This window comes from Zalophus californianus, chromosome 9, assembly GCF_009762305.2.
Source record: "Zalophus californianus isolate mZalCal1 chromosome 9, mZalCal1.pri.v2, whole genome shotgun sequence".
Taxonomy (NCBI): domain Eukaryota; kingdom Metazoa; phylum Chordata; class Mammalia; order Carnivora; family Otariidae; genus Zalophus; species Zalophus californianus.
In genome coordinates, this window is record NC_045603.1 from 46,387,747 (window position 1) to 46,924,657 (window position 536,911).

The window sequence follows — 536,911 nt, forward strand, 5'->3', positions numbered from 1 at the left end:
AAGACTGCATTTTGTTTGAAATAGTAAAGAATGATTATTAAAAATATTTTTAACATATAATGTATTGTTTCAAGGGTACAAGTCTGTGATTCATCAGTTTTACACAATTCACAGTGCTCACCATAGCACATAAAAATATTTTTTTAAGTTCAGATTTGTTTGCATATAGCCTCTATGTTTGCAGTTGAGAAAGGGAAGCAAAAAGCACAATCACTTCATATTAGTAATTTCATAATATGATAGTGGAAGTATGGCTAGAGTTCCTAAATTCTTACCACCTGTTATCGTTCATGTTAATGGAAGTGATCTTCTATGGGAGATAATATATACACATAAGTAGTAAAAGGGAAATCAGCTTTGGAATTAGAAAGCAAGAAGCTAAAAGGTTTTAGTCTCAACATTTAATACTAAATAATTTGACATAATTGATGTTCTTACACTGTTTCCTCCTCCTCATATGAAAGGGTTGGACTAGATTTTTTAAAAGATTTATTTATTTTAGAGAGAGCCAGAGCATGGAGGTGCAGAGGAGAGAGGGGCCTGATACAGGGCTTGATCTCATGACCCTGAGCTGAAACCAAAAGTTGGATGTTTAACCGACTGCGCCACCCAGGCGTCCCTGGACTAGAAGATTCTTGATTCTATGATTTTTATTCCAAGTTGACTTGGTTCTTGCCCTGTTCTTCAGAAACTTAGCTACTACTATGTACCAGTACATAGTCAAGTCAAAAGGTTTTTTTAGTAATTCCAAAATATGGAGAGTACCTCCTAGCCCAGTGGCTGAGACAGTACATATGTCTTTAGAAAAACACGCTTACATCTATTGAGCACCTAATATAAACAAATGCCCTAATTTAATCTTCCCATGAGATGAAGAGGGAACAATAGATTAAGTAAAGCTACACACATCTTGACAGTCAAATTTCAAGGCCCATTTTCTGCTATATTATACCATCTCTAAGAAATTTCTGTAGTTAGTAAAAAAGAAGTATAGGTAATACAAATGGATTTAAGATGTGCATACTTAAATTCAAGTAGAGTTAGGCTTGATCAAAATCCCTACTGTTAAATCTATGAAGGGGGACGTGGGTAGAGGATGAGGATCTAATGATTTAACCAGTTCCTCCAGTTTAATTTTACTCTGAATCACTTGTGTTGAAAATAGCTCTTTTCTAGATGCATAGCAAATGTAAGTAGTACGGTTTTATGTGGAAGAGAAAGACTAAGTGTAATATTTAGGTTTCAGATAAGCTTGTTAGAAATTCAAGCTAGAGTCAAAGTAGAAGTAAACACGGGGAACAACTGGAATGTTAAAACAAGTCATAGTTCGAGGGTAGAAGAGCCTAGCCTCCTCTTAATGCAGGAAATTGTGCAATATTTCTAGTAGTTTTCTTGCCTTTGCTTGGACATTTCCAGTGATGAAAACTTCATTGACTCCTAAGACTGGACATTTGATCTTTGGATCTTTAAAAAAATTATGTAGTAGTACTTTCTTGTGAACTGAAATCTACCTTGCCATAATGTCCATGTAAAGGTTTTTAATTTGCACTCTGGTGTTTATGTAGGATAATCTGATTTACAAAAAATGCCACTTCAGGGGCACCTGGCTGGCTCAGTCGACAGAGCCTATGACTCCTTATTTCAGGGTCCTGAATTCAGGCCCCACGTTGGATGTAGAGCGTACTTAAAAAAAAAAAAAACAAAAACCCAAGTGATTCTACTTCAGATGTGGGAAGACTACTCTCCTATTCCTTTAATCTTCAGTTTCTTCAGTATTCCCTTTTGATAATGGTTTAGAAAACTAATATCATATTCTTACCCCAAAATGCTAAAAAAAAATAATTCAAAGTTGCTAAGGATACCCAGTTTTAATATTCTCTGAAACAAGAGCCTACACCTTTCTTTTCCATGCTAGCCAATGTACAAACACTTCTAGGATGATGGATTTTGTTGTTCATTAATTAACAATGTCATTGCCAATGCAGAGAGAAGCTGGGAAAATGATTTTTGCTCAAGTAGACAGAATTTGGACTCCAAACAGTGATGTGCAAGTCAACTAATTTAATATTCAACTATTAAATCATTTAGAATGAAATGAAAAAAAAATACATGGAACTTTATTAAAAAAGGAAATCTGGAAATGACTTTTTGAGCAGAGTAATAACATATGACTTGCATTTTAAAAACAGGTATATTTTCATTCAACTTGTTTTATATTTGAAGGATATTAAGAGGGAAAATATTTAACAGCTCACATTTTAAGACAGACCAGTTTTGGGGTGCCTGGCTGGCTTAGTCAGTACAGCATGTTAACTCTTGATCTTGGGGTTCTGAGTTTGAGCACCACATTGGTGTAGAGATTACTTAAAAATAAAATTTTTTAAAAAGACAGCCCAATTTTCATGCAACTGCTACATATGATAATTAAAACTACATCCTAAAATAAATGTTCAGTATGTAACAGATTTAAAGGTAGCTTTCAAACATTCTGGCTGCCCCAAATCTTTATTTTTATACAAAAGATGAAACTATTTATGGCATTCCCACATGTAATTTCTTCTCATTGAGCTGTATATTTTTGAAGGATAATCAGCATTTACTCTTTAAAATATTTTTTTCATTATAAATGAGTATCAGTAGGGCTGATCCTAAGAAGCAGCAAGCAGAATCAGCTATTTGTTGACATCATACCACCCTTGAAATTTGTACATTTCTTCCCAAAATGTTTAAAGGAACCTCATGTGTTATAACTAAAATTACTTTCAGTATATACTGGAGAATTGGTTGGCTTGGAAGGAAAACATCACTTCTTCAAGGTTTTAAAAATTATGTAGCCAAAATATTACTTAGGCAAATACAAATGCAAATACTGGAATATTACTTTTCATCAGGACATGCTTATGAAAATTAAGAGTGAAAAATTATGTTTTCTTTACCTGGTATTCTCTACTGTTGTTTGAAGGAACTACCACTTTTGGCATAAATAGGGCCAGTTTTATTTCACTTTCCGTAACAAAATGTCAAAACATATTTGTAGTGTGGTAGATGCCTATCAGGCCTTGAAAATGAAAACAAAGATAAATCACATGATGAATGAAAAACTAGTTTTGCTACATAGAAGTAGTCTTAGGGATGCCTGGCTGGCTCAGTCCATATAGCATGTGACTCCTTATCTTGGGTTCGTGAGTTCAAACCCTTCGTTAAACATAAAGATCACTTAAAAATAAAATGTTTTTTTTTTTAAAGTAATCTTATTAGTTAAACTATTTTGGCATGTTTCAGTTGGTGAGCATAAGCTATGAGATGTGCAATTTGGGTTTTCAACAGAGATAGGAAATTATTACAACGAAGAAGACACTGAGTTTTATGACATTTTCAAGAAGTCATTTAAGTGATTGAGGGAAAATTGTATGGCAAACATCTGGAAATGATCAGCTTTTAAACTGAATACTGAATTCTTACGATAAAGAAATAGATCATTAAATTTTTGTTAAGTCATAGTATTTATACAACAGGATGACTGGACTAAAGAAAAACTTTCAAGTTGATGGACATAGAACTGATAATGCATATAGTTGCCCTTAGCAGTTTTTATGCATACAAACTGAAGCAGAAACCTAGTGTCTGGCAAAATGTCCCCTGGAAATAGCAAAGGTTTAAAAGGAAAAAAAAAAAAAGAATCCTTGCTTTTTTATACTCAGGAATGGATTTAGCTTTCCTTGTATTCTGCTCTAATAAGTACTACTGTAATAATGTGGTTTCTGCACTACAACATTGGATGATACAGGAAAAAGTAAATGAATGCCCCCGATACACAGGAATACATTATCCTAGTATTAGCTTAGTTGGACTTCACCCGAACTTTTAAGATTTTATTCTAGTTAGTACTTGCACAGTAGGCATAGTTTAAGTGTAAATTGTAGTTCACTAACTTCAGAAATGACCTGTATTTACTAGAGTACAATGTATTCCTGGTCTCATTTGAGTCATAAAATCTAAATATGAGGCCTAAAATGGACATTTTAACATGCTCCTCAGGTGATTCTTATGCACATTAAGTTTGAGAATTACCTAACTAGAGGGTTAACTTTGCCTCTGGTGAGCTCTCCACAGCTATCTCAACCCAAACTGAGATTTTTATACATCAAATTAAATTATCAGTTTTCTCTCTACATAAATCAGATTACTGCTTAAGTTTTGTGATCACTACTGTAGCAGAAAACGAGACTGAACACTAATGCAATGTGTAATTTCAGGCTAAACATTTACCTTGAAACTTATCAGAAACGGTCTCTTCCCTCCTTTTAATGTAGCACTAGAATACATAAATAAATCTGGTGAATATACACACATGATTTACTATTTGTTGTGCTTTCCTAGTAAGTTTCATATTCTTACTCCTAAAGTTAAAAAAAAAGGTTGAATAAAGTTGCCTTTTGTAATTCTTTTTTGATTATTTAAATCTCTCCAAAGATATAGCAGTAATTATAAGTAAACACCTTATCCATGACTCACAGAAGAGTACATTTTAGAAGGGTCAATGTTTTAAGTATTTAGCATTTAAGTACTGAGCATTTACTTTCAGCCCTGAGGACATCATATTCCTCAACTTCAGACCAAAAAAGGGTATCAACATCTTAAAGAGCTGAAAAGAGGCCTAGAAGTTATCAAATCCAACTTTTTACTCAAAAAGGTAGTCCTCTCAATAGCCCCTTGATAAGTCATCCAGTTTCTGCTTGAACATTTTTTTGATGGAATCCTTACTTCATTTAACAGTACAGTTGGGACTGCAACTTGATATACAGAACCACAATGTGTCTCATCCAACTTGCACCCGCTGGTTTGAGACTTGCCCGCTTCATTTAAGTCCTTCCTATATTTGAAGACAGCTGTCATGTCTCCCCTTAGTTGTCCACTGTCTCTTCTCCAAAGTCTACAATATCAACTCTAAGATGCACGTTCTTTCCATGCATGACATCTTTGACATTGGTATGCATTTTTGTAATTCATGGTTCATCATAGTTTAATCAAGCTCTTTTCTTCCTTAGTGGTACAATTAGGTTGTACCTAATGGTTCACAACTAGGTTTGCGAAAATACAGTAATTACCCCACTTTTAACACTTTTTCCATGAACAGAAACATTCACGGTCATCCAGTTCAACTCCTTACCTTATACACAAGAACACTGCCCAGTCAGTTTCTCCTTAGTTATGTTCTGAGGTTGAATCTAAAGGCTTACAAACCAACCAAAATCTTAATTACTTCAGTTTTAATACTGCACTGAAATCTTTTTCTCTTTTTGGTCCTAGTTCTATTCTTCAGACCCGCAAATGAATGACAACTCTTGAATTTGATACCTGAAGACAGATACCGTGTTTCTAGAGTTTATTCTCTAATGCTAAACTTTCCTACTTCCTGGTTTGTTTTTTTGTATATTTAAAATGTAATATAAAATGGGGATACTAAAACCTACCTTATGACGCTATGCTAAAGACAGCATACAATAATACATGTAAAACACTTAGTATATTGCTTGGCAGCTAGAAGGCATGCCACATTCTTTTCTCCTTCTGCCTTCCCCAGTCACAGCAGTTCTTAAAATACAGTGACTTCCCACCTTGTTCTGAGCACTATACTTTCAATATAGCTGAAAATCACATCAGTATTTTTGGCAACAGTTACAATTTACATTGATCTACATATGAACCACTCTCTTAAAACGTTACATTCCACCATCCTTTATTCTTTTAGCAACCAAAGTGGGAAAGTAATTATCTTGATTCAGTGTATCCTATTTGATACTCAACACACAAAATTACTGGGTTAGATTTAGATCCCGATTTTGACGTGCACTGTGTTTATTTGCTTCATCTCCTAGATCTGTCATGTATTTATGATATGATCTAATTCACTGGCAATGCTAGTGGCAAGGAAAGAGCTTTCTGACATGCTGTTAGGACCTAGGCTTTTAAAAACGCACAGAGATAAGTCTGGTTTATTACCCACAGACTGTCTTAATGGAACCAATTAGTAGGTATTCCTAGGTTTTTGTTTTTTTTAACTACACAAACTATGGTTAAGAGAACATTAAAGATGGACATCCCTTTAATGCATGTGCACATTTAGGTTTTTAGTAACTTTCTGCAAAACTGATGCTAGTAAGCAAATCAAAGATAAATGTGCCCTTCTTTGCAGGGATGCTCAGATGCCCCATATTTAAAAGCACTGGGTGTAAAAGAATGGAAGATCTGTTTTTGAATGAAGGATTAGAAAGGGTAGAGTGGGAAAAATTTGAACATTCAAAAGTTCATTGAAAATGCTTTAAAAAAGAATTTTGAAAATGAAATTACAGCAAAAAATTGTAAATTATTTCAAAGCCCAATGCTTTAATTTGTACATTTTATTTTCAAATTGAAATATCAATTTATACCATTCAATCAACATGTATTTATCAAGCACCTACGGTGTACCAAGTTCAGTGGCAAAAAGGAAAAGACCAGTTAAGTGGTTGGCTTTATATTATACTGTAAGAATTCAAATAAACTTTTCAGTTCTTAAAAATTTTTTATATCTAAGGAAAACTTTGTGCAGTGAAAAAAAATCCCTGAAAATGGAGTTTTATCATATAAATTATAGTATCACCACAAGAAGCATAGAATATATATTTGAAACTAAAAAGGTGAAAGGACTTTCTTTTGCAACTAAATAGCTTTTTACCCCTAGAGCCAATTATAGTATAATCACAAAGTTATTTAACAACATACACATCTATGTCACTAGTTATATAGGGAAAATTTAACAGAATTAAACCTAAGAAAGAAAATGTGAAATATTAGTTCAGGTCAACTTCTGTACATGTATAACCACAAGTTATAAAACCAAAGAATATAACAGTGTATTATATTAAAGAGTTTAATATAGTACTTTAAAGATTTCAAATAGACTTTTTAAACTTGGATCTGAAGTCAAGAGCATGGTAATTTCGGATAACAAGTTATAAAAAATTGGTTTACATGCAAGAGTTTTCTCATTTTGATGATTCAGGGTAAAAAGAACTTAGAAACTGGAAAAGTGTGCACTTAAAATTTCTAAATGGCCGTTAAAACAAACAAGAGTCAAGACAACAAACCACTTGATATGAGCTATCTTGCTTTTCTGAGTCATTCACAAAACTACCAATCATGATCATGGTGACACACTTTATACTGTTACGTTTGTACTCATAAAAATAAAGATCACCTTCCCTTTTCTTTCTTTTTAACTGTTTCTCATGGTTATGTAGGAAAAGTTATGCTTTACAAAGTCAATTATTGTGAAAAAATGTAATGCTTTAAGAAATCTAGGATTTGATTCTGGTTTATGTCAAATATGTGAAGTTTTGTGCACAACAGTTAAAACTACAATTATATAAGTGCCATCTTTCCTGCAGAGGAGATGCTTTGGTTTAAATCTGAAAGGTTAAAAAATCCTGATATTTTTATGTCAGTTTCTCCATATCTCAAAATACATAGAAAAAGGTATATCTTAAGTCATTTCATATTCCTGATACACAAACACAGCAATGTCATAAATGTTTCATTTTCAAACATGATTTGGTAAATGTCAACAAACTTTCACTCTTCATAGAAAAATAGGTTAAAAATGAAAATTTAGAAAATCGAAACTCACTGCCTTTTTTACTCTCTATCTCTAGTGTTTGTAGCTTCAGTCTTCAACATTTTTAAATACAGTATTTGCGCCTTTAGATGGAAAAGAATCCATCAACTTGTAAATGTGAAATATCCAGGCCAGCAAACTGAAGGTAAAGTCTACCTCACCCTTGCTTTTGGTTTACCTTAATTTGCGTATTACTTCTTAAAGATAAATCTCAAAGGTCTATCAGGAAATGTCTCATGAATTTCTCACAAAAGTATCTTGATTGGGTCCCATGAGTGTTCAGGAAGTTTTATTTCTAATGCAGCCATAATTACTTTAAAAAATAGTTTCTGTTTTGACCTGGTTAATAACTAAAAATGCACCTGCATTTTTAACCTACAAGTAAAATGATATATGGTTCCGTCAAATTACTTGTCAAAAGCTGAAAAAAAAGACTACACTTTAAATTGACTAGTCACACCATTTGTAAACCTTGAGGGTTTCGGGGGGGTCTACTTTCATGTTGAAGAAATAATTTCACAATTTCAAATCAAAGTCAACACTGCAGTGAGGAGAGCTTTTCTACTTTATTACAAAGAGAAGAAGCCTTTATGTGGTCAGAAAATACAAGATTGATCTTTTTTTCTCTTCCTATGAAACGCTGCTGTTCAAACAGCCAGAGTGAATTGTCTCAGTTCACTTCTTTAAGTCCCATCACATTCACTTGGGTATGGATGTCCTTGGCTGCTGAAAATCTGGCCCTTTAGTGCACAGGGCGACAAAGTCCCCTGACCAGCAGTTCCAGAATGTCCCATTTTCATATATTGCATCCATGCACACCTCCTAAAAATGAGGTACAGCAGGGCAAACATTTTCCAAAATAGATGTCATATATATAATATATACACATTCGTACATACATACCTTTATTCATGTGATGTCCAAAAATTTAAAAAAAATGTACACATTTATTACAAAATCGTAACAAAGACTGGACAGTGTTTTGCTCATTCTGGAAAGATGAAGCTCAGTAATAACACAACCCTGGAAACCATCCAGAGATTGTGGCAATATCTTTCTTCTAAACAGTCAGATATTCTTGCATTAAGCTTGGCGAAACTGCCTTTCAAAAACAGAAGGGGAAGTAAAATGAAGGAAGCAGACCTTGCTCATCTTTCCAAATGAAATACGAGAAGGATCTTCACATAAAAATGCACAAACATTTGTTATTTTATTACCAATAGTGCTACAATGAACAATGCAAATTTTGTGGTCTAATTCTGTTGAGTCTTTTGTGGGTTTTTTTACATTTTAGAAACTAAATGGTAAACTTCTGTCAGTGTACTTGCTTGTCTTTACAGACTCAAGTCTGTCTGCTGGCAAAAAAAGAAAATAAATGAAAAAAATTCAGACCCTGCTCGAACTAGAGAAAAACAAATTACAAATTTAGTTGTTGGGCAGCACATAATTAGTAAGGCAGGACCTCAAATGGTGACCCTTTGCATAAGCCAATTGCCAGATCCTCAAGGAATTAAAACCAGGGTGCCTGAGCCACATCAGTTCTGCAGTTATGTTGAGTATTGTGCTGAGACAGCCATACCCCAAGAAAAGGGAAGTCTTTTTTTAGAAGGCTTGCTGAGCAGGGTTGTAGTTGAAGGTGGATGGCAGGTGAGGCCGTTCTTCTAATTTGTCATATTCCAGATGAAATTCCTATAAAACCAAATTTAAGAATTTAGATGATTTCCTCTCCCTCTGATCTCAGATTTTTGTCAAAATATATTTTACTAGGTGAACAAAATACCTACATGTATGAGAATGAACACAGACACAGATGTACCAACTTTTTTCCCTCTAAAATACAGCCTGAAGAAAAGTAATGTGCTGCAATTTCTGATAAGTGCAAAAATACAGACTTTGTGTAAAAGTCAGAGACTACTCATGAACATCTATTTTATAACACTGAAACAATGCATTTTTTGCTCAAAAGTGGAAGTCTGAGCAGCTATTACTCTATCAATAAAAAGCACTGAAAATTGCAGGGTATTTAAAATAAAGCCAACCTTCAATGACGTAAAAAAATTTACTTTTTCCTCGAAAAAATAATTTTCCAATTTGTAATTATTACACCTATTTTTTTTAAAAGCAAACATATCAAGTTATTCTAACCTTACAACTCAGACATCTCCCGACTTCTCACTTCAAACCCAAATACTGAAAAGATGTAAATGCCACTCAAAACTAGACAGTGGTTTTGCTGTAAGCACATCTGAACACAAACTATTTAGCTCATTTTAATTAAACTTTCAAAATACATTAACTTGATGAGATTTTTAAAATTTGAGAATGGTGAAGTGAATTTCTTCATGATACTTCCTAAAATCAAGAGAGATGCAGAAGATAATTTTGTATATTAAAAAACAAAAAACAGAACTTTGCAAATCCAAACAGCAAGAGGTTCTAAAATTACTAATTCTACAATTTGAATTCAATAATAGCACAAACTAAATCAATTCCATTTAAAACATTATGAACCTTAATTTATACTATGTATTAAAGCCAACAAGTAATTATTAGCACTATGGGTTAACATACCTTACCATACCTATCTTGTTTCAAATTGATTCTAAAAATGGATATTCCCATTATTAAAATGAAAACCTAAGTCATAATGATTCAATTGAGATATAAAACCAAGTATTTAAAATTTAAGACTATTACATTAACAACTGAAAATCTAGTATGTGCCAAAACTAGAGATACAGCTAATTTTAATCTTTCTGATTATATCCTTCTGTATATATCATTATCTTCATCTTGCACCTGAAGAAATGAGGTTTACAAGTAACCTGTCCAAATCATACCTTAAGCGGAAAATCTGGGATTAGGATTCAGACCTATGTAGCACCAAAGCCCATGACCTTCTAGTGTTAACACATTATTTTTAACAGTTTTAGTGCAAGATCCAAATAAATTTACTTCATTACACCCCTTATGCAGAAATGTTGAAAAAATTCAGTTCGGTGACAAATGTTCTTAAAGAAGAGACACTGTAATGACTTTAATTTAAAAAGGTTCACTTTATAGGACAGAGTAACTAAGGCACATAGGTCATTTGCTTTTCATTAAAACTAGCAAACTCCAGAATCACCATCGTCCCCCTTATGCGTTGTGTAGGCACCGCTCTCTCTCTCCCTACCCCTAAAGTTTAAAAGCAATTTATTGCCTGGCTTAAGAAGAATATCAAAATGAGTGAAGAAAATATCTTCTTGTTATATCACTCTTTAGAAATTAAAATTGGCAATTTAGTTCCAAAATACGTGTAGTTGCAGGGTAAAAAGTCTATTTGTAACTGTAACAAATCACAGCCCCACTAAGTTACATAAATTAAATTCTGTTCAGCGATCCTGTCCTTGTCATTGTACACTGGTGAACTACACAGTATTATTAGAACTTAAACTGGAGTGACTTCATCAGAGCACATATTTTCCCCCCTAGATATTAAAAGAAAAAGATCAGTTTAAACCTAGGGAGTACAAGTATTTTAATATAATTTAAAAACTCATATATCAGAGATTCAGAAATTAAATAAGTCAAATTTTGTCTTCCTTTTTCTTACATCATTGTTTTGTTCTTCTGTGTATTTTTATTCTTCTTAAAATACGTAAATCTTACAATATATTCTGGTATCTCTTTGTTCCCTTCGTTGGTAACATCTCTTTTACACATTTGTTATATGTACACACACATCACACACGCACACCTCTTTATAACCGGTAGGGACAAAAATAGTAGGTCTGTTTTGTAAACCACTACATACTGCCTGGAATATAGTGCCATGCCCCTAGTAGGTATGTAATTAATGGCTGATGAATTAATAAACACAAGTTTTTTTTCATTTGTTTTAGGAACATTACAATTTAATGATTTAAAAGGCTATAAAATGTTTTAGATACTTTTTAAAAACAACTTTTAAAGTTATTTTTCTATTAATCAAATTAGGCTACATATTCTCAAGAGGTCACTGTACGCAGAACTGAAATACATGTACTGGATTCAGATAATCAAATGAAATTATTACAAAAGCATTAATGTAATCACTGATAGAATTACACCGAGAAACATACACTGCAGGAATATTTTCTCAAATTCTCAAAAATGTCAGCTTTCTCTTACCTAAGATAAATCCTCCAATTTTAGGAAGTTGCCAACTATCTTAAATATACTTATTAGAAATATTTTTTTTACTACTTTGAAGAAAAGTACATATTACTGATTAAAATATAAAGATATACTAATGTGTACCAGTGAAATTAATGGAAAAAAAATCACATTTATATCAGGCTATGATATTATAAAAAATTCTAAGCATTAGAAATACTATTCAGTGTTGGATCCACAAGGTGAAGTCAGGCTGAAAGAATTCTTCAATTTTTAAGGCTTTAGTTTGAGAAAGCTATTGATCATAGAGCAGCCTACATCACCTGAAAATTCTGTTGATGAAATTATTTAAAAAATTCTACTCATTAAGAATATATATAATCTGAATGACCACTATTTTTAAATTAGTGAGATCCTGAGTAATTCTAGCTAAATTACAAAGGATAGACCACATAGCCTGTCTGACAAGTCAAGATTATTTAAAAGGGGAGAATAAACACAGTGTCAAAATTTTTATGTATACATTATTGACATACAAAAAATACTTTATTTAATGGGCTGGATCCTAGAGCTCAGAGTTACGGAATTTTCACGGGTAAAAAATACTTCCAATTTAAACCATCGAATTTCTTATTAACAATTCTTCAAATCTCTGAAAATATTAAATAATCTGCAAAACAGAAAGAAAGAACCTCATACAAGACATCGTGAGATGGAGACCTGACAACAGTCTAGATCAGGTCAATACTTTTCAAAGACAACATGATAACATCAAGCTATTACTTATAATACTAATTCAGACTGTAGGCTTCTTACAATGAGTTGAAGTTATTTAATAATGCATGTTCTTTACCTGTGAGTAGTAAACCACATCCACTTTACAGGTGGGGATTTTGAGGTTTACTTGGGACATGGCATTTTAAGGGCTTTTCTGTAGTCTGATAAACTGTTAATACATTATAAATGGAACTAAATGTCTTAATTCCTAAACAATTTGAGAAAACACTGAAAACATCTTTTAAAACAAACAAAAAACCAGGAGCCATTGTGAAAAGTTTATTCTGTGAATACAACTTAAAAGTTTTAAGTTCATGAATCTATTTTAATATAACAAGTGTGAGCTATGTATAATACTTAATAGAAACAAATAATTCTGCTTGCTTTCATCATTGTGAAAATAATTTTGATGAAAAGTGTCAGTGCCAGTGGCCAGCAATTACCTCAAAAGAGATTTCTTAAACAGTTTAATGATATTTCTCAAATTTTATTTTCCAACTTCAGAGCTAAAAATTATAAAGGTAAAGGTTAAGACAAAGCTCAACTGTACAGGAGATCAGATAAAGTTGGGTAAAATTACTTTATATATGCACACTACATATTTACACACACACACACACACACACACACACTTTTCTTTAAAATGACATGTATCTGACTGGGGAATTGATTTTTATAGGAAAGTAGAAGGGCCTATTAATGTTTAAGTTGCTTCTGAATATTCTGTGGAGAGAAAGTAGTACTGGAAACCTTTTTCACATAAGAAAATCTGTCCTATATATTGAACTAAAACTTAACTAAAATGATACATCAATCTACTACAAACATCCATCCTTTCTGCATATAGAAGTTTGGAATAACTTACAATGATATTGAGCAAAAAGCTTCAAATCGAATGGAGAAAACTTCAGTTATTACTAAGACTCTTTTCCCCCTCCAAAGACACATTCTTCTCTCCTGTACAATCAACTGACTGAGAAGCTCCAGACAAAGATCAGCAAAATCATTGGCATCACTTAGGAAATTGTTACAAATGCAAATCCTCAGGCCCCATCCATAGACGTTATTAAATCAGAAACAATGGAGGTATGGCTCAGCAACTTGTGTTTTTAATAAGTCTGCCAGGTAATTCTGATGCAAGCTCAAGTTTGAGAACCAGTGACCTGACCTAACAATAGTTATAATTTTTCCATCTTTGAAGAAGAGTAATAAGCTGTAAGAACACAGATGATAAAAACAGCAACAAACTACAACTACTCCCATGTATCAAATACCCAATATATGCGAAGCACTGTACTGAGCGTGTGCGTGTATGTGTAAAATCTCATTTAATCCTCATGACAATCTAGAAGCAAATATGATTCGATTTAAAAGATAAGGAAGCAGGCATGGAAAAGAAACTTGCAAATGGTCAAAGCATAAAAGAGCTGAAAGAGGAGTTAAATTCAAATCTACAATACAAAGGCTTTCTACCACACTAACTTCTTAACAGGTAACATACACAATGTCTCCTGTACTACTTGTAATGAATGTAATTATTTCTACTTAAAAGGTCAGATCATGGATCTACCTTTTAAAATCAAAATATGCATATTAATTATAATTGTTAAAATAACTCAAATACAGTATGGTGGTCCATGGACTTGGTCTGAGAAGTAATGACATTTACCACTGACAAACACCCAAAAGTAATAATAAAAAAGATTTAACCTCTTGTATGTGTCTTGTCTGGTGTTTTTACTTGGGCACATCTTTTCCTATTTCTCTTTTCAAGTTTTACATGAAATCTTGTGATGTAAAACATTTCTGTGATAAAGATCTGGTAAGCATTTTACATTGTCATGTTAAAATGTTTTACCTTATTGATTTAATAAAGTTGACTCAAAAGATAAAAAAGCCCAAACCAACAACTAGAGAATCATCCAATGGACTAGTTGCCAAGAAATACTTTTCTTCTGTTTAAATTTATTGAGAATAAACAAAACTAATTCTTTAGTTTTTAATCCTAAGAATCTTCAATGGAAAAGGCATTCAGAGCAATCTTGGAGTTATGAAATCAGATGTTGGTTATACTCTCTACTAGGGAGACTAAATGCATACATTCAAGATACTACACAGACCGTGAAATACGCTATATGAGACTAATGAAAATTTTGCACATGGGACAGTTAAATAGGTGTTTTTGTGAGGAGAAGTTGCAAAACAAAACACAACAACCAACTTTTTCCACAGTCCTCTTCCCTCCAATATTCAGCATACTAGTCATAGGAACAATCAAGGTTAATGCTTACAATTTTCTTTCTTTATATCACTTGCAAATAAAAATCAAGCATCTTTCCTGCAATGAGTGCAAGTGTTTTAAAAAGCCTATTATCTGTTTATATACCAGTTTTAGGAAAATCTCCTACTTGCTTAAAGTAATAAGAATACATGACTGGGATTGCAAGAAGGTGATCTTTATTTTACAACTGAGTAGACACAAAAATGTTTCAAATGTTACCAAGGCTTGTGAAAAATTACAAAATTTCTTACCAAGTTCATTTTCCTAACTATGGGTGAATGAGTTGTTTCCAGATACTCTCCTAAAGTTTAAATCAAGCCAAGGAGGTGAGGACAAAAAAACTTAATTAGCAAGTATCTGGCACATTATTGGAATGGATGTATTGGTACATATAAACAGATAAAAGAGGATACTTCTTTTTAAAATCTAGATTTATACATTTACACATTTGCACATGGAAAAAAATATACCTTAGCTACTTTCCTCCAGTTAAGACAGTCAAAGAAGTAATATGTTCCCCTCTCATATGTATTGGTTTTCATTGTTGGCTCCATGCCTGGTGCCCTGGTAATCCATACTCGTTCTTCTTTGTGGTATCTCCAATCACGGTTAAAACTTCAATTTTTAAGAGAAAAAGACAATTAATTTTTCCTGTGGCTCACATCAAACATTTTCTACATTTTGTAAAATTTTCCTCAGAAAATTATACAGAAAATACATAAATATGGATGCTTCTTTACCTTTTGTTATTAAACAACCTTAGTGAAATAAATATAGGAAAAGAATCCCTTAATTTGTCCAGAAACCACACTTGTTAATATACACATCTTTATTTAACTGAAGAGACTTTTTATGCAAACACAGTAAGATCTTAAAAGCTCTATGAGCAATGTGATAAAAACTTAGGCAGACCAAATAAAGATACATTGTGTTCCAGAAACTTCACTCCTTTTTTGTTCTTAACATTCAATAGAAATTGAGATATCTATTAAAACAAACAAAAACCCCAACTATTTGTATTATTTTATAAGGAACAAAATAGTCTTTTTATCTATTTAAATTCACATAATTTTATAACTATGTTGAAAATAGAATATCCATATTAAAAATTCTTAATGAACGTATTACTTTTTTTATTCAAATCTCATTGATCCTAAATTTTGAAAAGCCAAAAGGATATCCATTAGAATTCATGCAAGAATCAATGAGGATTTACTATATCACTTGTAAACTCGGGAAGTAACATCCAAAGGAGGTAAAAGTACCAGAAAAAACATCTCTGGTAGAACAAACCTCCATGTAAACAAATACCTTCCTACTAATACAGTGAGATAATTTTTAGACATAAATAAGATGTGAGACAGAACTGCCAGTAATGGATAGATGAATAACTAAATGAATTTATTTACTTATGAATAAATTAAAAGGAACAGGTAACAATTGCTATGTTACAAAGAATGAGGGGATATGGGAGAAAACAAATTTTCAATAGAGAAATAAAAAAACAATTTATTATCAACAATGAATTTTACATTTTTATGTATCTGATCCAAGGCCATTTATAGAAATGTTATAAAGAATATTATAAAATACTTAAATCTATAAAAACTAAGTCTCTCAATCATAATGTCCTAATTTTCTTTTTGTAAGCTCTACGCCCAATGTGGGGCTTGAACTCACAACCCCAAGATCAAGAGTCACATGCTCTACCAACTGAGCCAGCCAGGCGCCCCACAACATCATAAATTTTTAATAACAATTTACTCTAGTAAACATGATTACTAGAATAGTCTATTGGTAACAAAATATATTACCAATTGGATATATGAGAAATGACACAAAATTTTTATTCTTAGAGCATCAGGTAAAAACAGAAATGCTCAGGAAAAAATATCCAAAGGACCAACTTCTTAACACTAATTTATTTAAGTTGGCCAACAGGCTTCTGATAACGAATGTGGACTTCATCAACACTCCAAAACACACAAGTTGTATGCAGTGCCTTGCCCATATAATACTCAACAGATGTTCATTAATGATGAAATTCACTAACATTAACATACGTGGTTCTACAAGAAGATGTGCCACAGTTATGAACCATATCTTATACTTCACATATTTATAAAAATTAGATTCACCAAATTCATGAGTCAATTCTGTCTTCTTACAAATTTAGGATTATTTAAATCTGAAATAATTATTTTTATGTATACAATGACCACTAACCATGGTAACATAAACTTTCAATCTAAATTAACTTTATTTTACTAAATGTAAAAAACAAATGACTTATTTCTTGATGGAAATATTTCTGCTTTAAGAACAAAAGAGAAACCATAGCAATCATGTAAAAGAAAAGCTTTCAGAATAAACAAGATCCACTATAATACAAAAATGTTTAAAAATACTTTGAACATACAGCTCTACTGCAGCTAAAAGTTGTAATACGTCTCCTCCATTCATGTAATAGAGATAGAAAAGCAGGTCTTCTCCATATCGGCCAAGTTTTATTGCAGCGAGCTGGAAAAGAGAAATCAATTATTCTGAAGTGTAAAATAAGTTTGAAAACCCTAACATAATGCTACCACTGAAGTAAAAATAAAAAGATAAACAGAAACTCTTTTCTTTGTAGTAGATAACCATTATTACATGATTTCGCAGGTAGTTATGATTTTAAGGGAGAGTTTTACCATTTAAATAACTGAAGTCATTTAACAATTATTTCTGGTACATCTATTTTATGTACTAATAGGATAAAAAGCTATATAAAAACTTCTAACCAAAACCAAATGCTGTTTTACTTGAGGGCTTATTAATACCCAACATGGTAATAATAGTCGAACCAGTGTTCAGAGATGCAGGACGTATATACAAGAACTGGTTCCATTATTTACAAATATGACTATGTCCAAGTTATTTAATGCCTATGAACTTCCATATAAAATGCAGAAATGAGACCTACAAGGTTACTAAGAATGTAAATGAAATTGATAAAGCGTCTGTATATGAATGTACCTTAAAGAATGCCTGATACATAGAAAACTTGTAAGAAATGTTAGCTGAATCTACATCAGACAGTGATTCACAAATCAGTTGGTTATGTATTTTTAGCAAATCACAGACGGTAAATACAAAAATCATAAAGGGACAGCTCTTTATTTTGTTTAAATGGATGACTAAAAGATGACTGCCTTATGTGCTTCCATAAAGCAGAAACATTAACTGCCAACCAAACTATAAAACATTGAGTTTAACAGTCTTGAAATCTTTTATTAGGGTAAACCTTTATTTAAAAGCTCATCAAAATGAAAACACTTTTATCTCTTCACCCAATTCTGTATTGAAATGTCTATTTAACTGTTACACAATCTCAGAATATAATTTTTCTCTCCATTCATATTATCCCCATTCAAGTAGCAGTTTTGAAGGTGACAAATTCTCCTAAATCAGTATTTCTTAAATTGCCCTAAGAAACGGTTCTGGAACCCTTAGGTAATTGGAGCAAAAAAGCTCTATCTATGGTGGAGGTGGCAGAAAAAAATCACACAGTCTACAAACAGAAAAAATTAGTTCTATCTCATACATCTTGTCTTCCATTTACTCAAGTATTAAAAGACATATTGAGAATCTCTTTGCTTGCCTGTCCACAAAATCAACATTCACTTGACCATGCAACTGCACGGTACAGACACAGAACATCACCATTTTAATATATATTTTATATATTTATGAAATTATTTTAGATTTATATATAAATATATAAGACATTAGATACATATGTATAACATAATTTTTAATAAATGATATCCTTCCTCAAGGCCAAAATCTAGGGACACAATTTCTAACAGAAATGAACACTTAGTTCTTTCTCCTAAACAAAGTAGTTACCATTTTCTTTTTTAGAGTAAAACAAAAGATTAAAACTGTAGTCTGTTAATAGTTACTTTACAACTAGAATTTTGGGTAATTTAAACATTTTAAAAAGCCAAATGTCACAGTTTTTAAATACATATTTATATACTGTTCCATTGAAAACACTACCTACAGCACTTGTAAAAAAAATATTTTATTGATAAGGGCATAAAATGAGAATATCAGAAGGAAATTTATCAAATTTTCCCAAAACAGTTTAATTCTCATCAACCATGGTTATGCCGTTATTAATAACTCCTAGAAAAATTCTGACCAGCCCTACCATTGTTTTGTTTTTAAAACATATTCTTTAAATATAACCCAGGATCTCATCAAAACATTAAGATAAACAAAAATAGAAATAAAATTGTTTTATGTAATTGAATGGACACATGAAAGCAAACCCCTGAAACCACTGCTAATTATTTCAAAAAATTTTACGCCGTCTGAACTGAAAAACAGTGCCTGAAAAATAGATACATTCATGCTGACTGAGGAGAATAATAAACTACACTCACCTTATCCCTAATGTGAATGTTCGTTAAGTACTCAGATGGAACATGGAAGTCTGGATAATAAAATGAAAAAAGCCTTATTAACTGATTCTCAGTTAAAAAATATTTTTAAAAGGTCTGAACACAAATAAATTCTCCTACCTATGTCTTGAGGTCGACAAGGTGAAGATGCCCAGGGTGATGCAAATTTGGGGTAGAGATTTCTGAATATGAGGGGAAAAAAAAACAAACACTCTCAAGTCCGAAGTACAAAAAAAAATTTCAATTTTTATTTCAGGAAATCAGGAAAAACAATGACTTCAAAAGTAAAATGAGCATCTTCTAATTTCTTTTCATGTGCTTACTATAACTTACACAGCAGAAAAATGAAACAAGGTTAACTAGGTGTGTATATATGTGTGTGTGTATGTACCAAGTATATATATTAAGTTATAAATATATATTCACATATAATGTAACTTCAACTCAGAATGCTTTAAATTCATTAATAGCATGCCCCCAAGTAAAATTACTTTACCATTTATATGGCCAGAAAAAAATCAGTAATTATTAAAAGCAAAAGTTCAAATCACCAAATATTTACTGAGTGCCTATTATATGCCTGGCACTGTTCTAGGTACTTTGGCTACATTAGTGAACAAAACAAAGGTAACGGACAACATGAAACTTCTTTTTCTTTTTTAAAGATTTTATTTATTTATTTGACAGAGACACAGCAAAAGAGGGAACACAAGCAGAGGGAGTGGGAGAGGGAGAAGCAGGCTTCCCGTGGAACAGGGAGCCCGATACGGGGCTCGATCCCAGGACCCTGGGATCATGACCCGAGCCAAAGAGAGATGCTTAATGACTGAGCCACTCAGGCGCCCCTGAAACTTATTTTCTGATTGAGGATGACAGATTTGAGGGAGGCAGACAAAAATAATTTCCATAATAAATAATATTCCATGTTCATGGAGGAGTAGAGATGGTAGATTAGTTGCATTAAATAAAGTAGTCAGGTTAGGTCTCATTTAGAAGATCAGATTTGAACAAAGATTTGAAAGACATGAGGGAGTGAGCCATATTAACTATCTGGCAAAAGACTATTCTAGTCAGAGGGAACTGCTAGAGTAACTAAGGTTGGGATATGACTGGTATGTCTGCGGTACAGCAAGAAGGCCAGTGAAGCTGGAACAGAGTGAACAAAGGGAAAAGCCATGGAGGTGGGGGAAGGAGAACATGCCTGTAGAGATAAACAGGCCTATAAAGATTTTAGGGTTTTTTTAAATTAATTTATTTATTTGTCAGAGAGAGAGAGAGAGAGAGCACGCACGAGCACGAACAGGGGGAGCAGCGCTGAGCAGGGAGCCTGATGAGGGACTCGATTCCAGCACCCTGGGATCACGACCTGAGCCAAAGGCAGATGCTTAACTGACTGAGCCACCGAGGCATCCCAAGATTTTAGGTTTTTAATCATAATGAAACCACAAACCCTCATTGGGCACTGCGCAAAAGATTAACCTATTCAGAAAGGATGGTCCTGGCTCCTATATAAAGAAGACACTGTGAGGGACACAGAGAGAATCAGGGACACCCGGTGATTGGCTAATGGAATAATCTAGGCAAGAGAGGATGGTGATTCAAACCAGAGTGGCAGCAGTTAAAAGCAGTAAGAAGCATGCAGCAATGAATCTACTATGTCAAACATTGCTGACAGGTCAAGGAGGATAAGTTCCTACAAGTGACCCCTGAATTTAGTAACATAGAGATCATTTGATGACCTTGATGAGAGTAGTTTTAGTGAAGTGGTGAGGCAAAATTGTAACTGAAATGGATTTAACGGAGAATGGGAGAAGACAAATGGGAGATGTAAAGATGGCTTTTTTGAAGAGTTTTGCTCTCCAAGAAATAAGAATAAAGAAATAAGGGCAGTTAACTCACAGAAGAAGTTAGATAAGAAGAAGGCATTTTATTAACTTTATAAAGGAAGTAATAGAATATTTGTATGCTGATGGAAATGACCCAACAAAAGTGCAAAACTTGTTAGAGCCATGTCCTTGAGTTTTCAAGAGACATTTTAAGTAGAAAGCATGGATCAACTATAGCAACAGGGTGGAAGACAAGAATAAGGTGGGTACAGATAGTAGTAGATAGATAGATTTGGTGGTAGGACTATGCTGACACTCTCTTCTGATTATTTCCATCTTTCTTAGTAAACTAGAAATAAAAACGCAAGGTCTTAATTCTACACCTGAAACTAGTATTACACTGTTAACTAACTGGAATTTAAATAAAAACTTGGGGGGAAAAAAAAGGCAGCAAGGTCTCCATCTGAGAGTGAGGACAAGGAAAAAGGTAATTAGATGTTTGAAAAGACAGTGTGAAATAGTTGCATAGGAGAACAAAAGAATGAATGGACAAGGCATGCCAGTTATGAGTGGCAGAATTAAGGGCCCTCTTTTGAGGTTCCTGGCCATGAATGTGAAATGAGACCGGGCAGTGAAGCTGTGTGGTTTTCTCTAGCCGGGTTCAGAAGCAGAGGTCAAGAATGGAAGTCAGAGTATAACCAGGGTTGTAGTTTCTGCCATGCAATCATGACAAAGAACAAGAGAGGGGCAAAGTAGCCAAGAGTGTATATAAACAAACAATTATGAATGACCACAGAACTTAACTGGATAAGAAGGGAGTGAGTTCTTCTCAGGGGAAGAGAAGGATGCTGCAGAACAGTGAAAAGATAGAAGAATCAATGGATTGAAGATCCTAAGGAGTCAAATGATTATAGGAGCCAGAACTAGAGGGAGAAAGATGGGAAACAGGAAGTGGCATGGGAGCACAGATAAAATTATAGAGAAACTGAAGTTACTGATAATGGCAAAGTCAAAAGGATGATTAAATATGTAAAAGTAGCTGAGATGTGGTGGAGAGTAAGATTTTTGGAGGTGAAAAACTCAACAACCCAAGATTTCAGGAATATGGAAGGATCATATATGTGTATTCTGAAACTGCCAAAGAGGAATGATATTGTCAAGTGACAGTGATCCAGGAGCTAACAAGAGAGGGTATGACCCAAAGAGTCAAGACATAACAGCAACAATGAGTGGCTGTAGGTGATACAATCTGATTACATGAAATTAAAAACTAGAAATCTGCAAGTAGGTATTATACACAAATGTGGAAGAAAAGAAAAAAAACTTACTCAGGAGAGTTCAGATTGAGGCCTAATGTTGTTAAGTCACTTCCTAATGCAAGATGTACCATTCCTGGGTCCGTCTCTGCTGCCCTGATAAATGTTAACAGGCCAATCATTCCAAATTGGTCCGTCACCATCCCTTGAGGAATGTTAGTAACCCGACCTGGGTAAGAAGAACACAGTAATTTTATCTTTAAGGAAAAAGCAAAGAAACGAATTCTATAATATCTCTGACTTATTTTATAGAGTCCCACCATCAGGTAACACCTGGATCCCTTTTTTCTGCTGGTTATTATTTTGTGTTGTTGAACTTTTATCTCCAGGGAATTTGGGTCCATCTGTACTTGAAGTTGTCTTGCCAGATGTATTCAAATTCTAACATGAAAAAAATTAAACGTGACATTAATATTTGTTAAGTGTAAAAATTTCAAGTTCACATATTAGTTACCATTCTATTCATTCTTTATTATATTTAAACTGGTAGTAAATTATTACCTGTTTTTCAAGTTCTACATGAAATTTTTTGTTTCCACACTGTCCCATGGTTTATGAATAAATCCTGTATTTTATACATTTGAGTATTTAAAGCACAAGAAATATATGGAAAATATTCTTATTTATCTCAGATCTTTGGTCACAGAAAAAAAATATCTCAGAACTTTAAGCTTCAAGTTTCACTCTTCAGTACTTTAATTTAGAAGAGAAAATAATACAGTATGTTGCCTATAATATCAGCATAAAAGCCTCGAGGATAAATTAGAATACATAAACTTTTAAAATTCGTATTTAATTCTTACCCAATAATCTTCTTTATCAATTATTTTAACAATATATACAAACTCCCATCACACAAAAAAAGCTATTTTCAGTGAAATGTGGAAGAAATAAACACATTCGTTAAGTCAGAAAGAGGAAGCTGAGTTGGCTGAATCAACACAGGAATAAAAATGTGTATAAAGATTCTTCAAGGAGAAAACTTACTCAAGAAAAACACAGCTCCTTAGAAGGCTATAATATCAAACTTCATGGGATCCAGCTGACAGGGACTACAATAAAAGTCTAAATTAACTCTGAGAAGTTCAACAGAAATTTGCAAACCTATATGAAATAGGAAAAAAATAGGCTATCTTCTAAGTTATAAAGGTTTTCCACATTCTTCAGAAGTTAGATTATTACAGATATTCAAGATAAACAATTTTGTAATAGTTTAGTAAGTCCTTAATATAGTCTATAAAACTGTTAATACAAGAGAAATCTGAAGGGAAAAAACTACATCACTCACATAATTCTCAATTACTTACAGATTTACTGTCATCATTACTTGATGTTGGATCTTTATAGCCGGAACCAGGTAATGCTGGAAAATCTTCGTTGTGTATTGAGAAGTCCTGGGATTGCTCATTTGCTGGTTTTGTTACCATTCCAACTATGTAATAAAAATAATCCAGAGAATTGCAATTCATATTTATGATATTTTTCTACAAATTATAAAAAATTAACTTTTCTCATGATAATGTACCAAAAGGATTTTTTTAAATTACACTATGAAAGCACACTTCAAAAAATTAGTATTCAGGATAACAATGAAGAACTAAACTTTTATATACTAATTAATAACTCAATATACAAAATAATACAAGGGAAGTTAAGTGGTAATCCTATAATTCTAAATCTAATGTCATTTATAGATGCTTAAAAACATAATTTGATATTGGTAATAGTTATCAGAATTTTTGGTTTAAAGCTTGATTTAAATATTTGACTAGCTATTATAAACACCAGTTAATTGTCAAATACAAATGAACAAAATAAATTTTAAAAGAACATGTCAGTATTCTACTTGAAAGTGACTTACAGAGTGAGCAAATTGCAATCAATTATAAAACAACTCCATATTATTTCAGATTTTCTTGGACTCCATGTAATAGATGTAAAACATGCAAGAACTGGGAAGTAATCCTCCCACTATACTTGGCATTAGTCAGGCCCTTATTGGAGAACAATATCCAGTTTGGGGCTCCACAATTCAAGAACGATATGGAGAAACTAGAGTTGGTCCAAGGAGAGCAACGGGAATGATTAAAGGGATGAAAAAATGGACCTATGAGGAAAGGTTAAAAACATTAGAGTCTGAACTGAGAATCAAGTAGCTAGGTACTCAACTTCCAGGGCAGATCATTCTTTTGTTATTTTTGGAAGACTAATTTGGAAGCTTTAGAATATTAACAATATATTTTTCCCTTCTTCACATATTGTTTTCTGTATTAATATTCTGAAAGGCAAAGAAATCCTTCTTGGATGAAAACAGGAAAAAACAGTTATCTTAGAAAAGTTATGAACTGATCCCTCTACATTGTTTTTACTAATGTTATCTACCAGATTCTCCCAAAAGGAAACAACTATGTGCAATGGATAAAAAGAATATGGCTGCACTGCTGTTATATATTATATAATTTTCGTGTCTAAATTGTTATTGCACACATTTCATGCCCCCCCCTTTTCACTTAGCCAAATCTCTTATTAGAGACAGTGACAAAGGGTTTTAATTGTGACCAAGAGTTTACATAAACTATCCATGACCCATTAGCCAGTGGTTTTCGACAGAAGGCAATTTTTTCTCCCATGGGACATCTGTCACTGTCTGGAGACACCTATGATTGTCACAATGACGGGGAGGGGGGAACTATTGGTACCAAGTAGGTAGATGCCAGGGATATTGCTAAACATTCTATAATGCACAAAACAGCCCCCTATTTACAAGGAATTATCTGACCCAAATGTCAGCAGTGTGGAGGTTAAGAAACTTGATTAGAAAAAATCTTCACTGTGTGGTCAGTCATTATTAATCACTAAGAATGTAGAACTGTGTGATTTAAAAAATGTATGATGAATTAAGAAGAGAAAAGGCAGACCACAAATAATCATTAAGGTGTACTAAGACAAATGCCATAAGAAAATAACCTCTGAATACCAATGAGGATTTCCTTTTGGGGTTTCGGTACAAACTGTTTTCCCCTTTAACTTTGCTACCATGGTATTCTGGGAGGAAAACGCACTTTGCATATATCAGCTCTGACAAAACTATACTGCTCTGATTAGAAAACATATATGTGTATGTACACACACACGCACATGCATATAAATGTGTATATGTGTGTGTGCACACGTGTGCAATGGAAAGTTTCCATTAGCCATCATTAAAAAGCTTAATTACCATAAGGAGCTCTTCCAGCCAAGGGGTTTATTAATGGAGTTGGGTTACCACTTCCTTCCCTTCTGTTTCGGTCTGCTAATGCTGGAAAATCTGAAAGGTCCAATCCTGTCACATTTTCGCTTCCATCTAAATAATGAGAAAGAACATTAGTTATTGATTCTACAAACATTTTATTTTAAATAAGCTCTATGCCCACTATGGGCCTTGAACTCACGACCCAGAGACCAAGAGTCATATGCTCTACTGACTGAGCCAGCCAGGCACCCAGATTCTACAAACATTTTAAGGAGATTACTAAAGACCGACCATAATATAATTTGAAATGACAGTACCTTCTTCCTAAATAATGCCCAGCACTGTACTAGGTATGTGTAGTTGTACGATAAAACACATGAACTGATTTCACACAAAAGAATTTCATGAGTAATTCAGCAAAGCAGTATGTAGCTAGCATAATAAAAATCTCAAATCCTAGAGACCTATGACAGACAATAAGGAGTAAGGTGGTACATTATTTCCCCTGTGAAGGGTGGCACTCTAAAGTTATAGCTTGTTAGCTAACAAGAGAGAGATTGTTGTGATATTACGGCTCTTTTCATTATATCCAGAAGCAGAGGTAGTTATCCGGATGCTTGGAGTTTTAGTTATACACAGGTATGGTAATGACAGTGCCTCTTGCAAATGACCAGAATCACAGGCAGTGGAAGCAGAAACTCTAAGGACTTCTGTCCTGTGACCTACTTGTCCCATTACACAAATGTGTGTGTGCGTGTGTGTGTTTTGCAGTTGGGGAGTATAAGCAGGGTGGTAGAGACAGGGTATAAGCAGGGTTCCCACGTCTGGCAAGTTTGGGACGCATGGGAATGTGACGCAAAGTCCAGAAGTTTATATTACTTATTACATAGTAGGCGCTCAATAAATATGTATTAAATGAATAAAATTAATTATTGTTCATTTTAAATGAAAAAAATAGGCTCACCTCCATTTAAAAATTAAAATTTAACCCAACATTTCTACTTTACCTATTTTATTTTTTAAAGATTTAATTTTTTAGTAATCTCTACACCCAACATGGGGCTCAAACTCAACTCGAAGATCAAGAGTCACATGCTCTACCAACTGAGCCAGCCAGGCGCCCCTCTACTTTGCCTATTTTAATTATCCCCTTCATTTCTTCTCAACTTTTATTATTCTATTATTCTTACAATCTGATATTCTTAATTTTTGAAGAATTTAATTTTCTACCTTAGTTTTAGCCTGCATTATAGCTTTTCTTTAATCTTTGTTTTGTCTAATGTTTTAATGTTTTATACCATTTTCAATTTATTTGGCCTTTCTGTTAATTTTTAATTTTTCTCCAAGTTCCATAATTAGAAGAATCCCGAAACTAATTATCTCAAGATTACTTTTTTGATAGAAAAACAATACACTCTATTAACATTTCAAGTCAGGTTACAATTTAAAATTATGAAAAGTAAAAGATAAAATCATGCCCATTATTTCTAAACCAACTGTAGTTTATGAACTTTTAATTTTAAAAAGATACTACTACATAAAAAGACAACAGAAATTTATACAGTGTTTCAAGTTGTAAAAGTAATCTTTCTTGAATTATTTAATTATGGTTATATAGTTATAAATTAACTATAAGCTCTGAATATATATTAACTTTTAACACACATCTTCAGGTCCTGTAAGATGGAATTTAAAATGGCCATGTTATCTGAGAATAATTGTAACCTAAAAATTAGTTAATAAACCCCCAAAGTTATATTTTTAGGTAAAGACTTGGAAACAATTTCCCTAAAAAGAGTTAAAATTTAGTTAAAACTGAATTTTAAAAATAATTTAAAAATTTATGGAAGTGTATGAAACCATAATTCAGAATATAAGATGGCATTGTCAGACACATTGTTACCTTATGGTCCATTTAGGAAAAAAAATAACTTGCCAATTAAACTATGATACATAGCCTGAATTCAGAGATAATATGAAAAAAGTGTGCATTTCAGAAATAATGGGAATATGGTACTTCACAGCATTTTAACACCCTGAACATAAAAATATAATTTTTAAATGCTAAAATTTGGAATTTTAAAGTCTAATTTGATCAATTGATGCTGCTAAACATATAATAACACTTAAAAATTAAAAGCTCATGGTCACAAATGACATTTCATTACTAAATCCTGTCTCCTGCTTCCACATATGCTCCATTTCACTGATCATTCTTTCCATTTCCTTTATATATAGTTCTCTCTGAACGATCATATTCATTTTTGCTCCTATGGCCATACAACATCTTTTATTTCTTTTCTCAGGAAAGGGTCTGGAGGCAAGGGTGGAAGAAGGTGAAACCTGAAGCAGAATAGAAACAAAGCCTCTTGTTCTCTTCTCTCTGAAGCAGTTGATAAAAGAAATAAACCAACAGACTACAGGAATTCAAAATCAGAACTCTATGTAATTAAAATTTACACATAAAACTGGATAAAAAAGATCCAAGGGTTAAATGCCAAATTAGTATTATTAAAATTATTAAGAAAAAATTGTTAAGTCCTCCAATATAATTTTAAAGGTTTCTTCAATCTGGGTCTCTATAGCCAGAATACCATACCACTCAACCTTATTTAGACTGTAGTGACGGGACTGAGGCTAGGAAAAGCTCTTGAAGCAAAAGAGATTCTGAGGCATAAGTATAGACTAAGTTAATGTTTAGGCTTTCTCTAGGTGTTAAGGAAACAGTCCTAAAGTTATAACACTATGCTATTACCATGTCAAGTGAAAAAATATATTTAAATATCTCTCAACTGTTCACTGAATTAAACCCTAATTCCTGTCAAATTCTCACTAAATTAAATTCTACCAGTTTAACACAAAAATCCTGTAATATTTTAAGACCTGTATATTGAATTGCTTTATATTTCAAGATCTATCATATTTTTTATAGGGTACTACCTCCAGAATAAGCTTACCTGTTCCATTAAAAATGTTACTTGATAAGGAGTTATTCATTCCAAATGCCTGATTCCTGTTCATTCCAAATCCAGACATACTGGGTACATAGAAAATAATTTTAGATATACAGTAAGAACACTAACTTTCAGATGAAGAAAAACAAAAGTGTATACTTTTGATCTCCTCATATAAAACAACAGTATGTTTAAAAACAAATACCAATTTTATTTTTCTGAGTTTAACATTTATTTAAAAACTCCCCTGAAGTCCTTCCATGAATAACTGAGAACCAAAATATCTTAAACAGATGATTTAAAAAACAAAAAGCAAAGAATTTACACATAAGCCTTGAGAAAAACAGAGATTAATGGTGTACTATTTTAGGTACTTGGAGAACGAACTTACTGGATACACTGGCAGAAGTAACTAATCTTAAAAACATGCAGTTTAGGGCATAACTAGTGTTCCTGAATACTTGTTTTCCTTCCACTAGTAAAGTGTGCCATTATCACTTTCCATAAAAGATCTTCTTTCATACAGAGTCTTCCCCATCTACAATCAACTCCTCATGGACAGGGCCTATGTCATGGTCATCTCAGCATCCTCTGCCTTTAGAGGATAAAACAGGCACTCAATAAATGTTTCATTTACCTGAATCAAATGGTGATTTTCTTTAACTGAATTTAGTGTTCTAAAAAAACATGTCATTCTAATCTAAATATAGTTTATCTTTCAGCTACTTAAAAGAAAAAGCAAATTTCTCCATAGTACCCTCCATTCTAAATTAATGCACAACTGGTACTTGGTAAACAGTTACAAATGCCTCCCTTTTCTGCACAAGGCTAAACATGAGAGAACAGAAACAAGTCTGAACTTAAAGCAAAGCCAGAAGTAATTAAGAATGTCAAAAAGAGCTGTTAATGCAAATTTTACAATGAAAGTATGCATCTTTAACATCAAATAATCTGATAAAAGACAGTGTATCAGTGTTTATGAGTAGGGTTAAACTGTTTGAAGATGACAGGGTTTTTTTGTTTTTTTGCCTAACTTTGTAAAACTAACTATGGCCAAACAATATTTTCACAAAATATTGTGAGCTGGTGAAACAACAATACTCTTTAAGAGTAAGAAAGCCATTAGAAATACTTATTTAATAGCATGTTAGAATTGTTGATATAGGTACCTTCAAACACTGAATAAGTACTAAGGGATAAAAACATTCTATAACAAATACAACTTATCAGTAGTAATAAGCAGGGCTATAGAGACCCATGTTTCATTGACAATTTATAAGCAATGTATTTGTGAAAAAATATGGAAAGGCAAAATTTAAATATACATTCAATGAACAACACTATAAGAAAAGATGTGATAAAGTCCAAGTATATGGTTAGGAAGCTATCAAGTAGATAAGAATTTTGATGACTCTTTATAAATAATATTTATTTTTAAAATTAAGAGCAGTAAAATTAATAACAGAAATACTCATAAATCTAAATATAAGAACTAGACCTTATGGGATGAAGATCAAACAGGAAATGTGCTAATAACCTATTTTTAATCCAGATTTTTGCAAGTAGTAGAAAAAGAAAGTGAATTAAATGGGTAAGATGACAGCAAATAGATCAAGATCCTTTTCCCTCATACAGTTCCTCATTTAAAAAAAATTGGCGAAATTAAACACGAGTTTTTCAAGATACAAAGCCTTATACTGTAGTCATCACTCTCATATAAATTATCTGAACAGCTTCAAAATCCTAATAAAATGGACAACTGGTCTTCATATTGTCATTATCACTTGCACAGTAAACATATGCAAATGGACAGTGCAAAAAGGAGTGAAAAAGCACAACAGCTCAACTTCTTGTTTTAAATCCCAGAACGTGACACTTTTTTTGAATATTATAGATGTAGTCTTAAAAAAGTCTTTGATCAATAAGTCTCCAAAGCACAAAACTGAATTTCAGTTGAAATGGTACTAAACCAAAGCATAAGTGAAGCAAGGCAGTAATAGTCAAACATATCCCTGGTACTGTTCATAAGTCTGGAACTCTTACACATAAGTGGCCAGCCTCATTTAACAGACGAAGCACATATCCACAAAAATCTGCCTGGTGGCAACTTAACAATTCTTTTCTAACAACCACAAAAACCTTTAACGTGCTTTCCAAAATCAAACTGATTTTCAAAAGAACGTGTCTTTAGTTTGGGGAGATTAAAGTTGTAACACGTAACAGAAACAGAATCTTTGGTCATAAAAATATGATGAAACAAACTTATGAGACAGAAGCCAAGACTCAAGAACAGAACGCTGAATATGAAAAGGCAAATGTGAAAATACCCAGAAAGACAATTATACACAGTATCAATAAACATCTTACCTGTTCACAGTAAAAGGCTGTCGAGAAGGCTGCTGCTTTGGCATACATATTATGCTTGGCGAGCTTCTGTTGGGGCTACCTAACCCTGAACTGCTCATGCTATTTGTCCTGCTAGGAATTCCAATGCCCTGACCAACCTGGGAGTGGTTCATCATATTCCTAGGATTCATAGGCAAAATACCCCTGAAAAAGAAGTCCATTATACTAAATAAGCTCTCTACAATCACTCATTAAAATTCTCTGTAAATAATCAATTGGCCTAACCCCAGAACCTCAAATATACTTTCAAATTACACTAATTTTCATTAATTTAATTCTTTTGTCTGGTCATTCTAGCTCTTTGAAAAGTCAAAACCAACAAGAAATTGGGTAAATTATAGCAGAACTAATATAAGGTGGTATTTAAGATGAGAAAACTACTGGTGTGACTAGGATATAAAATAATACAAATGTATTTCACACATATATTTAAAGTAAGTTCATTCCAAATGTATGTCATTCTATCTTCATTCTAATATGCATCATCTATGTCATCAATCTTGTTTTATTTTACTCACTAGAGCAATGAATGTATGTTGAGGGAGCAATAATCATAATTATCTGAGGAATGATTTTAAATTGCACATCCTCTTTTGAGCAAGAGCTGGCTTCTGAAAAACCTCCCCAGGTGGTGATTAACCCTTGATACCCACCCAGCTGACAACCAGTATGTCAGATGCATGATAAAAACGTCTTACACTATACTTATCAATTAGCAATGAAATAAAATGAGCATAGGGTATTAACTTTCTTTTCCTCAGTGAAAGGCACTGAACCAGAAAAATGAAATAATTAGTTATTAAAAAAACTAAAAACGCTTGCTTACTCTACAAAGATACATCTTGAGAAATATTCTGGTCCATCAATAAATACCTGCTTGGAGATGGAGGCGTGTGAAGTGACATTGTTGGTACCCCTGTTGTTGGCGTGACGTGGCTCGGTAACTGAGTGCCTTGTGATAAGCTGCGATTTAACTGAGGGGTATTGTTGCTCATCCCCCTCATTGGAAGGCCTAGTGCACCTATTAAAAAAATTCAGAAGAAGGAAATTCATTGCCATCAGGAATGAAATTGTTATCCATCTTCTGGAGTTGGCAATTTAAAACATTTTTAAATGACCTAACATGTAATATAATATGCAAATTTTAAATGGATATATTCAATTCACTCCAAATGGACTCTGATTTTAACAAAAATGTTCTAATCTGAAATTTAATATTATGAATGGACATTGCTTTCATATTTCTATCTTCTGTTCATATTTCTATTTTATAATAAACTGTCTGCCAATGGTTTTAACAAATTAGATGATTTATGTTTCAATGAAAACATTTTTACAAATATGGCTTTAAGAAATTTGCAATCTTGTGTTTTTATGTTTTAAATCATAACTGAGGTAAACAGACATTTAACCCCACTTTGCTGAAGCAGCTTTAATTTTTATATGATGCTTTTAAAATGCATTTAAGAAATCTCTACTACTATTTATACATACATATTTCTCAACATTACAATTTTTACAAACCCAACATAAAATGTCAGCAACTGTTAAAAAACTCAAGCTGATATAACTGTAAGAGACAAGAACTTAAAACATTTAAGTTTTCAAAGTACAGTGACCTTCTATTTATCTAGTACTCCTGGGGACAGATGCAAAGGGGTGGATGTGTTCCAACAGGTATATTTTACAGACTACTTAAGTTTCACCACTCAGATACAAAACATAAAAAAAAAATTGGGATAAACATTTCAAAAATGTATGACATATTTCCTAAGTTTTATTAATATGAAATATAAATTAATTTCTTAATGATTCAGAAATATCATGGATATCAAATATTCTAGATGTTTAGATATCCCCCCTAGCCCTTTCATCCCTCAGAGTAAGGATGTCCAGCTGTCACCAGTTATCATGTCTGCCTATGGATGCCTCCATTTCCTGACCCACACTTTTTGGTGCTGTTTCTAGTCAGCTGTGAAACAGCCTATCAGTCAACTAAACTTATTCTGAACTGGAAATTAAACAAAAGTGATAAGATATAGAGATAATGAATACATAGATTACTTAAGTGCTAGGGATTTAAAGTGACTTTTTTCTTCCGTTTTTGGTCTAATTCCAGAAGCAAGAATTTCAAGGACATGAATATTTTGAAACGATGACCTCCAAAAAATTGGAGTATATATATATGTTCTGAATGTTTTACTTCAAGTACCTTTGCAACATTTACCTTTGGCATAACAATGTCATACCTAAGGACAGCAGTGGACCACAAAGATTCCACTGGAATCTGCCAGCCACAGTACTCAGCTTATAGCCTAACTTTGCTTCTCAACTGAATGAAGCCAAGAAATCCAACTCAATGTAGCTACTATATTCTGTGTACTATGTGTACTGTGTTTTAGTCAGGTTCCATGAGTACCAGAGGTTAGTTCTACATTTCTTTCAATGACATGAAGGGAACTAACTGGTCTAGATTCATATGCTGGTTTAGTTCACCATATGTATGTCTGGTCCCTACAAATTTTGTCACTGTGAATATACCACTGGCTGCAGATACTTTCTCTGAATTGGGACAAAATAAGGAAAAATAAGATTAAAAATTAGCCATATAAGATTTCTTCAGAAGAAATCAGTCTTTTCTTTCTCTTAAGCCACTCTAGTTTTCTTGAAGGCCCTCTAGATGCTCCCACAGTGAACCACCAAAGGGATACTTTTCATATCAAGCATTCAATAAACATTTAGTGAGTGCCTACTATGTGCCAAGCACTGTGCTAGCTGCTGGGGATACAGCAGTGAACAACATAGAAAAGGCTCCTACCCTCAGGGAGTTTACATCCTTCTCCCCAAAGAATGCTGTCCTAAAGTCAGCTATAGCTGCGAATTAACCACAGGAATGTGTTTCACACAATTACTGACCACCAAAAAATATACAATTTTAGAGCGAGAAGGGACCTTAAAGATCACCTAGTCCAGTGTTCACATTTTACAGATGAGGAATCTGAGTCTCAGATGAATTAACTGACTTCTCCAAGGTGACACAAAGAACCAAGACTAGAATTTAGATCTCTTAACTCCTAGTGTTCTTCATGGCAGCCCTATGGGAGCCCAATATAATGCTAAGTGAACACCCCTTGTGAGTGTCTACCAATTCGTAACACCTCTTTACCTATCTTTTGCTTTCTTTCCTTTTTATTTTTTTTAAATATTTACTTCTCTTCAAATTTTACTAGACCTCCATCTCTTGGTCTCTTCTCTCCATTTTCTTTCTCCCTCTCTTGTCTATACCTGTTCAAGTTTTCTTTCTTCTAATTTCACTTTCCCCTTCCTTTTCACGCTCTCTTATACCTTTATCATTATAAATAAACATACACTTCACAAAAATCTAGTACCCTGTTTTCTAATAATCAATATGCCTTACAAAACTCACTAAGATCTGTTTACTTTAATCCTTCATATATTTTTTTCTATGCTGTATTATGAAAATCTATAACTTCAGAAATATCTTAGAAACTGGAGATTATCTGAACATTAGCAAAAAACCTTTGGAGATGGAAATAAGAATGGGTATGGTTATTTAGTCAATTAGGGATTGGCACATGAGTTAATTTATAGTGCTGAGAATGGAAGACGTATGAAATAAACTCAAAGATTAGTGTTTACTTTTATTTTTCCTTCAACACTCTTGATTTCATAAAACAGCTAATCTATTCAGTCTGAGTTGCATTTTGTTGAACTGGGTAGGTATGAAAAAAAAAGGAGAGAGTAGTACATCAATTTCAAATGGGATCATCAAGCTTTGAATACCTTAATAATCAAGCTATTTCACATTCAATTAAAAACTGAACTGCTTTAAAACATAAAGAGTATCACTGATAGGAACACACAAAGATTTATTTTTAGGAAACAAAATACACTAAATCATTAAATTTGAGTTACTTGAGTCAAACAATTATAACTGGGTAAGGTCAAAGAGAGAACTTTACTCTTTCAGTAATATATTTAGAAACAATCACAGAAAATCTCCAAAATATTATACCAAGAAGAAGACATGCAAGCCAAAAGAAAAAAAAAACGGAAAAAAAACCTCATAAAAAATTTTGGCATAAAATAACTACAACAGGTAAAAAATATTATAAATGAGGAATAAATGAACAAAAAAGCTAAAAAGTAGCTAAAAAGGTTATAGTTCTGAATAAAATTTTTCCTTCAATTTGACAAATGGCTAACAAAGAATAATATAATATTAGGAGAAATATATGAACATACTCCAAGTAGATTCCTATCTCTAATTTGGCAGGGTGCTAAACAGAGAATGAACTGAATTAATTGATCATTTTTCAGAAATCCAAAGGAACATGATCTAAGAAATGTTTCCATGAATTACTTCTACTGCACAAACTAATTAACAGCACATCCCTTAAATATCTTATACCTCTTTTATTCAATCTTTTGCTAAAAACAGTATTAATAATACAAGTTATAAGAAAAAAATCCAATCATAGCAACCAAATCCTTGAATACTCACACTTAAATGAAGACTCCTGAAATCTTTATTAAGGAAAGGGTAGAATATCCCTAATTGCCGCAAAAGGGCTTAAAGCATCCCCCCCTTTCCATTTATTTCCAAAGCAACTAGCTCTTCCTAGGAACTCACTGTCCTACCCACACTGACGAAGAATAACCACCTTCTAACCTCCAACCTGTCCTCACATCTTCTTAACTCCAATCTGCCCCGCACTTAGCTGCTTAATCTTCTATATATCATTATGTTAAGTATTTTCCTTCATTAAAATCAAAGGATTTTAGAGATAGAAGAGTCTCCAGAGATCTTCCAGCTGAGTTACAGATAAAGAACATCAGGAATGAAGTTACTTGCCAAAAATCACAATGAAGAATAAAAATAACAATCCAATTTCTCAACCTTTTTTTCAACCAATCACTTTCTACTTCTTATAGTAGTTGCTAACTTTTACATCACCTGTGGAACTCTAATGTCTGGGTCCCATGCCCAGAAATTGTCACTCAGTCTGAATGCTGGCAATTCATGGCTAGTGAGATTTAAAAAACTCTCCAGGTGTTTTCAGAGGTACAGCCAGAGTTGAGAACCACTGCCCACTAGTATTATATCCAATCACAGTTTAGTCTTTTAAAATTCTCTGTCTGGACTGAAAAGATTCTTCTGTTTTTTTAGCCCCCAGCTTTACTGAGATATAACTGACACACAACTCTTCCTAATTAATATTTTACTCGCCCCAATATAAACTCTTTTTACAAACCACATATTTTACTTACAATCTTCCTTCTTTCCCTGGTCCTCTCTCCAAATCTGTCCCTGCACTTTTATTCATATCTCTCTCCCCACCCAGAATACATTCCCTTCTCTCATCCTACAGAAGTACAGAAGAATATCTTTTTTTAAAAAGGTCATGATGCGGGTGTTTACACCCAGCATATGTACAGTGTGCTTTGATGTATATGGGAGAGACCACTAACTCAGATGTGAAAGTAAAATGGATTTGGAATCAGAAAATGTTTCCTGGAGGAGACAGTAAATGAATTAAATAACGAAAGAGACCTAGTCAGGTATTTGGTGGTGGTGATGAGGAGTCAGGAAGGTGAAAATGTTGAAACAGTTTAGTCTGAAAACAGAGAGATGTATGAAAATGAGGACAAGTGATATGCCTGGAGGAGGAGTAGGTTTACTTTGGGGTATTAAGGACATATGAGACAAGAAAGAAACATGGATGGAGTTAACTGCAGTCAAATGCTCTATCCCTGAGCTTTACCCCCCTGGATGGAGTTAACTGGCTTCAACACCCTCAACTAGGAAAAGCTGATGTTATATTAGAACTAGCAGAGAGCAACTGCCAACGTTTTGCTGGATCTTTACAGCAGCGGGCACTCTACCTATGAAACATCCATATGAAGCTCCTAAGTATACTTTGTACTCCTCTGCAACCTAAGTTTCCATTACAGATTCATGCCATCCATTCATAACGTAATGCAGGTCTCAAACCTTAGAAATTCTGGGTCTCTCTCTTTTACATCCTGTATCACCAAATCATATTAGCTCTATCTCCAAAATATCCCAAATCTGACCACTTCTTAACACCTCCACCCCCAGTCCAAGTCATCTTATTTTCTTGCCTGGACTACTGCAGCAGTAGCCTGGTCTCTCTTTCTTATCATTTGTCCCTCCCCGCCCAGTCCATTTGCTACAAAGCAAAGTGATCTTTTAAAAATGAAACTGTATCTTAAAATCCCTCCCATTAAACTTAGAATAAATCCAAATTCTTTACCAAATCGTTACAAGACTCCAGGATCTGACATCTGGTACTCCATTAACCTGCTACTTTCTTTGTTCACTACACTAGCTCTCTCACTCTTCCTTTAACACATTAAGTTCTTTCTTACATTCTCATAAGTAAGTACTTTTGCATGTGCTCTAAAAAGCTCTCCCTCAGATCTTTCCAAAGATTTCCATTCCTCAACATTCAAGTTTCCACTCAAGTATCACCTCCTCAGAGAGCCTCTTTGCTCCATGTAAAATAGTAATCCCATCTCTCATCCCTTAATCTGACTTAATTTTTATAATGCTTACTAGAATTATATTATTTACTTAGTTGTCTGCATGATTATTCTTTCTTCAATAAAATGTAAGCTCCATGAAAACAAGATCTTTGCTATTTGCCATTCTCTTAGCTCTTGGAATAATATTTCACTCATGGTAGAGGTAGCTAACTAAATATCACCATAATGCCCTGGTTAGTATGTGGATTTAAACATTTGTTGTTTCTACTATATGCTAATGGCCCTTTAGGGTAATGATATTCAGTAATATATAGCTTCCAGGTTTCAAAGAAACTTCTGTTCTCATGTTAACATAGTTACACTTACTAGGTAACGTAATCCTGGCTAGACTACTTACTGCCTGTGAAACCTTGGGCAAATCCCTTAACCTCTCTTGGGGTAAATGTGAAGATTAAATGAGTTGATTCATATAAAATATTTAAAATAGCATCTGACACACATAATAATTATTAGCTTTTGGGGAGTGGGTGGGGATATGCCTATGCAAAAAAAAAAAAAAGTCAACAGGTGGTCCTAATGGTGAAAGTGAAGATTACAGTCTAATGAAGTAATGGTTTTCACCAGAAAAATCATTGTTTTCTGTGGGAAAACTGTATGCTATAGTTCTGTTCTTGACCTTGGAAAGTGGTAAAGATCTTGAGATAGATCCCACAGAATTGTAAAGACCTGTACTTCTTGAATGAAACCAATGTAACAGCCTAATAAGTTTCCCTTGCCTTGATAAACTAGACCACTCCAAAATCTACCCCATGCTGTGGGTGTTGCTCCCACTACTAGAACAACCTTATCCATAGTATCTTCAAGGCCAATGACAAACATGACTTCATCTGTAAATCCTTTCCTGATCATTCTCCAAGATAGGTGATTATTCCCATCTCTGAAATATCCAGAAAACTCTGTACTTCTTCCTCTGCTCTGTAGGAAAATAACTTGTGTATTTATCTACTACATTCTATGTAGGAACCATATCTTGCTCACCATGCATTCAATAAACATTTCTGAGTGCCTGTCATGTACAGAATACTAAAGATACAAAGGCAAATGAAGACATGCAATAAATAAATGTGGTAACATCATAGTATATGTACACTGTACAGGGATGGCAGAAAAGAGCCTCTACCACACATCTGCACTAAGCAGCATCATGCCATTATATGGTGGGCACTCAGTATCTATTAAACTCAATTCCTATCTCCTTTCTGAAGCTCTTCTTTACCACTATAGCTTACTGTGCTTTTCTCTCCTAAACCCTAAGTCTGTCCATACCATTCAAATGATAGCTTTTTACCTCTGTATCAATACTGCAGGCTGTTATTTAACATTTTATATATAAATGTCTTGACCTCCCCAACTATACCATGTGCTTCTTGAGAGCAAGAACTCCCAAAATATTAATTCAAGTACCTGTTAAATGTTCCTATAATTTCTTGAAGCTACTAAAATGTTATTGGCCTAACCATACTATCAGTAGCATCACTTCTGAATCACCCCACCTGTGCTCTGGTTCTCCACAAAACAAGTAGCCTTCACCTCAGTGTTCTTAAAACAGGAGGCCAAAGGAATGTTGCTGAAAGCATAAGAATATGCCACTGCTCTCAAACCAGGAGACCAGATCCCAGAAAGACAAGTTTCTTTCTTTTCCCAGCTAGATGCCTGGGTCCTCTGAGAATTCAGATACAATTATGTATCATGGATTCATCCTGACAGCTAGTTAACCTATATGCCTATAAGATAGCAGACATACAGGAAGCACTCAGTAAATAGTAGTTTCCCTTTTCTCCAATTCTCTAAGGCTCTAAATCCTATTGGTAAGAAAGTAAAAGTCACTCCAACTTTATTATCACTTAATTGTCAATGCACTGAATATCCAGGAGAGATTAATTCCTGGTTCCCTGTTAATAACAATCTAGTAGACAGCCTTTTGGAGCCAAGGGGGTCTTTAAACCTATAAGGTATACCTAAAATCTTATGCACACTTGCAAAGAAGACAAGTAGAAAACATCATGCAACTTGAATACAAGATTTCATTCAATGGCTTCTATAGTTATCATCTGGTGCACTGTATTCACATGAACGTCTAGATGAAAAGTTACATATTTGGATACAATCAGACTATACTGGGACCTGTAATCATACAAACCCCTAGTCCAGCATTTTCTAGGTACCCTTATATGCTACACAATTACTTCCACCCAAATCTGGAAAAATGTAAGTTTCAGCAGCCCTGTACCCATTCCAAGAGGAATGTCCTCCCTTGTTTAATCTCAGTGAGATTACCCTCAGTTTTGGAGGGTACTCTTCCTTCTCCACCTCTAACCTCTGTAATCATCAAGAACACAAAACAGATGGTAGACCTCCATTTTAATGGTACTAATTCCTGCTGAACTTTGCCAATCTGAATACAGACTTAGTAGTATTCAATACACTCGTGAAGCAAAAGAACATTTAGTTATATCAAGCCTAATGCACAATTACAATCTGTTGCCATAAGAATAACATCATTAACCTATTCCACCTATTACTTCTAGCTCTCTATCCTTTATGACGGTTAGCTCCTCAAGTTTTATCATTCTGACGAATTTATACTTCTGAAACCTGAACCCTCAAGTCCCACAGGGTAGCTGGTGTTCTCTCTGATGGCTATATGGCCCTAGGGTCTGTCCTAACAGATAGAGACCGGGAATCCAGCCTCTGTCTTTTTTTCACTAGTTGTAGTTTTCTAGATCTGTACCCTGGAAAGGAATAACTATACCCTGACTTGAGACATTTCAGTTTCCAGTGGACCTAAGGTTCAAGTTTTCTGTAGACTAATACTTACACTGTCAGTTGAAAGACTGAGCCATGCATTGAAAATGCTGATTCACTACTGCTACAGGAATACAGCCATTTAATAGACTAAATTCCAACAGAAATATCTGTCATATGTGATTTCTTTTTAAGCTGAGTACTTTAAAATACTTTTTCTAATGAAAATAACTTTTCTCATTCGTTAATCTTTGTATATCCCTAATAATCAGCACAATCATTTTACACAAATTAAGAAGGTAATAAATATCCGATATCAATAAAATAACTATTTCAAACTTAACCCATTCCATATCTTAGCCCAATTACAATTTCACATTTGCAGGTTAAAAAATTACATCAGATTTTAGAAGTCAGTGTAGCCAATTATATTGTAAAATGGTTGCCATTCTCCTTCATAAAATAACCTTAGCTTCTCAAATATAATTTTTCTCCATTCCATATCTATTTTCTGCAGTGATAAATTGTGGGTTTTAAAAAGAAAACAAAGTTCTTTGCAGTTACTCTATAGAAATAAAGGGTAGCTTTAAAATAACTAGATATTTTCATGATAAGTGTTGCCAGAAAGGTGAAAGTAGTAGGTTTCATACTAAAACACAGGCTAAATGAAGCAAATAACTAGCTAATAATATCCCCTCAACAATTAGAATGAACATTTGTGAATAAATAAGCAACACCTCTTTAATGCAATAAAAATGTTTTTAAAAAATGTTTTCCACTAAACTAGAGGAAAACTGCTAGTATCTGTAAGCAATTAATAATTTTATTTACTAATTCTATATTAACAAAATTGCATGCCACAGCAAAAGAGGAAGGAAGAAAAAAGTAGATGGAAACTATATTTGTCTACCAAAGTAAGTTCCTTCCCCCTACTAAACTTCAAAATAAATTTGAAGAATAAAGTGGCCTGACAAACTATTCTGACACCTATCAAAACTTTGCTTTTTTATTATACTAGAAAAGGGTTCCAAATCAAATAACTGATTTTATTTGAAGCTGGTTAAGATACTCAGTTGTCAGATTGTTTTCACCAGTTACTCTATGTCCTGTAATCTTTGATGGGAATTTATATCCCTCTTAACACTCCCTTTCTGTTAACAGAGATAGATCAGCAGTCTCTGACATTAACAGAGATAATAAAATCTTATTAATATTTAACAGTTTGGAAAATTAATGGAAAAAATAGGAAGATTTTATAACTTAGTTTATAAAAATTTTATGTGATAATAATAGCAAACATTTATTGAGCGCTTACTATGCGCCAGGCACTGTGCTAAGCGCTATAAAAGCATTACAGTACTTAAAAAGAAATAATATCTTATATGTGGAAAAAGTCTTGAACTGTGAGTCAAAAATATATATTCTATATCCAGATGAGCTAAAGTAAAAGAAGAAATATTTGCTAAACAAAGAGCATTTCACAGACTGTTAAGTAATGGTTCCTCATTAATAAAAAGGCCAAAACCCACAAACAAAACCACCCATTCAACTGACCAAACAAAAAAAGTTTAACTTCCTCTATTTGAAAACATAGAGGATATCTAATTTTTTTGTTTGGCAAATTCTTCTTCAAAAATACTGTACTGCAAAGGAACATACAGATACAAAAGATGTAAAATTAACTTTCAATCTACCCTATATCCAAATAATAATAAATTTTGAATTAGAAAAGCTCTGAAATAATGAGGTTTTCCTATGTACACAAAATAAGGAAAACTGAAAATTAAAAATCTTTCCTTTTAAATCCTAGAATTGACCCACAAGGGCAGCACTGGTTGTTCTTTATTTCGTAGCTATTTTTTTTCTTATATAAAGCATCCCAGAATAAATACAAAATTCTTACTTTGTTGCCCGTATAAACTTGCCCCAAACTGAGACAGCTGACCTGATGTAGATGGTGATGCCAGCATCTAGAAACAAATTAATTATATTAGAGCATAAAGAAAGTACACAAAGCAATGCATTTACACTTTATGAATCTGTACAACATATAATATGTGAGAGCCAAACCACATTTCCCATTCTTCAAAAAAACATAAAGCAAACATTACATAATAAATGCCATTATTTAAGAAAATATCACAACTGGATAAAATCAAAATGTACAAATAAAACTAATTTCTGATTACAAGGTTTTGTTTTCAAGTTACTCTAAATGAAACCACAGCAGCATCATTACTTCACTTAAAAAACAAAAAAGTAGGCTAACAAATACATGAAGACAGTATCTCAAAAAGTCAGCCTCTATAAATTTATAAGTCAAATTATTTGATCTTTAGATAGTATATTAAGCTAAATTCTAAATTCAGTTTATTAAAAGTTGAAAATAAAATTATCTAGACAAGTTCTGTATTTTGTAAGAATATTTCCTAACACTTATATATGCAAATAGTTTATTTATAAAAAGGGTAGAAAAATCTAACATACAATCATATAATAAATGGAGAGATGACACAAAACCAAAGGACAAGTCAAAATTACTTACAAAAATATACAGACATGGTATACAATGTATACTATTAGTGAGTGATGTGACTTTCATGGCACTAGTTAACAGTGCCTTTCAATTTATTGCATCAGCATCTTTTTTTCCTAGTAGAATAGACATTTTTTGAGGGCATGTTATATTCATGGAACATGTTATTTATATTCATTTTTTATTTCCTCATAGAGACTGGCACTGCACGTGGCAGTGCTATACACAAAGTAGATACTTAAACTGAGTAAATAAAAACGTATACACATAAGTGCATGTTCGAGTATTCTCTATCGTATATTAAGCAACCACCAAAATAATTTAACTAAATAAGACTTGAGCCATGTCATCAAAAGGGTTATAATCTAGTTGAAAAAGAGAACGAATTATGCACCTAATTATACTCTAAGGCACAATGTGGTAAATCGTCTGAAGTATCAGAAGAGGAAAATAATTTTAAACAAGGGTGAGGTAACAGAAATATTTTATAGAGCAGTAACATCTGATGAGGGATCTTCCAGGCTGAGAATATGCAGTGAGTATAAGTATGATAGAAGTTAGTGCATAATTAGAATACAAACAAAATAAAAAACATTAGTGATTTCATTACAGGTAATTAGTGAAAGGAGATGAGGCATACCCCTATGCACATCCGGGCATATACAGAAGAATGGGAAATAAAAGAGTATGCTGGGGCCAGATGTAAAGGGCAGATGACTACCAACTATGGCAATAAAGAGAAAAAAATAATATTAAGGGAAGAAGCGACCTGAGCAGGCTGTGCTTTTGGGGGATAATTCCAACTGAATGGAAATGGTAAGATACTGAACCAAAACAGCAGAGGTGGGACTATAAAACAGAGGCCTTCTGGGGATAGAAGCAACAGTATTTCATGACCTGCTGAAATGGCTGAAGTTTAGGGAGAAGGAGGAGGGTAAAGAATCACCAGACAGGGAACTATCAGAGGCCACTTTGGTTTCAGTGAAGAACTGGGCTGACATTGACCAGGAGGAAAACCAGAAGGAGAAATATTTAAACAAGAGAGTTTTTACAATACACATTTCATGCTATTTTCATGTCAAACTTCTGAGTTGTTCTAATTACTTAAAAATTCACAAAAACTTTTATATAACAGTATAACCTAATGATATACATCACTCCCAGTATTTGTTTGTTTATTACGATTTTATTTATTTATTTGACAGAGAGAGAAACAGTGAGAGAGGGAACACAAGCAGAGGGAGTGGGAGAGGGAGAAGCAGGCTTCCTGCGGAGCAGGGAGCCCAACGCAGGGCTCGATCCCAGGACCCTGAGAACATGACCTGAGCCGAAGACAGACGCTTAACAACTGAGCCACCCAGGCGCCCCAACCAGCAGTATTTGAATAAAGTAACAAACTTTCTAAAAAAGCATCAAATCTTATAAATAGTCCTTCTCAAATCCAGAGGGTACACAATCTATACAATTAAACTGAAAGAATATACATTTTATGACTGATCAAGTTCTTTTGTTAGGTACAATCATCATTACTGTTAACCACATAACTGGAAATATTTCAAGCACTTTAAAGGCTCATTTCCAAATTGCAAAGACAAGATCAAAGAAAATGTGTAATATATAATAAAGCTTTAGTTGGTGACAGAAGGTAAAAGGTTTATATATAATACTCAAAATCATGATATTCTGTTATCATTGTTAAGTCACAAATTAAAGTAAAAGAGTAGTTCCCAAAAGCTTCAAATATAAGAGATTGGCAAATATGACTGCATGTCTTAGAATGATCCTCAATGTGAACACTTTAGAATGGACCACTTAAAATTTTACTTTTCCCAGAAATTTATGTTTACTGAATATATAACTCCAAAGAACAGACATTTTTAGTCCACTTTCTCTCAAAAGTTATATATATCCACAAGGAGTTACAGGTGTGCCAAAGTATCAACCCTCTCAGCACTAGGAAGCTAAGAGAGGGAGGCACAACATGAAAGTACAGAGGGCATGGCTCCCTGGGCGAAGTATTGGAGATCAAGAGCAGAAGGGTGACTCATTTACCAGTGTGACATAATAACTATTATCATTTTCTCTATGTGTGAGGGTACATGAAAATTAGTAAACAATACTTCACAGGAATATGAAAGTAGTTTGGTAAACCTAAAAGTTTATAGCCTTCAAAGCATCCGTCTAAAATAAGCATTAATCAGTCACGCAAACAGATGTTAAAATGACTGCCTCAAAACATGTCAAAAATGCAAATATATCATTTCTTATAAAACCAGTCCCCAGTGGTATGTATTTTTAAACACTGAAAGCATGCTTCATGAAATATGTCAGTGCTAAAGATGTATTTAACACACAACGAAGGAACGTGAATGGGATATAAATGCTATTTCTGAGGGCAAAGAAAATGCACAAGAAATGTACCATGGCACAACAGTAACTACAATTAACAGACAACAGAAAACTTATATACATAAATGCTGAAAGTTAATAATACAAAGATAAATTTCTTAGAGAAATATAAAAGCTTTAGATCAAGAAACACATTACAGTAGGGAGTATAACGTAAGCCCAGCTTTGGAGTCAGAAAAAAAAAAAATCTAGGTTTGAATCCTGGTTCTGACACTTACCTATGGGATAGCCGGGCCTCTGTTTCTTTCCTGTAAGATGGAAATAACACTACCTACCTCACAGAGTTGAAGTGAAGATTAAATGAGATAAGATATGGCACATAGTATGTGCTCACTAAATGGTAGCAGCTGTTGCTAAAAATCTAATTTTCCTCCCAATGCAGGACTCCCTTTAACAGCAGTCAGAGGGTCATTCAACCTTTGGGGAATTTACTGCATAGTAAATACTGCATAGTACCCTACATTTATATTAATTTTTGTCTAAGAAGCTAAAGAAATAAGTTCATCACAAATTTCAGGTAAACTAAGTAGAGCTTGTGTTAGTAGATGGGGGAAATGGCAGGAAAGTATTAAATGTTACACAACTGGTAGAATGCTGAAACCAACAAAAAGGTTACTATGTTCCCAGTCCAAAACCATCATTTCAATTATACTCTTTCTCATTTCTCAGTCTATGATATAAACTGCAGTCAAACAACAAAAACTAGGAAGCAACTAGAAGAAATAGTAATGTGATTCAAGTTATTTCCGTGACCCAACAAAAAGCCCATTTATCCTTGGTTTATTGTATAGAATGGTAAGAAAATCAGTAAGCTAGAAACTGTATTTAAAAAATTATTTCCACTGTTACTAGATACAACTCTGAAATCTACGACCAAAAAAAGTTCAAAAATTTTTTGTTTTAAAAATATATTTGAAAACTTAATAAGCAAATCTGGGTCCTGCCCTCAATCATTCTGTGCTTTCCAATAGTGACCAATTCTCAATTATTCCCTCCAATAAATGTACCTTCAATCACAAAACAATTTTGGAAACATTAAAATCAGTGTAGTCAAGAAAGTATTTTCTCAGTAACAAATGACTTCAAAATGCAAGAAAGTCTGGTTAAATAAAAATTCCCTGACCACAAAAGCAATTAAAAAATGAAATGTTTTAAATATCCTTTAAAAACTTCATTGTACGATATTAATTAAAGGTGTGGTAATAACATAATTCCCAACATTCTGTTATTAATCCAGGACAAAAAATAACAAAGTGTAACTTTGACTATATATCTACAAACAGAAAAAAAAAAACCCCCACAAAGGAGAAGTTCTAAACCTAAGACAGAATCTGAAGAACATTTTAAAATTACAAACAGGATGGTTTAAAAAATGAAACCACTTGTCACAATGAAATCTAACAGACACAAAAAGAAAGACTATAAGAAGACAATACATTGAAAAGAACAAAAGAGGAAAGGAGAAAAGAAGGGAGGGAACAGTCAGAAAAACAAAAGAGTAAGTCATAGGACCTTGTACCTTATGAATCAGATAAAAATAAATTATGGGTTTACTGGGTATTACCCAATAATTCTGATTAACACATTAAGTTTTAGGGCGCCTGGGTGGCTCAGTTGGTTAAGCGACTGCCTTCGGCTCAGGTCATGATCCTGGAGTCCCAGGATCGAGTCCCAGGATCGAGTCCCGCATCGCTTCTCCCTCTGAACCTCCCCCCCTCATGTGCTCTCTCTCATTCTTTCTCTCAAATAAATAAATAAAATCTTTAAAAATAAATAAATAAATAAAACATTAAGTTTTAAAAAGAACATTTTTAAAAAGTGTAATACATGCTGAAATAGTCAATGTAATTAATTCCTATTGGGCATTTAACATTCAAATACAAAGTATGGCAATGAACATCTTTATATTATATTGTCTAAATTTTAGGTTAGAGCCAAATATATAGGAAGGCATATGACTGACTGAAGAAATGTTCACATTTTTAAAAGGCTTTCAATATCCATTTCTAAACTGTTTTCAAAGTCTGCATTAATTATAGTTCCGCAGCAAATACTTCAATGTTCCCTCAGACAGTGGCTATTCTTCCATGAAAAAAAGTGCCACCTTACTAGTATAACAGAAATAAAGTATCATTTTCAAACTATGAATTCTTATTATTGAGATGAAACATTTTGTGAATCTCTGTACATATATCATAATTTGACAGATCTTGTAAGTATATCATTTTAACGCCCCTGTATAAAATAGGCTTTTTGTCTTTACAATACTGAGCTTGAAGATTATGTGAATGTCAATGAATTTCAGAGGTTTGAGTTGACATTTAATTCCAGTTTCTTTATAGTCTGATTTATTTACATTTAACTCTATCAGGTCATAAAAATTTCCACATTTACATACATTCATATTTTTTTTAAGATTTTATTTATTTATTTGACAGAGAGAGCACAAACAGGGGGAGCAGCAGGCAGAGGGAGAAGCAGGGAGCCTGATGAGGGACTCAATCCCAGGACCCTGGGATCATGACCTGAGCTGAAGGCACATGCTTAACGACTGAGCCACTCAGGTGCCCCCATATTTTCTATTTTTAAAGGTGATTTTTGAGTTTTTTAGGTAAATAATATCATCTGCAAATAACCTTAACTGTTATATTTCGGTATCAACTCCTTTCCCTCCCTTTCTTTAACAGACTCCCTGACAGCTTACTATCTCCTGCGTATTATTATATATAGGTTCTAAGAACATATCAGTAAACTAGACAGGCAAAGTCCTTGCCCTTGCCCTTGTTAAACTTAAATTCTAGTGGAGTAGAGAGGATAATAAACAATTGATGAATATGTACTTTTAGGTAAAGAAGTGTTATGACTGTGAAAATGCAAGAAAGAATTTAGAAGGATACAGTGGAAGTAGTACTGATAGTATATACAAGGCTACTTAGGAAAAGAGAGAAGGTTTCTCAGGGAAGGTATTTTAGCAAATAACGTAGATATAGTGAGAGAGAGAACCATGTGAAGATCTGAAAAACAAAACAGAAAAACAGTACCAAGGTCTTCAGGTAGAAAGGAATGTGACTGCAATGAGCTGGAGAGTCAGCCAAGTATGACTCCAAAATGTTGTTAAATACTAATCATGACAATGACAACAATAATGGTGAAAGAAGGTATCCTTATTTTATAACAGATTTTCATGAAATACTGGTTATTAATTGGCCTGAAAGAAATCCTAGTAGTCATAATTGTTGTAGGCTAACAAGTACAAAAGCTAGGTATGAGTTCAGAATGGTTGCTGTTTGTCAAAACAAGGAAATGGGTCTACTCTTATCAGTTTTAAGAGTTTTTTTTAAATGTAAGGAAAAGGTATCACATTTCATGTCTTCACAGGATATATTAAAACAAGGGAAAACGGTTTCCCACAAGTTTGTGCCTTTAAAATGATTTTGCTTAAGAATCATCGAGTGCAAAGACTCCTAGGTCTAGAAAATGTTAGCAATTAAAATACAAATATATTTAAATAACAAATCTAAGCTGCTTAAATTATACAGCCCCCAAAGAGCTGTCGATTAACATCTTTGATTTTCTATAATGTCCCCCAAAAGAAAATAATTATGATAAAAAGAAAATCAAGTCCGTATCTGCCTATGATTTATTTAATCTCTGAAAACATTTAAATAACATATCTGTAGTATTTATTAAAACTAACTGTATACTTCAAATAGCAAATTCAGCATTCTACAGAAAGATACATACATATACAGGCATCTCTTGATAGAAAAGGCCTTGGAAAGTAAGACGTAGTCCTAAAGAACTACTTAACAATTTAATTAGTACAGTCATATAAAGAACAGCTTCCCAAATACTTCTACAACCAGGCATATGGTAAAGAGTTACATTTTATACTTTATGGATAGGGTAAATCAGGATTTGGTTTATAAGTGGCTTAAAGACTGACTCAATCACTGGCCAGTTTTTCTTTATTGTAAATTATAATTTGAAATTATTTTCTCACTGTTCCAGAGAGAAAAAAATTACAAAATTATCACAGTCATTTATGTTTAAAAACTTTCTCTTCAATCGTTTTTATAATAAAATAATTGTTATTTGCAGATGATATACATAACTACGTAAAAAAACTCAACAGAATCAAATGGAATAATTTATTATTGTTCACATTAGTAGCAAAATTTACTTAGTATTTACTATCTGGTCTTCTAAAAGTTTTGCATAGTGATTTATTCAATCCTTACAACGTCCCATGAGTCATGTACTATTATTCCTATTTTAATAGATGAAAAAAACTGAAACACACTGAGTAACTTGCCCAAGGACAACTAGCTAGTAAATCATGTGAATGAGATATAAAATCAAATAGCAGGACCTGCAGAGCCCATGTTCCTGTTCCCATTCAACAAAAACTAGTTAAGAGTTTTGTTAGTTAGTTTTGTTAGGTAGTTGGTTATAAAATAAACACACACACAAACCAGTCTATATATCAATAAAAACCAATCAGAAAAATGTAACAAATATGGCAACCATAAAATTACTTATTAAAAAAGCATAAAGAACAACAGAAATAAGAGACATAGACTTCTGAAAAAAGGTAATCATCAGTATAAATGTGCAATAGTTGAAAATATTTTTATAAAGGATGTGAAAGACCTTACCTGACTAAGATGTGAAAACTGTCTATAAAGTTACAGCAATTCAACTATGTTGTAGTTCTGCCATAGAATCAGTATGAGAAATAGAACAAAAGAGTTTAGAAACAGGCCCAAGAATACATCAGACATTAAAATATATTAAGGTAGGACTTCAATTAGCCTTAAATGAATGCTCTAACTCAGGGGTGAGCAAATTACTGCCCATAGGCCAAATCTAGCACACTGCTTGTATTTGTAGAGTACATGAACTAAGAATGTTTTTTTTACTTTTTAAATGGTTATATAAATACCCACATAATATACTTTACTTAGCCTCTTGGCCCATAAAGCCTAAAATATTATTATCTGGTCCTTTATGGAAAAGTTTTCTAATCTGTGATCTAAATTATAACTGGTGTTGGGACAACTAGATATTGGACAACCTCACTGAGAGGGTGGGGGAATAGTACAAGGGTGGAGATCCAGGCACCGTAATATTCACACCTTAAACCAAAATACTTTTTTTTTTTTTTTGAGAGAGAGAGCCTGAGTGGGGGAGGCGGTGCAGAGGGAGAGAAAAAATCTTAAGCAAGCTCCACACCCAATACACAGCCCCACGCAGGGCTCAATTTCACGACCCTGAGATCATGACCTAAGCCAAAATCAAGAGTCAGATGTTTAACCAACTGAATAAGCCACTCAGGCACCCCAACCAAAATACATTTCTAAGGCAGCTAAGTTTTATGTGAAGAATGAAGCACAAAAATGCTAGAAAAAAGTAGATGGCAAAAGTCTAAGTATGATCTCAAAAACAGAAACCACAAAAATAAGACTGATGAGTCAAATTCAGTAAGAATGATAAATATTTTTATATTAAAGAACCACTCACTAAACTGTAAGCAAAAAAAAAAACTGGGAAAATATTTGTAACAAAAGCACAAGAGACCATTAATTTATGGAAAACACTAACAAATAAACAAGACTTACCATCTCTATAGAGAAATAGAAAATGGCACAAAAATAGGTAATCCACAAAGGAAATACAAATGGCCAGTAACTACATGGAAAAGATATGTTACTGAGTGTGTATAAATTTAACAATGTCTTAATGTATTTTTTTAAAGGGGGGGGCAGAGGGAAAGGGAGAGTGAGAATTTCAAGCAGGTTCCACACCCAGCATGGAACCCCACGCAGGGCTCGATCTCATGACCCCGAGATCATGATCTGAGCCAAAATCAAGAGTCAGATGCTTAACCCACTGACCATCCAGGGACCCTTGTATTAACATATTTTAAAACAGTAAGCTTCTTTTGTTAAGAAAAGACTTGAAGACTTAAAGGTAAGAGCTGATGAGAGTAAAAAGTGGTACAAATTTTCTAGCGGAAAATATGTGGACATTTCCCAGAGATTTACATAATAACATTTTTAAAATAAAAATATTTAAAGTATTAAATCAAAATTTTAGCAGTAAATTATTTCTGACCAGCAAAATTATGGGTAATTTTTCTTCTCCCTTCTCATGCATGTTTTCTAAAATCTGCAGTAATGCCCCTCTACTATTTTGTTATAAAAAAGGTATCAGCAATGACAGAAATTTATAAGTAGCTATTATATTATTATTCCCAGTTTAAAGAAGAGAAGGCTAAGGCGTGGAGAAGTTCTTGCTAACAGGCAGAGCCAAGATCCAAACACACAAGGGTAAGGCTTTAGAGCCTAAATTCTTAATCTCTATGTCTTACTACCTTCTTATTTTAAAAAGTTTTATAAAGCAAATCATTCTGTGTTATTTTTGTGACAAACAACTAAACAGAAATGGTAACCAACATATGTAAGTGTATTTAATCATTCTGACTAAAAACCTCTGATATATAGTATTTCTGCTTTCTAGAAGACAGACCTCTTATCTTTATCATTTCTCTGTACACACTTTATTCCAGATTTCAGTTTGAAAGCTTCATATCTTCCTAATCAGAATGAGTGCTTTTCATCAATAAGTAATATTCCACTACCATTTTTTCCACCAAATTTGCACTATACAATCACAGTAATACACACATGGATTAGTTTTTGCAAGCAACACTACCAGAGGATATCCCAAATTCTTTAACTACAAGATCAACACATAAACATAGAAACTTACATAAAAACAAATTCAATTATAATTTACATCCAAGAGCAAATAGCTAAATGGTCAGTAACAGAAAATTAATTAGATGACATTATTCAATGAGCTATTAAACTGCACACTAATTATAAAGAAAGTCACCACATATTTTGAAGAGTCCTAATAACACAGTGGATACATTGTTGCCAAAATGACACAATTTTCAAATAAAAATAAAGGGTAGTAACACCTCAATAGGAGGGAAAAAAAGTTCACCCAAATCCTAAATCTAAATTAAGCCAATTTGTGAAATTCTAAGACACAGGAAGTGAATTACTAATGGTCAATTTTAAAGAAAAATGAGAGCATTTGTTACATATTTTAGAATTTTATAAATGCTTTAAACATCAGTAAGAAAATCGTTAGGTTAATAACTAGAATAGATTGTTATATAGGTAGGGAAATTAGGAATAGCAAGTTTATAAAAAGGGTTGAAAGGAGAAAAATGGTGGGTGGGTACAAAGTACAAAAATGCAACTGGTTTGACTACTACAGTAGTGTATAATTTAAAGAGGCTTACCAGAATTTGAAAGTAACAATTAATTTATTTAAAAATATTTTATCAATTTGCTAATTATGACTTGGCTGTGTTAAATCTTTTCATTCCAAATGGGATTACTGAACCACTAGCCTTCCAAAGCACTTAATCCACACCTTTACATCATCTTCCATGTTTTGAATACAGGTCTTCAAAAATGTTTCTATACTAGCATTCCTACAGCTGAACAGAGAAGATGCTCTTACTAACTAAAGCTTAGGATTACAGCCTGAAGATTCCATAGCAAAGGTAAAGTTTCATTTAATTTTGCCATTATATCTTTAAATCTTTCAAGTCTGCTTTCTACTCTACATGCATATTTTAATATAAAAATAACAAGTTAAAAAAAACAACTGATGATTTAGATGTAAGACTATGTTTATCTCTTGTCTTTGAGTACTTCCACAGTATTACCATATCCCAACTTCAGAATCACAGGACATTTTATCTCCCATTAAAATGTAAGCTCATCATTTTTGTATCCCCAGGGCCTAGCATTGTGCCTAAAACATAGTCACTCGACCAAACATGGTATTCTGCAATTCATATACTGCTTTCCAGGAACCAAAAAGAAACAGACATACACTGCTGTGTAAACACAATATAACTGATTAACTTACATCTTTTTCTGACCGATGCGGAAACATAGAAGACTGGCTGTAGTACATGTTTTCGTCATGGTAGTCACTGTCGACCCCCTCTACAAACTTCTTTCTTGAAGCACCAAACATGCTGTTTGTCACCTAAACAAAAATATTGCTTTTATCAAGAGTAATATTTTGGAAAATGTCAAGCTTTACCAAACTCCTATGTGGAAAACAGAAAATTAAGAAAACAATGCTAAGATAAACAGATCAACTAAGGGCTAATGGGGCATGTGAAAAAGTCATAAATCTAACTGTAAGAATATAGCATTAAATTTTTGCTTCCAGGCTCCAAAAGCAAGAGGAGAAACTTAATAAAGCCTATCATGCAATAATTCTACTTACTTTAAAGAAATAAATATCACTTATTCTTGAGAATTTGCAACCTCAAATACAATTTTCCCATAGAAAGGTTTTTTAAAAATTAACTTTGGGTTTAATTATTCAAAATCTTCATACGTATCTTCAATATTAGTTTCTTTGTCATCACGGTCTACCTTGTAAATGATCTATTTTTCAGAGCATATCATCTTCACTTACAATCTATGTTTATTGAGATACACCACTTTTTGAGTCAGCTTATAATGGCAAACTAGAACCCTTATCTCAAGCCACAAGTACCCACTCATAACAGTGATGTTTCATTTATCATCCTGGCGTAAATTTATGATTTCTGTTATGTAACCTGCTTATTACTCTTGTTTTTTAAGTCTTTCCCACATCCAACACCAGTAATTTTGAGCCCACACCAACACAAATAATTACTAACTCTATGTTCTTTTTTTTTTTTTTTTTGAGGCAATGCTAGAAAATGGTCTTCACGCTTCTTTTAGGTAATCTCTCCACCCAACGTGAGGCTCGAACTCATGACCCCAAGATCAAGAGTCGCATGCTCTACTAACTGAGCCAGGCAGGCACCCCCATGCTAATTTTTTTCCCTAAGGATGACCTCTTTATAAAAGTTTCCAAAACTATCAACTGACTAGGTTATTTATGGTCAATGTGTCTCCCAACAATGGTACTTTGTAGTCAAAAGTAAAGTGAAATGTCATGATGGAAGACACTTGTAAAAGACTTGAATACATGGTGACTACATCTTATCACAAAAATTTTGGTGAAAAACATCAAATTTGACATCTGTCTTGTACACTCATTATGAATAAGGTTATTTTCTTCAATTATAAATAATAAATGAACTTTTATTTCTCATTCCAAAATAAGACAGTGTAGTTACTACTGTTTATCGGCAGACATGGTGAACTGATAAGGTGCAGTCTTTTTTTTTTTTAAGATTTTATTTATTTATTTGACACAGAGAGAGAGAGAGAGAGAGACAGCTAGAGAGGGAACACAAGCAGGGGGAGAGGCACAGGGGGAAGCAGGAAAGCCTGGTGCAGGGCTCGATCCCAGGACCCTGGGATCATGACCCGAGCCGAAGGCACACACCCAATGACTGAGCCACCCAGGCTCCCCTAAGCTGCAGTCTTTAATGACCAAATCTGACATGCAAGTTTGTTGAAAGCATCAGACTATTTAATAATTGCTTTATATCTTAAGGTTCCTATTAAGTTTTTAAGAAACTCAAATATTTAACCATTCTTCCTTTTGGGGTCTGAGAAAGTTTTTTAGTTAAATATGAGCGACGGTCTGATGACAGCTTAGCCACTGTTTTGCTGTACGCTTTGGGGCTATTAATCTCCTTAGGTGTGAAATACAGAAAGTTATTTTTAAAGGTTTTATTATTTTGTTAGAATATACTGAATCTTTTTTAGTAGGAGACTCCCTGATAAATCTCATAAAAGCTCTTCAGAATCAGGGAGTAGAATCCCACATGCCTATCCACCAACCCCCTAAGTAGACAGGAAAAAGAAGTGTTTTTTAGGGAGTTTTATTACAGAAAAGTAATAGTGGAAAAAACTTTAGTCTGCAAATTAAGACTCTTTACAGATGACATTTTAAGTTTTTTTGAAAAAGTTAAGAATACATTTAATTCTCTTTCAAGGACCATTACTACTGAATTCTAAGTAAGGATAAGCATGGAGAAATGGCATGATACCTAGAGAATTCAGTAAAATTTCAGAATATCAGGGTTACCTCTCATCAAATCATACACACATAAATCAACTCAATGGATACAGAGCAAAATCTTCGTTTGACAATTTTTGTATAACATTTATCATCAAAACCAATTATAGACTCCTAAAATTCCAAAATTGAACTTAACTGTATAGAATCAAAAAGTTCATTTACTGTTTGAAAGCAAAACTAAACATATGAAATGTCTCAGACAAAGGAAACAGAAATGTTTTTCATTTATTAATACAACATTTTCCCACACTCACTGCTGTGTGTGAGAGAGTGAGCATGAGAGCGAGAGAGAAAGAGAGAGAGGGAGGGAGGGAGGGAGAGAAGGAGAAAACACAAATATACAGAATTTCATTTTTGTTTTGTGTGCTTCAACACAGAAATTACATTATCAGTGAAAATACTAAGTATTTTTACATGACTTCAGTAAAAAAAGAAAGGTAAGAATGTTAACACTCTGCTCTCCAAATGCAACACCAGTCCAGGAATGGGTACTAAGATGAAACAAAGAATTATCTGATCCAGGGCAAAAAAAGGAAAGGAAAGGGAAAAGGAAAGAAAAAGACAGAACAACATAGTAAGTTTCTTATAAAAGCTAGTTTACTTCATTTTTAAGGGCCTGTGCTTTATTCCACATAGAATGACGCAATGGGGTAAGAAAAGTATTTTAAATAGCCATGAACGATGAAACTAACAAGATAACAATCAGGCAGAGAAGTAAGGGAACTAACTAGGCAAAGACCTGTAGGAAGAGCATTCAACAGAGAGGGAACATCAAGATCCTCAGTGGTGTGACTCAAGCAGTAGGAACTTACGGCAGAATGGGAGAAACTGAAGTCAGAGATACTGTTGGTCCCAAATCATGCTGTGCCTTGCAGGCCCTAAGGAACTTTGGATTTTATTCTATGTGAGATAGAAGTCAAAAGGGCTTGGGGATAGCTTCAGTAACATAATTTGGCACATATATATATTTAACGATTGCAGTTGTTCTGTAAGGAATGGGCAAAAGAGGAAGCAAGAGTGAAGAAGGGAAGCAGGCAGTGAGAAAAGATGGTAGCTTAGACTACAGTGGTAGTGGTAGAAGTGGTGAGACAGGGTTAGAAAAAGGATCTATTTTGAGAGCGACCTGACACTAACAGATGGATGAATGGATGATACCAAAGGGTAAGGTGTTCACGTTATCTCCTGGAAGAGAATAAGTAAGAATCAAAGGAATCTAGAAATCAATTTTTATCAATTTCAAAGAGGATATGTCAACACTATATTGAAATTACTGGTAATGCCAAATATAGTAAAGTCGATTTGGTAAATGAAAATTAAAAAAAAATAATTTAAAATAAAAATCATACTACGTTTTACATTATATATACCATAGAATCTTTGGTATATACAATTTGTCAGCTTTTTTCAAGCAAATATATCAAAGGCTTACACCTACTTTGTTAACTGACCACCTTCTCTCTTGACTTTCAAACCAGATGTTATAAAAAGTAAGTAAAAAGTGAGATGTTACCAAGAAAGAATATGATATGACATATGTAAACACCAAAAGCAGTTTCTTAAGCCTTTTTGGACACAGATCTAAAACATTTAATAAAGACATTTTATCCTTTGATTCCACAAACTCTAATCAGAAAGTATATACATGGGTTAGCTTACACTACTCCTTTCTATCAGCCTAAGCCCCCCAAACCCCACCCCCCAACCCCGCAAAAGAGCTGGTCTCAAAATGAAGTAGTAGAGAAAGGAGGATTAAAGTGACAGGCAGAATAGAAGCACCGAGTTGGCTGGATTTTCCCAGTATATGTCATAATTTAATTTGGACTAGTTATGAATTCCTAACTCTCTCTCAACATTTAAATACAGTATTTCAAACTCAAATGCAGTAAATCAGAATAATCACAAAAAAAGAGTTTGCAAAACCCCAAACTTAAGATGATCTAAACCAGTAACTTCAAAGACTAGTAAAGTGGCCCCAGGTTGGATAGATGACAATTAAAGAACAGGAGCAAGCAGCAAGGCCTGGAGCTTTATAAAAAGTCAGGGAAACAAAACTAGGACACTTTATAAATGAAAACTTGAAAATATATACGTGTAAATATGGGTATATACATATACAGAAAAAAACACATAGGAAAGGGTGAAAAATAGAATCAGATCATATCCAAGGCAGGATGATATTTAATCTTACACATTATTTCCTTCACCAAGGCCTCTGGAGAGGAACTTACTCTGAAATCATTTATTGTCTATAATGCTGGCAAATGCTGGCCCAGGCATGGAATCCTATTCCCAGGGACAGAAACACATCCATGGCAGGGAGGTCCTTTTCCTGATAGCAAACAAATGCAGGTTGATTTCAAAATCTATCTCCAGGCTTAACTTAAGGTTCTAGCACCAAATTTTAAAGTACTCCTAAACATTTCTACCCGAGAAGTACAATTAATAAACTAAATCAGTTAATATTTAAAACTGATTTTCCAAGTCACTTTCTCTTGCTTTGCTCTGAACATCCAAGTTCTATCCTTTCTTCAAAGTGGCTTTCACATCTGTTTTTGCCATTCTTCCTACCATCATTTTAGTTTAAGCTCTGAACTAGTTTGTTTTAGCCTCCTGACTGATCTGCTTTCACATTTCAACGAACATGCTGAGGGAATATTATATGAATTATGCCAAAAACTGTGATAACGTGGGGCGCCTGGGTGGCTCAGTCAGTTAAGCATCTGCCTTTGTCTGGCTCAGGTCGTGGTCGCTGGGTCCTGGGATAGAGCCCCACATTGGGGTGTGTGTGTGTGGGGGGGGGGGTCCCTGCTCAGCAGGGAGCCTGCTTCTCCTTCTCCCTTCCGCCCCCGATGCTCTCTTTCTCTCAATAAATAAAATCTTTTTTAAAAAAATTATGGTGTGAATACAAAAGCTGAATAAGTAACAGCTCCAAGTCTTGAACAAGCTCATAGTCTAGCTGGGAGACGTATCTGCAAATAAACAATTACAATATGAAAACCTGCACAGGTACTTTGGGAACACAAATGAGGGAATATCTGTGTCTGAGGGAAACAGACTGTAAGATTTTATTGTAAAAGAACTAATGTTTGAACAAAGACTTGATTAAAAAAGATTAAAAATTTTTAAAGTTGAAGTGTGTGGGGTGGGAGGTGGAAGCAAACGTGTGGCATAAGAGACAGCATGTACAAGTGCTCAGAAGTGAGAGAAAGCCCAAGAAACAAGACTTTCAATATAACTAAAAAAGAGGAAGTCTGGAAGAATGGTGATAAGTGGTAAGGAAAAGTAGGCCTGGACTTCAGCACCAGGTTAAGAGGGAAACAGCATAGGCAAGAAAACCAGGCACAAAAATCTAGGTGATGAACTAAGTCAGACTTCCCTTAACTAACAGTTTATTATGGTGCCATACTAATAACCACTACACTGACTCACTCTCTTGTTCCCATCTCTTGTTAATTTCTCCTACCTAGAGCATACAGACCAAGATTCCTGAGATCATGACCTTAACGTAACTGTGTAGCAGTAATTATCTCAAAACCCCAAACAAAACTTATGCCTCAGCTTAATTTGTTATTCACAGTTCTGCCTATTCATGTTAATCTCTGCAAAATGCCATCTGTAACTTCTACGTTCTTCAACAATTAAAACTCAAGCCGACCTAGGCTAACTTTAAATATTGACATTATCCGTATCTTTCCTAGCACAAGCATCTCCAATATCCTCCAAACAGATCTTTATTAACCCATTCTTATTCCCCTCAAATCTACTCTCCCACATTAGCCAAAGTGAACTTTTAAAATAAAAATGTAATTGTTGTAGCCCTACTGCCTGAAATGCCTCAACAGCTTCCTAAAACAATTTTAAGGCTTACAAGGTCCTATGTAAACTCTCTGACCTTAACTCTCTCCACAGGTCCCCTGCCACCACTAAACTGCTGCCACACCAACACAAGATTTTTCCCACCTCAGGGCCTTTGTATATGCTGATATCTCTATTTAGAATGTTCTTTCTCCCATTGGAAACTTTCACACTAAGTTAGGGTTCCCGATTTACAGTCACTGAAAATACTTTACTGAAACTACTATCATACAATAATAAAAAATAACTTTCATTGACCACTTACTATGTGCCAGGCAATATACTCTAAATGCTTTAAAATGTATTGATTTATGTAATCGATTTGCAAGTATTTACTTGTGTAGTCCTCATTTTTAGATGAGAAATGGAGAAAGTTGGATAACATGCCCAAGGTCATATAACTGATGTGCCCAAGGTTCCATTATCTGGTAAGTGATAGAGATGGGATATGAATCCAGGTAATCTGCTAGAGTTCTCCCCTTTGTAACCACTATAGTACACTGACTCTCACACATACAACTAATAGTTTAATGTGTGTATTCTCCCCAAACTGTAAGCTTCATGATGGGAAAAGGAGTAAGGGGCAAAAAGGGAAGGGCACTTATTTTGCAGTGAACAACGTAAATAGAGGATGTTACAATCAAGTATTTGTGCATGTCAAAAAGATCTCTTTGGCAGAAAAATGAGAATGAACTGACTAGAGGTACATGAAACAAAAGCCGCTCACTACCAAACTGATTGTACCTATTTTAGACAAAGTTCCATTAATTTTAGGATAAAATTATGCTTAAAAGAACACTATTACACCAATTAAAGTAATTAGTTTCCATATTCCAAATCAACTAATATTTTAAGTACTTTCTAAATACAGTGAACATAATTTAATCCTTCAAGGAATTAATGAAATCTCTAAATTTCATTATAAACCACTAAAACAGACATTGTAGCGTTGAATGTGTAGAATACATCTATTAAATGGGTTCAAATAAGAACAAATCCCTAATGGCAACTTCTTGTGGATTCTCTCTCTAATGTGGCCAGGAGTTTTACTGTTAACACGCTGATACATGTGCCCCACCATAAAGTCAACTATTTCATAACTTTAAAGTATGAAGACTTTCCGATAGTCGTGAATTTTTTTTCATCTCTGGCAACAGAATTTGCTCCTACCTTGTACTAAATAAAGGATAAAATGCGCCAAATATAAGTCATATGGTGCCTTGGAGGGGAGGTGAACAGACTGTTCCTTTCTTTACAGTTTCCCTAATGAAGATTTTACTAATTCACTCTGACTGCTGAATAAAGAATTTGACTTCTTCCTTTTGTGTCCCTCCCAATTCCACATTCACTATCAACAAACACTTCACATATATATGCATACAAGTTCTCTGTTGTCTACAAAGTAAACAGAAACTAATAAAAATCACAATTACCATTAATATTTACCAGCTTTATCAAGATGTAGTCAATCAACATTTGAAACCAATCACAAGAAGCCATAATGTCTGGAGATAATCTGGTATTTTTATTATTACCCATTACAGAGAAAAGTGACAGGTCAAATCTGAGATACTGCCCAAACTCTGTTGAAACCAGAACATTCCTATATCAAATATTATATATGACAACCTAGAAATATTTATAACCAAAGGAATTTTTGTTTTAGGAGTATTTTTCAGTAACAGGATTCTGAGCTACCAATCCCATTTCACAACTATTATAAATAATTTTATTTCATTCCTAAAAAAACAATAAAAAAAAGAAATGGGCTTAAGTAAAGGAGAAAAGGATACATACACTGGAAAAAAAATAAAAATCTAGCTTCTGAAAAAAACAAAGAATTCAATATCTGAGTATCTTTAGAGAAAGAACAAATGCTCTTTCTCTTCTCATATAAGAATTTCTTATGAAGTCCTACCAGTTCCAGAATACTGTGGCTTGATATTTACAATATGACAAATACATAATGAATAGTTTAAGAATCTGCTTACAATGGATCTAAGAAAAGTGAAGGTTTAAATAAATTTTAGAGGCAGAATTTCTAAACTCATCAACTTGAACAGCATAGAAATAAATAAAAGCAATTCACTTCACTTTTAGCAAATGCAGAATGTCCAACAAATGAACAATAAAAACTTCAATGAATACTGAAAAGGCAGTTAAAAGGTAGATGCACAGGGAACATACGACTCTGGCTGGAAAAGTGATTCAGCAAAAAACTGGGGGCCTATATGAACGTATCCATAATCATTATTTTGGAGAGCAGGTAAATATTCTGGCACAGAGTCCTTTCCAGGGGTTACAGAGCTATTTTGTAAGAGGTCTTATCCAACAATAACAACAACAAAAACAAAACCAGGGTAGCACATATCCAAGAAAAAAATGGAGAGTTCAAGTAAAGAGACAGAAAATAACACATCACTCTTCCTAATCCAAAACCATCTACTGAAATCTATTGTCTGAAGCTGCTTTACTCAGATATTCCCCAAAACCATGTACACCATCTCTAAAAGTGCACCCCAAAAATCTACAAATTCTCTAAAAAGTGTTACTAAGTCTATAAATGCCCCTATCGGTTTGACTTTGATCTAGGGAGAATATGTTGTGTATGCTTCAACTTGAAGAAACAGATTTTGTGATTTTCCAGAATCTTAAAATCACCTGTATCAATATGCCTTATACAGATTCAAAACTGAACCACCAATATGTAAGCTTTAAAAAGCACATCATCCTAAAACAAAACTCTAATAATGCAAGACATGCTAATCCACAAAAGAAAGCACACGATCGTATACCAACTAAAGAACCAACTATAATTGGTATGTCTTATGAGCAATAAAAGTTATTAGAGTTGAGAAATCACATTAATAGGTCCTAAAATTAAACAGTACTTCATCCTTAAATATTAGGATATAAATCTATCATGTACAAGTGAAACGATACACAACAATAGAAAATCTTTATGTTTAGGATATAAACAAATCCTGTAAGCGTAAGGGAAACTTTTCAATGAGAATGAATATAATATCTTAAACCAATTTTAAATTTTAAGAGGAAGGATCAGTCTAATAAAGAGGAAGGGAGGAAGGGAAATCCAGAAGAAACTGGATGTATGGTCCACTTTGTCAAGGGACTATGTATTTCTACAAGGCTCCTAGTAAATTTAAAACAAAAACAACAAAACAAAACAAGAAACTCCAGAATTTAAGGGAAGAAAAGGGGGGAAAAATTGCTGAGGATTCTATACTTTGAGGACCTAAAGTGCCAAACAGTCAGTGAGTGTGACACACTTTCTCTGAAGAAATGTTAGCAATCATAGGCCATATTAAGTCTCCTTTCCCTGGATATAATTTTGACATTCAAAATTAATGTCTTGTTATGTGCAAAAGAATGTAGAAATCACTTGAATAAGAATTATACAGGATCAATCTGGGAGAATGAAAGAAACAATTTTTTAAGACTTTCTGAGAAGCAAGAGCCCAAAAGGGCAGTATTTAGTAAGCAAAGTAGTGCGGACCTAGGGCTACATTGCTAGCAAACTATTTCTAATAACCATACTTAAGGGGAAAAAATCTATAATGTTAGATCATGATTTCCAGTACAATGCAGACAAAGAGAAAATGCCTGGAGTGTTAGAATTTCACACACACACAATCTGGTGACCTTATTCATTCAACAAATCTTTGCTGAACTTTTGTAGCAGACATTATGCCTTCACTGCTCCTACACTCATTTTTGTTAATCTCAAACCCCAAGATGGTAGAAATGTTCCAGTCTTCCTGTCTAGACCTCAGAGAAAAAGATATTTCAAGTTTCTATTCCTGCAGGTATTAAAAATACAGTCACTTGCCTAAAATCTCGAGAAATAGAAGAACAGCATGTCTACAGCTAATGGAAGGAAACTAAAACTTGCCCCATTCTGAGACCAAGTTACACATAGCAAAATTCTAAGTCTATGAATTTACACCTTCCCCAACTTTGTTTCTTAGCTTCTTTTCTGAAAACAAATTTTCTGGTCCTGCCATACTGTGGAAAAATATGAAGTTGCTAAAAAAATCTAATAACCTTTGTATTATACTAATGGTTTATTCAGTTTAAGGTTTTCTGTTTCATATCTTAACAAAAAAGTAAAATTATTTCTTAGGACACCAGACTCTTCTATTTAATAATTTATGATCGTTTTATGAGAAAACTGATTTACAAAACATATTTTTAAGCTAACAAAATGACTCAAATGGCCCAACATCCACCCTCAAAATACTAACGACAGTACCATTTTTCCCCCAGACTTTCCCACCACATACTTACCTGTGCAACTTCTTTCAACATTTGCTACTCTGGGGATTGGAAAGCTCAGAGCTGGAGGCTGAAGTGAAGAAGGAAAGGTTGGAGGGTGAGCCATGACACCAGCCCCACACTAGGAGCTCCCCTGAGATACTACAGCAGGGTTGACACCATAGCTCTGAAGTTCAAACTCCAGCAAACGATAAGAAAGGAGTCCAACCAGAACATGATAAACGATGGGATTCTTCTGCTCTTTGAAAAATAAGGAAATCATGCTATAAAGATCTGAACGTCCAGTTTCAACATTATGACTCCCTGTTCACATCTTCATTATTCCCAACCCCAGAATCATCTCTCAGACTGATTGAAAGTATGAATCAAAAAAAGGACAGGGGGCAAAGCTTTCTATAAACGTGCACACTTTTTCAGAAAATGAAAGGATAGGGCTTACCTGGCGACCACGAAACCATCTAAGACAGTATGTTAAAATACTTTGCCTATCCACTCCTTGTATACTTTTTCTTGTTCTCCTAAGCACTCAACATTAAATCTTAGACTCTCATATATATTAACACCATCAACCAGCAGAATGACAGCTAGACTACATGGATGCATTAAATTTCTAAAAGTGGACCAGTGAACTTTTTGAAAACCAGGGATACTTTTTGGTATAAGTATATTCCTTGGGAGGAAATGATTGAGAACATTCCATCCTATAACAGCAGAATACACATTCTTTTCAAGTGCACATGGAACATTCTCCAGAATAGATCATATACATTAGGCCACAAAACAAGTCTCAATAAATTCAAAAAAACAATTTGTTAAACGTGTTCCACTCTGATAAAAACAAGTAAGGACCCCTCAATTAAAATAACTTGAAACAAAGTAAATGATAAAGGGGAAAATGTAAAGACTTTTAAAGAAATCAATCTAAATATAGGACTTAAAAGAAATGTGATTTATTCACTTTTATAAAAATGTGAATCTTTGTTTTATAATGTAAGTGATTTACTGATTCAGAGAAAACTAGATTCTATTATGAATACTAGGGCTAACAAAAATAGATGCTTATGTTATTTAAAGATAACATCTATCCAATAACAAATATTACTGAAGGTGGCAAATACTCTGAAATTGTAAACTAAATATAGAGGAGTATCAGAAAAATTATGTTATATGAAGCAGTTAAAAATGAAAAGTATTCCTTCAGCAAGGGAACACAGGATCTTTAAAATAACTTTAAACACCTTGCCATATAAATTAATTCAATAAACATTCAGTAGGCATCTACTATGTGCTAGATATCACTTTTCTACTCAGACATACTTCATCCACTTGATGCTCAGAAATAAAGGAACATTAACAAATAAAAGGTAACAGAGATTAAAACACATTTACAATGGCTTCCAAAGCATTAGTTAAGTTACCCTTACCTCTAAGTCTCCTACCATTTCCCTTTCTCTTATTGTCTTCCTGCCACAGTACTTTCCCACTCCTATCTCCAGGCCTTTGTACTTCTATTCTTCAGGAATGCTCTTCCCCCAGATATGTATCTATATGGCTTCTTACCCCACCCAACTTCAGGTACTGATTCATCTTAGTGAGGACTCCTCTGTTTATTGAAAATTACACTACCCTTTTCCCCAACCCCTTGCGCACTCTCTATCTCCTTTCTTATTCTAATTTTCTCCACAACATTATCAACATATAATTTATAGTGTATTTTATTTATTTTGTTTAATGTCTTCCTATGCTCTAAAATGTCAGCTCCATAAGAACAGAAATTTTTGTCTTTTATTTGTCTCCTTAGGATCTGGAACACTCACTGCCTTACAGAGTAGGCCCATAACATGAATGAGTCCTCATCTTACTGCCATTACCTGAGTGTTATCTGACACTAATTGACCAATGAATTGCTTACAGCACAGTTTAAAAAATTTTCTGACACAATTATTTTTAAAACTAATGGAATTATGTTGAAAATTAATGTTAAACTTTATATTTCTGAAACATATGAATAAAATTGTTTTATGCCTTTTCCCACTGAAATTAGACAACCACTTCCAAAATACCTAATAGACTGCCAGAAACCTCCAGTGGTTCGAGTGCTATGAGAAGCACCAGATAAGAACTGGGATATTAAAAAAAACTTTTTTTCCATTTTCTTAATTTTTTTTCTCAAGTTAGACTGCCTTTTTAAAAAAAGCTGTTTTGAGAACATTTCAGACTTATGGTTTAATATTAAGAGACAAGACATGTCTCCTTTGTATCACAAAATCCCACTAGAAGAATTATACTACTTAGAGCCACTGGGTTGCACTGTAGTCCATGGGAATACGCACTCCTTGGAGTTAGCCAAAAAGTGCACTGCCTGGACAGTCTAAAACAGTGCACCTACTACAAATTAAGCACTAATAAGTACTGAATGTTTACCGAATGATAAATACTGCTCAAAGCACTGTGTGTGTATGTATGTGTATATATGTACGTATACCTGTTACACAGGTACATATATACATATGCACATAAATATAAAGCCTCACTTACCACAACAAAGCCTCTATAAGATTACTTTTACCTCAAATTCAGGCATGGAAGGGTAGAGTCTATAGGCTCTAGATAGATCAAAGATGTTCCCCTATCACAGTTATCATGGAGAATACCCAGGCTTTATGTCTCCAGTAAGATACCAAGGTTTGTTCTCCAGAAAAAAACCCAAGTGGATAGGCTCTACATCTTGTTACTTAGCCAAAGTGCAGGTGAAGAGTGAGGCATGGACCTGAAAACTGAAGGATGAAGACTTATATTTGTAACTGTAAGTTCAATCCTCCTTTCTTTCCTTAACCTGCTTACAGTATGCTACCAATGAAAATGTAAGAACCATCTCTCTCTCTCCTCCCCTTTAAACTATGTATTTTCTGTGGAAAATTGAAATTGCTCAAGAGAAATGTACACTAACAAAATGAGGTACTTACCCAACAAAAAGACTAATTTAACTACATGGTAATAACCTCTGTCCACAAACACTGCCACCATGTCTTAAAAACTTGTTATTTGGAAATAATTTTAGACTTGCAAAAATAGTACCAAGTTCCCATATGCCCCACTTTCCCCTAGTGGCAACATGTTATATGACCATAGTACAAGTACCAAAACTAAGAAATTAGCCATTAACTAAACAACTTTATATAGATTTCACCAGTTTTTCCACCAATGTCTTTTTTTTTTTTTTTTTAATTCCAGGATCCACATTACATTCAATGGTTTTATGTTTCCTCAGTTTTCTCCAACCTTGGACTTTACCTGTTTTTCCTTGAATTTCACAACACTGATGTCATTAGTTATACTGATGTAACTACACCATAGAATGTCCTGCAATGTGAGTAGGTCTTATGTTTTCTCATGACTAGATAGAGGTTATGTACTTTTAAAGCCACCTCACTGCAGAGGTAATATGTCCTTCTCAAGTGCATCCTACATGAAGGACATATACAGGAGTGCATATGATGATAATACGTCTTATTACAGGTGGTATTAACCTTGATCTTGATTAAGCTAGCACCAGTTTCCTCAACCATAAATTCCTATTTTCCCATTAAAACAATGAATGTTTGGAAATAAGTTCTTTGAGAATATGCAAATACCTGACCTTAAATTTCTGCCTACTAATTACAGCAGTCATCCATGGATATTGCTTGCAGCATCTATGATGCTCTAATGGTGATTTGCTCTTTTCATCCTTCTATACTGTATTTGTTAACTGAAATGCTTCTACAAGGAAACCAATCATCTTTTAAAGATCTCACTCTTAAATGTGAAGAGTGTCAAAGACTTTACCTAACTGGTCCAAAGTAATACAGGTAGAAAGTGAAGTATATCTCAAAATTGTTACTCTAACAATCAGATTCTTTCAGCTTCATTACATTGCCTTTACCCCACTAAAGAATAGGTTTAAAATTTCATATGCCTCAAGCAGTCTCTCTTGACATTTCTGGCCCTAAAAAAGAAAGATCTTCATTTTCTTTTTATTCTTGAAAAATCATCTTCCTACTTTTTTATTAGCATATGTACTATGGTGTCTTTAATTTACTGAGCCAGGTTAAACATTAAAGAGATGATTTACTATGCTATGCTGCAGAACACATATTTTACTAAGAATACTAGTACAATTATTACCTCAGCTGAGAAGATAAATGGCTACTTTATTTATAGGTCTATCAGATTCTAGGAAATCTTGAGCAAGGGAAATCATGTAATTGTTTGCTTTAGGTTAAAGAGAATCACAGCTAAGAAGACTCCATATATGAACTGTAATATATTTGCTGACCTGTACTCTTTTATGTGTCTTTCCAAATGACCTTAAGGGCTGAGAAGGGGTCTAATATATCTGTGTATTACACACCACATAGTGTCTTACACAACAGAAAGTATTCACACCTTAACTGAATATTGACACAAAAGCTTGTTCTCTTTATCAGAAATGATTTCTCATCTATCTTCTCAGCCAAAATATAATTTAAAAAAAATGCAATCTTATGATTTGTACTTCTAACCAAGATGGAGTAGTAGGAACAACCTCCCCTCCTGCCTCACCCGAAACAACTTTAAAAAAGGACAAAATACATGAAGCAATGGTTTTCAAACATAGGACATAGGGCAGTTCAAGACAGTAACCCCTGAGAGAGAAAGAAGTGACAAGAGCCCTACAAGTGCCCTTGCTTACACACTAGAGGAGTTTCTCGGCCGTGGTGCAGGGAGAGGGAGCCCTGGCGGAAATCAGAAATCTCTGCGAATTGAGGAAGTGTAGCTCAGATCTAGGTAGGCCAAAGCAGCTACAGCAAAAAGTCTAGAGTACCATACAGAAGAGAGCTACAAAGAAAAAGAGTTATAGAGATCCGAACAAGGTTCCTCTTGAGTCTTCAGCTAATAATGATCCACATATGCACAAAGCAAACTACCAGAGGCTGGCAAAACAGACAGTGAAAACAATCTCCAGGACTCACACAGGGCAGTTCCCACAAGTCAGAGTATTAAAATATAGTTCACTATGTAGAGTACTAAGAAGAGTACAGACTCAGTAGTTGGGAAAAACTAGCCCTAAGCTAAAGGCTACTGGGGTTCTGTGTAAAAAACACCTGAAAGAAAAAAAAAGAAGTCTCAAAGGGCTCAAACAGCTTTTATGTAACTAAATTTTGTCCCCAGGGAAACTCAAGGATATTAACCAAAAAACAAATACATAGCACCGGAAAGGTAAAACTTCCAAGGACTGGCATCCAAACAAAAATTACTAGGCATATAAAGAAGCAGTAAAACAAAACATATAATGGGGAAGAAAAAAACACAACCATCAACATAAACAAACCAGAAAGGACACAGATGACAGAACAGGCAATAACACTAAAACAGTTACTATAACTACATTTCATCTGTAAAAGTTAGAATAACTGCCAAGATAAAGAAAAAATAAGTGAACTTGAAAACAGCAATAAAAACTATCCAAAATAAAACACAGAGGAAAGAAAAGAATTTAAAACATCAGTAAGCTGTGGGACAACTTCAAGTGAATCCCCAAAGAAGAACAGGGATAGAATAAATATTTAGAAAATAATGGATAAAAAAATTCCCAAATTTGATAAAAACTCTAAACACAAATTCAAGAGGCTCAATAAATCTCAAACACAAGAGTCATGAAGAAAACTATACCAAGATACATCATTATCAAGATGTGTAAAACCAGGGGTGCTTGGGTGGCTCAGCAGGTTAAGTGTCTGCCTTCAGCTCAGGTCAAGATCTCAGGGTCTTGGGATCAAGCCCTGCATAGGGCTCCCTGCTCAGCAGGGAGTCTGCTTCTCTGTCCCCTTTTTGCCCCTCTCTGCCACTCCTGCTCTTGCTCTCAAATAAATAAAATCTTAAAAAAAAAAAAAGATGTGTAAAACCAATGATAAAAAAAATCTTAATAGTAGCCAGAGAGAAAAAGTTACGTTATGTAAAGATAAGAATGACAGATTTTTCTCAGCAATTATCTAAGCTGGAAGACAGTAAAGCAAAACCTTTAAAACACTAAAAACAAAAAACCCTGTCAATCTTGAATTCCACACCAAGCAAAAAAATATCTTTCAAAAATGAAGATGAAATAAAGACTTTTTCAGACATATACAAAAGAATTCATCACCATCAGAAATGCAACACAAAAATTTTTTTTAGTCAAGGTCTATCCTGATGGGTCTTTATCCTGTAGACCCACATTCTTGGAAATGCTTCATGGAGTAAATATGTGGTTTGCTTTAAGCATATAACTACTTTGTTAGACCTGTAGGAAAGAACTACTTGACAGAGATACTATACAAGATCGAATATTCATTTTTTTTAATCTTAGGAATCGGTCTATCCCAAAGATTTGTACTATTATTCTAGGGTGTGAAATAGTTTAGGAGTGAATACACTTTGAACTGACACATATATACAAGGTGTCTGAAATTAACAACCAAGCAGATCCAGCTACTCTGACCCTAAAAGTGGCCCTAAAATAAACTGCTTGGATGAAACTGGGTCCCAAAGGTTACAGGTTGGAGATTTTTGAAGTATGTCATCAGTATGTCCATATTCAAGTAGAGATCAAAGAAGCCCAACTAAAAGAACCGTGGACAAATGGACACGATAATTGTGAGTTATGCATAAGTTCTTTTTAAAAGGCCTATATTGAAGATTATGACCCAAACTTCGGAGGAACCAAGGTGATAGGCTGTCCTGTGGAAGGAACCACAAAATGTGAAATTCCTTAAATAAAAATTTAATGACTTTAAATAATTCTGCCTAGATTACACATAATAAAAAACTTAAAAAGCTCTTAAAGTAGAAAAAAATGACACTATAAAGGGAAGAAAGGGAAAGGAAAGGGAAGTGAAGGAAGCAGGAAAGAAAGGGAGGGGAATAAAAACAGAGGTGTAAGAAGAGAAGGAAGGGAAGAGAAGAGATGGAAAAAACTATCAAATTTTTTCAATTATGGAGATGATAAAAAGCAGAAATAACACTAGTCATTCCCCACCCCCCAGCCCCAGAAATTACAATGAACAATAAGAATATATAACAGAAGCAGGAAATGCTTCCCTAAGAAGTGAAATTTCAGCTGAGACCTACAAAACGATCAAGATATATGTTTCTGGTACAAAGGTATACTATAAACAAAAAACAAAATGTTCCACTCAAAACCAACTAAAAAATGCTCCATGAAATACTGATTCAGCCAGTCAACAAATATTTACTGAGCAGATGCCAGGCATTATTCTCAAATTCAGATACAGTGTGAACAAAATATCACTGAAAACTAACACATTTTTATTTTTATTTTTAAATGAACTGTTGAGCCTGGGAGGTTGGAAAGGAGGGAGAGAAGGAAATTCAGCACAAACAAAGTAAAAGCTGGAGTACAGAGAAGCCACAGGTTTATATCCCCAAAGGGGAATTTGTCCAAGGTAGAAAAGCTATTAAAAGACCTTCTCATAAACCAGCACCTTTTAAAAGGGTACATCATAATTGTTAATAACCCCTTAATAAAGAAGGCACTTGAATGTCATGGTTTTGATGTTAGGCAGAAGGAGGTACAGGAAAGCTCTTTTGAGGATCTATAGCCATAAACCAGTCTGAATTCATAATACCTATGTGGCCCGCAACCTAAGCTAACATTTTATTTTTAATTGGTCCTGGATTGGTAGTCCCTTAGGCGTAAGCAAAAGCAAATGCAAATCAACTACCTTGGGAAAAATATCCTTCCACCTAGTCTTCAACAAATTCCCACAGAGTTCTGAGAAACATGAAATGATAACTTAACACACACACATGGAAACAAGGTACCATAAGAGACAATCAGCAGAAACAAAAGACATGAGAATGATTTGTAGCAACTTCCAACTGTTTGATTTATAACACATTAAACATAAGAATGTATAAAATAATTAAAGAAATAGAAGAGGATATGATGGAATACAGATCTAAAGAAAGAAAGGAATAATGATAATATGTGAATAATAACAGGTAAATATGTGGGTAAAGAAGGTAACAGACACCAAGATTAACAAATATGATCTAATGAAGAGAAATACAGCCAATACACCCGCCAATTGGTCAATATGCATTCTGTTCAAGCTAGTAAACAAGCGGTGTCCTACTAATCACATTCTCTAGCTACAGTGGAATTATATGAGAAATCAGCAACAGAAAGGTAACTAGAAAAATCTCATAGGTTTGAAAAATTATAAACACTTAGGATTAAAGAACATCACAATAAACCCTAAGAAGTAAAATAAAGACTGATGAACAAATATAAAATGATGAATATGAAACAAAAAATAAAATGAAAATAACTAAAGCTAAAAATTCCTAGTAAAACTGACAAATCTCTAGCAAGACTGACATAAGGAGAAAAGGGACATAGACAACAACCTTAAAAACAGAAAGAGTGCTACAGAGGAAAAAAATATTTCTTTACTCTGACAAAGTATATGTATAAAAATGATACTGCATCAAATATCATATTTATCGGTGACAACTTAAAGCTTTTAGAAGTAACAAAAGATTTCTATTAACACTTCTATTCGACAATGTATGAGAAGTATTAGTGAGTTCAGAAAAGAAATTGAAGTTGTAAAAATTATAAAAGAAGTATCAAAACTAATTTCCAGATGTTTTTTATATGAAAACCCCCAAAGAACCTACAGATAAATTAAAAGATTTAAAAAATTTAGCAACATTGATAAAATAATCAATTTAAAAAGTTGCCTGTATGTCAATATAATAGTAACACCTATAAAATATAATTTTTAAAATACCATTTACCAAAAAAAACAATAAAACTGTATGCATAAATCTGGGTCTATTATTAAAAATATAACAAAACTTTACTGAGAGAAAATACAGAAGACCTGAATATATGAATTCAGGAAAGGAAGACTATCATAAACATATCAATTCTTCCCCCAAATAAAAATGAAGTCAATGAAATTCCACTTATAAATTCAATACTTTTTATGTATGTTATAAATCTGTCATTGAACAAAAGGCGAAGAAAGTCAAGACACTCAGGAAGACTAAGGTAAAAAGAAAGACGGACATGAGGATTTAACACAGGGTATAGTAATTAACATTCAGTACTGGAGCAAATGTAGGCAAACACATCAAAGTAATAGAATAGAGACTTTAAAAACAGACCCATGAATATAAAGTAACATGATTTATATTAGAGCAGTCCTATTAATTAGTTGAGGAAGGCAGAAAAAATCATTACATGATACTAATATATAATCATCTATATGCCGAGGAATGGAAATTGGACTCCTAACACTGTACACAAAAAATCAATTTCAGATAGATTAAATTTGAAAGATAAAATAAAAAATCTTTTAAAAGATATAGAATATTTTCACTTACTTGATTTCAATAGGGAAATGTTTCACACAACCTCCAAAAATTCTTTAAAAAATTAAAACTTTGACATCAAATGTCAGATCAATATGAACACTGATGAGGGGACTCAAATTAGTAAAAACACTCCCAAAAATATTCCTGAAAGACCTTTTGTGAATTTAATTTTCCTGAATTTTGAGAATATGGCTTGGTTCAAAAAACTCTTCTAACTTCATAAAGTTCACTCTTCTGTTGTTTTCATGTAATGTTTAAAAATACAATGACTTGTTTTCTGAAATTATCTGGCTCTGTTCTCCTCTATCATTTTCATCTGGAAGTTCTCTTTCCTCCATCTCCGTTGCCTCTATCCTGCTCAATTGTGATTCCATTCCCAGAAACTTCTCAGCAGGGTCCTGGGAGGGAGGACTGGTAGGCCCGTCCTTGAGAGTTCACTGAGCAAGGCTGCTCAAGCTACTTGAGGCCACTGGTTCTCTATGAAGATCTAATATAGTGGGAAAAATTTCTCCCAGTTTCAACTTGGATAATCACATTTAATCACTTTCAAATTGGTTGTTCACCACCTTTGAAGTACTTCTATTCTCAGGCCAGACACCCCAATGCTTCTTTCTACTTTCACTGAAAGTGATATATGTAGGTTTTTTGGTGGTTCTCATCTGTTTGTATTTGGGGATTCGTGGAGATACCTCATGACCAAGTTTTGTAACAAATGTTTTCATGGGTTTGGGTTTTGCTACCTGGTTGTTGTATTTTTATGTGGAAATTCAGAAAGATTTAAAAAACTAAGCTGCCACCACTGATGCAACCATCCCAGAATCTAAACAGGGCCTAAGAGTACATTTTAAAAAATAACTTTGCTTACATCTATATTTTTTCTGATTCACAGAAATATCTGCACTAATGTTTTAACTTTCTGTTTAATGATGAACACATTCCATATTTATGATTGAGGCAAACTACTTAAATGAAAATATTTTTCTGAAAGAGAACACAGTATTTCATGTGTAAAACCTATGGCCTAAGTTCCCAAAAGGAGTACCACAATGAATACAGGAATGCTGCCAGATATTTTAAATCTTGAAGAAACACAGCAGTATCTGTCAGATACCATGCTAACTACTACTATAAGTGGCTTAGAACTAATTAATGAACTGAGCTGTCAGTTACTTCTTTTGGCCTAGGGGCACTGTGAAAAAGTTACCAAGACACTAAGGGCACCATATACCATGTATCTTGGTGAAACTTGCTTTCTGGAAAAAAATCATCTCATTCGATGATTTCAGAAGATGAGGAAAAGAAGTATCAGAAAATATAATGCAATCAAAGAAAGCCTATCCTGTAGTAATGAGCCAACCGATGAGTACCTTGGGAATTCATTTAACTTTATGTTCTTGGTTGGCCAAAGGAAGAAAAAAAGAGGTGCCAAAAATAACAAATGCCAATTTATTAAGAAAATATTGAGGTCATGGAGTCAAAAGGACTTCTGTTGTTGATAATGAGATTGTGACATAAGCAGAAGCATCACATTCAAAAGTGTAATTGTAAGAGCAACCTCATTGTGTAACTGCAAGTGAACAGTCAACCATTTTGAGTTTTTTCTATCCCCTTGCTTCATCTCTGGCTACAGACAATAGGTTACAGCCATTTGTTTGTAAGAGTTTCAAGAGAAAAGAAGAGTAAGCTGTGAGCCAGTTCATTGGTTTCAGACATATTTTTGAACTAATTCCTTCCTCAGCTAACCTCTTCATCTTAACCCAATGCCAAACAGCAACAATGATGAAAGCCTCCATCTTTCTGCTCTGGGTACCAGATCTACTCTGACAACTCTTGAATTGCTAAGTACCCATTTTTAAAAAATCCTTGTTCATTTTATTAAGTATTCTTTATATTATGTATCTTTAACATACTTTAACCTATTACAGATTCTAAGATGCTTTGATGTTGGTGCTGTTTTCAGTCATACCAGAAGGTAACCATTCATTAATGGTTACAAGCTATTATATTACAACTATGACTCTAAAATACCATGGTGTAAGATGTATCCTGACAGCAGAAAGACATAAATTTTCAATAAATTGTAACTTAGAATAAAAGAAACTGGCATTTCATTCCTTATTTACATTTTTACTACAGTACAAAAGATAAAAATGTAATTTGTATATAGTACTGTATAACTGTCTTGCAAACCAAATGGAAACACATCTACTGATGCATTTGTGTTAAAATAATTAGGCAACTTGTTTTTTAAATGCTTTATATTATACAAAAATACTTGGGTGAATAGTCAGATAGGTATTGAGTTTTTTAGCAGTATCTGGGAAATTGTTCTGGGTGGGCTGGAAATTCATTATTTTTTTTTTCCTCTATGAAATAACGAAATATACAGTACCACTTTCCCCAAAATCACCACACAACACATAAAGGAAAGATGCACCTGTATATACTGAAACACACACATATAACAAAACTATAAAAATAAAAAGAATGAAACACAAAATTCAAGCTAGTGATTACTTCTGGGAAGGAGGCAAGGGAAGAACGGTGGCACATGGAAACTTCCCCATTAAGTACAATATGCAAGCTGCAGAAAGACGCATATTTGTTAAAAACAAAGACAACAAATTACATTTGCACCAATACAGTCACTTAAAAAGATCTGAAAAGATAGACACACTAAACAGTTACGGTAAACTTTCACATTCTATTTTATATTTCTTTTATTCTTCAAAGCTTTTGCAATGCACCTCTATAACTTCTGTGATTTAAAAAATTAATAAAAAGGAAATAGGAAGGAGGAGGAAACGGCAATACAATCACTGCCATAGTAATGTGACACGGTTATATTCCGCAAAGTTAATGCAGCATTTTAGACTGTGAGGTATTTCTTCAGGAACATATGGACTGGGATGCATCAGATCCACACAGATAACCCTGAACTAACCAACATGACATGATCGATGACCTCATATTATAAAAAGTTCCATTTGGAATAACATCTAAAAATCCTGGAAGTATCAGTAGTATGTTACCCAGCACACTCTATATTTCTTCCTTTCACTAATTTCCTTATTTTAATTTTATTGAAACAACATGCATTAAACACCTATTATACACCCAAAATCATGGTAGGTATTGGCAGTACCAAAATAAAAAAGACATGGCTCCAGTTTTCTAGAAGCTTATAACCTACAGTAACACTGCAATGACAGGAAGTTCTACATCTGCATTGTCTGATATGGTAGCCATTAACAGCAGGCAGCTAGCTGTTAGGCATGTGAAATATGGCTAACGCAACTGAGAAACTAAGTTTTTAAATTTTAAGTTACATGAATTTAAATTTAAATAGCCACTATGGCTGGTGCATACAGTATTCGACAGCACAGGTCTACAGAAAGACAAGGACAAATAAACAGATAACTATAATGTATTATAGTCAGCACTGAACTAGAAATAGTACAAAGGCTATGAGAGCAAGGAAAAGGAGCACTGAGCTCATCAAAGAAGGATTTCTGGGAGTACTGATACCTAATTCTTGAATCACGTAAACAAAGGTGAGGCATTACATGAAAAGGAACTAAAACAAATAAAGGCTTAAAAGTATAAAAGTGTATGGGAGGGAGATTAAAATCAGCTTTATATTCCTAATTGAAAAAAATTCATACTAGGGAGTCAGAGGAGAGACACTGGAACTTGTGGAAATACTGTATAGTGTGTAGGAGCTTGATTTTATTATATAAAAGAGGTAAAGCCACTGATGAGTTAATTTAGTAATTAACGTACTTAACATGGTTAGATGTGTACATACTTATAGCTGAAGTAAATGAGTATAAATTAAAGGAAGATAAGAAAATACTAGCAAAAAACATTCCCTGGAAAAAGTTTGACAATCCTTCCAAAAAAAGAATGAGCTATGAATCACTTAAATAATTAAATTCTCAGCTGACCTAATACAGCAGTCTAAGCAAATAAAACTCAACTACTCTATTCAAACTCCAAAAACTTAACCGGGCCTAAATTTATAGAAAAAAATGAAACAAAGTAAATACCAGTATAAAAATCAATACTTCAACACCCATTTGAAAGTCACAAAGGTGAGGGAATGTATATTCTTAAACTAAGTTCCTAAGGCTTCAATTGAAGCCTTAGGAACTTTCCTATAAGGAAATGAGAATTAGAGAAATATTATCCTTCTTGTTAAACTCTGGAATATTAGCCTATTATTACTAGGACGTTTAAATATCACTGTAAGACATCAAGTACCCTTCAAAAACATAAGCCCTCAAAGATAAATTGAGTGCAAACATCGGTACAAAGAAATCCTACTTTACCCATGAAAAACAACAAAATTCCTCAAAATGGAATTTTTAAAAATCCAAATCCTTTCATCTCAGCATAGACAAACTTTTAGTGCTACCCATGAAAATAGAAGTGCTTTATTTAATATTCCTTTGAATTTCCCATATGCTTTTAATATATGCATCAACATCAGATGGGAAATTATATTTCTATACATGTACTTTTCAGGAGATGTTTCAAAAATAAAATAATTTTACAATGGAAATTTAAAAGTTGTTTCTAAGGATATTTCAACATGCATTAAGTGTCACTAAGTAACAACAAAAGAAAAAGGGGAAAATATTTTCAGCCAGAAAAACACTAACCAAGAATTTTTCAGGTAAGTTAAAGAACCTGGATTAGTTATAAATAATGTAACTGGAACAATAGAGTATTTTTAGAGTAGAATGAGCAGGAATTAGGAAATCTCTTCATGTGTAAAATATACTTTCATTTTATTTTCTTAAATGTAAATTTTGGAATTCTCTATTAAGATGATTCCATGAAGTAAATTAACCTTACTGTGTAATCATACAAAAAGTTCTATACTTACACTTTACAAACTTGATTATGAGTACTGAAAAGCCACATAGCCTAGAATCACAATATTCTTAAAATAAATTAAATATTATTTAATTAAATAATTTTTAAAACCTATCAAAGGATGCAACAGCCCAAGCAGTGTGACTCATTAAAATCTTATGAGTCAAGGTAGTTGGAAGTGGTTGTGAGGAAGGAAGAGCTATAGCAAGTATGAAAATTAGCAAAGGCCATGTTGGTCAAGTCTATGAGAACTCTGAATAGAAAAGATTACAGGGAGAACTGATTCTGCATAGCCACAGCTGTGGCTTATTAAAATCATAACACTCTGGCAAGAAACTTCAGACATGAAGTTAAGTGAAAGGAAGGATAACTTGACATTTTTTTATTAGGCACAGTGCCCAAACCAGAACCTAAACCTTATAATCAAAGGCTCTTTGCTATTAACACCATGAAAACCCATTCACAATTTTTTCTACTATTTACCTTTCCAATTTGAGGGAAGGAAAGATTAACCGGGCTACAACAAGTAATTAGCAGATAAACGGTTAGGAATCAAAGCTGTTATCACACTAGTTGCCTTCAATAGTCTAGAGGGAATGAACTAGTAGGTGAAAGGGTCTGAGGGAAGTTGAGTATGTATCCGTGCAGAAAGCCTAAAGCTTATTCTTACTTGAGCTTCGAACTATTCTGTACTCTGAATCGCTGTGTAATTTGGTAATAAAGTATTATCAAATAAAGGAGATTCTCTTTGAAAAAATTAAATTTAAAAAATGTTTTTTAAATCACTGCTTCATACCACTATCTTTCACCTTCTTTTAAAACCTAAGAAAGAAAGAGGAGTATTACACTTCAACCATCCTTTCAGCATCCTTACATGCTACATAGGGAATGGATATTATTAACCAACTTAATAAATGACAAAACAAGAATCTAGCATTGTAAGGATAGCAAGCTAATGAGAAATTCAATAGAATTGGGGTCTCTCAGCACCCTGGGATTGGCACTTCTATTTCTTTTATATTCTAACCAATTGTATCTACATTTCTGTGATGCTCTATTACCCTGAATATAGCCTAAGAGTTCAGGTTTAGTCTTCCAGGAATAATTCATATAAAAGTAATCAGCACTCTGTTTTACCGTATACTAGCTCGGAACCCAGCATGGAGTCATAAATTGTGTATCAGATAATCTAAGTTTTGACATATACATGAAGCACCAGAAAAATGTCTGACATTAAAAGAATATACATTTATCATAGCATGATTTATTTTGAAAAATGTTCCCAACTATTTCAACTGTCAAAGCGAACCCATGTATTTTAAATTATAAGCCAAATTTTTCAAATTGAAGTGTATCTAATCTGCTGGTGTCAGTTAAATATAACACATTAAACAGTTCAATGCAGCTATATGAACAACAGAGAAAAAGGAAAAAAAAAACTGATCTTACCTGGTAGTTTCTTTTCTCAGATAATGTATGTCCATCAGTCCTCACCATAGAGTCGTGTCCTTTCCTCACAGTACTGGAGGCAATCAAATAGAACTGTCACTCAAGGGTCGTGTCACAGGAAGGACCGCCCACCAGTTCTCCCTCTAGAGTGGAATTATCCAAAAGCCGTCAAAATTACTAACATGTAAATATATGAACAGTAGCAAAAATATCCAATATGATACATAGAAAACAAAAAGTACTTTTTTTATATCATAACTGATCTTCCTCTTAACCACCTAGGGAGGGCTAGAGTGGCAGATACTTTGAGAAATTATTAAATATAAAAAACTCTTCCCTCCCACTTCTACTCTCCCCCATTAAAACTGTTCACCAGACCTCACACACTGGGAAGACACTTTACAGTGAATAAAAAAATGGACAGAAAAATTCAGCCCTCAACGGACATATTTTTTCTTTTAAATATTCTCCTCTTAATCTCAGAAATATCCAATTAATTTAGATTCAGTCATGTAATTTCAAATCATTCTCCTCCAAGTGCTTGTTTATACAGCTGTTATTCATTGAGTTTATGAGGTTTATTCCTATGCCATAAGACTGGAATACATCATATATTCTCAGATGATAAGTATATGTGAACTTAATTCAATTTTCTATTAAAATTTACTCCAAGGAAGAGGAGCAACACATGCCAACTTTCTGGATGCCTTTGTCCTTCAACCTGCCAATTTTGTACATGCTCTAATAGAATTTATTTTTTCACATTAAAGCAGAAAAATAATGGAGCTCATTTCTTAACCTAGACAGATAAATAAATCCAAAATGATGAGGCACTGTGCACTTCAGGTACCAAAAAAAAAAAAAAAAAAAAAATCATTGAAGCAGAGGTGATAGTCCCTAGAGATGCTAATTCATAAATATAAATTGAAAATGAAAGATCAAAAATTCAAAAATGGTATCTACAAAGAATTTGTAAACATTCTTTTCAAGACCAATGCCCCTCATCTAAATTTTAGTAAAATGTCTACCCTAGTGAAGTAGTAAGTATACCTATTAAACTAATAATAGTTGCTAATCACTAGAAATTATATTCAAATTTAGAGCAATTATTTAACATCATGCGAAATTTACTCTGGGAGAGGATAATAAAAACATCTAATTTAAATTCATAGTAAGTATGAATCAATTTTATTAAAACCAACCACACACACACATACACATGGATTACCTCTAAATGTTTTCAAGGAAAATAAATCATTGAAAATTAATATTATTACATTTAAATTTTAAAAAGAATCCACATAATGAAAACCTACACTGAAATCCTATATTCCATCTCTGGTTTTATATTTGATCACAAACACAAATTTAGTGGGCGCTATATTTTTACTTAATTTTGACCATCTTACATTGTATGTTTGGCTGAAATACTTTAAGATGCCAGGCTCTAAGCCAAAAATGTTAATTATTCATTACCAATTTATATGTACCACTGATTTTAAGTATGTCTCTCTCAAAAATAACAGAGAAAGACTTTTTAAATCGTAAGTATATTTACTGCCATAAAAGTAAGCTTTATCATCTCTCAAGGAATTAGGTTATTCATAAAATAAAATTATCAAGTGAATTGATGTCCAAGAATAGTTAAGTGACACACATTCAGCTCCAACTTAAATTTTAATGACTGTTACAAAATGAGAGCAAAACTATTTTATTATGCATCCCATAAAAAACCTTAGCCCCATTTTAATATTAGTGTTTTATAAAATTAATAATTTAAAACACGATTTGCCTTAACTATTAATCTACTCATGGAAACTCTGAATTCAGTGGATAATAAAGTTTCAGTTCTTTCTTACAGGGTAAAAATGTTTCCCTTATTAAATTAGTTATGTTTAAATTAAAGTGCACGCTTTACCTTCACATTATGATATTCTCATCAAAAGATGTTAGAAATCTAAAATCAGGCAAGGCAATTTTCAATGTAATTTAATGTATGTTAGCAGAACCTAACTATATAGGTTATAAAAAGACAATTAGGACTTTATATGCTAAATAATACTTTAATTAAAAATAAGTTATTATTTAATCTGTAAGCTTACCAGCTAAACGAAAAATATTAACTTTGGAACACTATGAATTTTAGTACAAAGGAAAAACTTGTTTTTGTTCATTTGTTTCTCCCTCTTGGAGTAACTTCAAATATTTCATGGCTTAGGGTTTCAGTCAGCAGCCACTATATGCTCTAAGGATTATATGAATCAATATTCTATATTGATCAATAAGACTCATCATCTCCTTTTGATAAACAAAGGGAAAAATGAACGAAGGTACTGTTTTCTTCTAGGTAACATAAAGAGCTAACATTTGTCACCATTATCTTGTATTAAACAAAAATGCTCAGTAATAGATTGCATTGATACTCACTAGGAATAAAAGGATGCACAAGAGATGAAAGAGAATGTTAAGTATATATGTAAGAGTATGTGAAAAGTAGCAAGTATGAGAAAACATGCCCTCTAGCTGCCTACATTCACTGAACTTTATACACTGGTTTTCCTACAAAGTCCTAAACATTCAAAAGTCAGAAAAGACAAGTATTTATAAAACTACAGTGAAATTTTCTATAAAGCAGGACGCCATCCAAGATGGAAAAACAGAGACTGTATGTATCTTCCTGCGTTAAGTAACTAGAAAATTAAATAAAATATATAAAACAATGATTTTCAGACAACGGACATCATCTCAGGATCTGTGTCCTGAGACAGAACAGAAAAAAGAACAAATGAAGTAATAACCCCTACTGCTTGTGGAAGTATGAGGCTAAAACATAGGAGGGGGAAGGCAGAACCCAATCAAAGCCTAATGGTTTCACTGAGTTAAAGGAAAAGAATCCAGAGCTAGGGGAGACACCAAGACAGCCAGAATTTGCAGGGCAAATGAAGAGAAGCAAGCTGCACAGAAAGAGCTTCAAAGATCCGAAGACAATCAGATTGCCCTCAAGGTTTTAGTTGAGTAATTACCTGCATACACATGTGAAAAAACTTGAATCTGGAGGAAAAGCCTCTGGAAAGTAGTCAGACCAATCCTCAAACTCATGTTCCCATCAACTGGAGAAAGACAGTTTTAAGACACGAAGCACTGAATAGAGTTCAGAAGCTGATAAATCCATGAACAATGAACCCAAACAAGCTTTAGACTAAGGATGCTCTGGACCAGCAGTAACAAAGTTAAAACAAGCCTCAAGAGGATGAAACTACTTCTCTCTCTTTTTTTAAGATTTTATTTATTTATCTGAGATAGAGTGAGAGAGTGAGCACAAGTGGGGGGAGGGCAGAAAAAGAGGGAGAAGCAGACTCCCTACTGAGCAGAGAGCCTGATGCAGGACTCCATCCCAGGACCCTGGGATCATGACCTGAGCTGAAGGCAGACGCTTAACTGAGCCACCCAGGTGCCCTGGATGAAGCAACTTCTAAGTGCCATAACTGTAACCCAAAACAAACGCCAACAATATTTAAAAATAATGCAACACCCTCCCAGCATTAAAAAATATAAAATTAAATGTCTGGCATCCAATCAAAAATTACTAGTCATGATAGAAGCAGGAAATACACCCCCAAACAAGGTGAATTATAGTAAGTGGAAAGACCAGCAATGATACAGGCGATAGAATTAGTAGACAAGGAGATTAAAACAAATACTGTAAATATATCCCATACATTCAAGAAGATAAAGAAAACTATGAATATGGTAACAGAAATGCAAGGACATGGAAAAGACCTAAGTTAGCAACACAGAGGAATTTATGGTGACAGAAAAGTTCTGTGTCTTGCTTGTGGTGGTGGTTATAGGACTCTACATGTTTGCTAAAATACCACCAGAATGATAGGGACATACCAAAAAACGTAAGAGCTTGCAAAAACTGGTGAAATCTAAGTTTGACTTGTAATCTAGTTATACTGTGTCAATTTCTGGTTTCGATAATGCACTACATAGTTATGTAAGATGACATCATTGGAGGAAGATAGGTGATGGGCATATGGAATTTCTCTGTGCTATTTTTGCATCTTCTTATGAGTTTATAATTACTTGAAAGTTAAAAAGATTTTTTTAAAAGGCTCAAACTGACCTTCTAGAAATAAAAATTCAATTATCTGTAATTAAACATGCACTGGATAAGATTAACAGCAGTCTTTTCTAAACTTTAAAGAAAAGTTTAATGAACTGAATGAAGACACAGCTAGCAATCAAAAAAAAAATCCAAAATTAAACACAGTGAGACTAAAAGGAACTGTGGGACAATGAAATGTGGGACAACAGCAAGTGAGACAGTGAACTATTGGGCAATATTAAGTAGCCTAATATTAATGTAACTAGTGCCCCAGAAAGAGTGAAAGAGCAGGAAGGATAGAAAACAATGGCCACATTTTTCCTAAATCTGATGAAAACTATACTCATAAAGAACTTCAACAACCTCCAGAGAGAACACCAAAAACCCTCATAATTTTAAAGTCAAGTTGCTGAAAAACAGCTAAAGAGAAGTCTTAAAGCAGAGAGAAGACAGAAAGAAAGTATATACATAGAGAAAAACAACACAGGCATGACAGCAGACTTCTCATCAGAAACAATGCAAAGCAGGGGAGAGTGGATCAACATTTTTAAACTACAGAAAGAAAAATATCAACTAAGAATTCTAAATCCAGGGGTGTCTGGGTGGCTCAGCTGGTTAAGCATCTGCCTTTAGCCTTCATCTGCCTTAACCATCCTGGGATCCCAGGGTCCTGGGATCAAGCCGCGAGTCGGGATCCCTGCTCAGCAGGAAATCTGCTTCTCCCCCTGGCTTGTGCTCTCTCGCTCTCTCTCAAATAAACTCTTAAAAAAAAAAAAAAAAAGGAATTCTAAATCCAGCTAAAATACTTTTAAAAATGAAGACAAATACAGCCACCTTGGAAGAGTCTGGCAGTTTCTTATAAAGTTAAACATAAGACTGACCACACAACCCAGCAACTGTGCCCCTGGATATTTACCAAACTGAACTAAAAACTTAACGTTCATATGAAAACCTGTTCATGAATGTTTGTACCAACGAAGATGTCCTTTCAACAGATGAATGAACAAAATGGTATATCTATACAATAAAATTCCACTCAACAATAAAAAAGAACAAGCTATTAATTCATGCAACACAGATTTTAAATGTATTTTGCTAAATAAAAAGGCTGTATATTCCTTTTTCAATTCATGACACTCTGGAAAGGCAAAACTACAGGGACAGAAAATTTATCAGTGGTTGGCAGCAGATTGGAAAGGGGTGGGAGAAAGTGACTGACTACAAAGAGGGACACACAGGGACACTTTTAAAGAGAAGGAACTATTCCATATAGCACTGACGTGGTAGATAGTTAATGCTATCCAAGTGTTAAAATCTACAGAACTTCACAACATAAAGAATGAACCTGAATATGTGCAAATTTTAAAAATCAACCAGGAGGTTAGAAATGCAGACCTCAAAAAAGATTAATGGTATCATAAATATATGATACAGTCACACTGAAGGGGATATGGGAAATGTGTTAACCTAAGTAACTTGAGAGAATATGTTTTGACCACTAACTGTAAGAGTGAAAAAGAAAACTCTACATAGTGTATTCTAGTTGGTAAAGTGATTCATCACAGAGTTAATAATTTTGAAACTGCTATGCATGTATACTGGAGATAAACATGAAGTAAAATAGACAGTGGATGGTGGGAACCAGATTTCTCACTATCAGAATAAACTATGTAGCACTGGATTAGAGTCAGAAACATCTCTATTGGTATCAGTCTGTTCTCAATTATAAAACACTTTAAATAAAGTAATTGTTCAGAACATTACAGAATAGATCATTTCACTGGTATATGTCACCTGAAAATAGATTAAAAATTGATAAAATGCTAGGTGATTAACAAGTATGTCAAAATAATACTTTAAAAGATAAGCTTGATAAAAGGGTTTTTAAAAGATTTTTTAACAATGTAAACAAACCTTGTTTTTTGAAAAGGCTCCAAATTTTTTTGAATATTTGCAACTAAGTTATTTATCTCTAATCTTTTTAACAGACTGGTCATAGACTTAAATGTCAAGAATGCACAGTACTCTGTGTAACACATGTATCACTAATGTCTACTCATGTGCAAAAATTTCTCTTAAACTCAAGATACCTTTAGAATAAATTATTGAATACACCAGTATAAATGGAAAATGATAAACATTTTACACCTCCCTTCTCTGTGCTGTAAACCCTTAAAACAGATTTAGTCATGCCAACAGCTTAAAATCTGACAAGAAAATATAAACCAAATCTTAATATGAGAAAAAAAACAAACAACAAGTAGGCTATTCATCCTAGGTGTTTCCCTAAATCAGAGCCTAATAAAAATAAAGCATGTAATATCTAGAATAAATGATAACCGAACCCCAATTTTTCTTTCAGAAAAAAATTTCTCAAAACAAGAAATAAGTGATCATGAGTAAAATCCCTAGAATATACTTGATTGAAGACTGAAAATAGTTATTAGCTTTATTCTCTGCGTTCCATTAAATTTTAGATGTGACATCACATAAAAATGTATACCTTGAATGGAGCAAGAAACAGAAAATCTGAATTCTAGGATTAGCTTATCAATTTTCTCCTCTCTGGCTGCAGTTTCCTAAGGAGTTCGGGAATTGTATCTAAAACATCTGTAACTTGGCAGTCTTAACCAACTCAACTTTTAAACTACAATGTGAATTTGGTCAGGTTAAGACGGTTGAACCAGTTGGACAGGCTTTATTGTTTTTTTTTTAAAGGGGACATTATATTCCAAGTTGACTATTAATTAAAACAGACTACCAGATGGGACCAATTTCACTGGAGTTCAATAAAAGCTGAAGTGCACTTAGCCATTATCTTGAAAACATTAGGGTTTCTCAAATTCCAGAACTATGTCAAGAAACCTTTTGTAAATAGGAATACTGTAGTTATGTTATGAATTTATTTTCTGAATTAATTTTTGGTTCAATCGCATGGATAAATGTTTTTAATATTCTGAGTTGATGATCTGTGGTACATACAAGAAACGTGGACAGATGAAACAGAAATAAGTAAAACTCAAGAATTTCAGTTTCATATCAAACTAAGTCTGGGAAAATTGCCACATTAACTAAAAATACTTTATCTGAATGTTTTAATAATACAGGTTTCATGGGTTTATAATTATCATGTAAAATGAAAAGTTGCCTATATTTACAAAGAAAAATAAAAGTAAACTGACAGTATTCTCTTGAAATCAATTTACTCTCTGGTTGTCATAATTTCATATTTTGTAACTTAATTTGGTGTGTCTTCTATTTTCTGTAGTGGTAGCCTTCCCGATGCACTACTTCTAAAATTCTGTGTAGGTCTCTTACATATATGCCAAGGAGGATTCTGGCCACCAGATACACAGAATTTACTATGAGTAGAAAAATCAGTAAATCATCTAAAACACCCAGTATCTCAAGACAGAAATTTTCTACTACCAAGTCCTAAAAGTCCCAAATAAAATGAAATACAATAAAGACAGTCCCATTGAATTTAAACGACAAAAGTTCATAATTTTTGAACCACAAGCTTGGGAATCAAAAGCTCCTAATTTATTTTAGGCTTAAATGAAATTAAAGTTCAAACTTAAGACAATCAAGGGCCTTCTAATCTTTCTGCTACCTGAAAACTTACATATGTTTACACAAGTTGTTTAACCTCTGAGTGATTTCATTTCTTCACAGGAAGATAAGATCTACACAATCTAGCTCATGACTATGATCAAATTTGTAAACCAGATTTATGATACATAAAATCTCATTTAAGTAACTGCTGTTTGAATTAATTGACCAATCAAATGTGTAAATGGCCAAATTATTAGTACTTACTAATTTTCTGCCAGTTTAGAGCTAAAGAAAGTATTAAAATTAATGTTTTAAATCTTTCATTACAATTAGCTAAAAATCCACAAAGGTTTCCAAGAATTGAAGTAGCTATTGCCAAAGCAGTGCCTCTAAAATAAGACCAAGTCATATTAGCTTCACAATCTACTGTGGAATGGACACTCTAGTTCTGTTAATTCAACAAAGGAATTTGCTAAAGTTACAATCTATAATTAAAACTCCTTAAAATATATAACAAGTCCCTTGTTACTCTGCCTCGTAGAATGGTTGTAAGGTCATTAAGTATTGTTATTTCATATCAGCAATTAAAAATACCACATGTGAACTAGAAATCTGAAAACTGCAACTCTACTATATGAAAAATTTGTATAGGTAATACATACTTTTTCTCATAATAATTTATACAAGCTGTTGATTCTAGTGATAATATGATTATCAAAACTGACTAGTTCATATCCACTGCTTAGACCTCCCAAACTCATAGCAACTGATTAGGCTTACCAAATTATCTCTGAAAAAAATGATAATGAAGTGATAAAGGAAAACCATGTGGCTTCTTATAAAAAGTAATTAAAAAGTTGCTCTTCAGGGGCACTTGGGTGGTGCACTCGGTTGAGCAGCCAGCTCTTGATTTCAGCTCAGGTCATATCTCAGGGTCCTAGGATACAGCCCCACATTGGGCTTCTCACTCAGCTCGGAGTCTGTTTGAGATTCTCTCTCCCTCTGCCCCTCCGCCCCTGAGCACGCACACGTGCAGTCTCTCTCTCTCTCAAATATTATTTTTTAAAAAGTTGTTCTTGAATAGATCTAATAAATCAATTATATATTTTTAACTCTCAAAACTATTTTTCCAGTTTTCACAACAGAGAAGTAAAGCTTAAGTAAAAGAGCAGAAAATAATTATAGCTGCCCATTTACAGAATAGTCGGTGAACACTAACTACATGAACACTTTCCAAACCCCTCAAAGTTTAGTTTTTATACAAAAGAGGCAAACTGTACAGTTTTTTGTTTGACAGGCAAGGGAATGGCCACGGTACTCTGCAGAGACCTAGTACATGACTGTCTAGGGCACTAACAGAGAGGAAGAGAAATGGGCATATTTATAGAGGACAAAAATAGGCTAAAGGATTTATACTGTTTTTTTAATCACAGGATGCAAATAAAATCACCTGGGGATTTTTTAAAAAAATACTGGTATCTCCCCCTTGCCCCTACTTTCATTAATTGGACAAGGATGGAACCTGGTCATTAGGTGCTTTTTAAAGTACTCCAGATGATTCTAATGTACAGCCAAGGTTAAGGCTATTAGGCCTAAGACTGTACAGGAAAGTGAAATTCAAAAGTTTTCATCTCAGTATAAGTATTGACCAAAAACAAACACTATAAATTAAAGGTAGTTTAAGAGCATTGTTCATTTCCTTTGCATACCAATGTGCCCTTTCCTTGCCTCTTATTCCTACGTTCTGAGAAATAATGGTAAGCCTTAAACATTAATTTTTAAAATGTTTTTAAAAGATTTATTTGGCTGAAATACACTCATTAAGTTCAGAAGTGGCTAATACAGGAAAGTATGTGCAAACATTACAATAAAACTTGTTAGAAGAAATTTCTAACACAGTACAGGTTTCCCTCACTATCTGAAAGTTTGCATTATGCGACTTCGCTTTTACAAAAGACCTATATATCAGTATCTGCTTTTGCTAACTGAAAGAAATCCAAAGAGATTTTCATTTCTAGGAAAAGGTAATTGTTTCTTTGCTTTATGTTGTTTCACTTAGGTAAGGTTTCGTAGGAATGCTCTACACTTTCAGATAGCAGGGGAAACCGGTAATGAGGCTTTATTTTTATTTTTTTAGATTTTATCTATTTATTTGAGAGACAGAGAGAGCACAAGCGGGGGGAGGGGCAAAGGAACAAGAGGAACTGCTGAGCAGGAGGCTGGACTCGGGGCTCCATCCCAAGACCCTGAGATCATGACCTGAGCAGAAGTCAGACGCTTGACCAACTGAGCCACCCAGGCGCCCCTGTACTTAGGTTTTAAAAATATGTCCACAATCTTAACATTCCTTCCTAGAAATGTAATATTACCTATCATTTGCCAAGTATTAGGCACTGTGCACTAAATACCTTATCTGTGTAATTTCCTTCAAGCCTCAGAATAATTCAGTAAGGTAAACATTACCAATCCTTCTGTACAGATGAGAAAACAAACAGAATAAAGTCAAGAACTAGTAGTAAGTTAACTAGAAGTAACAAGGCCAGAATTTGAGTTCATATCCACTTGACTTGAATCCAAGTCTTAACCACTATGCTTTACTACTTCTCATATATATTTTTTCATGAAAAATTATTCTGCATGAAACCATTTCAAGAAATTCTAGCTGTCAAATAATACTTCTCAGAAATCTCATTCTTCTACTACAATGAAGAAATTAGCAATGGGGAGGAAAAGTAACAGACATTACTCAGCTGGAAATCCAAAGTTCAGAAAGACCATGATCAGGAAGTACCCATAATACCATTTCAGACACAACTTCAGAAGCTAAGCAGAGAAAAAACAGGCACTAACAGCTAAACGCTCTTAATTTTAAGGCTGGCAGATTATTCTGGTCAACCGAGGTCCTGCTGTCTGTCTCAGCCACAGAAATGAACAAATTCAATATATCTCTATCTTTACATAATTTTCATGAAAAATTCAAAAATTCCTTTAGAAATCCACTTTCTACATCTCTATCACTACCACCATAGTTCAAGCCACAATTATTTCTTGCCTAATTGGTCTCCCTCTATTGTTTCCTCTAAGAACCATCTACCAACCAATCTGGTCTAGGTATCAGTGCATTTTGCTATCTAGGAGTCAGATGAGACAAAACAAGCAAAGGAAATGGAGGAGCAGCAGTGAGGGAGATGAAAACCAAGGAGGGTATGTAAATATGTTCAAAGTCTACTGGGAAAAGTGGTCCAAGGAAGAGCATAACGAATTGTTTCAAACAATGCTGATTAAATGTGTGTGTGTGTGTGTGTGTGTGTATAAAAAGATAGAAATTAATCTTTGGATTTAACAGCATGAAAGTCAATGGGTAATCCTGACAAGAATAATTTTGTTGGAATGGTGGAAATAAAAGCACTGAATGGATCGGATTCATTAAAGAATAGAAAGAAAAAAGCTGGGAACAAAATATAGACATCCTTTTCAAGGAGTTTTGCCATAAAAGTGAGGAAGAAATGGAAAATGTGGAGGCGAGAGAATCCTTTTATATGATAGGAAAACTTACAGTATAAAGGAGAAAGCTGATGACACAAGACAGAGGGAGCAGTAGAATGAAGAGCAGGTATGGAGGAATCTGTAAGAGATACTGGCCTTAGATAGGCAAAAGCACATATCATGAGCATCATCGGAGTGAAGATAGTAAATGGGTACAGATTCAGGTATGTGGACAGAGCTTTCACTAAGTACAGCATTTCTCATCTGGTTGCTTCTGTTTTCTGTTTTCTTAATAAAATGAGAAATTAAGTCATCAACTCAGAATAAGGATATAAAAAGTATTAGATATTTAAGGAGGGAGAAAAAGTGTGAAGAGTTCTAAGTGTTCTAAGAAAGTAGGAGAGTGAAGAGATCAGAGGAAATACTGCCACACAGAATTGCCAAGGAGCCCACTTACAGTTGGTATTCATCATTTTGCTCTTCTCCAGCCACATGGAGCTGCAGGGAGCACAGAATTGGTAGTTGGCAGAAGTTGACTTAACCAAAGCTAGTGAGTACAATGAAGCAAGAGAAAGAAAGGAGATTAAGGGGATAGGCAAAACAGTAATCATAATGATCGGTAAGAAAAGAAGTGAGGGTGTATGTATCTTACCATTTGCCTACATTCTAGCCATACTGGCTTTCTTTGTGACTCTCAAACACACCAATTCAGTTCTCATCTTAGAGCGTTTACTTTTGTTGCTCCTTTTCAATGATCTTCCCACAAATTTTCACATACCAGTTTCTTGACACTCACATCTCTACTTAACTGTATCTTTCATAAGAGAGGCCTTCCCTGAACATTCACTATCTGAATTTTGTTCTCATGTGTTTACTATGTCCACCCCTTAGAATATAAGCTCCTTATATTAAACAGAAAAGCCCTATTTTGCTTACCATTTAAATACCTAAAATGGTGTCACATAATAGATACACTTTACTGAATAAATGAGCCACAAAAATATGCCAAATCCTTTACTAAGTTTAGTATCTAATGGTATTAAAAACACCATTTTTCTTAAAAGGACTGCAGTAAAAGCATCTTGTCTGATAAGAACAAGATCAGTAATCACAGGTTAATTTTAAAGTTGGCTGCTGCAAATATCACCCCAAAAAATACATACATTGCAAATATAATGCACATTTATTCCCCTTGATATTTTAATGCAGGACTAGGCCTTTTAAGTTTAGGATTACTAATTAAGTTATCACAAGATCTTTTTGTATAAACCACATCTATAATGCATGTCTTAAGATTTCCAGTTTTGGGGCTCCTGGGTGGCTCAGTCATTAAGCATCTGCCTTCAACTCAGGTCATGATCCCAGGGTCCTGAGATCGAGCCCTGCATTGGGCTCCCTGCTCAGCGGTGCCTGCTTCTCCCTCTCCCACTCCCCTCTGCTTGTGTTCCCTCTCTCACTGTCTCTCTCTTCAAATAATAAAATCTTAAAAAAAAGATTTCCAATTTTAATCTAGTTTGAAGTTGAACAAGATCTTAGAGATACTTAAGTAACAGGATCTTTCGGAATTTTTATAAATATTTTCTATTTTTTTTTTTTTGGTAATTGTCTCACTATATAGCACTACTAGTTGACTGCATTAACAGTCCTTCTCCCTTGTGAATGCTACGGTTGTTCACATGTTCAACCTTTTCCATGTGTGTTGAGTAAAAATACTGATTAGTCTAAGCCAATATGATAATGCTACCCACTTCTCAGTAAATGATTTATGGAAGGGTATTTGAACCAATTCTGGCTATTGAAACATTTGAAGGGAAATCTAATGGTAGGATGTTAAGAAAGGGGGAGAAAATAGTCTTTCTTTTTCCCCCGAATGTTGCATATCAGAATACCCCATCTAGAACTACATACTGAAGCCATCTCGTAACCATGATGAGAGCTAGCTCAAGGAGAGTAAGATATTTTAACAACTGGAAACAGAAAGAAAGAAATTGGCCCTAGTGTTAATCACGTAACATTCCTCCAAATATCTGAAAAAATTAATTTTCTTTACTGTTTAGTTGAACCAAAAGCTTCCTAAATCTTTAGGCTTATCTAAACCTAATCCATTAGTAATTTTTAAAGCACTTTTTGTAAAGTCTTTCCAAAGCATCCACCTTGTTTTTTATTAAAACAATTCTTTCTACACTTCTATTTCAGTAGCTTAGGTCATATTTAGACTACAAATTATATTAACACAGCCATAAAAACTGATTCTTAGGCATATAACTAACCTGACAGGAGATAGATACAAGAGTAAACTAGAGTAGTTCACTAGCTTGTTAAGTGCTCAGAATACTATGGACTATAAGAATGTGAAGCAATGGTTTAAAAGAGTATGCCAGTTAAGTGGAAGTTTGTTAAGGACATCAGTCACAAACACATTTCTGTATATAACAGATTCGATATATAACAAATATTGTCTTTGAGGGGACAATAGCTTAAAAACCCTATAAAAACTTAGGACATATGTTTCCAGGAGAGAAACTAAAATTAGAGAAAACCTAGAGCCAAAGAAATAAGAATATGAGCCTATTTAGTCTCAACTCCAGCCAAGCAGCACAGAAATAAAAGAACACAGAATCTATAAAGAACCTTTACCCCAATATGTATTGTTTAACTGCTAATGAATTGAGAATACTGACAAAATTCTGCAATTCAAAATTTTCAGGCAATAAAGACAAAATATATTATTTGTTTTATTTGCTTAAGAGCCAAGTTCATTTTATCATGTGTCATATTAAGGGTAACTATAGCAGTTTGCCATATATAAGGGATATTTGTATCCCCATTTAAGAAATAACTAGATACATTATTTCAAATAGAAGTTTATCACTTTGAAACAATTATTCAGTATTAAAACAAAGATCCTTGATACTAATAATAATCATATTCTAACTTCCTTCCAAAAATAATTACCTAGCTCTACCATATGCTAGGTAGTAAACAAATAGTAATAGTATAAGAGAACTCAATGAAAAATAGCAATAAGAGACACAAAACTAAAGGATTTATTTCTGTAATAAAAACTCCACTTGTAAATATCCTGGGGTCAGAAACCATGTTTCCAAATTATTCTCCACTGAGTTATAATGCAATGAGTAACACAAAGTTACAAATGTCAGTAATATTCACATCTTAATGATAACATTCTCCTTCACTAAGAAATGCACTTAATATATATTAAACATAATTTAAGGTTTACCTAACATAATAAACAATAACTTAAATGTCTTGGTGGCCTGATAGGAGCAGAAGTTCTTAAGCTGGGTTCTACAAATCCTCAGTCTGTTGATGAAATGCAGAGGGTGCGTAAACTTGAATAAGAAAGAAATTACATCTTTATTGTACTAACCTCTGATTGAAATTTAGTATTTCCTTAATTAGAAATGTAAGCAACAAACTATAGCAGTATTAGTTATACCTGTGACTTTGTTACCATTAGAAACCACAGATATTTTCCTATCACTTTAAGTTGCTTCAAATCTCAAATTTTCATTTATGCATTACTAGATTAAAAACTGTACACCACTAGACTTTGACATGTGCATTACTGAATTTATTTGATATTAAAAACATTCTAATACATAATTAGATTCCTCATAGGCATATACATTTAATTTTGCATGACTAAGATACTACTTCAGAAAGGGGTCCACATGCATCACCAGAGAGCAAACTGGTTCAAGGCCCAAAAAGGGATAAGAATGCCTAGATGAGAATATCAGAACACGGATTAGATTGTTTGCATAGGGTAATGACAAAGAATTTAAGGACTGAAAAAAGCCTCAGGACCATATTTAATTAAAATTCAGAGACAGAGAAATTGTGGGACTTAAGTGCCTTCTTCAAGGTCACACACCGAGCTATTTAGTGACAGGGCCAGACAAACCAGAATCTAGGTTTTCTGATTCACAAACTAAGACTAAACGAACTTTGATGTGATTGGGATATAAGAAAGCAAGACAGGGCAAAGATAACTGCAAATACATGCCAAAAAGTTATTAGAAAGGAAATGAATTACACAGGAAGAAAAGCTAGTTTGAAAAAGAAAATGACTGGTTGAGGTGTTTAAGTGTTCTAAAATATATCCTAGGGGCTTTTGGCCAGCTCAGTCAGAACAGCATGCAACTCTTGATCTTGGGGTTCTAAGTTTGAGCCCCACACTGGGTGTAGAAATTACTTAAAAATAAAATCTTAAATAAAAATAAAAAATTCCACAGCATGACATGCCAACACAAATGTTGAAAAAAACAAAACAAATAGGTGAGACCCCTTTCACCTACTGAAGGCAAAGAAATGTTCTGAATATCTGAATATTCTAAACATTATTAACATGTACTGTCTCTCCCACTTTTCCTGAAACAGGAAATTCTCTGTCTGTTTTCCCACTTTATAGAAAGAAATGGGTAGAGGGAAAATTTTACTCCCTTCCTGATCTATAAGAATTACAACAGCATACCCACAATAGTAAATATCAAATAACAGCTGGAATCAGTGTCAGAAAAAAGAAAGCAGAAACTGGCAAACGAGGGAGTCTCTGAGCCGCCTAAAGAAGGTAGTTGCTACTGCTCATCTATAGCTAAATGCTACAAGAAATGTCAACCCAAAATTCTAGATGAAACAAAAGTAGCCTTCAAAAATGAAAATGAAATACATACATTTTCAGCTGAAAGAAAACTAAGATAATTCATCATAAGCAGACCTGCTCTGAAAAAAGGAATTTTATTTAGAAAGAAACAATGCCAGAATTTCATACAAAAATGGCAAATATGTGGATATGTTTAATAGACGAGGAGTTGGCAAACTCTTTCTGTAAAGGGCCAGCCAGAGAATAAATATTTTAGGCATTGCAGGCCAAACGGTCTCTGTTTTAACTAATCAATTCCGAATTGCAGAGCAAGAAAAATCATAGACGATACATAAACTAATAGGTGTGGCTGTATTCCAGTAAAATTTACACAAGCAGGTGGCAAGCTGGATTTGGCCTGCAGTAACATTTGCCAATCCCTGCGACAGACTATGCTTTTCTTCTTAAATTCTTTAAAGTATGCGAAATAATCGAAAGCAAAATTTACATCACTGTCTAAAGAGGTATTTGAACCATGTGGATGTAAGGCAACAACTACAACACAGAGGAGGGTGAAGAAAAGAAACTACACGGGTGACAAGATTTCTAAATTTTATTTCAAATAGTAAGATATAAATTTTAAGTGCAGGTTAACTATATACCTGATTAAGATATATTCAACACCTAACCCCTGGTACCTCTGAATATAACCTTATTTGATGTTAAAGCCTTTGTAGATGCAATCAAATTAAAAAGAGGTCACACTAGATTTGGGTGTGACCAAATCTGTTGACTGGTATTTCTGCAAAAGGGAGGGAGACATAGAGACATACACACAGCAAAAACGCCTCAGTGAAGATGAGGCAGAAATTGGGATGATACAATTATAAGCTAAAGAATACCAATGATTGGTGACAATCACCAGAAGCTAGAAGAGGCAATGAAGGATTCTTTTCTAAAGCCTTCAAAAGGAACATGACCCTGCTCATGCCTCCATTTCAAACCTCTAGCCTCCAAAACGAAGACACAATATGAATTCCATCTCCTGGAAAAAAACTGAATTCACAGTTAAAATTCTCCAGGCCCAAATAGTTTCACCAGTGACTTCTACCAAACATTTAAAGAATACCAATTCAAGACAACATTTTCCAGAAAAGAGAACATCATGGATTACTTCCAAAGTCATTTTTATGACACCAGCATTATATATTGATACCAAAACCAAAGATAATTCAGGAAAAGAAAAACCTTAAAAACCAATATTCCTCCTGAACATGGATGCAAAAATTCCCTACAAAATATTAGCAAATTAAATTCAACAAAATACCCAAATATTAACAAACAATGAACAAATAAAGCTTATTCTGGGAATATACTTGCTCTCCTTTCTTCTCTCAGTTTCTTTAAATAACATGAGATCATACGAAGAAATAATATATTGTTGGGTTTATAAAATATATGCCTGTAATATGTGTAACACAAAAAAAAGGAGAAAAGAAAATAAAACTACACAGAAATAAGATTTCTACATTTCACTGGAATTAAATTAGTGTTAAGTCTGAAATAGACCCTAATACGGTAAGATGCATATGGTAAACTCTAGTGCAACAACTAAGAAAATACAAAAGAACGTAGCGAAAATATCATTAAAGGAATTAAAAGGTACAATGGGGTGGCGGGGGACACAATGCAAAAGAACGCAGTAAGGAGAAATTAAAAAAACATGAAAACATACAAAAAAACAAAGCAAAATGGCAGACACAGGTTACGCTACATCAATAATAATATTAAATGTAAGTAAACAATCCAACAAAAAGGCAGTGTCAGACTATAACATCAGAACAAAAAAATTACATGCTGTCTACAGAAGACACACCTTACATTTAAAAATGCAAATAAACTGAGGGTCACCTGGGTGACTCAGTTGGTTAAGCACCTGACTCTTGGTTTCAGCTCAAGTCATGATATCCCCATTGAGAGATCAAGCCCCAGGTTCGAACTCCCCACTCAGCAGGAAGTCAGCTTCCCCTCTGCTCCTCCCCCTGCTCACCTGTGTGTGTGTGCACTCTCTCTCTAATAAATAATTCTTTAAAAAAAATAAAAAATAAAAATGCAAATAAATTGAAAGTAAAAGGGTGAGAAAGAAATATCATGAAATGCTTCCGCAGCCAATATCAAAGAAAAGGCTGCCTATGTTCTTCTAGGACTTTTGTGGTTTCAGATCTCATATTAAGGCCTTTAATACTTTGAGTTTATTTTTGTATATGGTGTAAGAAAGTGTTCAGTTTCTTTCTTTTGCAGACAGCTGTCCAGTTTCCCTAACACATGTGCTGAAGAAACTTGTCTTTCCCCCATTGCATATTCTTGCCTCCTCTGTTGTAGATCAATTGACAATACATGTCTGGGTTTATTTCTGGGCTTTCTATTCTGTTCCATTGATCTATGTGTCTATTTTGTGCCAGTACCATACTGTTTTGATTACTACACGTCTGTAGTATGTCTTGAAATCTGGGATTATGATACCTTCAGCTTTGTTCTTCTTTCTCAAGACTGCTTTAGCTATGTGCATCTTTTGTGGTTCCATACAAATTTTAGAATTATTTGTTCTAGTTCTGTGAAAAATGTTAGCATTTTTAGAGACTGCATTAAATCTATAGATTGCTTTGAGTTGTACAAACATTTTAACCATATCAATTCATCCAATCCATGAGCATAAAATATCTTTCCATTTGTTTGTGTCATCTTCAATTTCTTTCACCAATGTTTTTATAGTTTTCAGAATACAAGTCATTCACTTTTGTTTATTCATAGATATTTCATTATTTTTAATGCAACTGTAAATAGGATTGTTTTCATAATTTTTCTTTTTGCTACTTCATTCTCAGTATATAAAATTTCAATAGGTTTCTGTATATTAATTTTCTGTCCTGCAACTTTACTGAAATCATTTACCAGTTCTAGCAGTTTTCTGGTGTTTTTAAGGTTTTCCATTTATAATATGTCATCTGCAGATAATTATGGTTTTACTTCTTTCTTACCAATTTAGATGCCTTTTTGTCTGACTGCTGTGGCTAGGACTTTCAGTACTATGTTGAATAAAAGTGGTGAGAGTGAACATCCTCATCTCTAATTCACTTATTTTTGCTCTGATCTTTACAATTTCCTTCCTTCTATTGGCTTTGGGCTTTGTTCTTTTTACAGCTCCCTTAAGTGTAAGATTAAGTTTGAGATTTTTCTAGTTTCTTCAGGTAGGCCTCTATTACTATAATCTTCCCTTAGTACAGCTTTTGCTGCATCCCAAAGATTTTGGGCCACTTTGTTTTCATTTGCATTTGTCTCCATTTATTTTTTTACCTCCTTTTTGATTTTTTGGTTGACCCTTTCATTCCTGAGTAACATGTTACTTAGCTTCCATATATTTGCATTCTTTCCAGGTTTTTTTGTATGACTGATTCCTAGTTCCATACCACTGTGGCTGGAAAAGATGCATGTTATGATTTCAATCTTATTTAACTCATTGAGACGTGTTTTGTGGCCTAACGTGATCTATTCTGGAGAATGTTTCCTGTGTACTTGAAAAGAATGTATATGCCACTGTTTTAGATGGAATGCACTGAATATATCTGTTAGGTCCATCTGGTCTAAGGTGTCACTCAAAGCCACCTTTTTCTTGTTGACTTTCTCTCTGGAATATCTATTAACTGATGTAACTAAGGTGTTAAAAGTTCCCTACTATTATTGTATTACTATCAATTTCTTCCTTTATGTCTCTTAATACTTGCTTTATGTATTTAGGTGCTCCCATGTTGGGTGCACAGATATTTACAACTGTTATATCCTCCTGTTCAACCATCCTTTTATCATTATGTAGTGTCCTTTTTTGTCTCTCGTTACAACCTTTGCTTTACAGTCTATTTTGTCTGATTTAAGTATTGACACCCCAGCTTTCCTTTTACTTCCATTTGCACAGTAAATGATTTTCCATTACTTTACTTTCAATCTGCATATGCCTTTAGGTCTGAACTGAGACTCCTGTAGGCAGCATATGGATGGGTCTTGCTTTTTTAACCATTCAGTCATCCAATGTCTTGACTGGAACACTTAGTCCTTTTACATTTAAAGTAATTATTGATAGATATGTACTTACTGCCATGTTGTTACTTGTTTTACAATTGTTTTGTAGCTCTTCTCTGTTCCTTTCTTCTTCTCTTCTCTTTCCTTGTGATTAAAAACATTTTTCTAGATATCTCTCCTCAGGCAAGGAAAATAAAAGCTGAATTATACTATTGGGACTATACCAAAAAAAAAAGCTTTCACACAGCAAAGGAAATCATCAACAAAACAAAAAGGCAACCCACCAAATGGGAGAAGATATTTGCAAATAATATATCTGATAAAGGGGTTAATATCCAAAATATGTAAGAAACTTACACAACACCAAAAAACCACAAATAATCTGATTAAAAAATGGGCAGAGAACCTGAATAATGTTTTTCCAAAGACATACAGATGGCTAACAGATACATGAAAAGAAGCTCAACATCACTAGTCAGAGAATGCAAATCAAAGTAACAATGAGATATCACCTCGCACTTCTCATAATGGTTAAAAGCAAAAACAAAGTAACAACTGTTGGAGAAGCCGTGAAAAAGAAACTCTCGAGCTCTGTTGGTGGAAATGCAAGTGCAGCCACTGTGGAACACAATATGAACATTCCTCCGAGTATTAAAAAATTGAATTACCATATGATCCAGTAATTTCACTACTGAGTATTTACCCAAAGAAAACAAAAACACTAATTCAAAAGGATATATGCACCCCTATGTTTATTGCAGCATTATTTATAATAGTCAAGATAGGGAAGCAACCCAAGTGTCCACTGACAGACGAGTACATAAAGACGTAGTGTATATACACAAAAGAATATTACTCAGCTATAAAAAAGAACATCTTGTGATATGCAACAACATGGATGGATCTAGAGGGTGTAATGCTAAGTGAAAGAAGTCAGTCAGAGAAAGACAAACACCATATGATTTCACTCGTGGAATTTAAGAAACAAAACAAATGAACAAAGAAAAAAGAGGCAAACAAAAAACAGACTCTTAAATAGAGAGAACAAACCAGTGAAGGAACGGGTGAAATAGATAAAGGGAAGTTAAGAGTACATTTAACTTGATGAGCACTGAATAATGTATAAAAAAAATTAAGGTTATGTATTTGTGTCTTCAAAAATTTTTAAATTCCTTTTCTATCATTATAGCCAAGAAAATTTTCAGGGTTTTAAGGGATTTTAAAAAGACTTCTAGCTCATTCTCTTACCACATCTGAGTCTGCAAGAAATGATTCCACAAAAATGACTTCATTAAGCTTTCATGAAAAAAATTTTCGAGTTCCCCGATTAACCAATCTAGGACAACATAGTTACCATCAACAAATTCTTACTCTTATGTATCTTTCTTAGTTCAGTGAAAGGAAATACTAATACATTTTTACATCTCTAAAGTTACTTTAACTGTATTCATCAGCTATTGCTCAAAACTCAGAGACATAACAAAAGTATTAGTTCCTTGCTTTGGCCATTTGTGGGTTGTTAGACTAACCTCAGCTAGGCTGGCATCAAGGCTGGCTCCATTTTCTCTCATTTTGGTCTGGTGGGGGAAAGCAAGAGCACAAAGAACAAGCCCACCTCCACTAATGCATTGAAAGTCTATGCTCACTCTGTGGGTGAACTGTTTTGGTTTTTGTTTTTAGTTTAAATAAAAGACGTTTTTTGAGAGTGAGAGAGAGAGAGAGAGAACGCATACACGCACAGGGTTGGGGCAAGGGCAGAGGGAGAGAAAGAAACTCAAGCAGACTCCCCGCTGTGTATGGAGCCTGATACAGGGCTCGATCTCACAAACCTGAGATCATGACCTGAACCAAAATCAAGAGTTGGATGCTTAACAAGCTGAGCCACCAAGGCATCCTGAGACTTATTTTAAATGAAAAAATAAAGCCTACGCTTGCTTGCAATCCACTAACATTCCTTTGGCCAAAGCAAATCACATGTCCAAACCCAACATCAGTGGAGCCAAAAAATAAACTCCACCTCCTAATGGTAGGAACCACAGTCACCACAGTCACAAGGCAAAAGGTGTGGAATGGAAGATAAGTGGAAAAATAATGTTATCTATCAACCTATTCTTTTCTTTTTTTTAAACTAAAGCAGCAGTCCATAACCCTCTCAGGAAACTTAGAAGACCCTACAGAATCTGATAAACCTTCTGGACTTGAATGTTGGCTTTTCCACTGACTAGCTGCAAAAATTCTGGGAGATTATTCATCTTTTTCAGTCCCCAGTTCCTGAATCTGTAGAAGGGGAGAGTAAATAACTTTTTATGACTGTTGGGATAACTAAATGAAAGAGTACACATATAAAGCTTAGCATAATGTGCTACCCATAGTAAAATGTGCTCAGTAAATACTAGCTTTCAATATTGGGTCATTCAATAGACATTAAAAAAAATCTATTATGAAACAGCAATCACATGAATTCTGGAGTAGCTCGACTAATATATAAAATAGACTTAAAAATATTTTTAGAGATAAAGAGAAAATTTTCCTATCATAAATGGGTCAAGTCATCAAGAAAACATAATTATAAACATAAGAGCCTAACGGAAACCCAGAATAGATGCAGCAAAAACTGAAAGAACAGAAATAATCAATTCAACAACAGTTAGGTGACTTTAATATCCCACTTTCAATAATAGATGAAGCAAGATCAACAAGCCAATAAGAGACTCGAATACTAATATAAAAACTAGATCTAACAAATACATCTAAAACACCTAACAACAGCAAAATACGTGTTCCTCTCAAGTACTAATGGAACATTCTCCAGGATAACCATATGCCAAATAGAAAACAAACCTCAATAGATTTAAAAAGACTGAAATTATGCATATAAAATATGTTCTCCAAGCAAAATGTAATGACATTAGAAGTAACAAAATGAAACTGGGGCAATTTACAAACATGTGGAAATTAAGCAATACTTCTAAATAAACAGTGGGTATAGAATCACAAGGGAAAACTAGAAAAATTTTGGGAAGAATGAAAACAAAAATAAGAGATACCAAAATTTATGGAGTGCAGTGAAAGCAATAAAGGAAAATTTATAGTTGTGATGTAAAACATCTACAATTAAAAAGATGTTAAATCAATAACTTAACCTACTTTAACCAACTTTTTTTAAAGATTTTATTTATTTGAGATAGAGAGAAATAGAGAGAGAGAGCATAAGCAGGGAGGCAAAGGAGAAGCAGGCTCCCCACTGAGCAGGGATTCCCAATGCGGGGCTCAATCCTAGGACTCTGGGATCATGACCTAAGCCGAAGCTTAACCAACTGAGCCACCCAGGCACCCCAACTTTAACAAATTTTTAGAAAATAAACTAAACCAAAAGCAAACAAAAGAAAGAAAATAATACAGATGGGTTCAGAAATAAATGAAACACAGAAAAGACAAAAGAGAAAAATTGAAAAGAACCAGTTGATTTTCTAAAAAGATAAACAAAACTGACAAACTTTGAGCTAAACTGACCAAGAAAATGACTCAGAATACTAAAATCAGGAATGAAAAAGGCACAATACAAACCTTACAGATAGAGAAAGGATAGTAAAAGAATAATATGAACTGTGTGCTAACAAATAACTAGATGAAATGGCCATATTCCTAGAAAGTCACAAACAACCAAAATTGTCTCAAAAAATAATCCAAACTGACCTATAACAAGGGAAGAGACTGAATTAGCAATTTTAAAACTTCCCACAGAAAAAAATAATAAAAATAAAATAAAATAAATAAAACTTCCCACAGAGAAAACACCAGGTACAAGTGGCTTCATTGGTAAATTCTATACCAAACATTTAAAGAAAAACTAATAATGCTTCACAAAATCTTCCAAAGTATAAAATAAAAACACCTGGAAGACTTCCCAATTCATCCTATAAGGCTATTATTTATCCTGGTAACACCAAAGACATCACAAGAAATGAAAACCACACATTAACATGTCTTACGAAAAAGACACACAAAAAAACACACTAACAGAATACTAGGAAATCAAAACCAGGGATACATAAAAAGAATTATACACCATGACCAAGTAGGATTTATCCTAGGAATTCAAGAATTGTCAACATCCAAACATCAAACGATGCAATACACTGTATTATTAGAAGACAAAAATCACATGATCTCAATAGATGCAGAAAAATTATCTGAAAAAAATCCAACAGCCTTTCATGACAGTAACATCAACAAACTAAAAATAGAAAGGAACTTCCACAAACTGATAAAGGGTATCTAGGAAAAAACTATAATAAGGCTGTCTCCTCTTGCTACTTCTATTCAACATTGTACTTACTTAAAGTTCTAGCCAGAATAACTGGGCAAGACAGTGAAATAAAAAGCACCCAGGTCAAAAAGGAAGAAGTAGAACTATCATTATTTGCAGATGTTATGATCTTGTACATAAAAAATGCTTTAAAAAGTTACTTAAAAAAACTATTATAAAAAACAGATTTTATAATGTTTAATAAAAGAGTTCGGCAAAGTTGCAGGGTACAAATGTGCAAAAAACAATTGCATTTCTATATACTAACAATAGACAAAAAAATGAAATTAAGAAAACAACTTGGGGCATCTGGCTAGTTCAGTTAGTGGAGCATGCTACTCGATCTTGGGGTCGTGAGTTCAAGCCCCATGCTGGGCCTGGAGCTTACTTAAAAAAAAAAAAAAAAAAAAAGGAAAGGGAAAAGGAAAGAAGAGAGAAAGGAAACAATTCCACTTATGAAGTATCAAAGAGAATAAAATACTTAGCTACAACTTTAACCAAAAAACTACGAAATTAATATTCTGAAAACTATACAACACCGCTAAAATTAAAAGATGGACTGTATAAATGGGAAGACACTCGGTGTTCACAGATCTAAAGGCAGGCAGTACTTCCCAAACTGATCTACTGATTCAACAAAATCCCTATCAAAGTTCCATCTTCCTACTCTGAATAGATAAACTAATCCTAAAATTCACATAGAAATATAAGGGACTCAGATTAATAAAAATAATCTTGATAAAGAAAAGCAAAGTTGGAGGATTCACACTTACTGGTTTGAAAATTTCACACTGTAATCAAGACATATCGGCATAACAATAAATATACAGATCAACAAAATAGAATCGAGGGTCTAGGGAAAAAAAAAAAAACCTTAAAAAACAAAGGAGTGTATCTTCACGACCTTAGGTTAGGCAGTGCCTTCTTCCACATGACAGAAAAAGCATAAGCAACGACAAAATAATAAACTGAATTTCATCAAAATTAAAAATATTTGAAAACTGCATATCCAGGGGCCTCTGGGTGGCTCAGTCAGTTAAGCGTCTACCTTCAGCTCAAGTCATGACCCCAGGGGTCCTGGGATAGAGCCCCACACTGGGCTCCCTGCTCAGCGGGGAGTCTGCTACTTTTCCCACTGCCCTTCCCCCATCCTAGCTCGTGCTCTCTTGCTCTCTCTTAAATAAATAAATAAAATTAAAGAAAAAAATCGCATATCCAATTAGGAATTTGTACCTAGAATATACAAAGATATCCTACAACTCAATAATAACAAGACAAACTAAAAGTAGACATAGGATCTGACTACATATTTCTCCAAAGAAGGTATGCAAGTGACTAAATATGTACACTCAAAAAAGTTAAGGTCATTAATCATCAGGATAATATAAATGAAAACCACAAAGAGAACATAAACAGTAGGATGGCTATAATAAAGAAAATAAAACAGTAACAAGAGTTAGCCAGGATCTGGAGAAATTACAATTCTCATATTCTTTGCTTGTGGAGATGTAAAATGGTAGGGCTGCTCTGTACAACAGTGGGCAATTCAAGAGGTTAAATATTATTACTATATAACCAAACAATTCCATTATGTATGTAAACATATGGCCACAGAAACACTTGTACAGAAATGTCCTCAGCAACATATTCAAAACAGCCAAAGAATAGAAACAACCCAAATATCCATCAATAAATGCATAAATAAAATGTGGTATATCCACACAAATATTCTTCAGCAATAAAAGGAATAAAATACAGATAAATGCTTCCACTTGTACAATCTTTGAAAACATTTGTGAAAGATGCCAGTCATGAAAGAGCAAGTACTCCATTTACATAAAATGTTCAGGACAGGCAAATGTATATGTAGAGAGAAAGTATATTTATGGTTGCTTAAGGGTGGGTGAGGATGGGGGTTGGAAGGAAATGGAGAGGGCCTGCTAAAGGGTGTAAGATTTCTTTCTGGGGTGATAAAAATGTTCTAAAATAGACTGTGGTAATGGTTGTGAGACTTTGTGAATATACTAAGAACCACTGAATTTCACATCTTAAGCAGGTGAGTTAATGCACGGTTTGTGAATGATAACTCAATAAAACTGCTCTAATAAGGAGTGTCATTCAATACAATCTACCATATTAATAGGCGAAAAAAACGAAGTGATATCAACTGACAAAAATTATTTGGCAAAATTCAACATTCATTCATCATGAAAACTTTCTGTGAACCAGGAATAGAACAGAATTTCCTTAATTTGACAAACTTACATCTATCATTATACTTAATGGTAAAAGACTGAATTCTTTCATATTTTAAGACTGCAAATCAGAGAAGGATGACCCAGGCAGGGCAATAATGGAAGAAAACAGAAACAAAAGGCATAGATTGTAAAGACAAATAAATCTTCCCTATTTGAAGATGATATGGATTGTCTAAGATATGCAAAACAATCTACAAAAAAAGTTCCTACTATGTGAGCTTTGCAAGGTCACAAACAAGTTCAACATATGAAAAAACATCCTATTTCTATATGCTAGTAACAGCTAGTATAGCTCCAAATAATTTCTCCAAAATGTGACATTTAAGTATAAATGTGAGATACATATTTATAAATCTAACAAAATATGTGCAGAATCTGTATACTAAAAACAAAATCACTGACAAGTAAAATCAAAGAACTAAATAAATGGGGAGATATATATACCAGGTCTAAGGATTGGAAAACCCAATATAATGAAGATGTCAACTTTCCCCAAACTTATTAATACAATGCCAATCAAAATCCCAATGGGATTTTTTTTTTTATAATGAGAAACATTCCCACTAGTCATTAGGGAAATCCAAATTAAAATTACAATGAGATCAAACTCATTATAATGGCTATATTTACAAAAACACAGTAACAAGTGTTGGAGAGAAGTGGAAAAACCAGATCCCTCATACCTTGCAGGTGGGAATGTAACTGTTCTAGGTGGATACAGAGACAAGATACTAAGTAAAAAAATAAGGCAGGCAAAGTACCTGCTCTCATGGAATTTTCATCTAGCTAACAAGTAATTAACACAAATAATTTCTGATAGTGATAAATGCTAAGCCAGACAGAGAGTAATATAAGTACAGTGAGGAATGGCAAAGATATAGTACCAGATAAAAGTAATCAGGCATGACCTTTCTGAGATTACAACTGATTTGTCAGTGGAAGGATGAGATGATAATTTCAATTACATATCTATATATATAAAGGGCTCACATGTTCAACAAGGACATAAAAATATTTTTCTATTTATGATTTTATTAGATAAAATGGTTTTTCTATCTTTATTAAACACATGTAACTACCCAAGAAGAGATTCTAATCTACAGAAGATGACTGCAGTTACCATAAATTGATATTTTAATGAAAAGCCAGGAACAGTAATATTAATTGGCATATTCAGTCTCAAAGTAAAATAAAATTTTTGAGTTTTCATTTTTGAAATACTGAAATAACAAATGCACCCCTATCTTCGATGACCCTTTGGGTTCTAAGGCACTCAGGATTAAGAACCATAAACCTTAATGAGAATGTTTCCAGTCTATCTGAATGCCTAAAAACTGAATGCTAGTTTTTAAGGATCTTATTTTAACAATTTTTTATATCCTCAAAAGCACAACTTATTATCTATCCCACGTTATCACTTACAATGTCATTTAACCCCCACTGTACTTTTGCTAAGTTCTATCTTGCTTATCTTCTACATTATACATTTTCAGATGAGCCATCCTTTCTTCTGTTTTCATCTAACAACATTTCCTAATGAATGTGTGCTTACAACAACATGTTTGGTTTACCCAGTTATCAATAAGACAATAAATGAATTAAACTTAACCCATAAAATTTTTAAAAAATGTAATATATTGGAAAACAATAATTTTTTGTAGTGAAAGAAACTACCAAAAGATACCCTTCAAAATTTAATATTTTTATTCTAAATTTTTTTTTAAGTTTTTATTTAAGTAATCTCTACACCTGTGGTATCAGGGACTCAAACTCACAACCCCAAGATCAAAAGTCACAAGCTCTTCCAACTGAGCTAGCCAGGCACCCGTCCTTATTCTAAATTTGCTATATATACCAAACACAAACACAAAGCCTACCACTGTTCCAACATTTTAATTTTTTCTTTCCAAAGGTCAAATCTAATTTGATACAAGCATAATCAGAAGTCACTTAAACCACAGCAATGTTCACAGTCAAAATACAAACTTTAATAACCTTTTATAGTTACTTAGGTGAGTTAAAAACTATCTTCTGGTCACAAGCACACATTACTGATTTAATCTGCTATAAAACACATTAATTTGATTCTGCTCCAAAGCCAAATAAAAATATTAATGCATTCAACAAATATATAAACATTCATATAATACTTAAATACCAGGCAATAGCCTGAATGGGGGATTAAAAAGAAAAAAAACATTAATTTCAAAAGCCCACAAACAGTGAGGCATGTCCTAGATACCTACTAGGCATTAAATTACAATTTGCTGAATGAATAAATGGCATGTAGAAAACAACTACTACAAAACCTGACTCAAATAAATACTAGTTTCCTGGTTGCTTTCTCCCCATTAGCATTTTACTCTTTGAAATAATTATATGCCAATAATGAAGAGTTAGAATTACCGCTATTTTTTCATCTTTGTATTTCACTAAGCCCTTCAACCTGTGAAAAAAGTTTATGAATTACCTTTAATTATAATTTTAATTAGCAAAAGCCTACAATTTTGTGACCTAAAAGTAAACTAATCAAGACCTAAAAGTAATCGATTTCATTAGATGAAACTTTTAATAAACATAAATATGTTTCTTCAAACCATTAATGAATACTAATAAAAAACATAAAACCACAACTTTATGGGTAGGCACAATTTTGTTTGTAGATAAAAAGCAGACACTAAAACACCTCTATCCAAAAATCATCATTAAATTACCTATTTTTACAAAGTGTATTTTACAAATACACTTACTTTACATACAACATTTAGACGCAATTTAACACTTCAACAACTATAGTTACCTTCATCTTAGAAAAGAGGAAACTAAGCTTCAGAAAAGTTAAGTAACTTGCCTGTAACATACAGAGTGGCAAAACAAGGATTCATGCCAAGGTCATTTAGCTCTAAACCTTGAATATCTTTCACTATTAAATCATCCCATTACATAATGTAACACAAATTTAAGTCTAGTGACACACGTACACAATCTAGAAGAGGTTTTAGCATCCTTATGATAGAAAAAGAAATGCAGCCGAATTGTGGAGGGAGGGATATTACTGTGCTAAATATGCATTCATTCAACAAACATGTTTTAGGCACCTGTTAGAATAGCGCAACAAAATACTAACCAAAAGAAATGAATGACTGATACATAAAACAACACTGATGAATTAAAAATGTTATGCTGAGCAAAAGATGTCAGACACAAAAGAATGCATATTGTACAGTTCCACTTGTTCAAACCTCTAAAAAAAAAAACCTCTAATCTATAGTGACAGAAAGCGGATTGGTGGTTGCCTGTGGCCACAAATGAGGACTGCCTGAACGGTAAACTTTGGATGTGATGAGAACGTTTTTATTTGGGTTGTGGTGATGGTTACGGGTGTATAAATTTGCCAAAACTCATTATAAGGGACACTTAAATGGGTGCCTTGTATTATATGTACGTTTCCTTTACAACGCTGACTTAAAAATAAGACCGGTAATAAAGCACTTTAAAAAAAAGGTACTCATTCCTATAGATACCTAACTGAACATGGGTCTTGCCCTGAGAAAGACTAAGAGGAGATATATGTATTTTTTTAAAACGTCCTAGAATACTTAAGTAACATATTAAATTACTTTTAAAGGGCGCCTGGGTGGCTCAGTCGTTAAGCGTCTGCCTTCGGCTCAGGTCATGATCCCAGGATCCTGCAATTGAGCCCCCCACATCAGGCTCCCTGCTCAGCGGGAAGCCTGCTTCTCCCTTTCCCACTCCCCCTGCTTGTGTTCCCTCTCTCGCTTGTCTCTCTCTGTCAAATAAATAAAATCTTTAAAAAAAAATAAAAAAATACTTAAAAAAAAGTATAATAAATGTCTGACAGAAAGTAGTAGCAGTAATAGCAGCATTAGCTTGTTTTCTTAATTGCCCTGTCCTCTCAACACAAGACTTAATTCAGCCATCTAAAGTTTCCTAACGAAGTTGTAGTCTTTCTGAAAGGAAAATTAAAATCATACATGAACTTTCAAATGTTATACATATATTTTTATAATCTGATTGTGTAACATCTTGCTTCCCAACCTAAGAGCTAGTTCTATAGACGTAAAGATTTTTCTTAAGTAAACAAAATAGCCTCTCTTATAATTCAGAGCCATGGATAAATTTGGAACTTCTGGCATTGTAAAGAAAATAGTGCAGTGATTTTCAAACTGGGCTCCAACAGTGGGCCATGAAATCAATACAATGTATTAAAACTCGCATGTTTAAAAACATGTTTTATAAGATAATAGAAGGTATCTGAATATACTTTGCACTAAGGGAACTGTTTTCTGAGCCTTTGTGTCCCCCAGTCACACACACATGCATGGACACTCACCCTGGATCCACAGTGTAAATCCTGGTTTGGGGGGGGTGGGGAGTGAAAGCCTCTAGAAGTATGCTAGGGCAAGAATGACAGTGTAATGAAACAGCCATAAACTTTGAAGTCAAAGACCTAAGTTCGTATCTTGGTTCTGCCACTCATTAGCTATTATGACTTTGAGAACTACAAGCTACCCTACAGAACATTTATTTATTAACTGTAAAGTGGAAACAATTCAACCAAATGCATAACAATTGTGCAGAGTACATATGAGATCGAGTAGTCCTTTTGATGGCTTACAAAATCTTTCCTGACATGCCTCTGGTACTCTTCCTTCTCTGCACCTACCTACCATTCTCCCCCTTTCCCACCACGCTCCAGTCACATAGACTTCCTTGCAATTTTTCAATCATAAGACATCAAATCATAAGACATCCTTTCTCAGGCATTTGCACTTGGTTGTTGTCCCTTCCTGGAACCTCTTTCTCCTGGCTATGCAGAGGACTGCTCCCTCACCACAGGCTCACTCAATCACCTTCTAGGAGAGGACTTCCATGACCAGCCAGTTAAAATCTGCATCCCATACATATTTCATACTCCCCTAGTCTCTTTTTTTCCATACCCCTACCACCCTCTGCCATACCATGTCTTATTTTTTTATTTTGTACACTATATTCTCTCAGAACAGTGCCTGTGGCACACAATAGGAGTTAAATATTTGCCAAATGAGTAAATAAATAACATACAGAAAGTAATACACTGTCTAACCCCCCCCATCAAACCACTTGCTCTTTTCAAATTCACATATGGATAACAAATTGAAGCCCTCCAGACAACATAAGCTTAAGAAAATAGTAAAATTACCACCTTATTTTGGCATTTAACATAACAGCTAAATTTTTACTGTTAATATAACAAATTAGGCAAAAATCTCTTAAACTTTTACATTATTAGTTTATTCAGTTTAAACTTTTGTAGTGAATTTTGATATCGAACTTCTGTATGTTAACATCACTTCATATTTGTGTATTAAATATGATTTGCTTTTCCCCCAGGATATATAAAATGACGCTTGGGAGAGGACCAGAGATGGGATTATAACACTTTATTATTTTAGACTTATTTTTATTCTTAGTATTATTGAAAATGAAAAAAATGAACAGAAAACATGTTAAACACAAATTATACAATAAAAAAGATCCACTCTTTGAAAAACAAAAAAATACAAATTTTTTAAATTCCAAGTTTATACCTTCAAATTTTAGGACAAATTTTTTTTTTTTTTTTTTTTTTTTACACAACCATACTCAATGTCATTAACAATAAAGTGAAAAAGACAATTCACACATAGCTGGTGGGAACGTAAATTGGCAAAGGCTTGCTGTAAGAAAAAAAGTAAGCACTAAAAGCTTTGGAAAATAACCTTTCATACATTCAACAATTATTTGTCAGGCCCTACATAAGGTTTCAAATACACATTAGTGAACAAAGCTGACTCAATCCTTACAAGAGAAAAAATTGTTAAAATAATGATTATATGATAAATGTTATAGGAAAAAGAGCCTATTTATGAAAGGGCAGTTGAGGAATGCTAAGGCTGTGCTGACTGTTATACATAGACTGTCACTCACTCCCAACAATCCAATGAGGTTAAGTATCAATATTGAGCCCCTTTCACCGGAGAAAACACTGGAGCTTGAAAAGTAATTTGACTAAAAACACAGCAATTACTTAATGAGCATTGCAGCTATCTCCAATACTTTAAAATAATAATTATACTTATAGAAGCATTTTTTTAAGTAGGCACCACACTGGGCATGGAGCCCAACAAGGGGCTTGAACTCATGACCCTGAGATCAAGACCTGAGCTGAGATCAAGAGTCAGATGCTTAACCGACTGACCCACCCAGGTGCCCCTAGAAACATTTTCTAAAGAAATATTCAAATGCGCAAATAAGAATTCAGGTTCAAAAATGTTCACCACAGTGCCATTTATAAAAATGAAAAATCAAAATAAAATTAAATGTTCAATAATAAAGAATTAGGTCAGTTATGCTCTGGCCGTTAGGAATCATGGTTTGGATAAATACTGAATGACGCCAGAAAAAACTTATGATCTAAGGGTGTTTGTTTTTAAAGATACAGGTTGCAAATCAGTAAGTATAGCCCAATTTCTCTATTACAAAAATGGGAACAGTGATTGTCTCTGGATGTTCTCCCTTTCTTTTTATACTTTCCAGCATTTTTTGAATATTCCACATTACCCTGTGTTACTTTAGTAATCAAGGAGAAATACAAGAGACCACAGTGTTTTACACACACACACACACACACACACACACACCTGCCCAGATTAACAGTTCCCTACTGTGCAAGATTGCCAAGTAATTTTTATTTTCTTCTTTTTCTCATCTTTATTTTCCACTTTTCTATAAGTATTTGATATTATTACTTTTTACCACAGACTCCTTTAGCATGACATCACATTTTATTTGCTTCATATAAAAATTTTAAACTAGCAAATACTAGTATTATTTCCTCAGTATACCATAATAATGTTCAAGATTCAAGAATCCAAAGTTGTAAAATAGGTAAGTTATAAGGAAGCCATTTCTATTACGTCTTCTCTTTTAAAAAAGTTCAACTTCTCAATACATTAATTTGAATAATTTTAGAAATCAAAAAAATTTAACTGTTCTTTGAGCCAATTAATAAGCCAGAAACAAAGATAAACAGTTTCTGAAATAGTGTTAAAACTGAGTCTAATTTTGTAAAACCGAAACTCGGGGTGCCTGGGTGGCTCAGTGGGTTAAGCAGCTGCCTTCGGTTCAGGTCATGATCTCAGAGTCCTGGGATCAAGCCCCACGTCGGCTCCCTACTCAGGGGGAGTCTGCTTCTCCCTCTCCCTCTGCCTCTCCCCCAGCCTGTGTGTTCTCTCTCTCTCAAATAAATAAATAAAATCTTGGGCACCTGGGTGGCTCAGTTGGTTGGGCGACTGCCTTCGGCTCGGGTCATGATCCTGGAGTCCTGGGATCGAGTCCCGCATCGGGCTCCCTGCTCAGCAGGGAGTCTGCTTCTCCCTCTGGCCCTCCCCCCTCTCATGCTCTCTATCTCATTCTCTCAAATAAATAAAATCTAAAATAAATAAAATCTTAAAAAAAAAACCCTACATTATCTTTGCCATGTCTTAAAATTTCAGCACTCTATTTGCCCAAGGCTGGCATATACAATTAAAAATAAAAGCCCTTTAACCATACAATTTAGAATGCAAACTATTCTGAAAAATGAATTCTCTAGCTACTCCTAGTCAATTCCAATTTTACAAGAGTGACAGTAAAAACAATGCCTTTCCCTTCAATGAACAACAATCATTTTCCAAATTTCATTACTCTGTGATTTACTTTCCTTACTCTACTACTGCAACTACTTAGTACTGCTTTCCTTATATGGTATTTAATGCTTCAAAGGACTCACTACCCAAGAGATCTTACAGATTTGAGGGAAGAAAAAAAAAGCAGTAAAAGTTATTCATACACATTGCATAAACAAAGAATATACAACAGTTTCAAACTACTGCACTGATACTCTCAAAGCTCTAATTGTAAATTACAAATGAATTTCACTTGTAGGGAAAACAGGCATGATGTTCACAAAAATGTTTGACTAACAATAATAAAGAGAAAGCACACAAATATAGTTACAAACAATGGGAATAACCCAAAGAACATTTACCATCTTTCATCCTTAATGAAGAGGAAATGAAGATGAGGTAGACTTCCTGTCGTATTTACTTACAGGAAGAATCAGGACTTCAACATGCAAAAGCATCCAAGTATTAACTGGCCTACTATGATGAACACTCTCCACACTCCCTCCTCCCAGAAGTCCAATAAGCCAGATACTTAATTACGTAAAAATAAAGGGAAAAACCACATGGACACAGCAGTACCACAAGGTAAAATAAAGTGAATGAATGAATCACACAACTTAAAACTACTAGTTGTATTACAACCATTAATAATCAGGAATCATTACCGTAACACTTCCAACATTGCTTTACAATTAACCAAATGCTCTTGCTTTCATTATCTCAATTCTCATCAGCAATATTAAAAGATATAAATGAGTAAAAAGCTGAAGCTCTTCAATACTAATTGATTTGCCCAAACACATAGCTAATAAATTCATGGAACCCAGACTAGAACCCATTTTCTGAATCCAAGTGTGGTAGTCTTTCCAAAACAATATATTATCTTTCTGTTAAAGATGAGCATATACTCAAAGGTAAATAAATGACTTGAGTTTCTCAACTTTCAAAAAATAAAAGATAACTTCTATGCTAATTATTCTAACTTCCTCCAGTATTCTGGAATATTTACTCTTCATAAAGAAAAAGAGATATAAACCAACACTGCTATAAACCTATTGTCAAATGTTCTACATGATCCTAAGAAGATATTTTATTCATTTTTAAGGATATAGAAACTGAGGCAAAGAAACTTGCTATAGATAGCTCAACATAATTCAGGTTTTAAGTGGTAGACATCCAAACTAAGGCTCTCTCCATTAGATTTACCCATTTATCAAAGGAATTACTAAATGCCTATTATATGCCATACACCATGCCAAGAGCTTCAGATAAAGCAATGTTAAGATGTATTTATGTTACTCAAAATACCACACTAAATAGTTAACACAATGTCATCTCAACAAAATTTCTGGTAGGAAAAACATGTGTAAACTCTCAAAACTGTGGCTAATTCTCTTTTGCTTCAGAATCTCATCTTTAAGTAGCAATCCCACTACAAAAACAAAAAACAAAAACCCCACAAGAGCCTTTATTCCTCACATTAAATCTATTTATCCACATTTTTCAAATGAAAAAAACTGAAATCTAAGGAGGATAACTCAGAGAGCTAATTAAAAGTGGTACAATGGTCATTCCCGTTCAGACTGGCTAGTACCAGAAAATTTAATGACATCATGTAAAATTGCAATACAATTTAACTCTCTTTAATAGGAATCATAATCAGTTCCATCTTACTCAGCCAAAAATGAACTAAATAGACCATTAGGTGACTTGGGCAGCTCCAAGTCATAATGGTAAATTCATAGAGTTTTGCTATGAAAATTGGTATATAATGCATGCTATCATAGTAATAATTTGCTCAAACTGCATTCTTAGGGAATCAATTCTTTCTGTTTAAAAACATACATTTGGGTTTTTTTTTTGCATTTTGGAATTAATAATGCTAACAACCTAAAATGAGTACGTAACTGTTATACAGTATTTTGAATAACATACACACATACCTAAGCATTGTAAAATAAGCACTTGTAGTAACATAACACAGGTTTCTCCACCATCCAAAAGTAAAGTATTCCTATGAAACCTTGCAGTAAAGAGGAGCAATTACCATTAATTTGTATGGAAAATTTTTTGAGCATTCCCAGAGCCCCCCAAAACTTTGCTCAGGCTTTGCTGCTATCTTAGGACGCGTCTTGCTAACAAATGCACAAAATAAATAAAGATAAAGCACAGCTGCCCCCAGACACAGTTCAAAGCCATGGCAGCTTGATGCTGAGTGTGGTTCCAGGGAAAGGGCCCCTCTTGCTGCTCAGAATGCGCGCTGACAGACTCACTGTAAAAGAAACACTAAACGCTATTTTCATTTTCCATCTTTTCTCATAAAGCAAAAATCTTCTTCTTTTGGTTAGGGAAAACAGATACTAATGTAGGTATTTCATAAAAGGGAAATGTCATAATGGAAACTTCTGAAGGGGAGGGGATACCTGTATAGGTATCATTTCCTATGAATGAATCTATCACTAACTCATGTTTTTGGGGTTATTCTAATTTATCCAAGTAATGTTAAATCTTATGCCCGCAAATAATGTCAAATAACAACATTTAAATTTTGCCTGCCCTAAGACATATGTGACAAGTCTCATCCATCAATGTAAAACTTCTAACTACCGGATTGGCTTATATGCATAAGTTCTCTGGAAGACAGAAACTTAAAAGTTTCAGTCATATACTTCTTAATAAATAAAAAATCCTGCCAGTATGAAAATACTCAATTTTTTAATGAAGAAAATACATTCCTTCAAGAATTTCACACCATCATGCTCGTGATTTTAATTACAATTTGTGGAATCCAAAAATCCCCCCCAGCACAAATCTGATTATCACTAGCATTGCTAAAAAAAATTGATTAATTATCCCTCATCATGTAAAAAAGTGTCCCACACAATGGCACGTTCATTCCTTCAGCCAACTTCTCATTAAGGTCCCAGAACTCCATTAAGAACTATAGCAGATTACTTTGCAATTCTCCAAATCCTACATATTCTCCCAGGCTCAGGCTCAGTGATCTGCAATGCTGATCGTGTGCCCTCCCCCACCTAGTGAACTCCAAATCACCCTTCAGAACCCAATTCAAACATCCCCTCCTTGAAAACAACTCATTAACTCCCTCAAACAAGGTTGCTCTACTCTATCTACATGAGTAGATAACTCATGTTATCTACAGCATGCACCACAAAAAGCGAACTTCAAGAATTATTCAGTCGCACCTATAACAGTGCATGGCAGTGTACTGAATCGTACAAGGAAATCTTATTAGAGCATGAAAATCATTACTAATTTCTAAAGAAAATCTACTATGAACAACTTTGCAAAACTAAAAACTCCTTAAAGCATTTGATTATTCTCTACTAATACAAAAAGTTTAAAAGTTACTCTCCTTTATAATTTTCCAATAATACAAGCAGACTCCCAATTCCACCTCATCATGGCCTCTTAGTAAAAAATAATCCCTCCTCCTTACAGCTTTCTATAGAAGTTATGATAAATTACTGGATCCACCCCAGTATTTTCAACAGTTGAATGACAAGAACTGTCTAAATCATCTCTTTTTCCCTTTAGAGTTTACCCCTATTTATGCTGCACTAAGTAACTGTCGATGAAATTTCTTGTTATCACGTGCAAAACTTGACCCCATCTCAGAGCCCTCAGTTCTCTCTGTCTGGGAAACAAACCATTCACCCAGATTTTTGCATGACTTTCTCTTTTTTTCAGTTTCTGCTCAAATGCTACCTCCAAAGAAAGGCCTTCCCTCACACCCTACTTAAAATGGTTTCCTTTTTTCATCCCTAATCAATTGCTATACCCTTATCCCTCTTTATTCTCTTCATCACAATTACCATCTGGAATTATTTATTTTCTGTCTCCCTCTCCAAGACGTAAGCTACATGAAGGCAGACTTGTCTTGTTCACCATTATATATACTCAGCCCTACAGCAATGTCTAGAAAAGAATAAACACTCAAATTATTAAAAAATTTATGTGAAAGTACTTATAATGTGAACATTCAATCACTTGAGCCTGAAATTTAAACAAACAATTTCTACCCAAATGTTACTCAAAAACAAGTAAATTCTATGAATTCTGCATCTGCAAAGAGACGAAAAAGTCTTGACTTTCTAAAACCACAGAATTTTAGGGTGGAAGTGACCTCAGAGATCAAGTCCAGTGGTTTTCAAACTATGCTCTGAAACACCTAAAGAGCAGGCAGAGGTCAGATTCCCTGAAGCACTGGACTGCAACTGCTTTATACATATACATCTATTTTAGGATGTGTGATACACACACACACACATACAGAATACAAAAGTACATTTTACATCAAATTTAAACACCTCAGATACCGCTCTCTGCTGCCAGGTTAAATAGTTCTGCCATGGATCTCCAAGTCTGGCTTGACAGGTACACAAATACATCTGTAATTTCTGGTAAGTGGGCAGAGATTAGAAAGGTTATAGCTTTATTCTTTTTCTAATCTAAGGCCAGACATGCTCACTCAAATTATAAAAACTACACCCCTAAAGCACTATTTTGTGCACTAGTAAATCAAGGCAAAGCTCAAGGCATATTTGCTCAGCACATGCTGTCCTTCCAAAATAACTGTGCAATAAGTTTACAGAATGTAAAATCAATGTGCTATAATATTACTACCTATTCTTATTATAACACAATAGTATTTAAAGTTCTGGCATTTCTTGATAAATATGTTTACAATATTTAAAAATGTGAACTGTCATATTTTGCCAAAGTCAAGCTTGAAAGAAAAAATTTCCTGCTACCTCTCTTTCAAAAGTCTATGTTTATTATCCTGAATCTGCAAGATGACCAATTAAAAACAAAAACCTTCCACTTATACCTACTTAATCTGATAAATCAGGATAGAGTAGCATTAGCGTAGCATTAAACTGAGAAATATATTAGATGCTGAGTCCAGTCTAAGAATAAAATGGTCTTTATAATTCCCAATCACTAATTTTATTTATTTTTCTTTTTTAAAGATTTATTTATATGCCAGAGAGAGGGTGAACGTGCATACATGCACGCACAGACGAGCACAAGCAAGGGGGAGCGGCAGGGAGAGGGAGAAGCATGCTCCCGATGCAGGACTTGATCCCAGGACCTGAGCTGAAGGCAGACGCTTAACCAACTGAGCCACCCAGGTGTCCCACCAATTACTAACTTTAATAATAATCAAAGCAGCTTGTTTTATGTTAAAGTTAAAATATAAACTTATTTAAAAAGTAACCATTAAAATGACAACCATGTAAAGATGAGATAATGGGGGCACCTGGCTGGCTCAACTGAAAGAGCACAAAACTCTTGATCTCAGGGTTTTGAGTTTGAGCCCCATGTTGGGTGTCAAGATTATTTTAAATAAATAAATAAACACACTTAAAATTGAAATAATGCATATGAAAATGCTTTGCAACCTGTAAACCGTTTTTTTAAATATTAAGTAGTAAAATTAAGCCAAAAGGAATCAGGTCTCTTGAATGACATTAATTATTGAATACTGTTATGATACCACTCTCTAAAAACTCTTACAACAACAGAAAACTAAATACAAAATTTGTATGAAGGATAAGCATAATTTACAATGTAAAAAAGAACACACAAACACATTCCTGCCAAATATGACACAAAACCAAATGTTCCTCTCCCAAACACATTGCATTACATAACCAATCATTACATTTTGTCAAGATGCTGATACAAAATGGAATTATGTTTCAACATCCAAACATATAAATGGTAAAATGGCATATCAATATGTTTAAAAATTCGATATGTTTAAACATATCGTTATGTTTAAAAAAAAGGCAAGTCTACATTGTTACCTAAATTGCCAGGACACATAATTTTCACTTCTTATTTTATCATTCCTTGGCTAAGTAAAAAATTACCAAGTGTGGCTCTCATCTACTTTCACAGACAGAAAGACATTTCAATTCAGTAAAAGCAGAGAAAGGATTCGTGTCCTGAGTTTTGGATCAAACTATCTTTTTAAAAAAAATACCCTCTTTCTATATCTCCAGTTTTCAATCATTAAAAAGTCTCTGGCAAATACATAAGCAAATGAAATATAAGAAAAGATTTCTAAAAACTTAAGTGAAATGTTAGCATCTTCACTAAATGCAATTCAGGGAGTGTCATTTACTCTGATTTCTACCTCTCAAAAAATGGACACAAAACTGGTGTACAATCTCTAATTCAAACCCTTAAAGGCCAGATGTTTCTCAGAACTGGAATTTTTCAGGTTTTAAAAAGATAAAATAGTGTAGGGCGCCTGGGTGGCTCAGTTGTTAAGCGTCTGCCTTCAGCTCAGGTCATGATTCTGGGTCCTGGGATGGAGCCCCATATCGGGCTCCCTGCTCAGCAGGGAGTCGGCTTCTCCCTCTCCCACTCCCCCTGCTTGTGTTCCTGCTTTCTCTCTCTGTCAAATAAAATCTTAAAAAAAAAAAAATAGTGTATATATCATTTATAACCTAGTGACTCCCAGAGTGGCCTAGGCAGCACCAATAATCAAATACATTAATATTTCTGCAGCAGAATGTTGGAAAATTAGATAGACCAATAAAGACTATGGTTAGGTTTACCAATTTCAGTTGGAATTAGCAACTATACTTGCAAAAAAAAAAGTTTCAGGGCTTTTTAGGTTTTAAACTACCAATAAAGATATATTAGGTCATCTTACCTAATTTTCATAAGAAGGATGGTATTTGAACTGGAGAACTCCTAGGCACTCAACCATTAGCAAAAAGGTGAAGAAGAAAAAAAAAATCTAACTTCAAAAGCCCAAATCTAATAGGAGCTCGTGATTAAGCAACGGCAAATATATATTACTGTGTAAATAAAAATACAAATCTTCCTCTACTTATGATGGGTTATATCCTGATAAATCCGCTGTAAATTGAAAGTATCATTATCTTGAAAATGCATTTAATATTCCTAACCTACTGAACATCGCAGCTTAGTCTAGCCTAAGTTATACGTGCTCAGAACACTTACATTAGGCTACAGTTGGACAAAATGGCACAAAGCCAATAACAAAGTATTGAAAATCTCATGTAATTTATTGAATATTATACTGAAAGTGAAAAACAGAATGGTTATATAGGGACAGAACAGTTTTAGAGGTGTATTGGTTGTTTACCCTTGTGACAGCATGGCTGACTGGGAGCTGTGAGTGGCTGCTTCTGCCCAGTATCATGAGAGTATTGTACAGCATATTGCTAGCCCAGGGAGGGAAAAAAATCAAAATTTCAAGTACAGTTTCTACTGAAGGAGTATCACTTTTGAACCATCATAATGTCAAAAAATCATAAAATTAACCATAAGTCTGGGACTGCCTGCACCAAGTATCTCCTTCAATGACAACCAGTGACCTTAGCCAAACAAAATACAGCAAGAAATACAGACTTAAACACTCTGCCAGAGGCACTTTATTACTAATATCCTTCCCTTTCCTATACTTACTCTACATATTTCTCTAAGAAGCTGGTTATCTAGCTTTCCTTAGGTAATTAATTAGATGCAAAACCGTAGAAAAAATTCAAGGGAACAAAAGAATACAAGGGGGACCTTCTTCCCATCCCCTTTTCCAGTCTGTTGTTGCAGGTCTAGGGACTGGGAAACAGCACTCTGAAAGCATGGAGTCAAAAAGACAAATCTGGCACCAGTCCAGTTTACCGCATATTTATTGATAACCTACTGAGTACTATGCACTATAGAAGGTACTAGAAATGTAAACATAAAAAAACAAAGTCCTACCTTTTAGGTAGGAAGATATTTACAGTTCACTGGAGGTTATGGTAGATAGGGATGGACAGTAAATTACAATGCAGTGTGTTAGAAGTTTGAAAACTAAAAGCAGTACAACAGAAGGATTTGGGGACTCAGGAAAGGTTTCATTTAAAAAGTGACACCAGAGCAGAGTTCTGAAGAATAAGAAGTTTGTCAAACAACAGAGAAGTGGTAGTAAAAGTACTCCTACAAAAACACATGCATGAAAGCAAAAAAAAAAAAAAAAAGGAAAACTTTCAGGGTAGCAAATATGTCCAAAATATCTAGCTATATCTAAACAGACTTAGACCCCAAATAAGCATATAGAAAATATTATAGTGTATCCAAAAAAGGGAAATTTTTTTCTCCTATATAACTTATTTTATATTTCCATATTATATAAGCTATGAGATGTTACCAAAAAACAAACACTATAAACCATTTTATTATTTCATAATGGAGCATACCTCCAAGTGATATGCCAAGAACAAGCTGTCAGAAAAACATAATAGGGAATTCTTTTTCCAGGTCATCCCTAAAGTACAGACAAAGTAAATAAATGAACAAGCCATATCAGCATGGCCTGTCATAGAGAGGAGTTTTAAGAATTTAAAATAAAAGATGCCAAACAGAAAAACTAAAGCAACAAGAAAAAATATACATAGTATTTAAATTGAAGATGGAAAGGTTCAATGAACAAAACCAAGGTAAAGGTTCTAATTTTAAAATCTGAAAACTCAGGGTGCCTGGGTGGCTCAGTTGGTTAAGCGACTGCCGTGGGCTCAAGTCATGATCTGGAGTCCCAGGGTGGATTCCCACATCAGGCTCCCTGCTCAGCCGGGAGTCCGCTTCTCCCTCTGACCCTGGCCCCTCTGGTGCTCTTCTCAAATAAATAAATAAAATCTTTAAAAATAAATAAAAAATAAAACCTGAAAACTCTAATGTCCATTCTTTCTTTTGAAAGACAGACTTTTTGTAACAGACACCAATTTTATAGCTCTTTCAAAATATCTAGTGAAAGTCACAACGTTAAGTATCACAGGTAGAAATTATCCTTAGTAAGGCAGAATGATCACCTGTATCCTTAACCTGAATGATTCCTATCACAACACTAGATCCCTTGATATCAATATTGTATGTAATTATATTCAAAAATTACAGTGCAACTCAAATTAACTCTGTAAAACTGCCCTACCTGGTACCCTGGTTTCTTTTGCTTCTTTGTATTACAAAATCCACCAGAGGTCTAGGTAACAAACAAAATCTTATTTAGTAGTATCTTTTCCTAAGACTGTATCACTATTTGCATAAACTGTCCTCACTGCCTATTCAAGAGTAAGCACATGGAAAGTTTGCTTTTAAATATGTAATAATAGAACAAATTTTATAGTTAAAAATTTCAACATAATTTAAAAATACTATTTATCACTGCTTTTAAGGAGCAAAAAACAAACTTATTTTTACTAGTCTATTAATGTCTACCCATTATTTCATATAGATGTGAAGCATGCCTCTCTACTTTTCTAGAGTATCAGAAAATCTTATGAAGCAAAATTTGTCACTGAACAGGGCAAAATTATAACTTCCCATGGGTTGTGAAAAATTCTCTAAGAGTCTTCTAAGATACAATTACCTTCAATAACATTATCTACCAGAGATAAGAACCAAAACAACTAGGTTAGAGGCACTTCTAATGAAATCTACTCATAAATCTGAAGTAATTATTTTCTTATGAACAAAGAGAAATTTCAGGTTATAACTAAGTTAAAGTATCTCTGAAAAACCAAAATAAATTAAACATCCAAATTATTAAGTAAAAATATAGGTAATTATTTCTCTTGAGGAGGAATACCATTCTGAGTTTTATTTTATCTTCAATATCAAGTACCTCTCAAACAAAGGGGATATAAATACACTCTTACATTTTGCCCTAATTTTTCCGCCACATAAATTTACTTTAAAACGGAAGTATTACAGAAACTGAGAATTTTTTACAGGCTGTATCTGTTGCTTGGTTAAGCATACAGGCAATTCTCATTCCCCAAGAGTAACAGATTAGGTTACAGATATCTCTATACAGTATACTTAGAATAAAAGGGTTCTGCTTACGATAATTTATTTTTATTGATGCAACATTAATCAGGATGCAAAAAGTATGAAAGTTTCTCAAATCCTGTCTAAATTACGAAGTATGCACAGAAGTCACTGCAATTCAATGACCTTAGGAAAAAAATGAGAAAAGTACCTTTTTAAAATTAAATGAGACTCTTACAAAGTCAAGAAAGTGGAACAGTTTTGTCTTTTATTACATATATAGTTATTTTGCCTTTAGATTTATTATCACAAACTAAAGAGGAGTTCAACATACAAAGCCTACTAAAGATCCTGGTCCATTAAGCAGTATTTCAATGAAAATATCTGAATGAAGACATCTAATCATTTCAATGTAGACATTTTAACCATTTCAGTCCACTGTGATTCTGAATCAACCCTTTACTGGGATGAAGTTATCTTCCAAAATTGCCAAAGATATGTGTTCAGTGACGTTTAAGAAATAACTGCTGTCAAATATACTTATTCCCAAACAGTTCAACTTAAACCCAGTATGTAAATAGATATTTTGAAATTTCTCCCCAACACCCCATACTTATTTCCACTTATGTTATTTCAAAAGGCAAATCAAGTTACACTTAACGATTCTAGAGGTCTAGAAATTCCTAATACCAAGCATGACAGGAAATGTGTTCAACTTTGAACTCGAATAAATTCAAGTACAGCCTCCCTCGTGAACAGATTTTAACTCAGTACTTTCTACCATTTCTCCAAGAACGTAAAAGTTGGTATCAATGTACTTAATTATTAGAATAGGTCCAGAAGATTAAGAAAGGAGTTAAGTAAGTAAGATTCTTTGACCAAAAGTTCTATGAAAATGAAACAATGTGTTGCATTCGGTCTCCTGGATGTTTGGAAAGTGAAGGCCTCTACTAGGATTCAAAGGAAATTGATGTTTAGGTTCCTTCAGAGGGTGGTAACCGTACGTAAGACTTTTGTGGTGGTTAATACCACATCCAAAGGGGCTGAAATAAACGCAAATTCTAAAACCTTGGAAGTGCTTTTATAAAAGAAAACTAGAATCCTCATTCGCTGAGGACTAACAGTTAACAAGAGTGAGAGGCTTTCTCTCCTAGATGGACAACAGCCTCAACTAAAAACTAGGAGGGCCTCCTTCAACCCCACTCATTTCTTCCGTAAAACTTTTAAGTCAGACCCAAGACAGACCCAAGACAGCACAAGGTGGAGAGGCCCCGGCGGAAGTAGAAACCTAGGACTAGCAACTTCACAAACAGAAGCGTCTCGGGTTCCTCCGCCGCCCCAGGACTATCCCGTCTCAGTCTCTATCACTCCACGCAAGCTTCACCCTCCGGGTGCGGTGGCAGAAAAAGCATTACAGTTCCACTCCTCATTCCACCAACCATACCCTCTGGTATCCTAGGGCCTGGGGGCTCCTGAGGCCCGTTAGCCAGTCCCGTGTCCCCCCCACCCCATCTATTACACATACACATACACACACACACACACACACACACACACAGGTTGCAGGTGATGTGGGTGTACTGAGAAAATGTGAACAGCCAGAGACCGCGGCAGCTGCTGGGAACGCGGCAGCCCTGTCTAAAGCGGACCCGGGCTCCTCGGCCACCGCTGCTGCCGCCTTCCCTTCCTCCCCAGGAAGCAGCGCGGCGGCGGCGGCTCCTCCGCGCTGGCGGGAGCCCGGCGGAGCAGAGTCTAGAGGAAGCCTCAGCTCCCGCCGAAGGGACCAGGCCTAGGATCCAGGGCTGCCGCTGCAGCCACCCAAGTACAGCGACGCTTTACGTCCCGTCCACCACCCTCCCCATACACACCCCCTCCCTCCTCCACCGCCGCCACCCCCCCTCCCCGCCCGCTCCGCTCTCCCTCTCTCGATTGGAGACGAGACAAAAGCAACGGGAAGCGGCGGGCCAGGACGCTGCCCGCGGACCCCGGGCGCGGCCGGACCGGCCCCGAGGCATTCCCCAGCCTTGAGGGGGCGCCGAATCCGCCGCCCCCGCCGCGCGCCCCGCTGCCAGACTTCCGAAAATTTGCCAAAAACTCACCGCATGAATTTTCTTGTCCCGCGGATCCAAGATGGCGACGTATCCACCGCGGAGGCTGCTGGGAGCAAGACCTTTACTCTCTGACCCCCGCCGTGACCCCCGTCGTTCCGACTTCACTCAAGGCGGCGGCGGAAGGTGGGAGCGGCGATTGCGGACCGGACAGGGTTGGGGGTGGGTAGACCGCTTCCCGCGCGTTCAAGAAGAGATGGGGAGAGGCGCTTCACTCCCTCACCTTTTTCGCCGCGGCTTCCAGCATGTCTCCCACCAACTCACCGGGAGGCGCGTAGCCTCTTCGTAGCCGTTATAACGAGCAGGGCCTCTGCGGCCGCTACAGTTCTCCTGGGGACGGGTTGCTCTGCACTGAGCACGGGCCCTGGGTCCGTCGCGGGCTGCGGGGTCCAGGGGCGGGGAATGGTGAGGTGGCGTCGGCCCGCCCTCCTTGGGGAAGCGGAGCGTGTTTGTGTTTGTGTTCGTGTCGGACACCACGCCCCTCCCATGTCCGCCTGGAAGGGCCCCCACACCCACCCCACCCCCGAGTCCCACCACCTGAAGCAAAACTGATCGCTGTCCCTTTTTCCTCCCTCAGCCCCCGCAACCTCCGGTGCTTGTGCACGCACTTCCAGGGACTGGCAGCACGTCACCATCATCTCCTGAGAAGTGAGTTCCCCTCTGCTGAAACCGTTGGTATTTTCTACTCACCACCCTTCCTTTTTTTTTTTTTTAAATTTGGTGGGAGGGAGCTTATTGGGGAGCAAGTTTTTAAAGCACTATCGAATGAGCTTGCGCTAGCCGAGTTAAATTTATAGCACTTTGTCTCGCTCCTACTCCCCAGTACCCACCTGAGCTTCAGTGACCAGCTGGGCTGTAAGCAAGAGTCTGAAATTATGGTGGCTTTGGTGGAAACTTCAGGAGAGTGAAGTCTCTTTTGAAGAAAAACAATTGTCACTCAGAATTAAATTTATGTTCTTTGAAACAATCTTCATTCCTTTGTTCTCGATAAACGCTTTCCTTTTTGTTACTATTCGACATTTTTGGACTTAAAAAGAGTCTTTGCATGTGTGTTTTGGAATTGTGTAGTTTCATAAAGTGAATTGTTATTTTTTTCTATTTGAATGATAGAAGTTACGAATGTAAAGTACAAGCCATTTGGAGTAAATAAAATTTCTACTTCCTTGGTGGTTTCTTTTATACAATCACTTTTTCCTTCCAAATAAAACTCATTGTAATCCAATTTAAAATTTATGATTGAAGGGCAGAGGGCATCTGTCAGTCTTAAATAGCAAGAAAAATAAGCGTATTATAAAATGAAAGGTGACTTTGTTATGTTTACGGAATGCAAGGTAGTTTTACATATTACTAAATGCTGTGTGAATTAATTTAAACTCTGAATGGTGCTGATGTAGCCAGTAGAAAATATTTTGCCTGATTATTCATTTCATTAAACATTCTGCTTCACTGTTTTTTACTTCAGGAAAATTCAAGGAGGAACAACTCTCTCTTTATATCCTTTCCTCCCCTACCCCTAACAGTTCCTTCCTGCCTCTTCAGCATTCTCTTCTACTCTGTAACATGGTGTGTTAGAAGACTGAATATGCCTCTAAGTATTTGTAATCCAGCTTCATCCTGTTCTCACCCTTCTCATTGTTTCCTTTCTATTTCTGTCATGTACCAAGCTCTTTCCGGGCTGTAGCAGAGACTGTTAGTTGTCCCTAAAATTTCTCCATTTTTTTAATACTAATAGACATGGACACGTGGCTGTCCAGAGTAAAGACTATTTTCCAGCCTCTCTGTAGCCATGTGGTAGTTCTGGCCAATGTGATATAAGTAGATATGTGGCACCCCTTTAATACCATCCTTAGAATACAGTTGGTGCACACCTTCAGTCCTTTGTTTCTTTTCCTCTTAATATCCTGCATCCTGGAATATGGATGTGATAGCCTGGAACTCTGTCAGTTTGGGCTCTAGGCAAAATCTTAAGCTGGTGGAAGCCTGGGTCCTTGAGCCCCTTGTGGAGCACCCATACCAGCCCTACACTCTACATTCAAATTTTGATATGAGGGAAAAGTAAACTTCTATCTTATTAAAGCCACTCTTTAGGGTCTCTTGTTCTCAATTGAATTTAATCTTAACTGGTACTCCATCTCAGGACCTTTGCACTTGCTATTTTTTTTTCTGCCTGGGATACGCTTTCTCTATGTCTATATGGCTAACTCATTCTCATCCTTCAGGTCTTAACTCAGAAATCATCTCTGACAGGCCTTCCCTGGCCACCATATTTAAAGTAGCTCCTTTTCCCATTTTTTAATAGCATTTGTAATTTATCATTATCTTTATTGTTTATTATATGACTCCTTTCATCCTACTAAAAATTTAAGTTACATGAGAGCAGGGACTACATTTGTTTTGCTCACTGCATTATTCTCCACACATAGTAGACGTTAGGTAAGTCATGTTAAATGAATGAGACAGTGAATAAATAAACCAATGAATGGATGAAGTAGATTCTTATCTAAGATTAGGTAATCTTTTTTTTTTTCTTTTTAAATATCTTGAAAGGTTTCCTTTACAAAATGTGTAAAATCCAAGCTAGGAAGCAGCTAGGAAAAATAGTGCTAAACTAATGGAATATGTTAGCTTCCAATCCTGGATAATAAAGATGTATACTTTTTTCTGGGAAATTGATAAGACTATTACACGAAAAACAGCTTAATTGGTTAGGCATACTTGGCAAATCAGAAGAGTAGTCAGTATCACATCTGGGGCAGAAATTTCCACTATGTAGTGGTCTGATTTATTATGTAACTTACTGGACCTCAGATTCTTCATCTAAAATGTAGGTAAGAGGAGTGCCTGGGTGGCTTGGTTGGGCATCCAGTTCTTAATTTCGGCTCAGGTCATGATCTCAGGATTGTGAGAAATAGCCCTGTGTCAGGATCCATGCTCAGTGGGGAATCTACTTGAATTTCTCTCCCTCTGCCCCTCCTCCCACTCGCACACTCTCTCTCTCTCTCTCTCTCTAAAATAAATAAATCTTAAAAAAATAAAAAAATGGAGATAAAAATCTTAAGCTTTGAATGGTAATATAAAAGTTTAATAGTCTGACTTATGAGTGACATATGTGTTATACATTACTTTGGTCATCAGGTGTTATTTTAACAAGTGATTATGTCCTGGTAATACTGGCAAGGATTCAGAGAAACAGTGCTTCTTAAGTGTCTGAGAATATAAATCCCAACTCTTCAAGAGTGCAGTTCGACAATATGTATCAGAAGCCTGGAGCATGTGCATAGACCCTGAAATTCCTCTTCTAGAAATGTATCATAAGGAAATAAGAATATATGTAACAATTTTATTTGCAAGAGTATTCATTATTGCATTGTTTATGAGGGTATTGGTTAAATAAGTTAAGCTACATACATACAATGGAACAGTATTCAGCCATTAAAAATGATGTGGAGGAAGGGCACCAGGCTGGCTCAATCCAGAGAGCATATGACTCTTGATCTCAGGGTCATGAGTTCGAACTCCACATTGGATATAGAGATTACTTAAATAAAACTTTGAAAAAATGTGGAGGAAATTTTATTGACATGCTATATTAAGTGTGAAGAGAAAATTTAAAATGTAGAGTTAACCCTTGAATAATTCAGTGGATCGGGTGCCTAACCTCCCTCCCCTACGTAGTCAAAAACTAATAGTGTACTATTGACTAGAAACCTTACTGATGATATAAACAGTTAACACGTATTTTGTATGTTATATGCTTTATGTATTGTATTATAACAAAGCAAGCTAGGGAAAAATATTAAAATCTTAAGGAAAATACATTTATGGTATTGTACTATATTTGATGAAAAAAATCTGTATAAGTGGACCCATGTAGTTCAAACCTGTGTTCTTCAAGGGTCAACTGTAATTCCAGTTTTGTAAAAAAGTCTCCCAAAGATCTAACATGATATGCACAAAGGGTTATTCAGCCTTGCAGAAGTATTTTTATTTATAGCTATTTTTATTTCATTATTTCTATTTAATAGTTTTTTAATTTCCATAGAATAAAAATTGTGTATAATACTAATTAAATGGCTACTTCTCTTTTTATAGAAACAAGTGGATAATTTGGGGCAATAGTACGACATACTCATTTGCCAAGCCTAATGTCTTTTATTCTTTCTTCTGCCCTATGCCCCACAAATAATTACCAGTTCTTGTGTATATTACCTTCTAATTAAAACATAGTAATAGCAGTAACAGATATAGCAGACACTTAAGATTCATTACATGCCAGGCACTGTTGTAAGCATTTTACCTATATTAACTCCTGAAATCCTTGCAACTACTTTATGTGCTAGAAACTGCTAAAATCTGTAGTACAAACTAAATTCTGTGTTAGATCAGAAAAAAAAAAAAGGACTGGTGTATCAGGGATAATCTCACCAAGTGGCTGTTTAAATTCCATGTTGAATGACTGGTTAGATGTGGATGAAAGGAAGGGACGTTTCCAGTGAGGGGAATAACATGAGCAAAGGCAGATTGTATTTCCTAAGGCCACCATACAAAGTACCACAGACGGGTGTCTTAAACAACAAATTCATTTCCTCGCAGTTGTGGAAGCTAGGAGTCTAAGACACAGTTGCTTTCTCCCCAAGGGCCTCTGTCCTTGGCTTATAGATGGTTCTGTTCATAAGCTTACATGGTATTCTCCCTGTATGTGAGTTTGTTTCCAGCTTTCCCCTTCTTATGAGAACACCAGTCATACTGGCTTAGGGCATACTCATATGACTTCATTTAACATTAATTATCTTTTTAAAGCTCCTATCTCCAAATACAATCACATTCTGAGGTAGTGCAAATTAGTATCTCATAAATTTTGGGGGAACACAACACAATTCGGGCCAGCTCAGAAACAGAAATGAGCATGGGCCAGGAACTAGAACCAGACTAAGATAAGCAGAAGGAGGCTAGTGGAATTTATGTAGAATAAGGTGGCAGATTTTGGAGTGTTTTAAAATGCAGAATGTAGAAATGTTGATAGTTGGTTTTTAATAAGTCACTGCTAATCAATCCATTCCCAAGGTTTGGTTAGCACCAAAAAGGAAAAAAAAAAATAAGGGCACCTGGGTGGTGCAGTCGGTTGGGCATCTGACTCTTGGTTTCAGCTCAGGTTGTGATCTCAGGGTCATAGGATCATGGAATCTAGCCCCACGCTGGGCTCCATGCTCAATGCAGAGTCTGCTTAGTTTCTCTCTCTGCCCCTCCACACTGTGTTTACAAGCAGGTGCGCACGCGCTGTCTCTCTCAAATTTTTTTTTAAGTCAAATCGAATCATTTGTAGTATATCTTTTATTATACCCACTTTTATCACCTAATACCACCACTGTCATCTTGCAAAGATAATTACTTTAAATGATCTATGAATCAAAAAAAATATCTATGAATCATCTCTAAATTAACATGATGTAGGGGTGCCTGGGTGGCTCAGTCAGTTAAGCATCTGCCTTTGGCTCAGGTCATGATTGATCCCAGGGTCCTGGGGTCTAACCTCGAGTTGGGCTCCCTCTTCAGCAGGGAACCTGCTTTTCTGTCTCCCTCTGCCTGCTGTTACCCCTGCTTGTGCTCTCCCACTTTCTCTCCCTCTCTGTCAAATAAAGAAAATCTTTTTAAAAATGTGATGTAATTTTTTCCCATTCAAATCACTTTTATACAATAGAAGTTTTTTCCCCCATCATGCAAAAAAATCAACAAAATACTTTTTATTTTGCTTACTCAACTACACCAACTGTTGAATGTTTAAATACTGTTTTTTTAATAATGCCAATTACTCTGTATGAATTATAAAGTATCTTTCACTTAAAGTAAAATAACTCCCCCAAAAGTTTCAAGATTCAGTGAATATATAATAGTAAGTCAATTTAAAACACATGTAATCAGCCAGTACATTTTTTCTGGCAATGAAAAATTAACTGAAATCTGTTTAAAAGAGAAACAGGGATTAAGTACTGAAATGATAGTGGGAGTGAAATTAATGTATATATATTACAATAGGTTGATGAAAGAATTATTTGTGCTTTTTAAATAGTGATGCATTTAGTGATAGTCATTCAAATGCTGAATGTTAACCTGTTTTGTAACTGAGGAACTTAAAGTGAAAATACATTCAGTATAAAAGAAAATGAAGATTATGAAGGCACTGAAAACAATAAAGATTATGAAATATATAGATCCCAGGAAAACCTTGGTCCTGGTAGAAGCAATCTCAACTGCCCCCTTCCCCCACTTCAACTGATTCCATCCTATTCAGGTCCTCTTGCTCTCAGGAACTATTTTATGTTTAATCTAAAATTTTTACATTGCTTTTTTGTTTTTGGATTTTATTTTTATCCCTGAAAACTGCCCACACTGCAAATTGTTCATGAATGAAATATAGAGCTTAGCAGATTTCTTTTTCTACAAAACTATGGTATAAACTTGCTCAATTTTCCATCTGATCACTAATAAATGTTATACCACGGAATTTGTAAAAGAAATCCCTCAAGGACTAAATGTGTAGAGCATGATGCAAAGTACAAGAAGTAAACAAAAAATGAGTATATAAACCTACATCTGGACCACCACAGTACTGAGTCCTGACAAAATCATAACATGGGAAAAATTTTTTTAGAGAGGTGTGGTTCAGGGGCACCTGGCCCCCTCAGTCAGCAGAGCATGTGATGCTTGATCTCCAGGTTGTAAGTTCAAGCCCCATGTTGGGTGTAGAGATTACTCAAAAAATTAAATTAAAAAAAAAAAACAGTTCAGTCCTGAAAGGGTTAAGTAGAAACCTTAATATATTATTGTTTCTAACCATCCATCACACGTTACAGTGCTTGAAAACAAAAGTCTGGCACAAAAAATTTTACACATTCAGTGTACATCAGAAACAGTAGTTTTTGAAATCAAAAGTAAGTAACCTGGTTAATAATTGAGAAACATATTGTTTCATAAAGGAAGTCCTTGTCAGTTACCTGGTTAAACATGAATAATTAATTTAGTTCTCAAAAACTGCATTGGAAATTATCTGTGAGTACCCATGATACCAGTTACATTTAAAGATTTATTTTAGAGCGAGAGAACGAGCAGGAGGGGCAGGGGTAGAGGGAGAGAGAATCTTAAGCAGACTGCTGAGCGCAGACCCCAATGCCAGGCCTCATACCACGACCCTGAGATCATGACCTGAGCCAAAACCCAAAAGTCAGTTGCTCAACCGACTGGGCCACCCAGGCACCCCAAACCAGTTTCATTTAAACAAAATGGTTGTCACAAGTCTGTTCAGTAAAAGAAATAAATATTTCACTAATCAATACATACACCAGAATGCCTTAAGTTGCCAAGGTTTAGGAAAACTCAGCAACAAGTTAAATATACTTGTGTTCAACTCTGAAACCTTTCAAAATATGCAGGGCATAAAGCCTTTAGCTCACCTTCCCAGTCTGTGACAAATTCAGTAGAACTAATGAAAACTGTCATTGGATCATCAACTCGGCTTCTATGCATATTTTTTAAAATTGCATAAAATAATAAGAGCATAAGATCTAAAAATCTAAAAAAAAAACATAGAACAGGGGTGCCTGGGTGACTCAGTCTGTTAAGAATCTGCCTTTGGCTCAGGTCGTGATCTCAGGGTCCTGGGATCGAACCCCATGCCAGGCTCCTCACTCAGCGAGGAGTCTGCTGCTCCCTCTGCCCCTCCCCCTCGCTTGTGTGTTCTCCCTTTCTCAAATAAATAAATAAAATCTTTCAATAAAAAAAATTAGAACATACTGTACTTGAAGCATTCACCATTCTAAAATGAGTCATTGTGAGGGGTGCCTGGGTGGCTCAGTCAGTTAAGCGTCTGACTCTTGGTTAAGCATCGGACTCTTGGTTTCCACTCAGGTCATGGTCTCAGGGTCATGAGATAGAGCCCCATGTGGGGGCTCTGCACTCAGTGCAGGATCTCTCTGACCTTCTCCCATCCTCTCTGTCCCTCTCCCATGTATGCACACATGCACATGCATGCTCTCTCTCTCAGATCCTTAAAATGAGTCATTTTGATGATAAATGACCAGCATCTCTAATAATGCCATAATTTGGGGAGGGGGATATGTTCCATTGTACGTATTCTTTTTAAGATCACTTTTTAAGAGACTCTACTGTTTAGTTATAAAAACATTTTATTCTACTTGATAATCAAACTTAAGCATTTTGTGAAACCTCATTATGATGTCTACAGTGACTATCTCAAACACAAAAATATTTATCTTCAACCTGTTACCTATACATTTCATGCAATATTTGACACTTAAAAATACCAAAATGACAATGAAATTAAAGGAATTTGGACAGTACCTTAGGGTTTATTATATAAGAATTTCTCCTATAATTGTGTTTCCAAAGTTTTGCATTATTTTCATGGCACTTTCTGAACTCCATAGAATTTCTGTATCTTTGTAGAATTGTTTTCCAGATATAAACATAAAAGGATGCTTTTAACATGACCAGTTTTGAGGATAATAGAATAAATGCTTTCTCGTCTGAATATATTGTTCTGTTCTGACTTGGTATCCATTTATTATTCATTATTCAAATGTGATTGGATCTCAGTTATGTGCCACACATGTGTTTTATTGTCATGTAATTCTCAAACTGTGTGATATAGGTATAATAGTATAATTTCCTCCATTTTCTTGTATGCCACTTATATATATAGCAGGTCTTCTCCAATTTAAATATGTGACCCATATTTTGTCCTTCAAATATCCTTATCCTTATATTGAATTACTATTTATTATTCATCACCTTTGGAATGGATCACAGCAATGTTAAAGCTGCTTAGTATTTTCACCCAAACATTAAAGATGTTATTACCCTCCCGTGCTTTTGTGGATCACTATCTGTAAAAATAGCCTAAAAGGAAAATCAAATAAGATAACCAGTGGGAAGAATATAAGATTTTAGAAACTAGAAAGTAGCTGCAACAAACTACTAAAATAGGAGGTCAATATTGGCCTGATAATAATTATAGCTACCACTTAATTTGGCATCTACTAAACTGAAAGTGTCATAATTACATTATTTCACTAAGCTGCATAACATGAGATAGGTAGTATTCACACTGTACAGATGAGGAAATGGAGGCTCTAAGAAAGTTTGGCTTCAATTATACAGATTATTTCCACCTTCACAGGCTTCACAGCCTGTTCTCTCTTTTTAAAAAGATGTAGTTTATAATATTGTGTATTTTATATATATACATATATGTATATGTATGTATATATATAAATATATAATAAATATATACATATAATATAATAAATAAATATATATATTTTTTGGCGGGGAAAGAGCCCATAGATTTCATAAGATTCTCTAAGTGCTCCCTAGTGAAAAAGTCTTAACCACTAAAATGCACTGTTGGGCAGGCACCTAGGTGACTCAGTCATTTGAGCCTCCAACTCTTGATTGCAGCTCTGACTCTTGATCTCTTGAAATCAAGACCCACATTGGGCTCCACACTGAGCCAGATAGATAGATAGATAGATAGATAGATAGATAGATAGATAGATAGATAGATAGATAGATAGATAGATGATAGATAAATAGATGATTGATAGATACATAGATAGATAGATGATAGATAAAACCACTTATAAACTAAAGTCGGACTTTAAAAAAAAAACCTGACTGTGGGTTCAGTGCATTTATTATGAGAAAGAAACTCTTAAGATATCTTGGGGCGCCTGGGTGGCTCAGATGGTTAAGCGTCTGCCTTCGGCTCAGGTCATGATCCCAGGGTCCTGGGATCGAGTCCCGCATCGGGCTCCCTGCTCCTTGGGAGCCTGCTTCTCCCTCTGCTTCTCTCTCTCTCTCTCTCTCTCTCTCTCTCCCCCTCTCTCTCTCTCTCCCCCTCTGTCTCTCATGAATAAATAAATAAAATCTTTAAAAAAAATAAAAGACGCTTCTTTTTTAAAAAAAAAGATCTTGGCTGAATCAGTCAAATGAATAAATATGGAGAACCGACATAGATAATTAAAATTCTGGTTCAACTAACAATTATTGAGTTCCTATTATGCACCAGCCATACAGATTATATAGTACAGTTGCTCAATCTTGAATAATATAGGAACACCATATAAGAATTTTTGTGTATTCCCAATATGATAAATTATTTTTATTATAAAGCTATCCTAATATGTGCTATGTGAACATAGAAAACTTGGTGTAACTCTGTGCTGATAGCTCTTTTTTAACTATTAAACCAGAAATAATAGTTATTAAACTAAAATATTTGAAATTAAGAACATTAATTTTAATGTAACAAAGAAAAAAAACAATATTGTTTTGCTGAGCCTAAATCATCATTGGAAGTCATTAGAAATTAATACAGTACATATTTGTTTTAATTTGGAATATCTATATTATTATATGATAATTCAAGTTTCCCACCAGTTTTCTCTGTTAAAATTTTTTTTAAAATCTTTGTTCCAGAACCAAGCAGTCTCAATATTTGACCTTTACCTGGCATGTATGCATCATTCATTTGTTTGTTTTTATTCTTTATTATATCCCAGGGCAATTTGAGTTATAAATAACTCAGTTATAAACACAGAAACCTGGCATTCAAATCATGTGAAAGTATGTATTTATATAATGGTCTTCCCTGTGATCCAAAGTATAGTTATATTTTGAAGTTATTTTTGAAATGAGATTTCAAAACTAAAGGTTTTTGATGAGAAATCACAAGTATTCAAAAATATATTACTGAATCACTGGAGATTTGAGAAGCAAAGGTTAAGAGCTTGGGGTTTTAGAATAGTTCGGAGCTGGAATTTTATCCAACTATATAACTACTCTATATGAAGTAGCTAGAACTTCTAATCAGTCAATTAAGATGTTTTTAAAAGACTGCTTGGGACGGGGGGTGCCTGGCTTGGTCAGTTGGTGGAGCATGCAACTCTTGATCTCCAGGTTGTGAGTTTGCCCACGTTGGTTGGAGATATTACTTAAAAATAAATAAAATAAAAGACTGCCTAGAATAGAGGCGTACACCATATGTCATAAAACACTTGTATTTCATCAGTGTAAGTAAGTTTAGTTCCTATTAGCTTCTAGATTTTAAAAGTTGTGCTATCTGCTAAACCTTTGACTGGTGATAGTGGTGATCTTGGAAAAATATTATCTCCATACCTTCTCTTTTCCTTTTAATGAAACAGCCTACAATTAGCAAATCAGTCTTCATAACCCACATAAATGGGCATAGAACAGTTAAATGGTAAAACCCAGAGAAACAGCCAATTAGTCACTTACAAGTTCAGCAGCTGCTACTGAGGAGATATTTGTTAGTGTAACATAAAAAGAAATCATAACACAAGACTTCTAAATAGGAGGGAAGACCTTTTCTGGTAGCCTCATCCCAAAAGCTAGTTTTTCCTGCTAAAAGCCAAGGAATCTTTTTTCTCTTTTTCTTTTTCTTTTCTTTCTTTCTCTTTCTTTCTTTCTTTCTTTCTTTCTTTCTTTCTTTCTTTCTTTTCTTTCTTTCTTTCTTTCTTTCTTTCTTTCTTTCTTTCTTTCTTTTTCTTTCTTCTTTTTCTTTTTCTTTCTTTTCTTTCTTTTTCTTTCTTTCTTTCTTTCTTTCTTTCTTTCTTTCTTTCTTTCTTTCTTTCTTTCTTTCTTTCTTTCTTTCTTTCTTTCAACTCTTACTATAGTCGCAGAGGAAGGAGAAAGCCTCTATTTTGAATGAACCAACAGTAGACATACTTATTATACTTCTTTAAGTTGAAGAACTTGCGTAGATCTATGTAGTTCCTTGTGGACACAAAAATTACAAAGAGGAAAAAGAGAGGGAGGGAGGATCCAAACTGGGTTCCTCAGACTATTTTCATGAGATACTGGTAAGTACTCTGTGAAAAAAAGGATCCCACTGTAAATTAAGCATAGGGAATGTTGAGTTAAACCAAGTAAATGAAGTTTCATTATTGCAACATTTGCTGGAATTTTTAATATGCTAATACATGTGTCTCAAAGTGCCTTAGTTGATTTTAAGGCTTAATGCCTCACAAAACCATCAACTACATTTAAGAAAATACTTGCACGGCTTGAATTTTGGGATTCCTGTAGACAGAGATTGAGGATTCTCTACCATCAACTTTGTTATAAGGAACTGACATGGGATGTGAACTGGATATCACTGTTGTTTTGAAAAGGACCAAATAAGAACTATTTCTCTTACCACTTAAGTCTAAGGTTTACCAATATATATTAAACAAGGACCGGCTGACATTTAATATCACAACAATACTATAGTTATAGCTGAATATTTTTATAGATCCATTACAACAATGTTCCACATTGCAAGTTAAAATCACTTTTAAAAAAAACCATGGCATTAACTGGGTGTCACAACCAGCCCTACCACTACCACCACCACTACCACTCCTATCCACTCTTAGTCAAAAAACAAGAAAAGAGAGAGAGATAAAAAGGAGAGCTGTTGGAGAAAGCAGTATTTATGGACAAGCTGTTCCCAATATGTAGTTGGCATGAAGAGTGCTTGAAGAGAGTCACTTCTAAAGATTGGATTTCTAAAACAGGGGGAGATACATACCTTTTCTCTGTTGGACATTTGCTTAGCCACAGGACTTGCTCATCTCCTAGAGTGCAGGAGGAGAAAAAGGATTTGAACAATGATAGACTGAGAGGCAACCAGGACAGCAGGGAAGTAGCCCTATGCCCATCATTTAATGTGGCAAGAATAATAAAGTTACCTATGTGTGGTGAGAATCCCAGGAAAGGCTTGAGCCATTCTGTCAGTATGAGGGCTGACTACAGCAAGAGGGAACCATTGCAACAAGAAGAATGAAAGCGGTCCAGTAAGCTGGAACACAACTTTTGGACACTGTCACATAGAAGTTATCAATATCCAGTTAATGAAGATTGCATTCTTACCCAGTCAAGTAAGGAAACATTTGCCCTTTTCTCTTTCAAGTAAGGAAGACTTTGCCCTTTCCTTTGTCCCTTCTCTTTGCCATAAACAAGGGCACTATATCTAGAAGAGGGAGGAAAAACAGGTGTCTGAGATCCAGATATTCCCCCACTCCCTCCAAAGTCACTAGACCTTTACCTCTATTGGGGTTGGTGGGTAGGTAGAAGAAGGGGAGATGAGTTTCGAATTGAGCTAGAGGCTGAAGCTTTCAAGTTAACAAGACTGATTCTTTAATTTTAGGTTGTTATGTTTCAATTAAGTGGCTGAAAATCATAGAATATATATGTATGGTATCATTAAAGGAGCCACCTTCTGAAAAAAAGGAAGTTCTACCTGGTATTGTTGGGGATAGTTATTGAAAATAATAAGGACATTTCTTATTTATCCTCTCAAGAGTTTGAAACATTTTAAGTATTTGAAGACAAATACTTAAAAACATTTATGCTTGGGGCACCTGGGTGGCTCAGTCAGTTGGGTATCTGCCTTCAGCTCAGGTCATGATCCTAGGATGGAGTTCTGCCTCCTCGGGCTCCCTGCTCAGTAGGGAGTCTGCTTCTCCCTCTCCCCCTCCCCCTGCTCCTGTTCTCTCAAATAAAAAAAATAAAATCTTTAAAAAAATTTATGCTTAAATTTTATAAAAAGTGTGACTTCTCTAATTGTTCATCACTCTTTTATGAACATTCTTACAAATATTTTAGAGGTGTATCCACAACTGACAGTTTGGGTGAAGATTCTGGGGTTCAGACAATAAAGTAAGCAACATCCTTTACAGAATGTAGTTTTTTAAAGTCCTGCTCCTTTTTACATTTGCCATCCATTACAAAGACAGGCAGCTATGTCATTTAATCCTGCTATTGTCACCCAGCCCAGATTTAAAACCAAAAAGTAGGATTAAAGAGCAAAGGGATCTAAAGTACCTCTTTACTTTTTACACTGGCCTTGTTTAAGTTTTTAAGTTAAATGAAATTTCACAGAATTTTAGATCAATGTGTTTACTTCAAATTCAATAAAATTAATAGTTTCACCCAGAAAAGAGCAAAGAGTAAATCTAAAACTTTTATTTAATATGATTTAAGATTTAGGGGTGCCTGGGTGACTCAGTTAGTTAGGCATCTGCCTTCAGCTCAGGTCATGATCCTGGGGTCTTGGGATCAAGCCCCACATCAGGTTTCCTGCTCAGCAGGGAGTCTGCTTCTGCCTCTCCCCCTGCTCCTGCTCTCTCTCTCTCTCTCTCTCAAATAAATAAATAAAATCTTTAATATGATTTAAGATTTAATCTTCCAGATCGGTAGTGAATTTCACTGATATTTGATGGAATAATATCTAGCATATACCTGTTCAAATCTTTTAACTATCTCACTCAATATGGTATGGAGCATGAAGAATTATTCTTTGTTTATTAGTGAGAGAATAATACAATACAAATGATTGCTTAGCAACTTCAGATCTGGGGACAAACAATTGGATCATTCTCATATGAAGAACAACATGAGGGCATGCAAATTCCCAGTGCATTCATGCTGACAAATATTTACTATGTCCCAGGCACTGATCCAAATGCAGGGAAATAGAGCAGTAAGGAAGGCAGATAAGTTCCCTGTTTTCCTGGAGGAGATAGACAATAAACAAACATTTATCATAATATTATGCAATGATAAGAATCGTGGAGGAAATGAAGGAAGATAAGGGCTAGAGAGTGACAACGGGATAGGGTACTCTTTTCCATAAGGTGGTCAGTGAAGACTTCCCTAAGGAAGTCAAATGTTAATTTGAGCAAGTGATCTGCAGCAAATGAGGTTGCACAAGTTCATTTGATAGACACGTGATTTTGGTGTCAGCTATGTTAGCTATGAATTTAATATTGCTTAAAGAGTCCCTATATAGACAGGTAGGGAGACAGGTAGACAGGTAAGTAGATAGATAGAGATAGATGATAGACGATAGATAGATAGATGATTAGATAGATGATAGATAGATAGATAGATAGATAGATAGATAGATAGATAGATAGATAGATAGATAGATATAGATAGATAGATGATAGATAGATAGATAGAGATAGATGTATCTATAGATTCAAAATCAACAGTCCCATCCAAGAAACAGTTAACTTCTCTTTACAAAAAGTAGCGTATTGCTATGTATAGTTATATCTTCATAGAAGCTGATTTTTTGTTACTTCTGGTCTCATTCCTTTCATTCCATTTTAATTAAACAGATCTTTATTGAGTGAGTGCTATGTTTCAGGCTTTATTATAGGCTCTTGCCACATGCCAGTTAAGTAAAACAGATGAAGATCCCTGACTATGTGGAGATTACATTCTAGCAGGAAAAGATAGATGATAAATAATAAACATAATAAGTTATATACTGTGTCAGGAAATGATTTATGCTATATAAGAAAAAGTAGACCAGAGAAAGGGAGATATAAATATGAGGAGGAAGATAGGTTTCACTAGTAAATAGGCTAATCAGGGTGAGTCTCAATGAAATTAGACCAGAGCAAACACCTGAAGAGGTGAGGGAGATAGCCAAGTGCCTATCTAAGGGAACAGCTCTCATTGACACATACCTACAAACACTCACATATACTTGTGCTTTTGCAGTCAAGGAAGTTACTATTTTTTTTTTCAAAACTCATTATTTCTTTTCTGCTCCATGCCCCACATGGAGCCTGATGTGGGGCTTGATCTCAAGACCCTGAGATCATGACCTGAGCTGAAATCAAGAGTCAGATGCTTAACCAACTGAGCCACCCAGGAGCTCCTCAAGATTCATTATTATTTTAGCTTATAAAAGATAGAGTGGATATGATATACCTTCACTATATATAACTACTTGAAGGTGTAAATCTGTTATGTTTTATCTACTTAAATGATAGCCATGATAGATAGATACAGTTTTTATCATCTGAGATTATGAAGCACTACCATTTTATTTTTTTTGAAGAATTACCATTTTAAAAGGCACTAAAAAATGGCATGATTAGAAATGTATATATTTTTATATACTGGCATGTGTCACACAGAAAATATACTATATCTTTTCTTTCTTGTTCATAGGTGCTAGTGTTAAAAGTTATGTTAGAAATCCAAAATAAGATAAATTGGAAAACATGATAGATGACTGACTTCACGCTATAAATTGAATGCAGGCTTAACAAGCATTTGTTAGTATGAGTAGTTAGAAAAATAGAATTTTATGAGTTCATTCAATAAAATTAAAATAATTTAGATTCTTTCATCTTATTTTTGCTTCATTCCATCTGTTTTCCAGTTATCACTAACTTTATTATAAATTTGTTTAAAGTCAACCCTCATCAATTTATATGCAATGTCTGTTATTCTGCAAAGTAAAATCTTCTAATCTTTATGTTCCTAAGACATGACTAAATTTTTAAAAAAGTAACTAGACAATTACAACTAGTCATAAAGATATAGTAACAATATTTCTCTTCCATTTTCAAACTGCTTTCTGTTTTAATTTTTTAAGGACAAAATTATATTTCAATCCATTGGTTTGTACTTTTGAATCAGTATTAACAGGCAACTTTTTGTAACTTTAATTTTTTTTTTAAGTAGGCTCCACACCCAATTTGGGGTTTGAACTCACAATCCTGAGATTAAGAATCGCATGCTCTGCTGACTGAGCCAGCCAAGTGCCCCAACTTTTTGTAACTTTAGATACCATATCTTTCACTGAAAGGTCACAAATGTTTCATAAACTTAAACATTTTATATACTTCTTTTATTAACGTGAAAATAGCATATTTGATTTTCTAAAAAAATTTTAACTAATTTTTTTCATAAAACTCTTCCTTTCAATCCCAGTCTACAGTGTTCCCCTTCCTATTCTGAATTTATTTTCTTGGCACTTACTTAACACTTAGTAGGTGCTGTCTCCTGTCTGTTTTAGCTCCCAAAAACAGACTATACATTTTCCAAGGACAAAGATCCAGTTCTTATTTGTCAACATAATGATTTTTCATAAAGTAACTGTTTCACTAGCACTTTTTGTTTGATTGATACATGTATAACTTGTATATCTCAATATTATACTATTGAGATATTGTGATTTTTAATAATATGTATTTGGTTTCTATTTCCATTCCTGGCAGAATTCCTAAAACCCTTAGGCATTTTCTAAGTGATAAGAAAGATAAAGATGTCTTGTTAATCATAAGAATCCCCTGTAAACCACACCTAAGACTATGTTTATGAGGTGACTTTTGGAAAGCCCCTAAGGATAGGGGCTGGCTGCCAGGGGAACCTTGAATAGAACTTTCAGCACCACCCCCCCAACCCCCAACTCCCCCCAACCTCCAGGGAGAGGGGAGGGGTTGGAGCTTGGCTCAATTACCAATGACCAATTATTTAATCAATCCTGTCTACTTTGTAATGAAGCCTCCACAAAAACTCAAAAGGATGGGGTTCAGAGGGCTTTCATGTTGGTAAACATATGGAAGTGCTGGGAAGGTGGCGCATGCCCCTCCCCCCATACCTTGTTTTTTGCGTCTCTTCCATCTGGCTCTTCCTGAGTTGTATATCCTTTTATAATAAACTGGTGATCTCTTAAACTGTTTTCCTGAGTTCTGTGAGCCACTCTAGCAAATTAATTGAACCCAAGTAAGGGATCATGGGAACCTCAATTTATAGTGAGTTGTTCAAAGCATACGTAACAACCTGGACTTGGGATTGGCATATGAAGTGGGGGCATGTTTGTGGGACTGAGCCTTTAAACTGTGGAATCTGATGCTGTCTCCGGGTCGATATTGTCAGAATTAAATTGAATTGTAGGACACTTGTTGCTGTCCACAGAGAATTGGAGACTTGCTTAGTGTGGGGGAAAAACCCCACACATTTGGTGACTAGAAGTGTCAGAAGTGAAGTGTGAATGTTGTGTGTCTGTGTGTGTGTGTATGTATATATATACGTACATACTATAGTGTACAAAGTTTGAAAAGTGTTTATATAGTATGCCTCCCTTAGCTAGGAAAGGAGAAAAGTCAAGCTTTCCACCATTTTTCCTTCCTCTGTGGCATCTGGGATTCTATTACCTGAAAAAAAATGTGTAGCCAAACTGGTAATCATCAGCTTTTAGATATAAAAAGTTGGTCATGAAGAGAATTAAGTTTAGCCCCAAAATGTTTTTTTTTTACATTGACTCCAAAATATTTCTACTTTTTTTTTTTTAAGTAATTTCTAAGCCCAACATGGGGCTCAAACTCATGATCCTGAGATTAAGAATCTCATGCTCTATGAACTAAGCAAGCCAGGCACCTGGTTTTTGCTTTTATATCAACAGTCTAAAGATTCAAAAGATAAGCAGATGAAAGGGCAGCATTCTAATTTTTCCCCCCTAATCTGCATAAATGTTAAACATAGCAGTAGAAACATTATGGCTATTAAAATAGGAGCATTGTATTTTAAAAGCAGCCATGAGAACTCTGCTGTCTGATAGACTTAATCTTTGAGTAACTAAGATAACACATCCCCTGGTTTTACCCAACTACATATGCCCTCAGCTACTGATGCTAAACTAGATCATATGTCAGAATCAGTTGTGTCTAAGATGTCCTTAGGAAAACAAGTTAATATTTGACTCCTACCCCTTAATCACTTTAGGTCCTCGTCATTGATAAGTACTTTCTTTCCCGCAGGAGCACTCCAATTCTATGGGAGATTGGGGATGGGAGAAGATAAACCCCAATCTTGGAGAAATCGGGTACTACACAAGTTATCAAGGCCTAGGGCCCCAACAACTTTAACTATAAATATTATGGAAAGTTGAAGAAGGATTATTAACCAATTAACCTGATGCAGAATAATGTGACTTATAGACACTGTGCTCCTTCAGTTTTTCCTGACCAAGGGCAACATTGACCCATTAACTTTGGGCAGAACTGGAGGTTCATGTGAAATTTTAAGTTTAGAACCGTAGGTAGTGGAGACAGATTGAGCAGTTCATACTGACTTCCAGCTTCCCAGAATTTTTTGCTGCCATATTTCTCCTCACTCTTTCTTCGACCTACACACATTCTCCATGGAAATTTACTTGGTCTATATATGATCTCAAAGCCAAACAATCCTTACTTTAAAAAGAGTATCAGGTAGTTAATTAGTTAGTCTGATTATACAACCAAGCACAGAGGCCTACACTTCTGCACAGGTTGCATGCCCATGAAACTGGCCCTCTGTAAAAGTGCAGGATGTATAATGAAAATTCTAGAAGTCTATTGCAACAAACACAACTTCTAATCTTGTCTTCTGCAAGAATTCTTAAGAATTCTTATGCTTATTAAGGTTTTATTTGGAAAGTTATTTGATGATATAACTGTAAGTTGTCATAAGTATATTTTCCCATAGTCCAAATTAAAATGTATAGATATGTTAAAAATTCAGAAATCAGTATTAGTTAAATTATAATTTTTGTTATTTCCCTAAACAACAGATATAAATTCAGACTTTCTAAGAAGAAGTTTTTTTTCAGATTGAATAAGAGGATGAAATTTTAATAAGTGGCCCTAGATCTTATTTTCTATAAGTTAATGGTATCAGCTATGAATTATCATAGTTTCAGTAGAATATTCTTTTGACCTCATTAATAAAAAGTTATGCTTTAGCAAAGGAACCCTAGTGTTATGCCAAATAACTGCTTCATTGGCCTGATTATTAATAATCACTAAAATAACTAGGGGGAAGAAAACCACACACATTTCACATTTGTCAGACAAGCTTATGACTGTAGAACCTAAAAAGTATAGCAGGTAAATCTCAATGTGCTTAATCAAGCTTTTGTAGTTTACATATTCTTATAATGTGGAAACTGAAATTTGACCAAGAACCTTTCAACTTAATCTATCACAACAGATTTAATAGCCCTTCTCTCCTTAAAAACTTTCGGTTAAGAAAGCCAAACTAACTTGATTTTTTTTAGACTTCTGGTTTGGATTTTAGGTTGGCTACCTGATTAGTGGATGAAACTGATAAACAGATAAATTCTCATTGTGACAGTTCTTAGTAAAAATAATAATAATAATAATGGCTATGTAAATACAGACCTTAAGTTTCAACTCTCCTAAATTGCTCTGTTTAATTTTACAACTTATTCTTGGCCTTAAGAAACTGGATCATTGAATGAAAGGTCTTCTCATGTTACCCTCTCTCTAGCAATCGACTATGTGCCAGGTGGAGATACCTCAGTTAGCAAAACTCAGGAAGCAAAGCTGCTTTATGGAATCAACTCTAGAGAGAGTGAGGCAAGCAATAGACAATAATACATAAGCAAAATTTTGTTATGTTAGATGTGGTTAAGTACTAGGAAGAAAGAGAAAGCAGAGAAGAAATAAAAGGAGCTCAGGGTAGGGGTGTGTGTGTAGGGGGAGGGTTGCAATAATAAATAAGATAAAAGGAAGTCCTCTCTGAAAAGCTGACTAAATGAAAACCTGGAGAAAGAAAGAATATGAGTCATTAATGATCTGGGGGAAGAGCATTCCAGGCAATAGAAAACTGTAAATGCCAAGTCCTAGGGTATTCAAGGTCCAGCAAGAAGACCTGTAAGACTGGAAAGGAATGAGCAAGTGGTAGTGCAGTAGGAGACAAGCTAAGGGAGGTCATGAAGTGAGAGAGTCTTGTGGAGAAAGGTGCAGGTTTCAATGACATAGTCTTTATAAGTTATTTTGGTAATTTTGCTTTTACTCTGAGATAACAAGCCATTGAAAAATTTGGAGCAGAGCGGGGACGTGATTTATTTTGTTAAGGTCTGACTGAGCAGGGCAAGAAGCAGAAGTAGGGAGGCCAGTCAGGATGCTATAGCAATAGTCCAGGTTAACAGAGATAATGACTTGGACCAGAGCAATAATAGAGAAGGTGATGAGAAATAGATTCTGAATATAGAATAAAGAGCTCCCAAATCTATCTAGTTTATCATTGATTGAAACATTAATTTGTATAATCATTTGTGTTATATATTTTCATGGTAAAGGATGATGATCATTTCTCATTTAAATATTTTCTACCACATAATATTAGTGGCTGCAGAGTGTAGTTTGGATATAGCATAATTTAGCCATTGTATAGCTAGAACAATTTATTTAATCAGTCTTCTGTTGTTGATCATTTAAGTATTTTCCAGTTTTTCTCTATTGTAAATACCATTAAAGTGAACATCCTCATTGTTATATCTTTGCAAATATAATTACTGCATAATTTAGAGACCTCTGCCTGTTGATTTTAGGAATTACTCCGCTAAATTTGAACTAGAAAGGAGAAACTAGAAGAGCCAAACTATTTATAAGCCAACAACTTAGGTTGATTTTTTTTTTTTTTTTAAGAAATCTCTACACCCAGCATGGGGTTCAAACTCATGACCTCAAGATCAAAAGTCACATGTTCTACTGACTGAGCCAGCCAGGCACCCCTTATGTTGGTATTTTTTCAGCTACCACCATGGAAAGAAGATTGTCTACATCAGATGTGCATTGATAGAGCTTAAAATATTAAAAAATGTTTGAATATGAAATATTTATAAATTTCTACTCAAGGTTCAATGAACATTCTGTATTTCCGAATTTGTTTTCTATTTCTGATAGACTTAGTTGTTACTAGGAACAGATGACCAATTACAAGAATTGTCACCATTTTAACATTCTACATGAACTGTAGCCAGGCTGGATTTTTGGCACCTGAGCATTCACATCCATCTGTTTATAGGGCATTATGCCCACTCATGATATTTATGCCAGTTTCAAAAAGTCCTGTGTAAATCAAGATAGACAATGTATATTCTTTGAGCTATAAATATTCTATTATTTAATCTCTTTGAATTATGTTTTTAGAAAGACCTTTAACCACTTACTGATTTAAGATAACTTTCAATTAGGCATATATAGAAAGAAAAATATAAGAAAATTTTAACTTTATTAAGTAATAAATAGAATACCAACTTTTTTCAACATGAGAAAGTTGAAATTAGAAAAAGGGTGATGACAAGTCCTTTTAAAAAGTTTTGAATATACTATTTGAGGGAAAGAAACTAACATTTATTTGGTACCTGCTACATGCAAGGTGCTTTTAAACATCATTTGTTTCTATAATTTTTGTAATAATCTTATGAAGTAAGTATCATTATCCCTACTTTGCAGGTAAGAAACTAAAAGAAATGACTTACCTAGGATCACACATAGGAAATAACTAAAATAATTTCAAGCCCAGTTTAATCTGACTCCTAAATTCATGCTCTTTTAGCTATACAACACTATGTAAGGGGTTGAGATTCAAACATCAGGGTGAATTTACAAATCTGTGATGTGGATTGAAAGTGGTTATTATGAGTTAAAAAAAAATCAACCAACCAAAAGATTGTTTTACTCTTAAAACTCAACTAAACATTCCAAGGTAGGTGTGAAGGTATACATTAGCTCTCATTATCAAGAAGGCAACACCAAATAGCAATTAATTATTTTTACTGTAAGAGAATATCTAGTCCCTGAAACAAATAATACATTATATGTTAATTTTAAAAATGTTTTAAATGTAAATAATAATATAATAATAATAAGAGAATATCTACTTATACAAAAGAGGAAAAAACCAATCTGATGAACTGTTTGCTTCCCTATAGATCAGTGATTTTTACACTAAAAAAAGAAAGCTATTTATTTTCCCCAAACAAAAACTACATAAAATAAATGAGAATGGTTGAAGCAAAGGTGCAAGTGGGAGGTAGAAGCCATTTGTTCTCTGTCCAATTTCCTCTCCCAATATTGCCTCTGAAAGAATGCTTATAAATCCCAGGACACAGAATGTCATTTAAATCCCCCATGTTGTAACTGGAACACTTGGTTGATTAGCTTACCTTTTCAGTATTCAACTGATTTATTTTGGTTATCTACCTCTCACAGTAAAAATATGACTTGAAAGTGGTAAGAAAGTTCCTAGGGCAATAGCTAAGAACTTTTTATTTTATACTGAATTGTCTTTCCTTATTTCTCCCAGTCAAAATCAACTAATTAATTTATTTCAAATGGTTTTGAACCTCAACTGAATGCCAGGCACTAGCTTGATTCCTACCTTCAGGAAGCTTAGGATTCTAGTTGGTAGAGGCAGATAATAAAGAGGTGAAAAAATCAAATTGTGCTATTAAGAAAATAAGTGTTTTTAATAGAGAATGGTTATTATGTATTAGGCTACTTTATTTTCATCTTATTAGTAAATGTTACTTATATTAGGTTAAATGTGTTCCTCAAAAGTTCATATCCACCCAGAATCTCAGAGGGTGATTTTATTGAAAATACGTTCTTTGCAGTTATGATTAGTTAAGATGAAATCATATTGGATTAGGGTAGGTCCTAATCCAATGATTCCTGTCTTTATGAAAGAGAAATGGAGACACAGATAAACAGGGGAGAAAAACGTATAAAAGAGATAGATTAGAGCGCGGATCTGTAAGTCAAAGAACATAAAAAATTGCAAGCAACCACTAGAAGCTAGAAGAAGCAAGGAAAGATTCTTCCCTAGAGCCCTGGGAGAGAGCAAGGGCTTTGATTTCAGATTTCTAACTCCAGAACTGTGAGAGTAAATTTCTGTTTTTTTTTTTTAAATTTAAATTCAATTAGCCAACATATAAGTACATCATTCATTTCAGATGTAGAGTTCAATAATTCATCAGTTGCATATAACACCCAGTGCTCACATGGCCGCTCCAATGCCCATCACCCAATTACCCCATACCCCCACCCACCTTCCCAAATTTCTGTTGTTTTAAGGCACCCAGCTTGTATTAATTTGTTATGGCAGCCCTAGGAAACTAAAATGCTACTTTAGCTAGAATAGTTCGGAAGACTTCTCTTAGTATACATTAATTAATTTATTTATTTACTTACTTATTTGTTTTTAAGATTTTATTTTTAAGTACTCTCTACATCCAACGTGGGGCTCAAACTCATAACCCTGAGATCAAGAGTCACATGCTCCATCACTGAGCCAGCTGGGCTGCCCATCTTTGCATACGACTTTTAAATAGAGACATAAATGATGAGAATGACCCAGCCAAGACAAAAGACTTACTGGTGTTATTTTATCTTGGTGGTAAATATTCCACAGGCATTTAAATTACTAGTTCTAAAACAAAGCTATTATTTTTCCCGTCTCTCCACATATCTTTCCTTTGCAAAAACTATATAAAGTAGATATTAATATCCCCACTTTTCATATAGAGGTTAAGGAATTTGGACAGCGTCACATGTGTAGGAAGTGGTAGAGTCTAGATTCAAACTCAGGTAATCTGGCTTCAAGAGCCTAAATTTACCAGATTATTCTAGCACTATCTTTCAAGTTTCAGGCAACATGCTTTAATTCTGTCTACAGGCTTTTGGGTTGCCCTTTTGTGATATTCCACTTAATCTAGTCTTACACGTGGAAAGTGGCTCCTCTCTTTTGTCTCCTACTTATATTAGTAGTAATAACAATGATAATCATGACTGCTAAATGTATTGAACAGTAAGTGTGCCAGCTCTCTTAATCCAAGCAACAACCCCATAAGGTAGCCATTATTATTATCCCAATTTTCCAGATGAGGTTTCTGTGACTTGAAGAAGTTAAGTAACATGTAGGATCCTAAAACTAATAAATGGCAGACCCTTGGTTGGTCAGATCTGTCTGACTTCAGAACTCTTGCTTTTTAAAAAATTTATTTTTTTAAAACAAGACATAACTTACATATAGAGAAATACACACACACTTAAATATATAGTTCTGTGACTTCTGATTAGCTATACACCTGTGTAAAAATCATCAGAATATTCTGAGCTCAGAAGGCTCCGTTATGCTTCCTCCTAGAGATAATCTTCCAAAGGTAAATTCTGCTCTCTCTCACCATGGACTAACTTTTCCTATTCTTGATTTTTCCAAAAGTGGAATCATCCAGTATATATTCTTTGGTGTCTTATTTCTTTCCAGAATCTTTTAATGACCATGTTCTACTCTCTCCAACAAAATTGCCAAGTCTTCTGCCTTATTTTCCTAGGCTTTTGCTAAGTAATTAATGTTGATAATGTAATAAACTAATTCTTCCTAAATATTGGGTGAAAATGGTTTAAGTTACTTTTTTTCCCCAAATAAGTTATTACTATTATAATGGACCTTAAGCCTAGAAGAATGGGTATCATGGAAATTCTAAACAGAATCTGAGAGACTTTTTGGAGGGGGAATAGAGAGATTTTGTTTTTCCTTAAATCTGAATGCATAATTTCTTAACTAGTATACTAAATAGGTACCTGTAAAATTTCTTTCCAAAATGCAAAGGCTGAATCTGTACTGCAATTCAAATACTGTAGAAGAATCTTAGATGCATAAAAAGAAAGGTTAATATGATACAGAAAAATGAGCGTCGAAGTTGTCAAAAGTTTTGTGTTCTATTTCCTCTTGTGCAATTTACCAGCTAATTACCTCACTTAAGTCACCTAATCTCTCTGAGTCAACTTTAATATGGACATAAAAAAATTTGCCATGCTTTACAGGATTGATGTGAAGATCAAATATAAAATAAGCTAACGTATATTAGAGTGCTTCCTAGACTCATATATGATACTTCCCATATACGTACATATAAAACTTTATAATCACACTTCCATAAAACAGCTAAATATAATAGTGAATATGTGTAAAATTGCATATTCTGACCATCTGATGTAATAGGAAGTCAGCGAAATTGTTCTTGGAGAACTTTTTAATTTGATAACCTAGACTGTCAATTGCTTAATTCAAGTTTGTCAGATCTCTAAATGAGTTGAGGCAATTTTCTTTCTCCTTCCCTTTGATCTTGCTTTTACGTTTCACCTCTCCTCAGTTCGAAATTTTGTCGGAATGCAACACGAAAGTTTTTACTTTTAACTCTTTACTTAGAATTTTTTGTATGGCACATCTGAGTTTGTTTAGGGATTCTCCTGTAACAAGAATTATCTAAATGCCACATAAGAGTGTGAAGAATTTATTAGAAAGAAAAATATGGAAGACTTTTCTCATTGGTAACGACTTACCAATTAATCTATAACCAATTAAGAAAAGTCTTGGGTGGAGGGTTTGAGTAAGAAAGGGTGGGTAGTAGTAGTATGTTCAGCTTTACTCTGGAGCGCCACCTGCTGGTAAATAAAGTCTAACAGTGTTTGGCAAACGTAAGAATGACAGTGGGAGATTAGGTTGTTCTAATCTCCCAATATCTTGTTTTATATAAAGCACTACTAGTAATAGAATTATTGTAGAAAATGATGATTTGATTTACTAACTGAATGATTCATTAGTAAAGAGATTTTTTTCAAAGCTTTTTTGGAGGAATTTATTTATTTTAAGTTCTGAACTCTGATCAGAAAACCACAAATATGAATTGAGGGTCCATTATATTAGTCAGATATTTAAGGGTTTATGTAACACACTGTGCTAGACACTGGGGATGCAATGGTAAAAGGAACAGATGGAATCTTCTGACCCTTATGGAACATAGAGTTAAGACTAAAAAGAAAAAGTGACAAATAGATTGCTGAAAGTTGATATGAATAAAACAAATAAAAGGCAGAAGGAGAGAATACAGGGTGGCTGAGGGAAACTACTTTGGATGGGACTTTCAGGAAAGGCATGCCCGATAAGACCTTTAAGAACTTGTTCTTTGCTATATTCCTAGCACAGAGCACAGTGCCTAGTACATCGTCAATGCTCAGTGAATATTTGTTGAATAAAAGGACCGACGACACTGAATGATAACCCTAAATAGGAACATTGAACAGAGCGGAAGCATTATCAGCTTTTCTTTTTGGTCTGACCATATGTACATGGGTCATGCTGGCCCAATGATACAAAATGTGGTAGGAAAGAGAGTACAGAAAAACTACTGGAAATATGTGGAGCATAATCTTTTTCTTTTGGAGCTTAACCAGCTTATAAAAGCCAATCCAAGTTCAAAGAACGATGAGATGATGACTCAGTTTAAACTACTTTCACTTTAGTTTACCATTAAACTATGAAGCAAACAGTGCTAGGGGTACAAATGACTGGATGCAGCTCCCTACTGCCTTTCTTGTACTTCAAAAATGTCCAAGTTCAGTAACTGAAGCAGCCCATGAGAAATAAGATCAAGTAGTTTGAGAACTGTACACCTGTATAACATTAGGCTGGGTGAAGGGTCGTACTTGATCTAACCCACTACCATATAAAAAGTTTATTGTTGCACTACAGTACTATCTGGATGCAGTTTGTTTCTCGACGCATCACCCGCTCTACACTAGACCTGTAGGCCTACCAAACCTTCAGTGAAACCAAATCTAATTGGAGAGCTAAGAATAAGATATAAACTTACATGGAATTATTGTTAGCTTAGAACTGGAATAAAAATTGAATGAGAAAAAAAGAGAAACAACTTTTTTAATGACCTAACTCTTGTGAAACATATGCAAATAACATACCTTTCAATACAATCTATAAGCATTGATAAGTCCCCTTCTTCAGTAAGAGAACTCTGAATTTTAGTTGGGCATATTGTTGGTCCAGCTAAAAGACTATACTTCCTAACCTAAAGCTCTACTAGGAGTGGCTATGTGATGAGTTGTTGGCCATTGAGTTTTTTTTTTTTTAACCTAATTTTATTATGTTATGTTAGTCATCATAAAATACATCATTAGTTTTTGATGTAGTGATCCATGATTCATTGTTTTCATATAACACCCAGTGCTCCATGAAGTACGTGCCCTCCTTAATACCCATCACCAGGCTAACTCATCCCCCCACCCCCCTCCCCTCTAGAACCCTCAGATTGTTTCTCAGAGTCCATAGTCTCTCATGGCTCATCTCTCCCTCCGATTTCCCCCCCTTCATTTTTCCCTTCCTTCTCCTATTGTCCTCCATGCTATTCCTCATGTTCCACAAATAAGTGAAACCATATGATAATTGACTTTCTCTGGTGGACTTATTTCACTTAGCATAATCTCCTCCAGTCCCATCCATGTTGATGTAAAAGTTGGGTATTCATCCTTTCTGATGACTGAGTAATATTCCATCGTGTATATGGACCACATCTTCTTTATCCATTCCTCTGTTGAAGGGCATCTCAGCTCTTTCTACAGTTTGGCTATTGCGGACATTGCTGCTATGAACATTGGGGTCCATATGGCCCTTCTTTTCACTACATCTGTGTCTTTGGGTAAATACCCAAGAGTGCAATTGCTAGGTCATAGGGGTAGCTCTATTTTTAATTTTTTGAGGCACCTCCACACTGTTTTCCAAAGTGGCTGTACCAACGTGCATTCCCACCAACAGTGTAAGAGGGTTCCCCTTTCTCTACAACCTCTCCAACATTTGTTTCTTGCCTTGTCAATTTTTGCCATTCTAACTGGTGTAAGGTGATATCTCAATGTGGTTTTGATTTGAATTTCCCTTATGGCTAATGATGATGAACATTTTTTCATGTGTCTGTTAGCCATTTGTATGTCTTCTTCAGAGAAGTGTCTGTTCATGTCTTCTGCCCATTTTTTGACTTGGTTATTTGTTTTTTGGGTGTTGAGTTTGAGAAGTTCTTCATAGATCTTGGATACCGGCCCTTTATCTGTAGTGTAATTTGCAAATATCTTCTCCCATTCTGTGGGTTGCCTCTTTGTTTTGTTGACTGTTTCCTTCGCTGTGCAGAAGCTTTTTATCTTGATGAAGTCCCAAAAATTCATTTTTGCTTTTGTTTCACTAGCTTTTGGAGATGTATCTTGAAAGAAGTTGCTGTGGGCGATGTCAAAGAGGTTAGTGCCTATGCTCTCCTCTAGGATTTTGGCCATTGAGTTTTAAGAAGAAGTATCATGTGGTTTTTCTAGAAAATCCTGAAAGAGAAAGAGTGAAGACCTATTCTTTCCCTTCTTTGATACTGCCACTTGGAATATAGTTGTTGTGACTGGTGCTCCAAAATTCATGCTGGACCAAGAGGACAAGGGCTGTACTTAAGGCAAAACAGCAGAAAACTGAAGTGATCTTGGTATGGTGTAGAGCTGTTATGCCAACCCTGGACCATCTTCTCCTTTTATGTGAGAAAGAAAGAAACATCTGTCTTGTTTATAACATTGCTCTCTGGAGTTTCTATTACTCTGCTGAATTTTATCCTAACCAATCTGGTGAGTAATGTAGATTTTGCTGATGTTTTCATGACAAATGGAGGAGAAGGCATCATTTCACACCACAAAGCAAACAATCTTTTCATGACACAAATTCTCTCATTAGTCTCTTTCCAGATCCAAATTCTTTTTTGCCCACCTCCCTCAACCCCAACCATCTGTAACATTTTTTTCCTCTCTTGGATCCCACTGTCACGCCCCTGATCCTATAATAACACTTGGGCGGGAATTCTCTTTGCTCCAGCCCTTTCTCCGGGACTCCTTTCCCTGTGAAGAGGGCCTATTTTACCTGAGTCTTTCCTCAGTGAATATTTTGAGTATTGTGCAGTCTGCCGCAAGATGAAAGTAATAGTAGCATCAACAACAACCACATGATTAAATGCTTACTAGAAGCAGTCATTTAAGTTAATTCTCACGACCACTCTATAAAGTATTATCTTATTTTACAGAGAGAGTAAGTAATCTGCCTGTGGCAGAAAAGGCTAGCTGTCTACCCAAAATTCACACTCCTCTTTCCCTAGAATGGAGTTTTCACTGAGAATTCGCTGTCCATCACACTATGTATATATTCATAATTGTCATATTTTCCTAATATATTGATCCTTGATCATTATGAAGTATTCCTTTTTTGTCCCTAGTAACATTCCTTTCCTTGAAGTCTATTTTGTCTGATACGAATACAAAAGCTCCTGCTTTCTTGTGTTTCACTGTTTGCATGGGGTATCTCTTTTCATCTTTTTTACTTTAAATCCATTTGTCTGTATTTAAAGCGCATCTTGTGTAGACAGCATATAGTTGATACTTGCTTTTTTACCATTCTTATTTTTTTTAAGATTTTGTTTTTAAGTAATTTCTATACCAACGTGGGGCTCAAACTCATAACCCTAAGAGCAAGTGTCATATGCTCCACTGACTGAGCCAGCCAGGTGCCCCTATTATGTATTTGAATATGTGGTTTTTTAAAAATTTAAATTCATTTAGCCAACAAAATATGTGTTTTAACAAAAACAGTACTTGTATTTAATATGCATTAAACATACATCATATTTAATATGTATTAATATATATTTATACTTATTCATAGGTCTGCCATTTTGCTATTTTCTATCTTACTGATTTTTTGTTTTTCTGTTCCTTATTTCCTTCTTTTGTGTTAATTGAATATTTTTTAGTATCCCATTTTAATTCCTCTATTGACTTTCTTTCTCTTATTTTTTGTTTCTGTAGGGTTTTTATTTTTTTGAGAGAGAGAGTACATGAGAGAGAGCACAAGTGGAGGGCAGAGGGAGAAGCAGGCTCCCCACTGAGCAGGGAGCCTGACGGGGGTGCTCCATCCCAGGACCCGGGGATCACCACCCAAGCTGAAGGCAGATGCTCAACCGACTGAGCCACCCAGGTGCCCTTCTGTAGTGTTTTTAAAAATGCATTTTTAACTTATCCCAATCTACTTGGAGCTAAGTGGACTTATTCCAGATAAAATACAGAATACTTGCAATAGTATAATTCCATTTATCCCTTGTTCTTAGTGCTATTTTTGTCATATATATTACACCTATATTTGTTACAAGCCCATCAATACAGTGTTACCCTTTTTTGCTCTAAATAGTCATATGTCTTGGGCGCCTGGGTGGCTCAGTCGGTTGGGTATCTACCTTTGGCTGGGGTCATGATCTCAAGGTCTTGGGATTGAACCCTAGGTCGGGCTCCTTGCTCAGTGGGGAGTCTGCTTCTCCTTCTCCCTCTGCCCCTCCCCCTGCTTGTGTGCATTCTCTCTCACATAAATAAAAAAATCTTTAAAAAAATAAAATAAAATAAAGTCATATGTCTTTTAGATGAGGAAAGAAAGAAAAATATAAACCGATTATTTTTTACACTTATCCACATTTTTTTAAAAGATTTTATTTATTTAATTGACAGAGAGAGAGAGACACAGCGAGAGAGGGAACACAAGCAGGGGGAGTGGGAGAGGGAGAAGCAGGCTTCCCGCTGAACAGGGAGCCTGATGTGGGGCTTGATCCCAGGACCCTGGGATCATGACCTGAGCCGAAGGCAGTCACTTAATGAACTGAGCCACCCAGGCACCCCTACACTTACCTACATATTTACTCTTTCTACTTTTTGGTATAATTTCACTATACTATCAAGAATCTTAAAAATATATATATATATATTTTAACCAGTAATTGTACTTACAAGAATTTTTATGGCAATAATTAGAGATGGGAATAATTTTTTCATAATCATGTTTTTCTCATTGTTTCTTATAATAAAATTTGAAATAATTTAAATGTCTAAAATAAGAAAATCATTATATAAACTTGTGTTACATACATAGGATGGATAAGCACATTTTTTTTTTTTTAGGATATTGGTTAACTGAGGCATATATAACGTTGTTTAGTTTTTAGGAAAAAAAGACTGAAAAGAAATATATCTAGATATTAACAGTGCTTCTTTTTGGGTAATGGATTCTTTGTTTGCATTACTGCCTTTTGTTTATGTACACTATTTTGCATTTTCTAAATTTTTACAATATATGTTCTTTTATAATCAGAAGAAAAGTGAAATGAGGAAAATTCAAGATTAGGGAGGTCATGTTATATAAACACTGGACAGGATCTTTGAAACTAGTTAATCATAGAATTGAGAATAAATAATTTTCGTAAATTTATTTATTAACTTGAATTCAGGATAACATATGTCTTTAGTTTGACAAGTTTGAAGCATAGACAGTAAGAAGGCAAATTGTGGCAAGAAGTATATGAATTTATATATTATTCAATATATTAAAGCCTATTCTGTTGGTAGGCTTAGCTTTTCTTGTGTGATTTAAAGATTGCTACAGGTCTGTAAGTGTCTCAAAGTATCTCCCTCATTATGGCTTCCTGAGCCCTTGAAATTCCTATGAAGCAACTCCTTTTGTTTTCTTCCTCTGGAGAACAGTTTGGAAGTTCCTCAAAAAGTTAAAAATAGAACTACCCTATGACCCAGCAGTTGCACTGCTAGGTATTTACCCAAAGGATACAAAAACACAGATTTGAAGGGATGCATGCATCTCAATGTTTATAGCAGCATTAGCAACAATACCCAAGCTATTTATCTACTGATGAATGGATAAAGTATATATATATAGATATATAATATTTATAATGGAATATTACTCAGCCATCTAAAAGAACAAAATCTTGCCATTTCAACAACATGGATGGAGCTAGAGTGTATTATGCTAAGTGAAATTAGTCAGTCAGAGAAAGACAAATACCATATGATCTCACTCATATGAGGAATTTAAGAAAGAAAACAAATATACGGGAGGAGGGGGGATAAACAAGGGAGAGAGGGAAATAAACCATAAAAGACTCTTAACAATAGACAGCAAACTGAGGGTTGATGGAGGGAAGTAGGTGGAGGGATGTACTAGATGGGTGAAGGGTATTAAGGAGTGTACTTGTTGTGATGAGTGCTAGGTCTTGTATGTAAGTGAATCAGAACCACTGATTTTTACTCAGAAATCAATATTGCACTGTATGTTAACTAAGTAAAATATAAATAAAAAAATAAACTTCTTTTGTTTTCTTCCAATGAAACATACCTTATTTTACCTAGCAGGGTAGCATCCACTGACACATAACCATGGGTTATTGTGGGACAATAACCTCAGGACATTCTGATGAGGAATATTTTGACAGTTTTGGTAAAGACCAACAGATACATAGCTGTCAGAGTAGGGCAGTTCTGACAGAATTCTGTGGTGGGGTGGGTGGGGTGTTCTAGAAAGTTCAGTGGCAGGCTGAAGGTATTGGGCACTTTATAGGGTTGGTGAGTGGGTAGAAGAGAGAGTAAAAGAAAAAAAGGAGAGAGAATACCAAATGGAGATGCAAGAATCATCCAGAATTTATTCATTCAATAGGCTCATTTGCACGCAGTAGGTATTAAGCTTATATTCTCCTTCAAGTAGCATTTGTCAGTGACCTTTTACTCCCACAGTTCCTTGCTGCTTGTTCCTTCATCGAGATAGACATCAAAGTCCTTTGTAAAGTCTACAGTTCTTTACCTAGGCAAGGTATGTTTATTATTTTGCCCTTTACACCTTCAAATTCCAAACAGTTGCCTCAGTAGTTAAAAGAATTAATATCTAATAAAGGGACACAGTGAGTGTACCATAACAGGGAAAATATATATGCTAGTTAATCAGGCCTTCCAAAGATTATACCTCTTATTCCTTGGCTGTCCCACATGGTGACAACTCTTTAAGATGAAATTTAAAACTAGATGAAAGAGAAGACAGATGTAGAAACATCTACAGATGTTTTTGCTAGATGGGCCTTTCAAAGTCTTGGAAGGTAAGTTGCATTGTCAGCCTCTGTTCAGTCTTCTTATAGGAGCAGTCCAAATGAATTCGTAAATCCACACACACAAAGTCAGAGAATCAGAATATTTAGGGATGTAATAAATTGAAATATAACCCTTTCATTGTACAGATGAAAAAATTAAAGTCTTGACATTTGATTGACTTAACCAAGATTGTAAATAATAATAGCAGAGCCAGGATTAGAACTCAGGTCTTTTAGCTACTAATCTAATGGGTTTCCACAATATCACATTGCTCCAAGTCCAGGTATTAGATACACACCTTCAAAGCCCATAAAAACACCAAACAAAGCAAGGCAAAAAGCCAAAAGCAAGATCCTGCAGGTCTGACATCAAACACTGGGAGAAAATGTGTAAATAATAGGTGAATTCGAATCTTAAGCCACGCCTTCTTTTGTAAAAAGTGGGTTATGTCAACTGTACTAAATAATTTTTCCTCCTAAAATTGCTAAACAAAATAGGTTGCTACTTCACCAGGCCCTGAGACATTTTTTGATATCAAATGATGTATATCATTTGAAATCTTGCTTCAACTGATTTGGGCAATGGTTTTTAGGAGACAAAGAGTAAGAATGAGCCTGTTGTGTCAAGATGCCTGGCTGAGTGCCACAGGAGTCAGAATAAGGCCATGTTTATTCTATTGGACATTTTATTCTTTATCTAGACTCTGTGAAGGCAAAGAACATGATAATGAAGTCCATTTGGTGACCTAAATTGGGAGGCACTGTCAATGTGAATGAGGGCTGAGAAGTAAAATACAGTAAATACAAGTTTAGACATGTATGCCAGGGAAGATACAGCAGGACTTCACTTTGGAAGAAACCTAACAGCTTGGAAGGGAAATGAGTTCCAGAAATTCTAGGGATAGGAAGTCACTGAAAATGATAATGACTAAAAAAGAAAGGGGGAATTATAACAGTTTACAAAATGATATAGGATTATAATATTATATAGAGAAAAAGAAGACCCCAAACAAAAAGGTACAACTACGCACTTATGTACATTGTACATTATATTACATACATCTTCCATTTTGAAACCTACAAGTAGAAAGATTTCCATTATTATATTGGGAATATAAATATTTTTGGTGTGGAATTGGAGGTGGTGCAAAATAACCAAGTAAAGAGATGAATTGCATATAAAAGGGACTGTGAGTACAATGTGAAGGTGTTGGTAGTATCCTCAGGATCCCATTTAAATTAAAGACAAAAGAGGAAGAATTGAAAAAGAGTAAGAGAAGGAGATTGCCATTTCTGCCTTCTGTTGTCTATTATGTTTTTCTCGCTGCTGCTTCATCTAGAAAAAAACAGATTTTTTTTTCTTAATAAATCCTTGCTAATTTCTAGGTCTAGGGAAGAACAGCCGGGCCACAGCTACAGCCCATGGCCAGGTGGTCAAGGTAAGGCTCCCTTTATAATCCTATGAAAGTATTCTTATGTTTCAGGGGGCCAGAGCCAGGGCTGGTCAATTTTTATCATTCTCCCGTATTTTGGAATTTGAAGGGTTAGAATTCTCTCCAAGTGTCTTTATCAGAGCATATAGCAGTCTATTCCCCACTATTTAAGTAATGTTATGATGAAATTCAGCACATGTGATTTCTATGTAGTGAGATTCTTTCAGAAATCAAATGCCATTGGACCAGAGATGGACTTTCCCTGCACAGCTGGATGGAGTAACTGAGGTGCCCTTTTCAGCAGATACTTTTATAGAAACACCCCCTTATCCACAGGAAATGTGTTTCAAGACCCCCAGTGGATGCCTGAAACCACAAATAGTACCAAACTCTATATATACTATGATTTTTCCTATACATACATACCTATGATAATTTAATGTATAAATTAGGCACAGTAAGAAATTAACAACAATGACTCATAATAGAACAATTATAAAAATATACTATAATAAATGTTATATGAATTTGGTCTCTCTCTCAGTCAAAATATCTTATTATACTGTACTCACCTTTCTTCTTGTGATGATGTGAACTGATAAAATGCCTACGTGAAGAAATGAAGTGAGGTGAATGACATAGGCATCGTGATGTAGCATTAGGCTACTAGTAACCTTCTGACAGTCAATGAGAATATGTCCAGGTATGTGAGGTTCATCTGCTTTTGACTGTGTTTGACCACAGGTAACTGAAACTTTGGAAAGCAAAACCACAAATAAGTGGGAACTACCTTACTTCATGATAGTAGAAATCCATTAAAGATTGCAAGAGATATTTAAATTAAAGGCTGACTTACCCAGAAATGTTAAAAGACCTAAATATACAAATTGTCATTGAGCCATATGTAAGTAGCAATTTAATTGTTCTGCAAAAGTATAATAGAAATTATAAGTGATATATGGTAAGTAAAAGGGAACAGAATTATTAGGAAAAGAAGCATGGTTTTTAGTAAACATCCATCTAGCCTCCAGTTTTAAGAGGTTGATTCACCTTATAATGAAGACCCCTCCTGGGATCTTAAAAGCAACAACTTTAGATTATCCCCCAGGAGAAGATTTTCCACTTCTGTATTCTGAAAGTCTGGCTGTTTAAAAATGTCAGAGGTAACACAGCCATCTAGAGTGCTCTGCTCTTCTCCAACTGGCACATACACCGTTTGTGATAATTTTCTCAGACTAGCATGCTATTTTGACAGAGGGCACTGTGTCAGCATTAATTTACCTCACTATATCCTTTCATGAACCAACCCAGGGAATCCTAAACCACATCTTCCCTTTACCTACTCAGTTCTGTGTATCTGAAAGATGTAACTCATAAAGAAATTCAATGAAAGCCCACAACTCTTCAGATTTATAGAGCAACAGTGTTATATGTGTTGTAAGACAGTAAAAGGGGCATCGATGTCTGTGAAGGCACGGTGGCGATTATAAGGAATTTATTAGATGCATCAGATAAAAGTCATTACTGAAAGAATTGTTTTTATGTTCAAAGACCTTCAAACAAGTGCTTTATGGTTGAGGGAAACCTGTTTCTGATTCAACTAATATTCGTGGGATTTATTAATGGGTACCTGCTACATAGGCGAGGCATTATTTATTTCACTTTAGTCTTACTCAATGCCAACTATTGTGCTTATGCTAGGGATACAAAGACAAATAAAACATAATCACCACCTTCAAGAAGTTGATAGTCTAATAGGAGAGAGAGATTCACAAGTAGTTGAATTCAGTAACAATGAAAGAGGCAAGCCTGGAAGGCTATGGAAGTACACAGAAGGGGTTAGGCAAAGTCTTCTTTAAAACTTTGAAACAAGTCTTAAAGAAGGATAGAAGAAACAGCTTGAGCTAGGGCCAAGGGCTAAGAAACAATGCTTCAGTGGTATTGGAGAACAGAGAAGGGTGTGGGCACTGGGGGGAAAATGATGGCCAAAGAGTCAGGCAGACTCCAGATCATGCAAGGCCTCATGTGACATGTTAAGGAGCTTCCCTAGAAGATATTTGATGAAATATTTTTGTTCCTAGGGAGAATTCTGTGGGGGAAGCAGTTTTCCAAACATTGGATTGAAAAGGCTTCTTTAACATAGAGTCTGTGAGAAGCTTAAATATGCTAATATACAGTGCGATTCCCCAGGGACATACTATACAGTTTTCTGACTATGAAACACTAATAAAAGATCATCTTTTGGGACTAGAGTTCTAGAAGCATGCTTTAGGAAGTAATGCACAAATCTTTGGGGGAGCCACTAAGGGTTTTAAATAGATCTGTGATATGGATAAGTTTGCATTTTAGAACACACTGGTAGCATTCCAGAACTCTGGCAGGAGTGTAGGAAACAATTGTAGAGGGACAAAATTAATGGCAGAGAGGCCAGTTAGGAAACCATTGTTCCAGGGGAGTAAAAATGAGGACCTGTGCTTAGTAGTAGAAGGAAGGTAAGAATTAAAAAAATGTTTAGGAGATTGACAAAACTTGATCACTGATTGAATGTAGGAGAGTGAGGGATAGGAAAGATTCAAAGTTTCTAACATGGGTAATCAGGTGGATTGGGTACCAACACTTAAGTAATTACAAGAGGAGGCATAGGTTTAAGAAAGATACTATGAGTTTAATTTAAGACAAGTTGAGATTGAGGAAATCTATATCATAACTAGGGGAAATTTTAGGAGGTAGTTGGATGTGAGTGTGTGATGATTGGATGTTTCTCTTAAACACCCAGATTTGGTAGTCAACAGCATTTAGGTGTAGTTAAAATTATGACAATATTAAAAATCACTCAGGAAGAGCAAGTAGAATAAGAAGAAATATGGACCATATGGATACATAGATAACTGTTAAACTAGATTAAAAGTATATATATACATACATATGTTTTTAGGATTATAGGTGAATGTAATGTATATTTCACATTATATAACAGAATCATGACAAATAAATAATAGCACCTCCACTAAATTTGTAAATAAGACATGGTACTCATGATCTTAATAAATATTATTCTAGATTCAAAAAAAAGAAGAAGAAATATGTACCAAGGAGAGAAACTGGGGGAATTCCAATAAAAGTGTTTACATACATAACAATTTCAAAACCTGAGACAACTCAAACCATAAACACAGGCTGCTATTTAAAAACACCAACAACACAATATTAGATCTATTTTGGTGATGATTTTAGATCTACATTAAGTTCATGCTTTTCTTTACTTAGACTTTATATTTGTCTGTATCAAATATTATAATAAGCATCTCCACTCCCACTCCAATTAAATTACCAGAATTTTTTCTTCTAACTTTGAAATGCTTTCCTTCTTTTCATTGCTCTTTGAAAACAGATTTGGCAGCAAATAAAGATTTGAACTGAGGCCATCATATTTAAACCTATGATTTTGCAGATTGCTAGTGGTGGCTCCAAAATTTCTACATAGGAAGGGCTTGGGCTGGTTGAAAGAAGGTGCTAACGCAAGGTTTAAATAAGAAATGTTTTTGATAGGATTGAATGTTTCTTTGGGGAGAATAGGGGTTGATGAAAATTATGCATGGGGTGGAAGGAGCTAAATTTTCCATAGAGCCTCTACTTGGCTCCATGATGCTGTTTCACATAATTAAAAAGATAGCAATTAGTGTTTTTATTTATTTATTTATGAGAGAAAGAGAGCGTGAAGGGGAGGAGCAGAAGGAGAGGGAGAGCAGAAACTTAAGCAGGCTCCATACCAAGCGCAGCACAGAACCCAACACAGGGCTCCATCTCACGACCCTGAGATCATGGCCTGAGCCAAAATCAAGAGTCAGATATTGATGGACTGAGCCACCCAGGTGCCCCTGTAGCAATTAATATTTCCAGCTGATATTAAAACTAACCCTCTAAGTAGCTAATAATGTGTCAACCTGAAAAACAGCTCCTGCAACTAAATTGTGCTAAGCCACATCTTCATTGTATATCTAATACCTAATGTAAACTGTTGATTAAATTACCTATTAACATTCTATTCTTTAGTACATTGAGGTTGCTTTTTTTTTTAAAGCAATGTGGTAGAACTTTCAAATATAATCACCCATGGCAAAACACAGCTTTACATAGTATCTACCATTGTTGGCTCTCAGTCTTTTTATTGCACATACTAAAATTTTTACATAATCATCTAAATCCTTTGTGGAAAGAGTCAGAGTATAAATAAAAATGAGTAAATAAGTATATGCAGCATTATACCTATTATGATAAATTATACATAAGATAAATTGTATATCTCATTCACTGTTATGTTGTAAATGACATATTTTGGTGTTTGTGTTGCAAATTTAATGTTATATGAATGTGCAGGATTATTAAGCAACACAGAACAAACTTTAAAAAAATTGTGAAATATTCTGTGTGTATGTTAATCAACAGTAATTTAATAGATTATACCTCATTGATTTGAAGAATTAAAGCAATTAGTTTCCTTGGCACAGAGTTTTCTTCCCAGGAGTAATTTAGGCATCACAAAATCTGTTATGTAGTTGTAACATTGGAAAAAGCAAGGCAATGTCTCTAAATACAACTTGGCAGTAGGCAGTTTTGCCTGGAATCCTTGCAATGGGTCCAATTAAGTTGAAGCTTACTAAAAGCAAGGTGGTTTTCAATGCCCAGTTTCATGATCAAAACAATGTTTATTGTGAGGTTCTGGGAATGTCAATGCATGGCTACTTCTTTAGCACAAGAGATAGTGTTTGGTTAAATAATAAAACTATGGCAACAGTAATTTTTTCCAAAGGCTCCTTTCTTTCAAAGAATGTCAAAGAAAGGGCATTTTATAGCAATAGAGTCTGCAAATTTAGAGCAGAAATAGTAAATTGCATCTCTTAGGACCTCAAGGTGATGCTTAAATTTTTTTTTATTTATGAAGAAGAAAGCATAAAATTAGAACAGGAAATACAGGTTTGAAGAAAAGATGTTCCACACTTATTCCTTGTCATAATAAGTTGGAAGTTAGGCACTGAAGGTGAGATTTTAGTTAATGAGATAGATGATCATATTAACTAGTATTTCTTAGGAAATTTAGCTCTGGTATGTCTTATTTTTCCCCTTATACCTGGTACGACTTAGGAATTTCCTAGGAAATTCTCACAAAGTCTGCTCTCATACATGCATAATGGTAATGTTTATGGGAACGTATCTCCCCTGCAGAAAGATGTCAAGTACTTCTTTGATCTGAATTTTCTGGTTTCAAATTGAAAAGGAACCTCAGAATGTAGGAATCTGGAGTTTAAGGATGACTAAAAAGGAAAAGTCTGCATAGAAAGGCTAAAGAGAATTTCAAGATCCCAAGGTGGTTAGAGGTACCATTTCCACACCCGAACATGAACAGTCCAAAAAAGACCAAGGAAAATATACTTGAGAGTCAAAGAATAATGAAATAATGTTAGTAGGGAAAGGAACTAAAAAAAATTCATTCAGATATATGTAATAATTTTCGTATGCATCTTCATTCATCAGAGACAGGTTTTATTTATGTCATCTTATAAAAACCAGATCACATGAATGACCAAGAAATCCAGGCAGATCTTTCTGACGCAATTTTGACAGATTTTCTGTTTGTTTGTTTGTTTATTTATTTATTTATTTATTTTTAAAGGAAACTTCCTTTTTTTTAAGATTTTATTTATTTATTTGACAGAGACACAGTGAGAGAGGGAACACAAGCAGGGGGAGTGGGAGAGGGAGAAGCAGGCTTCCTGCCAAGCAGGGAGCCCGATGCGGGGCTCGATCCTAGGACCCTGGGATCATGACCTGAGTCGAAGGCAGACGCTTAACAACTGAGCCACCCAGGCACCCGATTTTCTGTGTTTAAATATGTCTTTTACTTAATCCACTTTCTAGTAATATATAATTAATCCACAGTAAATTATAGATTCAGTATTGGTTGATTTGGAGCTAACATTTATATACCTGTGTTATTTCTAATCATATTTTCAATTTTAAGAAATGGTTGTTTTTGGTCATAATGTGGTTTATTTTCTTTTTAAATATAATCATATGTACATATATAATATGCATTATTTATATTTTATATAAATAATGTTTATATTTATAATTACTGTTGTTATTATAAAAAAGACTCTAAACTGTTGTTTCAAAATGTTAATCAGCCTGATTTTATATATAAACACAGATTACCTAGCTAATATCTGAATGCCTGTGAATGTTCTTCCATCCCTTTTATCTTCTCTAGTTCTCTCTGTAGCCATCACTTTCAGCCACTGTTCTATCTCCCTGTTCCTGCTAAATCATGTTGAAATGGCCTTGTCTAGGAAATTGTGAACTCAAACATAGTAAATCTAGATTTGGCAAAAGCCGTGAAGAATATTTTCACTAAAAAAAAAAACCAAAAACAAACATTTTCTAAAGAATCTAATTTAGAACAACATTCTTGAGAATGGACATTCAGCACACAGGGCACGTACAAGATGATCCATGGGATATGTGATAAAACTGGTGCTTCTGTTTCTATTTGTGCTTCCTTATTCTCTTAAAATTTCAATCTTTTCATGTTTTACAATGTACACAATAGCTTCATAATATGTTAGTCCAGTCGAGCATATGTAATTTTTTTTTTTTTTACTGCTGGGTATGAGATCAAAGAAATTAAGAAATCATAAGTGTAAAGATTAAGAACATTTTCAAAAAAATATTTGCTTAGTAGTCTGATAGACTTAGATTTGATTGTTATTTCTAACACTTACTAGCTATGTGATCTTAGGCAGGTTGCATAACCTCTCAATGCCTCAGTGTCCTCATCTGTGGAACAGCAATGATCATATAATATATAATATTTACCTTATGAGTGTTATAATAATATAATGCTCTCTTGAAGAGTAAATTAAATGATGACCGTAAAGCACTTAGTACTTAGTATATATGCAAAAATGTTAGGTACTTGTATGACTGGAAAAAGTCATGTGGAAACCGGTAGAATAATAGACCCAAACTCAAGGTTTTCTTTCACTGAGACATGGATTAGAATTTTATTATGGTCTGAGAAGTTTCAATTATCACATATTATTTACATAGATATGTTCATATTTTAAAGAACAGTTTACAAAATCACTTTTCTGAAACTAGGGAACTAGCACATGATGGCCTGAGTTATACGGTTAATTTTAGTCCCATTAAAAAAAATATTTATTCACTCAATACAGATAGAAATTGAATGCTAAAGTACATAATTCTTGGATCCCTGAAGGCAACAGGGTTCTTTTCATGTTTTTCATATATGAAGTTTGCTGATTTTCAATATTATTGCACAACTCATGCCATTAGAGAGATTTTTTTTTAAAGTAATCTCTAGGTCCAATGTGGGGCTTGAACTCAAGACTCTGAGATCAAGAGTCCTATCTTCTACTGACTGAGCCAGCCAGGTGCCCCAAGAGAAGTTTTGATTTTTGTAAAGAAGTAAAATGAAGTATCTGACAACCATTTCCCACTCAAAAATTATTGCACATCAAATTTGTGTGTGTGTGTGTGTATGATGAGCAAAAGCTCATTAATAATAAATATGGGAATCCTGCAAATCATCCTAAAAAAACTGATCTATTGATAACTCGCTCCAAAATTACAGAATTAACAACAGAATTTTTAAAAAATCAGTGAGAAAATAAATCTTTATTCTCAGGAATGTAGTCTCATTGAGATTTGGAAGTACCAAATCTCAATGTAGTACCTCACTGAGATTTGGAAGTCTTCTTCAGTCTTTTATAGTAGAACAGGATTTTTCCCCCTAAAGCCTTGATAAAGATCAAAAGACATTTTAAAAGGTTTGTTTTGTTTTTCAGTTTGGCTGTATTGACCCAATCAGTCACTTTATTCAGAGAAATCTCATGAAACCTGAGTGTCAAGATGCCTGGATAATAGTTTTGTTTTGTGTTCACTATGGAATTCTATGAGGAAAGGATGAAAAGAAAAGGCAGAGGGGTGCTTGAGTGACTCAGTCAGTTAACTGACCGACTCTTGATTTTGGCTCAGGTCATGATCTCAGGGTGGTAAGACTGAGCCCTGAGTTGGGCCCCGCCCATGCTGTGCTGGGCATGGAGCGTGCTTAAGACTTTATCTTTCCCTCTCCCTCTACCCCTATCCCCTCACAGCCCCCAGTCTATATAAAACAAAAACAAAAACACACTTTTTTTTAAATTTGAAAAGTAAAGGCAGAAATGGAGTCTGGAATATTTATGACAATTGACCTGACATAAGACTTTCATCTAAGGCAATATTTGACTTTAGCAGAAATTTATCTTAAACAAATATACAATGAAAAAGCAAATTCAATAATATATTCATAAAGGGCTCAACACGCTCAACAAAAGTGTATGAAGCACCTATTACATACAAAACATTGCAAAATTCTGGGAGTGAGGTTGGGAGAGATGAAAAATAGTAAGATATACAGATGAATGAGACATGGCCTTTCACCCCAAGGAACTTCCACTCTGGTGAAGGAGATGCACTCGTACAAGGTAGGCATAGGAAATGTAAAAACAAAACAAAACAAAACAAAATGGTGGAGTAATAGAAACTACTGGGGTTGGATCTTAGGCTTGGACTCTAAGTTTCTCTTACTTACCGGTCTAGACTAAGTTGCCACATAAAAGACAGGACAGCAAGTTAAATTCATTTAAGTAAACTATGAATAAATTTTTAATCGTCAGTATAACCTATTACACAGGATATACACTAAAAAAAATTTAAAAAATCTGAAATTCAAATTTTACAGGGTATTCTGTATTTTTATTTGCTAAATCTGGCAATCCTATCTTAGGCAACGTGCTGGTTATTTATGGTTTGCCAAGTCTATCCGTCTTTTTCTGCTCTATGTCCCTCCTGGAAGCTGGTCCTATGATCGCTATTTCCTGTACTCTCTTACCAGTTGGCTTCTTGTTGAATTCAGCCAGTGGGAGGACCAGGAAGGAGGGTAGACAGTATGAGGGGAGAGAGGTTAGGTTTTCTTTCTTGCCTCTTCCATGCCTCAGCAAAGCATTGTTGGGGGTGACAGTCTTCCTCTGTAACCACAGGTCATGCCTGACAGTTCCTCCTACATGACTTCAGCTTTCCTGAGACTCTGGTCACACTTTTTCCTCCCATTGCTCCTTCAATGTGAGGAAGAGCAACAGCTTTCCTTTGCTACTAACCTCTGGGTGATTTAGCATCCTTTTTGGTTTCCCTAACTTTGCCCATTTCTTTGTAGGTAGTCTATTTTTTAGAACCACTGAGTTAAATTCTGTTTTCTTCCTGCCTGATAAAGCAAGTCTCTTTAACTTCTTTAAGCCTCATCTTTTTATTTTATAAAATGATGACAAAAGCACCTCCCTCAAACATTTTTTGTACAGAGATTATATATATGGATATTTTGGTGGGGAGCTCTAAAATTTGAATTTATATTTAGTGCACTGTATTAATGACTCTTTCCAGCTGTGGTATGGCTGAGTAGTGCCTATTGAATCAAATCTCCTATAGATAACAGCTATAAACTCCTGACCAAATATTAAAATCAACTCTCTGAAGGAATTTGATAATGACCCAAAGCAGGCAGATAGTGGAGTAGAGTTAACAACTGGATGAAGAGAACAGCACTGAGTAAGTTTCTCATTTTTGTAGCTTTTGGACTGAGGACATACCAGTCTGCACCAAATGGAGAAGCTAAAAGTCAGTCTTGCTGACTGAAGAACCATAGGACAGAGTTCAGGACAACTATTACCACTAGAAATTGAGGGAGGAAATCCAAGAAAGGAAGGTCCTAGAAAGGAGGAGTTCCAAATTATATGTATAAACTCTTCCCAAATTTCTGGCCCACCCCTGAATCATGCCTATGTGGGGCAGACTCAAATAGGCCAACTAAAACTAAAGAATAGTACTGAGGTTTAAGTTGCCACCTACTGCAGGAGAGTTGGTAGCTTGAGTCCCGCTCTTTTAAGTGTCTGTTAAAACAATGAACAGTTTTCAGAGAACTATAACAGAATCTAGAGTCTCTACAACATATCACTCACAATATCTAAAATACAATCCATAATTGCTTGAAGAAGAAACAGAAAATATGAAAACTTTTAAAGAGAAAAAACAATTATCAGAGCTTGACCTCTAAGAAAACACAGATATTAGAAGTATCAGACGCAGATTTTAAAACAGCTGTTATAACTATGCTTAAGGATATAAAGAAAAATATGCTCACAACATATGAAAAGATAAGAAATCTCAGTAGGGAAATAGAAACTATAAAAAGTAAAAATTCTAGAACTGAAAAACACAATATATGACAAAAATATCCACTGGATGGGATTAGCACAGAATGCATATGACAGAAGAAAGAATTAATGAACTCAAAGTCAATAGAAGTTATACAAATTAAAGAACAGAAAGAAAAGATTAAAAAAAATTTACAGCCTCAAGGGCCTGAGGAACAATATCAAAAAGTGTAACACTGTATAATTGGAATCCCAGAAGAAGAGAAGAGAGAAAATGGAGAGAACAAGATATTTGAAGAAATAATGGCTGAAATTTTCTCAGTTTGGTAAAAGAAAGAAATTTATAGCTTCAAGAATCTCAGAAAGCCCCAATCAGGATAAGCCTGCAGAAAAGCCACACCCAGTCATATCACAGTGAAACACAAGGTGAATGGAAAATCTTGAGAAAGAGGGCCAAGAAAAATGACACATTGTATAGAGGAATAATTCAAATGTTCAAATGAATTCAAACAATTTAAACAACCTCACCAGTAACAAGGAGGTTAGAAAACAGAAGAACAATATCTTTAAACTGCTAAAAGAAAAAACAGAAAACCCAGAATTCTATAGTCAGCCAAATATATCTTTCAATAATGAAGGCAAAATAAGCACATTTTCAGATAAAAAACAAACGAGGGCGCCTGGGTGGCTCAGTTGGTTGGGCGACTGCCTTCGGCTCAGGTCATGATCCTGGAGTCCTGGGATCGAGTCCCACATCGGGCTCCCTGCTCGGCAGGGAGTCTGCTTCTCCCTCTGACCCTCCCCCCTCTCATGTACTCTCTCTCTCTCAAATAAGTAAATAAATCTTTAAAAAAAAAACAAAAAAAACAAACGAGAATTCATTGCTAACAAACCTGAGCTGCAAGAAATGCAAAAGAAAGTTCTTCAGGTAGATGGAAAACGATAACATAGAAATTCAGATCTTTAGGAAAGAATGAAAAGCATTTCAAATAGTAAATATGTAGGTAAATAAGTATTTCCTAGCAATTGACATGAAAATATTTTTTTCTAAATGCAGTGTCATTTTACAATAATGTATATAAATATATGTGACAGAGTAATAGATCAAAAGTTTCAATGGAGACACCAAGATACAATAGAGGCCACATTCCAAAGGGTATGGTAGGTAATCTGGATGCAGATTTTCAAAGGAAATAGCCGAGAATATGTCCGATGATTCACCCATGTTAAAAGTGTAACAGGTTTGGAGTTTTGGAAGGTTGAAGGATTTTTAACGATGATTAATTTAGAGATAGCTATGTTGTGCTGTAATTACCACCTTTTACCATCCAGAGGGATTGGAAGTGAGTCCAGTGAAAGGGGCCTCAATGGGACCATTTGGCTAGCTTGATATGTGTTTCCCATGATTGAAGGGCACAAGTAGGTTTATTTAATTTATTTTTTATTTGTTAATTCAGCTTTATTGAGATAAACATACAGTAAAACGCACCTTTTTTAGGTATACAGTCCTATGAGCTCTGACAAATGTATGCAGTCATATAAATCACACCACATCATTACCCCCAAAAGTGCTCCTTTGTAGCCAATTTCCTCATACTCTCAGCTACCAAGACACTGACTTGATTTTTGTCCCTATAGTTTTGTCTTTTTGAGAATGTCATATAAATAGAATCATATAGAATGTAGCTTTTTGTATCTGCCATCTTTCAATTATCATTTTGCTTTTGAGATTCATTTGTGTTGTTGCATATATCAGTAGTTTTATCAATGAATTTGTCCTAACCACCAGTTGATTATTTTGGGGTAGTTCCCCAGTCTTTGCAATTATAAATAAAGCTGTTTTAAGAATTTGCATATAGATCTTTGTGTGAACAATGTCTTCATTTTTCTTGGGCTAGAAGTGGGGTTTCTGGGGGCAATATGTTAAGTATATGTTTAACTTTATTAGATTGCTGTTTGACTCTACTTAGGAAATCTGCAAGATGGGTTCCTCAGTAGCTTTAGCAGGAGAATGAAGGAGTGCTTTCTGCTCTACCAGAGTATGCTGGGTTAAGGAATACATGAGTACTTACTATAAATCAAATAACCTTTGTATCAGTTATTTATTACTGCTACAAAAAAAAAACCAAAAAAACAAATGCAAACACCAGCCCAAAATATAAGAGCTTAAAAACAAGAAACAGTAATATATTTGCTTACAATTCTGCAATTTGGGCAGGACTCAGGGCTGGCTTGTCTCTGTCGTGTTGGCTGGAGTATGTCTGCTCTGTGTTGCTGGAAAATCTAAAACGTCTTCATTCCTGTATCTGGTGACTCAGCTGGCATGACTGGATTACCTGGGGTCTGGCAGAGCCTCTCTCTCCAGCAGAGTAATTGGACTAATTTACATGATGACTCAGACTTCAAAAGTGTAAAAATGGAAGCTGTAAGGTCTCTTAAATTCTAGGCCTGGAAGTCACATAGAATCACTTTTGCTTCATTTTATTAGGATCATCCCAGTTTCAAAAGGAAGGAAAATAGACCCCATTTCTTCATGGGAGGAGTGGAAAAATCACATTGCAAAAGGGAAATGAGATGAGGGGTGAATGTTAAAGCTAGCTTTAAAAGCAATTGCCTTAGCCAGCACTGCATCTGTTCTAGATTCTATCCAATATTGCTACTTGGAAGGGTAATGAGGACCTCAGAAGAAGGGAGGTGGAGATGAGCTGTGGGAATCTAGGAACTGGGAGAGAGTAATTAACTGCCAGAATAAAATCCATTCACCCAGGTCAAGGGCAATAAAGTTGAGAGGCCTTTAACAGGGTCAGAGATTTCCAAATAGCCAATAAAAATGTCCCATGTGAAAAAAGTCAGTTACACATCTTCCAGTCCCAGAGAACACAAAGCCACCTCACAACAGTAATAGTCATACATGACCTTTCTCATTCTTTTCATATCTTCTCCCCTTCCCATCCCAACTTCAACTCTGTTGGAAACAGAAAATCAGAAACCATTCTTAATACCCCAGGGAAAGAAGAACAGGGAAAAAAAGGAGGCCTTCTCTCACTCCCAGCTTGCACATGTCCAGCCTGCAGCAGGCCCTTGTTGGGAGAGGTGGAAAGATTTTAATGTTAAAGCAATTTTGGCATTTTGATTATTACCTGTTGTTGGTCATTTATAATAATGTACTTGGACTGTATTTGTGACCTAACATGATTGTAGGACTTTACTTAAGGGCGGTCAGAAAATATATGGGGCCTGCCTGAGCTTCAGTCCAAGGGTAGGAGAAAAACAACTCACATTGAAAAGTTAAAAAGAGTAGTGGAAAACAAATAAATTGTTTAAAATACCAGTTATCTTGTTAGGTCTGCAATAGGTGAGTTTCCATGATAGTTAAAGAATCATTTAAAGAGTGAAAAACCAATTAAGCAGATATCTGGTATCCCATGACATATACTAGAATGTTCCATCATTTAACCAACTGTGTAATCACATCACACAGCTTGCAAGTCAATCTCTCTGTGCCTTATATTTTTTTCACGTGTAAATGAGATAAATTATATCTGTCTCATTGGGTAGATTAAGTGCTTAGAACAGTGTCTGGCAAATACTAGCTGTTCAGCAAATGATAGTTATCATCATCATCATCATCTGCCCTAAATCTTTTTGCTGAATTAAGATTTTTAGCAAGTCAGTTTTTCATTTTCCTTTTGTTAGTAGATACTAATCTTTGGGCTTTAAAAAATAATAATATTTTTATGATGCAATAATATCCTTAAAATGATTGAATATAGTAAGTATTCAATAAATGGTAGTTTTTAGTGTGGTCACTTCAAAGCAAACACTTTCACCTTTCTTTCTTTCCTCCATGTACTAACTATATACATGCTGGTGCTCCATTTTTAATCTCTTTGGATCTCAGTTTCTTTACCTACCTCATAGGGTTGTTGTGAGGAATAAGATCATTTTTGTGAAAACACTTATAAAACGCTCTATAGGGGTGCCTGGGTGGCCAGTCATTAGGCGTCTGCCTTCGGCTCAGGTCATGATCCCAGGATCCTGGGATCGAGCCCCACACTGGGCTCCCTGCTCAGCGGGAAGCCTGCTTCTCCCTCTCCCACTCCCCCTGCTTGTGTTCCCTCTCTCACTGTCTCTCTCTCTATCAAATAAAAAAAATAAAATCTTTAAAAAAGAACTCTACAAATATGAGTTAGCATTCTTGTTTATTGTACAGATTACTTCTTCTTTTATATTATTTATAGATCTCCTTCAAATGATTTTGAATGATACTCAATATTTTTCTGTAAGAAAACAGAGCTGAAATCTCCATTCGCATATAAATTGCTTTCTAAAAGTAGGTGTGTATTTTCTAGCCCTTACACATAGAGGCTGTGATTGCAGGGGAAGTACAAGATTCCCCCTAGCCTCCCAGTTTTTCTTCTTCTTGGTGCTGAGCTACTTTCCTACCTCACCTGAAATTTCCTGATTAGTGTTTCTAGAAGGATGGACAAGAAAAGTCTAATATCTGATAACACATTCATATTTTACCTGGAGAGGTAAGGCAAACTTAGGTGCTGAGAGAGGGGACTGTCTCCTAACACTTCTCAGAACGAATTAATTAACTAGCCCAGAGTTATCTAAGAGCATCCATCCTACAAGTATGAGATCGTAAGATGGGTACATTTCAGCAGAAGAGTGAAACATGATCACAACCATCTAAGAATAAATAGCTCAACAAGCTTTTATTCTATTTATGTCCAGCAGAAGGTGGCTGCTTCCCTAAGATGTCTCCCACCAGATGGTGACTTCTCAGTTCATTTTTAACTACCTGCAAAATCATGGCACAGGGCTCTGACCTCATTTCATTTTAGAATTCACCTTTTGTTTCAGCACTATATCACTATAGCTTCTGATTTCCATCTGGACAAAAAAGTTCCTCAAAAGGCAGGAGGTCAAAGTCATGGGCAAACACATACGCACATGAATGTATTTACTTTTCTAAACAACTTACTCTTCATAATCCATCTGTAATAATGGGCAACTGATATTTTGTTTCAGACCAGGTTCCCCTCTCTACATACATAATAACAACTATCTCTATTGACTTATTGACTCAAGGAGTGAAAACTGATTTTAAATTATTCTAAAGAAAACCTAATTATGAAGACATTGGAAGTTCTCTCTATATAATGCATTGTAAAGTCAATCCAATAGATTGGATCATCTATATCAATCCTCATTCCCCAAATTTCCCTTTGTTAGTATTCATGACTGAGAGTTGACAGCACAATTACATATTAAGCCTCTAGGAAAATCAGGGTAAGGAGTCACTAGGGAGCTTAGCCATCACTCTTATCAATTACTTTGTTTTGCCTGGATTTATGACCCCACAATTTATGACACATTGCCCCCTTAAAATTAGCCTGGAGAAGGTATTTTTTTTTTTTTTAAGTAAGCTCTACTCCTAACATGGAGTTTGAACTCATGCCTCTGAGATCGAGAGTCTTCCACTGACTAAGCCAGCCAGGCGCCTGAAGAACAGATATCTTAGAAGTAGGCGCTACTTGTAGGAAAAGGTATATAGCCTGTAGAAGGATCAGGATCTGCTCATCACTACTATTGAGAAAATAACTCACAATAAGCAAAAGATGGGCTATTTTGTTATTTTATTGAATGTAATTTAGCAAATGATGTTTTGGAGAAATGACAGCGCTATACTGCTCTTGCCATCAAATATAAATTCGTCTCAACTGTTTTTTCATCTTTCTTTTCCAGGATGAATTGATAATTGTACTGAGTACAACAAATAGGTAACTGGGGAAAAGTGATATGCACATATGAAAAATAATATTAGTTAAAAAGAAATGAAAATATTGATGATATAGTTTAATAACTAATGATAATCACTCTCAGCATCATATGGAGAACTTTTGTTGCTGTATACTTTTTAAAATTTCAGATTTTATAGCACAGAACATTACAGCTATTACTCCAAAAAATGTGAAGTTGAACATTTGAGAATAACTAGTCCAGCATCCTAATTTTATATATGGGGGAACTAAAGCCCATAAAGATTAGGTGACTTTCCCCAAAACACCAGCTAACTTATGGCAGAAGATTGTACCAAATGTGATTCCACATCTTCTGACTCTTAGTTTTGCATTCTTCCCACTCCCATGCACACCATACAGATAATTGCTTTTATATTAAAAATTAATTCATGCACATAGTTAAAATTATACTAAAAAAGTAGTCCTCCATCTTAGACATGCATTGAAGTTATTCGGAGAGGGGTGCCTGGGTAGCTCAGTTAACTGGGTGTCAGACTCTTGATTTCAGTTCAGGTCATGATCTCAGGGTTGTGAGATCGAGCCCCACATTGGGCTCCACACTCAGGGTAGAGTCTGCTTGAGATTTTCCCTCTCTCTCCTCCCCTCTCCCCCCCCCCCACCCCGCTCACTCTCTCTCTCTCTCAAATAAATAAATAAATAAATAAATAAATAAATAAATAAATAGTAAATAAATAAAATCTTTTAAAAAATTAGCTGGAGACCTGTTAAAACTACCAACACCAGACTGTATCCAGATCAATTATATCACAACATCTGCCAATGGGATCTAGGCATCACTAGTTTTCAAGGTTCCCCAGGTGATTGCAATGAGCAGCCAAGTTTGAGAATCACTGAACAAAAATAATTATAATAATTATAATGGAAAACAGTTGTCTTTTGCCTAACTCCTTCTAATTCCCTAGTCTACTTCTTATAATAGTTCTCAAAGTTTGGGCCTGGGACCAGCAGCATTGTTAAGAACTTCTTAGAAATGCATATTCATGGAGTCCACCCCAACCTACTGAATCAGAATCTTTGAAGATGGGACCCATTAAAATATGATTCTTACTCATGTTAAAATTTTGGAATCCCTATTCTATAGGCTGCCCTTTTGCAACTATTGTTAGTGATTTCCTCTGTGTTTACCTCCATCTCTGAATATGCTTATAATCTTATTTCTTATTTTGACAATTTTCTACTTCATCTATTGACTTCCTGTTATGGCAACTCAGAATTTATTTAGTTCTTTGTACTTTTTCTCCTGCCCTCATCCTTCCAGTAAAGTTATGTCATATTTTTTTGCTGAATCAATAAGTCTGTGTTTACATTATTAATACTATAAAATGTTTCCTGGAAAGCCTAGATCAATCTATGCTTATATGCCTTTTCTTACATAGTTATTGTTTGTCCTGAGGTTAATAATTGCCTAGTTTGTTTATTGGTTTGTTTTCTATGTATCTATTCTTATTTTTTTGTACATACTCCACTATATCTGTTATGCCTATTAATATAATTTTCTAAATACCCAACTATGAGATTTTATGTCCAACCCATTTGGAATCCTATGCTCCTCAGCCCTCCATCATCCTGTTCTGATCTAGACTGCTTATTCTCTGAAGTCTGTGGTACAGCTGATATCCTAGAATTTGGCATCATCTTTGACTTCTTTCTCTCACGCTATCTTCAGTCTGTATGGAAATCTACTGCTTCTACCTTCAAAATGTATCTGGAATCTGATGCCTTTTCTTGATCTCCTCTGCTACCATCCTGTCTTAATCACCATCATCTCTCACCTAGACTGAAATTGTTTCCTTAATTCTTCCACCCATCATCCCCCTTTCAAACTATAAAACAAAAAGTTTTGTTCAGATCCTGTTTCATGTACTTATAGTTAAGTGTAAATAAACAAAGGAGCTATGTGCTGTTTGTAAAATGTTTGTTACTTCATGTGTATGGGGTGGGTGGAAATGGGTTGGGGGAGAGGATAGGTGGACAGATTATGGGTGCAGTAATTCTATATATCTTCTCACTGATTTCCCTGTAGTAGATCTATGTTATGGGGGAAAACAAACAAACAAAAAAATGAAACATTTATACAATGAATACTTACTATGCACTGCAAGGATACAGAAATAGAACATGTGATGCTAGCCTGTGAAAATTTACAGATTTTTTTAGGAGATAAAACATGTACATACATTACACTGGACAAAACAAGGTTGGATTATATCTAGAAACTAGTATTATAAGGCATCCTTAGAAATTCAGAGAGAATGCATCATTTTGGCTGACTAACCAAGCACACTATAGAGAAGGCAGGATTTGTGTTGGGATTTAAAATATGGGTAATATTTTCATGTGCCAAGACTAGATGGAGAAATTTTAGAGTGAGGTAACAGTGACAGTAAAGTATGGAGCAAAGAAATATAAGGAATATAGATTAGGACAATTTGACTGATATATTGAAACTGTGCCAGAGAGTAGCTGAAAATAAAATGCAAAGGGTAGATAGGTTTTTATTGATGTTGAGCATTTAGTGGATTGGTTGCCCTCTTTTAAAATTGATTTAATTAATCCTTTATATATTATAGGCAATAATAATAGCTCTCAGCTAACCCAAGCAAGTAGATTTTATTATCTCCATTTTATAAACGAAGGAACTTGAGGCCCAAAAGATTTAAGTAACTTGCCTAAGGTCAGAATGCTAGAATGTGGTTTGGTGAGTATTTGAACCTATGCAATCTCATTCATAGAGCCTGTGTTCTTAAATACTGCCTATACTGGCTTTATTTGCCTATTATATATGTTGCAAATACTTTCTCCATTTTTTATTTATCATCTTAACTTTGTGTATGGTATCTTTCACTGTGTAGACATTTAAAATGTTTATGTAGTCATTTTCAATATTTAAAAAATTTTTACTCAGTCATGTTTCATACCAAGAAAGGCTTAGTATGGAGAGTAATAAAAATATTCTCCTACTGAGCACATTTGTCATGATGAGCAATGGGTTATGTATGGAATTGTTGAATCAATATAAATATTTTCCTACTGTATTTTATTCTGAAGTTTTAGCTTTTATTTTTAACTTTATGATAATTAATCTTGAATCTTTTACTGTGTGTGTCTATGGTCTGAGGTAGGGATCTAACTTTATTTTTCCCCCAAATGGCTAGCTAATTGTTCCAAAAATATGTTCTTTCTTTAGTGAGTTGACTTGCTACCTTGATATAGTTGATATTCAGAAATTAGCCATGTTGCAGGCGCCTGGGTGACTCAGTTGGTTAAGCGACTGCCTTCGGCTCAGGTCATGATCCTGGAGTCCCGGGATTGAGTCCCACATCGGGCTCCCTGCTCAGCGGGGAGTCTGCTTCTCCCTCTGACACTCTTCCCTCTTGCGCTCTCTATCTCTCATTCTCTCTCTCTCTCAAATAAATAAATAAAATCTTTAAAAAAAAAAAGAAAGAAATTAGCCATGTTGCTACACAGTATACCAATTAGTGTTCATTCTGATTAAGAATTCTTTTAAATATCCAACCCTGGAAGGAATACCAATTGGAAACACTACAGTGTAAATTAGATAATGTTGGGTTCTTAATACCCAGCTGCCATAAATGTATCCAAGAACAGAAATTTTGGCTCCGGAGGTCAAATCTTCTGAAGGAAGAAGATGATGAAAGAAGAAAAGTTGATTTTTAATTTAGGGTATGGGTGGGAGAAACTATTGCCTTCCTCACAATTTGGTCTTTTATAGGCAAAATTCTCACATTTTGGATGACAACAATTGGAGAACATCTGGCACCAACTGAAGTAATGAGGACTTATAACCTGACTTTTTAGTAAGCAAATCTTTCCAAAATTTTCTAATATTTCCCAGCTTTGGACCAAAGGAAAAACCATCAAACAAAACAACCATAAGGATAAATAGTTTGATGAAGGCAATTTCCTGGAAATGTGAAATTTAAGATGGGTTCTGGGAGAGGGAAATGCCAAATCTTTTCATTTCCTCCAGGACAACATCATACATGTATATCAGTGGTCCTTCTGTATAGAGTAGCAGGAAATCTATATGCACATATTGAATAATTTCCTCCCACTTCACTATATGTGTGCTCTGAACAATTCATGTCCTTACTTGCCTTCACAATGGTTCAGTGTGATCTAACACAGATTCAACCATCTGTCTGCGTTTTCTTCCATTTGCAACATTTGTTCTTCCTGCTGATCTGACTGCTTCTCTTCTCTGCTTTCTGATTCAGACAGAGCAATCTGTTCCAGAAATGTACTTGTTAGCCAAAAGTGAGTACCTTGGACTACAGAAATATAAAATTCACCCCAGCTAACAACATTTAAAAAAACCGCTGTTTTGTTTTTTAAGTATATTGCCTGGCAAACATTCCAAGTTCTTTATGACAGACACTTTTCAACCTGTTGACAAAATCAAATACATATGAATCTAAAACCATGCTTGGAAGAAATAAACAGTTTTACTTGGACATGCCCCCGAGGATCTCTAGTCTAATGATCCTGGTTCATTAAGTTTCAACATTCCTTCTTGAGATGTGCATCTCAGAACATCCTACTGAAATAACTTACTTTCCTCTTGAAGTACTTTCTTTAGTTGTTCTTTCAATATGAGTCTTTTAGTGGGAAAGCCTCTCAGTTTTGTTTTTTTGTGGGCTTTTTTTGATAGTATATTTCATTTTCATTCTCAGAAGATCATTTCAATTATATATTATTTCACTATCTTCTAGCTCCCATGATCATTATTAAGACATTAGCTGCCAGGGTAACTTCTTTGTGGGTAATCTATCTTTTCTTTCTAGTTGTTTTTAAGATCTTCTTCCTGTCTTTGTTGTTCTGCAGCTTCACGCTATGTGTCTACATGGGGTTTTTTAATTTTATACTGCTTGGGATTTATTGGGCTTCCTGAAAGTGACAACTGATGTCATTCATAAATTTTAGAAAATTCTTAGCCTTTATTTTTTCATATGTTGCTTTTCCTTATTTGAATTACCTCTTCCAGGAATTCTAATTAGCCCTTCTCACTCTATACTTTATGTTGACAAAACTCTCTTTAGTGTTTTACACCTATTTGTCTCTCTGAGCTGGCAATCGGAATATTTTTTTCAGTTCTATAATCCCATTATTTATTCTAGTCAGCTGTGTCTAATCTGCTTTTTAATCCTCTGATTGAGTTTTAAATTTTATTCGTTACATTTTCACTTTTAGAAGTTCAGTATGGTTAGTTTTCAAATCTTCCTGATTAGTTCCTGTTGTCTTTTTCTCATTGCTTATGTATTTCAATCTCTTTTTTAAATCTCTTTTATATTTCTATAAACATATTAAGCATAGTTATTTTATATTTTTGTCTGATCATTCCAGTATAAGAAGTTTATCAGGGTCTGGTTCTCTGGTATATTATTTGCTTTCATATCTGTTGGATTGCCTCTTTTTGTGTTTGTGATTTTTAAATTATTATTAAATAATACTTAGAATTCTATCATAGAAATTTGGGCTAGCATAAGAGCATGCTCCTCCAGGGAGGGTTTGTGTTTTCTTTTCCAGGGGCCTAGAAACACAATACACCAATTCCACTTAAATTTCAACATTCCATTAGAACAAATTTAGGCTCCAAACCCTTTTGAAGGGCCACAATATTGTGGAGAGACGTTTTGGTTTTTTTTTTTTTTTTGACTTCTACCCAGATCCAATTCTGAGACCAGTCATCTATTTTACTATCAGCAGGGTCAGGTTTCTTTTTTTTAAAAACGTCATTCTTGCCCTGAAATTGTAGGCCTTCCAGGGTTCCATCTTTATACAGTATGATCTCTGATCTACTCAAGACTGTTCCTATGTACTCTTCTGCATAGTAATTCTAAGCTACCATGACTCATAGAGTTGGCTAAGAATTTGATGACTTCAAGGTTCACATATCTTCCTAATCTTGTGTTCCTTGCTCAAGCCTGTTTTCAGTAGATTTCCATTACTTTGTTGCAGACTCATTCAATAATTTTAAGTAAATTATCCTTAATTTTAGAGAACAGTTTTAACTGTCTGTGGCAGGAAGGTTTTAAGATCTCTAATCCTCCATATTGCCATACTACTGACATTTTTATTTCTCTTTCACTTTTGAAGGATAATTTCACTAGATACAGAATTGCTTCTAGGTTGATTTTTTTTTCTTTCAACATTTTAAATATTTCACTCCACCCTCTTCTTGCTTGCAGAGTTTCTAATAAGAAGCCTGCTGAAATTCCTCTGTAACGTTTTCCCCCCACCCCTGCTTCTTTCAAGATTTTCTCTTTGTCTTTGGTGTTCTGAAATTTAAATATGAAATGCCTAGGTGTGGGGATTTTTATTGTTTTTATTTTTGTATCACTACTGCTTAGTGTTCTATGAGCTTAATGGATCTGTTGTTTAGTATCTATCATTAATTTAGGAAGATTATTAGTTATTATTGCTTCAAATATTTCTATTGCTCTGTTTTCTCTTTCTTCTCCTTCTGGCGTTAAAATTATACATATGTTAGACCTTTTGCTTTTGTCCTCAGTTTTTAGATGCTCTCTTCTGTTTCTTTTATTCTTTTTATTCTTTGCTTTTCAATTTGGAAAGTTTCTATAGACCTATCTTCAAGTTCACTGATTCTTTCCCCAGCCGTGTTGAGTCCACTGAAGGCATTCTTCATTTCTATTACTGTATTTTTTTATTTTTATCATTTCTTTTGATTCTTTCTGAAAGTTCCCATTTTTCTGCTTATGTTACCCATCTGTTCTTGCATGTTGCCTACTCTTTCCATTAGAGTCCCTAACATATATTTTAAATTCCCTATCCTTTAATTCAAACATCTGTGACATATCTCAGTCTGGTTCTGATAGTTGCTTTGTCTTTTCAGACTGCTTTTTCTTGCCTTTTAGCATGCCTTGTAATTTTATATTAAAAGTCAGATATGTTGTATTGGGTAATTGCAACTGAGGCAGACAGATCTTTAGAGAGAGACTGTATGTTACTCTGGCCAGGAGATGTGCTGTTTAATGTTCAAATTTCTCTAATGGTCTTATGTTTTGGTCTTTTCTGAGGAGCTATCAATCTGTGTAGACTTTTTTCAGCTATAATCCGTTATTATTATACTAGAACTTTACTGGTACGGTGGTAGAGGCTGTGGGAGGAGGAGCATTTTATAATCATCTAATTGAGTCTCAATCTTTTAGTGGGCCTATGCCTTGGGAATTGTGGTCTTCACAAGTGTTTCTATCCCTTCTTCAGTTGAATAGCTTTTACCCCATATTCCCTACTCTCTGGCTGCCATGTTCACAGTCTATTTCCTTAAAGCCTTGTCCCCTGTTGAGTAAGGTTTTTGTTTGTTCTTTCCCTTATGTAAAACAGGAAGGTAAGAGGGGTCTGGAGTGAGGAGGAATTACCTTTCCTCTCCTGGGATAAGTTTGCAAAATTGTGCTTTGGCAACAGCTTTTTCGCAGGAGAGTAGGCCTTTTTTATGGAGAAGTCTCTGGGTGTGGTTTGCAATTGTTACCTTCCCCACCCCTCACTCACCCATTGCCAAAACCAAGGATGAATTTTTGTGGGATCCTTACCATGAGCACTTGGACATGAGTTCCTGGACAGAGAACCCATGAAAGTGTGGGAGCCCCTCAAGACTGCAGTCCCTAGGGGTTTTTCACTCTCACACTAGTCCAAACTCGACCTTCAGCAATTTGTCAGAATTGCCATTTAAGTTTCCTACCAGTTTATGTTTCCAGTGGTTTTTGCTTTAGGTACGCAGATTTTGACTGCTCTTTCTCTCTGGTACCTGCCTTTCCAGATTTCAGGATATTGGTTTGCAATAAAGCATCAGTTCTCAGGCAGATCCAAGAAAAGTCACTGATTTTCAGTTTGTCCAGATTTTTCTTATTATAAGGATGGCAGTGATAACTTCCAAGTTCTTTACATGTCAGAGCTGAAATTAAAAGTTTCACTATTGGGGTGCCTGGGAGCTCAGTTGGTTAAGTGTCCAACTCTTGATTTTGGCTCAGGTCATGATCTCAGGGTCATGAGATCAAGCCCCACATTGGGGTCTGCGCTCAGTGGGGAGTTTGCTTATCCCTCTCCCTCTGCTCCCCACCCCCCCTTTCAAATAAATAAATAAATAAATAAATAAATAAATAAATAAATAAATAAAATCTTTAAAAAAAAGTTTTACTATTGGGGCACCTGGCTGGCTCAGTGGGTAGGGCATGCGACTCTTGATCTCAGGGTAGTGAGTTCGAGCCCCACATTAGGCATAGAGCTCACTAAAAACAAAACAAAACAAAAAAAGTTTCACTATAGACTTTTACATTTTCACTGCAGTTTGAGTAATGCTTGGTTTTCAAACAAAAGAAAAGAATACTGCCTAACTTACGTAAAAAAGTATTTGTGGGGCATCCGGGTGGTTCAGTTGGTTAAGTGTTCAACTCTTGATTTCAGCTCAGGTCATGGTCTCAGGGTTGTGAGATTGAGCCCCAAGTTGGGCTCCATGCTAGGCATGCCTCCATGCTAGGCATCTGCTTAAGATTCTCTCTTCCTCTGCCCCTCCCCACTTGTCTCTCTCTCTCTCTCTCTAAAAAAAAAAAAAAACCCAAAAAAACAAAAAACAGAATTTGTCAGAAGGATATTGAGAACCAAGACAGCTCTGGGGCATTAATTAATAAGAACTATAGGAAAAACTGATGGAGGGAGGTGGGTGGAGGATGGGCTAAATGGGTGATGGTAAGGAGGGCACTTGTGATGAGTACTGGGTCTTCTATGTAAGTGATGAATCACTAAATTCTACACCTGAAACCAATTTTGCCATATATGTTAACTAATTTGAATTTAAATAAAAACTTGGAATTACAAAAAAAAAAAAGAACTATAGGGAAACTTTTATCAGCAACACTCTAGTTAGGATACCTCCACTGAGATGACTGAAATTCAACTATTTTCAGTACCTTAATTAGTATGTTCAAGATTTGAATTTTAGGAATTCAGGGAAGAAGGTGGCAGAATTTTCCAAATCCTTACACAAAAGCAGAGCAAGCAACTAGATTGCAAAACTATTTGGGGAGGATTTTTAACAGAACTAGATGATAGGATGTCTTCCCAAACGCCAAAACACCAGTATCTATAGGTCTGTGTATTATCACTGCCTTGGTAGAAGAAACCTGGGGAAGCAATAAGGCATGTGACAGAACTAAGAACAGCATAATACCTGAATAGCCAACAGGTATTCCTGGAAATTGCAGTGGATCAATTCGAGAACAGCAGTTGCAACTGGGAAGAGTTTTGCCCAATCCCTTAGATGATAAGGCATGATGTAAGGACTGCTGGAACCATCTGTGTCCAATTCTCAAAATGAATTTACCAGAGTTTTCTTGCAATACTGAGCCACACACTAAAAGAAAAACTTCTGATAGTAACATAAATTTTAAGAATAGGGGCGCCTGGGTGGCTCAGTTGGTTGAGCGACTGCCTTCGGCTCAGGTCATGATCCTGGAGTCCCGGGATCGAGTCCCACATCGGGCTCCCTGCTCAGCAGGGAGTCTGCTTCTCCCTCTGACCCTCTTCCCTCTTGTGCTCTCTGTCTCTCATTCTCTCCCTCTCAAATAAATAAATAAAATCTTTAAAAAAAATTTTTTTAAGAATAGTGGTAACAGACTCAAAAAGGGCAGGATTTGGAAAATAATGGGAGGGGGAGAGAGCCAGAAAATCTTAGAAGTAAGCCTCTAATTTTTTAAACACTATGTGATGAAACAACAGAAAGAGCTTTATGTAGGGGGACCTGGGTGGCACAGTTGGTTAAGTGTCTGACTCTTGGTTTTGGCTGGGGTGGTGATCTGGGGGTCCTGGGATGGAGCCCCATGTTGGGCTCTGTGCTCTGTGTGGAGTCTGCTTGGGAATCTCTTTCTACCTTTCCCTCTGCTATTCCCCCCTGCCATTCCCCCCCCGCCCCCGCTGTGCTCTCTCTCTCTCTCTCAAATAAATAAATAAATCTTTAAAAAAAAAGAAAGAGCTTTATGTAGTTAGACAAGCTATCTGCAACAACCCTCCTTCTTATAGCTTAAGAAAATTAAATTCATATAAAATTGAATAGAAAAGAATCACAGTCAAATCCCTTACAAAGTTACTGTAACACAAAGAATAAGGAACAGACAATTTCCTTATAGACAATGAATCATGGAAAACACATACAAAAATCAGATCAGCACTGTAATATACTATTTCAAAAGAAGCTAAAAGACATTAAGAAAATGATGTAAGGCATAAAAAAAACAACATAAATCAGAATCAGAAAGTCAGAAATGAGGTGACATTCTCAAGAAAAAATAAAAACAAAAGAAAATATAATTTTAGAAATAAAGATAACTTGAAAGTAACATACGCATTAATAAATATATCAAATAATTCTTTAATAGAAAAAGAAGTAAAAAGGATGCAAACTTTGAAAAGGAAGAAGAAATAAAAAAGGGAAAGAAAATTAGAAAAAAAATGACAAATATTAAAGACAGGTAAAGAAGATCCAATATATAAAGCCTTTGTGGCCCAACAATCTATATTGTATAATATATCGTATTATGTAGCATAGACATACAAAATGTGGGGAAAATTGGCACAGCACAAACATTTTTAACTGTACTAATACTAATTGGCATTGGTATTGTTATTCTGAGACTACTGTGTATGTATGTGGGATAAAACAAATGAATAATTATGGGTTATTATGACCTGTGTTCTTGAGAAACAGGACTCAGTAAGGAAGAAACTTCTGGTTTCCATAGTTTATTTTGTTTTATTTTATTTTATTATTTTTTTGTCATAAGTGTACTCTTTAATCCCCATCACCTATTTCACCCATCCCCCTACCCACCTCCCCTCTGGTAACCATCAGTTTGTTCTCTATAGTTAAAAGTTTCCTTTCCTTTGTTTCTTAAATTCCACATGAGTGAAATCATGGTATTTGCCTTTCTCTGACTGACTTATTTCACTTAGCATTATACTCTTTAGCTCTATCCATGTTGTTGCAAATGGCAAGATTTTATTCTTTTTTATTGCTGAATAATATATATATTATACATATAATATTATATATATTATATCCCATCTTTTTAAAAAAATATTTTATTTATTTATTTGACAGAGAGAGAACACAGAGAGAGAGGGAACACAAGCAGGGGGAGTGGGAGAAGGAGAAGCAGGCTTCCTGCCGAGCAGGGAGCCCGATGCGGGGTTTGACCCCAGGACCCTGGGATCATGACCTGAGCCAAAAGCAGATGCTTAACTATTGAGCCACCCAGGCACCCCTATATCACATCTTTATCCATTCATCTATCGATGGACACTTGGGCTGCTCCGACAGTTTGGCTATTGTAAAAAATGCTGCAACAAACATGGGGGTACATGTATCCCTTTGAATTAGTGTTTTTGGTATTTTGGGGTTTAATACCCAGTAGTACAATTACTGGATTGTACAGTAGATCTATTTTTAGTGTTTTGAGGAAACTCCATACTGTCTTCCACAGTGGCTGCACCACTTTGCATTCCCATTAACAGTGCAAGAGGGTTCTTTGTTTTCTCCATATCCTCACCAACACCTGTTGTTTCTTGTGTTTTTTATTTTAGCCATTCTGACAGGTGTGAGGTGATGTGTCCTTGTAGTTTTGATTTGCATTTCCCTGATGATGAGTGATGTTGAATATCTTTTCATGTGTCTGTTGGCAGTCGGATGTCTTCATTGGACAAATGTCTGTTCACGTCTTCTGCCCATTTTTTAACTGAATTCTTTGTTTTTCAGGTGTTAAGTTGTGTAAGTTCTTTATATATTGTGGATACTTTATGTATTTTGGATACTAATCCTTTATTGGATATGTCATTTGCAAATATCCTCTCCCATTCAGTAGGTTGTCTTTTAGCTTTGCTGATTGTTTCCTTTGCTGTGTAGAAATTTTTTATTTTGATGTAGTCCCAATAGTTTGTTTTTGCTTTTATTTTGCTTGCCTCAGGAGACATACCCAGAAAAATGTTGCTGTGGCCAATGTCAAAGAAGTTCCTGCCTATGTTTTCTTTAAGGACTTTCATGGTTTCAGGTCTTACACTTAGGTCTTTAATCCATTTTGAGTTTGTTTTTGTGTATCGTGGAAGAAAGTGGTCTAGTTTTATTCTTTTGCATGTAGCTGTCCAATTTTCCCAACACCGTTTGTTGAAAAGACTGTCTTTTTCCTGTTCTGTATTCATTCCTCTTTTGTCAAAGATTAATTGACCATATAATTGTGGGTTTATTTCTGGGTTTTCTAATCTATTCTATTGATTCATGTGTCTGTTTTAATGCCAGTACTATACTATTTTAATTACTACTGCTTTGTAATATAACTTGAAATCTGGAATTGTGATACCTCTAGTTTTGTTTTTCTTTTTCAAGATAGCTTTGGCTATTCAAGGTCTTTTGTGGTTCCATATAAATTTTAGGATTGTTTGTTTTAGTTCTGTGAAAAATACTGTTGGTATTTTGATAGGGATTGCATTAAATCAGTAGATTGCTTTGGGTAGTATAGACATTTTAACAATATTTGTTCTTCCAACCCATGAGCATGACTTTCTATTTCTTTGTATTGTCTTGAATTTCTTTCATCAGTGTTTTATAGTTTTCAGATTACATGTCTTTCAACTCTTTGGTTAAGTTTATTCCTAGATATTTTATTGTTTTTGGTGTAATTGTAAATGGAATTGTTTTCTTAATTTCACTTTCTGCTGCTTTGTTATTAGTGTATACGTATGCAACAGATTTCTGTACATTGATTTTGTATCCTGCCATAGTTTGTTATGAAAAATTATCTATCACTTGTATAATTGTTCTGCTATATGTTACATGTCTTTTTATTTCTGTCTGCTGTAAGATTTTCTCTTTAATTCTGTTTTTCAGCAATTTGGCTATGATGTACCTACTTGGGGTTTTCTTTGTATTTATCCTACCTGATGGCATGATATACTTCAAACTTTCTGGGGAAATTTTCACCTGTTCTGTCTTCATATTTTTTCTGCCTCTATTCACTCTCTTCCTTCCCCTTCCATGACTCCAAATATATGTATTTTAGATCACTTGGTATCTTCTCACAATTCTACTAAAGTAGGTCTGCTTTTTTTCTTCATTTTTTCCCTCCTTTCTGTTGTTTAGATTGGGTAATTTCTATTGAAATTTCAGTTAACTGACTCCTTCACTTCACTTACCTTTTCCTCTGTCAGTTTTACCTGAAATTGTCTTTTTTCGGTCTTCATTTTTGGAGGGTACTCTTATTAGATATAGAAATTTAGGTTAAAATTTTATTTCAGCACTTTAAAATGTCATTTAATTATCTTATGCCATTTCCAATTTGCTGTATATCCTAGTCAGAGAATTCTTCATCTTAGATATTATATTTTCTAGATCAGAAATTTTCATTTGGATCTTTTTCTAAAAATAATTTTCATCCCTCTAATCCCTCTACTTACTCTGCCCTTTAGTTAATTAATCATGACTAAATTTTAATAGCTGTTTTAAATCCTTATCTACTAATTCCAACATTTAGTCCAGTCAGGCTTGGTATTGATTTTTTCAATATGTCTATAGGCCATATTTTCCATTTCTTTTCATGTTAATAATTTTTTTTATGTACTGGACATTGTAGGGACACTGAATATTGTCTCTGAAAAATGTTAGTTTTTTTGGCAGAAGTTGACTAAATACAAACTCAGAATTCTGTTTCCCTTGGATGGACAGTGGCCCCTTCTGCTATTGTTTTCTACTGGGTGCTTTACAGTTTCCCATTACATGAGCATAGTCTGGGATCATCCAAAGACTTGGATGGAATTTTTATGCAGATTTTCAGACTCCCTTATTCTCAGGGTCCTCCCTTTAATTCCAGCCAGTGTGTCAAATCTACACTTTGTCTTAGGATTCCTTGTGCTACTAAGACTGCAGCTTTCTACTTAACTTCTAGCTACCCCATGCTCCACAGACTGGGAACTTCTCTCAGGCAAAAAGCCACAAAGTACATTTCCCTAATTTCAAAAGTCAACATTCCTTTAGTTTTTGTTTCCTTTTCATTGTTCCCCAGATACTTCAACTATTTTTTTAATATTTTGTCCAGATTTTAAATTTGTAATCTGAAGGAGGGTTAGTCTGACATATGCTACTCTGTTATTACTGGAAGCAGAACTCATTCTAGTAATCTTTTCCACCGTGTGTGTTTGAAAGCAAAGAGTGCTAATAGCAGTGAGCACATCTACCCCAGGTCTTGATTTTAAATACCACTCTCCACATTTATACCAGTTTTGTGGTATTTCTGCCAAAAATGTATAACCTTAATCTAATTATAAGAAAAGATCAGACATACAACTTGATGACAACCCTGGAAGTGTCCTGAACTTATCAATCTACATAATTCCAGAAGTGGGATTGAGTGAGATGGTATTAACTGAGTGAATGGTGGAAATTTTTCCAGCTGGGCCTTTTTACTACACTGTGGTTCTGACTGGATTATGACTTTTAACATATAATCACAGAAAATATTATGGTCCTTTTCCTCCAAGAAGTAACTCAATTGGGGTGACTGGCTGGCTTAGTCAGTAGAGCACACAGCTCTTGATCTTGGGACTGTGAGCTTGAGTTCACATATAAGTTTGAGTTCATATAAAAAGATACCATGTTCGGTGTAGAGATTATAAGGAGTAACTCAAAATGAAAAAGAAACACTAAACCATAAAATATATAATTTATATGCTGAAAATAAAATATCTTCTTTCTAGGAAACAAAATAGTGATTTGGAACATATTCCTTTGTTTCTTCCTTTAGCTTGTCTCTCATTGTTGGTTTCTATACAGTAAATGCAATAACCACTTCTAGTTTTGAAGAAGTGGCCTTGTTTAGGAGATGAAACTTTTTGTTCCAGCCCTGACCCAGCTCTTGGTTACCTCTCAATCTTCTGTGCTTGTCCAAGTATCCTATTATATTTTTAATAGCTCCCAGTAGTTGAGGATGTTCTAAGAATTGTCAGTGTATGAAGGAAAGGACCTCAGCATCTACATTTAGGCTGACTGGAAGCCAGACCCTCAGACAGCAGCTTTTAAAATTATGTAAATATATACAATCCTGAGGGGCCACAAGTATAAGCCCCACTGGCCCCAGAATCAGGTGATCTGGAAGTATCCTTTGGGTGGCAATCACAAAACTCAGGACTTCAGATGACTGTATAAACTTGTTTCTGGGAGATACTGGCAAGCTAGAGGAAGGCAGAGGACAAGTGCCAAGATAGCATCCACAGCCTACATTCCTTGAGAGCAGCTGTGTAGGCCACTAAATGTGTGCCAAACCTGAAGCCTGATCTTCAGTTCAAAGCTCCAGGACAAGCAAAGTGGCCTCCTTCACAGAAAGACTGGGGAATGTGCCTCAATCTGCTGTCTGTGCCATGCCTTTGAAGTGGTAGCTTGCCAAGAACTGTCCATCTATTGCTACAATCCTGGGCAACACAAGGGTGCAAACCCCTCTGTTCACCAAAACCAGGCGATCAAAGGGGCATCCCTTGGGCATCAGCTGCAAAAACCAGGCACCAGATGCATGTAAATCTTCCCCCAAAGAGACTGACACTTTGGAGCATGACAAAGGGTGAGCATAAAGATTGTGCATGCCCACTGAGGTCTTTGGAAAGATTATAGTAATTTACCTGATAAAGAGTTCAAAGTAATGGTCATAAAGCTGTTTGCTGAGTTGGGGAGAAGAATGGATGAACACAATAACTTCAACAAAAAGATGAAAAATATAAGAAGGTAGCAAATGGAAGTGACGGAACTGAAGAATACAATAACTAAACTTAAAAAAAAATACACTAGAGGGGTTCAACAGCAGACTAAATAAAGTAGGAGAAAGGAGCAGTCAACTTGAAGACAGGGCAGTGGAACTCAATCAGAGCAGTAAAAAATTAAAAGAATGAAAAAATGAAGATAGTTTAAGGGACTTGTGGGACAACATTGAACAGATTAAAAGTCGCATTATAGGGCTCCCGGAAAGAGAGAGAGAAGGGGCAGGAGTCTCATTCAAAGAGATAATGGCTGAAAACTTCCCTAACTTGGGAAAGGAAGCAGATATCCAGACCCAGGAAGCCCAGAGATTTCTAAATAAGATGAACTCATGGGCTCCTGGGCGTCTCAGTCAGTTAAGCATCCAACTCTTGATTTTGGCTCAAGTCATGATCTCAGCTCAGGGTCATGAGATTGAGTCCCACATCAGGCTCTATGCTGGGCATGGAGCCTGCCTAAGATTCTTCCTCTGAAACACCCCTGCCTACTCCAGCATGTGCACTCTCTCTCTCGTCCTTAAAAAAAAAAAAAAAAAAGATGAACTCAAAGAGAGCCACAGTAAGACACATTACAGATCTTCCTCAACTTATGATAGGGTTACATCCTAATAAACTCATTGTAAATTCAAAATATTGTAAGCCAAAAATGCATATAATACACCTAACCTACCAACATCATAGTTTAAACTAGCCTACCTTATGTGGTCAGAACACTTATATTAGTCTACAGTTGGGCAAAATCATCTAACACAAAACCTATTTTATAATAAAATGTTGAATATCTCAGGTAACTTACTTAATACTGTACTAAAAATGAAGAACAAAATGGTTGCATGGGTACAGAATGCTGTATCAGTTCTTTATCCCTGCAATTGCATGACTGACTGAGAGCTACAGTTCACTGTCACAGCCCAGCATCATGAGAGAGTATTGTATTGCATTATCACTAGCCTGGGAAAAGATCAAGACTCAAAATTTGAAGTACAGATTCACAACATTGTAAATGCATATTGCGTATTCAATAGAAATGTATATTGCTTTCACACCATTGTAAGTTGAACCATTGTAAGCCAAGACCATCTATATAATTAAAGTGTCTAAAGTTAAAGACAGGGGAAGAATATTAAAGGCCGCAAGAGAAAAACAACTTACGGGTACCCATATCCGTACCATATCATATCATACCACACCCAAAAATCAACAGATTTTTCAGCACAAACTTTGCTGAAAAGGCCACAGGGGAATGACACAATATATTCAAAAGTGCTGAAAGAAAAAAAGAAAACTTACAAGCAATAAAATTCTACCCAGAAGCGGCGGGGGAAATGGCGGACGGGAAGGCGGGAGAGGAGAAGGCTGAGAAACCGTAGTGAGCTGGAGCCGCCAGAGTAATGGAGGGGAAAGTTCCAGTCACAGCGCTGAGAAGTGATCAGCTGAAGAAGAAGCTGCAGACCTCCCAACAAAGCCTACAAAGATCTCCACGTTTGGATTTACCATAGGTAGACGACAAAGAAAGCCTCAGCCATATCCATCAAACTTGGATCAAGTAAGCCTAAAGAAACTGTTCCAACGCTTGCTCCAAAAACCCTTTCAGTAGCAGCAGCTTTTAATGAAGATGAAGATAGTGAGCCAGAGGAGATGCCTCCAGAAGCAAAGATGAGGATGAAGAATATTGGAAGGGATACACCAACATCAGCAGGACCAAACTCCTTCAATAAAGGAAAGCATGGTTTTTCTGATAACCAGAAGCTATGGGAGCGAAATATAAAATCTCATCTTGGAAATGTCCATGACCAAGACAGTTAAATGATGTGTTTTGAAATTGGGGTGTGGGGTGAGTGTAAAGTTAAAAGGAACAGTTTCCTTTTTTAAAGAATGGTATAAGACTATCTTTGGAGCTGCCTTTTTTTTTTTTTAAGATTGAGTGGTACACTAATAAATAAGAGTTTGAAATTAAAAACAAACAAACAAAAAAACTCTACCCAGAAAAGTTATCATGCAGAATTGAAGGAGAGATAAAGAGTTTTCTGGGTAAACAAAAGCTAAAAGAGTTTATCACCACTATATTAGTCTTACAAGAAATGTTAAAGGGATCTCTTTAAGCTGAAAAGAAAAGGTGCTAATTAGTAACAAGAACACATATGAAAGAAGAAATCCCACTGGAAAAGTAAACATATAATAAAGGTACTGGATTAATTACTTATAAAGCTAGTCTAAAGGTTAAAAGACAAAAGTAATAAAAATAACTATGATCAAAATAACTAGTTAAGGCATACACAAAATAAAAAGATGTAAAGTGTTAAATCAAAAACATAAAACATGCATGTATGTGTGGAGAATAAAAATGTTGAGCTTTAGAAAAAGTTCAAATTTAAGTTATTATCAACTCAAAATAGACTGTTTTAAGTTGTTATAGTAACCTCATAGTAACCACAAAGCAAAAATCTATAGGAAATACACAAAAGAGAAAGAGAAAGAAATATGAGCATACCACTAAAGAAGGTCATCAATTTACAAAGGAAGATAGCAAGAGAAAAAGGAAACAGAGAGGAACTACAAAAACAATTGAGAGAATGGCGATAAGCACATATCTATTGATAATAACTTAAATGTAAGTGGATTAAATTCTCCAATCAAAAGACATAGAGTGGCTGATAATAATACCCATTTATATGCAGCCTACAAGGACACACTTTAAATATAAAGACACAAACAGACTGAAAGTAAAGGGATGGAAAAAGATACTTCATGCAAATGGAAACCAAAAGAAAGCTGAGTAGCTACATTTATTTTAGACAAGATAGACATTAAAACAAAGACTGTAATAAGAGACAAAGAAGGGCATTATATAATGATAGAAGACTGAATCCAACAAGAATATATGAGTTGTAAATATTTATGTATCCAACATAAAAGCACCTAAATATATAAAGCAAATATTAACAGACCTGAAGGAGAAATAGACAGGGCTACGATAATAGTAGGGCACTTTAATACCCTACTTGAATCAATACATAGATTATCCAGACAGAAATTTAAAAAGGAAACATCAACCTTAAACAACATATTAGACCAGATAAACTTAACAGGTTATTATGGGACATTCCACCCAAAAGCAGCAGAATACAGATTTGTTTTTCAAGTGCGCTAGAACATTTTCCAAGATAGATAAAATGTTAGGCCACAAAATAAGTCTTAATAAGTTTAAGAGGATTGAAATAATATCAAGCATCTTTTCTGACCACAAGAGTATGAAACTAGAAATTAATTATATAAAGAAAACTAGAAAATTCACAAATATTTGCAGATTAAACATGCTACTGAACAACTAAAAGGTCAAAGAAGTAATCAAAAGAGAAATCAAAATATACCTTGAGATGAACGAAAATGTAAAGGTAACATACTAAAATTTATGGGATGCAACAAAAGCAGTTCTAAGAGGGAAGTTCATAGCAATGCTCATCTCAAGAATCAAGAAAGTCTCAATAAAAAACTTCTTTACCCCTCAAAGAGCTAGAAAAAGAAGAATAAATAAAGCCCAAAGTTACTAGAAGGAAGGAAATAACAAGGATCAAAGCAGAGACAAATGAAATAGAGAAAAAAGATAATAGAAAAGATCCAGCGGTGGTTCTTTGAAAAGATAAATTAAACTGACAAACCTTTAGCCAGATTCATCAAGAAAAATAAAAGGAATCAAATAAATAAAATCTGAAATGAAAGAGGAGTTAAATTGATGCCACAGAAATACAAAGATTCATAAGATATTACTATGAATAATTGTATGCCAAAAAATTGGACAACTTCTAGAAGTTTCTAAAATTCAGTCAGCCAGGAAACTAACAAATTTCAAAAAAATGATTTTATTAATAAACATTTGTGTAGCTAAAGACAACACATTATTTATGGCAAAAATATAAAGCTTTTCAAAAGATTAGTATTTCAGAAGAATAAATATGGTAGCTTCCAATTACAAATAAAACATAGTTTTATTTGCTAAATGTATATGAACTTTTTGGATTATTTTTTAAACGATCATCTGAGATACATAATATTCTAACATTAAAATGGATAATCAATTATCTCACAAATTATTCCCTACACATACTGCTTATTAGCATTTTGGACAGATAAGTCAAGATAGATTAGGACCATGATAACTTCTAAGTCTTGGTTCTCCAAATGATGTAAGCCAGTCATCCCCTCTGACAACTGATTTTTTTTCTTTATGTAACACCTTGACTCTTCCTTTTTTTTTTCCATTTGCTTGAAAGAATTTGGGATCAGGGGCACCTGGGTGGCTCAGTCAGTTAGCACCTGCCTTCAGCTCAGGTCATGATCCCAGGATTTTGGGACTGAACTCTGCATTGGGCTCCCTAATCTGTGGGGGGCCTGCCACTCCCCCTGCTTGTGCTCTCTCTCTCTGTCAAATAAATAAATAAAATCTTAAAAAAAAAAAAAGAATTTGGGATCAGAATGAGAGGCACTGATCATTATTGATAATTTAAAAATCGAATGTCAATATTGAATGAAGCAAACCAAGTATAGACATCAGCTACATTAACCGAAGGTGGTTGAGTATGCAATTATTTGATCCAGAACATACTCTCTATCTCTGCTGATCATTCATTGCTATGAGTAACTATCTGAATAACTCTGGATGGCATTCTTGAGAGACTGCCTCAAGGATGCCTGTGATTGTCTACATCCATTTATAAAATATTTATGGACTAGACAAAAGCACTTGAGAAGATGCTCAACATCATTAGCTGCTTGAGAAATGCAAATTAAAACAACAATTAGACACCACATTTACTAGTATGGCTAACATAAAATGACAAGCAAAAAAAAAAATGACAAACAATAATAAGCATTAGTGAGGATATGGAGGAATTAGAACTCTTATTCATTGGTGGGATTGTAAAATGGCTCAACCACTTTGCAAAAACAGTTTGGCAGTTCTTCAAAATGTTACACATAGAGTTACCATATGACCCAGAAATTCCACCTCTTGACATATACCTATGAGGGTGGAGAACATATGTTCACACAAAATCTTACAAATGATTGTTCACGGCAGCATTTTCATGACAGCCAAAAAGTGGAAACAACCCAAATGTCCATCACCTGATGAATGGATGAACAAAATGTAATAGATTCATATGATGGAATATTATTCAGCCATAAAAAGGAATGAAGTGCTGATATAGAGGCTACAACGTGGATGAAACTTGAAAATAGTATGCTAAGTAAAAGAAACCAATGCAAGAAAAGGCTACACATTATATGATTACATTTATATAAATGTCCAGAATAGGCAAATCTATAGAGATACAAAATAGATTAGTGGTTAGGACGCCTGGTTGGCTCAGTTAAGCTTCTGCCTTCTGCTCAGGTCATGATCTCAGGGTCCTGGGATCGAGTCCCACATTGGGCTCCCTGCTTGGCGGGATGCCTGCTTCTCCCTCTCCTGCTCCCTCTGCTTGTGTTCCCTCTCTCGCTGTGTCTCTCTCTGTCAAATAAATAAAATCTTTAAAAAAAAAAAAGATTAGTGGCTTCTAGGGGTTGAGGGGAGGAAAGAATTGCTAATGGGTGAAGAAGTTTTTGAGATGATAAAAATGTTATAAAATTATATAGTGGTGATGGTTACACAACTCTGTGATTATAGTAAAAACAAATTGTATACTTTAAAAGGGTGAATTTTATGTTATGTGAATTATTTCTCAATAATGCTGTTATAAAAAAATATTTATTGACTACCCGTTCTTTGCTGGAAACTCTCTAAGTGCTGGGAATAATGTAGTGAAGACACTGAAGACCTGACTCTCAAAATAGATGTGTCTGCTGAATCTAAGTTTGTGTCCCTAACAGACTGCACATAGTAAGGGAAATTTTGGCAGAATACTTTTCCCCCATAGTAATTTTCACTTTATCCTTCTCTGTAGCCTTTTCCACTAAGAATATATAAGAAAGAAACTGTCAAAGAAGTAAAAGAGGAAAATGCACTGTCACAGGTTACAAGAATTTCAAGAAGGTAAGAATGAACAAAATTATCAGATGTTTCAGAGAGGTCAAGAAACATACCCCTTAGATTTGGCAATTAGGAGGTCTATGGTAATCTCCTAGTACTGTTTCAGTGGAATAGCAAGGGGAGAACAATTTTGTAATTGTTGCACATAGTACAGTGCCTGAGACATAGTAATTGCTAAAGACAATATTTGTCAGATTGAGAATAAGTGTGCTGTGAGAAAATAAAGACTATACTTACCTGAAGTCCTCATGAGTAGGGAAAATAGATAATGGGTGGATTTGAGGGAATATGAGTTAAAGGAATTAATTTTTAGTGTAAGAAAAATAGTCTGAGAACACGTTGCTAGTAGGGAACAAAAATTTGTATGCAGTAGAAAGAGAAAAGGCAGCAAGGTGTGGAATAGGTGAGAGGGTTCCTCTGAGATTAACTTAAGTCTTTGTAGCTACAGGTTTATGTGCAGGGGTGGGCAAAAGTTTAGGGAAATAATATTTGATGGCTTCAAGTTTATTAATCAGGAAGTGAAATCATCTTCATAAAAGTGAGGGTGAATAGTAGGGAACCAAGAAGAGGGCTTGAAAAGAGCAATGAAGATTTGGAAACAATAGTAAAGAGTAGAAATATAAACTTGCCAAGCACAATATAAACTTGCCATAAAAGGATTGCCAGGGCATGGTGAAGTTTCAAAATCCTTAAGATTTTGAAGTTTTCTTGGACATACTTTCTTTAAATGTCTTCCAAGAGCTATTTAACTTCGGGGTGCATGGGTGGCTCAGTCGGTTGGGGGGCTGCCTTCAGCTCAGGTCATGATCCCAGAGTCCCAGGATCGAGCCCCACATCAGGCTCTCTGCTCAGCTCACCCCACTTATGCTTGTGCTCTCTCTCTCTCTCTCAAATAAATAAATAAAATCTTAAAAAAAAAAGAGTTATTTAACTTCAAGGATAAAAAGATAAAGAAGGTGGGTTAATGTTATACTGACATTTTCTTATGTTTGTGGATCTTATTATTTTTAGAACTCAATTTAAGAATAATTCAGACTATAAACAATCCTTAACATTTTTTCTTTAATGAAATTGTCAAGCATAACTTGTGTTAACTCAGATATCATCTTTGTTCTCTTGGGCCACCTAAGACATGGATGAGACTGACTTTCCATCATCATCCTGTGGATTGCAGTGGTTCAAAAGTTTCCTTAAGATGTATGTGTATTCCCTGAAATCTTGTGATCTCATAATCATTTCTGGCTTGGAGCTCCTATTTTCATTTACTTAGTCTAGTTTATAGATCATGTACCTTTCTGCTCATGTTGCCTACTTCCTATCATGTTAACCCAGTTGTGGATTTGGGTCTTCATCCCAGTAGCCACTAGAAACATTCACAGAGGCAAAGATCTGTAGAGATGACTTTGTTGAAGGTAGTAATATGCAGGGATTCTTATATCACAGTAACAGAAAACAACTCGTCTTGATGTCAGCCTCCTGTACTTTTCTTACTCTTCTTACTTTTCTGTCCTCTATCCTTGGGAAGAAAACCTCAGTTCCTCCCACTCTTCAATGGAGAGTCATTTAGCTCTCTATGTCTCTTACTGCCAAAGTCAGATTGAGATACATCTTGGCCTATGCAAAACCAATAAAATGCTCAACTGAATGAACAAATGAACCTTTTTAAGAAATCTTTTTGTGTCCCTTACATAAGTCTCTAGTCAATTTCATTTTTTGGTTCTTTTTCAGAACTTATCATTAAAAATGTTGTTTCTCTTGCACAAGATAAGGCCATTAGGCAAAATAATTCTTTATCTGAACTAAAAAGAAATTTAGATGCTGCCCCTCACTCCTGTATTGTACCAAAAAGAATTCCAGTGAGAGGCAGGTCACATAGCTTTTCATACTCCTGAGTTTTATTTTATTTTTTTAAAGATTTTATTTATTTATTTGAGAGAGAGAGAGAGAACACGAGTGGGGGAGAGGTGCAGAGGGAGAAGCAGACTCCCTGCTGAACAGGGAGCCGAGGTGGAGCTTGATCCCAGGCAGACAGGTAAGTGACTGGGCCACGCAGGTACCCCAGTATACTCCTGAGTTTTAAAAACTCTTCCATACAACTTTTTTTTTTTTTTGAGGGTGGGGAGGGGCAGAGGGAGAGAGAGAATCTTAAGCAGGCTCCACCCCTAGGGCGGGGCCTGGCTGTGGGGCTCCTCAGGGCTTAGGGCTTGGCACTTATCACCTGAGGCTGGATCTTACAACCCTGAGATGACCTAAGTCTAACTAAGAGTCGGGTGTTTAACTGAGTGAGCCACACAGGTGCCCCACTTTTGTATAACTCCTATAGCCTATAAAATATGCCAACTTTTCAAAGCAGACCCTGTTTTTCATTAAGGCACCAAAGTCACATAATTTCTTCAGTGTTTTAATTTAAACTGTAGTAATAGGGATCTCCTATTGACCATCGTGGTGCAATCATCATTACATATACCTAAAAATCCCTAGGTCGGATTTTTCACCAAAAGAAAAAAAAATAAAAATTTACTTTGTTAACAGGTAGACCTCATTTTTCTTAGTTTGGTGGAGCTTTCCTCTGAAATAGCTTACAAGGTCTTATCTCTTCCTGAGGGTGGTTTGTTGAGCTCCGTGTGGAGAATTAAGAAGACTGGGTTTATGTCATTAGACCTACCACTAGCTGTTTATGTCAGCTAAATGCCATAACTGAACCTAATTGTTCATTAATTGCTCCCTTACAGGGACGAATAAAGAAAAAAAAGGGGACTGTTTGAGAATTGTTGAGAAATGTAAAGAAAATTCTTTCTTATTAGACATGCAAGCAGGGAAATGGCCCAATGAGTTCAAGATAACGCTGTAGGGGTTTTGAAGGGACGGATCAACAGTGAGGAACACGGTGACAAGAATATAATCACATGCTGTCCTCACCAGTGGGATAGTACCTAACATATCAAGAAGAATAAACAGGAAGCATTTTAACAGGAGGATGAGAAGGAGCCTGTGATTTGAGCAAACCAGTATTCTTATTTCTAAGGAAAACACCCTCCTAGGATAAACACAGCAGGATTTTCAGATTCAAAATGGTTTGGCTGTTAACATTAATGCAATTGTAGCTTAATGAAAAGGATTCCATGCTGTGACTACAAAATGTGACTGGAAATCATTACAATAGCATTAATAACAGTAAGACAATAAAATGTCCAGGGCAGGGATAGTCTTTAAAAAGTCATTACTAGCAGCAGTAACTCACTGCTCTAATACGGCACTGTAAGGAATAGAGAAAGCAGGGAGATCACCACCTGGATGAGCAACATAAGCCTAGGTGAAGGAGCCCCTGCGTTTTGTAGAGAAGGGGGAAAGGGATGGCTAGAATACCAGAAGATGAAGAAAACTGGAAGCACTGCTAGCTCGGCAGGGAAGAACATCAGTGGCACACGTAAAAGAACATCTTAGCCGATACGCTATGTGTTATTCTGACTCTGGTGTTGTATTTCTTTTTGGACATTATAAAATTGTAAAATCAATGATCAGACGTTTTCTAGGACCTTCAGAGGAGTTAGAGAATCCTTCAGAAATAGAAGACTGGAATTGATAGCTTAAGACAAAAAAAAATGAATAGAATATTGATTGGGCTGGAGATGTGGGCAGGCCATTATTCACAAGTGAACTGTGGATAATAATAATAGTAACTACCATTTATTGAGATTTATTCTATACCAGGTACTGTATTATGCACTTTACAAATGGAACTTCATTTAATTTACATAATAAGGAAGGTGAGTATTTTCTCATGTTTGTGAATAAAGGAAATTGAGGTTAATTAAATGCATTCCAAAGACTAGAATCTGTAACATAAATGGGGAGTTCCAAGCAGGCATACTTCTAAGGAAAAATTTAGTAAACTCTGAGACCAGGGATGATGAGATGGTGTTATCTACTTTGTTTTCATAGAAGAGATTAAGACTTGGGCCAAACTTGGGATGTTAGTGGAAAAATAATTATCAAAATCTTGTCCTCACCTTGCTACCTTTTCAAGCACTACTCATAAGTTGCTGATATTACTATGCTAAACAAATGAAAAGAACCCCAAATCTCATGGAGCTTACATTTTAGTGTGGGAAACATCATAAATAAGTAAACAAATATTAAAATAATTTCAGATAGTGATATTGCTATGGAGAAAATGTAAAGATGAAATGGGGGAGGTTAACTTTAATTAGGCTGGTTGCCTGAGGAGGCAAATCTGAGCTTTTTCTCAAATAATGTGAGTAAGTCAGCCATCTGAAAATCCGGCAGAAAAGCATTTCAGATAAAATAAATATTTGGGAAATGATCTGATTGTTAAATATGGAGGTCCTAGACTACTTAAAGATTGCCAGTATTTTGGTAAATAAAAAGAGCTTCAGTTTGTCTTAATGTTTTCCCTAACTCTTTTACTATTTAGATACTCAGTAGAGTCTGCTTCTAAGATCCCACTATAAAGATAGTTGGTGGCCTCTTGTGTGGAGGCCTCTTGTGGACTTTTCAGCTTCTGTCCCAGCTCCTAAAGGAGAAAGGCATCTTTCTAACTATAGTGATTGTTTATAAAGACATCTGCAATGATTCTTCCCATCTGTGTACAAGTGTTTCTTTATGACAGTGACTTCACTACTTCTCTCATCAAGAGATAAAATCCTCTCTCCACACCCTTGAATCTGGCTGGCCTTGTGACGTGCTTTACCAATAGAATGCAGCTGTCGGGCTTTTGAGTGTAGCCTTCAAGAGCTTCTGCTCTTGTCCTCTTGGGACCCTTCCAGTCTCCTCAAGAATAAGAAACCACATGGAGACAGTGGCCAAGCCAAAGTATCACCAACTACCAGACTTTTGAGTCAGGCCAGCTTTGATCATGCATCCCTAATGGCCTCATAATGCAATGAGTGACCGTCAGCAGAATGAGTGAGATCAGCAGAAGAGCTACCCAACTGGACCCACCTCAAATTTCTGACCCACAGAATTATAAGCAAATAAAATCATTGTCATTTTGAGCCATTTAGTTTGTTATGCAGCAATATATCATTAAGAAACTAGCTAGGCCCCAAAGATCTTTCTTTTGGGCTTCATGTTATCTTGTTCTGACCTGAAGTTGCTGACTGAATGCTCCTTCAAGTTCTCTTAAAAGGTGCCAGAACACATTATACTAATCTTTCATGCCTTTTTCAGATGACATCAATTCAAATTATCTTATGTATGTATATCAGCAGAAAGATTAATTCTACTTTTTTGATAAAGTATTCTTAACTTATTATTCTGAACTAACAGACATACAACACTGCTAAACTGAACAGATGGATTCAGAGTCCTTTCTCACTGTTCCAAACTTTCGTTTTCTTTTAGCACATGCTCTAAATTCCCAGTTTAGGAAACTTTTATATATTATGCTACTCACCAAGTATAGGTATCTTGTGTCCTGAGCACTAGAATCTTGACTACTAATTGTCTGTTGATTTCTGGTGTGTCAAATACCCACCATTACTAATCAAAGGGGCAATTTTGATTTGGGATGTTATAAGGATGTAATGGAGCTCACATTAATAAAGGAATCATACATAGTTCTAGCACACTATGTAGCTCTGGCCTTAAGTACTGCTTCCACCCCACTAAGATTTGGAAGGATATGAAGACACTGGTTATGACATGTCTTTATGGTTTTCCATTGTTATGGCTACATTTATTCCTTTTTGCCTGAACAGATCCAGGCTGAATAATTCTTCAATTACAAAAGGATGCCTGCTGCAGCTTCTTTTAGGAAACTTTTTTTTTGTTGTTACTATGATAGTTTTATAAGGATCTATGAAGTTTGGTGAGTAATCAGTTTCTGACATGAGTGTTTACTGAAAACCCTTCCGCTGCTATTCATAGTTCCACCATTCTATGGTTATTTGTGTATCATTTCATCAATATCCCTTTTCTACTTTCCCATCAGCATCAACTGTGGTGAAAGTTATCCATTTGCTGACCTACTGCGATTTGTGTGGTTTATTCAAGCAGGTGGAGTGTACTAGTCTCTCAAATAATAGACTGACCATGTAATATCTCAGCCAGTTTCATTTTTAACTCCAGCTTTTCTGCATGGTGTCATACCCCTTTTAGACCACCCTCTTTCTGTTCCTAAGCTTATGTTCCCTTTTAGACTAGGCACTCAACTTCCTGCTTCTTATTTGAAAAACAGTTCTCAGTTTAGAGTAGAAACAAATGGTATTTCCTGAACTCAGTCAGTTGTTGAAATTATGCTCTGGTCATTCGCTGCATTAAATATCCAGCTCTGCACTCTTACCCATATTCTTTTTAGTGATTAATGCTCACATCTTCTTAAGATGTCCTTTGGTTATTGTATTATGGTACATGAGACTTTAAACATTTTAAGATGAAAGTCAGATAAATTCCATTAATGTTTTTTCATAAGGGATAGCAGATTTATAATTGGCAGATGTTTATAGATTTATTAATCTATAAAATTCCATCTCAGAAATTGTTTTCTATGATTCTATGTTATCAGTATGTAAATGTGAAAGGTTAAGAGCAGAATGAGCTGTAGGACGCTAGCGTGAAATTTTGAGAGATTTAAATGGGTATTGAAGACATTGGTTACCATTTACAAGGTCTTCCCTTAGTAAAACAAAACATTAAACCCTAAAACAACATTCCAAATTCATAGGTGTGATTTGGCAAACTAAATGTTTTTATTATATTTTTTGAATGACGTAAGTCCTGCATGAATATGTTGTCATTGTGAAAAATTAATATACAAAAGCATGCAGAATAAAAACTTAAGCATCTCTTATCTTTGTTTGAGTTCCTTCAAAAGCCAACTCTGAGAAAATGACTTGAGAGTTTGGTATAATGTGAAAACTCCTGTTTTCCTCTTTTGCTCACTGCTCACTGAATACTTTTGTACTCCAAGTGTGGGGTGATTTTCCCATGCTAAGCAATTCTCCAATTCTCTGTGGACACAAGGTAGGTATGCTATAATTCAATTCAGTTCTGACACTACTTGGATACAGCATCAGATCCCACAAGTTAAGGGCCCACTCTCAAAAGATTGCTGTCCCATTTCTGATGCCAATCACAAGTTCAGGTTGTCATCGGGGCGTCCGACTGACTGGGTATAAATCCTAGGTTCCCATAATCCCCTCATCAGGTTTGATAATCTGCTAGAATGGCTCACAGAACTCAAGAAAACTGTGTATTTACTACATTACTAGTTTATAACAAAGGATACAACTCAGGAGCAGACAGATGTAAAAGATGCATAGGGCAAGGTATGAGGGAAAGGGTGTGGAACTTCCATGCCCTTTCAAGGCATACCACTGTCCCAGCATTTCCCTGTGTTTACCAACCCGGAGGCTCTCTGAACCTGGTCCTTTAGGGATTTCATGGAGGCTTCATTACATATGCATGATTGATTAAATCATATGCCATTGGTGATTAAGTCAACTTCCAGCCCCCGGCCCCTCCCCAGAGGTTGAGAGATGAGGCTGAAAGTTCTAATCTGGTCATATGGTTGGCTCTTCTGGCAACTAGCCCCTATCCTGTGGTCATCTAGGAGCTTTCCAAAAATCACTTAATTAACATAAACTCAAGTGTGGTTAAAAGGGGCTTGCTATGAATAACAAATGACACTGTTATCTCCCTTATCACTTGGGAAAGTCCAAGGACTTAGGACTTGGTGCCAGGAATAAGGATGAATACCAAATATATATTTCCTGTTATAAATCACCATATCACAATAGGTATTTTGGTAGGGAGGCAAAAGAGTGAAGAAAGTGACAAGGGAAAGAGAAGAAACCCAATAAAAATGAATTACTACTGCAGACAATTGAAGCTTAATCCTGTTGGAGAATCTCTGAGGAATCCTGTAGAATTGTAGAAATTTGCTTTAGAATTTTCCTCCTTAAAAAAAAAATTTCCTCCCAAACTATTCTTTTCCTTGATCTATTTATTTAGTCTAAGACTAATTAATATCTTACTGTTTTATTCTAGTGTATAGTATGTTTTGATTTCTAGTAGGGTAAATTCTCTTTCCTATTGCTCTTTTTTTAAAAGCTAATAATGTTTTTTGGGGTTTTTTTTTTCATTGTTGTTTTTTAAGTAAGCTCTACACCCAACATGGGGCTTGATATCACCACCCTGAGATCAAGGGTGGCATGCTCCATGACTGAGTCAGCCAGGCACCCCAAAGCTAATAATGTTTATACATTTTTCCTTCTGTATAATTTTTAGAATAAGCTAATCATGTTTTTTTTTTTTTTTTAATTCTGAGGGTATTTGGGTTGGAATTGCTTTGCTTTATAATAAATACTGAGTTTTCCCATTCAGGAACATGATATATCTCCAGTTTAGTTGGGTGTTTTCTATGTTTGTAGAAGTTCTATTTTTTTCCATGGATTTCGTACATTTCTTGTTTCATTTTCTCTTCAGTATTTTGTAGTTCTTGTTGCTACTCTGAATGGGATCTTTAATTTATAATATTTTATTTATTTATTTTTTAAGTAATCTCTATGCCCAAGGTGGGACTTGAACTCACAACCCCAAGATCAAGAGTTGCATGCTCTACTGACTAAGCCAGCCAGGCACCCCTAATTTGTCATTTTAAAACATGTTTTTGGTAGTGTGTAAGAAAGCTATCCATTTCTGTAGGTTGCCTACGTGTGCAGCCATCTTCCTAACTAGTTATTGACAGGCAAACTTTTATCCCTTTACATTCGCCTCCTTTCAGACTCTCTCTTATCAGTAGTAGGAGACACAATTTGGCTGCTTTTTTCCCCCACATCTTCCCCTGGAGATTAAAGACAAGATTTTATGTTTCTGACTATTTTAACTAGATTTTACTTACCTTTTGGGATCTATCTAATTTCCACTATTACCTCCACACACCAGTCCCCTGGAATACACTTTTTCTACTTTAACATTCTCGCTCAAATAGAGCTAGAATTAAAAAAAAAAAAAGAACTTTAGTAAATACTAATGACTATTAAAGGACATGTTACAAACAACAACAAAAACCATATTTATGTAAGTGCAGAATTTTTACCATAGCACTGTTTACTTACTTGAAAAGTATAAAGAACATTTCTTCCCAAATGTCAACATATTTCTTTACACTGGACCTGGGCTTGATTTTCATCATTAATTCTTTGGACATCAAAAAGAAGTAGAATAACTTGTATAAAGTCTCCTTGCTTTTGGAGTACCTGGGTGGCTCTGTAGGTCAAGTGTCTGCCTTTGGTTCAGGTCATGATCTTGGGGTCCTGGGATCCAGCCGCACATCCTTGCTACTGATTTTATATTAATAACCTGTATACTCTATAATGTACTATATTATGCTCTTGAAAAATACAAATATAAATTTTTCCTAATAATGTGGCTTTTTCTTTATTCCTTGCCCGAGTCCAAACCGAATTTCAAATAAATCTTTATACATGATAATCTGAGTTTCTGAACTTAAGTAGTAACATGGCATTGTCATTAAGAGGTTTGAAACTAGACAGGCCTGGATTTGAGTCCTGACTCTACCAATTATTAGAGGTGTGAGTGTGTGAAAATTATTCAACCTCTTTGAGATTTAGTTTTCTCATTATAAAATGCTACTAATGGGGCGCCTGGGTGGCTCAGTTGGTTAGGCGACTGCCTTCGGCTCAGGTCATGATCCTGGAGTCCTGGGATCGAGTCCCACATCGATCTGCTTCTCCCTCTGACCCTCCCCGCCCTCATGCTCTCTCTTTCAAATAAATAAATAAAATCTTTAAAAACAAATGCTACTACTAATATATGCCTCATAGAGTTGTCAAGATTAAGGAGCTCTAGTTTGGCAGTTAGTGCATACTATTTTTTCTGTTGCCACAGTTCTTATTTTCCTGGGCATTATTTGATATCCTATTGTTTATGCTCAATATTTTAACTTGAGTTGATCCAATAAAATATAAAATCTTAAGAAAACAGTGAACTCTGAGATTGATTCTATAACACTATCTACTTCCTTCTAATGTTCTAATCAGAATCTCAATTGTTCCAAGCTTTTTCTTAAGGCTTTTTGCCCTTAACTATAGAGTTGGATTTCATACATTAAGAAGTCAGGTTATTTTTATTCTTTTCAATGGCATGGGTTACAAGAGAATATTCCTTTCAAAATACAGAGTTGAGGAATAAAAGACAAATAAGAAGTCAGGCTGTGTGAGGCATAAATTGGAAATATATTGTATTACACTGTAAGAGATAAATGAATTTATAACATCAAAATAAATGACTCAGTGTGTTATTTTGCCATAATTTCAGGCCATACCAAATTACTTGCAGTTTCTTGGCCATACCATGAAGTTTTCTCTCTCTCTACCTTGACACATCCTGTTTTCGTCTTCCTGGAATTCCCTTTTCTCCACCACTTTTATCTATCTAGTCTATTAGCTCTTCCCAGTGAGCTACTACAAGACATGTGTGCTTTCCTCATGCAGTGTTTCAGGTCATACTGGTAAAGATCACCTTCATCAGCTCCAGATCAATTACTATACTTTTTGTAAAGCCCTTTCTCTTCTAGGGACTTATTCCTTACCTCTGTTCTTATACTTATTGTATTATATTATTACATTATTACTTTTGTCTGTCTCTGTCCCTTACTTTACTGTGAGCCTGACCACCCATCAAATATTTGGCATCTAGAGGTGAGTTGCAAACGTGTGTTAAATGAACTGACACTTACATTGCACTGTTCATGTCCCTTGACTTATCGAACCCCTAAACTTCTGAACTACTCAGCTATCGATTCATTCCCCCTATTTATCTATCCCACCCACTTATTCTGTCCATTGACCCCAACGATCCATCAATTTTATCCATCTGCTTATCCACTCCATTAGCCTATCCATTCATTCCATCTGTCCCATTCATCCCTGTCTATCCAGAAAATACTTAATATGTGATTTGTAACACTGTGATTGGCACTAGAGATAAAAAATGAGAAATCTGTAATTTCCTGTTTCAAGGGACTCATAAAGGGGAAGTGGAACAAGCTAAAACATAAATCACTCTTCTGTGTTTTGTAGTGATTAATGTAAGAAGTTAACGTAATAATAGCACTATTTTTAATTAACAGCATATTTTTGTTTTCCAAAAATACAATAAGTATTTGTTTACAAGTGAAGTGGGGTTTTACTTTTTTCTTGGAATTGAGCAATTTTATGGCATAAGAGATAATATTAATGTTCCAGAAAAAATATAGATCTGCTTTTTCCATAATCCAGCAGACTTTTAAAGCAATAGTAGATAATGTGGTGTCTTCTGATATAATAATAAATTAATAAAGCAAAATGTATGAACATATTTTATTTATTTATTTTTATTATTTTTTCCAATTTAAATTCAATTAAGTAACATATAATGTATTAGTTTCAGAGGTAGAGTTCAGTGATTCATCAGTCTTCTATAATACCCAGGGCTTGTATGAGCATATTTTAATGTTTATGGTTTTTAAAATATTTTTTTCAGCCAGAAATAGATAACTGTTCTATTTTAGGAAATGAAATTAAGAAATAAAATTTTAATCGTAGATCCAAACAAGATTTTAAAATGTATTGCACAATTGTAATCGAAAGAACAGTGAAGAAAGGCCAGCCTCCTTCCACAAGTGGGTAAAAGGACCAGGCCTTGGCTTTCTTACCCCACTGGCCATATGAAACCAGAGAGTGGAAGAGAGACCAGGAGAGCATACTATGCATGAACACTGAGCCTTAACATGGTGTCCCTACCCACTAGTAAAATTCAGCCCCTTCCCCCCAAAAAATTCTGATTGGTGGGATGAATAACTCTTCATCCCAGTGGTCACTGTAAGCCCAGAGGTAGTGTTTTCTCAAGACTCGCAGTGCTCCCCTCTCAGCCTTGAGCAGAATTCTATCTTCCCTGTGTTCTGAGGTCAAGACATAAGGAGAAGATGAATGTTAGCATTTTGCAAAATGTTATTTTATCTGTGGATAAAATTATTGCTATGACTTAGGGGATTTGGAGGCTAAACAAAGAATGCGAAATAAACTTTTTCAAGCTAATTACACTATATTTTTATGGTTTAAATCAGATTATATTGTTCAACATTAAAAGTAAGCATATTGGTATTCTGTTTAACCTCTGCTAGATTTAAACAGTTAAATGTTCTCATTGAGTATCTTGTGCTAATAAATAAATTGCATCTAAAACTACAATTAACTTGCTATTTCCTCTAATAGAATGTGCATGTATTTTAATGAAATTTATAGAAAATTATGTGTTTCAAGACTATAAATGGCAAATGATTTAATCATGTATCATTAAATAAATCTCAATGGAAGAGAGAACAATTTAAATTTAAACAAATATGCCTCTAGTTTTACTACCAAAAGTTATCTAAAACCAACATGCACTATTTTATTTTAGTTTTTTAAAATTGTATTTTGAAAGACTTTGTATTTCCCCTGTTTTGCTGCCTATTTTTATCAACTGGAATAGATTTGATAATTGGGTTATTTCTGCCATTTTTGTGCACATAAAAATTCAAGCCTGCTGTAAGTATGTATTTGTAAAAAAAATCAAACTTCAAAGCTGAAAAGATACTGTAAAATATTTTATCTGAAAGCTTATTTTGGTAAAAGAAGATAGATAAATGAGAAAGTTTGCTACTATGAAAATAAATAATCAAATTGTTTTTGTAATTGCTCTACTCTGTATTTATTCTAGAATTAAAAGATTAAATTAAAGTTAAGTAAGAGTCCAACTATTTTTATATTTTTAGCAAAGTAGAAAATAATCGCATACTGCTCATTCCTTTGGCTTTCCATTACTAACTCTCATCTGGAAGGTTGCATAGCGCAGTATGTTAATTAATTCCCAAGGGTATAATATAAACTTCCTTATAAAATAGGATCTATACGCTAATCTTTTGACAATAACTCAATGTAATATTCTTTAGGAAATACAGAAACTAAAGGAATTAACAAAAGATATCCATATTTCATAAAAAACAAAAACACAATTTATATCAAAGTACTTTGAAAGATATAGAATGCCATGCAAACATAAAATAGTAATTTTTAAATTTTTAATCTTACCTTTCCCCATGTCTTTCCTATTTATAGGGCTTCTTTACACCTTTCATGTGATCCTATTCCACTTAAACTGTTGTTCTCTTATCAGGCAGAGAATAAGAGAGAGATAAGGAACTAATAAGCATGGTTTTAGGCACTTTAGATAGTTCACTTAATCTTAGAACATGAAAAATCTTGTTGGATAGGCCAGAGAAGAAATGGGTCATGGTTGTTGTTTTGTTTGTGTCTGCTTTTGTCTTGATGGTATTATTTCTGTTAGTTTCCTTGCTGCTACTTTAATGAACTTGAAACCTTTAAACAAAACAATAAACTATCCTCTAATGATTGGACTGGAAGAGATCTTTAAGTATCCTTGGGCCCAATCCATTCTTCATTGCAGAGATAAAGAATCTAAGGAAGAAGCATGGAAGGAGCATCACAAGAACTAAATGCCACAAGCAATAGTTAACTTTTTCCTGGTCATTCTTAAACTACTTCTCTATTTAGCATCTCTAAGTGTTAGGATAGAAGTATATGCCTGAGGTGCCATGATAGTATGGGGAGGGATACTTAACAGAGGGGTGTGTGTGAGAGAGAACGTGAGAGAGACAGACAGAGACCTCAGCACCCCTGTGAACAACCAGGAGGGAAATGGGTGGGGAAAGGCTTCTTGCAATGATTGACACATTAGGATCAATAAGGAGTAATCTAGGCAAAGATAAAGAGAAAAGGGCATTAAACTCAAAGGAAATAGCATATAGAAAGGTATGAAAGTTCAGAGCATATAGGTGTGTGAAACTGAATGAGGAATTGGATTGATAAAAATGACCAAAGGAAGAACATCTCTGAAATGTTTATTACTTCTAAAGAAAATATCAATATTATAAAGACTCAAGAGGGAAATTCTCAAGAGTTCTCAAAGTGCTTATTTTAATGAGGTTGTATTTAATTGTTCAGCCTCCTCCCCGCCATGTTTTTCTTTTTTGCCATGGCTACCAGGAAGCTTAATGCTTAATATTGTATTTAATTATGGTAGCCTCTCTGAGACTTGTTTTTCTTAGATAATTATATAATTATGTTTATCTATTTTTTTCATCCCTTCTCAGTTACTTGCTTTTAATGATTTTTCTGTTGTTTTAAGTTGTCTCTAAAAAATTATTTGTGCTTATTTATTGATGGCCTGGGAAAGTCCCTGATATGGAAGCGAAGGGAACATCAGAAGAAACCCTGCCTAATTCCCTACTCTGGCCAGGGCTGCCCCTGTAGTGACCAATGGTTCCTTTTGTGAATATAGAGAATAATTTTTTGGTGATAATAGACGCAATTCAATGGCGTAGCCATTTAATTAAAATGTCAAAGTTTAGATGCGAATAGCAAAATGAAGATTGGTGGCTCAAGCACAGAATAATCTTTTATAACAATCAAAAAATTTCCTTTATTTCTTCCAGTGATTCAAAGTTTAAGTAAGCTTTTCATATTCCACATAAAATACACAGTTAAAGTTCCCAGGAAGGTATTTTTTTGAATTCTATTTTTTTATTGATTCTAAAATTTTTTTTTATTGATTCTAAAACTGTTATGACAATGTTATGGACTGAATGTTTGTATCCTACTACCAAGTCATATATTGAAATCCCAGCCCCCAGTGTGATGGTGTGAGGAGATGGGCCTTTGGGAGGTGATTAGGTCACGATGGTGGAGCCCTCATGAATGTGATCAGTACCCTTATGAAAGGGACCCCAGAAAACTCTCCACCTCTTCTACCAGGTGACAGAAAACTTCTGTCTATGAACCAGGAAGCGGGCTCTCATGAGACACCAAATTTGTTAGTACCTTGATTTTGGACAGACCAGCCTCCAGAACTGTGAGAAATAAATTTCTATTGCTTATAAGCCATTAAATTTATGGTATTCTGTGACAGTAGCCCAAACTGACAAGACAGACATGGCATGGTAAGTACAAAAGTAGAATTCTCCTATGAAGTTGTCATAGAAAAGAGAACTTTGTGCTGGTTCTTGGTCAGCAACAAGAAGTTTGCTAGGTGGGTATCTGTGCTGAGGAGTGAGGATTGTGGTGGGGAAGGAATTTCATATGCACACATATAGGACCTTTAGAGAAGAGCAACCTGGTCAGATAGGCTGGACTATTAGATAGGGCAGGATCCTTTGGGATGGCAGAATCCAGAGTGAACGACTGACAGAAAGGTATAGGGGTGGGGGTCAAGATCTCTTTAAGGCAGGATACTACCTTTCTTTATCCTTGTATTTCCTTTAGAAATTTATATAAAGGAGGATTAATAAGATCTACATATAACACAGTCTTCTTCACAAGGTAAATAAGTCCACAAAAAAAAAACCCCAATTCATATCTAGATGTCAGAGATATTTATCACTGCAGTTACTTTAATATGATGTGCAAGAGAGATGGAAGGTTAGAGAAAATTGAGATGGGCTTGAAAGGGCAGGCTGACATCTGTAGTTCTTATTCTTTGATCTTTGCCTCTGGTCTTTGATGTTATAACAATTATCAAATAGCAGTTTGATAATGGTGAGTACTGTAATTGAGGAACCTTGTAATTTTGCAATGGTGAACATTCAGTACAGCATTAAAGTGATTTTCAGCAGTGTGCCCTGATCAGGCTAGGCTATTTTCATTTAGCATCACATTGTTTTCTGTTTATTATTGGGTATAATCAAGACAATGAACTTATATAGGCTGGAATAGCACAATTGCCCATATGCTATGGCTGTGTTAGCGGGCAGACAGAGCTGAAGCATGGCCTCCGTGTTCATACTGGTTATTTTCATGACTGATTGTAAAGTATGCGGCTGGACTGACAATGTAACCAGTCACTCCAATCTGTTGTACAATAGTTACTTTGTACTTCTGAATTTAATCCATATGGATCAAAAATATTGCCAAGGTAAAGCTTTGTCTAAAAATATAAGTTTTATAGGTTATCCATTTAGCTATCACTTCTTACTTCTGTCCTTTTTACTCTATTGCCTAAGCTATGAATCAAAGTTCTCACAATTACCACTAAATCTATCCCATATGACCATGGCTACAATAAAAACAGATACTATTCTATATGAGGAATAGATGTGTTTTTTTAAGGGTTTCATGTAAAGATTTCAAATCCAATTTTTCCATTGCTTCCATTAAGAAACAGACAGATGTAACCACAGAAAATTTGTTAGCCCCAAGGAATAATAAAGTCACTCTTAAGGAAGTAGCCGATTCTTTACAGTAAACATTTTAAAGGAAAATATCATTATGAATATATCCCTGAGAAAATAAAACAGCTCTTCCGTATTACTACTAAAGAATTCTTTTGTGGACAGAAGTTTCAAAGGCTGCCCATAAGCTATAGAATAAAATCTAAATTTTTAGTATGATATCCTTGTATTAACTTACCAACTTCCTCTGCACTATTCTTCCCCAAGAGATCTCTGCTCAAGTCTTAGGTTTTTCTTGCCAGTCTCTGAAGATATGCTGTGATCTTGCTTCAGGACCTTTGCATTCAAACTTCCCTCGCTCTATGCTTAGCAAGCTTCTATTCACTTTTTCCTCCTCTCACTGCTATTTTTGTGCTTACTCGACAACTTATGTCTATTACATTATTTAATTCTCAGGAATAATCATATATGTGCTCATGGATTTAGTTGCACGGGTTCATTGTAACAACAATAAGAAGAACAAAAAACTGGAAAAAAATCAGCATCTAACAATAAAATATTGATTAAATAATATGATACATCTATATAATGGGATACAATGCATCCATGAAAATGATTTTATAGAATAGTTTATATTATGAGGAGATATTGACAATGTACTGTAATTTTAAAAAGCAGATTATAAAATTCTATATATAAATAATCCTATTTTTTAAATATATAAATGCACAAAGGAATGAAAAGATATATGCTTAAGAAGAACATGAAACTAATTTAACATTATCTTTTAGATGGTAGAATACCTGATAGTCTTTGTTTTTCCATAATACTATTATTACTTTCATAGTCAGAGATAATTAGTAATTATTTTAAAAATCATCCATCTGTTTAGATGGCTGTTTCATCTAGGTGGATTACAGGCTCCTTTATATTATAGCAGTAATTAATATATTAATTTATAAATATATTTTATATTAATTAATATATTATATTTATTTTTGTCTATAAGGAATCTACCATAGTGGCTGGTACAGAATAATCACTTAAATATTTGATAGATGACCAGTAGTATGGTGTCTGTCACTGCCATTTTGTTGATTAAAACTCTTTACATGTATGTGTAACTCCTTTATTCATTTAATCAGTGAACTATACATTCTTTTACACATAAAGCAAATTCATTATTTATTAACTTCTAGGAACTATTATATTTTGCTGCTTTAGACTTTGGTGAACTGCAGAGGTGGTTCTTACAGAGAAAAACTCGTATTTTTCAGGAATCAACTTTTGCTCCATAACAAACCACCCAAAATTTAGGAGCTTAAAATAACTACTATTTCTCATGGTTTTATGGGTTGGCTAGGATTTCTGGCCTGGGCAGACTTTAGTTAGGGTCATTTGGTAGTTTGATGGGGCTGAAAGATGTAGAATGCTCTCAGTACATGTGTGGTGGTGGGTTAGATGTCAGCTGGGGCACCAGGGCTGACTTGACCACAAGCCTAACATCCAGCATCAAGCTAAGCTTTATCACACTATAGTGGTCATAGGGTTCCTAAGAGCAGCAAGAGAGCAGCCCTAATGCATAAACACTTTCAAGGCCCTGCTTGCTTCTTGTATGTCTCATTGGCCAAAGCAAGAGACATGGCCACGCCTAATTTCAAGGACTGGAGAAAGAGACTCCACCTCTTAATGGAAGGAGCTGTAAAGTCACGTTGCAAAGTGATGTATATATAAGGATGGGAAGAATTCATTGCCAGTTTTGCAATCTTTTGCATTTTATAATAGTGACATTATTGGAATGATGGAAGATATTCTAGATATATTAAATACATATTTCAGATTTGAATAAATATTATAGCTTTTGATTAAAAAAGACTAGAATGTTTACTCATAGTTTACCTTAGTTGCTCGATACATGTGATTATTATGTACTGAAGAAAATTCATCGCCAGAGCATGAAACAATACTGTGAGTGAGTAGTCAGTGACTGAAATCTAAGCTTCAGAGTAGGGAATGGTAAATGAGAACGTTGAAGTATAAACTTAAGCAAGGTGACAAAGGACTTTGATGCCAAAGTAAAGGAGCTTAGATTTTATCCTATAAACAGTATAGAACCTGGGAGGATGTTAGGCAGAAGAATGGCAGTCAGATCGACTTTTGAAAACCTTAATCTGAGGTGATATGAAGGGTGAATTGTAAGGGTAGTAATCAGAAGGCTGCGGGAATTTCCAGGCGAAAGAAGAAAAGGGTCTGATCTTGGGGAATAGTATACAGTTGGAGAAATTGTTAGGAACGGTAAAATCGCCAAGTTTTTGTTTGCATTTTTTTTTTTTTTTAGACTGGCGGTAGGGATAAAGGTGAGGGAGATGTAACGAAATAACTCTTGGGGGCACCTGGGTGGCTCAGTTGGTTGGGCAACTGCCTTCGGCTCAGGTCATGATCCTGGAGCCCTGAGATCGAGTCCCGTGTCGGGCTCCCTGCTCAGCGGGGAGTCTGCATCTCCCTCTGACCCTCCCCCCCTCTCACGCTCTCTCTATCTCATTCTCTCTCTCAAATAAATAACTAAAATCTTTAATAAAAAAAAAGAAAAGAAAGAACTCTTGGATTTTTAATTTGCATTTCTGGGGGGCATGTTATTCCACCAATGGAAATGAACAGAGAGATGGAAGAGGAGATGAGTTTTATTGTGGACTATTGAGTTTTATTTAAAAAAATTTTTTCTTAAGTTTTATTTACTTAAGAAATCTCTATGCCCAACATTGGGCTCAAACTCACAACCCTGAGATCAAGAGTCACGTGCTCTTCTGACTGAGCCAACCAGGCAGCCCTAGTTTTGAATTCTTGTGGGGCATTCAGGAGAACATTACTATGCAATGTGAGTCTACAGCTCAAAGGAACGTCTAGATTAGAATTATAGATTAAGGCAGTGATGTGCCGGTATATGTTTAACAAGCGGCTCTGGGTGAGTGGGAGTCTTGATTTCCAGCATTTGCCAATTTCTGTCATATAATACTCCCACCATAGCCAATTTCCAGCAATCAATGTGATATCACTGACCATGTAGCTGGGAAGAAATTGGTATAAGCCCTTATTGTAAGCTGTTGGGAGTGGGCTCCAGAACACCACTGGTCATCAATATATTTTGGGTCTAAGTATTTTATCTAAAATAAATCTAATTCTCAAAAATCCCAGCAAAAAAACGTATTCTTCTTTTTTTAATGAATACATGGCTAGTAATGTTAAAGCTGGATTCAAACCCAGCTCAGTCTAGCTCCAAAAACCATGCTTCAGAGTTAGTCCATGCATTTTTGGTAGTAATTCATCTAATTTTCCTAATTGTCTCTTTTTTTTTTTCTGCTTAGGAAGCCACACAAATTCTGTAGTTGCACTTTATGTTGAAAAGTTATTGTGGAGGAAGTACATACTATATTGGAAATAAGGATAAATGTTTCTGAACAGAATGTCAGTTTCTGGCTAAGGCCCTGATTACTTCTATCAAACATATATATTAAAGATATTAACATATTACTCTGTGTCTGCCTATATTCTTAGGTTGGGTTCTCCCTTGAAGCAAAGCCCGAGAGTGATTTCTTGAAAAAGTGTTTGAGAAAGTTCTTTCTAGGAAAGGCGTGACAGAAGGGTTCTTGTGTATTAGTCAAATAATGTTAGTGCTTTTCTTCTTCCAGAAACTGTATGTTGAATATGGGTTTTGAACGAGAGAAAAAGAAAATAAAGAGCCTGTTTCCAATTACTTTAGGATTATATAACAATGAGAAACTCTGAATCTGCACAATTTCTGTCCTGAACATTAGTATTGCTACAAATTTTTGGCACTGTGCAAAAATTTTGGAAAGCAAGCCTTAATCTTGGTAAATTGAAAGATATTAATCAATTTTTATTTCTCCTATTTCAAAAAGCTATTTGAGGGAAAAGGACACCATTGGTAAGGGTTTTCTTTTCCTCTGACTGAATTTTTCTATGCTTTTTTCACGGTCTTAAATTGAGAAAAACTGGCTCACCTGACTAAGGTCCCTGTAGAAAGGCACTAATCTTCAGCTGTTTAGTAAACTCTGCAGATTAGGAGGTTTAGCTAAAAGACTGTAGAACAAAAAATGCAAAGCTATATTCGCCTTATAGTTGGGTCAAGACTAGACAAAAATGTGAAAAAGACAATATTTTTCTTTGGTGTTCCTGACCTCTCCTTTCACACCCCTTTTTCCATCCTTCTTCTTTTTTTTTTTTTTTTTAAGATTTTATTTGTATTTGAGAGAGAGCATGAACGGAGGGGAGGAGGCAGAGGGAGAAGGAGAAGCAGACTCTCCACTGAGCAGGAAGCCCAATGATGAGGGGCTCGATCCAAGGACCCTGGGATCATGACCTGAGCTGAAGGCAGACACTTAACTGACTGAGCCACCCAGGCACCTCTTGAGTAATGGTATAATAGTATTCCCATTTCTTTTTGTGGAATTACCTTTCAGCTATTAAGTGAAAACTTGATGAGACTATGAATCAAGGTAACTGCTGAGGAGGACTGGGCAGACAACACAAGAGTCAGACTCTTTCTTCCTGGTTCTTTGACTCTTTAATGGAATAATTCAGGGATGTGGGGAAAACAGTCATTGGCTCCTCTTGTTCTACGAAATCTCTCTGCCAAAACAATTGAACAGGGCCTATTCCTGAGACCACTACAGTTTCCTGGTTTTTGTCCTTTCTCATCTTGCCACTTCAGGCTTTTGCTTCCCCTCTGTGAGAACTTCATTGTCTTCCAACACATTCTTGCTTAGGTTAGCCAGGGAGGCTTCTATTGCTTACAGCCAAGACCCACATCTGACTCAAGGTGTGAGGAGACATGATGGCTTTCTGTGAACTACTTAGCATCTCTGGGTTTTGTTTTTGTTTGTTTGTTTGTTTGTTTTTTCATGTGTGAAAAGGAAGTGGTCAGACTGCATGGTTTCTAATTTCCCCTCCAACTCTAAAAAGACATAAATATATAAAGCTAGCTTTCCTTAGAAGTCTTTAGTACTTCTGAGCATTTGCCCATTCCTAGGTGAATAGGTTGGGGGCTAAAGCACTTTCCCATTAACTATGACCTCTAATTTGGTTTCTTAGCGTGCCTTCAACCTCTAGACCTTGGAGTCCGTTTAAGGTCATTTAAGTAGAGGCCACATCTGTGGTATCTGAATTATCTGGCTAAGCATCCTAAACTCACTGGATATTTGCCAACCATATACCAGGTCAGGGTCTGTCAGAATGGCCTCATTTTAAAAGACTATTTAAATGCAAGAGAAATTACATTTGAGAGAAAGGAAAACATGGGTAAAGAGCCTAAGGAACTGGCACAACTGGGTATCATTAGCAATAATCAAACCTTACCCAGTATAAAAAGCAACAGGAAGTGAGATGGGGCACTGTATGTATGTATGGGTTGGCATGAGTATGTATGTATTTATGTGTATGTTTATAGGTATGTATGTGTCTTTGTAAGAGAGTGTGTAACTTTTTTTTTTAATTTGTTTCCTCTGCCCACTTTTCCCGCTCACTTCTAACTTGAATCTCTGTACGTGCTTGATGTGTTGAAATCATCTTAGAATTTCAGTCTTTGAGGCAGTGACTTTGATGCTATAGACCCAGAGGAGGGTTAAATAATTACTTTATTAACAGGGGAAAAAAGTGCAAATACTAAACAGTTGCTGGAGAATCTAAGATGGTTGAAGAACAGATCCATGAAAGATCCTATCATTTTTCTCCAGTTATTACATATTTTATAATGATTAATCTTCTAATTATAAAACAATACCTTTATTTAGAAAATAATAACTTGAAAAATAAATGAAGTATATATAAAGGAGCAAATAAATATTACCTATACTCTTACCACCCAGAGGTATTCATTATTAATATTTTGGTATGTATCTTTTCATTTGCAGAAGATGGTCTTTAATGCAATAATCCAAATTTGGGATTTACTGAGCCTAGTTTGGAAATTCTTCTAATTCTGAACATGCGTTTGGTCACCAATTTGCTAAATAGAAACAAGACAAGAGTTCCCTTAGCAACTCTTAATTTTTTATAAATACACTGTAAAAATAACTGTTTTGCAGATTTTCTTTTTGAAGTCTAAAAGTATTTTACTTTTGCTCCTCCACAGCCCCACTCCCTTTAACTCACTCTACTATGCCATCCTCTGCTCACCTTTAAGTGTAAGCCAAAAGTCCTCACAACTACACAAATCCATATTACATATCTAAGTAGGAAAAGATAGTCAATAATAATAATTGAACACATGTGGCAGGTACCACATCTAAGGCTTTTTATGTGTCATCTCATTTAATCCTCGCAAAGCCTTATGATAAAGATACTACTAATATGTTTATTTTACTGGTATGAAAACAAATGTCAGAGACATTACGTGACTTCCTCAAGATGACCATAAGCTAGTTACTGGTGAAGCCAACATTTCAGCTCAGGTCTATCAGATCTCAAAGCCACTATGATACTGCAGCATTTGAGACCAAAGAAAAGGCATGCCTAGACAAAATTGTGAAGACATAAGTCCATGTTTAGTGCTCTCAGTGCCCAGCCAGTAGGAGGCCTTTTTGCAAATAGTGTTTGATGAGAAGAAAAGTATCCGTGAAAGGCTTTCTCTATTAAGGTAAGTGGGATGGTTTGAACATTATGAGGTTCATAGGGAATGTTGACCTCTAGAACACTAAAGCTGGCATTTAGTGCTATGCTAAGTGTTGTATGATCTAATTAATTCCTTCAATTTACAGATAAAAAACTGAGGCCTGGAGAGGTGGAGGTTACAATTTCTTGGCATAATAGAGTATGGCTAGATCAGCTTTCTGATGACACCAAGTCTTCTTTGTTTCATAATATATTCGAATCTGATGAAACAAAATGGCTTTATTTTTTTCTTCCAATATTTTATTTTAATTCAAGTTAGTTAACATATAGTGTAGTATCAGTTTCAGGAGTAGAATTTAGTGATTCATCACTTACATATAACACCCAGTGCTCATCACAACAAGTGCCCTCCTTAATGTCCATCACCCATTTAGCCCATCCTCCCACTCACCGCCTCTCCAGTAACCCTCAGTTTGTTCTCTTAACTGTAGAGTCTCTTATGGTTTCCCTCCCACTCTGTTTCTATCTTATTTTATTTTTCCTTCCCTTCCCCTATATTCATCTGTTTTATTTCTTAAATTCCACACATGAGTGAGATCATATGTTATTTGTCTTTCTCTAACTGACTTATTTCACTTAGCATAATACACTCTAGCTCCATCCACATCATTGCAATTGGGGCAATATTTCATTCTTTTTGATGGCTGAGTAATATTCCATTGTATCTATATAGTACATCTTCTTTATCCATTCATCAGTCAATAGACATTTGGGCTCTTTCCAGAATTTGGCTGTTACTGATAGTGCTGCTATAAACATTGAGGTACATATGCCCCTTCAAATCAGTATTTTTGTATCCTTTGGATAAATACCTAGTAGTGCAATTGCTGGGCTGTAGGGTAGTTCTATTTTTGACTTTCTGAGGAAATTCCATACTGTTTTCCAGAGTGGCTGCGCCAGGAAACAAAATGATTTTAAATGGACTTTAGAAGATTTTACTTTTCCATTTGCTAGATGAAATTCTCTAGGTTCAATTTTTTTAGGCCAAGACCACATAGTGACTAATGTTTACTTTCAAGGTTTTGTATCTTTCTGATATTTTTTCAATAAAGGCACATGAGATTCAACCAATTATTATCACTAAGTTTTAAAATTCCCATGTGAAACTTCTTCTGCACCACCTGTCCTATGTGTCATTTTAATTTATATGGAACCATCTAAGGCAGAAGTTGTGCCTGAAATGGTTTCATATTACAGTGTGTATTCTTTTTTCTCTATTTGGCTCTTTGTTTTAATTGTTCAAGTGGAAAAATATGTTAAAAACAAAGAGTAACTAAATGAAACTACACTGTAAAACACAGTCCCTTCATGTAGTTTAATCAGTGTAGAAAATAAAAGGATAAATTGATGTGTATAGATTCACATCTGTTTGAATTCCTATGACTTGTTCTCAAATATACCTATGTTAGTTCATTCTGAAGCTTTCCATCATGAATTCAGTGCTTTTCTTCAACCCAGAACTCAAGGGCTTATTTAAGCCACTTTACCTTCAGTTTTGAAGGTATTTGTCTTTCCCATTGGTTTTGACCTGAAGCTCAATCTTGGGGCTGAGTTTGACTACTTGAAACAATTAAGATGCAGAAATAACAAGAATCTATCTCATTAGGATAGAAATGATGAGAACAAAATGTCCATTTAGTTTTATTCTGATAAAGTGAGCTGGAATTCCCAGAAGATTGAATAAGAATAGATAATGAGGGCAGGCGTTATCAGATTAGTAGACTTATGAAGTAATTCTGTGGATGTCATTTGACTAAGTATGTTTTGGAAAACTAAGCTCTGTCAGCACCACACCCAGGACATTTACTATAGCATGCATTTCATATAAGCATATATATATTTTCTATATTGATGCCTTTTTTTTTTTTTTGAGTTTGCTAAAGCCTTGGGTGTGTTAAACGAAATGCAGAGAAGAAAGATATCTAAATGCTGGGTGACAAATGAGAGTGATAGGTGCCTATAATTTATACATCTAGGAATCTAATCTGTCATCCTTGAGAAGAAAAGTATAGTATATGATTAAGGAGTGAGCTACCTTGATAATCTCTTGCATTTAAGAATGCTTGTAAGTTAAACAATTTCATTTATATTTAGGTATTTATGAACATTTGTACAACTTTTAAAATTGAAATATATTTGACATATAACATTATGTAAATGTAAGGTATTCAAAATGTTAATTTGATACATTAATATATTATTATATGATTACCATTATAGCAATAATTCGCACCTCTATCATGTTACATAATTATTATTTCTTTTTAATGGTTATAATAATTAATTTGCTAAGTCTCTTAGCAAGTTTGATGAGTATAATACAATATTAGTGTCATATTCACTTTACTGTGCATTAGATCTCTGGGGTTTATTTACTACTCGTTGCAAGTTTGTATCCTTAAACAACATGTGTCCTAGCCCCCAACCCTTCCTGGTAACCACCATTTTAATCTCTGTTTTTATGAGTCTGCCTTTTTAGATTCCACTGAATATCATATAGTATTTGTCTTTTTCTGTTTGATTTATCTCACTTAGTATAATGTACTCAAGTTTCATCCATGTTGTTGCAAATGTCAGGATTATATATACATATATAATTTATAAATTACATGAAATATATATTCTTTTATATATATAAAATATTTCACGTGTGTGTGTGCATCTCTCTCTCTCTCTCTCTCTCTGTGTACACACACACACACACACACACACACACACACACACACACACATCTTTATCCACTCATCCATAGATGACCCCTTAGGGTGTTTTTATATCTTGACTATTATGAATAATGCTGCAAGTGCCTATATATCTTGATATCTTGTTTACTTCCTTTGGATATGTACCCAGAAATGAATTCCTGGATCAAAAGGTAGGTCTGTTTTTAATTTTTTGAGGAATTCCGTATTGTTTTCCATAGTGGTTGAACCATTTACATTCCCACCAGCAGTGCACACGTGTTCCCTTTTCACCACATCCTCACCAATACTTGTTACCTCTTGTCTTCTTGATGATAGCCATTCTAACAGGTGTGAGATGATACTTCATTGTGCTTTTGATTTACATTTCCTTGATGTTTAGTGATGTTGAGCATCTTTTTATATATCTCTTGGGCATTTGGATATCTTTGAAAAATGTCTGTTTAGTTCCTCTGCATATTTTAAAGTCAGATTGTTGTGTTTTGTTGTTGTTGTTGTTATTGAGTTGAATAAGTTTGTACATTTTAATATTCACTAATTATACAGTATTCGGAAATATTCTATGTCCTTATAATATACCTTTGGCACATGACATAAAGAAAATTGGCAATATTTATGCATCCAGAAATCCTTTTCTCAATTCCCTGACAGTGGCAAAGGCTGAGGGGAAAAAGAGAGTTTCCACATTTTTTAATGACAAGTCCTGTTCTATGATGTTGGGTGATGAAGTCCTATGTGGGGCTTAGATTCATTTACTGTCAAATATTTACTAAATGTCTACTATATGCTAGGCACTGGGCTAGGTTCTGGATAAACAATGGTGAATGAGATATCTATTACCTCTGCTTGTTGAAGCTTCCAGTCCCATGGACAAGACAGAAAAGATAAATAACCATGAATTGTGAAAATGCTTTAAAAGAAACAAACTGAGAACTCTGGTAGGGAATATTTGGGGTAGAAACGATGGACAAGGAAGGCCTCTATAAAGAGATGACATTTAAATAGAATACATGGGGGCGCCTGGGTGGCTCAATTGGTTGAGCGTCCAACTCATGGATTCAGCTTAGGTCATGATCTTGCAGTCATGGGATCAAGCCCCACATCAGACTCTGCCCTCAGCATGGAGTCTGCTTCAGATTCTCTCTCCTGCTCTCGCTCTCTCTCAAATAAATAAATGCAATCATTAAAAATAGATAAATAAATAGAATACATGATGAAGTGGAGTAGGGGTGTGGTGGTGGTTTTGGTTACTACCATTTATTGAGCTATGGGCCTGAACTAAATTTTTTAATATATTATTTAACAATTCTATAATATGATGCCCACATCACAGATGAACATACCAAGGTTACAAAGCCAGTCAGAAGAGGAGGGGAAATAGGGAGAGGGGGACATAATCCTGGGTCTGACTCCAGAGTTCATCACCTTTGAAGCTATAATTCCATTTTGAGTAAAACTATCATAAAGGAATAACCAGAAGTTAAATTACAAATTTAAGTAAAAGGATGGCTCAATTGTCTGTTTTTCAGATTTCTGCTAATCTTTCATTTCAGGAATGAGGAGTAGTTTCAGATTGAGTTATAGTTGCATTTAATAACACTCTTTATTTTCCATTTTTAAATGGTGTATGTGTAAGAAGCTATAAAATAGGTAACCTTAAAAATTGTAGAAAATAGTCAGATTTTATCAGGTTGTACTTGGAGAAAGGCAAAGATATAGAGTGGGAAGGGAACATATAAAGTGAAAAAGCAAGAAATAACCACAGAGGAGATGGATTTTGAGTAATGAGAGAAAGTCTTCCAAGTTAGAGGTTGGCCTGAAAGATAGGTTTTTCTCCCTGCTACCTAAAGCTAGTGAGATCTCCAGAGTTACCCCAAATACAATTACGGAAGGCACTCTCAGACATTTTTCAGGAAGCTTGAACAAAAAATATTCACATATAATGGGCACATCTCTGACATTTCCTTAATTCCATGGATTTATGCAAAATTAGGTAGAAACAGAAAACCTAGAGCAATAGAAAATATATTTGGTGAAATCTATGCAGCTGGGTTTGAAAGTTACTATACTTTAATTTTTAAATTTTTTTAAAGACTTTATTTGAGAGAGAGGAGAGCATGAGCATGAGTGGGGGGAGGGGCAGAGGGAGAGGGAGGAAAATAGGGAGAAGCAGGCTGGCCTGAGCTGAAGGCAGACGCTTAACTGACTGAGGCACCCAGGCACCCCGAAAGTTGTACTTTTAATGACTGACTATTGAATAAAGCAGGCAGAGAAAATAAAAACTCTTGGTTGATTAGAATATTTATCTTGATCTCAAGTTTGGACCCACCTAGATTATGGTCTTGAAAAAGCTAAGTAAGGAAAGAACATGCCAGAAAAATTACCCAAAACTTCAAAACTTGAAATAAGGCATGTGCATGCATACAGACACACATACACAATGGACATCATGTTTTTCAATATATACAGGGACAAAGTCCACTCAAGGATTGTGCAGGGAATGTGCCTAGTTCATAGCAAGGCTTACTATTGATTGAAGACCCAGACTTAGTAAGTTTGCTCTGTGAAGGTCTTTGTTAGGTTGAGATGGTGGTGGAGACCGGTAGAAGAGATAACCCCAGAGATTTATGGCCCGTTGGTCATTACCAGTTTATATTTAAACCAGCAATCTTAACATTGCTTTGTTAAATTTTCTATAAATACTCAGCTTCTTAAATGCATTTTGAATTGTCATAACATCATACTGGTTCTCTCATTGGTTAATGAGTTAAATAAAATCTTTTACATGTGTTAATTTTATATTTGCTTTATAGTCATGATTTTCCTTTTTTTTTGAAAATTGTACTTTAACATAGAGGATAAAGAATCTACCCACATTAGTAATTTTATTGTGTTTTATTGATGCCCAGTGAAGTGGGATTTGTAATTTGCTATGAATATTTATTCCTATTACTCAATTTTTAATTCACTGTGTACATTTATGCCTGTTAGTTAAACCTCCACAGAGGAGGTTTCATTCTTTTAACTTAGTGTTTTTGCAAACAAATCCTCAAAAATTTTAATTAGGGGGAGCGCCTGGGTGGCTCAGTCGTTAAGCGTCTGCCTTCGGCTCAGGTCATGATCCCAGGGTCCTGGGATCGAGTCCCACATCGGGCTCCCTGCTCAGCGAGAAGCCTGCTTCTCCCTCTCCCACTCCCCCTGCTTGTGTTCCTGCTCTCACTGTCTCTCTCTGTCAAATAAATAAATAAAATCTTTAAAAAAATTTTAATTACATGAAATACTCAAATTTGGTGGACCCAATTTAATAACATTTGTAGCTGGGACCCTGATGCCCAGAGTAGACAGACTAAGGAAAGGCCAATCTGGTGTTATAGCTAAGTAGAGCTGACATCTGATTTCCTCCTTTGTCTCATTCTCCTTTTGTCCTCCTGTATACACTTTGCAGGGTATTTCGAGACAGGTTTTTTAAAGAACAGTTGAGTGGGCCAGTACGTCATAGATATGTGTAAGAGGCTATTTGCGTTCTTTTGTTATTTGCCACTAAGTAAAGTGAATGGATACCCAGTTGCTTGACAACAATCACATATGCTTAGGTTCTATGCTTATGGTGTTGCACTGATTTAAAAGAATATAGATGATTGTATTGTAAGATTATGTATATCTAAATAATAAAATGGGACTACTGATTTAATTAAATCAGATCAAATAAGGTTTTTCTTCAACAGCACATCATCACCAAGCTTACAAATATTTTGAAGGTAAGCAAAGCAATATTCTAAGCTCACTTTTAGAGAGAGAAATTTGACTTAGGAGAACTAAACAAGTAGGGATGGTAAACTGTCTTTCAAGGACACTGGAGAAAGTGTCTTCCTTGAGACATGTAAACGTGAATCGACCTAGTGAAGCAATTCATGAATCAACCTTAAGTAACTATAGTGAATCAGTATCTCCCTATGATATCATATAACTTGTCACCATTTATTCATTTCCCTATCAACCTTCTTTAGCCGCTATAAAGGCCAAATAAGCAAAGAAGTGATAACTCAGGTAAATGCCTCAGGGCTGTAAAGTTTTCTTGAGATGAGATCAAGCAGGATAGGGGCTGAGTACTGGGTCTTTGCAGCTGGCAACCCCTTGTAGCTATGTTCATGTCAGCTACATTGGGTACTTAGTTACTGGTATAAAGTCAGCGTTGTTTCCAGGAAAGAGAAAGAAAGTAGCTATTGCTTAGGCAATACTGTCTTCCACACATATTATCCAGCATACTCACAAATGACTAATTTCCTCAAAGAAAGTACCTGTTCAATCATGATTCCCAACTTTTATTCCCTTCCTTTTAAGCAACAGGGCCACTGGGCAAAATAGAAAAGAAAAAAAAAGCTAACAACTTCTTTTACTTGAGTATTACTGGAGTAATTCCATGGAATCATAAACTCTGAAAAAGTTTGTAAAGCACTGTTTTAGTTTGTCAATTTTTCTTAAATTGTGACTTCCAAAAAATAAAGACATAATTTGGGGCTAGTTTGGCATGCATAAAACTGAACTACCAACTCACTTGTTTATATCTGGTAGTTTTTTTTTTTTTTTTAACCCAACCTCCATGCCAGATCAACTCAAACTCTCCATTCCCTCAGTAAAACTTACCCATTGAAGCCCACAGTGCTGAAGATCCAAGACTAGGGAGATCATTCTCTAGTGTACTCTACATGTCTTCTCTCTCAGTTGAGTAGTATGCTTACTAAAATTCAGTTGTGCTTTCTCAAGCTGTTTATAATTGCACATGTTCCTGTAATAATGTACTTTGAATATTATATAACAAAATAAATATGAATGCAAAAATAAAGTTGTTTTGTGAGAATGAAGTTGACAAAAATTAACTCAAAATGGATCATTGACCTAAATGTAAGAGCTAAAACTATGAAACATCTGGAAGAAAACATAGGAGATGATCTTTGAGATGTTGGGTTAAGCTCACATTTCTCAGAGAGGACACAAAAAGCACAAACTATAGAAGAAAAAAAATCAATAAATTGGACTCTCATCAAAATGAAAAACTTTTTATCTTTGAAAGAAAATGGAAAGGCAAACCATGAACTGGGAGAAAATATTCGCAAAATATACATCTGCCATAACACACATCCATAATATTAAAGAAGTCTCAAAATTCAATAAGACAAACAACCCAATTAAAAAATGACCAAAAGGGTTGAACAAGCAAGTAAATGGATGGTGGCTGTAAGAGCCAGGTTTCTCACTGTTGGAGAGGGAAGTTACAGGATGAGCAAGAAGAGAAGGCTAGAATGAATCCTGTGGTATTGGATTAGAGGTGGAGACATCTTATGTATTAGCTTAATATGCACACAAATGGATAGATACAGAGACAGTTATAGATCTGCGGTTTCATACACATAACCTAATTCTGTCTGCTAAGAGGGCATAAGGGATTTCAAGTACAGCCGGGCCTCATGCAAGCAGGGAAGTGGTCTATTCAATCAGGCCTCAAGAACTCATCAGGCACCTTCTCTCTCAGCCTCCACTGCTCTCTGTGGTCACATGGTGTCTTTAGTATCTCACCTAATGCTGCAACATTTTCCAACTTTTCTTGCAACTGGATTTTCCAAAAATGGCAGCTTTATTTAAAAAAATAGCTCTATGTTTGGGTCGACTTATGATCTCTATTCTGTCATTGATTTATATGTCTATCTTTATGCCAGATCACAGTGTCTTGATTGTTGAAGTGTTACAAAATGGTAGTGTAAGTCCTGAATCATTGGCCTTTGCGAGATTGTTTTCACTCTTCCAAGCTCTTTGCATTTCTATACACATTTAAGAATCCTCATAATAACTTCTACCAAAGACCACTAAAGATTTTGAATAGCATTGTATTGAACCTGTATATCGATTTAGGAAAAAGTAACATCTTAATAGTATTCATTTTTCTGGTCCATTTTATCTATTTAGATTTCTCTTTAATTTCTCTTGCTAGTGTTTTGTCCTTTTCAGTGTACAAGACTTACACATATTTTGTTAAATTTATTATTAAATATTTTATGCTGTTTGAAATGTTAATTTTTAAAAAGATTTTATTTATTTATTTGAGCCAGAGAGAGAGGGAGAGCACTGAGGGAGAGGGAGAGGGAGAAGAAGATTCCCAACTGAGCAGAGAGCCCAAGGTGGGGCTCTATCCCAGGATCCTGAGATCATGACCTGAGCTGAAGGCAGACGCTTAATCACCGGAGCCACCCAGGTGCCCCAAAATGTTAATTTTTAATTTTATTTTCCAATTGCTTTTTGCATGTATATATGATTTTTTTGTATATTGACCTAGTAGTATCCAATGGCCATGCTAAACTCACATTTATTTTAATAGCTTTTTTGGTAGATTATTTTTGATTTTGTACATAAACAATCATGTTTAAAGTCAAAAAGATTTTTTAAATTTTATTTTATTATGTTCTGTCAGTCGCCATACGTTACATCATTAGTTTTTCTTATAGTGTTCCATGATTCATTGTTTGCATATATCACCCAGTGCTCCATTCAATACGTGCCCTCCTTAATACCCATCACAGAGCTAACCCATCCCCCCAACCCCCTTCCCTCTAGAACCCTCAGTTTGTTTCTCAGAGTCCATTGTCTCTCATGGTTCATTTCCCCCTCCAATTCCCCCCCCCTTCATTTTTCCCTTTCTACTATCTTCTTCTTCTTCTTTTTTTTTTTTTAACATATAATATATTATTTGTTTCAGAGGTACAGGTCTGTGATTCAGCAGTGTTACACAATTCACAGCACTTGCCATAGCACATACCCTACCCAATATCTATCACCCAGCCACCCCATCCCTCCCACCCCCCACCACTCCAGCAACACTCAGTTTGTTTCCTGAGATTAAGAATTCCTCATATCAGTGAGATCATATAATACTTGTCTTTCTCTGATTGACTTATTTCGCTTAGCATAATACCCTCTACTTCCATCCACGTCGTTGCAAATGGCAAGATTTCAGGGGTTTTTTTGATGGCTGCATAATATTCCATTGTATATATATAACATCTTCTTTATCCATTCATCTGTCAATAGACATCTTGGCTCTTTCCATAGTTTGGCTATTTGGACATAAACATTGGGGTGCACGTGCCCCTTTGGATCACTACATTTGTATCTTTGGGGTAAATACCCAGTAGTGTAATTGCTGGGTTGTAGGGTAGCTCTATTTTCAACTTTTTGAGGAACCTCCATACTGTTGTCCAGAGTGGCTGCACCAGCTTGCATTCCCACCAACAGTGTAGGAGGGTTCCCCTTTCTCCACATCCTCGCCAACATCTGTCGTTTCCTGACTTGTTAATTTTAGCCATTCTGACTGGTATGAGGTGGTATGTCATTGAGGTTTTGATTTGGATTTCCCTGATGCTGTGTGATGTTGAACACTTTTTCATGTGTCTGTTGGCCATTTGGATGTCTTCTTTGCAGAAATGTCTGTTCATGTCTTCTGCCCATTTCTTGATTGGATTATTTGTTACTGGGGTGTTGAGTTTAATAAGTTCTTTATAGATTTTGGATGCTAGTCATTAATCTGATATATCATTTGCAAATATCGTCTCCCATTCTGTCAGCTGTCTTTTGGTTTTGTTGACTGTTTCCTTTGCTGTGCAAAACCTTTTTATCTTAACGAAGTCCCAATAGTTCATTTTTGCCCTTGCTTCCCTTGCCTTTGGAAATGTGTCTAAGAAGAAGTTGCTGAGACTGAATCGAAGAGGTTGCTGCCTGTGTTCTCCTCAAGGATTTTGATGGATTCCTGTCTCACATTGAGGTCTTTCAACATTTTGAGTCTATTTTTGTGTGTGGTGTAAGGAAATGGTCCAGTTTCATTCTTCTGCGTGTGGCTGTCCAATTTTCCCAACACCATTTGTTGAAGAGACTGTCTTTTTCCCACCGGACATGCTCTCCTACTTTGTCGAAGATTAGTTGACCATAGAGTTGAGGGTCCATTTCTGGGCTCTCTATTCTGTTGCATTGATCTATGTGTCTGTTTTTGTGCCAGTCTGACTTGATGATAACAGCTTTGTAATAGAGCTTGAAGTCTGGAATTGTGATGCAAGCGGCTTTGCTTTTCTTTTTCAACATTCTTCTGGCTATTCGGGGTCTCTTCTGGTGCCGCACAAATTTTAGGATTATTTCTTCTATTTCTTTGAAAAAAGTTGATGGTATTTTGATAGGGATTGCATTAAATGTGTAGGTTGCTCTAGGTAGCATGGACATCTTCACAATATTTGTTCTTCCAATCCATGAGCATGGAATGTTTTTCCATTTCTTTGTGTCTCCCTCAATTTCTTTCATGAGTATTCTATAGTTTTTTGAGTACAGATTCTTTGCCTCTTTGGTTAGATTTATTCCAAGGTATCTTATGATTTTGGATGCAATTGTAAATGGGATTGACTCCTTAATTTCTCTTTCTTTTGTCTTGTTGTTGGTGTATAGAAATGCAACTGATTTCTGTGCATTGATTTTATATCCTGCCACTTTGCTGAATTCCTGTATGAGTTCTAGCAGTTTTGGGGTGGAGTCTTTTGGGTTTTCCACATAAAGTATCATATCATCTGCAGAGAGTGAGAGTTTGACTTCTTCTTTGCCAATTTGCATGCCTTCTATTTCTTTTTTTGTCTGATTGCTGAGTCTAGGACTTCTAGTACTGTGGTGATAGTGGACATCCCTGCCGTGTTCCTGACCTTAGGGGAAAAGCTCTCAGTGTTTCCCCATTGACAATGATATTTGCTTTGGGTTTTTCATAGATGGTTTTTATGATATTGAGGTATGTACCCTCTATCCCTACACTCTGAAGAGTTTTAATCAAGAAAAGATGCTGTACTTTGTCAAATACTTTTTCTGCATCTATTGAGATCAGAATAAGATCTCTGAGATCTTATTGATGAGAGGATCAATATGAGAGGATCCTATGATTCTTGTTCTTTCTTTTATTAATGTATTATATCACATTGATTGATTTGTGGATGTTGAACCAACCTTGCAGCCCAGGAATAAATCCCACTTAGTCGTGATGAATAATCCTTTGACTGTACTGTTGGATCCTATTGGCTAGTATTTTGGTGAGAGCTTTTGCATCCATGTTCATCAGGGATATTGGTCTGTAATTCTCCTTTTTGATGGGGTCTTTGTCTGATTTGGGGATCAAGGTAATGCTGGCCTCATAAAATGAGTTTGGAAGTCTTCCTTCCATTTCTATTTTTTTGGAACAGTTTCAGAAGAATAGGTATTAATTCTTCTTTAAATGTTTGGTAGAATTCCCCTGGGAAGCCATCTGGCCCTGGGCTCTTGTTTGTTGGGAGATTTTTGATTACTGCTTCAATTTCCTTACTGGTTATGGGTCTGGTTTTCCATTTCTTCCCTGTTCAATTTTGGTAGTTTATACATCTCTAGGAATGCATCCATTTCTTCCAGATTATCAAATTTGCTGGCATATAGTTGCTCATAATATGTTCTTATAATTGTTTGTATTTCTTTGGTGTTGGTTGTGATCTCTCCTCTTTCATTCATGATTTTATTTATTTGGGTCATTTCTCTTTTCTTTTTGGTAAGTCTGCCCAGGGGGTTATCAATCTTAATTCTTTCAAAGAACCAGCTCCTAGTTTCGTTGATCTATTCTACTGTTCTTTTGGTTTCTATTTCATTGATTTCTGCTCTGATCTTTATTATTTCTCTTCTCCTGCTGGGTTTAGGCTTTATTTGCTGTTCTTTCTCCAGCTGCTTTAGGTGTAGGGTTAGGTTATGTATTTGAGATCTTTCTTGTTTCTTGAGAAAGGCTTGTATTGCTATATACTTTCCTCTCAGGACTGCCTTTGCTGCATCCCAAAGATTTTGAACAGTTGTGTTTTCATTTTCATTGGTTTCCATGAATTTTTTAAATTCTTCTTTAATTTCCTGGTTGAAATTAAATTCATTCATCCTACCATTCATTCTTTGGTAGGATGCTCTTTAGCCTCCATGTATTTGAGTTCCTTCCGTCTTTCTTCTTGTGATTGAGTTCTAGTTTCAAACCATTGTGGTCTGAAAATATGCAGGGAATGATCCCAATCTTTTGGTACCGGTTGAGACCTGATTTGTGACCTAGGAGGTGATCTATTCTGGAGAATGTTCCATGGGCACTAGAGAAGAATGTGTATTCCGTTGCTTTGGGATGGAATGCTCTGAATATATCTGTGAAGTCCATTTGGTCCAGTGTGTCATTTAAAGTCTTTATTTCCTTGTTGATCTTTTGCTTGGATGATCTGTCCATTTCAGTGGGGGGGGGGGTGTTAAAGTCCCCTACTATTATTGTATTGTTGTTGATGTGTTTCTTTGCTTTTGTTATTAATTGTCTTATATAATTGGCTGCTCCCATGTTAGGAGCATAGATATTTACAATTGTTAGATCTTCTTGTTGGATAGACCCTTTAAGTAGGATATAATGTCTGTCCTTCCTCATCTCTTATTATAGTCTTTGGTTTAAAATCTAATTTGCCTGATATAAGGATTGCCACCCTAGTTTTCTTTTGGTGTCCATTAGCATGGTAAATGGTTTTCCACCCCTTCACTTTCAATCTGGAGGTGTCTTTGGGTCTAAAATGAGTCTCTTGCAGGCAGCATATCAATGGGTCTGTGTTTTTATCCAATCTGATACCCTGTGTCTTTTGATTGGGGCATTTAGCCCATTTACATTCAGGGTAACTATTGAAAGATACAAATTTGTGCCATTGTATTGCCTGTAAGGTGATGGTTACTGTGTATTGTCTCTATTCCTTTCTGGTCTATGTTACTTTTAGGCTCTTTCTTTGCTTAGAGGACCCCTTTCAATATTTCTTATAGGGCTGGTTTGGTGTTTGCAAGTTCTTTTAGTTTTTGTTTATCCTGGAAGCTTTTATCTCTCCTGTTTTCAATGACAGCCTAGCTGGATATAGTATTCTTGGCTGCATATTTTTCTCATTTAGTGCTCTGAATATATTATGCCAGTCTTTTCTGGCCTGCCAGGTCTCTGTGGATAGGTCTGCTGCCAATCTAATGCTTCTACCATTATAGGTTACAGACCTCTTGTCCCGAGCTGCTTTCTGGATTATCTCTTTGTCTCTGAGACTTGTAAGTTTTACTATTAGATGCCGGGATGTTGACCTATTTTTATTGATTTTGAGGGGGGGGTCTCTGTGCCTCCTGGATTTTGATGCCTGTTTCCTTCCCCAAATTAAGGAAGTTCTCTGCTATAATTTGCTTCAATATACTTTCTGCCCCTCTCTCTCTTTCTTCTTCTTCTGGATCCCAATTATTCTAATATTGTTTCATCTTATGGTATCACTTATCTCTCAAATTCTGCCCTCGTGATCCAGTAGTTGTTTATCTCTTTTTCTCCACTTCTTTATTCTCCATCATTTGGTCTTCTATATCACTAATTCTCTCTTCTGCCTCATTTACCCTAGCAGTTAGAGCCTCCATTTTTTATTGCACCTCATTAATAGCCGTTTTGATTTTGACTTGGTTAGATTTTAGTTCTTTTATTTCTCCAGAGAGGGTTAATCTAGTATCTTCCATGCTTTTTTCAAGCCTAGCTAGTATCTTTATAATCGTCATTCTGAACTCTAGTTCCAACATCTTACTAATGTCTGTATTGATTAGGTCCCTGGCAGTCGGTACTGCCTCTTGTTCTTTTTGTTGAGGTGAGTTTTTCCGTCTTGTCATTTTGTGCAGAGGAGAATAAAATGTTAACAGGGTAACAATGACCCCAGAAAAATATACACGAAACAAATCAAAAGAGACCTGAAACCGGGGGAAAAGAAAGGGAAAGAAAGAAAAAAGAAAAAGAAAAAAAGGATATGACCAAATATGATCAGGCTGGTGAATAGGTCAGTGCCACGCACTAGATTTTGGGTGTATTTTGGTCTGTTAGATGAAACTGACTCCCAAAATTTTAAAGAAAGAAAAACTTATATATATACAAAAATAAGGGTAAATACGATGAAGGGATGGAATGTGACTGTAAAGATGAAAATTATAAAAGATTTTATAAAAGGAATTGATAAGATAAGAAGTTGGTTGAAAAAAGAAAGAAGAGAAATTAAAAAAAGGGGGGGAGAGAATGTGATTGGGCAGGAAACTAGAACAAAGCCATACACTAGAGATTTAGGGTATATTTTGGTCTGTTAGAAGAAACTGTATCCCAAAATTTTAAAGAGAGAACAACTTATGTATATATATGCAAAAAATAAGGGTAACTACTATGAAGGGATAGAATATGACTCTAAAAATGAAAAATAAAAAAGATTTTTAAAGGGATTGATAAGATATTGGTTGAAAAAGGGAAAAAGAAAAATTCAAAAAAAATAGAAAAAGAGAAAAAAGAAAATTTTAAAAATTAACTTTAAAAGACTAAAGAATCATGGGAAAAAAGCCATGAATTCTATGTGCAATATTCCCCTAGCGCTGGAGTTCTCCCGTTCTCATTGATCGGTAAACTTGGTCTTGGCTGGCTGTTCTTACTGATCTTTTGGAGGAGGGGCCTGTTGCCATGGTTCCCAAATGTCTTTGCCGGAAGCGGAATTGCCCTGTCCTTGCCGGGTCCAGGCTAAATAATCTGCTCGGGTTTGCTCTCGGGAGCTTTTGTTCCCTGCAAGTTTTCTGTACAGGTTTGGAGGACAAGAGTGAAAATGGCGACCTCCCAATCTCCGCCCCAGAGGAGCTGAAAATTCGGGGCCCCGCTCCTCAGTGCACCCCCAGAGAAAAGCAGTCAGTCACTCCTGTCTCCCCGGTCTCCGGCCACACTCCATGCTCACCCAGCCTGTGACTGAGCGTTTCAGTCTCTGGCACCCAACTTGGTGTGGAGTCTGCAAACCCAGCAGATCCCTGTGGTGCACTCCCGCGCTGCTCCTCCCAGGGGAGGAAGGGGAGTCTCCCCGATCTGCTGCTTGTTGGGTCCCTGCTGGAGGAGCAGTGGCCCAACTGTGCCACAGATCACAGTTTATGACAACCCCGAGCTGAGAGCCCACTCCTTGGCTCCATCTCTGCAGTGGGCTTCCTGGCTCCGATACCTGGGAGCTCTGCCGCACTCAGGCACCCCTGGTGTTTCTGTGACCCTGAGGGTCCTGAGACCACACTGTCCCAGAGAGGGTTCCATCCCCTGCTTAGCCACTGGAGTGACGTCCCTCAACGGATCAGACTTCTAAAAGTTCCGATTTTGTGCTCTATCACTTGCCAGTAGAGGCTGATGGAGGCCCCCTCCCCCGCCATCTATCCTCCCGAATATCACCTTGGATTCACTTCTCCAAACGTCCTACCTTCCAGAAAGTGGTCGCTTTTCTGTTCAGAGAGTTGCTGCTATTTTCTTTCTTCCCTCTCCTGTTGAGTTCGTAGGTGTTCAGAATGGTTTGATCCCTATCTAGCTGAATTCCTGTGACCAGATGAAATTTAGGTCTCCTAATCCTCTGCCATTTTGCTCCTCCTCCCCAAAAAGATTTTTTTTAATTTCCAATCTATATGTTGTTTATTTCTTTTTCTTGACCTATTTTGCACTGGCTATATTGAATATAGGTAGTGAGAGTGAACATCCTCACTTTGTTCTTAATTACAGGGAAAAAGTGTTCAGTCTTTCATTAATAAGTATGACATTAGCTTTAAGTTTTCCATAGATATCACCAATGATTTTTTAATCACAACAGCTCTTGAATTTTGTCAGATGTTTATTCAGCTATTATGGTGATCATATGCTTTTTTTACTTTAATGTGGTAAATTACATTGATTGACTTTTGACTATTAAACCAACCTTGCATTCCTAGAATGAATTTCATTGTCATGATGCATTTACATTTTATATGTTGCTAGATTTAATTTCATATTTAATTTCAAATTTTCATACTTCTTTATTCTTATGTCTATCTGATTTTGGTATCAGAATAATGTGGCCTCATAAAAAGAGTAGCAAAGTATTCCTTTGTTGTTTACTTTTCATGTCTGTGTGAGATTACCATTTTTCCCCCTTAGATGCATGATAGAATTCACCAGTGAAGTTTCGCTCCTTCTGATTTCACTTTTCATCCTATTATCACAGTTAACCTCTTTTAACTCTTTCTGACCTGAATTCTTCTGGATATTAGCTTAACCAAAAGGTATTTGTTGATAAATAGACACTACCTGAGATTGATAAGTTTAAAACTAGTCATAACTTAAAAAGAAAAACGAGAGTTTATCTCACTCCCATTATTCCCATCTTCTCTCCTCCTTTGCATTTTGTCTTACAAACAACTAAGTCTTCAGTATTTTATGCTAAGTTAACTCTAAAGGTGGAAAAGCTATACATAATCTTTGTATTATTTTGATAATAAATTTTATTTAGTGCCAGGCCAGTTTATCGTGCCAAGATTATATTTCTTTCATTACAAATTCAAAGTAATGACCTCTGGCCTTTTTGAAGGAAAATTTATACTCTTTGTTATATTTTTATTAACTTCCTTTGATCTTTATTAACCATTGGCTGCACTTTAGTTTGTTTCATAGTTAAACCATGTCTTCCATGTGTTTTTATTTTGTTTTGTTTACCCTGGGGTATTTATTTATTTATTTTAAGTTTTATTTCTTTAAGTAATTTCTACACCCAACATGGGGCTTGAATTCACAACCCAGAGATAAAGAGTTGCATGCTCTTCTGACTAAGCCAGACAGGTGCCCCTATTTTAAGGTTTCTACTTACCTTTCTTTTTCCATTTGCATTGTTTGCTTCTGTCATGTATTAGTTTCCTGTTGCTGCTATAACAAATTACCACAAACCTGGTGCCTTATCATAGCTTTATAGTACATTTCAGTAGTTCAGAAATCTAACATGGGTTGGTAAGTTTATATTCCTGCTAGAAGCTGTAGGGGAGAATTTATTTTCTTGCCTTTCCAATTTCTAGAGACTATCCACATTCCTTAGCTCATGACCCTGCTTTACTCCATCCTCTATTTCTGCTGTCATACCTCCTTCTCTTACTTGACCCTCTTATAACCAATATATTGGGTCTACCTGTATAATCCAGGATAATCTCCTCATTTCAGGATCCGTAATTTAATCACACCTGCAAAGTGTTGCCATGGACAGGTACTGGGGACTAGGGTGTGGACATCCTTGGGGAGCCATAGTCATATATACAATATTTTCCAATTTTTCAATCATACTTTTTTACAACATCAAAAAGTAAATAAACATTAGATATTTAGGGTCCTGGGGAATCAGATTTTCTCCAGAATTATTTCCTAGTTTGTTTATTCCTCCAAGCTTATCCTGGCACTAACATTAGTCTAGAACAGAGAATATATATTTTTCAGTACTGTAACTCTGTACCTCTCCAGATCACTAGGCTATTGTTTGTCTTAGATATTAGGCAGAAAAAGCCTTTTGAGCAAAGATGTGTGTGTTTCTCTGTTTGTGATTCAGCTGAAAGTTGAACTAGAACCTTCTTGGAGGAAGCTACTTAAGGCCTTAGAGTAAAGTCAGCACATTCTTATTCAAGTTTGTCCTTCCAAGACTCTGCATGTTGTTGCCTTATTAAATACAATGCCTGAATCCCAAGAATCAATGGACAACTAATTAGCTGTGTGCCACCACATAACAAGGACTCAAACTCAACTTTTTCGTTAAATGAAGCAGCTATTCAGTATGTACTATGGAATATGATAACCCTATAATGGATATAGTAGTGAATCTAATAGTTTCATAGTGGTTTAAAGAAACTCAATACTGGAGTTTTATAGGGACATTCTATTGAAAACTAGAATTGTTTGTTCCTTTAGGATTGTTGCGCTGATAAAGATGTCAATTTAGCCATCTTGGTATCACAAGGGGAGAATCTGCCTGAGAGCAAAACCAATGAAGAGAAAAAGCAGAGCCATGAGCTGGAAAAACAGATAGATGAAGAGATTAAGTCCCAATGAAAATTTTTAAGCCTCTTGATCTGGTCATGTCTAAAGCCAAGTGTATATGTCAGTTATGTGAGGCAATAAATTCCTTTTTTTTCTTAAGCTAGTTTGTCTTAGTTTTCTTCACAAGGTAAGAATGCTATTAAGATAAGAAATTCATGGGGGCAGACATATAGATCAGTACTTTACCCATTTGAAAATTTCCCTGGGATAACTTAAAGCTCTTATCCAACTGTCTTATACCCTCTTTTCTCAAAAGGAGCAATAGAAAACATAGACTATTATCACCTAACATAGACTGTTGTTACCTAATGGTAATTTCTGTTAGATGTTTATTTATTCATATCTCAGAATGAAAGTTTACAGTGGGAATTGGGTGACCATAACTTTCTAATGGAGGAAAATAAAGTCCCTGAAACTCTTTAAAATTCCCATTCACTTCATATGAAGTTTTATCCCATACACACACACACACACACACACACACACACACACACACACTACAGAAAGAAACTACAATATTCCACATATAGTTTTAATACTAAGGTCAAAACCATGTCCTTTTACTGGTCAATCCTCTTTCCTCTACATAATTACTTCTAAGGACAAAAAAAAAAAAAAATCCTCATTCCAAGCATCTGTATATTTGCCAAATAATCCTCCCGCTGGATTTACTTTGGATTTAGTTCTCAAAGATAGACTCTTAAGTCTTTAACTGAAGGAAACACACACACACACATACACACACACACACACACACACAAAACCACCACCACCACCATCAAAAACCTAAAACACAAGTAGACTTTACTCAGGCTCTGTTCTGAATTCTGAGGAGATGCTTCCTCCCCATGTTTTAAATTTTAAGAAGAACCATCTCACCTTCCAATGTCCACTTTAAAAAAATATTTTCCGTACTCTTTCTGACTGTTATATGCTTACAAATTTTGGAATTGTTTGTCTAATGTTATTTGCACAGAGTGACTTCTTGCAGCTGTCAGTAAATGTGCTATGTCTCCCTCCCTCAAATCCCAGGATAATCCCCTCTGAATGTCTGACAGACTTTATAGAATTATGATGACATTCAGAGTGCTCTCAGGGCTCTGAGCCACAGAAAGTATTTTTCAACATTATAATTTATCTGTGATCTTTTTACTGCCATGTCCTCTAAAATACTCAGGAAGACAAAGTCAGCATGGCTTGTTCTTAGGTACTTTTTGTTTTGTTCTGGGAAGACAACTTTTGGATCTGAAAAGTGGATAATGCTATACTCACACTTTCCACTTTGTACCATTTACGATGAGAGACACCAGAGAAATTGGTAGCTTTAGACATACATGGCTTGGCTGTCCCTTTGTCACTCTGACAGCAACATGTACCCAATTCTCAATATTTGGGGTTCCCATACCAAGGCCTATTGCTTAGGGTAACCATCACACGAGCTTTGATAAAGCTGGCTCTTAGCTCTGAGTCTGGTCCCGAATTTGCTTTATAACCCTGCAGGCTGGCAGGTGCCTAAAATGACCTGATTACCAGGAGAAGGAGCAGAGCGGGCAGAGGACCTTTAGACAGCTATTATGGAGTAGCCTTCTGTAGGCAGACTCGTATAGTCATCCCCCAGCACTAGCAATTTAGTAAGGAATTGCTTTATTCTGGAGCTATCGCCTCAGAGCATAGTGCTGCAGAAATAGGATTTTGATATGGGGGAGTGGTAGGAAGATCATCTTGGGGCCCTGGACGTTGCCTAGGTCTATATGGCACACTGTGAAGGGCATGCTGGCTGCTATGGGAATTGGGACTTAAAGGGAAGAGAAGAGAGAAGGGCACCAAATTCAGATCCATTTGTCTGGCTTATAGTTTCGCCAAACAGTGGCTCTGTTTCAGGGCTAAACCCTTTAGTAAAGGGTTAGAGAGAAACACTCTGAGTTTGTTCCCCTCCCCACATTGATGCTTCTTTAGAATGTTTTTTATTTTGAGGTCACATCTGAGTTTGCCTGACTTCTGCATGCACAGAAGCAGTTTCATGCTGAGAGTCGTTACAAGGTAGATCAGTGAATTAAAAATAAACCAAAATGTTTGCATTTTAGGTCAAAACGTTTATACTGCTCTTGTGAAGAAACCCAGTAATTTTTCATTATTTAAATGGGACATATGTCTACAAGACATTCCAAGGACCTGTCTTTTTTTGGCTACAGATAAGAATTCCTTTAACTGCTATCTCTCTACCAGACTTCTATTAGCAGAGCACAAAGTAATTATAGTTGTCTGATTGGCTGGTATTATTTGGAAAAAGTAATTGTCCAAAAGAAGAGAATATGCAGACAGAATGATTTAATAATTTGTATATCAAATTTGCCCTTTGGGTGGTTGTCATTAACATATAAATTAACTTATAAATTATATTCTGAACAGTGTGTAAATTCTGGAACAATTAGATAAAATGAAAACTCTCCACACACTAGAATTTCCCATAATTCAGAATGGAGAAAGAACACAAGATTCTGAAAATACATGAGACTGCCTCACTATGCCAAAGCATTTTGAATCTCTTCCAGTTAAAGGCTTTCTTTGGTATTTGGGTACAGCTCTCTTGTCAAACAGGTAAGCAGAAGGCAGAAAATGCAAGCTTTGGAAGATCTTCCTACATGTCCAAGTGTGCCAAGTCCTGCTTAGCCATTGAATATTTATACTCTACTTGTAGCTTCAAAACCAGGGTGCAGATTCTGCAAAAAGCCCACCTGAGAATAAACTTTTCAGATCTACTAGAATAAAGTCCAGGAATCATTGCAGTAGTTTATACAATCTGGTTTCGAATGCTTTTGAAGTCCACGAAGTGGGACATGTCTAAAAGGCCCAAGATAAGGTATTTAAAGATATTATCATATTTCTAAAAATATTTATAAATGGCCAAGCACACTGATGCTAATTGATTCAGTAACCAATGAAGATATCTTTGTTAATTTTTTTTTTTAATAAAATCCTTTTTTCAGGGGCACCTGGGTGGCTCAGTCGGTTAAGCATCTGCCTTTGGCTCAGGTCATGATCCCATGATCCCATGATTCCCTGCTCAGCGGGGAGCCTGCTTCTCCCTCTCCTTCTACCTCCTGCTCCCCCTGCTTGTGCACTCTCTCTCTGTCAAATAAATAAATAAAATCTTTTTTAAAAAATTATTTTTTCAGATTAGTGAGATCCCTCTCTGCATTTATTTATGTTTGAGGGGGCCCAAAACAGAAAATATAATAAACATCCATGATAAATATTTGCCACCAAAATGAACAAATATTAAATTTTATTCCCTTCAGTTATTTTTTATTTTTTAAGTAAAGCATTAAAATCTCTACATTTTCTCTGCCAGGCCCATTATCTTCCCTTTCCAAACAAAGCTCAGCATCATCTGGTGTACGTATCTGAATTACATTTTTGTTCTTGTGTTATATTTTTTATGTTCTTTAACAGAATTATGTAATATTCTCCATGTCTTGCCCAATTAGAAAATTTTTATTGTATTTTCTAATCTTTATTGTTAGTATGTAAGTATGGTATTTTTTTAATGTCTATCAATCTTAGATTGGATAATCTTCTGAATTCTCTTAATTTGACAAGTTATCTGAGGTTTCTTTTGAATTTTCTAGGAAGATGATCATATATTCTACAAATAAAAATTTGGTCTTTTCCTTTCCAATTCTTATACCTCTTTTATTTTGTATTATTTCTTTGGTTAGGAACTTCAGTGTTGAATAGTAAGATGATTATAGGCATCCCTGGTCATTATCTATCTATCTATCATCTATCTATGCATTCAGTTCCATATGGCAATTTGGGGACTTTTTAGTTATTTATATCATTCGTTTAACAAATATTCATTGAGTACTTCCTATGTGCCAGGCACTTAGGCAATACAAGTACAGTAATGAACAAAATAAATTAAAAAAAATCCTTGCCCTCGTAGATTACATTTAAGAAAGCAGTCAACAAGCAAGATTGATAAGTAAAATATATAGCATGTTAGATAGTGATTGCTATTAAAGAAAAGACTAAAAAGAGAAAAGGCACATAAAATCTGTGTGAAGGGTTGGACTTTAAATTGAGCATCCAAGAAAGTCTTCACAAAAATGTAAATCTGAGGAAAGGCCCGTAGGAAGGGAGAGGACTTAACTATGCAGCTAACTGGGTAAAGAATACTCTAAGCAGAAGAAACAGAAGTTAAGCCATCCTAAAGTAAGGACATTGCTGACCTATTTTTTTTTTAAGATTTTATTTATTTATTTGACAGAGAGAGACACAGCGAGAGAGGGAACACAAGCAGGGGGAGCGGGAGAGGGAGAAGCAGGCTCCTGGCTGAGCAGGGAGCCCAATGCGGGGCTCGATCCCAGGACCCTGGGATCATGACCTGAGCTGAAGGCAGACGCTTAATGACTGAGCTACCCAGGTGCCCCATTGCTGACATATTTAAAGAAAATCTGGCAATTTTTTTCCTAGAAAATTTGCCTATTTCATTGAAATTTTCAAATTCATTGGTATACAATTGCTTATAATGCTTAATTATTTTTTAAAATGATTGCATTTGCAAAGTGACCATTGCTTTAGGTCACTTTTTGGTTTGATTAGTCTACCTAGAAGTTTGTCTATTTTGTTATTATTCTCAATATTATTGTTACCAAATACACTCTGTAAATTGGAATTGACAATTTATACATTGATCTCAGATGTGCATAAAAGCCACTTTATATTTCTTTACCTCAGATGATGGCCTCCTTCTTATACTCGTAGATAGCTCTAGTAAACTTCTGAATATCTCCGGTGTCAAAGAGGAGCTCATGAAAATTTGGTAGTGCTAGCCCACTCTGTCTCTCACTCTGCCTAACCACACCATGCTGCCATTTTGACTCCACTCTGCAGCTGAGTGTTATTGGCATGAAGGCATTCTGCAAGGTAGTCTCTTTAGTGATTCCACAAGAGCACAAGCTGCCCTCTTTTTGCCATTGCTCTCAAACCCTTTGCTGACCACCTGCATAAGCTTGGGGTTGCATAGGAGATGCAATTAAAATTTAAAGAGTCATCAGCACAAAGGAGAACAGAGAGGCCTGGTCAGAGAGAGCTGACTTATCCTGTAGCAACTTCTTTGCTTGGATCAGGCCAAGGTGCCATGAGTTACAGACACTTTAGGAGTAGAATTAGTAAGACCAAGGACAATGTCTGGGACAAATGGGATGAGACACTTCAACTATAGTGTACAAATAATATTTTTTGTTTTTTGTATTTTATGATGCTATGATATCTTGGGGCTTTAATAGTTAGAGATTATCCCTCTCAGGATTAGAGAACTCCTAGAGATAGCAAACACTCACCTGAGAGCATAATCGTTAAAGGCAAATCAACCAATCCAGAGCCCATATCCTCAACCACCTCCATATGGGGCCAAGCCACTATAATCCTGCCTTAATCATCCCAGGGCCAAGTATCAAACAAGTAGGAGAAGTTCCTATGTCTCAGAACCCACCAAAATTATTGAAACTAGCCAATCCTAAGTGTGTCTACTTTGTTTACCCTGCCTGGCCTATTCCTTCACACAAAAACCACAGTAAAAGCTCTCACCCATGCTTTCCTCTTGCTGCCTCTGATTCCTGACTGACCCTTCCCGGGGCTTTCCCATTTGGCCCCATTTGGTATGCCACGCCTCTTATTTCTCGGGACCTGTGAATATAAACTTCTTCCTTGATGACAATCATTTCCATGTTTGCAAGTCTTACCATACCTGATTAGAACAAATCCTGGTACATTTTAAAACATAGAGGGCCACATATAGAACATAGGCCTGTGTACTCGATACCGTTAGGATGTTAAAAGTCCTTTGCAACTAGATACCATCTTAAGAAGGAAGATATTGGGGAGGAGGGAGAAGTATTAGAGTCCTTGAATGGGGATTGAAGTAGTTCACAATTCCAATCTCATAGGTAATGAACTCATTGCTGCTCTTGGTGGAAACCTTTTTGTCAAACTTTACCTTCCTGAGGATAGTGGCAAGTGATTATGGATGATATTCTTATAGCTGCTTAGCCCCAACATTTAGCACCATTAAAAGGCTTCTGAGTTAATTTCTGCTTGAATGTCCAGTGCTTTAGGCTGTTTGAAGGGATCACAGAGGTAGCATCCCACATTTTGCTTTTATTATCAGAACAATGTTATATAGTGTAATCAAATTACCTGAGTTTGAATCTAGGCTCCATCACATGAGCTATGTGACCTTAGACAAATTATTTAACCTCTCTTCACCATAGTTTTCTCACCTATAAAATGAAAATAATTATAATAGTACCTACTTCATGGGGTGGTTGTGAGTAGTAAATGAAACAATCCATAGAAGTTACTAATTTAATACCTGGCACTTACTGAGTTATTAATTATGATGATAACTAGAATGATTATTCATATGTCTTTGTGCAGGTACTGTGCTAAGTGGTTCCTTGCTTCCTCTATTTTCCCAGCATCCCATGGTAGTATTATTACCTAGGAATAGAGGAGCTGGGCTTGAGTCCTTTGACTCTATACCCTTACTCTTATTAACCATCATCTCCCCACGACTGGAGGTTTAAGAGAGGGTAAATCAAAGAGAGAGTTCAGGAATTCTGGCACCATTCTGCTATATCCAAGAGTGAAAAACAAGATGACTTAAGATGCCTTGTGACATTTCTCATGTTGTCACCAATGTTGCTGGTATTTAGATCACTCAGTCCAAGCTGTAGTGTACAAGACATCTACAAATTTCCCTCAAAACATTTCAAGAATGTTATGCTTTTTTTCTTTCCCACAAAAAGGCAAACATTACTGAAACATTTCATTTTTGTTTGAAAAAAGATGTTCTTTGGCATCAAACATCTAACACGAAGATATTTTCTGGAACATCAAACGATCATTGCTAGCTAACAATGCTGGTTTTGCTTAAATGAAAGCCATTATGAAGCCACCAACTTGTCATTTAGCCAAGAACCATGAGATTCAATAAGTTATGGGAACATCAGTATTGAAAGGAAAGATATTTTTCCATTAGTACCGAACCTGAATGTTAACCTCTTTAAAAAAAAAAAAAAAAAAAAAAAGGCAAGATTGAAGGATAGTGAGAAAGAAAAAGAGAAAGAGAAAAAGAAGTTCTGGTTGTTATTTAAAGAATATACACCAGTGAAACAAACTATTCCAAGGCTATCATGTCATCATTTCAAATTAGAAGCAACACTGGTTAGAGGTATAAAATAGTATTGATAAAAATTTTGTAATTAGAGTTTGAACTCTAAGCAATTGCACTAACATAAATAGTAGTGTGTAAATCCCAATCGAATAGGGAGTGGGCAACTCCAAGGAGGGTCACCAAGCAAAGAGGGGTTAGACAAATAAAGAAGATCTAGACAGGGGAGGGCAGGGGTTCTCCCTTTGGTCCTCACAGCTTAGGATCTACCTATCCCTTAACAAGGAAGGATTAGAGCAAATACCAGAAGCACCCAACGTATTATTTGTAGTGTTGTGTTATGAATGATTGCTTAGATTGATAGTGGAGTAACAATATGCAATATAACATTTATCCTTTTATAATCAATATAAAGTCCTGAGTAAAAGACCTTCTTCAGACATTGTTAATGCAACTGGAGAGAATTCAGCTGATAATTGCACTTATAGGCCTGTTACCCTTGCAACCTTTCTTTTTTTAAAGTTTTTATTTATTTAAGTAATCTCTGCACCCAACATGGGGCTTGAACCCATTATCCCAAGTTCAAGAGTCACATGCCCCTCAGACTGAGATAGGCAACCCTGTCCTTTGCAACCTTTCTTAAGAGAGGGAAAGACACACACACACACACACACACACACACACACACACACACACGCACAGGGAAAAAGAGAGAGAGAGATGGGAAGAGGGGGGGGGCGGAGAGAGAAATAAGACCTCATGTCCTAAGCCACCATTTTGTGTAATGAATTAACTTCTCTTCTTTGCAACTAGAATGTTACTATTTGTTATGTGCCATCATCCTTGCAAGAAATGAAAAGATAATACTCATTTTTTGGTAGAGTTTAGTTTTCTTGTGGAACCTGCATTGAGACAGTCTCTTAGAAAATGTCTTCCAAGGAGGCCTGGTGCCATCTGGATGTGTCACAAGTTTCACTGATAAATTGAGATGTGTTAAGCTATTGTTTCTTGCTACTGACTCTTCACCCAATGGCTTTAGAATACCCTTGAAGTATATTGACTTCGAGCCTAACAGGCATGGGTTCAAATTCTGGTTCTGCCACCTCCAGGCTGTCTGATTTAGGGAAAGTTATTTATTTGCACCTGTGAGAAGGACCTATCGATGCCATAATAGGAATGTCTTCCTTGCACGGTTGCCCTGATGATTTCATGAGACAATGCATGTAAAACAGACTTGAGCACACTATGAACACTCAACAAATGTCATTCTTAACCACTGGATGTGACAACCCTGAGTACCCCCACCGCATAGCTTTCCTCCTGGGGAGACTGTGAACAACACAGAGCCATTAGCCCTGTTTCCTACTGAGCCATCTGGCATTGATTTTTCACTGCACATCCTGGGGACAAGCTGCACATCACTAGTGCCATAAAATAAAGGAAGCAATAATTCTCCTCTGACCATTTGACTGCTAAAATGAAGGGACCTGGAATTTTACACCCTCTAGGATAATACAGAAAGCCTTGTAATAGGTTACCCTGCGTTGCTGGTTTCAGGACTGTTAGCTGAGGGGGAAGGGGCAATTTGTATGCCAGAGGCTTTACATTGTCCATTAGCATTGTGGTCTCTTTGAGTTCTTGTCATAACCTGCAAGATGTTTTATGAAAGAATTAACCCCAAGTAGCTTGCAGAAATAAAATAATATGCTACAGAAGCCTTGCTCATTTTCTGCCTGTATTTTACTGCTATGTAAGACATGGAGAGCGAGAAAATGGGAGAGAAAAAAAAAAAAAAACCAGGAAAGGCAGAGAGATATGCAAAGTGGAGAGAGGGGTGTATGTATTGATCCTATTCTTCTCTGCTTCAACTAAATATGTATTTTCTACATCTCTGTTTCAGACTACCAAAAAACTAGCAGGGCCAAGTGTTATTTATTTTTTTTTTAAATTAAAGATCACGTACTGCTTTTCTTTCAGGTTTTAAAGTATGACATGTTTATTATAGAAAGTATGAAAGCATATTCTAGAAGAGACCATTTTAAATTTCCCATAATGTTGTCAACCAGATGTAACCATTTGTAACATTTTGGTGCATTTCGTTCTAATGTGTTTTTTATGTATGTATGTGGAGGCCATATTGAACATACAGTTTTGTATCTTCCTTTTCATTTTTTAAATAATTACTAGGTATATTTCTGCACATCTTTGAAAATTCTTTTAAAGATAAAATCTGATCAATTCATCATGCCACACGCAAAAATAAACTTTAAGTGAATCAAAGATCTAAATGTTAAAAAATTGACCTATGCAATGCTAGAAGAAAACATGAATGAATTTTTTTTTTAATAGTCTAAGTGGAGGGAAAAGTAAGTATGACTTAGAATTTAGATGCAATTTAAGGATACCTGGGTGGCTTAGTCGGTTAAGCATCCGCCTTTGGCTCAGGTCATGATCCCAGCGTCCTGGGGTCAAGCCCTGCATTGGGCTCTGTGCTCAGCAGGGAACCTGCTTCTCCCTCTCCCTCTGCCTGTCTGCCTACTTGTGCTCTCCCTCTGTCAAATAAATAAAATCTTTAAAAAAAAAAAGAATGTAGATGCAGTTTAAAAAAATTGATAAATTTGATTACATAAAAATTAAACTATTTTCATGGCCAAAAAAAAAAAAAAAACCACAATAAGCAAAGTCAAAGGACAAACAACAAATTGAGAGTATATATTTGCAACATATATCACAGATAAAGTACTAATTTCCCTAATATATCAAAAACTTGTAAAGATTGAAGAGAAAAAGATCAAAATTCCTATAGAAAAAAATGGACATGAGATATAAACAATTTATATGTGTGTATACATATATAGCCCTTAAAAAAAGAGACGTCCAATTTTATTTATAATAAGAGAAATACAGACTGAAAGGAAACTGAAATACTTAAAAGATTAGCAAGGCTGAGAAGAAAAGGGTACTCATAAAATACTGGTAGGAATGCAAAACGGTACAATCTCTATGGAGGGGTGTGGTATAATAATAAATATATTTGGTTTTTGTCCCAGGTTCCTGGCGCTGAGCTCCCCAAACTCTTGGAATTTCCTGAGTGATAGGAATATCTTTTGTTATTCATAACAAGCCTCTTTAGATTAGACCTGAGTTTATGCTAATGAGGTGATTTAGGCTGGAGGCGGGGGGCCTTGGGGAGGGGCGGGTCCCTAAAAGCCTCAGGATGAGGCCAGTGACCAGAAAGACGAAGTGATTAGAGGTTTGAAATTTCAGCCTCATTCCTGACTTCAGGGCAGGGGAGGAAGGCAGAGCTGGAGATTAAGCTCTATAGCAACTCTTGAACAAGGAGGTTTGATGAGTTTTGGGCTGGTTAACACTCTGAGGTGCTGGGAGGTGGTGCCCTGGAGAGAGTTTGGAAGTTCCACATCCCTCCCCTCATGCCTTTCCCTACGCATGTCTTTCATTTGGCTGTTCCTGAATTGTATCCTCTGTAATAAACTGGTAAATGTAAATAAAGTATTTCCTGAGTTCATGAGTCATACCTATCACCTATTTTTTGCACTCTTACATTCAAGAAATTCACTTTCTGAATGGATGTGGAAAGTTAGACACTAATTGGGACAGGAGAATGGTGAATAATAGTCAGGACATATCAAAAATCATACCCTATGGCTGTGCATTTTTCTCATGGGTAAAGACCCTGAACAGCATAGCCGGGAGCTGGGCATGGGAGAGAAATGAAGGGTCTTCTCACTTTCCTTCAGGCCAACAGTTTCCTCAGTGTCAAGAGAGGAATATATTTATAGACCATTTGAAAAATGGATTCTCAATCCAGTTCCATCTACTTGTGGTTTATATGTATACTAGATTTTGGCAAAAGGTTGTTTACGAGTCTTCGATTTTAGTATTATTATAATTGTCATATTTCTTCCCATATCATTCCTAATTATTTTAATGGGGGAATTGGTAAAAGTTGCACCAGAAGCCATTTAAAAATGTTAACTCTTACATTTTTTATAGTAGTGTTCTATGAAATCCCATGGGGGATTTATCTGTCATTCTTCATTTTTAGTAACTTCTTCTCTGGATAAACTGTTGACTTCTCTTGATTTCAATCGAAGAATTTAATTTTTTAGGTAAGTAAAAGTTTAAAAAGCACAACATTTAGAATTTCTAAGCTGATCGTTTCAGAGAAGGCTCTAGTCCTCATTGTTTTCTTATTAGGTTGCTAGGGCTGCTGCTGTAACCAAGCATGACAAACTGGGTGGCTTCAACAACAGAAATACATTGTCTCAGTTCTGGAGGCTAAAAGTCCAAAATCAAGGTGTTGTCAGGATTGATTCTTCCCAAGAGCTGTTAGAGAGAACCTGTTCTATGCTTCTCACCTAGCTTCTGGTGATTTGCTGACAATCTTTGGCATTCTTTGGTTTGTAGAAGCATTATCCCAATCTCGCATTAATCTTCACACAGTGCTCTCCCTGTGTGCATGTCTGTGTCCAGATTTTCCCTTTATATAAGAGCACTCATCATATTAAATTAGGGGGCCACCCTCCTTCAGCATGAATTCATCTTAACTAATTACATTTGTAACAACTCTATTTCCAAATAAGGTCACATTCCACTGTATAGGACATCAACAAATGAACTGGCAGGGGCTGTAATTTAACCCATACCATTAACTATATAATAAGCAGATGTCCAAGAATTCTAATCCTGCCGCCACCCCCAGTACACGTACGGGCAACTTTCTAAATTAAAGGCAGTGGGAAAGGACAAAAGGCAGAGGTAAGAAAGTGAAATAACTTTCACTGAACTCTTGTAATATGGCAATTAATATTAGGCATCTGAAGAATATTATATCATTTTATCTGATATCAATTTTATCAAGGAGGTAGGCACAAATGACAAAAGCTGAAACTCAATTAAGTCACTTTCCAAGGATCAGTTAGAAAGGACTTGGATATGTTTGACTGCAAATCCCACACACTTTCCTCTACTCCCTCCTTGCCTCTCTGCAAAGGCAAAACATTCATAATAATGGTTATTATAAGAATAATAACAACAACAATAACTCATGGAAATGTTTCATTAAAGCAACTGCTTCTTCTAGCATAGAGCAAAACAACAAACAAAGCAATGGGTGATATTTCTGACAGGGTGATTCCATTCTCCCTAAACATTCACAACAGATTTTCCTTCCTACAGTTGAATAGAGGTTAATTTCTAAGAGATAAAGGGAGAAAAGAAACAAAAGAACCGAATTTAAATATTTATGAATGTCAAAAATTTTAAATTCATTTTTTTTTTACATTTCATTTTAAAATCTTCAGCCTGATGATAAAGACAGTGCAATCCTGAGACTTTCATAATAGCAATAGCTAACAGTTATTGAAGCCTTCTATGTGCCGAGCACTGGGCCAAAAGTTTGTCATGTAGTGACTCATTTAAACTTCACACAATCCTGTGGGTTAATGGAGGCATAACCTCCACTTTACAGATGAAGAAGCAGAGAAACATAGCTCATCTTCAAAGCTTCGTTCTCAAACACTATGCCCAGTTGTTTCTTGATGAATAGAAAAGTTAAACCACCGAATGAGAGTTGTCTGTGATCAAATTTTTTTTTAGTCAAACATGGCTTTTTCTAATGGAGAAATTATAGTAGTTAGAGCAAAGAGTTTGGAGTCAGACCTGAATTTGAGTCCCAGTCCAACCTTTATTAATTACGTGACCTGAGGCAAGTTGTTTAGCGCTCCTGGGCCTCATTTATCATTTTCAAAATCGGGATAATAATACTTTCCCACAGGGTTATTATGAAAATTAAGTTAGATAATACATGCAAAGCCCAATCACTGCTGCATAGTAGTAAGTAATTTATTATTTTTATGCAACAGGCATAGTATGCATTTGAGTATTCTTCAGATACATTTCCATGTCTTATAAATCTGCTTAGCGGACAACTTCTCGCCCTATAAAAAAGAGGATTCAAATGCTTCAGGAGAAGGACAGATACTTATTAGAACAAGAAGATCATTGTTTATTTATTTGTGTGAGATTGAAACAAGACACAAAAGCCAACTTTTTCTAGGAAAGGAAATGATTTTTAAATTTCTTTTAGGTTTATTAACATACAGAGCATTGAGCCTGAAGTCTAAAATATAAATTTCTTTCTTTGGGGAGGGAAGACACTGCTTTGAAGTCTCTCTCCACTGGCTTTCTGTCTAGACTAGAACAAGGATGTAGCACAGAGGAAGTAGGGATTAGAGGAGGAAGCATGGCAAAAAGAGATTAAGGAAGTCAGCTTGCAGGGTCCTTGTAACAGCCCTTTCTCCTTAGGATTGGGAGCACCAGAAAGCACCTCAAGAAAGCAGGTAGAAAGAAGCACTTTCAGAAACACCCAGTAAGGTAAGAAGCCTCCAAAAACATCAAGGCTAATGGCCTGCTTCCTGGGCTAGGCATAACATGGGAAGGCTGCCAACCTCTTGGAGAAGTCCAATTTGGGGTTAATTGCTACATCCACATGGTGTGATAGCAAGGATATGGAGGTGATGGTAAGAGAGGGCCAGGTCAATGAGCCATAGCAGCACTTTTGGTTCCCTAGAGCTAAGAGGTGGTGAACACATGCAAGAAAGCAAGCAGAAGCACTAAAGTGGCCAGAGATCAGCAGAAGCTTAGGGTTAGAGTGAAGAGCAGGGACTTTCACCCCAGAAACTGGGAATGGAAAACACAGATTTTAGTAGTGGATGCTGGTATGTCTCCTTACACACTGTGATAGTGACCCCACAGCTTAAAAGAAGCCAGTTGACCCTACCTTCCCTTTTCTCTTAGAGCCAGCTAGGAAAGGAGCCAGGGAAAGAGCAGAACTCTGAAAGACTGTATATTTTCCTGAGGCATCCAGGCAGAGATTGTAGACATCAAATGATAGGTCGGATGACATTACTGGATTGTACCAAAATATAGTGTATTTTCTTCTGCTACTTGCTGGGTAGGGTCTCTTGGGTAGAACAGATAAGATACAGGAAATAATGAAGTGCAGTTTCTTTACACATCTGGCCTCATGTAAAGGTCCATGTGGGATGCTTAAAAACCAGAGTATAGTCTATATTTACAGCAAGGACTGGTTATAGTCCCTACTAAAATTAGAATTATTTTTTTTCTAAAATTAGAATTAAAAATTGTCTTGAGGGTAGGGCCATGAACCTATGAGGAAAAGAAGAGAGAAGGAATTCAATCCGATTGTCATATGGAAATGCAGAAAGAAAGAAAGAGTATGTAGTTTCTGGCCTTCAAAATAGGCTATTTGAATATGCAACAAAAGAGTAGATTTGAAATTCAGTCTTTTTTTTTAAAGAAATAAAAAGATTTCCTAAATTTAACACTTAGTTTTGTCATATTAAGAGAAAGACTTGGTGAACCAGATCATAGAATTTTACTCTATATCCAGGATAGAAAAAAGAGATAAAGAGAAGCCAAAAGGCTACTCCTTCTGACTTATGTAATTTTGTGAATAATAAAGAAAGATAGGTAGAAATCAAGAAGCTGAGAAGCCAAAGGCCTTGTCCTGTCCTCCGTAAACACCAGACTTCAAGTGGAGGTTAGGGACTGTCTTTAAGAAATATCTAGAAAGGAATGGGAGTCCAGGAGCACTGGACTTAGCGCTGTGCATCCTTTGTACATAAAGAGACTGAGAGCCTTTGGAAATAGCCTGCACAAAGTTAATTTCCACATTGTACAGGGTGGCATGAAGGTAGTGGCAGAAGACAGGTGAATAGATCTGTGGTATAAGTTGGCTTCTCTGGAAGTAGATGCCAAGACAGAATTTGGGGTGCAAGACGTTTATTAGGGATTAATACCCATGAAAAAGGAAGGGAAGAAGCATGATTGGGCAGAGGGAGAAACTGGTGAGATTGTGACGAGAGCCAGCAGAATCTCAGCCAACCCAAAGGGAAACTGTGGAGTGAGAATTACCAGTCAGTGTTGTATTGCCATCTGCTGAATGGGCCAGGCCTTTATACTCCCACGTCAGTCAGTCATAAGATGAGGGTCACTCTGGGAAGGGCATGGCCTCAGGCAAGATGTCTTTCTGTAGCTGAAACAGATCCTGAAGGACCTGTAAGCCAGAAACCATCTGTTGATCACTCTCTCGGCTACCAAGGCAGTAAATCTTTCCTTGAAGGGGGATCTGGGCAGAGATCCTTTTGTCTACCACAGCCCAGTGTGAGGTAAAGTTCCTAATTCCCCTTATGTGAAGGACTCTGAAGTACCTATTAGCCCCAAAGAAGCAGATTCTTGAGTACTGAGAGGGTAGTGGATGGAAAGGCTGCTGGATAGATTTGCAGCCAAAAAGGGCCAGTTGCCTCTTGGTGAATGCCATTTGAGGAAGCATTCCTTCCAGCCACTGGACATGTGAGACCAGGAGGATTCTGAGACCAGCATAGATTTGAGGACCCCCATCTTGCCTACACCTAAATCACACCTACATTACTCTTCACATCCAGGCGCCATCTTGGAGTGGAGCAAAAGGAGCACTGAAGCATTTAGCATTTACCAGAGTTAAGAGACCAGAGACTGAAAAACCTAAAGAGATTTTAAATGATTGGATCAGACTGAGGTTCCATATTTACACTAAAAATGGGTTTTTAATTTTCCATTATCTCTCAGGCTAAGGGATCATCCTTGAGAGAACTTGAGTTAAGAGGTACTCAAGGAAGCTGCATCTGCTTTGTGCATTTATGTGTATCTGCTGCATTACCAAAGAAAAACAAGCACCAAACCTTACATTTAACAAGAATTCCAGACTTGGAGGAAAAAACGAGGTGGGAGATGGGGTCAAGATTATGTTTTTTGAGAAAATACATTATGCACTCGCTAGCTTTGGTTGGTGGACAGTGTAATTTTTCATTCTGGCTTACTTCCTATATGAAGTTCTGAAATATTAGGATCTTATTCACTCTTGCTGACCATAAAAATTATATGTTAAACAAAGCCTAAGATTTAGTAACCTACAAATCACTTCTGACTTCCCACTACTGTGAAAACCTACACCAAGCAAAAAAAAAAAAAAAAAAAAAATGGCCGTAGTTGATCATAGTTCCCTACGAAAATTACAAACACCAAAATCTTTGGCAGCCAGAAACTAAAAAAAATTAAATCCACATAAATCTCTTCATCAGCAAGTAAAAGCCAGAAACAACACAACTGAGACCCTGGGATCAAAGAATGGCAAGATGTGAGAAGCAGGCCATCTCCTGTCAGGAGGCCCAGGCACAGCTTAGAATCAATGGGCAGAGCTTCAGATGAGAGAAGCCTGGGCCATCCCTTGGCTGTGCCAGCCCCTTGAGAAAGAAGCCACAGATGAAAATGTCAAACAAAACCTTGGACCACTATGGTTCGAATTCAGTTTAAACTTACTAAACCCTTCAAAATGCTCAAATGCTCAAAATGATCATTTTCACCATGGCTGCAAAAGCCTAACTCTGGAAGGAGTTACAGCTCCATTTCTGAATCAGTTTTGGGGCATAATGGAATGGAACCTAGAGGATTTATTGTATAGTGTTATGACATGTGCTCTTAGGCATGTGAACATATCTTTCCAACCTCCCCAAAGTATCTGTAAGTGAACTCCTTTCCTTTTTTCCATCTCTTCTAGATGTCCATCATGTTGCAAATAAAACCGATTTTTATAATAATAATATTAACAACTGACAGTTACTGCACTTTCACTACATGCCAAGCATTCTATATACTGATTACAATCATTTTTTCCTTTTAATTCCTCTAACTCTTCATGAGATAGGAATTATTTTTTATCTCCATATTATCTTAAATAATATGAAGCTCAGAGAGATTAGGTAACTTGCAAAGTTCACACAATGAGGATAGAACTGAGTAAGGGGCCAGAAAAGATTCCCAAGTGAGGAAAACAATCAATAATGGTGAGATTGGCATAATTTTGTCTATGAATTCTGTGGTGTTGTTTTAGTCTGGGTTACCCAGAAAGCAGAGCCTGAGGCAAGGAGCTTGTGGTATGTCTCCTCAATTAGGGAATACATTTCCAGGTGTGAGGGACAAGGGCAGTGAAACAGAAAAGGAGGAGCCCCTATGAGACAAGATGATCAAGTTGGATTGTTCAAATTCCACAGGATCGTCCTCCAAGAAGGTATATAAACTGCATCTCAAAAAGTCCACCCGGAAGGAGAAAGGGAGGAGAATTTATTTACTAGCTGTCTCCTTTTGTCAAATGTTTGCCTCATGGGGCATTCACTCCCTGTATTTCAGTGATTCGCTTATGAGAGTCCTAAACAGAATCCTGTGGCATTCTGTATCTTGGCTTTAACCTCTCCCCGGGTGGGCGATGAGAGGCACACAGGTGCAGCCTGAGGTGAGACGCGGTTAGCAGGAACCCATATAGAGCTGCTGGTACTGAAACAAGAGTGGGATGTGGCTGACAGGATCTGAAGTGTTGCCTCAGAGGTATCGGAGAACTATGTGTCTTCTTTTCCCTGCAGGATAGAAAGAAGCAACTCGGTTCCAGAGTGTCACAAGTGGTCGGGATGCTTATTAATGACTAGGATGCAGAAAGCTAGCTTGGAGTCCCATGTAAACATTGAAATAAATTCTCATGCCCTATTCTACGAAGCAGAGTCTTGAGGCACGTTGGACAATAGCAGTTACAAAGCCTAAAAGGGCCAAAAGTGGAGGAGAGGAATATGAAAATATCCACTTAGTCATTGATTCTTCCCAGAAAATTAACCGGGGGTGGGGGAAGGCGTCCAATCAGTTCCTGGAGTTTCCTGAGGAATATACCCTCTTTCCTGGAGTGGGAAGTGCAACCAATTATGGTGTGAGTTCTTCTTGGTTGGACCATCTGGGTTCAGACCACTGAACTGCAGAGAGTGCCACTACATAGCTCCCTGGTCTAGAGAGTCTGATAAAACGTCTTGCTCCTATGCAATGGCTTCAGAAAACAAAATCCCCTTTGTTTTGGACTCAGCAAGATACTAACAGCCACAAGCCCCCCTGGAGTCTATGACAGTTAAAATTAATATCATATAAAATTAAAATTCAGGGCTTTGAGTGATAAAAGTAGCTAACTCTCCATAGACTGGAACTAATCCCCATCATTCCAAGGAAAGTGGACCCTGATAAGGAAGGTCTTCTGATTGCTAGAACCTAAGCCACCTGACTGAACCCTAATTGCAGGGGCAACTGGGAAAACATCTTTCATTTTTAACTAATATAGTGGGTAGTAATCTCTGCCTCACAAATTAGAAGAATTACCCAAACATAGGGAGAGGATTCAGATTCTAGGTTGCCAGAAAGAATGTCAGATGTCCATTTTTGCTCCTTTTCCCTTTCCTGTTAACTGATTTTTTGCCTGGTACCAGTGTTCTCCTTGAACCTATGTCCTTGACATTTACTGCCAAACCTCCTTGATTGTTAGCACAGTCAAAAGAAGAGACATGGCAGAAATAATCCTGCAGGTTTATCCAGCACTCCTTATCTGGACTTCACTGGTTTGGTTGGTTCAACAGCTGCCCAAGCTTGGAATATGATGCTTTGCATTTCAAATCTGCACATGGGATCTGAAAACTGGAACCACTAGCAGAAACAACTACATCACACGTGGTTATCCAACTCCCCAGTAGAGTTAATGCTGATTTATTATGATATAGGAGACTCGAGTTACAGCCCTTTGCTCTCATTAACCAACATTAACCAACTATGTGATCTTGAGGAAGTGACTTAATTACTTTGTATCTGGTTGCCTAATCTGGGAAGGAAGGAAGGAAGGGAGGAAGGAAAGGGAAGGAGGGGAGGGGAGGGGAGGGGGAGGAGAAGGAAGGGAGGAAAAACCATGGGATTAAGGATAGGGGAGAGAAAACTAACACTTGGGAGTACTGGTGATGTACCAGGAGTTTTACTTTCAGCCTTTACAAAAAGCTGTAAGACATTTTGTTGATGAAGAAACTGAGACAAAGGGGCCAAGTCTTCCCCCAGTCACAGAAGTAACAAATTGCTGAGCCAGGATTTGAGTCAGTTTCATCCAGCCTCAAAGCCCTTGCTCTTTCTCCATTTCTGTTTTGAAAATATTTTGAATCACAGAAATAATAAGAGCATTACTTTAAAAAATAAGTTAAATGAAAAGACTCTTGTCTCCTTAGACCATCATCCCTCCCCAACCCCACCCTGCTCCACCCCGACAAACCTTCTCATGTCACCGTATATAACCACTCTTAGCATTTGAGTGTGTGTCCTGCCAGAGTTTTTCTGTGCATTTATACACTATGCATACGACCACAGAAAGCATATAATATTGTTTATATGTGTGTGTATTTTTCTACAAAAAATGATGGTATCATTCTCCAAATATCTTTCTGCAGCTTGCTTTTTCACTTGGCAATGGGTCTTGCGGCTCTATGCTAGTATGTAAAGAGCTCTCATTCCTTCTAGCTGCTGCACAGTATTTTACTGCAGAGAGATTTAAGTTTCTTTAACCACTCCCCTGCTGATGGATATTCAGTTTGTTTGCTGTGAGCCCATGTTTCTACTCCAACATGGTTCTCTGTTCCACAGATGAGCTGGACAGCCTCTTTTACCTCAAAAATTCTGTGGCGTGAAGAAAATGAAATGAGTCTGAGGCCATAATAATTTATTTCCAAACAGCTCATTTATTAGGTAGTGAAATAACACTGAATTGTGAAATACATATGTTACACCATTAAAATAAAAGAGCCAAAGAGACTAAACAAAAGTATCCAAACAAGTCCAGGCAGGCTAACTGGCTCTCTGGAAACTAATGACAAACCCAGAGTCTACTTCGTGTTCCAACTAGAGACAAACCCAGAGTCTACTTCGTGTTCACTTAACTATGTGACTCAAGGTTTTGCATGGATGTTCTTGATTACAGCAGTTTATTCTATAATAGTTAAGGTTTAACATGATAGCATGAAATGTACTGCATACTATGCATATTATATTATTTTTAACATAATGATAATCCTTTAGAGCAGATCTTCTTATTTGCATTCCATTGGTGAACAAACTGAGGGTAGAGAGGCTACGTAAGTTTGCCCAAGGTCACAACCTAGGGATTGGACCAAGTTTCCAACCCAAGTTTCCAACCCAAGTTTCCACTGTCTGTCAACCATTCCTCTTAGCCAGAGTTAATTCAGAAGGACCTGATCATAAAGAACAGGTTCACACCTGATGGAAAGGATGTCAACACCTGGACCTGTGCTTACCTCTTCACTTCATCTCCCACTCTCTTCTCTCTCCTGGCCCTGGCCCTAAATTACTTTTAACTACCCCAGAACACAGTCCTATAGACTTCTGCCAATACTGTTTCTCTTTTTCTAGAATATTCTTCCACTCCTTGTTAGGGCAATTCCTACTCCCCCCAAAATTCCATTTTTCAGCTTAAGCATTACTTTCTTCAGGAAAACTTTGCTGTAGCATTCCCACTTAACACTTGTCCAAGACTGGGTTAAGGACCTTTTCCCAGTATTTTGTGTTTACCTTTCTCAGAGCACTTGACAATGAATGATGCATTTTTGTTGCTTGCCTGTCTTTGCAATGAGCTCCTTGAGAACGGGAACCATGGCTTATTTGTAATTGAATCTCTAGCTTTAGCGTAGTGCCTCATGCACAGTAGCATTCAATAAATGTTTGATGACTAAATCTTAGAGTGACAGCGAAATAGAACCTCAAAGTGGACTCTTTAGCTCCATACATGCTGCTTGCCCCAAGATGGTTACCTTAGTGCCCCCCCCCCCCACCTGTTGAGCTTCCTAACTCCTCACTTCCTGAGCTGGCAGGCATTTTTTCCTGCATCTGATAACATGGAGAGAGTGTGGCAGGTAGAGTCTGGAAGCCTGGAGTTACAAAGCCTGGGAACCTTAGAGACAAAGTCTCTGGGACAAAACAGCCCTTCCTTATGTAGAACCCAGGTTTATTTGATCTACAAAGGATGGGGCATTCCTCTACTTCACATGAAGCTAGCAGAATAAAATGCTAAGAAACAAAAGGGAGCTGAATTTTACTGAGGAAAAAAAATACATTGTAGAAGAAAAATAATGATCTCCCAGGAAGTGTCAAGGAAAATGTATCATTCAATAGTCTTAAAGAACAAAAATCCAAGGATCCAAACCAGGAATGTGTGAAACAAAACAGATTTTGCAGATGATAAATTGCTCTCCTATACACATTTTTTCTCTTTTCAGTTACAGATTATTTGATGAAAAAAAATTTGTTTATTCCAAGTTTGCCAACATAGTTTTTGTTTTGACAGTTCAAGGGATGTATCGACTTTCCTTAACGGCGTTTGAAGCCTCACTATGTAGAAATTTGGTATTCTAGGCAATGTTTAAAAAATATTCATGGAACCAAAACATACAACTTGTGTTAACTAAATATTAGGAAGGAAAAAATAGTAGCATAAGAAAGAAATTGCCATATACTCCAGAAAAGGCTGATACTGCCATCTGAGTATTTGATTATTATTAAAAATAATAGGTAATAATACTTTTCTTACTGAGTGCTGACTATATGCTAGCCATTGTGCTAGATTCTAGCAATGCAGCAGGAAGCAAAACAGGTATGTCTTGCCCCTGAGTGGGTAGATATTAAACAGATAATTACACAGATATGTATATAATTATAAAGGTTGGTAAGAAGAGAGGATTTTAAAGAAAGTAACAGGGGAGACCTACTCTAGGTTGATAATCAGGGAAAACCTCCTTAAGAAAATGGTATTTAGGCTGGGACCTAATGAATGAGAAAGAGGCAGCCAGGTGAACAGTGGTGGGGAAAGAGGTATAGGCAGAGGCCACAGAGTATATAGATATCTTGACATTGGAAAGAGCTTGGCCTTTCTAAGGAACTGAAAAAACAAACTGTGGGTTGTTTTTCTGCTGGTTGTCAGATTAATTGCTGCCCCTGCCCCTGCCCATAAGCCCTGGTATATAGTACAAGGGCCTGACCCCCGCAGCCTGTGTCAGGCTATCTTGTCAGGTGGCTCTACTGAATAGGGCGAACAGAAGGAACTGGTAGGAGAATGGAAGGTAGGCAAAAGGGAGAAGTTAGGATATTTCTACCTCTTTTTTTTTCTGGTTCAAGAGAGCCTCTCCAGCAGTGGTGATGCCTTCTCCGTGGCTTTAGAGTTTTTTGGCTTTGAGTAAAACATGGTGATAACCGCTGTCCTTTATTTTGGAACTAAGGTAATGGGCTAGGGACACAATCCTTACAGTTTAGTAGTGCCTCCTTGTACACAGGAGTGTAGGGGTGATTACAAGTTGCTTCCTTCTAGAAGGTCATAAGTTTATAAAAAATAGCAAGGCTAACAAATTGCAGCACTGACAGATTAAAGCCCCATCCATTTTCCCACTAAAAGGGGGGGGGGAAGATCCTGTGACCCATTTCTGGAACAGCTCGCAAAGCCATTAAAGTTTTGGTCAGGGCAGCCAAGGTTTTTAACAGTGACTCACATGATCAGAAATCCACGTGGAAGCAGCTGCCTGAATTTTCTTTCTCGCTCTCCTTTTTTTTTTTTTTTTTTGGCTAACAATAGTGAGTGAATAAGTCTACCCTTAGCATAGGAAAATTGCACATGACCTAGAGTGAGTTGAGTGTTTGTAACTCAAATATTTATAAAAATAGTTATCCTCAATTGGGAACTAAAGCTGTTCTAGAATCTGTACTAGTTACTTTACAAATAATATTAAATTTTCATGATAGATCAAAATCACCCTTAAGGTTGTTAGTATTATTTTCTTCTTTTGTAGAAGGGAGACTAAGGTTTGGGAATATCGTGAAACTTACTTAAGGTCAAAGAGACAGTAATTTGATACAAGTTCACATCTGTTTGACTTTAAAATCCATAATATTGTGCTACACTACAGTATTTCCTTTTTGTCGGTAATCTCATAATAGCTCAGTTTCAGAGTGGAATTAAGCATTACAAAACTAGGGAATGAATTATATTCAACTTTAAATATCAACAGCAAATGACCCAAGACCTCTAATTTGTGACTGGTGGCAATGAAGTAGAAGCAAAAGGGTGTTAGATCCTATTGATCTATGGATTTATTGGGGAAGCCAGTAGCTCTTCAAAAATTTTGTTGTCATTCTTGTTTTTTAAAGATTTTCCTTTTAAGTAATCTCTCCACCCATTGTGGGCTTGAACTTACAACTCTGAGATCAAGAGTCCTATGCTCTACCATCTGGGCCAGCCAGGAACTCCTGTTGTTGTTGTTTTAAATAAAAATTTCAGATATGTTGCACTGGCCCCCAGCTAGTGTTTGATGCTCTGGATCTATCCTCTTTGAGTATGATGATCAATGCATTCCTTATCACAGAAGGCATGTAAGAGGATGTTTGGTGCTAACTACAACTAACCACATGGTTCTCCGGAGTATTGTGCAAAAATCCTTCTGGGAATGAATCAACAGAACAAAGTGCCTTGACATCTGCCATGACTTTGGAGTATGAGGGATGCTTGGGGAAATTTATACCTGCCCTCCCTGCCCTAGCAACCCCTGGGTGGTACTGACAATGCCTTAAGTGCTTTGTGTTACCTTCTTCTACTGGAATTCCCAGTCCAGTTCTTCAAACCCTTACAAAACAGCTCATCATAATACATGATATTTTTCTTTCTTTTTGTTTTTGAAATACAAAGCTAGGAAGAAGAAAGAGGGGTGTTTGATAATGCTTGCTGATAGGGCATGCACAGGAAGAATGACCTCACACCACACACACTGGACCTGGAATAGCATTGATTCAGAGAAACTTACAGAAGCAGGAAGAGCAGGCGTGCAGTCCCTCCTTTGCCTGCTGCTCTCTAAGACAGTGCCAAGTGATCTAGCAAGACTGCAGTGTAAACTCTGAGCTAATAAGCTACATGCGAGGAAGGTCAGCGTCAGCTGTGGCATGATGCGGGCCTAGAGTCCCAGCCTTGGACTTCTCCGGTCATGCCTTTTCAGCATTCATTTTTTTTCCAGCCATACCAGATCTTCCCTGGCGTGCACAGGAGCTCAGGCACAAGTCTCGTGGTTGCAGGTTTCCGATGTATGGAACCTTGGCCTCCGAGCCTGCTCCTCCAGCCCAGTTCTCTCTCAGGATGCTTGCCAAACAGTCCCGCCCTGCAGGAAGCCTCCCTCATTCTGGGAGGCCTTCCAGGGGCTAGTCTCCGATAAATTAACCTTCACTTCTTACTGCAGCATAAACTGGAAGTCCTCTGAGGACCAGCTGGAATTGAGAACATCTTGTCAGAGTGTGTTTGGCTTGCTGGGTCTTTGTCAACACATCAAATATCTTGGCCTAGAGTACTTATATTGTCATCCTATCAATCAAAAGAAATCGATCAAATCAAGTCTTCGTTTCACAGCTCAGAGTTGTTCTCGCCAACACTTCTGTCTAAATTCTTGCTAGTTTGATTATAAGCAAAGATGATTCTTCCAGTAGCCTGACTGCTCAGTTCCTCTGAGTTTTATCTCCATAGATACTGTCCTTTACCCTCCCTTAGCCGCTCACTCCGAAATCACATCGTGAGTCTTATTATTACCAATAATTACCACTTATTTATTATCTGAATTTAATATCCCCACTTCTCATCATTCCAGTTCACTTCCTCTAAAGTTCAACTTGAACAATTCTCTGACCTCATCGGGATTTCTAGTCAGTTGATCCTGGTACATGTCCCCTGTCCTTCACCGCCCTCACATCCAACCCCTCCCCTCTTAAAGTCTGTGACAACCACCATCATCATTTCTGTGCATAGACCCTCAATTCCTTTGCTTCTCTCTCACATAAACTTGGAAAAACACAACCCTGATTAAATCTAACTCTCTACCTACTCCTCCTAGTTTGTGGTTGAAAGAAAGCACTCTACCCTGCTATTAGCTCCATTTTAAATTCGTAATTACGAACATCAAATGGGCTGCCTGGCGATCTCACTAGATTTGCCAGCTCCATTCACCATCCAGCTTTCCTACAGAGCTCTCTCCACTTTATCCTAACAAGCTTCCTCCTCCATCCTTGCCCTCAAATGATCCCTTCTTTCCCCCTTCCTTACGAAAACTGAAGCACTCACGAGAGAATTTCTTCAGCGCCCGGCTGCACAGTTACCCTGTAGGAGGACCTGCCGTTCATACGCTGTCTTCCTGCCCTTACCTGAGATGAATCCACGCACCTGTCTAAGGCCAGCCCCTCCAGTCCCTTTCACACATATGCAAAGACATCACTCCTGTCGATTTCCTTCCTTCTCCAATAGCGTTATATTTCTCCCCTTAAAAAAGAAAAACTTTCTTAGTCCCATGTCCTACAGCTACTGTCCCATTTCTCTGTTACTTTAGCAGCAAAATTTCTCAAAAGTGGTGTCTGTACCTGCTCTCTCCGATTTCTTTCTACCCTTTCTGTCTTGAATAACCCAAAGCCGTCAGGCTTTTGACCCCGTGACTTCATTGGACTGGCTCTTTTTTTTTTTAAAGATTTTTTTTTAATTGATTTATTTGACAAACAGAGACACAGCGAGAGAGGGAACACAAGCAGGGGGAGGGGCAGAGGGAGAAGCAGGCTCCCCGCGGAGCAGGGAGCCCGATGCGGGGCTCCATCCCGGGACCCTGGGACCATGACCTGAGCTGAAGGCCGACGCTTCACAGACTGAGCCACCCAGGTGCCCCCATCGGACCGGCTCGTACCAACTTGACCAATGACCTTTACATGGTTTAATTCCGTGGTCAGCATTTGGCAGAGTTATTCTCATTCATCTCCCTGATGCCCCTTCTTCACTTAACTTCTGGGATACTGCCTACTCTTGGTTTTCTTCACACCTCACTAGTCACTTCTTATTTTCCTTCACTGATTCCATCTTTATACCTAGACTTTTTAACACTGGAAGATCCATGACTCAGTCCACGGGCCTCTTCCCTTTTGTTTATCTACATTTATTACCTTGGTGATCTCATATAGCTTCTCTAAGCTTTGTTAGAATGGATCTAGGTTGACCTATATTCCAAGGTAGTTGTCCTTAAGGAGTGACTATTCTGGAGTCTTGACTGAATTCTCTAGATGTCCCCTCTGCCTCTCCAACTAGGTTAATTAGAAGTTGAACATCTCCCAGCCAAGTGTGAGCTCTGATAATTGTTCAGTTTCTTCCCCAGTAGTTAGGGTTGCCAGATAAAATATACTTGGGACATCTACAAACTTATTTGTTGATTATCTGAAATTCAAATTTAACTGGGCATTCTCTGTTTTTATTTGCTAAATCTGACAGCCCTACCAGTGTTTGTCTGTCCTTGTGGAATTTCAGTCTCTTTACACATAACTTAAGAGTTCAGCTAAGAGCTCACAAGTTTCCCCATACAGATTTATGGAGCTCTAGTTCTCTAGGTTGTTTTTTTTCTCCCAGTACTCTGTTCTACAAATTCTTCCTTAGCCCCTGCCAATTCCAATTTTTGTCTTTTCAACTCACTAAGAAGACTGTGCTCTATCTGGGCATACTCACCCTTTGCCACAGCCCAGAAGAGGGGCCCAAGCAGGAAGCCAGGGCAACTGTAGGGCTCACTTCATTTGTTTTGAAGGGATTACAGTTCTGGGCTGCCTATGGTCCAATGTCTGAAGACAATGGTTTATTTGGGGAGTGATAGTTCAATACCATTTACTCTATCACAGACAGAAACAGAAGTTCGTCCTGTGTCTTTTGAATTTTCTGATGGTGTTTTGCTTTTTTTGCTGCTGAGAAGTTTAAGAATTTTATAAAAAGTCAAATTTGGCAAACATTTGGGATTCCTTTAATGCAATGAAAGACCTTTCCCAATAAATTACTATTACAATTTCATCCAGTTCCTTTTAGTGATTGGTTTACTCTTTTCCATTTAAATCTTTTTGGTTTCTCTGGATTTATTTTGATGTGAGGAGTGAAGGTAATATATAGTTTTGTTGTTGTTTTTTGGGGTTTTAGCTAGCTAGTGTAGAAGATTAAAGACATCCACAAATTTGGGGGCAGTATTCCCAGTGAGAGGTGGATTCTCTTTCTCCAACTCTCGAATTTGGTCTGGCTTCGTGATTGGCCAGTTGGGTACAGCAGAAGTGATGCTTGGTGGTTCTGGGCTTAGCATTTGATGACAGAGATCATTTCTACCTCGGTTTCTTGAAGCTGTAAGTTGTCGTGTCGGAGGATTGACTGCCCCACTAAAGAAGTTGTTTGGAGAGGCCCTGAGGCTACCTGAGAGAGAGCAGCCAGCCAAGAGGAGCCCAGTCTTTTAGTTACCTCTGCCGTGGTGCCAGACCCTCTAGAGAGAACCATTGAGTGACATAGTCATGGCTATGTGCAGCAAAATCGTCACCCAGCCCGGACGCCTGGGTGGCTCAGTCAGTTAAGTGCCTGCCTTCAGCTCAGGTCATGGTCCCAGGGTCCTGGGATCAAGTCCCGCATTGAATCCCGCATCAGGCTCCTTGCTCAGGGGGAGCCTGCTTCTCCCTCTGTCTGTTACTCTGCCTGCTTGTGCTCTCTCTCTCTCCCTCTGTCTCTCTGACAAATAAATAAAATCTTTAAAAAAAAAAATAGTCACCCAACCAAATCCTACTCAAAGTCCTGACCCCCAGAGTCACAAGATACAATAAAATGGTGATGTTTTAGCCATTAGTTTTAGGGTAGTTTGTTATGTATCAGTACACGACTCTAACAGCTATCCAGCTACCCCAAGATTTTTGATTAATCCATCTTTTTTCTACTCATTTGAATTGTTACTTTTATCAAACATTCAACTTTGTTTTGTAGGCCTATTTCTTAATTTTTTATTATGTTTTAATAATCTTCTATTATTCATTTACCTGTTCCAAAATGGTTTATTACAGTAGCTTTATGATATATTTACTGTCTGGTAAAGGTAATACTATCATGTCTCCTGTCTTTCAGAATGCCTCTGCCAATTCACCCATTTCCACATGAGGTTTCATACACTTTTGACATGTAACAAAAAGTTTACTATTAGTATTTTGATTGGGACTAAGGTTTTTTTCAATCTAAATTTAGAAAAAATTCACAGAAAATTTAGAGAAAATTTTCCATTTATTTATCTTCTTTGATGAACCTCATTTGTTTAAAATTTTTAAGTCCTTGGAAAATTCTACATGAATAATTTACATGAATAGTTTTTCATTTTTGATACTATAAATAGAAAGTAGTGTTCCATTTTCTCAATGTATTGCTGCTTGAATGTAGGAAATAAATTGGCTTATAAATATACATATATAATTTTTTTTTTTTTTAAGTAGGCTCCACAACCTGTGTGGAGCCCAGTGCAGGGCTTGAGCTCACAACCCTGAGATCAAGACCTGAGCTGAGATCAAGAGTCAGGTGCTTAACCAACTGAGCCACCCAGGCACCCCTGGCTTGTATATTAATTTGAAACTATTCAATGACCAAGAGTTCTTACTTCTTACAATTATGCATTTGAAATTTGTAGGTTGTCTTTACATCATCTGCTTACAATAATAATTTTGCCTTTCTTTCCAACATCAATCTTTTTAATTTTTATTTCTATATTGTAGGCTCCACGAGGGCAGGGATTTTTGTCTCTTTTATGTACTATTATATCTCTGGTACCCACAGGACTGACATGTAGTAAACACTCAATATACATTTGTTGATTAAATTAATAGTGCAATAATTAGGAGGCAGGCTTTGGAGTCGGACTGGCCGGGTTTGAATTCTGACTGCTACTTGTTCTATATATTACCTTATCTCTGAGTTAAATTTTCTTAGTCTCAGATTCCTTTTTCATCAGTAACTCGGTGTTCAATAGCACCTATTTCATAAAGGTGTGAAGATTCAATGAGATGAGTAATCCATAAAAAGATCTTAATGGAATACTTGACACATAGTAGGTTCTTGATGTATTTTTATCTTTTCTATTATTTTTCTTCATCATAGACTATAATAATAGTACTAATAGTAAATTGCCCCTGCAAATAATAGGAATGCTTATGGCTTCACCATTAAGCATGATAGCTGTTGGTTTGAGATAGAGACTTTTAAAATATGTTAAGAAAGATTATACATATAAAATCCTATTATTAAGATTTTAATAGAATATGTATAAGATTTGGTCTTATACAAAAAAATTATTTATTGAGATAGTCATGTCATTTCTCCTTTAACCATTTAATAGAGTAAATTATATAAATATAGTTTTTAATATTGAAAAATTATGTTCCTTAGACATTGGGAATCCAAATGGCATTTTCAGAATTAAGGTTTTAAAAATATGCTTATTACAACACAATTTCTATATACTCTCTTTAAAAAAAATCAGTAAGTTCTCACAACATGCAATCTCTAAATTGACCTAATTTGTGATGCATCTGGGAGATTTCAGAGTTCTGGAGTGGATTCACAGTTCATGTGAAAAATATGATGTTATCACAAAATTATCTGAAAGGGGAGCTTTTTAGAAGCAGGACTTTGGACTTTCTGCATTTCCACAATCCTAGAACTGGCTATAGAGTTTATTCTTTGTCACATGAATTCTATAAATCCTCTTTTTCTGTTTGCACAAGAATAAACTGAATAATTTATTCTGAGCAAAATTATAAATATTTTGAAAATCCTTTCAAAAAGTGTATAGTAACAACATATATTTAATGTGTGATGATTGTGCATTTTAGTTTTACATTTTTTTCCAGGTTTATTGAGATACAATTGGCATAGAACATTGTATAAGTTTTAGGTGTACAACGTAAAGATTTGTTATATGTATATATTGCAAAATGATTATCACAATAAGTTTGGTTAACATCCATCACCACATATAGTTGTAATCTTTTTCTTATGATAAAAACTTTTAAGATGTACTCTTTTAACAACATTCAAATATATAGTACAGTGTTGTTAATTGTAGTCACCATGCTGGACATTACATCCCCAGAACTTATTTATCTTATAACTGGAAGTTTATACATTTTGACTACCTTCATATAAATTCTTCTCTTGCATAGACCTTTCTTCCTTGGCAATTTTACCTGCTGTTTGTCTTTACCCTCCGGCTCAAATTGCCAATGCCAGTCTAACCACTTATGAAATCACTAATGCTGAAAGGATTTCCTTTATTGTGTACAGAGGATATTAAGATTTCTTCCTGTTTATTTGGGTTCTGGCTGCTATGGCCCCTAAAAGAAGTAATTCAAAATAACCACATTTTCTCCAACTTCCAAGTCTTAGTCTGACAAAAGGATTTTTCTCCAAATTCATGAATTTATTTACGTAAAAATCCTATGAAAGCATAAAAATTAAGTCATGTTATTGCACTTTTAATAAACCACCTTTGCTAAAAAGAGTAAGTTACATGAAATTGGGACTGTCTTAGGAAATTTCCAATCTTCTAACTTAAGTTTGAAATAGTGCTATTTTAATTCAGTCCTGGTTTAACTTCCATGTATACATTGGCCCTTTATATTCTTGACTACATTAAATACTTTAATTTATACCACGGATATAAATATTTCCAAGTGCCCTTGGACTTAGGATTTCAAAGATCATTCTTTTTTCCCATAGCTCCCCTTACATTTATGAGTTTTTTTACTTGGATGAAGTAGATGCTTAATCTCCTTTTGTGTATAGATTTTGCATTTTTTAATGTGCATTCCAGAACCTAAAGCTCTTGCTTTCTCATGTTGCAGAGGCCAAAGTTCCAAACCTGGTAGGTGATAACTCTGAGGGCCAGTATATTATCTCACCAGAGCCTCACACCCTGGGCCTATTATTGTCTCTATCTGCCAGGAGCGTTCTCTGAACAGAGTCGACAGTATTTTCTCCTCACTGGTATCCCCAGCCAATCTAAGGCTAGAAAGCAGCAATAAAAGCTGGTGGTTTATTGGTTTGTATATTTGCTTTGGAAGTGTCCTCTGGTGCCACATTTCTGGGCCAATAATTTTCAGACATTTGTTTGCGAAGGTAGTGTAAGACTCTCTTCAAATATAATCTTACACGGTAGCCCAAGAGGTAAACTAGATGGAAAGGTTATTGCTCTGGTTGATGCAGGGAATGAGTCTGGAGCCCTGCCTGCTCATTGTTCTGCATCCCCTGCTCCCTCACCTGGAACAGTATCTGAAGGTCTTGGTGGAAGCCTTGGTGTGAAGGTCCCAAGAAGGTAGAGTCTCAAACGGTAGACCTCACATGAAATGATTCTGTTAAGCATTCTGTTGGGCCTGCCCAGTGTTGTTCTTCACTGTATTATTTTTTCCAGCCATTTTGTTTTCAGAGTAATCCCAGTGAACTCTTCCTGCTGCTCAACTTCATATTTACCTTGATATTTCTAAATGTGATGTGTTTATTGCCATTTTGGATTTGTTGGTACTGGACATTATCTACTAACTTCCAACCGTGGGAAATGAAGATTAAACTCTCTTTTTCTCCCCGCATCTCCTCCTCTTATCTTCACAGTGCAATTTTTAATTTAACCAATATTTAGCATTTCTCTTATTATGACAATATAAATATTATTTGCATTTGAGTCCAGCAGGATGCTAGTTTGGGTACAACTTCTAATTTTTCTGAAAGTTAATAAGTGTTTTATAAATTCTCTTGCTTACTTTTTTTGGACCTTAATTGCATACTTGAATACATAATTTTTCAAATGCCCCAAACATGCCGGGAAATATCTTCCATTCCTCTCTCATGCCCCAGTTCTCACTCTTTCTGCTCCAGGCTGCACTACCTGCCCTCCAAGCCTGCCACACAGCCAGCGTCATGGGTTCTCTTCTGTTTGGGGTTCCTGTGTTCTGGTTGCCATGTTTTCTAATTTTTTAGTTTATGTCTTCTGTTTTTTGGAGCACATGCTCTGATCAGCCTCTTGAAAAATGATGCATGGAAGGTACAAACTGAATCTTTGCTGTCTGAAAATGTCTTGTTGTACCTTGACATCACATTACATATAGAATTCTAGCTTAAAAATAATTTACAGTCAGAAATTTTAAGCTATTCTTCTGCTGTCTTCTTTCTCTCTTCATAAGGATGCTCACTGCTGTATGGCCTTATTTATTCCTTGCACTGTGCATTCAGTTGGCCTTTTCAATCTGGAAACTCCAGTTCCTTTAGTACTGTATTGTATTGTATTATATGTCCGAGTGAGACATTTTTAAAGTATTAATTGAGTGCTAGAGGGCAACATTAACTAAGAACAAGTTGGAGAACTTATTAAGTTGTCTGTAGGTAATAACAATGATGACTATGAATGGGTAGAATCAGCAAGTTAAGATATTAATAAATTTCCTGAAGTGGTCTACACATCAAATGCCTTGGTTATTTAATTTTATCTATTTTATTACTTATTTATTTGACAGAGAGAGAGAAAGGGAGAGAGGGAGCACAAGCAGGGGGAGCTACAGAGGGGGAGGGAGAAGCAGGCTCCCCACTGAGCCAGGAGCGCAAAGTGGGACTCGATCCCAAGACCCTGGGATCATGACCTGAGCTGAAGGCAGATGCTTAACAAACTGAGCCACCCAGGTGCCCTGGTTATTTAATTTTTAAAAAGAATCCATCTGTGCAGGTCTATACTGTGCTATTAAGGGGCTAAACAACCCTCCCCTGGCCTAATTTTCCCATTTGAAGAATATCCCCTAGAGTAATACTCCTGGCCTCTCTTCTCACTTCTTATTTATTCATTCCCTTAGGAGGAAGATGATGTGACTGAATTTTATGGGTAGGAACTGAACATGCTCAGCTCCTCACATTCTAGCATCTCTTTATTCGCATCCAGCCTGGCCACAAAAGGCATGCTGCATTAATCTTTTCTCTGCCTCATATTTAGGGGCTTATCTCTGTGGGGGATAAATTGTCCACGTTGCTTCTGAGTAGGTGTGTACATTGTCTAATTTAGGAGAATATATTAGGAAGTCCATTGTAACCATACACCTGTGTTTTCAAATATCAGTTCAATAATAGGATAATGCTCAATCTTCATCTTATGTTTATATCTTAATTGGCTCTGAAATCAGTAAAGGAAAAGAAATGTTATTATCCCCCAAAATCACAGCATGTATGTTATTATGTTACTAAAACCCAGAAGGAATAGGACTAAGACTGTGTTGTAGTCCATTTAGTTTGGTGTTTGGTCCCCACAAATGCAACTTGGAAAAGACCACATAAAAACAAAAATTACATAATTTTGGGTTATGCAAAAAAAAATCTGATTTGGAAAGAATTCCTTCCAGAACTCCAAGTCTAATTTACATATTTGAATAGCAGAATTAGTCTGTGAGCCATTCCATTTGAAAATAGTGATTAATTAATGCATAAAACATTTTTTGAACATGTATACTGTATAGGAAAGAATGCACTAGATTCATGCAGTGGTAGAGAAATAAAATTCCTATATAGATAAGGCTGATAATATAAAAGGTTGAATCAGGCTGTAGTAGAGAGTGGTCAACCCCATGGTGAAATGCAGAATGCATACCTTACCCAAAGAAACTTAAATTTTAATTTTAAAGAAGTGGGCAGGCCAAATAAGACACACTGGGTAAGAAAATCTGGCCCTTCAATTAGTTTGAAACTCTTGGATTCAGGCAATTCAAAAATGAATAGGATTCCATCTCTATCCATGGAGTTCCCAGGCCATTGGAGGACACAGACCTGTGAGTAACTTTGGTGCCATAGGTTTTGAACTGGTAGTGGGTAGCTGAACCGTGCTGTGGGAACACAGTTCAACCACCTCGTCAAGACAGGCAGAAGTCCTAAAGTGGATGTCATACAATCACTCAGTCAAGAATTCTACCTGTTATCCTGTAAGCCATCCCCTTCTTAAGTATACTTCAAGTCTTCTCCCCAGTATTTTCCACAGCTTACTTTTCTTCACTACATATTCTATTATCATTTGCCTATACTGAAAATCTACTATTTTTTTCCTGTAATAATTTCAATTGAATAAATTTGAGATTTTTCAGTTATACAATTAACATCACACATATGAATAATTTTGCCAACTTCTTCTTATTTTTCAGTATTTATACTTCTTTTCTTTTTTGGTCCATATGCCTTGGCTGGGACTTCCAGAACAATAATGATGTAAAACTTTCATCGTGGCCACCCTGTGTTGCTCTAGCTTTCATAGGAATTCATCAGATATTTTGCATGAAGTTCAATTTAAAATATATTAAAAACTAATTTGGAGGGTATAGACTCAAAAAAATTGAAAGTAGGGACTCAGATGCATATTTGCACATCAATGTTCATAGCAGGATTACTCACAGGAGTTAAAAGGTGGAAACAACCCAAATGTCCACTGACGGATGAATGGATAAACAAAACGTGGTAGCACATACAGTGGAATATTATCCAGCCTTAAGAAGGAATGAAGTTCTGGCATATGCTACAATGAGGGTGAACCTCAAAGACATTATGTTAAGGGAATGAAGCACACATACAAAGACAAATATTGTGTGATTCCACTTATATGAAGTATCCAGAATCGTCAAATTCATAGAGACAGGAAGTAGAATAATGATTACCAGGGGCAAGGAGTGTGTGAGGGCGTTGGGGGTGGCAGGTTGAGGGATAGGGTGGTGGTAATAAGAAGTTACTGTTTAATGGGTAGAGCTTCCGTTGGGGAAGATGAACAAGGTCTGGAAATGGATGGTGGTAATGATTGCACAATGGCCGGTGTGTACTTAATACCATGAACTGTACACTTAAATATGATGAACTTTATGTTATGTATTTTTCACCACAGTAAAATGTTTGGAAGTATTGATTTTTATTTTTTTTCAAGTAAGCTCTATTCCCAACATGGGGCTTGAATTCACACCCTGAGATCAAGAGTTGCTTGCCCACTTGACTGAGCCAGCCAGGTGCCCCAAAAGTTTGGAAGTATTTATAGCATTCTTTGTATCTTGAAATGGTTAAAATGATGTAGATCTTAAAGTGGCATCTGTTCCTTAAAGGTTAAAAACAATTCACCTGTAGAACATTCCGAAGTTAAGTGTCCATTTTTTTCTTGATATCTGAAAATTTTTTTTGGATCTGAAACAATTGCCAATTTTTTTCAGAGGTTATTGGTCTAGTTTCTATCTCTTTTTTTTTTTTTTTTTGAGAGAGTGTGAGCCTGGGTGAGGGGCTAGGGGGTATGAGGGAAGGGCAGAGGGAGAGGGAGTGAGAGAATCTTAAGCAGACTCCCCACTGACCACAGAGCCCCACAGGGGGCTCAATCTCAAGATCCTGAGATCACAGCCTGAGCTGAAGTCAAGAGTCTGACTTAACCAGCTGAGTCACGCAAGTGCCCCGGTTTTTCTTTTTAAGAGAAAACTTGGGTAACTTGTATTTTCCCAGGAACTAGTTTATTTTATCCAAGCTTTGTACTAGCCAAAGCATTTCCTTATAATTCTTTGAATTGCTTTGGTACATCTTATTTCTCCATTATCTCTTAGTATTTTGTATATTCATGAATTCTCAACATCCCCAGTAAAAACAAAAAAAAAATAGGCTTGCTATATTCGTTTTATTTACATACACACACACACACACACACACCCCAACAATTGTGTTTCTTAGTTCTAAAGTTTCCATTTAATTCTTTGTTTTATTTATTTTCTGAGATTTTCTATTTTTTTAATTTGTTTCAAGTACGTTCACAAGTGCTTGTTAAAATATTTTTATGATGGCTGTTTTAAAATCCTGTCCGGTAACTCCAAGGTCTGTCTCATCTTCTTTTTGGCAATTGTTGATTTGTCGTTTCTCATTCAAGTTGAGATTTTCCTGGTTCTTTGTATGACAAGTGATTTCAATTTTATCCTGGACATTTGGGGTATTATGTTGTGAGACTCTGTTTCCTCCTTAATCTTCTTTTGTGCAAGTAGTCATCCTGTTTGGGTTTGCATTTGTTAAATGTCAACAGTTACAATACACTACACCTTTTGCAATCCTGTTTTGGCATTATTTCACTTTTTTACACAAAGCCCCCGCGAAGCCCCACATACTTTGGCTAACTCCATTGTCCACTTTGTAATTAGGATAGCAATGTACTGCTCTTATTTAACTTGTAACATCTCTTCTTTCAAGACCTTCAAATATTGTCTTACTTATCTTCTCCCACCAAGGGCTGCCCCAGGCCATTTTCATCCGTCCCACCTAGTCTAGCTCGTCTTCAGCAGCTAATTAGAAACATAGGTATTTAGCTTTATAGTCATCCGACAAATCTTTCTGAGACAGTTAGGCGCTCTCCCCCTCCACCCTCACTTCATAGGCAGCCGGGGGTTCCACTCCCTCTCCCAAGTCCTTCCCCCTCTGGGGACCCTGAACTGCCCTTCCAGAGAGGATGTTTGTGCCCACACGCAGTTCGGCAACAGCCGTTGCTCATTAACTTACTCAGCTCACTTCTCCTGGAAGAGTGATGTAATGACTTCGAACTATTGGACAGAACTTAGGCTTTTGAGCGTTGTGAAATTATTCAACTGGCACAGCAAGCAGTAAAATCACAGTTCAGTAACATTCTCACCAACCTGTAGGCTCTAGGCTCTAAAAGAGGAAGGCCGGTAGGACCACAAGAAGGAGAGAGAGGAGAGAGACTGAGAATGCCAGGCTGTCGATGGAGCGAGAGCCTAAAGACCCCTGAAGCACTCCACACTTCAGAAAGACCTGGAGAAGTATTAAAAAGTCAGTTAAACGCATATATTCCGGCTCACAACTAAGAAAACGCCTGAACTGGGTGGGATGTGAAAATGGCTGGGGACAGCTGTAGGTGGGAAAAGAAAAATAATGAAATAATTGTAGAACCTGAAAAAAGAAGAGATGTAAAAAATTAAATTATAGCAATAGTAAACAAACATATGGACAATCCCCCTGCTTTCCTAATTTTAAAGTGGACAGTGAAGGTAGCCAAAGTGTGGTGCTGGGCTTCTCAGAGGCTCTCTGTGTAAAAAACCAAAAAATGCCCAAATGAGATTTTTAATAGTATGGCATATTGTAACGGTTTGCATTTAACAAATTAAAGCTTTTAACATCATAAAAAGGAACAATGTGATTGTGTTCTTCATGAGAAAGTTCCGGATTTTATTTTTTTAAAAAATTAATGCCCGTGATGGAGTCATCCCAGTTTAAAGTGCGTGAGGAGCATTCCCTTCCCCTTCAGATCCGACAGGGGTGCCTTCAAATTGAATGTGTAACCTTAACAGGAAATGGAGGCGTTTTGCATGGGAAGCTTGGGTCCAAGAGAAACTCCTCCCATCCAATTGGACTCTTGAGTAATGTGTTGAGCAAGGTGAGCCTGCTCATCTCTTACTCATGTGAGAACTTGTTTTAACTGTGCTTCCCTCATTAGGCAGATCAGTGGGCCTGCAGGTGGCCTAGTGCATGAGTAAATAAAACTCCTAGGTAAGACTTGACCTACTACCTCCATCCTGTTTTCAGGCTGGCTACAGGACAGATGGTGGGAAGATAGTAGGAATGGGAGGAGAGGAAAATATTTATCTGTGAGCAGGAAATGAAGGCCTAAGTCCCTAACAGGTTGAGAGAATGTGGCCTCTGATCTGTAGACTGATGGGTTACTCTGCTGGGCCTGCGCCTCAGAGATGGAATTGTATGCATGCAATGTGTTCCTAGGCTTGCACCCTAGCTATCTGTGTGTTTCTGTCCTTTATCTGTGGCTTCTTGTCTCTCTTCCACATGGCATCTCAACATCTGGCCTGCTTTCCAGCCCCCCTTTCCCCTCTCCCATTTTGTTTCTGTCGGTGGGCTTGGTTATTTGATTAAAGAACTCTGAGAAAAAAATCCATTACTTTATCCATCAATCCCCCCAAATTCCTCAGAGGCAAGCTCTCTCCCCCACGCAAGGCTCTTCAGTCTCTTACCATCTCTGCCCTTCTTATCAAACCTGGCTCGCCGCGGATCTGATAAACCAGCTTGCACTGGGGAGGCACAGTCCATTCCCTTCCCAAAGCATTTGCATCTGAAGAGGCAACAACCAAAGCTTCAGGTCAACCAAAGCAATCTCTAGTTGTGTGATTTCAGGCAGCAGTAAAAGAGACTCTCTTTGGAGGGGCTTGTAGGGAGAGGTACTCTGTGCGTTTAGAATTTTAATTTAAATAAATAAAGTATTTTTAAATGTATAAAATGCAGGTTATAATATCTACACAAAAGAATTTTTCAGGGTTTAAAGTGAGATAGTGCATACACCCAACCCAGTGGCACACATGCAAGTGAGGGTTTGAGAACTGGCTGCCGTCTGCTGCAGGTGCTATTACTCAGCTTAGCTTCTGCACCGGACTCTGGGCTCGGCTGTGGGACAGACCACCAGATACAATAATAGCACAACCGTCCTCCAGACCTCCAGGAGCTCAGCCTAAAGAGAAATTTTGCACATGGACAGCTTAGTTCCCTCCTCCCAAATGTTTTCTTATATATCACCTCACTCAACTCTCTCATTGTGCTTGGTATGTGTAATTTTTTTAGTCTCAAAGAGACTCAGAGATTCCAGAGGAGTTGTCCAAGGTCCACACCCAGCTTGGAATAGATGTTCCTTAAGTGAACATGACTCAGAGGGATGTATATCACAGCAAAATACTCTCAATACAAGTAATTATCACCAAATTACTGAACTCGGGGCTATGGGAGAGGAAAACCAATGAAACCAAGAGGAAGATCCTCACATTTTTTTTTTCTGAAAGCATGCATTTGAGTGCGGGTTCAGGAAATATGATCACTGTAAATGTATTATGATCATTGGAAGTTATTAAAATGCTTCTTAAAACTGAGCTTTTATTCATGCTGTCATACTGTAAGAGCCATATGCCAGTCTGTCTCCCCTACCCTGTGTGTGTCTGTGTGTGTGTGTGTGTGTCTGTGTGTGTGTAAATGGGGTGGAGGTTAGTAGAAGGATACTCAGCATGAGTAATTAGACAATAAAATAAGCTCTGTGTTGTAGTATATCCTCCATAAAAGTGAGCATTCAATTAATTCCAGAGCACTTCTGTTATTTTAATTATGATTCTCTCAACAAGTTTTAGTGCCTGTGAGAGGTGCTAACGTGGACTTATGTTCCACCTTCCCTGGTATGATAACAAAGGAGGACAAACTCTGTGGTCAGTGACTTTACCCCCTCTGCTTCCATATGGGACCTGGATACCGGAAGCCAGGATTCTAATTAAATTACATGGCTTGTTCCTACATATTTCCCAGTTTTTGTTGCTATTGTGCATGAGATCTATTTTTCTAGGTAATGGTTAACTCTTTATTGCTAACATATACCACTATGGTTTCAGGGCTCATCTGGGTGACCCAAGATTTGATCTTCTCTTAAAAAGATCACTCTAGTCCCCGGTCCCCTTGAGGATAGAAATGTGACCATGTTGGTGACAGAGGAGGACGTTCCTTGAGGGGTGGGGGAGCAGTTTTCTAGCAAGTGTGGGGTAGAGACATCTGGGTCCTTCAGTGTGGCATTGGAGGAGCTCTGGAAATCCAGCCCTGGGTTACCACGGGGACTGGAAAGTTGTGGCAATGGGGTCTTCGCTACACCCTGCAAACACTAACACATAGAGTGTGGTTGGGCATTCCTAGTTGCATGGCTTCGGGCTGTAGTTCTCCTGCCCTCCCATAAATTCTGTGAACTGGCTAATATCTTGTGATATGGTCCTTCCTATTTAAACCAGTCCTAGTCCCTTACCTAGTCTCTTTGGATTGCTCTGTAGCAGTTAAAAAGAATTCAATAGGTTATACACACTGACATGGAATGCCTAAAATATTGTTATGCTCTAAAAACAAAATGCAGTATCACAAACAAAATGGCACATTTCTTCATGGATGGATATCTTTGCAAATGCATAGAGAAATGCATGGAGAACTTCTGAGGGACTACAAACCCAGATAACAGTGGCAGCCTTTGGGGAAGAGTGGGAGTAGGGAATGGAGTGGAGGAAATGCATGTAGACTTGTGCCTTTTACTTTGTATATTTTTTCTTGAATTTCTACAAGGAAAATGTTTCAAGTATTGCTTATGTATCTAACACAGCAAAACAAAGCAGAAAAAAAAAAAAAAAAAAAAACAACTAGTGGGCCGGAAAGTAGCAAAGAGAAAGCAGGAGTCTCCAGCTTATCATCAGCTTGATTCCATTGAGCTAATATTACCATGAACGATACACAGCATAGATGAAACTGAATAAGGGAGGGTCCTTCTGCTCTCAGGGGACCGGACAGACAAGCAGACACATAAAGAGATAAACATCATATAGTGTTGTAACTGGAAGGATAACAATACGAAGAGGTTTTGTGGGAGTCCCGGGTAGGGTCCCCCTAAACTGGTCCAGGAAGAATGAAGGGAGCATGGCAAAGATTTCCTTGAGAAGGTGACACAGATAAGTTAAGTTATCCAAAGATAAGTTAACAGAAGGGAAGGAAGGATTCAGAGTGCGTGTGAGGTATTCTATGAAGTGTGAGCAGGATTATAAGCCCCCTCCAGCTCATCCTCAACACAGCTGTTTTTACCCACCCCATGGACAAGACAGCTGTGAAGCAAGGCCTATCGGAGGGAACTGTGAACAACTGGAGGCACAATTAGATTGTTCAGTCTGAACCTAAACAACCATGGGACAGCACAGACGGTTTCCAAGGCTAACTTGGGGGCAGCTGTCTCCGTTGCTGGGAATAAGGAAGAAACCAAGAGGCTTCCTGGGGCAGATTGTCATTGCTACCAACAACTCTTCCAGGCAGTGTGTGGGCATTTACAAAGAACTTACCCTATAAACTATTGAGGCCTTTGTACAGGATCAGGTTGTGTAAGCTCTGATGGGCAAATCAGCCAACACTTGTCTTCCCTGCACTGCGCCGTACACCTGTGGCATTGTCCCACCTTCTTGTTATTATCTACCTTATTCCTTTTCCTCATTTTTCCTACTTGGTGTCCTCACAGTGCCTTTCAGTCAGGACCTCCCAAAACCTGCCCCCAACCATTCTTCCCAGCTTCCGTTTGAATATCCAGACTTTACCCTTGTCTCAGAAGCCAATCTTTGGCACTACTAGTCTGACTTTTCTTGGTCCACCTAAGTCTTGGGGCCAGTCTGATAAAGTCAGCCTGCCGACGTGATGATGGAGAGTTATGGCTTGATGAGTTACTCTCTCCAGGTCAGAGATTCACATTTTGACCAAGCCTCCAGGACAAGCCCTCTCTCAACCTAGAGAGAGACACCAATATGTGGGGAAATTTAATCACAGTCTGCCCTTCTCCTGCCATCTTGGTCAAAATTAATAACCTGGGCTGTGCATTGGCTGTCCTAGGTCATCCTCCGTCCCATCCATCGAGGTCCCTGCCTCTGTCTCCATTCTGGCCTGTAAACTCCACGAAGCCAGCGCTCAGCATAAGCCTGCCATAGCAGAACTCAATGAAAGTTGGCTTGAACTCACTCATCCAGCCAATCTTTATTGAACTCCAACTGTGAGCAAGATACTACTAGTTCTGGAGGCAAAGAGGGGACCTGCTCTCAAGGATCCGGTCCTTTGTGTGCAGAACCATTCTGCCTCCTGCTTTCGGAGGGTTACAATGGGTGATTGAGAAGAGAGGGTCCAGGCATAAATAAACCTACCAAAAAGCCAGACACATCTAAATAGCAATGCTTCCCACATTGCAGCAATGGCTCAGCTGAGTGAAATGTATGGACAGGTTCCAGGACCCTGGTACTGGGAGGAGGACAGTCTTCTATTTGAATAGAAAGCCTTTTTCTGTCCCCCTCAAGTTTTCTATTTTATTATGAAGCACTTGGAGAAGTAAAGAGCCAGCATAGAAAATATCTTTATTCAGACCACCTACATTCAGTGATTGTTAAACATGATGGCCTATTTACTTCATTTCTTTTTTTAAAAAAGTAAGGAAATAAAGACTACATGTGGAGTTGTAAGCCCTTAAACTTCTCCCTAATTCTATTCCCCTGACTTTTTTCCAGAGATCACTATTCTCAAATTGCTGTGTTTCCCTCTGTTTATGTATTTTATTCTCTTGCTCCATTTATGTGGTCCAATAAATATGTATGGCATTGGTTAATGTTTTTAAAGTTTACATGAATGCATTCATACTTTAGATATTTTTTTGCAAAAAGCTTCTTTAGTCAACATTTTAATGATGTGATGGTATTTGTTTGTTGGATAAATTTCAATTTGCTTGTCCATTCATACACTGATAAACATATGGCTTAATTCTGATTTCTTACAGGTCTCCTAGAAGTGGAATTTCTGGCACATAGGGCATAGGCATCTTAAATAAAAATGGGTGATGAATGATATTTTTTTTACGAATAGTTTTTCACAACTATTTATATACCTTTTCTTACTATGTCTATTTTTATTCTTTTCATCATTTAAAAAGATTTCCATCAAGGCCTCATGCATTATCAGTTAAAAGCAAAGTTGCATACATTCAAGTATTGTACCAGAATATTCCCAATTACTTTCATTCCTTTTGAATGACCAGGTCACCTCATTTAGCCACTCTCTGCCTGTCTGGAACCTATCAACATCTTCACTAGGCCTTGTGCCTATCAGCTTGAGATTGTGTATTGGGAAGAGTCCCAGGGATCTGTCTGCTAAGATATATAAGAAATTCTTTTTTTTTTTTAAATATTTTATTTATTTGAGAGAGAGAGAGAGAATGAGAGATAGAGAGCACAAGAGGGGAGAGGGTCAGAGGGAGAAGCAGACTCCCTGCTGAGCAGGGAGCCCAATGTGGGACTCGATCCCGGGACTCCAGGATCATGACCTGAGCCGAAGGCAGTCGCTTAACCAACTGAGCCACCCAGGCGCCCTATATAAGAAATTCTCAGGAAGGAATTAGCTGATGGCGTCATGACTAGTCTCCCATATTAGGTAGGTGCACTACCTCAAAATGCTACCATTGCCCAAAACAATTCTTCAAAGCCACTCAGTTTTTGCAATAATAGTCTTTTTGCATGGTCATTTGATATTTAAAATAAAAATGATTAAGCATTTTTTGGGGGTTAGGCACTGGTTCAGGTTCTTTAAATTCATGAAATCTCTTAATCTTTACTATAGGCTTCAGGCATAAGTATCATTTATATCCTTTTTACCGATGAGGATATAGATGCCGGGCTGAGGTCTGTAACCTGCCCAAGATGTCACAGGCAAGATGGCAGAGGCAGGATTTCAAACCAAGTCTTATGGGGCTCTGGAGCCCATGGTGTGGGACGAAGATCAATGACACAGATTTTTACCTTCAAAAAAATACATGAAACCCATTCCTGTCAAAATGCAAACTGGAATCTAATCAAGAGAAAACAAGCCAAATTGAGGGACATCCTTCAAAACAATGGAAATATACTCTTTAAAAATATCAGTGTCATGAAAGACAAAAGCTGAGGATTGTTCCAGATAAAAGGAGGCTAAAGACATGTGACAACTAAATGTAATGCGTGATACCGGATTAGAGGGGAAAAGATGCTCTAAAAATGTTACTGGGACTACTGGCGAAATTAAACACAGAATGTGTTTTAGATCATAGTATTTTTTTTTTTTAAAGTTTTTATTTATTTATTTGAGAGAGAGAATGAGATAGAGAGAGAGCATGAGAGGGGAGAGGGTCAGAGGGAGAAACAGAATCCCTGCTGAGCAGGGAGCCTGATGTGGGACTCGATCCCAGGACTCCAGGATCATGACCTGAGCCGAAGGCAGTCGCTTAACCAACTGAGCCACCCAGGCGCCCTTAGATCATAGTATTAAATCAACATTGAATTTCCTGAATTTATCATACCCTTTACAATTAAGGAAAATACCCTTGTTCTTAGGAAAAACATTTCTTTCATTTTTAGTAATACTGATTACTTCTTTTTTTCTCTTTAAATTTTTAATTGTTATGTTAATCACCATACATCATTAGTTTTTTTTTTTTTCTTTTAAAAATTTTATTTATTTGACAGAGAAATACACAGCAAGAGAGGGAACACAAGCAGGGGCAGTGGGAGAGGGAGAAGCAGGCTTCGGCTGAGCAGGGAGCCCGATGCAGAGCTCGATCCCAGGACCCTGGGATCATGACCTGAGCCAAAGGCAGACGCTTAATGACTGAGCCACCCAGGTGCCCCTACATCAGTTTTTGATGTAGTGTTCCCTGACTCATTGTTTGTGCATAACACCCAGTGTTCCATGCAGAACATGCCCTCTTTAATGCCCATCACTAGGCTCACCCATCCCCCCACGCCGCTCCCCTCTAGAACCCTCAGTTTGTTTTTCAGAGTCCATCGTCTCTCATGGTTCATCTCCCCCTCCAGTTTCCCCCCTTTCATTCTTCCCCTCCTGCTCTTTTTTTTTCTTAACATATATTGCATTATTTGTTTCAGAGGTACAGATCTGTGATTCAACAGTCTTGCACAATTCACAGCGCTCACCATAGCACATACCCTCCCCAATGTCTATCACCCAGCCACCCCCTCCCTCCCGCCTTATACCTTCTGCCCCTCTCTCTCTTTCTTCTTCTTCTGGGATCCCAATTATTCTAATGTTGTTTCATCTTATGGTATCGTTTATCTCTCGAATTCTGCCCTCGTGATCCTGTAGTTGTTTATCTCTCTTTTTCTCAGCTTCTTTATTTTCCATCATTTGGTCTTCTCTACCACTGATTCTCTTCTGCTTCATTTATCCTAGCAGTGCCCCCATTTTTTATTGCACCTCCTTAATAGCCTTTTTGATTTTGACTTGGTTAGATTTTAGTTCTTTTATTTCTCCAGAAAGGGTTTCTCTAATAACTTCCATGCTTTTTTCAAGCCCAGCTAGTATCCTTAGAATCATGATTCTGAACTCTAGGTCCGACATCGTACTAATGTCCGTATTGAGTAGGTCCCTGGCAGTCAGTACTACCTCTTGTTCTTTTTGGTGAGGTGATTTTTTTCCATCTGGTCATTTTGTCCAGAGGAGAATAGATAAATGAGAGAACAAAATGCTAACAGGGTAACAATGTCCCCAGAAAATATACTCTAAACAAATGAGAAAAGGCCTGAAACCGGGGGAAAAGAAAGGGAAAGAAAGAAAAAAGAAAAAGATAAAAACAAACAAAAACAGAACAAAACAAAAAAAACCAGAATATGATCAAATATGATCAGGCTGGTGCATAGATCAGTGCCACACCCTAGATTTGGGGTGTATTTTGGTCTGTTAGAAGAAAGTGCCTCCCAAAATTTTAAAGAAAGAAAAACTTATATATGTGCAATAATAAGGGTTGATATGATGAAGAGATGGAATATGACTGTAAAGATGAAAATTATAACAAATTTTATAAAAGGAATTGATAAGTTGTTTGAAAAAAGAAAGAAGAGGATTAAAAAAAAAGAAAGAAAAAACAAAGGGGAGAGAATGTGATCAGGCAGGAGACTAGAACAAAGCCATACACTAGAGACTTAGGGTACATTTTGATGTTGGAAGAAACTGTATCTCAAAATTTTAAAGAGAGAACAACTTATATATATATATATATATATATATATATGCCAAAAATAAGGGTAACTACTATGAAGGGATAGAATATGACTCTAAAAATGAAAAAAAATGTTTTTTAAAAAAGGGATTGATAAGATGTTGGTTGAAAAAGGGAAAAAGAAAAATTCAAAAAAAAAAAAAGACAATTTAAAACAAATTAACTTTGAAAGACTAAAGGATCATGGTAAATAAGCCATGAATTCTATGTGCAGTGTTCCCCTAGCGCTGGAGTTCTCCCATTCTCATTGATCGGTAAACTTGGTCTTGGCGGGCGGTTCTTGCTGATCTTCTGGGGGAGGGGCCTGTTGCCGTGGTTCCCAAATGTCTTTGCCGGAGGCGGAATTGCCCCGCCGTTGCCTGATCTGGGCTAAGTAATCTGCTCGGGTTTGCTCTCGGGAGCTTTTGTTCCCTGCAAGCTTTCCCTACAGCTTTGGAGGATGAGAGTGAAAATGGCGGCCTCCCAATCTCCGCCCCATGGAGCCGAGAACTCGGGGCCCTGCTCCTCAGTGCGCCCCCAGATTAAAGCAGTCAATCACTCCCATCTCCGCAGTCTCCGGCTGCACTTTGTGCTCACCTGGCCTGTGACCGAGCGTTTCTATCTCTGGCACCCGACTCGGTGTGGAGTCTCCAAACCCAGCGGATCCTTGCAGTGCGCTCCTGCGCCGCTCCTCCCGGGGGAGGAAGGGGAGTCACCCCGGATCTGCCGCTTGTTGGGTCCCTGCTTCCAGAAAGTGGTCGCTTTTCTGTTCAGAGAGTTGTTGCTATTCTTTTCTTCGATCTCCTGTTGAGTTCGTAGGTGTTCAGAATGGTTTGATCCCTATCCAGCTGAATTCCTGAGACCAGACGAAATCCAGGTCTCCTACTCCTCCGCCATCTTGCTCCCAATACTGATTACTTCTAATATACCTGTGGATTACTTGTAATTCTTTTATGAATATTCGATTATCTTTCGGCAATTTAAAAATGAGGGCATGGTATGACTGGATTGATTTCAATTTGTTTTGTTTTGTTTTTTTAATTGAATATAATTGTATGCATACTGAGTGGATCACTGAACCAAGGAAAGAATTGGAACAACCAGGCTGGAGGAAAAAGGAACTGACATTTCACAATGTCATTTTTAAGGATTTGGTGGGTTTCTTCAATATAAGCACCCTGCTCCTTACTCATTAACCGTTCTCTATGAGGGCCATGACTTCCTTCTGCCTCATTACATGCCAATTACACTCTTAGTTTTTTAAACATGGCATTTGCACCTAAACTCAAACTGTCAAGTTATATTAAAAATGCATTTGCTTGCTTTTAATTTAAGACCTACAGCCTTCAACTAATTTAGGGGCAAAAGGGAGAAAACCCCATTATAAAATTTTAAATTAAATTGCTCTAGTAGGGGAGGGAAAATAAGGAGGGCCTCTAGGCCCTATAATCTTTTGAGACTCGATCTGAGGAGTACTCCTCCATGAGGCCCTCCCCAGAGGCTCAGATCTGGCGAAGGGCCCTCCTCGATAGTCTGCTAGTACTTCTTTGGCACTTGTGTATAACATTAGATTATTTGGTCAGGTTCAGTCATGGGTGTCTGTCTCCCCCATGAACTATATGTGCCTGATACTGAGTCAAAGATATTTCCTTTTGACCTCCAGTGTTTAACCTAGTGTCTGGCATACAGAAAGAGGTGCATAAATATGTAATGGATTAATCTAAATTTCATTTTTAAAGAAAAAGCATATCCATGTGCGTGTGCACGTGCGTGTGCGTGTGTGCGTGTGCACGTGCGCGTGTGTGCGTGTGTGTGTGTGTGCGTGTGCGCGTGCGTCTGTATCTAAAAGTCAGGGTCTGAGGACTCCAGGGACCATCCTGCTTATCCCTTTTTTATTTTATTTTATTTTACTTTATTTTATTATTTTCCAAATTTTTATTTAAATTCTAGTTAGTTAACATACAGTGTAATATTGGTTTCAGGAGTAGAATTTAGTGATTCGTCACGTACGTATAATACCCAGTGCTCATCATAACAAGTGCCCTCCTTAATGCCCATCGCCCACCTCTCCCTCCAGCAACCCCCAGTTTGTTCCCTATCAAGAGTCTCTTATGGTTTGCTTAACCCTTTACTTTAGATAGAATTCTAATAAGTTCATCCAGTTTCCCACCTATAGTAGGAACAAAAAAAACTGAAACAAACAAAAAAAAGAGGGAATGTAGTCTGCTTCTAGAAGAGAACATTCATGGCAGCAGTAAGTGAAAGGCCAACCGAGATGAGGGAAAGAAAATTAGGAAAAGTATGAGTCTGGAGATACTTCCTGTAAATGATGTCGATAAGGACAATGCTAATTCACCAAAAGATGATTCAAGTACTCCAGAGTACTCACTCCATATACTCTGGTTCAGCAGGCAGAGAAATATCTGTTTGTAAAAATTAAAAGAAAAATGTTATAGAACATTTATTTTTTTTTTTTTATTTTGACATGTCATCCCTGTCCAAAGTTAAATAGATGGGGAACTGCTATATGTGTTTTTTATTAATTGTTTTTCCTGGACACTCATATGGTCCCTGCTTTTAATTTTAAAAGCAGATGAATTAGAACATTTTGTATTTCTCCCTTCCAAAAAGATCCCCAAAATGAATTACTTTTGTGGCCCCCGACCAAGTTTTGTCAGAAATGAAACATGACTTTCCTCAGGCACCGGTGCAACTTCCTAAGTTGCAAGAGTGACAGGCGTCCTCCCTGCCCTCCTCCCACACACGCCCACTTCGTGAACACCGCCCCAGGCTGCGTGGCCCAGTTCGGCCCGGAAAACAGGGCCTCCTAGCCCTCCGCCCTCCCCCTCCACGGCCAGCCCCCAGCCTCCCGACTTCCTGAAGGGTAAGCCCCTGGGTACAAGCGGCCTCTGTCAGTCTCCACCTCCAAGGGAAATAAATCCAGGGGTCACTGCAGTGATGGGCCCCGAAGCATCAGCACAGCGTCGCAGAGCAGATCCGCCAGCTTCACAGAGGGGCCTCCTGGGAGCCTCGGCCTGCACGCCCAGCACCGCACACCAGGAAGTCCTTGGCAAGGCCTAACTTTCAGAGCTCCGTGCAGCAGCCCTGGCACCCCAGCTCCTCTTTCTGGAGCCAGAGGCCTTTGCGGAACTTGGCCTCTGGTGGCCAAGGCTCCCAGCCTTTCAGAGACCAGACGCTGTTGTCCCTAACCCAGCACTCCTGCTAGTTCGTGCCATGCCCCCTCCGCTCTCAGAGCCCCAGAAACTGGAGGGTCGACAGGCTCCTTGGGCTCCACCCAGTTTCTCAGGGCTCAGCGCCACTCTGAGGAATCCAGCCTCTTTGCTTTGCTAGAGGTCGGTGCACTGAGGAACTGCTGGACTGCATGTAGCTCAGGCTTGGGATCAGGCTGTGTCAGCAAAGACACGAGGACACCAGAGAACAGGAAAGCATCCCGTGCCCCCAAAGTCCAAGCAGTGATTAGAAGCACAGTGGTGGCCTGGTCATTAACTTCTTCGGATGTTTTTGAGAACTAAGAGCGGTGTGACTAGATATATTCTAACCCTTGTCCCTTTAATAACTCCTTTTTAAAATAAACAATGGAAACCACCTAAGCACATGGCAAGGCTCTATAAAATTTTAGAAAATTTGGGCATTTAAGATAATTTTTTATATGGCTGAATTCAGTGACTAAAGAGGTACAGAGATTAGAATAGATCTTTGGAAAATATGTTCACCAGCCATCTAGCATCTGCTTAACTAGAAAAGAGTTTATTAAAACAAAAAAAGCAAAATGACAGATATGAGATATGAGGAGAGAGAAGAAATGGGCAGAAATGGGATATGATGTTTGATGACACTAAAATTTGAATTGGCAAAAAATGCCCCAATGCCTACAAATTGATTACCTCCCTACACTTTGTTCCTGTCCAGTGCTGCCATATAGGGCCATCCTGAAAGCGCAATCCATCCTTAGGTAGCCACAGTATCAGTGCTGTGCAGGCAGGTCATGGTGAGGGTCTAATACACTGGTCAATCGTGGGAATACAGCCACCAAGAGTCCTCTATATATGATGACACCCAAGCCCACCTGAAGAACAAATGGTGAAGGAGACATTTGCTATCTGGGCCAGGACACCAGGATTAACATTCCAGATAAACAGAAGAGACCAAGGGTGCCCCAGTCCCCCGGGGTAGAGTGTTATCCAGGAGAGCACAATTCACCAGGAGAGGCCTCAGTCTGAGATGCTCCTAGATTGCCATAGAGGAATGCTTTTGAGTGTGACATCACAGGGCAACTGGAAAGATGTAAAGCATGGGTTGCTGGAGAACATCATTTTCCCCACTTGGCAAAAGCTTGGCTGCAGTCGGAGGAAATGAAGCCAATGGAAAACACAATGAGAGACTAACATGGGGCAAGCCTCCTGATGATCTTATTGCAGGCCCTGGAACTACTTGTGGTTACTAGTTCTATTCCCAGACTTCCCAGTTATGTAACCCTTTTCGGTTAAGCTGAGTTAAGTTGGTTTTCTGTCATATACAACCAGAATGAACTGACCAGCTTGGTAGTTATTTGGAATTACGTATTTCCTCATACTTATGGGAGCAGAACCACAGAAGTAGAGCTTATAACTCAAACATGCTGGAGAACAGTACTCTAGAATATAGAGAAACAGAATAAAAGGATTGTGGGAGTAGGGGCCATTATTTCCATAGTATAATTTGTGTTGTAAATAATGACGCTAGCTAATTACATCTATTACACCTTTCTTCTGAATGTCTTTATGTACTAATTCACTTAATCCTCCCCAAATCCCATTGAGATATGTGCTAGTATTATTGTCCCCATTTTGCAGGTGAGGAAAATCAAGGCATAGAGACTGAGTAACTTGCCTGATGTTACCCAGCTAGGAAATAGAAGACCTGTGGTCCAGATTCTTGGTAGTCTAGTTCCCCAGGCTTAACCACTACACACAGGGTCACTCTTTAAACAGAAAGGAATTTGCTGGCATGACTGGTGGGTTGGAAGTCCTGCTTGTAAAAACTCTTACAAATGTCGTGCTTTCTTTGATCTATTGCATTAGTCTCTTAATGACTGATTCCCTTGGAGAAGCTAGCCACATAAGAAAATGAAAAGCCGAAAAGCAAAAGCCTGCTGAGTGAGATTTATTGTCTGTGTTTTAAGATAGAGAACTATACACTATTTCACTCATTCCCTTAAAAAATTTAGTAACAAAGCTTGTGAATATTGTCAAAAGAAACACAAAGAGAACCTACAATTGGGTCTATATTGCGGCCATTAATAGGAAGAGAAATACGAGGAAGGAAAAAGCACGGACGGTAGCATTAGAAGAAAAAGAGACCAGGACAGATTAAAACAAATATAAAGAGATGGAGACAGCAAGGCAGAGAAGGGAAGATATTAAATTATGAAAAAGAAAGGACTATACACTTGCAAACTAGATGCACTGACACTAAGAGAAAGAGAGAGCACGCACCAGAGGAAAACAAAATCCTACCCGCAGAAATCAAGCTAGATTGTCAGCTCCCTGAGGACAAGTACTGTGTCTGATTTGTTGGCTGCTATTTTCCCCAGAGCCAAGCACAGTGCCTGACAGAGAGTAGACACTCAAGAAATAACTTTTGTCCAAATAAATGAAAAAGGGAGATCCAGGAACAGAGTGAAGACAACAGCTAGGAAAGAAGTGTGTGTAGTCATTAAGCATGTAGAGTTTGGAATCAGATGGATCTCGGTTCAGATCTTGGCTTTCTATCTTCAGATCTGTGTGATTTGGAGTAATATACTCCCTACTTTCAATATCTTTGTGTCTGAGTTTCTTCGTACATAAAAGTAAGGCTAGGTTCCGGATATTTAGCTGTTTTTCTCTTCAAACCAGCCCTCCGTACTCCGCTCCACGATGCTGGGGCTGCAGCCACTTTTCGGCTCTGCCGACCGGCTGAGAAGGAGGAAGGGGCTTGTTCCTGCTTCCTGTTCCTGAGAGCATCATTTTCCTCAAAGCATCTTCACCGAGCCACAAGCGGCTCTTTCCTATAGCAGCAGCGAAACCCAGTTTGCAGTTTTTCCAGCACCCCTGGGCCCCCCTCAGATGCCTCAGCCTCAGCAAAGGCCTAACATTCAGGTCTGAAGTTTGATGATTCCAGCCCCTTCCCTTTGTTCCCCGGGCCTAGGACTGGTCCGTGGTTTCTATGGCTGTGGCCGCCTTGATACCTTAGAGTCCTCTTATTACCCTTTTAGTTACTAATTATCAGCCTCATACCCCGTTAGCAGGTCTTTCTATTCCATTTTCTCTGCTTATTTTATTTATATATTTATTTATTTAGAGAGAGGGGGGAGAGAGGGGCAGAAAGAGAGCGAGAGAAAATCCCAGGCAGGCTCCATGCCTAGCACAGAGCCCGATGCTGGGCTTGATCCCACAACCCTGAGATCATGACCTGAGCTGAGATCAAAAGTCAGACACTTAACTGCCTGAGCCACCCAGGCGCTGCACTATTTTCTCTGTTTAAATAACTAGTATGGTTTCTGTCTCCTGCCTGGACCCCGACTGAAACAGGACAGTAACACCCACGTCATGGAATTGTGAGGCTAGATATCTTATGTGCTCAGAATATTGCCTGACACTAGTGAGAACTCAATAACTGTGAGCTATATCATGTAGAGAGACACAGCAGAACATTCGACCAGCAATACTGGAGATGGTACAAGGGGGCTTTCGTGGAGCTGTACCTTGACTTTATGACCTTTGAAGACTGACAGCTGTGGTCTGCCTTTACAGCCACAGACACAGAGAAAGTATCCAAATCAGAGTCCATATGCCATAAGTCTAAGATGCCATTGATTGTCACACACACCGTTAATTCTGTGTATTACCAAGAAAATCACTAATCACTACCGATTAAACTATGGTATATTGTAGATTGTGAGGCTCATTCTGATATTAGACATATTAAAATGTGAAAAAAAAGTATGCCTTTGAATTGATGAAATATAGTATTTACATTGAACCGTGGTGAATTTTAGGTAACACTTAGGTGGATCTATAGTCATTCTTTAGCCCTTCCTCTATAGTACCAACACTAAAAATACACACACATACACACTTAGGAAGAGTGAAGATGAAGAGAAACATTTCGTGGCCCTGTACGGATCCTTATTCAAGGGTCCCTGAGAAAGCCAACAACTGGAAACGGGCTCCAACGAAATAAATCTTTGATTTGGTGTGGCCTGCCCATTTTATCCAAGGGCTCACCTCCTCACCCAGCAAAGCCTTCCAGTGTATTCTGAGCAAAATAAGCGAGCACGCAAACCACAGGCAAATCAGAAGTTTGCTTTCCATTCAAACTGAGAAGGAATGGGAACTTAAAGTGGAAAGTGCCCTTGCTTATTAGCATGACCGGTGGTCTAAACTAAAATTATCCTGCACTCAGAACACTCTGTGGGCTTTTATGCATCAGGCTTTTTAAAGCTTCAAGTATGTTTGGAATATGGCTATAATCAGAAAAACAAGGAATGCAAAAATAACTCTTTATGAGTCAATGTATTTCCTGCCCCAAATAAGTTCTTACTATAGCTGGCCCTGCACAGCCCTGATCAGACGGGGGAAACAGCCTGGGCCTGACACCACATCACTCACCCTCCAGGCTGCCTGTCTCTGTATCAGGTCACTGACCACAAGAATGATGAATCGATGGGCAGAGAGAAGAAGTGAGGGACAGGAGCAAGAGAGAAAGATGAGTGTGAGACAGATTGGCCCTTGAAGAAGAAAGGGGACTAAATGAAAACACTTCAGATGGGTTTCATTGGCCAGGGTTGCTTTTCTTGAATTTTCACCCACTGGTCAAATAAGGGGAAACCACAATCTGTCTTTTTCCACCCTCCATCCTCTGACTTGATCTGAAAGTGGAAAACTGCCAGGGAGCTTCAAGCCTCTTCTAAAGCTCTGTGCACTTGTTGGCAAACACTTCTTTAATAAGCCTTGCCGTGCTTCTGTCTTAACTCCCACACCTGTGCCTGGGCTGTGTGAAGACAGTTCAGCCCCAACACAGAAGAGCATTGAAAAGGGGAGGGTATGGGCCGCCTGAAGAGACGAGAACGAGTTTCGTGGGACTGTGGAAGTGCTTTCTTCATGAAGATAAGAGCCTTCCTCAGAAACCCCAAACAAATGGTTGAAAAGAATACAGAGATCAGGCGGAGAGAAGGAGTTAGATTAATCAGGTGTTGTATGATGTGCCCTGTTTATTGCTCACCCTATATAGTTAGCATTGTGTGAGGTGCTAGGGATACAAAGACAAATAAGGGCGTTCTAGCCTCTAGAAGCTCACATTTAATCAATGTGTAAACAGTCAACCCAACACTTCCCAAAAGTAAAAGCTGAGTTGAAGGGTCAGGGCTCCCAGAAATAACAGAGAAGGAAATAAATTAAGAGGCAATCACCCCAGGACCTTTGCACTTGCTATACTCCCTTGGCTGGAGTTCTCTCCTGAGATATCCTTGTGGCTCCCTTCTTCAGCCATGCTCAGAAAAAGGCCAGCATCAGGGAGAAGAAGGTAAGATAGACGAATCTGTAGGGTTTGTATCATCCCTGGGATCCTACAACCAAACCAAATGTACCATATTACTTGCCACCTTTGCTCACAGCACTTTCTATCTTCACATGAGTGTCAGCTTTCCCCTACCAAATCTTTCACAGATGATCAGTATTTCTGAATCACATGGATTCTGGGATAAGCCCCTCACAGAAACCTAAGTCAAGCCCCCTCCTTGGTTACTCAGTAACCAATCAAGTTTCCGTGTGCAGTAAAGACATGGCCCCCTGGAACTCCGGGCTGCAGCTACAGTGGAGGTCAAGGGCAACGCCGTGCTATTGCTGGCCAGCATGGCTCACGAGAACCAATGGTTAGGGTCTTAAAAATTTTGCAAGTTGGGGGCGCATGGGTGGCCCAGTTGGTTAAGCGGGGGACTCTCGGTTTCACCTCAGGTCATGATCTCGGGGTTGTGAGATCAAGCCCCGCATCGGGCTCTGCGCTCAGAGTGGAGTCTGCTTAAGACTCTCTCTCCCTCCACCCCTCCACACTGTGCTCTCTTTCTCTCAAAATAAATAAATCTTAAAAAAAAAAAAAAAAAAAAACTCTTTTTGCTAGCCAGCTGATGACATGTTGGTAGCTTAAAGTCAGCCTTGGAGTGATTATTGAAACCACTCAAATCAGCTAATGGTACATATCAGGGCTCCTTTCCCTTCCATAAAGCCGGTTGGCAAGCATTTACTAGCATAGCATCGCCGAGGATGATCCTTCTGGGTTGCAGGGCAGAGCTGTGACCAAATGGCTCCATTAGCAAGAATGAGCCAGAACGTGGGCAAGGGGACAGAAAACCGTACCGTCCTTGGCCCCACACAGGGACAGAAGTCCTCACATGCGCCATGCTCAACTACTCCCTAAAGGAGGGGTTGGCAAACCTTCTGTAAAGGGCCAGAGCGTCAGTATTCTCAGCTTTGCAGGCCCCCTGGTCACTACGGCTACTACACAAGTTGGCCCTTGCAGCACAAAAGTAACCACAGAGAATATGTAACCATTGCCATGGCTGTATTCCGACAGAACTTTGTTTATGGACGCTGAAATTTGAATTTCATATCATTTTTACATGTCACAAAGTATTGTTCTTCTTTTGATCTTTTTTCAACCATTTATAAACGTAAAAACCATGCTGAGCTCCCAGGCTGTACAAAATCAGACAGTGGGCTGGATTTGGCCCGTGGGCTTATAGTTTGCTCAGCACTCTGCCTCGAGGTGTAACATACTGAGTCGCGCCAAAGATGGGAAATGTGACCTCGTGTGTCTCCATGAATAGCAGGAACAATTCCCATTATTGAGAAGCTTTTGCACTGAGTGCTATCCTAAGAGCTTTATATACATCTGCTCATTTAATCCTTAAAAAGATCCAAAAGTAAATAATATTATTAAGGCTTAGAAAAGAAAAATAACGTGGTCAAGGTCACACAGTGGGAACATGGCAGAGCTGGCTAGGATTTGGATTCATTTTTGCCCAGTTCAAAAGTCTATACTCTTAGGCTCTGCCACCCTCATTTGAAATCCTGGGTCTTGTGTGCAGGAAATAATCCTGATGGTTCACCACCAACCCATCTATTTATCCTCCTTCAGCCATCACCTGTACTCAGCCCGTCTTTCCCCTTTCTTCCCCCCATTCATGGTCCCTACAAGACAACCAGCAGACTCACCCGAGGATGGGCAAGGTCACATTTACAACTTTATCTTTTTTAAGGAACTCCATAAAATGTGCAAGTAGGTTGAGTAGCACTTGAAATTTATTGCCAAAAATCAACCTAAAAAGAGGCACCTGGGTCACATGAGGATCAGTGGAGCCCTGGGCTGGACTCCACCCTTGAGGGACACAGGGCAAGTCCAAGCTGACAAGTGTCTTCTCCATCTCAGGAGCTGGCAGGACAAAGCTAGGAGCTCTGCTTTAACCATTTTTAAAATAAGGCACAGAAAGGGCGCCTCGGCGGGTCAGTCAGTTAAGCGTCTGCCTTCGGCTCAGGTCATGATCCCAGGGTCCTGGGATTGAGCCTGGCGTCAGGGTCCCTGCTCCGCGGGAAGCCTGCTTCTCCCTCCCCCACTCTCCCGGCTCCTGCGCTCTCACTCTCTCAAATAAGTAAATAAAATCTTTAAAATAAATAAATAAAAATAAAATAAGGCACAGAAAATTAATTCTTGAGAGGACAGTGACTCCTGGAGGAAAAAAATTTATTTAGGTTTTGTGTGTGTGTGTGTATTTATGGAAGTAATGTTCAGAATATTCAGAAATGGGAAAAAAACACAAATTATAAGGTTAAGTTATTTCTAGGAATTAAATGTCATAATTTCTGTAATTATCTTACTGCTACTTTAGTAAAAAAAAAAAAAAACACAAAACCCAATGAAACATATTAATGTTGCTAGCTCTAAGTGAGATGTTTCATTATTAACAAAAAAATGATAAATGCCTCAAACAAATAGTATGACTGAACAAAAGATAGATTTTCAAAAACATAAATAACTCTGTATACCTTGAGTATTAAGATAAATCAGAGGGATGGTGACCTGGGTGCAACTGAGTGGTGTCCTGACAATGATTTTCCAGTTTAGGTCAGCCCTGACCACAGATGATCCTTCACTTGGCTCAAGTTTGAAATAAGCCCAATCTATCCTTGCCAGTAAAATTCAGAAATTTAGTTCAACCTTGAAGGCCAGAAGGAACGTTCACTGGCTTATGGAGAAAGTTGATTTGTCCTCTTGGAAAGCTAGCCCTCTAAAGAATAAAGTGCCATGCCTGCTTAACCTTGAAAAAGGGCAAGCTACCGGTGGTGGAGCCCAGGCTTCCAAAGAAGAACCAGATGTCAGAGTGGGAATGATCAAGAAGACATACTGATGGTATCTAGTGCTGGTGAGAGTTTGGGGAACTTGGGATGGAAGTGTAAATTGGTGCAAACTTGGTGGAAGAAGGAACCTTCCTGGAGAAAAATTTGGCAACATGTAGAAAAGGCTTTTTAAAAAGTCTTTGCTGGGGCGCCTGGGTGGCTCAGTTGTTAAGCATCTGCCTTCGGCTCAGGTCATGATCCCAGGGTCCTGGGATCGAGCCCCGCATCGGGCTCCCTGCTCCACAAGAAGCCTGCTTCTCCCTCTCCCACTCCCCCTGCTTGTGTTCCCTCTCGCACTGTGTCTCTCTCTGTCAAATAAATAAATAAAATCTTAAAAAAACAAAAAAGTCTTTGCTGGAGGGGAGGGGGGTGGATGGATGGGGTAACTGGGTGATGGACATTGGGGAGGGTATGTGTTGTAATAAACACTGGGTGTTATATAAGACTGATGAATCACAGACCTGTACCCCTGAAACAAATAATACATTATATGTTAACTAATTGAATTTAAATTAAAAAATAAAAAAAATAAAAATAAAAGTCTTTGACTTAGAAGTCCCACCCCTAGAAATTTGCCCTAAGGAAATAGTGGGATAAATGTGTTAACATAAACAAACAGGAGGATGTTAATTACCAGAGAGTTTACAGTACTGATAGATTTGAAATGACCTGAACATTTGTCAATAGGAATTCTGTTAAATGATTATGGCATATCTACACAATGAGAAGTATGACACCATGAATTAGAATGCTATGGCTCTATATTTGTAGACATGGAAAAAGAGATGTTTATAGACTAGTAAGTGGAAAAAGACTTTGTGATCTCTGATTCTACAGAGGAGGGGGACGTGTGTGCATGCGCGCGTGTGTGCGCATGTGCATGTGTAAGCATGCACACAGAACAAATCTGAACAGCACAATTTTTTTTTTTTTAATTTTTTTTTTTAAGATTTTATTTATTTATTTGACAGAGACAGAGACAGCGAGAGCAGGAACACAAGCAGGGGGAGTGGGAGAGGGAGAAGAAGGCCTCCCGCGGAGCAGGGAGCCCGATGTGGGACTCGATCCCAGGACCCTGAGACCATGACCTGAGCCGAAGGCAGACGCTTAACGCCTGAGCCACCCAGGCGCCCCAGAACAGCACAATTTTTATAGAAATTATTTTTGAGTAGTGTCAGCTTAATTTTAGTCTTTATATTTCTCTGTACTTTCTGAATTTTCAGGAAGGAGTATGCATTATTATTTCCTTAATTAGAAAAAAATTCACATAAACAAAAATTCTCCAAGAACTAGCGAGTGAGAGCTGGTCATCTTCTTCCTTTAGTTTTAACCCTCTAGTTAAATCTGATACCTCTTTCTTTCTTTTTCTTTCTTTCTTTCTTTCTTTTCTTTCTTTCTTCTTTCTTTCTTTCTTTCTTTCTTTCTTTCTTTCTTTCTTTCTTTCTTTCTTCTTTCTTTCTTTCTTTCTTCTTTCTTTTTATACCACTTTTTTCTTCATGACATCTGCTGTGATGGGTCTTCTACCATAGGCTTCTCAGAGGTTGAGGTGTTCAGGTTATTTCCATTTTTTTTTTTTTTGAAGCTCTTAGCGTACATGTATGTGTTTTTAAAGGAGAAATAACTAAAGAGGGCTCCAAAATTTGTAGTCTATTAGAACTATTTTCATGTAACAAATTACTGCTTTTATCATCAAGAAAAACATTGTATATAATCGTATATAACAAATAGGATTCGTGGGGAAAGTCTACTTGCACTGCATATAGACCATCCCATAGCACAGAGTACAGTATGGTGGTAGAGTGCAGGCCTATAGTTGGCTTTAAAGTGGTATTGTGAAGTCCCTCCTCTTCCAATTCTATCCGGCTGTATACATCTTTGGAGATAATATCAGAAATCAAAATATCCAAAATCAAAATTTGAGGCCCTTTGGGAATGTGTGCCTGGAGTCAAGGGGCTCTGTCTCTGTCCCAAGCTAGACTAGCTCAGTACAACGGTGTACTCCGTTCTACCCAGCCCACATTTCCCTCAGTCTGGCTTTTCCAGGCTGTATTCTGAGTCTCTGGGCTTAGAGCTCCCAAAATAGAGTCTAGGTGCTCCTCAGGCTTTTCTTTTCTTTTCTTTTTTTTTTTTTTAAGATTTTATTTATTTATTTGAGAAAGAGAATGAGAGAGAGAGAGCACATGAGAAGGGGCAGGGCCAGAGGGAGAAGCAGACTCCCTGCTGAGCAGGGAGCCCGATGCAGGACTCGATCCTGGGACTCCAGGATCATGACCTGAGCCGAAGGCAGGCACTTAACCAACTGAGCCACTCAGGTGCCCATCCTCAGGCTATTTCAACCCAATAGCTTTTATACTGGAGAGTGTGGCCCTCTGAGAAGTCTGGCTGCCTGGTGCAGTACGGGGAGGGCCTGAAAGCACACCACCATGCTGTGGCTTCTCTGTGGCCTGGAGAACCAAAGTTCTGGAAATAGTGATTCAGCAGCTGTGGCAGGACAACAATGTCCATGATGGAGAACTACAGTGCTAGGGCTGGACGAAGGAACATTAGACACCTGTGTCCAGGAAACTCCAGATACAGCCCAAGAACCATAGCTGCAGTAATGTGACATCAAGATCCAGACTGCAAGTGGGAGTCACGTCAACATCTGTCTATGATGGGGAGACTGGGCCCTGCCCAGATGCCACATCTGAATGAGTGAGCAGGCTAGGCTTCCGCATCTTCAGCAAGACAGAGATGGCTCATTCACACAGTGACTTCCTGGAGCAGAACCAGCTGAGCCAGCTGCCGTGATGCTTCTTGTGCCAAACTCCTCCGTAAGCAGCACAGAAGTGTTCACTGGGAACTCAGAGTCCTCAAGCGGCTTCCACGGTGAAAACTGAGCAAAGGGGACCGTCACAGAAGAAGAAACAAATTTAAAACACATCAAAGTATCTCTGCAAGCTGTACGACCTACAGGTGGCATCAGGAATGGACATAACAGACAGACAAGTCTGGCAAGCAGTGCCACAGAGCAGATGCTCTGAAAAACATTTTGTTTTAAAGATTTTATTTATTCATTTGTGAGAGAGGGAGAGAGAGAGAGCACAGCAGGGGGAGCGGCAGGCAGAGGGAGAAGCAGGCTCTCTGCAGAGCAGGGAGCCCGACGTGGGCCTCGATCCCAGGACCCTGAGATCATGACGTGAGCTGAAGGCAGACGCTTAACCAACTGAGCCACCCAGGCGCCCCTGAAAAACATTTTTTGTTTGCTTTTGAATCTTCTATTCAGTGACATCAATAGTCCATGCAAGCCCTCTCCCTTATTTGACTTATAAATTAATTTATGTAATAAGCTACATTTTTACACAAATTAATTTCCATTTATCCTCACACCCCCCATGCTGCTTTCATTATAGGCAATCATTTTAATGTATTTAGTGTGGATGTTTTAATTGCAAGCATTTTTGCAAAACATGCAATGTTTTCTATTCATGGATTTTTAACTTACATAAGTGGTTATGTTAAGCATCTCATTCTGTTTTCCGGCTTTTCCACTAGACATGAGTGTGGCTGTGTGTTGCTAGATTTCATATTGCTATATGGATATCTAATTCATTGTTCCTGACTACTGCCTAAGATGCCAATCCTGTGCCTCCACAACATGTTACCCATTTGCTTTCCAGTGATGGACAGACACCCACAAATAATGTTGCAGTTAACATCATTGCATATGTCTTCCCACAGACCTGTGTGAGAGTATCCCTGGGACATATACCCAGGAACTATGTTGTTGGAACATGAGATGTGTGTATACTTAATTTGACTAAATTCTGCAAGATTGCTTGCCAGAATGGTTGTACCAATCTATATGTGCATTAGCATTGTGTGAAAACTCCTCTGTCTCCACATCCCCAGGGGAGAGATTATTTTCAAGAAGTAGGTCACAATATGGAGCCCTTCCCTTTTAAACTATGGACCTTTTCTGTCTTTCTCCCAGGCTGGATGTCTGAGCTCACAGCACCCTAGGAGCTCCTGGGAATCGGTACTGAGAATGCCCATTGCTAGTGCTTCCTGGAAAAAAGATGAATTAATGTGCCTATTGCAAGCCAGTCATTCAGCAAATATTTATTGAGTGCCTACTATGTGCAAAGCTCCATAACTAATGGAGAAAATCTTGTGTGGTCTGTATATTTTTTGTATTTAGAAATTAATGGGGAAGAATGGATTGATTTAAATTCTTTTTTTTTAAGATTTTATTTGTTAATTATTTGTCGGGGGGTGGGCACAAGCAGGGGGAGCGGCAGCAGAGGGAGAAGTAGGCTCCGCCTTGTAAGGAGTCCGATGGGGGACTCGATCCCAGGATCCCGGGGAACATGAATGGTATTGATTTAAATTCTTCCAAATAAATAACCATAAGCACACAAGGTTATAAACGTGAATTTCAGGATGCTGTGGGGAACCTTACCTAAACAAGAATGAAAGCATCACAGGGACTGGGAGTTTCCGTACTGTACTCCGAAGAGTGCCTGACATCAGGCGCTTGGCCCTTGTAAATATTTGCTGAATGAATGACTAAGTGAAAGAGGATCAGTGTTTAGGGCGGGCCTCCCTAAGAACATGGTGCTCAAACTAAGCCTTGGAAGATGAGCAGGGGTTAGTCAGGATGACGTGATGGTGGTGGTGCCGCTGGTGGGGGTACCAGTAGCTCCCCTGGGTAAGGAGTTGGAGATGGGTGCATAATGTGAGCAACACCTAAACCTGTCTGTGCAAATACCCTCACCCGACGCCACAGGCAAGGTGCCCTGGAATGCCGATCCCTCTTCTCAATAAAGCTGTTGGGACTGAGTTCAGACCTGTGAGGCAGAGCCATAAACAGTAGTGGGAAATCCTATAGCCACGAGCAGAAGACAATGTTTCTATAGCATGAATTGGGGAAAAATGTGTTTTTTTGCAGTATAGGAAAAAGAGAACAAGTTTAAAATCAGACCACTGAATTTGAATCATCCTGCCCTATCTCTTAGCAGCTAAGTAAACATGTACAAGTGACCTAACTTCCTTGAGCTTCCTCATGAGCAAAAACTAGGAAGGATGATACCAACTTTATAGGGGTTTTGAGAAAATTAACTGAGATATGTTATATCTCTAAGACACTATATAATAAGATTTATTTTAATGATAGTAGCTAGTGTTGAACACTTATTTGCTAAGCACTTTATTTAAATTTTTGCTTCTATTCCTAGTACCTGTTTTGTAGGGTTCTGTGCACACATAAACACTTAGCGCCTGGTACAAAAAGCCCTCAAAAAAAAGTTAGCTATTATCTAACATAAATAATATAAAGATTCCTATCTTACAGATGAAGAAATCGGGGCTTAGAGAGTTAAATAACTTATCTGAATTCACATATCTAGTAAGTGGCAGAAACGAGATCAAACGATCTCAGCCTCTGTGCTTTGTACCTGGCACCCAGCCGTCCTCCAAATACATGTTAGCCTCTCTTCCCAGCCATCTCCTGGCCTCCTGTTTTCCTCTCTTGAGGAGTAGTTAGCAATGAGGAGCCCCATAAAGGCCTTCAAGTGTGGACAAAACTATTAGTACAGGTCATCTAAGTGTTCCTCTGTATGCACATACACAGAACTTATAGGTATTTCTGTCGAATGTGGAAGGCAGGCCATAAATATTGTAACTGGTCCTAAACAGACACAACAGAATGTGCTAGCTTACTCCTGGGCACTCTGAACCTTCAGGACAAATATCAGTGGATTTTGTAAGCCTTGTTTAACACTGGAGGTAATTTAAATTAGGAGGTACTGAGTCACTTCTTCATTTTCCCTTGAAGAAATTGGAGCATTCTATTATGGTGCCTGATAATTACTACCTATTTCATTTCTGAAGGAATCCAAAATTGGGCAGAATCTAGGTCGCAGAATTCCAGATAGTCACTTGAATTTTCTTTTAAACAAAATAAACCCAAGGCATGAAGAAGCTCAAGTATTCCAAAGAGAGGATAAATCATTTGAAAGAGACATATGGGAGCCTGAAGCATTCTTTTCTCTCCCTCTCTCTCTCTGTGTAATTTATTTTCCAAGGAAGATTTCATTCAGATGGAGAAATCTGTTTCCTGAGAGAGTCCAGGAATTCTCCTGGGGTCTCTTGAGGCTCTCGTTGAAGGTACAGTGATTAACTCAGTCCAGATGAAGAACCAAATGTTTTCTATTCATTCTTCCCAGGCTCCCTTCTCTTTCTCTCCCCTTCCCCTAGCTCTTTGAGTTTTTAACCCCGTGATCTCTTCCTAGCACATGCATCTTCAGAGAGTGTACTAACCAGAGAAGGAAATGATTTATTTTACAAGATGGTCTAGATATCTTGGGCTTTCAGCCAGGCACGAAAAGGACTTCTGACAGCGTGGAAACATGCAGACCCAGGGAAGAAAATCCTCATACACAGTATGGAGTGGTTCCCGACCAGATCTGTGGAGACTTCACCCATGTTCTCAGAAAGGGGCTCAGACTTCTGTTAGAGGAAAATTGCTGAAATCACACACACACACACACACACACACACACACACACACACACACACACACACACACACACGGGGTAGGAGAAAGGAAGATGGAGGGGGAAAATGGGGATGATTTAGATCAGGTGCAGTTCATATTCATGGTATACTAGGTGGAACTTGAGGGAATAGCATGATGAATGAAAATCTAAAATAAAATTTTTAAACCTTGAAAAAAATACAGAATCTATTTTTCAGGATGAGTATAAAAACTATAGAAATTGTGTTTTATCATATTATATTTCCAACTGGAGATGATTACATAGAACAACTTGTGAAATGAATCCTTTCCATCTCTGGTTAGGATACTCCTTTTTCTCCCGAATTGGAACTCCACAATGAGATGTGTGTGTGTGTGTGTGTGTGTGTGTGTGTGTGTGTGTGTGTGTGTGTGTGTGTTGAATTACTATCTACATAAATGGATACTACGTGTCATATTGATTTTCTGGTAATTCAACACTAATTCCAGGCAAAGCATCCTGGGAAATTCCAGACTTATGAATGCTTTTCTGGAAGGTCACAATCAAGTTGTGTAGAAATCCAACTGTATTTCAAACAATTCCTGGATTCTTTTTTTAAAAGTAGGAAACAGAACTCCTGCATTGGTTTTTCTCCTCTTTAAGAAAATGCCTTTCATTAAATTGCTAGTATTTTAAGAATTTGACCTAATCCTCAAAATACTTCAGTAGGGAATGTGACAAGTGTTACCACTACAATTCTCCAGAGGTTAAAGAGAATGCACTTAACAGGCCAGTGGTACAAGTGAACTTAAATGCCAAATTTCATGACTCATAGGATAGTGAAAAGTCCATGACACATGATCATTTCCTTGCCTCTAGAAATCAGAAATAAACTGTGCTTCATTTAACTTTAAAACCCAAGTTTTCTTTAATGAAAATAAAAGGAAGCTGTTCTGTTAGATTCTTTTTCACGAAGCACCAAATCATTCAGTCAATTTAGTGAAGAAAAAAGGGAGACAATCTAATTCAGCTGGCATTAAATAAGGAAAAAATAACCCAAAGTTGGGTCATTTAGCTGCAAAGAGATAGATGCTTCCTCCACCTGAATAGTCTCCTTTTCCCTGGTGTCATTTCTCCAATTTCATGCACTTTATTTCAGGTCATTTGAGCTCAAGCCAATGGGTAACACTACTATCACTCCCACTACTAGAAAACAGGAATAATGAACACGAGCACGTGCCCCTCTAGGCTCTTTGCCTATAGAAATGGATACTATCATCATTCCCATTCTAGAGATGAGGAAACTGGCTTAAAGAGTGTTGAGTAAATTGCCCAATGTATTGAGTATTGAGTAAATTGCACACCAGTGAAAATGGAAGAGCAGGGTCCAAACCGAGGGCTTTGCAAAGTTGAAATCTTCACGAAAGACTCAAAAGTTGACCATTTGCTAATCTTCCCTATAATTAAACGGTTCACTGAGGTGTGACCCCTCCTGCGCTCATCTGCATTTCAATAAGGACTTGATTAAAATGGAAACTCTATCAGGGTAGGGATTTAGTCTATTTTTAATCTCTGATGTTTAGCGGGTGGGGTAGATGATCCATGATCAAAGTTGGCTTCATGGGCAGTGGCACGGGGCCCCCACTCAGAAGGACTCCACACTTGGTGTTAATGCTCTGTAGTCACCATCTTGAAATTCTTGGTGATCCTATCTTTGAATTTGTGTTTTGTAGATGAAGTCTGATGGGACAGTGGAGCATGGGCAGGACACTTTGAGCCTCTGCTCACATGTGGTCCCACTTCCCACCACCTCTGCACCTCCTGCCTCTCTGGGTTCTTGGCTGCCCACTCCCCACCTGTAGTGCTCTGGGTGGCAAGTAAGGTAGGTGGTCTGGGTAGGGGGATTGTGACTCTGGCTGGGGTCTGGGCATGGATGCCAAAAGGTTGAAGAGGGGTGCCTGTGCCCTGCAGCATCTCCCTGAAGGGCATGGCAGCAGCTGTCCCACCTTGGACGGGTAGCTCCACAAGTGCATTTAGTGGGTGACTCCACCGTGGCAAGCCTTTCATGCACACCTGATGTAGGAGCCAAGTGCATCCTGGTGCGAAGGCTGAAGTGCCTTTGGAGGACTTGCTGGTCCCCAACATATCAGGGGCAGTGCTACACAGTGAGTCCGGAATGGGGCCCGAGGTGCCTACAGAGATTACATTTCCCCAGGCACATCCCTGTACCCAAGGGAGCATGACATTAAATAGCAAAATTAAATTAAATCAGATAGTTTAAATGCAATTAACAATATTAAATACACATTGAATAAAACACCATGACAGATCAAGAGAGAAACCACAAAAGAAAAAGGTTAATATTTTGGTATCATTTTTTAACAATTATTTTATTTTTAAAGATTTATTTATATTAGAGAGAGAGTGTGTGTGAGAGAAGGGGCAGAGGAAGAGGGAGAGAGAGAGAGAGAGACGCAAACTCCCTGCTGAGCATGGACCCTGAAGCAGGGCTCCACTAGGGGCTCCATTTCGAGACCCTGAGACCATGACCTGAGCTGAAATCAAGAGTCGGAGGCTTAACTGACTGAGCCACCTAGGCGCCCCTGGTATTTTAGTATCTTTAATCATATTTTCCCCTGCTTTTTGAATGGAATCCATACATTTTCATTTTGCAAAGGGCCTCACAAATTATGTAGCCGATCCTGTCAATAATTATGTATTAAGTTAATAGTTTGGACTCTTGGAAATCAAAACTTTTAGGTCTCGAAGGAATAAAGCATGAAGATCCAGAAACAGCATCTTGGACTGGAAGGTTTTCCTTCAGACGATATTCCCCAGGAACAACAGATGTGAAGTATACACCCAAGAACTTCTTGACAATCAGAGCTAGAATGGGCCATCTACAGACATCTAAGTGAAATCTCTCACATGATAACTGTGGCTTCCATAGGCAAATTGACCAGTAGACATTTATTATTTAGCCAATAAGGTCTTTAGGAGTCAATATGATTGCTTTTTGGCATGTCATTTTCTAGCTTGGACCCATTTCCTGTGTTGCCCTATTATCTCACATTTGGCAGCTTCACATATATTCTCACACTCGTGCATATGAAGCCTGGCCCCTAGAACATTTGTGTGTTTTATTCCTGTTTCCAGTATCACATTTAGAAGGATCCATCATGCTTTCTTTTAGGGCTGTAATTCTATGAATCTGATACCAAAGAGAGCTCCCAAACCCCATGAGGTATCCGAGGGAAGTATTTGTTATGGGGTGTGATATTTTTACATTCCCCTCTTCCCTACTGGACTGTGGACTTTATTTAAGGACACATGTATTAGTCATGGTAGTTTAACTCCTGAAACAAATAAGCCTCAACCCTCACAGTGACTTAAAATAATAAGGGTAGGTTTGTTGCCCTCATGTCTGGTCCAATGGGAGTTAGTTGGGGATGATTTACTTCACACAGTCATTCAGGGTCCCAAGTTCTTCCATTCTGTGATTTCCTCAGCCTCTATGTCCTCTGAATCTTCTACTGGTTCATTAGCATTTGGCTGACAGATGAGGAGAAATAGAGCCCATTAGGGAATTGTGAGAGATTTTTAGGGGTCAGGCCAGGAAGTGATATATATCTCTCACTCCCACCCACATTCAATTGGCCTAGACTGTCACCTGGCCCTACTTAACTTCAGGGAAGGTTGCCAAGCCTTAGGGATTTCCCTTCTAGTGAAGTCCTTTCTGAAATTCAGATAGACATGGGATTTAAATACAGGGAATGGTCAGCTAACGGTCTGTTTTTGAGCCTGTCATCTACATTTGAACCTTGCCCTACCCTAAGTTTAAATCCCCCTCTGCCATTTTACTAGCTGTATAACCTTAGGCAACTTATTTAATCTTCTCTTAGCCTGTTTTCATCTAGCTGTGCACCTAGAATGAGAAGGAAGTAGATTTCACTGGGATTGTTTTTGTTGTTATGGTAAAGATTCTGTGGTGTTTTCTTTATATATATGATGGCTGGCACTAGGAAGTATTCAAAAAATATTCTCCAAATGAAGAAAAATGAAGTGGGCTCACTAGTATGGGGCAGACTCTGGGAGCAAAAGGAAAAATCTAATCTGGGCAGATTTAAAGGGAGAGGAGGAGTGTTATTTAGAGAAAAAAAAAAAAGAATTCAAGGGGTTGACTGGAGTTATTGGTTTGTTGTTTGTCCTCTGATCCAGTGACTAAGTAGCTAATGTCATCTTCAAACTCAATCTTCTCTCCCCCATTTACTCTTCTTCTTTTAATGAATTGCTTTTTTCCCTATTAGATTCCTTTCTTCTCATATTTGTCCATTCTCCAAAGACTGTGCCAAAGGTCTTCCAAATTCTGATCCTGCTCTTCCTGTGGTGCCATCAATTGCCTTAAAAATACCCTGCAAGACATTAGTGGCTCAGCAGAGCATAATAAACTTCAGCTTGGCTTTAGGACAAAAGAAATGCCACACAGACATAGACTTCAATGACACATCTTCCATAAAATAAACTGTCCCCTAAGTGGGGAGAATATAAATGTAGCACACATTATCGTAGTAGCAGATCTTCATCTCCATCCACAAACTCGAGTATGCCAGAATCATTCCCTTGGCATTTTCTCATTTCCTTTAAATCAACTTCATTTTTTCCCATCCCACCTGTCTGGTGCAGAGTTTCATTTTAGACATTATTAGAGGCTGAATCTGCCCAGAATCTGGGTTAGAGCCCAGAACCGGGAGAAGGTCCTTTAATCTCTAGTTTGTCCCAGTTCCTCCTGAGTTCTGCATTGCCCAAACCAGAGTCCAGATGTTCTGGCTTCCCTGACAGGCCTGCCCTCAGTGCCTCAGTGGTCCAGGATCCCAGAAGTACCACGTGACCATTCTGTGCGAGGCCTTGCCTATGTGGAGGTATTCAGAGAGTCTAGATTGGAAGTTAATGGTGGAGAAGAATACAATCAATGATTAGTAGTAAGGTTTGGTGTCACTCCCTTGATTACTGCTAATGTCACTGTTACCCAGATTGCTTTTGCAACATGAGTGCAAATGTCAACATAGTGACTATTGATGGGAAGACCTCAGCTGTCTTGCTACGAAGTACTTTTTAGGGAGACAAATTCCATGGCACCTAAGAATCTAAGTTCACACTATGGTAAGGAGTTTGAAAATAGGTTATATATGATGTTAAAGCAAAGAAACCCAAAGCTGAGTAGGATGGCGTAAGCTCAAGCCCAACATATAAGCAACAAACCTAAAGAAACTTTGACCCAACATCCAAACCTGGAGTCAATACCCTCACTTGCTTTTCTGCTCTATTTTATTCATCTGTTATAAGAATTATAATTATGTAGTTATATGACATTATTGTTTACTAATCTAATTATTGTTGTCAATCTAAACATGAAAGTAGCAGGAATAGTCTCCGTAAGTTCAGACATTACTTTCTTTGCCCACAATATGAACATAGCCATTTCACAAAGAATTAAACTTGAGTTTCTCAAGAATGTTGTATTCCAATCATTACCAAATATTGTGTAAAAGTCCCACTAAGAAATTAGATTTCGGGGGGCGGAGCAAGATGGCGAAGGAGTAAGAGACCTGGATTTTGTCTGGTCTCAGGAATTCAGCTGACTAGGGATCAAACCATTCTGAACACCTACGAACTCAACAGGAGATGGAAGAAGAGAGTAGCAACAACTCTCTGAACAGAGAAGCGACCACTTACTGGAAGGTAGGACGTGCGGAGAAGTGAATCCGAGGCGATATTCGGGAGGATAGACGGCGGGGGAGGGGGCCTCCATCGGCCGCTTCTGGCAAGTGCTAGAGCCGCGGAGCACAAAATCGGAACTTTTAGAAGTCGGCTCCGCTGAGGGACGTCGCTCCAGTGGCTAAGCAGGAGGTGGAAACCTCGCGGGACAGTGTGGACTCAGGACCCTCGGGTTCACAGGAAGACCGGGGGTGCCTGAGTGCACCAGAGCTCCCAGGTATTGGAGCGGGAAAGCCGGCTGCAGAGACGGAGCCGAGGCGCGGGCTCTCAGCTCGGGGTTGACGTAAACTGTGATCCGCGGCCCAGTCGGGCCACTGCTCCTCCAGCAGGGACCCAACAAGTGGCAGATCCGGGGAGACTCCCCTTCCTCCTCCGGGGAGGAGCGGCGCGGGAGCGCACTGCAGGGATCTGCTGGGTTTGGAGACTCCACACGGGGTTGGGGGCCAGATATAGAAACGCTCAGTCACAGGCCGGGTGAGCACGCAGTGCGGCCGGAGACCGGGGAGACAGGAGTGACTGCTTTTCTCTGGGGGCGCACTGAGGAGTGGGGCCCCGAGTTCTCGGCTCCTCCGGGCGGAGATTGGGAGGCCACCATTTTCACTCTCATCCTCCAAAGCTGTACCGAGAGCTTGCAGGGAACAAAAGCTCCCGAGAGCAAACCCGAGCAGCTTGCTTAGCCCGGACCAGCAAGGGTGGGGCAAGTCCACCTCCGGGAAAGACATTTGGGAACCACGGCAACAGGCCCCTCCCCCAGAAGATTAGCACAAACAGCCAGCCAAGACCAAGTTTACCGATCAAGGAGAACGGGAGAACTCCAGCGCTAGGGGAATACTGCACATAGAATTCATGGCTTTTTTACCATGATTCATTAGTTTTTCAAAGTTAATTTTTTAACTGCTTTTTTTTAAATTTTTCCTTTTCCCTTTTTCAACCAACATCTTATCAATCCATTTTTGAAAAAAAATTTTTTTATTTTTCATTTTTAGAGTCATATTCTATTCCTTCATAGTAGGTACCCTTATTTTTGGCATATATATATATATATATAAGTTGTTCTCTCTTTAAAATTTTGAGATACAGTTTCTTCTAACAGATCAAAATATACCCTAAATCACTAGTGTATGGCTTTGTTCTAGTCTCCTGCCTGATCACATTCTCTCCCTTTTTTTTTAAATCTTTCTTCTTTCAAACAACTTCTTGTCAATTCCTTTTATAAAATCTTTTATAATTTTCATCTTTACAGTCATCTTCCATCCCTTCACTGTATCAACCCTTATTTTGTACATATATGTCTTTCTTTCTTTAAAATTTTAGGAGGCACTTTCTTCTAACAGACCAAAATACACCCAAAATCTAGTGTGTGGCACTGATCTATGCACTAGCCTGATCAAATCTGATCATATTCTGTTTTTTTTTTGTTTTGTTCTGTTTTTGTTTGTTTTTATCTTTTTCTTTTTCTTTTTTTTCTCTTTCTTTCCCTTTCTTTTCCCCTGGTTTCAGGTCTTTTCTGATTTGTTTAGAGTATATTTGCTGGGGACGTTGTTAACCTGTTAGCGTTTTGTTCTCTCATTCATCTATTCTCTGGACAAAATGACAAGATGAAAAAAATCACCTCAGCAAAAAGAACAAGAGGTAGTACTGTCTGCCAGGGATCTACTCAAAACGGACATTAGTATGATGTCGGACCCAGAGTTCAGAATCATGATTTTAAAGATACTAGCTGGGCTTGAAAAAAGCATGGAAGTTATTAGAGAAACCCTTCCTGGAGAAATAAAAGAACTAAAATCTAACCAAATCAAAATCAAAAAGGCTACTAATGAAGTGCAATAAAAAATGGGGGCACTAACTGCTAGGATAAATGAGGCAGAAGAGAGAATCAGCGAGATAGAAGGCCAAATGATGGAAAATAAAGAAGCAGAGAAAAAGAGAGATAAACAACTACTGGATCACGAGGGCAGAATTCGAGAGATAAGCGATATGATAAGACAAAACAACATTAGAATAATTGGGATCCCAGAAGTAGAAGAAAGAGAGAGAGGGGCAGAAGGTATATTGGAGCAAATTATAGCAGAGACCTTCCCTAATGTGGGGAAGGAAACAGGCATCAAAATCCAGGAGGCACAGAGAACCCCTCTCAAAATCAATAAAAATAGGTCAACACCCCGACATCTAATAGTAAAACTTACGAGTCTCAAAGACAAAGAGAAAATCTTCAAAGCAGCTCAGGAGAAGAGATATGTAACCCACAATGGTCGAAACATTAGATTGGCAACAGACCTATCCACAGAGACCTGGCAGGCCAGAAAGGACTGGCATGATATCTTCAGAGCACTAAACGAGAAAAATGTGCAGCCAAAAATACTATATCCAGCTAGGCTGTCATTGAAAATTGAAGGAGAGATAAAAATCTTCCAGGACAAAAAAAACTAAAGGAATTTGCAAACACGAAACCAGCCCTCCAAGAAATATTGAAAGGGGTCCTCTAAGCAAAGAGAGAGCCTAAAAGCAGCATAGACCAGAAAGGAACACACACAATATACAGTAACAGTCACCTTACAGGCACTAAATGGCACTAAATTCATATCTTTCCATAGTTACCCTGAATGGAAATGGGCTCAATGCCCCAATCAAAAGACACAGGCTATCAGAATGGATTAAAAACAAGACCCATCAATATGCTGTCTGCAAGAGACTCATTTTAGACCCAAAGACACCCCCAGATTGAAAGTGAGGGGGTGGAAAACCATTTACCATGCTAATGGACACCAAAAGAAAGCTGGGATGGCAATCCTTATATCAGACAAATTAGATTTTAAAACAAAGACTATAATAAGAGATGAGGAAAGACACTATATCCTCCTTAAAGGGTCTATCCAACAAGAAGATCTAACAATTGTAAATATCTATGCCCCTAACATGGGAGCAGGCAATTATATAAGGCAATTAATAACAAAAGCAAAGAAACACATTGACAACAATACAATAATAGTGGGGGACTTTAACACCCCCCCCTCACTGAAATGGACAGATCATCTAAGCAAAAGATCAACAAGGAATAAAGACTTTAAATGACACACTGGACCAAACGGACTTCACAGACATATTCAGAACATTCCATCCCAAAGCAATGGAATACACATTCTTCTCTAGTGTCCATGGAACATTCTCCAGAATAGATCACATCCTAGGTCACAAATCAGGTCTCAACCAGTACCAAAAGATTAGGATTATTCCCTGCATATTTTCAGACCACAATGTTTTGAAACTAGAACTCAATCACAAGAGGAAAGTCGGAAAGAGCTCAAATACATGGAGGCTAAAGAGCATCCTACTAAAGAATGAATGGGTCAACCAGGAAATTAAAGAAGAATTAAAAAAAATTCATGGAAACCAATGAAAATGAAAACACAACTGTTCAAAATCTTTGGGATGCAGCAAAGGCAGTCCTGAGAGGAAAGTATATAGCAATACAAGCCTTTCTCAAGAAACAAGAAAGGTCTCAAATACACAACCTAACCCTACACCTAAAGGAGCTAGAGAAAAAACAGCAAATAAAGCCTGAACCCAGCAGGAGAAGAGAAATAATAAAAATCGAGCAAAAATCAATGAAATAGAATCCAAAGGAACAGTAGAACAGATCAATGAAACTAGGAGCTGGTTCTTTGAAAGAATGAACAAGATTGATAAACCCCTGGCCAGACTTATCAAAAAGAAAAGAGAAATGACCCAAATCAACAAAATCATGAATGAAAGAGGAGAGATCACAACCAACACCAAAGAAATACAAAGAATTATAAGAACATTATGAGCAACTATATGCCAGCAAATTAGATAACCTGGAAGAAATGGATGCATTCCTAGAGATGTATCAACTACCAAAACTGAACCAGGAAGAAATAGAAAACCTGAACAGACCTATAACCACTAAGGAAATTGAAGCAGTCATCAAAAATCTCCCAACAAACAAAAGCCCAGGGCCAGAGGGCTTCCCAGGGGAATTCTATCAGACATTTAAAGAAGAATTAACACCTATTCTCCTGAAACTGTTCCAAAAAATAGAAATGGAAGGAAAACTTCCAAACTCATTTTCTGAGGCCACAATTACCTTGATCCCCAAACCAGACAAAGACCCCATCAAAAAGGAGAATTACAGACCAATATCCTTGATGAACATGGATGCAAAAATTCTCACCAAAATACTAGCCAATAGGATCCAACAGTACTTTAAAAGGATTATTCACCATGACCAAGTGGGATTTATCCCTGGGCTGCAAGGTTGGTTAAACATCCGCAAATCAATCAACGTTATACAATACATTAACAAAAGAAAGAACAAGAATCATAGGATCCTCTCAATAGATGCAGAAAAAGCATTTGACAAAGTACAGCATCCTTTCTTGATCAAAACTCTTCAGAGTATGAGGATAGAGGGTACATACCTCAATATCATAAAAGCCATCTATGAAAAACCTACAGCAAATATCATTGTCAATGGGGAAAAGCTGAGAGCTTTCCCCCTAAGGTCAGGAACGTGGCAGGATGTCCACTATCACCACTGCTAATCAACATAGTATTAGAAGTCCTAGCCACAGCAATCAGACAACAAAAAGAAATCAAAGGCATCCAAATCGGCAAAGAGGAAGTCAAACTCTCACTCTTTGCAAATGATATGATACACTCTTTTATGTGGAAAACCCAAAAGACTCCATCCCAAAACTGCTAGAACTCATACAGGAATTCAGTAAAGTGGCAGGACATAAAATCAATTGCATAGAAATCAGTGGCATTCCTATACACCAACAACAAAACAGAAGAAAGAGAAATTAAGGAGTTGATCCCATTTAAAATTGCACCCAAATCCATAAGATACCTAGGAATAAATCTAACCAAAGAGGCAAAGTATCTGTACTCAGAAAACTATAGAATACTCATGAAAGAAATTGAGGAAGACACAAAGAAATGGAAAAACGTTCCCTGCTCATGGATTGGAAGAACAAACATTGTGAAGATGTCAATGCTACCTAGAGCAATCTACACATTCAATGAAATCCCCATCAAAATACCATCCACTTTTTTCAAAGAAATGGAACAAATAATCCTAAAATTTGTATGGAACCAGAAGAGACCCTGAATAGCCAGAGGAATGTTGAAAAAGAAAAGCAAAGCTGGCAGCATCACAATTCCAGACTTCCAGCTCTATTACAAAGCTGTCATCATCAAGACAGTATGGTACTGGCACAAAAACAGACACATCGATCAATGGAACAGAATAGAGAGTCCAGAAATGGACCCTCAACTCTATGGTCAACTCATCTTCGACAAAGCAGGAAAGAACGTCCAATGGCAAAAAGACAGTCTCTTCAACAAATGGTGTTGGGAAAATTGGACAGCCACATGCAGAAGAATGAAACTGGACCATTTCCTTACACCACACACAAAAATAGACTCCAAATGGTTGAAAGACCTAAACGTGAGACAGGAGTCCATCAAAACCCTAAAGGAGAACACAGGCAGCAACCTCTTCGATTCAGCCTCAGCAACTTCTTCCTAGAAACATTGCCAAAGTCAAGGAAAGCAAGAGCAAAAATGAACTATTGGGATTTCATCAAGATAAAAAGCTTGGGCGCCTGGGTGGCTCAGATGGTTAAGCATCTGCTTTCGGCTCAGGTCATGATCCCAGAGTCCTGGGATCGAGTCCCACATTGGGCTCCCTGCTCAACGGGGAGCCTGCTTCTCCCTCTGCTTCTCTCTCTCTCTCTGTCTCTCATGAATAAATAATAAATAAAATCTTTAAAAAAAAAGATAAAAATCTTTTGCATAGCAAAAGAAACAGTCCACAAAACCAAAAGACAACCAACAGAATGGGAGAAAATATTTGCAAATGACATATCAGATAAAGGGCTAGTATCCAAAATCTATAAAGAACTTTTCAAACTCAACACCCAAAGAACAAATAATCCAATCAAGAAATGGGCAGAAGACATGAACAGACATTTTTCCAAAGAAGACATCCAAATGGCCAACAGACACATGAAAAAGTGCTCAACATTGCTCAGCATCAGGGAAATCCAAATCAAAACCTCAATGAGATACCACCTCACACCAGTCAGAATGGCTAAAATTAACAAGTCAGGAAAGGACAGATGTTGGCGGGGATGCGGAGAAAGGGCAACCCTCCTACACTGTTGGTGGGAATGCAAGTTGGTGCAACCACTCTGGAAAACAGTATGGAGGTTCCTCAAACAGTTGAAAATAGAGCTACCATATGATCCAGCAATTGCACTACTGGGTATTTACCCCAAAGATACAAATGTAGGGATCTGAAGGGGTACGTGCACCCCGATGTTTATAGCAGCAATGTCCACAATAGCCAAACTGTGGAAAGAGCCAAGATGTCCACCAACAGATGAATGGATAAAGAAGATGTGGCATATATACACAATGGAAAATATTATGCAGCCATCAAAAGGAATGAGATCTTGCCATTTGCAACGACATGGATGGAACTGGAGGGTGTTATGCTGAGTGAAATAAGTCAATCAGAGAAAGACATGTATCATATGACCTCACTCATATGAGGAATTCTTAATCTCAGGAAACAAACTGAGGGTTGCTGGAGTGTTGGGGGGGCGGGAGGGATGGGGTGGCTGGGTGATAGACATTGGGGAGGGTATGTGCTATGGCGAGTGCTGTGAATTGTGCAAGACTGTTGAATCACAGATCTGTACCTCTGAAACAAATAATGCAATATATGTTAAGAAAAAAAAAGAAGATAGCAGGAGGGGAAGAATGAAGGGGGGAAATCAGAGGGGGAGACCAACCATGAGAGATGATGGACTCTGAAAAACAAACTGAGAGTTCTAGAGGGGAGGGGATTGGGGGGATGGGTTAGCCTGGTGATGGGTATTAAAGAGGGCACGTTCTGCATGGAGCACTGGGTGTTATGCACAAACAATGAATCATGGAACACTGCATCCAAAACTAATGATGTAATGTATGGTGATTAACATAACAATAAAAAAATTTAAAAAAAGAAGAAATTAGATTTCACCCCCTGGATCACTTGGAAAGAGTAATAATAACACTACCTTATGAATGTAGCAAAGCAACTGTACATCAGCGTTTGATCATCATCCCAGGTCAGTGTAATAGTGATAGAGTAGCTTATTATTAATCCCATTATGCAGAATGGAACACTGAGAAATTATGTGATTTGCCCATAGTCATATATTTATTAAATGGAAGAAATGGGACCATAACTCAGGCTATTGTCTAAAAGCCTTTAATCCTTTCTGTTCTCTGTTCATGTACATTTTGGCTCTGTTAAATTATATTATTTTTATTTTCCCATTAGCTCAAGGACAACATCCTTAGTAGAACATCTGGATTTAATATTCTTTTCACAAACTCTTCAGAGTCTGTTCACTTGAATGAAGGGCTTTTGTCAACAGTTAACCCTTCAGACTGCCTCTCAGAAAAGCAAAAGCAAGACAGTACAGATTTTGAACTACATTTTACAGTAACCAGGGAATAGATTTTACTTTCTAATTCAGTGGAATGAATTATTTACAGTCAAGATAGACCATTGGATCAAACTTTATCTCTTCAAGCACCAGACATTTCCAGAATCCAGAAAAGAGAAGGGATCAGTCACTGAGATTGTTTGTTTATGTCATAATCCTGATCAGGCATCATTAGAATAGAAAAGATTTAGGAAGTCTGAGATTCCAACGTATTTGCAGGGCGGGCAAAGACCTGAAGTCTGAGCATAGTAGGTAGGCCAAGGGAATATCAGTCTTCTGATGAGAAGGAAGGCAGAGGGGTAACACATGGATTCTAAGGTAGGTCTACAAATAGGCCCTGGTCACAGGGGATGGGACAGCAAGATGGGTAGCACAACAGGAAAAGGGCTCAAGCCAAGATCTCTGTCATGAGCCCCTTATGTTCTATTAGGGAAGATATGACACGGCTACTCGGTGTTTGAACCAGGATTACAACCTAAGCAATCCAGCTCCAGAGTCCCCAGGCATTCAATGGCCCAACGCATAATTGGTAAGAGCTTTTAGAGAAGTGCCAACTGAGTATTACATGGGAACAGAAGGGGAGAGAGAGACAAGCAGATGCTATTCTGCCTGGATGGAATAAGGAAAAGTTCAGAGAATAGGGAAGGCCTCATGGAGAGGTGCATTTGAATGGGCTTGGATATTGGAGAACATTTTGATAGATGGAGAACAGAATATGAATGATGGAAAAAACCCACCTAAGACAGTTTAGGCAAAACAGAAACATTTTGGCTTACATGCCTGAAAAATCTAGCCATGGTTGTGGCTTCAAGCTTGGTTTGATCAGGGCTCCTAGTAGCGTTGTAGGGAAGGAAAAGACACCTCTGCTCTGTGCCCTCCTACCTCCTATGCTCTCTGCCTGGGGCCCTACAAATTTGACTGACAAAAAGCAGATTGACAGGGGAAAAAACCAACACATGCAGGATGCATGTACATAGGAGAAGCTCAGTGCCAAGTAACTCAAAGTGGTGGTTAGAACTTGGGGCTTAAATAGCATCTTAACAAAAAAGAATACATTTGTACAGAAGTGATTAGAAAAAGGAAAAGATTTTAGGCTTCCAAGGGCTGCAAATTGTGGGAAGGTAAATAAATCTATAGGGAAAACTAACAGAGGAAGGTTGGTTTGTGTAGGTCCATCTTGGTGCCAACTTTTTATCTTCTTCATTGCCATAAGACTTCCACAAGAGAGGACAGTCCCTATTTCTCAGAATCTGCTTTTAGTCAGATGATGGACCCTCCCAGAAGGCTTCTTTCTGCATCCATTGATTCTCATTTTCCTCCAACTCAAAATAATCCTTTTGCCAATGTGGCATATTTTGGGGTGGGGTATTTTGATTTCCTGCAGTATCTTCAGAAACTGGTTTCTCACTCTCTCTAAGCTCTGCTTTTGGCCATGTTGACCTCACGCTCAGGCAGGCCTTCTCTTCCTGGTAGCAAGATGGCTGTTGTAGTCCAGTGGCAGACAGACGGTCTCCAGGACTGCATTCTTAACCACGACACCAGACTTCCTCCTGTGTAAAGGAGCTTATACTTTATCCTGAGGAGACAAGTTCCTGTATGGAGGTAAAAATCAATTGCCTGTGTGTTTCTGTGCCTCAATATCTGAATTTACCTCATACTTGCTCCAGCCTCGAGCTATGTTAGTCTCTGTGGTTGTATGGGTAAGTGGGGACTGAACCTGTTTGACCAGGAATCAATCTGCAAATGGCTCACCAACTCAGAATGCTTTCAGAATCCCATCCCCCAAGAGGAAACACATTTAGAGCCATTCAGCAGGAAACCAAAGGACCTGTCAGTGAATTCTGGAGGTCTTGGAGTAAGAAGGCAAACCAAGTCATCCACACTTATGATAAATTTGCAGGCAAAACAAAAGAACCAATTGCTTGAGAATTGAGTTTGATGAGTTGAAGTTAGGCTTTGTGAATTTAGATTTGTTGAGTTAAAAACACAAACAAACAAATACCTATGTATGGCCGGATTCTGCAACTAGTTTCTATTTGCTCATTTTGCACATACTGATTACCTAATAAAACTGATTAGTCCACCCTAAAGATTTTTGATGGCCCTAATTGTTTTTCTCCAGATGCGTAGCAGTTTCTATCTCATCTACAGAGAGGAACACCAATCTACCAAATTTTCTCATTTAACAAACAGGGAGTCACTTAAATGCATAAGGACTCTGCCAAGTGCAAAGACACACCTCCAGCCGGGGCAAACCAAGGAGGGCAGAATGACTGGTCACTATGGAACCACAGTTAAAAGTGACTTGGAGGCTTACTTCAGAATTTCAGCACATGCTTCCCTTCTTACTGCAAGAGAAGTCTGTCATCTGGCACTATATGATGAATTCCTTTAAACAATAACCAAAGAGAGTCCAGGGCCCAGCTCCTGAGCAAACAGTTTTCTCCCTCCTCTAATGGTTAGAACTGGAATTTATTTGTAATCCTGGCAGTTTCAGAATCTCTGCCACCTCTGTGCCACAGAGTTTCAGGGAGGTTGGAGGGTGCTGGTTCTAGACTTGTGAAACCCGGATTTGATTCCGAGTTCCACCACTTATCATCTGTGTAAACATGGCAAATACTTTACCTCTCTAAACCTCAGTTTACCCAAATATAAAACAAACATTACAAGAGTACCCAGTTTATGGGGTATTGTGTGAGGGCGTATTAAATAATATGATGAGGATAATAATATGCTCTTCAAAATATGCCACTTTGGCATAAGGATTATTTTGAACTAAAGGCAACTGAGAAATGACACAGAACAAAGCTTGCTCCCTTCACTCCGCCTGCCTCAAAGCAGAGAGTAAATTTCCTTTTGTGCAGGTGTCCCCCCTGAGCCCCGCTCCAGTGCCAGGAGGGACAGAATGACTTAATCACCTGAGACAACGCTAGACTCTTATCAGCCCAGTGATGGCACCCGAAAGGAATCTGCATTACAAACCTTACTAAAATGAACAACCCTTATCTTCCATTGGTTTCCCATATATATTTTAACTTCCCACAAGCTCAAATTCTTTTTTCTTTTGTCATGTCATATCTCCACATTTATCACGCTTCGTTAAAACGGTCTAGAAGCCTTATGGTCTGACTCCCTCTTTGGAATTATCACTTCATTTCTGTGCGACAACTCCCCCCCCCCACCCCTGCATATTCATAAGAAATAACCCTTTTCTTCTGCCAGTCTGTCTCTTATCAGTTTATTTTTCAGGGTTTCAGCCACTGAACGTAAGAGGGTAAATGAAAACTGGTTTTTTTCTCCCCAACAAATATCACAGATCAGAAAGTTCGCTTATATCCTAGCATGGTACATGCTCAGTTAATGCTGGTGGTTTCTTCATGCTCAAGAAATACAAAACACTGCAAGTTACAAACATTATTCTTGTTTCGTTTCTGCCTAATGCCACTTTGTCCTCCAGGTGGCTCTCCGTTAGCTGCAGCAGGCTGTGAAGCAAATTATTATTATCTTTTTCATAACATCATTCATACGGAACACTTACTGGGAGTTCAGTGTGTGCTGAGCCGCTGGTGTAAGCCAAGCACTATTACCATCCCTGCTTTACAGATGGGGACTCCGAGGCTCCAAGATGCGAAAGAGCATGGTTACAAGGCCTTGTGTGGCTCATTATGATGTGATACTACCTCCCTGGGGATGCGGCTGAAGATGGAGTTAAGAAATGATAAGAAAGAAGGTGAAAGAAAAAAATCTTTAGAAATGGTCACTCGTTAAACAATGCCTTGCACTTGGCCGGTCCTTCGATATTTGCTCAATGAATGATCGACCAGAAATAAAATTAAATGAACAGCCACGGAGGCCAGTCTTCCTCCTGCCCACAGTGCTTCAGCCATTTCGATTTCATCCCACCCAGAACTTTGTAAAGATTCTCCATCCATTTACATTTAAGGCCTCCTCTATCAGGTCATCACATCACATTGTTCTGTGTGTCACATTATGTTTTATGTTTTTCTCTCCCTCCTCCCCCCCGCATAATGTAGATGACAGACCAGCTGGCTGAGTAGATTAAAATCCTTTTCTGCCCCTCTCTTAATGCAGCTCTGCGGCTTTGTTCTATTAGCAAGACCGGATGGAGTGTTTGTGAAACAGCAGTGAAATCTCTTGGAACAAAATGAGATCACTCCCGCAATAGTTCTGCCCCAAAGCATATTTATAAGCAAGTAAGTTCCACGTCATTCCTTTCAAATTCTCTTTTCCATCAGCCAAGCACAGAGCTCTGAAAGATTAGATTATTTTAAAACTATCTGAATGTCATTGGCTGACACCATGCACTAATTTCTCTAGGCCAAATTGTTCAGGTTCAGTCAGATTAAGGACTTCCATTAGCAGTTAAATGAAGTCTTCTCTGTTCTTGACCGTGTAATTAAGACAGATGAGGCTGTGACCCCAGACTGCATCTCTACATAGCTCAGAATTCAGTCCAATTGCCTGACGAACCGCTATAAATATTTATAGAAAATCCCAAAGATTCTTCTAGTTCTCTAGAGAGCGATTTCAAACAAGACATGGCTTTGCTTATGGTCCAGAGGCCTGAGTCAGATCCCCCTTAGGCCACAATTTGGCAAATTACATTCTAGTAAGAAGTATTGTAGTTTTAGCCAGCTGAGATCGAGGGATCATCTGATGATGTAATATGGTCACTCCTGATGTCCTCAGAGTGGGAAAAGGACAGCCACATGGGCACTATCTCCCTTAGAACTGGGCAAGTAGGTCCCCCACGCTACGCCCTTCCTCTGGCAAAACCCTCTTAACATAGTGAGGAGTCCATAAAGTCAAGAAGACATGTCTGCCCTGAAGTAAGCCCCTCACCCCTAGATCACCCTCACGGAATGGCCTATAACAAGTACCAGATCCTGCTTGGACTTCTGTCCTGGGTCTGTCCTCCCAAAGGTAGCCATTGCCCTATGCACACCCCTAGGCCTGCAAGATGGCCAAGGAGTAGCTATTGGGCAGGCAGGAACTGGGGCAGAATTTGGACTTGAGGGCTGAGGGGTCCTCATGGATGCTCACATGGTTCCTGATGTGAAGACTAGAGCCGTCAGCGGGCAGAAGAGGGGAATAAGACATAGGCTTGAGTCCTCCATTTGTACCTTTACCCTGGACTCTGAAAATGGTGGGAGTAGGCCTGTAGGCAGAAAGGGTGTGCAGGGACCCCCCTCAAATATGCAGGTTCATTAATTGGATTTTGATAGAGCACCAGAACACGGCAGCTCTCTGGTGGTCAGCCTCATGCAAACCCACCTCTCAAGTAAGTGCTCGTACAAACCAAAGGCCAGTTCATTTACAATGAGAACCAAAGTGGCCGGGCTGACTGGGATGTTTATGCCAGTTGATCAAATATTTGCTCCCTATAGGAAACTCTATATGGAAAACCCGATTCTAATCAGCCATGTTCTTGGCAAATGGGGAGTCAGAGGAAGGCCTGTGCTTCAGGTTGATATTTTCAGCCATCTGCAGGTTGGGGATACACCTGCTAAGTGGACCCCATGTTCGCAATGTCAGCTTCTCCTAAGAACAAACCTAAACATTCCCTGACAATTTTTTGATCTTTGGATCCTCCGTAGACCACAAATTCTATCTCTACATATATTAATGACGATGACTAAACATGTCTTTTTCTTTTACACATGATTTGAACGCACATCTAGACTTTGCTTTTCCTGCTTGGAATTCATGCCTTTTAAAATGAAAGCTTCAGAAAGAAAAATCTCAATTCATGTTGTACTGGATGAAATACCAGTGACGAGCCTGGGAGAAAGTTTAGGAGTCTCCACTAGCCATGAGAAGACTGACCGCTTTACAAATCTCTTCAGTGCTTCCTATCCCTAGCAGGGACATTAACAGGGGAACTGAAACAGAGAAATTCTCAGTTTTTATTTAAATGACTTACCAGCATTTTTCTTTTGTGTCCTTGGCTTACGATCTGCAGTAACTTGCACTGGTTATTATAAATATGTTTTTCTACATCCTGGGTTTGAATGCAAAAACGCACCAGGAATGGTTTGGTTTTTTTTTTAAGATTTTATTTATTTATTTGACAGAGAGAGACAGCAAGAGAGGGAACACAAGCAGGGGGAGTGGGAGAGGGAGAAGCAGGCTTCCTGCAGAGCAGGGAGCCCGATGCGGGGCTCGATGCGGGGCTCGATGCGGGCCTCGATCCCAGTGGGACCATGACCTGAGCCGAAGGCAGACGCTTAACGACTGAGCCACCCAGGCGCCCCAGCAGGGATAGTTTTTGAGCTTCCTGTCATCCCTTCCCTGCCAGTTCCTCCATTCATTATTGCCTTTCCTATTTCTTTTTTTTTTCTCCCCCATCATGATTACTCTTTAATTCCTATCACCCATTTCCCCCATCCTTCCACCCACCTCTCCTCTAGAAACCATCCGTCTGTTCTCTATAGTAAAGAGTCTATTTCTTGGTTTCTCTCTCTCTCCTCGGGAAAGAGGCTTTAAAAGAATCAGAGAGGATTAAGTGAAAACCCAGAGAGGATCAATGCGCGTGCGCGCGTTGCTGCGTGCTCGGTCCTTCTGACGAAGTGTGCAGGTGCGTAATGGCTGCGTGTGGTTGCGCGGGCTTGGGTCACTTAGCGCTTGGGCCTGCAGGGGTCCGCACAGGGGCTGGATCGCAACCGCAGGCACCTGCTTGTCTTTTCTCAGCAGTGACGCGGGAAGGAGGAAGAAGACACATCCATAAGGGGCCTGATGGTAAAACACGGGGTGGGAGATTCCAGGTTTCGTAAGCCAAATAATCCGTTTCGGAATGAAATGGGTGTTTAGGCTGTCCAGACGTCCATGTCATATTTATGAAGAAAACAGAAAGCCCTCACAGTGATTCTAAAGCCATCCCCTGACTTGGTATCCACATCCACATTATAGTAAGATTTTATAGCAGGCGGCATCTAAAGGTCTCAGAAAATCCTTTCTAGACGATGCCATACTCATGATTGCCTTCTTGCCTTTATTTATGTTGTTCTCTCTCCTCCATCTCTAAATCCTACTTAGGAATCTTAAGCCAGGGCGGGGCCTCACATTTTGCTGCTAAGTGAGGTCGGGCAGAAGCTAGAGGAAACCGATCTAGATAAACTTGCTGCCCGAGGAGGTGCTGTTCGTGGAAACATCTATTTACCACAAGGCTGGCGAATGCTGGTCATGGGCCTAACGAAGTAAGGGAAGTGTGTGCCTGGTGGAAAATGTCCCAACTGCTGCGGGAAACAGAGCCCAGGAAACAGCAACAATAAACATTTACAGAAAAGAGAATCACACTTCTCAGCTCGCCAATGAAGGACATTTGCATTCAGAATAATGAAAACAGAACATAAATTGTTTTTTTGGTAGAAACATATTGCAGGATGAAGCAGAAGATAGTTGAGCTAAATCTTCATCTACTGTAATGTCTAAAATTGATGAACAGTAGCAGCATAAGCATATTCTTTAGAAACATGGGCCTCGTTCAAGAACAAAGACCTTGAAAGAGCAGAAATTCCATGCTGCTGGAGAGCGAAATGGATATGTATGAGAGAACTATATCCTCAACAGTGAGCTCATGGATCCCATTCAACTCCCGAAATCAGGTGCATGTATTACTCTGATAAGATAACATTTAAAAAAAAATGGAAATTTGTCCACTTCCATAACTCAGTGCATTGGAAAGTCAGTATGACTAATTCCTCATTCCCCGTGTAAAGACAAAAGATCACAGCTTCTCCCATCTTGCACATTCCTTAGTTTGGAGCCGTTTATCCTGTGCGATCCAAAAACACTGTAACTGGGGCAGTGAATTCCCCTGGGCTAGCCTGTCTATGAAGGTCTATTTTCAACATTTCCGGGTTTTCTGCACACACAGGCTTCACATGCAGGAGCTCTTGTTGAAGGAGGAATCATTTGATGACATTGAAATACTTTGCAATGAGACAAACATTTGCAATCATTTTGGGGGGAATGTACCCCTTACATTGCCACCAATGAGCATAAATTTGCATTCTGAATGAAGAGGAAAACAAAGTAGTGAAATGTTAGGCAAGTCTTGGTTTGTAAAGATGGGGACTAGTCCCCTGGGAGTTTGTACGATTCCTCTCATGAAGTCATTTGTACTTCTTCATTGTTTATTTGCACATACCTGGCTTCACACAAGTAAGAAAAATTTTTATTTCTTCTGCTCCTCCCTTAGTTATACACCAGCTGCCTTACCTGAAACTTGAAGACTGGGGCGAGGCTGCTTCAAACAAAAGTACCAAAGCTCAGAGCCAGAGAATTCTCTGGGCACAAAGGCTTTGCAATAGAGAACTGTATAATGGGGCAGGGGGGTCAGCGGCAGACCGATGCCCCTGCCCCACAGCCCAGGCTAACCAGGTTCCTTACTGTCCTCGGTCATGGAGATGCCAATAGCACTCACTTCAGCCAGGTAAACGATGATTCTAAACCCAACGGTCTCCAGTCTCCGGGTGGGGTTGGACACGTGTGCCTGGGGAGAGCCATCCTAAGCCCCAGACTGCAAGAGCGCCCCTGACTTGCATGCCAGGCACACCGCCAGTCAGTTCTGCGGCAACTGTGGCTCAGCTCAGGGCTCCTTGCCTTCAGTCCACACTCCAGGGCCTTCCAGACCAGGAAGACAAATGAAGAAAGAAGATAGTTTGGGGATTACTGCTGCCCAGGCCACCTATGGAACTGTTTGGAATATCAAAAACCTGTTGAGGGGCGCCTGGGTGGCTCAGACGGTTAAGTGTCTGCCTTCGGCTCAGGTCATAATCCTAGGGTCCTGGGATCGAGCCCCGCATCTGGCTCCCTGCTCCGCAGGAGGCCTGCTTCTCCCTCTCCCACTCTCCCTGCTTGTATTCCCTCTCGCTGTCTCTCTCTCTCTCTCAAATAAATAAAATCTTAAAAAAAAAAAAAAAAACCTGTTGAAAACCCTGAGTGGCAGTGAGTGTGGTGAACATCATAATAGAATAGAAATCAGCAGGTCTCTAGCCATCAACTAGTTAATGTCTGCTACAGAGCAAAAGCTTCATCCTAATTTGTTAATGAAAGTTGAAATCACTTAAGCTTTTTGGGCCTCTTTGGCTCTATATTAAAAATAAGGAGGTTGATGTGATGCATAGTAATAAACTCACATTTATTGAGTACTTACTATGTGCCAGGCACAGTTGTGAATTAAATATTTTAGTTGTCACAAAAACCATAATCTCTCCTTTTATAAGATACAAGGAAATCAAAGCACAGGAAGGTTAAATAACCTACTCATTTGGAAAGAGACAGAACTTTGATTCAAAACTCCCAAGCCCCTGCGTTTACCCATTACACTTTTGACAACTTCTAGTGTATACTATTCTCCTCATTCTGTTGTTTTTATCAGTTGGAAGATGTTTAATCTCTCATTTCAATGCTATATATTTGACTTCTCATAGATCAGTCCTCTATGTACCCATCAATCCTTGAGCCTCCAAACATCACTAAGAAGCCTATATTTATAATTCAGATATGAGAAGCCAGGAATTTTGTACCCATCTGTGGCTAAAGTATGGAGAGGGACAGTATGTCAGACGAAAAATCGCCAACCAAAACACGCTAGCAAGCCCCATCAGGAGCAGATATAACAAGATTCAGGGACTAGGAACACACAGCCGTGTGCTCTAGAACCATCCCTGAAAGGGCAAAGTCCTGGCACGGCGCGTCGTGAGGCACCACATGGGTGGAGCGGAGCTGTAGTCATGCGGGCAGGAACATCCGGATTCAGATGCATGCGTATAGGTCCTCCTGTTGCCCGGCGTAGGCGAGCCTGTCTTCCTCACTGACCCTGCCTCGACTTGTGTGAAATGGGGGTGTGTCAAGTGCCTCACAGGCCTGTCCTAAGAATTGAGTGGGATGCAGAAAGAACGAATACCTACCATTTGCATCAACATGGATGGAACTGGAGGGGATTATGCTAAGTGAAGTAAGTCAAGCAGAGAAAGCCAATTATCATATGGTTTCACCCATATGTGGAACATAAGGAATAGTGCAGAGGGCCACAGGGGAAGGGAGGGAAAACTGAATGGGAAGAAATCAGAGAGGGAGATGAACCATGAGAGACTCTGGACTCCGGGAAACAAACTGAGGGTCACAGAAGGGAGGGGGAGTGGGGGGAGGGGGTAGCCGGGTGATGGGTATAAGGGAGGGCCCATGTTGTGTTGTGATGAGCACTGGGTGTTACAACCAACTAATGAATCATTGAACACTACATCAAAAACTAATGATATGTTGGCCAATTGAATTTAAACTAAAAAAAAAAAAAAGGAATTGAATGGGATGACACAGGAAAACACTTGGCAAACTGAAGATCCGCTATTCGGAGAGGATCCCCGGACCAACAGCATCAGCATCACGCAGTGGCCTCCCGTAGGGCATAGGCTTATCACTCAACCTTGCCCTAGCTATTAGCTGTCTCTCAAACTTTTGTGATTGTCCAAGCAGCCAATTTTATTTTTAATAGCTCGGGGTAGTGGAGGGTGTGCCAGGACCAGTCAGTGTCGCGAAGGAGAGACTCTCAATCAGCACCTTAGATTCAGGCTGATTGGAAGTCAGACCCTTCAGGCTTTCAAAGAATGCAAATATACACCTTCTGCAAGCATAAGCCATGCTGGCCCTCAGAGCCAGGTGATCTGGAGGTGTCTGGTGTCCCCTTGGCTGCAGCCACAAAATCCGGGCTCCAGACCCATGTACAAACTCATTTCTGAGATACCGGTGGGCTGTAGCCAGGCCGAGGGAGAGCGCAAAGATGGCGTCCCTCGGCCTACATTCCCGGAGAGCTCCTCTGGAGTCTCTAACTGTGTACCGAACCTGAAACCTCCTCCTAAAACTAAAGCTCCAGGACTAGCAAGTAGGTCTCTCACAGAAAGACTGTGTTTGTGTTTCAATCTGCTGTCTGTGTAGGGCCCTGGGGTGGTAGCCTGCCAAGAACTGTCTCTCCCATTGTTACAGTCCCTTGGCACCCAGGAACACAAGCACCACCCCCTCGATGATCAAGGGGCATCCCCAAAGCGGCAGCCACAAAAACCAAGGCACCGGATGCAAGAACTGGAGTACCAGACACCTATAAAAGCTCCCCTCCAAGAGATGCTGGTGCTCTGGAGGATGACAGAGGGAGAGCAAGAAGCTAGTGTCCACCCTCCAAGGTCTCAGGAAAGGGTGCCAGCCAGCCTTAAATGTGTGGTGCATTAGGGCGCCTGGGTGGCTCAGTTGGTTAAGCAACTGCCTTCGGCTCAGGTCATGATCCCGGAGTCCCGGGATCGAGTCCCGCATTGGGCTCCCTGCTCAGCGAGGAGACTGCTTCTCCCTCTGGCCCTCCCCCCTCTCATGTACTCTCTCTCTCTCATTCTCACTCTCTCAAATAAATAAATAAATCTTAAAAAAAAAATGTGTGGTGCATTAGAAGCCTGCCCCTCAGGCTGCAGCTAGTTGATCAGCAAATAGGACTCTTTCCAAAACGATCCTTGGTCTATTGTGTCTTGCTGTGCCTTGAGGGCACTAGCTGACTGCAAACTCTCTCTCTATTGGCTACAGTCCTGTGCCACCTGCGAGCGTAAGCCCCATTGGCTACCAGAGCCAGGCAACATAGAGGTATGTGTCCCCTGGTAGCAGCCACAAAAATCAGGGCACCAGAGAAGGGTATAAGCTCTTTTCTGCAACATTCAGGGAGAGCCGGGGTGACGCAGAGGGAGAGGGCAAAGATTCTGTTCACCAGCCTCTGTTCCCCGAAGAGCCCCTTTGATGCCTATAAGTGTGCCAAACCAGAAGCCTGCTTCTCAGGCCAAAGCTCCCAGAAAAGCAAATATGCCTCTTTCTCAGACAGACTGAGGTGTGTTTCAGTCTGCTGCCTGTGTAGTGCCCTAGGTGTGGGAGTCTGCCAAGAACTGTCTCTCCAATTGTTACAGTCCGCTGGGGCCAGGAACACAAGCCCCCCACCCCCCACCCCCGCCTCCAGATCCAAGCAATCAAGGGACATCTCCTAAGTGGCAGCCACAGAAACCAGGTCACCAGACATAAAAACCAAGGCACCAGACCTGCGTAGAAGCTCCCCTCTGTGAGATACTGGCACTTGAGTGTGGCAGGGGAGAGCATGAAGATGGCACCTACTGGCTGCCGTGAGGCAGAGAGGAAGTACAAAGATAGGACTCACTGAAAAAAAAAGTTTTAAAAAAGGAAAAAAAAAGAAAAAGTAAAGGGTGAAATTTTTTAAAAAGACTGTGATTGCCGGTGTTAGCAAGGAAGAGGGATAGCATGGAAGATGGCCCCTACCAGGTGGAATATAGCGATGGCACCCAAAGGATAAAGGAAACAAAAAAACCTCCTGTTGGCTTTAGCAAGGTGGAGGAAAAACGGGAAGATGGGATCCAACAGTTTCTCTCCCTGGAGGGTATCCCTGCAGGCCCCTGCCACTTAAGCACAATACTTTAAAATTAGGAAATGAGCTTCTTTCACATAAAGTTTGGGGACTTTTCAAAGGGCTGCTTCTGTACTGGCCCTGGATCAGGTGAGTCGACACACAGTCCCTTTAAGAGACTCAGTTTGCCATAGCCCCACGGGTCTGGTGGATAGGTGCCCTGATGGTCTTCAAAGCTAGATATTTTGGGGTTCATCTCCCAAGTGCTGATCTTAAAAGTTGGGGTGCCAAATGTTGAGTATGAACCCTTTGCTTCTTGGGGAGAAGCCCCAGGTTTTGAGTTCCCAACCGATAGTGGGTTGCCATCTTGAACCAGACCCCCATATTGAATACTTTAAGCTGAAGGAGTTGGAGAAATAGCAAAATGGACCCTCTTCCCATAGCTCTTCTCTACGGAAACAAGTCATAAAACCCCCATGCGAGAGATGTCCAACTTGTACCTGGAGGAAAGGAGTGTTCTTATCTCTGAAGACAAAGTGACACCACCAAGAAGAATCTGAACAAACAGGCCTTGCTCAATTTCCCCCAGTTTACTACACTTACCTCATACTTTTTGACCTATCATATTTTTACATGACTGTCCACTTCCCAGCAAATGTAGCATAAAAAGACTCAGGTTTATCTGTTTCTTCAGGCCTTCATTTCCTTATGAAGGCTCCTGTGTCCTGTAAAATTTACACTAAATTTGTGTGCTTCTCTCCTATTAATCTGCCTTTGTCAGTTTAATTTTGAGACCCAGCCAGGAACCCTGAGTGGGTTGAAGAAAACATTTTACTACCTTATTCTAGCTTGACTCCAATTTATGTGCACACACACACACACACACACACACACACACACTCGTCCCTCATATCATTTTCTCCATCTTCCAGTCCCCTGGTCAAAAATTAATCACATGAACACATAAATTTATTAACCTGTCAAAGTGTCAGAATGGAAATGGAATGGTGCCATTCATAAATCACTATTTAAAAAAAATTCTTTGCATTTCAAAAGTGATTTAAATAGATGTCCTAAATTTGGTTTGTTTAAAAAACAGTCTGTTCCAGAAAGTCTGTGACTAAGACATGAATAAAAAAACTAAAACACATTAAAGAAGTATTAGTGTACAGACTTCAATAATTGGGCATTGTTCTAAAACTTCAAAGGTCAGAGATCTTTGGGTCAGGGGAGAGAAAGTTTCTCAATTGGAGAATATCCCAGTTGGGTTTATGTATTTCTCAGGAGCAGTGCTATTCTCAATTTTTTATTTGTTTGGTTTTGCTCCTGCCACAAAGGAAAAACGGAAGCTAGCCTACTGGAAGGGCCAGGAGACGCCCTCCTTGAGAAGTTAGCTGCCAAGCACCAATTCTCAGGGGTAACGTGCACAGAGTTTCCTGGGAGGACTTGGTCACCAGGATCCTCCTGCGCCCAGGAGCCAGGGAGCTGAGGTGGAGCTGTGTGTGTCCCGGGGTACATTTGCATCTCTAAAAAGGCTCCATAGGAGTTGGTTTGACTCTGCCTCAGAGGTAAGATTAAACAAAGCCCTATTTGATAACAGTAGAAACTCGGTCCAAAAGTGCCCCTACATTTGCATGTATTTATTTACATTTTGTTCTAAAATTTACAAGCACTTAGGATTTAAGCGCATCTGGCTATGGGGTGAGTCTCCAGGGTCTTTTAAATGGCAGAGGCGGCAGGCGGCGCCCGCGGTCCCGGCGGGCCAGAGGCCCGCGGGCAGTAGCGGTCGCACCCGCCGCAGCCACTTGGGGCATCTTTGGTCACGATCCGTGGGGGAGCCACTAAATTTGGCAGTTACCAGAGACCACTCCGCAAAGAGCCACAGATGAGAAACGAGAATGTCACCTGTCCCATCACAGCGAAGGACCGGGACCGCTGCTGTGCGTGGAGGACATTCCCCAGGGACACGGAGGACCAGGAGGAGGCGGGTGGTGGGGCGCGAGGGCTGCGTCCTGCAGGCAGGTCACATCAGGGACAAAGAAGCACAATTTTGCGATCGTATTGATGAACTTTTCCTTCCCTCCCCTCCCCCCTGCCCCAAGACTGGTGGGATACGGGACACAAAGGCGAGAACAGAAGAGTCTAAGTTGGTGGAAGCACGAGCTGTACATCTGAGATTCAGCCCCCAGACGGGGCGCTTCGTAACAAGACCCGCTACCGGGCTCGCGGATTTTGCTACTCAAACTTATAAAGAATGAAATTCTCAGCCGCCTCAGCTCCTGCCCGAAGCCCCGCCGGCGCCGCGGGCCCGGGGCCCACCGTTCCCCAAGGGCGGCCGCGCGGGAACGTTCGCTCGCTTCTTCATTCGTGGACAGCGGCGCACGCCTCGGGAGCCGTGGTTCGGCTTTGCTTCCTTGACCGGCGCCTTCCAGATCACCACTGATCGTTTCCTTAAAACATGGAGGTGGCACCATTAAACCCTTGACAATGAAAACTAGATAAGATTGCCATGCTCGAGGAAGGGAGAGCAGCTCATTCCACGGTGGACAGAACCGTGCAGAGGAAACAAGTGGGATCTCGGGTCTCAGACTCCACGTGTGTCACCTACTACTTGCAGGGTCTCGGACGTAACCCTAAATCTTCGGTGAAATGGAAACAGGAATCATGTCTGCGTCTCAGAAAAATGGGGACCCGATGAGGGAAAGCGGCTGTCCTGAAGAAGCTTCCCTTCCCTTCCACATTCCCCGCCGACAGACGCCTCCACGCCCGCGCCCGGTCCGAGGGGGCCGCCGCGCACCACCCTCTCACCCGGCCACAGCTCATCACAGCCCAGGTGGACGGCTGAGCCGGGCTCGACCCGTCCGAAATGTGTCCTGGTGGTCGCTCAGCTCCACTTCCCTCGTGCGAGCCTCGTTCTCGGGCAAGTCATACGGGGAGGACTTTTAAGAGATACTCCCAGCTCTTCCCACCATGAGCACCTGAGGTATCAAAATGAGAAGTAAATTTTCTTGAGGCAGGAAAAACTCTTTACTTTAAAATGGGCAGAGTGACCATAAGCCTTGTAGGCAGACGCTACCGAGAGCCGGGCCTCGGCCACGGCGCAAATACTGATGGCGCCCCGAGCATGGAGAGCACGCTCCCTGTGGATGAGTCAGTCACGGTCCTGAGGCGCAGCCTCCCCACCCACAAGCTCACTGCCAGTTCCCTGAGTCACCCCAAGCCCCACCCAACGTGTTGTGCTTTTCCCACAGTTCCCTTGAATCTCCTGGGACAGATGGCTGGCTCTCGGAGCTGAGGAAAAGAAGGGGTGTCTTTCAGAAACAGGAGTGCCTCTCCTGTGAGCAAAGCTAGCAGAAGGGCTGGCTCAGGTGGGTGGGGGTGGTAATTATTCTCTTGGCAGTTCCTGGTGCACTTAAAATCAGATTCTTTCTTATCAAGAATTGATTCATATGTAACCTCTACCTTTTTTTTTTAAATTTCTGTTTAAAAAAGAAACAACAGACAAAACCCAAAACCATATTCCATTCTTTCAGAGCCAGATAGCTCAGATGTCTCTTCCCTGCTGGAAGCCTCCCCTTCCATCCTCCGGCCCATGTACCTGAGAGGCGGCCTTAGCACCCCTGCCCTGTCCACTCCCAGCACAACTTTGATGCTTGTTAGAGCGCTTCTCGTGTTGTCGGGCTTCTCGTGGCTAACTGGGCGGCCATCTGGCTGGTGCACCAGATGGGGGATGCCTCAGGAGGGTCCGGAATGATGCCCTGCTCCCCTCGTTCCCTGGAGTCTGGCACACAGGAAGACCTCCCCAAATGTCTCAGTGAAAGAGCGAGAATGAGCCAACTGTTACCAGCGCTCGGGGCCCAATGTGTGAAAGATGATCTACAGTGGAGTGTCTTCCCAGAGGTCAGCGGGCCCCTTGTGAAGTAATGAAGGCTTTTGCTTCTTAACATAATCCTGAGTAGCTTCTCTACTGCAGATCATTCCAGGGACTGCTCTTGAGAGCCAAGAATATCCACCCTAGAGGGAAATGTTTTTCAGTAATCGTATAGGATGACAGGCCTGAGGTCTTACGACTCACTTCAGGGGGAAAACCACAGCAGCCTAATTGCTGTCGTAATACTCCATGTTTGGATCTAATATGAAACATTCACTAAGTGCTTTATAATTAATCTGCAATTAATTTAGATTCTTCTGCAGTTGTGCTTTATGAAAAAAAATTCAGCGGTATAAATATAAATCACGAATAATAGGCAGTAGCTGACTATCAGGGTCTGAAATCTTCTAACACGCAATGGGCTGTGTGATTTCCTCGTTTCTATTGGAAGTCATTTAGAAGTGACTTAAAGGTGTTTGGAGAAGAGTAATAACATCCTATTATTCCAAATCATAACAATAAAAAAAAAAAACCACAGTGAAAGAACAATTCAAATCTGGCTTACTGTGCCATCTTGCCATATACCCTGGCAAATATGAGGAAATTTTTTATTTACCCACCTTTCACTTCATAAATGTTAATTGAGCATCTACTGTGTGCTAGGCAACATGGTTTCCACATGAAGAAGATGGCGAATGGAAAGGTAAGTCACTTCCCCTGAGCATAATGGACTGAAGCTCATCAAAAGAAGTAAGGATTCCCAGCTTATTTACTTGTTCAAAATAATGTCTTCCCAAGGACCCTTCTTAATGTAATCTTGCGGTGTTCCCACAGCACCTGCCGCCTCACGAGACTTGCCACGTCACGTCAGTTTGGACTTCAGTGTTCTCAATGACTTATGTGGCAGGACGATCCTGGGTCTGATTCTGCACCCGGGAGAGTGAAGTACCCGAGATGACACCACAGGCCAATTATTGAGTCAGGCCCCAAACCGGGTTTCCTGGTTCTGACTCCGGTTCTTTTTCCAGTTCCTCTGCAGTTAAACAGGAGGTCAGACTGGTGCGGCCAAAAATGGCTTGAGAACTCAGTTCTGGCCAAGACGTGTTATCGGGAGTCTTTCTCAAATGTGATCTCATTTATATGCGGGTGGGGCCATGGAGACATTGAAGGATTGAGACTGTGATCTCTGGAACCCACCCTTCCCTCCAGTTACGTGAAGAAGACTTTCCCCATTCACGGAACCCAGCCAAGGAAAGATGGGGTTGGTTGGATGCGGAGCACCGCGGGGAAATTGGGGGTCCCCGATGCTGCAAGCTTCTGACAACCACCATGAAAAATGCACTAGATTCTGAATCCTCGGGTACTGCTTAAGAGCTCATCTGGCTCTTCAGAATCAGACACAAAAATCAATGACACGTGTCCTTGAAGAAATGAAAGCCCAAATGCTTTTAGCTTTGCGAGTGAAGATTTTCCTCAAGTGTTCCTCGGCCTGCGGCTGGTAGTTAGCCTTCTTAAGTGAGCCCTTCAGCCCCAGTGCAATATCAACGGACGGAACTGAGTGGCCACTGGAGAGTCCCCTCCTCTCTCTCCCTCTGCCTTCTCTCAACTCTGGGGTCGCAACTCAATGGTCTCAAATAAATCCTCTCAGTTTACAAGACCTGGTGAGTGTAAACATCACTTACTGGAGCCATTGGCCTGTTAATGCCTTTTGGGTGGGTCCATATCTGAGTTGGTGATCTCTTGCAACTCCAAAGAGTCATGAAGAAAGGAAAACATTTCCTAAGGGTAAGTGATGTAATGCTACTGAGTCGTCTCCCTTTGGAATTCCTATGTTGAAGCCCCAGTATCCAGGTCTGTGGAGATGGGGCATCTGGGAGGTAATTAGGTTTAGGTGACATCATGAGGAGAGAACCCTCATGATGGGATTAGTGCCCTTCGAAAAAGAGACACCAAAGAGCCTGATTCCTCCCTCTTTCTCTCTCTCCACCTGCCTGCACAGAGACACAGCGAGAAGGCAACTGTGTGCAACACAAAGATCGAGCCCTTGCCAGATGCTGAGCCTGCTGGACGTCCAGTCTCCAGCACTGTGAGAAATATACTCCCGGTGTTGGGGCCACCCAGGCTTAAGTCTTGTGTGGTGTCCACACTGAAGAAGATAGGTCATATAGGGGAAAGGGATGAAATGTAGCACCAGAAAACCTGGCTCATCTCTTGTTCTTACTTAACCTCTTTGTGCCTTAGTTTCTTTATCTGCAGAATGGGGCAGTGGAAGTCCCCTCATGGCCAACATCACGAGGTTGTTTTGAGAATCCAGCCAGAGGAGGTTTGGGAAGGGCTTTGTAAACTGCCAACAGAATGGCTTTTTTGCTCTTCTGTTGGAAATCTTTAATAATGTGTTGCTGGGAATCTGCCATTAAAGTTGAAATCCCAAAATTGTTTAGGCAAAAGAAGTAAAAATAAAAATGGGAAAAGAGGTAGGTTAAGAGCTCTACATTTTTTTTTCTTTTAAATGCTGCAGGGTTGAACTCATGCATGCAAATTTTTAAGTGAATTTTTATGATTTGGTTGTCTAAAAATCTGATAGAACTTTCAAAATCTTGTAGAGTTTCTTTAATAGAACTCATAAAATTATCATAATTCTACTTGTTTAGATTATGTGATTGTGTTATATTTTATAGTGTTTATATTTTATATTATATAGCATTTTCTGACATTGGGGGCAGGTAATTAAATTGATATGCAGAATCTGACAAAAATTGGCAAAGTAGTTACTGTATTTCATATACTGTAACTAAGATATAAGTGACCTGAGGTTAAATTATACCTGTTTTTCAGGATTGAACTTATCCTATGTTATCACAAATGGCAGGGTGGCAGCATGTGATGCAGCCCAGCTCTTATATAGACTTCTTTTCTGACTTTTTTAAAATAATTTTTTTAATTTTAGATATTTAGATTTATAGAAAAATTGTGAGGCTAGTACACAGAGTTCCCATAAACTCCACACCTCATTCCCCCTATTATTAACATCTTTCACAATAAATGAACCAACATTGATACATTTATGAAAGTCCATACTTTATTGAAATGTCCTTGGTTTTTATCTGCTACCCCTTTTTGGTGCCAGGCTCCCATCCAGGGTACACAGCGAATTCATGCCTCCTTAAGCTCCTCATGCCTTTGACAGTTTCCCAGACTTCCCTTGTTTTTGATAACCTTGAGGATTTTAAGGAGTATTGGTCAGGTATTTCATAGAATGTCACTCTGTTTGGATTTGTCTGAGGTTTTGCTTATGATTAGAGTGAGGTTATGAGCTTTGGGGAGAAAGATTTATAGACATTACTTAAATTTGGGGATATTCCAGTAGAGAGTCAGGCAATTCTCGGGCATAAGGAAAAATCTTTTGACCTGAAGCAGCATGGTCCACAGTGGACATCTCACAACTGGAGAAGTGCTTCAAATACAAAGAGAATCTTCCAGCAGAGTTTATTCACCTAGTAGGCTTAACAAATCCCGGGATGCCACAGACTGCCACAGGTCTGTTCACTGTGTTAAATCCTCCCTCTCTGAAGACTTTCAACACCGTCTCCTGTAGTACATCCTTTTGTGTTGTGTTGTGTTGTGCTGTGTTGTGTTGTGTTGTGTTGTGTTGTGGTGGGGAAAAGACTTTTGGTTTTGTTATAGAATTTAATTTGAAAACAGTACTTATTTGAGAGAAATCCTCTTTTGGCAATGTTACTGAGCTACATTAAGTATCTGAAGCCCCCATGTTATCGGGAACGTAAGTGCGTGAATAAGAGCACGGCGTCTGTGTGCTGGAAAGAACTCTGTAATCCTGCTGCTGACCAGATTCCTTTCCGAGCGGAAGAGTCAAATTAATGGAGTCTCTCCCACACCAAACACCTGGGATGCTATGAAAAAATGGAATGGAAAAATGAAGGCTCTAGATGCAGGGCATGCTGGATAGACTGGTATGACAACTGAGGACAACCAAGTCTGAATTTGAATCCAGGCAATTGCAGGAATCCTGAAATCCTCCTCCCAAGAATTAACTACCTTATTTAATTTTCCACAAAGGCTATGCAGTTAGTAAAAGGGGGAACAATTTTCCAAATACAGAAAAAATACAAACATTATGTAACACATATGCGTATGCTGTAGCTGAAGTTTGGTTTTGACAGTCGACAAACGTGCCTTGATGTACGTGTGAGTGGTCCGTGACTCAATCCCTTTCTGATCCCATTGTAATCTTTATAATGATTCTGTTATGTGCAGTTGTAACAATAATAGCTTATATTTATTTACAGCCTATCTGTGCTTGACATATTTAACTCATGTAATCCTGTCTAGATACTCACTCTCCTCTTCCTTAAAAGAGGAAGTTGAGGCTTTGAGAAGTTAAATATCCTGCCCAAGGGTACACAGATAAGGCCAGGATTTGAACTCAAGGCATGGACTGTTGGGATCCAAAGTGTCGGGTCCTACTGGGCTAAACTACCTCTGTATCATTGAGTTCATTTCAAAATGCCTTCTGGGAGAGCAAAGACCATATCTCTTCTTTTCTTAATAGGTGGGGTCTCACAATTTCCATTCACGTGGCACAGGTTTAGTAATATTTGAAAATAAGGAAGAGGAGGATGTGTTACCACTACTGATCATCACTGTTAATTAAGGTAAAGAAAAAAACATCAAATACTCTCATCTCCCAACTGACTCCCAGGCCAACAGTAAGATAGGGGAAGGCCAGCCACTCAGCAGCCTTGTCACCTGGAACTAGAGCTAGACGGGCTCAAATCTCCATGTCCTAAGATACAGTGTATTAATAGAAAATTTGAGGTATGGGAATGGCCAATGATTGCCATTGAAAAGATAGAAAGATAGTTTGTTACAGTTCCCAAGAGAAGGGGATATGCCACATGTTGGGGCGGGGGGCACACTAAGGAAGCACCAGGGTCAGTCAGGAGGCTGAGGAAGCTATGGGCAAGGGCCTTTATTGTGGTTTCTATGGGAAGGAACAGGTGAGGCAGGGTGAACAGGCTGGGGATTGGCTTGTTCGAATAATTTTAGCAGGCTCTGGGATACAGGGGCTGTGCCTAGTTGTCTGGTACCTGTCCCTGATGTGGTTAGGGCAGGTGGAGTGTGAGAGCCTGACACAGGAGGTGGGTTGCAGTGTGGACTCTGGACTGGTTGGTTTGTTATTTGAAAAGCACTCATGGGCAAGTTGTTTACTCTCTCTAGGAATTGTCTAACCCTAGGAGGTAGAGTCCCACTAGAGACCAGATCCCCAAATGTCAAAACATCGGAATACAGAAAATATAAGACATGGTTGATAGTCTCCAGCTAGAGGATTTCTGGCCACCCTGAGTTGGGGAACGCATACAGACGTACCCATAAGCCAGAGAGAAGTATCCAAAAGCTAATTTAGCTGTAAACAATGGTGATGGTTACAAATGCCCTGTAAGAGGAGCCCTCGTATGTGAGGAAAAACAAAACAAAAACCAAAAACAATGACACCTGGAAGAGTAAATGTAACTCTCTGGGCCTACATTATCTGGGTTCCCTTAAAAGACTTGTCACAAGTTAGTGCTTCACAAGAGAGAACAGAACACTTAGTGTCCGTCAAGCATTATAGGGTAAAATTGCAACTTTTTCTCTTAAATCCAATTCATTAGCAAGCTACGTACTGTACTCTAGTGTATACAGTTCTCTCCCTCCCTCCCTCCCACTCCTTCTTTCCCACAAACACATAGCAATAGTTTGCATAAATGTGAGCTCAGCTATCAGACAACACCCATCCATCCCCCTAACACACACCATATCACACATCTCAAGAGTCTGCTTAGTGGGTCCAAGCTGACATGGCTGAAATGAGCCTTTTTATTTTTCTCAAAAGCTACAGTAAGAAACACATCGCACAAAGTAAAGTTAGACCTGCCTCTTTGACCTCATAAGACTCCTTAATACCAGAAGCCGTATTTTCAAGCCCAACTGTGCTGTCTCTTCAAGAAATGTTTTCTTCATTGTCCCAGTAAAATCAAAGACCACATATCTCAAGTTGCAGCAAACACTTTATTCTCCTCATTAATGGCTCAAAACTGTTGGAAGCCAAAGCCTGAAGAAGTCTTATGGCAATAAATGTGAATTTTTTCAAAGAGAAGAAAGAAATTGCAAGAGGCTATGTTTCTGTTGACCATATTTCTGAGTATTTTTCTTTGGCAAAGTCCTCAGCCAAACTCGAATAAATTAGACACAGTGGCGATAGAAGTAAAAGAAGTAATCTGTAAAGAATATCCCCGCAAAATAAGGATCCGTTGAACAGTCCGCTAAATCCTGTCAGAACAGAGAAGAAAAAAGGAATGATTAATGTGAGAATTAGTTAAAGTAATTGATGGATTAATTGATTTAATTTCTTTCTCCCTGGAAAGAAAAAGGCAAAAAAGAAGAAAGAAAGAAAGAAAGAGAGAGAGAGAGAAAGAAAGAAAGAAAGAGAGAGAGAGAGGAAGAAAAAGAAAGAAAGAAAGAAAGAAAGAAAGAAAGAAAGAAAGAAAGAAAGAAAGAAAGAAAGAAAGAAAGAAAGAAAGAAAGAAAGAAAAAGAAAGAAAGAAAGAAAGAAAGAAAGAAAGAAAGAAAGAGAAAGAAAAAGAAAAGAAAAGCAAGCAAGCTTACCGGTGCAGCTACACGGAAATGGTACATGCTGTCAAAGAATGGGGCCACAGCGAGGCTCCAAATGTGCTGATAGCCCTAAATAATGAATGAAAGAGAGATCCATTTCATAACCACATGTTACACTCCGTGGGAAAGACTATAGTCTGAGAAAGCATTTCTTTGACTCCTCTAGGAAAGGTATCTGTGGCGACAGCTTTTGAGAGGAGTTGCTAAAGCAGTCTGCAGCCTCTGAAGGACACCTGGAAGACGCTGAGCAAAGCCCTGTGATTCAGGTCAGCCAGCGAGGAGAAACCCTGATGGGCAGCTCATGGCTCCCCTCTCATGTAGGGAACAGAGGCTGTGCCACAATTCTAGACACACTTCTTCAGGAACGGGGACGGAATGCCCAGGGGCTGGAAACCGTTACCTGTGTCATCTCTTGGGAGACTTCTTGGCGGCTTTGTATCCCTTTGGCTCCCCTTTTGCCATGGAAACATATATTTCCAAGGGTGAATTTGCACTGGAAGACTATCAATGGCTCTGTTGTGCTTCGAAAGACAAAGAAAGAAAGAGCAAAGGGAAAGCCGTTACCAGCTATGCTAAACCACACCTTGATAAAAGGGGGTACCAGTGGGGACGTGCCTGGGACACCATTAGGTTACATGTAGGCATGTTATTACACAAAGCTCATCGATGCCAATACGCCTGTTCACATCTCCTTATTACAGAAAGAAACTCAGTCTCGGATGATTACTGTGATAGACAATGTTCGTGTTCCCCTCCCCCAAATTCATATGCTAAAATCCTAACCTCCAGTGTGATGTGTTGGGAGGTAGAGCCTATGGGAAGTGATTAGGTCTTGAGCGTGGAGCCCTCATGAGTGCGATCACTGCTCTTCCAAAAGGACCTCAGAGAGCTCTCTTGCTCCTTTGCCAGGTAGACACAGTGACCGGCCTTCTATGAAACAGGAGGCAGACCCTCACCAGACACCAAATCTGCCGGAGCCTCCACATGGGGCTTCCCAACCCCCAGAACGGGGGAAAGTAAATGTTTGTTAAGGCACTCAGGCTATGGTGGTTTTGTTACGGCAGCCTGAACCCATCAAAACAACCTGAGGGAGCATATGACAGTCTCTAACCTAATCTCATCACTGAAATCACCCCAGCAGCAGAAGTTCTTATCACCATAGATCTTAAAATAACTTTTGGGGGCACCTGGGTGGTTCAGGCAATTAAGTATCTGACTCTTGGTTTCGGCTCAGGTCATGGTCTCAGGGTCATGAGATCAAGCTCCATGCTCAGCAAGGAGACTGCTTGAGATTCTCTCTCTCCCTCTCCCTCTGCTCCTCCGCCTGCTCGTGCTCTCAAATAAATAAATAAATAAATAAATAAATAAATAAATAAATAAATAAAATCAGTTTTGGAGATATCCCTTCTCTTTTCACTGGCAAATGAATTTGCATCTACTTGAAGTTTCCAGGATTTCGGATTCTACAAACCCCTGATCTGAGTACATACTGTTTGAAGCAACAAGGTAAACAAACAGGAAGGGATGTGGGGCTGAGTCCTGTTAGAATTTACCTACCATCACAGCTATCAGAGTGGAAGTCCTGCCAGAAAGAATGATTCTCCTCTGGAGGTTAACCCATTAATTATTACCAAGAGGATGAGATCCATCTGTCTTTGGAAGTGATCTTTTTGCACAAGTGGGACAACCTACAATCTCAGTTGAGTATGTGTGTTATTTTTAAGTCACCCATATTAGGAAAACGGTTCTTAAACTAAAAAGCCTGATTCAGTGGCTCAAGATGGTCTTCTGCCACTTCAGGAGATACACCATTTTGGCTTATTTCCTTCCATCGAAGCTAGGAATGAATGACGAAAGGCTATTCCAGGCTACTCAGGGAGTGTAGAAGATAGTTCATTTAGCTCTTGCTCTGTGTGAAATGTGATGCGTTCTGAGTCACAAAATATTTGCTGCTTGAAACAAAACTTTCCAAGGCAAGCAGTTGGGTCCAGTGTCATCAACTCACTGTAGAAGCAAAGTTGATGAGAGAAAGAGTCTGAAGCCTGAGTGAAACAGAGGACGGGGCAGAGCAGTGGCAAATGGATGGAGGAGGAGGGAGAGAGCTGGGGAAGCAGAGGATGAGAGCGGAGGACAGAGGAAAGGGAAGGTGAGAGGAAACGTGGAGGGGGCAGAGAAGGAGAGACGACAATCTAGAGAGACACACACACACACAAACATCTATCTCCCTGGTGAGTAGCTCACTGCATAATTTGAGTGAAGTGGGTCAAAGTCTTAAAGTACCGTAATTATTTTAAATAGTTGGTAAGAATAGATTAAATTAGAGCTTTGTGATTTTGAAGGAAAGGTAGTCATAATAAAAGCTACCATTTATGAAGCACCTACTATGTGCCAGGAAGGGGCAATATTCTTACATCTCTCATTTCATCAGGAAGGCAGGAAAGTGATGGTTTAAAGGATGGGCTGAGTTTCAAACCCAGCTCCATGGCTTACTAGCTGTGGCTTTCGGAACAAGTGTGTTTGATCTCTCCAAACCTAAGTGTTCCCATCTGAGAAATATAAACTAGAAAGGAAAAACCGAACTCGAGGGTTACTGTGAGGATTATATGACCCACTATTAAGGTGGAGAGTGTCTGGCATATGCTCTGTGCTCAGCAAATGGTAGTTACTAATTTCACTACTATTAACAGTGATTCCCACAGCAGCTCTACTTCTTATGGTATTATTTCAAACTCATTTTATAGATAAAAACAGCTCAGAGAGGATAAGTGGTTTCTCCAAAAGGTTATAGAATTAGTTAAGTGGCAGCGACAAAATCTGGACCCTGGTCTGCCCGACTCTAAACTCTGACTCCTTGAACTCCTCTGGGGAAGGGGGTGGTGTCTGCGTTAGCACTGCTGACAGGAGCTCACAAAAATGGGCAGCTCCCTGCCCAGGGGGCTATGCTATTCCTCTTGCCTCCACCCCAATTCGAAGGGACACAGGGGCAGTCTGCAGCTTGTGAGCATCAAACCCAAGGGCACTCCCATTTTACAGGTGTGAGTGTGAAGCCCACAGTCTTTCCATTCCACTGAGGGAGGCTGGAAGACCCCAACCTTCATTTTGAGGATTCCTCCCCCAAGCTGGCCCACCTCTCAACCCAAACAGCAGCAGTTGACACGGACTGATAACTTCCCACCCTCCAACTTACTGATCAAATTGGGAGGTAAGTTCAGACTTGCTATTCAAATAGTGACAGAGCAGAATTATTTTCTACAGTTATGCACTTACTTGATTTCCAGAGAGAATTTGACATTGGTAGGTGTGTGCTTATTAACAGGAATATTGTAATTGTAATTTCCAGCGCTGATTATGGGGAGAAAAGTAAAACCACAAATCAAAATACACAGGAAAGGCTTCAAAAGGCTTTTGTTACTCATCATATACTAGGTAAGCTGTGAAATATTCTATAGCAAACACAGAGAATCAAATTTAGCACGGTAGAGCTCTATGTTTTTCAGAGACGTACCTGTCAAATTTCAAAGTGATCTCTTTTAGGGCTTAATATACAAACTACACCACAAAGATTTATGGTGTGTTAGAACACACAGACAAAATGATGGAAAGCCAAATCCCAGGCCAAATGCATAACACCGTGTGCACAGGAAACGACTCTGGTCCCCGTTAAGGAGACACAGATTTCAGGAGACAAATGAGGCAAAGACCTCAAACCAACAGTCCCTCTGGAAAGGAGGACTGAAAATAATGAATAACAGCTTCTCTACCCTGAATCACTCCCTTTTAGGCAACATTAGCAGGAAATACCACACACTTTCAGAACTTGAATCTACTAACATTATGATGGTCCTAACCCCATTCTGTGATGGAGAAAACTATAGCACAGAAGTACATCCACAGACACTCCTCCCCCATGCTCCCTGGAAGGGAACTACCTGGGACAAAGGGGTGCTTCCTGGGATTCCTCCTGTAATGAACACTCCAGCAGAAAAGCAGAGTGTATCTAACACAGATCCTTATGACCTGGCCACACCTTGAATTATATGGAGAAACAACTTAAAACCAGATACATTGGAAGAAGAGCTCTCGTCACTTTAGATTCTCTTTAATCAATCCTAAAGTAAGTTGTTAAAAATAATAAAGCAGAAGTAAAAGGAACTGATCTCAATTGGGATCAGAAGAGCCTTGTTCTACGGGAAGAAGCTGAGAGAAATGGAATTCACTTCCTACCATGTACCTCCTGGCATCTGCATGCTTCACGGCAACCCAACTCAGTAGCCTCGTCTCAGAGATGAGAAATGGACACTCAGGGGAAATAAACACCTTGTTGAAGTTCCGGAATTTGAAACGAATCATCCCACTCTACTTCATTATGTCACCCTAGCACAGTAATTAATGTCTGTCTCCGACTTGTTTAAGCTCACTGAAGCTCAGGTTCCTTAACGGCAGAGTGGGGATCAACCAGCCTCAGGGATTTGGGGAGAATTCCATGCGATAATGAATGTCAAAGCCATAAACAAGTCATAAAGCACCATACAGTTTATTTTTAAAGCTCAGGGTCATCAACTTGAAGTCTAAGTTACATCAGGTTGCAAAAGAAATCAGGCTGAGAATCCCAAGGATTTGTGACATCAGTTCAAAGTACAGGGTCTTGCCTTTCACTTAGCAGTCACCCCATAAATATTTATCGGAGAAAGAAAAATAAGTCCCAATTTTTAATGCCTTCAACTTGCATATTGTGCCAGCTGAAGCTACTTGTAGTCTGTGCTTAGATTCTAAAGGCATCTTTACCTGATGGCGCATAATAGACATGGAGGTTGCTGATAACTTTTACAATATCTGGATCTTTCCCCTCCTAACTGAAAAAGCCAAGACAAGCTTTATTATTTAGCAATTAAAATAATCCTATTCCTTGTTATTAAAAGGTATAAATGTCAGCTCATTCATTACTTGGAGCCATCAGTAACAATGTCTTTCTTGTCGATACAATTAACCAGCAGCCCTGTGCCTATGGTATGTGTCCCCAGAGAGTCAGCCACAGAGCTGCCCCCTAAGCTTTTTGCTTTGGACTTACCCATTAAAACGGGAGGCTGGAATCATTGGAGCCATGGTTTATTGACATTTGCTAATACCAACCATTTTATGATTCCCTCATCTACCATGTAACAAATGTGTTTTCACTTAAGGAACAATGTAAGCACACATTGATTTTTACCATGTACTTTTAGCTTTCATTCCAGCCTCAGAAACCCAGAGCCCTGAGTAAATTCCAAAAACAATCGGGGTAGAATGGGGAGGCTTACCCACCTGCACTGGAGGCCTCTGCCACAATACCGATGATCTATTACTTGCTGGATTTCCATGATTTGAATAGAACTAATGGTTGTATCAATCCCTGAATTGAGAAGAAATAGAGAAAGTAAACTCCTCTGCAGAGGAGAGTACTGTGCTTCAGCAATGTCTCCAAATTACCAAAAGTGAAAGAAGGGTTTCCTAGGTAAATACCTTCTGTTTGCATTCAAATGGAAAACGAGGGGGAGGGAAAGGGAGAAGGCTTTTGTTTTTGTTGTTACAGTAAATTTTAAGAAAACTCATAAAAGTCCAGGTTCCAGTAGGCAGCCCCATAACATCCAAAAAAATTTCTGGACCCTGGAAGTCCTACTAAATTGACATTTATTGAAAATGGAGGGTGCAATGTGAAATGCTATCTGGCCAAGAAAGAAAGCTTTAAAAAACTTAGAAAACAGAAAACAAGCTAAAAGTACAGTCAGAATCCAAGAAGGTAGGAAGTTCAAAAAAATTATTCAAATCCATGGAGATCAACCTCCACTTGTCTAGTAGTGAGCGACCGTCTCTAACGGCTCCTTAATGGTTAGACTGACATTGATTATAAAAATGTAATCCCCATGAGTGTTCAGGGCAGTTTGCATCCTTTGTCCCCGGTCCTCACTCCTGTAATGCTTTTACAGCCTGTTGCTTCTCTGCCCAGCTCCCCGAAGTCAAAGAATAGTCACTTAGATGTAAACTTACAGTCACTCCCCCAGTCAGGGCTGGTTAGCTCATCTCTTGCCAGGAATGACAAGCTTCTGTCTTCTGAAGAGGAAAAAAAAGTCTGTCAAACTTCAAATCTTGGTCAGGATGAGAAGAAACCCAGTATGTGCCCCTCTGTCTCTGTCAGTTGAATGTTTCCACACCCTTTCTCTCTCCTACCTTTCGACCCATCCAATGCCTACCGCATTTCTTATGGATCTAGTATGTTCTCACCTTCCTCCAAGAAGCCATCTGTTTTGGGCTGAATTGTGTTCCCCAAACTCTTGCGTTGAAGCCCTAACCTCTCAGAATATGACTGTATTTGGAGATAGGGCCTTTCAAGAGGCAATTAAGTTAAAATGAAGCTGTTATTCTGGGCCCTAATCCAATCTGGCTGGTGTCCCTCCCTCTAAGAAGAGATTAGGACACTGGAGACACCAAGGACGGGCAGAGAGGAAAGACCTTGCAAGGACGCAGCACAGAGGTGGCCATCTGTGAGTCCAGGAGGGAGGCCTCAGAAGAAACCAGACCTGCTAACACCCTGATTTTGGACCTCCGGCCTCCAGAACGATGAGAAAATAAATTTTGTTGTTGGAGTTGCCCAGTCTGTGGTACTTTGTTATAGTGGCCCTTGCAGATCACACAACCCACTCCGTTCTGATGTCACGGCATTACTGCCAAACCATCCAGGTGGTGATCAGTTAGTGATTTGTCACCACATCAAAAGCATGTCATCTCTGTTTTATTACTTAACTTGTATGTATTTTGCCCTTTCTTAACAACTCCAGAATAGGGAACCTCTATTAAAATTCTCTGATTCCTCTGTAATTCCTAGCATAATGTGATCCACACAGGAAAAAAGAGAGGTGCGGGGGAGTGGGGGAGGGGGAGGGAGTGGAGCTGGCTTGTGCAGAAGGAAGCGGGGGAGTGGTTTTGCCCTGTCATAGCCAAAAAGGCATTTTAAAAGCAGTTTTGGAAAGGTAACTATTCAGAGGATTGTTGTTAAGGTTTGGGGGGAAAAAACATCTTCTTAAAGTGAATGGTTGAAGGCAATCATTTAGTGGGTTACTAAACAAGTCTTTAAAAAGAATTTTGAATATTTTTAATTTGCTGATTTTTTTCCTCAAGTATATGTACTGTTCATTGTATTCCTTCATTTGCATTAAATAATGTTTATATTTTTCAACATAGTTTGGGGCCAAACACAAAGACAGTAACCTCATTTAACAAGAGACATAAGTTAATACAAGGTGTGCTGCTTGCACAGGAAGCAAAGAGGGGTGAGAGCTAAAACAAGTTTCTATTTAAGTTTCTGTGTGGAATTTCAGGAAAGCAAACGCTAGAGTGCACGTTACTTGGGCGCCATCACTCCTAAGTAAATCTGCCCTGGTTAGTACTTCCTACACTAGGCACACGGGCTTGTTTACCTGCCCACAAAACTGACTGTGAGCTTCCAGAAGCCTGCGAGCATCTTGTGCACCTTGCCGTCGCCCCAGGCAAGGCAATCCTAGGCTCTCTGCAGGTGCTCAACAAATATTTGTGGGAGGATGGAAGGAAGAGGGGCAGGGAAGGAAGAAGGAGAGTCAATCATATATCCTCCAGAAACATGTTTCCTCTTACACACTCAAAGGGGAAATTGCCCGCAGATGGGTGCAGAGGGGATGCTGGGAATGGACATGGGAGCCTGAGCTCCTTCATCCTGTTGGCAAAGGGGAGTGAGGCAGAATTTGAAGGAGAGGCAGGTTTCCTGAGCATCTTGCCTCACATGAGCCTTTTCATTAAAAAGAAATGAATCTTGACACATGAGGATTTTCTAGAAAATTGAATATATATTTCCCTTTAGATATAAATATATGTGCTGTCCAAAAGGCCTCTAGATTTCTTGGATGCCAGCTATTCCAGTAATAATTGTCAAGCACGTGTCCCCTGCTATGAGTTTTGCTTATGATTGCTTCCACAGAAGGGTATGAATTTATACGGCAAATGAAACATAAAAAGAAGGGGAAACCAGAACTTCTCCATCCTGTCTGTTTTCATCCTTTACCTTTTTTCCCCCTACTTTCCCACTGAATTTGCAGGAACAGAGCTCATTATAAATTTTGGCAACAGGATTACAGAGTTGCCTCATTTTCACAGAAGCATGTTTCCAGGTTCCTGGAGACATAGAATCCTATGATAGGATTTAGTGTCTGATGGGATAACGGTAGTTTTAAAAACAGTAATAAAAAGGTAAAGTTGAGAGATAATCTTGCAGATTAGAATTATGAAAATGGCTTTTCAGATGCAGGATTGGAAATAAATTTTAAATCTCCTATAGAACATCTCCAATTTGTCACTTCTCTGAGGCAAGACTATTCAATTCTGAAAGGCTAATTATTGGAAAACCATAAATTCTCCTGTAGTCAAACAGGGGCAGCTCTCATTTTATAAATGCCTTCCAGTAATATTCACTATAAACTTAATATACACTCCCAGTGGTTTTTCACTGTGAAGCTGGAGATAGATTTCTCAATCAGCGGAAAAGATCTCCCAATAAACTAAATTAGAAACTTCTGGAGAGGAGAGATTTAAGATGGTGTCCAACCAAAGCATATCCTGTTGTGGTAGAATGTGTATATAGCATTACTTATAAAATTGTGCTGTATGGCTGAGTTCCAAAACAGCATCTTGGATACCTTTTTCTTTCCTGATTGAACCAGACTCATGCCAAGAAAAAGTCAATGAGCCCAACCAATTGATGACTGTGTCCTTTAACACAGGGAGCCAGTTTTTTTCCGCCATTTGCTCTTCTCAGAGTTCTGATCTCCAAAACAAAATAAGCATGAATTCTCATAGCCTTTTAGTTTTGTGAGATTTTTAAATCTTCACCAAAATTCTTAACATCTGTAGAATTCCATAGATATTCTCCTCATAAGCTCTTTACTTTTTCATATCTAACTCTGTCTATTTTTTATTGGTTCCATAGATTAAAATCTAATCTATCACACTCAGTTGGCTCCTCAGAGGGGAAGCTCAATATTCCAAAATACCCACTCTCCACCTCTTGATTAGTCTTACCCAAGCCTTTTATATTAAGTGGGGAGAGGGAATAACCTTTCTGAAAGACGTTTTATACAATCAGCTTGGGCCTAAAAGAAAAATAATGGCTTGCACTCAGCATATCATAAAAATGCTGATTTCCCTTCCCTTATTTTACTAGTGGTCTTACTCCTTAGGAAAGAAGCTCATAAGTGTGTTCTGGGGCTTAGTAAACTGCTAGATATTACTCTTCATCCTAGAGAGTTGTTCCAACTTTTTTTTTTCTTAACCCTTGAATTTCTTTTTTAAACTTTTATCCTTTAATTTTTTTAAAAGATTCTATTTATTTGTCAGAGAAAGAGAGCGAACACAAGCAGGGGGATGGCAGGCAGAGGGAGAAGCAGGCTCCCTGCTCAGGGAGCCTGACGCGTCACTCAATCCCAGGACCCTGGGATCATGACCTGAGCCGAAGGCAGAAGCTCAACAGACTGAGCCACCCAGGCATCCCTATTCTTTAATTTTTAATTAGTTGTTAATGCCTCAGAAACATCTGTTGAAAGAGTTTGCCTGGCTTTCTTTGCTTTCAGATTTAGGAACCCCAGGGCCATACAGTGCCCAGGACAGAGGGGAAGGATGGACCAGCAGCAGAAGAGAAGAGGCTTTCTTTACACCCCCAGAAACACCCCACATCAGGGACATCTCAGTGGCAATAGGCAAACTTGGGGGAGGGGAATGCCAAAGGGACTTTCTAGAACCACAGAGTGAATACTTTCAGCTTCCTCTAGAGTTGATCCCTGGTACATGTGCACACAGTGCCAACTAAATGGAGGCACAATGGTAGATGGGCAGAAACCCAGGACAGGAAGACAGGGGACTCAGGTTCCTGTTCCACCTTTGCTAGTAACTTACTGCAGAACCTTAAGCAAGGTCCTGGGCCTCCATTTCATCAGCTGGAAAATGGGTGAGCTGGTATCAATCAGAGGTTTTCCTGACCCGATCCTTGGAAACCCAGGTGATTGCATAAAGTGGTCAGTGGTGTCTGCGCACTTGAAAAGTAACAACTCTCCCACGGATTTGTACTATCCTTCAAATGTTGCTGTAGGACTAACAAAAATAATTTGACTAAAACTTAACTGAGTTTAAAGTAACATTCTCCTTTTATGTATTTTCTCAGTCAAATAATTGTAAAAGAATAATGAATTAATAGGAGATTCTACAGGTCAAAAATTTAGGTACCACTGGTGTGCTGCTCTCGGACATTCTACAACACTCTAAATCCCCAAAAGTTTGCAGGTTTCTAGAAGGTGACAGTGAAGAGAACACGTAAATCCTTTCTATCTTTCTCCAGCTAAAAGAGGGAAGAGGGAACAATTCTGCCCATGTATCAGGGAGCCTGGTAAGACAGGACTTACATTTCACTTTTAGCCAGAGAAGCTGGTGACTGTGCCTAGGAGGACACAGCCAGGCACAGTGGAGCAGCCCTTCTTTCTCTAGGAGTCTCTTCAGTGTCCCCCACACTTAGGCAATGTAAGACATGCAGGCACCCAGTGCCCCAGAGAGGAGAGCAATAAACCTTCATCCAGTTTGATAAGGATGCTCTGCCCTCCATGTGAAGAGCTGGTTGCTACAGGAAGGAGTTTGCTCAAGGGGTCAAGAACATTTTTGAAAATGAAGATTGGATCAGTCCATGACCTCTTCCTGTGCAGGATCCATGGTTACACATCTCTCATAGGTGGGATGGTCTCTTCTGAGGACTGCTCTCAGAAAAGGCCACAGAGTACACCCAAGGTAGACTCCCAAGGTAGGAGAAGGGTTTACAGCCACAAGGGTTCATGTGCTTTTGCAAGAGATGAAGGCTTTCGGGGATTTTTTTTTTAAACAGCACTGGACTTTTCCATATTTGAAACTACGGAGAATATGATGACAGAAACACGTTCATTTCTTCACGGTGAAGCTTTATCTTTGCCCTATAGTGATGCATCTGTTCCCAAGTTCAATCAAAAGTAGTTTTCATGAGAAAAACAGTGCGAGCATTGCCTCCTACAGGTGCAGGGAAAAACTCTCTATGCCTCACTCCTCATTGGAAAGAAAGGAGATAACAGTGTCTATCTTTTAGGCTTGTGGGGATGGAATGGTTTATTCATGTAGATACCTTACGGCTGTGCATTTGTATATAGTAATAGCTCATTATATGATGATGATGATGATGGCGGTGGTGATGGTGATGATGACGATGATGATTCGTAAAAGTTATTCAACTCTAGGTTATGCAATAATATCAAGAGGAAAAAGAAATCACACTGTTGACCCCAAACTTCAACCAATGACCATATTGTATGTGTCAGTCATTTGGACTGCTCAAAAATATTCTAGTTCATCTTCTTCTAGGCATACGTTAGGTCTGCACTTTATCAACTGTTTTTAAATGAGACATGACCAATGTCACTCGCTTTAGCCAATAAAATGTAAGCAGAAGTGACACGTGCCACACCTAGGTGGGAGCATTAAGAGCCGTGTTCTCTTACCACTGCTACAGAGATTGTAGAAATACAGATTGAGATGGAGTCTCCATTACATTAGTTAGGTTCTAAAGGATATGATGAGTGAGAGCCCTCTTTTGATCCACATTTGACATAGAGAGAGAGTCAAAAATAAATTTTTGCCACATGCCACTGTTATTTGGAAGCTGTTGTTGCCACAGCATCGTGATAGATAAGCCATGCTAATATGTATGTATTGCTATTATTGTCATCATTATTCTATAGACTTGTGGATGTGCAGAAGGTTCCCAAAAACAATAATGAATTAGTATACATTTGGATTACATTACAGAGATAATTATACATTTGGATTACATTACAGAGATAATTATAGTTTTAACCCTTGATCAAGCCTCCATAATTTTTTTAACATGGAAAATCTGCTTCTTAAAAAAATTCTGTGTGTGTGTGTCCCTAGGAGGAAGAAGCAGATATTCTGACAGTGGTTGTGATTTTCAGACTTGCAGCTTATCCTGAACTCATTAGAGTTCCAAAGCCTTTTACATTTTGCCCTACTTGGTTTGGGCAGAAAGCCCAGATTCGACATCATTTTATAAGTTCTAAGTGAGCCAGAAAATCTACCCAATCACTCAGGATTACTTTACATGTTCTACTATTACTAATTTTGTTGGCAATGGACAAATGAGACAAATGAGATCTTTTCACTTACTCAGCCATAATTTCATCCCTGGGCAGGGAACTCAATATTATAAGGGGACTTGTGTTTTTAAAGAGCTTGCCACCCCAAAGAGAAGAGTAGAACCATTGTCTGGAACCATTAACAGATTAGGCAAGTAGATATTTGCAAAGAAAAACACGTCAGGTTTCAGAGTCCTAGATGCTTCTCTTCGAACATCCTTTACCTGTCCACGGCCTCTGATGGGTTTCCTCCTCCTGAGACCACCTTCGTGCAGGACTGGAGGGGACTCTTCTCTTTCCCTGGATGGGGCAGCAGTAAGTCTCCTGACAGGGCAGGATCTCACAGAAAGTGATTTCTGGTACTCGGAAGGAGGACGGTGTGGTCACCAGGGACGTATTGGGTGCTGCAGAGCATTGGGCAGAGGGGAGGGAAGCGACAAGTTTCACCTGAAAGGCTGGTTCTTTTGTCGACAATTCACAGGAAACATGGGGCTGGGTTTGAGAGTGAGGAATGTGAAAATCTTAAATCTTACCTGTGAGAGAGGCTGTGGGCGGCAGGGCCGGTTCCCGAGAGCTTGTGATATTGCTGGTGGAAGAAAACAGTGATTACCGAAGGAGGCCTTCAAGAATCCTTCTCCCCAAAGGAAAACAAGACCAAAACTCTCACCTCGGAGGGAGATTTGGGGCACGTTGGTTTTGATATTTTAAGCTAAGTATGTACAGGGAGACTATCGTCAAGGCACTGTTAAAAAAAATAAAATAAAATAAAAAAGAAGAAGAAGGAAGCATTATTTGCCAGATTTGAGTTCATCTCCATCTCACACAACCGGCCGGCCGGAGATACACTGTCACAGGCCACACAGATGGGAGGGGCACGGCCTCGGCTGAGAGTCATACCGTGAAAACCAGCACAGTTCTGCTTCAGGGCAGAAGGCCCTGGTCTTCCTAGAGCAAAGAGGCTCTGGGGTACTCCGCACTGATGGATTTTTCCCGAGAGCAGCCCCCTGGCCCCACAAGCTGCCTCAGAAGCATCTGTCACAGGTGGAAGATTATGAGAGGAAGCTGTAAATTGCTGGAGGCAAGCCCCTGCTCCTTGCAGGAAAAAGTCAGAGCAGAGTTCACATCCCACTGGCGGGGGGGGGGGGGGGTGTTTTGCCCTGTGGCCCCGGGAGGGGAAAGGCCACCCGGGTTTAGTCAGCTGTAGACGCCAACCCCTTGGCTTCTTCTCTGACATCTTCCGGCTGCCTGTCTTTTCAGAGCATGAAACACCAAATCAGAGGAGAGAGGAAGGAGAAGAAATGCAATGTAGCATCCATTTCCATTTCCACACTGTGTGACTTCAAAATAATGACTCTGTCTTTTTCCTCCAATTATCAGAACTTACATATTCAAACAGAAGCTTTTCTGAAAGGTTCGGAGCCCTGGGAAGCTATTCTCCACAATGTTCATGCATCCAAACACCTAGCATTTTCTTCTTGCAGGGGTGTCTCTGGAACTCTCTCGTGAGCCGCACAGGAGAGTCCACCAACCACATTACAATCCCACTGTGCGCTGGGTCTGACAGAGGGTGACTGACTTGACTTGCTGCCAACTTGACTGTACACCTGGCTCCCTAGACTCGACTCCTCGTTATATTGTTCCCATTCAAAGATGGTGGGTTTACTATTATTAAATATACATGAGGAAATGTGCCATGCATTTGAATTCCACTCATAAGGAAAAAATTTCCAGAGTGTTCTCAGCAGCAGCTGGTTACTGCCCAGCAGGCACAACCCCGTCTGGGGAAAATGGTGCTGAGCCCCAAAGATGCCGTCAGACAGAATCCGTTGTGTCGCCCTGGCAACTGCTTGCTGTGATCCAGTCTCCCTCTCTTTGTTCTCCCTCGCTCTCTATCTCCCTATGACTAATCCTGAAGAGCTCTTTCTAATTTGTCTCTGGCATCTACTTCAGTGCATGACCCAGAGAACTTCTAGAATTGTAGAATGACATGGACATCTGTTCCTTTCTTTGGGGGCAAATTCTGGATTTGACCCTTCTTGCCACCACAGGCCAGAAACAAAATAACAAGCCCAATAACCTCCCACTTATGATCTTAGTGGTCAACAATATTGGAATTCGTAAGATAATTCTGATAAGCATGTTTAAAAAGCAGTCTCTGTGCATCAGAATTAGACTTCCTATCACCCTGCCGCTGGTTTTCCTGGGCCTCCGCCTCTCTAGAGAATGCTACTACGTATGTCTGCTAAAGTGGATGCTCACACTCTCCTAAGCGGGGAATCCCTGCAGAGGACAGCTCACTTAGGAGAGTGAGAGAAAGGCAACAGCTTCAAATGGGAATTCTGTGTCGTGGTGTCAGATATTAGGGGATGTTTTGTACAGTGGGCAGTAGCAAGTGGAAAGTTGAAATGCTGAGGGGAGGGAATGGTACAGAGAGAGACTCACACTATCTTCTATAGCTAGGAAGCTGCGTTAGATCTCGGAACTACCAGCACCTTGGCACCGCCCCTTACTTTGTCTCTGAGAACGACGGTCTCCCTTCAGACAAGCCCCCAAGGCAGTCCTTTCTAACACTCATAAAGCATTTTTTGAGAGATAGATAAATACCCCTGTGAAAATACCCCTGCGACCATGCAAATATACTGAGAAGAAGAAGGCCTAGAGGACATAGGCAAGAGGACCGAGGCCTGAAGCCTGAGGGGCCATCCCAGCGGCAGGTGCCTGCAGACCAGAGCCCCGGGGAAGAGCCCTGCATCCCAGTAAGGGATGTCTCTCTGGGCCCTGCAGAGGTCCGATGGCACTCAGGTCCCCCACTGCAGCAAATTCTTCGTCCTCACTGTGTTTGCTTGCTTCCGCTGCTGAGTACATTTGGCTGCAGATGCAATATATTGTAGATCTTGGGGTTATCTCATAGTCCCTTTTGTGTGATGTCTTCCCTGAAGAATCTAGAAGAAGCCTAACAAATGGGAGTGTCCGGGGGAGAATAGATTGTCCCTGATTGCCCTCTCTCTCTGTTCCCCCAAGTAGACAGGAAAGAGAACTAACAATTTCAGGCAATCATTTGTAAGACTGACACACACACACACACAGCATAGTGAGCTACTAAAAATTATCAATTGATTGAAAAAAAATCATCCTTCATCTCACATTTAAGTACAGAAAGCCCATGTTTTTTTCTTCAGAATAGGAGTTTAAAAAGGGCCCCCTCGGGGCACCTGGGTGGCTCAGGTTAAGCGTCTACCTTCAGCTCCTACATCGGGCTCCCTGCTCGGCGGGAAGTCTGCTTCTCCCTCTGCCACTTGTCCTCTCTCAAGTAAATAAATAAAATCTTTTTTTTTTTTTAAAAAAAAGGTCTCCCTTATCTCTAACCTAAATTCAAGGTCAATGCCCAGGTAAAGGGCTCCCTGTCTTCAAAGCACATAGGTCAGTCCCCAGTTGACAGATGAGAAAAGGAAGATAGGAAGAAAAAAAAAGAGCTTGACATAGCACAACACTGAAATTTTTCTTACCAAAATGCCATCACAGCAATGAGAGTTATAACCAAGGTCTGGAAAACCCAGTTAGGACACAACTGTTTTTTTCCTGAAAAATAAACCTGTAAAAAAGATGCAGTCAGGAGCCGTGATAAACCAGCAATGCCAGTGTGAGAAGGTCCCCTGAGGTGGGCTGGCCGGGGCTCTCTCTCCTGCCTACATCTTCCTGCTGTCTGCCCCCCAAAAAGGAAGTTCTTCCAAAGCCTATCTCAAGCGTCTCCCTTTCCTTGACACTCCGGCTTATAGTCATTTGTCTTTTTGCTGGCATACTGCAGGACCCGTGTCTGAGCCATTCATTTGGTGCTTATTCTCGAAGTTTTATGAGAGCAGAGGACACATCAGACAAGATACTCTCAGAACCCAGATGTTCATCTCCTTTACTACAACACTTTGGAAAACCAAAAAGTCTTCAAGACATGATGGACTAATTTCCAACAGAAGAGTTTCAGGCATCATGACACATCATGGGAAAGACTTTTATGGTCTAAAAAAAAAAGTACTCTTTAAATCATACACATCAGTATTCAATACTGCTACCTATTTTTAAGGACAGTTCTGAGCCTGTGTCTTATTGACCCTTACACCCATTCAACAAACATTCATTAAGCACTATTCTGTATAACACTATAGGGAATCTAAAAATAAGTAAGTTACAGTCTCTAGGAAGCCAATGAGGCAAACCTCTAAGACTGATACATATTGGCATAAAAACTTGCATATGAGGAATGGGCCAAGAACTACAGAATAGACAGCTGTGTAATTGGTGGTGAATCTAGCTGAAAAGACAGGAGAGGTTTTCTGCCCACTTGAATAAGGTGCCCCTGAAATGGGAGCTTCACTGCTAATGCAGTAGGGAGTGTTATGTTTGCTTCCTTCTGCGGGGTACAGGGTAGAGTTGCGCTTTTGGTTGGAAGAGAATGGGAGGCTGGTGGTCGTTAAGAAATAGTTTAAAATTGGTCTTTACTTGAATTTCTTGGGCTGGGTATCTGAGTAAATAAAATGTCCCACAGTGTTATATTGGGGTTTGGAGTGGGATTAATCATATACGTTTTTAACAAATATACAAACCCCGTAGGGCTCTTACAATTGAGTCACCCATAGGGCAGCTGGAAGCCACTCTGAATACCAAGAAGTGAATAGCTCATACCATTCTTACATCTCACTGGAACTGTTCAGAGGAGAGTCTAATAATGTGCTGGGCAGAGAAGGGACTCAGTGAAATTTGTTGAATCGATTGGCATTAAATAGCATTCGTCTCAGGTAATAGTTCCCCCCTCCAACCTACTCCCCACAGCTGCTGGATTATTTTCAATCTCCATGCTTTTGCTTCAAATCCTTTGACCTAGTGTAGGGAAATGACCTAAGACCTGGAGTCAGGCTTGGAGCCAGGTGTTGAACAAGTCATCTAAACGTCATTGATCCTCATTTCCCTCATCAATAAAATAGGAATGATAAAATAATACCTGCCAACATTTTCAGAGTTATTGGGTGGGTCCAACTAATCCTGCAATGGTTCTCAAATTCAGGTCCACATGAGAATTACTTTGGAATTTATTAAAAACCAAAATGCCCTAGAAAATTCTGTGCAAAAGCCTGAAGGCCTTCCCACCTCACCCCAACCACCAACACACAGCAGGGATCACCCATCTATCTCTTGGAGGCAGAGAAAGAAGGAAGGAACAGGAACACTAGATTGGATGAGAGCTACTCAGGAGACCTCAATCTTCTTCCAGAACAAGCACCACCATTGGCAGTTGTGCGGAAGTTGAGGCAAGGCCCACCCAGGTTTCTTACCATCTGGTAAGGCCCACAGATTGCTCACAGCCAGCACTTTGCTCATGAATGCACCCACCCAACCCAAGAGTAGCACACTCCCCCTACACACATATGTTTCAATGACCCAAGGATAACGGAGGCTCTGGAGAACAGAGGATACCTAGGGGTTGGTGTCATGGAAGGGAAAGTGAACCTCAGGGAAATAGCCAAGACCTCCTGCAAAGACAGCACAGGGGAAGCAAAACATCCCCATTACTTGTACTTTATCAAGCTCCCTGGAAGACTCTGATAACATGCCAAAGTATGAGAACCACTCAAATAGTGGGTTTGAAAATGCTAGTAAGAGTGAACACTTGGGGTGCTTGGGTGGCTCAGTCGGTTAAGCATCCCACTCTTGATCTCAGCTCAGGTCTCAATCTCAAGGTCGTGAGTTCAAGCCCTGCATTGGGCTTAATGCTGGACATGGAGCCTACTAAATTAAAAAAAAAAAAAAGAGTGAACACTTATATAGCACTTCTTATGTGCCATATTCTCTTCCGAGTGCTTTATATATACTAATTTATTTCTTTTTCTTTTTTTTTCTTTTTTCCACTATATATACTGATTTATTTAGCCCTCATGATAATCCTTAACAATCTTATGAGGCAGGTAATGTTATCATCCACAATTTATGGAGAAGGGAAAAAAGGAAGGCTAAGTTCCTTATGCGAGATCACACAGCTAGTAAGTCACAGAGCCAGGATTAAACCATCAAAGATTTGGCTCCAGAATCTGTGCTCCTAACCACTGTGCAATGCTGCCTCCCTTTTTCTGTCTGTAAAGCAAGAGAACACTCTACAACTTAGATATTATTGTTATTATTCAGAAGGTTTTCACGGCAAGTGAACTCCTTATCAGGTGGTCCAGGATATCTGAGCCCTACCCTCAGCCATACCTTCTACTCTCCTCCCTAACCAACTCTCACCTAATCCTTCAATGAAGCCAGTGCCAGCCCCCAGATCTTTGCTTATTCTGTCTCCTCTGGAACCTCTCCTCTACCTAGCCAGAGCTTACTCCTCCTGGAAGGCCCGGCCCCCATAATGCAGCACTCTGAGCCTTTGCAATATTTACCACATCCAGATACAACTGTTCTTTGTATTGTCCTCAATCTTCCCAGGCTACCTAGAAATTCCTCAGAAGGGGCCATGTCTTACTCACCTTTGTCTGCCTCCCACAAGCTTATGACAGGGACTATAAGAGGCCTCTGAGTTGAATGAGTGCCCTTTAATACCTACATAAATCCTCTACTGTGTCTACAATTCAACCCCCTTCCCACCCCCATGCCACCCCCACCATACCCAAGACACTGAACCACTTAATGTTTTTAATCTTCAGGAAAGATTATCAGACTGGGCTTTCCATTCATGCATTCATTTAACAAGTATTTCTTGAGTACCTACTATATGCCTGTCCCTGGGGATGCAGAGTGAGGAAGGCAAGACATGGGGCCTGTTCTCATGAATGACACATTCTAGTTAATATTCTGGGATAACTGCAAAATAAAGAGATTCCCTGGGTGCAAAGTGAGAGCTACAGAGGTTGTACGTGACCAAATCGTACCAACCAGGGCCGCCATGGATGTAGTACCATTCCCTCCATCCCACTGCAAACTGGTTAGTACACAGGGTACCTTTCTTACACGATATTTTTAATAGTTTGTGTTTATTGAGCAAACTGCTATGTGTTGGGCACTGTGGCTAAGGGCTTCACCTTATTTAATCCTATCACTAATCTTCGCAAGATAGATACTATTATTATCTTTATTTCTCAATGCAATGAAGTAACTTGCCCAAGGACACTTCTACATATATACTTATCCATATATTTATGTTTATTGGTATACCAAGTAGCTTGTCAGCCACATAACATTTTAGCAGTTTTTAGTAGAATATTAAACTCTCTCTGAATCCTTTTAGAATAGGTCAGTGCAGTATAACATGAGTAGAGATAAAAGGGGGCAATGGCCCACACACCAGGTCAGCCCTTACCAGGATATAGATTAAGGTCATGAATATCTTCTCCTGGGAAGGGCCACCCGTGGAACACTGGTGGGTCTGAGGGAGCAAGCTGAGTCTCACAGCTATCTGTCAATGAATTGCAGCTAGGAAGGGAATATTGTAGCTTCTCCCTCACTGACACTTCTCTGCATTGGAGAAGGTGTATTTTAAATTATTAAATGATTAACCTCCACCTTTTACTGTACATTTACTGTAAATGTTACCCTGTTTGATAAAAGTTCTCTTTATTCATTAATAAAGCCATTACACTTTACCTTTGCAAGAAAGTGAATACCTATTTCCCCATTTGCACGAACAGTACTGAATATCAAAGGGAAAAGAGGGATTTGGGGATTAATGGAAGTCCCGCTGGGATCTTCTGAAGCCATAGGTAAGGAATTAGTTCAAGTTAAGGCATCCACATAGACCTTACAGCCAAGGACCATATGCATGCAGAGGCTGATGAATTTCACTTGGGGGTGGGGCAGGATAAACAAAAACTGGCAGAATAGTATTTCTGAAATGAACATGTTTTGTACTCATTTCTCTAAACACCTTTTTGAAAAAAACAGTTAGTTTCTATTAAAGGGGTAGTATTTAAATACCTAAAGTGTTGGGGCACTTGGATGGCTCAGTCGGTTCAGCGTCTGCCTACAGCTCAGGTCATGATCTCAGGGTCCTGGAATCAAGCCCTGGGTCATGCTCCCCAGGCAGTCTGCTTTGCCTCTCCCTCTACCCACTGCTCATGCTCTGTCTCTCTCTCAAATAAATAAATAAAATCTTAAAAAGAAAAAAATATCTAAAGTGTATAAGGATGCAAACTAGGGAGTCTATCAGTAAATAAATAAAGAAAAGCATTCTTGATCAATTTATCTAAAGACTTTGGGCAGGGGGTGGTGTATAGAACACACCATCACTGTTCATTACAAATTTAAGTCTATTTACCTTGTTGGTTTTTTTGGGAATGGCCCTTCTTGGAGAAGATGCACTAACAGCTCTGCTAAATCTGCTTTAAAAAGAGAGAGAGAATGATAATTACTATTCAAATGCCTCTCCAGGAGTTATAAGACAAAAGCCCTGGCTGCCACTAACACGGAAGTATGACTTTTCCTTTGTATTACAGTGCTAATTTAAAAAAGGGAAAGTCAAGGCAATTGAGAGTTCCTTTTGTGGAAAAGAACCTTAGTAAGCATAAATGAATGCATTAAACCTTATATTTTTCTTTTTCTCATAATTAGACCCCAGAAATGTGCATTTCCCTCCTTAAGTAATAAAAAAAAAAAAAAAACTAGAAGTTTTTTCCCTGAGAACCAAACATGATTTACTAAATTTAGAAAAGACCACTTCTCCTTAAAGGAGAAGTCATCCTTTGCTAAAATGTAACATTTCCTATAATACCTTGCTCTTAAACAGATACTCCGTGTTTTGTTTCCTTTTTAAAGCAGCAACAGAAAAAACAAGAAAATTACCACATAAGGCAATTGTGTTCCAAAACATTCTAAAAAGAGAGGAGGGATGGCATCATCGGAGAGTGATGGTTGCTGCTGGATCAGAAAAACCATTTTGTAGCATCTAGTTATGGAAAGACCCCATTCTCTCCTTCCTCCCGACTCCTATGGCACTTGGGGATTTACCTGATGGAGCTTGCTTCGCTGGCTGAGGACTTGCAAATACTGAGCCGCTTCAGCCTGGCCAGCTTTCTGTTCCATATTTCTAACTCTTCTATCCTTTCTTCAAGGTTGTTGGTTAGTTTGCAGAGCTGCTTCACTGCACCCACATTTTCCATAAAGATCTGGTCCTAGAAATGAAAACAGTACAGAGGGCATAAATCTACAGTGTGAGACCACCAGGGAACTGTCCACAGTCCTTTCGAAGACAGGTGAAATATACCACTGAAAATGATTATACACACACACAACCTCAAGTTCATTCAAGATAAAACCGGAGAGGGTTGCAACTTAAAATGATCTTGCTAAACTCCTGGCTGTGTAGTAAAGCTGCTTATGTTCAATTTGCAATAAAATAGAAATATGTCCTTGTAATCCAAGAGAGAGAATGGAGCTCAAGGACACTGTCAAGTTTGGAATCTGAAGATTTATTTTGTATGGCCATTATACCATATTTAAAACTCATAAAAAGAAAGTCAGAACAAGCTTCGAAATGTTGATTTGTGTGCACAGCACTAAATCCTCGTAAGAAATGATTCTAGTTCTTCCTGGCAAAATGTGCATCGAATTGTTCAGGTGAAGGAGAAAGGAATGAAGACCTGGGCTTTTCTCTGAGTTCTGCCACTTACTAGATGGTAGACCCCACATCGAACAGAACCACCTCTCTGAGCTTCAGCGTCTTCATCTATGAATGAGAAGATAATTCTTGAGGTGTTAATTTCTGCTTTAACATCCCATGAGCTATCATGTACAATTTCTATTTAACCTAAGTCCCAAACAAAATTGAAAACAACAACACTTAATTCTATCTGTCCAGAGAAGGCCACCAACACACCAGAAAGAGCAAGAAAGGGAAACCAACCACAGCCAGAGTGTGTCAGCCATCCCTTCTCCCACCCACACTTCAGTTGTCATGGAAACATGTGTGTCTCTCTCAGCCATAACAGAAACACTGGAAAGCTCTCATCAACTCACATCCTGACCCTGTGACCTCCCTCCTAGCCCCCCTCTCTGTTTACAAGTTCTGAATGCCACAGAATTCTTTAGGGCTCATAGAGGCCCACCCACTGTTGTAAAATGATGAGCTCAAGGCCAAAAGAAAAAGATTGTTTTGTAGTTGGGGGATCAAAGTCGGGGCTGTGTGTCTTTGGGATTCTCATGATGCAAACTGAAGCTTTAAGGGTTTCAAACACTGTAAAGCAACCGCTCAGACAGGAATCAGAAACTGAACATTACAAAGTTAAGGCTTAGTTTATGAAGTTTAAACACATGTACGCTGGTATAAAACACAACAATAAAGGTAAATATATAGTCAATTTCAACATACTCTACTACTGGAATATGATGGTGTATAAATCACTTAACTTGAATGGAAAAGTTAAAGGACAAAAGTACTAAAAATAACTTTAGCTGCAATAATTGGTTAATGATACACACATACAAAGAGGTATATTATGACATCAAAAACATAAAACATGGAGATGTAAGTAAAAGGGTAGAGTTTTTGTATATGATCAAAATTCAGTTGTTATCAGCCTAAAATAAGCAATAAGATATTTTATGTAAGCTTCATATAACCACAAAGCAAAAACCCACAAAAGATAAAGAGAAGGGAGTCAAAGCATACCACTACAGAAAATCAGTTCACAAAGGAAAATAGCAAAAGAGGAAGAAAGGAACAAGGGAACAGCCAAAAAACAATTAATAAGATGGCATTAGTAAGTCCTTACCTATCAATAATTACTTTAAATATAAATGGATTAAATTATCCAATCAAAAGGCATAGAGGGAGTGAATGAATTAAAAAAAAAAAATGCTGCTACACGCTGCTCCCTACAAGAGATTCACACCAGCTTTAAGGACACATACATCTTAAGGAATGGAAAAAGATACTCCATGCAAATGGAAACCAAAAGAGAGCAGAGTTAGCTATACTTACATCAGATAAAATAAAATTTAAGTCAAAAACTGTAACAAGAGACAAAGAAGGTCATATACTGATAAAGGGGTCAATTCATCACTGATAAAGGGGGACATTCATCAGACTATAACAATTGTAAATATATACCTCTATACTCTATATCTATTTCTCCAGAGAGAGAGAGAGAGAGATCCAGTATTGGAGAACCTAATATTAAGCAAATATTAACAGACCTGAATGAAGAAATAGAAGCGATTTAATAACAGTAGGGAACTTTAGTATTCTACTTTCAACAATGGATAACTTATCCAGACAGGAAATCAGCAAGGAAGCACTGAACTTGAACTATGCTTTAGACCAAATGGACCTAAAAGACATATCAGAAATCCCACCCAACAGAGCAGAACACACAGTCTTTTCAAATGCATACAGAACATTCTCAAGCCTAGATTATATGTTAGGTCACAAAACAAGCCTTACAAATTTAAGAAGATTAAAATCATACCAAGTATCTTTTCTGACCACAATGGTATGAAACTAGAAATTCATAACAGGAAGAAAACTTGAAAATTCACAAATAGTGGAAATTAAACAATACATGCTTGCAAAACTAATGGGTTAAAGAGGAAATTAAAAGGGAAATAAAAAAATATCTTGAAACAAATAAAAATGGAAATGCAACATAATAAAACTTACGGGATATAGCAAAAGTAGTTCTATTTTTTTTCTTTAAAGATTTTATTTATTTATTTGTCAGAGAGAGAGAGAGAGAGAGGTAGGCAGAGGGAGAAGCAGGCAGAGAGAGAAGCAGACTCCCCATTGAGCAAGTAGCCTGATGTGGGACTTGATCCCAGGACCATGGGATCATGACCTCAGCTGCAGGCAGACACTTAACCAACTGAGCTACTCAGGCATCCCCTGCAAAAGTAGTTCTAAGGGAATTTTATAGCAATAAACACACACATTAAGAAGAAAAAAGAAAGATCTCAAATAAACAACCTAACTTTACACCTCAAGGAGCTATAAAAAGAACAAACTCAAATGAAAGATAGTAGAAGGAAAGAAATAACAAATATCAGAAACACTATGGAAAAGATCAACAAAACTAAGAGCTAGTTTTTTTGAAAAGATAAACAAAATTGACAAACCTTTAGCTAGATCAAGGAACAAAAAGAGAGAAGACTCAAATAAATAAAATCAGAAAGGAGAGGTGACATTACAACTGATACCACAAAAATACTAAAGATCCTAAGAAACTACCATGAAAAATTAGACTCCAACAAATTGGATAAGTTAGAAGAAATGGATATTCCTAGAAATGTACAACCTACTAAGACTGAATTAATGAAGAAATAGAAAATCTAACAGGCCAATTAAGAAAAAGAGATTGAATCAATAATCAAAAACATCCCAACAAACTAAAGTCCAGTACCAGACAGCTTCCTTGGGGAATTCTACCAGATTCTTAAAGAATCTATACAAATCCTTTTCAAACTCTCCCCAAAAAATTGAAGAGAAGGGAATACTTCCAAACTCATTTTAAAAGGCCAGCATTATCCTGATGCCAAGGTCAGTAAAGACACTACAAAAAAAAAAAAAAATTACAGGCAATTATCTCTGATAAACATGGATATTCAATAATACATTAAAAGGGTCATACACCATGATCAAGTGAGATCTATTCCTGGGATGCAAAAATGGTTCAACATATGCATATCAATCAATGTGATATGCCACATTAATAAAATCATGTGATCATCTCAATAGATGTAGAAAAAGCATTGGACAAAATTCAGCATCTTTTCATGAAAAAACCTCTCAACAAAGTACAGATGGAATATACCTCTACATAAAAAAGCCCTATATGATAAGTCCATACCTAACATTACACTCAAAGATGAAAAGCTGAAAGTTTTTCTTCTAAGATCAAGAACAAGACAAGGAAGCTCACTGCCCCCATTTCTATGCACCATAATACAAGACAAAGCAATCAGACAAGAAAAAGAAATAAAAGTTATCCAAATTGGAAAGGAAAAAGTAAACTGTATCTGTTGCAGATGATATGATCTTATATACAGAAAGTCCTAAAGATTCCACCAAAAATGGTTAGCATTAATAAATTTAGTAAAGTTGAAGGATACAAAATCAATATGCAAAAATTAGTAGCATTTCTATACACTAACAGCAAACTATTTGAAAAAGAAATAAAGAATCCCATTTACAATGTCATCAAAATCAATAAATACTTAGGAATAAATTTATTCAGGAGGTGAAAGATCTGCACATTGAAAATTACAAGACATTGATGAAAGAAATTGAAGACACAAATACATGGAAAGATATCCCATGCCCTCTCCTATATCAGAGGAGTTAATATTGTTAAAATGTCCATACTATTCAAAGCCATCTATAGATCCAATGTAATCCCTATCAAAATTCCAATGGCATCTTTCACAGAAACAGAAAAAAAAATCCTAAAATTTATATGGAACCACAAAAGATCCCCAATACCCAAAGCAACCCTGAGAAAGAACAAAGCTGGAGACATCACATTTCCTGATTTCAAATTATATTATAAAGCTATAGTAATCAAAACAGTACTAGCATAAGAACAGACATATAGACCAATGGAATAGAATTGAGAGCCCAGAAATAAACCCACACATATATGGCCAACTAAAATTTGACATGGGAACCAAGAGTACTTAATGAGAAAAGGACAGTTTCTTTAACAGTGTTGGGAAAATTGGATAGTCACAGACAAAAGTATGAAATTGGACCTCTGCTTTACACCACTCACAAAAATTAACTCTAAGTAGATTAAAGGCTTAAATGTAGACCTAAGACCATAAAACTCCTAGAAGAAAACACAGGGAAAAAAATTTCTTGACATTGGTCTTGGGAACCATTTTTTTGGATATGACACCAAAAGCTAAGCACCAAAAGCAAAAATAAACAAGTGGAACTATATCAAACTAAAAAGTTTTTGTACAGCAAAAGAAACAATCAACAAAATTAAAAGGCAACCTAAAGAATAGAAGAACATATTTGCAAACCATATATCTGATAAGGGGCTAATATTCAAAATATATAAGGGACTCACACAACTTAATAGCAAAACACAAATAATCTAATTAAAATGGGCAGAGGACATGAATAAACATTTTTCCAAAGAAGATATACAAATGGCCAAAAGGTACATGAAAGGATGCTTAATATCACTAATCATCAGGGCAATGCAAATCAAAACTATGTGAGATATCATCACATACTTGTGTTAGGATGGCTATTTTTTAATTTTTTTAAGATTTTATTTATTTATTTGACAGAGACAGAGTTAGCGAGAGCAGGAACACAAGCAGCCGAGCAGGGAGCCTGATGTGGCACTCGATCCCAGGACCCTGGGATCATGACCTGAGCTGAAGGCAGATGCTTAACGACTGAGCCACTCAGGCGCCCAGAATGGCTATTTTTTAAAAGGCAGGAAAGAGATAACAAGTGTTAGTGAGGGTATGGGAAAAAGGGAACCCTTGTACACTATTGGTAGAAGTGCAAATTGATACAGGCACTATGAAAAAACAGTATGGAGATCCCCAAAATTTCTGGGTGTATGTCTGAAGGACATGAAATCACTGTCTCTTAAGAGATATCTGCACCCCTATGTTCAATGCAGCATTATTCACAATAGCCAAGATATGTAAACAATCTAAGTATCCATTGATGACAAATGGATAAAGAAAATGGGACACACACACACACACACACACACACACACACAAATGGACTATTCTATACATTATTATTATATATATTATATAATAAAGAAGGAAATCCTGCCATTTGTGACAACATGGACGGAATTGAGGGCATTATGCTAAGGGAAATAAGTGAGACACAGAAAAACTGTGTGATATCACTTATATGTGGAAACTAAAAAAGCCAAACTCAGAGAAACAGAAGTAGAATGGTGGTTGCCAGACACTGAGAGATGGGGGGAATGAGAAGATGTTCATCAAAAGGTACAAACTCAGTTTAAAATGATTAAGTTCTGGGGAACTAATGTACTGCATGATGACTATTTTAACAATATTGTATTATATACTTGGAAGTTGCTAAGAGAGTAGATCTTAAATGTTCTCACCACACACACAAAAGTTAATTATGTGGCTGATGGATGTGCTAACTAACCTTACTGTAGTAATCATTTTGCAATATGTATGTGTATCAAATCATTGTGTTGTATCCCTTAAACTTATATCTCAATAAAGCCAAAAAAATTCAGTTGGTAAAGAAGGATAGTTGGTGGGAGATTTGAATAAAATAAGATAGGACAGGGGCACCTGGGTGGCTCCGTTGTTGAGCATCTGCCTTATGATCCCAGGGTCCTGGGATTGAGCCCCACATCAGGCTCCCTGCTCCGCGGGAAGCCTGCTTCTCCCTCTCCCACTCCCCCTGCTTGTGTTCCCTCTCTCGCTGTCTCTCCCTTTCTGTCAAATAAATAAATAAATAAATCTTTAAAAATAAATAAATAAATAAAATAAAATAATATAGGACACAAATTGAAAATTGTCAAATCTGGGTGAAGTATATACATGGGTTTCACTATTATTCTAAGTCTGCATATATTTGAAATTTTTTATTAAAAATGTTAATAAATAAATAAATCAGAAAACAAAAACCAAGAATCTCCTGACAAAAGCTCTTTAAAATTTTCTAATTCTGGTACAAATGTTCCCTTGCTTCTAAATTTGTTTTAATAAAAATAAGGCAGAAATCATGAAGACAAGAATAACATTCTATGGTTCTAAATCACAGTAAATGTCATATGACCATTTGCTATGTTTACATTGTAGAAAGCCTTATACTATAATTATAACTGGTCTTTATGTCCAAGCAGGGGTCCCAGATTCCCAGCCATCATCTCTGACTCCTCCCCATCTGCTCCCCCAGGGGCGATCCACCACGCAGTGCTATCAGCTCAGTCCCCCAAATCTCCTGAATCCACCCAGTTTTCTCCATCCTCACTGGCACTACCATACCTAATACTCTTTTTTATTTTTCTTGGCAACAAGCTTCTTCTTCTTTTTTTAATGCTTGTCTGATACATGAATTTGTGATTTAGCCCAAAAGAGAGAAGACCATGGAGAATGATATATAAGTCCCCTCTAAAGCACAGTAAGTTCATTCTGCAATATCTACCCAACAGGACTTTTAAAATGCTGCCTCATGAGATCTGAGCAATTGGCTGCGATTGTCCAGTTACTTGTAAATAATGATGACAAATCAGCTCTGATTTCTCCAACTCAAATTTGCTGGCACCATACATCTTCCAGGTAGATCCAATAGGCAAGAAGATAATTCATGTGTTTTCCTATTTAAGAGGAAATAAAAGTAGAGAGGAAATTTACTACTACCTTCCTGGTTATAATTATGGCCCTGACTTTATGGATCCAAAGGAAAAGTACCCAAAAGTGAATTTCAAGGACATTATGTTATAGGGATTGACTCTGAGTAAAATACCTCTGACTTCTGTCCTCTCACACCATAGTGAAGCCAGTATAAATATGTTCGAAAACATTATCCAGAACTTTCTGAAAGTGTTCCTTTCTATGCAAGTGATAAGGTCTCTGTGAGTTCACTTTAACCATGAACATGCAACCAGATGCCTTGGGAACTTGTTTTAAATACACATATCCGGGTCCCATGTAAAAGTCTGTATTCATTAGGACTCAGATCGGCATAAGTCTGGGGCATTTTGAAAAGCTTCCCCATCTAACAGTGTTAGTTAATAACTATTTTATAATTGAACTTGATTATTCAACTCATCCAGTTATTATTAACCATGTTGGAGGGGACCCACTATCTCAGCTGAAATGTAGCTTTACGATTATGATGCAAAAATGATTAAACCCCTTTGCCACCAAAAACTGCTCATGAGACTCTGGGGGGAAAGTAGAAACTGCTTCAGATCACACAAGGATCTTGTGCCCATTTATGACTTGCTTTGGGGTGAAGGTACAAATGGACAGCATTACGTATTTTCTGAAGGACATGTGGAGCAGTTTGGCAAGTAACTGTGCACATGAAAACAACAGGAAACATTATGAGATCAGGACCTTACTGGGCTTAGAGCAGGTCCCTTACCTAAGCCTTATCCTTCACCATAGACTCTGTGCTCTAATCAAGTTGAACTATTTGCCCTTTGCGGAACATCTCAAGCTTTCTCTAGTTTCTGGAGCTAGGACTGCACAGGCTGCTCCCTCTACCAGAAGCACCTGTCTCCCCCCACCTCCCACTTCCCTTCCGCGTGGTGTCCTATCTACCCATACGATAAACACCCAGGGACACATCTTGTCCACAGTCAGTTCGCCAGTACAGAGCAGGAACTCAGTATGAATTACATGAGTGAATGTTCTTACAGGGACGGTTCATGTCATGAAGCACTGGGAGGCCATAGCACTGATCTCTAGTGCAATGAAGACAGTGGCCAAACTTCTAGTTTATTCTTTTATCTGAGGCTGCTCTCAGAAAAGCAAAAAGACTGAGGTCCAAATTCCACTTCTGTATTAGGAAATGTCCATGGAAATTTGGGTGAATTAAACAAAGAAATACTAGTGTTTCACATCCTCAGAGCAGCTGGAGGTGGGAAGCTGGTTTGACTGTACGCAGCAAACTGGTTTCCATTCTGATCAGGTCCTTTCCAACTTTGGGAGGGTTTAGCTCAGGAAATGGATAAAAGTTCCTTCAGTGCCCCCCTCACTCCCTGGGTAAGCCTTGCAGAATGCAGTTTGCAAACTCCGGGGTCCCTCACAGTTCCGGTGATAAAGGAGCCTGCAACAGAAGCCCCCAGACAGCGGGGTTGATCTCTTCTCTCTCTGGGAACTACAACTTGTCCTCTATCTAGCAACACTAAATAAGGGGAACTCAGCCTGATCGCAAAGAAAGCTTCGAGAAGTTGAAATAGGCTCTTATTTCTTCCCCAGTGAGAGTCACAGACTTGAAAATTTCTCCTCGTGGCATCTGATGTTGCATGGACTAATGTTTTATAATAAAATCATGGGGGGGGGGGCGCCTGGGTGGCTCAGTTGGTTGGGCAACTGCCTTCGGCTCAGGTCATGATCCTGGAGTCCTGGGATCGAGTCCCACATCGGACTCCCTGCTCAGCAGGGAGTCTGCTTCTCCCTCTGACACTCCCCCCTCTTATGTGCCCTCTCTCTCATTCTCTCTCTCTCAAATAAATAAATAAAATCTTAAAAAAAAATAAAATAAAATCATGGGAGGGGCGCTTGGCTGGCTAAGTGGGTTAAGCGTCTGTCTTGGGCTCAGGTCATGGTCCTGGAGGTCCCGGGGGTCCCGCGGGTCCTGGGATCCAGCCCTGAGTCTGGCTTCCTGCTCAGTGGGGAGTCTGCTTCTCCCTTCTCCCTCTGCCCCTCCCTCTCCTCCTACTCATGCTCTCTCTCTCTCAAATAAATAAATAAAATCTTTTTTTAAAAAGAGTCTTTCCCTATAATAAAATCATGGGAATACAATAGCCTGCAATTGAGCATCACAAGAACGACTGTCAATGGGAGAAAAACCGTCTTTAGCCAGTGGATGTGTCTGGCAATTATATGGGCTTTGAATAAACCCGGCTTTAGATCTTTGTCCAGGTCTTGATACGGATTTAAAAAAAAAAAAAAAACAACAGAATCCCTAAGACAGAAAAGCAGACTGCTGAGTTACACTTTGGTAAATAAAGCATAAAATTCCAGGTATTGAATCAGTGGCTTGAATAAACCGGCCTATCTGATTTTCAAAGTATTGCCACCACCTGCTGCCGTAATATTTAAATTGCAGTTTTAGGTGTCTGGAACGAGGTCTTCTTTTCCTGACATTTTGTTACAAAAAATTTCCAAGCATACAGAAAAGTTTTTAAAATTATACAGTAAATGCCCATATACCTACCACTTAAATTCCACAATTAGCTCCATCCAACCATCCATCCATCCATCTTGTTTAAATGCATGTGTTAAAATAAAAAACAAATGGAGACCAGCCTTGAAAATTCCCTGAGCAGACAAAACTAGTTTAGTCATATAAACAAAGCTTAATCTAAATTATTTTGCACAACTAACTTGACCTACATCATCTCTTGCTTGTGCCTCTGGAAATCATAAGCAGAAGCTGAACTGTTTCCCAAGGTTGATACGAAGTAACCACCGACCAGTTTCCTATCACTTAAGAAAATTCTAATATTATAAGCAATCACAGTGAAAAATAAACAGGCACTGCTTTCTTTCTATATAAGCTTCTTCCTAAACTGCCTCATTCTGTATTTTTGGTTTCAGTTTGCAAACTGCCTTTTTGTGTGTGTGCACAATAATACCACCCTGGTGATACATTGGTTTTACTTGTGTTACTTCTGAACTTTTAACACATGAAAAAAATGAGCAATAACTTTTTTAAAGAAGACACACTACAAAAAGGAATTTTCTAAGAAAACAATAAGTATCATATTTCTCTCTAAAATGTTTACCAGAAACAAGAGGATTTTTTCCCTGCTTCCAGTGTGAGGAGCTCCTAGGAAAGAAGAAGATGGCCTACAAACAGGTAATCAGTTGTTAAAATAGTCAGGGTTGGTTTTAATAACACATTAGCTCTAAAGGAATGAATCATCCAGCTTGGAGTTCAAATCAATCGTGTGAGCCCAACAGAGAACACTTTCCCCCTATAGGAAACTTACCGCCACAAGCAATAAATAAGTTCTGCTACCTCCTTTGATAAGAAAAGACTGGACTTTTAAACCAACTGATGAGTAGGACATTTAAAAGCCCCTATTTTGGGTGAAGGGGAGTGGGAGGTATAAGCTTCCAGGTACGGAATGAAGAAGTCTCGGGAATAAAAGCCACAGCACAAGGAATAGGGTCGGTGGTGTGGTGATGGTGAGCGTAGCATGACGTATAAACGCGTTGAATCCCTGTTGTACACCTGAAACTAATGTAACATTGTGTGTCAACTACACTCACATTTTAAAAATTTTAAAATAAACAAATAAATAAATAAATGCCTCCATTTAGATTCTGGGCTAGCCATATGAACTCAAACTAATATAAATTTTTTATCACTCAGTTTTTCTGAATAAAAAATAGTGTGTGTCATTCTATTAAAAACCATGAATCGTTTCAAAGGCACCCGAGGTGGTGGTAGCATCTCTGAGTGACATCTGGAAAAAAATTTACTAACAATTAACCATTTATTAGGTTATCGCTTCTCGGCCTTTTGGCTAAGATCAAGTGTAGTAACCATTTATTAGGTTATACTATATTGTAGACCTAAAAGCCATGGTCTTAAGAAAATTTTTATTAACCAAAATCATTTATAAAAGCAAATGCTTTGCTGGGGGAAAAAGTGATTAAGGTAGAATTTCAACTTGCCAGACTGAAGTTATCTTTACAGAGAACTGTAAAGAATAAAATAATTTGAAAGTGACCTCATCATCCACAAAACTTGCTGAGCCAAGCTTTGGACAAAGTCTTTTTTTTTTTAAGATTTTATTTGTTTGTGAGAGAGAATGAGATAGAGAGAGACAGCAGGAGAGGGGGAAGGGTCAGAGGGAGAAGCAGGCTCCCCGCCGAGCAGGGAGCCCGATGCGGGACTCGATCCGGGACTCCAGGATCGTGACCTGAGCCGAAGGCAGTCACTTAACCAACTGAGCCACCCAGGTGCCCTGGACAAAGTCTTATCTGATGTTGAAATTCATGCTCTTAACCACTTTGTCATGTACTACAGGTGATTCTTCAATCGTTAAAATCAACAGCATTTTGTTAACATTCATTTTCTCCCCATCTCATCTCTTTCCTCCCCATGTCTGATCCATCCTCTCTACTGACTTGATGTTTTGACACTGTGCTTGCTCCGCATTCTGCTTTAGCCCAACCTTCTGGGCCTTCCCAGGTCACTTCCCAGCCACTCCTCAGCCTCAGGTCACCAGATCTGATGCTTCCAGGGAGCCAGAAATCCAGAATTTGTGTGAGGATCTCCTCATTATTTAAAAATAGGTAACAAATTTGAAAATTTTTAAAACACCATGAGGAAAAAAAAAAAAGTCTTCAGGCCAGTCTTGGCCACAGGCTTCTGATCTGTGACCTGCATCCATAACCTTTCCCTTATTGATGAACATCTTCACCCGTGCTGCAGCTTCCCCTCGGGCCCCAGCTGCACTCCCAACTTCCACACTCCCTGTCACCTCTGGACATTTTCGTTTGAATACTCAGCTGACACCTCAAACTCAAAATTGAATTCATTTTCCCACGAGGAAACCACTTTTCTGTCAGACTTCCTTATTTTAATGGAACCACTTCTCTTCCTTTCAGTGAGATTCAGAAACTCAGCCATTAACTTAAACACATGCTTACTGAGAACCCATAATGTACCAGATACTGTGCTAAACAACACGGGATTGACAAGGCACATTCTCTGACCTTGAGAAGCTCACAGTCTAGCGGAAGAGATATGGAATAGAAAGAATGACAACACAATGTGATAAATACTCTAGAAGATGTATATTCGGTGGCCTGAGCCAATACAGAGACAAGATCAATCAAGGCATCACAGAATTCATTAATTCATTAATTCATTCAGCCAATATTTATTGGATTCCTAAGGTACTCTAAGCCCTGGGCTTGAAGCCACAAATAAAGTATTGGAGATACAGCTTTGAAAAATATAGAAGATTTTTGAGGTCATGCAATGAGCTGGGAAGGCTGGTGAAGAATAAGTAGGCAAATAAGATCATTCCGGCTAGGGACAGAACTCTCCAGGCCATCGTGAAGAAGTCTGCAGTGTGCCTCCTGCACAGAGGTCTGGAGCTGAGGGGCCCGTTGGGGTTTGCATCAAAGTCCTCTCTTTGATGCAAAGGCACCTGTCTCTAATTACACCAACATGGTGCCCACACAAATGGGTAGCAGACCGGAAAGCAAGAGGCTCTCTGTACATCTTGCTTATTGTACAATTAACAGTGAGCATGGGACAAGAGTCACATTACCTGTGTTCTTAATAAGAAATAATAAAGGGGCTATTCTGTGAAGTATTTATAATGTAGTGGAGAGATATTCCACAGTGTTGAGGATTACACCAGTAATTGAAGTCTCTCCTAGGGAGTGAGCCAAAGTGGAAAGCCAGGCCTCAGAGCATGGGGATGTTCACCTGCTCATAGTGTTACAGGTTCGGAGAATGAGTGTGGCCTTGGTGAAGGCTCCATAGATTGAATCACTGCAAGATCCTGTTATTAAGAGAATCACAACTTGTCTCTTCTGGACTCCTGTCAGTTGTATTTACCTATAAACCGAATGCTGCCTTGGTGTAGACCGCCGCTCAGAGGACAAACGAACCTGGCTGCTTAGACTAGGAATACCACCCGTTATCTTCCCAAGGCTCTGGCCTTCTTAGGAATGAATTTGGGTTGTAGCCTCTCCAGGGGGTAAAGGCGTTGGGTAGCCCTCAGAACCGCTGCTGCTAATAATCCTGACTATCCTCATTCAACTTAAGTTTGATAGTGGGCCAGGGGAGAACTAATTATTCTCCTACAGAGTGATAATCATAAGGCCCTGGGCAGATGTTACCTACACAGAAATCGCAGACATCTCTTTCCTGGGTGTTCTAGGGGAGGGCCACAGTCAGAAGTGACATGGCTGCCACCAAATGAGAAACCCCAAGAGCCCCACCTTGGCAGCCTAATGGCACACTCCCAGGGCTGCACCCTAAGGCAGACAGCTGTGCCTCCACGGTTTTCTCTCACCCAGGAAGCTTCTTAAAATGCGAGAGAGTGGGGGTGACCTTATGACATGAATACCTCGGAGTATCTCTTATCTTATATTTTGAGTAAATAATGGGAAAACTTCACTACTGTATTATTAAAAATAGATTTCTCATGATACACCTCTCAAGGGAAGTGATAGCCCAGGTCTGAGACCAAAGAGCTGCTTCTACTCAAGACGGGTGTGGGAAGCAGGAGAAAGTAACCACATGTCTGCCACTCTACCCCTGCGGCCCAGGGCAGAGCAGGCCATCCACACCCCAACAGCTAAGTATTTGTTGCCCAAGAGCCCAGAGGAAGAAGACTGAGGAAGGGCCCAACATGGAAAGGGACCCTCCACCTTGCTGCTCCAAGTGTGGCTTGCTGACCAGCAAGATCAGCAAAATTGGCACCACCTGGAGGCTGGTTAAAAATGCACGCTCTTGGGTCTCACCCCGTTCCTGCTGAAATCAGTCTGTATTTTAGCAAGTTCCTCCACTGATTCATGTACACTTTGAAGTTGGAGAAGCACTGCCCCCGTGAACTGACAAATTACAAATTAGTCTCCACTCAGACATCTGTCCCTACGACTACAATATTCCCATGTCAATCAGTTTTCCCACCAGCATCAAAGAGAGCAGTGCAATGTACAACCCATCAGCAGCGGGGTGAGTCTGCAAACCTTGCCACGACGCAGGATCTCACAGAATTAATAAACATGACCTCAGAGACCGACTCAAGTCACACACACAAAGCAAGCAAGGGAATGGCAGACTGAGACCCCTTTACCCTGCAAAGGGGAGCTCAGCTACTAGGGCAGGGACATTCCTTCAAAAGAGAATGATCTGAATACCAAAGAATTAAGACAGGCCCTTGGGAAAAATGACAAGGCTCATGAATATCTTTGCAAAACTGACCAACTTTATGATTGTGCTATGAAAGTGGAATATACAACTTTGTTGAGAAACTGTGATTTCAAAAAAAATCAACACTTCATTCCACCTTCAGTCATTCTACAAATCCCATCATTCTATTTTCATGCTAACCTAAATTGTATTCTGTGAGATAAACTACACTCTCAGAAGTTCTAGTTCCATTTTTTAAGACAAATCTAATCACAGCTTGTTGTCACTATTTCACATGACGCCAGGTCCTCGTTTTAGGTGCACTCCTGGTACGTGGACTTTACCCAGGCCAGTCTCCCTCCAACATTAAGGCCCGCTGACCTCTCCTGTCACTGTTACATACTCCTTTTTCTTTTTCCCTTAGGGGGCTTCTTTTTGGTACCTATGCCCAGGGTGGCATGGCTGATACCAATTACCGCACAGCTCAGCGAAGCTTTCTTGTTTCCTGGTTGGATGTTTCAGTGCATTGTGAGGCCACAGAATAGGGGTCCCCCGTGGGGTTGTCACTCCAGAGGCAGATTGATTCTGTAGTTACCTTATCGACCATGAGGAAGTTCGGCAGCGTCTCTCCATTTTCGCAGGTGACATCACCAACGTCTCTGACAGCTCCAGGCAGGATCTCTCGTACCTCCTGGGCAATCATCCCTAGACCCAAACACTCCAGCTCGTTTAGTCAGGAAAACAGCTTTCTGGAGAAAATCCTCCCAGGCCTACATCAAAATGGACTGCTGACAGCCCCCCAGGACATCTTTGCAAATAGATGCTTATTACCCCTTTTCAGCCTTTGCTTTGATCTATGATACGTTTGAAGCAAAGAAGGAATTTTGAGCCCATAACCACTATAGGATTAAAAGCAGAGGTATAATTTTCCTCACTTTTCCTTGAGACTCTGGGCCGAATGTTGGGAGGAGTGGGCAAATATCTTAAAATCTCTGTATATAGAAGTAAGAGTGGGGCATTAGCTTGATTTCCTTTTTTTCTGCAGGAGGATTTGCCACCTAGACGGCCCCTGTTTCTTTAGGATTCCTGGGTTGGGGTATCAACACCACTTTGCCCCTTCTCTGACCTAGACCCACCTACTCGGCCACCTCCCCTCTCCCAGGTCGGCCCAATGCTGCCCCTCTTACAGTTGGAGCTGTCATCTACCCCTGAGCCCGCATTGCATGAGCAAGATGGTTCCCATGAAAAGAAACTATGTATTCAAAATATTCCACCAGTACCGTGGGGGTGCAGGAATGGGGCGGGGGGGGGGTGTTGCGTAAAGATGACACAGACATTTCTCTGACCTCTCCCATTCGAGTGAGTGTGGATTTCACAGAGAAAACCAAAGCCATAGCACACACCCTCCAGATAAAGAGGGAGTTAAACTTTTGAGTTGACAACACAGGGCGCCTGGGTGGCTCAGTTGGTTAAGCGACTGCCTTCGGCTCCGGTCAGATCCCGGAGTCCTGGGATCGAGTCCCACATCAGGCTCCCAGCTCAGCGGGGAGCCTGCTTCTCCCTCTGACCCTTTCCCCTCTCATGCTGTTTCTATCTCTCTCTCTCAAATAAATAAATAAAATCTTTAAAAAAAAAAAAGAGTTGACAACACAAAATTAAAAAGGTAATTAGTGCGCATACCTGTTTGATGGGAAGTGTTTATTCCCATTGAAGACACGAATTCAGGTTTGTAGTCATACTCCACGATCCTCATTTGGGCTATTCGTCTTAGCTGTTCATTTGTGTCAACCTAATTTAATGAAAGAAGAGCAGATTTCAGCCACTTAGATGATTTCCTATTCAAATCAATGCCCAAAGGGACCTAGAGAAACTAGGAATGTTGACAATGGGACTGTTCTTTCCTCTTGTCCAAACTGTTTTAAGAGAAATTTATGTTTTTCTCCTCAGAGAAACCCAAGCTTCAAGGTCCATATCAGTGACTTCTATTCATGGACAAATTGAGACAGAGTTTTTATATCTAAATTACAAAGTGAAAGCTCCCTCATTCACTACTCTTGCCTTTTTTTTCTCTCCTCTGAGAGGCAAACTCTCCTTCTGAGAATGGAGACTGATCGCTTTGGAGAGAACACAATCGCTATTCGTGAGTGCAAGGGATCGTTTCCAAATGAACATACGGTATAAACACCAAATAAATATAGGCCAACCTTGTATTTACAAATTGAAAAGGTTTAATAAAAGTAAAAAATACCTTTAAAGAATGGAAATATCCTATATCATTGAATTCCTTTTGGACACCTTGCTGGAGAAAATTTCCTCAAGTGGCAGGTTGCAAACCTGTAGTGCCCACCTGCGAGGCCTTCCAGGATCCAGACTTTTCTCTCCTGCAGATGGCTTCTCCCCCAAACCACTCTGGTCAGTGATGGTATGCCTCTCTGAGTTTACTGCTCTCATAGGTTACTAAAGGTATTCCCAGCTCTCACTGCAAATTCCTCAAAATAATGTCACTAGGTCCCAGCAAAATGACAACAAGACAATAGAGTGAATTTCTCCTAAAGCCAAATGTGTTTGATTCAAAGGATCCTCTTTTGAGGTTTGTTTTTGTTTTTGTTTTTAATGAATTCATGGTACTAGCAGAACCTATTTTTTTTAATGACCTTATTCTATAAGTAAAATGCTGGCAGCCCTTTTTCTTTTAGGATATAACGATTACAAAACCAGTAGTTTCTTGGCAATTAAAATTATACTGCCTGGACATTCATCCATGTGTTAGAGTAACCAAAAGTGCTTCGTTTTTCTTGTTATATGAAAACCCCTGACATGGCCCTCAACTCCTCCCTTGACCCACTCTGTTGGGTGAGTGGGAAAGCTCCTCCAATATCATTAAAAGCTCCCTGTCCTTCACTAGTTTGGCTGATTGTAAAAGGTGGTGGCTTGACACTTAACTGGCTAAATGGGAAAAATTTACTTTAGGTTCTTCTTGGGAAGTATGATTTTGAGCTCACTGTTATTTTGATACCTGCTATTATCAAAAGTTTGCTTCAATTCTTTCATTCATTATTTTGTTCAACTAACATTTACCAATCACCTTCAACATACCATGCACTACACTAAGTGTTGGCACTTTAAAAAATGATTGCCTTTTAAAAGTTTGTGCTCTACTAATTGTGAGACCTGAATCCATAAAGCTCCTAGAAGAGAACATAGGTAGTAATTTCTCTGACATCAGCCATAGCAACATTTTTCTAGATATGTCTCCTACGGCAAGGGAAACAAAAGCAAAAATAAACTATTGGGACTACATCAAAATATAAAGCTTTAGGACAGCAAAGGAAACCATCAACAAAACAAAAAGGCAGCCTACTAAATGGGAGAAGATATTTGCAAATGATATATATGTTAAGGGATCAATATCCAAAATATATAGAGAAGTTATACAAATGAACACTAAAAAACAAATAATCTGATTAAAAATGGGCAGAGGACCTGAATAGACATTTTCCCAAAGAAGACATCTGGATAGCCAACAGACACATGAAAAGATGCTCAGTGTCACTAATCAACAGGGAAATGGAAATCAAAACCACCTTACTGAATGACTAGAATCAAGACGACAAGAAATAGCAAGTGTTGGTGAAAATGTGGAGAAAAAGGAATACTCATGCACTGTTGGTGGGACTGTAAATTGGTACAGCCATCGTGAAAAACAACATAGAGTTTCCTCAGGAAGTTAAAAATAGAAATACCATATGATCCAATAATTCCACTGCTGAGTACCCAAAGAAAATGAAAACAGTAATTCAAAAAGATATATGCACCCTATATTTATTGTAGCATTATTTACAAAAGCCAAGATATAGAAGCAACCAAGTGTTCAGCCATAGATGAAGGGATAAAGAAGATGTAGTCTATTCATTACAATGGAATATTACTCAGCCATTAAAAATGGTGAGATGTTGCTTTCTGTGACACCATGGATGGACCTAAAGGGTATCATGCTAAATGAAATAAGTCAGACAGAGAAAGATAAATACCGTATGATTTTACTTATATGTGGAATCCAAAAAACAAAACAAATGAATTGACACACAAAAAGCAGAGTCAAGCCTATAAATACGGAGAACAAACTGATGGTGGCCAGAGGGGAGGAGGTGGGGGATGGGCAAAATGGGTGAAGGGCAGTGGGAGATACAGGCTTCCAGTTCTGGAGTGAAGTCGTGGGAAGAAAAGGTGCAGCAGAGGAAATATAGTCAGTGGAGTTGTAATAGCATTGTACAGTGACTACACTTGTGACGGACAGAGCATAACCTATAGAGACGTTGAATCACTCTGCGGCACACCTGAAACTAATGTAACATTGTGTGTCAACTGCACTCAAATAAGAAATAAATAAGCAAAATAAAAATTAAGAAATATTTAAAAAATAAAATAAAAATAAATAAATTCATAGGTTTTCTGATTGTCTTGACCTTGTGTCCTACTTTTTTTAGGGGATTACACATTCCAAGTTTCCTAAAATTTGGACTTATTAAATGAACATTAAAAAAACGTTTGTCATCTAGATAGGAAGGCAGCCTCATCACATATGATTACATTACAGTGTGAGAAAGGCAGAGTGGTAATGGAATTATGAATAGAGAATTATGGCAGCTCCAAGGAGGTCCCTAAAATATTCCTAGGGGAGCATAAAGGAAGGCTTCCTAGAAATAGTGAAGCCCCACGGAGATCTGGGCTTATTTTGGTTCTCAAACAAACTCTGGCTCTTTTCACTCTGGCCTTTGGCTCAGGGCATCCTCCCTGCCTCAAAAGCTCTTCCTTTCCACTCCTAACTTCTCCTGCCCCAACGTAAACATCCCTTCACCAGGGAAGCACTTCTTGCTTTACAACACTTAGGAAGGGTCCCTTTGCCTTATGTGCTAACGGGAGCTGTTATTTTCCTCCATAGCGACCATTGAAGTTATCACCAGGCTACTGATTGTGTCAATAAATGAATTACATATAATTTGCATCTTATACAAGGAAATAATATGTATTTATACAGCTAAAGAATGCTTCACGTATGTGAGCTGAGAAGACATGCTTAACACAAGTGAGTTGAACATGAGCTCTCCCTGTTCATAGGAGAATAAACAGAGGCATGGAACATGTCTGGGCCAAGGTTCCTGGGCCAGCAGTTGCCTGAATCAGACTAAAACCTTGGCCTTCCACCAGAAATTGGGCTTCTCTTTATCCCATCATGTTGCCACAAAGCAGGATGGGGATACAGAAATTCCACATTTAGAGCCTGGACTGGGGAGACATTTGATTTATCCGAGAAGGCTGCCTAGAAGAGGTTTGAGAAGTTCTAGGGAAGCTTATTTTAAGACAGTATGTTTTCTTCAAACCAAGACATTTGGTAAGTGAATTCTGGGTGGTAGCCTGGTGGTAGCAGGAGGGGTTGTAGAGGACTCTTCCGACTTGCCACCTTCATTTGCATTTAGATAAGATCTGGTGGGGAATTGTACAGCCAATTGCAAAAATAAGTTTCAGTTGGTGTGATCTGACATGCAGACAGTTTATCTCTCTCTAAAAGTCAAAAGCACAATATCTAGGACTGGGATTGGGAAATGTATGTGAGAACTTTCTAGCCCTGAGAGTTCCCAACCGGCAGTAGGTCACAGCTCTTCTAACACGAACCACAGCTTTGCAATCAGCATAAAAGTCTACAATTACAACCATTCTTTGGAATCCACTCAGCAAAGGAGGACATTCCTTGGCCGGTTTAGAAAAACCAGTGCACATTTGCACTGGGAAAGGAATGCAGTCTGGAAGAATGGTCAATGATTTACAGATTATGTCTCCTATTAACTAACAAAGACTAAGGAAAGGAGGTTCAAAAACACAATTCTGCCACAGCCTCAAACATGCTTATAGGAGAAGCAGGGTGCATGAGAAGGTGGGGAAACGGTAGAAGCAGTGAATGAGAAACAGAATTAAATGATGGAGGAGCTAGAACTGAGCGTGGTCTGGCTAAGGGATAAGCATCTTAATCCTAATCTCTTAGGTCTTCACAGCAGTTGTGACTTTCCAAGATGATTCTTACCTCAATGGGTTAAAAACTATAAAAGACTTGGTAGGATCAAGCAGGGAGGCACCAGAGAGGCACCGTTTCCACCTTCTAGATGAAGGCAGTGGGTTTGGGCCAAGTTGTCTTATCTAGGCCATGTTGCTGGGATGAGCCCAAAGTGGAGAAGCACCTCCTGATTTCCAGGCCTGATTTCTGATTTCCACTCGGTGACTATCTCTCCACAGGTAGGAGAAGGTCTTGGCCTGGAGCCTTAGGCGATGGGATTGACCTAGCTGGAGGGAAGAGGGAGAGGAGGTGCTCCTCTAACTGCTCCTCAGAGAAAGATGATGAGTGGGAAGACAATGGCTGACAGGGAGTCTGGGAGGCTCAGGAGAAATACGGGCAGGACTTGGACTGAGACAGCGCCTGGAAGATGAACAGGGAGAGGGATGTCTGGAGACGGTGAAGGAAAAGGCAAGCTCCAGAATCTGACAGTGTGTGCAAGGAAGGGCGTGGCCCGTGGCCGGTAACTCAGAGATTTTCTGCTTGTGAAGCCAGCGCCGTGCTGTCATTGCCCACCATTCCTGTCAGGTAAATCCACTCTCCTGGGTAGGAAACACGTTACAGTCTCAGCAGAGATGCCTGTCGGCTCCTACACTCACAAGTGTTAAGCCCTGTGTTCGTCTCACACCAATGGGACACATGTAGAGATGCCCTTTGCAAGGCATGTCAGTGTCCAGGAGCACCCAGCACACCTGACTCAGGTGTCAGAGGAGGTGCCCAAGGCCTGCCCCGTGCTCACCTCCTGGATGTTCTGCTTTGCCCGGCTGTCAGAGGGATGCATAATCGTCCCCATCACTTTCATGTTGCCACAGACGACCAGGGCTTCATCCGGGGCATCTGTATTTATTCCCACTCGACTATGACAAACAACGGATTCTGGAATTTGCCCTCGCTGCCATAATGCATCACTGTCATTTTCAAACTGCCCAGGGTTGGAGGCCTGGAAAAAAATACATAAATATGTTACAATTAAAGTTGTAGTAGCAGGAATAGATGATTGCTTTATTCCTCAGAGCAAAGGAAGACAGAATGTTATCTAAGTCTTTCACCTGAGAATCAGATGGGACATTCTGACATATCCAAATAACGGTGGCCCCAGGCTGAGCCAGGAGGGCTCCCCTAACTGCTCTGCTCCCCACGAGCAGGAGCTCAGGGTGCAATGGTTTGGGACGTCCGGGCTCTATTGCAACTGTCTGGAAATGAGAATGTGTCAGTTACACTGGGTGGATGATAAGGAAGAAGGAAAATCAAAATGACCTTTTTTTCAAGGATAAGAGTAATGATTTGAAACCAGAACTTTACATCAGAAGATATTCTAAGCTTATGAAAGCCCAGATACATAAAAATACTTTGCATTTAGCTAGCCCTTTTATAGTTTCAAAACACTTTAGTGTTTATGATTTCACATGCAATTGACAAGCAAATGACAGCACAAATATATTTAATACACCTCAACTATTCCCTAAACACAGATGACACTGAAGGAAGAATAACAACAGCTACATTTGTTGTGAGCTAGTCCACTCCCCCATTCTATGAGGTATGTACTATTAGCCTCATTTTATAGATATCCAGAAGCCTCCAAAAGGATAAACAAATTGCCCACGGCCACAAACTAGTAAATTCTGGAGCTGGACTTACGCTTCCTGTAATGATTAAATAATGATTCTAACTTTTCCTATTAGAAGTAACTCTGGCCGGGGGTGCCTGGGTGGCTCAGTCGGTTAAGTGTCTGCCTTCAGCTCAGATCATGATCCCAGGGTCCTCATACTGAGCCCCAAGTCTGGCTCCCCACTCAACAGGGAGTCTGCTTCTCTCTCTCTCCATCTGGCCCTCCCCCTGCTTGTGCTTGCTCTCTCTTAAATAAATAAATAAATAAATAAATAAATAAATAAATAAATAAATAAATAAATAAAGGAACCCTGGCCAAATGCAGTCTTCAAAGAGAATCCAAGTGAAATTATGAGAACCAGACAAAGTTCTGGAGATTTTACTCTTAAATAAAATTCTTTGCTGAAGAATTTTTCACTCTACTGTCTTCCCTCCTCCCCACCTCCTGTGGCTGAATATATTTCCAAATATCTCTAAGTAAGGATCTCTGAATCCCTCCAGATCCTCACAACAAAACTAATTTGTTTTTAAAATTATGACCTATTGTTCTAAATCTGATTTTTGTGTGTTTGAGGCAAGTTGTCACAAATTCAGACAAACAGCTTAGACCCTGATCATCCAAAAAGTCAACACTAATGCAATGTCTTCACTCTCTGCCTTTCTGGGCAGTGCAGGAGACATTGCAAACTCAGGACCTGAATATGCATAGATTATCTCTGGAGAATACTCAAGACACCAATAACAATGGCTTCTCCTAGGACAGGAACTGAGAGATGTAGAAACTGGGCTGGGAAGGAGATTCACTGCTCAACATACATGCTCTTGGTATTGTTTGGATGTTTTTTTACCATAAGTATGTGCTACCCATTTGAAAATAATAATTAAAAAACCCCCACAAAATTTAGTTCTTAGCTTGGGTTCAGTGAAAGAACTTTTAGGTGTCTTCAATTTTTTCATTCTCGCCTGTTTGAACCCTGAGCTGCTTGGAAGACTCAACCATTGACATTTGATAGACAAAAGCAGTAAACGAATAGAAAGTAACAACTTTGAACATTATTTTGTGTGAATTCACTTAAACAAAGTGCTTGCTACAGGGTCCCCAGAGCCCCCTTGGTCGTGAACGGCAAATTGGTTTTGACTCAAATCCTTTTATTGCAAGGAATCGACTAAATCCAAAGGTATACCATATAAATTTTGATGCATTTTGCTCTACTCTGAACATAATGAGCCACTTCAAGGAAACAAAATAGACGGTGATGGATTTATTTTTTCTTAATGAGCTTCAGGATAATTATTATCATAAACTTGATATCATGTTGGAACAGCAGATATAAGCAGACTTAATTTTTTAGAACAATTGTGACAATCTCACTTAGCTTTCATCAGATGAAAATTCAGATCCCTAAAATATGTTCAAGTCATTTTGGGAAGGGCCACAGATCTGCAATTTTCTAAATATATAGACCTATGGAGGAGTCCTCCTCATCAGTAATGGGAAATGTTATAAAGTCTGTGAACTGTTTTCCTTTCTCTGGTATCCACAATCTTAATGGGTTAAAGCAAACTGTAATGTACTACCTCCTTCTGGAATTATGAAGTTGTGTTCCCATGTGGTCTAAGAGTGGTTCATTGATATCAAATCCCAAAATGAATTAAAGTCTCTAAAATACTTGCATTATTTATCCCACAGCCCCATATATTTAGGGAAGACCTGAACATTTTAATCTGTGTTACGACGCAAGATGGCTCTGTGATCTTCGGGCAGTCACTTAACCTTTCTGTGCCAGCTCTTTTTCTTTGAAGCTTAAAGATAGTAATGACTTCTTTACCTATCCCACAGTGTTGTGGGAATTTGTTGAAATCACGTGTATATGAATATTTGGCAAAAATGAGGATGAATAGTCTCAAACTATCCTTAACACATTGCTGTTCATAGCAACCACTGTCCAGCCTATACAGGCATACATCCTTTTATTGAGCTTTGCTTTACTGCATTTCACAGATGGTGCTTTTTTTTTTTTTTTTTTTTTAACAAATTGCAGGTTTGTAGCAAGCCTACATCGAGCAAGTCTGTCTGCACCATCGCCATAGCATCTGCTCATTTCACGTCTCTGCCACAATTTGGTAATTTCGCAGTATTTCAAACTTTTTCGTTATTATTACATTTGTTGTGGTAATCTGTGATCAGTGATCTTTGATGCTACTATCGTACTTTGCAGAGCCACAAACCATGCCCATATAAGACAGCAAAACTTCATCAATAAGTGGTCTGTGTATTATTCTCACTGTTCCACCAACGAGCCATTTCCCCACCTCTCTCCCTCTCCTCAGGCCTCACTATTCCTTGACATCAACAATATTAAAATTAAGCCACTTAACAACCTTACAATGGCATCTAAGTATTCAAGTGAAAGGAAGAGATGCATGTTTCTCACTTTAAATCAAAGGCTAGAAATGATTAAGCTTAGTGAGAAAGGCATGTTGAAAGCCGAGATAGGCCGGAAGCTGGGCCTCTTGTGCCAGACAGCCAAGTTGTGAATGCAAAGGACATTAAAAGTGCTGCTCCAGCAAACACACAAATGATAGGAAAGTGACACAGCCTTACTGCTGATGTGGAGAACATTTGAGTGGTCTGGATGGATCAAACCAACCAGAACATTGCCTTAAGCTAAAGCCTTATCCAGAGCAGGGCCCTCACTCTCTTCGATTCCATTAAGGCTGAGAGGTGAGGGAGCTGCAGAAGAAAAGTCTGAAGCTAGCACAGGCTGGTTCATGAGCTTTAAGGAAAGAAGCCATATGTATAACATAGAAGTGTAAGGTGAAGCAGCAAGGGCTGGTGTAGAAGTTGCAGCGAGTGATCAGAAGCTCTAGATCATTCATGGCCACACTAAACAACAGATTTTTTTTTAAAGATTTTATTTATTTATTTGAGAGCGCGAGAGCAAGAGAAAGAGATATCATGACCTGAGCCAAAATCAAGAGTTGGATGCTTAACTGACTGAGCCACCCAGGCGCCCTAAATGACAGATTTTCAATGTAGATGAAACAGCCCTCTATTGAAAGAAGAGGCCATCTAGAACTTTCATACCTAGAGAGAAGTCAATGCATGGCTCCAAAGCTTCAAAGGACAGGCTGACTCTAAGTTGAAGCCTGTGTTCTTGGACCATTCTGAAAAGCCTCAGGCCCTTAAGAATTTATGCTAAATCTACTCTGCCTGTGCTCAATAAATGCAACAAAACCTAGATGACAGCATATCTGTTTACAACATGGTTTACTCAATATTTAAAGCCCACTGTTGAGACTTGCCACTCAGAAAAGATTTCTTTCAAAATATGACTGCTCAGAGCGCCTGGGTGGCTCAGTCAGTTAAGCGTCCGACTCTTGATTGGGGTCAGGACATGATGTCAGGGTCGTGAGATTGAGCTCCATGCTCAGAGGGGAGTCTGCTCGAGATTCTCTCTGTCGCTTTCCTTCTGGCCCTCGTCCCCCCACTCTGTCTCTCTCAAATAAATCTTAAAATAAAAAAGCATCCTACATCTTAAAATATATATATGACTGCTCATAAATAATGCACCTGGTCACCCAAGAGCTCTGATGGAGATGTACAATGAGATTAGTGTTGTTTTCATGCCTGCTCACACAACATCTGTTCTACAGACCGTGAATCAAGGAGTCATTTTGACTTTCAAGTCTTATTATTTAAGAAATATATTTCATACGGCTATAGCTGCCATAGATAGTGATTTCTCTGATGGATCTGGGCAAAGTAAGTTGAAAACCTGTAAAGGATTCACCATTCTAGATGTCATTAAGAACATTCCTGATTCATGGGAAAAGGTGGAAATGTCCACATTAACAGGAGTTTGGAAGAAGTTGATTCCAACCCTCATGGAGGTCTTTGAGGGGTTCAAGGCTTTAGCAGAGAGAGGAAACTGCAGATGTGGTGGACATAGGAAGAGAACTAGAATCAGAAGTGGGGCCTGAAGATGGGACTGAATTGCTGCCATCTTACGTTCAAACTTTCATGGATGAGGAGTTGCTTCTTACGGAGGAGCATAGAAGTGGTTTCTTGAGATGGAATGTACTCCTGTTAAAGCTACTGTGAAGACTGTTGCAGTGACAGCAAAGGATTTAGAATATGACATCAACTTAGTTGATGAAACACTGTCAGGATTTCAGAGGACTGACTCCAATTTTGGAAGAAGTTCTACTGCGGGTAAAATGCTATCAAACAGCATCCCATGCTATTAAAAAAAAAAAAAAAATTCCTAAAAGGAAGAGTCAACTGATGTGGCAAACTTCACTGTTGTCTTTTTTTTTTTTTTAAGATTTTATTTATTTATTTGACAGAGGGAGAGAGAGACAGAGCACAAGCAGGGGGAGCAGCAGAGGGAGAGGGAGAAACAGACTCTCCTCTGAGCAGGAAGCCCGACACAGGGCTCCATCCCAGGACCCTGGGATCATGACCTGAGTGGAAGGCAGTCGCTTAACCGACTGAGCCACCCAGGTGCCCCTCACTGTTGTCTTACTTTAAGAAATGGCCACAACCACCCCAACCTTCAGCAGCCACCCCCTCGATCCATCAACACTGAGGCAGGACCCTCCACCATCTCTAAAAGATTGCATTACTCTCTGAAAGTTCAGATTACAGTTAGCATTCTTTAGCAATATGTTTTGATTAAGGTATGTACATTGTTTTTTAAGACATAATGCTATTATTCACTTAATAGACTACAGCATAGTGTAAACGTAAGTTTCATGTGCACTGGGAAACAAAAACCTTCATTTGATTCGCTTTATTGCCGTGGTCTGGAACCGAACCTGCAGTGTCTCCAAAATAGGCCTGTAGTCCTTTAATCTGCTCTCCTCAGCAACACACCTGCAGAGCTGCACAATGGAGGGCGCGCCACTCACTGAGTAAAATGTAAATGGCGCCCTCTGCAGGTGCTTGGAATAGGAAACAGCAATCAAGGGTCACTTGAGGCCCTTCTAAGGTCGGAATGGAGAGCTGGAATTCCTTTGCTTTACCATTGCTTGGGCTTTTAAAGCAACAGCCAAAGAGCATATTAGGAAAGCTTGAGTTGAGGAAGGCACATCATAACAAATAAATTTTTGTTCCTTTTGAAAGGGCTGTGGAAAATGGGACCAGAAATGCTCCCTATCAGTGCTACCCGAAGTGTGGTCTGAAGGTCAGCACCCTCTCCTGGAAACTTGTTAGAAATGTATATTCAACCTACTGAATCAGAAACTGCGGAGGGGGGACCCGGGTATCTGTGTTTTACTCTCCGGGGGATTCTTTGTCCCATACACTCCTGGTCGGTTACCCCTTCCAGAGTTAACCAAAGTTGAATCCCAACCACGGGGTGAAGCGGACATTCCTTCACATACTGATTCCTGTGGGTAGATAAAAATTCATCTGAACTCCAGAAGACGGGGGTGTGTGTGTGTGTGTCTGTGTGTGTTGGGGGAGGGAAGGGACTTTTGTAGAGAAGGGCTAGAGCCAGTAACAACGGAGCCAGGCCCTGGGACGCTCTGCTCTGCACCCATCCCTCACCATTCCTTGCAGTCGCATTATTTCTTTTGCTTTCCCCGCCCCTGTTTGTTGGTTTCTCATCTTAGGACAGTGCGGTTTGCAGAGCAATAAGGGGGCATTTCCTGGGGATGTGCGCATTTTTATTCTTCTAGAAAAGAAACTGGAATAATGTATTCATTTTCAAAACTAGGAAACCCTGGCACGTCTTTGAAAGGCAGACAAAAGTAATCATCCCTCCTGCTTACAACACAGCACTCCAAACCAGGTTTAATTATGTGTTTTAGAAGGAAAGTGGAGCTGAATGAAAACCTAGTCATTAACAAGGAGAATCTGAAGGAACTCTACGGCAGAATGCTCCCAAAACAAAAGACCTGGGAAATAAATCTGTCTTTGGAGTAAACATTAATTTCCATGAAACTGGTCAATTTACATGACAGGACCATAATATATTTCTAAAGCTGTTTTGATTGACAACCCAGATGAACAATTCCTGGGTCTTGCCCACCATCCTCTCTCCAAGAAGAATTCTGACAAACTTGGTCTCTGAAGCCTTCCTAGAGGCCAAAAACTCATCTAGTCCACGCCTCCTACATTATTTGCCCTTACATTAATCTCTGCTCTTGGGAAGAATGATTCTTAGGCCTCAACATGAACCCGGATTTGCTCAGTGCAATTTGCAGTTCTCCATATAATATAGTCTGCTCTTATAACATTATTCTGAAGCTCAAACTAACAGACCCAGGTCATGGCCTAAGAGGGCACATCTGACTTTTTTGGAGAATGTGAGCTGGTCTGCCCTCTGTCCAACCATAGGTATACGTCCAAGGCATACACCTGTAGAATCCTAGGGGTGGGAAATGTGTTGTGTGAACATTTCAAAAACTCACTGATTCAAACAACATCACTATTTCTGAAGCTCAGTTTTTTCTCTTGGTTGGTTTAAACATTAAACAATTAAATAGATTCAAACTGCATTCATTTTCACTTCTGCATTTGGGGTTAGAATGAAATAGTATCAGTAAGATATTTCTAGTTTGGGGGAGGGGGAGAATGGTTCGCACTATTACCATTCTCCTTCTTCTCGTTGTTGCTAGAGCATCCCCTGTGTTACCCAGCACACTTCCAGAATAGGGCATTCTCTTTAACCAAAAGTTATGGCTAGAAGAAAGCAATCAAATCTGGAATACAATCACTTTTTTAAAATAAAAATTTGGTGACTAACATGACACCCAATCTATACTAAGTATAATTTAATGTTTTTTAGTATTCATACGTAATATGAGTTGCAGGAACACTCAACTTTTCAAAGCGATCATGAGTTAAATTATCATTGAGTCTTGGATAGGAGGAGGCACCAATTAACAGAGTTCTGGTAATAGAATATTAGACAGTAGCACTCTCTCGTACTGCTGCTGGGTGGACTTCACAACAGCCGGAGGACAGAGTTGCCAGCAGGAAATGGAGAAACCAGACGCCAGGTAAATTATTCAAGGTATGCAGGTGACTAGCAAGCTGCCTGATTCAGGCATGAGTTTCCCAGCTCCAAGCAGCCCTTTCATAACATCTAAGCTATGCTAACTCTGAAAAGAATGGTATTGTCTGTCTTTATTCCGCCCTATGAAAAACCAGAAATGATAAGCGACCCAGGCTTCCAGACTCTACTTTAAATCACATTTGTTAGTGCAGGACAGCAATCCCAGATGACGTCAGGCGAGGAGTCCAAGCTGCCCTGAGCCCTGCTGGGGTGGAGAACCGCGGCCCTTGGCCCATGACCAAGGAAGAGGGCCCCACCTGCCTTCCCTCTGGTGGTACCTTGTTTGCTATAGATTAGATCAGGTCCCACAAAAACGGTAGGACACAGCCTAGCCCTCACCTGGGACATTTAAACACAAGTGTTTTACCTCATTTCCATCGTTACTTCACCTGCATTGAAACTTAGAGTTGCAGTTTTAGGATTTCCTCTTACAAGTGGCTTTTTATTTTTAATTGATTAAAAGAATTAGACAGAGGGCCCTTTGTTTTGGAATAGCTCAACACAAGAAAGGAAAGACTCATCTCCCCTGGTCCCCAGGCCACAGAAGTTGCTGTACTGAATGATTTCTCCTGTTGGACTTCACATGTCCTCCCTGGGTCAGGACACAGCTCCTCCCCAGCTGCCAGGCCTGTGGTGACCTGTTACCTTAGGCCCCTGGTATTCTGAGCAGCAGCCAGCCCGGCCACACACAGCTGAAGCTCCAGCTGCCATCCACTTTCTGTTTCTGTGGCTGCTGAGATTCCTGTCCACAGCTGTGACCACTCATTCATTCAGCAAAACGTGCTGAACCGTTACTACGTGGTAGGCAGGGGCCCAGATGTTCCCTGGGTCACCAATCACTTCGGGGTAAGAAATGCCTTCTTACTACTTTCCCCACCCTGTGGTCTTCAGGACCAGAGAAAACTAGGTTGTAACCCAAGCCCCATCATTTACAAACTGTCCTGCCCTCTTAAGCCTCAGCTCCTCTGCATGTGAAGAAGGTAATGTAAATGTGATGCAGTGTAAAATGACGTCATACATAAATTAGTCAGCCCAGTGCCTGGGCCAGTTTCCCAACTGCAGCACTATGGACACTTTGGAAGGGGGAATCCTTGCTGTGGGGGCTATCTTGTTTATTGTAAGGTACTGAGCGGCATCCCTGGCCTGGACCCACTAGAGGCCGGTAACACCTCCAATTGTGACAACGAAAAAATGTTTGCAGACATTGCCAAATGACCTTTGAGGGACAAAAGTTCTCCTGGTTGAGAACCATTATGTGGAAATGAAAATAATAATACCTGCCATTACTATCATCATCTGTTGAGAAAGAGCTCACTTCCAGCATGCCACTGAAAATGCAAATTCAAAAAAATTTTTTTTAATTAAAAAAATGCAAATTCTACTTCAAAGGAGTAAAGCAGGTGGGATCCAGAAACGTTAAGGAACTGAACCTTACCCTTACAATGATCCGTTCAGAGATGTGGGCAGACAATAGATAGAACTGGTCTTGGTGAGCAGCATACAATCCAACCACCAACATGAAGTATCTAACTCAGAAACAGCAGATCAACACATCAGGAAACAGATACATAATTTGTGCCATCAAATACCACCCAACACTTAACAGTGAATTTACCTAGATAGGTTGGCGTATTTAAAGATTTTCTATTCTGTTCTAAGTTGCCCCTCCTGTGAAATGAAAGAGCAGTTGATTCACTCCGTATTGTTCTGGGTCCACCCTCTGCCCGGTCGGAGGTATTTGTGAACTGTTCTGGAAGCCCCACAGCACAGCACTTGTCACAAGCAGATGCACAACGGGCGGCCACCTAAGAGGTCCCTTTGCCCAGAGCCACCCAAGCTACGTACCATAGCCCAGCAGGGCCTGCCCAGCCACACTGGATCGTTCCCACCCTGTCTGCTCCGGTCAAAGACCTCGACCCTCCCCTCTAATTACTCCCAGTGCAATTTTCATCAATGTTACTTCAATTATTTCTTCATATGTAACACTGACGAGGCATTTTTAAGATCAGATCATTTCTTGAAAGTCAAAATAAAACTATCTCTATGAGAGAAGCTTTGGGTTTAAGCACTGCAGGCAAAAACCTTGCCACCTTCCTCTGTAACTCAACAGACTCTCTAATCCTTAAAGAATAAGAGTTCTCCCCCGTGTTGAAAGTAAAACAGTAATAGTAATATTTGTTATTTTCATTATAATCATTAGCCATCATCTGAGTCCTCAGAATGTGTCATACGCTGGGCTAAGCAGTTTATCTACAGTATCTCATTTAGAACCCCAGAACAACCCTAACGGAGAGGGATATAGTCATTGTCCCCATTTTACAGAATGGGTTAAGTTACATGCTCGAGGTCACCGAGCTAGCATATGGTGGTATCAAATTTCAAATTCAAGTCTTTCCAACTCCAACACTTATGTTCTAAAACCAGTGTGCCCAAATTTGAGTATGCATCCAAGTCACCTGGAGGATTTGTTAATATACAAATTACTGGGCCCCACCCCAGAGTTTTTGCTTCAGTAGGTCTTTGGTGAGGCCTAAGAGATTGCACCTCTAACAAGTGTCCAGGTGACACCATCTCTGCTAGCCTGGGACCACACTATGAGAACCACAGGTTTTAATCATTAATGCAAGTTCACTTCCTTTTTTAACCAAAAAAGGTGATCGCAGAGCTCCAGGACTCAGGGCTTTGTACTGGTGACGAGCACACAGGTTCGAGCAGGGCGGTCTGACTGTCCTCAGCCTTTGGACAACAGTGAGGCATAAACGTGTGGTCACTCCGGAGAATCAGGGAGGGAATCAAGGCAGATTTGGGGCTGGACAGGAGAGCAGGCACTGTAGGGGGTGAGGATGGAAAGGAAAGACGCCTACAGGGATATGAGCTGCGTTAATAAACAGGAAGAGCCTGGGAAGGGGGAAAGCGGCCTGGTTTGCAGGCTGGTGGCACCAAGAGGAATCTGAGGGGCCTCTGGAGGGCACCAGCGGGTCAGATGGAGTCCCTGGCCACTGAGGGTGCCAGTACCTCTGGTTAGGATTTGGTTTTCCCTTCTTCCTCATGTTATTCGCTGTTGTCTCAGTGAAGTGCAACCGACCCAGGGTCACTTTGGTGACCTGGTCGGCCAGCAGGTCGACTCTAAAACAGACAGCAGAAATACCAAGACACTGTGAGACCATGTGGACTCTGATCAACTCTAACTCGTTCCAAGATTCTCAGGTGTGTTCAGCAGCCCCCCCTGCCCCCCCGCCCCGTCCCCATGACACTATGGAGGACAGTTTATTCCATGCACCGATTTTTAATAAACTCTCCACAACACGGTCAGGAATGGCTGCCAGGGGATAACTCTTGAAGGGTAAGATCTGCTCTTTCAGCAGAAGCTCGAGCCCAGAGTTCCTGCCTCATAAGGGCATGTGCTCCCCACACCTCATATGGGTTCTTTTAACTCCACAACAGGGAGAAAAGACTTTGCATTTGTGCCTCTGCCACTGTTGCTAGAGCACTTGCCTCCTGACAAGCCATGTCTCTAGATTGCTCATGAATTCCTTTGCATCCCCTTCACCTATTTGCATCCTCCTGGCCTGGCTCCTATGGAAGACCACACCCAGCCCGCCCTGGCCAGGGAGGACCAGATGCACCAGGCAAGCTCAGTGCTGTGTGTACATGTGGTCTGTTTGGGATTTTCTCTCCCTCTGCCCCTCCCCCTGCACACTCTCTCTCTCTCTCATGAATAAATAAATCTTTAAAAAAATAATAATGATGACTTAAAATGGAGCTTTTTACAAGAATTTGCTTGAAATTATTTCAATGCATTTTACCTACTTTGTTTTTGTTGATAAGCATGTATTCAGAATATTAGCATATTACTAATGTAGTTTCTGCAGTGAGATTCCTTTTATTTTTTATTTATTTTTTAATTGAAGTATAGTCGACATATAATGGTACAGCAGTTTTAGGTGTATGACATAGTGATTCATCAACTCTACGCTCACCACAAGGGCAGCTCCCATCTGTCACCACACAGCATCATTACAGTACCATTGACTCTTCCCCGTGCTGTGCCTTCCAACCCCGTGACTTACTCATTCCATAACTGGAAGCCTCTACCTCCCACTCCCCTTCACCCATTTTGCCCAACCCCCAACCCCTCCCCTCTGGCACCCATCAGTTTGTTCTCTATATTAATAGGTCTGTTTCTGCTTTTTTGGTGTGTGTATTTATTTGTTCATCTCTTTTGTTTTTTAAATTCCACATATAAGTGAAATCATATGGTCAACGGGATTCATTTTTAATAAAATAAATTGGACAACAGGTCTTTCTCCTAATACATTCACAAACGAATTCAGAAAAGAAATTCTTACTTAACAGGATTGAAAATCTTTTTGCTTCTATCTGCTTGGGATTGCTCAATAGCAATTATTTGATTGGTGGCTTCTACCTGTGTGGAACAACAAAAAGTAAGTTAGTTAGTGAATACATAAGTTAATTTATTAATAAGCATTGTTCATTATTAAATAATGTTCAGGTACTTTAAAAGTTTTCCAGGGCATCATGATAGGCACTGGGCAGGAGGAAAAAGTCACTGAAAAGATGTATAAGACAATGACCCCAACCTTAAGGAGTATGTTATTGGTGAGAAAAGAAATGAATACGTGTAAAACTAAACAATGAAAACACAAGACAACAGAAAACTGCAGGTGAGCAGGGAATATGGCATGAGCTCATAGGTGATTAAAGCATCAGGGGCAAAACACAGGAGCAAGGCAGCTCCAAGGGTACATGCATCTATCCATTCATTTATTCATTCATTCCATAAACACTTGCTGAGCATCTACACCTGCTATGCACCAGGCACTGCTCAAGGCATTAGAGATGAGAAGTGGACAAAATTGACAGAAACCCCAGCCCTTGCAGAGCTAATATTCTAATAAGAAGAAATAACAATATACAATGAAAATAAATAAAATACGGAGAATGGCATTTTTTTTCAGTACTTGCTACAAAACTCTTCTTGCTCTGAATGAATCATGGCAAGGGTGTGGTGAGATCTGCCCTGTCATATATGGCTTGTGGGTAATAGCATAATAACAATTTTTCTGAAAAGCAGCTGGGCAACATACATCAAGGGTTTTAATTATGTTCATGCCTTTGATACATAAACCCTTCTGGAATGTATCCTCATGCAAAGACAGATATACATGGATGTTTACTGAAGTTTATTAACAATAAAAAATTGAAAATAAGCAAAACTTATAATAATGCAGGAATATGGTACATTTATCCAATAGAAACTATATCACCTTTGTAAACAATATTTTATAGGGTCTTTAATAATATCATGTTATTTTCATAATATACTATTAACTATGAGATTAATTTTAATAACAGAAAAAAATTAGACTACCAAATGGTGAATCCCAAATATGAATGAATTTTTTCTCTTCTTTATAGTTTTCTATTGTATTCCAAAATTTTCACAATGGATTCATATTACTTCCATAGTCAGAAAAATATGTTTTGTTGTTGTTTATTTGTTTGTTTGTTATCTGTGTTTGGTTTGGTTTTGTTTTGGTTTGGTTTGGTTTGTTTTAAGAGCTCAGTTTGGAGCAAGAGCAGTTGATGTGTCAATGTATCAAGCTCTATTTTGGGAGACACACTGCCTAAGTTCAGGTTAATAATCAGAATAAAATATGCAGATAATGGATGCTCCTCCCCCTAAATGCTGGATCTGAGGTAATAAGTTAACAAATCCTTGTTGACCACTCAGAAGTCATCCTACCTGCATTCTAAACTCAGCTCTCTCATGTACTTATCTTGGATGAATTGTCTAACTTTACTGTTAACTCAGTCTCCCCTCTGTTAAACTGAAAAAGAGGGGACATGGACTAGATTAATGGCTCCTTGGCTTTTTTAGGTCAGAGACCTATTTGAGAATTTGGCAAAAACTACGAATCTACTGCATATGAAAATGCACCAGCATCAAAAAGAATAAAATATTACAGTTAGTAAAAGAAGTGCAAGATTTATATAGTGAAAACTATCAAAATGTAGTTTGAAGTGATGCTGTACCAGTTTCTGAGCCAGTTTCAGGCTTAAGAAATTGGCAGCTCCCGCTTCCTATGTCTTGGAACATTTATTCTTAGAACCTATCCACCATGCTGTGAGGAAGCACAACCTATCCCACAGAGAGGGACCTCTCATGAAGAAGAGCCAAGGCCTCCCAGCCATAGTCTCATTTGAGCTCCTGGCCAATGGCCAGCCCAAACTTGACAGGCATATACATGAGCCATCTTGGAAACTGGATCCAGGCCCAGCTGAGCTGCCCCAGCTGACGATTCCTGAAGAGACATGAACTGTGAGAGCCAACCCCTAACCAACCTGCACATTTGTGACCCAAATAGATGATTGCCATTATTTTAAGTTGCTAAGTTTGGGAGGTAGTTTGTTATACAGCAACAGATACCTGGTACACTTAATAAATGTTGGCTTAATTAAATTGAGCTCAATAAAAGACTTACCTTAACCCCAAAAGCTTTCAAGTAAAACATTTCTATTGGCTTTAGGCCCATTTGGGTTTTGACAAATTTTGGACTTCCCCGAACTTGGATATGGATGGTTATCTGAAAATGGTTCTTCTTCTGGCAAACAAAAGCTTCATCTGCTGGTGAAAAATTAAATCCTTTGTCTGTGATAACTTGATAGCCTATATCGGGTCTATGAAAAGAGGAATCAAGAAACCAATTTAACAAACATTATCTACACATTTTCTTCCATTAACAATACTAATAGTATAAACATTTCAAGAAAATACACTGTGGAAAGTGACTTTTGCTATATTTAATCAATTTTGTGGATTTTTGCTGAGGAAGTGTGCTATTTCAAAACACAGGTGGCTCTCTCACAGCACTTTATCTTCTCACAAGGAAGAAGCACAATTCTTGCCAAATGGAAGCATTGTCTCTTCAGCTTCCCTTTCCCTTTGTGCTTTCTAGAATTCTAATTTGACTCCACCATACAACAGAAAGACGTAGTCTAGAAGTTGAGAAGTCACAGCATTACTCAGACCTGTGAAATAGCTGGGCTAAAATTCATCTTTTTCTTCCTTTAAAAAACAAAAAGGCTCTAAATGTCATCAGCAACAGCACATTCAAATAGTCCCTCAGATGAGTGAATATTCAGCCTACTGGTGGTTAGAAGAAAAAAGCAGGCTGGTCAAAATTACCAGGAATAGCTTTAAACCAGATTAACTAGAGCCAGTCAGAATACTGATTAAAAACCCATTTTCACCAGAGTTTGGTCATTTCCTTTTTATCCTCCTGATCTGGTAATAGCACTGAAAACCTACTATGCTGGTTACTTCTGCTGAGAACAGAAGTAGTGGGGCGGCTAATCAGACCCTTGCTGTATTTATCCTATCAAATTATGTTCAATATCAAGGCTTGTGTATCACATATTTAATTAAATACCTTTAAATGTTAATAAAACTAAAACACTTTACATGTGTAACATTACTGAGTAGAGAAGAGAATATAAAAGGTGAAACTCTTTTAGTGAGTTTCTCCCATACGTGTTATAGATATGGAACATGATTTTTAATTCACCAAGATTCCTAAATGTGGATTTTTCCTCAGGAAAGAAGCTCCTCCTCAGGACCGGAAGCAGAGGAGGGCAGGACTTACTGTGTGTGGTTCTGTGCTTCCTGGGATCTCCATTTGGATGGCTGCCATTATAACAAACAACACTAAGTTTCTAAATTTTCCTCTAATTCCAGAGACAGAAAATATGAATGAGTCTCTTGGAGAAAAGAGTGTTCATGTTCTTTGCAATTTAAGCACATTCCCGGTGGATCAAGTCACCGGGTCATTGATTACTCCCAAGTAGCTGGCTCGTCAAAGGCTCCACAATCATGGTGCCTGCCAGCAGCAAAGTCAAGACCATTCACTGAATGAAGGATTTGATAAAGACCACATGTCTTATGCCATCTGGAAACTTCATATTGACTCACATTTCTAGAACTAATCTTCTAATTTACTCATTTAAATTCTAGATGAATGGAATTGTATAGATTTTACTGCAGAGGGTAATAAGAACTGTCTTGATGGAGAAAAAAGGAAATATCTTTTTGTGATCTTCATGTTTCCCTATCAAAAACTCTGAAGGAAGGAGGTAAGGTTTACAGATCAGATATGAGCATTAGCCTGAAATTTAGAGACAGCTAGAAGCAGAAACAGAATCAACGAACAACTATTATGCAGTTGAAGATTGTTCTGAATCTTAAACACCAATCTCTGGTTATAGAAATCTGTTTACCTAAAAATAGCGATTCTGTTTTTGATATCAAAAGTTATATATAAAGTCAACTAAACTCGCTTTTTAAAAGCTCTTTTAACATAAGTTTTCAGTATCACGCAGAAAAAAAGGTTTCTGATAAATTTTCAATCCCCTAACTTTATTGCTTTTAGGTAATTTAAGGAAACAATATTTTTGTGACAAATTAGACATAATAATCTGAGACAAGTGATTTTCTGTCTCAATGATATGAGTAGTGAAATCAAGACAACCTAAAGTCTAATGTAGATTAATATTGTCTTTTTCTTGCACTTAAGAAAAGTGAATTATGTCTAAGCATTCAAAATAAATCTACCTCTATACATTTAAGCTGATACCATCCATGTTCTCCTTTTTTTCCAGATCAGTGGAGTTTAGGTTGGCTGTTCAAATAAACTTTTTAAAAAAATCTACTCAAGTAAGAAGAAGGATAAGTTGCCTCAAAAACTTGATCAAGGGTTTCATACCTGGGTACTCATACTTAAGATAGCATATGGAGTACTCCCCAAAAGATAATCAAATGAAGGCTAAGACTCAAAATCAAGACCAGTGGGCCCTTCCTTTCTTTTTCTAATTGTACACAGTGGCAAAGACACAAAGTTGTCACATTTCAATGAGACAATTAATAATTTGCTTCATTCTGCTTCCCATTCAACACGCCAACTCCCAAAGTCTGTTTAAGTCCTTAGAATTTGTTTTAAGGAAAAGATTTCTTCCTTCTAGCTCATCCAACATGAAAGTCCTAGTGATAAGTTTTGCTCTTAAAGAAGCTATATTTGAATTTGGAAAATACCATGGAAGGCCCTCAAGTTTGTGGATCAACGTTTCTCATTTCTTATTATATTTATTACTTGAAAGTCCTATTCTCTAACCCTTAACATTTTTTTGATTTTTCAAGAAGGCATTTATAATCTTGAAAATTCTAGAAGACTTAGGTAGGTAAATTATACTCTAAGGAATAAAGAGAAGGCTCTGAGGATGTTTAAGAGCAATAAAATGTAAGTCCACACTGATATCTTGAAACTATAATATAATAAGATTAGGAAGAAAATTTTCCAGTTTAAAGATATTTTGAGTGGTTTCATTTCAGTCTCTAAATACAAAGCCACCACCAGCTAGGACGGTTGCAGTATGTGTTGACAATGAGCTTGAACAATCCTGATTCACAGCGTAGATATTAGGGGAGGGGGGATGTCACCAGCTAGCAATTTAATGTGGCCACCAAAACAGTATTCTGTGGAATTTTAAATTAACTGCAGGATTAAATGTTACTGATTTGGGAAATCCTCATTTTTCAGCTTGTAGTTTGAACTGGGTCTATGGTCTCAGAAAGATTCACTCTCCCCTCTATCATTTAGTGGGTAAATTGTAATGAGTCAGAATTACAGTCTGGATTCCAAAAGGCCAGAAGCCCATGTCCCAACTATTCATTAGTTGGAATGTGAAACATAAGGAGTAAGACACACTTCCTCATGGACCCATCCTATCTGATCAGGGGTGGCTTCAAAGCCCAAATCCTTGGATTTAGTCTTGGGAGTTAGCGCGGCCTTTCTTCCCTCACTCCCCAGTACACCACTAGGGGGCCCTGGGCCACTTACAGTTTCTCACAATGACCAGTGAATAAACTGTGCCAAGGCACACTTTGGTATGGCTGCCACTTCAGAGAAGGAGAACACTGGTCCACAGGTGTCATGTTCTGTCCCTCACTGTCGTAGTCTTGCACTTCGCTGCTGAAACTCCTACTTGTCACTGCAAAGAAATCGGTGTGTTAGATCCTTCCTCCAAGGCTGTTTTTCCTAGACTCACAGACAGTTGCATGGAGCTAATGAACTGGCCCCGTATGACGTCCTCAGTAGCATCTCCCCACTTCCAGCCAATGTGTTTCCAGTGAAGTACACTCCCAGCCAGAGGAGGGCACGGGGACCCAGGCTGGATCAGTTCAAGCACAGCGCTCTCTACTCGCATCAACAATTGCATCAGGTTGACTCATGGTCCAATCCAATCCAAGCAGAGTGAATCTCAGCACTTCGGTGTACACAGGTTCAAAGATGCTGACTCTCTGCCACGAGCTTTAAACCCATGAGATACATCCCCAAGGGTTGCTGGCACCACTTGGGGACATGAAGGAAAAGCCTGTCTGGGAAGAAGCCCGCACAGCAGAAGGCAAGGGTTGAGGATGAAGGGCACCCCATTCTGATGGCGTGATTTGAGTTCTGGGATCCAATTCTAAACTCTTGGGTGACAGGAGCCAATAAATCCTCCAATTTTGTTTTTTTGTTGTTTGTTTGTTTGCTTGCTTGCTTGCTTGCTTGCTTTTTGCTTAAGGCAGTTTGAGGTTTGGGGGTTTGGGGGGTTTTGTCCTTTGTTTCTTTGTTTTTGTTTAATTGCAACCAATACATTCTAATCTGTTACAGGTCCCTTGTGGCACTAGCTTTCTGAACTTAGATGAGCTATTTATTCACTTAGTGTTACTTCCCTCAACTGCAAAATAGAAATTAAAACAGATGTCTTGCCCATCTTGCAATGTTATACAAGCAGAGAGATTATCATAGTACAAGTGAAAGCACTTTCTGAAGCTAACGCCAAGATAAAGTAGCAGAAAATGTCGTAAGTATGTAGTATTGACTATATGAAATTGCTACTTTTCTGTGTTAAAATAACAGCAATTTCACATGCGCAAGCTACTATTTTTGCATAATCCTTGCAAATTGTCTTAATTTGAGTAGGCCTCCAAACCCTATGATTCAACCTCAGATAATTTTTATGTAAATTCTATTGGTAAGTTTTCTGTTTCTCTTTTCTTTTAACTCCCTGACATCAGGAGTGAAAGGGAAATGGTGGGCGTTCACAAGATCAGGAGCGGGCGGAGAGCAGCAACACAGAGATAGGAGGTGAGCTCCTGGAGAGCGTGCACTTAGCCCACAGCTTGGAAACTGAAGAGTTTTCTTTCACTGTCTAACTTCCTTTCTCTATACTTCCACTGAGGACTTCCTCAAATGAATAAATAACAGATCTGCTTCAGGTTGTCTTTGATCTCAAATGTCAAAGAAAATGTGTTTACCTTGGGGTATCCCTATTACATGTCACCTAAGCAAAACATCAATTTTTCCAGTTTTTGTAAACAACCATTTTGAAAAGATTTCTCAAAATCATGAAAAGCTTTTTCCCAGCTTAGAATACAGGAGGTCAGCAATGCAAGGACCTCTCCATGCTGTCACTCCTCCATAGTTACCTGACCTAGAAACTTCTCAGAACAAACAAACACGTTCCACGGTTCTCCTGCTTATACCAAATTCAGAGAAAGGAAGAAACCAGTTCTCCCATTTTTCCTTCCTCTGTCCTCCCATGGAGGGAGGGTAAAGGAAGCTCAAGAGCTTGAGGTTTGGAATCAATGGGCCTGTGCTTGAGTCCCAGCTCAACACTTACTAGCTATACAATCTAGGGAAATGGTTTCCAGTCTCGGGGCTTCGGTTTCTTCATCTACAAAATGGGAGTAACAGTATGAAACCTCCCAGGGTTGGTGAAGGGATTCAACAAGTTACATCTATAAGTGCTTGGCATAGTGTCTGTCACCAGGAAGGGTTTAAAAATGGCATGTTTCATTAACATTGGTGGCACTGTCATCACATGGACTAGTGTCAGCTCAGGTGACGCAGTTTTGTCTAAGAAGCCTTGGCAAATACTTCTGTTCTTGGCCTCCATGGTAACGCTCTCTGATGTGAAATAACTAACACCAAGTGCCTGAGTGAATACCAGCTAACTTGGGCCCTTTCCCACTCATGCATGGTGGCAAGGTCAAGGATAAGAGCAAGTCCTGCTTTTTCCCATTATAGGAGCAAAGGGAGGGGGCAGCCACTCCAATGGGACTGACATAGCCATGGCCTCCCTGGGAGCTGGAGATCAGCTGGTGAGACCCAGAGACCACAGGTCCATGCTGAAATTCCAGGCACAAGCCTGAGCCCAATACTGGGACCTATTACTAGTCACACTAATAATAACGTCTACTACTCCTGTGTACTTTCTTATTTTATTTTTTTTAAAGATTGTATTTATTTATTTATTTGAGAGAGAAAGAGATCAGGAGAGCATAGATGGAGAGTGAGAAGGAGAAGCAGACTCCCCACTGAGCAGAGAGCCTGATATGGGACTTGATCCCAGGACCCTAGGATCATGACCTGAGCCGAAAGCAGACTCTTAACCAACTGAGCCACCCAGGCACCCTCCTGTGTGGACCTCCCCAAGTGCACCAAGACATTTGACAGTTTCTCATCAACTCTTCAAGGTAAGGATGCCTTTTTTTTTTTTCCAATAAACTTTCTTTACTGAAGTATAATATACATAAAGAAGAATACACAAATCATTAGTACACAATTTGATACTTTCTAATAAAATGAATTATACTCGGTAACTATCACTGGGCCAAGAAATAGGACATGTCCAGCACTCTAGAAGACACCCTCATGCCCTCTTCCAGCTCCTACTTTCTCCTGCCCAAGACAAATCACTGTTCTAAAATCTAATACCATAGAGGAGTTTATAGAAGTGGAATTATATGATATATACGCATGTGTTAGCTTCTTTTCCCCAACATTATGTTTATGGGATTCCCTCATTACTGTTGCAAATGGCAGTCATTTCCTCATTTCCATTACTGTAGGAATATACAATTTATCCTGCCTTTGATGGTCATTTGGGTTATTTTCAGTTTATGGTTATTATAAGTAACACTGCTATGGATATTTTTGTGTGTGTCTTTTAGTGGGTGTACGTACACATTTCTGCTAGGCATAGTCCCAGCAGTGGAATTACTGGGTTATCGGATATGCATTAGTCGATGCAACCAAACTGATTATAGAGAGGTTATGAGGTCAGGATTCCTAATGTCATTTAACAAATGTGGAAATTGGAGCTCAACCACCTGAAATAACTTGCCCAGTGTCATAGCTACTAAGTGGAAGAGACGGGGTTCAAACCACCCTCTTCCCTTCATGCTACCCTGAGGATGTCTTGAGAACCTGTAGCAAAAGAGGAATAGAAGTGTGAAGGCAGGAAACTGACCAAGTGCCCACCTTTTGGAAAAACTCATAGCTTGCATTTTAATGTCCTTAAAAATATTCTTTTATACATTACTTTTAAAAAATCTTAGAAATGCATGAAGTAGAAATTATGATTCTCATTTGATAATCAAGAAAAGTCACTCTCAGGGTGCCTGGGTGACGCAGTTGGTTAAGCATCTGACTCTCGGTTTCAGCTCAGGTGGTGACCTCAGGGTCCTGAGATCCAGCCACTCAGCTTGGTTTCTGCTTGTCCCTCTCCTTCCCCTTCTGTGCACCACCCACCCCTGTGCTCTCTCTCTCTCTCTCTATTTCTCTCAAATAAATAAATAAATCTTAAAAAAAAAAAGCCAATCTCAGAAAGTCCCTAGTTGCTGAGGAGATGAGACAAATACTTTTTCTGACTTTACAGCGTGAACTCAGCCAGTGCACCTCTCCTGGGGGCCAAAGACCACAACTCTGGGGCTGAAAAAAAACCTTTTATTTTTGAGTTTCAAACCATATGAGTCCATGAACCCTCTTATATTTGGGGTTCAGATCAGATGGAAGCAGGAACCCTCTCATACATGGGGTCTAGACCATGTGGGACTGGAAACAGCCAGCAGGAGTCTGCCCACCAGTTATTTTCTCTAAGCAAGATTTTACATCTGCCCACAGCAACCCAGTGATTCTACTTTGTGAACCTATAAATGGGAATCTTGGAACCTGTGGACAAAGTGAACTGCTTGGGAGAAGGTCACCAGAAAAGCCTTCCTGATTGATGTAGAACCTCTCCTCCCATCAAAATCCCTGCCCAATAAGACTAGCATAAGCTCCTCTTTCCTTCTCCCATGTACCATTTCCCCAGGACCTTTATAAAAACCTTGGCCTCTGCCACATCAAATATGACTTCTCTACTAGAAAACTTCTGCTGAAAATATAAACTGTAATGAAAACATAGCATTTGGATTTTTGCCTCCCCAACCCCCCACCCCCACCCCCCCAGCCCTGGGAAGGTGTTCATTTACATTCTGGAACCATTGTCTGGAGCCAATCATCTTTAGTCAGCTTTTCAGTGACCTTCGTCCAAATAGGACTTAAACAAGGGATTCAAGATTTCCTGTCTGTTGAGACATTTCAGTTACTCTACCATGACTTTCTCTGGAGATGGTGAAAAATCAATGTCCTCTCCAGAGACAGGTAGCAGAAAATCATCACAGGTTGGAGCTTAACCCTGAAATGGCCAAGACAATTTGAGCAGCAATCTGGTTTGATGAGGAAATGCTTGGAAGGTTTGGGTGGCTTGCCCAGTTCTCTCAGTGGGCTGGTGCATCTGTGGGAGAGCGAACAGATGGTTCCCTCTTCTGGCTAGGAATTTACTCAGCCTTTTGTGTTTGAGAATCACATAGAAGCTGCAGGCTAGATGTAAGGATTCTTGAAGAAATTAGAGTACGCTCACATAGGAAGCTGGATGGTGAGCTCTACATTATCCAGAAAGGAGACTTTAATTAGCATTTTTTGTTTCAAGGGTTGAATAAGAAAAAAAAAAAACAAAAAAAAAACAAGCAACCGTTGGCCAGGGTGGATCCATGCGAAAGAAAAGGAGGCAGTGAGAGGTCTGGTTCATGCGAGGGCTGAATGCCTGGATGCAGTTCCACCACAGCACTCCCAGGGGGCGGCCATGTGTGGGCCTTGGCTGAAGGACCCTCCAGCCCATGCTGGAGCTGAGGCCAGACATCCCTGAAAGGACCAGCAGGCCCCACAAGCAAGCACAGAGGACCAGCTCTAATTGTGTGTCTGTGAAAGACAAAGGCAGCAACTCAAGCAGGTGAGGAAGCCACCCGCATCCTTTCAGGGCAGTAGAAAGCCCTGGAGTTTGGGGACAGTAGTGGGAAGGGAGCTCCAAAACAGAGATCTTGAACGTCCTGCCAGCTGATGCAGGGTAATAAACAAGATGTACCCTGAATCTGGGCTGCTATTCACACTGCCTACATCTGATTATTTACAGCAGCTAATAGAGGAGGTATGGAGTATTATCCTTTTTGCCTAGTAAGTGCCATGGCATTTATTCTGAAAGTTCAAGGCTGCAGACTCCAAAACCCCAATTTGTTCACAACTTGAAGAGGTCTCTAAGCTCAAAACATGATGTGTCACCTGTTACATAAGACCAAAAATAAGGTAGTCTGACCCCTTGGACATTATATGATTCTGCTGAAAGACTTCTAAAATGATCTTACAAAATCTCAAAGATCTACTTGGAACCTGCTAACATGAAGCGATGCCTAGGGGAGCTCAACTCTCTACGTTTCTATTCCACTGGAGAAATCCTCCAAAGTCTGCTTCCATGAGCCGGCAGCCTGAGTAGCACTGGGAGCTTGTTAGGAGTGCAGAACCTCAGGCCCCATCTCAGGCTTACTGAATCAGAACCTGCATTTTACCTAGATCCCTATTTTATCTGTGTGTACCCTGAAGTTGAGAAGGATTGCAACAGACAAAGCAATAGCACAACAATAGGCTCCTGAACATGCTGCCACATTGCAAGCTTCCACTGGCCTGGAGCCTGTGTCCCCTGAGACACATTGCCCCTAAAATCGAAAGGACTGGCATTTCATCTCCACCAGCGAGAGAGAGAGAGAGAGAATGGCGTCTCTTCCTAGGAGCATCTGCATGACCCCACCTAAAACTGCATGAAACATTACGTCAAGAGGAAAGAAATAAACTCCCAGGGCTTACCCTGGCCCATCTATGAAAGTGAAAACAATTTTGTAGGGCTACTGCAAGGCTGGTCAAAATCCCTGACTTAATGGTGAAAGCAGTGAAAGCAGTGACCGGCCCCAGGTTGGCTCACTTGGTCTGGAGTGGTGGGTCCACATGTGACAGTCCCCGGAGTCCTGCAGCGTCTGTGTGCACTTTCTCTTCTTGGCTGGTGGCAATGAGGCTCTAGAATCAAGAACCCAAAATGAAGGTTAGGAGTTCTTGCTCTCCATGTTACATTAAATCAGATTCAGTTTCCCAGGTTTCTGCTCTCGGCCTTCTTAAGACTAACTGCGGTTGGTTGAGACTCCTGGAGGCCTACTGGTCTGCAGTACTACTAGGTTGTATATGAGTGGACAGGACAAGCTCCTATTCCATGAGCCCTACTGGTCTGAAACTTAGCTTTCCAATATCCAGTAGATCTGAGATTCACCTACTTGAAAAATAAACTGACAATATCTCCAAAGGCAGAAGACTCACTGAGACAGAGAAGATATGAACTTAATATATAGTATATACATATATAAAATAGAAGTATATAAAATATGTATACATTTTACATCTGAAATTTTTTTCACATGGAATTTTACCACAACTTTTGAGGACCTTTGATCTTTCTGCCATCCTTTAGATTCAGAAGGAGGAATGAAAGAGAAAAGAAGAGGGCAGAAAAGAGAAAAAAAGAAGAATATTAATGCTTAATCAACAGGTATTCTTTTGAGAGCTCATTCACAAATGACTTGCGTATTCTAGCTGAGGCTGCAAATGCAAACAGTGCTTTCTCCATCACTCAGAATGTCCCCATATATTTCTGACATTTTAACTTTCCATTGAATGAGGACTTTGGGTTTAGTGAGCTTTTAATTCAAAGACGGTCTAGAGCCGAGAGCACTGGGGCCTTGCCGTGTCGGATATGTGTCTCAACACCGCCATCTCCTGGACAGAACGCCACTGTTCATGCTTTACCGGCACCACGGAGGGTGGGGGGCGGTGCTGGCTGCTCTGGGGTCTTTCCTAACTAAATATCTTGCCCTTTACCCAGGGCTGTGGCACAGAGGTTGCTGATGGTAAGGAAGGCGTATCCCCAGATGGGAGGACACGCATCGGTCCGGGGGGCTCGTAAGATGCCCGGTGTCTGGGTAGCAGTTGTGAAAGCTGCGGTGGCTGTGGGCAGAGCCCCTCATTTCACACGAGCTCTGTGGCAGGTGTGCAGGGAGCGTCCCGGGAGAAGCTGCCGAGTGGATAAAAGTAGCTGGAGTCCTCACGGCCGGGCAGCATGCACCTGGGGGAACACACAGGTGAGAAGGGCTCTTTCTGAGCAGCCAGTGACCAAGAAGAGGGGCACGGCAAGGTGTGCGGAAGGCAGAGCGCACTCACCTTTGATCTGTGGAGGAGAACAGGAGTCTGATGCTGAATAGGGTGGAGTATCTGGGAGCTGCTGCTGCCTGAGGATTAGAGACATACATTGCTTTTGTTGTGACCTGTTCTGTCATTATAGCTTTGTCACAAATGGGAGACTGCTGTGGGTACAACACACAAAGTGCACCATGAGGGCCAAGCCCACCAGATCAAGCCTAGTGTTGTGTGTTAAGTAAATAGGCTTTGAGGCAGACCAAACTGGGTTTGGGGCCCGGCTCTTCCACTTCCTAGCTGTGTATCCATGAACAAGACTTTACTCTCTCCAGGCCTCTGTTTCCTCACCTACAATGTGGGAGTAACCATCATGCCTTCTTCCTAGCATCCTTGTGAGAATTAAATGAGATACTGTGTATAAAACCCATAACATAATGCCCCCAGAGTGCGAGCTCAGTTACAGTTTATATACATAGACATAAATATGTATATAGTTTATTATAGTTTAATTAACAGCATTGTTGCTTCTTAACGTTTTCAAAGCACTTACACCAGAGAGATGGTTGTGCACACTGTTTGGGCTAAAGCCTTATAAAATGTTACCACCAAAGCAACAGTTTTCCATCTGTACACTGGGAAATCCCAAAGCTCTTGGAATGAGCTCAGTGGTTTTACAAAAGAAAAAATTTAAATGCCTGGGGGAAAAAATTCATAACTTTTCCTGTTTTATATATTGAGGTACAAGTAAAATTTCATTTGAGAAAAAATGAGTACCACTAAAAAAGTGTGAAATTTTCTGTTCCAAAAAACCTGCTCCTTATGGCTAGGAAACTCCATGATTCTAAGGCATTCGTGAGCACCACCACCCTCTATTTGATTCTCCGGCTGGAGAGTAAGCTAGCATGTTTTTCTTGATTGTTTATGACTTTAACCTCGTACAATGAAAAGTCTTTTTTTATTGTTTACTAGAAAAGTTAGGTTTTCTCCTCAAATTGGCCCTTTAGAATTCATTCACTCTTTATGAATAAAGGAAGAGAAAACCTTCCTCCAACAATGCCACCTTCCTCCAAAAACACCTCCAGAAATGAAAGCAAAGGAATAAAGAGGCATAAAAGAACACAGAGTACATGTGCAGAGCACACAACGGACTGTATTTTAATAACACTGTGGCAGACAGAAGTAGGAAGGATGGTAACTAAATTAACAGAATGGAAAAAGCAAAAACAAGACTGCCTGGAGATGGCAGAAGCCACACAGCCAACAAGAACCTATCCAATTTTAATACAACTCCAGAAAAGCCCAAGACATTGGAGTCACCAGGAACCTCTGAATCCAGGAGTAAGGTGGAGCTGAAAACAAAAGACTCAATTTGAAAGTTAGATTAAGGGGGGGGCGCCTGGGTGGCTCAGTCAGTTAAGTGTCTGCCTTCTGCTCAGGCCCTGATCCCAGGGGCCTGGGATAGAGTCAGGCTCCTTGCTCAGCAGGGAGCTCCCTCTGCCTGCTGCTCCCCCTGCTTGAGCTTTCTCTCTGTGTCAAATAAATAAATAAACTTTAAAAAAAAGAAAAGAAAGTTTGATTAAGGGGGAGCGCCTGGGTGGCTCAGTGGTTAAGCGTCTGCCTTCGGCTCAGGTCATGATCCCAGGGTCCTGGGATCGAGCCCCGCGTCGGGCTCCCTGCTCCGCGGGGAGCCTGCTTCTCCCTCTCCCACTCCCCCTGCTTGTGTTCCCTCTCTCGCTGTGTCTCTCTCTGTCAAATAAATAAATAAAATCTTAAAATACAAAAAAAGAAAGTTTGATTAAGGAACAGTTAGACTTTTAGATTAGCTTCCTCAACCTGTACAACCCGACAACTACCTCCATCATCCCAACGGAAGTTGGAAAGGTTTACTCTCTGGAGAAACAGATTCCAGGGACACTGTAAAGCTACTGAGCTAAAAATGGAAGGATTCATTAAAAGTCTAAATGCTGAACCCCGAGACACTTCCTCAATTTGACTTTGCAGGCATCCAAGCAGATTTCCTACAGTAAGAAATTGGAAGATTGTTCCCCAGAAAAATTGAATGTCTTCAAAGGGAAAAATAAGATTTTGAAGTTACCCCCCAAAATGGCCAATCCCTACTTAATCACTCTATGATGAGACTCATCCTCTGAGAATAATGGCTTGCACACAGAACATCTTAAACAGGAACAAAAGATGAAGGACCAGATATTTCCACAAATCCTGAACATTAAAGACAAAGAATAGGGCGCCTGGGTGGCTCAGTTGGTTAAGCGACTGCCTTCGGCTCAGGTCATGATCCTGGAGTCCCAGGATGGAGTCCTGCATAGGGCTCCCTGCTGAGCAGGGAGTCCGCTTCTCCCTCTGACCCTCCCCCCTCTCATGCTCTCTCTCTCTCATTCTCTCTCTCAAATAAATAAATAAAATATTAAAAAAAAGACAAAGAATAAACAATTAGATAAAAAAGGGATGCAAAAAAACTCCACAAAGAGCTCCTCTGCTTCTGATATCACTGGTAAGCTCCTACCAGATTTGACATTTTCATACTGTGAACTCTACAAAATTAAAAAAAAAATCTGCCTAAAAATACTGGAAAGTGGACAAAAGCAAGAAGGTTCTGGGGGGACACTGAAACTTGGATGAAAGTATTAGCATAAGGTGAGTTACCTGTTTACAGCTTTTAGCCTCAGGGCCAGTTGAAAGCAGAACCACAAAACAGCTAAAAGTCCAGTAGAAACACACAAACTTTCTGACCTGAAGAACCAGAGAACAGAGTTTGGGACAAACAGCTGCTTAAAGTGAAAGGGGAATCTTGGGAAAAAGAGATTCAGAGAGGGGAACCCTAGATTCTGTGTAAAAACTCGGGCCTAGAGTCTGACTCCCAAGCCATCAACGTATGGGGCTGACTGCACATAGTCCAACCAAAAAACAAAAAAGCAAGATGAACAAACAAACAAAACTGAAATAAAATTAGAACTACTGCTCAAGAGACAGTTTATAATTTGAGTTTAAGGAAAGTAACTGCCTGGTAAAACAGAAGTATATATATTCTTCAGAGAAAAGTAAAAAAAATCCAGACATTCACAATGTCCCGAATACACTAAGGATTACTCAACAAATGAAGAAGCAGGAAAATATGGCATACCATCGAGGAAAAGAACAATTAGTGGACACCAACCCAGAGATGATCCAGATATTGGATTAGTAGATAAATCTAGATTTTAGCTGCAGCTATTATAAAAACAGCTGTTGTAACTCAGCCTAATGGAGTAGAGGATAATGTGTTTGGAAAGAATAAAAAACAAAATCTCAGCAAAAAATAGAAACTAAAAAAGAACTTAATGGAAATTCTAGAACTGAAAAAAAATTAGAAATGAAAATAAAAATAGAAAATGAAAAAATCACTGGGTGGTGTAACAGAAGAATTGAAGACAAATCAATAGGCATAATCCAGTCTAAAGAACAGAGAGGGGAAAATGAACATAAAAAGAGGGGCGAGAAAGAGAGTGAACCGTGGAGAGGATGTAACAGAAAAATAATTAAAGATATCATGACCAAAATCTTCCCAAATTTAGTAAAAGACATAAACTTATAGGTTCAAGAAGCTCAGCAAATCCTAAGTAAGATAAAGATGGAGAAAATCACACCTAGGTCATTAGAGTCAAATCAGCACAAATAAAGAAAAATTTTCAAACTAACCAAAGAAAAACAACATATTGCATGTAAGGTAATAGTGGTTCAAATGACCAATGACTTCTCATCAGAATCTCCAGAGGTAAAAAGTGCAACAATATCTTTAAAATGCTAGTGAAAATCAAAACTGACAATCTATAATTTCATATCTGATGAAGATACCTTTAAGAATAAAAGCAAAATACATTGTCAGATTAAAAAAAATTTTAAGTGGAACCATAAACAGACATGCACAATAAGAAATGTTAAAGACATTATTTAGGCTAAACAGAAATGATATCAGAGGGAAACTTGAAATTTTAGGAAGGAATGTAGAGAATAAAAAATTGTATATATCTGAATGCAAATTCGTTTTTTTTCTTAATTTCTTTAAAATACATAGGACTGTTTAAAGGAAAAATGTGAAATTATCTTGTAGCATTTATAATAAAGGTGTAATATTTATGACAGCTATAGCACAGAGGGAGTGGGGGATAAAATAGAATTATACAGGGCACCTGGGTGGCTCAGGCATTGTCTGCCTTGCGCTCAGGTCATGATCCCAGGGTCCTGGGATCAAGTCCCACATCAGGCTCCCTGCTCAGCAGGAAGCCTGCTTCTCCCTCTCCCACTCCCCCTGTTTATGTTCCTGCTCTCGCTATCTCTCTGTCAAATAAATAAATAAAATCTTTAAAAAAAATAGAATTATACAATTGAAGGTTTCTACATTTTACATAAAGTGATACAATATTAATTCATTAAATTTAAGTAGACTGTAAAAAGTTAAATGATGCAAAGAGGTATAGCTAAAGTCAGTAGATAAAATGGAATTCTAAAATTATTCAAATAATACAAAATAAAGTAAAAAGGAGTTACAAAGAAGAAATAGAAAGGATAAAAAGAAGACAAATAATATAATGGCAGAATTAAATACATTATCAATGATTACATTAAATGTTAATGGACTAAAACTCCAATAAAAGGCAGAGATTGTAAGAATGGATTTTTTTTAAAAATAAGACCAACTGTACATTGCCTGCAAGAAACACTTTATATATAAAGACTCAGATAAGTTGGAAACTAATGGAGAAAAAAGGTGTTAGCAGGCAGAAGTGATTTCATGAAAAATAGGTAAAATAGAGATGCCTGGGTGGCTCAGTCATTAAGCGTCTGCCTTTGGCTCAGGTCATGATCCCAGGGGCCTGGGGTCGAGCCCCGCATTGGGCTCCCTGCTCCGTGGGAGGCCTGCTTCTCCCTCTCCCACTCCCCCTGCTTGTGTTCCCTCTCTCGCTCTCTCTCCCTCTGTCAAATAAATAAAATCTTTATAAAAAAATAGGTAAAATAGACTTCAAAATAAAGAGTATTACTAAAAATAAAGAGGTTCATTCCATAGTAATAACAGTCCTTTCATTAAGAAGGCATAGCAATCATGATTGTTTATATATCCAATAACAGAACTTCAAAATACATGAAGCAGAATTGACAGAATTAAAAGGAGAAATAAATAATTGTACAGTCATAGTTGGAGATTTTAACATCCCTCTTTCATCAATTGATAGAACAAATGGGTAGTACAAATTGATAGAACAAAAAAATCAGTAATGACAAAGATCACCTAAGAAATTTCTTTAAGAAGAAAAGGAAATGATGTGTTTTAATACTGAGAAGAATTTTGCAGTTCCCTTCAGAGAATTTGAGGGACGAATTAATGACAGTAACATTCAAAGCCAAGAAAATCATGAAAAGAAGGCTGTGGTTCAAGAAAAACAATAAGATCAAGAAAGAAAATATAATCATAATAAATTGTATGAGAATACATAATGATAATAACGTAAGCCCTGGATATTGACCTAAGCAAAAATTTTTCTAGAACTTTATGATATTGGGAGGCTGGTGCTAGAAGTGGGTGTCAGGTGTGGTATAAGAAAGTTAAATCCTCCTTAAAGATGATATTAAGTTCTTAAAATATATAAAGTAGGAAGAGCAATATAAAACAACATTTAGATATAAAGTGGTAGAAATATCTAAAATAGTTGAAAAGTATCTGCCTCTGGGAGAGGCAAACTAAGGAACGTGGGGAAGACTGAAGCAGAGGATTGCTGGTTTTCATTATAAGCCATATACACATAGTACCTTTGACTTCTTAAATTCTGCACAAGTATCACTTCTATAGATCTACAAATTAAATTTTGTGATTGACTCTGTGATCTTACAATTCCACATTCAAGATTCTAGGCAGTTATTTACCTTTATATTAGTGATACCACTGGAATTCAGTAATGTTAATAGAATCTAAAAATCATAAGAAAATTATCAACTCACTCAAGAAATATGCCATGGCATATTGTATACAGGAACGCATGCCTGGAGAATAAAAGTTCCCTTTGTGGAGTGGCAGCAACATGTGGTGATGGTTTAAAAATGAAGATTTTGAAAATTTTTTTAAAGATTTATTTATTGTAGAGAGAGTGCATGAGCAGGGGGAAGGGCAAAGGGGGAGAAAGAGAAATCCTCAAGGAGACTTCAGAGGAGAACCCAATGCAGGGCTTGAAAAATATTTTAAAGATTTATTTATTTATTTTAGAGAGAGTGCATGAGCAGGGGGAAGGGCAAAGGGAGAGGAAGAGAAATCCTCAAGCAGACTTCAGAGCAGAACCCAAACAGGGCTTGATCCCAGGACCCTGAGATCATGACCTGAGCCAAAATCAGGAGTGAGATGCTTAACTGACTGAACCACCCAGGTACCCCAAGATTTTGAAATTTTTAATGCTTTCCTTGCAGTTTACTCTCCTTTCCAAAACTCACATCTACTCCCTTATTTTATTGAATTCCATGCTCACTGCATTTTCTAGTATTGAGAGAAATTTTGCAGTTCTTTTCAGAGAATTTGAAGGAAGAATAAGTGAGAGCTACCTTTAAAACCAAGCAAATTGTTAAAACAAAGGCAATAATTAACTTTAAGAAAAACACTGTTGTTTGGGACTGTTTATGAGCAGCTAATCTCCTCATTACTCACAATCACATCAGGAATCCCAGTCATGCATATTAAACTGGTTTTGGTCTTCATGCTCTGAATTTGCCTATTATGCCAAAGGGATTTCCATGAAGTAGACCTGGAAAGTGACAGAACCATGGGTCACTCCTTGAGTGGCCATCTGTCTCTCCCTTCTGTAGGAAATAGTTGTAATAATCAACAGATTCTTAGCTACTGATAAAAAAATGAATAATTTGCCTTCTAAACCTCCTCCTCTCAGATATATAACTTGTTACTGTGTTTGGGAGGATAAATGGATAAATATGGTCTCCTGGGGTGTTGAATGCCATGCAACCGAAAGAGAGAATGCCAAATGGACTCTTCTTTCCAGCTGGTTAAGTTATATGTATATCCATGACAGCTGCATGCTATGCCCAAAGCAGCCAATATTTCTTTCAGATAGTATTCAGGCTTGACCAAGTTGTTGTTGAGTGCCTACTACGTGCTCATGACTATACTAGGCACTATGTAGGACATACAGTATTAAGACATGGACTTCATGTAAATACCCAACTACAACTACTCACAATTCAACAGTCCAATCCCAAGTTTTCTTTGATGACTCCCCCAGTGCCTTCACACACCAATTGTGCCTTCTCTAAAGCTCTGTTGTGCTCACAGTGAGCTCAACTTAGCACAGTGCTTGGTATAGAGTTGGTACTTAATAAATATGAATTACTGCTTTTTTAATACTACATATGGCCATAAGTATGTTATATATATAAGTCCATATATTAAAAGATGGCTTTCCTGACCATCTAATCTAAAATAGTAGCCTTCCCCCACCCTTCTTCCTACTCCCTTACTTTATGTTTATTTTTCTTCATCTTACTGAATGACTTTATACTATATGCCATTGTCTTTCTCTTCCCACTAGAGCGGCATGACAGCAGTGGAGTACCAAGAGTAGAGGGATGGGAGCGTCTCACCACAGCAGCAGGCAATAAGGAAATGCATTGTCTGTGGGAATTTAAAAACAATACTTACACCTAAAAAAAGTCAGTGTGCTTTTATTCTCACCATGCACCACCAACTCAGAGAAAAATGCCTAGGTCAGGGCAGGCTGCTTCCCACCACACTGCCCTTGGTAAACTAATAGCAGGGATTTCATCTGTTTTTTTCACTGTTTTACTCCCTCTCCCAATTATAGACATAGTTGCTATTGAAAATAATTTCTCCAATTTTTCATGTATGGGATTTATCGCTCCCACGTGGACATTTACATTAAGAACATATCTTAATACTGTGTGTGTGTGTGTGTCTTGCACAGTGTCCCAGTGGTGAGCATGTTGTAGACACACAATAAATACTTGATCAAGCTTGGTTAGGGTTTGTACCCACAACCTGGAAGGTGGGGTGAGAAAGGGCCTTCGCAGAAACGTTGTCAGTGGATAAATAGCCCAAGAAAATAATTTCATGATAGGGCAGAGGAAGCAAGATGCCACCCCACCCCTCCAGTCCTTTATTGGCAAACTGCAAGGACCCTGAGCTTCCCACCACCACTCCTCTCTGTTGCTTTAGAAATAGATAAACCTTAATGGAGAACCTACCCTGGTCCAAGCACCAAGCTCACCCTTTGCATGTGTTATCTCATCTAATCTCAACTACCATCATGGGGAAAGGTATTACTATTGTCCCTATTCCATAGGCAATACAACTAAGGCTTGATGAGGTTACATAACTTAACCAAGATTATTCATCTGGCAACTAGTTAAGCTGAAATCAAGTGGTCTACCACCAGAGTTAATGCTCTAAAACACGTGATGATTTAAACACAGACTCTCCTAATCAAATTAATTACTATAGGTAATTTTCCACAAATATCTTTAGAACCAAGATGTCGCCAATACTGTTTCAGCCCAGGATTCTGTTTAGCCTTCCTCCTACTGCATCAGTTTGAACCCAGAAGTCAAACTGGTCAATGAACTCACACAGCCTTTAAACAAACTCTTCTCACAGAACTACACATATTACCTCACCCCTTTCACAACACCACAGTAAAGAGCTTATCAGCCCCACCCCATTGGTGGCAGAACTAAAGCATGCAGCTGGTCATTGACTCCTAGCCCATTTTACTGTCCAACCCCAATAAGCCAAGTCCTAAGTAAAACCCAGAATAAGCTCCACTATTAGAATGAAATAAAATAAAACCTGCAGCTGATTCCTCATGGACCTAATGTGTCTTTACAGTCCACCTCCTGTGAAGTCACCCATTCAGACCTGTGAATAGGTGTCACCCCAGTGCCCTCAGCTAGTTCCATCTTACTCCATAGGTAGGACCCCAAGGCCAGCCTAAAACTCAATATGATATGACCTCCACTGAGAACACTTACTCAAACCAAACCAAATTATTTGGTTTGGAACATAGGAGGTGATGGAGAAGGAGGCATGTTTGTGTGACTTAACATAGGGCTTCTCAATCTATAATGTGCATGCACATTCCATGAAGATCTTATTAAAAATGCAGAGTCTAATTCAGCTTTTCTGGGGGAAGGTCTGAGATGCTACATTTCTAGCTCCCAGGTCAGGTGAGTGCTGCTCCCTGACACACACTTAGAGTAAAGAAAGGAAGGAGGTAAACCTCTGGGCATTTTTGAAGGAAACAGCCTGTTTTAAGATTCACTAGTCTCTTTTCTGGAGTCTTCCTTCTATAGACACACACACACACACACACACACACACACACACACACACACTCTTCTTGTCCTTCTTCCTGCAACCTCCAGGGTTCTATGCTATCCCCTAAATATCTAGCCCCCCCTCCCTTCAAGCAGCTCTCCAGACTTAGACATTTCCCAGTGTGTCCACCAGAGCTTACCTGTGTACCTAGTAGGTAACTGGCTGGCTAACCTAGGGAAATCAGAGGACTTCAGCCTGTTCCTCCTGGGCAGACAGCTGCCCTGGACTCTGCCACACAAGGAAACAAAGGGTTAAGGTCAATATTCAGAAATTTTCACATGCTGACACGACTGCCCTTAGCTCCCTCAACATACCAATTAGATTCACACAGAAAGATGAGAAAGTCCTGAGGGGCGTATCCCAATGCTCATGCATGGGTACCTGCCTCCCAAAAGGGGTCAAAGGCCAAATAAATTTGAGAAACACTGTATACTATTTCTCTTCTCCAGTTGCACATTAGCATAACAAAGGCTCTGAAAAGTCCTGCAGTAAAGTTCATTTAGCTTTGTCTTTGTTGAAGCCAGTGACTCATAAGCTTATTTACTCATCATGGAGCTTTTCTTTATCCCCCACAGCATCTCATGGGACCAATTTTCCATAGAGCATCTAGGGGCATCTGTTTCACAGGGCCAATAATTCCATTTTTGAATATGTTTGAGATGTGAAAATCTCCCTATGAGATTCAAACTGGGTCTCATCAATTTTGCAGCCTCGTGGTCTCTTAGATCGTTTTGGCAAAGAGTTGTCACTGACATTTTTTAAAAGCATAATTCATAGGCAATACAGTAGATGGGAAGTGACTCAAGATTGGTCATAAACTTAGGTTTGAATCCTAGTTCTACTACTTATTAGCTGTGAACCCAGGCAAGAAAACCTACATCTCAGGGCTGTTAAGAGGAATGCAACTAACCTGCAAAGAGAGCCAGGTGTTTAGAAATAGTCAACACTTGGAGTCTTTGAATAGGTTGTACAGATGTAATGATCACTGAGCCAGCTGAACAGTCTCATGGTTGGGGATGGACCGGAGCTGTTTCCGCTTGTTTTTGCTCAGACTTTTATTTCAGCCTCACTTAACTGCATGCACCTGAGCAGTTTTTATCAAGCAATGACAGGTTATCTGATTACTGGACTGTTCTTGAATGGGTATGAACATTGACAATCTTTGCAAACTAAGGCTCAGACCCATCCTGAGTCACATCTTTTGTCAGATAATTTTAGATGCGTTAAATGTATTTCCCTGAGGTTCACATTGCTCCCAAATATCACCTAATTAGTCTAAAAGCTGCATAGAGAAGAAAGGTCATGTGTAGAGCCAGGCACATTTGGATCCCAGCTTTGCCACTTATTGACCTGTGGAGAGTTACTTACTCTCTTTGCACCTCCATATTTATAAAATATAGATAATATTGTGTCTGCTTGGCAAATTTGTTCAGAGAATGAAATGTGTAAAATCAAATATGTAATTAAATAAATGAACATGTAAAAAAATGCAAAGAACATTGCCCAACACTTGGTAAGTGCTCAACAATATTAATTCCCTCCTCTACCTCCCTTACACCCAACCACCCCTAAAAGTAGAGGATGAATCCAGTTCGGCAAACCAACAGTGATAGCCTATAAGGAGATAATTCTGGTCCTATAGGAAGGAGCATTATTATCATGGAAACTATGACCATATGGCAGATTTCAGACTTCCCAGATAAGAAGACAAGTTCTTTGAATAAGGTTTTTGTTCACTTCTCCCCACCAAACAGCTAAAGTTCTTTCTTCTACTTATAAAAGTGATCCATATGATTAAGCAGAACCCTGGTACAATCAGCTATACCTTCTCTTAAGGAGCAGTTACATAGAAGAGAGACTAGACAACTTCTGGCAGATTGTTTTCAGGCCAGAGATGGTAAGGATACATACCACCCACTCTTTCCTCAGGAATTCACAACCATGGTTTGGATGGAGTGAAGGGGAATGTGAGGGAAGGCATGGGGCAATTAGTGTCTGAATTCAGCCCACACAGTGCCTAGAGCAGAAGAGCCAGCTCAGAATGTGGGCTCACACATTTGGCCACCCACTAGCTGTGTGTGTGTTTGTGTTTAACTAGCTTTCAAAATGTTGAGCTTCCCTTCATCCTGTGGTCATTCAGCAAGGATGTTCTTGTCAGCAAAGAGCAGCAAGGGCCAGGTACCAGAGATATCCACAGATAGGTTTCCTCATTACTGAGATTCAGGTCCAGTTTCACTCTTTCATGGGGGAGAGAGGGGAGGGCATTTACAAGTATACCAAAATAGGCTCAATAACAAAATGGAGATGACAGAGAAAGGTCAGTGAACTTGAAGACAGATCAAAAAAAATTATCCAATGTGAACAACAGAGTGAAAAAAGATTGAAAAAAAATCAGCTAAGACTTATGAACCTATGTACAGTATCAAAGGTCTAGCATTTGTATCACTGGAGTCCTAAAAAGAGGTAAGAAAGACATTGGTACAGAAAAATAAATGTGAAGAAATAATAGCTGAAAACTTTCCAGATATACTGAAAATTTTTAATTTACAAATTCAAAAACAATATAATCCCAAACAATATAATCTCAAAGAAAACTATGCTTAGTGGTGCCTGGGTGGCTTAGTTGGTTGGGTGTGTCTGACTCTTGATTTTGGCTCAGGTCATGATCTCGGGGTCGTGGGGTCAAGCCCCAAGTTGGGCGCTATGCTCAGGGCAGAGTCCATTTGTCCCTCTTTCACCTCCTCTGCCCTGCCCCCTGGCTCATGCATCTCTCTCTCTCAAATAAACAAATAAAATCTTAAAAAAAAAAAAAAAGGCATAGAGTTTGGGACATACAACAGTCCCAATTTGCAGATGACATCATTGTAAACACAGAAAATCCCCAAAAATCTATTTAAAAAGCTCTCAGAACTAATAAATGACTTCATTAAGATTGTAGGACCCAAGCTTAATTTATAAACATTATACTATTTTTATATGTGGGCAATGAATAATTGGAACCTAAAACTTCAGGGGGAAAATTATTATTTACAATAGGTCAAAGAGAAACACGAAATATTTAGATATAAGTCTAACAAAATTTGTGCAGCATTTACATGCTGAAATCCATATAACACTGATGAAAGAAATCAAAGAAGGCCTAAACAAATGGAGAGATATACCATGTTGATGGATTGGAAGATTCAATTTTGTTAAGATATCAGTTCTCCACATATAGATCTCTGGACTTAACACAATCCTAATCAAAATCCCAGCATGATTGTATAGATATCAACAAGCTAATTATAATATTTATATGGGAAATCAAATGAACTAGAATAGTCAAAACAGTTTTGAAAAAGACAAATTTGGAGCACTTACACTATATGATTTCAAGACTTATAATAAAAGCACAATAATCAAGATAGTGCAGTATTGGCAAAATGATAGGCACATAGATCAATGGAACAGTCTAGAGTCTAGATATAGATCTACACAAATATGGTCAACTGATTTTTTACTACAGTGTAAAAGTAATTTAATTTAATTTAATAATCTTCCTAGGCTATTCAACAAATAAATCCAGAATAATTGGACATCCATACACAAAGAAATTAATCTCAACCTATATCTCAAACTTTATAAAAAATTAATTCAAAATGGATCATAGGCCTAAATGTAAAGTGCAAGACTCTAAAACTTTTAGAAGAAAACAGAAGAAAATTTTGGAAAGCTTAGATTGGGCAATATCTGTATTTCTTAGATATAAAGCATAAACCATGTAGGAAAAAGATAAGTTGGACATCTTCAAAATTTTAAACTTTGTTCTGGGAAAGATACTGTTAAAAGAATGGAAACTTAAATTACAGACTGGCAGAAAATATTCACAAATCACATATCTAACAAAGTTCTTATATCCAGAATGTTAAACAATTCTTTAAACTCAAAGGTAAGAAAACTCCAATGGGCAAAAAATTTAAACAGAACCTATACCAAAGAAAATGTATAAATAGCAAACAAGCACACAAAATGACACTCAACATCATTAGTCATTAGGAAAATGCAAGTTAACACACAATGAGATACAATGGCTTTTTATTATAGAATGGCTATAATAAAAATTTTCTAAACTGATAATACCAAGAACTGGCAATGAAGAGAAGCAACTGGATGTCTTATACACTGCTAGTGGTAATGGAAAATGGTAAGGCTGCTCTAGAAAATTTGGCAATTTCTATAAAGTTAAGCTTATACTCAAAATATTACCCAGCAGACTTCATTCTAAATATTACCCTCAGATCCTCATGGGGAAAAACAGAGCTTTTCCTCTATGGTCAGGAACAAGACAGGAATGCCCCCTCTCACCATTACTATTTAACATAGTATTAGAAGTCTTGGCCTCAGCAATCAAACAACAAAAAGAAATAAAAGGCATCCAAATCGGCAAGGAAGAAGTCAAACTGTCAATATTTGCAGATGATATGATACTCTATGCAGAAAACCTGAAAGACTCCAACAAAAAATTGCTAGGACTAATACATGAATTCAGCACAGTTGTAGGATATAAACTCAACATAGAGAAATCTGTTGTATTTCTACATACAAAAAATGAAGCAGCAGAAAAAGAAATTAGGAAATCGATCCCATTTACAATCTCACCAGAAACAATAAGATACCTAGGAATAAACCTAACCAAAGAGGTAAAAGACCTGTACTCTGAAAACTATAGACAACCTATGAAAGAAATTGAAGAGGACACAAAGAAATGGAAAAATATTCCATGCTCATGGATTAGAAAAACAAATGTTAAAATGTCTATACTACCCAAAACAATCTGCACATTTAATGCAAACCCTATCAAAATAACACCAGCATTTTTCACAAAGCTAGAACAAACAATACTAAAATTTGTATGGAACCACAAAAGACCCTGAATAGCCAAAACAATCCTGAAAAAGAAAAGCAAAGCTGGAGATGTCATGATTCTGGACTTCCAGCTCTATTACAAAGCTGTAGTCATCAAGACAGTATGGTACTGGCACAAAAACAGACACATAGATTAATGAAACAGACTAGAAGATCCCAGAAATTGATCCATAACTATATGATCAACTAATCTTTAACAAAGCAGGAAAGAATACCCAGTGGAAAAAAGTCTCTTCAACAAATGGTGTTGGGAAAATGGGACAGCAACATGCAGAAGAATGAAACTGGACCACTTTCTTACACCACACACAAAAATAAATTCAAAATGGATGAAAGACCTAAATGTGAGACAGGAAACCACCAACTCCTAGAAGAGAACAGGCAGCAACCTCTTTGTCCTCGGCTGTAGCAACTTCTTACTAGACATGTCTCAGGAGACAAGGGAAACAAAAGCAAAAATGAACTATTGGGACTTCATCAAGATAAAAAACTTCTGCACAGTGAAGGAAACAATCAACAAAACTAAAGGCAACCTATGGAATAGGAGAAGATATTTACAAATGACATTATTTGATAAAGGGTGGGTATCCAAAATCTATAAAGAACTTAACAAACTTAGCACCCCAAAAATAAATAATACAGTTAAAAAATAGGCATAAGAGGGGTGTCTGGGTGGTTCAGTCAGTTGAGCTTCTGGCTGTTGGTTTCAGCTCAGATCATGATCTCATGGGTCATAGAATTGAGCCCTGCCCTGGGCTCTGCACTTAGCAGGGAGTCTACTTGAAGATTCTGTCCCTCTGCCCCTCCCCCAACTCATGCATGTGCTCTCTCTCTCTCTCTCAAATAAATAAATAAGTCTTTAAAAAAGAATGAAAGAAAAGGAAAGAAGGAAGGGAGGGAGGGAGGGAGGCAGTGAGGGAGGGAGGAAGGAAGGAAGGAAGAAATGGGCAAAAGACATGAATAGACGTTTTTCCAAAGAAGACATCCAGATGGCTAACAGACACATGAAAAGATGCTCAACATCACTCACCATCGGGGAAATGCAAATCAAAACCACAATGAATTACCATCTCACACCTGTCAGAATGGCTAAAATTAACAGCACAGGAAACAACAGATGTTGGCGAGGATGCAGAGAAAGCAGAACCCTCTTAACACTGTTGGTGGGAATGCAAGCTGGTGCAGCCACTCTGGAAAACACTATGGACGTTCCTCAAAAAGTTAAAAATAGAACTACCCTATGACCCAACAATTGCACTACAAGTTATTTACCCAAAGGGTACAAAAATACACATTTGAAGGGGCACATGCACCCCAAAGTTTACAGCAGCATTATCAACAATAGCCAAACTATGGAAAAAGCCCAAATGTCCATCAACTGATGAATGGATAAAGAAAATGCGGTATGTGTATATATATATATATATATATATATATATATATATATATATATACACATGTGTATATATATATGTGGTATGTATATATATATATATACACATGTGTATATATATGTGGTATGTGTATATATATATATATATATACACACACACACATATATATATATACACACACATATATATTCAGGATTATATATATAATCCTGAAAAAGAAAAGCAAAGCTGGAGACATGATTCTGGACTTCCAGTTCTATTACAAAGCTGTAGTCATCAAGACAGTATGGTACTGACACAAAAACAGATACATATAATGGAATATTACTCAGCCATCAAAAAGAACGAAATCTTGCCATTTGCAATGATGTGGATGAAGCTAAAGTATATTATGCTAAGTGAAATAAGTCAGTCAGAGAAAGACAAATACCATATGATTTCACTCATATATGGAATTTAGGAAACAAAACAGATAAACATATGGGAAGGGGAAAAAAAGAGCAAGGGAAGCAAACCATAAGAGACTCTAAAAGATAGAAAAAAAGCTGAAGGTTGATGGAGGGAGGTGGGTGGGGGATGGGCTAAGTGGGTGATAAATATTAAGGAGGGCACTTCTTATGATGAACATTTTTTATAATGTAAGTGATGAATCACTAAATTCTACTCCTGAAACCAATATTACACTATATGTGAAGCAACTAGAATTAATTAAAAATTTGAATAAATAAATAAATATTACCCTCAAAAATTAAAACTCTTGATCACATAAAAACCTGGGCATTAATATTTATAGAAACTATTCATAATGGCCCCAAACTGGAAATAATCCAAATGTCCTTGAATGGGTAACTAGATAAACAAACTGAATTATAAACATTCAACAGAGTCTTTCTCAGCAATAAAAAGGAATGAACTATTGATCAAAGACTTTATGCTTAGTAAAAGAAGCCATACTAAAAATGTTTTATCCCATAGATTTCATTTATGTGACATTCAAGAAAAGCAAAACTATAGGAACAGAGAATAGACCAGTGGTCACTAGGGGCTGGGGTGGGTGTTTGACCACAAAGGGGAAGCATAAAGGAAGTGTTTCAGGTGAGGGAACTATTGTTTGTGCTGATCATGATGGTATTTCTACAAGTCTATGAATTTGTCAAAACTCACAAAACTATATACAGGATAAAAATTGAATGTTACTGTATGTAAAGTAAAAATAAAAGAAAGCTGGAGTGGCTATGTTAACATCAGAATATGAGAGCAGAAATCAATGAAATACAAAACAGAAAAACAATTAAGAATATACATTTAACCAAAAGCTGATTTCCAAAGGGTTAAGAAAACTGATAAACCTCTTGCCAGTTGGATCAAGAATAAAAAGACACAAATTACTGATATCAAGAACAACAAAAGGATTATCACTCTAGATTCTACGGACATTAAAAGTAAAATAAGGGAATACGATGAGCAACTTCATGCCAGCGAATTTGACAACTTAGATGAATAAATTCATTGGAAGACATTAACTGCCTAAGCTGATAATTACCAAAAGATAACCTGACTAGCCCCATATCTATTAAAGATATTGAATTGGAAGGGGAGGACCTTCCTATAAAGAAAATTCCAAGCCCAGCAGACTTTACTCAGGAAAACTGCCAGAAGAAACAATACCAACTCCATCCATGCCCTTTTGGGAAATAGAAGAGGAGGGAACACTTTCCAGCTCATTTAATTATTTCATAACTTTTAAAACATCAAATGGAGAGCAGTGCTTTCATTACTTACAAGGCCCCCAGATCAAAATCATTGCCCAAGAATTCCTCCAGCAGACTTGTATCCAGCACCGGGTTCTCCAGAGTGTCACTGGGCCCCTGAGCTGCAAAGGCAAATTAAAAATTTTGAGATTCATGAAGATTTCAGAATGGCTAGCATCTAAAAACATTGATAGGCCTGCACCCAAGAATTTTAAAGCAACTAAATAGTATACATTTATTAAGAGTGTGATCTTTCTTCCATTCAAATATTCCTTTAGAAATCTCTTTAGATCGTGATGTAATGAACACTGGGTATTATATAACACTGATGAATCACTGACCTCTACCTTTGAAACTAATAATACATTATATGTTAATTAATTGAATTTAAATTTTAAAAAAAAGAACTCTCCTTAGAGGTTAGTCTCCTCCAGCAACCTTCCCTGACTGTCTAAGGCTGGTTTAGGTGCCCTTTTTTATGTGCTTCCATTAACACCCTGTGCTTTGCTTTATGCACTATTATAATTGCTTTCCCTTGTGTTTGTTTCTCCATCTAAAGTCTTTAAAGAGCAGGGACCATGTACTTCTTATAGTAGCCACAAGAATCTATGGTATAAAAAAGGCAACAATAAACATTTGTGGATGGATGCATGGATGCATGGACCGTTGGCTGGATGGTTGGTTGGTTGGTTTGTTGGTTGGACAGATTATTTCCAGTTAGTTCATCAAGAAGTATCTTGCTTCACATTTTTGTTAGACTTCCCAAAATGTAACACAATATTTTTGTCCTTTTTATTGGTTTAAAAAAATGAAAATACACTTACTGGTTTCTCTCTGATCACAATGAAGATGTTAAAATTTAAAAAGAATATAAAAGAATATAAAACATAGGAATATATAATAAAGAGGAGAAAACAATATTTGTTTGTAGATAACATGACTCTATACCTAGCAAACTCAGGAGAAACAATTGGCAATAATTAGAAATGATCAGAAAATTCAACAGAGTAGCTGATCAAAACTAAATGTAAAAATTACTTTCTTATATATAAAAAATAACCTGTCAACAATTACAATAAATATAATGAAGAGGATTCTATTCAAAATGACAAAAAGTATAAAATACCTAAATATATATTTAGGGATTTTAAAAACTAAAAATACTCTATGAGGGGTCATAAGAAGAGATTTGAATAAATGGAAAGACACTGATCTTAGACTAAAAGGCTAAGATATCATAAAACTTTTTCTAGACATTTTTTATAACATCTGCCAAACCCATATATTCATTATCTGAGAACTTTCCCCTTGTAAAAATAGTTTCCAGCAGCTGTATTTGTAACACAACCTCTACAGGCACCCACATCAGGAAGACCCAATCCATTGGTTGACCAGTGACCAATTCGATTATTTCTCCTTAGAATGTGAACTAGACTTCAGAGCTGGTGGTTGAGATTAAGTCATATAATAACTAAGGCAAACTAGAGTGACAGTTTAAATATTTCCATCACATTAACCCAGGTCCTTCTTGATTTTTTTAATCCTTACTGAAGCCTGGTTGTTCGATTTTCACTCCAATTACATGACAAACTTGTGTATACCCAATAAACCCTTTTGAATTGGCTTGTGTGTTACCTGAAATTAAATAATCCCCAAGTTAAAGTGTTCTGAAATTCTTCTGGAAAAATAAATAGCCAAAAATCACCAGAGAATTACGGAGGAGGAGATGAATACCGAGAAATACACATCAAAGGACGTGGGATATATCTGGGATATATCAAGAAATATCACATACACATATAATGTATAAGGACTTTTAGTACACGATAAACAAATCTTTTGACACGAGTGAGAAAAGATTTATTATTCAATAAAAGTCTTGGGGAAAATTGATTAGGCATATGAGGAAAAAAATCTGGATTATTTTCCTACTTCCACACCAAAATTCCAGATGGAGCAAGATTTCAACATAAATAAATAAAACCATAGAAAGAAAATGTGTGTTAATATTCTTATGATCTTGGGATAAAGGTTTTTCCAAGCACGGCATGAAAGCCAAAAACTATAAAGCAAAAGATTGATAAATTTCACTTTCTACATTTTTTGAGGAGGAAAGAATTTTTAACATTTTATTTTGAAATAATTTCCTAGGGGCAAGTACCTTCACATTCAGATCATGGCACTAGTTACAGGAGGGCCATTTTCTGTTTAACTTTTGGCTTGCTATCTCATCCATAAAATAAAATTTTAAAAATCTTGAGCCCCTCCCAAATGGGAAAAACTGATGGATGCCAGACATAGATGGAAGAGAGGAGGAAGGAAAGAGCAGAGAGATCACCAACCCTTTTCAGTTACATAAACGAAGAGGGAAGTGGATGGAAGGTATTCTTAAACGCTGGGAGGGTCAGGATTTACCTCATAGTGGGGTTTAGTCTTGAGCGAGACGTTGAAGAAAGGAAAGGATGGAGGTGAGCAGGATAAGACACACTCATTCTTTCACTGATTCAACCAATATTTATTAAGCACGTACCAAGTACATGCCAAACACCGTACAAGGTTCTGGGGGACACAACAGAGAGAGGGGGGAAAAAAGACAAATTCCCTCAGGGGGCCTGAATTCTAAGGGAGGGAAAGGTGGCACCAGTGGGGGTGGGGGGCAGATGTGACATATGAGAAACAATAAATAAACAGGATTTTTTTTCACATGAAAATGAAACAGAGTGGTGTAAGAGGCTGCAGGGGCAAAGAGCTCCTTTTAACTGGGAGGGCTTCCTCAGAAAAGAGCCAGCCATGCAAAGACTGAGGGCAGAGCATGCCAGGGAGAGGGGAGCGGTAAAGGCAAGAGAATAGGGGCTGTTTGAGAAACAGACAATTTCAGGGAGGCTACAGAATAGGAGCTCGAGGGAGGGGGCAGGAGAGGTTGGCCAGAGCAATGGGAAGCCTTTGGAAAGTGACATGATAGGCTTTACATTTTTTAAAGTTTTGCTTCGTACAGCCACTTTGACAGTGTGAGGTTCCTCAAAAAACTAAAAATGGAAATACCATATGATCCAGGAATTCCACAACTGGTTATTTACTCAAGGAATATAAAAACATTAAATTTGAAAAGATATATGCATCCCTGTGTTTATTGCAGCATTATTTACAGTATCCAAGATATGGAAGCAACTAAGTGTCCGTCAGTAGCTGAATGGATAAAGATGTGGTATACATCTACAATGGTATATTACTCAGCCATAAGAAAGGATGCGATCGTGCCATCGCCGACAACATGGATGGACCTAGAGGGTATTATGCTAAGTGAAATAAGTCACACTGAGAAAGACAAATACCATATGGTTTCACCATGTGTGGAACCTAAAATAACCCAAATGAATAAACAAACAAAAAAAAATGAAGAAGTTTATTCTGGTTGCTTAGTGGGATAAGAACAGAAGGGAGATGACTTGGAATGCCACCACAATTTCAGGGACATTCGAGGTGGTTTGGATTTCTTACTCTGAGCTAAGCCAAAGGAGAGGTACTTTACCTGACTCATTAATCCTCATAACAGCCCTAGGAAGTAGACACTAATATCCCCAGTTTACAGAGAAGGCAAAGGGATTACGCAGGTTAACTAGCTTGCCCAGGGTCTCACAGCTAGTAAGTGATATGCAGGAAAACCAAGCAGGCTGCCCTGATTCCTGAGCATGTGTTCACTCCCCTCCCCCATCATCACCGCCCCATTTCATGCTCCAACAACAGGCAAGACTGATTTGCTTCTACTACTTCTTTGGGCTTTGGTCAAGCTGACTGCTAAGAGAAGCAGGTGGAGGGAAGAATCTGTTTAATTTCCCACTGAAGCCCCTGCTGGTGTCCCATCTGTTTTATACAGCATGTGTGTGTGCATACACACACACACACACACACACACACACACACACACACACACACACACACACTGCCCCAGGCAAAAATTGGAGGTGGCCTACAGATGCTAAGACCTGACCAATGTATCACTTGCTTTACATCACCCACCCTCCCCCACCACCATCCCCAGGAAGAAATAGGAGATAGTCTACAGCTCCCAGGACCTGCCCCATGTGGCATGTCCAAACACCTTAATGAACAAGGAGAGATGATCCCCGCAGTAGCCAGCTTTCTCAGGGACTCCAAAATCACATCTGTGCCTTCCAGACTCAAAGGAAATTACTCAACAAGATAAATCCGTAGTGTCAGATAAAATTGTGTTCAGAAGGCTTTGCACACACAGGGAAACTCTTAAATGACTGCTAAAATAAATCTCATGCTTTTAAAAATAATCGCTTTGCTATAAATGTCTTAAACACTTATTTATTACACAGAAACCTGCAGAGATGGCATTGTTGAGCATCCCACCCCTGTCAGTGAGGCTCGGTTTCAAGCTTTGATCCTACCCTGTTCTACATTTGTCTTTTGTGGGTGTCACAGTCCTGCTCAGAACAGGAGAAGCTGCCCGGGCCTCCTGGGAGTGCCAGAGAACTGCCCCCTTAAATCACTCTCAGAGAGAAAGCCCTTCTTCACCCTAGTTCTCTGCCTTCCCTTCTAAGCTCAGAGATAGCTGCCACATGGTAACCTGTCCTGCTGCCCTTGGCCAGAAGAAAAAAGCACGTAGTTAGAGGATCAATCCACCAGGGAGGACCACAGACAAGTCCAAGTTGAATCCACAGGACCTACTAATAGACATACACAAACCTTTGGGGAAACAGTGCTCCCCAAGTGAGTAGGGTGTGAGTAGGGTACATACCACGAGGACCTTCCTTTCATTGCTCTTGCTTCCTCCACCCACCTGCCCATCCACCACCCACCAGTTCTTTTTTATTACCATCTGATAGGCTCTGTTCCCATATCACTTTCCTCAACCCGGGCGCCCCCTGTTCCTTCCTTTATCAACCCTCACCTTTTGTCACACAGCATCACTGCCCAGAGTATTCAGACAACAGCCAAGATGACAAAACTTGTCTGTTTCAATAACTGTAGGTTTTTTAAAAGATTCTAAAAAGCAGCAGTGAGGATCCCCCAATGGTTGCCCTTTGGATTTAAACATTAAAATACTTTCCCTCTGATACACCAGTGTTCATGAGAAATTCAAACAGAAATGTTCATAAATATCCCAAAGAAGGAGACGGAGGGGTAGAAGAAGAGAAGGCAGAGGAGAGGAGGAGAAGCCAAACGCTCTTCTTTTCTCATTTGCTAAGGATATTTTGTCTTGAAAATAAAACTGGATTTTAAATCTAATGGTGGTGTTTAGAGCCACTGCCAATTCAGAGTTAGATGAGTAAAGACGACACTTCCAATCATTACTTCACTGACTGTTTCATTCATTCATTCAACATGCACTTAGTATCCACTATGTGTTCAGGAATAAAATCAGAGTTGAGTTCACAACCCAGTGAGAGGGACAAGAAAATCAGCTAGAGCAGTACATGGTGTTAAGCATTAGGATGGTTGTAGATAGGAATACTGTGGGACCTTTCAATTAGGCTGGCCGGGGTGAGGTGGTGGTGGCAAGGACCTCTTGCAGGCGACACTTGAGAAGGAATTTTCAAGGATAAGTAGATGGTTATTAAGAAAAAAAATCTTTTTTTAAAGATTTTATTTAACAGAGAGAGACACAGCAAGAGAGGGAACACAAGCAGGGGGAGTGGGAGAGGGAGAAGCAGGCTTCCCGCAGAGCAGGGAGCCCGATGCGGGGCTCGATCCCAGGACCCTGGGATCATGACCTGAGCCGAAGGCAGATGCTTAACGACTGAACCATCCAGGCACCCCAAAAAAAATTCTAAGAACAGAAAAGAGCATGTGCAAATGAATTTAAAAACTCAGCAGCAGGACTCCTTTGGAAATGTGCCAATAGCGTGGCAAGAGCCACATGAAGAACATGTATGAGACTGAGAGCAATACCTGTTGTGGCCCCCAGTGAGAGCTGGACACAATTCTGTTTCAACCACTGTAGCAGTTACGTGAAGTGTGTCTGTCTCTCTCCACTGAACTCTAAGCTTCTCTAGGGAAGAGATTGCTTCTTTTTGTACACATCCTAGAACAAGGCCTGGAACCTTATTAGGCCTAATTATTTAATAAATATTGCATCTATTGGATAAGTAATAAAATTTGAATGAATAAATGTGTTTATGAATGGTGGAAGGTGTATCTAGAGAAACAAGCAGACATCGGTTCATAGGTATCACAGTAAGGAATTCATCTTGAAAGTTATGGAGACATTGAAACATTTTCATCAGATGGATTACATGATCAAGTTTAGAGTTTTGAAAGGTCATACTGCCTGCTGTTGGGAGATTAGACTGAAGCTAAGCAAGAGCAAAGAAACTAGTCAAGGATACTGCCAACATTAGCCTTCCCTTATTACTCAACGCACAATCACAAGGCACCTGCTATGGACCAGGCAGAGTGCCAAGTGCTAGACACACAAAGACAAAGAAGCCTTAGTAGTTAAGGGTCTTGGTTCTACAATCAGGCCTGGGATCAAATCTGGCTCTAGATTTGTGCCACTGGCTGTGCAACCTTGGGCGAATTATCTAGCCTCTCCGTGCCTCAATTTCCTTATCTGTAAAATGAGTATAAAAAGAGCATCAACCTTATAGAGTTATAGTAAAGATGAAATGAGATAATGCATTTAAGATACTTAGCATAGTTCCCAGCTCAATTACTACCCTTTGCCATTACTGTCAGTTTCTGTGCTCAAGGAGTTCATAGATCAGTGAGAAAGACTGACATAAACACATACCATTGCATTGTGATATGACAACGAAGATGTACACAGGGCATTATGGGTCACTTAAATGACCCAACAGGAGCAAAAGGGAACCAGGAAAGCTTCCAGGAACAAGGGTCCATGAGGTTAGAATAGTCAGCAGGGACAGATCCTTGGGTCGTGAAGGCCATGAAACTCTGATCTAGGGCAGGAGAGGTAGGGGCAGGAAGGTGGAAGAAAGCACAGTGCCCTGGAGCCAGCTTGTACGAGCTTGTGCACATCTCTTCCCAACTCCATATTTAGTGTCTTCATGTTACAGCTTGAAATTGGCCATAGAGGGAGGATATACACCATGGAAATTGGCAAACACTACAAATTGGGAATTATTTCCCCAAGGAGTTGGTTGTTGAACATTCACCAGCACACCATTGGATGTGAGTGGTATTTGAGAGGAGAAGCCTACTAGACTCTGTGACTAAATGAAAGGAATCTAGGCAATTCACTAGTCCCTGTTTTGGCGTGGTGATTGGGTGGGAGGTTGTGCTGGTGCCTTGAGATGAGAAAGATGAGAGAGTTGGGTGAGGAGCTAGAGAAGGAGCTTGGGGATTTCATCTGCTCCGGCCGGTATCATGTCATCCTGTTTTTGCACTCAGACAAAAGGGAGCAGCAGGGCAGTTTTCCCAAGAGGAACTCCACCTAATGACCTGGAAGCCTGGGAATCTCCCCAGTTCTCCTTGTACAGGTAGTCCTACGTTGATCCAGGAAGAATCTAATCAGTTCTTTAAACCACAGTGAACATGATCCATTGTTGGAAATAGTGACCAAAATAAAAGACTGTCTCTGGACTTTAACATGATATGAATCACCTGAAGTTTATGTGCCTGATAATCAAAAGATAAAATGAAAATTAATCTTTATTCAACTTGAGTAAAGAAATAGTTCAAGCACATTGTGTAACAGGATGACAACGCCCACATACGTTTTCCAGAACTGTCACAGGTGCAAAATTCTAGAAAGGATCGCTAAAAACTTGGCTGCTGGACTCTTAAGAACAGCAGAAGATATCTAAGAGCCTGCCTGGGCCCACCAGGAACTAGCCTTGTGGATGAACTTCATTTCCTTGCCTGTTCTGATTCCCAGCTAGCAGATTAGGAGACTCTGCATGGAAATGTGTCTCTTGATTTCAACTAGACAGTTAACAAAATTGCTAATTAATTCATTCAATAGTTAATAAATATTTGATGAAGTGCACATGGGCTAGCCACCAGGGATACAATAGTGAGCAACACTCGATCTTACCCTCAAGGTGGGGGGGGGGCGCACAGAAAAAGAACAGGCAGCCCCAACATAGTGTGGTAAGTTAGGCCCAAGGAGACACCTGGGGGTCTTCCATCTGATTTGAGGGAGGCAGTCAGGGATGGTTATATTTGTCACTGAGCTGGAGGAAGGCAGAAGAAATTATATTAGGATTAGGAGAACTTATACCTGGGAGAACAACTACACCCCAAAATGCTAACCTGGAGAAAATCCTAAAATTCAGTATAAAATGACTCTGCTCTCCTCCTTGACAATAATGTTATTTGTGATTTTCAGAAGTATAAAGAAGGCAAACTGGCCAAGTATGCAGATGGCCTGAAGGATGGAGACAGGGAGCAATATGTTTTGAAAGAGTCAGGTCTAATCTCAGGCTGACTGGCTTGATGGCTAACTCTGACAAGATGACAGCAGGTTAAGCGTTCAGCTTTACATTGACTTTTTAAATCATGTAAAAAGGAGATGGGGAAACTTGGCTTAGGAGTGAATAGGTGATATGGGGAAACTTGGCTTAGGAGTGAATAGGTGATATGGGGAAACTTGGCTTAGGAGTGAATAGGTGATACAGACAAAGGTCTTCTAGTTGGGCCATCATGAGGAAGTATCAGGAGGACAAAGAACTAATGTAGAATTATACTAATCATTGAGTACAGAACTAGGGTGGTGAGATGCCTGTTCCTCTACGCACAGATCCGACCTTGATGACCTGGGCCCCACACCTTCAGAGGAAGGTTGACAAATAGGGTGTCCAGGGGAGATCCAACAGAGTGGGAAAGAATCACTAGTCAAGCCACATGAGAGATGGTTAATGGATAATAATAATTATAATACTTGGTAAATCTGTTGAGCACTTCTTATGTACTCTTTTTATTGTGCTAAGGATTTTACATTTCATTCTCATTTGATCCTCACAATGATTTTATTCTATCAGATAGGTGCTATTACTATCCCCATTTTTCAAAAGAGCAAATATCCTTAGCCTGCTTAAGTAACTTATTCAAGTTGTAATAACACAATTGTTCTTGCAGGGGCTCAGGTGTTTTCTACCATACCATAATGTACATGTTCTTGAACAACCTTGCTTTCTGCAAAATCATGCAAAAGAATGAAGGAGAGTAGGGTTGGAGCAAAACACTCAAAAACTAATAAAAACAATAACATTCTTGATAAAAATGTAAAGGACATATCAAATTATTATTAATATTGTTAGGTGTTTTGGTAAATAGAGGAATTTGCCCTTTATAAAAAGGATGGTGGAAGGGCTTGCAAAAAAAAAAAAGAGTTACAGCTGCTGAATTATGAGGACAAGGGGGGAGAGAGAGGAGGAACTTGATACTTGATTGTGATACCTGATTTAAGTCAATTACATTAGAGCCTACCCTTCCTGAGCTCAAGGACTCTCCTCTTCTCTCTGAATAGATAAAGCTTCCGCCTGCAGAAAAGAAAGCGGTTGGACCACTACTGGGAAGGCAGTTGATGGTGTGCAGTAGATCTATGATCATTCAGCATTAACGTTATGACAGTTCCAGATGAATGTGTCCAATTTGCTTTTTCACAGACTCAGGAGCCACTCGGTGTAAATAATAAATGATTGCTGATTGGCTCAACACCTTTGGAGAGCTGCCCTTGTGGCGATTTGCACGGCTTCTCGGTGAATAATCTAAACATTTGCACAGGATTTAAAGTAGGAGGGGGAAATGGTCAGTCTTTTGCACCATTTAACCTCGATTTTCACGGAAATAGTTCAATGTCTCATTAGTTGGTTATCAGGTTCACACTTCTTTTCCTGACTTGAAATATAAGTTAAGCAAGATCCTCTGGCCTTTCTGGGAGTCTGGGAATCCAGTTTTCCAGGAGTTCTGGAGCCTTACAGCCGAGCTTCCTCCCAGCCCTTCAACATGAGGATTGAACCCTCATGCCTCATGCTCTTTCTCTTCAATAACATATACTAAAGTTAATATATACGGGAATGAACAAAACACAATCAACTGCATGTTAACCAATATTAATTTTTAACTGTGGAAGAGAAATGTGGAAAACAGAAGCTGACAAACTTTCTTTTAAGTAGTATAGGAACACCTCAAGGAATCTCATTTCTTTTTTTTTTTTAAGATTTTATTTATGTATCTGACAGAGAGAGACACAGCGAGAGAGGGAACACAAGCAGGGGGAGTGGGAGAGGGAGAAGCAGGCTTCCTGCAGAGCAGGGAGCCCGATGTGGGGCTCAATCCCAGGACCCTGGGATCATGACCTGAGCCGAAGGCAGACGCTTAACGACTGAGCCACCCAGGCGCCCCGGAATCTCATTTCTTTTATGTTTAAGATGTTGAAGAATTATTATCCTGCTTTGGTCTATTAGAAGTTCTAATTTTGCCAACGGCCAAAAAAGAGGAAGAGGAAGAAGGAAGAAGGGAAAGGATGAAGAGAAAGGCGTCCCAGAGGAAGGACAGCTAAAGTGGGGATATCCACCCCCAGGCTTTATAGGTGGCTTGGATCCTTTGGAATGTACAGTGTTGAATAAGAAATCAATGCCCTCCAGTGGGTGGGTGGACCCCGCATGGCACAAATTCAGGAAAATGTGACACGGAAGCTGCCCCACGCTATGGTTTTCAGGAGAGCCCGTCCTGCCTCAGCAATGCCTTCCTATCCCGCCAAGCCAGGCAGATGGGGAGGGGACAGCCCAGCAGGGCACTGACCGAGGCCCGAGTCATCAGCCAAGTGTGGGACAAAGACTCATGTCTTCTAGGATGCGAGAAATAAAGGAGGGAAATCCAGCAGACTTGGAGGGAGACCAGGCTTGGGGTTTTTATTGATTGACTGGATAAATATGTTGGAGTGATACCTATGCGCTGGTCCCAAGCTGCTGAGGCTAAAGGAATGAATGAGATATAGTCCCTTCCTTCCAGTTGTCGGTAGGAGGCTGACACAGAAAAGGGCAATACATGCTTTTCGAGGTGAAGTGCAAAGTACTGTGGAAGACACAGAAGCCCTGAGGGAATGATGCCAAAGTGGAGACTTCAAGAGTGAACGGCAATTAGCCAGGTGAACAGGGCAGAGAAGGGTGTTCCAGAAGCAGGGAGCCTCATGTAATGTGAAGGCAAGGAAAAGCATGAGATCTGGAGAACTGCCATCAGGCCAACTTGAGATAATTCTAGTTCTACTGAACTTCTCTGGGCCTGTTTCCTTATCTGGGGGAGGGGGGTTTTACCACCTTAGAGCATTGCTCACAGACTAAATGTGATGTGTAATCATGCCGCTGACAGATTCACTCCTAGATCAAACTCTGCTCAGGCCCCTCTGAAGTTTTCAACAAGGCCTACTTTCATGTTTCTGTCTGCATTGTCCAATTTTAGCAAGAATCCTGACAAATCAGTTTAACCAGGATCCCCCATCCTCCATATCTGATCACCCTTGATATCTAGTCAGGTTCCTCATCCCCCCACCTTGCCCCAGGTGACATCTGGTCACACTAGCCTGCTCTCAGCAAGCATCCTGTTAGGCTGGTCTAGCCAGAATCCCCCCCTGAGCCTGCTCCTGGGCTATACATTCCCACTTGCCCATGCATATTCCAGAGTTGAGCCCAGTCTCTCTCCCCCATTGCACAATTCCATCACAGTGGTCACTATACCTGTTTTGCTAGCCTCTCCCTTGAATAAAGTCATCCTTACTAGGCTTTAACAAATATCACTGATTTTATTTCTTCTTTAATACTTCTAGTGCTCAGCACATAATGCATTTTCTTTCCCTTCTTATTCCTTCTCTGCTCGTCATCCCCACCGCCAAAGACAGGACTGAGAACAATAAACCAATCGCTGAAGTCAAGGCAGATCAGCTTTATCAAAGCAGGGGGTTAAATGAAGGCCCAAACGAGAGGAACTTGCCAGCCCTGTTCTAGAAAGTGGTTGCAACAAGGTAGCAAGTGGCCAGTTTGTGGGAGATTAACGTGGTGATGGGGGATAGGTAAAGGAGAGGAGCAAAAAAGGGAGGAGATTTTTCCAAAGGCCAGCTATGGTCACTGAAGTATTCGTCTGACACCTACCCTAGAATAGGGAAGCCAACGAGCCAAGGCAAGTATTGTCTCTTTTTCCTTTAGGAAACCAAAGTGGTATTCAGATGGAAAGAGCATTGGACTTAGAACAAGAAGACAAAGATTTTGCCACCACCGCTGGCATTTACCAGGGTGGTTTTAGACATGTCTTTCAACTTCTTTAAGGCTCCATTTCTTTCATCTGTAAAACACCTCCCTCTCAGGATTGCAAGAGGAACCAATGAGGGACAGAAATGAAAGAGTTTGTAAAATGTCAAACCCCATCAATAAGCATAACACAACTGGAAGAGTGAGAAGAAAACTTTGAAGATGGGTAAGGAATGAACTGGCAAAATAAGACAATGTCAGAATTGGTGACTGGGTATGGATTTTCATTTTTTCCAACATTTCCATAAACAGCCAGCAAAGGGAGGACCAGTCCTGAGCATGGTTTCCAGCTCTCGATAATATGAAAGGTCAATTCAGATTTTCACACAGGAGCCTGCTTCTCCCAGGAGCAGACTATTGTCTTTGTGTTATCCCCATGCAGATAAAAAGAAGAAATGAAAGTTCTCCAAATACTTCTTAAGGCACAACACTTCTTGAGATGCATGGATAATAGATTTTAAAGTGCCCTTCTACCGATCAATTGGAATTAGCCTAGTCATGTTGATAGCTAGATCTTACTCTTTTATATTCACACACAGAAGTCATCCCAAAGTACATTTACTCTTAGTAGAAGTCTTGACCAGCTCCTACCTTGGAAAATTTATAAGAAATAGTTTGTAGATGTCCTTTCTGCCTCTTCCTTCATATAAAACATCTTGTGTGACTTAACAGATTTGTTTCAAAGCAACGAGCTTGCATAACCCAACAAGGGAAGGAAGAAAAGGGGATCATTGCTTCCATCCTTTGCATCTATAGAATCTCACTGCATGTGTAGAATGCATATGGGACAAGGAAAGTAGATTTCCAGTTGAGATACTCTAATCTGCTTTTGTACTGTTTTAATACACACACACAGAGAAATAGCTATGCAAATTTTAAAAACTATTTTTATACATGCTTTTATGAGCTGCTAAAAATATAACTTGTACCAGGGTACTTTATAGGATATTATATAGTAATATATTTTTTCAATTCTCTTTGGATTTCCAACCTTTACATCCTGATTATCCACAGGCAAAAACAACAAAAATAATTAAAAGCAGTAATACCTTCCAAGAAGAAGAGAATTCATTCAGTTATGTGCCTCAAAGCCAGCTTCCCCAAACCCTGTCAATGCCTGGTTGAATGACGTGTTTGAGGTCAGCAGTTACCAAGGTCAGCAGATAACATTCTTCATATGAATTTTATATTACCCCAGCCTTTCCGGAAAGACACTGACAGATCAAAGAACTAGTTCTCCTACAGTGAGAGCACCCTTAGAATGTAGATTATGTGAAGCAAGTTCTCTCCTTAGACTAAATTTGCAGTGTCCCATCTTTGGACCTTCTTACAGATTTACTGTAAAATTAGCACAAAATGCTTAAGACTATTCACGGACAGGAAAATAATAACAATATATCCCTTTCAGCTTTGATCTTATCCCCAAACAAGGAATGCTCACAAAACCTTGGAAATATAGTACTTTCATGGTTCTGTCTTTTCAGAAAAATGTTGATTTCAAGACCAATGTGGAAAAGCTGAACCTTTTGCAATAAAAGGAAATACTCAGTACTTTGTCCTATGTTGCTTGGCAACTAAGGGCTATAAATGGATTTTATGATTATAAAGGCTCAGGAATTAATGTGAACATGTAAAAGTTGTAATAACTCCCTGGAGACAGGAGTGTTTCTTTGAAAAAGAAATGTGTATGTGTGTGTCTGTGTGTGTGTCTGTGTGTGTGTGTGTGTGTGTGTGTGTGTGGCTTGTGCTCATTCTTGTTTCAGAAGCAAGCAAGCAAGCAACTTGGTTCCTTCACACTTGCAAATGTTATCATAAAATCAGTAACTATTATTTATTTCATCATTTAATCTCCATAACCCTAAGAAGTAGATGTTATTATCCCCATTTTACAGATGGAGAAAACTGAAATTTTAAAATGTTAAGTAATTGGCCCAGGGTCACACAACTAAGAAGCAGAGGAACCAGGATTCAAACCCAGGTCTGCCTTGGTTCACGAAGCCCTAGGCCACCACCCGCAGCGATAAATTCACAGGAAGAATATTTCTCGGCTCCTAATCTTTGAGGCTATTGATCACTTTCACCCTAGGGGAGGGACACACTTTTCTGCTAGCAAGTCATCTCACGTTCTCCTTAGAACACATGACCTCACATTGCTATACATGACAATTGTTTCTTACGTTGCTACCATCATGATATCAGATATGAGTACCGTCTCACTGGACCTTTTGTCCCGACTCTGGTTACCAAAAAAGCCATGTTGGAGAGTTAGCATTTTCTACTACACTTCTGAGCAACCCCGCTGCCTAAATCCCCTCTACAGATGTTTGGCTTGCACCGAGCAGTACCTCAGGCCAGAGTTGCTGTTCTTCTCTCTTTGCATTCTTATTGGCAGCCTATCTTTGGAGTATCTATAGCTGCCTGTTCTACAAACTATTGCCTTTCTACCACATCTGATGACACTGGAGCTGGGCTTCGCAAAAAAAAAAAAAAAAAAAGCCAAATGGCACTAATGTACCAACAACTCAGGCTCCAGAATAATTTCATCTATGGAATGGAATTACATGCAAATTGGCAAACTGACACACACACACACACACACACACACACACACACACACACACACACACACACACACACACACACGTCCTGGTTATCTGAACAGGAGCCGTGAGTTCCACAGCTCAATTCTATAGATGTTCCTCTGCAACCTGCTTAGAAAACACTGGGTAGAGTGACTAGGGGCACAAGCCTCCAGAGAAAGACAGGCTTCTGTCTAGCTCCAAGCTCTCAGACATAACAACTGTGCAGCCGTGGGCAAGATGCAAACCTCTGAATCTCTTTCCTCATCTATGAAGTGGTGATGACATTACCTTCTTGTCCATTTTGTTGTGCAAATTAAGAATTAATACAGCTAAGGGTTTAGTACAGTGTCTCACATAAAATCAAGGGCTCATTACAGGGTAGTGGTTTTCTGACTGATCACAGGCTGCTTCAGGGAGCTCCTTTAAAAGAATAAACATTTTCTTAATTATAGGTTACTGATAATACTACTTCACTGGGCAGTAACTGTGCATCAGGCACCATGCAGAGCCCTTTGCTTCTATCATCTTACTCAATTCTCACTCCTCTGCTGTGAAATAATATCTACTTCGCTTGATAGCTGAGGACGCGGTCTCAGAGAGACCCAGTCATTGCCAAGGCTGCATCCTGAGTCCATGGTAGAAGTGGGGTTTGTACCCAGGGCCATCTGAATGCAAAGCCTGTGTTCTAACCACTAAGTCACTCATCACCACATATGCAGATTGCAGAAAGGAGCTCAAGGTCAATGTGTGATATAGGTGGCCTGTAAAACATGGGAAAGACATGTAATCAGACAATCCCCCAAGATCATTCCTGCAAACTCCCAGGGCCATTACCTTGACTGTGTTTCCTGGTGCCTGGACCTTTTTTTTTTTTTAAAGTGGGCTCCACACCAAGAATGGACCCCAACATGGGACTTGAACTGACCCCAACACGGGACTCAGATCAAGACCTGAGCTGAGATCAAGAGTCAGACACAAAACTGGCTGAGCCACGCAGGCGCCCCTGGGCCTTTATTTTTGCTCAGGACTGCAGCGTCCACTCCTCTGTTAGACTCCAAAAGTCTCCTGATGACTTCTAAGTATTGATTCTGATTCACAGTTCATGGCCCAGTTTGAGTTAAAGGTTGAACCTGTCATAAAGGGACTTGGGTTTTGAATCTCTCCATCCCCAGTTAGCATCTCTGCCATGTTTTCTACTGAGCACCACACCACCTTCATTCCCTTCCCACTAATAGTTCCTTTTAAGGAGAACAGAGTTACCACACTAGAGTAAGATCCCTACTATAGATCACAGATCCAAGAGTAATCCACATAACAGACTTCGATGAGGAGCTGTGACTTCCTCTCCAGAGTTGGTCTGGATATTAAAATATCTGTGAGAAAACGAGCACAAACTGAACAACTATGTATAATGCAAAAAAGGCCCCTGTTTCCCCACCAGAAATTCTGGTCAAGAATCTCACTCACTTAACACACATTCAACAAACATCTACGTAACTGCAACATGCAAGACAGTGAGCCTGCAGAGGTGAACTAGACAAAGGCAAATCCTCACAGGGAGATGCTTACACTATCCTCTGTGGGAGACAGACATGCAAAACACAGAAATTGAACTTTAATGTAAAGGGTGCGCATCCAAAGGTGTGCACAAAGTGCTGGAGAAGCATGGAGAATTTTGCTTCTAACTTAGCCCAGGGAAGTTTGCTGGAGAAAGAAGTAGGAAAGTGCATTGTGGGTAGAGGGCACAGTCAAAGACCCAGTGTTATGAAAGGGCAGGATGCATTCAAGAAAGCATGAAAAGCTGTGAGGCTGGGGTAGAGATAATAGTAAGAACAGTACTGAAGACAATAATAGTAATAGCAAACATAATAGTAATCCAGGGACTGTTCTGAGCCTCGTGTTTACTGCATCATGTAACCTTCCCAAAGCCTATTGGACAAGTACTAGTAGTGTTCCCATTTGAGAGATAACATAACTGAGACACTGAGAGATGACGTAACTTGATGAAGATCACACAGCTAGCAAGGGGCAAGGTCAGATTAGAACTGATCACACAGCTAGCAAGAGGCAGGGTCAGATTAGAACTGATCACACAGCTAGCAAGGGGCAGCATCAAGATTAGAACTCTGGGCCTGGAGCATGCCCTTAACCACTTATATCAAACCGTCTGTAATGGATATGAGTATGGAGGGGTCCCCTGCGATAAAGACACCTGGAATGTTATCTTGGCACAATTACGCTAAGATCAGGCAAAGGAGATCCAACAGAAAATGTTTAAGCAATGGCATCCACATGAGTCAACAGGAAAGTGGAAGGTGGTCAGCATAAAGTTAGGAGACTCTTGTAAGAGATGAAATGTTTGAACAGAGGGGAGGTTGCAGCTGAAAGACACTTCTAAGGTGGAAGCAACAATTTGATAAATGATTAGCTATAGAGTATAGAAGGAGTCATCAAGAGTGGCACCCCAGTTTCTAGTTTGGGGGGTTTGTTGGAGAGTGAAGGGAACCCAGGAGGCAGTGAAGATTGAAATCAGAGAGGAGAAGGTTAATGTGTTCCACTCTGAATGGGTGGATTTGGGAAAACTGAGGGATACTCGGGCACATACATATGTACTTTAAGCAGCTATAAATCTAGGTCTGGAACTTGGCAATAGAGTTTGGGAAATGCTGATCCATGGGAATGCCCACTCAGGGTAAGCTTTGGTGTTCAAATAAGAGAGTTTCTGAAACGGGACTCGTGGGCAGACAAGGAGGGGGGCGAACTACTGAAAGCACCCAAGAGGACACAGAGGCTGGAGGAGAACCAGGAAAGAAGATGCCAGTGGATCAAATAGGATAAAGCTTCCACAAGTGAACAATGGGCGATGGTGACAAATCCCAGAGACACCGCCAGGAGAATGAGGGCCGAAGGTTTTTTAATGCAATCTAGCCATTAGGAGAAATTTCAGAAGAGCAAGTCAGAGCAGAAGCCAGATTAAATTGGGTTGAAAAGCAAATAGGACGTGAAGAATAGAGTGGGTATTTTTCAGTTTGGTGATGAAAGAGAAGTGAATGTCTGGAAGGAGGGTTAGAGTTGAGAAAAGAGATTTAAATCTCCTCGCTGACGCACTGATACATGAATTTTGCTATTCTTCACAACCCCCCAGGATGTTTTATTACCCTCTCCACTCCCTTGTATTGACTTTATTACATCAATTTTTAAGGTATTTTGTAATGTAAAGTATTCCCTGAATCTTTTTAGAAGCAGGCTAGGCACAAATAATCAACAAACGTTGGTCCACTGCCAAGAGCTTCCTCTTAGCAGACTGGGTCCCTGGAAGCCTCTCTTCAAGTACTTCTGGCATAGCCCCTGGGGACAGAAGGAAGCCCAGGGCAAAGGAAATAATCACCTTTTTCTGGTGATTTTCCTATACTCAACAATAAAACTGAGAGCAGACTTTTAAGAATTCCCTCCCTTTTTGGTTACAGTATCACTTTGGTATAAGTGTTTTCTGATACAGTGACAACTCAGAGTATAGAGGTGAAACCATTAACTATTTTCATTACTGCTCTTAATCATGTCATCATATCTCCCTTTCCCATCTCTTCACAACGTTTTAAGTAGAATCTCTAAGTTTCTAGACTCTAATCATTGAAACATGCCGCAGTCTAGGATCTTCTCCCTAGTTCCAATGGCATCCTCTCCATCATGGGAGGCTCCAGGCTCGGGCTCCCTCAGGAGGGGCAGGTGAGAGAAGCCGCCAACAGCCTGAGACCAGAGCAGGGGTCCCTCAGCTCTTCCGAGTCACAGACCTCATGAGGCATCTGAGGAAAAGTAAGGAGACTTCCGCTGACGTATTAGCCTACACAAACACCTATTTCTACTCAGTGTCAGAAGCTTCAAGTCCCCCTGAATCTTATCCCAGGTTGAGGACTCTGGGCATAGAATATCTTTGTTAGTAAAAAAAGTGAAAATGAATATCAGACAGCAATGATAGGGACAGTGTACAGATTGATTTTTTAAAAAAACTTCCTAGCAGATAATTTGGCAATACTTACAAAGGAGCTAATTAAAAAAAAAAAAATTCTATATGCCAGTAACTCTATTTTGAGGAGATTTCATACAAAGTAAATAACTAAGGGTTTGGGGGGAAATTTGATCACGGTATATGTAGAAGAGGTAAAAAAAAAAAAAAAAAAAAAAAACTAGAACAAGCCTAAATGTCCAGCAATAAGAACTGGTTAAATTACAGAACATCTCAAATAAAGGTTCTCCCACATGTTCCTGGGGGCTGAGAAGGGGAGGTGTCCTCCTTGCTCTTCTGCTATTTTCAGACTAGCTTTCCTCCTCCCTTCTTCAAATGAAGCACATGCCAGATGACCAGGCCCCCTCCTGGTTAGTGCCGTCTAGCAAACTCTCGCTCACTCACTATTCCTGTCTCACTGGACATTGGGCATGGGCTTCCCTCTCTTTCTCTCTGCAACACCACTCTCGCCATCACTGCTGGGAGCCTCCACACACCCCCCGTCGCTCTCCCAGCCTCTCAGGTTCTTAAACTCCTCACCTCCTACTACCTTCCCTCCACCTCCCCTCAGACACCTCCTGTCATGGTGCACTGCGAAAACCTGGCGTCAAGCCAGTAACTGCACCATCTTCTGAAGTCTTAGTCCCAAGTTATATTCTCTGACCAGCTCATCCTTTCCACTCAGTGACACTTATGCCTCTACTCTAATCGTTTCACCCACTGGGATCCCCTTCACGAACCTTCCTGCCACTTTTCCACACCTCCCCACCCCCTCACCCCCTGCGACAACCCCTTCCCTTCTTAGCCAGCTTAGATGTCAGGGCCCGTCACTCCAATTATTCCCTTGCAAAGACTAGTCACTCTCTTCCCTTCTCTCCGTCTGTGGGACTCACCTGGGAAAACCTCAACTTTGTAAAAATCCAATTCTCCTGCCCCAAGCCTACACTTAAGTGGCTGAATATTGCTGAGAAAATCATACAAACGTACTGACTGACCTCACTTAAAGTAACTGAACACAAGTCTCACACGGACACAGCACTGACCAGCAATCCTAGCCCTGGTGGACGACTTGCTGGAACGCCACCTCCTCAGAAGATTGCCTGATTACCTGAGCTTATGTAACCCACGCTCCCTCCCATCTTCAGTCTCTTTCCACACAAAACTATCTGGTTTTATTTTCTTCATAATTCATGACTCTCTGAAGTCATTTTATTTACTTGCTTATCTCTTCATTGTCCTCTTTCTTCAGCCAGAAGAGGAGCTGCTTCAGGACAAGGACTCTGCTTGTTCACCACTGAATCCCTAGCCAGGAACGCAGCACCTGGCTCACTTGGACTGGCTAATTACATAAAGGAAAGGGACACATGAGGAACTCGCATCCACATACTACCGACCTGGATGACCCTCAAGCAAGTTAACATCCACCAGCCTTCTGATTCTCCTGGGAGGATAAAAATCCCTCACAGGGCTGCTCTGACCTTACAGAGAAAATAACAAGGTAACAACAAGAATAATAATAGCTAACATTAATTGAGCTCTCTGTGCCAGGTATAGCCCTTTACAACCATATTTTGGGATAAAACAGTTATCCACATTTTATAAATAAGGAAGCTAAGACCTGAAGAGGTTTGCTTCTCCATCAACTGAGAGGCAATAAATGGCAGAGCCAGGATTCACATCTTGAGCACATGGGGCTCAAGACTCTATAGAGATGTGTGATGACATCAGATCATTTGCTGTTTGTACCTTCCGTGCAAGTCCAGGTTTTATTGGCACAGAAAGAAGAGGGCATAGGGTGCTGGGAGGGTGAGAAAGTGGTGGTCCCAAAGTGAAAGAAAAAGAATTGAGAGACTGGCCTGAGGCCAAAGATACCCTTTCCCCACAAGACAGCCTTGTCCTGGCTCAGCCCTGACACTGCAGCTTCGGCCTTCACCACTGCTGGGAGCTATTTGGAGCTTCTGATGCCTCTCAGGAAGTCAGAGTCGTCCACCAGTTAGAGTTGGTTTCACTTTTGGAGAAATAATATGCCAGGACCACTGAATACTTTTACCATTCATCTGAGGCTTTCCATCAACTGGCAACACTTTGCTCTGCTTCTGTTTATTCTATTCACTGGAACTTTCCACTTACTGGTCAAGTTTTCCTTCTTCCTATGTTTGAACTTGCTGGGTTCTCCAAACCTAGAGCTCAGTCACTCTTTGTGGACTAGAATAGTCTTTCGCACTGTTCTTTCATTCATTTATTCTATTAATATTACTGAGTGTCTACTATATGAATATAGGCACTTTTCTGAGTGACATCGCTCTTCTATTTTTTTTAAAGATTTTATTTATTTATTTGAGAGAGAGAATAAGAGAGAGAGAGAAAGAGAGAGCATGAGAGGGGGGAGGGTCAGAGGGAGAAGCAGACTCCCCGCTGAGCAGGGAGTCAGATGTGGGACTCGATCCCGGGACTCCAGGATCATGACCTGAGCCGAAGGCAGTCGCTTAACCAACTGAGCCACCCAGGCGCCCAACATCGCTCTTCTCAACAATTCTGCTTACGTTCCTTGGAAGCTTTTCTAGATCCATCCCATGGGGGCTGGGCACTTGAGTCACTGTTCCAGAGTTCAGCATTTTCCCCATTTTCCTGAACACTTGGCCCCTCCATGGTATCCCTGTACAATTCATGGGCAGCAGATGTTTTTGCCTACCCTGCATCCCTACAACTCTTATTTAATAACAGCTACCTAGCAATTTAAATCTTAAGCAGAGAGATGGGCACAGAAACTATCTGGAAGTTTGTTGACAGCTGCTTCCTGAATGGACTGTTCTTCCTCTTAGATCTCAGGAGCCATCGGGTGGTTCCTGCCTGTCCACCGCTTCGGGTTCTAGAAGCCACATGCTCCCCAAACTTTAATGAGTGTGCTGGAGTTTCAGTGGACCAGTGCCTTTCTTATGCTTCTCATTGTTATCTGCTCTTACTATGTGTTTTTTCCCACTCCACTCAGGGCAAGAATCTCCTCTTTTGCTTTCATGATAAGCCAACAAGTGTTTGAGAACCTACTTCAGGACATGACTAAGAGGAAGAGCTAAATAGGTTCTCAATTCAGGAGACTTCCTCCTTAAAGATTAAGTACAATGAACAATTAAATATTCTTCTCAAATCAGTTTTTATAAAGTGTTCTAAAAAGCCTGGAAATAAAAGATGAGTTCCTCTGATATCAAGGTAGCCCCCAAAAATACCCATAAGGAAACAAATTAAGAATGTGAAGTCACAGCTTTCAAAAAAAAAAATGAAGTAAACAGAAGAATGAGATTTACTGCATTTCATTTGCTTATTCCTTTTCACCCAGAGAGTTGTTTTAAGAATTAAATGAAATAATGAGTGTAAAGTGAATAGCATGGTGCTGGGCACATGGTAAATGTATAATAAACATTGTTATTATTCTGGTTTAAACTTAAGGTGAAATTGATAAAGTGTCCAAGTTAACCAACTTAAAACTTTTCAAGTATTAAAGGATATCTATTTTTATTTTTATTTATTTTATTTTTTTTTTAAGATTTTATTTATTTATTTGACAGAGAGAGAGATAGCGAGAGCAGGAACACAAGCAGGGGGAGTGAGAGAGGGAGAAGCAGGCTTCCCGCCGAGCAGGGAGCCCAATGTGGGACTTGATCCCAGGACCCTGGGACCACGACCCGAGCCGAAGGCAGACGCTTAATGACTGAGCCACCCAGGCACCCAAGGATATCTATTTTTAAAGCTAAAATCATGACTTTCAGACAGATATAAGATGAATGCACATCAAAGATTTTACTTAACTACCTAATTTTTTAAAAAGGATTTATTTATTTGAGAGAGAGTGCAAGCAGGGGGAGGGGCCGATGGAGAGGAGGAGAGAGAGAGGGAGAGAAGCAGATTCCCTGCTGTGTGTGGAGCCTGACATGGGGCTCAATCCTACAACCCCAAAATCACAACCTGAGCCAAAATCAAGAGTCCGACACTCAAATGACTGCGCCACTCAGGTGCCCCGTAACTACCGAATTAATGAAGGAAGCAGTAAGATGTTACAGCTGGCTCAAGGAGAATTCAAACAGTGGACCTAGATCTAGATCTGCAACACATGTATCTATCTATGCCATGGAATGAATTTACACGTAAATGCAAAACTGGCTTTTACCAGATCTGTTGATTCCCCCTAAAATCAAATTCATTTGCATATCTATAGACAAACTTATTTACATGAATATCAGTTATCTACAATGTATAGAGTTTTAAAATAGCTCTAAGACAATGAAAGATATAAATCCCACAGAATCTGATAGTCCAGAAGGATGTGATCTAGGCATGGTTTTCTAGGGAAGATGTCCACAATCTTTTTCGTCTGTATCAAAGTCTTTTATAATTTTTTCTTTATACATGGATCTTAAACAGAAGAGTTTTGCTGAATTAAACTCATTCTCTATTTAACATAACCTGATTATAACATAATACATTTCAATTATGAAGTGCTTAGATAATAAAGTATAAAGAGGAAAATGAAAATCCCCATATTCCTATCACTAAGAGATAACAACTATTAATACTTGAAGTGTGTTCATCCAGTTGTTTCTATATATATGTATCAGCATGTATGTATATATATTAACTGTTTTCAAATCAGTTTTAACAAACTTTATTCTGGGAAGTTATATATGTATGTATATATAGATACATATATATAACATTCAATTGTATATACCAATTTATAACCTACTTTCCCCCTTTATATAGTGAACATTTTTCCTTATCATCATCACTTTTATAGTTATAAAATATTCCATTATATGGAAAAACCATAATTCATTTAATTAATCCACCACTATTTGAAATTTAGCTTGTAACCAAGTTTTAGTTATTATAAATAAAATAATGTGCTTCTCTTCTGACAACCTTTCTCTTGCAGTGGTACCAGTTTTCCTGAAAAAGCCAAACATGTCACATGGTATCAGTTTCCAGAGGATGTTGGATCCCTAGAATACCTGATCTTCCTCTGCTTTAGTTAATTGGCCTACTATTGCATCAGTGGCAGACCGGGAATTAGAATTGCCAGCTACCTGAAACCACCCTTTGTTCTTGCCATTTTCCTGACACACTGTGTCAGGTGTGACACACCTGACACACAATAAAGATTTAGGCATATCTGAAGTTTAGAATAAAAACTAAGATCATCATGAGCTTTGACACTCAAGACCGTTTAATTGAAAATGATATTGTCAATCCAGATACTTTTTTATTATTTATTTTTTAAAGATTTTACTTATTTATTTGAGAGCAAAAGAGAACACAAGCGGGGAGGGGCAGAGGCAGAGCAAAAAGCAGACTCCCTGCTGAGCAGGGAGCCCAACATGGGGCTCCATCCTGGGACTCCAGGATCATGACTGGAGCCGAAGGCAGACGCTTAACCCACTGAGCCACCCAGGTGCCCCAATCCAGATACTTAAAAAAAAATTTTTTTTAATTAAGTAATCTCTATGCCCAATGTGTGGCTCACACTCATAACCCTGACATCAAAAGTAGCATGCTTTACCAACTGAGCCAGCCAGGCACCCCAACCCAACATGTTAAGGAAAAATGCATTTAAGGCTCAGTTTCTTAGAATGAAGGGTCTGAGGAAACAGAAAAATACCTTTCAGCTAGGTAACAAATAGCCAGAACTTTTCTTGATTTTTCAGACGTTGATTTTTTTTTTTTTTATACAAGATTGCATTTAATTAGAACTGAGAGGGGCGCCTGGGTGGCTCAGTCAGTTAAGTGGCCAACTCCTGATTTCAGCTCAGGTCATGACCTCAGAGTTGTGAGATCAAGCTCCTTGTCAGGCTCCGTGCTAGGAATGGAGCCCACTTAAGATTCTCTCTCTCCCTCTCCCTTGGCCCCTGCCCTCCCTCTCCCTAAGGAAAAAAAAAAGAAGAAGAAGAAGAGCTGATACATCAACAGGAGCATGACATGCAACAGCTGGCTCTCCTCATGAGACTATCGGATCTACTTTTGCTGTCCTCATTCTAAGGAATATTTGAGAAAGGAATCACTAAGATCTAAGGGAAAGACTTCAAAGCCCTACAAGCTACCATTTAGAAGAGGTGGTCGTTGGACTGGGCACATGGTAGGTGCTCAGTATTTGCTAAATAGCGGAGGTAATAAGAAATTGACAACTAGCTGTGTGGCTTTCAGGGGGAAGGGAATCACTTAAGCTACTGCCTTTTTTTTATTTCTAAAAATGAGGAGAAATGACTGATCCCTCATGAAAAAAAAGGCTTCAGGGGCATGTGGGTGTCTCAGTCGGTTGAGCATCTGCCTTCAGCTCAGGTCATGATCCCGGGGTCCTGGGATCGAGTCCCGCATTGGGCTCCTTGCTTGGCAGGGAGCCTGCTTCTCCCTCTGCCTGCTGCTCCCCCTGCTTGTGCTCTCTTTCTCACTATCACTCTCCCTGTCAAATAAAAAAAAAAAAGAAATCTTAAAAAAAAAAAGAAAGGCTTCAAATGGAGCAACGGAGTTCGGTTTAAGCTAAGAAAAATACTATTAAAATAATAATCAGATATTTTAGCAAGCTACAGAGAACACTCGTGGAAACTGTATCCCTAGAGACACCTGAAAATAAGACAAAGAGAGTCTAGGAATCCTATAGGTATAACAGAACTTCCCAAAACCAGAAGGTAGACCAGATTAACTTTTTAGGTCTTCTCCAGCTCTAGAAGGAAATCAAGTGGAGTTTACGCTTTTATAAAATGAATTGGTGGTTTCCCTAAAATAAAGCATATGTAACTGTAGCTTAGAGCTTGCTACCCACTACTACAACGAAAGTTTCATAGACTATAAAATCAGGCAATAACAATCGAACTACGTTAGTGTGCCTACTGTGTGCAAAACCTGGCCCAGGTCGGCACACTGATTTGGCCACTGTCAGAGACCAAATACCCAATGGGATGGGTCACGACTGAGATAATGTGGTAATTCTCTTGGTCTTACATTTCTTCTTGTCACTTCTGGCAAAATCCAAGCCACAGAAACCACCATATTGTATTGATTCCTTCTGCTGGTGACCTAGAATCTCACTACTTCTTTGGTATGATCACTCTGCATTTGATACTATTTGGTGTTGGGTCAATTCCATTCAACTTTTTAACATCCAGAATTTGTCAGGCACTCTACTAATCACAAGAAACGCCAAAGCACTTCTCAATATGCTGCAAACTGCCCTCTGCATTCTGTGAATAAACAGGTCTGCCCTCAATTCTCCTATTTCCTCCTGGGAAATAACTTTCAAATGTGTAAAAGCTATGGTCATAGTTCCCTTCACATGGACGTCTGACCATGGCTGTATGAAACACCAAAGCCACACTGAAGTCTCCGATGGCAAGTCCTTGCTGACATTTTCAACAGACCCACAATGAGAACATCAACCCCACTAAATATGAGGAGCTTTACAGCCAGTTCAGATTTTTAGAAGGAAGAAAATCTATGTAACCATGTCCTATAGTATGCCTCTCCTTTGGGGAAAAAGTACTCATTGCTGTAATATGCCAGTCCCTTCAAAAACAAATCATTATTCAGTTGCACATTTTTAAAGTGTTGTGAGGGGTGCCTGGGTGGCTCAGTCAGTTAAGCATCTGCCTTGGGTTCAGGTCCTGATCCCGGGGTCCTGGGATCAAGCCCTGCATCAGGCTCCCTGCTCAGCAGGGAGTCTGCTTCTCCCTCTGCCTGCCCCTGCTTGAGCTTGTACTCTTTCTCTCTCTCTTAAATAAAAAAAAAAAAAAAAATCTTAAAAAAAAATAAAGTGTTGTGAAAAACAAAAATGGGAAGGGGGTTGGAGGTGTTCCTTTGCTGTTTTATATTTAACCATACTCAGAGAAAAACTGTCTTAATAAAATCTTACATCTTTCTTGTGCTATATTCAATAACTTTAGAGACAAGACAAACCTGCAATTTTTGAAATGTAGGGGATTAGAAGAACTATAATCTAGCACAGGACAGAGACAAACACTAGGAACACAGATATGCTGACCCCGTGATTCTTTTAACAACCGAGCTAGAAGATGGAAATCCTCTTTTAAATCACTACCATTGATTGTTGCTACAAACACAGCAAATAAACCTCCACTTCCAATTTTAGGCCAGTTAGTATGATAGCATTTCTTCCAAGGCCAAGTTTAAGTGAATTCCAAAAAGGTGAAACAGTGATCACGAGCAGAGGCATTTCTCAGAAGCAGGAAGCGCATGTTGGAAACTGGCCTCTTACCTTCGAAGAACTGCTGCAGGGCCTCATTTTCCCCTAACACATCCATTGTGCTGGGGTCCTAGTGACACTTCCTCCCAGAACAAGGTTTCTCGGAGCTCAGGAAGTAAGCGCTGTCCTCTCGACTTGAAGCCTATGAATGCTCTTGAAAAATCTTCATTTTCTTTTTATTGGAGCAAAGCCTATCTTCTGCCAACAAATTGTGTCCAGAAAGATGGTTAGGTTCTCAAAATGAATATAAAACCAGAATATGTGACCATGCAGGAAAAAAAAAATTCATGAAGAGGGAAGTGGTAACAAATCCATCTATCGTACTGTAGGGAACTGTTTCTACTCTGTCTTTCGTCTTTGTTTTAAGGACCTTTGTCCTTAGTGACACATGTAATTACATAAATGGGCAATAAATACATAGTCTTATCTTTTATTTGTCCTTTTACACCAATATATTTATATCTCCCCCTCTATCAACCAGATCAATCTAGCCATAACCAGGCAAATATAGAGTTTGTGTGTGTTTTTTTAGCCGGAGAAATCAATATATTTGCTTTTATAGAGATCTTGAATAGCAGATAATTTAAACAGGCTTGTGCTAATGAAAAGTTAGGATTGGTGAAGTATTTCCAAATTTAATCACAGTGAAAACTTAAATTCCTTTGATACACATCTAGTCTATCTCCTCCAGATTTTATGAAAGTATAAAGTATGAGAAGCCCCTCTAATGAGTAACGAAACTGCATTTGATTCAGTAACTCTTACAACTGAGTATATACGGTTCACTTTTAGCTGGTTTCACTCCTAAATATAAAAGTTTTGCTTTCCTGCTCAACTATTAATTTACTTAATAATAGCCTAAGAATACAGTTAGGAAATTAAATTGTCTCTTTTAGTCCCTTCCTTTTCTCTTTTCCCCTAACATTTTATCTTGAAAAAATTTTTAACCTATAGAAAAGCTGCAAGGATAGTACCATGAAATAAATACCCACTCTTTTTTTTTTAAGATTTTTATTTATTTATGGAGAGAGAGAGAGAATGGTAGAGAGAGAGCATGAGAGGGAAGAAGGTCAGAGGGAGAGGCAGACTCCCTGCTGAGCAGGGAGCCCGATGCGGGACTTGATCCCGGGACTCCAGGATCATGACCTGAGCGGAAGGCAGTTGCTTAACCAACTGAGCCACCCAGGCGCCCCCACTTACTCTTCATCCAGATTTACTAATTACTAATATTTTCTCACTTTTGCTTTTTCTCTTTTGCTATATACATTTTTGGCTGAGCCATTTGAAAAATAAGTTGCTGACACCTTGACATTTTACCCAGAAATAATTGTGTCTCCTAACAAATTAGGACATTTTCCCACATAATCACAGTATTATACCCAAGAAATGTAATATAAACCTAATACTAATATCTCATTAGTATTAATCCCACTGTCCCCAAAATATCTTTTATGACTTTTTGTTTTCTGATCAAGGATCTAGTGAATGTTCATGCATTGCCTTTGGTTATGTCTTTTAGAGATATAGAACACTCTTGTCATTTTTAGTTGTGTGGCTTTTTATGACATTGACACTTTTTTAACAATCCAGGCCCATTGTCTTATAGAATGTCCCACATCTGGATTTGTCTGATTGCTTCATTATTGTTAAAATTAGTATAGGTGATGTGGTATGCTTCCTAATAAGTATTTTAAAACTTCACACATATAAAATGTTCCTTGAAAACAAGCAAGGTAATTCTATATTGGGGGTGGGGGGGAAGAGAGAGAGAGTAGGAGAAAGGCTTAAAATCTTACTTTGAAGGTCATACTGGGCCCCAGACCTTCAAGGACAAGTCATTAAGTTGCTTAAAGAAATGAATTTTCTATTTTTTTTTCAGTTCAATTTGTGTTAAACTCTCTGCTGGGTGCAGGAAGGAAAAAGATGAGTAAATAATGGTCCCTGCCCTCCCCAGGTTTAAATGTAGAACAGGCGAAAAACACAAGGAACTATAACTCAAGGCAGATGTTGATAAGGCCTGGGGAAAACATCTCAAGAGAACAGAGGAAGTATAGATTTATTTAATCTAGGGGGTGTCACTAAGAGCTGAAATTGGAAGAGACTGAAACAACAGTTAAGTGTACACAGGAACAGCTGTGGTGGTGTGGGCCTCGTGGAGAGAAAAGGTGGCAAACAGGTTGGATTTGTACTTCCTGGAGAGCTGCTCTTAGGGTAGAGTGGGTAGATTTTGAATGCTGGGCTACATCTGATTCCATGCATATTTATACTCTCTTTTGATGATTTCTATTTAGGTAGTGGTCATGCACAAATGTAATTAAATCTAACTTTAAAGAGAGCTGTGTTGGAACGTGTTGGTTAGGGCAGTAACAAAGTTAGACCAGTATGAAAGCCTGAAGACGGTTATAGAATCCAAAATTGCTACTGATTGGATGTGCAGAGCAAGGAAGAGGTCAAATGATATTTTTAAGTATATGCCTTTAGGTGCAATATGAATTAAGATGCCGAAAACGTGTAGCCCAGGGATAAATCTAGACTCTAAGTTCCGAGCCATGTTTTCTGGAGGCCGTTGGTAGTAAGTCATCACACTGTATTCACTGCCAAATGGCGCTAGAGTATATCCTACCCAACAGTTCACCCAAACACCTCACATTCTCAGCAGCAGAGTAATGAGTGAGCAGAAACATAAAAGGGAAAGAATTCAGATTCCAGGTAATGGGCTGAGAAGCAAAGGTTAAAATAAGGTCTCAAGCTCCAATACTTCCTCAGACCAGGCAGATAAGTGAGTACAATGGGTCAACATAAGCAAAAATCAACCATGTAAGCGTATCGATAACTGACAAGTGATCCTTTAGTCTTGGTGTCAGGAAGACAGGGGTGGTGGGGCATAGAGCAAACAGAGGCTACAGGCCCTGCTAAAGGGTGGAGCCATCCAACAGGTAGAATCACTCAACTTCCTCCAAGAATGTGGATTCAGTATTGTCAAAGTGGCCAATTTTAAAAGCGAAGCTAGAAATGCAGATTTTAATTTTAAATCTCATTTTTAAATGATGCAACTAATTCGTTCAGAAACAAATCAAAAGTAAAAATAAACCAGAACATTGTCAAGGATAAATAGCACATAGGTGAAAACACGATTCAGCCTGCAGGACTGCGATTTGCAACTTCCGGGTGAGAGCCTAACCTATAACCACCAACACGGTTTGAGGAAGGTAAAGAAATCTAGAAGAAAGTTGTTGGAAGGGCTGGAAAATATATCTGTATTAATTAATGAGTCCAGAACACACAGCTGAAGGCACAATCCAGCTGGTGGCAATGGGGGTTTAAGGTTTCTCCCTCTCAGAGAATAACAAATACCACCCATATTTGCTTCATTATGGTCTTTACGTCTCTAACTTAACCTCCCAATCCTATTGGGCATCCCCATTTTGCACAGATTTGATGGAGATTCATTTCTTGAGCAGTAATCTAATGTAGCTGTGGTTTAGATGTTTGGGTACTGACGTTTCCTAGAGAACTCCAAAAATAAATAGGTAAAATCTGATGACGTGTCTCAAACTGGGAATGTAATGATGGGAACTTTGTCTCTCTCAAGTCTGTCCCTGAGATCTATAGCTCCAGAATTCTCGTACCCATACCACAGTGCCGCCTCTTGAAGTTAGATTATATGTGGATTTGTACTTCCTGGAGAGCTGCTCTTAGGGTTTCTATTCTTCTGTATTTCAGCAGCTTTGCTCATTTGTGGTATTGTAATTTTTTTTTAGTTTTTAAAAGATGCTGTTTTGGATGAGTGGTAGTTGTGGACAGGGAGGGAAGTGGAAGGATTCAAGGTATGTTTTGCAGAGTTGATGTGACTTTCTGATGGATTGGATTGGAGGTGGTGGTGACAGAAACCAAGAGCAAGCCCTAGACTGTTGCATAAGCAACTGGGCTAAGTGTCAATGTTGGGTTTGAGATGCCCATTAGAAATCCAAGCAGAGGGGCCAATGGGTAAATGGATACAAGAGCCTGAAGCTAGGCAAGGGATGTCAGGGTTGGAGATGTAGAGTTATATGCAAATGATACGTGGTCTTCAAAGCCAGGGGCCCAGATGAGATGATCTAAAGAATATTTAGATAACGAGAAGGGGGCCCAGGGCAAAACTCTAGGGATTCCAGTATTTAAAAAAGCTGAGCTAAGAAAGAGCCAGAGAGTTGTGACCAAAGCTGTCACAGAAAACCTCAAATTCCCCACCATGGTTTACTAAGACCTACATTGTCTGACTCATGCCTCCTTCTCCAGTTTTCTCTTACCAATCTACCTGACACCAACTATACACTCGGTCTTTCTGCTGTTTTTCAAATATGCCAAGTTTGTTTCTTCCTTAGGGGCCGTCTGCCAGCTTTGAGTTCTCTCGCTGCTTGCCTCCCTTCACAAGCCTGGGTCTGGTCAGAGCCCAGCTTAAAAATGTCACCTCCTAATATGGCCTTTCCTGACCACCCAATCTGGAGTACTCATCCATGCCCCTTCTAGCCCATTACCCCATTTTAAGTATCTCTAGAGCACTTATCTTTTAATGTTAGTCTTTTTGTCCATTTCTCACAGAACTGAGAGCTCCACGAGAACTGACCTCACCTGTCTTGCTCACTGCTGTATCTCCAGCACCTGAAGCAGACCCAGATATGCATGAATGATGAGGAATTCTCTCTGTCTAGAAGTTCTGTACAAAAATTAACAGACACTGCTGGGCCCTTATATGTGTCTATATCAAAGACAAGAAACTTAGTTGTCTGATGAGATGGTAATTGTACTGCATTCCATGAAAAAAAATGAACTATTTTACTAGCACAAAAGTTAGACACAAATATAAATTCGTACTTTTTGACCTCTGTCTTACATTGTGTCAAAATTACTGAGGGAAAAACACAATAAAGAAAACCTTTAAAAACAAATCTCTGAATAAAAGCAGACCCATGTAAGACTCTGGCGGCACAAAACAAAAACACACAGAATTCACATGGTCTTGGTGCTAAGTGGGTAGGTGGGTTGCCACTGAAGGGCTGAGCCCCAATGTTCAGAAACCAAACCTTTGTTCTTCCAGTGTAAATTCTGAGTCAAAGGTTGTGGATTGTTCTAGAGCTGAGAAAGACGACAGAGAACACTTGATTCAGCCTTCACTGAGGAGGCCGGAGAGGAGTGGTGACCTGCCTAACTGATCAGTTTTGGGAACCACCCCAGGAGAATGCAGTTCTCCTGAGCAACTCCTAATCCAACTTCTCTCCATTAGGCCAGGCTCTCTCCTCAGCTCTGAACTTATTTATAGAAATTTATCAAAAATTCTTTTCTTTTTAGAATTGGTAGTCTAGGCAATTAAATTCTGTCTAGAAATATTCTCCTGAGCCGAGATTAATCAGCACACTAATTATTCCATCTCCTTTGCCTTGCCATTTCTGCAAGCTCCTCTGTAGTCAGTCTTTGCAGGCTTTTTCTCTCACTGTCATGGTAACGCAGGGCCCAGGGCCATACTTCTCCATCTCCAAAGTATCCCTGAACTCCTATCTGATCGCACAGCTAAACTGCTCCCAAATGTATCACCTAGCCTGACCTTATCATTGAATTTGAACTTGTATATCAATACCTACTTAATATCTCCATTTTGATGCTTAATGGGCATCTCAAACAACATGTCAAACACTTGAGTTCTTGTCTTATTCCATGCATACATAATTTGAACCTATCCCAGATTTCCCCATCTCAATAAATGCAGTAATAGCTCAAGCCAAAAGCCTAGCATTCAGACCCAACTTCTCTCCTTTCCTCTCCCAAATCCAAGTCATCAGCAGGTCTTGTTTTTTGTTTTTGAATGCAGGAGCATTGGACTAATCGTAACCCTTGGTTCATAACACACCACCAATGGTTTGTGCATAACTGTCCTCATTCTTCTATGTACTTTTCATGACAAGTGAACCCGTCATCCAACCCAGGGACTAGAGCATCAACAATGACTTACTCTCAGATTTGTTCCTCCCACTTCTCTCCCTTTTCCTTCTCCATACCAGAGGTAACCCTATCCTGAACTTTGGGTTTATCACTATTTGGATTTTTAAAAAATAGTTTTGTTCTCTCTCTATATATATACATATATGCTTAAACAATTGTTCAGTTTTAGTTTTTGAACTTTATGAGAAAAGTATTGTCATAGTCTTCTGAGCATTTTGCTTTTCCAATCTATGTTATATTAAGTTGCTGTGCTCCATGTAGCTGATGTTCACTCATTTGGCCTACCACGTGATAGTCCCTAATGTGAGCACACAACACTTTACCCTCCTGCTAGATGGACATTTGGATTTTTTCCAAAACATTCTTACAGATGCATTCTGGGGCACTTTGTGCAACTATTTCTCTGAGTCTATACCTACAAGCTGAGCTGATAGGCTGTGGGGAATGTTCAACTTCTCAAATGAATGTTTTTTCACATAGATATACCAATTGACACTTCCACCAGCAATTTATGAGTAATCTTATTAAAATTCTCTGCAAAACATTTGACTTCGTTGGGCTTAATTTTTGCCAGTTGAATTTAAACCTGTCACTGTGGTCTTTGCTTTCCCTGTTAATAATTGAAGACCATTTAATAGTTTATTAGTCCACATGCACTTCCAACTCTGTAGAGACCTGTTCCGGCCATTTCCCGTTTTTTTTTTTTTTTTGATTTGTAGAATTTCTGTATATATTCTTGATACTCATCTATTTTTGGTTGAGTTTTGCAAATATCTTCTCATAGCTTGTAGTTTGGCTTTAACATTCCTTTTGACAGACAGAAGTTCTAAATGAACAATTTATAACATAGCACAACTTACTTCTCTCATGGTCATCTTTTATGGTTTCTTTTGATTTAAGAAGTTCTTAGAAGCAGATTAGGAAGGTATCCACCTGTATTTTCAAAATATATTTCACCTATAATTTCAACTGTATTTTCTACATCAGAAGTTCTACAGTTTCAGGACATTTAAAGAGTTGTTTTTTGTGTATGGTGTAAGGAGAAGATCCCATTTCATATGTTCCTTTGTCAGCTCCATTAAATGATTAGTCCTGTCATTGACCTACCATGTCTTCTCTGACATTATGAAATTTACAAATACATGTGGGTCTACTTTGGAGTTCTCTATTCTATCCATTGGCCATTTTCTCTATTTCTGCATTGTGTCACACTTTCTTAAATACTTCAGCTTCATAAAAAGTCCTTCTGGTAGGATAAACACTTCCTCCTTTCTTGTTCTTCAGAAGTGCCTGGGTCATTCTTCATCCCTAACTCTCCCACATAAATTTTGATCAGTTTGTCAATTCCAGCAGAAATTTTGGGATTTAGTTTGGAGATGCACTAAATCTACACTTTCATTTTTTAAAAAAATATTGTCCTTCTACTCATGAACATAGATCACTCTAGTCCTCTTCAATGTTTTTTTAGTAAAGTTTTATAAATTTCTCTCCCCAGACCGGGCACATCTTTGGTTAGATTACTACGTACTTCAGAATTCTTTTTGCAATTGTTTGGTGTATTTCTAAAAATCTTATTTTCTAACGGTGGCTGTATATAAAAAGTACAATTCACAAATATATATTGATTCTATATTTAGCCACCTTACTAAACTCTCCAATTATGTCTAATAATTTGATGGAAGACTTTATTTTCTATGTAGACAATCATACCATGAGTTTTTCTTCCTTCCCAATCACTGTATCTTTATTTTCCTCATCTTGCTGCACTAACATTTACAGTGCAATTTTGAATATGAGTAATCATATTTGTTCCATTGTTGATTTTAAAGAAAATGCTTCTAAAATTTCCCACCTTAGGATGGTGTTTACTATGATTTTTAAAGATATCCTTTATCAAGCTGAAAAGATTACTAAATTTTTTCTGCATCTATTGATCTGATGGTTTTTCACTTTTATCCTGTAAATGTGAATTAGATTTATACATTTTCTAATACACCATTTAAAAAAATTTTTAAGTAATCTCTACACCCACTGTGGGGCTCAAACTCACGACCCTGAGGTCAAGCAAGAATCGCATGCTCTACTGAATGGGCCAGCCAGATGCCCCTCTAATATACCATTTTTGCATTCCTGGGATAAATGCCACTTGGTTGTGGTGTTACATTGTTTGCTATTGCATAGCTACTCATGACAAAATGGACCTATAATCTTCTTTTCTTGTATTAACTGTCCCAATCTGGTTTTGCTATCAAGGTTATATTGGTTTTTGATGTATGAAACGCAGTTCTATTCTCCAGAAGAATACATGTAAGATTAGAATAACTTATTCTTTAAAGTTTGTTAAAGTCCTCTACACCTAGAGTTTTATTTGTGAGAAGATTTTTAACTACTCCTCTCCTTGAATAGTAATAGTACTGCTCAGGCTTCTGATTTCTTTTTAATCAAAATATAACATTTTCTACGAATTTTGCCCCTTTGCTTAAATTTTCAAACATACTGGGATGTTGTTCTCACTATTCATGTTTAATATCTGTAGTATCTACACTGACATACCCCTTTTCACTCCTGGTATGGGTTATTTGTGTATTTTTTTCTCCGTAATAAACTTGACAGAAATTTTTGTCTACTTCATCTTTTCAGTCAACATACAACTTTGCTGATCCTCTGTTGCATCGTTTTCTATTTATCTCCTTCCTTTTATTTTGTCCTTCTGTAACTTAATTGAACACTTAGCACATTTAAAAAATATGATTTAAAGCTGTGTATAACACCCAGTGCTCATCACATCACATGACCTCCTTAATGCCTATCACCCAATTATGCACCTGATAAATTACTGAACTACATCTGAAACTAATGATGTACTACATGTTGGTTAATTGAATTTAAATAAGACTTAAAGCTACAAAATTTCCCTTGAAGCACTTTCATTTTTTAATTGAAGTATAGGTGACATATGAATGTACAACACAGTAATTCGACAATTCCATATATTTAGTCACTGTCACCAAAGTTATAATATTGACTATATTCTCTATGCTGTACTTTTCATCCCCGTGACTAATAACTGAAGTTTGTACCTCATAATCCCCCTCACCTATTTTGTCTGATGCCCACTCCCCTCCTAGCATCCACCAGTTTATTCTCTGTATTTGAGTCTGTTTCTGTTCATTTGTTTTTTAGATTCCATATTTAAGCGAAATCATACGGTATTTGTCTTTCTCAGATTTATTTCACTTAGCATAATACCTGCTAGGTCCATCCATGTTGTCGCAAGTGGCAAGATTTCATTCTTTTTGATGGCTGAGTAACACTCCTGTGTATGTGCACGCATGTGCGCGTGCACACACATCTTATCCATTCATCCACTGATGGACACTTAGGCGGCTTCCATTAATTTGGGTATTGTAAAATAATGAGGCAATAAACACAGAGGTGTAGGGGTGCATATATCTTTTTGAAGTAGCATTTTCATTTATTTGGGGTAAATACCCAGTAGAAAAATTATTCTATTTTTCATAGTGGCTGCACCAATTTACATCCCCACCAAGAGTACACGAGGGTTCCCTTTCTCTACATCCTCATCAATACTTATAATTTTTTTATACTAGCCATTCTGACTGGTGTAAAGTACCATTTCATTGTGGTTTTGCTATTTGCCTGATGATTAGTGATTTGAGCATCTTCTCATGTGTCTGTTGACCATCTCTATGTCTTCTTTGAAAAAAATGTCTATTCAGGACCTCTGCCCATTTTTAATGAGATTAGTTTTTTAACATTGAGTTGTCGGAGTTCCTTATATATTTCACATTTGGTATTATTAGTCAGCCCTAGTATTTTTAAATTTCTTCAATTATTACTGTTATTTTCTTACTAAGTCTTCTTGGTGAACTCAATTTTTAGCATTAGATAACACCCATCTCTATCCCTACTAATGCTTTTGTTTTAATGTCTGTTTTGTCAGATAATAGTGTATGTAACTACACTAGCTTTCTTTTGGTATTTTCTTTTCCAGGCTTTTATTTCAAACTTTCCATGTCCTTATGCTTTGTGTATAAATATATCATTTCCAGATCACACTATTCGTTTCTCTACTTGGTCTTTTTTTCTTTGGTCCTTCATATTTAATTGGTATCTCTCTCTTCCATCTAACAAGACTGGAACTTTAATTACCCTCACAATCTCTGGTGTCCTCCCACTGCCACTGTGTTGATATTGTAGAGAATTTTAATTCTAGATTGTTATATACTTTATTTTCTTTAGCCTTACCTTTTATTTATTCTTTTAAAGTCATCAACAAACTCCACAAGTATCTCCTTTCTTTTCCCCCAAATCTCTTGTAGCATCTCTTGGATTTGTTTCTCTTCATACTTAGGTACTTTCTCCAAAAGTGTTTTTAATTTGCATCTTTGTGTGGAAAATTTTCTAAAGTTTTCAAAGTCTGAAAACATGTTTATTACGCCCTCACATTTGAATAACTATTTATCAGGACATAAAATTCTAGTTTCAAAGTTCTTTTCATGTTCAATTTCAGATTCCTGAGCCGGGCCTGGTAGTGATGGTTTCTACCACACCATATCATTCTCAAATATCCTTTTGTCTGTAGACTCCCACCCATCCTGGTGATTGAATCTTCTACAGGAAAGATTGACCAAATCTTTGAGAACAGAATTGAAAACAATGCCATCTTCAGAAAACTAGGTCTCTCATACAATGCTGCTGTAAAAATAAATTTGTTCAACTTCTGTAGAGGACAATTGGCAAAGCAGATCAAATATTTTAAGATACACATATACCCTGACCTAACAATTTTACTTCTAGGCAAGTGTACATGAAGGAAACAACCCAACACTGTGCAAAGAAGTACGCATAAGGATATTCATCACAACATTATGATATGAAAAAAAATTAAGCTAATTTCCAAACAAATTATATTAACATCAAAACCATGTAGTGAGTGATTAAAGACATGTAGAAAAAATATTTAAGAAGAAAGTCTACTTTTTGTTTCAGAAATATGCATATGTAGGTAGAAAATATCTGAAAGCTGGAAGGTTCTTCAGAAATACTAACAGTAGCATTCTCTAGATGGAGAGATTAAGCACTTTCTGGTTTCTTCTTTTTGCCTTCTTTAAATAAAATCCTTCTTTGAAGCCCAATCTACAAAACAGACAAAAATAGAGCCATTCTTGCAGGGGGACAGAGCTGATCCTGTCTGCTTAGCCTTCTTCCTTGCCTCTCAAAGGCTGCTGTGCAGTTTGAAAACTGTAATTCAATACATTCAGTTTACCCTACATGCCATGTCAGAGCTAGAAGAGAAAGCAAAAACATATTCAATCTAACATTGACGTATTTTATTTAGCTTTTTTTTTTGCAACTCTAAATTACAATCACTAGTACACCTATAATTCTTTATAGTGTGTTCAACTAGAGAGTAAGCAGACACAGCAGAGGTCAATTTAAAAGAAATCACAGTACTTCTTAGTGTAATCTGCAAAAGAGAGAAAACGTCTTGGGCCCACTCCTTGGAAATAAATATCAAGTAACCATAAAAATATTCAGCCATTTTCCAGGTATTCAGGGAGGTTCATGCATGGTCCCAGGCAGAGCATCAGAGTTCCTCTTTGAAATATCCCAGCTTTGCCAATGACATCTCTTTTCTCAACTGCATAACTTCCCAAAACATCTGATCAACTATACAAATAGAAAAGGAGACACGTAAATCATAAAGTATCATTTTAATTATTTTTTAGCTGTTTTGCTGAAAATTTAACATTTGCTGAAGTGCCAACTGGGCATTTCCTAACGACGTACCTAATGCCTCACCATTTTACTGCTAATTCACAGAAATTTTTTCAGGTATTTGTGAGCATACCAGTTTTATCAATAAATGAACAATATTCACCTATTTGTTAGATACATCCATGACCGCTTTAGCCCAGCAGCATCTGCTTCAGTGCCCTGAGTAAACGGCGATCATGTTGCCGTTTTAAGTAATTACACTCAATCCTCAATTATTCTAACTTAGGGATCTTCTTACGTTAGTTTGCTACATCTTGGCCATTCCACTGTTTATTAACACCAACACAGAGTAAAACAGGAAAAAATGGAAAACAAAAGACAGTCCAGGGAACTCAGTAACATTCTTTTTCAGAAATAACCGAGAAAATGGTTTTGTATGTGGCTCAAATTAGAAATAAAAATAAATGTAGAGGCTGATCTGTAAATTCAATTATCTCTACTTTGGCAAGCCCTCCCTGTAAGTGGAAAAAAGTTGGCTTTATATTTCAGATAAAAAGTCTTCCTTTGACATATCACCAGATTAGAGATTGATTTAGATCAGTGGTTTTCAACCAGTGGAGATTTTCTTTCCTCGAGGGTACATCTGACAAAACGTCTGGATACATTTTTCATTACTGGCATCTACTGAGTAAAGCTCAGCAATGGTGTTAAACATCCAACAATGTACAAGATAGCACCCCCCCACAACCGCCCCCAACAAAGTTTATCCAGCTCAAAATGTTAATAGTACCAAGCTTCAGAAACCCTGCTTTAGATTTAGCTGCCCTAAGTCCTTTTTGGCACAAGGCATGGATAATACACATATTTTAAAATTAGTAATATTTATCTCTACAAACCCACACATTATATGAAATGTAACAAGTACCATGAAGTGGAAGAGTAACAGAAACCAGAGAAGAGGCCACTTTTATCACCATCACCCCCAGTACTACTCATGACAGTTTCTCCCTATTTTCATAGAGGAGATTATCTTTCATCTTCCCTACAAAAACTTATTTTAACAAGGAGAAAAAACACACTTGACAATTTAACTTAACGTAAATCATCTGTTCTGTAGCTTAAATCCTATTATCCACCAACAGGTATTCAAAAATATTTCAATTTTATTAAAGTCATAAAAAGTATTGTACACTTTAAAGACTACGTTATGCTACTCAGCCTTTTGAAATTCAACATTGAGAGGTTTCACTCTCATTCTTTTAGGCATTAAAATCTAATTATATGGGATTCTAAATAAATATGACTCTTCTCAACATACCAGACCTTTGAAATGCTAAATTAAGTTTTTATCAGCATGACTAACCTTTCCACAGAATTAAGATTCACTGGTTTACATGGTGGAAGATAGCAGGCTCCTTCTAGTTTTTAAATATAAAACTACTTTCAGTCCCTGAAAAAATATGAATAGGAAATTTCCTACAACTTCAAATAGGTATGGACTTATCCCTAGCTTAGGATCTGCTATTTGTTTTAAAACAATCACGTGTATTCAAGAAACACTGCTTTGGAGTTGTTGGGCCATATTCATTCTCATGCCTGGCATTTAAGACATTTGGCTTCAGAATCATCAGTAAACATGAAAGACTATATTAAAAATATTCAAACACTTGCATGAGGTTGGCTCTCTCGGATATATCATCTATATGTTTCAGCTGATTCAGAATATAGTAATCTTTATTCCATTCGGACCTATCCTCATCACTGCTTTATTAGTTCACATGTAAAAGTACAAAATACAGAAAAAATTATTGTTAGAGCAATAAAATAAATCTGACCATGTCTAGAGCTTACTCATTTTTATTTCTTAGGAGCAATTTCAATAAGCTTTTTACTCCCCTTTCGCCACGTGGTTTATCAATATACCACCCTTAAGAGTTATAACTGATTCTGCTTAAAACTCCTATCAGAGTAAAATGAGGCAGTTTTAAGGGTTAAATACATTTTAAAAGACATTAGTTCCCAAATCCTCCACACATTTTATAACTATGAGAGATTCAATATGAATGTACCAATAATAAAGTTTATTTGAGCATTACTACTGTGTTCTATACTTTTTGCTGAAGGTTTATGTAAATATTTTGTAACCAATGAAGAACACTCACCATCCTGCTGTTTCACGAGCCCCTGCTGAATATATCGAATGTATGTAAAAAAGTTACATACAGAGGTGATCTAGGCCGAAAGGGAAAAAGTCATAAATAGTCAAACTTCTCATATCAAAATGAGTTTTGTTCCTATCAAAGTGGTTCAGTTACTTACCCTGTATCTGCAAAAAGGAGAAATATAATAATAGTTGCTTGAGTCCCCTAATTTAATTCTGTGTTTACAGGATTTACTCTGGCCAGTTAGAGCGCATTTTCTGTAAAACAATGACAAAATTTTAGTTTTTTTAAATTGAAAGGGGTGCCTGGGTGGCTCAGTCGTTAAGCGTCTTTGGCTCAGGTCATGGTCCCAGGGTCCTGGGATCCAGCCCCACATGGGGCTCCTTGCTCAGCGGGAAGCCTGCTTCTCCCTCTCCCACTCCCCCTGCTTGTGTTCCCTCTCTCGCTGTGTCTCTCTCTGCCAAATAATTAAGTAAAATCTTTAAAAAACATAAAATAAAATTGAAAGCATTCTGCTCCTACCTTCTGTAGAAGTTTGATACTAAGACAACAAATATTTGAGACCTAGTACATACCAGGCACTATTCTAGATGCACACGGGCCTGAGAAATACAAAGGAATAAGCCACCTTACAAAAATACTCTCAATAATTATATAAGGGGTGCACTATATTCAGACATACCATCCTTTCTGTTTGCACACTACCACAGACTCTCAGACTTGGTATGATGGCTTTCTGGTTGGAATGAGGCTATCAGTCTCTAAAGGGCAGAGACTGTTTAACTGCCAGGCACTGAGCAGGTGCCTGGTACACACCAGATATTCAATGACTGTTGGTTAAGTGACGAGCCACCCGTCACTCTACTGCTCAATACAGTGATGATGCTGGCTTGTCTATCAGGGCAGACTGTGAAGCAGCCCAGCTATTACCCTCTTAAGCTAGGACCATGGCTGAACACAACTACCATGCACTATCAAGCCAAAATGAGTACAGCTGTAACTAAAATAAAGTGGCCAACAGCATTTTAAATAACATTATAGGGGGTGTCCTGGGTGGCTCAGTTGGTTAAGCACCTGCCTTTGGCTCAGGTCATGATCCCAGAATCCTGGGATCGAGTCCCGCATTAGGCTCCCTGCTCAGTGTGGAGTCTGCTTCTCCCTCTGCCTGCCGCTCCCCCTGCTGGTGCACTCTGTCAAATAAATAAATAAAATCTTAAAAAATAAATAAATAACATTATATTTTTTAATTTTTATTTTTTATAAAGATTTTTATTTATTTATTTATTGAGAGAGAGAGCGAGAGAATGGTAGGGAGAGAGCATGAGAGGGAAGAAGGTCAGAGGGAGAAGCAGACTCCCTGCTGAGCAGGGAGCCCAATGCGGGACTCGATCCTGGGACTCCAGGATCATGACCCGAGCCGAAGGCAGTCACTTAACCAACTGAGCCACCCAGGCACCCAATAAATAACATTATAAATTACAAAGAAAAGTATGTTACATGAACATTAAATTTCAGCTATACTTAAAAGAAATGATACAAATGTGCCCCCATATTAAGAAAACAAATGGAGACTGTGTATTTAAAATAGGATCATTCTCGGGGTGCCTGGGTGTCTCAGTTGGTTAATCGTCTGACTCTTGGTTTCAGCTCCGGTCATGATCCCAGGGTTGTAAGATTGAGCCTCATGTCAAGCTCCATGCTCAGGGTGTAGTCTGCTTGAGATTCTCTTCTCTCTTCCTCCTCCTTCTCCCTCCCCCAGTTCACACGCTCTCTCATTCTGTCTCTAAAATGAATAAAATCTTAAAAAAAGAAACTTTATAAATAGGATAATTTTGGAGATGGCCATTCCGACCACAAAAGAATTCTCATATTTTCAAAGAAAGTTTGCTTCATTGTTCCTTTCTTAGAAAATTCCTTTAATGATCTATAACAATATTTTTAAAACACAACTAGCTTAGGAAGGATAGAAGATCAAGAAATTAAAAAATGGCACAAGTGTTGGAAGTCCTTGGAACTTCCAAAAGTACAATTTACACAAGAAGGAAAAGTAAGCACTTAACTGATAAAAATCAATGTATACACTACTCTTCTGGAAAAAGACATATACCTATCTGTCTAGTATTCTAATTTTGAAAGGGCTTTGCTAAAGTCGTATTAAGCATCAACTTCTGAAATAATGAAAGTGTTTCTTACCTCATTTCTAAAGCCATCTTTGAACTGTCATGGCCAACACATTCTTATTTCAGCTAAGGTTCAATGTCAAGTCTTCTGATCTCCAAGGCCAGAGTTCTGTTAACATGCTACACTTCCTCAGTACCTCTTAGCAGCTCTAGTCCCCAGATTTTAAACCCTTACCTGGCATTTTCACTTGGTGATGTGAACATTGTCTAAATCTAGACCTGCCCAAACCAGAGCCCTTCCCACTAAGTTCCGAAATGTCAAACCATTCTTCCAGTCGGCCATCTTTAACTCCTTTCCTGTTACCATCCCCACCTGAATCTCTTCCTCTCCAAAGTTCTCTTCAGATTTGTCACATCTTTCCCTCCATACACTCACCAGCCTCTGAACACAGTTTGTTTCCAGGCCTTCAGTCATATGTACTCTTCTTTACCCAAATTCCACTCCTGCTTCAAAAACCCAGATCAGATTTTCCTCCGAGAACACCCCTGATCACCACCCACGGGATGGGTCTTGGCTTCCCCAAAGTTCCTACAGCATGTGCCATTCACGTTGTGATTATCTTCCCCACCTAGTCCATGAGAGCCTAGGCCAGGGCCGAACTTCACATTTCAGAGAAGAGAATATCTTCCTGAAGTTTCTCCAACATGTACTCCAAACACCTTGGCATCTAACCCCATTCCTTTAAGCACAATATCCCTAAACTACCTAAACTGTTCCCTAAACCTAATCTATGTGATTATTTTACTAAAATACTATATAAATCCACTAACTGATATCCTCATTTGTCATCATTTGATATTTGCACATGTGTTTTATATAATGCAAGTAGAAATTTAAAATTCTATAATAAAAACTGCCATATACTATATTTAAAGTAAGGTATACAGAGACCTTAAAAGCACAAAAACTGTTATCACTGATGATCAGAATAAAAATATTCGGGAGCTTGTAGAAAGAGTAGAATTTAAAGATTTTATTTATTTGACAGAGACAGCGAGAGAGGGAACACAAGCAGGGGGAGTGTAGAGGGAGAAGCAGGCTTCCTCCTGAGCAGGGAGTCTGATGTGGGGTTCGATCCCAGGACCCTGGGATCATGACCTGAGCTGAAGGCAGACGTTTAACTGACTGAGCCACCTAGGTGCCCCAAAGGAGCAGAATTTAGAAATTGTAAATCCCTTCCCCTAGATTCAGAGGGCACTGTGCCACAGTCATGGCATGGAAGGAGTGTGGTGGATGTTTGGCTCAGAAAGCAAACATGTGACCAGGTACTCCCCACAGACAGCTACCTGAACACACACTGTGTGATCAGGAAGAACCACATGACTCCTACAACAGGCTTTCACACAGACCTATTAGTTCATCTCAGTCAGACCTTTTCTCTTCTGCCTTCACTGTGACCCAGACAGGAGTCAATTCCTGCTTTCTAGGAGCTTTCTCAGACTTTCCAGTCCCCTATACAGACCTAGTTCTTAACACCAACTAAACAGCTTCCTCCAACTCTTTCCATCACTTCGCAAACAGCTTTGCCAAAAGTTCTAGGAACCACTGGTTTCAGTCTTTCCTCCTCCTAGGACTGGAGAGTAAAAAGCCTGCCCTGCTATGAAATATGGGAGTCTTACCTCTGAAGGTTTATAACTGCCAAGTGTCTGTCATGTATGAAAGATAGAACTGGTTATTTACCAAAGTGAGAATCCTTTATATGATAGAATGAAAGGGGAGGATTACAGAAGTCTTTTTGGCACCCTGTTTTCATGCTTGATAAGACCTGGTCTAATTCACTATCTTCCCAAACTATTTTTAGTGGCAACCCTCAGGAAGAAATATTTTACACCAAAACCTATATGTATGTATGTATAACAAACAAAAATTCTGCTTATGACCCACTAAGCTGGATTTTATGAATTGAATGAGTCACAACATATGGTCTAAAAAAATATTTCTAATACCTAGTCCAAAATATATGTATATTTTTGTAATTAAAAGGGCTCTCCTTTGATGATAAATTTGAAATACTATATCTCACACTGAGGATTTGTCTTTAGGCTGCACAAACTAAACAGAAAGCTAACAAGAAATTTAATCACATTTAAAACTAGAAAAACTAAGTATTTACAACATATAAAATTTTTAAAACTCAGTGTCTTCCACAAGACATGGTTCTGAAAACGTACTTTGGTCCTCCACATTCGACTGCAGAAGCTTTCACAAATCGAACAGGCTGTAATCCCACCGGTTCAATGCTTAGAGTATTGTTTTCCACAGCCTCCAGAACAGCTGAAGCCAACTTCAAAAAAACAAAGTATCAGATACTATGCTGGCATAAGAATATTAAAATTGCATTCTACAGTAAACTGGATTTTAAAAAATGATTCTTTCCCCAAGCTCCACTAGTTTGATCCTAGGCCAATGAAAAAGAAATTACATAATCTTGGTTTGAATTCCTTTATAATTCAAATATCGTTATGAAAGGCAATTCAGTTATAGCTAAGTAACTTTTCTCATTATTTAGAAGAGGATTGAGGGCATTAATTCCAATCTGTCCATCTCTTACCCACAATTAACATCCATTATTAATGCCACTTCAAAATGAATACCCTAATGTTTTATTTGCCAAATTTATACATATTTTTAAATACTGGTCATTCATAACACAGCAATATATACAATTACAGCTATGTATTTTCTGAACTTGTATTTATGTGCACAAGAGTGACCTACAAAGAACTAGCTGGCTTATCAAATATTAAATGCCCAGATGGAGATGGTAGCAACTGATCAACAATAGATGAAACCGGCAAATTTCTTCAGTCGGGCAAGACTACTAATCTGGAAATGGACTACCCAAAAACAGACACAGAGCCACAATGAATAACATGTACCTATCAAAAGTGTCTTACTGTCCATTTTAACTTCTCCTTACAAGTAATGTTAAAATTAAATCTTCTACAGACTTAACATAAGATTCTTAGGATTACATTTCTTAAACAGTGATTGACAGGATATTTATAGACAAGCCTTCTACATGTAAGAACAAATTAAAATGATGACTTTACATTTGTATAGTACCTTGCATTTTTTAAAAGTTTTTGTATGTACTTAATTCACTTCATTTCATCCTCTTAACAACCCTGTGACATAAGGAAGGCATTTTTTTCCTGTTTTAAAGATGAAGAAATTAAATATGATTTTTTGTCATGTACAGATAAACCCAATAAACGCCTTGGAGTGTACAGAATTTCCCTAACACTGAACCTCAGACCGAGAATCAAGAAATAAGCCTGACCCCCGATTCACATTTACTACTTCACTCTGGTGCAACACATACTTCACTGGGAATGAGCCTCTGCTCAAGTTAAGCAAAGATGTTCAGGAACTGAATGCCAAGAAATGATTGTGATCTTTGTTTGGAATGGAGAAAATGATAAAACATGACATGTTATTATAAATTATTCATGTAAGAGAAAATATATAAACATGATATAGCAAAAGGTACAGGAACAACTTTAATGTATTACTATTAAAATTAAAAAAAAATTACCTCACTTTTTGAGAATGTTAAACATGGAAAGATATCTTCCTGATAAATTTTGTCTAAGAAAGGACATGATCTATCCATTGTAGGATCATCCTTCCAAGATCTGAATTCATTATACAGAGATAAGTCAGCCTGACAAACAAACCAAAAGAAAACACAAAATCTTTTTAAAGGTACAAACATAAAATCACTTTATAAAACCAAAACCTAATATAAACATTACTGAAAAAGAAATCTTCTTCATTGAAAATAATGAACTGAACCATTCTTGATGAGTTACAAAACATGGTACCAACTTTTTTTAAAAAAAATCCAAACCCCAAATGACTGACTAGCTCTTTTCAATGGATCTACTATGGTGTCCAATGATGCTACCTTGATCCCCACCCACTCCCCAAAAATGTTAGAGCTCCTCTAAAGCACATGTGCACACTTCTCTGAATATAAAACAAGTGATGAGAAGTCTTTCCTGAAAATAATCAAAAAGTAATCTGGAGCCAAGTTAATTAAATAGAGTGTCTGAATAAATGGAGACTAAATTGTGAAACCTAGTTTGGGTCAAAAATGACAATAATTGTTCTGCTATTACCTGAGGGCATTTTCAAAAGAACTCTGAAAATGTTTACTATATAAGCAGCAAGACTAAAAGCAGCACATATATAATCTCCTAAACTATCTTAAAACACACTTATTAAGATACATTTTGGCACAGCGACTGTCTGAATGACCAACAATAATGCAGGCTGGCACCCATCTTCCTAGTCCCTCTTCCAGTTGTTCCTCTTTTCCCCTCCTCCCTTGAATAAATTTTCCCCAAGTATTCTTCCCTCCAGATGCCCTCTACTTAGCTCAATCCTACCTGTCACATAGAGAGCCACACCTGCCCCTGGCTGCCCACTCACGGCAGTGCCCCTCATCCTCCTGCAGCCCTAAGCCACTCTCACCCAGAAGAGCTGGGCACACCATAAACGATACCCTGACAGCAGCTATGGCCTTTAGGAGAGCCTAACCTCACGTGCCGGTGATTCACATGACGGTAATAAAAGGCTGAGTGTATCTGAGCTTTCCTACAGACTTTCTTTTAAGGTGTATAATGGCAACTTCAGTGTGAATTTTTTTCATCCCAATCCATAAATTTTTTGAATCAAAACTAAAGGCAAAAGATTAAAAAAAACAGCAGACAAATAATACTTACATTTCCAAATTCATTTTCTTTGTAAAGTTTACGCTTCAATGGACATAAACCCCAAGGCAGGTAAGTGGTACTCTACGGAAAGATTCTAGTTCAAAGGCAGTCATTTAAACTATTAAGAGCTGACCCTGCACCAGGAACTGGCAAGCGCTCCACAGACACTTAATCCTCACAGCCGAGCAAGACAGACACTATGATCTTCATTTTTTTTTTAGATGAGAAAACTAGGGCTTAGAGAGGTAAATAACTTGCCCGAGGTTACAGATCAAGACACCTGTAAAAGTTCAAATTCGTGTCTAAGTGACTCGATCACAAAGCCTTGCATAACGCGTGTGTGTGCGTGTGCACTTGCACAAACGTGTGTTTTAAGTGCTTTCAGAAGCTATGCTGCAAATGTCGTTTCTGACTGCCTGTCACATTTTCTACAGAAACATGGACATGGTTCACTTTCTTTCCAAATGTTTTACCTTTTTCTAAGGCTTACACAGGTCAACCTTATGTGTTTCCTTTGTCTAATAAAACTTTTTGATAAGTTTTCACAAAACATTAGAATACAGAATATATCTGAAAAGCAGAAAGTTATTCTGAAGTTGCTTGCTGCCTATTCATATTTCGTGAGACCTCATAAATTAAAAACAAAACTTTAAAATGTCCCATGAGAAAACATTTAAATTTTGTTAGTGTAAACAACAGAAAACAAGGCATATAATCATACACACTGAGAAACTGCAGCAAAATACAAGTTGTACCAAGCAATTAAAAATGCTAATTAAATTCAAAGAAATTAAAGTTATGACTAAAAAAAGTTTCTGAAATATTTAACACCAACATGGATTTTAGATTCTGTCACATTCAGATTTGGCCACGTATTCAACTTCTCTCTCACTAGCACCTTTTTTATTAATAAGTAAACAAAATCCAATTCAATTAAAGTAAGTAATGACCTTGATTATTCAATTTAATAAAATCCTGGCTTCCACACAAAAACTTAACCAAATGAGCAGATTCAGCTTCTTAAAGATCAATGATGAACCTGAATACAACAATGTAAAATACAGCTTTTCAGGAAAAAAAAGAGGGAAGGGCTGCTCCATGATCAATCCCCTTGGAAATGCTTTCTCATAGCATGCAATGATAAAATGAAAAAATATTTTATAACTATACAATTTTTACTAAAAACAGCTCAAAATATCTCCACAGCATCTCAGTTACCTTCACAACACATCTTTTAAAAATGATAAGGCTACCATTAGTTCTACTTTTTGTTGCTTAATTATCTGAATTAACTCAAGACCCTCTTACTGATATAAAACTCTACCTCCCCCAGAGTTTAAGTAAAAGCAATGTACTGTTCAAGAAAATCACCTTATTTTCACACATTTCTTATATTCATATTGTTAGAGTATCTTACCAATAAATTCTGACTAGCCAGATCATTAAAGCCACCCACTCTCCTTTATACAACACATGACAGTTTGCTCCCTAAATGAAATATCAAGGTTAAGAAACTTACCAAGTTTCCAGCAGGTTAACTCCAAGGTCAGCCAAGTAGAGAATGGAACTGAAGATTCCCTGAAAGCAGCCAGCTCTAGATAAAGCCTCCCCCATCTTAATATTGCATATTTTGTACTAAAAATTTTGCTGGCAAAAATCACAACTGACACCTCAGTGATGAGAATTAGTAAGTATCAACAGAGTCAGAGGGGACAGTCCTTGACGAGTTACCTCTTTGCAGTCTTTTACAATGGGCTGTATCACACTGAGGTCCTGGTGGCTGCCACTCATAGCACTGCTTGTACTTTTATTTCTTGTATGCCCCTTTTTAAAAGGTGTCTTTCCACCTGGCAGAGGCTCTTGTGTAGGTGATGTTGGAGAACTGGACAAGACAAGTGTCTTTAATGCAGCTACTTCAGCTTGAAGGACATCGATCTTGAAAAGAAATCAACATAGTTCCACATACTAATTTATGTTTTATGACAGATGCAGCTAAATGCTAGCAATCTAGTCAAAACACTATCCTTTCAAAGACGATGTGTAAGTTTAATTTGTATTTGCTGCGGAGTAATAAAAAGAAAGTGAAACCAAGTTGTTTAATGTTTCTATATGGCTTAGTTTTGGAGGCTATTCATGATGTGAAGTGAAATTTTTAAAATTATCAAAATGTCTAACATATAATTCATGTGAATGTTCAAAATCTTCAAAATATAAACAGCTTATGAATAGTTGTGGTTCATTCCTAAAGTAAAAAAATCTAGGAACAGTTTGGTGGTTTTTTTTTTTTCCAGCGACTTAAAAAATATTAACTTTAAAATGTGATTATATAATCCTTTTGATAATACATGTGATTCACAAGACTTAAAATCCTTTGGTTCTAGGGCGCCTGAGTGGCTCAGTCGTTAGGCGTCTGCCTTCGGCTCAGGTCATGATCCCAGAGTCCTGGGATCGAGTCCCACATCGGGCTCCCTGCGGCGGGAAGCCTGCTTCTCCCTCTCCCACTCCTTCTGCTAGTGTTCCCTCTCTCACTGTGTCTCTATCAAATAAATAAATAAAATCTTCAAAAAAAAAATCCTTTGGTTCTAATATAAATGAGCACCGACTGTTCACTATTTTATCTGTGTGGTAGCTGCTTTCTATTTATAGTTTCCTGTAGTTTCCAAATCTTCTAAAATAAGCCCTAGTTTACAACAGGAACAAAATCTAATAAATGTTTAAGTATCTTTAAAACAGTAATCACTGATTTTGCATTTTTTTTACTATTAAAGCAGCAAAAACTTACTTTTCCTTGTGCTTCCTTTAGCTGTTTTTCTGCGGCTGCCTGCTTGACATTTGCTTCTCTCACCATCTTATGAGCTTCCTGAAAAAGTTGAAATCTCAAATTTTGGAAACAAAGTATTTAGCCTTTGTTTTCAAAAATCTTTCAACAAATGTCTATGACTACAGCAAAAATACACTACCAAAATTTAACCTGAAAATAAATATTCAATGTCAACTCTTTAAATAGCAATTGTCATCTGATAGGTAAACTGGTAGGAATTAGGGATAGGTACTTTCTTTTAGTACTAATATCACTGATGTAGCCAAGTTGCATTCAATCATCCTGATCAATGTTTGTGTAAAGACTGAATGTGATGAAGGAAAATAAATATCCCACGTGTCAAACCCAACTTCTCTGTAGTCAGGTTTCTGTAATTTGGCCACAATATATATATTCATATTATTAGTCATAGTAAAGATACACAGAAGGGACAAGTAAAAATATTAACACATCAATAATGTTGCAGTTTATAGCAATGACAGCTGAGAAGCCTTAGACCTTCCAATAAAAACATTCACGAAATGATATTGACAATTCTATGCAGAACAATCTAAAAAGGAAAATCAGAGATTAGCCTTTAATAAAGGTCTTATTTTTTCAGTACCATTTAAATACCATCTAGGTATTTAATTCCTTTTTTTTTTATATTTATTCATCAAAATTTACTCATGACATCTCTTTGTGAGGTACTATTCCAAGTGTTGATAATATACTGGGAAAAAAAACAAGGTCCCTGTCTCTTAAGGAGCTTACATTCAGTTTACATTCCAATAATCAAATAAAATATCCAACTAAGAATTCTGGGTTTTACTATAAGTGCAATATGAAACCTTATGATCTTTTAAGGAAGAAAGTCACTGAAATTACTTATATTTTTAAAAAATTACTCTGCTGTATGGAATAGTCCCATAAAAGATTAAGGATGGACTGGAACCATATACAGGGTGCTTGAGATAATCCCTTGGGATTTAAGAACAAGTATGTTAGAACTTCAATTTACAGTTTATGAGAGGGAAGAGAAGGAGGGAGCGAGGGAGGAAGGAAAGGAAGAAACGAAGGAAGGAAGCAGGGAGGGAGGGAGGGAGGTTGGCTGGCTGGCTGGAAGGAAGGAAATCAGTTTCCAAAGACGTTAACATGTTTGACAATGGCACCTTTACTAAGTCTATCAACTGTTCAGTGGAAGAGTAAACATTCTCCATATCAGAGTCGGACAGCGGCACTCCCATTTGCTTTTACAGTAGTAATGAATTGCGGCTTGTTTATATGCCCATGAACATGAATTTACAGATCACATTAGCTTAAATAAGAAATGCTTTACTATCAATGCCTTATAATGAGATGAGATTAAGTGTGAAAATCTTCCATGCACAATTATGCTGGTTACCTTGTATCAAAATCCTTAAGAGCTGCCAATTTAATGAGGTTTTCTTTTTAAAATAACAAATGTTTCAGATTTGCTGAATTTTTCTCTGATGACAAGTGGATGTCAACAGATCACTATTTGGCAGATATTTTCAAAATAGTAAACATATCTAATCTGACCCTCCAGGGTAAGTGACATTTCAACTATAAATGCAAAAGTAACTCATGCTAAGGAGAGACTATTTGTTTAAATGTTTGGAAATGGACTCTACTTTCCTTAATAGTGGACTGTGCAACTTGGACCAAACCTCCCATGGAGAACAACTAGAGAAGCTGGACAAAATTTTTTTAAATGTGTCTGACAGCATTAGAGAGCTAACAAAATGTGAAGAACCAGGGGACCAATATCCAGGAGAAGATGTAAACCCAGAGAAGAGAGCTGGAATTTGGGGTGACTTTTCTTCTAGAGGTATGAGGGACACAGTGAAGAGGTGTAACCTACACGTAACTGGAGTTCAAGAGGAGAGAAGAGAGCATGAGAAATGAGGCAGAAGTAGTAACTAAAAAGATAACGCACAGGATTTTGCAAACTGACAAAAGACATTAAGTCGTAGATTCCAAAAAAGTGAAAATTTTCCATCACTCTGTTATTCTAAAGGTGAAGATGATACAAGTATCGTCTATACCAGGAGTCAGGAAACTTCTTCTGTGAAGGGTCAGCCAGTACGCAGTTTGGGCTTTATGAGCCAAGCGGTCTCTGTTGAAGTGTGAAAGTAGCCACAGATAACACATTAACAGTGAATGTGGCCATTTCAACAAACATTTATCATCACTGAAATCTGAATTCCAGTTTTCATGTCACAAAGTACTCTTGGTTTTTTTCCCCTAACCTCTTAAAAATGCAAAAACCTATCTTAGCTCAGAAGGCTGCACAGAAGTAGCCATAAGCTAGTTCTGCCCTGTAGGTTGTAGTTTGCAGACCTCTGATATAAACATTCATGTCTATTCACTTACAGACTTTGGAAATGGAATTTTCTTCCTATCTGGTTAAGCAGGGATTCAAACGAAGAAGGTGTTTTTCAAATTCTTTCTTTCTTTAAAATAATGTTTAAACTCAACATCTTCTGATTAATTTGCAAAGACAATTTGTTGGTATGAGAGAAGACAAATTCACTACAGAGTATTCTGGAGAAACCTTCACATAACCAGCAATGGAAATGAAAATTGAGGAAAATGGTTTCATACAGGGAAAGATGTACTTCTTCCATTTGGATCCATATATTTGTAAGTTATCAGCCACATTACATCTGATTTAAAAAAAGGAATTTAGACCAGAACTTCATCTGAATCATAAATTGTTAAAACAAGATTTTCGAAAACAAGGTAACATGATCAAACATACTCTTCTCACTAAATATATACACACACACAATATATTTTAGTGAGAATAATTTTGTGCTATAATAAAAAACTTAGTATTATTGACTTGCTTTTTAAAACTACTGTTTTATAACTTACGTAACACATTAGTGTATATATATAATTTCTAAGTATATATGCTCTTAAAACAGTGCCTACCACATAGGTAACCCTCGATAAATATTACTTATTTTCATCATAATAAAGGTACATGCTCAAATTTTTCTTTTACAGATTGAGTACATGATCTCAACAAAAGTTGGGCATCTATTGGTCTAGGTAAGAAATAATGATGGTTTGTAAAATGCTGTTAGCAATATCACAGTAAAAAGGCAGACGGATTTGCCTTACATTCTGGAGATACTGTCACAAGATTTTCCTTGTGAATGTGGGATAAAGGAGAGGCCTCAATGAGGACTCCTTTTCTGTGGCCCGAGACAAACGGAAGTACCACTTATGATTTTAATAGTACTTGAAGCAAGGATCAGGGTTATGAATTTGAATCCCAGCATTGCTCCTCAACCTTTTATGCCTCATTGTCTTCACAGACAGCATGACAGTAATTTGCTCTATATGCCTCATAACATTATGAAGAGAAAACTCGGCATCTCATAGACATTTACTAAAACTGGCTGACAAAATGTAAAAGAAAAAAATTTTAAGGCTACCTATCTTTTTCTTTTCCATGTCAAATGAAACTACTTTGTAAAGCATTCTTTCACCTGACTTCATTTTTATATTTATATATCTCAAATATTTTTATATTTATATATCTCAAAATCTGAGACACTAGGTGGGAATATATATACACACACATACATATATATAATTTTAGAATTCTTGTATATAATTTTAAGACCCAACTTTGCTACAAAATGTAATTATATTCAAGATTATTCATACACAACAAATTCCTAATTTGAATTTACATGTTAAGCTTACCAAAGCTATACACATTGTGTTTATTCAAAATAATTTTTAATTCTTAAAAAACTATATATACATATACCTAAAATACAAGCAAAAAATCTTTTCATAAGACAATGGGAAACTGAGATCATGAACACACAATAGACCACAGAAAAACTTCTAGCATCTTTTTACAAAATTCATAAATAACTGGTCTGAATACAATTTTCTTCATTACTGAAATCATCTTTTGTCAGTATAACTTCTTTCCCAGAAAGTATATAGAGTGTCAACGCTATTAGCCATTGTCAGGTCGGGGATAGACCAGGGGCCCAAAACCTTTTTTCTTTTCTTTTTTTTTTTAGACATACCTTTTCACTTATTGCAAAAACTGCACTTCTGGTCCTTCACATTCTGCTATGGAGAGGGAGAAGTTTCCTCCCATTTGTTTTCTTCCTACTTCATCTAACAGAATATACGTGCAAGTGCAGACAAGAGGAACTAAGCAGGGCTAAAATTATGGGCAGGCCAGTGAGAAGCTTAATATATTTGCTTTCTTATCTAGTATCCATATATCATTATAAAATTCTCTTCTGGCCAGACAATACTGGAAGAAAAAGTCTAAGGTTTCTGTCTATGCCTTCTACAAACAAAAATGTAATAAGTCGTATAGCTCTTGTCCTCTAGTCTTTGATGACTAGCTAACAAAATAATAATCAGTTTTTAAATGTTCATGAAAGAAAATGACCCCCCAAAAAAGACAGAGGACAGGGCAAAGGGGCGTGGAGCAGAGGGGGCATGGAAAACCCACATCTGAAGAAACCCACATGTAACGTGTTAACACTGTTACTTGTAATGATAGAAATGGTGTAATATGCAGTTGGTGGGTTATGACTCTCATGACAATGACCAGGCAAATCAACATGAAAACATGTTATTTGAAGAAAAAAATACAAAATATATTAGGATTACAATTATGTAAGAAAATATGCATACCTCTAAAACTGAAATAGATGTTGTATAAATAAAAATAACAAAAGGGGAAGAAAATTTTCTAAAATCTTTTACTACAAACTTTTAAAAAGAAATTTTTAGAGGAAAAAAAATTAGTATTATCATCTTTTTTTTTAATTTTTTTATTGTTATGTTAATCACCATATATTACATCATCAGTTTTTGGTGCAGTGTTCCATGATTCATTGTTTGTTCATAACACCCAGTGCTCCATGCAGAACGTGCCCTCCTTAATACCCTATCATCTTTTTAAGATTTTATTTTTTTAAGTAATCTCTACACCCAACATGGGGCTCAACTTATGACCTTGACATCAAGAATCACATGCTCTACTGAATGAACCAGCAGGCTCCCCAAAAAGAAATTATTGACAATTGATAATGGCAGTAGTCATTCCAGTAACACATCAACTGTTTTGAACAAGGAACCGTTTTTGTTTTGTTTTTGTTTTTTTTCAAGTAAGCTCTATGCCCAGCAGGGGGCTCAAATTCATGACCTCAAGATCAAGAATCACATGTTGTACCAACTGAGCCAGACAGGTGCCCCTGAATAAGGCACTTTTAAAGGCTCGAGGTCTTAACCCAAAAAGGGCATTCTATGACAGTGGTTCTTAATCAAATTAAGTACTGTCCTCTCCCCGCTTCCCAGGTTTACAACTTATAAAAGTTTTCAAAATGATCAAGGAGTATGACTAGCATTTTGGGGCCAAAGCCAAGTATGATGGTTAATTTTATGTGTCAACCTGACGAGGCCACTGGATGCCCAGGTATTTGGTCAAACATTATTCTGGGTATTTCTATGAAGATGTTTCTGGATGAGATTAACATTTGAATTGGTATGTTAACTAAGGCAGATTGTTCTCCATAATGTGGCTGGGCCACATCCAATCAGCTGACAGCCTAAATAGAACAAAAAGGCTGATCCCCTTGGAGTAGGAGAGAATTTTCCTGCCTTCACACTCCAAGTGAAACATCAGCTCTTGTTGGGTCTCAAGCCTGTCACTCTAGGGACTAGAACTGCACTATGAGTTCTCCAGTTCTCAGGCCTACGGACTTGGACTAGAACTACACCATCAGTTCTCCTGGGTCTCCAGCCTGCTAACTCACCCTGCAGATCTTGGGAATAGTCAGCCTCCATAATCACCTGTGCTCATTCCATTATTATCAGTCTCTTTCTATATACTGTGTATGTATATATACACATCTTACTGGTTCTATTTCTCCGGAGAATCCTGACTATAACATCAGAAATACAAAATGACAATGTCAACGGCACCCATCATGAGAAACACTGCTCAAGCTGGGCAGAAACTGTGGTCCTGTTGGCAGGCTGGAGATAAACAGGTGGGCCTTCTAACAAGTAGATGTGCCTTCTAACACTCCTCAAACCATCATCTCTCAGCTACCTCAAGGGCTTGCTATCTTTGTTGTGGAGTCATATTATAAGATTACCCTAAAGCAGGCCCTAAATACTTGATAAAAACAAAATTAAAATTTACCTCCTTTCTTTCCACGTAGGCATTTTTAAACAACCCCGATACTGGTAGCCCACAGGGTCTTTTCCTTTTCCCATCATTTTAAGTTGTAGACTCTACATTTCTTAAAGATTTACTTTTTCTTAGATGACTTATAAATTATGTGTGAAGCTAAGCATATCTTTTCCAAGATTCCCTCAAAAAACAATTCTATCAATATATAAAAATCAAGATGTTGCTCTTGGCCAAGACGTAAAGAGACCAACCTCAAACAGACTAGCTGTGAGTTCCTCCAATTCCTGTCCAAGTTGATCTCGTACTTTAGAAAGCCTTTCACACTCTTCATCTTTTAACTTCAGTTCCTATGAGAAATCGATCATTTTATTTTGAATTTCCATAGTTTGAAGTTAGATTCAGCAGACTATATAATCTTTACTAATAAAATTACAAAGTATTAATACTCTCCCCTCCTACAATGTTCACACTGAAAATGTTTATTTAGCACTTGCTCTGTGGAAGACAATCAGGCAAATCTAAAATTATAAATAATTCTAACTCACATATTAAATTTTCATGTTTCTTCCATGAGACATCCAAAGATTAAGTGTGATTATATATTACATGTGAAAATAAACAATTAAATGACTTCATTCTTTTTTCCCTTTTCTCTGAACATATTTGTTTCCATCAAGCAAGGAATTTAATTGCATTTATCCATTTCAATAAAAACTCAGTGGGGTTTTTTCATATTTACTTTAAAATTTGTTCACTCATAGATAACTTTATGTACCAAATGGCAATTAGTCTAAAATTTCCACTAGGAGACTATACCCATTTAGTACTGCAACCAGAGGCAAATGATACATATTTGCACTTTAAGAAAAATGTTAACAATAAAATCACACCCTCATTTATACATGACTTCTCAAAAGGTATCAAGTAGATGTTTAAAAAATCCTTTAAGACATAAATAATATGCAATTTTGTATGTTGCCCTAAATTAATCTTTCAAATTTTGGGATTAAAAAATCCAAGCTTCCTATATATTGGTCACAATTACATTAATAAAATAATGGGTTAGTTGTATTGTACTTGTGATAGGAGCATAGTTTTTGAATCCCCCCAAGTCAACTCCTGAAAACCAAATATACCAACTGAAATATCAGAAGAACCCAAAGACCACATCATCAACAACACTAGGTAAGGGAATCCCCACAAATCTTAGACTACGAGAGAACGTGGCTACACTGCCAAGACAGAGGGATCAGCAACTATGCGGAAGGGACAGCATGAAGCAGAAGGGACTACAGAGGTATCCTATGAAGCCTCAAAACCCAAAAATCATTACATTTACCCCAAAAGAGAGGACTTGACCTTAGTGGAAACTGGGAGAATATGAGAACAAATGGAGAAAAAGGAAAAGGGCTCCACAGGCTCCAAGCTGCAGGTGGAGTACGAAACCCTACTTGCAGTCCTGAAGCAGCAAACAGTACGGTAAAGCCCTCAATTCTCAGAAACTGCAGAGCATCCAGCAAAGAGACCCTTCCAGGACACAGCCCACCCCAAGGGGAAAATTCATGGAATCTGAAACCAAACTGCATGGCAGGAATAATGGAGACGGAGAGAGAGAAGGCTCAGACATCAAAGGAGAGAGAGGGTGGCAAGGTTCCAAAGCAAACGGATCACAGAAGGTAGTATAAAAGTATTTTTCTTCTATTGCTAGAAATATCATTTCTAGACATAATGTTAAACCTGTAAAGTTTACAAAGACACTGGGCTAGAGGAGAAAACCTTCTTGAAAAAAGCTTACCTCCAAGAGACAGAAGTGGCTACACAGATACACCAATAACAACGGAAGGGAAAGCTCTTGAACATAAAATTGAGAAAGCTATCTTGGGTTTATTCTACTCCTTCACAGGAGCCTCCTCCTAACAGTCCAGGGAAATCCAATCCATTTAAACATGGAAAACAAACACAAATATGTGAAGCTACCATAATAAAAAAAGTTTAAAGGCAAAGCTAAGTCACCTCTATAAGGTAAAGACAATCAGACTGGTATTAAATGTCAATAGCATCTTATGCTAGAAAACAACAGAATACCATTTTGAAGATACTCAAAAAAATGGGAAATGAGGATTTTATATCCAACCAAAGTGTCCTTCAAGTCCAAGGCCAGAGACAAAGAATTATAAACCTGTAAAACTCTAGAGAATATCTCTTGTATTAAGCATGACTCGGTGATCGAGTAAAGAACAGAGATTCACATAATCCAGAAGAAGCTGGTGAAGCTTTAACACTAAGGACTGGGGGTGAGAAGCAAATACATTTCACTGTAGAACTACAACTAAAAGATGGGCATATCAAGGGAATGAAAAGACAAGCCAGAGACTGGAGAAAATATTTGCAAAAGATGTATCTGATAAAAGACTGTTATAAAAAATATACAAATTCTTAAAACTCAACAGTAAGAAAACAAACAACCCGACTGAAAGATGGGCAAAAGATCTGAACAGACACTTCAAAGAAGATATAGGGAAGGCAAATACACATATGAAAAGATATTCCATATGTCATCAGAGAAATGCAAATTAAAACAACAATGATACACGCTGATTAGAATGGCCAAAATCCAGAACACTGACAATACCAAATGCTGACAAGAATGGGAAGCAATAGGCACTCTCATACATTGCGACTGGGAATGCAAAATGGCATAGCTATTTTAAAAGACAGTTTGGCCGTTTTTTAATCAAACTAAACAGACTCTTACCATACGGTCCAGCAATCGCACTTCTTAGTATTTACCCAAAGGAGCTGAAAACTTATGTCTACACAAAAACCTGCATACAGATGTTTATACATTCATAATTGCTAAAACTTGGAAATAACTAAAATGTCCTTCAGCAGGTGAATGAACAAACTCTAGTACATCCAGATAATGGAATATTCTTCATTAAAAGGAAATAAGCTACCAAGTCATGAAAAGACATGGAGGAAAATAAATGCATATTATTAAATAAAAGAATCCAATCTGAAAAGGCTACATCCTGTATGATTCCAACTATATGACATTCTGGAGAAAGTAAAACTATGGAGACCATAAAAAGATCAATGGTTGTTAGCATTTAATGGGTGGGGAGGACTAAATGGACTATAGAGGATTTTTAGGGCAGTGAAACTATTCTGGATAATACTACAATGGTTGATACATGTCATTATACACTTGTCAAAAACCAACAGAACATACAACAAAGGGAACCCTAATATAAACTCTGGACTCGGGGGGATAATGATATGCCAATCTACGGTCATCAATTATAGTAAGTGTAAAATTCATAGTGTTGAGGGGCTGTGCAAATGTGGGGACAGAGTGAATGGGAACCCTGTACCACCGTCTCAATTTTACTATGAACTTAAAACTGCTCTAAAAAATAGTCTATTTTTTAATAGGGATAAAGCTGACAAAACAGCTATTTAAATGTTATAAGCTTTAGAAATATAAAAATAACACAAACTATAAGAGAAAGATGAAATTAAATTCATAAATTTCTTAAATATTAATGGGAGGTAAAGGGCTATAACTTGAGAGGCACAACTCCAGTAGTATAAACCTAAATATATCTAAGGGCATAGAGATTAACACTAAGGTAAATTGACTAAAATCAAATGATGTAAGAGAAAAACAGTAACCAGGTAAGTTTAGTATTGCTTATGGTAGGGCACAAAGGCAGTATCTAAAGGCCAAGACAGATAGATAGATAGACAAACTTCGATTAAAGAAAGGTAACAACTAGAATGGAAATCAAACCTTCCAAAACACCAAAGAGGAGGAGGACACAAAGAAAACAGAGCACATCGGAAGAGGTCTGTAGACACACACTAGACATTTGAAAGCCCTGTGACAGAAACAAACATAGCATGTTTCTTTATCAATAAATGTGCACAGATGTAACTCACCTAATTAAAAAGAAAATAATTTTCAGATTGGCTTAAAAAAAGCAAAATCCATCTCTATGCTCTAGATGAGACATACCTAAAACGAAGTGTCTTCAGACAGATTAAAAATAAAAGAATGGACAGAAATATACTAAAAAATATAATACAAATAAAAATAAAATAGGAATCTGAATCTTGATATCAGACTAGACAGAATACAGGGCAAAAATCATTGAAAACAAAAAAACTTCATAATGCTTGAGACCACAATGCAAAATGAAAACTTTAATAAGATACTGCCACATACAAAAACACAAAGGTAGTCCTAAACAAACAGGAAGGACATACCATGTTCTTGAGTAAAAAGACATCATAAAGATGCCAATTCTCCCTGAGTTAATTTATAAATCTATAACTGCATAAATTTAATGCTAGGTTCTTTCAAACTCTAAAATTGCACTATTTTATAATTACATATGGAAACTAAGTCAATTCATTCAACATTTCCTGCTAGGTGGTCACTATGGTAATCCTCAAGCTACAAAACCAAGTAAGATACTGCTCCCTGAGAAATCTGCACAATCAGTTAGAGCAATACATATGTCATTCATGAAGGCAAAATTCTTGAATAGCTCCCTATCATCTATCAAAGTGGTATAAGCCTCACCCTAAATACTAAAAGCCCTCGACAACACGTGCTCAATTTCCCTTTTCAGAGTTTTCTGGGAGAAATCCATACTCTAAATACTCTAGATCCATACTCTAAAGCTAGAATTTAAACTGATCTGATTCACTGGTTTCACTCCCCAGCCTGAGCCCATCTGTCTGGTCTAATCTCTTCCCCATCAATATCTGACTACTTTCTCTCTATGCTTTGAGATCTATCCTCAACCTACCTCTATGAAGTTGAAATTGTATTTCATGTGAATATTTTTTTTAGAATTTGTACTTTTCATGATCAGAATCTTATATTGTAATATAGTTATTGAAAATTCATTCCTCCAACAAACATTAATTTTGTGTTGCTAGAATGTTAATTTTTCTGTTAGCATCAGGCATTCATCTAGGTGCTGGAGACACAAAAAAGGAGTGAGACCCAGTTAATGATTTTTACAAATAGCTTGTTGAGGGTAGCAAATCTTTAAACAGATTCCCAGGGCAATTTGATAAGGGCTACAGTAGTGATGTATAAACACCAGAAAAAGTAGGAGTTTACCAAATGTAGAGGAAGGAAAGAGTAGGTTTTATGATGAGAAGGGATGTACACCACAAAAAGATAATGCCAGAAAATTAGGTTTATGGCCCATCCTAAAAAGCACTGGCTTGGAAATCAGGTCCTCCTTTAAAGACAAGGGGAGATTATCTCAAGGCCATGGGAAGTCACTGAAGGATTTTAAACAGGAAAGCAACAATCAGATTTGCAATTCAAAACTGTTACTCTGAAGTATGGTGAGGTTGCTGAGGTTTAAAATTAAAAAAAAAAAAAGACTAGAGAAAAGAAAGACAGTTCACTGATTACTGCTGTATTTTAGGCAATAGATACAAATTTAGAGTGGTTGTACCAGAGAAAAGAAATTTGAGAGATATTCAAGACAGAATATCAGGACTCTGATCAAGTATATTCCATCAAACTTAAGTCTGCGGTTTTTAAGATAAACATTTTTATATCAAGAAAGAAAAAATGCTGTCAATGAAACTACGATACGATTTTTTTTTCACTAGAATTTTCATTTTATACTTACAGTGAGAACTCTTTTAAGCTGATTTTTTTTTTAATACCTTTATGTTTCAGTGTCCTATCATAGTGAGGTCATTTTGAAGTTATTTAAGCCAGTAATTAAGACCAACAAATACAGAACCCAACTCACATAATTCAATTGTCTTAATCACAACATGAACAACTAAGACCAAGTTCACACACAAGTAGGCAATGATGAGTGTCATGATGGTTAATATGGGAAAAAAATGTACAATTCAAATCAGTGAAACATGACCATATATACATGTCTTTTCTCCCCAACTAGTAAACACCTAAAGACAGGGTCAAATCTAGTTTATTTTTGCCCCCTAAAGGGCCTTGTACAATGTTGTTAGTACTATGACAGAGAACTATATCTGTTTATGAAAGAACATTGTACATGTTTATGAACATCCATGGCCACAAAATTGGTAGGACCATGCTGAATATGAATTTGACACAGATATGTGTTTCTGAGTGACTTTATCTGGCTGCAAGCTATTCCACTGAATTTTATTTTCCAAGTTATTTCATTCTCTTTTAAGGAAAAATAATTAAAAATTGGAAGTAACACATTATACCAGTAGGTATCACACTTAGCAAATACAAGAATGAACAAGGGAGTTTATTAAAAATGCATTACCCTCAAGCCTCAACACAGTAATTTTATTTCAGCAGAATCTGGGGTAAAGTCCAGGAAACAACCTTTTAATAAAGGTAAACTAAGGCCCAACTTCTACCTCAGAAGTCCATCAAAACTGGTCTTCAGCAATGACCTGTGGAAGGCCAAATAAGTGAAGAACTACATCATCTCTGGAATCCCTGCACCTCAAAATCAATGATCACATGGGTATTCCCCCTATACACAGTATGGATTTTTTGCCGGGGAGTTATTGCCCAGCCAGGGACTACATTTCCCAGCCCACCACACATATAAGTATCAGCAGAAAACTGGTTTGCACCAATGGAATGTGAGCAAAAGTATGCGTCACTTCCCCTATACACAGTATGGATTTTTTGCCGGGGAGTGATTGCCCAGCCAGGGACTACATTTCCCAGCCCACCACACATATAAGTATCAGCAGAAAACTGGTTTGCACCAATGGAATGTGAGCAAAAGTATGCGTCACTTCTAAGCCAAGGCTTTTTAGAAACAGGTGTGCCTTTTCCAAGCTTTCCTTTCCCTTCATCTCATTGGTGAGGTACAGATAACAATAAAATTTGAAAAGATTACAAAGATCCATGACAGAAAAAACACAGATCCCTGAATTATTTCATAAAGAACTGTGTATCAACTATGTGCATCTGCTGTAGAATGCTCAATAAATAAAAATTAACTTCTTTTAGATGAAGTCACTAAAATTTAGGGGTTGCTTACAAGCAGCTAGCATGTCCCTAATATGTGTGTTTATTCTACAATAATGTAACTATACACACATGTATATATTCATTTAATCAACAAAATGTATTAAGAACCCATTATGTGTTCAAAATATAATCATGAGCAAAAAACACTTGCAATCTTTATCCTCATGAAGCTCAAAATTATTGGAGCATGTGTGTAAATGTATGTTTTTGTGTTAGGGTTACTGAGATGGTGCAGAATAAACAATACAAACAGAAATAGAACTTTGATTCCCAATCAAGATAGAGTAACAGGGATCATATTTACAACCCCATCTGACACAAGTAAAAAACTGGAAAAAATACATAAAACAATTTTTAAGACACTAGGCACCCAGCAGCAGACAGTGATCTTCCAAATATGAGAAACAAATTAGGTGAGCCCTATGATTTGGCCCAGCTTATCACCCAAAAAGATGAAAGCATTATTACACAAGGATTAAAACAGTTATTAAACTGAATTTCATATGTTTGAGAAGCTAGAGGAAAGACTAAACTTATTAAAAAGAGCAAAAAATATTAAAAAGACCCAAATCAAACTTTCAGAGATGAAAACCACAATGTCTGACATAAAAAATACACTGTATGGGATTTACAGATTAAATCTGCAGAAGAAAGGAGTGACACTGAAGAGACTGCAACAGAAACTATCCACAATGAAACAAGGAGAAAAAAAAAAATTAAAACATAAATGAACAGAGCACCAGTGGGCTATGGGACAACTTGAAGCAGTCTCTTGAATGTGTAATAGGAGTCTGGAAGGAGAGCAGAGACAGGGGCGGTAATGTAAAAGTTTTTTAAGAAATAGTGGTCCACACACTTCCCAAATTCAATGAAAATTAACAAACTACAGATTTGAGAAGTTCAACAAACCTTAAGTACAAGAACCATGAAGAAAACTACACCAAGGTACACCATAATCAAACTGCTTAACAGCCAGTGCTAAAGAGGAATCTCACATCACAGGCAGAGGACAAAAGGTAACACCTCACTTCTTGTGAAAAACAATGCAAGCTAGAAGACACTGGAGCAACATCTTTAAAGTACTAAAAGGAAAAACTATCAACCTAAAATTCTTTTGAAAGTATCTTTCAAAAACAAAGGTGGGGAAAAGATACCTTTTCAGATACATAACAACTAAAAATAATTTATCACCAGCAAACATACACAACAAAAATGTTAAAAGATGTCCTCCTGGTAGAAGAAAAATAATTATCAGATGGAAATCAGGATTCACGTGGCAAAATGAAGAGCGATGGAAATGGCAGCTACATGGGTAAATATAAAGATTCTTTTATCATCTAAATCTCTTTAAAAGATAATCATTCACTGCAAAAATAGTAACAATGCATTGCAGAGTTTAAACATGAACAAGTGAAATATATGACAACTGTAGCACAAAGGCTACAGACTTTTGTAAGGTTCTTACATTATATGAGAGGTAGTATTACATCATCAGAAGGTAGAGAGGAATAAGTTAAATATGCAAACTATAAACCCTAAAGTAACCACTGAATTACCACAACAAAGATATATAGCTAATAAGCCAAAGGAGAGAAGATAAAAATCATAAAAAAAAAATGTGGAATTAATCCAAAAGAAGGCATAAAAGAAGGAAAAAGAAGAAAAAGGAATAGATGGAACAAACAGAAAACAAAACAGTACAATGGCAAATTTAAACCAAACCATATCAATATCACATTAAATGTAAATGGTCTAAATATACCAATTAAAAGGTAGAGATTACTGGAATGGATAAAAAAGCAAAACCTAATCATTTATTACCTGCAAGAAACTCACTTTACATAGGAAGACAAAAATAGGTTAAAGGTACAAGAATAGAAAAATGGTAACTATCTGACCTCTCTTAAAAGAATAATCAGAATAAAGAGAATGGCTGTAGACATAATTTTGATTCACAAGTTGCTATAATTCAAGAAATACTTTCATATTCAAGAGACATTTTCAAGCCTTGAGCTCTAAGTATTAATACTATCGTGTACTCTTCATAATTCACCATATGTATGTGTTCACATGTCATTTTTATTTCAATTACCTCAACAGGAACTCAATACAGCAAATTAAAGATTTCAAAAGAAACTCCCAACTTGAGCTAAAAAACTAGCAATCTGTTCTGATCAATAAAGAACCACCAAAGTATTCTCAATGATGGATATACATACATGCTCAATAGTTTACCTCTATATAAACTGTGATTTCACTTAATACTGTATATTAAAACAACAGAGTGTGATCCAGATGACAGAAGCCAAATACAATCACATCTCAGCACACCCCTTCCCTCTGGAAAAAGATAAAATGGCTATTAATTTTTCTTTATGATAAAATATATTTAATCAAAATGTTTTAACATATCTGCATGGCTATTTAGTTATCAGCCATTCACTGAAGCATTAATAAGAAGACATATATGCCAGCCATCGTATTAAATTATGCTAAGCACCAGGGATACAAAAATCAATGTTACACTCTTAAGAGACAAGTCTGGTAGCAAAGACGGTGGGAATATATGTTTGTGAAATGTCATAACATGCTAAAAATCGCACATATAAAATGTCCTATCTTCTCAAGTTTCTAAACGTGAATTGGTCCATTTGACCCAAGTTGTCAAATTCATATTATTCCTTTATTGTATTTTTGACATCTGCAGCATCTGCAGTGATATCCTGCTTCATTCCAGCTACTGATAATTTGTCTTTTGTCAGTCTTGTTAGATGTTTGTCAGTTTCACTGATTTTTTTTTAAAGAATCAGCACTTTCATTTTCTCTAGCTTTTCGATTGTCAATTTCATTGATTTCTGCTCTTTATTCCTTCCTTCCTTCTGCTTGCTCTGATTTTGCTATTTTTTCCTAGGTTCTTAAAGTGAGAGCTTAGAATGCTGATTTAAGACTTTCCCCTTTTTCTAATTATAAATATTTGGTGCTGTAAATTTCCCTCTGAAATTTAATTACACTCACATAAAAAGAATAAGACATAGCCACAAATTTGGGAATAGACAGCAGGAACTTTAAAGATGACCAAATGGGAAATACAACAAACTACCAAGAAAAGAAAATTCTCCAAGATAAGATACAGAAAATATTCAAGCCCAGCTGAATGGCAAAGGTAATTATTACTAAACAATTCCTCAAAACAAAATGACTTGGACTAACTGACTTCAAGTGAAGGACCATAAAGTCAAGCACAAGAAGGGGAAAACCCACACATGGAACATAACCCACAAAATTTGCATTAATGATAAGTAAGACAGGGAGCAGGCAATGTAGGTAACACAAAAAGAGTTTCAGATTCTCATTTTTCCAGTGAGTACTCTTAGATGAGCTTCTTTACTAATCCATCAATTTCACAGATGCCTAGATGCTGCCCAACAGGAACTGAGGCTGTACACATGGGAAGATAAATGTAGAACTGCAATGACTTCATTTGGGTTGCCCCACATCATGAACACATGTTAATTTCAAATACAAAACAATGAAGAATAAAGCACCTTTTTTGCTTACCCTCTGAGCTTTTGCAAGTTCTTCTTTCAATCTTTCATAGCCCTTTTCTCTGACTTCCAAAACAGATGGGCTTCGTAAACGGGACAGACTATCAGTACTCAACCCAAAAATATCATCACTGCCTTCATAAGCCTCTGTTATAGTAGCACCCTGTAAAAACTCCCTCTCTGCATTACAGTTGTCCTTTCTGGTAGTTAATTTAGTTAACCCAGCTGTGACTCCAGAGGTAGAACAAGGTGCTGGATCTGTAACATGGATGCTGTAAAGATAAATTCAGAAAACATCAGCATATGCTCACACAGACCTGGCATAAACACAAAGGTCTAGAACTGCACTATCCAGTGTAATAGCCACTATCTTTAATTAATAGCATTAATTTAAAAATTAACTTATAAATTATTAATTAAAAATTAAAATCAGTCAAAGCTAAAGCGAACATATTTCAAGTCTAGCAGCCACATGCAGCCAATGCTTATCGCATTTTCATCATCACAGAAAGTTCTATTTAATAGTGCTACTCTAGGGGTGCCTGGGTGGCTCAGTCGGTTAAGTGTCTTGAGTCTTTGGCTCAAGTCATGATCTCAGGGACCTGGGATCAAGCCCCATATCCAGCTCCCTGCTCGGCCAGGAGCCTGCTTCTCCCTCTCCCTCTGCCCACCCCCGCCCCCCAGCTTGTGATCGCTCTCTTGTCAAAATATAAACAAAATCTTTCAAAAAAAAAACATAGTGCTACTCTAGAACAGGGGTCAGCAAACTAAATGCAGGCTAAATCCAGACTGCTACCTGTTTTGCAAGGCTCATAAGCCAAGATTTATTTTTACATTCTCAAATGGTAAAAAAAAAAAATCAAAATAATAATATTTTGTGGCATAGGAAAATTATATGAAACTCAAAATTCAGAGTCCATATGTAAAGTCTGATTGGAATTTATTCATTTACGTACTGTCTGCAGCTGCTTTCACACTTTAACAGCAGAACTGAAGAGCTGTAACAGAGACTATATGGCCGACAAAGCCTAAAATATTTACCACCTGGCCCTTTACATAAAAAGTTTGCTGACCCCTGCTCTTGAACATTAACAGGTATTGCTCCTCTTCATGGACGAGCTTATTCAAAATTTCTAAAATATTAAAACTTTAGGCAACCAAGCAAACTGTCCCTTTGTTTAGCATGATACTCCAAAATAAGGATCTTCACGATCTCCTACCTGATATTAGATATTTCTGCACAATTTAAACGTCTGGGGGATGAATACACGGGTTGTGTGGGAAGGTCGGAAACATCTAAGGCATTAGCCTGAATAGGAGCAGAGCACAGAGCTGAAGGATGTGGCCGATAGATGACACTTGGTGAGGTAGTCTGCTCTTGAGTTCCTGATTCATACACACCAAGAAGGTCTGGAGAAGTAGGCGAAGCAAGGTTTACTTCATGGAAGCCTTCCAAGGGGTCATTAGCCATAGCAAAAGCCTCATCATAAGATAACCTATGTTAAAACAAAAAGCAGGCTGTTATTTTGATAGTGATATTTAAAATTAAATTAAGACAAATAACTTATAAAATGTGTCTAACAGTCCATTATAAAGTATAAACTTAAAAGAGCAAAGAAAAAATACCATTATCATTTAACATTTATTAAGTGACCTCAGAGTATAAATACTACAAAAGGCAAACAATCTAACTTGAAATAAACTTGAAAGTTATAGCTAATGCTGTTAAACTGAGTAAATTATAAGTACAATGAGGAAGAAATAAAAATTTGCTTGAAATTTTTAACTTTTCTATCATATGACATTGGTTAGAGTAAGTAAGAGAAGCAGTAAAGATATGTACATACACACACATGCTTGGAATGAGATATTTGCATTGCACTATACAGTTGACACTTGAACAACAGCGGTTGGGGCACCAAATCTCCACACAGTCGAAAATCCGCATATAACTTTTGACTCCCCCAAATCTTAACTACTGTTACCCTCCTGTTGACCAGAAACCTTACCGATAACATAAACAGTCAACTAAATACATATTCTGTACTTATATGTATTATATATTGTATTCTTACAATAAAGCTAGAGAAAATATTAAGAAAATCATATGGAAAATACATTTACGGTGCTGTATTGTATTTATCCAAAAAAATCCACATATAAGTGGAGCCATATAGTTCAAACTCATGTTGATTAAGGATCAACTGATAATTTCAAATTTAGGTAAGAGTTGCAGAGTTTTTATATACCTTTCACCCAGATTATGAAACTGTTAACATTTTGGACCATTTGAGAATAGGTTTTGCAGACATGATGCCCATTACTGCTTAATATCTCAATATATATATTTTAAGTACAGAAGGACATTTTCCCGTCTAACCACAAAACCATCAAAATCAGGAAGTTAACACTGATCGATATGACCATCCAATCAACAGACTCCAGTCAAATTTCATGGACTGTCTCAATAATGGTCTTAACTTATAGGTCCAGGATCCAATCTAGGATAATGTGTTGTCTTTCTCTAAGCCTTAAATTTCTCCTCTGATGGGATAAGAATGGGAATGACAACACTCTCTCCATTCTCCAGAGTGCTGTAAGGATTCAGAGGGACAATCCAAATAAAGTACTTAGTAGTGTGCTGTGTACTTGGCACACAGTATGGCCTCAATAAACATCTGTTACCATAGTCAGCCATTAGCAATAACATGTACCCTTCAGTTTCTCCATAAGGAAAAGGTATTTCATAACTACGCAATTACATCACAAAGGTTACATTAAAACTAAAAAGTGTACCACTCAAATTTTTCACTTGAAGAATGTAAATCTTATAAATCCTTTATTGATTTTCCAGTGTCTACAGAATAAAGTCCAAATTTAACAGCCTGAAAATCAAGACTTCTATGATCGGAACCCAAACTCTCTTCCCAACTTTTTCCTTCCTACAATAAAAATGTGCTAATCACGAGTGATAGCAGAACTTCCTAAATTCCCAAACACAAGCACCAATGTAGCACCTAATTTCTTCATAATATAAAAAGTTTCAATCATTAAACTGAAAAATTCTACTCTTTCATATCCTTAATAAAAAGTGTTTAAAATAAGACAAGTAAGAGGGACTCCTAGGTGGCTCAATCGGTTAAGCATCTGCCTTCAGCTCAGGTCATGATCCCAGGGCTCCGGGATCGAGTCCCACATTGGGCTCCTTGCTCAGCAGGGAGCCTGCTTCTCCCTCTGCCTGCTTGTGCATGTGCACACTCTCTCCCTCTTTCCCTCTCTCTGACAAATTATTTCTTTAAAATAAAATAAAATAAGACAAGTAGACAACAAAAAGCCTGCAGTAAAGCTGGGAAAAAAGAGAAGTGACCCAATATTTATACTCTTTCAAAAGTACAATTACAACATGTCACAAACCTTCAAGGATATATATGGACAATGAAAACTATAACTATTAAATCTGCAACTGCCAAATTTCAAATCCAATCAATGTTTTCTTTGTTGCAGCAAACAGTCTGAGTCCTCAAAATGAAACTAATTCTTGTTTTTTCACCCAAAATATTCACTTGCCAAATGGAAGAGCATCTTAACAAGGAACTTAGTGTTTAATGCTCAATTTATTACTTTTCATCCAAAAGAATATTTTTCAATCCTTATTCACAATACACACAAACAAACCAAACATCCAACCCTGAAAATTTCATTTTCACTTGAATATAATTTACTGATCAATTCACTTTGAAGTTGAAAATAGGTTTTCATTAAACTTTGACATTTTATCAGTAACTATTTGGTACTTCCTTTCTTTTAATTCACATCTTTACACCTTACAAGTTTACTGAATCATAGAATGCAAAAGCATTTGCATTTCTGGAAATGCAAAATGGTACAAATCCTATGGAGAAAAATTAGACAATATCTGGCAAAATGACATATTCATTACACCAACATGCCCACTTTCAGGGCTTTACCTCAAAGATAAACTAAGGGGCGCCTGGGTGGCTCAGTCGTTAAGCAACTGCCTTCTGCTCAGGTCATGATCCCAGGGTCCTGGGATCGAGCCCTGCATCAGGCTCCCTGCTCCGCAGGAAGCCTGCTTCTCCCTCACCCACTCCCCCTGCTTGTGTTCCCTCTCTCGCTGTGTCTCTCTCTGTCAAATAAATAAAATCCTTAAAAAAAAAAAAAGATAAACTAAAATAAAGAACAGATACATGCATAACGCTAGCAACATTAGCAAAAGACTGACTACGGTCTTGTTGTAACAAAAGACTCAGTGAGCTAATGTACATCTTCATAAGGAAGCACTATACAATTGTAAAAAGAAATGAATCATATCTACATACTGCTATGAAGGGACCTTAAGGATATACTGACAAATTAAAAAACAAGATAAATAACTATGCACAGGAAGCTATCTTTTACCTAAGAAAGGAGAAAATACAAATTTATTTCTATATACACATATAATTGTAATTGTATGTGTATATATGACATATAGATGTATTACTATGCGTACAGACTTACATTTAAGAAGTGGAAGGATAAACCAAAAACTAATAGAAACAGGGAACCTACAGGAAGAGGGAGAGAACAAGAGGAGGAGACAGGCATAAAGCTAGACTTTTCCAAATGGACCTTGCCTTGTAGATTTGAATTTGCGCTTAGAACCATGTAAGTGATAAAACAATACTAAATTTTAAAAAGGAATGCCTAAAAATAAAACAAATAAACTTAGCTGTGTATTGAGACAGTAGCTTAACACAGAAAAGAGCTATTGCAAGTGGATTTAAAACATAAAATTGTACACGCTTACCGAATATATTCTAAAGACAAAAGGATGTGAAGAAGGTTAACTATTTTCAGTAATCATGTTAATATTGCTGTTATAAAACTATAATATTAAGGAAATAAGTTATTATGTTAATGTCATTCAGAATTAAGATTTTAGCATACGAGAAGAGATACAAATATAAAATCAAAAAAGTAAAAACTCTGAAGTTCTAAATATGAATCCATCAGGAAAAAAATTTCTATTAAAACAAAAAATTCCTAAATTTATCCACTGGGGTGGTAATAACAACGGTAACCAACTCCGGAGCAACGAGTAAGTACCCCTTGTGCCCAACGTAATACCATTTCCTACAAAAAAAGAACAAGGGCTCCTCAGAGAAAATGGCTGATTTCCAGGCCAAGGGCAGTAATGTACAAAAAGACCCTGGAACATCCTGTTATACCAGGAAGCAAGAAAGCTATCAAAGACTACTGGAGTGGTATCAAAAGGATTCCCACTAACCAAAGATAGGACAATCTGAACATCAAAAAGATAGTATCTGTAAGGAACTGAAACAAAAATATTTTTAAATCATTGAATTCATGATGATACTAAAAATAAAAACAAAATCTCACTGGTCCCCTTTGATAAGTGCTAGGGAGTCAATTCATTACTTTGAAAACTGGTAAAGTTAAAGAATCAGGTACAAGTAGGAACTAATGAGAAAGCCCTTTCAAGGGCTTTTTGGGCATGTCTAAGGAATGAAAGCAAAGCATTTATGGAGAATACAAATATGCTATAAACTGAAGCAAAAGTTGTGAATATAAAATGCAAGTCTCAAAGAGAGGTGGGTTGGAAACCTGCTTCTGTCAAATTATTGGGCCAACCTGTGCCTAGGTTCTCTCATCTGGAAATCTGTGCCTGGGTGGTTTTGTTTTGTTTTGAGAGAGAGAGCACGCTCAAGTGGGAGTCATGAGGAGATGAGGGAGCGAGAGAATCCCAAGCAGGCGCCACAACCAGTGTGCTGCGGGGCTCCATCCCACCACCCTGAGATGATGACCCTAGCTGAAATCAAGAGTCAGGTGCTTAACTGACTGAGCCACCCACGTGCCCTATGCCTGGGTTTTCTACCTTTCATGATGAGAATGAAAAAAAACGCCCATAACACTTAGGACAGCACCTCTGGGCAGTGCCTCTCCCTACAGTGTTCTCATTCTGGAGGATACATTTAAACTTTGTTTAAATTCAAGTCACTTCTGAAAAGATTATTTTAAGATTAAATTCAGTCCTTTTCAAGCATATGCAATTTCCATAAAATGTAACTTAGCTGGTAATGAGCCACCAATCATACTCATCTGAAAATCTTTTGCTCTTTAAAATATATGGAAGCTTTAAGATTTATTTCATATTCAAAGTTTTTATATGAGTAAAATAAGCTGCTATTTTTAAGCAGTCAAGTAATGAGTAATTCAAAAAAAACTAATTTCTTTTGGAGATTATCCCAATTCATAAACTAAACCTGTTAAGGATCACACCCAATGCGTGAAAAAGTTGACCACATTATATTCTTATGGGTGAATTACAGCCCATCTGGCTTTATTATTACTGAATTCTAAGCAATAAAGCTGACATTGAATCATAAGGAAAAGTTGACCAAGACAATTTGCTTCTGATCACCCATATGTATTTCATGTTATTTCTTCTTTCTAGAAGTCACTATTATCATAGCAAAAACAGCAGTCAGTATTTACTGAAATACTGTTGCTACGAATTTCACATGTATTAACTCATTTAATGAATGCCTAGAGAAATCCTAATAACATGTTATAAAATTCTTTTTTCTAATTAAAATGAATTTTCTAACTGAAAATAAAAGGCATCCTTAGGGTAACTCAAGAAATTAAGATGAATTGCTGATACAGTATTTTCAATTAAAAACTTAAGCACTTGGATAAAATGGATATGTGTATATAACTTAAATGAAATCAAGAAATTCAATTTATACTAGTCCAAAATTAGTCCAAAAGAACAAATAAAATCCATTTTCCCACAAAAAGCACATTCCCCTTATTTGACTTACTTAACAAGTGAGAAACAAATGATTTACTTCTAGGAAAAAAAAAACAACCATACTTTAAAGCTGTAATCTTAATCTTTTTCCATACCAATTTAATATCTGAAAATTAAATAATTTTAATTCTATATTTACTACAATTCCTCCAAGCACAGGCTTTGGAAAGTAAATTATTTCCAACTCGGGAGGTTATATGCGTCACAGGAGAACAGAAACACCAGTACCTGAAGAAAAAAGCTAAGGTTTTAGTTTTGACCAACTTCTAACTTATACCTGCAAACTTGGGACAGGTCATTAAACTTCTCTGAGCCCAAATATCTTCACCTATTTAGTGACAAAATTGGACCCGAAGATCCTGACTGTAAGGTGGTAAGTGTTATCTCTGTCTGTTAGAAGGAAGACCAGGGTCTGACTTCCCCATGGGGAGAATTAACTAGTATTTGCTACCTCACCAAAAGCCCTGTACTCTGGAACTGGACTCAAGTCCTAGCTTGACCAGTTACTAACAACGTGACCTCAGAGCTCTAAGTCTAATTTTCTCACCTGAAAAATGGGGTTAATAACTGTACCGATCTCATAAGGTTGTCTGAGAATTAACTTAGACAATACTCATCAAGGGTTTAGTACCATGACTGCCACTGACCAATTAAAATTAGTTATTACTAATTATAATGATCTCTAAGGTATCTTCTGCTTAATACTTGCCAAATATTCTGTCACACTATCTTAGCACAAACATCGTCGTCATCAAAGAAAAAAAAACAATGGTGGTTTGGTTTAAAAATACTGTTAAAATTATAAGTGTATTGTTTAAATGTTCTTCCTCAACAGAGCAAGCACCTATATATTATACTATATGTGCGTGTGTGTGTGTGTGTGTGTGTGTGTGTGTATATATATATATACCATATATAACAGACATAGATGTTTGCATATGAACTATTTTTCTTTTTCAATTTATTGACAGACTGCTGGAGGATGGAAGGCAGGGAGGAAGGTCCAGATGCTTTTATTAATTCCCAAATGACTTCTTAATTTAGCACGAATTTTGGAAGAAACAGCTTCTGTCATTAAAAATTAGACTGCTATTTCAATAGTGTATAATGAACTCAAGTGTTACAAATTCCAACAATTAATTCACCTCCTTAAAAACCATTAACATTTAAAACATATTTACTAAATACATTTTATCCATATATTAGTGCATTTAATACAATTTTTTTTATCAATTGTGTTTATTCTATCTAAGAATGGAAGAATGATCGCCAGCTTCAGCTCCTCAGGGCAAATCCTGGCACCAAGTTCTAAGAATGGCGCTATGAAAATGGACTAAAGAGACGGCAAAACAGCCTGTTGTGAGCCACTGAAGGATTACCCTGAGGGCTTGGGGAGGAGAGGTGGGGGAAGGAAATGTTTCAAGGAGAGGGAAAATATAAGTTAGATTTTAAATGCTGAGTAGGAATCCAATAGATGGACAAGAAGGGCAATAAAACAGGACAGTCAGGGAATAATGGTTTGGCACTAATGAAACTAACAAAGGAGAGAGTGACAGAAAATCAGTCTGGAGAAGCAAATATATGACAGATCCTTAAAAGCTTGCTTCATTTAACATGGAAAATGCTGCTTGTAGTTTATCCTGAAGAGACGGTCAGATCTACATTTTAGCAAGTGCAAATACACTGTGGTGTAGTCATTAGAAAAAAATGACGCCCAAGGCAATAAGGACTTTAGAGAGAAGAGACTAGAGGCAATTGGTTAAGAGGTTACTGCAACAGGCTAGCCCAGATGTTATAAAGGTCTGGTCTTTTTTTGTTTGTTTATTATGTTGTTAGTCACCATACAGTAATTAGTTTTTGATGTAGTGTTCCATGATTCATTATTTGCGTATAACACCCAGTGCTCATTGTCAAGGTCATACTTTGAGATTGGAAGGGATGGAGGCGCACATATACATATATATATACACCCACACATGAAAAACATTCGAATAGTGCCATCTATATTTATACATACACACATATACATAGTATACATTATTCTAGTTATTCCTCAGAGCATCCCTTTGAACTGGGATTTTTTTTACAGAAAAAGAAATAGGCTCGGAGAAAATAATTTTGTCAAGGTCAAATGGTCAATAAGTAACAGCTAGGATTCAAACCCTGGTGTGTCTGATTCTACCACCTGACTCCACTACATCCAAGAACCACTTCAAAGGGAAACTGACTGGGGAGAAGAGGCAGGATTCAGATGAAGGGTAGGTCAAGACAGAGGCTCTCTAGGGCAGGTCTCACTCAATGAACCACGAGCGAGTGCACATTCCAAACAGAGTACTGTTTAATCTCTGAACCCCTGTCTTACTTCCAGAAAGGCAAAACTAAAGTTTCTCTAACGCACGGCTACTGAAATAAGCATTCACTACTGCTTTGTGTTCTATTCTTTTTTCCTATATTCTCTTTGCTATCATCATTTCCTCCTCCATTTAGCTGCTCTGTGGGATTTAAAATACTTATTCAGCCTCTTGTAGAACTTGGGTGGGGGGAGCATATAAGTAAAAATAAACAGAAGCTTGATTTTACTATTGTGGTCTTACTCTTATGTGAAAAGTGTGGATAATTCACGCTAAGAAATTATTGTTAATTTTTTAAAGTGTGTAACAGTATTGTAGTTAACTGCCTTTCATTGTTTAAAGAAACATACTGAGCTATTTACAGATGAAAGTATACAATGCTTGGAATTTGCTCAAAATACTACAAGAAGGGGCGAAGTAGATGTGGCAGGACTGACCCTTCTTGCTGAGTCCTGGGCTAAATGACAGGAACTTTGAGGTTCACTACGTTTTTGCATCTACTTATTTTATTTGAAATTCTCCAAATTTGACAGCTTTCAAGTTTATTCAAATACTATATAAATAAGGGGGAGGAAAACAAAAAAGTATGTATGTTATATATACATATATATATCATTTTCTCATTAACATTCACTATAATTTTAAAGTTGGCTTCCGAAAAATTTTGTTATTAACAAAAAAAAAATCACATTTATATTTTAAGAAGCATTCTATGTTGGTAAGTGTAAATTTAATTAATAACCAAAGGGAAAAATTAGTAAGATGGTCAATCAAGCTACACAATCTTCCCACTCTTATTAAAACAGACCACAAATTAAGTTCCATTTACTAATTCTACAGGACGCAAATGCACAACCTGACATATTTTAGAGATGCTACTTATTGCAAATTCTTTTAAGGATTTTCAGAAAATGCTCATAACTTAGCAACTGGCTTACTAATATTGTATTTAACTACAAATCCTTAGAACAGAAACATAAAAAATGTTTTCCAAGTTTCTTTTTCTTAATAATGGAAGCCACCTTATTTTGCATATGCAAGAATATATGTGAACATTCAGTAGACACTGAGGTGTATACTGATTGGATAAATAAACAGTAAGAGTCTTTAGGGAGAGAATGAATAGCAAAGCAGAAAGAGTAGAGAGAGTGATTCCAGGCTACCTCTGTTTCAAAAATAAAGATAAAACAGTAAGTACCTTGAGAGAATATCAAGACTAGAGAAACTGACTTTTTAAAAAGTTTGGAGAATCTGGAGCATTTTATTAAAGTAGTTTCAGAAAACCTTTCTAGCTCAGGTCTTCTCATTAGCCAGCTGTGTAAACATGCACAAGTCACTTAATCTCTCTGGGTCTCAGTTTCAGCATCTATAATGGGTGGTATTACCTGCCCTGCCCGTATCTGACAAAATCAAATGACTTACCTATCAGTGTAAAAATGTCGCACAGACTGCAAAGCACAATACAAACGTGTGCTATCTGTAAAACTCTAAGACGAAATACACAGTAGTGAAAATCTAAGGGGTCTAACCAGAAGGGATCCTAATTTATCTGACTTAAAAGAAAAGAAAAGGGAAAACAAGATTTTTTTCTGAGGTATAGAGTTCAAATACAATTCTCTTCCCAACAGCAAATTAATGCACTTTTACTTATTGTTTTTTGAACTTATTTTGGTTGTTTTTTTATATTTTACCCTGATCTGTCAACCTAGGTGCTCCCAACAAATACTCAGTACTATTATCTAGACACATCCAATTACAATTCACTTATTTAACTTGCTCTAAGCTATCATCTGTATGCTCTTTTAAACTTCTAAGGTACTCTCACATTCTTGCAGAGTTTCTTTGTATCAGATTGTCAATTCATTTATGTAGAATTCTGTCAACTTCCGTTATGCTTATGTTTACAACCCTGTTCTTAACTACAAGAAACAAATCCCCCACAAACTTGAACTACTTCGAAATCTTCCATTCTTTACCTCTGATCTAAGTAATCTCAGCTAATGGCTACAGCTATCTAATTTTCTGTTGCCAATATTCTAAGATAAATCAAGATTACTTTTTCACTTTTTTCTAACCATGACTAGGTAGAATTTAAGCTTATGAAACTACCTCATTTAGTTGTAAACTGAAAGGGAAAACAGAAGGGAAAAAAACAGAGATGGCAAGTTAATGTTGGCTGCTGGAAGTATATCCCTCTCCTCCTTCCCTTAGTTCCTGCAATTCTAACTCAATACCATTCCATTACTACTGCTAGATCAATTTCAATACATCCTAACATTCTTCCACTGACACCCATCACCAAACACAGCCCAGTACCTATGGGTTCCAGGCCCAGTGCTAAAGCTATAAAATGGGGGGGGGGGGGGTATGATGGACTTACACCCTGCCTTCAAAGCACATGTACACTAGAGGAGGAGAACTCACTGTCAGCATTTACAAGGCAATATGAATACCAAAACTAATAAATACCAAAGGTGAGGCATGTACTCGGTACTTTGGAAGCATAAAAGAGAGAAATAAAAAAAAAACAAAAAACAAAACTACTACCTGGCAAAGCTAGGGAGAACAGCAGAGAAAAGGAGGAATTAGCTACCAAGGAGTTTTCAAAAGCTCAGATATTTTATTTTTAAAAAAATATCCAAGTGTGTTTCGGGGCACCTGGGTGGCTCAGTCATTAAGCGTCTGCCTTCGGCTCGGGTCGTGATCCCGGGGTCCTGGGATCGAGCCCCGCACTGGGCTCCCTGCTCAGCGGGAAGTCTTCTCTCTCTCCCACTTCTCCCTCTCCCCCTGCTTGTGTTCCCTCTCTCGCTGTGTCTCTCTCTGTCAAATAAATAAATAAAATCTTTAAAAAATAAATTAATTGATTAAATTAAATATCCAAGTGTGTTTAAGTAATTTAGTAACCTACTACCCTTTAATGAACTACACCTTAACCAAAACTCTAAGACAAAGCCTTACACTTGAAAAAGTGTACTCCCTCAGAATATCCTGAAAGTTTTCGCTCATTACCTCAACACACAGTATCTCTACCCACGACTCAGCCTTCCTCCCCACTCTCCAACTATTCTAATGCTTTGCCTTATTTGGCATGCATTAAAATTACAACAACAGATATATGTGACACATGCCTTCTAAATTTTGAGAACCTTATAAAAGATACAGGAATGATTATAAGGCCTGCCTTCCACACTCCATGAATACTTTCCTCTAACCGCTCCCCCCAACTGTGACTTGCAGAGTAGATGCTCAATGAATATTTGATTTAAAAATCTCTGGTGACACATAAAGAATTACTTATTATACTAATATTAAGTATCTCATAAAAGCTTAATTAAAAACAATTCAGCATTACAACCTACACACGAAGTAGGAGAGCATAGTGGTAAAGAGCATGGACACTAAGACAAACTGCCTGACTTTTCTAGTCTGTCACTTAATTAGCTGTACGATCTTAAAGCAAGCTACATAACCTCTCAGTGTCTCAATCTTCTCAACTATAAAATGGGATAAAGCATTAGCTAACTCTTAAGACACTGCCGAAGTAAATGACTTGGTGTAGCGCTTAGAGCAGAACCTGACGTGTGGTAAGCTGTAAGCTCAAAAGTAGGAGTAGCAGTGATGGTATCAACATCACCAGAAAACCTGGACACTTTTTAACCAGAAATACAAATGACAATAACACGTTTCATCTGCTGTCTCCTTATAATTACAAAATTATAATATCTTTTACAGAAGATGTAGAAAAGAATGGAAGGATCAAGCGTGTGAGGAGTTCCATTTTGGGCAGCCACTCAGTGTTCAATCCTGGCTTGGCTCTGTCATTAATCATCTATATGACCACTGACAACTAAGTAACCAGAGGAAAGTTATTTTACCTTCTGAGCCTCAACTTCCTGATCTGTAAATTGTGGTAATACCACCTATATCCCAGGAATGTGCTGAGGACCAAAGGAATCAAAGTATCTAGAGCAACACAGTGTATGGCCCACTATCAAGCTAATATTTGTTCATTTCTCCCACCCCTCACATCTCACATGGAGTATCTCATTTAATTCTCATCCCACCATCATGATGTTCGTATTAGTTTGAACCATGTTAAAAACAGTCGAAAACTGGCAGTCACATGGTTTGACCTAATACTCTATCCACTTACAAATGGAGAAAATAAGCTCTCAGAGCTTAGATGTACTCAGGGTCACGTGCACAGTAAGTAATGGAGCTAAAACTTTAAAACCGATTAGTAATTTTTCATATCGCCAGGTAACTAATTGGTTCAGTCAGTCCTGCTCAGGAAAGAAAATAAAAGGTGCACTAACTACAATAATGCATGCAAAACCACTGTCACCTACAAGTTTTTGCTCTGCCATATTAAGAATTGATGGGGACCTAGATTTCTAAGAAACTTTCCATTGTAAAAATTATTTGTGGAATGTCTGTGTATATGTTGTGTGGAATTGAGGGTTTAGAGAAAATCAGAGGAAAAATATACTAACGGAAGCATATGCATAACTATACTAATTCAAAAAGTAAAAGTGTATCTAATTAGAAAACCCACAAGTGGCCAAACAGCAAATATCCATCCTAGCAAAAGGTGAGAGGTATTCAATACTACAGTTGAATTGTTTGCCAAACACACAAGGAAGAGTTATATTAATGTGTCCACTTTGGTTAATAAATGTATGGACTAGTATATAACTTTACTGTTATACATATACACACACATATATTTGTTTATACACACACACACACCATAAGAAATACACCGTTGTTGTAAAATTGTAGAACCGCTAAACTAACTTCTGTGAATTCCACAAGGACTTTAGGACTAGATCACATAAACCATAGCTGGGATTCAATGTCTGTCCAAACATGAAAAGTTCCATCAAAATGCACAGGACTAGTAAATAAATAACAAATGTTAACAGAACAAGGCCCCATAAAACTGGTGGAATATTTAACAGTATCAAATATTTACTATGATCAGTCTACAAATCTATTCTGCCTCTTTTCTCCTTGATTTGTCATTCACCGTTTTTTTAAAGACACCGTATGAACAACAAAATAAGAATGAGGATAATGAACAGAAACTGGGTCTTTCAATCGATTTACAAAGAACAGTTTTGTTTTAATCCGCTTATCGGTCTCCTCCAATTATGTAATCATTCCATGGCAAAAGACTACACGGCTTTTTTCCCTACACTGAAAGGAGAGAGTTGGAGGGGGAAACAGGAGTGTGAAACAGGTAGCCTCGGAATATGCTGTATTTCCACGAAACTAAATTGCTTCTTAGGGGTCAGTATTAACTCAGCATTCTTAATTTTCAAGACCTTACCCTTTAGCCATTACAGATGTTTTCTTAATGCCATAACAACTGGCAACTCTTCACGTGCTGCAGATTCCACCTAACATCATCACCTCCAGAGTCCATTAGAGCTGGCTGGTCCCCGGGCGGTCGGAGAGAGTTGTCAACGGTGGAAGGGCAGTGTAATTACAATTACGTCCGCGCAGCTCGTCTCAACTCCCCGAAACAAAAGTCAGGCCGAAATGCGCGGCCACCTAAGGCGCGACTCCTAGAGCTTGCTCGGGCCCCGCAAGTTTCGCCGAAACCCTGCCAAGGGTGACCTCTACGCCTCAGCACGGAGCCTCGCTCGTCCTTTACTAAGACTCCAGGTCTAAGCCTACTGCTTCACCCCACTCCAGATCCCGCGCAGCGCCGGGCTCCACACTTGTTCGGGAACTCTCTTAGAACCAGCCCCCCCACCCCCGCTGCCGCGGGCCCCCTGCTGTGAGTCGCGCGCGCGCCCCGCCGACAGGTAACCGGGATTCGGGTTCACAGCCGCGGGCCCTCGGGATCGCGCAGTTAATGAGTAACGCGCCGGCGTCCGGGGGGCGGGGGAGGAGCCGCAGCCGCCCGACGCCCCAGCGGCCCGAGACGCTCCGAGGCGCCGAGCCCTGCCGCCGCCTCTGCCGGAGGTCCTAGAGCCCGCGTGCCAAGCCGAGGGAGCGCGCCTGCTGGGCCGGAGCTGCTGGGCCGGGGCTGCTTGGCCGGGTCCCCGCGCGCGGCACCTGCACCTGCCACGGCTGCCCCTCCAGGCCGGCTCGCGGGAGGGAGGCGGGCGCGCGAGCGCCGAGGGGGGCGGTGCTCCGCGCCCGGGGCCTCTCCCTCCCGCGGCTGCACTCACCTGACGAAATCACCGCGGCCACTGCCCGCGCCCAGGGGCGCTCTCGGCGCTGTACGGAGCGCGCCCTGAAGCAGCGAGAAGAGGAAAAGGACGGCCGGCCGACGCCGCTACACTCAGCCGCGGTGGGCGTACTGCGCTGAGAGCCGCCAAGGGAGCGCGGGACTGCGCCTGCGCCGGAAGCGGGGCCGGGAGCCAGGAGCGGCCTGGCCCGATGGAGGGGAGGCGGGGCGGGGGCGGGGCGGGGGCGGGGCTGGCGTGGGGCCGGCGTGGGGCGGGAGGAGCCGACGCGCTCCCGCGCCCCCTGGCGTCAGGCGGGACTGTTCGCAGGTGCCGGGGCGCGTGCCCCAGGCGTCTCCGCGGGCTGTTGCCCTGGGAACGAGCACTGGCCTCGCTGGGCGGTGTTTCCCTGGGCTCGAAGGGCGGCTTCGAGTTAACTTCGTGGTGGAGTGTCCAGGAGTTGGAAAATGAACATTCGATGTGATTTGAGGACTGCTAGAACCACTTGAAACTTGGCGTCCATATATGTCTTACAACGTGTGCGTGCGTGTGCGACTGGGGATGGGAGCAGAGGAAGCCTGATAGAACCAGATTCCATCATGTGAGCAGCGGCTGGAGCATTCGAGAAAGTCCTTCTGTACCTGCCCTCTCTCATCTTTTGTGTCAACTTTTTTTTTTTATCAGACTTCCACCCCACTTTAGGTTCTCCAGGTAGGAAAAGTGGAAAATACAGGACCGAGCTCCCAAAATCGGATCAAAAAGAGGCGATCACCGTATGCGTCTCTATGTTTAGTAAAAGACATGCAATTTATGTGACATTGAATAGGATCATCATTCTAAATATTGATCACATTTGTTGGAGGCAGTGAAGAAGAGTAGATTATGTGTATGACTACAGAAATCAGAATTCTTGGGATTGAAATCGCTATTGCTAGCTGGGTGACTTTGGGCAAGTTGATCTCTAATAGTCCCAATTTTCTCATCGGTAAGTAGGAATAAAAAGCCTATCTTCCTCACTGAGGCGTTGAGAGATTAAATGGTCTAACACATGTAAAACAGTGTACTGTATGATGCAGACTGCCTAATGAATATCAGCTGTTACTACTAATAACATTATTACTGTTATTGTCTACCTATAATCCAAACAGAAATCTGGAAAGTCATTATTTACTCTTTTATACCCCATCGCCAATATAGCAAGTCTTATCCATTCTAATTCCCAAGTAATTCTTAAATCTATCCCATTTCCTATTCACTGTCACTAGGTAATAAACTTCCTCCATTAATGGACTCCTAACATTCTCCCTTACCCCCTGTCATTCATGTCATGTCCTAAATGAATATTATTCATCGTTTGCTGTGCTCCATCTCTGTGCCTACATGGGGACAAAGAAACCATTACACACAATCTCCACCCCAAGAACTAGAACATAGCAAGGGAGACAGGCATAACAGTAACTAGGTGGAATAAATAAACTCAGCATGCAGCAAACTACTTGGGTTCTCCAGTCTTGTCATACTATCTCATACATGTCATGTTTACATATGCTACTCCTTTTTCTTAAGTCCTGACCCTCCTCCTTTTCCTTACCTAATTCCTGCTTATCCTTCACTATTCAGACTAAGCATCAATTCTGTTGTGAACCCTTTTCTGTTGGCTTGCCCGCCAACCCTATCCCACCCCAGTATGGGTTAGGTGCTCTTAACTGTGCTCCCATAGGACCTTGTCTCTTTCGAGCACTTATCACATAGAATGATAATTGTAGTTTTGTCTATTTTCCTAATAACTATGAGCTTCTTGAGAACAAGCATAAGACCTGACATGTAGTAGGACTGGCTCAATATATGCAGTTAAGTAAATGACTTATGTGGAGATGTGCTGTCTTGGTATATAAATGTTTAGAGGATGGGCACTTGGGTGGCTTAGTTAGTTAAGGGTCTGCCTTCGGCTCAGGTCATGATCCCGGGGTCCTGGGATCAAGCCCTGCATCGAGCTCTCTGCTCAGTGGGGAGCCTGCTTCTCCCTCTCCCTCTGCCTGCCACTCTCCCTGCTTGCTCTCTCTCTCTCTCTGTCAAATAAATAAAATCTTAAAAAAAAAAATAAATGTTTAGAGGACAGGCCCTATGATATGTTCTATGTAGGAGTTAAGACATGGAGCGTCTACAGGAAATAGTAAGCAGTAACCTTATGCCTGAGTCCCAGGCTGGTCCATTTGCAAATCACCTAGCATCCAAGAGGCTCTTTGGAATGTACTTAGAGGTGTTTCCTCTCACATACTTAACCTGTGAGCACTGTTTGAGAATGAGAAGAGCGATCTGAGTAGTTACCTGTAATAACATTTCATCGTCCTTGCAGCACAGAGACCAAAATAGATTACAAAGTTTGAGACACTCAGAATCTCAGCCTGCAAAGTGTATAAAGTGTTGTAAGCATCTTAGGTTAGATTGCTCACCCATATATTAAAGGGACAGACCCTTCACAAACTTTAAAAAATGTGGTGACAGATTTTGTGGTGTGCTTAAATTTGCCTTCTTTTTCTTTCATTAAAAAATAAATTATACAATTAATGTCAAATACAACATGTAAATAATATTGTATTTTTTTAAGAAATCTTAAGACTTTCCCATCCATACCTGATGCCAGAAAATGAAGATGATTGCAAATATGTAGAAATTTTAAATTGAACAAGTCATTCTAGGGTTGTTATCCTTAGTAATGATTTTTTATTACTTGCTTGCCTCTTTCGTTTACAAAGTCCAGAAAATTTACAGGGTACTTTCCAGTTTCAAACTGACTTCATGCTAATTATCTCATGACTCTTTTACAGAGAACAATTTGACATAGGTAGAAGGGTAGTCTTCCTCTTTACAGATGGGGAACTTGGGCTACCAAAGTTAGGGCCTGGGTCTTCAGAACAGGGTAATATCTTACAAACAAAATGGAGTTAAAACTCTAACAAGCAAACTGGACTTCATGTCCACTAGGATGATAGACTAGAGAATGGCTAGTTGTCCCACCAAAAGCAACTCAAAGTGCTAGGTAAAATAGATAAAACATCTTATCAAACATTTCAATAAGCTGACAAGAACGTAAGAAATCCTGAAGGGCAAAAAACTAGGTAAACGCAGGAACCCAGACAGTAAATAAGAACAATGCAAAATGCAAAAAACAAAACAAAAACAAAAGAAGGAAAAAAACGCTGGTTACAGGGAAAAACAAACCAAAAATAATCTATCATTTCCTTGTCTAGCAAAATAAGTATTTCTGAGCCAGTGTTGGCATTCCCATAAAAATTTGCTTTGGAAACTCCTGTACAAAAACAGAACTGTCTCTGAAATGTCTTTTATTAGGTCAGTTATGGACAACTCTGCATTTCAGGCCCTTTTTCTGATGTTGGAATAAACAACTGCAAAAAATTGGAGAGCTTAGAGAAAAAGGTTAACAGAAGAGCTTAAACTCTGAAGAGTATGGTTCTCTTCAAAAGAGTCACTTTAACAAGCTACATACGTAAAGGAAAAGTTTGGTAATTGGCTTCAGATCCATATTATCTCACTGATACCCAAATTGCCATCTATTAAACATATAGTTAGTTATTGCTTCGCTCTGCCAGGTGCATAAATAATCTGCAGTGAGAGAGAAGAGAAGGAGGGGTGAGACACAATGAGGGGACTTTGTGGCTTCTGCAGAGTCCCAGATTCCACTCTGTTCCTGAGGCTTCCTTCATCCCCACCCATAGGTTCTGTGACAAATCCTTGTATTCTTAAAAGAATTGCCCCATTTTGCTTAGATTTTGAATGGATTGCTATCTTTGGCCACCAGAAAATTATCCTAAACAATGTATTTTAATGGAGGGGTTGGTTTCTGTAGCAGTTAAAAACCCCAAATAGCAGTAGCTCACACAAAATAAAATGATTTCTCTTATGTAAGTATAGACAGTTCAGGGTTGATACGATGGCTCTCCAATCAGCACAGACACAGGCTGTCTTTATCATGTGGCTTTACCATCCTGAGCATGCAGCTTCTACCTTATGATCCATAATGGCTGCTCAGGCTTCAGCCATCACATCCTTATTTCCAGCCAGCAGAAAAGAGATGGGGGTAGAAAAGGACACACCCGTCTTATTTAAGAACACTTGCAGGGGCATCTGGGTGGCTCAGTCAGTTAAGCATCTGACTCTTGGTTTCAGCTCAGGTCATGATCTCACTGGTCTTGGGATTAAGCCCCGCATCAGACTCCATGCTCAACGAGGAGTCTGCTTGAAGATTCTCTCTCCCTCTGCCCCTCCCCCCACTCACTCTTTCTCTCTGTCTCTCTAAAATAAATGAATAAGTCTTAAAAAAAAAAAAACAACCTTCAGAACTTGTATACATCCCTACACTTGCCCCTTATTGGTCAGAACTTAACTATAAGTAAGGTTGAAACATGTCATTTCTATTGAGTAGCGATGTGCCTAGTTAAAAATCAGTAGTTCTAATACGAAAGAAAAAGAGAACAGATATTAGAGATAACTAGCAATCTCTGGCTCATCATCTGAGATCAGACTTAGGAGGAGAGAAATGGTGATGGGGAAGAACATACAAATAGAGCAAAGGCATTATAATGAAAACACACAATGTATTCAGTGATGGGGAGCACTGCAGATTAGGGGCACATGGAACAAGAACAGGTAGATAATGCCTGGAAAGATATGTAGCAGCCAGACCCTGGGAGATTATAAATGCCAAACTGAGGAACGTGGCATTTGGGAGTCAGAAGAGAGTTCCTAAAAGATTTTGGGTTGAAGGGTGAAATGATGAAAACAGTGCTTTAAGAAGAGTAAGACATGTATCATATGACCTCACTGATATGAGGAATTCTTAATCTCAGGAAACAAACTGAGGGTTGCTGGAGTGGTGGGGGGTGGGAGGGACGGGGTGGCTGGGTGATAGACACTGGGGAGGGTATGTGCTATGGTGAGCACTGTGAATTGTGCAAGACTGTTGAATCACAGACCTGTACCTCTGAAACAAATAATGCAATATATGTTAAGAAAAAAAAGAAGATAGCAGGGCGGGAAGGATGAAGGGGGGGAAACTGGAGGGAGAAATGAACCATGAGAGACGATGGACTCTGAAAAACAAACTCAGGGTTCTAGAGGGGAGGGGGTGGGGGATGGGTTAGCCTGGTGATGGGTATTAAGGAGGGCATGTTCTGCATGGAGCCCTGGGTGTTATGCACAAACAATGAATCATGGAACACTACATCAAAAACTAACGGTGTAATGTATGGTGATTAACATAACAATAAAAAATTTAAAGAGAAAAAAAGAGTAATGTGGCAATGCCTAGAATATACTCAAGGGGGAATGGGAGGAGAGAAGACAAGATAGGAAGCTACTTTGAGATAATGAGTGCCTATGCTGTAATAAATACAGGAAAGGAGAAACACTTCAAAGGATGATCAGATGTGATTAAATATCCTCTCTCTTTCCCCCCCCTTTCATGTTCAGCATCCATCATACCTTTTTGAAATCAGCACAGGGATTTTATTCGGAGAAGTACCCTTTCACCATGTTCAGTCCATATGATTCAAGTGGAACTGAATTCTGCCTCTTCAAGGGTGAGTGTGTGACCCAGGCTTAACCAATCAGATAAAATGTCAATGGCTATAGCTGTCAGAAAACATCAACAAAGCACACTTTCACACAAGTAAGTGACTTACCTTAAGGGCAAAACCAACAATCCTGCATTTGAAACAAGGGGATCGAGTATATGGGCTGGCAGAAGTGCCTCCAGTCAACCTGATTTATTATAAAAGAGAAGAAGACAAGGCACAGTTGAAAGAGGAATGTTCAAACATACCATATACTCGGGAAGCATTCTGTTGGTGAGGCAAGATGGAAAAAAGTGCAATTGAGCAGTCCTGCAACTGCCAGTCTCTTAGAAGGAGAAATGAAAGGTAGTCATGCACAATGTTTGTATCATAAGGATTTCTGTTAGTCTGGGACATGGTCCAGGCCCCTCCTCAGCACAAACTTTTTGCACATAGCATATCTTAGAAAACTTGGAAAACCTGTTCTTCAAGGATGAGGAATCAATCAAAAAGGAACCAGCATGCAAAGATACCATAAGAAAAAAAGAAGGGAACAGGAAAAAAAAAAGCCAAATTAAAATTTTCATTTAAAAAACTTGCCATTGGGCACCTGGGTGGCTCAGTAAGTTAAGTGACTTCCTTTGGCTCAGGTCAAGATCCCAGAGTCACAGGACTGAGTCCTGCATCAGGCTCCTCGCTCAGTGGCGAGTCTGCTTTTCCCTCTGACCCTCCTCCCTCTCGTGCTCTCTGTTTCTCTCTCAAATAAATAATAACTTCTTAAAAAATAAAAAAATAAAAGAACTTGCCATTGAGCAAAAGAAAATTTTAACCAAACATATAGCCCAAATCAAGAGTTGGACACTTAACTGACTGAGCAACCTGGGTGCCCCCAGAGAAGTTTATTTAAATACAAATGTAATATATGACATTTTTAAACATGCAAGCAGTATGGTTTTCGTGAGCCCTTTTGTAGGACAGGAGTAGAGAACGAACTTCAGCCAAACAAAAGATGAATTTAGGACCAACAAAACAAAACAAAAAACACAAAAAAACAACTGACAGTGATCATTGAATCCATTTAATTGTAGAATTAAATCTAAAACAAGTGTGACAATTATGGTCATAGAACAGAGAGTAAATAATAAATCCTGACAATGTAGCAATGAAACAAAAAGAAGTTGAGAGGGAAAAGAAATAAGGTGAACACTACAAAAAATATATATATATATAATTAGGGAATGGGATAGGAGGAAGAGGAAATATACTGCTTATTCCTTTGGATAATATCTAAAAATATAGTTGTAAAGTTATTAAGATACCCACTGAAACAGAAATACATGCCTTCCAAATTCAAAAACATGCATACCAAAGAGTATACAGGCCATATAGTGACAAAAAGTTAAACAAGTAATATAAACTAAAAGTATAACAAAAAAAATGATAGGTGAACTAAAAATAGAGTGTAACTTTCATTTCGATAAACCTAAAAAGATTAAATTTATCAATTAGTTGAAAATTTTTCTCAGATGGAATATCAAATCAAATCCCAACTATATGCTATATACATAAGATAATGAAAGCAAAGTGCTTTAGAATGGAAATAAAACGAGAGATGAAAGTACACTAAGCAAATGAAGCCAGTATCAAAATTTTATCTCAAACAAAGCTTAATTCAGGGAAAAAGCATTAAATGAGACAAAGACAAGCACTTTATAACAATAAAGCATGAGATACAAAATTAAGATGTCACACTTATAAATACCTATATACAAAATTGCATAGCATTTAAATTTATAAAGAAAAAACTACAGCAGTTTCAAGGAGGAATCAATAGGAAACATGACAAATGTACCTCTCATGCAGAACAGATCAAGTGGTAAAAAATAATGACAGAAAAGCCATAAGTAACATAATTAATATGGTAGATTATATATATATGTTTATACATTTATATAAATAGATGTGAGAATAAGAATATATCTCCTTTTCATATACTTATGCCCTATTCACACACACTGACTTTCATACAGACCTTAAAGCAGGGATGCATTTTTGCTCTCCGCCCCAGTTTAGTGCAGTTAGCTGCTCTTCATTTCCCTTACATATTGAATTTCCAGATGAAGATGCATAGCCCACCTGCCAAACGTATGGAATGGAATGTTCTAAAGCAGCATCCCGCAGGTGACCTAATTGACCCTGGTTAGCTAGAACACAGAAAGCTTTCAAGGGCTCTCTCTGCCAGCAAGGAGTTTGGGAAGTTTGGCATAAGCACGGGTGTTTAGGTGGGGCATCTGCAATGACATGGGGTGGGAGGGAATGCTTCAGTACTAACCCAAGACAAAGGAGAATTCTGATGCTCCTTGCAGCCTTCATCAGGCAAGTTCGTGACCTGAGCTGCATAAGATTCTTTTCCTGGTGTAAGAATGGAGGTTGTCATGGTTGTCAGCATGTTTTATGCCTGTGCCCTTCACCATCAGCTGATTGGACGAAGACAGAGCTGTGTGTACAGTTGGGTTTGTTTTAACGCAGTCAGGCTAGATAATGGGAACTAGTTAAAGAGATGTTTTGAGGTCAATGACTTTGGGGAATTGAAAGGGCTCTCACAGGCCCAACTTACTCAGCATGCTGGGCCCAAGAGATTGTGCTTTCTTGCTGATCTAATGAAACACCTGAAGACACTGAGCTTGAAACCAGAGGGGGAAGGAAGGGCTTTGGTTTCAGGATATGAAGAGCTCAGGCTCAAACCAGGCATGTGAATTGAACTTGTGGCAACTGGGCTTAGTGGAATTATAGATTTTGAGGAGTCGCTGTACTATTTTGGTAGGCATAAAGCCCAGATTTCCAAAGACACGTGTTTTGATGAATATGAACCATATTTTACATTTCTGCAGCTGCTTTTGGTACACAAACCTCAAGATGTGTTTGAATTACCAAGTAACTCTTCTATTTGTGCAGCTTGGTGACGAGAAGAATTTAATTTCACAGACCTGAAAAGAAACTATACTACCAAAAAAGACACCATTTAATTAGAATTTGAGAAGTGGCCTATGGATCACAAAATTGTCCTAAATTTCTGTCTACATGGCTCTCTTTCCTGAAACTATCGTAATCCAGGTTGATGGCAACTATCAGTAACAACAACTTGGAATAGAAATAACTGTACGCTGCTTGAATACAGTCCGGACATCTCAAGAATTGTTCAGTCACATCCCTAACTATATCCTCATTGTCATAATAAAAGTTAATGAGTGAGTTTCTGTTTTAGGTAAATATTTTTCAGGACCAGATACTCTGACGTCATCCCCATGTGAAATAAATCTTGCCAGACAAGCAGACACTTTTGGCTGCAAGGAATGGACTTCTGTCCCCAATTCAGCGCCAGCAATGCTCAGTACCCAAACAATTCAGATAATTGTAGAATCTGACCTTGAGGCAAACTGGAAGTAGTATGGGAAATATCTGAATACTGCTTAGCACAGTATTTTAGAAAGGGTAAATGAATAATTATAATATAAACCCTTAATTAGTCTGTCTCTTGGGGTCTTGAAGTTTCTAGCATATCATAATTCTGAGACTTTAGTAAGGCCTAGCCAATGAGTCATCCCTAATTTTGGTAGGCTCTTGCATATTTTCTTAACAGTTGACTAAGTAATTTTGAAGGACTCTTTTAATGTTTTCCTAAAAATCCCTAATTTTGAATACCATTAGGAGAGAATTCAGGCCACGCACATGAGTTTCTGATTATCCATAAAATGTGGATATCACAATTCTAGGGAATTAGAACTTTTGGTATAAGCATGACTAGCTATATTAGTATTTTCTTTTTCTATCTTTGGAAATCATTTGAGAGTGGCAAGGATTATAAACACAACCTACACCTCCCTTCTCCCAAATCCACAAACCATTTTTTTCTTCTTTTGCCAACTAGGATTCTAGTATACTGCCCAGATTCTAGAACATGTATAGGAGTTGCCAAAAGCAGCTGAAGTTGAATAGAAATTATATGGGAGAAAGTAGACAGAAAAAAACACAGGGATGGATCTCAACAGCAAGAAGACCCAGCTAGACACTGCTAGCAAAAGCGTTAACATGTAAAGGTAAGGAACAGAGCCTGAGCTAAAGAAATTTTATCCTTTGTTTTGCAAAAGCGGGTAGGGAACCTGGGGCAAGCCATGCTGGGATGGAGCCCTGTATCAGCTTCTGCACTTAGTGAGGAGTCGGCTTGAGGATTCTCTCTCTCCCTCTGCCCCTCTCCTCCTAAAATAAATTTTTTAAAAAAATCACACAGATAAGCCATATTCGCAGGGAGCGATCTGTTCATGTGGTAGGAGAAGAGAGCCCATACCTAGCGAAAATGAGCTCCCTCCCACCCTTACTGGAAACTTAAAAATCGCTTGTCCAGGAAAACACATTTCATTCACTGATGAGAAATAAGAAAGGAAGTAACACAGCACCAACATAAAGAAACTATACACAAAAATCTGTCAGAAAAGGAGCAAAACTTAACATGGGATGCACACTTTAGCAGTAAAATGTCACTATGACATAAATTTTTTGGAAAACTATCTTTCCCTGGGGTGCCTGGGTGGCTCAGTTGGTTAAGTGACCGACTCTTGATTTCTGCTCAGGTCATGATCTCAGGGTCATGGGATCGAGCCCCGTGTTGGGCTCTCGCTCGGTGGAAAGTCTGTTTGAGATTCTCTCCCCCTCTGCTCCTCTGCCCATTTGTGTACTTTATCTCTCTCTAAAATAAAGAAATAAATAAAATCTTTTAAATAAAAGACAAATAAATGAATCAATCACCTCTATGAAAAGAAAACAAACAAAAACATAAAGCAGAAATGCAGGACTTCAAGAACGATCATAGTGAACGTCGAGTTAGCATAATTCAGAAGAGAGGCAGTAGGAAAAAAACAAAACCTTCAAAGAAATAAAGACAAAAATAGAAGGAAAGTAAAAGAGAAAAGAAACTTAAGATAACAATATAGAGAAAAGAAATGGGAACAACAAGCAAAATCAAATGACAGAGTCAAAAAGATTAGAAACAAAATAATAGACACGGAAAACAGGCAAAGGGGATTTTACAAAACTTATAATTTGTGTCCCTCCCTCTCTGCCAAGAAAAAGACTCAACATAATGGAAGAAAATAAATATTTAAAGATACAATTGAAGACAACTTTGTTCAATTAAAAAACAACTCTTCAATTGAAAAACTGTATTACAGTCCAAGGACATTTTACCTAGAATAGCTGCTGACTACACAGAGAAAAAAATAATCCTTTAGGGAAGGTTACAAATAATCAAGTCACTCAAAAAGGGAAACTATCAGGCTGGTCTTATATTTCTATACAGTAATGTTCATTATAAGAAGACAGTGGAGCAACATATATAAGATACTCAAATATAGAAGGTGGACACAAAGACTGTAAGTCCAGCCAAACTGTCTTTCAAGTATCAAGACTAGAGACGAAGAGTTTTTAATATGCAAAAACCCAGGTAACATTGTTCCTATTAGCTTTTCTTAAGAAAACTACTAGAAGATGAACTTCAGGCAAAAAGGAGCTAACTGGCCAAACTATAGCAGAAGTTCTGCTTGTGAACATTGTGTAGTTAAATGGAATCCTTCCACTGTGCCCTCTGGAATTCAGCCATCATCAACCAAATTCCCTGTATCCTCAACCTCTTCTCTCAGCATTTCATTTGCCTTGTTGCTCTAGAAACCCGGCTCTTCCCTGAGGCTACTCCTTCCCCTGCCACAATCATATGTAGTGACTGTTTCTCTCCCACGGTCATATACTGGGGCCTCGGGTGGGGTAGGCCACCTCTTTGCTCTCATTGTCACTTTCAGACTTTTCTCACTCTGCTCACTAAAATTCCCCAGTTTTAAAGCCCTTGTTATCAGATTAGTTCACCTAATAATGTTCATTTTTACTGTCATCCATTGACACTTAGGTCATTTGCTCTTGTTTCTCAGTGATATTAGCTACAATCTGGTACTCTCTCTCTTTAGTCTTAATTCTCGGGGATTTTAATAAATATTGTTGGTGATCCTTCCAACACCATAGTCCCTCAGTTTTTTTCATTCCTCCACTCAAATAACATTGTTCTCACCACACCTCAGTCACTCACCCCGCAGTCATGCTCCAGACCTTGTCATTATCAATAACTTCATGATCTTAACTCCATCATTCTGTTTTCTGACATCTCACTTCCTGTCTTTCCAACTTACTGCCTTTAGTGCCCCGACTCCCAATAATCCTTTGATCCCGAATCAAGGAAAAAAAATGACATATATGAAGTTATTCACTGCAGCATTGTTCTTAATACAATACTGGAAACAAACCAAATGTACATCTTTAAAGGCCTCATTAAATGATTTGTTTAAGGAAAGAGGCAGTTACTTGAACTAGGAACAGAAAAAGGACTGTATGGATAAAGTTGCCTGACAGGAGTTGTCACCTGACAGGGGATGCAGTCAGCCTGTGGTGACCCGCCACGGAAGGAACTACGGAGGTAAGTACCCACCCTCCCGCTCTTATTCTCTGCTGTTTTCTACCATTGACTCAGAATCCAATAATAATTATTAAATTGCCCTTTTAAGGCCCCTATAAGAAGAGTATCAGGCAGGGTACAAGTTTCATAACATTCATACCATCTAGGAAATGATATCAAACCTACCTAAGAAAATGGCTACCAACCTGGGGTCTCTGGAAACTTGAAGATGTGCAAAGGTGATTACGGGGGTCAATAAACAATTTTCAACATTTCAAAAAACGTATCACATAGAAATTGTATCACAGGAGAAATTTCTCCTGCACAAGCAAATAGAAATGTTATGCTTTCTAGCTTGAGCTGGTACAGTGCGAACTCATGCTGATCCGAAATGTGATAGGTGATAGGCATTTCCTCATCTTAGAAATCACTGAATCTAGAAGGTACAGTCTATAATTTTTGAAATTATTTTATCACTAAGAATCACAAAATATATTCCATAATTAAACTATCCTAAAAAATGGTTGTTGTAATTTGTTCACCTGAAATTATCAACTAATTCTCCAGGCTTAATATGATAAATAACCAATACAGCGGTATAAGATGCATGCGTTAAAATATTAAATGGTATCATATAAAATAAACACATACTGTTTTGGTTCTAAATTCAGGGGTCAGATTTATTTTTTTAGGATTGTAAAAGCATTCTTGGGTTCATTCAACATTACTAGTCAAACACTTTTAAGGGCTAAGTTACACTAATAATTTTGTCTTTTCTATTTGGTCTGATCAATTTTTTAAATGGCTTCATGTAAAATTTGATTTATATTTTATAACAGGCCCATGTTATTAAGATTCTCTGAGAAAGAAATCAAAAGGATACTAGAACAAAGACTAGTTTGTATCCTGTAATATAATTAAATCTACTGTCTGAAGGGGTTAGTTGACTTTTAAAGTAAAGCGGTGGGTTTATTACAGTCAGAAAAATTGCAGATTTGAGAAATGCCATAGTTAACCACTGCAGGATTAGTAAGGATGGACACCAGAGTGATCTTCAGAGTGTGTCGCGGTGGGCTGGAGACCGACGGGGATGAGTTGCCTGGAGAAGAAAAGCAGATGGAGTCCCTGTTGTTCCCCATCAGGGGTCATTACCTTCAAAACTGTCAAGATGTCAAAGCATTAACAAGATAGGCAAAAGAGTTTTCTTCCAACATATGCCTGAAACCGGAGATAGAAGATATGTAAAATTTTCCATGTGGTGTTTTTCTTATCAATGAACACTTCAAATCCCTGGTCAGAGAATGCACAGTCTGGTCCAAGTTCTCACCCGTAGGCCATTGCCTGACTAATTACGTCTCCCTAGATGATAGGGCTTGGGAAACCCAGGCTGGGCAAGTCAGAATGCATAGAATTTCATTTCTTTATTTATTCAAGACACTTATTCACTGGCAAAATAACTCAAGTGAAAAGGCTTTGGGCATCTGCAAAAATGGAAAGTAATCTCCTCTCTGAATTAGGAGCCTCCTGGGAGGGTAGCATGCTCTTATCAATGTGGCAGGCCTCCATTTGAAAAGCCAGCAGACTGCAGTCAGGGGCATAAACTCAGAACTGCCTGACCCTGGGCAAAATGCAATAGGGCATAATTCATGTAGTCACAAGGATCAGATCCGTAAAGCTCCAGGAGAGTGTGGTGACTGATTTTAAATAAGATCTTTCTTTTCAAATTATTTTTAGCACTTTCAATATGTCCGCCAGAGAGACTCATACATAGTGCTTAAGGATAATTACTATAATGTGGAAAATTGGGAACAACGTGAATGTCCATCAATAAGGAAATGGCAAAATAAATGACAGCGTATGCATTGTCTGGGATCTTAGGCATTTGTTAAAAAGAATGATCACAACACACTGATGGGAAAAAATGGTTGTGACTTTTTATTTATTTTATTTATTTTTATTTTTTGGCCATGACTTTTTAAAATAAAACAAGTATTAGAACAATAAGTGCGATTTCATTTTTGCAAAATTTCCATTTTGCAAAGCAAGGGTATTGGATGCAATCTTTGTGCACCTTCTCAGATTTCCTCTACTGCCTCTTCTTGCTGAAGGTAACCCTGACACCCCTATTGTATTTTTAACACAACCATTGCCTTTGCTGAACTCCCTGAGCTGCCTGGAATTCAAGTTGGAATCCTGGTCCTGCATAGCCCTTACTCCCCACACTCTGAGCCTTATCGCGTCGAGTTGTCTCTCTAGATTTGGATGAAATGCCACACCACGGAGCATGGGAATTGGCATCCTGAGTGGCTGCCACGGGCTGAAAATATAAGGATTACCTCCCAATAGGGTGAACACTGGCCGGTGGGAAATGAGAGACAGAAGGGATCTGAACAGAAAAATCTCCCCCGCTGCCTTCTTGCAGAGGATTACTCTGAAGTATTGCTTTATCTTGCAGCCTTTCCAGAGGAGTCTGCATACCAAGCAACACACCTGCCAAGCACCTGCCATGTCTTTGCCAGGCCTGTTAGGAACCCCTGGCCAGTGTGGTGACACATCACGTCCCAGGGCTTTGCATTTTATTTTTACCTCGTTTCTGTTGTTTCTTCACCCTCAGTATCTTTGGCTAGCACCTTCCAGGTAAAGTGGACACACTTTCCTCCTTGCCCCTGACTGTCTTGTCGTAGAGGACCCAGACTAAGATCACAGCAAACTGAATATTGAAGCTATACGGTAGTCCCCCTTTATCTGTGAGGGATCCCCAGAGGATGCCTAAAACCACAGAAAACACCAAACACTATATATATACTATGTTTTTTTCCTGTAAATACATACCTATGATAAAGTCAATTTATAAGGGACAACTCCCCTTATCTGTGGTTTCAATTTCCAGGGTTTCAGTTACCCATGGTCAATGTCAGCCTGGACAGATGATCTTCCTTCTGACAGATGGTCAGAAGGTCAGTAGTACAGTAACACTACGTCACAGGGCTGACATCATTCACCTCATGTCATGTCATCATGTTGGCCTTGTATGATCTCACATCATCACAAGAAGGGTGAGTACAACACACTCAGATATTCTGAGAGACTGTATTCACAGAACACTTATTACAGTTTATTATACTTGTTCTATTTTATTACTAGATTATTATTGTTAATCTCTTCTGTACCTAATTTATAAATTCAAGTTTATCATAGGTATGTATATATGGGAAAAAAGATAGCATGAATACGGTCCTGTACCATCTGCAGTTCCGGGCATCCCTGGGGGTTTTGGGACGTATCCCCCGCAGATAAGGGGGGAGGGGACTACTGTAAGCAACTCAACTCAACTTTAAAAAGAATTCTGTTCTTGGTAGGGCAGCCCTAGTGCTTGAGGAGAAGAACACAAATAAGATGTCATGACGGCAGAACTTGACAAGTCACCAACAAAGAAGTGAGGTTGGTGGTAGAAGGAGCAATTACCGCCCATGAGAGCTAACATTTCGTGACCTGGAGCAGGGCCCTCCCCCTAAACCTGGTCTGACAGCCCTCCTTTTAGTAGCTTCAGAACTGCAATAACAAAATTAGCCAACTTTAAATTACAGCCATGGGTGGGGAAAACAGGCAAATACTTCTCTATGCAATTTTTATTATCCTGGTACTATGTGCCAGGAAATGTCTAAGTGCTTGTGCTTCAGCGGTGAAGCAAAGGACAAGAACCCCCCCCCCACATGGAGTTTATGATCTAGAATGGGGGGGGTTGGTTGCGAGGGAATATAACCAAAAATTACAAAAATTAATTTTAGCCCTTAGTTTCCTAGCAAGGCTAACTCTGAAAAAACTTGTCAGAACAACAGAGTTCTATTATTTTCTCCCCCCCCTTTATAGCCCTGTCTGCTCCCTTTTGCATCCTGCTTGGCAGCTTCCCCACCCCCATCCTGCTTCCTCGGGGCTGTGTCTAGTCAACTGAATCTCAGGCTCTTGGGATGAAGCCCACCAATCTTTTTTTCCCCCCTAAAACCCTCTCCAGATGGTTCAGATGATCAGCCAGCCTGCTTCAGTCCTCTCTCTCCTCCCTGCTGCCACCCATCAAAATTTGCCCAATTTGTGGTTTTTCCCCCCCAGGACTGGGGGAAATGCTTGCTGCATTCCAAAGTGATGCTATTAGCTAAAGCTAATGCATTACTTTATTTTAAAAACTTCATGATACTAATAGTCTCCGATATTTGCAGAGTGCTTTTGTATTAGCAGAGCATTTTCATATACAGTAATCATTTTGGTCACATTACTACCCCAAGGAATAGGCAGGGTAGGTTTTGTTCCCCTCTTTTTACTGCTGAAGAGACTGAACCTCAGAGCAGTTGAGTCCTTTGCTCCGGGTTATTCCGCTCGGAAGAGCAGAGTCGGGATGAAGAGCCTTCCAATTCCTTAATTGTCCTCTTTCCCCGGTTCTCTTGCACTGTTCTCTCCAGATGATAATTTGAATTATTTTGCTAACATTTCATTATAACTCTAAAGGTGGAAATGCCAGGCACCAGAGTGGGCTGACAGGAAAGAACCCTGGGACGGGTGTGTCCTTGGCGTCTTAAATCAACTAGACAGATTTTCTGGTCCACCTCCAAGAAGAGCCAATGCTGTCGGAATCAAAATCACTATCAAGTGATAGATATATGGCTAATTAGACTAAGTGATACAGCCCGTGGGCCAGTGTTTATTGGCAACTGGGCTACTATCTGTCCCTTCAGCGAGCTGCTTCTGGCTCCTTCTCTGGCAGGCTGGCTGTCAGGAGCCAACTGTCCCTCCCACACACCCCCTCCACTCAAGAGTCAGCGTCCAGATGGTACCACTCTTTCCTCCCCTCTCCCGTACCCGAAATCGCTAGGGTGACCATGTAACTCATTCTCTGAAGTAGAGCAATTTTGAGAGAAAATGAGGGCAGTATTAATAATTATGCCAGGACCACAGGTGTAGACCAGGATCGTCCCGGATAAACCACGACCCTACTTCTCACCACCAAATAAGTGGTGAAAACTTTTTGAAAAGCAACTGACTGAATCAAAATTTGTTTTTTTCTTTCTTGGTGCGCTTCTGATAAAGGTGCCAGTACATACAAATGTATCCTCACATCACACAGAAAGAAAATATTCCTGGGACGTTGTGTGCTATAGAATGCCTGAGAAATCTGGCTAGTTAAGGAAACTTGTGAATTCTTTGGAAATGTAAAAAAAAAAAAAAAAAAAAAAATCGTTTCACAGTGGCTTTCCCGTGTCCTGTATAAGGTTGTGAAATTTAAATTTTCTATAACAGCGTCTCACCAGGTAGCAATCTATACTGGCCACAGTTACCCATAGTAGAATATTTAATTCTCACAAAAACCCCAGAGAGCAGCATAATACGGAGCACACAGACAGGACTCCGCTTTGCTGAGGCATCCTACCGGAACGGATACTGCTGCCCATCCTAGCAACGAAATCCTCAGTCACATAGCGTTTGCTCTGGGTTTTAATATTATAAAATAGTGTGCACTCATTGTGAACAAAAATTGAAAAATATGGAAAAGTGAAAAGCAGGAAAACAAATCATTCATAATCATTACCTCACTAGTAACTATTATTAGCATGCTGTATATTTAGTTCCAGATATTTGTATTTTTTATAACTTCTTTTTTACTTAGTTGGGACTATTCTATATCATTCTTGCTTTTCACTTAAATTATATTACATGTATTTTTCCATGTCACTATAAATTATAAGTGTAATTTTAAATAATTGCACAGTAACCCATTATGTAAAGAACATCTTGTTCACTTAACTATTCACAGCTTATAGGGCATGTAGGTTGTTTCCCACTTCTTATAAATAATGCCACAATGAATGCTTTATCCTAAAAGGTTTTTCTGTGCTTCATGTTATTTCTCGAAGCTAGATTCCAGAAACAAATTATCTTCAAATACATGAACATATTTAAGATTCTTGTTATATGTTATAAAAACCTTCCAACGGGCTTTTATCCGGTTTATATACCCATCAATAATAAATATGACCCTCACTAGCTCAGAATATATTCATATGTAAAACATGATATGTCTTTTGTTTTGCATTTCTTTGATCTCTAGAGAGGCTTAGCTATTTCCCATACATGGCTAACTAATTGTATTTTCTATTACACAAATTGTTTATATTATTTGCACACCAGAATTTTTGCTAATGTCACAAATTAGAAACATGTATAGTGTATGTTAAAAAAGCTCTGTATGTTCAGTATTGATAAAAATAGCAAAAAGATCCACTAAGAATTATTATGTGGATTATAGAATTAGAATAATATACAATTTTCTACAGAGAGCATTCAAGACATAATATATAAGCAACAAAACAGTGATGGTCAGTGAGATCCATCTTCATCAAGAACTGGCAAAACTCTGAGCCAGGGAGGCAGCAAGGACGATGCTGTCAGTCCTGGGCGTTGTGTGTCACATTCTAGACTCATTGTCTCACTTCCCTGAGTGCCTTCCTCTGCACTTGAATATTTGATCATTACATGCCTCCCGTCTGAAGCAGATGTTATCGTCATCTTTACGGATAAGAAGACCAGAGTTCAGAGAGGCATGTAACTTGCTCAAGACCACGCAGCTAGAAGAGTCAGACACTTTCTGATTCTAAACCTCATGATCTTTCCAGAAGTCAGATGCTTAAAAGCATTCAGAAAAACAAGAAAGCAAGGGAGCTGAAAATGTACTACAGTAGCAACTATCAAGTATTAAAGATGCCCTAGCCAGACTACACTGAGCATTAGTAACATAAAAACATTCATTTCACGCTCTGGATTATACTTTTCAAATGTTTATAAAAATTCCTACCTAGCCAAAGGCTGGCTCTTCTGGGCACTAGCTTACCTGAAAGGCATATAGCACAGTGGATAGGGTGCAGGCTCTGAAGCCCACCTGCCTGAATCTGAGTCTCCACTTTGCCATTTGCCACATTATAACCTGGGAACATTACTCCAAAGCTTGCCCTCAGGTTCCTCGTGTGTAAAAGACAGGGAGGAGGTGGTAATAACAGGACTTACCACATAGAGTTCTAGGGAAGAGTAAGCGTAGTAATACATGCAAAGCACTCAAAGTGATACCCGGGACATAGAAAATATTCAAGTAATGTCAGTTGTTGCTGTCATTATATGTATTAAGTCGTTTAAACTCATTACAACCCTGTGACTTTATGCCTACCCTACTGTGATCTCCCATTTACTGATGAGAAAATGGAAAATTTATACTAATTATAAAAACATAACATAAACACTTTTCAAACCTAAAAAAGGATCCCTGGCTATAGGTGTGAACCAGATTAGAAAAACAGTATATTTTCACTTCAGTGAAGTATAAAATGTGAAGGGAAAAAAAGTTACATTTTACATCAAAAACAAAATTAAGTAACATTAGACACTAACATAAAGGGGTTTTTTGCACATTCAACATTGAATGTGCAAAAAAAAAAAAAAAACCCAAAGAAAACTATTAAATGTGCAAGAAACATTGCAGAGGTTTGTAAACGGTTTTCTCTGAAGTCACTGACCTGGAGCAGTCAAAGGGATGCTGGCAGATCTATCAGTCATCCTTCTTTGTCCTATTTAAATGCCACTTATCCCTATTCTCAGTAGGCTTGAATAGGCTTGATTTCAGATGCCTGTGACTCATATTTGTACATACTAAATGTATTAAAAACATATTTTGTGCATCAACCTATACTTTCACTTTGAATGAAAAGTGCACACACACCCAAGCATTTTTTTTATTTTAAATCTTTATCCTGAGAACAGCCATACATCAAAATCCTAGGGGAAGTCAGTATAACTAAAATATTTTTATGAATGCTGTTCTTAAAAAATACGACGCTGGGGGAAATGGTTACACTCCTCTCCTGCCTCCTCTTTCAAATATGGCGGTAACCTCAGCTGGTGGATGGCCTCCTGTCCTGCACTGGGCACCCCAGGCCTGGCTCAGGAAGGCAGGGAAGGGAGGGGAGCAGAGGATGAATTGCAGATGTGAAGACCTAGAAGAAGTTACCAATGACTGGCAATCCAAAGGTGAGAAGCCTAAAGAAAGGAGACGGTGGTCAGTGAAGAAAGAGGAAGGATGCAGCAGAAAAAATGAGAGGAATGGATAGAGGTGAGGACTAAAATGGCAGGCAAGCCACAACAGAGAGGTGAGATTCACCTTTGCAAAAGGAAATCAAGCTACTGAAGAGACCTTTGGGCTGTGCTGGAGACAAATGAAGGGGTTTCTTTCTAAGGGCACTGAAACTCTTACGTCCAAGCCAAGAGGTATAAAGTATGGCAAAACAAACAAACAAACAAAAAAACAAAAAAACCCCACAAAAATAAGCTTCTCAGCCTATTGCTGTGTGTTTACAAGATTTACACACGCCACGTGGCAGCAAGCAAACTACTCATCCACTGAAGTTTACTTATACGTAAACTTGGCCTGTGGTTACTCCTGGTTTTCGTCTCCCGGAGTGATTGAATAGATAGGACATCTGTATCTGCAAATCTACACAAGGAAATGTTATCACCAAATAACCCAGCTGCATCGCGGGTTGTAACCTAAGTGATTTCTTGAACCATTTGGCTTCCTCAATTCCCTTTAGCCATCCTGGAGATGATTGAATTTCAAGTCAGTATTGAGTCTCCCTGAGAAGTTAGTCTTGTGTAGAGGAAAGGGAAGAACATTCAGATGGGTGGGGCTGGAGAATGGGCCATGTGAAGAGAACAGGTTGGCTAATACACCTCAGGGAGGATGGCTCTCTCCTCCTGACCACTACCCTTCGGTCACACGGACCCCCTGAAGTTCCCTAAGTGTATGCTATTTCACACCTTTGTGGTGTGAAATGCCCTGCCCTGGGAGAGCAGATTGTAATCTCTCCCCACCTGACAATGACATGTTCGTATGCCTGACTCTCCCTCTAGACAGTGAAGCCCTTGAAGGAAGGGAGGGAGCCTTACTCATCTTTGTATCTCTAACTCCCAGCACCAAGATGGACACATAGCTGTTTCTCAATATCTATTTGTTGAATGAAGGAATCAAATGCTTGAATACAGTTTTTTTAACCTATGAGAATTTTGTTTATGCAACTTTCTTAAAGCCTATAAAGCAAGATGGAGTGCATTGTTTTGTGTTTAAAATCACATTGGCCCCTGTGGCAATCAATGGAAATTTATGTAATCTGATTATTTACTATGTCACCAAACCTCTAGAGTTAGACAAAGACTGGAGGGTGGACCCAATTAAGAGACAGAGAGACATATGAGTACTTCACACAAGTGATAAATTAATATAAATACATTTAAAAGCTATTAAAATTTACATCTTAAAGTTAACCCTAAAGTAGGTATTCTTAATTTGGGGGCCAGGGATCTTTAGCAAGGACGCTTAGTAAGGATGAACTTTGAGGGGTGTTACCTAGGAACCATACAAAAAAGTCAGTCAAAATGAAGTCTATGAATATGTGTATTTCGCAAGGGAGCTGGTACATAGCTCTCATGAGATTCTCAAAGGTGTCTACAATCTAAAAATAATACAATCCATTAATGCAGAGACACTTGCAGAAACATGAAAAGAAATATGCACAAGGATGTTTGTCACAGCATTTTTTGAAAGTAAAAAATCGGAAACAATCTAAATGGACTTCAGTAAGGGAGTGTTGAACGCATATATAAAACATGTGTGATGTGTAGCATACATATCTAGGCATATTGTTCAGTGAAAGAGCAGATTACCACACAGCATGTATAATAAGGTCTTATTTATGGAAAATAATGTGCATGTGTATCTAGGCATAGAATGTGTCTGGAAAGACCATCACCAAATGTTAACAGTCATTGTTGATTGGTAGAATTTGGGATGTTTCTGTCCTTCCTTTTTACTATCCTGAATTGTTTGAATTTTTCAGGAGCATGTTATCATTTTCACAAAACAATAATACTATTTTCAAGAATTGAAGGGGATGTTTAGAGAAATGTAAGGAAGGCGGAATCGTAATTGACCACTATTGAAACCTTGGAAATTATTAGCCGTAAAGTTGGCATCCAAAGAGATCACTGCTGCTCCTCAAGTAGACCCCAGAGTAAGATAAATCGTAAGGCTGAGCCAGCATGGCTATTCCTATGTCTGAGTTTAAGAGTGTTCAAAGGAAGTGACAACTGGTCTTGGAAACTCCTGGCTCCATCTAGCTCACCATAAACTTGTTTTTCTGTGAAGACGCAAGAGCTCTGTACGATAATAAAACCATGTGTGTAAGAAGTAGAAACAATTGCTTATTACCACTTATGGTTGTGCCAGTCAGCCCGGTATGTGGCACAACCTGTTCCTGAAAGAGTTCAAGTTGCTCATCATCTGAATCAGAATCAGTTTAGAATCTTTTTTTATGTTTTTAACAGCTTTATCAAGGTATATTTGACACAATTTTATTTTTTTATTTAAAAAATTTTTAATTCCAGTATAATTAACGTACAGTGCTGTATTAGTTTCAGGCATACAATATAGTGTTTCAACAATTCTATACATTACTCAGTGCTCATCACAATAAGTGTGTCCTTAATCCCCATCACCTATTTCACCAATCCTCCCACATGTCCCCTCTGATAACTACCAGTTTGTTCTCTATGGTTAAGAGTCTAGCCTTTTTGTTTGTCTCTAGAACCTTCTTTCTTCCTAAAAGGACAAAGACCTTCTTTCAACCTTAGGTTTGAAATGTGAAATGTTTATTTGTAAGATTCAAAACCTTCGCAGAAAGACTACGTATGAATGCATATTTGACCTGAGTTAACACATCCTGGTTGATTTTAATTCTTTATTTTGGGGGTATGTGAAATAGCACCATGGTTCTAAGAGTCAAAACCATCCAAAACTACAAAACAGAGTATCAGGTAAGTGTCAATCTCCCAACCCTGCTACCCATTCCTACTTCCTCCTTCTTCCCACCCCACTCCCACCCAATTCTGAGTAACAAATTTCATTAGATTTAATCCTTTTATATCTTTTGCACAAATGAACAGATACATGTATATTTTATCTCCCCCTTTTCTTTCATGAAAGCAGGCGCACTATAGGAACTCTTTCTTCTATTTTTGAGATACAATTCACAGAATATAAAACTGTCCATTTTAAAGTGTACAGTTCACTGGTATTCAGTACCTTCACATGTCATACAAGTACCATCTCTGTTTAGTTCCACAGTATTTTCACTACCCCAAAGGGAATCCCCATAACCATTAAGAAGTTACTCCCCATTTCCCCATAGCCCCTGCCAATGACTAATCTGTTTTCTGTCTCCATGGACTTACCTAGTCTGGATATTTAATGTAAATGGAACTAGACAATATGTGTGACCTCTGGATCTGGTTTCTTTCACTTATCATAATGTTTTTGAGGTTCATCCACAATGTCGCATGTATCAGTACTTCATTTCTTTTTATGATTAAGTAATATTCCATTGTATGGATTTACCACATTTTGTTTATCTGTCCATCAGTTGATGAACAGTTGGGTGGTTTCCACCTTTTGGCTAATGTGAATAGGGCTGCCATGAACATTCATGTACAAATATTTGTTTGAATATCTATTTTCAATATTTTGGGGTAAAAACCTAGGAGTAGAATTGCCAGGTCATAGGGTAACTTCAATGTTTAACTTTTGGAAGAACCACCAAACCGTTGTCCATAGCAGCCACACCATTTTACATTCCTACCAGCAATGTACAAGGGTCCCAATTTCTCCACATCCTTGCCTACACATGCTATTTGCTGTGTTTATTTTTTAATTATAGCCGTCCTAGTGGGTGTGAAGTGTACCTCATTGTGGTTTTGATGTGCATTTGCCTAATGACTAATGATGTCAAATATCTTTCCACATGCTTATTTGCTGTAGGCACTCTTTTGCATTTTGTTTTTTTTCACCCGATACACCCTGGAAGTCACTCCCTATCAATTTATAAAGATCATTCTTATTCCTTTTTGCATCTGTGTAGTACTCCATTTTGCGGATTACCATAGTTTATTCAACCACTTGCCTACATATAGGCATTTAGGTTCTATCCAACATTTTGCAGCTGCAAATAATGCTGCAGTTGATTTCTTGGTACATATGCATTTTTGCATTATTGGAGGCATACTTCAAGATGGATTTTTGGAAATGTGATTGCTGAGTCAAAGGGGAGTTAATATGTAATTTTGTTAGATATTAATGACGTATGCAAAGTACAATCCTGATTCTCTTAAATAGTCTAATGATAAATACAACAAAATTAAACTTTTTAAAGATGGGTTTGCAGAAGGGAAGCCAAAGAGAAAGAAGCAACCCCTTAGTTTTTCCATGAGGGAAAGGAAACTGTATATAACTTACCTTTTTCTTTGGTCTTCTTATAAGAGATAATGCTATACTAAGGAAAAAGTAGCCTTGTCCACACACAAGCAGATCTCATTTTCCTAAAGGCAAGATTTATGTTTTTATAGGATGCCATGAGGTCTATGAGCTGAATTCTAGGAGTTTGCTTTTATGCAACTCACTTTTGTGCTTTTAATTTAGTCTAATCATGAGTCTATGTGAAAAACAGATATGAGTGAATATGAGTCATCCCCAAACTATCAGGGTATGTAGAGGGTGGGTAAGGAGTGAAGACAAGACTTAATTCTCAATTTACCTCCATTTTTATGTCACAGAAATATTGAAATATATCAGAATGTGCTCTGAAATACCCTTTAACAGAATATCTACACCCTTCATATACTATTACTCTGCTATTGGGATGTAGTCATTAAAATTCCACTAAAGGACTTTGGTAACTTAATCTTTACCAAGAATCATATCCCCTATCCCAGAAGGGCATTCAAGGTCAAGAACCTCGAGGCCCCTTATGTGCCACAAGAATGATATCACCACCACCTAGACCATCATTAAAGAACATTTACTGTATTCATCCTTTCATTACCCTGTTATTTTAATGGGTGTGCAATGCATTTGTCACCGGCAAAGTGAGTGCTCAGTCCCATGCCTGGAACAAAATGATGCTATGGAGTATTCAATAGGAAGTAGAAGGAATCGATTTATTCCTGCCTCTTTCCTCATAGCTATTTAATATACAGTGGTATCCTCATCTGAATCTCCTTGAGCTCAGTTTAAAAAAAAAATGTAAGAGGCAGAGTTACAGATGGATGCCTGGAAGAGGCCATTTACACCCCTACTCTCTAAATTCCTGAGTTAGCTAAGGATACAGAAATTCAGAAGAGAGGTGACCACATAATGCAGGTGTAGCATTCCACAGTCCAGAGAGAATGCAAAGTCAGTACTCAGAGGTCCCTAAACGCTCTCAGTCTTTAGCTTTCTGGAGTGGTATAAAACTGCTGCAGGAAAAATACCAAGTCTCTTCATTTTCATTCTATAAAAAGCATATGAAAAAGATGGGCTAAACATCTGAGTAAAAATATATGTTCTCTTATTCATATCACAAATATTTATTGGGTGCCTATTAGATGCCAGGCACTTTTCTGGGCGTTAGATATAAAGCAAGTAACAAAATAACGGAGTCGGTTCTCAAGAAATTTACATGAGAAAAAGTGGGAACCTCCCTAGTCTCTTTTTAAATGTATTCATTCAATAAATATTTATTGAACTAGGCATTGGACACACTTTGTTTTCATCAGTGAGCAAAACAGACAGCCCCCTGCCCTCGTGAAACTTCCAATTTAGTAGGGAGGAGTAAGGCAATAAACACAATAAAGGTGTGAATTAGGTGGTATATTTAAAGGGGAAATGGCTCCCTGCCCAGCGGGGAGCCTGCTTCTCCCTCTCCCTCTGCCTGCCACTCCACCTGCTTGTGCGCTCTCTCTCTCTCTCTCTCTCTCTCTGTCAAATAAATAAATAAATAAAATCTTTAAAAAAATAAAGGACATAAATGGCGTGGATAAAAAGCAAAAGGATAAAGGGGATCCAGACTGCAATGGGGACAGAGGTGTGCTGGGTCAGTATGCAACTTTAAGTACAATTATCAGATCATTGAGAAAATATTTGAGCAAAGATTAGAAAGAGTGAGGGAGACAACATCTCAAATACCTGTAGGAAGGGCATTCCAGGCACAAAGATGAGCCATTCCTAAGGCTTTAAGATGGGACCATGCCAGACATGTTCCAAGAAAGACAAGAGACGAATGTGACCCATTGGATAGAGAAGAATAATAGGAAATGAGGCCTGAGAGGAAATGGGGCAAGCCATGAAACTTGCAGATGGTTTAAGGACTTGGGCTTTTAACAGGGAGCCATGGAGGGGCTTTGAGCAGAGGAGCGACACCACTCACCTGATTTACCTTTCAGTATGAGCACTCTGCCTTCTTGTCAGAAGACTGAAGGGAGCATGTGGAGAGCAGGGAGGCATGCCGGGAAGCTGCTAGAATAAGCTGGGAGAGCAATGATGGTGGCTCAAGGGAGGTGGGAGAGGAAGAGACAGGGATGTGAGAAGAGAATGAGATGACAGATTCTGAGTCTATTTGGACAGTGGAGGATTTGTGGAAGACTGGACTGTGGTATGAAAGAAAGAGAGTAGCTGAGAGTGACTCCAAGGTTTTTACCTCTTGGCAGGAAGGAATTTTCATCAACTGACATGAAAGGTTGCAGGTGGAGTATTTTTTAGGGAAAAGATTAGGAGTCCAGTTTGAGGCATGTTGGATTTGAGATGTTGATGAGAATATGACGAATATTCTGGAGTTGGGGGAAAGATCTGAGCTGGAGGAATAGATTTGGAAGTGATATCAAATAAGATTTTTTATTGCATATGATTAAATATGAAAATATGGATGTTATTTTAAAAATACAAAATTATATGGAGCACAAACTGAAGTTTCTCCTTCATTCTCTTACTCCAAACCCACTACCCTCCCCAACAGTAGCCATTAAGCAACAACGCACCGTATGAGAGAACCAGAACCAACATCTGTTTTTCATTTCCACATGCATTTTACCTCAGACAGAAAGGTGTCTTAGAGGTATCCAGATATTTATGCTTAGAATTTTTCTATTTACCTATATCTTCCCTTTGCCCACATAGTTTTATAATTTCCAAATGACCACCTTCTACCACTATAGTGGTGAAGTAACAGAATTTCTCAGCTGTTTGGAATATACTTGGATTTACATGCTTTTCATGTAAAACTAAACTGTTTTTTAGTTGGTTCTGTGTTGCAGGCTTTTTTTTTCTCTAGTGATCAGGAATGTACCTGAGCTAAGCGGTACCATCCATTTAAGAAATACCATTGATTAGAAAGCACAGGATACACTTTAAGCACCATAGTAATAATTCTCTAGACTCTAAGCTTCCATCCCTAAAATAGAACAGCGTTTCTGTACCTTCCATTAGAAAAAGATAACCTTCAGAATTTGAACTAATGCATTCTGTTTTGCTGAGCTGGCAATTACTCAGTGTAAGGAAAGTAATGATGACTCCTCAAATATCCAGTCTCTTATGAGCTTAGAGCTTCATCTGTAATAAAATTCAATAGCCTTTCTAATCCTAGAAGTTCTCTATTTCTCCCCTGAAGTCATAAAGAAAAAAAATTAATTAACCCCACTTTGGTTTGATTTTTGGCAGAGTTCTATCGCCAACAACATGTATCAGAAACCTCCATACATCCGGACTGACACATGGCTTGTCCCAATCAGCTGCTTGCTATGCAGCGATTGCATGCTTCACAGCAACCAGTAAAGAAAGAGAAACAAGAAAAAGTAAGGCAGGAGTTCTCAAGAAGCTTACAGTCCCTCTGAGCCAATAAAAAATTATCTGGCGGGCAAAAATATCACTGTGCATGGTTCTCAAACCAACTGAGCCAAGGTACTCTGCCGTGGGAAAAAAAAAGGCATGAATGAATGTTCTCAATAGAAAGTTTATGAATTTTTCCTGGGCTTTAGCACTGACTACTATCTTTTTTAGAGAGATCCAGCATATTGCAAAATGAGTTAAGTGCCAGAAAAATTATTAACAGAATTATTAACAGAAAAACTGAGGATTAGCTAATCATACATAATTCAACAACTTGACTTTTTCTGGGCACATGAGCTCCTACTTGTGATTTACTTTGCACCCATTTCTTTCTGATAAAATGTTCTTATTTGCAGGATCAAATAAAACATCAAAGTTACGTGGTGCCCTACAGAGAACCGTGTCACTTGAACAAATCTGAAATCATATTCTGTAGTTCTTGTTCTTCATAAGCAAATGGGCTCAAAGGACAAAGCGAGAGTCCTAGCAGCCATCTCTTTCCTCCTCCTCCTTTCGCTCCCCGTAGCCCCTACAACTGTTTCTGCCTCTGGTAGTAGTTTTCCTCGGGGCTCTCTCTCACCACCCTTCCTCTGCATTCCACTCACCCACCACCCCAGTTCATACCAGAACAGCCATAACTCCAAACTGGTTCCCTTCCTATAGTCCCTGCCCACTCAAATCCATCACACTCTGTGCTCACAGACTCACCTTTCTGCAGCACAGATTTTTTTCAAGCCCTTTTCCTGTTCAGAAACATTTAATGATTCCTTACTCCCCATTTAATAACGTCCAGAAGTGGGGCACCTGGGTGGCTCAGTTGGTTAAACGTCTGCCTTCGGCTCAGGTCATGATCCCAGAGTCCTGGGATCGAGTCCCGTACCCGCTCCCTGCTCAGTGGGGCTTCTGTTTCTCCTTCTCCCTCTGCCTCCACTCATGTTCTCTCTCTCAAATGAATAAATAAAATCTTTTAAAATTTTTGAAATAAATTAAAAAATAATGTCCAAAAGTCTTAGAGTCAGAATCCAATTCTCCAAAATACAACTTCTGGTCTTTGAATATTTGAATGCAAAGTTTTGCATGCACGTGACCATGTTCAACCAAGCACGCTGAAGAAATTTGGCAAAGACTTCTCACATCAATGAAATAAACAGAAGAGTTTAAAATGAATGTGGGGCTTTTTAAACAGTTGGTTCTCCTTGAGGAAGTGGCAGGGGCTACCTCAGTTTTTTCTCGTTTGCCTTTGAGAAACAATGGGTGATTTATCCTGACACCTATGGATAAATATCAGTATTCTCATCACTTAGAAATGATCAGTTGTTCTTTATGAATTTTCCTGTCACTG

The 536,911-nt window shown here is 38.0% G+C and overlaps 3 protein-coding genes, 1 long non-coding RNA gene, 1 other non-coding gene and 2 pseudogenes across 24 annotated transcripts; 4 read left to right on the forward strand and 3 right to left on the reverse strand.

Moving 5' to 3' along the window:
- Positions 1-8,204: 8,204 nt before the first annotated feature.
- CNOT2 (CCR4-NOT transcription complex subunit 2) lies at positions 8,205-125,424 on the reverse strand. 7 transcript variants are annotated; one of them, XM_027592324.2, is made up of 17 exons: positions 79,273-79,330; positions 63,550-63,607; positions 57,615-57,715; positions 53,275-53,397; positions 42,277-42,343; positions 31,911-32,058; positions 30,999-31,181; positions 28,635-28,714; positions 25,663-25,788; positions 23,750-23,874; positions 22,703-22,823; positions 22,455-22,611; positions 19,421-19,482; positions 19,283-19,332; positions 17,272-17,372; positions 15,323-15,467; positions 8,205-9,346 (listed from the first exon to the last, which is right to left on the reverse strand). In XM_027592324.2, the coding sequence occupies exons 4-17, from the start codon at positions 53,383-53,385 to the stop codon at positions 9,260-9,262; spliced, it is 1,563 nt and encodes a 520-aa protein (XP_027448125.1). In that variant the 5' UTR covers positions 53,386-53,397; positions 57,615-57,715; positions 63,550-63,607; positions 79,273-79,330; the 3' UTR covers positions 8,205-9,259. The 7 variants fall into 7 exon arrangements, with proteins under 7 accessions (XP_027448125.1, XP_027448120.1, XP_027448123.1 ...); XM_027592319.2 differs by lacking the exons at positions 57,615-57,715; positions 63,550-63,607 and adding an exon at positions 125,293-125,418 and having other exon boundaries at positions 79,273-79,345; XM_027592322.2 differs by lacking the exon at positions 57,615-57,715 and having other exon boundaries at positions 79,273-79,407.
- Positions 69,732-69,864, forward strand: LOC113923270. Its single transcript, XR_003520268.1, has one exon. It is a non-coding gene; the product is annotated as a small nucleolar RNA SNORA18 (small nucleolar RNA).
- Positions 125,425-162,611: 37,187 nt separating the features above from the next.
- On the forward strand, positions 162,612-334,456 carry LOC113921310. Of its 3 annotated transcripts, XR_003519636.1 has the most exons (7): positions 162,629-162,686; positions 180,027-180,111; positions 198,055-198,143; positions 304,966-305,114; positions 320,134-320,260; positions 320,623-320,744; positions 323,587-325,373. It is a non-coding gene; the product is annotated as an uncharacterized LOC113921310 (long non-coding RNA). The 3 variants fall into 3 exon arrangements; XR_003519637.1 differs by lacking the exons at positions 320,134-320,260; positions 323,587-325,373 and adding an exon at positions 333,645-334,456; XR_003519638.1 differs by lacking the exons at positions 180,027-180,111; positions 304,966-305,114; positions 320,134-320,260; positions 320,623-320,744; positions 323,587-325,373 and adding exons at positions 250,956-251,019; positions 253,217-253,285; positions 255,542-255,658 and having other exon boundaries at positions 162,612-162,686.
- LOC113921309 lies at positions 193,438-193,984 on the forward strand (annotated as a pseudogene).
- A 4,409-nt stretch (positions 334,457-338,865) lies between the features above and the next one.
- Positions 338,866-452,312, reverse strand: MYRFL (myelin regulatory factor like). 7 transcript variants are annotated; one of them, XM_027593968.2, is made up of 25 exons: positions 452,002-452,312; positions 424,955-425,045; positions 407,516-407,583; positions 407,177-407,420; positions 406,233-406,324; positions 399,950-400,100; positions 396,542-396,737; positions 394,385-394,461; positions 393,051-393,161; positions 391,471-391,561; positions 382,097-382,297; positions 376,932-377,040; positions 375,847-375,956; positions 360,680-360,843; positions 359,991-360,051; positions 355,210-355,295; positions 352,371-352,445; positions 352,237-352,289; positions 351,928-352,107; positions 345,507-345,569; positions 344,784-344,871; positions 342,750-342,824; positions 339,883-340,003; positions 339,477-339,551; positions 338,866-339,140 (listed from the first exon to the last, which is right to left on the reverse strand). In XM_027593968.2, the coding sequence occupies exons 1-25, from the start codon at positions 452,045-452,047 to the stop codon at positions 339,054-339,056; spliced, it is 2,715 nt and encodes a 904-aa protein (XP_027449769.2). In that variant the 5' UTR covers positions 452,048-452,312; the 3' UTR covers positions 338,866-339,053. The 7 variants fall into 7 exon arrangements, with proteins under 7 accessions (XP_027449769.2, XP_027449768.2, XP_027449772.2 ...); XM_027593967.2 differs by having other exon boundaries at positions 359,991-360,054; XM_027593971.2 differs by lacking the exon at positions 393,051-393,161 and having other exon boundaries at positions 359,991-360,054.
- Positions 371,876-371,989, forward strand: LOC113923304 (annotated as a pseudogene).
- Positions 452,313-463,297: 10,985 nt separating the features above from the next.
- LOC113922056 (RAB3A interacting protein) lies at positions 463,298-507,932 on the reverse strand. Of its 6 annotated transcripts, none has more exons than XM_027593794.2 (13): positions 506,879-507,650; positions 493,578-493,853; positions 492,371-492,629; positions 482,037-482,132; positions 475,554-475,631; positions 474,503-474,706; positions 472,781-472,852; positions 471,589-471,717; positions 470,222-470,334; positions 466,027-466,126; positions 465,870-465,939; positions 465,379-465,468; positions 463,298-463,659 (listed from the first exon to the last, which is right to left on the reverse strand). In XM_027593794.2, the coding sequence occupies exons 1-12, from the start codon at positions 506,887-506,889 to the stop codon at positions 465,425-465,427; spliced, it is 1,452 nt and encodes a 483-aa protein (XP_027449595.1). In that variant the 5' UTR covers positions 506,890-507,650; the 3' UTR covers positions 463,298-463,659; positions 465,379-465,424. The 6 variants fall into 6 exon arrangements, with proteins under 6 accessions (XP_027449595.1, XP_027449594.1, XP_027449593.1 ...); XM_027593793.2 differs by having other exon boundaries at positions 465,379-465,471; XM_027593792.2 differs by lacking the exons at positions 465,379-465,468; positions 506,879-507,650 and adding an exon at positions 507,729-507,932.
- Between the last annotated feature and the right edge of the window lie 28,979 nt (positions 507,933-536,911).

Excerpts from the sequence above, each read along its gene's own strand:
- CNOT2 (XM_027592319.2), bottom strand. Across the intron at positions 28,715-30,998 it reads CAGCCTTTTACTGTGAACAG|TATGTCTGGATTTGGAATGA; the intron begins GTAAGATGTTTA and ends CTATGTACCCAG. Across the intron at positions 9,347-15,322 it reads ACTGGAGGAAAGTAGCTAAG|GAATTTCATCTGGAATATGA; the intron begins GTATATTTTTTT and ends TTGGTTTTATAG.
- LOC113922056 (XM_027593791.2), bottom strand. Across the intron at positions 466,127-470,221 it reads GTCGAATGTGGAGGACCAAA|AAAATGCGCTCTAACTGGCC; the intron begins GTACGTTTTCAG and ends ATTGTTTTACAG. Across the intron at positions 465,940-466,026 it reads CTCCTTTTTGCAGATACAGG|ATCACCTCTGTATGTAACTT; the intron begins GTAAGTAACTGA and ends CTTTCGGCCTAG.
- MYRFL (XM_027593967.2), bottom strand. The coding sequence starts at position 452,047 with ATGGATGTGTTAGGGGAAAATGAGGCCCTGCAGCAGTTCTTCGAAG. Across the intron at positions 407,421-407,515 it reads TTCTCCTCCACAGATCAAAG|GTGCATGCTGCCCGGCCGTG; the intron begins GTGAGTGCGCTC and ends GTGTTCCCCCAG. Across the intron at positions 394,462-396,541 it reads TGAAAGCTTTTGGGGTTAAG|GTAGAAGCCACCAATCAAAT; the intron begins GTAAGTCTTTTA and ends TGTTCCACACAG.